This window comes from Ambystoma mexicanum, chromosome 3p (assembly GCF_040938575.1).
Source record: "Ambystoma mexicanum isolate Mex_15411 chromosome 3p, UKY_AmexF1_1, whole genome shotgun sequence".
NCBI classification, from domain to species: domain Eukaryota; kingdom Metazoa; phylum Chordata; class Amphibia; order Caudata; family Ambystomatidae; genus Ambystoma; species Ambystoma mexicanum.
In genome coordinates, this window is record NC_090925.1 from 277,450,136 (window position 1) to 278,026,851 (window position 576,716).

The 576,716-nt window shown below is 46.8% G+C and overlaps 1 protein-coding gene across 2 annotated transcripts; it reads right to left on the reverse strand.

The window, feature by feature from the left end:
* Window positions 1-84,402: 84,402 nt before the first annotated feature.
* Window positions 84,403-369,116, reverse strand: YTHDF1 (YTH N6-methyladenosine RNA binding protein F1). Of its 2 annotated transcripts, none has more exons than XM_069650782.1 (5): window positions 367,864-369,116; window positions 299,899-299,923; window positions 245,634-245,713; window positions 178,978-180,495; window positions 84,403-88,994 (listed from the first exon to the last, which is right to left on the reverse strand). In XM_069650782.1, the coding sequence occupies exons 1-5, from the start codon at window positions 367,888-367,890 to the stop codon at window positions 88,968-88,970; spliced, it is 1,677 nt and encodes a 558-aa protein (XP_069506883.1). In that variant the 5' UTR covers window positions 367,891-369,116; the 3' UTR covers window positions 84,403-88,967. The 2 variants fall into 2 exon arrangements, with proteins under 2 accessions (XP_069506883.1, XP_069506882.1); XM_069650781.1 differs by having other exon boundaries at window positions 178,969-180,495.
* Window positions 369,117-576,716: the final 207,600 nt, after the last annotated feature.

Below are 576,716 nucleotides of genomic sequence, written 5' to 3' on the forward strand. Positions count from 1 at the left end.
ACGACCATGAAAAATGGTATCTGCACTCAGGAAGGGCATGCCAAAGTACAAGTAACATGGCCCGATTCACTGTAAAATATAGAACCCATATATATATCATCATGGGGTTATTTGAAAGACCAAGGGTGTTATTACAGTATGAGATTTGTCAGAACAAACGATGCACAAATCCTTGTCAATTTGAAATGATGTATCTATTCTCCTCCCTCAGCCTACATCATACATATCTCCCAACTTCTGGTACTATCAGCAGCCAATGGGCATCTTGGTGGGAGGTAAATGGAGCAAGCGAGCCAATACTGACCGCGTGAATTATGACCATATTGCAGTGTCATCCACGCTATAAAATGGCAGGTTTGCATCAGAACATGACTTTTTGTGAATTATTCTGGGAAAGAGCAGCTGCTGGACTCTTGTGAGGAAAATAAAGCAAATAGGCCTCAATCCTTGCATTGGAGACCGTGACTGGGAAATAGAGAAGCTAAAGAGGGCTCAAACCAGAGGAGCAGGAGGAGTCTGGGTGCAGGAGAAAATCCTTAACTGAAAGCCCTTGACCAAACCTCTGCTGTCCTCAGGGGAGCTCTGTGTTACGCTCACCTGGTATCCACGGGGACGCCACCCAGCCAGTTGGTCATTGGTGCCCTTCCCAATGATTCCCTGGTGTGGTCTTGGTGTCGATGGAATTCTGGCTGGAAATGAAGACTATATTAGGACGGGGCTACCAAGGTAAGTTTTCACCCACCTCCTCTGGGTTTCCAGCCCCTCCAGGTTCTCTTTTCACCTGGTTGTCGGAATTGGTGGGCTCTCCACCCTGCTCTCTGGGCAGGGGCGCGTTGTCTTTTGTGGGCACGGGCGGTCCAGTTACTTCACTGACTGCTGCCCTTGTAGTGTCTTTCAGGTAGGTCTTATTGCGATTGATGGCGTCGTAATTCTTGCATACATTTTCTCTGTTCTAAATGTCTCTTTTTTTATCTCCCTAGGAGTGCGGAGTGTCTGCTTGGAGAACTGGATATGCTGGTTCTCACCGGGAGATGATGGCGCGCTATATCGCTATGATGCGGTAAGGAGGCGCTTTGCGTAGCACAGCGATATCTTGTCCTCACTGACCTGTGCTTTTCTCTTTTCGTAGATCGCAGTGAGTTCCCAGCACAGATGGAGTTCCGGAGCTTTGCCGGCCAAAAAGCAACCAACCAGGTAAGTCTTGAAGCAATTTGTGGTTGTAATGTCTCCACTACCTCCTTTAATGATGTCTTTCTCCTTTTCTCAGGTCCTTCGATCGGGCGGTGAACTCCACCGACAGAGCTGCCGAGGAGCTGCAAGCAGTGAAGGATGATGAATGCAGGTAAGATTCGGCTGCTAACGATGTTCTTGGTTTTTCTGCAGGTCCGAAATTAACCAGGCTCATGAGAAAGCTGGACACGGTGAGCGTCACGTTGCTAGAAGCTAAGTAACGCAAAGCGTGTTGTCTTGTTCGGGTGTGGTTTAAATAGCCACTGTAAAGTAGTCCAGGTAAAGTAGTCCCTAGGCCACCACACCCAAAACACTAGACCGCATAGCTTGGTTCTAGGAATCAAGCTATGTGGATGCCTCCAAGTTGGCTGCAAGCCTAAATAAAGTAGTTCCTCAAGCAGATGTCTTTCCTTACTGATGAGCCTGGTGCCAAAGGTGCCAGGACTGGACCCAAGAGGGCCTGAGAAGTGGATGCCAGGCCTTATTACTGATCCGTGCCCTGATTCCACCTGGCCAATGGGCTTGCCAGTAAGGATCAGGGCTGAGGGTCGTGACACTCTGCTGTTTTCCCTAACCAAAGCCTCCCATTTAAGTGGATATCCCAAAGCCATCAATGGTGTGGGGTGCCACCTGCCTTTGACCCTTTCCATTAGTGGGTCAAGGAAGGGGTGAAACTGGATAGACCCTTCGAACAATTTATTAAATCCATTCAAAGTTAATTCCCCATAGAATACCACCCTCTCTGTTGAAACTGAATTGTGCTGGGAGCAGCCAGCCTTAATTTTTTCTATTAAAGCGTGGGGATTGGTAAGCTGTGTAGATCCTTAGCACATGTCATTAAAGTATATCAATTTATTGCCATACAGAAAATCACCTGTTGAGGATTAGAAATTGAAACTAACAAAAGCTCATGCCCAGTGTGTTAGAGCCGGTATAGCCCATAAAGACTTGGTTGACTGTTTCTGAAATCCTCGACTTCCACATAGAAAGGGGGGGCAGTGAAGGATGATGAATGCAGGTAAGATTCTGCTGCTAACGATGTTCTTGACTTTTCTGCTAGAAGCAAAAGTAACGCAAAGGGTGTTGTCTTGTTCGGGTGTGGTTTAAATAGCCACTGTAAAGTAGTCCAGGTAAAGTAGTCCCTAAGCCACCACACCCAAAACACTAGACCGCATAGCTTGGTTCTAGGAATCAAGCTATGTGGATGCCTCCATGTTGGCTGAAAGCCTAAATAAAGTAGTTCCTCAAGCAGATGTCTTTCCTTACTGATTAGCCTGGCGCCAAAGGCGCCAGGACTGGACCCAAGAGGGCCTGAGAAGTGGATGCCAGGCCTTATTAGTGATCCGAGCCCTGATTCCACCTGGCCAATGGGCTTGCCAGTAGGGATCAGGGCTGAGGGTCGTGACAGCACTCCCCCCCAAAGTCCCTCCCAAGGTGTGTCTCCTGCCTGGTCCAGGTTTAGTTGGGAAGTTCTGATGAAACTTCTTGATCAGACGTGGTGCGTGGATGTTCTCACTGGGTTCCCAGGATCTATCTTGAGGCTCAAACCCCTTCCAGTCAACGAGTGCAACTTGGCAATAGAGTACTTAGAGTCCAGGATGCCCTTGACTTCGAATTCTAGTTCTCCATCTATTAGTATAGGTGGAGGTGGTGTCTTGATTTGTGTACTGGGTTGCATTGGCTTTAAGAGGGACACATGGAATACCGGATGGATTTGTAGATTAGGTGGTAAGTCCAATTTGACGGCTGCTGGCTTGATAATTGCCTTAGTGGTATAGGGTCCCAAATATCGAGGATGGAAGGTCCGGGTCCCTTTTATGGGTACGTATTTGGCGGCTAACCAAACCTGGTCTCCTACTTGATAGTCTGCAGCCTTTTTCTGATGCTGGTCGGCAAAGTGCTTTTGTTTTTCGTTAGCATGAATAAGATGTTCCTTGGTTTTTCTGAACGCCTGAGTGATGGTTGTATGAAGAGTCTTTACTGCAGGCATTTCCAAGCTGGCAGGAAGGTCAAGTTCTGATGTATGTGGATGTCTGCCATACAAGGTGTAAAAAGGTGTTTGGCCCGTGCTAGAATGTATGGAGTTGTTATATGCGCACTCAGCTATCAACAGTAAGTCCTTCCAATCTCTCAATTCATGGTGCAGCATGCACCGTAAATACTGCTCTAGGGTCTGGATGGGCCTCTCGGTTTGGCCGTGTGTCTGGGGGTGATGACTGGTGGATAGCCGGACGTCGTTCTGTGTCATTGCACAACATTTTCTCCAAAAATTGGATAAAAATTGGCTGCCTCAATCGGAGACCAGAACTGATGAAAAGCCATGCAGCTTGACAATGTTTTCCAGAAATACTTCTGCTAGGGTGGATGCGTCGGGAGGCCCTTGAGAGGAATAAAATGTGCCATCTTTGAGAATAAATCCACGATTACAAGAATGGTGTTAAAGCCTTGACTCGGTGGTAGATCAGTGATAAATTCAAGGGAAAGAGTGTGCCATGGAGTGGGAGGGATGTCCAGTGGTTGTAGGAGACCGGATAGTTTCTGTTTCTGTGATTTATTTTGTGCACAGACGCCGCAGGACTGAACATACTGGACAATGTCCTTACGCCAGGTAGGCCACCAAAAGTTATTTTTTAACTTGGCTAAAGTTTTAGCGATTCCAGGGTGTCCTTCGATCAGAGAGTCATGATAACCTGAAATGATAAGCTGCGGTAACTCCTTCTCAGGTGCATATAGCCGGTCCCTAAAATAGGGTAACTGATCCTTGATGCAATATTGTTCTCCTTGAGTTTGCCATGCGAGGAAAGCATCCGGGTTCATTGACTGTCGAATTTTGTTTCGTAATTCAGCTTGTGATAACGCTGTTGTGATACCCAAGAGTTTGTCTACAGGTATGATGGGTACCGGGTCTGGAGTTGTATACACCGTTTCATCGATGCCCATTCGAGATAAGGCGTCAGCTTTCCCATTCTTGACCCCTGGTCAAAAGGTGATCACATAGTTATATTCGGCAAAGAAGAGGGCCCACCGTAACTGGCGTGAAGACTGGGCTTTGGCTGTTTTGAGATATTGCAGGTTCCGGTGGTCTGTGATCACTGTAATGGTGTATCTAGCTCCCAGAAGATAGTGTTGTCACGCCTTGAAAGCGGACTTGATGGCTAGGAGTTCTTTGTGCGTGATAGCATAATTAATTTCCAGGGGTGAGAATTTTTTTGACCAGAAGGCCCCAGGATGCAGTTGGCCAGTTTCTGGGTCCCTCTGTGAAAGGACCGCTCCCATTGCCATACTGGAAGAATCAGTTTCTACAACATAAAGGTGGTCTGGACACGGGTGCCGCAGGATTGGAGCGGAGGTGAACCTTTTTTTCAGTTCCTGAAAGGCTCTTTCTGCTTCCTCAGTCCAAGCAAACTTTTTATTGCTTTTTCGTAGCAGTACTGTGATCGGGTGCACAACCTGCGAGAAGTCTGGGATAAACCGGTGGTAAAAGTTTGCAAAGCCTAGCATGCTCTGTATCCCCTTCAGAGATGTTGGTGATGGCCATTTTAGAATAGCGTCAACCTTATGTAAGCCCATTCTGATGCCTTTCGGCGAAAGGATGAAACCAAGGAATTCTACTTCGGTGACGTGAAAAAAACATTTCTCCAGCTTTGCTTACAAACGATGTTGGCAGAGCTTGGTGAGGACAGAACGAACATGCCTGATTTGATGTTGTTTTAAGGATGAGTAGACCAAGATGTCATCAATGTACAATAAGGCGCAAACGACAATCAGTTCTCTCAAAACATCATTCATGAAATATTGAAACGCTGCGGGAGCGTTACATAAGCCAAAAGGCATGACTTGATATTCAAACAAGCCATATTTGGTGTGGAAAGCGGTTTTCCACTCATCTCTGCTTCTGACCCGGACCAGGTGGTATGCTCCCCGAAGGTCTTATTTGGTAAAGATCTGGGCATCTTTGACTTGGTCTAGCATTTCTGGGATAAGAGGCAAGGGGTAGCGGTTATTCACGGTTATCTGGTTTATTGCACGGTAATCAATACATGTCCTTAAGTCCCCTTCCTTTTTTGGTACGAAGAACAAAGGACTGGCTGCTGGGGACTTAGATGAGCGGATAAATCCGTTTGCAAGGTACTGGTCCAAATAGGATTTCAGGTGAAGGTTTTCTGGTTCGGTAAGAGCATAGATCCTGCCGCAAGGGATTTGTGCCCCAGGAATAAAGTCAATTTGATAGTCATAAGGCCTATGCGGCGGCAATGTGTTAGCCTGGTCTTTTTGGAATACGTACTGAAAGTCACGCTATTCATCTGGCAAAGTATTAGTTACTCCCAGAGTAGAGGCTCTAGTATTGGAAGTCTTGGAGACACAAGAGTCGGGTTCCGGGTCAGGAGAGTAGCAAGTTAGGGAGCAGTTGCTGGAGAAGGTTAATTTCCGTGCCCGCCAGTCTATCAAAGGATTGTGAGCAACCAACCATGGCATCCCTTGTATCAACCAGAACTGAGGTGCCTTTATAAGATCAAACGAAATACACTCCCGATGTCCATCCTGGCACAGCAAGGTTACTTCTGCTGTGCACTGGGTTACTGGTCCGGAGGCGATTTCTGTCCCATCCACAATAGTCACCTTGTCCCTGGTAGACTTAGAACACAAAGGGAGCCCCATATCTGCTGCCAACTCTTGATCTATATAGTTCCCAACTGCTCCACTGTCGATGTACGCTTCCACATGTATGTACACAATGGGTGGTCCTGTCCTCTGAAACTTTGGGGTACTGCACGTGGTTTAGGGCAGTAAATTCTTTAACCTTCCTAGGTTTCTCATGTAAGGCTCAGTGGATCCCTAACATGAGGTGAGAAAACAACCGTAAACAATTAGTAGGTTTTTATAGTAGCCTTTTTTATTTCTTAAGTGGCTTTTTTTCTTTTTTTTTAAGAATATTTATAGAAAAAGCAATCTTTCAGTTCAAATCCAAAATAAAAGTGAACAAGCATGTGAAAGCATGGAAATGTACAGTGAAGTACCAGGATTTTAACATATACATAATTTAGTCAAAAGGCTGTTCTAGGACTGTTTTTTTTTTAACAAAAGAAGAGGTATACAATTTCCAAATTCAACCTTACATAGATCGGTATATACAGTGTGTCCCAACTTCTTGTGTTTTTAGAAAAAGTCGGTAGGAGGTGTGTACATTATTATTTCATAACAAAACATATCCTCCTAGTAGCATTGCTGTAGTTTTTCAAGTGATTGACATTTTCTGTGTTGTGGTAGTACAGAAATAGTAATGATGGCCAGCTTAGGCTGGTCCAAGACCGAGAGAGACTGGTCCGACGTCTGTTAGTAAAATAAAGAGAGTTCAGTGTGTTTCTAAGTTGTGGTCTTACAACAAATTGCCACAAGAAACACTGACGTTTCAATTGATAGAGAGTTTCAATCTTCTTCTGGGGCCTTTGTATGTTCAGGTCTCCCTAAGGGAAAGAGAGGAAAAAAAGACCACTTAGAGTGGGATACGAGAGTGTATCTGTGAAAGTCACATAGTATAAAAGGAAGTATAGTTAAAAAGGCACTGGAATAGTGCTATTAAAAACACACTCAGTGAGGGGCTGGGAGCCTTGGCAGTCTAGCAACTGACCTGTCCCCTGGAGCAGTGTGGAACCTCCTGTGGCTCCAGAGGTGGGTGGGGGTACAGTTATCAATCAGAGTATTCTGGAGATGTCCAGGGCTGATGATAGTTCTAATAGGCAGCCTTGTATGAATCCGGGTGCCTGGTGAGTAAGCCCTACAGGAGAAGGGTGAAACAAAATGGAGGCCACCAGTTAGGGTGCAGTGGTGGCTCAAGGCTACAAGGGCGAAAAATGGCGCATGCAGATATTGTGGCAGGCTGGTCTGGGTGTAGACGGCCCAGATCTGAAAAGTGGGGCCTGCAGGTTCTCACCTGTGTTATTTGGGGCAAGTGTTCGGCTCGGGCGCCATTGCCGTAATCGTAGTATTATGGCTGGGGTCCGCGATACACTGAGAAGAAACTGTATCGGGTAGTTATAACAGCGCATGTGCTCGCGGTAAGTGTTAGCTACTCCGCGGATGCGTGGAGCCTCGCGGCTCGGTGTTGCGGCTTGGCGCATGCGCACAAGAATGGTGACCAAGGTAATGCGTCCTTGGCAACCTAATGCGGTGCAGCGCTCGAAATGAGCGGCACACGCTCCCCGACCTGTATATGGATACAGATGGGGGCAGGAAGTCTGTGCATACGGGGGAGGAGAGGGCGAACTGTAACATATTCTGTGGCGGCCTGCTGTGCTATGGATAAGGTGTGGTTGGCATGGCCGGTTTTTATGGTGTTAGGACCAAGGGGGCACCAGAGGTAGACACCTACAGGATAGAGGTGTGTCAGGACCAGGAGGGCACTCTGGGTGGGCACCTAAAAATAAAGGTGTGGGTGGGATGGAAACAGTAATTGAAGATGAGAACCTGCCTGCCTACATGCTGGCGTGGACTTGAGGGCACTGGCCAAAAGGGTGCTCAGGTGGTATTTTGGTAGTCCATGGGGGCAGCCTCGTTAAGACAGGTGGTCAGGGTTTTAAGTTCAAATATCCACCAGGATTCTTTGTAGTTTGGTGAATTGGCAATGTTGGTGGTGCCTGTGATCCGGTCGATCACCCACCATTTAAAAGAATCATGTGGATGTTGTAGTTCCATGAAGTGGGATACCAGGGGTGCAGAGTGTACTTTACACCTAATCCTTGATTTGTGCTCACTAATTCTTTTGTGAACTGGTCTGGATGTTTGACCTACATATCTGAGTTTGCAGGTGCATTCTATCAGGTAGATCACGTTGGTGGTCTTGCAGTTGGTGAACTGGCGGAGCTCCCATTCTTTGTCTCCTATTTGAAAAGATTTCATTTTATTCATCTGGTTGCAAGCCTGGCATGTACCACATGGATGGTGCCCTCTGATCTCCCTCATGTTCCATAGTGTGGATCTTGTGGGTTTACGTCGGGTTCTTGCATGCGTTAGTAGATCTTTAAGGTTTTTGTTCCTTTTCAGGGCCATCCTGGGTAATGGTTCGTCGAGTAGGCTAAGTTGAACAATGGGCCAGTATTTTTTTTTTTTTGCTCATAAAGTTTACTTTGACTGGTGAGAGACCAGTAAATTTTGAATTTGATTTAATCTATTGTTTAGGCTACCAGGAGAATAATACTGTTAGCTCCACAAATGATATTTTTTGACTTTGTATGTTCAGGCACACCCTTGTGTTTATAGATGCACAAATCCCTTGCGGCAGGATCTATGCTCTTACCGAACCAGAAAACCTTCACCTGAAATCCTATTTGGACCAGTACCTTGCAAACGGATTTATCCGCTCATCTATAAAAGAATAAAAAAGGCTACCATAAAAAACCTACTAATTGTTTACGGTTGTTTTCTCACCTCATGTTAGGGATCCACTGAGCCTTACATGAGAAACCTAGGAAGGTTAAAGAATTTACTGCCCTAAACCACGTGCAGTACCCCAAAGTTTCAGAGGACAGGACCACCCATTGTGTACATACATTTTGAAACTCAGCCCACCATATCCTGTCCGATACTATGGCTGTCCCTCCAGTTACAAAGATGTACGCTTCCACGGCATGCATCATTGACGATTGTTTGTGATTTATTAAGATCGAGGGTATCGCAAAGTGTGAGGTCAGTGGCTCTTTCTCATCACTCGACAAACTGACCTCTACGGTTGCCGAGCTTGATAGTTTTCCGATTCCTTAACTTCATCCTTTTCTGTGGCCCCGACTGTCCTCCTTGGGAGTTTTATTGGGCAGTCTTTCAGAACATTTCCTGGTTTTCCACAATACAAACAAAGTTGCTGTTGTCTTCTTTTATCCCGCTTTTGTTTTGTTAATGGAGGTCGTATCCCTCCGATCTGCATGGGTTCTACAGCATTGTCTGGCCCCCGTGGCGCATTGTTTTTAGGCCGAACATAAACTTCTCGAGAGACTGCTTTGGACCGGTCTGCTTTTCTGTCCTGCAACCGATGGTCTAGCTGGATGACCAGATTTATGAATTTGGTACAGTCTCTGGGGAGATCAACTACCTGGGCCAAGACGTCCTTTAATTCGCCTCGTAAGCCTCGATGGAATAACGTGGTTCTTTTGTTTTCTGCCCACATGGCTTCAGCAACCAGTCTATTGAAAGTCGCAATGTATGTTAACAAGCCTTGGTTCCCCTGCCGGAGGGATAAAAGTTTGTTATCCACTGCTTGTTCCTGGGTATGGCAAGCAAATAGTTTTTCCATTTCTCTCTGGAACCCCCCCATAGTCCTGTAACAACGGATCATTATGGGTTACCAACGGCACCGACCAATCCGCTGCACTTCCACTCAAGTATGATAGGGTGAAAACTACCCAAGCTTGGTCATTTGGAAATGCCCCAGGGCGACAAAGGAAGTGAAGGCGACACTGATTTATGAATGCTGCATACTTCCATGGGTTGCCCGAAAACCTTTCTGGTGGTGCCAGGGGAACTGTTCCAGCAGCATGATCTGTACTGGTGTGGGGGTATAAGATGGTGAGATAGGATTTTGCATCGGTGGATTTCCTGCAGGCAGAAGAGTCTGCCCTGCCTGCGATTGCAATAATTGTCTGCTGATTTCGTCGGTGCGCTCCTTGGTCACTATTAGGTCTCTCCGAAGCGCATTAGTCTCTTGTCGGGCTGAATGAACCTCAGCACAAAGGTCCCCCAATAATTGGGCCAACTGGTCGATTTCTGATGTTTCCATGGCACCCAGGTGGATTTTTTATGTGAGTCTTCGCGTTCTGTTACGCTCACCTGGTATCCACGGGGATGCCAACCAGCCAGTTGGTTGTTGGTGCCCTTCCCAATGATTCCCTGGTGTGGTCTCGGTGTCGATGGGATTCCGCCTGAAAATGAAGACTATATTAGGACTGAGCTATCAAGGTAAGTTTTCCCACACCTCCCTTGTGTTTCCAGCCCTTCCAGGTTCTCTTCTCACATGCTTGTCGGAATCGGTGGCCTCTCCGCCCTGCTCTCTGGGCAGGGGCGCGTTGTCTTTTGTGGGCACGGGCGGTCCAGTTACTTCACTGACTGCTGCCCTTGTAGTGTCTTTCAGGTAGGTCTTATTGCGATTGATGGCGTCGTAATTCTTGCATGTCTTTTCTCTGTTCTAAATGTCTCTTTTTTTTATCTCCCTAGGAGCGCGGAGTGTCCGCTTGGAGAACTGGATATGCTCGTTCTCACCGGGAGATGATGGCGCGCTATAGCGCTATGATGCAGTAAGGAGGCGCTTTGCATAACACAGCAATGTCTTGTCCTCACTGACCTGTGCTTTTCTCTTTTCGTAGGTCGCAGTGAGTTCCCAGCGCAGATGGAGTTCCGGAGCTATGCCGGCCGAAAAGCAACCAACCAGGTAAGTCTTTAAGCACTTTGTGGTTGTAATGTCTCCACTACCTCCTTTAATGATGTCTTTCTCCTTTTCTCAGGTCGTTCTATCCGGGCGGTGAACTCCACCGACAGAGCTGCCCAGGAGTTGCGAGCAGTGAAGGATAATGAATGCAGGTAAGATTCTGCTGCTAACAATGTTCTTGGTTTTTCTGCAGGTCCAGAATTCACCAGGCTCGTGGGAAAGCTGGACACAGTGAGCGTCACGTTGCTAGAAGCAAAGTAACGCAAAGGGTGTTGTCTTGTTCGGGTGTGGTTTAAATAGCCACTGTAAAGTAGCCCAGGTAAAGTATTCCCTAGGCCACCACACCCAAAACACTAGACCACATAGCTTGGTTCTAGGAATTAAGCTATGTGGATGCCTCCATGTTGGCTGAAAGCCTAAATAAAGTAGTTCCTCAAGCAGATGTCTTTCCTTACTGATGAGCCTGGCGCCAAAGGCACCAGGACTGGCCCCAAGAGGGCCTGAGAAGTGGATGCCAGGCCTTATTACTGATACGAGCCCTGATTCCACCTGGCCAATGGGCTTGCCAGTGGGGATCAGGGCTGAGGGTCGTGACACTCTGCTGCTTTCACTAACCAAAGCCTCCCATTTAAGTGGATATCCCAAAGCCATCAATGGTGTGGGGTGCCACCTGCCTTTGACCCTTTCCATTAGTGGGTCAAGGAAGGGGTGAAACTGGATTGACCCTTCGAACAATTTATTAAATCCATTCAAAGTAAATTCCCCATAGAATACCACCCTCTCTGTTGAAACTGAATTGTGCTGGGAGCAGCCAGCCTTAATTCTTTCCATTAAAACGTGGGGAGGGGTAAGCTATGTAGAGCCTTAGCACATGTCATTAAAGTATATCAATTAATTCCCATACAGAAAATCACCTGTTGAGGGTTAGAAATTGAAACTAACAAAAGCTCATGCCCAGTGTGTTAGAGCCGGTATAGCCCATAAAGACTTGGTTGACTGTTTCTGAAATCCGTGACTTCCACATAGAAAGGGGGGTGGGTCCATAATCCCAAAAAGAAGTAATCCACAAAACACTACCTTTCAAGTCAATGTGGAGGGTGAAAAATGACATTCCCCATTCATTTTAAATCAGAATTACAAAGTATTGTTTATTTATTACACACCCAAACCCTCGGGTATCACGGCATAGTTACAGACATCTTTGGCACGGAACTTCGGAATATTCACTTACAAATTTGCAGATGGACGTAGTTACAGAATAAACATTGTGGCACAGATTATTAATATACATAGGATGGGACAATACAAAATTATATTTATTTACAGGAAACAGTTTATGCTGCCAATAGATATGTGAGCACTGGAGCAACTAATAAGACCTATGGTGGGCGACTTTTCTTTGCTAGAATTGGTAAAATAACCAGGGTTTTAAAGATTCTTTGAAACCCGGGAGGTATTCCTCATTTTTGATATTTAGTGGGAGGGTGTTCCAGTGTTTAGGGGCCAGGATTTGGAAGCTGCTACCTCCTGCTCTAGAGCATTTGTGACAAGGGATCTCGAGGAGTGAATTGTTTTTAGATCTGAGCGTCCTATAGGATATTTGTTTGTTGATGGCATTGTTCATATAGATAGTTTTGTTGGCGAGGCTTTTGTGTGTGGCACATAATGTTTTGAATATGATTCTGGCCTTAATGGGAAGCCAGTGTGCCTCCCTCTTGATATTGGAGATGTGATCAGATTTCTTTTATTCCTAGGGCTGCCCGTAATGCTTTGTTCTGCATTAGTTGTAGTTTGCTAATGTTGGTGTTGGACGTTCCTAGTAATAGGGCATTACAATAGTCCAGCTTTGATAGTATCTGCTCTCACCAGAGAAATACATTTTGTGGGTGTGAGGAACTGGCTGCTTAATGCAATTAATTTAGATGTGGAAGATGTGCACGATGAGAGTGCCGAGATGTGCTTAACCATAGTAAGGTTATCATCTAGGTACACTCCTAATGATTTAACTTCTTTAGATACTTGAATCATTGTGCCATTAATGCTGATTGAAGAGTAATCTGGGTGTAGGGTACCTATTTTAGTTTGGGAGCACACAATGATAATCTTGGTCTTCTCATCGTTAAGGCATAGGCTGTTCAATGCCATCCAATTTTATTGCTGGTCAGGGTGTCTTGGTCGTAATTCCCTGAGATTGGTATACGGATATGGGTGTCATCTGCAAAGTTGGTGTACATGACACCCATATTGTCTAATGTCGAGAACAGAAGCTTCGTATATGCATTATACAGAGTTGGTGAAAGGCATGAGCCTTGGGGTACGCCGATGGGGACTGCTATAGGGGCCACCGCAACTTTGCCAATGGTGACTCTGGACGTGCGTTCAGAGAGAAAGGATTTAACCCAAAGAGTAGCATTTTTGGGGAAGCTGAAATCATTGCCTAGAGTGGTACATAGTTTATCATGATCTACAAGGTCAAATGCTGCAGATAGGTCTAACAGCAATAATATACAGAGTTTCCCTGAGTCTCTAATAGTGTCCATCTGGATTTTCAAATCAATGAGTGTCGTTTCTGTGCTTTGGTTTGGCCTGAATCCAGATTGTCTGGCTCCCAGGAGCTGGTTTTGTTTGTGATGGGTTTGAATTTGTGAATATGCTATTTTATCCATGATTTTAAGTAAGAATGGGACGGTGGTCATTGGTCGGTAATTGCTAGGCACAGTGTGGTCCAGGGTGTTTTTTTAAGAAGCGGGATGACCCACGCTTCTTTGATGCTGGCTGGGACTGTATTTGTATTGAAGGAGGCGCTGACAAAATTAGTAATGATTGGGATGAGGGTAGATGCACAAGATTTAACTAGGTGGGCTGGGAAGTTATCCCCTTTGCAAGATGCGGCTTTCAGCTTGGCGATAGTGTTGTTCACTATTTCCTGGGTCACTGCGGTGAAGTGGAATAGTGGAGTATTATGGTCATTGGAGTTTGTGGGGGTGGTAAATTGGGTGTTTTTGTCAACTAGTATTTTTCTTTTGGTAACTATTTTCTTTGGTAGCAGATCAATTTTGGAGGCTAATGCATCTTGAATGGTAGTGCACCATTCTTTACTGGTGTTAGCTATGGCTCAGATAGGGTTTACCAACTCTCTGAGAATGGAAAACAGTTCTTTTGAGTACGAAGAGGCATTGCTAATATGAATATTGTATATGTGTTCGCTTTATGAGTAATAATTGCTGCTTTGTACATATTGTTAGCAGTATTGAAGGCATTAGCGGAGTCTGTGGCGAGAGATTCTTTATGGATATGTTCAAGCAAATGTTTAGTTTGCCTTAGCGATACTAACTCATCATTGAACCAGAAGGATGTTTTTTTATCAGCACAGCGCATTTTGGTACAATCGTGGTGGTAATGCATTTATGGTAGGTGTCTGCCAGAAAGCATGGATTATCACAAGTGGCCAGATTGGTTGCTAGGGCTATACTTAGTATAGGATTTAAGTTCTCAGCTGTGAGCTTGCAGATAATTCTCGTTTCGTATGTGTCCATTGTCTTGGTCTTAGGGGGCATATTTCATTACATGTGAGGGTGAAGTTGACGCTATGATGGTCAGTCCAGACAAGGGGGGTAATTGACTCGATAACTAGGGAAGCGTTGAGTGAGAGTATCCAATCCAGTACCCAATTGATATGGGTAGGGGCATTCACATGTTGTGTGAAATACATATCTTTAAGGGCCGAGTGAAGGGCTACGCTTTATGGTCATGGCTATCATTAAAGCCTAGATTGAGATCACCAAGTAGAATACATTTAATATTTGGTTTAATGAACGGGGCTAGTAATAAAGGTATGTCAACATCAGGCTAGGAGTTAGAATTAGGCGATCTGTAAATTACCACAAGGTTAATAGTTGATTTATGGCTGGTTGCGAATTCGGCTAGGAGGATTTCGTAACCTTCTGGGTTTTCGATGGGGCATGATCTTAATTGTAAATTGGTTTTAGCTATGATGGCCACACCACCTCCATGAGTGTTTGATCTATCAATCCTAGGGATGGTATAGTCAGATGGAATAGCAGAGGTCCAGGTGCTTGGTCGAGCCAGGATTCTGTGACTATTAGTAGGTCCAGTTGTTGATCAATGGCGTGGGCTCCTAATGAACGGTCATTGATGGGGTACCTTTGAATTGACAGGAGACTCGATATTCGGTGCATTAGGGGTGGTCGGAATCTGTGTATCAATGGGACTCGGATATTGTTTTGAAACAACTATTGCAGGTGTCTTGTGAGGTTTAGTACGTAGATGTAGAATGTTCTCATCTGTATGTGTGTTACAAAAGAACATTTTCCATTTTGTCCCCATTTTTCTCTGACCCAAAATGACCATTTTCATGTGTGTTGAAAAATGATTTCCATTTGAGTCCCCTTTCCCAAACTTACACATTAAAATGTTTTTTTCCATTCTATTCCTTTCCCGAACAGCGCCTTTTTAAATCAGCTAAAATGATTTTTCCATTGTGCTCTCACTCGCTGCACCTTGCCTTTCAATAAAAGGGGCTATACTTAATTGAGGCCTGGAGGGTGGGGGTGGCTGGGAGAAAAGAATTGTTTGAAAGTAAGTTATGTCTGTGGATTCTGTATTGTATTTGGAATGTTTTCTGTTGGTTAAATTGAAATTAAATATGTGTAAGTTATTATTGCCTGTTTCAAAATGTTCCCTGTGTTGTTTTATATAATCAAGTTATTGTTGTGATCTTGGCAGTTGGCAGAGCATTGGTGGCTGATGTTAGTCTGTTTTTCAAACCTTAAATAAATTTATATTCTATACACCGGTCTGATTCCTAGTCCATTGATGACACAGGGTATTTGTTGGGGTTGGGTGCGAGGCCTCACAAAAGCTAACCTGAATACAAAAAGTGTTTTAATGTGTGCCACCTTGCTTGAGAGTTGGGCGGACAACTCCCTGAGTAGAGTGTGACCACATAATAAACCGCGAACAATGTGGTGGCTCATGTTGGGACTGGTAGAAGAGTCTTCACTTGTAACAGTGCAGTAGCAGCAGACTATTCATTTGGGTGTAATTGCATTGCAGTGGATGGGAAGTTGTGTTGCATTGTGAGGGTGTCATTCAGACCTGTACCATGGGTACCAGGGCAGTGTATAGATAAAACAGTGTTGATTTTGAGTTGTCATTGTGAGTGGAAACTAAGCAGGAAAAGGGCTGAGATTGTTGCCCTTCCATAAAGAGCATATTAGGTACAGAACACATTTCAGAATGAGCACCGTAGAAATCAATATGACCAGGAAGTACCTCCAATCCAAATTGTTTATTAAAGGTGAATGGGTAGAACAAGAACATGAAATGTGGTAAGGTAGAATGAGGCAGGATGTTACCTCTGCAAATGTTGATATGTGGCAAGATAATGGGCTGTTACATCAGGCCCTGACAAACCTCTACATGACACAGACCATCCAAGACGAGCAAATCAAAATGGCTCAGCTCACAACATATATATACTTCCATATGATGATCATGGAAGAAAGATACTAGAATAGTGTAGTCTCTCTGCAAAACCAGTCTGAGCTTTTGAATCAAGCCCAGAGAGAGTTGGAACAATTAGAAGAAAAAGTGCAAAAGAGTTCAAATTTAGAGTCAAAATTTGAAAATATTATTCAGCAGCAAAAAAGATGAGTTATCGACACAACAGCAAACGAATGCAGAGCGAGAGGTTCAATTTTCTGCACTGGAAGGGGAGTATCAAGAATGTGCTGAAAACCTGAACGCAAGTCAACACAAATTCAAATTAAGTTAGCAGGTTGTTCACAATAGAGCCTGCTTAGAGGGCATTTTCACATTTCAAACACAGATTAAACAACTGAAAGCTGAAAAACAAATATGAGAGGTTGGAAAAGGAAATTGTCAAATACAAACAGGCTTTGCGGTACCCCAACCAGTTAGAGTATGGAAAAGCACCCTCTGATCATGGAGTGATGACCTCTCTACCATGGACCTGAAGCCAACTCACCACCTCATACGACCAGGATGCAGCTAACTTCACAGCTGCCCGTTTTCAAGAACAGGGAAACATGAGGCAGCTGGACTCAACCACGCCTAGTCCAACTGAACCGGAAGGCCAGTCCCTATCAGATATTGATGAATATTCATCTCTACCCAAACTTAAAAATACCCTAGCATGTACTTCTGACCAGGAGGGCTCCTGTGATGAAAAGATCAGGGAGTTGAACTGGCAGAAACTGAAGTTACCAAGCGACCACCTGGTCCACTTTGCAGACAGAGAAGAACCAATGTTTAGGCCTCAAAAGAGTATTTTAAAAACCTCCATGCATTCACTGAGGTCGGGGAATTCCTTCCCATACCCATAAGAATGGATAAGGAAGTTCAGTACTTCCCTCTGTCAAATGGGGAGTTCAAGGGAAGTAATCCTGAGAGCCCAGAGCATCACAGGGGAAAAGAGACCAGACCCTGTCATTCTGGGAGAGATTCCCTGTCTCATAGAGGCAGGGGGAACCTAGAGGACAGGGAGTGGACCACCAATAGCAGCAGCTCTGAGTCAGAGGGCGAGTGGACTCAGGTGCGGAAAAGAAAGTCTACCAAACAGAAGAGGGGTCTTGTGAAAGACGCAATTCAGCAAATAAAGGCCATAAAGTGCTTTATGACTCCCTACCATAAGAACACCAAATATTCTGTTTCGGAGCATCTAAAGCTGTATGACCAAATGACTTCATTGGTTATCAAGATGATTAAAAAATCAATGGATTTCGTCAAATGGACATTCTCCCGGGAATACTCCAGCTTCTTTACTGGGCTGGAGGACCACGATCACCAAAGATGGTCCACCTACAATGCAGCTATCTCAAAGCATTTCTCCATTCACAGGAACCCTCAGGAGGCCCGCAAGTCAGCCTACAACCTGCAGTATGGGAAGACCAAGCACCTAGAGATTTTGTGCAAGAGCTGAAGCGGGCATCTGCAGAGACCTCTAGGCGGGTGAACACCAATAGCCGGGAGTTCATCAACACTTACTTCCATGTGCTCCCGGAAAACGTTATGACCCAACTAGTAAGGGACTTCCATGAGCGTAGGAACATGGATTGGGTGATAGACCAGGCCACCCAGATTTATGAATTCCAAAAGCCATCTGAAAACAAAAACAACTCTAAAACCCCCAAACCGTCAAACACACCTGCCGCTGCAAAGGTAGCAGAGGTGGAAAATACTCCCATATTGGACTTAGAAACGGGGCTGCCTAAAAATACTCCTCCCACTAACACCAACAAGCAGAATGAGAGGCAGAGGAGACCTTCAGATCCACCCCAATTGGGGGGAAGCCAGTCAGGGCATCAGACCAACGCCCCATCTGCCCCTGCCCCTGTCACCTATATCAGCCTTAGATACAAGGGTAACAGGTGCATCCTGGGGTATGTATGGACTCCCCCGGCACAAGGGGGGGTAATCAGGTAAGTACTGCCCCCAGGAAACCTCCCTCAGAACTTCCCTTGGAAGTAAGAAATACTCCACCCCCAACCTCAGTTTCTTTCCCAGATACCCTTCAAACCCCAATTTCCAGAACAATCCTCCAGTCTCTCCCTGCTTTCAGGACAATCAATTACCATATCATGGAGAAGGGAGACCTAGGATGGAAGGTTATCAGGGAAACTCCTTATACCCGAGCTACTCTGGAAGAAGGGATAGCTACCCTTTCCGGGAGCAGCGAAGGTATGGATCTAGACCTCCCTACCAACCATAAAGGATGTCTCAATTAGAACGACAAGTCCAACACTTAACCCAGTACCTTGTTTGCACTTTGAGGGCTCAGCAGAACCCTCCACTAGAAACTGAAGCTCAGAATAATTCAGCATCCGGGCCTGGTGCCCCGGAGCAATGACGGGAAGGAACCTCTGACAACCAACAGGTTCCAAAGGAGGGGGCACGGGTGGAAGGGAGATGCAAAGCCTTAGAGGAAGCTTCCTTTTCCACCAGAACAAAACCTCTGAACCTGAACATAAATCTTCTACCCCCAAAAAGCTGGAATCGAGGGGAAGTAAGAGAAATCAAGAGCAAAAGATAACCCACTTTGTGGAGGAAGTCTGCATCATCCGGTTCGAATGAGAACAATCCCTGGAGGCTTCAGGGAAGAAAGTCTCTTTCAGGGAGGGAGGGATTCTTCCCAAGGAAAAATGGGTCCCAAAATACCCTGATTTAGACAGGGTGAGTATGGAGAATGACCCAGAGCAACACATTTGTAAACCCCAACAATGTCACCCGGATGACCCTCTAAGAACTGAGGTATCCTCCACCCAAACAGGTTTGGGTTATCTGTCTCCAGGAAAAGGGGGACAGCAAAGAATCAGGGGAAAAAGGGGACTCCCCCATCCAATTTGTTTCTGGGTGCAAATTTTCTTTACAGATTCCCAGACTGCGAAACAGAAACCTGTCCAGGATCACACAGTGTTGGAGTTCAATACAAAAAAGTTACTGCCAAGCTGGCACAAAATGCACATTTTCTTTGTCACCTTGAAGAGAGAGAAGGAAGATTGTATGCCTCAGTCAGGGTATAGGGTCAGTGTGTATGATTAGCGCTGGTAGATACTGGATCCCAAGCCACCCTCCTGTCCAAAAAGGCCTTTGAACAACTAAATGCAGGAAATGGGAAGAGTCACCATATTCCCCTCACTCCTCTTCCTGGACAACTCCAAAACATCGATGGGAATGATATTTCCATCGAAGAGACTGCGGATCTGGAGATCAAAATTGGGCGAGATAGGGTGAAACACCCGGTGATGGTCGTCACTCCAGAGGGCACACCATGTCTACTGGGGAAGGGCCTCATTTGGAGGTTATCACCCCCCGATTGACGACTGCCTGAGCAAGGTCCTCTGGACTCAGACTAACCGGCCAATCAAGATAAAACAAAGCGCCAACTATGTGAGCTTGAATGGCATTTTAGGAGCAATAAAGTCCCAGACATCACTGTCATCTCTGTAGGAGAACAAACTGGTGATGGGAACCCTTCTCCATTTTTGAAAATCAACCTCTCTCCCAGTTTTAAGTGGCATTCCACACTGGAAGGAAATACTCTGAAATGTTATACCAATACACAATCAGACAAAAAACCATATCCCATGACAAAAGATGAGAAACCAGCTCAAAGTTTGACCAACATCCAGAGAAAGGGTGAACAGCCGTTTTTCCCCATTGAGGTAAATGAGGCGGAGGAGCTTATTCTTGCTTGTATGATTGAATAACGGAAGAAGCCTCATCAGCAAAATATTATTCAGGAAACTCCCAAAAGATCAAACCATTCCCACATTTAAATTGATTGATAAGTGGGAAATGGGCCTGGAAATTCCAAACATCTCCTGCTTAGCATGCTAAAAATGTCCATTGGCAACAAAAGCATCGAACATAATTGTTGGGTTGTGAGAGATGTCCCTCTGCTTTTTGCTTAGGCAGTGACATTCTGTCACGACCCTCAGCCCTGATCCCCACTGGCAAACCCATTGGCCAGGTGGAATCAGGGCTCAGATCACTAATAAGGCCTGGCATCCACTTCTCAGGCCCTCATGGGGCCAGTCCTTTGGCGCCAGGCTCATCAGTAAGGAAAGACATCTGCTTGGGGAACCACTTTATTCAGGCTTTCAGCCAACATGGAGGCATCCACATAGCTTGATTCCTAGAACCAAGCTATGCAGTCTAGTGTTTTGGGTGTGGTGGCCTAGGGACTATGTTACCTGGACTACTTTACAGTGGCTATTTAAAGCACACAAGAACACGCTCCGTGTTACTTTGCTTCTAGCAACGTGACGCTCACTGTGTCCATCTTTCTCACGAGCCTGGTGAATTCCGGACCTGCAGAAAAACCAAGAACATCGTTAGCAGCAGAATCTTACCTGCATTCATCATCCTTCACTGCTCACAGCTCCTGGGCAGCTCTGTTGGTGGAGTTCACCGCCCGGATCGAAGGACCTGAGAAAAGGAGAAAGACATCATTAAAGGAGATAGCGGAGACATTACAACCACAAAGCGCTTAAACACTTACCTGGTTGGTTGCTTTTCGGCCGGCATAGCTCCGGATCTCCATCTGCGCTGGGAACTCACAGCGACCTACGAAAAGAGAAAAGCACAGGTCAGTGAGGACAAGATATTGATGTGCTACGCAAAGCTCCTCCTTACCGCATCATAGTGCTATAGCGCGCCATCATCTCCCGGTGAGAACCAGCATATCCAGTTCTCCAAGCGGACACTCCGTGCTCCTAGGGAGAAAACAAAAAGAGACATTTAGAACAGAGAAAAGGCATGCAAGAATTACGACACCATCAATCACAATAAGACCTACCTGAAAGACACTACAAGGGCAGCAGTCAGTGAAGTAACTGGACCGCCCGCGCCCACAAAAGACAACGTGCCCCTGCCCAGAGAGCAGGATGGAGAGCCCACCGATTCCGACAACCAGGTGAGAAGAGAACTTGGAGGGGCTGGAAACACAAGGGAGGTGGAGAAAACTTACCTTGGTCACCCAGTCCTAAAATAGTCTTCATTTACAGGCGGAATCCCATCGACACCGAGACCGCACCAGGGAATCATTGGGAAGGGCACCAACGACCAACTGGCTGGGTGGCGTCCCCCTGGATACCAGGTGAGCGTAACAGAACGCAAAGCCTCAAATAATTAATCCACCTGGGCGCCATGGAAACATCAGAAATCGACCAATTGGCCCAATTGTTGGGGGACCTTCGTGCTGAGGTTCATTCAGCCGACAAGAGACTAATGCACTCCGGAGAGACCTAATAGTGACCAAGGAGCGCACCGAGGAAATCAGCAGACAATTCTTGCAATCGCAGGTAGGGCAGACTCCTCTGCCTGGGGGAAATCCACTGATGCAAAATCCTATCTCACCATTTTATACCCCCACACCAGTACAGATCACGCTGCCTGGAACAGTTCCCCTGGCACCACCAGAAAGGTTTTCGGGCGACCCACGGAAGTATGCAGCATTCATAAATCAGTGTCGCCTTCACTTCCTTTGTCGCCCTGGGGCATTTCCAAATGACCAAGCTCAGGTAGCTTTCATCCTATCATACTTGAGTGGAAGTGCAGCGGATTGGTCGGTGCCGTTGGTGACCCATAATGATCCATTGTTACAGGACTATGGGGGGTTCCAGAGAGAAATAGAAAAACCGTTTGCTCGCCATACCCAGGAACAAGCAGTGGATAACAAACTTTTATCCCTCCGGCAGGGGAACCAAGAGTAGTTAACATACATTGTGACTTTCAATAGACTGGGTGCTGAAGCCAGGTGGCCAGAAAACAAAAGAACCACGTTATTCCATCGAGGCTTATGAGGGGAATTAAAGGACGTCTTGGCCCAGGTAGTTGATTCCCCCCAGAGACTGTACCGAATTCATAAATCTGGTCGTGCAGCTAGACCATCGGTTGCAGGACCGAAAAGCAGACCGGTCCAAAGCAGACTCTGGAGTAGTTTATGTTCGGCCTAAAAGCAATGCGCCACAGGGGCCAGACAACGCCGTAGAACCCATGCAGATCGGAGGGATATGACCTCCATTAACAAAACCAGAGCGGGATAAAAGAAGACAACAGCAACTTTAATGTATTGTGGAAAACCAGGACATTTTCTGAAAGACTGCCCAATAAATCCCCCAAGGAGGACAGTCGGGCCACAGAAAAGGATGTAGTTAAGGAATCGGAAAACTACCAAGCTCAGCAACCGTAGAGGTCAGTTTGTCGAGTGATGAGAAAGAGCCACTGACCTCACACTTTGTGATACCCGTGATCTTAATAAATCACCAACAATCGTCAAAGATGTATGCCGTAGAAGCGTACATCGACAGCGGAGCAGTTGGGAACCATATAGATCAAGAGTTGGCAGCAGAGATGGGGCTCCCTTTGTGTTCTAAGTCTACCAGGGACAAAGTGACTACCGTGGATGGGACAGAAATCGCCTCTTGACCAGTAACCCAGTGCACAGCAGTAGTAACCTTGCTGTGCCAGGATGGACATCGACAGTGTATTTAGTTCGATCTTATAAAGGCACCTCAGTTCCGGTTGATACTAGGGATGCCATGGTTGGTTGCTCACAACCCTTTGATAGACTGGCAGGCACGAAAATTAACCTTCTCCAGCAACTGCTCCCTAACTTGCTACTCTCATGACCCGGAACCCGACTCCTGTGTCTCCAAGACTTCCAATACTAGAGCCTCTACTCTGGGAGTAACTAATATTTTGCCAGATGAATATCGTGACTTTGAGGACGTATTCCAAAAAGACCAGGCTAACACATTGCCGCCGCATAGGCCTTATGTTTGTCAAATTGACTTTATTCCAGGGGCACAAATCCCTTGCGGCAGGATCTACGCTCTTACCGAACCAGAAAACCTTCACCTGAAATCCTATTTGGACCAGTACCTTGCAAACGGATTTATTCGCCCATCTAAGTCCCCAGCAGCCAGTCCTTTGTTCTTCGTACCAAAAAAGGAAGGGGACTTGAGGACCTGGATTGACTGCTGCGCAATAAACCAGATAACTGTGAAGAACCACTACCCCTTGCCTCTTATCCCGGAAATGCTAGACCAAGTCAAAGATGCCCAGATCTATACCAAATTAGACCTTCGGGGAGCATACCAGAAGCGGAGATGAGTGGAAAACCACTTTCCGTACCAAATATGGCTTGTCTGAATATCAAGTCATGCCTTTTGGCTCATGTAACGCTCCCGCAGCGTTTCAATATTTCATGAATGATGTCTTGAGAGAACTGATTGACGTTTGCGCCTTAGTGTACATTGATGACATCTTGGTCTACTCAGCCTCAAAACAAGATCATATCAGGCATGTTCGTTCAGTCCTCACCAAGCTCCGCCAACATCGTTTGTATGCAAAGCTGGAGAAATGTTTTGTCACGTCACCGAAGTAGAATTCCTTGGTTTCATCCTTTCGCCGAAAGGCATCAGAATGGGCGTACATAAGGTTGACGTTATTCTAAAATGGCCATCACCAACATCTCTGAAGGGGATACAGAGCATGCTAGGCTTTGCAAACTTTTACCGCCGGTTTATCCCAGTCTTCTCTCAGGTTATGCACCCGATCACAGTACTGCTACGAAAAAGCAATAAAAGTTTACTTGGACTGAGGAAGCAGAAAGAGCCTTTCAGGAACTGAAACAAAGGTTCACCTCTGCTCCAATCCTCCGGCACCCGCATCCAGACCTCCCTTATGTCGTAGAAACTGATGCTTCCAGTATGGCAATGGGAGCGGTCCTTTCACAGAGGGACCCAGAAACTGGCCAGCTGCATCCTGTGGCCTTCTGGTCAAATAAATTCTCACCTCCGTAAATTAATTGCGCTATCACAGACAAAGAACTCCTAGCCATCAAGTCCGCTCTCAAGGCGTGGTGACACTATCTTCTGAGAGCTAGACACACCATTACAGTGATCAAAGACCACCGGAACCTGCAATATCTCAAAACAGGCAAAGCCCAGTCTTCACGCCAGTTACGGTGGGCCCTCTTCTTCGCCGAATATGACTACGTGATCACCTTTCAAACAGGGGTCAATAATGGGAAAGCTGACGCCTTATCTCGAATGGGCATCGATGAAACAGTGTATACAACTCCAGACCCGGTACCCATCATACCTGAAGACAAACTCTTGGGTATCACAACAGCGTTATCACTAGCCGAATTACGAAACAAAATTTGACAGTCAATGAACCCGGATGCTTTTCCTCGCATGGCAAACTCAAGGAGAATAATATTGCATCAAGGATCAGTTACCTTATTTTAGGAACCGGCTATATGTACCCGAGAATGAGTTACAACAGCATATAATTTCAGGTTATCATGACTCTCTGATCGAAGGACACCCTGGAATCGCTAAAACTTTAGCCAAGGTAAAAAAGAACTTTCGGTGGCCTACCTGGCATAAGGACATTGTCCAATATGTTCAGTCCTGTGGCTTCGGCGCACAAAATAAATAACAGAAACCATCGGGTCTCCTACAACCACTGGACATCCCTCCCGCTCCATGGCACACTCTTTCCCTCGACTTTATCACTGATCTCCACCGAGTCAAGGCTTTAACACCATTCTTGTAATCATGGATTTGTTCTCAAAGATGGCACATTTTATACCTCTCAAGGGCCTCCCGGACGCATCCACCCTAGCAGAAGTATTTCTGGAAAACATTGTCAAGCTGTATGGATTTCCATCAGTTCTGGTCTCTAATCGAGGCAGCCAATTTGTATCCAATTTTTGGAGAAAATGTTGCACAATGGCACGGATTGACGTCCGGCTATCCACCAGTCACCACCCCCAGACAGACGGCCAAACCGAGAGGACCAACCAGACCCTCGAGCAGTATTTACGGTGCATGCTGCACCATGAATTGAGAGATTGGAAGGACTTACTGTGGATAGCCAAGTACGCATATAACAACTCCGTACATTCTAGCACGGGCCAAACACCTTTTTACACCTTGTATGGCAGACATCCACGTACACAGAACTTGACCTTCCTGCCAGCTTGGAAATGCCGCAGTAAAGACTCTTCATACAACCATCACTCAGGCGTTCAGAAAAGCGAAGGAACATCTTATTCATGCTGAAGAAAAACAAAAGCACTTCGCCGACCAGCATCGGAAAAAGGCTCCAGACTTGATTTTGGATTGAATTGGAAAAATCAAGGCATGCTATGTGTGAATAACAATCCACTCAAGCACAGGAAATTAATCCAGTCAATTGATGATCTGGTAACCTCTAATGAGATGATCATCTATTGGAAAAATATCAGAGGTCACTCTGAAATAGAGGGACCAGACAAAACGAGTAATGACTTGGCGGACCGGTTGGCCACAACCGTAACCACTCATGGGGATCTCCTAGAAACCAAATCCCTGTTGGGGGAATTCCAGGTCTGTTGTCACCAAATCCCAAACCCATGCCAACAATTAACTCTTAATTGCCCAGTGGAGCAAAGAAACCCCAGATGCAGATTTGATTACTGCACAAAAAGAGGATCCAATTATTGGGAAATGTTATCAACATTTTGAAAACCCTGTTCACTTTCCTCTGACAGAATCCAATTATGTCAGAAAGGAGGATCTCTGGGTATTGATTAAGTTTTCCTAAATGTTCTGAATCCAGGACGGGTTGTTGGTACGGAGATCCATATCTGGATGTGACCAGTGGTTGGTACCTACCTCATGCCAAAGCCTGATAAGTCACACCCATGTCACGGCCGGTAATAGGGGGTTTCATACCACATTCAAAATCTTGCGAGAGGACGCATACTGGCCACACATGGGTCAAGACCTCGACCTATACTTAAAGGGGTGCCTTGTGTGTGCTCAGCTCCAGCCAAGTTCTGTCACACACAGAGCTCCCCTACAGAAAAGGGGAATGACACTGCCTTGGTCAGATTTGCAAGTCAATTACATTGGGCCAGTGATTCGCTCCTCTAGAGGAAACAAGTACATGTTGACCGTGACATGCTTGTTTACCAAGTGGGTGGAAAGTCTTCCGGCCCCAAATTGTAAGGTGGAGACAGCTCCCACACTAATGATCAATCATATTTTCTCTCATTTTGGCCTTCCCCAAAGGATTGAGTCAGACCGAGGAAGTCATTGTACCCGTGAGGTAATGACCAAGATGTGGAAGATACTAGGGGTAAAGAGAAAACACCACAGTGCCTACCACCCAACCATGAGCGGGGGAGTTGAAAGGTGCAATAAAACAATTGTGGGCATCTTGAAGACGTTTGTGCCAGACTCTGGACCTAGTTGGAACATCCGATTACTGCTTGTCCTAATGACCATTAGGTCTACACCATCTTCTCCAACAAAAATATGTCCATTTGAGCTCATGACTGGATGACAAATGGTGTTAACTCAGCATCTGCTCTACAGAACTGAAGAGCAGACCCTGATCAATGCATCCATGACCCATGTGTACACTGAACATTTACGAAAACCCCTTAAGCACACTTTTGCTTATGCTTAGCACAATTTAGAGAAGTTGGCAGAGGGGATGAAAACCCACTAAAACTTAAAGACTACCAAGAAGGAGTATGAAGTAGGAGACAGGGTCTACCTGTACAATTTCCAAAGGGACCAGACCAAAGAGCGGAGGTTCCTCCCCGCTAGGCGCGGTGCTTTTGATATTGTCAATAAAATCTCACCTGTCGCATAGAGGATCTGCATCCCTAAAGGAGAACAAATGGAAGATAAATGGGTCCATATCAATCAGTTGAAAAGCTGTCACCCCAGACAGACTTTATGACTAATTGAAGAACCCAGTGAGGGTAGAGCCCAGGAACCATCTGATGCATAAAAGAAAAGAATGGAAATCTAGATGGAGGAAATCACACATTTACAGGGAGTAAAACAACATATACTTATGATGAATGCACTGAAAGTAGATCACGTTGTGAGTTGTATATGCCAAATGAAAACTAATGTGTGACTTGTTGCTTTGTTGTAAATTTGTATGTCGATAATACAGTGGAAATTAGTACTTTATCAAATACTTAACCTCTCTTTTAGTCACAGCAGATTAAATAACTCCTTGTTTCTACAGGCTGGAGGTGGAGCCACCGGAAAGGGAGGGGTTCAGGACCAAAACCCCAAAATCCGAAAAGATTGGAGTGCAGATCAGATTGCCACTCCCTCAGGATGGGGAAAAGAGCGGACATGCTCTGATGAGGAAATTCATGAAATGAACCAAAGGCAAAAGTAAACAAAAAGCCCACTCTCCCCTTGCTCTTTTCTCTGAGTCACCAGAATCAAAGACCCTGGAAGGGTGGGGGAATCTGTGGGGTAAAATATAGCCCCTGCATGTTGGAAATAAAGAAGCCAGGCCAGGCAAATATTTCAGAGTGAAGCTGACTGGTGCTATTAATTGGAAAATGCAGGCCAGTCCAAAAACACTAATTTTTCTCACTTAAGGCCAAGTTATATATAAAGAAATGGGCCTAGTTACACTCTATTAAAATGGACAAGTGCACAAGTGGAGAAAGGCCTACTGGGAGAATTGGGAAACTCGTGTTATTTGAAATGTTATAGTAAAGAAAGACATTACACATGGACAGATAAAAAAACTGCAGTGGTACACATGGGAGGAAAAGAAATAGTTGCGCATTTGGAAGCTAAAAAGGAGGAGTGATACCTGACATTTAAGAAATAAAATGAAGGGCAGATTGCATTCATCAGGAAGAAAGAGACATTACTTCCATCATATAAAATGACAGCATGAACAAAGAAGGGCCTGTTTCGTTTGGTGTATATTTGAATACTGCTTCCTTATGTAACTATGGACTGTGTGGAGAGAGTAAACTCTTTATTGTTAATATTATATAAAGAAAAGACTGTATATATGAACAACAGGCCCTGGTGCAGCATTGAAAGCTGCAGGTACACTGTTAAATGTAATATGCTAGCCTTTCAGAGTGATAAACTGCCTCTTATTTTTCCATCTAAACTGAAATCCCTCATTGAACTGTGAATTGGATAAGTGTTTTTGGATCCTGACCTTGCAGCCCTTTGATTTGATGAATTCTAGGGGTAGACTGGTTTCAAAGATATGCTCAAATATATAAAGAAAGTGATCAAATTTGTGGTGAATTGCTGAGAACACAACCAACAGACGCAACCTTTAAGGTCAGGTTCTCCATAAAACGTGAATTTACTTCTGAACAAAGGCCATTTGAAATCTGAACTTCAGACCTGTTGGGGCTGGCCCCACCAAGACGAATGTCTGATTGTCAATTGGTTGCTGATAGCTTGTCCTGCAGAAGTAACCCTTAGGTCAAGCTTCCCATAAACTGTACATTAAACACTGAGCAAGGCTTTGAAGCCAAGCAGAAGGATATGTTAACATAAACACAGATGAACCAGATGGCTGGTCACATGACTTGAGAGAAATGAAACTTACTGGGGCCATGTTATAACCTGACATTGATTAAACGTTGAATACAGTTTTTCCTTAATAAAAGGAGCATTGTGTGTCCTATAGAGCTCAACACGGGTTAAAATTAAACAAGGGAAAAAGCCCATTGAGACCCTGTAAATAAAAATTGAAATGATGCCTTTATTCTCCTCCTTCAGCCTACATCATACATATTTCCCAACTTCTGGTCCTATCAGTAGCCAGTGGGCATTTTGGTGGGAGGTGAATGGAGCAAGCAAGCCAATCCAGACCACAGGAATTATGACAATATTGCAGTGTCTTTCACGCTATAAAAGGGTGCTTAAATCATCCCAATTTCTTTCTGTCCAGCTTCCCCAACACAAACCTTTAAGTGTTGATGGGTCTAAAATCCAAATATCTTCAATCATCCCAAATCACCCTGTGTTTATTTCAAAGCAAAAATTGGAGGTGAAATTATAATTGCCATATGTATTTCTACCAATCTGTAAACCAAGCTGCTAGCCTTTTAAGCGTGCAGGAAAATCAAAATTTCACAGCATTGCATAAATACATTGATTTTGTTCATTGACCAGTGTTCATTATTTCTTGAAGTGAAATCTGTAGAAAGTAAAATATTGTGATTTGTGTTTTTCCCAACCAGCTTGTGTGATTTATGTAACAAGAGGTTTAATTGTGAGCCACAAAGAAGGTGGCATGTGTAGTTTAGTGCAATCTCTATTAGCTATTATTCAAATAAATACAACTATATTTCCTGTACACCAGCCTGGTTCTTGGCTCATTGATAGCTCAGCGGGAGGGAGCCAAGGCATACGAGATGAATTGGAAATAGGGCTGAACAAAGAACTGACATTAAACAGTTTATGTGACACCTTGATTGGAGAGGGAAGGAACTCCCCGTGTTGAGGGTGGCCCCTCAAAAAACAGTTACATACCTCCTCCCCGCTCTTCTCCTAATGTGAAACCTCCTTTTTCCTTCCTCCAAATATAATTGAGCGCTTTTCTTTTTTTCATTCTTATGAGTTTATCACGGCTCACTTCGAGAAAAAGAAATGTCTTTTCATTTCTGAAAAGCCTTAGTGTTGCAATACAACACTGACACCGGCCCCCACACCTCAACTGTTTGATGATTTTGCCCCAAATCTTCCAGTTTGTGCGCAGGGGGCCATTTGAGGGTAATTTTGGGCTAAAGTTTCAGTCAGCTCTGTCCAGCAGACTGCTAAAAATCCTCCATGCTGCGCTGATAGAGAAAAAAACGGACTCTTCATTTTTGATGATGTAAAACAAACATTGTAAAGTAAAGAAATAGTGAGAAACCCAGTTGCTGTTTTGCAACCCTGCTGTGTTGTCCTGTGCAGTTTTATGCAAACCTGTCACTAAAGCTGTATTCATTCTTATTTAAGCATCACGTTTTGTTCTTTCTGGGCTCCAGTATTCATTTTGGGCCTGCATTTCTGCCATTCAGTATCCACTTCCCCATTCCCTGCCTGTCTATACCAGTCTGGCCTTACCCCATATAGTCAAGCACCCAGATAGGGGATCACAAGTAGCCCATATCCCTCTTTCCCCACCACCAAATCAGTGGAGGCATACAACCTTCTTTATCTTCTACACCTGTGGCTGTGAGAGTGTGAGGTGAAGATGCTTGGAGAAGTTGTGAGGTGGGGGGATGATCCGGGGAGCCCGCCATTACCATTCCAGGAGGCAGGCGAAATAAAGAGGAGTATGGCGTCCGGCCGTCGGAAGAGGTTGCAAGACTATGTGTGTGCAGGGGCAACCAGTGAAAAGGGGTTTCTCTATTGTCTAATATTGATTTGAGATGTAAAGGTCTGTTCCTTGTCATTGGTGTGTTGCATTTCGTAAAGGGGGAGTGGGTGGGTACGAGACATCCTTCCCGTACAAGCCGCATTTGTTACCTGGCACTTTAGTGCGTGCCTCTGTTTTCTGCACAGCCCTAGACATATGAGAACCTTCATGTTGCAGAAGTTCTACGGTTTCACATTCTGTGAAACACAGTTGATCAGAAGCGTCGGACATGACTGGGAACTGGGGCTGTGCGGAATATGTGCCTTCTATTAAACCTCTTAGCCTCTCCTTTGGTGACCAGATCGTTTACTACAATTCGCACCACTCTTTGTACTCTGGGGCCTTGTTAAGTGAGGTCGCGAATGATGTTTTTTTTAGCTTAAAAAAAATGCAACCCTTTCATTCATTTTTGATGCAGTCATCGCTTATTTTCACTAGATGGCAGGAGAGCTCTATTCTAAAACGATACGAATGGCTAAAGGTTGATTTAAGCACGCTGTCGGAAACATCCGATTTACGACAGTCTTGTAGTCTTGTATTTGCAGTTGTCACAAAAGGCGTTTGGGAGCGGAATTATTTTATAAGGCAATTCTTTTCCGCAAACTAGATCAGTGGCGTCTTGGCAAGTGCATCTCGCACAACTCAGCATTGGCGTGGAGTAAGCAGGGAGACTCATAGGTCGAAGTGGGCGGGATTTGAGAGATAAACATCCCTTGAGAATCACCCTCCGTTTCCTTCGAGTGAATAAGGGAATATAGGTTTTATGGAGCCCCCTACAGTCATTCTAACTGTGCCTTGCAGGGAAAGTACCAGGGTCATAGCTCGCTGAGCTACCTTGTCAAGAGACCCTTAATTGGTTTGGCTTCCCTGATTGGGACATACACTGCCACACCACACGAGGCACACTGACCAGATGTTCCCACCCAGCTCAGAAAGCTCATCAGTGTTTTGTCTTCTGCATTTAATTGATTGCGTGACGAATGGGGGTGCCTAGGATGTTTGGGATGTCTCTTAAAAGGGGATGTGGGGGGTGCAAAGGGGAGGGCGGCAGGGAGTTGCATGCTGTGCCAGTGACTGAAAGGTAATTGCGATTGCCAGATACATTTTCTTTTACTCGGACTCTTTCAGTTTTGATAGTACACTTGTAAAAAGGTGCAGGAGTGGCCGTGAAGGCGAGGGGGTCAAGAAAAAAAGGCAGGTGATGTGTATGGGTGAGGTGGTGTGCGGGGGTTCATGAGGGGTACGTTGGCGTGGGGGAAGGGATTACATGGGGGCGGGCGGAGAAATAGTTCTGCTACTTTATGTTCACTTGCACCACTGCCCAGGCTTAAGGAGACTCATGGGAGCGGAGCAGGACATTTCGCCGCTGCCATTTCGGCGTAGACTGATTTGGCGCAGACATTTGGCCGCAAGAGCCGTTTTGGCGTGACCAGTTTCAGCGTGACGTCCTCACTATTTCAATAAAATAAAACATTGATGCAGTTTTGAACCCGGGCCAGTTGGTTGGACTGCAAGACCAAAGACATAACCACAAGTCTGTATAGATCTTAGGACCTCATCACGAGATGGGCGGTATCCCGGCAGTAATACTGCCGGGGTACTGCCAGGGCTAATAGTGTTACCGCCAACCCCCCCCCACCGACCCCCCGGTGCTGTTAGCACCGGATCACGGGTTTGGCAGAAGGGGAATGCCCCATTGGGCCAAATGGGGAATTTTCGGCGCAACTACCGTCGGCAGTATTACTGCATGGTATTTGCACCGAATATCAGCAAATTTGCAAACCCGTGATTTGGCAGACCCTTAAATATAGCAGTAATAGCGTTACCGCCGCATTTAAGGGTTACAGCCAAACTCAAGATGACCCCGAGTATTCATAAGCACAAAATATATATACATATTTATCAACCCAGGGCATGCGGCAAAACGTCTGCACCAAACCAGCCCGCGCTGAATTGGCGGTGCCGAAATGGGGTGTACCGCATGGGAGAGTCCTTTACACCCTTTTCCCACCAGCTCTTTAAGAGCAAATCTTTTTGTGGCGAGTGCCAGGGCTGACCCTAGGCATGGCACTTGGTGAAGCCTCACAGCGCCCTGCACAAACTGGGGTCCCCCACACACAGAAGATGTCACTTGAATACTAACCACTGAGGCACATTTTCCCTCCTCCCTCCCTCGGCAAGGCCCCGTCAACTATCCCCTCATTCCCACTGGGATCCCGGAGGCAGCACCCTTCTCCCTACACCACACTCGCTTCCCCCCCTCGCCCACCCACCCCAGCCCAGTAGACTTTAACCTGCCGGTCCTTCCAGATTCTTGAATTCTTAACAATGTCTGTCTGTTATGGGCAACCATTGCAATGGGAAGCTGAAGGCTCGTTGAAGTAAACATTGTTTCTAGGAAATCCCTAATAAAAGGTTGTAATGTTTGGGATAAGAACTGTCTTATGGGTGCGGGTTTCTTAAGGACACCACCTCACCTCACATATGGGGACACAATCTTCATGGCCCTGAGTAGTGCAAGATGTGCACACCCCCCCCACCCCCAACCCCCTTTTGCATTTGTAGTGACATCAGAGAAGAATACATCATAGAGAGTGATGCAAGTCGTTGATACTCGAGGGGGATCATAAGTTACATTAAAAGAAGTTGCCAGGAGTAAACCTAGAGACACATACATTTAGTGATGTCTAAAACGTGGTCACTGTTATTTATCTTATTATTTGATTTGGAACAATATCCTAAGTGAGGCTTTTTTTTTTGAGTAGTGGACTGTGTGAACTGCATCATATCAAGGGGCATCGAATTTTGGTAGCTATGGCACAGATCAAAAGATGTGCCCAGAATCACAGGCAGTGGTTAAGTGGAAAAGCCGGGATTCGAGACCGGTCTGCCACTCAAGCTCTTGAACTTAGATCTTCCCCGTTGTAGTCTTTCAACAATATTCTGTTATTCAGAGGTGACTTGAAAAGTATACAAATCATACAAAACACTGACAAACATATACATCCTTACAGAACAAGGTAAGCAAAAATAGTATGAGTGCAACCTCCCCCTTCTTGAATGGAAGACTACAAATACCAGAATTCATTTGGCATGAGGTTAGGACATGGCCTTCACGTTTTGCAAACGTACTCCCAATACTCAAACATTCACACAAAGAAATAATGTGGGATAATGTTGCCTTGCTGTTTTTCATTGTTTGATAAAGTATGCTCCATATATGATGGGAAGAAAATCTGATATTCTGCAATAAATAAAATGCTTTTTGGTGTATGAAATAATCACACACAAAAATAAGGGAAACAGTCTAAAAGGGTTTATTTTTGTGTGACACATTTAATTGTCTTAAAAGGAGGCACACATTTGAATAGCCAGCTTGTGATTTGTGTGGGCTCTCAGAATATACATGCTCCCAATACAATTCTTGCCGCTTAAGATCTTGATGAAAACAATGGCTACTCAAATGAATCATCGCTTATAAACAGAATTTGAATTTCTTTCAAACGCATTGGTCAGCAGCCTTTGGTGCCAGACAAGATACACACAAACCTGGTTGTTTGACAAATATGACTAATGCTATTAGCCACCTCTTTGGAAAATCTTGAATGTGTTTTCCCACCTTCTGTACAAATGCTGTCATACTCCTGCGTCTGGGCAATACCACGGAGGCTATACAGGGTAGGGCCTGAGCAGGCATGGCCCACCCAAAATCTGTAAATGCCAACTCATCAGCACTGTGTGGGCATTTACAGTTGTTAATGTCACTGCAGTAGGCCCAAATATATTAGCTTCAGGCCCCACTTGTTAGACAATCCTGGATACGCCTCTGGCGTTTCATAAATACAGTAAACAGACTGACATTTCATTAAAAACACATACAATAAAAGTTCAAAGAAGATCCAGAAAATGACAAAAAGTAAAATCGTGTTATAATTTAAAAGCACCAAACGTCCTGTGTCAGTGGCAACAATTCTTCCAATGTTCTAAAATTATCCAGTGAAAAAGCGTATCCTTCGCCCTCGGGTCCAGTTGCTATATCAACCTTATCTTATTTAATGGCAATTTATTGTCTCTAATTTTTGTTCACGGTTACAAATAACAAATCTAAGCCTGTATTGGATCAAGGTGTCTGGTCCAGAAACGTTCATTTCTTTAGGGCCAATTTGATGTACAAAATCAATGTGTGCAAAACTGTGGGATTCTCAAAAGCTAGCAACTTTATTTCTTCATCCCGGTAGCCCGCTGGTTCTAACCGACACAAAAAGGGTATTTTTTGTTTCCCCGTTGCGAAATACAAGGGGCAGAAGAAAATAAAGTGAACTCTGCTCTCTTGAAAATCCAGATGACAAAGCGAAAGTGCTTGCTGTTCTGCCGGCTCATGTGTCTAGATGTGATACTTTTTAGAAGTAGTTGATGAAGGCGTAATCTTTATTTATTTATTTATTGAACATTTGTATGGCGCCTATACAGCAGAAAGTGTTTCCAGGCACCACAAGATAAAATAAGGGCGGGGTTGAGGGGTATAGGAGAAAACAATAACGGTCCTACTTGGCCTTGTGGAATTCAGATTGCACAAGTGCAATATCAACGAGTGCAGGGGGATGGGTCAGGTCATGGAAATGGGATAGGGAGAGGGTGAAAGAGTGAGAAGTGCTGGAGAGAAAGTCCAAGGGGCTGGGCAAGTGCTAAGGGGTGCCCAAGAGGGCAAGTGCCAGGGGGAACCGGCAGAGGGTAGTAGTGCCGGGTGCCCAAGGGCAAGTGCTGGTAGGAAGGGGTGATAAGGGGAGACTGGATGAAGGAGGGCCTGACCCTGGAGAGACTCATATGGGAGACAGGGATCCAGTCCTAGTGGCAGGAGGAGACTAGCGGGGGAGAGGGAAGTAGGAGAAAAGGGAGGTCTTGAGTATCTTCCGAAAGTTAAGGAGATCCTGCTCAAGTCGGAGAGGGGCAGGGAAGCCATTCCAGAGGGAGACTCCTGCCAAAGAGAGAGATTTACCCCCCCAACACTCTGTTTGGAGAAACGACTGATAAGCAGAGAGTTGGAGCTAGAGGACCGAAGGACTCTAGCAGGGAGTTATTTAGGGATAGAGAGTTGAATGTAGCTGGGAGCCAGGCCCTAGAAGCCTTGTGGATGATGCAGAGGGTCTTGAATATGATCCTTGCATCCACTGCAGCCAGTGGAGAGATTTTAGGGAAGGCAGCCAGATTGTAGGGGGAGTAGGGGCCCCAATGAGAAGGCCCTTGCTGGCGTTAAGGCAGAGATCATTAGCAGCACACCATGCCTCAACAGCAGTCAGACAGTCAGCAATAAGAGAGAAAGGAGAGGAAGAGGAGGAGGAGCAAAGCTTAAAGGAGAGCTGTGGGTCATCAACATAACACTGGAAATTAGGAGTGAAAATGGAGATCAAGTGGGCAAGATATATGTTGAAAAGCAACAGCAAGAGGATAGAGCCCTGAGGGACACTGCAAGTCGAGAGAGAGGTAAAGGAAAGAAAGGGGTCAAGTTGAACTTGGGAGGGCCAACTCGAGAGTAAAGAGGTTAACCAATCCAGTGCCCGGTCAGTGATGCCCAGAGTATCACAGAGCCAATTTATGAGGATGGAATGGTTGAGCATGTCAAAGGTAGAGGACAGATTGAGCAGAATAAGGGTGGAAGGAGAGTTGGAGACGAGATTTGAGAGCAAGTCATCAGGGGTTGTTCAGATGACCAGATTCCGTGCCTGTGTCTGCTCTGAAGCCAGATTGGTGGTGTGAAGGCATCCAACAGATGCAGTGTGATGGATTAGTTGGAAGATGGCCAACTTCTCCAGGAGTTTGCCCAAGAAGGGGCTAGTAGAGATAAAGTGGAAGTCAGCCGGGCAGAAAGGATCCACAGATGGCTTTTGTAGGAGAGGTGCACAGAGGAGTGCTCGAGAGGTGAAGGGAAGGATCCAGTGGCAAAAGAGTGGTTACAGACCTCAGTCAAGGGGAGCGTGAGAGAGGTAATGTTGTCCTTGATAGTTCTAGAGGAGCAGGGAAGCACTTGTTTGGAGGAGACTTTCATAGAGCAGACTGTCTTGGCGACCTCATCCGGTGCTATTGGTGAAAAGGAGGAGAGTAGGGGGAGGAAAGAGTGGGGTCCAGGGGAGGCCTGCATGCAGGCAAGGGAGGGAGGGGCATAGAGGAGAGAGAGGGGAAAGGATGTCCTGAGTCTTGGATGTGAAATGGTTGGTCAATGCCATGCAGAGGGCCTGAGAAGGAAGAGGAGAAGTGGCGAGTGCAGTAGGATTGGCAAGTTCTGTGGTTTTTGTAGCCTCAGAGATGCGGGTTAGGATATGGGCCCATTTCTTGGAGTGGATAGAGAGTCTGTATTGCCTTTGGAGCAGGCGACAGGCTAGTTTGTCAGAGGATCTGCTTTAAACCAGTCACTTCCATTCTGCAAATGTGCACTTGCGGTTCAAAGAGGCTAAGTCGAAAAAATCATACCAACTAGTGCACTTGGAAGCAGCCTTCATGCGGATCCTCAGGACAGGGGCAAGGATGTCAAGGGTGTTGTAGGTGGTGAGGTGAAGGTTAGCAAGAGCTTTGTCAGTGTGAGAATTAATAGGAGTGGAGGGAGTGAAGGAAGCAGCAAAAGCAGCTACTGACACTCGCTTCATCGGTCGAAAGAAGGAGATTGGCAGTGCGGGCAGAGGCTTAGACGGTGGGCCCATAAGCACCAGATGGTTGGAGAGGAGAGAATGGTCGGACCAGGAGAGAGGAGTAGTGAGACGGTTAGAGAGGGAGATATCAGATGAGATGAGCAATCCAAGGTGTGCCCGGCTGAGTGGGTTGGGCCAGAGGGAAGAATGGTGAGTGAGAGAGAGAGTCGCAGAGGTTGCGAAAGAGTGGAGTGGCTGCATCAGGAGAATGTAGATGGATATTGAAGTCTCCAAGGAGGAGAAGCTTAGAGAAAGAGGTCAGAAGAGAGGAGGGAAGGTCACCCCCTCAGAGAGGAAGGGATGTCATGGTTTATTGGACGGTGTGAGAAACCAAAGGGCGTCTCACTGGCTAGTCCCTTGGAGTCGGTCATCCAGGTGGCCGGGGCAAGGCCATCGCTATTGGATCCAGAAGCTGAGGGTGGACCAGTGTGGGAGGATCACCTGGATGAGGGTTCCCTGGGGTGTGGGAGAGACGCAGTATCCCTGCAGAACACCCTCATTAGATGTACTATCTAGGAACTTTATCCACCCCCTTTCCTACACACACTCTGCTGCATGGGCAAAGCACTTCAGGGAAAGACACACTCACAGACAACCAGTCCATTTCACATGTCCCAATATCAGGGTCAGGCAGAGTCAGGCACTTAACCTTAATGACTCACACCTGAATCCTGTTACCTTTCCCTACTGGGATAGAGAATGAGAGCACCCAGAAAGCAAGGCGAGAAGGGCAACCAAAGCGAACAAGACCAGCATAACGGAAGGGCAGGAAATCCCGGGAAGGCTACGCAAATATGGAAGCAGAGCAAATGGGACCAGGAGGTGAACAAAAGCATGTGGTCCTACCAGCTGCAAGGTGAAAGTCTCTACAGAATACCAAAGGGGCAACTGCTTGCCACTGCAGCTCACAGTGGTACCTCCTTCATGTGCAGCATGAGGACTTCATAAGAAGCTAGCCATGCTGGGCCAAAAGCCTTGTCTGAACAGAAAGTCTTGATAAATAGTATCAGCCGCTGCTGGTGAGTGAAAAGGGAGACTGGTTTGTGATACTGAATGAAAGGACATTAACGTTTGAAGTGCTTGTTAGGTTATCAAGAAACCGTGAGCCAAAGGAGATTATAGCAAGAATGAAGAATGCCAATGTGCATGTGAGAGAAGCAAGAGAAAGTAACTAAGAAAGGAGGTGAATAGTCAAAGTGGTCATAAGTGGAGAAAGTCAAGGGTACAAACCCCCTCGTACAGTCGAAGGTCTTTGACAAGAAGTGTAAGGAACTGCAGATACCAGAAGGCCTCGGAGAGGAGACTGGTATAAACCTTTGAACTGTATCCGGTATTATGGGTTGCACGTAGGACCGCAGCTGTGAGAACGAGAAGCTTGATTGTGAAAAGTAAACACACTTGCTACAATATAACAGAGTGGCCTGGCGAGACGCAATCGCCTACCTTCAAGACTCTGTACTGAACTGGCAAGTAAGTAGAAGTGAAAGCGTGAAAGATTGCAAAGCAACAAGTGTGATGCTAGCGGTTGGAAGGCTCGCGCCCAATCGAGGGAAGCTAGAACTGCCTGCAGAGGAAGGTCTGAGCCCAGAGGAGGGGGACCTCAGTGAACCGGTGAAAGTGAACCAAATATTTGTTTACAAAGACATTAAGAGTTCCTGAATGCTTCAAGCTAGTAGAACTGGTAAAATTAACTAAACTGTGCTACATTGAACCTGACGGAGGGATGCGAAGCAAAAGCAAGGGAAAGTGAATCCCACATTTTGATAAAGTGACTGAACAGTGGGGTAAAGACGAAGGTGAACCCAACAAAGGGTATCACGAGAAAGCCACAGCAGAGGGGAATCCCACATGGTGAGAGCTTGGAAAAGTCTTGTGCTGTCAGGCAAAAAACATTGATTCATGGGATCCTGCTTTTTTGGAAGAAATGGCTTGCTGATGCCTATAGACTCAAGGGGTGCTCACAGTCATGCCACTGTTCTGCCTTGTCCCGTGATGCAACGTGGTGAAGGGAGTGTATTCGTTCAGCAGTCCTGAACTACCAAAACCCTTTTGAACATTTTAGTTTGCATTACACTCTTTTGTTTAACATATCATTGTTGTGCACCCTTTTGTTATAGAGAGTAAGGATTTGGCAATCGTTTTTATTTTACTATAGGCCATTTTCTTTCGACACAACACCACTAGGACAGCGTTTTCTTTACTTTTATGGTTGTAGCTTGCTCCCATCTCAGATTTAGGTTTAGATTAGGCGTTTTTCTCACCCATATACTGTTTAACAACCTTGGATTGTACTCCTTTTGCCAGTCGTGCTTCTGATCACCATGCCTTCCTTCGAGACGGTCACAACTCAGGGATTTCCCCCCCCCCCCAATCAAGGTGTGTCATGACAAAGTGCTTAGCAGATTCAAATTTGGTCAGGCCAACCTATATAACACCATTCAGCAGATACCCTCTGTATCACCAATAAGCTAGGAACCAGGCTAGTGTATAGAAATAATAGTGTATATTCATTGAAATGTCTACAATGAATAATAAACAAATCACAATAACACCAGCCACGCGCTCCCTGGCAAAACACAATCACAAATGCAAATTACTTGCATCAATTGACATCCATGTATTTCTTAATAGAATTTCAGTTACCACAAAAAACAGGTTGAATTTTATGTCAAAAACACACATAGGATTTGTTTGCACATTAACAGATAGGAAACACACAGTATTCACTTGCTTTATCACAATGCCCTTTTTTACCAACAAGCCCGCAGGCACCAGGTATATATGACCCATTTGGTTTGAAGGCAAGGTCAGGGAGTGGGAAGAAATGGGAATTTTGTTTGGGCTTTTTATTTTAAAGGCAAGGTTGGAGAAATGAATTCAATGGGCAAATTGTTTTGGGGAACATACATTCAAATGAAATGTATGGCTTTGGGATTCTGATTTGGGAATAGATGGGAATAAATGGCTAAACGCATGTCTTTGAGAGAGTTTTAGGAATTCTTATTTTGGGATTAAGGACACCTCTCTTCTAAGGAAGTCAGGGGTTACAGGAAAATAGGGGCACCCAATTACTTTATTGACTTTAATAGCTGTAACACACTATGCATGACATTTGTTAGTTTTGAATTTTAACAAAAAACATCCTGTGATATTTTCTATATGGAATTAATTACATGTGCTAAAGGCCTACACAGTTACACCCCCTCACCCACAATTAAATGGAAAGGATTAAGGCAGGTAGTTCCCAACACAATTGATAGCTTTGGGGATATATCTACTTACATAAGAGGTCTCTATTCTCAGTTCAAGAAATCAGCCAGAATGCAGACCCTCTTTTGGGAATAAGTAGGCAGCTCACACCCGTGGTCTCCATTCACAGCAAGGTCCCTCTAGCCACAGGTCTCTCTTGCTCTCTCTCAGATAGGGCTCCCGGCATCTGGGCCGGCTTTCCACGAGTGAAGTCTTTCTTTAATATACAAGTTGAAAAGGCATGAGTGTCCATTTCTGCATTGTTCACACATAGGCCAAAGTTTACAATGGGAAACCAGTGTTCACTTTTAAAGAAGTAGGCCTCTCCTTTTAAATTATGCCATTTTGAATGTTGAAAAGTATGTGTTTTTGTTCATGACAAATGAAAAGTGCTTGGCTTCACTTTAGATTTCTGGATTCCAGTCTTGTGCTGCATTGAAGTCAATGTAACATGCTTCTATCTGTCTTCAAGTGAAATTGTAGCTTTTGATATTTTATGAAAACAGCATTTTCAGCCACACATGTCTTTTTCCATGCATTGGGCGCATCTAGCAGTTTTAAGTTCTCAGGCACATTTTCCTTCACTTGAGCGCCGTTCCATTTTGGTAAAGTTGAAACAGGCCCATTTTTGTTCATTCACCAGGCCTTATGTTGGAAAACCATGTTTTGAACTGGCCTGCATATTCCAATGGGTCTCAACATCAGCCAGTTTCCTTCTCACAATAAGGCCTTGCATGGCCCATCAGTCTCTGTCACTCTGGGTCTGAATTTGCACCCCACATATTCCCCCCTTCCTAGTTATTTAACTCTGGTCACTTGTAGGAAAGAGCAAGGGAGAGTAGGATTTTTGTTTTCTTTTTGCTTTTTATTTATGGTTTTCCTCATTGGAGCAGGTCCACTCCTTTTCTCATCCTGATGGAGCGGGTGCTCTGGTTTGCACTCCCCTCTCTTTGGATTTTGGGGTTTGGTTCTGGAACCCCTCCCTTTTTGGAATCTCCGACCTCCGGACTGTTAAGGTGAACAAGTTATTACATCTGCAGAGAGGAGTAAAAGAGAGGCTAATTATATTATACAGTACTTCTTTCCCCAGTACATAGGCATACAATTTGAAAACGAAACATGCTTATACATAGGGGTGTACCGAACTTCGGCTTAGAGTAAGTATTCGGCCAAATTATGGCTGAAAAAAAGCTATTTGGCTCCGGCTGAATAGTTTCTTGCTATTCGGTTCTTGCCGAATACTTTGTCATTCTCATTTGAATACAATGCAACAAGAACTCAGAAAGGCAAATATAGACTTCAGTTTGCAAAACGAAATAGAATTAGACCAGACACTTAGCCACAAGACAAGACAAATTTCTGTCACACAGCTGTAAAATATCTTCTACTGTAATCTGCTTTTTAGGGCATGTTTTGTTACACATTTTTTGATATAAAAGGTGCTCACCTTTTATACTTAGCCAGCAACACTACAGGAAAATATTTTCTTTCGGCAAATGTTTATATGCAATGTGCACTTTCTTAAGTTGGAAAAGACAAACTGAAAGAAATGTGCATATTTCACTTAAGGATAGATTCAGTTCTGTCATGTCACTTCCCATTGCGTACATCATAGTCCCCCCTTTTCTTTTTTTAAGGACTTGAGTTCTGAGGTTAACATTATCTGATATTTTATCAGGAATGATAAAGGGCATATGTTTGTGTAAACAAACTTCCCCCTAGGTATGATCCAGAATTGCTATATTTTTTGTATTTTATTTTTTTAATGCAATGAATAGTTAGACCCGAGGTACAAAATCAATTATAATAAATGAACGGGTGCTTACCCATTTACCAAACACCAACAGCCTCTCGGAGAGAGTGAACCCCACCCCCGCATAGGCCAAACAAAGGAGGGAAGAGTTGTGAGATGGAGTTCACACATTTCAGATTTGCTCTTGACTTGTGTCCTGCATGAGCCAACATGAACCATTTTATACATTTCTATGTGAGCTTTAAAGAAGTTTTGATACTCCACCGCAGTGACTTTGCAACTGGATAGAGAATGCAATATGTCTGATTCACAAAGGCAGTTGCAAATTGCAATATCAATTTTGTTAATTGCAACCTAGTCCTTTTGCATTTATGAAGCCTCCTACTTTGGCTGGTACTGGTTTTGAATATGCAACAACCTTCTGTACATTTGGTACCTTCATTTTGGTTAAGTCTGCGTTTTTCTGGCTTTTATACTTTAAATAAAGATGCTGCCTTGATTATGAATGAAGAGAAATACATGAATAGAATGTATTTAAAATGGTGCTTTGTATTCCAAGATGGCGGCCGCAATGAGGCGACGTACTTAAGTGTCTCTCCCGCCAGGCCGCCGTACAACAAGCACTACATTGGGCATTTTCTGGTGCTACTGGGGGTTGATGCCCCCCCCAACCACGAGGAACGGCTGCGGACCAGGGAGACCGTGAGGCGAAAGTCCGTAGAATGAGTGTCGGCCAGGCAAGTGAGGCAACCCGACTGAGTGGCGAGGGCCGAAAGGAGAAGCTGGTCTGCGGATCGAGGAGGCGCAAAAAGTGCGGCAGAGATGGTGGGACCCCCAGGCCCGTGATGGCCAACAGGAGGCGATAGCCCGCTGCGGCACCCTTGCCCCCTCGGGAAGGTGCTGGGTGAAGTGGAGCTGCCCAGGGCATGGAGCCTTCGGGAGGTGAGCAGAAGACGGCGGGCAGGGGACCGCTATCTTTCCCCAGCCTGAGCGGCGGTGTAGGGCGTAGAGCCCCGAGGATCCCATTTGCGCTGCGGCAGGGGCATCTCAAGAAGCTGTGAAGACAGAGGCAGTGGTGCGGCGTGGAATCCTCCTCACTCCCCCACCTGGACGACAAGGAGAGCGTTCACCCCCCCCTGCGGTGGGGCCTCGGGGGAGACCGATAGGAAGCACAGACCGGGACCAAGTAGGAGAGCAGTTGTGGGGCCCTCTGGCGTTCCCCTCTGGCTGGTGGGACTCGGAGGAGGAGCACAATTGGGGAGCAACGCGGGCAGTCTTCGCGGGAGTCACCAGACAGTCACAAAAATAAATAAATAAAATAAAAGGCTCTCTGCAATCCTGCAGGATGAGTGTGGAGCCAGGTCGGCGGTGTCCCCAAGTGAGCTGGGGCTTAGAAGTCAGTGGGGACATTCAGGTGGGGAGGTGTTATTTGCGAACATCTCCTTCTTCTGAAGCAGGAGAGCACCCTACCTTCAGGAGTGTCCGTGTGGATGGCACCCCTTCCCCCGCTGAAGCAAGGGGTCAGAGCAGAGGACTGAAGAAGGTCCACAGCTGTGGAAATACAAGAAGGGTATTCAGAGAAGTCCCGGGCGGATGGTGGGGTAAGGGACGGAGCAGACGGAGGAGCCCAGTGCGAAGGGGAAGCAGCAAATTTGCGCTGTGAGCCCGACACCACCACAGGGAGGGAAGTAAGCCCTGCACGGGGAGGACGGACCGCGCACTGGAATAAAATGTCATAGACCAAGGAGAAAGGAGGACAGCCACAAGTACAGGCGTACGCCAGCAGGCAGGAGGGAAGCCTGGTACAACTTTGGGTATCGGAAGCACCGAACAGCTCAAGAGGGAAACCCCAGGAAGAGCCACAGGGAGAAGAACTCCATGTTCCACAGCAGCCCCAACTGGCCTCGAAGCAGGATATGCAAAGTTGTTTCAAGTAGCTGCAGGAGGCTTTTATGACCACAGTCCATGATCAATTTGCTTCCCTGAGAGAAGACATGAAACAATCGGTGCAGGAACTTAGAGTGGATATAAACAAGCTAGAAGAACGCACGGACATTTTGGCAAGAATAGTCCAAAACGCAGTAGAGGAAGCACAGCAAATCAGTGAAACGCAAGAGCACCTGGTGAGGTTAACGCATAACTTAGAACTTCAATGCGAGGACCTAGAGAATCGCTCGCGCAGGTCTAACATTTGCATCAAAAATATGGTGGAATCGGTGGTAGATAAAGACCTCAAGTCAGCAGTTCAAGAAGTCTTCCGGGACATTCTGGAGGTGGAGGATGCAAAAGAAGTAAAAATTGATAGGATGCATAGGGTGGGACCAAGAAGAACGGGAGCACCAGGAGAACGACCCAGGGTTATCCTTGTGGCCATGACATGTACGGAAAAAGAACTGATCTTAAGGAAGGCAAGATCTATGAACCATATCAAGATGAATGGGGTGGAGAGAAAAGGAGAGCGATGGCGCCGTTGCTGAAAGAGCTGGGGAAGAAGAGCATTAAGTACAAGTGGACCTTCCCGTTTGGCCTTCTCTTTACTTGGGAGGGTAGACAACAGAGGGTGACTTCGAGTGAAGAAGGTCTGCAGGTGATGGGCATCCTGGGGCATGGGGGTGATGAGGGGAGTCGTCGGCCACGGGAGGTAATGCGCAAAAAACCTTGGGAATGGGAAACTGTGCAATGCAGGAGGAAATGAGCAAGGGGGGTAAACTGGGGTAAACGGTGCTATCATCTGGTAAATTGTGGTTAGGTTAAGCTGGAACTGCCTGCAATGCAGCAGGGGGGGAATATAATGAGTCAATTGCTAACAAAGTCTAGTAGGGTACGCGGCCTGGTGGGGGGGCTGGATCGCTAAAATCCTGGAGGCTAGAGGTAACTGCAGGGTTTAGGACTCCCTGCGATGTTATTCCCGAGTTGGTCGAGAGCGAGGAGTGACGGGCTTAGCGCCGTAGCGGGTGTAGATACCTGGTTCTCCTCGGGACTGTTAGTGTTATGTAGGGTTGGTTGTTTGGTTGAGGGAAGAGGAGGGGGGAGGGTGGGGTCGGGGGAACCTCCGGGAGAAGGTACAGGGCGAGTCCTCGGGGTCCAAGAGTGTTGCAGAAGTGGGAGAAAAAGTCATGGGTAAACTGAAAGTCCTTACGTTCAATGTAAGGGGCCTAAATGCCCTGGTAAAGAAGAAAAAAATAGAACATCTTCTAAGGAGGGAAAGCGGAGATGTATTATATCTGCAAGAGGCCCAAATTAGGGCCAAAGACAATTCCAAGCTAAGGCTAAGAGGGTATTCCAAGATAATACAATCCAATGTGCCTGATAAAAGCAGGGGTCTTTATTGCCCTTAGAGACGGCAGGGGTGTACAAGTCCAGAGTACACAGATCGACAGACAGGGTCGATATGTATTCACAAATGCGCTATTTGATGGGACATGTTATACCCTGGCGTCGGTTTACGAACCTAATACGGGACAGGAGGGATTCCTGAAGGTGGTGCTGGGGAATTTGGAGGTCTTTGCCAAGAGAAAAGTAATACTGGGGGCGATTTGAACCTGGCCTGGCGGCCCTCATTAGATAAGAGTTCAGGGAGTGCCCAGGGTCAGAGGACCCCCTCAAAAAACCTCAGGCAGAAAATGCTAGACATGGCCCTGTGCGATCTTTGGCAGGAGCTTAAAGGGTCTCAAAAGGGTTACACTCACTTTTCACATGTCTACAACACCATGTCCAGGATTGATTACATCTGGGTGGCGGCGGGATACTGGGGGAAGTTCAAGAGATGGAGATATGCCCAATTACAATCTCGGACCACGTCCCCATTTGGTATGTTATAACAACGCCAGGGAGGGGAAGCTCCTTGTGGAAGTGGAAACTCCCCCGGGATATTCTTTCAGACCCAGTTCAGGGAGATATTATTCGGGACGAAATTCTTGAGTATTTCGCTGACAATGACACGGGTGACATGTCGGTAGGAACCACCGGGGAGGCATTTAAGGTGGTTATGCAGGGCCACTTGATTGCATTAAAGGCGTTCCGGGATAAGCAGAGACTTAGTTGGGAGAAGGAACTTGAAAAGAAGATATAAGAACACAAGGAACTTTTTTGGAAGAATCACTCTTTGACCTCCGCGACTTAAGATCTGTTCACCATTTCGGTGGTGTCGCAATGGTGCGTGCAGGAAAAAAGGAGACACTGAGTTCCCCCACTCCGATTGTAACAATGATCAAAGAGACTGCACACATCTGTTTACTGCGCCACAATTAAATTTCAAAGACTTGAACTTGTTCCCATGTTGAAAAACAATTTATTGATAGCCCTTTTTACGATGACACGTGTTTCGGCACATTCCCTGTGCCCTCCTCAGATCAGGGCAATGTCTATTTTGGTGAGTACAAGTGATGCAACAAAATTATATAATAAAGGATGAACATGATGTCCAAACGTAACAAATACAGAGAAAGCCCCAATTAGGGCCACACAAATCATATTAAAGTCATATGTTTGGCACAGTTCACATAAAAATAAAAGAAACAAATGAGACATCCATTTTATGATAAATCAGATCACATCCCGTGACATTGCATGAAGGCCATATAGAATTAAATAGACAGCAAAAATCAGATAAATTGTAACGGTTGTGTGAATCAAGGACAATTGTGATTAAAACATACCATTCAGCTGTCGAAATTTCATTGGAAGAGGGTGGAGGGTATTTGCAAGTTTAAAGAGGAGAAAAAAGAGAAAAGAAAACCAAGATTGAAAAAATAAGTAAATTTGCAGGGTTGCATTGAGTATGTCATTGAAGAAAACCCAAGTGGGTAAATCAAGCTTACCCATCGACCGATTTGTCAGCTACACATTAACGTGGTTGGCCAATGAGTCCCATCAGACTCTGTACGTCTTCTAAAAAATAGAGGTAAGACATAAGGGTCTATTTTGTGCGTGAATAGATCCGTGTGCGCTATTACATTTCCGCCAATTAGTTTAAAAATATGTATTATGACCGGTCCGTGCGCACGATTGTATTATAGTGCATGTTAGTTAAAGTCTCGCATTGATTACCCCTAGCCGCCTATGCGTTCATTTCCGCTGGGCTCTGGCAAAATTGTTACATTAAGGTGAACAGGGTGGATAAACTCTTAGCCAAACAGTTAAGGGCCAAGCAATTTGCTAACACGATAAAGTCTATGCGGAATGGGAAGGGGGAGACACTAACAAGAACCGGGGAGATAGGGGGGGAAGTCTTTAGAGGCTACTACCAATCTTTGTGTGCATCTGATAAGCGGTTGATACGGATCAAGATGTGTACCTGGGGTCCATCACCCTACCGCAAGTCACGAAAGAGGAGAGATTAACCCTAAATAGGGACATAGAGGAAAGAGAAGTGCGGGCAGCTATTAAAGGACTCCCGCTAGGCAAGGCACCCAGTTCCGATGGGTTTACGGCCCTATTTTATAAGAGCTACGCAGATATCTTGGCCCCCTTTTTAACAAAGCTATTCAATACGTTTAGGGAGGTGGGTAATGTCACGCCATCAATGAATGAAGCCAAGGTGTTGGTCTTTCACAAGGCCGGGAAGGATCCATTGGACGGGTCCAATGGGTCCTACCGTCTGATAGCCTTAATAAACCTTGATGAGAAACTCTACGCTAAGGTCCTGGCAGCAAGACTTTCGCCTCTGCTCCCCCGGCTGTTAGCGATGGATCAATCAGGGTTTGTTCCTGAGTGGCAGACACATGATAACTTGCGGAGGGTGGCACATCTAATAGAAAAGATTGGCATTACTAATACCCCGGCTGTTCTGTTATGCTTAGACGCCGAAAAGACTTTCGACCGGGTAGAATGGTCTATGCTGTTTAAATCACTACAGCATATGGGGTTCAGGGAGCATTTCATAGGAATGATTAGGGCCAATTACAATACTCCCTCCATCAGAATCGCCATTAACGGCGAAGTCACGGATCGGGTGGAGATCAAGAGAGGTACAAAACAAGGCTGCGCTCCGTCTCCTATTCTATACGCCTTTTTTTGGAACCTCTTCTAATACGAATCAGGGAGTTATCCGCTCTTACCGGTATTGAAATGGCCGGCCAGCAGCATAAGGTAGTCGCATACGCTGACACCATGCTAGTGGCCCTCACATAACCGGTAAGCACTCTATCGGAAGCCATTCATGAGCTGGACAAGTTTGGGGCAATATTGGGGCTGAAAATCAATAGAGCCAAATCAGAAATCTTAATCCTAGCAGGGGATAAGACTGAAATAATGTCTGCAGCAGCGGCATTAAATTTAAAGGTAGCAGATAAAGGGATAAAATATTTAGGTGTTACCCTAACACATAGGATAGACCAATTGTACGGGGCTAACTATCCAGATCTCGTGGGGAAGGTGAAGAAGGATACTGAGAGATGTAACCCCCTGGTGATATCGTGGTGGGGCCGCATAGCCACAGTGAAGATGTCTATTCTGCCGAAATTTGTTTATTACTTCCAGGCCATCCCGATAAAGATCCCTAAATCCTTCTTCAGAGCACTCAATAAAGTAATCTTAGGGTTTATCTGGAAAAAGAAGCACCCCAGGATTTCCAACTCAGTTCTAACGGCCCTAACTCAGGAAGGGGGAATGGCCCTACCGCATTTTTATAGATATTATCAAGCGGCACAGTTGTGGGTCCTTAAAGAATGGATGGGGGGGGAGAACATAAAACTGTGGGCACGGCAAGATCGAGCAGTGGCAGGATCCCCCCTGGTGGAGTTACTGTGGATGGGGAAGAAAGTAGGCACCCAAACCTGCGGATTAGCGAAGGGATGATGGCGCCTTTGGAGGTCTTGGATGAGCTACAGAGAAAGGGTATCCTAACTGAAGACCTAAGCCCCTTTACGCCAATATTCGGGAATCCTGACTCCCCTCCGGGGATGGAGAAAGGGGCATTTGATAAATGGGAGGAAGCAGAATGCAATAAAATAGGGGAAATGTTTCAAAACCAAGAAGTTAGATCGTTTAAGGAGTGTAAGGTTCTGTTGAACTTGAAAGAGGTGGATAGATATAGGTATGAACAATTAAGACATTGGTTGGTGTCACCTAAAGTCGCACAGGCCGCCACAAGGGATTTGACTCCATTTGAGAAGTTTACATTGACTAACTCGGGGTCCAGGAAACTAGTATCGTGGGTGTATACATTTATTAATGTTCAAAAAGAGGCGGTCAAGTGGAATTATATGCTGAGATGGGAGCGTACTCTGGCATCCCAAAGGTGACAAGATTGATTCAAATGAGAGAATATGTAGTTAAAGGTGGTGATTCAATGGCACTATACCCCCAATAGTCTAAATGCTATTTATGCGCAGACGCAAAAGGAGTGCTGGAGAGGCTGCCAAGGGAAGGGTAGTTGGCGGCATATCTGGTGGGACTGTAGTAAATTGCAGGGGTTGTGGACGGAAGTGAAATCTCATTTGAAGGGCATCTTCCCACAGGTGGACTCTTTGGGTGAGAAGGTATGGTTGTGTGGCAGGAAGGACTCGTCAGAAAAATCCTTTTCTAAACCGCAATGGAGATGCTTTATGGGTCTGCTGATAGCGGTTTGGGCTGTGATCGCCCAAAACTGGAAGCAAAGGGAGCCGCTTTTGACGTTCAGTTGGCTTCAGAAGGTGTGGACTCTGATTGAAATGGAAAGACTAACACATAATCTGCAAGGCACACAGGGAACATTCTTAAAGGAATGGGGAGAAGTACTGGAATACCTCCAATCAGATTATTTGGAGCAATGGTGCCTGCATAAAATAAGAATTTTGGACTTGTTTAAGGCTTAAATACGGTTTGTAGGAATCGAGGCTGCAGATCTTCCGGCGGGGGTGAGGGGTAAAGGGGGGGGGGGTTGGGGTGAGTTTTACCTTCGAAAATCAATAAAAAGATTTTTTCAAAAACAAAAAAAATGGTGCTTTGTTGTTTTTAAAAATAAGTGTGTTTTTTCAAGTTTGGAACATGATTTATTAAATAAAGGAACTATTCAGCTTCATGTTCGACTTTGGCCGAATAGTTGACAAACTATTCGGTATTCAGCCGAATACTAAATATGCTATTCGGCACAGCCCCACTTATACCTATACAATCATAACCACACATGGACATTGATTTCACTTGCAAGAACATTTCTACAGACAATTTTTCTCATCCTGATTTTTATACCTTCTTTAGGAGTATGAATTACTTTAATCCCTGTATATATGTCATATTCTCCATCTGGGGTTACATTCTCTCTTTTCATTCTTCAGATGGTTAATGAGCTCTTCCCTCACTGGGCTCCTCAATCGGTCATAAATCATGTCTGGGGTGACAGCTCTTCAACTGATTCCTATGGACCCATTTCTCTTCGGTATGTTCTCCTTTAGGGATGCGGGTTGTATGGGAAACTTGAGAAACTTCTACTCCTTCGTCTGGTACCTTTGAAAATTGTACAGGTAGACCCCGTCACCCACTTCGTACTCTTTCTTGGTAGTCCAAGTCCTTTTTATTATATTTTATTATAGCGCTGCACGCCAATAGGCCTCTGAGTGCATGGAAAAAAAGAGGGTCCGCTAAAGAATGCAGGAACAGTCTATTCTGCTGAGAAGAGGATGATTTTTAGTTTCCTTTTAAAAGATGCAAGGGAGGTATGTTTTTGTACATCGGGAGGTAAGGCATTCGATTCCTGTGGTGCTTGAATTTCTAAGCTTGTGCCATCGAATGTTTCCAGGCGAAAGCATTGTTGTGCCAAGGCATGGTTCGCATAGGAGAGTAGGAACCATGACTGTTTTTTACAGGATAGTCTGTCAATTAGAATTGTGGGGCAACCTGGTTCCGACATTTGCAGGTATGTTTTCATTCGTTCAGCGGACTTTTCTAAATTGTGCGGAGCATAAGCAAAAGCTTGCTGAAGGTGGTTTCAATGTACTCAAAGTATGCATGGGTAGTGGACGTGTTCATCAGTGTCTGCTCTTGAGTTCTGTAGAGCCGAGGTAGCACCATATTTAGTTCAGTCATGAGCTCAAAAGGAGAAATTTTTGCTGCAGAAGACGGCATGGACCTAACAGCCATCAGAACAAGCGGTAATCAGATGTCCCAACTAGGTCTAGAGTTTGCCACAAACTTCTTCAAGATGCCCACAATTCTCTCAACTTCCCCGCTCGAGGCTGGGAGGTAGGCAATGTGGAGTTTTCTTTTTACCCCTAAAATCTCCCACATCTTGGTCATCACCTTGCTGGTAAAATTACTTCCTTGGTCAGACTCAATCTTTTGGGGAGGCCAAAACAAGAGAGGATGTGGTTTATCATTAGTGCAGCAGCTGTCTCCACCTTACAAATTGGGACGGAAGACATTCTACCCACTTGGTAAACAAACATGTTACCGTCAACATGCATCTCTAGAGGAGTGAATCACTAGCCCAATGAAATCGACTTGCAACTCTGACCAAGGGAGTGTCATTCCCCTTTTCTATAGGAGAGCTCTGTGTGTGAGAGAACTTGGCTGAAATGGACCACACACAAGACACCCCTATAAGTATAGTTTGAGGTCCTGACCCATGTGTGGCCTGTATGCAAACTCTCACAAGATTTATACTGTCTTATGGAACACCCTATGACCGGCAGTGGCTGCGTCATGAGCTTGACTCAACAAGCTTTGGAATGAGGTAGGTACAACCCACTGGTCGCATCCAGATAGGGATCTCTGTACCAACAACCCATCTTGGATTCAGAACATTTTTTAAACCCTTCAACACCCACAGATCCTCTTTCATGATATAATGAGATTCTGTCTGTGGAAAATTCAATGTGTTTGGAACAATTTTCCAATTAAAAGGTCCTCTTTTTGTGCAGTAATCAAATCTGTATCTGGAGTTTCTTTACTGAACTGGGCAGTTGAGAGGTCATTTTTGGCATGGGTTTGGGACCTGGTGACAGCAGCGACTTGGATTTTCCACAACAGGGATTCGGTTTCTATGAAACCCTGGGAATGGCTTTGGTTTTTGCCAACTGGTCAGTCAAGTAATTTCCAGTCTTGTCTGGTCCCTCCATTTTGGAGGGACCTATGATCTTTTTCCAATAGATGGTCATCTGGTTAGAGGTTACCAGATCATCAATTGATAGGATTATGTTCCCATGCTGTAGCGGTGTATATTTTACAAACAGCATGCCTTAATTTTTCCAGTTAATCAGGTGTTCCACAAACCTATTCCTGACATAATCAGAGTCAGTGATTATGGCCAGTTAAATGGGCTGGTGGTGGTGCTGCAGTTAGGATGGCTTGATGTACCGCCATCAACTTTGCCACCTGACTACTTAAGGGATATCTTGTGTAACCAGCAGAGGGCTCTGGGGCATCATTCACCATGCATTCCCAATGCCCGCCACTAGTTCCTAGTACCCGTTATTGTCAACATGGTAGGAGCACCCATCCCCTGACCCGGGTCTTCCTCATAGACTTCGTGCAGGGAAGTAAGGTACGCCTCCATATTGTCATTGGTCCTTCGACTTTCATACTCGAGACAGTTTTCTTGAGCACAGTCAAGCAAGTCAGCCAATCCTTGCGCTAGAGGACTCTTCTTGTTTTGGCCAAATCTGACCTCCACAGGAAAGCCTTGCATAGACAGAATCCAGGAAGTAATACTGGAATTACTTACGTTCCTTGTTCGGATTTGATAATTTTGTAAGTATTGGAAGGGTTGGTGAGGAGTCTCCACAATTATGTGCTCTCCCTGGATAAATCATTTCTCAATGCCCTCCATTGCCAGGAGTGCCTTTTCACAATCATTTCATTTTTCCTCTACAGAGGACAAAGTTTGCATACGAGATTACTTTGTTGACCTTGTTGTGCTTCCGATACAATACAGCTGCTAGGCAGGTATTTCTGAAAACTCATTCTTCATGGGGTAAGCCAAGCAAGGAGCCTGGGAAAGGCTTCTTTTTAGTTGTTTTACTGCCTTGGATTGTTCCGGACTCCACTCCCACTTGACTCTAGCTTTTAATAAATGGACCAAAGGTTTAGTGACCTCTTCGTAGTCTTCAATGAACTTGCTACTATAATTATTAAGCCCAAGAAGGCTTCTTAATTCTAGCAGAGTAGTAGGGCCTTTTAATTTCAATACAGTTTCCACCTTTCCCATCTGTGAACTAAGACACTCAGGGGTGATCTCATTCCCTAAGAAGTTCATACAAGTCTTACACCTCTGTGCCTTCTGAAAGTACAGTTTTGCTCTGGCTTTCTGCAACTGGGTCAGAACATAGCGTATTTCTGCTATATGTTACTCCACAGTTGAGCTCTTGATTAGAACATCATCCACATAGGCCAGGTTCCCCTTTTGCCCAAATCGACCAGGGCCTTATGTAGGAAGACGTTACATTAGTTTCCAGAGTTTATGTATCCAAAGGGGGTTCGGATCCACGGGTATTGCTGCCTCCCGAAGGTAAAGGCAAGCTTCTATTGGTCTTCCCTACTTACAGGTACAGTCCAGTAGCCATTAGTCAAATCAATGGCTGTGTACACTTTTGACCCTTGAATCTGTGCCAGCCCTTGATCGATGCAGGGAAGTGGCCATATTGACATGTCGGCCTGTTTAACTCCCTGAGGTCTGCACATAGTCTCCATTGGCCATTGGGTTTGAATCTCCCCTGTACCGTGTTGTTAAAGGTACTGTGAATTGGATGAATTATCCCACAGGATTCTACATTTTTAATTATCTCAGTGAGTGACTCCATGAACAAAATAGGTAACCGGTATTGTTTCACAAATACTGGAGCCATATTGGGGTCTGTGGGTATAGTGGCTGAATGTATATATGTGCATTCACAGTCATGGGAGTCCACTGAAAATGTATCCTGGAAATAAAGGAACATCTGTTTGAGCTTCTGTCTTTTCTCCTCAGTCTTGCAGGTATCAGCAAGATTGATCCGATCATCGACCATCTGCTTAAAGCCTGGATAGACCTTGTGCATGGCAATTTTGCTGATATCCCCAGTTGGGTGGAGAGCTCTCATTAAGGTGTTGGCTTTGACATGAGGTTCCAAGGATGGGAGGTAGTCCATGTTGACTCAGAATACCAACTCGTCCATCCTGATGTCACAGGTCACCTAGTACACAAAAGAATTCTGCCCCCCCTTACCCTTGTCTGGTGAAAATCTTTTCAGGAGGGATACTGTTGTCTTCCTTACAATATTGAAGCAGTCATTTGGGATTGGCCCCATGATTTCACTAGCTAAATCAATAGAATAATGTTGGGCATCAACCGCTATTCCAACAAAGATGTCTGCACCCAAAGTAATACTTCGATGGTCGCGTTTATCCACCAATATTCGAATGGTGTCATGTACTAGGTCAACTAGGGGTGTCAGATGTAAATACAAACCTTGTTGGAGATGATTCAAATTTATATAGTCATCCGGATTTTTGAGGTTCTGTCCTCACTGAATTCTTAGGGGAATTGTAAATTGTCACACCTGTCCTGGGATGGTAACCTCTTCTCTCACTTGAACTTCAACCGCATATTGAGCTGACCAAAATGCTTTTTCAGTATTGCCAAAGCCCATAGGGCTACCCCCAGTCGGGAACTGGCTTTATTATTAATTAGGTCCAAATTAATTGCGAATCAATTGAGAATGTCACTGCTGTAAGGAAGGCATAGTATCAAAAAGTAAGACAGACATAAGTGATCACAGTTCAAGGGTGTTTCTTGAACTACAATTGGGATTGAAAAATGCCATTCTATCCTAAATCTAAAGATGGGAGCAAGCTACAACCATCAAATAATAATAACGCAGCCTTACTGGTGTCCTGTCAAAATAAAATGGCCTTTACTAATAAACCTATTGCCAATCCTTACTTCTAAATATACATAGTGTGGGAAATAATGCTATGTAAAAGAAGAGTGTTCAAGAAATGATGTGAGAATATTCATTGGCTTCCCTTCCCCACATTTTCTGAATGGGACAAGCAGCACACTCGAGCTTAGCACAGTCCCTGGCTTTTCTAGCACAATGATGCAGTTCAAATCTTAGTATCAGGGCCTTCTGTGCCAAAGTCTCCTTGCCATTCAAAGTCTCTTACTTCAGAAGGTCTGATACAACAAGCAAACATTCAAAAAGTTCCTTTCTCCTCAGGATTCTCATGTACAACTTCTTGGGAGATTTTCAGTTCACTCTGTGTCCTCCACCACCAGGCTCAGACCGACTTTAACACAAAACCTTCAATCGGTCTCCCTCTGCCCAGCTCGGACCAACTCAGATACTTTTCCAAACTTTTTCTATTTCCTCAAAATCAAAGACTTTCGACTGTGTCCAGGATTTTTCTTGACCCGTCGCAGGACCACTTCGATTCACATTTAGTCATTCTCTTTCAATTGGTCTCCCTCTGCCAGGCCCAGACCAAATGTATCTACTGTTATCAATTCTCAGCTGTGTACCGTACAGAGACCTTCGATTGAGCACCCACACGGTGGCGGACCACTCTGTCAAAAGGTATTGTAGCTTGCTTTAAAGTTCAGTTGCTCATCAGCAGTGTATGTCACTCACATCTCTTGTCATACGTGTTTTAACAATGTTCATTCCAGCAGTCGTCATACAATGTTAATGATCCAAGGACGGTACTACAGCAGCTGGCAATTCTCCCCACCTTGATTCCAAACGCAGGAGGGCCCCCGGCATCTCTGACACAATGCAGGATTCTTTAGCCTGGTTTCCTGGTCCTACGCTTTCTATTCTCAAGGTTTCCGGAAAGTAATAGTTCCTTGTCGAAAAGGCCAAGGGAATGTCCCTCCTGGCGATCCCCTTTGGTTTTTCTTTCTTTCCCTCATGCTCAGCTGCCATCTCCAAGCTGCTGTTTCCTTGTGTGCTTTGCCTTGCGCAGTGTGCTTCTCTGCCTTTTATCCATGTGGGGGGGAGTGTAATGGAAGTCAGATGTGAGTGATTGTCAATAATTACCTGACCCTGTCTGACCATAGTATTGGTACATGTCAGGTACACAGCTCGGGTGTTGGTCTGTTTTCCCTTATAGCACGCTGTCTGTGAGAAAGTGTTGTAAAATGGGGCAGGGGATCTACCTCCAGGAACCGGATCCAAAAAGCGATGGCCATGTTTTGGCCATCTGGATGACAGATCCGCGGGGGCTAGTGGGTGAGACACCTTCTGGTTTTTCACATGCTTTTCCCCTATTCGATGTAGCTGCATCTGTTTCATAGGGAAACCAAGAAAGGAAATAGACGTTCCCCTGTTCTTTACCTTTTGGTGCTCCACAGTTAAACAGGGTTTCAGCTCTAGGAACCATCGATTAACTCAAGGGTTAGAGTCCTTTTGCTGGCTTATCCATACTGGAGAATGATCTGTGAACAGTGTGAATTTCCATCCTAGGAGATAGTATCTTAGATGGGAGATGGCTCATTTGATGACATGGGCCTCTAATTCTAACAGAGTTGTTTTTTTCATGTGGGAAGAGTTTTCGACTAGTGAATAGGATAGGGTGTTCTAATCCATACACTTGTGACAAAACGGCTCCTAACCCCGTAAGAGAAGCATCCGTTTGTAACACAAACTCTTTTGCAAAATCTACCACCTTTCGGATCAGGTCGTGGCACAGGGTTTGTTTAAGCTGTTGTAACATAGATCGTCCTCATCAGTCCAATGAACCTTTTGGGGTTCGGCGTTCTTTAATTTGTCTGTCAACCTAGCTGTTCTGTCTGAGATATCAGGGATAAACCTACGGTAATAGCCGATTAACCCTAAGAATGCTCTGAGGTGTCCCTTGGTTTTAGGCATGGGGGTATCTAGGACAGATTTCACTTTTTCTCATTGAGGCTGGACACTGCCATTCCCTACAAAGAAGCCAAGGTATTTTAAGGCTGAACAGGTTTACATTTGGATATATTGTTACGCTCACCTGGCTCCCACAGAGGCGTCGATCCGAACTGGACAGCTGCGGTCTCCACCAATGTGACGCGTAGGGCCGAGATGACAGACTGGACTGGCCCACCTTGCTTCGTTTGCTTGGCCCATAGGAATATTCCTCTGCAAATGGAGAAAGGGAATTAACCACCCGTGGAGTTGAATGTAAATTCCCCCACCCCCGCTGTTCTCCCCACACCTTTGATGTCCCCTCTTATAGTCTCACCTGATGGTTTGAAAAGATGAGCTCTCCATCCTGCATTGAGTGCAGGGGCGCGTTGATAACCAGTTGCTTCACTGGCTCGAAGGAATCGGTGAGTTCCAGAACAATATTGACTCCGAAAAATATGTAGTTAGTAAGAGTTCACATGTCTGACTTTCACTCTTGTCCGATTCCTTGCAGTTTGCAACTTGACCCCAGCGAAGATTTCCTCGTGGTAGCTGATGAAGTTCAGATAAGGATTTGGCTTATCCTACACAGTTCAATATAATAAGACCAGAATGTAAGCTGCTTGTTCCCTTATTCAGGCGTGGCGAGAAAATATGAAGTTCAGGGAATTATGCCTCCGGCGGTAAAATTAGGTAAGTCTATTGCGGTGAGAAGAGTTCCCCCCCCATGTGTCCCGTTGTCTCACCTTGTCGTCCTTTTGTTCCGCTTAGGGGCCGGGGTGCGGCGAGGATGCAATGGAGACTGCGCTGACCCGTGAAGAGGAATAGTACCCCCGGAGGTAATCAGGTAAGTCTATGGGGGTAGTTACTATTGCCTCGGTTTATTTCCTTGGCTCACCTTGCTGTTCTTGTGTTCCCCTTAGGTGCCAGAATGGGGCGGGAACGTGCAGAAGGATGCGGTGGATCGTGAGAATGCTGCGAAGGCCGGTGAGTTCAGCGCGGCGCTGCAGCAGGCAAGGCAGCGCGCATAAATGCTTCTTTCTTCCAGCTCGAAGGTGCGGTGGATCCGGAATTCAGGTAAGGATCGAAGGTTTGCTCTTATTCTAACCTTTCTCCTTCTGTTCCTCCCTTTTTCTAGGAGCTGCAGACTCGAGGCGGGCGTGGCAGAAGACTTGATGCAGGCTTGCAGACACTGTGAGCGTTACGCTGCTGGATGCAGAATAACGCGAAGCAAGTGCTGCTCTTCGGGTGTGGTTTAAATAGCACCAAAGTAGTCCCAGGTAAGTATTCTTCCCCAGCCCCACGGGAGTAAAAAATAGTCCCTAGGTAAAATCGTCCCTTCCAAGCCTCATTTGGCTTGGAGCTCTGCAGCATGGTCTGCATCAGGTAAGTTCTCCTCTATGAGCCTGGCGCCTATGGCACCAGGACTGACTCTCCATATGAGCCTGGTGCCATAGGCGCCAGGACCGCACCCAAACAGCCCCTAGCAGGGGCTTTTGGGCTTGCTCAAAATAACTTGATGCCTGCTTCCGGGGTTGCTGGACCTGGTCTGGTTCCCCGGAGGGTAGGCATCATGACATATATTGACAGTTAAGCTGGCTTCTCGGAGAGCTCTCATAATACTAAAGAGATGGAAAAGATGGTCTTCCCAAGTCTTACTATAATTGACTGTCATCAATATAAGCCCCACAGAAATCAGAATAGGGCTGTAATATCCTGTTCATAAGCCGTTGGAAAGTGGCAGGCTCCATGTAAGCCAAAAGGCAGGACTTTAAACTGGAATAGTCCTAGGGGCATCGAGAAAGCTGTGTTTTCCTTATCAGGTCCATGTTTTGGGACCTGCCAGTATCCCTTGGTTAAGTCTAGGGTTGATAGGAAGGTGGCATTTCCAAGTTTATCAATCAATTCATCAATGCACAACATGGGGGATAAGCATCAAAGTCGGAGATGGCATTGACCTGTCAGAAGTCTATGCAAAATCTCCAGGAATGTTCAATTTTTGTGACCAAGACTATAGGGTAGGATCATGGGCTTGAAGGAGGTTTCACAATATTTGCCCTTAGCATTTTGTTCACTTCCCCACCCACTGTCTTTCTAAGGGCTTCCGGGAGTCTATATGGTTTCAAATAGACGAGTTTTCCCTTCGGAGTTTTGATATAGTGATAAGTGCCTTGAACTCTCCCTGGTTTCTCACAGAATACATCAGGGAATGGCATGACTAAAGCCTTTAAGTATTCTTGTAGATGAATAAATAGCACTTGGGGAATTAATTCAAAAGGATCTATTTCCTCTGGTACCAAAAAAGACAGTATCGTAGAATGACTGCGGATGGATTTTGTTTCCACTCCTTGAAGATATTTACATGGTAGAGGTGGGTCTTTTGTTTCCTGTCCGGATGGGCTATTTTATCGGTACAGGTCCCCGTTCTCTCTAATATTTCATATGGCCCAGTTTATTTTCAGAGGTAGTTAAGAGGACGAATACCTTTTGTCGTATTGAAAAAGATCTTAAGTTTACCTTTTGTCATAGGTGGACTTTTGTTGTGCTTGTGCCTTTTCCATGCTAGCATAGACTAGATTTCGAACAAGTTTCATTTGCTCTCACAATCTGGTAGCCATTTGTGAGAGGGGAATGGGTGCCTCTTCTCATTCTTCCCAGGTGTCATGGAACATGTCTAGGACATCTCTTGGTTCTCTATCATAAAGTAGTTCGAAAGGCGAGAATCCAGTGGACATTGGAGGGGTCTTTCTTACTGCAAATAAGGCCCAGGAAATTATGCAGGCCCAGTCCTTCCTGTCCTTGTCTACCATCTTAAGCGTCTTGTGAAATCTTTCTACCAATCGTCCATTTGGGGGTGGTAAACGGAGGTTCTTAAGGTGGCAATATGGAGCAATTCTTTGAGTTTGCCCACAAAATTGGATCCCTGATCGGTTAGAATTTACTTGGGAAAACAAAGCATGGAAAATATGGCAACAGATGTTTTCAAATCTATTGGGTTATGTTATTCCACATGGGGAATGCCTCAGGGTACCAGGTAGCATAATCAACAATTATGAGGACATACCCAATGGTCTAATGATATCCATCCCAATCCGGGAGAAAGGGACTTTTATTATTGGTAAAGGGTTCAGAGGGGCAGGCAAGGGAATATGCGTACTGGTTTACTGATATATTTCACATGTCTGAATGAAGGTCTTTACATCAGCATGGATACCTGGCCAGTAAACCTTCCCACTGATGTGCGCCTGGGTCTTAGATTGTCTCAAGTGTCCCCCTATCAAATGAGAATGTGCAATCTCTAGCATGATGTTCCGGTGGGTTTTTGGGATTACTGAGTTGTTCTTAGGCCTCCTGTGGTGGTTTATTTTCTGTACAGTAATCCTCATTTTAGGAAGAAAAAAGGACTTTCCTTCTCTAATCCTTCCCCTTCAAGAATCACCTGTAAGAAAGCCTCTGCAGGTGCCAAAGGCTAGGTCGGGAAGGATGGTAGGTGCTTATTCCCTTTTTGCATGCGTGATAAATGGTTCATCTGGTTCCCCAACGCCTAAGGTACCTGTTTCTTCTGGTTCACTCGCTATAAACCGGGGAAATAGAGTCCTTTCTAGAATTCCCTGTGCCATCTTGTCCCCTCAATGTACCGCAAAAGGAATTTCACCATGGTTCTCTAGGAGAACCTTTATGTCTGCCCATAAATCAGGATCTAATACACCCACTAGTACATCCAGACCAAACTTCCAGGCCAGACCAGATTTTGGAGCCAATCTTATATAACACCCGGGGGGCGGGAGTGAAATAGTAAGTCTGTGGGAATCATTTCGCTTTTCCCTGGAGAGATAGTACCTTCTCTGCTGCTACTGATATAAAAGCCTATCGATTCTTTCCTGGCACTAGAAGTATCTGAGGCTATATGAATAAGCTTCTGGATTTGTAGGGTTCCCCATTTTGTCTCAATTGAGTTGCATCCCACCCCTGACACCTTTAGTAAGGAAGGCATGGTATCAAACTAAGTAATTCACCGCAGTGACTAACAAACTCTTAGACCTTAGTCCCCTTTCCTCCATACTGCATGGGCGTCTCTTCCTAGAGACGGGAGACAGAACCCTTTTAACCAGAAAAAAACATCTTCCCCTTTAAATTTAGAGGCATGCGAGTGTGCGGCCCTGGGAGCATGAGCTGCCCTGACTCCGCCCTCGGGCACCACACCTCAGTCCCCATAGATGCGTCAACAAGTTAAACATTGCCTAATGACACCAGTTTTATTAGGGGGAGGAGGGAGAATGATGGAATGTATGGAGGAAAGGGGACTAAGAGTACGTTAGTCACTACAGTGAGTAACTTATAATTAGCCTTAAATCTCGTCCCCTTTCCTCCATACTGCATGGGCGATTACAACTGATTGTAGCCCCAAGGGTGGAGATGAGAACCTCCTTAAGCAAACCTGTTTGAGAACCGCCTGTCCAAAACCCACGTCTGATCTAGAGCTGGCATCCAAACAGTAATGCTTGCAGAAAGTCAAAGGGGTGGCCAGGTGGTCGCCCTGTTCATAACTTGCCACAGAACCTGCTGTTGGAATGAGATGGCCGTGGCCTTGGGCCGGACCACATGGGCGTGCATCTTAGAAAGAAGTGGCTTATGTTGCCCCTCATATGCTTCCTTGATGGCCGAGACCATCCATTGTGCTTTCCTGTTAGGAAAGATTTCATAATTGTATGCAATTTTACCTCCATGTGTACACCCCCAAACTTTTTGCTGCTGTTTAGACACCATTGACTGACTTTGCCAGAGAAGCACAGCCTTCAGCTGCACTCCTCCGGGCTTTCGCTCACTTTTTATGGGGAAACTGACATGCCCTTAAGACAGTCAGTACAGGGAGAATTTTCCCTTAGTCCTTTTCCCATGTTGCAACTTTTGTGCAACATGTAATAAGTGTGCAATGTATCTTACCATACAGCACACTTGGGTATATAGTCATTTTCCAAAGGCTCTAGATACGGTTGTTGGACTTTTTATGAACTGTGCAGGTGTGTCATGGACAGGATTGGTAGCAGCTACCCTTTCCTGCCATCTTAACTGCATTTGGCACAAATAAGTGGCGTAGTTCCAAAATGGCCATGCCAGGAGGGTCTATGTCCTACCCTTCGGCCATCTTGTTCCTTCACCTTCCCCAGGTCGAGTCGACCTAGGTCAGTCCTTATTTGGTCATGCACTTTCCCGCGAAACCCAATGCTTTCGCAGGCTTTTACATGCCTTATGTGTGCCTTCAGGATGTGGGCTGGAAAGTTTGAGTCCAGTACACATCCTGGGTGCCAGAGAGACTGGAGTGCCAAGAATTACTGGGACCACTGTGGTCCATGATTGGTCCACGTATGGAGTGTGTGTTTGTGAGCAGATCTCCCATTGGGTCCTCTCGGTTTTGGCACGAAGGTAACTTTGGATAAGAGCAGGCCAAAAACACCCCTACCATATCAATCTCCTGAGTTCTCACTGAACAAAGGATAGGATCCAAGTATCCTGCAATTACAAAGCCGAGTCAAGGAACCGCTGGTGACCCGCTGGAAGGTTTGGCACCCTGATCCCGCTGTTGTCCCGTGGGATCCCTCTGCATCTGGTCGTCCTAAAGGATCTGCGAAGATGCTTCGACCCATTGGAATAGTGGGACCAACTATTCTCGGCACCTTCACCAAAACCTGGAAGTAAGCTTTCTCTGGAGTGTCCCTGGGCCAACCAGTGGGCTGACCAGCTTACGCAGGACCTTTGCTCTGTCTCCGCCGTTGTTTCGAGGAGGCCCTCGAAACTTGGTATACAGCTAGCTCTGTGTCCCCAGCACCATCACACCGAATTTCATGCACTTGGCATTCCCAGGTATGAAGTGAGACGAGTGCGCCAGGACCAGAGTAAACGCGGTTATCGTGTTGCCCTGCCGCAGTAACGTCCTTTGCAAGTACGCATTTGTAACCCTCTTGCCCCTGAAGCCTGCTGCAGTGAAACAGGATTCATCCACCTGGAGTGGAGAAATCACCATTGTGCCGTTTGGGAATCATCACTGTGACTCAGGAACTGAAAGCTGCAGAGACGTCCTTTTTGTCGCGTTCAAACCTGCAACCCGAGTGGACTGAACGTGCAAAGTCTGGGTCCAAGTGTGCCTGGGACCGGTGAGTACTTCCAACACTAACCAGTGGCCCCTGGCGCCAAGGGCCCCTTTTTACACACAAGTGGCCCCTGGGGTCCCTCTCCTTTCCACTGTTAGTATGAATTAGCGATTCCATCCCGTTCTCTGGAACTGCCTCTGCCTTCAAGTGGAGGTCATCCCTGAATAGTGGGAACTTGTTCTTCATCACCTCACCCCCCACCTTCCAGAGCTGCTAGAGACCCCTGAAGAGACCCTATTTTGTCCATTGGAACAACCGTGTGCGCTTGCATTGCATGTACTATTGAGCACAAGGCTCCTCTCTTCTTAGGGCTTGGACTGGCTCTTAGTTAGGTGTGTTGTCGATGTCGAAAGGGCCTAAAGGCTAGCTGCACTGCCCGTTTCCTTCCCCTCTAGGTTGTCGACATATTTCGTGCATTCAACCCCTTTAAACCCCAGTGGTATTGTATATACTTTGTATTGACTGTGATGTGTTGGTTTACTTCGTGTTACTGTGATTCCTTTGCTATGGTCTATGTTACCAAGGCCTATGTGTCTATATATTTGATATAACACCTGTCTGGAGTAATTTGTAAGTGTCCTTGCTTTGTGTGTTCATTGAGGTCCTTTAGTCACCCTCACCCCTCCTGAGACCTAGTCTTGACCGCCTGCCATAGCTACCCTGATTGGTCTGGCTTGTCCAGGGGTTATCCTGTTCCAAGAAACTAGGCCGGCCTTCTGAACCTCTGCCCCTCCAGGTCAGAGTTCAGAAATCCATCTCAACAGCGTCCGACTTGCGGAAGCCCTTGGTCCTGTCCAAGTAGAACTTTAGAGCATGCCTGACATCGAAGCAGTGCAGACCCTCTGAGCCTCGTCCTTAGGTACAGCAAAGAATGTAGGCAGCACTATTTCCTCGTTTAGATGGAAAGCAGAAGGTATCTTAGGTAGGAATTCTCAGTGTCCCCGCAGGACCACCTTATCCTTGTGAAAAGTAATATAGGGCTCTGAGGAGACTAGAGCCGAAGTGAGGCCAACTAGCAAGGCTGTCTTAATGGTGACCAGCCTCATTTCCACGGATGCCATTGGCTCAAAGGGTTTGTGCGCCAAGGCGCCCAACACTATGTTGAGATCCCACAAAGGGTGTGGCCTCTTTTTGGACGGGTAGAGTCTGGCGAGGCCCGTCAAATGCTTCTTGACAGTGAGGTGACAAGGCTCCTTTATCTTGCAGATCACCCAGTGGATTAGTGGTGTGGGTGAGAAGGCGTATGAGGTCATGCCGCTCCACTGAATCTGCAGTGCAAATCCCAGGGAGCCGGGGCCCCGTCCCCGTCAGGACGCGAACTGTTGGCACCACTTGTCGCAAGAGGCAAAGATGTCCACCTAGGGGTGCCCACACCTGCTGAAGATCTCCTGCAGCACCTGGTCATTCAATTGCCAATTGTCCGCTCCCAGTCTGCTGAGCCTGTCCGCCTCCAAGTTGGACATCCCCGGAAGGTGGATGGCCGTGAGGTAGATGATGTTCTCCAAGGCCCATTCGCACATGCTGACTGCTAGTCTGCACAGTGGAGGGGGATCTGGTACCTCCCGGCTTGTTGACATAGAACATGCTGGTCGAGTTGTATGTCTGAATGAGTACAACCTTGCTGCCAATAACCAGAAGGAGGCTCTGAACGCTAGCCTGATGGCCTTTAGTTCCAACCAATTGATATGGTGCTCCTGCCGAGACCAGGTAACATGGACGCTGTGGTTGTCCATAGTGGCGCTCCAGCCATTGAGGGATGAGTCCGCAGTGATGGTGACCTGTGGGGGAGGCTGCTGGAAGGGCTTGCCCATCTGCAGGATGCAGTCCCTGGACCACCATGTGAAGTCCTGGTGAAGAGAAGGCAGAGTGTTGATCATCTACGCCTGAGAGCCCCACTCCCGATTCCAAGATGCTGCGAAGTGCAGCTGTATCCTCCTCATCCTGTGCATCTCGTGGGGGACGGTAAATAGAACCGCTGCCATGAGACCCCAATAGGTGTTGATACCACCAGACCAATGTCACTTCTCGGCTGAGGAAGTGAGCAGTGGCCCCCATGAAGGTTGTGATCTTGTCCTCCAAGGGAAAAACCTCTCGGAGCACATGTCCCAGATGAGCCCCAGGAAGGTCAGTCCCTGCATAGGTTGCAGCTGGGACTTCTTGAGATTGAGCAAAAAGCCCAGATCGTGGAGTGTGTTCATAAGAGCGTGGAAAGTGTGGTGCACTGCTTCCAGAGATGTAGCCCTGACGAGCCAGTCATCGAGGTACAGGTAGATGTGGTGGCCCTGGGCCCTGAGGAGGGCCGCCACTGTATTCATAAGACTGGTAAAGAATTGAGGCTGAAGGGAAGCACCTTGTATTGGAAATGGTGGTCCATGATTCTGAATCATAGAAAAGAACGATGAGGCTGCCAAATCGGGACGTGTAGGTACCCGTCCTTCAGATCCACGGAGCACATACAGTCTCCCTTGCACAATGTCTTCGCTATGAGAGCTGGCGTAACCATTTTGAATTTCTGTAGAGGTAGGGAGAGGTAGAGGGTGGATCGGTTCAGCACAACTCTTAGGCCAGCCTGGTTCTTTTTCTGAAAGGCAAAAACCCTGGAGTAGAAGCCCAAACCTCACTGGGAGGCTGGGACTTCCTCCACCGCCTGGCTCTGGATGAGCAACCGGATCTCCACGAAAAGAGTTGCTGTCCTAATCTGTGGGAGCAGAGGAAGAGATAGGTTGGCACTACCCCATGGATACTACAGAGAGGATCCGGGGGTCCACAAAATTCTGATGCCAGAACTGTGCATGGAGGGCAAGCCTGCCCCCCACCGGAGAGACGTGGACCCGGAGGGGCGTGTCATGCCTTCTTTCCCACTGATGCTGTTGCAGAGGAGGGGGACTGGAAAAAGCTCTTACTCCCCCCCCTCTATTTTGTTGTTTGTGCTGATGTTGAGTCGGCAAACGATCTGGCTGTCTGGACCGCCGCTCTTGGAAGCTGTGGAACCCTTCGTATGTACACCCATTGTCTGAGTGCTGATGTGACTGGGTGTGTGCATAGGCAGGTGGCCTTTGTGACAAAGACTTCACTGTTTGCAAGCTGTTTTTCTTTTGATCTAGTACCTTATCCGTGGTGGAGTGAAAGAGGACACCCCGCTCAAAAGGCAGGTCCAAAATGCATTCCTGAACATCCGGGTTAAATTTATTAGCCCGGAGTCAGGCCGTCCTCATGTCTGTGGCTAATGTGGGCCACAGTGGAATCCATGATGTCTTGCACCACCATCTTAGCCTCTGCCAGTCCCGGCTCTGCGCCAGACGTTCTGGGAGGAAATCTGCTATTTCCCGCCAAAGCCTCTGGTTAATGGCTGCCAGCATGGCATCCACGATGGCTTGACGAAGATGCAGCAAAACATTGGAATAAAGCTTTTTCCCGCACGCCTCCAAGATCTTCTCCTCCTTGGCTAGCAGTGCCGCTGACGAAGAGGCCGACTAAGGCTTGGAGTAGAGTGATGCCACAGCAATCACCGAAGAGTGTGGCCGAGGATGGGTCAACAGCAAGTGTATCCCCCTCCATTTGCCTGTTCTTGGCGTCCAGGCATCGATTGACCGGCTGGACCGAGTGGGGCTTGAGCCACCCCTTTTTGGTTAAGGTGATGTCCTTCTGCATCGGGATCCCTGTTCTAGCTGCGGGGCGTAGCGTGGGGAGGTCAGCGAGCACCCCCTCTTCTGGCTGCTCAACCTCGGGCTGAGGAAGGCCCAAGTACTCTGCCAGCCCTGCAAGACGTTCGTGGAAGGCCTTGGCTTACGATGGTGTGTCGGGGGTCCTCCTCCTCGTCTGTGTCCACCTGGGTGTTCGGCTGGTCCAGCGCCAGTGGAGGGGAGCTCAGAGCCGAGGGATGCGGTTCGGAGACCAGAGCCACAGGCTGTGGTGGAGGCTGGTACAGAACCGTCAGCACTATCGACGTAGGGGCCGGAGCGGGCAGCAGGGGCTGCACTGGGGCCTGTGGCGCTGGAACCATGGAAGGAATGACTATTGGCGTGGCCAGAGGGAGCATGTTCCTGACGGTGTCCCGGAGGATGACCCCCATGCAAGGAGATTTCATGAGCCCGAGGAACCTTTCAAAGAACCTGTCCTTGCAGGCCAGAGAGGTGGTAGGTGATATTGACAAGGAAGCGGGCAGCAGCTGGGGCTGCTGCATGCCCTGACCATATGGTTGCAGCAGGAACCTGCCCTGTGCAAACGATGGATAGGCTGTAGGCCACGTACTTGGTTGACACCAATACCACCTTGACACTCGTTCCTCCACCTGTTCCCTTCCTTGGTGTGGTATCAGACGGGTGCCCGTAATGTCTGGCACAGCAGCCATCTTGTTGAGTTGCCTTCCACATGACAGCATCGTGGTGCTTGGCTCACTGGGCCCAGCCTCGTCCAGGACTCTAGTGTGGATCATGAGGCCCACCCTGCTCCTCAGGCCGAGACCTGGTAGGGAGTTCCCCCTCTGCGGATCTGCCGGTGGAGCTGCATATAGGCTTACCCGCGGACATGTTCCCGGTACAAGGGCATAGCCCCTCTGGTGAGCACCTGGTAAGAGGACCTTCCGGTTCTTCAGCACTGACACCGAGAGGATCTGTTGACCCCTCAGCCTAGCTGGACTAGCCTCAGTACTTGTGCTGGTATGAGAACATGAGAGGTTCCTCCCGCTCATGCGAGTCCTTGTGAAGGAGTCTCCCTTGTGGGGTGCACTGGAAAAAAGCGGCTCTACCTTGGGCCTCGATCGATGTTTGACGAAATCCTTCAGGTCCTCTGGAGCCAACCTCTGTAAGAGCTCCCCCCACCTAGCCAGTCTGTTCTTCAGAGCCCTCGAAGAAAGAGCATTGCATGCAGTACAAATTTGCCAGCCATGGTCGGGCCACGGCAATGGCGGCAAAGAGCCTGTGGGTCTGACGTAGGAAAGAGCCCTTCGCAGGCAGGACACCTGCTGAACCCTGTTGAAGTCGACATGCGCCAGGGAGGAGCGTGACACCTGAGGACGGAGTACCTGAATGAAAAAAGACAGAAGTATCTGCATGTGGAATTACATGGCCAAAGCCAAACACAGGAGCGCTGGTGAATTCGGCCTGTTCTTGTCGACGTGGAAAAGGGGACTGAGGTGTTCCGCGCGAGGCCGGAGTCAGGGCAGCACATGCTCCCAGGGCCTCACCCCCACACACCTCTAAATTTAAAGGGGAAGGTTTTTTCTGGTGAAAAAGGTTCCGTCTCCCATCCCTAGGAAGGGACACCCATGCAGTATGGAGGAAAGGGGATGGGATGTAAGACACGTTATCACAGTTCAAGGGTTTTTTGTTGAACTTCTATTGGGTTTAAAAAACGCCTATCCAATACTAAATCTAAAGATGGAAGAAAGCTACGACCATCAAATAATAACACAGTCCTAGTTGTGTTGTGTCAAAATAAAAGGGCCAATAGTAATAAACTGATTGCTAATACTTAATTCTAAATAGTGTGGAAAACAATGTTATGTAAAATAAAAGTGCTCAAGAATATTCTCTTCCCCACGCTTTCAGCACGGGACAAGGCGGCACACTGTACGAGGATGCAGTTCAAATCTTAGTATCAGGGCCTTCTGTGCCAGTCTCTTTGCCATTCAAAATCTCTTACTTCAGAGGGTATCAAGATGAGCCCCCCGTGATTCCCATTACTGGCGCTGTTGACTATCCAGGGTAAGTATTGGGAAGCCGTGTCTGTCCGGTCCTGTTGATGGTGTAGTGTCGAAATCCACCTCCTGAACCAAGCCAGATGGTGATAACCAGCAAGGGATAGGAAGCAGATCCCCCATGCTTAATATGATGCCAGGAAGTGAAAGCACTCAATGTGGAGGATCAGAGACAGGAGTTGTAAGTTTTCTAGATAAGTAGTAGTAAACAGAAAAATTACCTCACAATTGGGAAGAGGAAGTTGAAACACCACAGGAGGTACATGATCCAGGCTGGCAAGACAGGAGGAGAAGGCAAGGGGGCAAGCAAGGAAGCAGGGACCAAGGTAAGATGAGGTCAGAGCAGAGCTCAGCAGCGGGATACCTCAAGCAAAAGAGATAGCGACGCACTCAGACTTGTGCTTGCACTGCCTTTATGTGTACTTGTTGCCAGTGGTGGACAAACTCTGGTAAGCCAGTTGTCCATGGCAACGGACACCAGCTATCCAGATGGTGCATGCGCAGGACACCGGCACGTGCGCACTGCACCCAACTTGGCAGCCTCCAGTGGAGGAGAGCATCCAAGCCACGGATGTAAGCACGGCTGATCCCAAAGACGCCACAGGCCCACAATGGAAGGGTAACATGGCAGGCCCTATGGGTGAGCTCCATGACAAAAGGCCCGATACGAGAAGCACCTTCCTACGAGAAGCACCTTCCTACGAGAAGCACCTTCCTACGAGAAAACCTCCTTCCTAGTATAATAAATAAGAAACTCTCAGGAATCCATGTAAATATACTGCATTGCTAATGTATTCATGTCCACTGTAAATACTGTACTTATATGTATTACTGTATCCTATGTAACTAAGATATTGTCTGTAACAAGCGCCACGATGCCCCCGGGCTGATGTGCGCTCTACAAATCTGAATAAATAAAGCAAACATTCAAAAATGTCTTTCTCCTCAAGATTCTCATGTACAACTTGTTGGGGGATTTTCAATTCACCCCAGAACCCCTCTGCCGGGCTCAGACCCACTTTAACACAAAACCTTAAATTAGTCTCCCATCTGCCAGGCTCGAACCAATTCAAGTTCTTTTCCAAAATTTCTCTATTTCTGCAGGATTTTTCTTGACCCGTCGCAGGACCACTTTGATTTGTTCTCTTTCAATTGGTCTCCCTCCACCAGGCTCGGACCAAATTTATCAAATTTTGTTTGCAATTCTCAGCTGGATATCTTACAGAAACCTTCGATTGAGCACCCACGCAGTACCGGACCACTTTGTCATAGGCATGTTAGCTTGCTTTAAAGTTCAACCGTTCATCAGCAGTTTAACTTCACGTGTGTCTCTTATCATATGTGTTTTAACAATGGTCATGCCAGTGTTTGCCATACAATGTTGCTGCTTGCAGCCAAGGCTTCTACACAGACCAGTCTTGTAACCGTCTCACTGGCTGTGTTGGCTTTAACAAGGCTTTGTTCTTGGAGCCAAGGACGATATCACGATGGCTGGCGATTCTTCCCGCCTTCATTATGGACACGGGAGGGCCCTGGGTAGCTCCCACATACAATGCAGGATTCTTTAGCCTGGTTTCCTGGTCTTACGTTTTCTATTCTCAGGGTCTCTGGAAAGTAATGGTTCTTTGTCGAAAAGTTGGGTCCCTAATACGAAGAGATCAGGTTTGTGAAATCCCACACCAGTTGTACAAATCCTTACCCAAAACATTGAGGAATCATTGTTAAGGGACTTATTGCTGCCCCAGACTATCTGATGGGGGTTTGGGTTAAATTAACATGGAGTGGGAATGGGTTTGTCAGTACAGAGGGGATTTGGGGGTAGAAAGCCAGGTCTTGAGGGCCTCCCAGAAGGCAAGGTGATCCTCTAAGCGGCAGATGCTAAAGGGAATCAGGTTCCATTTTGTGGTGCTTGGAACAGAAAGTAGGACCCCCACCAATTCTGGTAGATTGGAAAGGGGGGATGCCAATGAGGATTGTGGTGCCTGATCTCAGGTTTCTATTGGGTTTGTAAGATGAGCTTGTGCTGTATGTATTCTGGGCCTGTCTTGTGCAGAGCGCGGTGGGTGATGCACATAGCTTTCAAAGTGGACCATCACCCAGCATGGAGCCACTGGAGGGCGGGTGTGATGTGCTCTCTGGGGGCCAAGGACAAGGAGCCTAGCTGCAGTGTTTTGGACCCTTTGGAGTTCAGAGTTGAGATGCACGGTCACCCAGGTATAGGACGTTAGCGTAGGCAAGAGAGGACAGTAGTCATAATTGCTGCAACTTTGTGAGGTTAGCAGAGGTAGGGTAAGAGGTGTTGCGGAATGCAAAGGTGTAGATAGTACAATTTAGATACAGAATTGATGGTGTGAAAGTGTCAGATCTGCACCCATGGTACATCCCAGGTTCAATCAACAAGGCTGTTCATTTTTTCCACTCCACAATCTGGAGGCTGCCCATGTGGGTAACAGGTCAGGTCAGTATCAACAACAGATTTTTATATCAAGACAGGTAACTGGTACTCCAACCTGCATCCATCAACACCAATTGTTTCTGCATCGGCCTTACCGCTATTCAACTAACACACCCTGCCCTCCTTTCTTACAGAGCCATGCGCAACAAGGGTGACTTTATTGGCTAAAGGGCACAATTTAAGACCACATAACATTCAACGTACCCGTCAAGTAGCAAAGTTGGTCCATAATCCAATACATTTCAAACCAACAAGTCTTCGCATTTAGATGCCTCTATGCATTTATGGACAGTCTCACGCCATGAAGAGGACAGCTGTTTTTTTTATTTGTTTTTTAAATACTACAGTGTTCACTACCTGGATGTTTAAGAGCAAAGACTAGCCAGTTTACCAACACAGACTCAAAAGCAGCAATGTTCACAACACCAAAAAACAACAACCTTAAAGTCTTAATGAACAGATCCCAATAACCCCTTGTCACCTGCAGAGACTTCCCACCCATGCTTATGCTTATACGCATACATAGACCGAAGCACTTAGAAGGTGAAACTAAGATTGAGCGGGCAATTAAAATGATCCTCTTTCTCTGCCCACAGTTGATTTTTCTTGGAGAATTGAGGCAGGGCAGCTGCGTTAATAGCATTCAGATTTCTTGCAGGTTCTTCAGTCTTGGATATCCTAGTTTTGTTAATAAACCTCTTCCGTTACCAATCTTTTGACATGAACCTAATGGCTCACTAGGGGCGACACAACTATGATGTACGTGTTGGCTGAAATTATGTACTTGTTAATGGACAGATTTATTGATTTGTTTTGCAGAGATTTATTTAGCAGTCAACTGACAGAAATTAATTCATTTGCATGTCAAAGTAAGGTGAAAACTTGTAATTTTGTAAGCAAGGAAAGATCGTTTCCTTGGAAGGTGTGCCCAATTTGGAAGGGCAAAAGGTGAATGTGGTTCTTGTGTCAAATGACAGATACATGAAAAATAAAGGACAAATTATTACGGTTTTCAATAGCATTGTTTGAGCACATTCTGGATATTGAAGGCACTTACAGGTTTAGTGCCAGACATACCCGGTGCAGCCTATTACACATAAAATATCTTTCTAGTACCTAGAACGTACATGAAGAGCTATTGACGAAAAGTGCAACAAGGATGGGGGGGGTTGAGGGGGGAGTTTGAATAATCCTCTTATAACAGTTTCTATAAACATGCAGACAACCAGATCCTGCTTGGAGGGGTGTCTAGGTGTCATTCCTGCACAATGTCACCATTGCAGATCTGCCAAAGAAAATCAGCCTTGCTTAAACTAAAGCTCAATTTCAGTGAGCCCAAAGCTAGTGTAGTAGATGCCCCCTCATTTATGGCTATTCTTCCAGGGAACCTCGTTAACAGCAATTGGCCTTTAACCTAGGTTTCTGCTTTAGTTCCTCCTTAATTGCCCAAATCATGGCGGTTAATTCTTGATGCTTCTCAGCTTTCCTTACTTTGAGGAAAATAATATCCGTCCACCCAGACGTCAGTGATCACGGCCGTAATTTCCTCCCATCTCAATTACAGAACCCCCTTTGCTTTTAGGTACACTGAAAAGGTCTTCGAGATGGCAAGTTGTACCAAAACACTGGTGCTAATGTCATCGAGGAAGTCAAAAGAAGTGATCATCTTCTTGCTCTTTAATGGCTTCTTGTAATGTTATTTATGAGTCTTACAGTGGACTACTTGATCAGAGATCCTGCATTCTTCCAGGTAAACCTTTGCCTGCAGAAGCCTGTACACTTTCTTCAATGCAGAGCTTACCTTATTTTTAGGTGCCACACAGCAGCAGATTGTCCTTTCATTTCAAAGGCAACTTGGAACAACAAGGGTACGTGGAGACCACATTATAAAACTGTCCTCGCCAACCCACCGTAGCCTGAAGTTAGTCATATTTCCTCAGAACAATCAGACATATCTAACACCAGAGTACGTTTCACTGTGCAAAAAAAAAAAACTCACCAGCCTAAAGGGCACTATCCTCAGGTTAGCATCTGTGGCATGGGACCATACAGGCTTAATGATAAACTGATGATCTTGGAGCACTGCTATGTACATTAATTCACAATCTCTAGTGTGGTTTAATGAGAAATTCAAACTAAAACTGGTGCTCAAGGTTAAGCTCTTGCAACTCATAAATAAGAGCTAGAAACATAACTATCATATAACCTCAGAAATCACTGGGGTAAACACCTGGTCACTCCAATCGAGGGATTAGCCTCTTCCCAAAAAAAATAAAAAAATAAAAAAACACTAAATTCCAAACATATTTGTTTCCTATGCAAATAAAGAAAACATTTTTTTGTTCTTTCACTATGAACAAAGCATATATTTTTGAACATATACTTGTTGGATATAAGCTCCAATATGATATTCAGTGAATTACATCATTCACAATCTTGATGGTTTATACAGAAGATATATTCAATAAACATTTATCATCAATACTGTCCAATACATTTATGTATTGATCCGTCTCAATTCCCACTACATCTACATACAGACTTAACCAGGAGCACAGAGCGCTACAGTGGATTAACACCAGCAGGCATATGTTCAATTCCAAAAATAGGAAAATAAAATCTTGCTGGCGATTCAGATTCTCCTAGTCCTTGCTCTTCCTCCTTAACTGGTTAGCACAGCCTGAAATAATCAGTACGTCAGGAATAGCTGACTTAGAATGTCACTTGCAGATATGTTTGGTCAACTTCTATGTCCCATTGCACCAGGGTCAAGTTCAATCAAGGTGACATTTGCAAATGTCATTCAATTGACTTTGCATAACCTTACAAATTGCACAGGACGAATGCCATTTGCCTTTCATAAAATCTAAAGCACACGAAAAAACCAAGAGCGGATATTTTCTTCTAACAGTGTGTTGAAAACACTAAAAGGTAACCATGTTTTAAACAAGAATCAATACCCATGTTTTCTTTGGAACCTGCAGTCCTGAAATGTGACATTTCACCTTTAGTTAGCTATTTTTCTTCAGGCTACATACATAGTGCAGTAGTCTAAAATACCCAGGGGGACTGCGCCTGTCCTAAGAAAAGTGGGTGGATGCCATCCCCCACGTGTACCCTCAACTTGAGCCCTGCTGCACACACAATCCCCCCGCCCACCTCTACCTGGGACTCACCAAGCACCCTGCGACACCCAGCTCCAAATATTTTCTGCCCCATTCTGCTGTAGACCAGGATATGCTATTTAGGGATGACAAGGTGGGTTTTCTGAAAGTGCGAGTACAAATTAAGAGACCTGAAGAACAAAGAAAGTATTTTTAATTTCTCGGTCATCCTGCTGTACCCTCCTTCCTGACTCGCTGGCACCAGACTATAACATTTATTATAGACTAGGCGGAGGAGCCAGCATGATTAGAATTGGCACCGTTGCCTACAGATTTCATCAATGGGCACGTGCCTCTGAAAGGTCACTTATGCTTCCTTGTCCCTAGTAAAGAAAGCACAAAGTCCTTGCGGACCCTTTCACCCGTCTAATGTCATAAGCCTGTGTACGCAGAACCCAATCTCCTTCATGTCTCAAATGCACAGAGCCAACCACCACAGGTGACAAATTAACTGATCCAAAGAGGTCTGAAAGACTGTTCAATGTAAAATTTCAGAGCACGGGCAACAAAGTTGTGGAAAGTTTATTTTACAGGCTTGATTAATCTTGTCTAGGTAACCGGGGCACTGCAAATAATTGTGGTAGGAAGGAAAGTACTGTTCTAAGAATTACCTAGTCTCGGTTTAGAAAAAAAAAAGTTTCCGGGATGATAAGGCCTGTAGGTCACCCATTCTTCAGGGCCAACTGATAACTATCAGGAAAGCCATTTTCAAGGTCAAAATGTCTAGGACAAAAGAAGGTACTATTGAGAATGGCTTTTGCATTACATGGATCAATCCCCCATTTGGAGCAGGAGATTCTCTAATAGGAGAGTGATAGCATAAGAGATCATCCACGTGTTTTCAGATCGCTTTACCGGGGAGAGAAGTAGTATTGTCCTGTCTCTTTAAGGTAAATCCTAATAGCTGAGAAAAAGCACAACAGCAAAATGTTAACCATTTCGTTATGTGTTGTTTCTTTGTGGACTCTTTTCCAAACTCCAGTATGATCTGGATATTTCCGTTTGAAATATGAAAGTAGCTAATTTCTCAAGAACTAACCTTCAAAGCTCACCAATGTATGGGAGGGATCCACCCCCCCACCGAGACTCCTTTCCAGCTCTTCACCCAACCACTATACTAGCCTTCCCACACCCTTTCCTTGCATCTCCTACTACGCCCCTTTCTTGTCCACTTTCTCACTTCAAACTCATCTGCTCCCCACGACCCCAGAATTGCACCACCTCTCACACACTGCTTCTTGGGTGAGGTTTTCTGCATTGACAGAAGTGATAGAGGATGGACAACAGGTAGCGCAATGCAGGATGGTATTAAGAATCAAATTCTCAAGTGAAGTGCTCCCATTGGGGCAGACTCCGAGACTCTTCCTGCTACTGGTGGTGCATGTTCCTTGAGGGGAAGCATTCACTTTGGAAAGTAAAATAGGATTTTAGGCTCCTGAATAGACAAAGCTAAAGGGGGGGCATACATCGCCTATGTTTTGCTTGATGAATGATATGGTTTTTGGATCAGTAGACACTACTTGTACGACCGTGAATGAAACCCCAATTATAGCTGCAAAGAGATGGAGCTCTGATTTTGCACCAGTGATGCAAGGCTTCCATATCTGCTGTCCATAGCTGGACTATAGATCAGTTTCTTACCATCAAATGGAAGATTTAAAATCTTGCCTTGAAGGTGGGGGGCGCTGTTGCGCACGAGAGAAAATGGCGGCTCTCGTGTAAGCTCTGGCAGTATCCAGGTCCATAATGCCAAAAAAAAAAACAACTTGCTGATTCCGGTTTCACGTGAATTTTGCAGTGAACGTGTGGCAACAGCTAAGGATCGCCCACAAGAAATTTGGGACAAAACGGCCAAGTGGTTTTTGAACTGTGAACTCCAGGACTCCAGAGGCAATACTGAACGCAGCCGCCGTGAGAGGGGAGGTGTCCGGCCCGAGAACTTCGCGACGGCGGCACCAGCCGCCCGATTTATCCAGGCGGGGAAGAGTCGCGGGCGCTCCGTATACCGTCGAGCGCCTGCAGGCCCCCTCCACAGCAGCGTTTCCTGGAAGGGGAGGACCCACCGCCGGCGAGGCCCGCCGCGGGGAAGGTAAACCGTGCCCGCTCCCCGCACTGGTCGCCTCCCCCCCTCCGCTCAGCCCTTGGGCGGCACACCGGCTCCCTGCAGGGAAGTATAAGAAAGGCGGGAGGGCGGATTGTCTCGACGTCAGCTTGATCCGCTGCAAACATAGACGACGAGAAAGGAGCAATCGGTCCACACCACCATGGGAACGTGAGAGGGCCCGGTACTCTCCCTATGGACGGTACACATCCAGGCCTCCTCCCCCTCTCGGACCCGGGAGCAGACGGAGGGCTAACGCATACCAGCAAAACGAGCGGACAGTTCATTTGCTTGTACAACGGGGCCCATAGAGGTAGCTAGTGGCAACCACTAAACATTTGCAGGGCAACAGCACTGTCGCTACGTCCCCCCCTCCAGGGGCGTTCTAGACACTCAAGCAATTAAATATAAGGCCCCCTCGACAGGCAGAGTGGGGATAGCGGACCACTGCGCAGCTACCTTAGCAGCCTGAAAAAGGCGGCAAAGTGCAAAGCAGGACCGACAATCATGCCCCCCCCCCCCCAGAACGCCGGCGCTGACACCACGTAAAAAGACTCCTAAACAACTCTACCCTTCTGGGGACGCGTGGTGTATCTACATCAAGATATTGATCCGGGGGCCAGAGGCTGACACCACCAACGAAAACCCTCCTCGGAAGCCGCCCAACCGACTAACTACAACAATACAAAGCCCTACTCTCTACAACACGAAATACACCTTGGCCCCCGTGATATATTGCAAAGACAAGACAGTACGAAAGGGGAATCCTGGAATAATCCTTTCAGATATACCCTCCGGATCAGGTACGATGCCCAAGAACTTTGGCCCTAAAAAGAGCAAAGACACAATAGACTAATATACGACCACGATGCAGAAAGACACCGAGCTCGAGAGGGAAGAAGAAATGCCCGTACAGGAAAAGCAAACCCCATCGGCTCCCATGATGGATCCTCAGGCTGTCTTTCAAGCTATGCAGCAAGGCTTCGCGGCGGTTACAGATAAATTAGATGGAATCGCAGTGAGTGTTGCAAATATAAAAACGCAACTTGACAAAACAAACTCTCGCATTACCGAAGCAGTAACTAGGATTTCGGGCAATGAGGACTCCTTGGAGGCCCTCAAGAACACGGTGTCCACAATGGCCATTGAACTAGGGACGGTGAAGTCCAAGTGCGAAGATTTGGAAGCAAGGTCGCAAAGAAACAATATCCGCATAATCGGTGTACCCGAGGAGGCAATTAAGGGGTCAATGGAGAAAGCTGTGGAGGACCAACGTACACTATTAGGAGACCCGGGTTGGTCACCGATGTTCATTGTGGAGAGGGCGCATAGGGCACTAGCCTCGAAACCGAAACCCGGGGCATATCCCAGGCCTATCATAGCACACCAGATAAACTATAGGGACAGGGACCTGATCCTGAAAGCAGCCAGAGAAAAACAGGGAAGCAAACATAATATGCATCTTTCCAGACTTCACTTTGGCCATGCAACAGGAAAGGAGGCTCTTCACAGGAGTTAAGAAAATGCTGCGCGAACGGCAGGTGCAGTATGCAATGCTCTACCCTGCCAGGCTTAAGATCCAACATCAAAATAAGTCATATTTTTTCACATTCCCCGAAGAAGCAGCAAACTTTATAGAAACACATATTCCCCCCAATAATGGACAAACCTGATATGATGGCGATCTACGTAGTTTGGAGATCAGATCACCGCGACCATGGTCAAGAAATAGAAAGGAACTGCAATGACAAAGGTCTCCTTCCAGGAGGCCGACACCCGGAAAGTCTAAAGACTCATGTTCGAGAGTATACTCAAAATCTCAACCCAAAGACGTTATATTAGTGAGAGCAACAAGCTAGAACTGGATATAACACTCATAATTAATGTTGACACAGGCACTGGAGACGCCGCAGCCCCCCCTGGAGCGGGTGCTCGTGATGTTGTTGGGAAGGGGGGAAACTAAATGGCACAGTTGAAGTTCGGGGAACTGTGAGGGGGGGGGGGGGGGGGGTGGGACTACCTTGGAGGTGTTGGGAGTTTGTTATGTAATGAAGGAAGGAAAACGGAAAAACACACAGATTATGGACACGAAGATATTTGAGCACACAAGAGTAATACATTGGTATGCATATGAGAGCAAACACCCTATAGATAATGGCTAAAACAGGCAGGGATGATATTAATTTACTAAGCTGGAATGTAAGGGGCCTAGGATCTAGGATCAAGAAAAGGAAGTTCCTAGCTTACCTCAACAGGTAGGCCGCTAAGATAATCTTCCTGCAAGAGACCCATATGGGCCCCCGACAGGGTGAACGACTGGTGCCGAACTGGGGAACACATCAATACTTTACAAAATACTCCTCCCGGGCGAGAGGTGTTGCGATATTGATACACAAAACGCTACCGTTTGAATGCATCAAAGCTGAGTGTGACCCAGAAGGGAGATATGTATTGCTTCATGGCAATTTTTGTGATAAAGAAATAGTTCTCCTTAATATATATGATCCGAATATTGACCATCCAAATTTCTACTCCGCAATATTTGAAAAGATGGCGAGTTACCCTACGGCTCGGGTGCTATGTGGAGGGGATTTTAATACAATTCTAGACGTACAACTTGATCGCACAATGACACATACTAGAACACTGACTAAAGCAGCGAATACAATACTCATGCACATGTCAGACCTGCGCCTAAAAGACGCTTGGAGAACATTATATCCCACCAGGAGAGAATACATGTATTATTCCACTGTCCACGACATGCATTCCAGAATTGACTTATGGCTAATAGATGGAGACAGCATGGCATGGGTAACGGACTCCCACATACACCCTAGGACCTATTCGGATCACTCCCCGATACAACTGACACTGCGAATCCCTGACAAGGTTAGTGGCAGTCCACCAAGGAGATTTAAACCTGCAGCCCTAAGAGACCTGGTTTATAAAAATTCAATGGAACAATATATACAAGAATACTTTGACATTAATGGACATTCGGTCGTTAGACAGGCTACACTATGGCAAGCATTTAAAGTATGCATTAGAGGCCAGTCAATACCCACAGAAGGCGGAATTCTCAAAGACATCAGAGGTAGGCTAACTAGACTAGAAACACAAATAACATTGCAATCCCAGTATGCAACCTCCCAGTCAACCCAACTCAGTTCAGAAATAAAAAACGAATTGGAGGAATATATGGAAGCAGCAGAACAAGAGGTCAGATACTTCGATAGACCTGCTGCGGCGCGTAGATATGGGGAAGGGGAGCACCCGGGGAAGCTATTAGCTAAAGCGGTGCGTGGAGAGAGGTGTCCCACTACTATACCCTGCATACAAATTTCGGATGGCACAAAGTCCACAGATCAGAACAATATAGAGGAAACATTCCACATCTTCTATAGAGACCTATACTCTTCTCAGTGTACAGTCACAGATGCCGAAATAGAGCATTATCTCTCCCAGATACCAACAACTCTTATAGCTGATGCAACTAGGGAATCATTGGAAGAACCGATTACGGAGGCTGAATTCATTGAAGCAATAAAGGCACTTCCAAATGGGAAAGCACCAGGCACGGACGGTCTGGGAGCTGAATTTTACAAGGAGTTTAGTCTCTTACTGGCGCCCAGACTACATGCCCTCTGGACGGAAGCATTAGAAATAGGTGAACTCCCCGAAACCACCAGAGAAGCTATAATTACACTCTTGCTTAAACCAGGGAAACCCCCGGCAGAACGTGGGTCATACCGGCCGTTATCCCTTATAAATACTGACGCCAAGATCCTACCGAAGATACTAGCGACCAGACTTACACCATTGATGCCTTACATGACACATGAGGACCAGGCAGGGTTTATATATAACAGGCAGGTCCACAGCAACAAACATAAGACGATGCCATCAAATCATAACCACAATTCCCCCCCCCCCCCCCCTTCGAGACTCAGGGTATAGGCGTCTCCCTCGAAATGCGGAAAGCATTTGACACTGTCTCATGGCCCTTCCTATTCGGAGTACTGAGGAATTACGGGTTCGGCCCCAAACTCATAAAATGGATTCAGACACCATATACGCGACCCCATGCGAAGATAAGAATCAATGGGTCCCTCACAGACATACTGGAATTGCGAGGAGATCACGCTATAGCAAATTCGGGATATGGCTTGAGGGCAAACTACAAATCATAACACTATATGCAGATGACATCCTACTATATCTAAAAAAATCCCGACCACACGTTGGCCAAGGTGCTAGCTGTAATAGAAAAGTTTGGAGATTACTCAGGATTACGCCTGAACCCCAATAAGTCGGAGATATTTCCGCTCACCGAGGCTATCACACAACCCCAAAACCTACATGAACTTATATGGAGTCCGGTACACATTGTTTATCTAGGTGCTCATATAGCTAGAACCGCCCAACTCTCCCGCGCATTAAATTATAATCTGCTGGCAGAAGCATTGTGTGCCAAGATGAAGCGTTGGAGCGCCCTGCCCATATCACTGATGGGGAGGCTAGCATTGATCAAAATGGTGATATTGTCGAAACTGTTTTATCTCTTTAGTACAGTACCGGCATGGCCGGGCCGCGCTTTGTTCTCAAAAATTAATAGCGCCTGCACAACATTTATTTGGGGTGGACAGCCTAGACTGAACTGGAGGGTTTTGACAGACACCTACCCCAGAGGCGGACTGATGGCTCCTGACATGGAATTGTACTACCTAGCAGCGCAGGCACTTCATGCAGCGGGTTGGGCCACATGCTTCCTAAACCCTGCCCCACCACCCCACCCCCCTCCTCAAGGGAGCGTGAGGCGACTCTGGCCCTGCAAAGGATAACCAGGCCTACCCCTAAACAATACAACACAATAAACCCATCTAAGGTCACTACTAGGGCATGGTCCAAAATCGCTGACATATTTGGTGTCAGTAAGCTATATCACCCGAGCATGCCGATATGGGGTGACCCTCTTACACCCTTCTCCATGGAGAGTGAGACTGCAAAACATTGGAGTGCTAGAGGCATTACGCAATGGGGACAGTTATTCTTAGAGAAGCGCTTTATCCAGTGGGAGGACATCAAAGATACGGTGGGGAACACTAATGCGCATAAACAACAATACCAAAGAGTAGCAACCATTACACAGCACATCTACCCAACATTCCCAGAAGAACCTGAAATAAACATGGGATTAGGATACATTTACACAGGGGGGATTAAAAAAATTACAGCATCGGCTCTCTATAAAACCATAATACAAACATGCCCAGCGGTAAATCACACGGCTAAGGGCAGGTGGGAGCATGACCTGGGGCATCCAATAGAGGACCAGGATTGGTCCCAGATCTGTGCATTGACCAAACTGATATCCTGCAATTCAAGATTCAAACTGATTCACTACAAAATAGTTCATAGGATGCACTACACACCATTAAAGCTCAAGCGAATATACCCCACTTCACCTGGAACCTGTCCAAGGTGCAACTCTGAAAATGCTAATATATTTCATGTTATGGGATTGTGTGGAACTAAGACAGTACTGGTCTGAGGAGCTCTTGATTTAATGGCAGACCAGCCGGTGGAATGGACCCCTCAGATGTGTATGCTTGGGGCAATTGGAAAAATGAACCGACTTGCGAAAGCTGCTGAATCTAAGCCTACTGATAGCTAAAAGGGTCATATTAATGAAATGGAAGAACAAAAAACCTCCAACAATGGAGGATTGGAACAGACATGTGGGTCAACGACACCGAGGAACTGTATATAGACTCAGTAATGCCCCCCTCTAAACCCAGGAACATATGGGCACGGTATAAACAATACTTAGCAGAGCTAACTGTTCAAGAAAACCCAAATTTTTGAGAACGTTAACATGTATATGTTGTATACTTGCAAATTGAACATTGCAGATGTAAGTGCATAAGCTGTGTGTAATGATAAATAAAATATTTTAAAAAAATCTTGCCTTGAAAGGAGAAATTACTTACCATGTTCTACATTTGGATTCTTCTCCCGCAGATTCCTCATCTAATAGATATTCCATCCAGCTCTGTTGCCTGGAATATCTATCAGATGAGGATTCTGGAGGAAAAAAGCAAGCCATTGAAGTCTTTTTACAGAAATCTGGCAGAACAGTATTCATGTCTTCTCATACACATGGCACCATTCTTTGCACTGGCTACCATTTCTGTCATCACTTTATAAATATGGAGCTGCTGAAGAATGGCTGCCTCTCTACCTTCAGAAACGCAACATTTTCCATTGCATCCCAAAGGAAAAGTGTCACCAGCGTGTGCAGGTTTTGCCAATTTAAAATATAGCCTGACAACACAGTTGAAGTTCAACTTGCCTAACTGAAGACATACTTTCCTTGATTTGGGATTCCAAGGCCTTGAAGTTTTTATTCAGCACTGATGCAGACAAGTGTTATGGGCCCTTAACTATGGTACCTAGGGCACTGGAATGAACACTAGGCTGCGCTGATAAATTACCTGTGGCCACAACATGGATCCTCTTTATGAATCCCATAGTAGACTTTAAAGATTCAGAAACTGACGCATTACAATGTGGACTAGATCTCCAATTTAAAGCCTGTTCCATCTCACAGCTTAGGTCTGATACAAAGGCAATTTTACAAATACGTCTACACCTTCTGTTTTTTCCCATAGGAAGAAGCTCTAACACCTGCACTGCCTTAACACGTTTCATTAAATCTAGTTTTCAGTCTGCATTTCACAACACACCTAAAGCAGTTGTGGAAGGGGAATGAGGGCAAGAGGACAGAAAACAAAACGTGGGTCTATTATAAATGACCAGAGGCACCAAAAGGCCACACGGTCTCTGGAAGCACACGTTTACACAAAGCATTGCAACATGAGCACATAATTTTGCAAGACATCCCCTCCCAAGAAAATGGTTCACAGCAAAATAAAATATGTAGATTGAACAAGCAGGAAACTTAATTGGTCATAAAATCTCATGATATACCAGATCTTTATCACAGAATCATATCGAACGTGGAATAATGCAGAAATTACAGATTTTAGATACTTTGGGGTTTGTGGTGAGGAATGGGAACCTTCCGACTTGGCGTTAGCCAGCTTTACGATGTTGCAAACCAACTGGAGTGGCAATATATGCTTGGCAAATAGTTGAAGCCCAACCAAGGCTGGACTATTTGCGAAGAATGCCTGTTCCACGCTGGCTATGAGGTCAGTATCCTGCCTCTGAGGATTTTGCATATGTCAAATACCAGTGCTTACACAATGGTCTGTGACAGTACAGAGTAAGACAGGCGTATTCAAAATGGTGCATATAATGTAAGACTCACGGTTCTAGCACCCACCCTCCTTCAGATTAGATAGGAACCATTTGAATGGAGGAAAGCATTCAGGAGACCATTGTATTAGAAAACGGGAATAAGCATGCAATGGCTTCGCTGTTCATCAGTACTCCATCCTTCAAGCTTTCGAAAAAGTGTGCGTTAAACAGGTCAGCATTCAAGCAGGTTGGACCTATGCTGGTAATCCATTGGGAACATCTGGCGCACCAAGAAATCATATTATAACCCAGCAATATTTTGGTAAGAAGCATTACATTGTTTTATATTGCAAACTGCAGACATTTCTTTAAACGCTGTCATGTTAACAGAGTAAGCATGTCTTAAAATCGTAATGCTAGAAAAAAATAAAAAGCACCAAAAATCTAAAGTTGAAACACCACAAATTAAAAAACCAAGCTAAATCCTTAACAAGGATGGAAAGAGTTGACAAGTTAGGTTCTTGTTATTAGACATATATGATGGCAGTGACATCTAGAGAACTAACCTAGCACTATTTTAAAGAATTCAATGTGTCACACTCGCAAAGTAATCTCCAGAGATCTTGTAATAGAGGGGGGAAGAGACACACATACACCCCAACATAGACTTTAGCACATACAACGTAATTTACCTGGAATAATTACCCATTCCGACCTGTAGATAGATGGAGAGCCAAGATGTAGTTTTTATTTTGGGAAGGATTTGGATATTACTTTGTTCTACACAAGCAATGCCGACAAGACCAATCGGGTCTCCAACACCAAAGTGTCAGAAAGATGGGAGTCAAACAGTCAGACAATGTGACTCCATGGGAGCATGTGCAAAAGACCAACAAGATACATTTTGGGAAAGTTTGCTAAATAGGTAATGTTTATTAAGGCTTGTATTCTCCTAGAGGAAAGAACAGTTCATCCAACATCGAACATCATCGTCCAGGCCTGGTCACAGGCAACAACAGTCCGGAGACAGAATACGCTCTAAAGATACAAGTCTAAAAGAGAAGCTTAAACTTTGTTGATTTATATCCAAGGTCCTTGTCGAGTAAATAGTGTTCCGAAGATTTTTTTCTAATATAGTAAAAGGTTCTCTACGATAAAACACGTGCAGACTTCCGTGGGTCGCAGTCACAGGCAGGAGCACCAGATTTCCATGCGTCCAAGTTGTGCCCGCCCTGCGTACGATTTCAGGAGGGCAGTGGGTTCAGTTCATTTTGTCAGAGCAGCAATTTTGGCTTTTTACTCATCCAGCGGAGAGGGGGAATTACACACACACACACGCCATGGATAGGTGCATCTCATTTAAGAAAGTACATTCAGTGGTATAATCCATCATAAGTGTCCTTTTTTCCTACATTAAAGCTCAACATCATATTAAAATGGTGGGGAGAAAGGATTTTTAAACCACGAAAATGTCATGAGTGATTCCAAATAGCATAGCTGATGGGGAAAACAGAGGCCATGTAAATTGCAGGTGGTAAAAGAAAATTAAAAAAAAGGACCTGAAACTTCAAACAAAATCAACCAACACATGTGACTTCCTACCCAACACACAGAATACCTGCATTAGTAAAGCACCACACTAATAAACATCAGCTGAAGAAAGGAGGTGGGTTTAAGGAGGATGTCCGCAACAATCATGCTCCGGAAAGGGATCTACATAGGAGGGCAACAAGGACATTGGTCTTTCAGAAACCAGGAGAAAGCAGGAGGTTCTTTTAAGGAAAATACGGCCTCAATCTACTTCACTGCCTCAGACACGTGGTGAAAGCACAATCAAAAAGATCAATTTTCATCATCAGCATTTTAAGGCACTCCTGAAATGAAAAGTTGTTAAGATCCTTGACTTCGCTATACCCATGGGAATGCCTTTTCAAAACTCTTCTGCACTAGGTTGCTCATTTCCGTGGAAACCACCTCCCTGTTCGCACCCAGAATAACCAAAGTTCGAAAGCTCAACAGATACCTGAGGTTAGGGGCTTAGAGTCAGATTTTAGCACTATATTCTAGGTTTCGAATGAAGAGGCTAAGCGTTTCTCACCATCCTTCCCCATATACACAGACCTTCGAGATGTTGAAAAAGTATGGTTTTCTAAAATCAGAAGAGTGAAAAAGAAAAAGGAAGGGACAGCTTAATAGCTTTACAATTTTGGGTAGAACTCCATAAAAGGTACAGCATAGCACATTGCCTGGTGGTAAATAGGTCTCTCCCTTTGATGCATGTGTCGACCTCAGCCTGTGATGGAGCTGCAAGCAGATGGAGTACTGCAAACAAGTGACAATTGGTGATGGTCAAAACCACCAATCCGCCATTATCCACATGCAGGGAGACGGGGGCATCTGTGGTGCAGGGATGGGAGCCTCACCAGTGAGAGAAGTATTAATGGGAAAAGGGCAAAATAACTGACACCACCAAACACAATTTCAGTATAGGATCCAAAAGACTAAAGAACACTGCACCAATGCAACTGTACCACACGGTGACTGCTTAAACGTTCCTGCCATACAGAATTTCCAGGATTCGATTTGAAAAAAGCTATTAAATGGAAGATTACTGTGGACGTGCAGTCTACCAGTTTATGCTCCACTTATTTAAGCAGCATGCATGCCAATTCAAAGCCTGTTTGACGAACTGTGCCAATATGCACAAACCTATCCGAACATCACTAGTGGGAAACATTAATGAAGCATAAACGGTGGTTTCCTTAGCACTACCAAATCCTTAAAATAAAGTAGCGTGAACATATAGCAAGACCCAACTGCAAAAGATATGGTAAGCCAAAAATAGCAATGCAAATATGTCCTGATAAACAGCTTTACGGCAAGTGTGCACACAATGCAGGCCCCAACCAACTCCTGTGCATTTCTGGACACAAAAAAGCAGATCGACTTAGAGCAGGGGCCAGTACCTGTCCGTTTATTAATGTCACTCAGACAGCTTGTCAAGTCAATTGCACAATGAAGTGCCACTGGGTTGCACTTTTGAAATTCTGCCGGACGTTTGAAAAACGAAACTGCTTAAAGTGCCATAACGTGGAAGGTTTAACAGACACGCTGCCAACAACAGAAAATAGCCATTAGATTCTTCAAAACTGAAGAACACAGATCTGGGCTAGTAACAGACTTGCCAAGCCCTGGGGTGAAATCGTATTGCCTAGCTTCGAGCAAAACTCTAGATATGCATCAGATCATGGGATGTTTAAACCCAGCTCTGTCCCAGATGGATTGAGGGTGGTGGTGGCTTCCAGATCATGGGCAGTGGAGGATTTCATCTACTCTGCAATTGTAAAAAACCCCTGGTGCCCAGGTCTGTGCCAGAGCCTAGGCTGAGAATGAACTGTGTTGAGCTCTCTTCTGCAAATGTTCAAGGCATTTTAAAGGACCCCATCTGCAGCCTAACAAGCACACATTCAAACAAAATGAGGCACACTTTGCTAAACAGCAGTTTAACACAGGGTGTTACCCACCCCTCTTACCTGATAACCAAGAACACCAGATGTCGAACATGAGCAAAGGAAAGCAATGTGTCTGGAAACTACGACAGATAGGGAGTGGGGTTGGGGGGGCACATAGAAGTGGGCTGTGGACCACTTACGTCCACAATCATACAATAAAATGTAAACAGATAGGGCAGCAAGTGATGTAAATCGCACAAAATAATTCAAACTTGATTTCAAAGTGCAAAATAGTGAAGCAGAAAAATTGTTTTCTAAAAACGGAAAAGTACAAGGAAGGACTGTTAGCCCACTGGCCAACATTAAAGGGGTGTGGAGCAGACTCGCATCAATGATGGAAAAAGTGACAGTTAAAAACGATTGTTTACACATCGAACTAAAACATCCTTGGGAAAAACGTAATGAAATAGTTCAATTAACAGCTCCAAGATTAAACACAATCTGAAGGATGCCGAGAGCAGCGTGTCCCTCTATTAAACTGGGGTGTGGCTTTTCCTACAAAGTCATGCTTTCTCCACCTATCCCAAAGACACCGCAGAACATAGTGGGGTATTCAAAACGAAATGAAAACAGCGATGTGGAAAATTGCTGCAGCGGATAAAGTCCTGATTATGCTGAAACCAATACAGATATAAAGGCAGAAAGAACTACCACGAGGAAGAACAGAGAAACTACAAACACAAGGGGGATGCAGAAAGAAAAGAGCAATAGGGAACAGCAAGAATATAGGAATAGGGAGCCGAAGGCAGGCACTGCAGGAAAAGGAGCAGAGAAGGAAAGAGACGAGAGCAGATGAGCAATGCCATAGCTGCAGGAAGAAAAGCTCGGACATGCAAAAGCATGAGTGCAAAAAAAAGATTAGCAAGCATGCAAAGCGAGTTCAGCAAGAAGCCCAGAAATGAGGACTGCAGGATGTGAAGATTAAACAGAAAACAGGTGGTAAAGAACTGAACAAATATTAAAGTGAGTAAAAACATTGGGAAAGCAAACGAAAGTCCACTTATTCAAAAACATGGAAAATATGCAGTACGAGAGGGCAAGCAGATGATATGGACCTCGTCAGCCCGCTGCCCCTGAATCAGTGTAGAGGCGGGTAGAAGACCCCCAACATAGTGTAGAATTCACCCAACAAGTGCTGTTTCCATAAGGTCCGAAAAGGAGTCGCATGCTGCAGAAATTCTGAAGGGAAGATCGGCATCCGATTTTCATTTTATGACCAGCTAAAATGCAAACCACCTTCCTTTCTGAGTAACTCTTCTCCATCTCTTCACAGATGTCTGCAGGTCAGAAGGATTGGGCCATCAACAACGTTTCTGCTCAACAGCCGAAAGCAAGCAGCTGGATTTTGAAGGTCTAGCTTGGTAACGGAGGTGGTTTATGCCCCCTTTATGGAACCCCTGTAGAGCTGGGTATACTGCATTCAACACAGACCCAATAGGTCCAGGACGACCAAACTGTCCACTGAACCATGGCGTACCTCAGGACTGCAGCAGAAACATCACTATGGACGGGGTGAACACAGGCTGACAAACCCACATGCACCAGGGATCGAAATCAAAAGAGAGAAAGGTTTGTGGAGATTGGTGCGACTTCCTTTCTCACCCGCTTGGACGTTATGATGGGGCCCAGGGCCTGACATCTCCTGAGGCCAGAAAGCAGCATCAGCTTTTTTATAGTTATTTTTTATCGTCTTTTTCTAGTTTCTTACTTTGACTCCCTCGAGTTGAAATTAAGATCAGTCCCGATTACAAAACGCACAGTTATTAGGGTTCATCTTAGGGTTTGCTTCGAGTCTGGCGTTCCTGCAAATATAAACAAAAAAAACCAGCAGTCAGATTAGGCAGAACAGCTTCTGACACTTAATCATATAAAGCATCTCTGACATTGGGGTTCCTTTGCTCTCATCTACCGACTCACGCACACTGGCTTTCACTCCCCCTAAAAGCCCTCTCGTCCCAATGGTCTCAGCAATGAACTCCCATTCGCATTCTAGTTCGGTCTCCTTCTGTTCTGCCAGTGCCAAACCTCCCCTCTTTCCTGCCTTCCTCACTACATAGATTAGACTAGAGAATCTTCTTCCAAACTTGATTAATGAGAACCAAACGGGTTTTGTGAAAGGTAGAAAGACATCAAGTAACATTAGGAGGCTGTTCCATACGATTGCTAAGGCATCTGATCCTTTAGACGGTGCTGCTGTTTTTGCATTGGATGCAGAGAAGGCATTCAATCGAGTGGATTGGAATTTCCTCTTTTTAGTCCTTGAAAAAAAAAAAATGGGATTTGGGATGAAGTATATATAGATCGTGGATTCAACTACTACACTCAGATCCGACAGCTGATGTCAACACGAATGGAAGACGTTCGGATCCATTCAAGCTGGAGAGAGGGACAAGACAAGGGTGTCCTCTTTCCCCACTGTTTGTTATTGCGATCCAATTGCTGGCAGCAGTTATTAGAAATGTCCCCGATATACAAGGAGTGTCATGTTGGGGGTTTCAACAAAAACTATGGCTGTTGCAGATGACATCCTTTTGGTTCTTCGGGACTTGGAAAAGTCTTTGCCAACTCTCATGGAGATCGTGGCAAGGTTTCATGATTTCTCAGGCTATAAAATAAATTGGACAAAGTCAGAGGTAGGGACAAAGGCCCTAGTACCTTGTTGTATTAAACGATTTGGAACTGATCTAGGGTTCAGATGGTGCCCGGATAAGATGCTATACCTTGCGATCTGGATTACTCCGCAAATCAGTGAGTTGGTGAAGGAAAACATGAATACGATCAGTATGACTCTTAAAAATGATTTAGAGAGATGGGGTTTATTGAATCTTTCACTATTAGGGAAGGTTAATGCTTTAAAGATGGTTTCAACCCCCAAGATAAATTACATCTTGAGCATGCTCCCACTAAATATGGAAAATCAATATTGGAATGAGTTGGACAGACTTATCCAGGGATTTTTGTGGGATAAAAAGCCCCCAATATTAAGACTATGGAAATTACAATTAGCTTTGAAGAAAGGTGGATTAGGAGTACCTAATTTTAGGGCCTATCATCTTGCATTTATTTGTGATTTTATTGCTGGACGCTTGATCAATGGGTTACGGCAGAGGCTAGTTAAAATGGCCCATTATCACCAAGGGCATTATTAACTACGGAATCGGGAGCAAGGAGTATGAAGAATCCGCTAACGGCCTGTTTGAGAAGCTCATGGACGAAATTAGCTGGATTATTGGGTGTGGACGCATACAAAAATCCTGATGCTTCAATATGGTTGAATCCCCCTATTAAATTAGAAAATAAAACGTTATTCTGGCCAGATTGGTTCTTGGGAGGTGTCAGCCGATTGGAGATTTGCTCAAAGAGATTAATTGGGTGAGTTCTAGAGATTTACAACAATTGACAATTTTAGAATTTCAGATTACAGGAAATTAAAGATTGCTATTGGTGAAATTGATTCTCAGGCTACGGTAGATCTGGATTTTCTTACAAGGAAATCATTGGTGGGAGAGAGGCGCCTAGCTAGCCGAGTGTACAGATTGTAAATGAATATAAAGGTAATGATATGCTGAGAGATGAGTGGAGTAGAAGGATTGGCACTGATAACAGTGGAGACATGGACAAGGATACGTGCGAATGTCAGACTCTGTTTCCTGGGTTTGACTGAAAGAACAAGACAAATTAAGATTCTAAATAGGGTATTATTGGACCCCGGAGCGATTATGGAAGAGAGGTTTGAAGGATGATCTGGAATGTTGGGCGTGTGATCATGAAAATGGTACATTGGAACATATGATGTGGGATTGCAGGAAGGTACGATGATTTTGGAGTGATATAGGTGTGATTTGGGAGAAGGTATTGAATGAACAAATTAGATTGGATTTTGAAACGCTGATTTTGGGAAATTATGCAACCTTGGAGGAGCTCACTCAATGGCAAAATAAATGGTTATTTAGGGGTGCTTTAATGGGAAAAAAAATAATCCTTAGGAATTGGAAATCTGATATAACGTTGGAGAAGGAATTGTGGTTGAATGAAATGCACAACCTAGCGGATATTGACAGGATTCTGCATTGGAAACCAGGCAAATCTGGGTTGTTTATGAAGATTTGGGGAAATTTCTAGCGATGTACTGAACCTGATATTTGTATATTATATGATGTGAGCTGTGTAAATATTGGGGAGGGTGGGGGATATTGATGTGATGTTATATGATTGCATATATAATTTGTATATATTTTGCTGGCATTTCATGTTTTGTTGCATTTAAATTGTAAATAAAGTTTTTAAAAAAATTGGAAAAAAGAGAATGCCCGCTTGGAAAAATCGCTCATTTCATGCATTGTTTTTGGTTCTTGAAGACATTCATATTTGAGTTTGAGAAGTAGCACTACATCCGAGGTATTGGGACACAAGAAAAGCTGAGAGCGGTCTGAGGACTCTCACTGCCTTCTGTATTCTGCATGTTCTGTGCTGTGCCCTTTTGGTCGCCTAGGTTTTTGCCCATCAAAAGCAGTACAAGGCCTTTTGGCTTCACATACAGAACAGTCACAGGATGGATAACAAAACAAAAAGAATACTGAGGAGAAAACCTCAGATAAAGATCCTTAAGATCTAATGACACCAATCTTTTGATGGTACCCAGGACCAAATGGACTATGGTCTGTAAAAATGCTTTTTTTGCAGCAGCACCCACAGCATGGAACTCAATTCCACCAGATCATGGGGGGATCGAATCAGGAGAAGTGTTCAAAAAGAAACTAAAGACCCACATGTTCAAGTAATGCCCCTTGGTGAGTTACATACTTATCCGCTAACCAAGAGTCTCCACATTTCGTTGTAGGTTTGCTGTCTTTGTGTTCTTCCTGTTCATTGTGCAGCCTTATGCCTCCGAGCACTTAATATGCGTTTTAAATTAAATAACATGCATGTCAACACCTTTATTTGGTAAGTATATGAAAGGGTTTGCGGAACACTAGTGTACATGGAACTGTTCCATGCCATTTAATCATTAAATTACTTCAAAATTGACTTTTGCCCCGCTTCATTAACACTCCCCCACCCTACACACCCCACCCCCTTTTTACACCATACCCCACCAATACATATCAAATTAGAAATATTTTCAAAGCAATACCCACAAAGTATATTACACCGAAGTATGTACTTTGTGGAAACAAAGTGAGACCCAAGGAATCAAATCAAACAGAGTTTTTAAGACAACAGTGACCGAATGGGTGTGGGAGGACACAGCCAAAGAGTACCAAGTGCCTAAGTTCAATGTCCAGTCCCTATGAGACTTCAAAAGGTTTAAAATGACCATACCCAGCAGAGTACCTTAAATAGCTCAGTCCTCAACTTAAACTTGGAAGACCATCCAAACACTTCCGTCTCTTATTCCTTCGGACCCTCTTTAGCCTGAACAAACGCCCACCGCAACAAGTCCTGTTAGCGCCCTCGCCATCCCCCACCCTTCCTTTGCCCCCCAAGGTCTCAATGCTTTACTGAGGCAAAACCTGTACCTTCCTTCTGTAAAGTATTATTTCTTTCAAACTAGATTTGTGTCAGTCTGCAGTATTATCCCCACCCAAGGGTTTTCTCTGCGAATGAACACCAATTAGTACTGATGGTTTTTAGATTAGCTCCAGAATCTGGGCTAAAACCCCAGCAGGCCACTGTCGAGCTTTACCTTTACAAAGCCTGCCAGCCATTGGCACAAGCATCCCAGTAGTCTTTACACAGTGGCGGCCTGGTCTACAGAGAACTCTGGATATTTTATGGTGTGCCTCTGCACCATAGGCCTTTTGTGTGGGTGCCCTGGTTTTCTGCTCCTCTTTCTACCTCCCCTCCAGCTCTCCTCACCCAAACATACATTTGAAGTGAACAAGTCTCCAGTATGGTATTCCTCACTTTAACAAACGCTGTAATTTTATTGTTCGGATTAACTACTTTAAATTCCTATATGGCGTCAAAAGGCGTTTTAAAATTCACTATTTAGGCTCATTTTAACCAAATGTCCTAGTACAACCCACAAAGACCCTAATGCGAGGGGTTGTTGGACTTTCTTGCATACAGAAATATGGGCCACTCTGAAAAACAAATCCAGGAATGTCCTTTTGGTTCCCAGTCCATCCAGACTTCCCAAGACTTTCCTCAAGACCTCATCTGTTCTACAATGTGGCTCTCTTGGCCTACCCAAACCGTGCTCTATCAATATGTGGCTATTTCGCTTGGCCACCTTAAGCTTCGACTCCTCTCTGCTACACCACAGACACTTTGGAACACCATAATACCCATGCTGGCAGGAGACTAACCCTTTCGGTATGCAGTGGTAAAACTGCAGCAAAAATGCTGTGGTTAGACCCGTTAAAGGTGTACCCCTTTACACCATTTAAGGGGACTGGGGGTTCCAGGGTGTCCCCCACATCCTTTACATGGATTGCGGCAGCAAAACCACAGCCTTTTTGCCGCAATTTTAACACATGGAACCCCTCTTTCTATAGTTAGCCTTTGGCAGGAACGGTTTCATTAAGTGCCCTGGTTGGTGGGTCAGATTCCCCACTGGTTTGTGTTCGCAATTAATACATGGATAAAGGTGGTTTGTTGTATTTCTTTATTTTTGGTTTTATATAGAGCAAACCTAGCTAAGAAGCAACAGAGCTTTGCACAAGTCGATGAGAACATACAAGGCAACAGGGTACAAAATGTGCCATGGGATGCGGGAGACGAGCAGCCTAGATGGCATCTAGGTATTGACTGACAACTAAGGTCAAGAGTACCTTCTTGAACCAATGGGTATATCGGAATGGCAAGGACAATCTGGTAGACGTGGAACTATCGCTTCTCGGAAGAAGCGGGTGGGGAAAACTCCTGTATGGAAGACTGCAGCCTACATGGGTGCCCGCTACTACATTGGTCGTCGGGAAGGTGTGGACCCAAGCACACAGGCAACTGGGATGGGGCAAACATCTTAAGATGGAGGCCAGACTTTGGAAGAACAAACAAAAGAGATAGAAAACCTGAGGTGGGCAGGGAAGTGGAAAATTAAAGGAGTTATGATGGTGGGGGACATGCTGAAACCCCAGGGCCTACCAACCTTCCAAGAGATGAGTAGTGCGGAGTGGGCAGACAGGACTATGTTAAATACTTAGCGCTCAGACACACTCTCACGTCATATTAGAGCACTGGGGAGGGAATTCCAAAGGCTACCCCCACAGAAAGGAATGTTCTGGACAGGGAGATCGAAATTAACCAGTGGTCAACCTTTTACGGGGCTGTGGGCCTCCCGTGCAGCGCATCAGTTGTAGGCACTGAAAGGCATATGGGAAAGGGACATAGATGAAACGGAATGGAAGGAAGCACTGCAACACCCCTGGGAGATTGCCATAGCAACTAGACTGCAACGGATTAAATTTAAATACCAACACAGGGTCTACTACTCAAAGGACAGGTCGTGCAAGGTGGGAAGAGGGGCGGGGGAGGAGACCGATGCCCCAAATGTTGCATACACGTTCTTCCATATTTTATGGGACTGCCCTAAAAGTACAGGAGGTTCTGGACTGAAGGGCCGAGGGAGATTGAAGTGGCACTGGAGAGCCCAGTGCAGGTGGAGCCTGAAAACACGCTATTGGGCATATGGCGGCTCACATATGTGGCAAGATATTTTTAAATACAGCCTGCATAATAGCAAAGGGGGGGTCATAGTGGAAAACTGGATGAAACTAGACAGTCTCTCCATAGCAGCTTGGCAGAGAGGGATGGACACCTTCAAGAGCTGGGATTGGCTAGTGTACAAGAGTAGGGGTTGCCCAAACAAACACGACAAGATATGGGGATGATCAGTGGGCTGGTAGGTGCCTTTTTGAGTAGATCTATTTTGTTCATTAGATACTGGAGCCTTATACGATGTTAATGAGTTTTCTGTAGTATAGTTTGTACAGATGGATATGACAGACTGGCATGAAACATTGGAGAATTCCATTTTGTTATCCGAAATGTCTTCTACGGATAAACAATCCACTTATGTTTTTGTTGTTAGACCCGACTCGTATTCATCCACCACATATAGTGATTCAATGGGCCCTATAGAAGCAGCTTTGACACTCATATCTCCGACATTCATGCTCATATGTTGGTAAGTTGATGAGCAACTCAATTATTTCTTCGTCCATTAGTTTTGTAGCCTTCAAGTTCTTCACTTGAGAGTTTATTTGATGCTTACCATTCATCAGTCTCTTCTCCGATTTTGGACTGAGTTGGTAAGTGAGATGGCAAAGTCAGATTCCTTAAGAATGCAAGCACACCCTCTTCTGAACCCTTTTGGGTTAGGATTACCCTTTCGATTATTTTTCTGTAATTGTTGTTTGTCCCCTTTAGTTTCCTCTTTCCTTATTGAGTTCTTCTGTTCAAATATGGAGAAACTTTCTAATATATTAAATGTCAGTTTATTCTGGACTGCTATTCCATTTGGTATAGTCAGAATAGTTATTTGTCCAGTTTGACTAGTTACTTATTTTTGTATTTTGCCTCCTGTTTTGATTTTCCACTTTTGTTTGAATTAAGAGAGCCAACCAAATTGGGTGAAGTTATTTCATTCTGGGAAGACGCGTGTTTTTGCGAAGTTATTTTTTGGGCTGCGCCTTGATTATGTTTAGCAGTAATATCAATTGATGAAGCTTCTCTAAGTTAGTCAGTTACCTGAATCATTTCTGTTAGTTGTTTTTCTATTACTATTGATTGTTGAGTCCTTATTTAGTTACTTTTGTTTGAGGGTGAATATTTTCCTTATCCGTCATCGCAGCATATTTATATATTTTCTGTCATCCGCTGCCATGGGTCGAGGTATTTCTCTTAGGTTATTACTCTGAGTAAAGCAATCCTTTTGTCATACTCTCCATTTTATGATCCACAGCGCTCATTCTGCACACAGCTAATTCCTGTCCGACATCTCAATCAGAGGGGCTCCAATTTACCAGAACTCCCTCTAGCCATCAAGACAAGGGATTACCAATAGGTTGATCTGGTTAGTAGCTCTTTACACTCCTAGGAAACCTAGAGTACACCAGTTCTGCTGGCCAAAAAGCAAAGCTTTCGTTCCTTGCCATCACTGTATTTTCTTCTGGTCAAAACACTAATAACTATGCATTCATCCCACTGATCACTTTCAACTCAGCCTTATGTTTTAATTTCCCTACATGTTGGGAGTTACGATTACATTTTTTTAGTCTCCCTGACTGTTCCCACTCTTCGCTCTTTCCTGCTCTTTATGGCCACACCCCCCCCCCCCCATTCCTCGCCCCCGTGACACTGCAGCCCATGTGCTGCTAGCACTAGCACTCAGTCACAATTCACCTCTACATGCAAAGGCTCAGACTTTCAGACTAATATGGTGGTGATGGTGTAGTATGAAAGACTAATGATTTAACAGAAGAGCGATTAGTAGCATGATCAGCCAATCAGAAAGGAAGATTACATGTGAATGAATCCCTGGCACCATTACCCGTCATTCGCTCAGATGAACAAGTTACTCTTACCTGGTAACGTTCTTTCGATGGGATGGTCCGACGACGTATTCCATATCTATGACAGGTAATCACCACAGCTGTGCTGCTTCGGAAAATCTTTGGGCGTCTGCGTCCTGCATCAATGATGTCGATACGCGTTCCGAGGGCCTCCGTCGAGCCAATGTCACCGGATGTTATTAGTGGGACGCACGGCGCCCATAGCCTCAGTTGTAGTTTTTTCCCCCAGAACGTGTGGCACTAATATTCTGCCAGAATGAGTACAGAAAGCGTTGCGGAAACTTAAGCTGCAATCGCATAAGAAATTCTGTAGTGGGGCAGATAGGGAGGGAGCGATATGGAATACGTCGGGCCATCCCATCGAAAGAACGTTACCAGGTAAGAGAGTAACTCGTTCTTCGAGGGGATTGGGTCCTCTGACGTATTTCATATCTATGACAGACTCCCAAAGCAGTACCAACGTATGGAGGAGGGAAAAGAATTTAGAATATAGAAATTTAGAATGCCCAATCAAATAGAGTACAGGACCGCCTTGTCAAAGCCCAGATCCTGCCCATAGATAGAGTCAAGGAAGTACTGTCGTACAAAAGTATGGACCAAAGCCCAAGTGGATGCTTCACAGATGTTACGAATAAGAACACCCCTCTGCAGGGCAGTAGAGGCAGCCATCCCCCCTAGTAATGATAATGATATGTTATTTATATAGCGCCTTAATCGTCAACTCTGACCCGGACATGCGTGAAATGTACAAACTTAAAGCTCTCGTAGGATCCAACCTATGGACCCTCTACTCTTCCTTACCAGGATGCGGAGGAGGATGAAATGCCGGAAGAATGACCTTCTGGCTTAAATGAAATTCCGAGACAACTTTCGGAAGAAAGGAAGGACAAACTCTAAGAACAACCCTGTCCTTATGAAAACACCGTGAAGGGTGGCTTAACAGAAAGTGCCTGCAACTCACTCACTCTGCGAGCGGAGTGACCACAACTAAAAACACAGTTTTAAGGGTTAACAGTCTCAAAGGACAAGAATGTAAAGGCTCAAATGGAGCACCCATTAGGAATTTGAGAACCAGTTTCAAATCCCAACCGGGCACCTGGAAAGGTGATGGTGGGAACACATTAGTGAGCCCTTTCAGAAACTGAGAAATGAAAGGAATTTTGAAATAACACTCCTGAGACGAGCGCTTAAATATGGAGAGCGCTGCCAGGTAACCTTTAATGGTACCCACTTGCAGGCCCTTGTGGGCTAACGAAAGCAAAAAAAAAAAAAAGACAGAACCACAGGAATGTCACATGAAAAAGGATCCACATTCTTAACCCTGCACCAGTCGCAGAACTTTCTCTAACGGTACACAGACTTTGTTGCAGGCCGCCTGGCCGAAAGCAACACCTCCATCACGTCCTCATGGGAGACCAATCCTTATCCCTCAACCTTTCAGATGCCAAGCGTGAAGGTTGAGGGATCTGACCTCTGGATGGAGAACCTGACCCCCCGCCCGTGAGAGCAGATCGTCTCGGTAGGGAAGACGGCGTGGAGGGCAGAAGGACAAGTCGAGAAAGTCCGGGTACCACGTTCTCTGGGCCCATGCCAGAGCAATGAGGATCATCCGGGAACCGAACCTCCGTAACCTCTGCAGCACTTGCGGGATGACGGGGACTGGAGGAAACTCGTTGAGCAGTGGGAAGGACCACTCCACCACAAACGAGTCTTCTAAGGCTCCTCTTGGAGGAAATTCCCGCGAGCAGAACCTTTCGCACTTCCTGTTGACACTGGAGGCGAATAGATCCACTTGTGGGGTCCCCCAAAGGGTGAAGATCTCCAGGAGAATCTCCTGAGCCAGCTCCCAAATCGAGAGAGATCGCACTCTGCCTGCTCAGAGCGTCCGCCATCTCGTTTGTCTTCGGCCAGATGAACTGCTGAGATCGGAATTTCCTGCTGGGTGGCCCAGAACCAGAGCTGCATCGCCTCCCTGCACAGAGGAAGTGACCCTGACCCCACCCCCTTTTTGTTGAGGTAGTGCATGGCCACTGTGTTATCCGTCAGAATCAGGACATTCTTCCCTCGCACAGTCGGCAGAAAAGCCTTCAGGGCAAGCCTGACGGCCCTCAGCTCCAACAGATTGATATGGAGTCTGGACTCTGACGGAGACCAACGACTGCTGACTGCTGACTGTCAACTCGTTGGCATGAGCTCCCCATCCGTGAGGGATGCCCCCGTAACGATCATCACCTCTGGCCAGGGTAGCCAAAATGGAGTCCCCCTCATCAGATTGCCTTCGACGGCCCACCACAGAAGGTCCTGGGCGACCGAGGGCAGCACCTGAACGAGGTCCGACATCCTGCCGGAGGACTGTGACCACTGCATCTTGAGAGGCCATTGCAGAGATCTCATCCGCATCCTGGCCTCTGGCACCAGAAGAATGCAGGATGCCATGAGGCCGAGCAACCTCAAGAACTCGAACGCCAGGAGGGTAGCCAGTCATAATGTCGAATGCAAAAAGTCAAATCCAAAAATGTGGGGAAAATAAGTCAATTGTATGTTTTTTTGGCTTTAGCTAGTAAAAATAAACAGGGGGCTGGAAAAACAGACTTTTTTTCCGACATTTTTGTATTAGACTTTTTTGAATTCGACTTATTCACTCCAAACCTGCCAGGAGACTCTGGGCATGTTGAAACTTGTGCACCATCTGCTGAATGTGATGAGCCCTCACCTGGGGAGGGGGGAAACTGCCCCAGGGACGTGTCGAGCACTGCTCCGATGTACTGGAGCCACTGAGTTGGCGTCAAGTGGGACTTCTTTAAGTTGAGGGAGAAGCCCAGCCTGTGAAGGGAGTGGCAGGTTATGGACAGATGATCCAGGACTTGCTCGGGAGAGCGTGCCCTGGTCACCAATCGTCCGGGTAGACTTGAATCCCCACTTTCCTGGGATATGCTGCCACCACCACCACCATGAGCTTGGTGAAGACCCTCGAGGCGGAGGTCAATCCGAACGGCGGGACCCAAAAGTGAAAGTGCGAGTCGCCAACCACGAACCTCAGGTACTTCTTTTGCTTTGGATGGATCGGCACATGAAAGTAAGCGTCCTTGAGGTCGAGAGACACCAACCAGTCCTGCAGAGTTGAAGGGCCTGGAGGACTTGAAAAAGAGTAACCATCTTGAACTTGTCCTTCCTGAGGAGCATGTTCAAACCGTGCAAGTCCTTGATGGGTCTCAATCCCCCATCCTTCTTGGAAATCAAAAAGTAAGGGGAATATCATCCCTTGTTTCTCTCCGCTACGGGCACCAGTTCTATGGCGCCTTTCTCTAGCAGGGATTGTATTTCCTGTGCAAGGAGCGGATCTGGATTTTTCAAAGAGAGATTTCCTGGTGGATTGTCGTGAGGCCTCTGCCGGAAAAGGAAGACCGTAGCCGTGGGCTATGATCTTCAGAACCCACACATCTGAAGTAATGGCACGCCATTCTACAAGATGCTGTGCCAGCCTTCCCCCAACCGGCGAACCATGGGACATGGCCTCATGACTGAGCTGAAGCAGCTTCGGCATTGCCTGAGGGTAAAGAGGCAACTGCCCGCGTGGCCTTGGCACCTCGAGTACCTTATTTTCCACCTCTGGTACTCAAATGGTTGTCCCTTTGACTTGCAGCTCCCCTCGATCTACCAAAAGATGAGCAATATCAAAAGGAACCTCCACCCAATGGCTGTCCGCTAGGATGAAAAGGCGGAGGTTGGCGAACTGCAGCGCTCAACGACTTTGCTGCAGCTTTGGAGGTCTGCAACCTCTCATGGCTCTCGTCAGCCTTGCTGCCAAAAAGATGTTCACCATCAAAGGGCATGTTGACGAGCCAGGCTTGTACATCAGGAGCAAAGCCCGACTTCTGCAACCACGCAAATCTGCGCATTATGGTGCTTGCCGCCATGGACCGGCTGACGCAATCTGCCACGTCCACACCCGACCAAACGGATTCACACACCGCATCCTTGCCATCCTGAACAAGAGCAAGAAAGCAATCCCGTTCCTCTCCTTCGGGAATGTGTTCAGCCGCCAACAAAACAATTCCAGAGTATGAGTGAAACGTGCTAAGGCACATACTGAGTTGGCTGCCTGTAAAGCCATACCCCCTGAAGAAAACACTTTCTACGCCCAGCCATCAAAACGTTTGTCGTCCCCATCAGGAGGGATGGTAGGGTACAACGCCTGTTTTGCCGGGACCGTAGCCGCCTGCACCACCAAACTCTCCGGAGTGGGGTGCGTAGTCAAGTAGCTGGGTCGCTACTGGCTGGATGATATTTCTTCGAGAAAGACTTGCTCATTGCCAGAAGACTCTCCAGAGCAGTCCAAGCCGCTGCCACCTTTCTCTGCAAGGCCATATGGAATGGCAGTACCGGGTCAGTTGGTGGACCTTGGTCAAGGATATCGGTCAGGTCATCTTGCAGAAAATCCACTGGTGGCGCAGACCACCCCAAGTATTGTGTCACCCTCGACATAAGGCGCCGGTACGAGGACTCAGCGTGGGTGCCAGGCTCAGGCCTACCAAACTCAACCTCCGGAGAGGTGTCCAAACCACTGGCGTCGTGCAACGACTGACACAGGTCTTCAAGCTGGCTATGACCAGACAAAATCTCGTCAGGTGCCTCAACAGGCACCAAACCTCCTTCCTCAGACTCTTCTTCCACCTCAGAGATATAATCCATAGGCTGGAATGGGGGCACAGAAAAAAGGGACAGACATGTTTAGACTTGGCCAGACCTTTCTAAGGGGTTCCACCGTGCCACGGGGTACCTCTGACAAAGTAGCCTCGAAAGGCGTCGAGGGAATCAGCGTCGAGGTAGAGCATGGCGCCGACACAGTCTTTGAGGGCGGAGCCCCGAGCGTGTCCTACGACCGCCTGGGCGCCGATGGCTTCCTCAGAGGCGAAGCGTCGAGAGAGTTCCTCTACGACCTTAGCGCCGAAGGCATCGATGTCTTCGGTGAAGACCTCACAGGCTCCGACGGTGTTGAGGACCGGGACCTGGAGCGGGCATGTCTAGAGCGATCCACCTCGTCCGATCGAGACCTCGAAGGTGCTTGATGATCGCGCCATCCACCCGAGCCTGAAGGCGTGCGAGTGGCAGCTCTAGCACCGTCATGGCCGGCGTCTTTCGACGGCGCAGACGGAACGGAGCCCTGTGACTGAAAAATCACCATCATCTCCTGCCGAAATGAATCCCATTCCGCAGGAGTAGAATGCTTGTTGGGACAAGCAACCCACCGACGGGCGGAGCCCACGGACGAGGACAGGGAAGGCGACTGGTGACGGCGCTTCCGTGAGTGCCTCAAAGAGGCAGAGGAATGGCGGGACCAACTCTGGGACCGAGACCCCCCGGACTGACGAAGACAACGCGGAGAGTCGCCCCTCGAATCATCAGTCGAAAGCCCCATGGATTTCGACTTACAAGGCTTGACCACCTTACCGACAGAAAGCTTCTTACGCTCCCGCAAGGCCTTCGACGTAAGCGACTGGCAGTCTACACAATCATCCGTGTCGTGGCCCTCACCGAGGCACCAGAGCCAGGCGTTGTGCGACTCCGTCAACGACATCTTGGATCCGCAATCCCAACACTTCTTAAAACCCGGCCGCGGGGTGGAAGAAGCCGAAGACATGTTGAAATCTTCACAACAAACAGGTTCGAAGAACCGAAAGAAGGAACAAGTTACTTACCTGTAACTGTTGTTCTCCAGCATGGGCCTGGCATGGATTCACATGCTCATGAATATTCCCCGTCAGGCTGGGAATCCTCGGTAAAGAAAAAAAATCAGTATCAGTTTCGTTTCTGATCTGTCTTTCTTAGTAGTAACCAATCACTGATCTCTGGGTCATACTGCCCCCAGCCAATGACTGCCCTTTCCCTAAGCCCCGCCCCTGGCACCCATCCTCATATTTGGTAGCACGCCAAGTGGCAGTATGACCAAGTGATGAGCCGCAGAGGGGTAGGTGTGAGGTTTCGCATGCGAATCCATGCCAGACCCATGCTGGAGAACAACAGTTACAGGTAAGTAACCTGTTCCTTCTCCAGCATGGGGTCTGGCATGGATTCACATGCTCATGAATAAAAGAATACATAGCAGTATACACATGCACAACCACGGGAGGTGGCAACAGGCTCAACATTAAGCAATACAACAACTCAACATTAAGCATCTCTTACCTCCTCACCAGGCTCACTTTAAGCGAACAGGTTGCGCAGCACTGCTTGGCCGACCCTGGACTCCTCCCTGGAGTCCCGATTGACGCAGTAGAATCTTGTGAAGGTGTGCGTCGACCTCCACGTAGCAGCCCTGCAGATGTCCAGCAGGGGCACACCAGACAGGAACGCCATGGTAGCAGCGATCGCTCTGGTCGAATGGGCTCTCGGACGGCCGGGCAGCAGTCGGTTTGCCAACCGGTGACAATGCATGATGCAGCCGGAGAGCCATCTGGAAATGGAAGTCTTCGAGAGAGCCTTCCCTTGATTCACAGACCCAAAGTTCACGAATAGCTGTGACGTCTTCCGAAAACTCTTCGTGCGGTCCACGTAGAACTTCAGCGCTCTAGCTACATCCAGCGAGTGCAAAGTCCTCTCGGCCGGCGTCAAAGGCGACAGGAAGAAAACTGGTAACACCAAGGGCTCGTTGAGGTGGAAGTCAGACGGCAACTTGGGCATGAAGGAGGGGTGCGTCCTAAGCACTACCCTTGTGTCATGAAAAGTCAAGTATGGAGGTTTGCAAGATAGGGCCTGAATCTCTCCCACTCGTCGTGCAGAGGTTGATGGCCACGAGGAACGCTGTCTTCCATGACAGGAACTTCAAGCGCGTCGAATGCAGAGGCTCGAATGGGGCTCCCATGAGCCTGGGCAGCACCACATTAAGTTCCCACGCCGGGGCAGGAGCCTTCACCGGCAGGAATGAACGGAATAGTCCCTTCATAAATTCCTTTAGCAGGCGATGAGACCACAAGGACGCCCGTCCCGTAGTCCTGGTATATCGGGAGATGGCAGCCAGATGTATTTTTATGGAGGCGTGGGCCAGTCCAGCTTTGGAAAGCGACAGTAAGTACGGCAGCACTTGAGGGGCCGTAATCCGCAGAGGGTTAATCTTCTGTGCACGGCACCAGACAGAACCTCTTCCATTTATGACGGTAACACTTGAGAGTTGAGGACGCCCTGGCCTTTGAAAGACCCTCTCTGCAATCAGCCGGGATACCGTACCCTCCAAACTCTAGCGCTGCAGGACCCAGGCCTGCAAGACTGTGGGTCGTGGTGTAGAATGGTGCCTCCTTCTCTGGAGAGAAGATCCTAGTCGGCCTGTAGCCTGACTGGCGGGGACGTTGACAAGTCCAGAAGGTCCGGGAACCAGACCTGCCTCAGCCACGCCGGTGCGATGAGCATCATCCTGCACCTGGACTTCTTGAGCTGGCTGATGAGGCGGAGCAGCAACGGCAATGGAGGGAACGTGTATAGAAACAGGCCGTCCCAAGGGACCGAGAAAGCATTGCCCATGCTCCTCGACTGTGGGAGCCTGCTGGCGAACCTCTGGCACTTGAGTTCGCCGCCGTCCCGAACAGGTCGATCTGGGGTTTGCCCCATTGTTGGAAGAGTCGATCCACTTGATCCTGGCGCAGTTCCCACTCGTGGCACGAGCGCAGCTCCCTGCTGAGTGAGTCGGCAATGGTGTTTTTTTTATTCCTGCCAGGTGGAAGGGAACCAGAAACATCCCCTGGGCGACGGCCCAGTGCCACAGATCCTGGGCCTCCTTGGATAGGGCTCGGGATCTGGTGCCTCGCTGCTTCCGTATGTAGAACATCGTGGTGGTGTTGTCGGTGAAGATCCTCACCACTTTGTCCTTGAGTGACGGGAGGAACGACTTGAGCGCCCAGAACACTGCACGGAGCTCCAAGATGTTGATGCGAAGAGACCTCTCCTCCGGGAGCCAAAGGCCTCTTGCGTGGAGATCACCGGTGTGGGCCCTCCAACCCTCCAGAGAGGCGTCCGTAGTCACCGTCTCCTGAAACGCCGGGGTGTGAAAGTCCGTGCCCGTCGTGAGGTGAGCCCTGGTGCCCCACCATAGGATCGCCCGACGGAACTCCTAGTCGAGGGGGATCCTGTCCTCGAAGCAGCACCCCGCCTGAAACCAGCGGGCGTCGAGGAACTCCTGTAGCGGACGCATCCGAAGTCTGCAAAGGGGTACAAGGTAGATGCATGAGGACATCATCCCGAGAAGGGACTTGATGGACCTCACCCTGGCCACGTCCGTGGCTAACAGTCGCTGTAGCTTGCCCAGGATAGTTTTGGTCCTCTCCTCTGAAGGGGAGGCCAATTGCTCCACTGTATGGAGCTTCGCCCCCAAAAACCGTGCTACTCGCGACGGAACCAGGTGGGATTTGGGGTAGATGGAGAACCCCAGCTCCGTGAGCAACCGAACGGTCCTCGCCGTATGATCGACGGAGAGTTCCCTTGACCTTGCCCGATTAGCCAGTCGTCCAGGTAGGGGTAGACGTGGATCCCCTGCAGGCGCAGCCGCGCCGCCACTGGTGCCAGGCACTTGGTGAAAACCCTGGGTGCCGACTTTAATCCGAACAGTAGGGCTCCGAATTGGTAGTGGCGTCCTTGAACCACGAACCTGAGGAACTTCCGGTGCCTTTTTAGAATGGGGATGTGGAAGTAAGCATCCCCCAGGTCCAGCGACGATAGGAAGTCGCCTTCCCCTCCAGCTGTCCCAGTACGTGCTGGAGGGTGACCATCCTGAATTTCTGCGCCTTGATGCATTTGTTTAACCGATGCAGTTCTAGGATGGGGCGCCAACCGCCTGTCTTCTTCCTGACGAGGAAGTACCTCGATTATACTCCGGAGCCCCGGAGCCTCCTGGGGACGAGCTCTTTGACACCTTTCTTGAGCATCGCCTTTACCTCCAACAGCAGTTGAGGGACACGATTCTCCTTACTGGCCACGGGAGGAATGCGAGGGCACTTCTTTAGGAATTCCAGCGAGTGCCCGTTGGCCATGGTGTCCAACACCCAACGATCGGTGGAGATGGACTCCCACACCCTGATGAACTTCGTCAGTCGGCCTCCCGCTGGGGTGCTTCGGTGGGGGCCCAACCACCCGGCCGGGTCAGTCTTGCTTGGAAGCGGCCTTGCCTCCTTGGCGACGACGGCGGGAACCCCCTTGCTTGCCGCGACCTCTGTAGGCCTCTTGGGAAGAGGAGCGGGCCGCCTGGCGGTAGGTGGAAGAGCCACCGCTGGATCCTTTGGAGGCACCCTGTCTGCCTCCAGAGCTCCGAAAGGGCCGTCGCTGCTGAAGCACCCCAAGGGCCCGGGCTGTCTCCGAGTCGGTCTTGATGGCCTGTAGAGACTCATCCACCGCCTTACCAAAAAGGTTGTTGCCGTCGAACGGCATGTCCAACACTCTGGCCTGGGCGTCCTGGCGAAAGTCTGTCGCCTTGAGCCATCCTCGTCGTCTGAGGCAAACTCCGTTGCCCAGTTGGCGAAATCCGGTATCGGCAATGTCTGTTGCCACCGTAATGGCGTGATCCGACGGCACCTCGCCCTCCTGCAGAGTTTCTAGGGCCTCTGCCCTTTTGTCATCAGCAGGAAATCTAGCAGGGGAGCTATCTTGAACCAGAGCTCCCTATCGTAGCGGGCCACGAGCGCCAAGGCATTGGCCCCCTTAATCGTCGTCACCGCCGAGATGACTCGTCGTCCCATAGAGTCCAACTTCTTACCCTCGCTGTCCGGCAGGGAAGTGGAAGTTGAAGCCGCCGCGCCCGCTGCCTTCTTAGCCGCTGCCGAGATGACAGAGTCTGGCATGGGCTGGGCCCTGAGGCACAAGGGGGCGGCATCGGGGACTCGGTACTTCTTCTCGTACCCGTCCCTCTTGGCGGGTGTCGTGGCAGGATTCTTGAGGACAGCAAGCCCCTTGTCCCAGATGTCGAGTAAAGGCACCATGAGGACCGTCTTCCTCTTAGCCTCTCGTCGTTGGTACAGAAACCCCTCCTTTTTCTGTTCTTCAGGGCAGAGCTGGAAGAGCGTGGATGCCCTGGTTATCATGGCGTGGAAAGAGCCAACCTCGTCGGCTGGGGACACCCGCAGAGGGGCGGGGGGGGGTGACGACAGGATGTCTGCTGTGTCCTCGCCGCCGTCGTCCGTATCTGTTGCCGTATCCTCTCCCGGCGAGGGGGATGAGGGGTCCGCCGGCCTCGCGGGCACGAAGGGCGGAAAGGGGTGGATCTTCTCCGCTTGTTCGGAGGGTTTCCAGATGGGCTGGGTTCTGGATCCTCCGTCGGGGTCCGTGGTAATCTCGTCCTTATCTCGGTACATAAGGATTGGGTTGCCAACAAAATGGCCGCCGAGCTATCCTGGGGCTCGGGCAATGGCTGCGATGGATGGGATGGCCGCTCCAGTGGGCCCTGTTCGTCGCCCCCGTCGCTATCTTTCGATCACGTCAGCAGGGACCGTCTCCTGGGATCGAACCTTCTCAAACCTCTCGTTGAGGTTTAGGAACCTTTCTTTGAGGCCCCTCTTGGTCTCCACCAGTTCCTCCTCAGAGGCTGATTCCGAGTCTGTAACAGCCACCGCCCCCCCCCCCCTCTTTTTCAGCCGGGGGCTTCACGGGGGTCTTAGCGGTGGGCTGGAAAGAGGATTCCCTCCACGGCGGCAGGGATACTCTGGGCCCAGAGGCCGTTTCCATTGGCGTAGTCTCAGCCGGCTCTGCCAGGGTCGCAGAGACCACTTCGGTAGAGGCCTTAGCCGGGTGGATCAAGGCCCTCACCACCTTAGGTGCGTCATGGGCCTTCGCCTTGGGGGGAGGGTCAACGCCTCGCTCCCTCTGAGATCGACCGGGTCCGCTCCAGCGGCCTATCCGGGTTCTCGGACTTCCTCTTCCCCGAACCAGAGCGCTGGCTCGTGGTTGAACGTGCCGGGGAAGTAGCACCCTGCTAGGCAACCGAAGAGCCCGACGTTTCGGCGCTCCCTGAGCCCGCGGACTCGCAGTACTTGGCCTTCTGCTGGGCCCCCGTCGCCGGGGCGCCCTCAAAGGACTTAGAAGCCCGCTCAGACTTTTGCCTTCTCACTTGCTGTGCCCTTCTCCAGCCAGGTGGCGAGGCGGGAACAACGATCTTGTTTGGTCCGTTCCGAAAGGTTCTTGCAGAACGCACAGTCCTTCTCCACGTGCGTCTTGTCCCCATGGAGGCAGTAGAGACATCACAAATGCTCGTCCTCCTTGAAAACATTATATAATCTGCATCCAGGGCAGTTCCTGAACAGCTTGGATCCGGGCGTCAAGCTCCCTTTGTCCTGGGCCATGTCCGTTGAGGTAGGCCGCAGATCTTCCGGAATCCTCCAAGAAGTGTAAACTCGACGAAAACTTCACCCTTGAGGGGCGTAGAAGAATTCCGAAACGGGTCCCAGTTATCGGAAGTAGAAACGGTGGAGCTTGAGGCTCAATTAAACCGAAAAATTAGAAAATGTCCTCAAAAAACGTGAAAACGCAGTAAAAAACTCGAGAGCTAAACACGAGGACTCCCAACACTTGAGCGTGCGGTAAAAATCTGAGGATGGCTGCCAGAGGCGGGGCTTAGGGAGAGGGCAGCCATTGGCTGGGGGAAGTATGACCCAGAGATCAGTGATTGGTTACTACTAAGACAGATCAGAAACGAAACTGATACTGATTTTTTCTTTACCGAGGATTCCCAGCCTGACGACGGGGAATATTCATGAGCATGTGAATCCATGCCAGACCCCATGCTGGAGAACAGAACTCAGAAGAACCGAGGCTCGCCGAAGCAAGCAAGTTCGCGGAAAAAACAGAACTGAGGCTACGGGCGTCATGCGTCCTACTTATAACATGCAGCGAAGTTGGCTCGACGGAGGCCCTTGAGGACAGCGTATCGACGCAGAAAGATTTTCTGAAGCAGCACAGCTGTGGTGATTACCTGTCATAGATATGGAATACGTCGGAGGACCCAATCCCCTCAAAACTAATTTCTGGGCTGGCTGGGCCAAGCAGAGCATTCGCAGCCCAGTGGCTTCATCCTGCGCACTCGCACCTTTCCCAGCTCAGTACCTTCCATGCGCTCTGTCCTTCAAAGCTGCCATAACTTTCACGGCGCTCACTTCCCTCGAGTGCACTAGCAATGGTGTCATCCCCCCACCCCCCTCCCACCCCTCCTCCTGTGCATGGCACTGTGCACCACTGTCAGTCCCGCCTTTATTTTTCTTCAAAGTTAATCTATCCCACAGATGCTAAAAGCCATAGGAGGAGCATGGGTGGAATTCCTGAGCATTAAGTGCTGAAGGCCTCTAACATGCTTGCTTCACTCTGTTATGTCGGGCTTTACAGGCATTTAATGCCTGGGTACTTGCACAGCGCCAGGTCACTAAGAATTAAATAATAAACAATTGAGCCATTTGCTTGTTTAACTAGATCTCTTAGAGAACTCAGTATTTTCCTAGCATTCTGGCTCTAAACAGACAAAAAGTGACATGCCGAGGAGCAAACTAAAGCCCTTTTTCACACCAGGCTAGATATAAGAACAAGTGAAACTTCTACTTTTCAGGAAGCACTGGAACCCACACACATTCCCAGTTCCTTCAAGGAAACCCATTTTTCCTTCAAAAAGAGTTCATGCCAATATGAATGGTTAATATTGTACAGGCTTGCAGATCATTTAAACATTAGATAAAGCAACATTGTCACATCTATTGATGGCTTACACACTATTAAAAAAATAAAAATATTTGATAAACAAATTTACTAAATTTGACAAAAAGTAAAATTTTTAGGGCAGGTCAAGACAGAAGAAAAAGTAAAATAAAATGCAAAGATGTTAAACTAAATAATGATTGAAAAAGTCAACAATACAAACATGTATTGGCATTGTGTAGGCACGGGAAAGGCACTTGCCATGTACGGGTTTAATGGTATTAACTACCCATGGTTGGTAGCAGGTGCAAAATGGCGAGAGTACCTGGACATCTAATAGCTGTGCCTGGCAAAAGCTTAAAACCTATGCCCAAGCCAAAAATGTTGGCTTTGTGAATGCTTTTTTGTTCTAAATCAAATTTATCATCATTTTATAACACATTAAATCAAAAGTAATCCACTACACCCCAAAAACATTTGGTTCATATCAGTGTTTGAAATGTTCCCCCTTCTCCCTCTCTCCTCCCATGCATACTCAAAAAAAAGAAAAAAAGATGATAAACAGCAACAGTTGCAGCCGCCTCCCACCTCCCTTAACCACCAACCTTTCCCCAACAGTTCAATGCCTGTATTTGGTAAAGAAAGGGAGCCATTCGCACTCTATGTTCGTGCAAATCCCATCAAGCAGGTGAGTAAGATATTCCATGTCATATAAAGTCCCTGCTTTTTGCACTGACTCCTACTCCGGGGGAGTGCCCCCCCTCTCTCCCCTCCAGTGCTCAGCGACACAACTTTGCACTGCCACCTGCAGAGTATGCACCATATAGCTCTCCGCCCCGGCATCCTCATTTTCCACAGCTACCCCAGACAGTAAAATCAGCGATCACCCCAGTTGTAGCCCAACCAGGTCCATAAGCCAAGAAAACACTTCAGTCCAGTATCTTTGAATGAGAGGACACCGCCCACCACACATGTTAATAGCCTGCAGCTGTGTACATCGCCAGCATCTCAAATCTGCCCCTGCATAACATCCTAGCAAGCCTTGCTGGCGGGTATTGCCCACAGTGAATTATCTTGTAGGCCTGCATTCTGTATTGCTAGGACCGCGTGGACTCCCTCCCACCCTACAAATTGCCACCCACTTCTGATCAGGGATGTCTATTGCCAAATCGCTGGCCCATCTCTCCCTTGCCGGCACACAATCAGTGAGATCCCCCCCCGCCTCAGTTCGGCATATAACCTAGATATTCGCCCCCTTGGGGCCACTGTCCTGGAGTAGGATCTTTTTAAAGGAAGTCCATACAATCTTTCTCGCCCCATCTAGAACTCGTCATCCCCTTGAGTTGAAGATGGCGGAAGGCAGTTTTACCATGCACAGGCCTTCATCCAACTTGGCCAGGGGGAAAGAATTGACCACCCTCCTACAACTGCCCTGGACAGTCCTGCCTCATACCAAGCCTAATAATGCGCCGGTTCCTCAATCCAGTCCGTCAGGGGTGGTGCCCATATACAGCAGAGTGGCGATGGCAATGTCGACAGCCAACAAAAAGCTCTCCCCTCCCGCCACACCAACTAGAAAACCACTAAAATTGCATGTGTCGCACTCTTCGAAGGATATCTTTTTTGTGGGACCCACAACCACTCGCCTAGCGCAAACAGTGCCAGGACCAGATTATCCATATGGAACCATTGCTTCTCCACACTCTGTTCCAAGTGATCCACCATGATCCGTAATTGCGCCGCCCTGTAGTATACTACCAGGTCGGGGAAACCTACCCCTCCTTCGTCCCCCGGCAGCCCAAGTGTTCACACGCCACCCTTGATCTCGCACCTGCACACAAGAAACGTAGCAAAGCCTTCTGAATTGTAGCCAAAAAGGGGGCTGGTATCACTATCGGGAGCCTCTGGAACGGATACAAAAACTTAGGAAGGACTCATCTTAATACAGTTAAGGCGGGTCACCCATGAAATAGCAAGCTGTCTCGAACAATGTAGATCAAGCTGCATTTTATCGCAAAGTGGGGTGTAATTCCTGTCAAACAGGTCTGCCATCTCTCGTACTTTCAATACAAGTATCGGAATCCCTCCTCTTGCAACTTAAACCCCATGTCTCAGGAAGTCCACATCCTCTCCCGTCCCATTTCCAACCCGAAATACCACAGACTTTTCAAGGATGACTTTGTACCTCGATAGTTCCCCATATGTTCGGAGACCGAAGTCATTGCTTCAGTTTTATTAATGAGTGCATCGCCCACAAACAGATTTAATTTATACTCAGCATCCACCAAACACAGCAGGAACACTTCCCTAATACAGAGCGAATCTAACTCCGGTCTCTTATCCCGCATCTCAGCCAACAATCTCTCCCTATCTGCCCCGGATCGTGTGATCAGCGCCCGCATCCCACTAAGATCCCCCCGCAACCACTCCTCAACCAGCCCCCTCTCGTTTCTTCTGGGCGCCGTCCTTTATAAGGAGGCCCCTGAACATGGCATTGGCCACCTCCCATACCATTTTCCACTGCACCTCCCTGTAGCATTGGTTTAAAGAAACTGCCCAATATCTTTTTGCAAATAGCCCCGGAAGAACGTGTACCAAAGCAGTCAGTCGTTCCACCTCCACCTTGGGATCCCACGGCGTCCTTCCTCCACCCACCAATCCACTACCATCACTGATTCCACTTTCGGGGGACTCTACCATGGCCACCTGCTCACTGGGGACCAGCAAAAACGAAATTCTCATAAGTTTGATGTGGGGGCAAAAAGAAAGTACAACCACCCGCCTGATCTAGACCTTCACACATCCTCCCAAAAGTGGTCCTGAAACAGCTGCCCAGGCGCCCTGTGTTTCATGCCCCGTGGTTTGACTCGGGCCCCCCCCCCCCCGCTGTGCTGACCACCAGTCCACAGCCAGGTCCACGATGGCATTGAAATCCCATCCTACCAAGGTAGGCCCTCCCCTCCCCATACCTCAATACTAACAAAAAAAAACTTCTGAGAAAGGCATGTTGGTGCACATTGGGGGCATAATTCTCATTCAGACAACACTTTACCGCCACAAAACGTCCTCCAAAGCCCCCCAGCAACTGCACCTCCGTCAACCATACAGAGCATGCCATGACAATACCCACACCCTCCTTTCCTTCCTGGCTCTATGAGAGGCCCAATATATCTATCCATATTCACCCCCTTCAATGCCCGCTCAGCTCCTTGCCTGTAGTGGGTTTCCTGTAACAATAGTATCTATAACTGAACCTTGCGAAACAAGCTTGCCGTTAATGACCACTTGTTGGGAGAGTTCAGCCCCTTACCATTAAGTGTGGCTGCCTTCCAATTAACCAATATCGGGCTTAAATTGAATCCTCTGCATCACCCCCATGATAAAACCAACTCTCATCCGCTGCTGCAACTGAGCTATGCATGTAACCGCCTCTCACCCATCAACCGGTACACTCCATCTAACCTGTTTAAGCAGCAACGCCCTTCCATGGTCTTCAAACCCCACTCCTCCGAGACACCTGGGAATGCCCAATTCACTAGGGTGACGAGCCACCATCCTATACCCCAACATCAACATCTTTATAAACCACACAAACCCCGCCTCATAAAGTAAATAGTTCTGTCACAAGCAGCCCACTTCAACTTGGGGCCTTTGACTGGGTTGGCTGAAGTTTTAGAATTTCTGGAGACAGATTCCTTCCGACAGCTTTTTGGTTGCACAAATGATCTATTAAAATGATCTTGCAAACTGCGCTGGCCATCCTCCACATGGAAAGTCCCCGACCTTCGTAGTTTCGTCAGCAGCTGGATTTCTTTCTCTCCATGCTTGAGCCCATAGTGTTGCCCTCCGTATTTAAATGAGAAGGCAAAGGGAAAACCCCAACGGTCGCACACACACTCTTCCTGCAACCATTGTGTTAAGGGTCTGTACTTTCTTCTCTGCTCCAGTGTATGATTCAACAGTTCTTGGTAAATTCTTACTGTAGCCCCTTCTCGGGCCTTCCGCAGGATGTCCTTGTCTCCATAGTTGACACTTTGCCACCACTGAGCGGAGCCCGTTCGCTCGCCCTGTGACGCAGTGGACCCAATCAAAGCGTATCGTCTTGTCAAATGCCTCACCCATGAATTTCTTTAGCACCCCTGACAGTAAGACTTCCAAGTCGCTGGGTGTTAGGCAAGATTGTATGCAGTACCCTGTGGGAGACTGCACCAGCCTTGTCCTCTTGGCAATAGTTAACCCACCCTTTGGTATAACCATGTACTACACAAGTTGGTAGAGTGACTGAGCAGTCAGGCTTATCTCAAGAGGGGTCAATCTGAGCAGTAAGGTCACAGATTCACAGTGACAAGTATTCAAATAAACACCTATTCTCATGTTTTTTAAAAACAATTAATCTATCAGTTGAATAAGCCTTCTTTAGAAGGGAGCAATATAGCAGTAACAAATGTACACTTCCAAATTACACAGTTTGTTTAAATCAGTAATTACCAATTTGGGATGGCACACAGATTCTTCCTACACCCTGAGGGGACTTAGAACTAGGACACTGTGGACATTAATATATCACTGGTACATTAGGAGCTATACTGAGGTTGTGTTAAATAAGGAGAAGATAAGGGAATACAACAATGGTTAACTATTCTTAGACAGATAAGTATTTTTTTAACCCTCCAATGCAAAGCAAAAACCCTTTCCTGGAGGGAAGGTAAAACACAAAGTCAGAGGTAAGAAGAATCTTTCATCAGGGAGCCTGGGGAATTAATGTTATTTGCCATATTCAGGCCTGATGCCTGTAGGCCTTCTAAGATGGCAGTTTGCTGGTTGAATTGAGAATTCGTTTTTGTTTCTTTCTGGGCCACTTAAGCCAATGGCTGCAACCGGGGGGCGGGAGCCGGCCACACCATCAAAGGCCCACTATGAGGCCCCGTCTACCCCTGTCCACCACGGAACACCGCATTGCCGCCCCGTGAGCTTGTGCCCCCCCAGCCCCTTACCCCCGTGAGTTAGCTTTTGCCCCCCCACCCCATTTTCCGTGAGTGAGCTTGAGCCCCCCACCCACCCCCTATGTTTGGCTTGGTTGGGCCCTACTTCCCCTAACCTTCCCGCCTGTTAATTTCAGGCACTACCTCAATTGCCGTCAGGCATAGAAATCATAGCCACCTGTCTTTCACAGCCCTCCCCCCCCCCCCCAACCACTCTTGTTAAAGCCTGCCTGGCATTAGGGAAATTTTGCCGTCTGTCATAGTAATCATAGCAGCCACTCCTTCTCATCAACCTGCCATTTCCACTCCTTTGCCTCCTCCTGTCTTGTTAAAGCCTGGCACTACCTCAATTGCCGGCAGGTATAGTAATCGTAGCTGCCTGTCTTTCGCTGTGACCTCACCCCCCGACTCCTTGCCCTCTCCGCCTGTCTTTGCAGCCACTATTCCCTCTCCCCCCTTTTTTATGTTCAGTTGCACTTACTCCAATCATTTGTCCCATGACCTCTGATAGCAGCTGTCTGTCCCCCACTCCCTCCTCGTCTTCTCATCCCACTCTCCCTAGCACTATTCTGAATCATTTGACCTATTACGATAGTTGCTGGTTTGTTCCTCTCCTCCTCCCTCCCTCCCTCCACACACCCCCTCGCCCCCCCCTCTTGTGATTCATACACCACATCAATTGTCGTCAGGTATTGTAATGTTACTGCTTGTTTTGTCTAACTCTTCCCTCCCCCTTTTCTCCTTAATTGTTCCTTGCACTATCTGAAATGTCGCCAGGCTAATTTTGATAGCTATTTTTCACATTCTAATTTGTTACAAGGACTTGTATGAATGTAATTGAATTCTCGCATGTTTCCTCCTTCCTTAAAGCGCTTTGAAACACATTGTGTATAGGCGCTATACAAATAATCAATCACAATGTAAAGATGATGCCTATGGTGTTGGTCAGACTCCAAAGTCAAAAGAAACAGTCCAAATCACATAAACATACATGATTGGGAAAAAAGTTTCACTCTCTCCTGGTTAGAAATTAAAAGTCCTAAGGTCCAGCAAAAAGAGCTGGAGGGTCTCTCAGGTAAAAGGGAATTAGCACATTTTGGAGAATTCTCCCTAACACTGGTGTCTCGGCATCTTTTCGGGGAGGCCCCATATCTACAAATTGTTTCTTCTCTCTCGATTTTCCACATCATCCAGCTTACTTTAGAGCTCACTCTTCCTGCCCTCTAGTACCTTGACCCGGAGCGCCAGACCCACATCCATTATATCCGTGACCCTTTGATTAGGCTCCAAGGCCTCCAGCGTCTCAACCTTTGAGATCCTCTCTGTGATGGCACCCATCGAGGTCCGTACCTCGGCCCTGAATGCCTACAACTCCATCAGGATCATCTGCACATCCTGCTGCAGGGTCCCCAGTCCACCTGCTGCCATGACACCTACCACCGGTTGCCGCACACAGGCCCTTCTGTCTTCAGTACCGAAATACCAGTACCCCTCAAAGCGGCCCTGCTTTGCTCTTGCCACCTCAGCTCACAGCTGCAGTCACTTCAGTGCTGTGCCTCTGTCTCTGTCTCCCAGGTGCAGCTCTCCCTCTTTATAATACCTCTTGCAGCGGTTGGGCCCCTCCTGGTAAACCAATCTGGGGTCTTGCCACTTGCCGTTGGGCAGATCCCCTCTGGCACCCACCACCACTGGCCTCTCTGCTTGAAGCGCCTGTCCTTTGGCACTCAACCACTGCTCAGGAGTCTCAGCTTGATGGCCTTCATCTCCCCCCTGTTGCCAGTCTCCACCGACACTATTAGGATGTACGTCCCCCTTCAGGGGTTCCACTGTTGGGACCACTCTGCAGCAGTGGATGGTTACTCCAGTGAGTAGGGGCCCAGCTATTTCACCAGGGCCCGCATACTTTCCCTGGGCCCGTCGGTCTCCCCCTCACCCATCAGCTCTGCTGTGCCAATCCAGGCCGCAGCCCAGGCTCTCCAAGTCACTCCTTGGGGGTGCCATCACACGGCCTGCAGGCCCGCTCCATGGTATGATCTATTGTGCCATCACAGCCTTCAAGTCCGGGCTTGCCTCTGCTCGCAGACCGTAGCTCCAGCCCCCACTTCACTGGACTTCGGCGCAGCACAGCGATCAGTCACCTCCGGGCCACAGGCTTCCTCTCCTCCTCCCGCCGCTTCTTTTAAGTACACCAAAGCCCAGTGTCTGTGGCCTCCTGCCCACCTTGCTCCGCATCAGTGTTCCGGAGGCTGCCCAGCTACTTCCCTCGTTCTTCCTTCGGCCGGGGGCTCAGCACCGGTACCTGGGGGGCATGGGGTCCAGGCAGTGCCAGTTTTGTTGGTGGGATGCAGAGCTCTGGTCCAATGCAGCCATCTTGCACCGCACCCCCTAGCGGTCCGCCAATGCTCGTTTTAAACAGGACTTCACTGAACGCCAAACACAGTGTTGATAAATAACTCCAATTAAACCATTAACTCTCAGAAGACTGCTTTGAACAAACACTGGTAGGAACTTTGAATGCAACTCCGAGCTCAAAGAGTTCCCAAGAGGTGTTTTGGGCGGCAAGAGACAGAAATGACCATATGGATTAACATGGCCATGGGTGGGCACATAAACACCTACAAACTGTGTGCCCCCTCATATGCCATTCCTCCTCATCTGTACTCCAATGCAATTGTTTCGGTGTATAGGTGTCGCTAACCGCCCCAACCAAAAACAAGATTACAAAATAAAAAACATACAATATTAATCTGTCACAGTTTAGGTTACTCATTGTTAAAATGGATTTCTAGAATCTGGCCTGATGGACTGATTTTAGGAGGCCAACAGTTATAGTGAGCAGGAAAATCTGAGGTTAGCCAATACCCAATCAAGGTAAATGAGGAGACTATTCTAACAAAGTTACTCCCCGTAGCGACTACCTCATTTAGTCCATAGTCCTTTCCTCCATACCTTTTGTACATTCTGTCCTTTGGAACAGGACCGTAGCACTTTGTAAAAAAGCATCAAATTGAAAAAGGTGTCCTTTTTACGCAGGGTACCGCACGCAGTTGTAATCCTTAGCTCCGCCCCAAACATCGCCCTTCAGTCCTTTTCTATCGCCAGGTCTAAGACCATTTCAGCAATAGAGGATACTTATTAGAGGGGACAGCGGGCGGGCGTATAGAGGAAAGGGGACTATGGACTAGGAGTAAGGTAGTCACTACGGTGAGTAACTTTAATACTCTAGGTCCCATCCCCTTTCCTCCATACTTTTGGGAGATTACCAAGCACGCCTCACAGGAAAATCGGGTGGATGGAACTCCTTTACTGAAAGAGGTTTTTAAGAACCACCTGCCCGAACTGAGCAACTGCTCTGGAGCTGAGGTCTAAGCAGTAATGCTTACAAAAAGCTGATGGGGAAGCCCACGTAGCTGCTCTGGCAATGGTTTCCGAGGGAACATTTCTGGAAGGCAACGGTAGCCGCCTTGCCCCGCACAAGATGGCCATGAATTCCCTTTGAAGGCTGAAGGCCCTGAACGGTATACGCCTCCGAAATACAGGAAGAAATCCATTGACAGTTGCTTTCGAGGCTGGCTTTCCTTTCAGGTCTGGAAAGGTCACAAAGAGCAGGGAAGAGCTCCTCAGTTTAGATATTCTGTCCAAATAAAACTTTAGAGCTCATCTGACATCCAAATTATGCAATACCCTCTCGGCATCCGAGGCCGGGTCTGGAAAGAAAACTGGTAAGGAAATAGACTGGTTCAGATGAAAATCGGATACCACCTTTGGAAGTAAAGAAGGATTGGTCCGGAGGACAACCTTATCCTTGTGAAAGAAAAATGGATGTTCTACAGAAAAGGCCTGAAGATCGCTTACACGCCTTGCCGAAGTCACTGCAATCAGAAAAGCCATTTTCCATAAAAAGGAACCTCAAGTCTACCGTAGCCATGGGCTCAAAAGGTTTATGGCATAAAGGCAATGAGGACCACATTCAGTTCCCACTTTGGATGCGATTTGCGCACAGGTAGATCAAGATGCAATAAACCTGCAAAGTGTCTTTTAATGACAGAGTTTGTCAATGAAAAAGAGCAAGAGTCCGTGGACAGGTAAGCGGCAATAGCCAATAAATAAGACATGTATGCCTGAAGTTGCCAGATGAGAAACAAATGACAGGACCGTGTCAATGGTAGCTTCTCTGGGGTCCAGCTGCTTTGCTTCACGCCAGTGACAAACGGATGTTACGCTCACCTGGTCTCTGCTGAGGCGTTGGTGCACGGTTTGAGCCCTCCCGGGGGTGAGGTCGCTCAGATCCGACTTCGCCCTCTGCGCTTATGTGGTGACTGGTGGTAATAGGTGATGATACTCGGGACTGCTGAGTGGAGAATAGGGGGCGCGAGTATGCGAGCTTGTGCGCCTGATCCCCTTACAGACCCCTTCTCCCAAACCGTGGTACTCGTGGGATGTGCTGTCCCTGGAAAGCTCACCTGTTGATTAGTTTTGGCGAGCACTCCGTCCTGCTGCTTCTAGCAGGGGCGCTTATATGATGTGGACAGAAATCCTTCACTGGCCCCTTGCACGTGGTAGTCCAGTCCTGCTTCGACTAAGCCACTATACTTCAGTTAAGTGTTCCTGTTTGCCTTTGTCTTTCCTCGTCTGTTTTAGTTGTATTGGTGTCTGTTCCTCTTTTGATGTTTGCTCTTTTGCTTTCTTCCCTTGCAGGTGAGGTTGCCGGCCCAGCAGAAGCTGCAAAGCTCAAGGCGACACCCGGAGGGAATGAAGAACGAAGCTGCAAAGGTACAGTAGCTGGTAAGTTGTAAACTAAGGGGCGTGCGAGGTTCAAATGTGGCGCGACCCTAGGACGGATGTTCTAACCTAGTCTTTCTTCTTCACAGGGTTCGAGTTTGTGGATGTGGAGTACGGTGCTGCGGCGTCGGAATCAAGATCACTGGATGTCAGGAGATAAGTCTGCAGATGAAACACCAGTTTCCTGGAGGTAAGTATGCAGGAGAACACCTGCTTTCAAAGGTAAGTAAACTGGTCAAAGCGGCGGTGAGCATCACTTTGCACGCAAGTGCACAGTAACACGAAGCACCAGCCTTAAGGATGGAGCAGCTTATCTAGCGGAGCTTCTGAAGCCACGCCCACCAGCTTCAACTCCTGCACTGAAATAAAGTGTTCCTGCTCACATCTCTATATGAGCCTGGCGCCAAAGGCACCAGGACTGAGTCCAGCCAGGGTCCTTGTGTTTATAGATCCCAAAGGGACATAAGTGAGTCATGTGACCCATTGCCCCCATCACTAGATGGTGTGGTTTGTTCTGGGGCCTGTGGCCATGACAACTGATCCATTTGCTCCTATACTGAGATATCAAAGGTATTTTAGCAGCCTGGATAATATGCATATTATACGCGGACAAGTTGAAACTTTCGAAAGATTTGAACTCTGGCACCATGCCGCCAAGCTGAATGATTGTGGGGGGAGGGGGGATGGGTGCTACATCTGCTGATCGCTCTGGTGAAGCAGGTCTGGAATCAGCGGAAGCCTGATTGGCGAGCAGACTGACTGGCTGGCAGCCACCATGGGGCTATGAACCGAGAGTGCAATTCGTTGTGTTCCTGAGCTTGCATAGCGCCCAGTGAATCATCGAAGATCCGGGAAGGCGTAGGCCCTCATGTTGTGCCACGGAATCTCGAGAGCATCCCCCAGGGAAGAAGCTCTGAGCCCATTCCTGGAAGCATAAAGAGGAAGTTTCCTGTTTGAAGACGTCGCAAAGAGGTCCACTTCTGGAGTGCCCCAGGGTGGAAAAGGTCAGAGAGGATCTCTGTGTTCAGCTCCCACTCATAGCTGACCACCGCTCGCCGGCTGAGAAGGTCTGCAGTTACATTCAGCTGGCCCTGAATGTGCACAGCCAGCAGCCAAACAATGTGCTGAATGGGCCATTCCCAATTCTGAATGGCTAGATCAACAAGGGGAGGTGACCTGGTACACCCCTGCTTGTTGATGTAAAACATGGATAGCGCATTGTCTGCGGACCACTTTGTTCACAATCACTGGCTTGAAAGCTTTGAGCGCCTAGAGAATTTCCAGAAGATCCAGATCATGTATGTGAAATTGTAGGTCCTGTGGTGACTACCAGTTGAAAACCTGAAGATGATCCATCATTGTACCCCACCCAATAAGGGAGGAGTCCATCGTAATGGTTGTTTGAGGGGAGGGCTCCTGAAAAGGATTGCTGGAAGATGACCACCATAGGAGATCTGTTATCATGCAGGGTGGGACCGGAATCATTTTGGTGTCCGGGTCCACTGCCTGAAGCCAAGAACGTCAAAGAGCCATCTGCGTGAGTCGCATTTTGAGACAAGCAAGGGGAAGAGCAAACATGCATGAGGCCTAGAAGCCTCTGGAACCACCAGGCCTACATGCTCTCTGACTGAATGAAAACTTGACACGTGGTTAACAGATCTGCCATCCTGTCCACAGTCAAGTACACTTTGCAGTCGATCAGGTTCCAACGGAAACCCAGGAATATCAGGTCCTGGGAGATCGTCATGGAGGATTTCCGCCATTTCACCGACAGCCCAAGACCAAACAGGAGCTGAAGGAGGGACTGAAGATTGCTTGAGGCTTTCACTGGACAAAGACTGCGCAGAAGCCAGTCGTCCAAGTATGGATACACATGAATACCCTGTAGCCGTAGAAAAGCCACGATCACCGACAAAATCTTCGTGAAGACACGCGGCGCTGAACTGAGACCAAATGGGAGCACTCGGAATTGGAAGTGCTCCTCTCCCATGGAGAACCGCAGATATTTCTGATGCGGGCTCCAGATCAGGATACGCATATACGCGTCCTGAAGGTCCACAACGCTGCCAGTCGCCCTCCTGAAGAGAGGATTTTATTTGGTAGGACGTGATCATTTCGAATTTCTCTTGGTGAAGAGAAAGGTTGAACTGAGAAAGGTCTAGAATAGTGCGCAGGCCAGCCTAGTTGGGCTTGGGCACCGTAAAATGAGAGTAGAAGCCCTCCCCTCGTTCCACTAGGGGAACAGGTTCCACCGCCTTGAGGTCTAGAAGCTCTCTGCTCCGAGGGAGGGTGTCCCCAAATGATGAAAGGGAGGATTTAAGGGTGGGTTTGGGGGGGGAGGGGCAAGCGAAAGCCCATCCGAGCGACGGACAAAACTCACCGCTCTTCAGTGATTGTTTGCCATTCCTCCAGATGAAACGAGATTCGACCTCTCACCGGAGTCTCGTGCGAGCGCCAAAAAATATAATTTTGAAGACTGTTCGGCAGAGAGACTACCTGTCCCTGAAGAGGAGGCTGAAGACCGAGAGAAAAACCAACCTCGTTGCTGTCTCCGATGGGAGTTACCTCTCGGCGGATTAGTCCTACGAAACCTGCGGTCCTGGAACCCCCTGAAGGCTGAGAAGGACTGAAATTGGGATCCAGATCTCTGAGCGTTGACTGGAGGCTTCACTAGCACCGAAAGAGACTTGCAGTTTGCGTGCTCACCTTTGTCTTTGTAAGCTCCTCATCCGCTGAAGAATGAAACAACTCTTTGCCATCAAAAGGCAGGTCCAGAACTTTATCTTGGACCTCCTTTGAAAACTTTGTTGCATGAAGCCAAGCTTGACGAGGTGTCCACCCCCAACATGAGGCCTCGACCTGAGGTGTCGACATGGTGCGCAGCAGCCTCCAGCATACCCTGTGCCAATACTCTGGCGTCTGACAACCCGCCTTTAAAGTCTTCCAGCCTGTCCCCAGGAATGAATTCCTGGAAGTCCGCCAAATCCCTCCACAGTTTCATATTCACTGCCGCCAAAATGTGTGACGCTAACGCAGAGCTCCATTGCAGCGCCGAGTTGGCAAAAACTTTCTTGGCCAAAGAGTAGAGCAACTGGTCTTCCTTGGCCAGATCTTGAGCTGCGGTCGCAGAGGCCGACTGGGATTGCAGAGTGGCGGCCGCAACCACCATTGAGGAAAGGAGCGGACATGACGCTACTTCCTCTGAGGTGTGAAGCCTGTAACAGGCGTCAATTTTCTTATTTATATGTAGCCCAGTGTGGGGTTTATCCCAGACTTTGTTGGCCTCGGCCATAACGTCCTTCTGAAGGAACAGGCTGGTGCACTCCTGTGGAGACAAGATGAGCACCCCCGAAAGCATCCCTTCCTGCGGAGCGGGTGCCTCAGGTACTGGTATATCAAGGAGTGACATATCCAGAACCCGGTTGTGGAATGGTCTGACAGAGCAGGGCTGGTCCTCACTATCGTGGTCTGCCCGAGGGTCGTCCAGAACGTCAGGGTCCGCCGGTTGCGAGGAGACCAGCGTCAAATTGACATCTCGCTATGCAGGGTCTTGTCAACCGGAGACAACGAGGCAGAGGCGGAAGCGGGCCGGGAGAAAAAGGTGGTACCGCTGCCGGGGAACAGGTGCCATGACTGGAACTGCTGGGGCAAGATGCGACACTAGAGGGCACATCTCCCTAAAAAGGCCTTTTAAAGTACTCCCTCATGGGATCAGTATTCATAAGACACTGAAACTTCCCAAAAAAGGCATCCTCTGTCGTAACTTTAGGAACCGGGATGGGCAGAGGCCGCTCATGAGGGGCATACCCCCACAAACTTAGTGAGGAAGGCTGCCAGGAGGGCCCGCCCCCAACAGGGTCTACGTAGACCAGTGGGGCAGAAGCAGGAGAAAGCGAGACCACATGGAGTAGTGGCATCCGAGCGCGCCAGTCATAGGAAGGGCAGAACGGATTCACACCGTCCCGTGGACAAAGGTTGTCCACCAAAAAGAAGGCTCCCAGCACCCGCCATCGATAGCGTTGGTGTGGGGGATGAATCCAAAAGGGCCACTTTAGACCGCGTGGGAAGGACCACCATTTTGTGAGCATCTGAGGAGAACTGAGTCACATATGTGGAAGAGGCAGGTGACTCCACAGGCTGGTCAAGGGAATTGATCGAAACTTTAGCCTTGACACAAGGATCCTCGGCCGAGCCGGTACTATGGGGCTTAGGATGTTCAATGGACATCCTGTTGTGACCCTTTGAGTTGGCCTCCAAGAGAGGAACCTCGGCCAAGCCGGTAACAGAGGAGAAACTGTCGGTGACCTCTTCCCTGTGCCCCCTCAACAGAACCAGTAACACTGCAATTGCGGGAAAGTTCAGGAATCCACCTCACAGACAAGACCTTAACAGGTCCCTCAGTTCTTTTGGTACACACCTTAGCCTCGATAAGAGGAACCTTGGAACATAGTCCGGTCTTTATAGCTCCCCCAAAATGGGGCTTCGAACTGTGGTTCGGTACAGAAAGCCTCAACGGAGGCCTCAAGGCGCACTCTGGTGTCTGTGTGGGAAGCTCCAGACAAGGAGACCTCGGAGCGAACTCCGATACCAAACGCCTCAGCACTACCAGGCTGGCTATTAGCACCTGATTGGTGAACCTCGGATCGTGATCCGGTATCAGCAGGTCCCTTGCGGGAAAACCCTGGTACGCCTATTAGGGCTGCGAGGCACCTCAGGAGAAACCCCGGTAGGAGAGCTTTTGAAGCCCCTCCCGGACGTGGAGGACCAAGGGAAGGAGTCCCCCGGCCGGGGTGTCCTGAAAAGTAAGTAATTTACGGGGCATCTTTTCTTTGTCAATGAAGAGTTGAAAATGCGATGGAGGAACTCTCTGGAAGATCTCCTCCCATTGACGAAGAAGGATGCTGAAGTGCCTGGACCGAAAGGGAATCGCAGTAGAAACACGAGTTCCCAACCGTTATCCGGTGCCAGACACTCGAAGCAGAGAGAATGGGGATCCGCCCTAGCAAAGCGTCGTTCACAAGAGGAACCAGCGACAAATCCCAAATGATCCAGCATAGACAGGACTACGCAACTGCAGAACCAGAGCAGGAGAGAAAGACAACAGGAAAAGAAAAAGGTCTTCCCAGTGATGCAAGTGCGTCCAGCCCCGACCGCGCTGAGAAAAAGACTGAAGGGTAATGCGCGGGGCAGATCAAAGGAGGGCAGTGCTACAGCCGCGTGCGGTACCCCGTGTAAAAAGACAAAAACATTTTTCAATTTGATGCTTTTTACAAAAAGTGCCCCGGTCCCGTCCCACAGGATGGAATGGCCCAAAAGTATGGAGTAAAGGCTTTCCTTAGGAGAGAATGAGTGGGGGCAGAGGCCCTCAATGAATCCATCCAAAATAATACACACTAGTTCAACTTAGACAGGAAATTATAAAAATATTGATCTACTCTGGCCCTTCTGCACACACTGGAAAATGAATCCAACAGGTGATATTAGCGCACAATAATTAATAAGACATACATTACTCACCGTAATCATATTTCTGATTATTGCATCTGCTTAGATTAACATGCTAAGCATAACATCTACTGCTAACTGCATAGTATCGCTTTTTTTTAAGATTGAAAAGGTACATCGACATGGGTGTGACTGTAGCACTATACCCAACGTGACGTGTACTATACCCAAAATCGATCACACGCCGAAGCTCCACCGTTTGTTTTTTCTTCTGCCATGAGGTAGCCTTGCAGAATGCATGAGCGAGTACAGAAGGTTTAAGTGGTCTACGTTCCTTCTAGTACATGAGCGAGTACAGAAGGTTTAAGAGGTCTACGTTCCTTCTAGTACAAGAGGAGAGGAAAGGTGGGCGCATGTGAATCTAAATAGATACAATTATCAGAAATATGATTACGGTGAGCAATTTATGTCTTCTGATGCTTGTGAATCTGCTCAGAATCATATGCTGTGCATAAACTAGCAAGCAGTACTTGGAGATAGCCTTAGCAGTAGTGTTGGGTGAAAGTGTGAACAGAACTCCAGGGTGCTGCTTTGCAAATGGAATCTAGAGGAACATTTGCAATTAATGCTATGGTAGTCCCTGTGCCCAGAGTAGAGTGATCTCTAGGCGTAAAAGTTAGATCTCTCTTGGCAAAAGGTTAACAGTGATGCAATTTACAATAAATTTGGAAATAGCTGATTTAGAGACAGGGTTGCCTTCTCTACCAGCTGCCAAAGAGACAAAGAAATGGTTCGACTTTCTCAGTGGCTTTGTTTTCTCAAGGTAGTAGATTACTGCCCTCCTCACATCGAGTGTGTGGATGCTTCTTTCTGCCAAGTTAGTGTGGTTTTGGAATAAAGTGGGAAGTTCCGATTGATTTACATGGAACTTCAAGATTAATTTAAGCGCAAAATGTAGGTGTGCGCCCAAACCATCCTATCTTTGTGAATCAAAGGGATCTTGATCTGAAAGGGCCTGCAGTTCACCAACCCCCCTTATTGAGGTAATGGCTACTAGAAAGGCAGTCTTATAGGTGAGGGCCTTAAGGCTAGCCTTGTGCATGGGCTCAAAGTGAGGCCCAGTTAGTCTGGTAAGGACAACATTCAAGTTGCATTCGGGAGTTGGGTTGGAAATAGGGGCCTGAAGTCTCTTCACCCCCTTCCATGAAGGGGTTAATGACAGAAATGTTCCACCATGAAACCTTGCTCTGGGACGTGGTAAACGCAGAGACCGTGGCCAGGTGGACGTTTAGGGAATTGAAAAAAAAGTCCCGAGTCTAACAGGTGTGTTAAAAGACAATATCTTTGGGGAGCAGTCAGTTGGATCAACATTCTTAGCATTGTACCAGATAAAAGCGCTTCCACTTGTCTGAGTAGCAATGTCTGGTGTTGGATTTTCGTGCTTCCCGAGTACGTCCATGCATCTGTGAGGAAGTTGAAGGTGCCCAAACTCTGACTTCAGGAGCCAAGCTGCCAAGTTGAGTGTTTGGGGACTCTGATGCAGTGTCTCTCCGTGGTCTTGAGACACCATGTTGTACGGGCATGGCAGCTTACTGGGAGGGGAGACTGACATTTCCATGACATGGGAGAACCAAGCCTGTCGGGCCCACATTGGCGCCACTAGGGTCATTGTGACTTGTTCCTGGTTCATCTTGTGCACTATCCTGTTGCGAAGGGGAATCGAGGGGGAAAAGCATAGGCAAATCTCCCATATCATGTTATCCAGAGACGTTCCGTTTGGAGCATTTCTGAGGGTACCTGGAGGCATAACCTGGACATTGGGCCTTCTCCAGAGTTGCGAACAAGTCGATCTCTGGGAAACCCCATTCTGTAAAGACATTGAGTAGAATGTGCTCTTACTTTGATGCTGGAAAAAGGCATTATTTATTCATTTGTAAAGCGTGCATAGCCCAGAGGCAACTAGGCGGTGATAACTGTTTAAGGATATGGTTACAGCTTAGATTTCTTAGAGGTCAGGCATTACATTACAAGTTACACAGTGCATTGCAAGTTAACATTGAGCAGTAAATTTACATTGATTTCAGAAAAAGAAATTCTGCAATTTTTACATATTTGTACATAGTTACAAATCCTCATCATAGTTTGTGTTATTTTGAGGGTCTAAGAGACTATTGTAAAAGGTCAGATCTGAAAAGCAGGGTTTTAAGGTTTTTTCTAAATGACCAGAGTGAGGTATCGTTTCTCAATTGGCGGGGAAGGGCGTTCCACAATTTCGAAGTTATAACTGGGAAGCTTGAAACTCCAGCTTTCTGTCTTCTGTATCTGGGGGTGGAGAGCATGTTAGTGTAAGCAGAGCGAGTTGGTCAATTAGTGTTGACTTTGAAGATGTAGTTGCTGAGGTATTTAGGAGTCTTGTTAGCAATATATGCGTGTGTTAACGTCAGGATTTTGAATGTAATTCTCTCTTGGACAGGGAGCCAGAGAACGTTCCTTCTAGTGGAGGAAATGAGATTGTGGCTTGGGATATTTAATGCTGCTCTTATAGCGTTATTTTGTACTGTTAATTTTTTGATGTTTCTAGCGCTTGTAGTAGCAAAGAACGAATTACAGTAATCAGTCCTAGAGAGTATCAATGCCTTTGCCAAAGTGATTGTGTTTTCCGAGAGAAAAGGGTGGCTGGCTCTCATCAGTTTAGCCTTGTATGCAGCTGAGGAGAAAATAGCATTGACCTGTCGATTTAGTGTGAGTGATGAGTGAATATAACCCCTAGGGTTTTTTTTTTAGTTAGCCACTGGGATGGTGTTGCCATCAAAGATAGAGTTGTAGCACTGTGGGGGATTACAGAGTCTCGTTTGGTTTCCGATGAGGATAAGATCCGTTTTATCGTCATTGAGGCATAGTTCATTGAGTGCCATCCAAGCTTGGATTGCAAGGTATATTTTAAGTTTTTGGTGTCTGTAGCATAACAACCGGTGATTGGTATGAGAATGTGAGTATCATCCGCATAATTTGTATACGTGATACCCATTTCATCAAGTTTGTCAAACAGGAGCTTGGTGAAAGCATTATAGAGTGTAGGTGAGATGCATGAGCCTTGCGGTATGCCACAGGTCACTGGGACAGGGTGGGCTGCTGACATATCTGAAAAGACCCTCATGGTGCGGTTAGATAGAAACGGTTTGATCCAATTGATGGAATCTGGGGAAAATTGAGCTGCAGTCTCAAGGTGTTGGAATAAGATATCATGATTGACCAGATCAAATGCTGCAGAGAAGTCTAGCAATAAGAGGATACAGAGTTCTCCTTTATCTATGTATTGGTCCATTTGTGTTTTTAAGTAGTGCTGTTTCAGTGCCATGGCCTGCTCTGAAACCGGATTGTCTTAATCCCAGATTATCCTCCTCCAAACGTTTTTGGATCCGTAGATAGGCTGCACGATCTAGTATTTTAAGTAAAAAAGGAACTGCATTGGATGGACAGGGCCTCCATGTCCTGTAATCCTTTTATCATGTGTGTTTTGTGTTTTCTGCAAGGGAATTCATGTGGGACTCCTGGCAGTGCAGCCCTTCCTCTTTTTTGTTGTAAGCAGACCCTTGGAATACCCTTATGGCACCCATGGGTGGGTGTACAACCCTGTACCACCCCCCCCCCCCCCTAGTGTATGTTTTTGGCACCTGTGTGTGGCCCACAGAGCAGGGTATGGGCTGGTGGCAGCCCCATGCTGAATTTGACAGGTGCTCCGAGTATCCTCCATTTTGGAATACCAAGGTCCTGCCATTGGAATCAGTCGATTCCTGATAAGAGACAAGATGGCCCTTGTGGCCTCTTGCTTTCTATTGCCTGTTACCTTGTTTTCTCAAAGTCCTGGGAAGCCCTGACTCCGTCCCTTCCCCCGACTGGCTGGTGGGTGGAAGTTCCATATATTGTATTGTGGGGAAGTCCAGGCCAGACTGGCTGCAGCCTTCCCAATGACTGTTGTGGGTGCGCCCTGTGGGTGGGACCTGGGTGAATGGAGTGTGACTAATATACATTTCATGTTATTGGGTGTCTGGTTTCTGGTGTGTGACAATGACGGAGACAGCCCTGCCCAAAACTGGTATGAATGCAGTGTGGTGTGCTGAAAGGCTGGGTGCTTGTCCCAATCCACATTCCTTGTTGTGAGTGTCTGGATGGAAGAAAATGGCCTGAACGCACTGTGAGCCTGATCGGCTGCCTGCCTGCTGAATGCCCTTCTGAATGATTGGCTGCCTGAGCTTGGCTCAGCAGTGTGAAAGACAGAACAGTATATCTGGGAACCTCTCACTTAGCAGAATTGTTCAAAAGCTGAAGTTGAAACTTGATGCTTAAACTGGAAGCTTGGCTTCTGCTTTCCTTCGACGCAATCCGAAAGCTGTTGTATCTACAAGAACTGATCCAAGAGAGGACCTGGCTAGGAAACCTCTTCCGGAGAGAAACATTGAATTAAGTGCCAGGATGTTGAGGCAGTCGACGATCATCACCGTCGACTAAGGTTTGGAAGACAGTTGTAACCTCGTCGAGCGGAGCCTCAATGCTCCATTGCCTAAGACACTTTGAAATCAAGGACTCACTTGCCATCACCGTTGACCTTTTTATCCAGCCAGAGAAAATTGAGGTTGCCGACGGACCGAGGAGAATCCGTCGGTGGGTTTCCCGCCACCCGAAGTCTACAAAGATGCTGAAGATGCAAAAGCCAGCCGTGGTCAAGTCCCGATCATCTACGCCAAACGCCGACGGCCTGACGCCCTTGCTGGGCGCACATTCTTAATCGATCTGCTTTGCGGCAACAAACTTGTCATCGAGGTGTACCACATGCCTCATCTTAACCGATAGTCACAAAGGTCAAAGACGCTCTCTCGACGGCCTTGTTCACATTTCTTTGTAGGTATCTCGACGACCCGTGGCTCCTGCTTTAAATTGAGTCCACTCAAGAGGGATCCATCGACGATTCTTCGTAGAGCTCTGCTAAACTCTGGTACATAGGGGTAGTCGAACATTTTTTATAGCAAACAAGACTATTTTAAACACATATGAACTGGGCTTGTTGATACCCTTTAATTACAGGTTGCCCAAATGGGGGGACCCTCACACAGAACTGAGTCTTGGGTAGGGACTAAGTATTCTGGCATTTGTTTAACCCAATTGGTCTTCCTTCCCATGTCTATTGCGGATTCACTTTACTAATTGATTTGTATGCCATTAGAAACTGTCAGCAGTTGGGGCATTTGAAAAAGGAGTCAAGAGTTAACTGTGGCACCATATAGACATTGTACATATTTATCATATTAGAATTGCCAGACTACAAAGTGTGTTATGTGGACATTCCTTTGTGAGGGCTTGGGGACTACACTGTACTTAAAAACCAGCCCGCATCACCTCTTGAGAATCTAAGCCTTGATTGCTCGTCCATTGCTATCGCATAGAGAATCTTGGCTGGGTTGCTCTGTGCTTCTACTCTGCCATATCGAGGCCAGGAGTACAGATACCCCCTCAAGTCTTTACACTCTTGCAAGCACCACTTGTGCTCCACGGGTAGGGGAAAGTCTCTGCTGAACACGACTGCCAGAAGATTGTGTTGCCCTGGAACATGCGAGAGGAGGAGCATGTCGTGTTTGAGTGCCCACTTGCAGATGTTCTGGGACAGTCAGGATAGCTCTGGCGAGTAACCCCCCCCACGTTTGTTTCGGTAGTACATGGCTGTGGTACTGTCTCTAAGGACCAGAACAGTCTTCCCCGGAATTTGTGTTTGGAAGGCTTTCAGGGCTTTGAACACTGCAAGCGGTTCCAACAGCTTGATGTGATTGGACACTACTAATGGGGACCACACGCTGTGCGCGGTCTGTTGGAGGTGAGACATCTCGCCTACCCCCCCCACCCCAAGAAGATGGGTCAGTGGTTAGAGTGGCCTCTACTGCAGGGGTGGTGAAGGTTTTACCCTGCAGATGGTTTTCCCTTGACCACTGAAAAGACTGAACGAGGGCTGTCGAGACCACCACTAGATCGTCCAAATGGCTGCTGGCCTGACCGCATTGGCTCGAGAGCCACTCTGGCATGAGCTGCATGCACAGATGAGCGTGAGGAACTAGGAAGACACAGGAAGCCATCATCCCCAGCAGCCGCATGGCCTTCTGAACAGTTACCCGGTGACTGGCTACATAATGAGGGATCTGGAACAGCATGTTTTGAAGTCTCTCGGAGGGTAAGACCAGCCTCTCTTCTGTCCGAATCAGGGCCCTCAGAAACAGTTTGACTTGGGTGGGGAACACACTCGATTTCTTCTTGTTAGAGCATCCCAGGTTGAATCGAAGATCTACTGTTGCCTGGGTATTTGCTGGGCATGTTCCGTACGAGTCCCGTTACGAGCCAGTCGTCGAGGCAGAGATACATGGGGATGAACTGCCTGCGCAGGTGAGCCGCTGCTACCGCCAGTACCTTTTTAAACACCCTCAGGGTTGAGGCAATGGCAAAGGGGAGAACTTTGAACTTTTAGTGCGTGTCCTCTAGCATGAACCTGAGGTATTTTCTGTGCGCTGACAACATTGAAATATGAAAGTATCATTCCTTCATGTCCAATGTGGCCATCTAGTGCCCCTGCTGCAGCTATGGGATTACATCCTGAAAAAAATGGTAATCCTGAACTTGTGGCTTGACAGACTTGTTGGCAGGACACAGATCTAAAATAGGGTGCATGGCTAGATCCTTTTTGGGTACAAGTACACTGAATAAATACCCTTTTTATTTTTTACCTGGAGATGAGGAACGACTTCGAAGGCACCCTTTTCCAATAGGATGCCCAGGTGGTCTGGGGACAGTCTGCTTTTGGGTAGATGGTAGTGGGGCGGCTGGAGGAACTTTATGCAATACCCATGGGCAACAGTCTTGAGTACCCACTGGTCTGATGTGCTCCCCTCCCATGCGTGGGCAAGCTATGCTAGACGTCCCCCGACTGGGTAAGTGTGGGAGGGGACACACACCGTCAAGTCACTTGGCTTGTTGATCAAAAGAAGCCAGAGTCTCTGGTTTGCACCACGAATTCTTCAACCAGGCGTGGTGTTTGAGCAGGGCTCTCTGGGCAAGGACACGCCCCACAGTCTCGCCAGAGTCCCAAGTGTTTGAGGATTTTCTGGGTGACTGGTCTGCCTTCTGAAACCACAGCCAAAAGGTGGGTACGAGTAGGTTCCGGGACATCCTGAAGGACATCCTGGACAAGGCCCAATTGAACATCACTATAGCTCGTGAGGAGCATGGTGTAGTTGGCAATCCTGGTGGAAAAAGCCACAGAAGTGGTAACACGCTTGCCAAGGGCATATAGTTTAGCAGTCTTTGTCAGGAAGGGATTCTGATGAGGACAGCGGTACCGCCGCCCTCTTAAGAGTAATGATGACAACCATGGAGTCCAGGATGGCGTGGCACCTGAGGTAGAGCTGGTCTGAAGGAGCTGGGCAGACATTTTTCCACACAGGGGTTCAACACGCGTGTGAATGATGGTGTGAGAAATTAGGGGCGGGGGGCATGCACTTCTTGATTGAGCTCAGCAAAGGAACGGCTTGGCTGACCGTGGTGTTTTCCTTGAGAATATTTTCTACGAAGTCTGAATCAGGCACGGCTTTGTGTTTGGTAATTTTAAAGTGGTCAGCAGCTTTCTTCAGAAGGGTGAACATCAGTCAGTCGTCTATAGGCGAAGAGTCTCTAGGTTGGGAGGCACAACCAGAAACATTTTGTCAGTGTCATGTGGCGGGATGTGCCACGTGTCTTGGCCATCCACAGGGTTCCAGTCTGGGTCCTGGTAGGTGGGATCCTGGCTGCTCTGGCCATTGTCTTGGACATAGAAATCTCCTGGCTAGGATAATCTCGTCATCCCCAAATACATCCACTTGGGGGGTCCTGATGGGACTCCTCCAAGGAGGAGAATTGGTAAGTGGAGCCTCTGGGACTGGCACAGGTCCACATCCCTATGCCGCTTCAAAAGGTCCTCTTATTGGCCTGAGAAATTAATTACCTCTGACATTTTGTTCATACAGGCTTCAAACTTGTCCCCGGTCCATTCAGAGGAGTCTGAAGGATCTGGAAGGGGAAAGGGCTGTGCAAGAGGAGCTGGGAAATAAGAATAATCCTCAGGTGAAAATTGGGCCTTCCTGGGGTGCAAAGCAGGCGAACTAGCCTTAGAAAGCTTCTCCTGAAGCTTCAGAGTGTTTGCCGAGTGGACCCATTTTGGCACGTCTTTCGGCGCTAATGCGTCGGAAGTTGAGGGTTTAGAGGGAGCACCCGCTACAAAAGGAGATTTAGTAGCATGCGTAGGCAATTGCACAGAGGGCGCCAAACCACACGTTTAGGAAGGCCTAGTCGAAGACTTTGATGGGCCTGCAGGCATGGAAACGTTCAACAGGTCAGCTGGGGAGAGTTTGGGGATTGTGTGCTTTAGAAGCATGTGGTGCGTGAGTGTCCCTGTTGCCAGGATGCGACTTCCCCATAGCACTGCCTGCGGCATGCCAGTCGGGGCCAGGGATGGACACGTGAGAGCACACAGGCTCTACAGTAAGGTCAACGGTCTACAAATTGGAGCAGCGGCTGCCGACAGATTCCTCGTCTGAGGAGACGTGGGGGAGTAACTCTCTGCGTGCATGATGTATGTGCACACCTGTCTTTCAGGGTCTTTGGCAAAAGAGCTCGCAGTAGGCTTTAAATGAGTGCTTGTTGTGGTCATGAGGGAGACATCGATTGTGCATCGGCAATGGGCGTCCTTCCAAGGGAATAATCTGTTGCAAGACAGGCAAAATTTAAAATGGAGTCCTCTCCATAGCAGAGGGAAGTGGCAGCCAGACCAAGAGAAAAGGCAGAGAAGGGGGTAAAGGAAAGGCATTCTCGAGTGAAGACAATGAAACAGGGCCCCACTCTCCCTACTGTAAAAGGTCAGGCCAGGGGGGCCAAGGCCACATGGAAAACAGTTGATCAGCTCAGGATGGAAAGTCGCCAGACAGGACCAGTCGTCCAACAGCCGTCAAGTAGTCAAAGGCAAGCGAAACCGCCGAAGTACAGAGTTTTCGGCGGGCACCACAGGGATTTCTGCTACAATGACAATATATTGCTTATTCCGTGATTTTTATAGATGTTTTAACCTGGAGCTTCCAGTCTGAAAAAAGATCCTATGGCATCCGGATCTCGATGAACAGTTTAGAAGAAAAGTACTTTTAAACACTTGTTATACTTTTCCAGACACAATCCTTTACTTATCCAGTCCTTTCCTATGCTATTGCACGAGTTCACCCAGGGGCAGAAGACGGACCCTAGTGCTCTAGGAGCCAGCTGTAGGCTGGGTGAGATAGGCTTCTGTTGCAGGCGTCTTGTGGAAGACCTACTTGGTTGCACATTATGCGGAGCTTACAAGTGTTTATATTGCTACTTCACTGGTTCGGCGGTTTCGCTTAGAAGAAAAGTAAGGTAGCATTACCTTACTAAAGGCTAGAGCTCTCAGTTGACCCTTGGCAGGGTTGCGAAATTTTATTCAAATATACAATCAAGTATTAAATATTGATTCAAAGATATGAAATAGTTGTAGTGAATTCTTCAACAAGAAATGTTTTATTCACATTTCTAGGTTTAGTATCGCCAATTCGATTTTCATATAGTGAGGCAACTTCGAAAAACATAGGTTGTTTCATCAGTAAGCACATATGCCAATGCATTTCGGTCTATGACCATCGTCAGGGCCATGCTTTAGTGAATATACCAACAACTAATCATTCATAGAACAATACAGTATTTCAACACAAAACATATATCAATTATTCAAGGATAATGCAAAAACAGATAAAGCACATACCCCCAGGTGGGTTGATTAACAGGAATGTTGGAGAAAACTATTGAGAATACCGATACGAGAGGACAACCAATTTGAAGCAGGTACAGACTGCCGCACATTGGGAATAGTTAAACACTGGAAACACTTAGTTGTTTAACAATATTGACATACTTTTCATTTATTTTCTCCCTTGTTCACTCACACGGATCCACCTGGGGGTATGTGCTTTATCTGTTTTTGCATTATCCTTGAATCATTGATATATGTTTTGTGTTGAAATACTGTATTGTTCTATGAATGATTAGTTGTTGGTATATTCACTAAAGCATGGCCCTGACGATGGTCATAGACCGAAATGCATTGGCATATGTGCTTACTGATGAAACAACCTATGTTTTTCGAAGTTGCCTCACTATATGAAAATCGAATTGCCGATACTAAACCTAGAAATGTGAATAAAACATTTCTTGTTGAAGAATTCACTACAACTATTTCATATCTTTGAATCAATATTTAATACTCGATTGTATATTTGAATAAAATTTCGCAACCCTGCCAAGGGTCAACTGAGAGCTCTAGCCTTTAGTAAGGTAATGCTACCTTACTTTTCTTCTAAGCGAAACCGCCGAACCAGTGAAGTAGCAATATAAACACTTGTGAGCTCCGCATAATGTGCAACCAAGTAGGTCTTCCACAAGACGCCTGCAACAGAAGCCTATCTCACCCAGCTTACAGCTGGCTCCTAGAGCACTAGGGTCCGCCTTCTGCCCCTGGGTGAACTCGTGCAATAGCATAGGAAAGGACTGGATAAGTAAAGGATTGTGTCTGGAAAAGTATAACAAGTGTTTAAAAGTAATTGTGAAAGAGTTAGTTGGTAACTAACTCTTAGAGTGAACAGTTACACACGTTCTTACTTACCTTCAAAGTGTTCTGCCACTTGTAAAAGTATATGTAAGGTTATTTTACTTACCATGGAAATGTTCTGCCATTTTGAAAAGCATATGCAAAGGCTTACTTTCCTTAGAAACTTAGATAAGCCTGGCTGCTTGGTCTACGCTACCATATACTCAGGCGGTACAGCATTATATTAAGAGTGGAGCCTTGTGTACTCTCAGTTCAATGGTTTTGCTAAGCCCTTATTTGGACTTCAGAAAAACTGTACTAACAGCCATGAAGAGGAATTCCGTGTGATTTTAACCCACTGATCCCAAGTACCGCCCTATTCAGGTTAATCAGTGTTGGGGAGACTTCTCAACAATGTGTTAATTGCCTCCACCTTAGAGACCCCCACCAACTTTTCTGGATTTTGAGGACTTGATTTTACCTGGAGAGAGTGTGACCCTTTTTCCCCCCACTCTCTCATGTATTTTAATGCAATTGTATACACTTTCTTTTTGGTTGTGGAGTCTAACCCACTCCATAGGCATCATCTTTTACAATTGGTCACAAAGCACCTTCAGTGTAGTTCCACAGGGAAGCCTTCCATATTTCCCAAGGTTTAAATACCTTCTCTGGGATCAACTACTGTTTCCCAGAACAGAGGAGTGAAATTGACTTCACTTAGTCCTGTAAAATTCAAGACCCAGCACACCCCATCTTACAATAGAGTGCTGGTGGGGTTATTTAGTATCCCATATGTTAGTTACTCATGTAGCATTTATATGTTACCCTTTCCTTTCAGAATGGCTGGTGGCAATGGTTTTGCAATTAACTACCATGATTTACCCCGACTGCAAACTGTTTGCAGCTCTGGTAATGTTAAATCGTGGGAGCCATATTTTTCAAAATGGCGCCGAGCCTCCTTTGTTAAAATCGTCCCGTCTTTTTTTTGCCATTTCTTTGTGGAAAGGCCCATCGAGTTTTTCTCTGCACACCAAACCAGGTTTGGTCTCTTTGTTCATTTCACCTTTGGTTGCTGAGAGAAACCTGCCTCTGGCGCCAGAGTGTCTGGGGTGGTCAGGAAGTGAGGGAGGTGCCCGAAACTCCCTGTGCTTAGCCTCCTAGGAGACCCAAATGCACTCTGCGGTGATTGGCTGGCTGACTGTCCGGCAAAGACAGCCACCCTGCAGGGTGAGTGACAGCGAGGCTGGAATGAATAGGAGAGAACTGGATAAAAGGTGAGTCTTATGGCTTGGAAGGCAGAGTCGACCACTGGACGAAGGAACCGAAGAAGAGCTTGAAGAGGACACCTGCTGCAACTCCTGGCCGGTTGGTTTGCCCGGTAAACCCTGCAGCAGTGACTGCTTGCCAAGTCTGCATCAACAGAAGCCCCTACAAGGACTACTGTCTTGGACTGGTAAGTGCTGACCCTAGACCACGAAACGCAAAATCTGCTGGTGTTTCTTGTGAATGGGGACGTGGAACTAGGTGCCCTCCAGGTTTAGCGACATCAAGAAGTCTCCTTCCTCCAGTTGGCAGAGCATGTGTTGCAACGTGACCATTCTGAACGTTTGGGACCTCACGTATTTGCTGAGACGTTGCAGGTCTAGGATGGGCCTCTAGCCCCCTGACTTCTTTCTGACCAGAAAGTATCTGGAATAGATTCCAGAGGCCCGGAGTTATTGGGGAACTAGCTCTATTCCCTCTTCCAGGAGCTGAGAGATGATTTGCATTACTTACCGCAAAAGCTTTTGATGGTTGTATCTGCTTAGATTTACATGCTGTGCATATGGTCCGACATCCAGTGGTAACCGCGGAGTATTGCATCTTGTCTTTCGAGAATCGAAAGGGGACGTCAAAATGGGCGTGCCTGTAAAACACTATCTCTACATGACGTGTAGTGTACCCAAGATCCTTCACACGTCATGGTCCCTCCGATTGCATTTTTTCTGCCGAGAGGGAGCCTTATGAATATCGTGACTGATCACAGAAAAGAGAGAATGTAGTAAGACATCCATGTTCCTTCCATCCGAGCGAGGAGGAAGGGTGGGCGCATGTGAACCTAAGCAGATACAACCATCAGAAATACTTTTACGGTAAGTAATGCATATCTTCGGATGTTTGTTAATCTGCTTAGAATCACATGCTGTGCATAGACTAGCGAGCAGTACCCAGAGTTGGAAGGGGGGTGTGAGAAGGAACAGTAGCGAAAAGATGTCTTCGTACTGCCTGTCCCACCTGAGAATCAGACCTAGAATAAGTGTCTAGGCAATAGTGTTTTGCAAAGGTGTGTACAGAACTCCAGGTTGCCGCTTTGCAAATGGACTCCAGGTGAACATTTGCAATGAAAGCTATGGAAGCCCCAGTGCCTCGAGTAGAATGTGCTCTAGGCTTGAAGGGCAGTTCTCCCTTAGCAAGAGTGTAAGAGTGTGATTCATTTTACAATCAACCTTGAGATGGCTGATTTAGAGACAGGATCCCCATTCTCTACCAGCTTTTACTTTTATATCGCACAGCTATGAACCCTAAGGTGTGAGGGCGCAGAGAGAAACAATACAAAGAACAAAAAAAGGACAACACCCCAGTGGGTTAGAGAGCCTTTGGTAGGTGTCAAATCAGTGGTCAGTAGAAAAGCCAAGTCTTAAGGGCTTTCTTGAAGAACGTGAGGGAGGCATGTTGTCAGAGTCTGCGGTATAGAATTCCAGAGTTTAGGTGCGACAATAAAGAAGACCCCCCTTTCTCAACCTTCTTAACTTTGTATGCTCTGATTGCATGATCTTAACGGCCTGCTGCTAGCCTTTTCTATGATATAGTCTTGCAGGTATGTGGGCATTACACCCAGTCTACATTTAAAGACAATCGTCAGTCGGAATTTGGATCGAGCCTTGATAGGGCGCCAATGTAGGGCGCGCCTAGCCTCAGAGACATGATCCCATTGGGCTAGGCAGGCTACGACTCGAACGGCTCCAATATGGACTACCTGGAATCTGTTGGAATTAGCTTTGCAGAGACCAACCAAGAGACTTCTGCAATAGTCAATCTTAGCCCCAACAATATCTCTGGCAATAGATTCCACATTGGCTTGCGAGATGAAGGGTCTCAGGTGGGCTAGTAGTTTCACTTAATAGATGGATGCTGAGACGGTATTACTCACATGGGCTCTCATGTCAATCGACTGATCTAATACCACAGCCAATATTTTTAGTTTTGATCGAGGAAGAGTGTATGGCCCAGCTGATGTGTGGGAACGTGGATTTCTTGTGCAAAGACCAGATCTAAGAGGGCCAATTCTAATTCTGCAGCTAAAGGCTCCTCAGTGTGACCAAGCCAGTAATTAAAATCTCTGAGGAGAATAAATCGAGTATTTGGCTTTAGCAATCGTAAGAGATCATTGGAAAGGGCAGCAGTAAAGTTAGCTGTAAAGGAGGGTGGGCGATAGATGAGTAGGAGGTACACAGTGGATTGGGAGCTCATACTAATTTTGATGTGCATGGACTCAATGACTTCAGTGAATTGCTCATCCGGGAGCCAGGTTAGAAATGGGGGGGGATTCATTCTTTTAACCTCTTCCATGAAAGCCTTAATCACTGGCATCTTCCACGACGACACCTTCTGTTGTGACGTAGTGTAGGCTGAGAGAGCAGCTAAGTGAACCTTCAGGGAATTAAAAACCAGGCCCGAGTCTAGTAAGTGAGTCAGGTACAACACAATGTGAGTAGGAGAACAATCAATGAGATTGACGCCCTCAGCTTTACACCAGATAACGAAGCGCTTCCATTTACTGGAGTAGCAGTATCCCGTTAGGTTTTCTTGCCTCCCTAAGTATGTCCATGCATCTCTGAGGAAGTTGTAGGTGTCCGATGACCTCAGGAGCCAGGCCACCAAGTTCAGGGTTTGCGGGCAATGTGGAAGCGTTTCTCCCTTGTCCTGAACTAACATTTTGTACAGGCAAGGCAGTTTCGTTGGAGGAGATAGGGATATAATCAGATGAGACCCAGGGTTGGCGGGCCCACATGAGGGCCACCAATCTCATGGTTACTGGTTATTGGTGCATCTTGTGCACAATCTGGTTGAGTAGGGGAGTCGATGGGGGTGGAGGGAGCGTAAACAAATTTCCCTGACCATGTTATCCAGAGACCGTTCCCCTTGGAGAAGTTATAGGGGTACCTGGAGGAGTAATCTAGGCATTAGGCATTCTCCAGAGTTGCAAACAAGTCGATCTCTGGGAAGCCCCATAGTGCGAAAATGTTGGAGACAATGTCATTGTGTAGTCGCCATTCGTACTCTGCGGGCAGTGGGAAGTCTCTGCTGAGCACATCCGCCAGAAGATTGAGTTCCCCTGGAATGTGTTGGGACAACAGGAACATTCTGTGTTTGAGAGCCCATATCCAAATGTTTTGGGACAGCTTGGATAGCCCTGGAGAGTGAGTGCCCCCTTGTTTGTTCAGGTAGTACATGGCCGTAGTGCTGACTGTCAAGATCAGGACTGTCTTCCCCTGTAACCAAGTCCGAAAGGCTTTCAGTGCTTTGAAAACAGCCAATAGCTCTAGCAGATTTATGTGATTGGACGCTATATCCGGGGACCACACTCCGTTCGCAGTCTGCCGAAGAAGGTGAATGGGTCTAGGCTGGACTTCCACTTGTTGATGGAGAAGCCCAGACTGAATAAGAGGTCTATGGTCTTCTGAGTGTTCAGTAGGCATGTTCCGTAGGATTCCCCTGTTATGAGCCAGCCGTCGAGGTAAGGGTACACATGGACGGATTGTCTGCACAGGTGTGCTGCTGCCACTGCCTTCGTAAACACCATTGGCGCTGAGGCGATACCCGAAGGGGAGTACTTTGAATTGATAGTGCTTGTCCTCTATCGTGAATCATAGGTATTTTCTGTGCGCTGGCAACATTGAAATATGAAAGTATGCATCTTTCATGTCCAGTGTTGCAATGTAATCCCCCATTTCAGCAGAGGGATTACCTCTTGTAAGGTAACCATACAAAACTTTTGAGGTTTGACAAATTTGTTCGCTGGGCGCAAATCTAGCACAGGGCGCATGGTGAGATCCTTTTTGGGTACAAGGAAGTACACTGAATAAATACCCCTGTTTACTTGTAGAATCAGGACTACTTCTAAGGTGCCCTTTTCTTGAAGGATTTCCATCTGTTGCAGCAGGATGCACAGGTGTTGAGTCAGGTGTCTTGATTTCGGTTGTCGGCAAAATTCTATGCATTCCACGTGGGCTATGGTCTTCAGTACCCACTGGTCTGTTATCTCCTCCCATGCTTGAAGGAAAGATGTTAGACGCCCCCCCGACCGGGTGGCATGGGAGTGGACCTGGATACGATGACCCGAGGCCAGGGAGCCCCTAAGGGTGGAGCCTCGGCCTCTACCCTTTCCACGCAGCTGACCTCTAGGTGGATAGGTGGTGGTGGTGGTGGTGGTATTGGATCCTAGCTCTGAATTTCAGTTGCTTCCAGAACTGTACTGGTTGAGGGGATCGAGATTGCCCGCGAAAGGACGGGCGAGAGCCGCCCCCTCTCCGATAAGGTTTCTGGGTAATCTGCTGAAAGAACTCGAGTATCTTATGTTTTCTTGGCTGTTTCCAGTGCATCGTCCACTGCTTTGCCGAAAAAGTTGGTTTCAACAGCCTTGTTTATCAAGCCACCCTGGATCTCCAGCTTAAACCCGGAGTTCCTCAGCCAGGCATGTCGCTTGAGCAAGGTACCTTGTGCCAGGGTTCTTCCTGCTGTTTCAGCAGCGTCTAAAGTGTTCTTAAGCACATTCTGATTTACTTGCTTGCCTTCTGATACGATGGCGAGCAACTTAGCCCGTAAAGGTTCCGGTACTTCTTGAAGGCCTTCTTGCAGTAGGTTCCACTGGACGTCTGCATAGCTAGGCAACAGGATGGTGTTATTGGCTCGAGTGGAAAATGCAGCAGTTCTGACCCTCTTCCCCACTGCATACAGCCTCTTGGACTCCTTATTGGGAGGTGCCTCTCCTGTAGATAGGGATACGCCAGTTTCCTAGTAGTGGTAACTACTAAAGAATCTGGCATGGCCCTTAATGTAAGCAGGGAGAAGGACGGTAAAACTCTGCCACCCTGGGGTTCACTGCTCTGGTTTGAGCTGGTGTCAACAATGAGGGTGCCAATCGTCTCTTGAGAGTTCAACAAATGAATAGCCTGGCTGGCAGGAGCTTTCTCTTTGAGGATGTCCTCCGCAAAATCTGAGTCTGGCAAAGCTTCTTGTGTTGCGATCTAAAAATGTTCAGGCACCTTTTTCAAAATGTTGTTAAATGCCATTTGATCGTCCACAGCGGAGGCTTGGCGGACGGAGGTGGAGAATCCACACACAGGGCATCGGGGTCCAGGGTGGGAGTTGGGGATGCCCAAGATTGATCCACAACCTGGCGGCTGTCTTCCCAATTGTCCATAGGTTCTGCAGGGTCATCCATATTATAATTGTCCCCAAAGGGGGCATCATCTTGCACATAAGTGTCCACAAGGACCTCATCAGTGAGGCTGCGGGGTGGATTTCCGCGATACCATGGCCCTAAGCAGTGTCTGCGCTGTCTCCTCCAGCGTCTTGACGGCCGCGTGTGTTTTGGTGCCAGCGCCCTTTATATTAGATTGCCCAGTCGCAAGCCGCTGCTGCTGTTCCAGGGAAGGCTGCCGATCATGACGATCAGCCGGCTCAGTCAAAGCTTTCGATGGGCCAGTTAGCGCTTTGGAAAGCTTCTACTTTGTCGCTGGAGCAGAATGGGTTGTGTTTTAGTGTTTGAATCTTGTGCGCCCCAGTCGCCGGGTTTCGTCCCCATAGCATGACTCGCGTCATGCCTTTTGGGGGTCAGGGACGGACACTGTGGACCGCAAACTCTGAGCCGTTAAGTCAATGGCCTCTGAAACGGAGCCCTGGTCATTGCTCGTCCCTTAATCGCACTCTACGGTTATGGCGTCAGGGGTGCGGGGGGTTGGAATTGTTGGCCTGTGACATGCAGAAGGCCACCCACCGCTTCAGGCGGCACTCCTTAATAGTCTTAGGACGAAGGAGTCTACAAGCCGCACAAGACGCCTCGTTGTGGTTGAGGGGAAGACCGTTGTTGCACCGAATGTGCTAGTCTTTCCAAGGATATTTGGCCCTAAAAGAGGGGAAAAATCAAAATGGCGTCTTGTACATAGCGCAAGACAGGTACAGCAATGACAAAACCCTGGGAATAAAGAGGGTGAAAGGCATACTTGAAAGAATGTCCACCCTGACCCCACTCTCCCTACTTTAAGGGCCTGCCAGAACGCCCGGCCACGTGGACGCCAGAGCTACCAGATCAACAAGGCGTCGAAATTCCACAGCAGTCTTCGGCATTGCGGAGGATTCAACCACTGAAGTGACTTAAGGGAATAAACTTAAGTCGACAATTACAACAATAACGCAATCTTTTTAAGAGCTCCACATTGGGGCAACCAGTTATCTGTCTGGAAAAAAAACATCTGAGGGACCTCGTCGCATGAGGGATCTTGGGTACACTACACGTCATGTTAGGGATAGAGTTACAGGCACGCCCATGTCAACGTCCCCTTTCGATCCTCGAAAGACAAGAAGCAATACTCTGCGGTTACCACTGGATGTCGGACCATATGCACATAAAACTACGCAAAGACCCTGGCCATGCTATATGGTCTTTAAAGAACTAAACTGAAGTAGCTGACTTCTCCTTGTTTCCCCATTATACATCAATGTATTTGGGGGTTTAGCCAGTTTAACTTGGTGGGACTGGTGGAGGAGTGGGATGAATGCTAGGGTAAATGGATAATGCTAATAATGGCACTGTGAAGTTTACTATGCGCTGCCCATCACATGACTCACCTGCCATGCATGGAGGTGGAAATGGGATGGCTATCTATTTGCATTGTACTACATAGGACTGTATATCAAAGGAAACCATGGTGCCAAACTGAAGAGAACAGTTTTAATGGCAGCCCGAGTTTTCCTCAGAGTTTATATGACGTAAGGAGAGTAAGGTAGACACTGGAACCTTGTGGGCTAGATGTCTCTGGTGCACAAATCAGTATTACATGGCTCTTTCTGGCGTGTGAGGGGCTGAATATAAGAATGCACGAGTACCCTCCACTGTGCGCTTTTTTCAGGGAATTGCAGCACTTTCGCTGGTGCAGGAGCAGTAAACTAGACATAGTAACTACAGATGTAGCTCAAACAATAGGCTCCAGAGGTCAAAGCAGCTATGGGGACTGCCCACGAAGCAGCCGGCAGGTTAGGTTATGTTGTTCTGGCAGTGCCTTCAACTGGCATGAGTAGGGGACAGCTCAAGGGTGCAGGGAATGCTGCAACAGGTTCCATGTCATGAAAACCAATGAAAAAATAACGAATTAAATTAGAACGACAAATAGTGAAACATACCGATTATTTTTTTTATTTGGGGGTTCTTCCGCCCCCACAAGCCACCATTTTTCTTGTAAACCCTCCCCTGGCCCCTCCCAAACCCTTTTATCCCCCTTCCCATCCTCACATATATAAAAAAAAAAGAAAATCAGTATTTGTTATTCTAATTGTTACATTTTAATTTGTTATTTTATATTCGGTATAATCACTGTATACTGCTGCAACATTAGTAAGTGGTCTGTGGCTGTAGAGAGATGTGGCAATCCCTTAGTCGAGAATCACATACTTGGGAGTGAGACAATACAGTGCTGCTGCTCGTTAATGTCCAATACAGCTAAGTTAAGCAAAATGGTGTGCTGTACCCTTTGGGAGACTACAGCAACCTTTGTCCCCCTGGCAATAGGTAACTCAACTTTTGGTGCAAGTCTGTACTACACAGGTTGGTAGTGTGGCCGAGCAGCCAGGCTTAACTTAAAAGGGGTCAATGTGAGCATTAGGGTTTTTACACAGATTCACAGTGACAAGTATTCAAATAAAATCTTACACTCAAGGTTTCTTGATTAAACAATTATTAATTTAACAGTTAAATAAGCCTTCGTCAGAAGGGAGCAATACATAAGTAACAAAAATAGAGTTCAAAATACACTTAGTTTCTCTAAATCAGCAATTACCCATTTGTGATGGCACACAAATGGTTCATACACCCCGAGGTGACATATTAATGTCCACAGTGTCCTAGTTATTTATCACTGGTACATTTAGTGAAATACTGAGTTTAGGGTCAAAAAAGGGTTTGGGAATAAAACAAAGGTTACACAAATATTCTGAAGCAGGTAAGTATGTTTTAATCCCCCAATGCAAAGTAAATTACCTTTTACGGGAGGAAAGGTAAAGCACAAAGTCAGAGGTAAGAAGAGTCTTTCAGGGAGCCAGGCCAGCCAATGTTAATTGAGCAAAAGTCTAGGTGAGCTGAAGCACTTTGTGCAGATAAGTAAAAGTCTTGCACAATGTTTTAGAAGTCTTTGTAGAAAAAATAGAAAGGGCCACAAGCTGGGTGGTTTGTGAGCAGCAAAGCTGAAAGCAACTCTGTAAAAACAACTAAGACCAGTCTCAGACGGAGAACTAGCAGGCCTAAACAAGAGGCAAGTCCACTTAGGTTTACAGTACCTTTGGTTAGAAGAAATTGGTTCCAGTTTGCTCCTGTTCCTGTGTAGGTCGACAGATTCTGTTGTTCCTGGGCAAGACAAGAGGGAGGACATCTGGGGACTCCTGCACTACGAATTGAATGTTGGCAGCAGTAATGGGCAAACTCCAGATCAGTGGCACTTCGCGGTTTCAGATCGGAGTCTCTCGCAAATACCAACACTGCGGTTCTTGGATACCACTTTGGACTTTCTTCGCATCTGGAGTCCAGCACTCTGTTGAGGTGGCTCAGGCTTGGTCAGTCCTGCTTCCTGGGAGTGCGGACGATCTTCCTGGAGCTTAAAGACACTCACTCGATTCTGGTGTTCCTCTCCCTGGCACTACGGTTCCTGCAGCAGCAATCGAAGTACAGCCAGCTCTGAGAGGATTTCCAGATCAGCTCGTCTTGGGATCGACTGGTCCCACCAACCCAATGGGAGAAGTCGTCCTTTGCAGGTCTTCTCTAGTCAAGGAGAATTTGAGGCGTCATTGGGCAAAACAACGGTCCATGAGTTGCAGCAGGCGTCTCTCCCAAGTTCTTTTTCCGATTCCTTCATCCAGTGGTGGACTCTGCCTTCCAAGCAAAAAGCCTCGCCTTTTATGCAGGTTTCTCCCATTCATTTGCAGCCTGTCACTCACACAGCAGGGTGGCTGTCCTCCAAGGACAGCCCTCCAGCCCATCACCCTTGGGTGCATTCCAGTAACCAAGGAGACCAAGCACATGGAGTTTTGGGCACTTCCCTCACTTCCTGCCCTGCTAGACACGCTGGAGTCGGAGGCGGGCTTCACTCGTGAACCCCTGCCAAAAGCAAAAATGAACAAAGGGACCAAACCTGGTTTGTTTTGCAGAGTAAATCTCAAGACAGACTTTTCCAACAAGAAATGGCGAAAAAAGATCACCGGGCCATTTTGACAAAATGGGCACCCATCGGTGCTTTACTGCAGCTGCAATTGCAGCCCGCGGTAGAAAAACAATAGTAGGAAAAGGTAAACCACAGCCACCAGCCATTAATTGTAGAAAGGGCAACATAAAAAATGCTACATGAGAAACTAGACAAATGGGATATCAAGTATTCCCTTGAGTACCCTATTGTCAGATTGTGTGCGCTGGGCCTAGAAAGTGTAAGACAATTTCACTTCATTGCTCTTGGAAACAGTAGTTTTACCATGGCAATGTATTTAAACCTTTGGGAAATATAGGAGACTTCCCTGTGCCACTTCACTGAAGGTGATGTGTGTCACAATGTAAAGATGATGCCTATGGAGTTTGTCAGACTCCAAAGCCAAAAGAAACAGTCCACATCACAGAAAAATACAAGAGTGGGTAAATTCATGTTAGAAATTGAAGTCCTAAAGTACAGCAAAAAGAGCTGGGGGTCTCTAAGGTAGAAGGGAATTAGCACATTTCTGAGAATTCTCCGTAACAAGCTAAAGCTCACATGATACTTCAAAAGATGGGTGTGTAACCTTTGGTGCCTGGGTTAAAATCTGGGTACTTCAACTAAAATGTGTCGTTACCGATTGGCTCCTACTGGTGAATATAAAACAACTATGGACATTGGTCAGAAAGTGTCAGCCCGGAAGCGAAAGTGCCTAACCTAGGGAACCATTTTTCAGCCACATTTCCAGGTGCTCTGCGGTAAACCCATCCCCCACTTTATGGTATTTATTGAGCACGGACCTAGCTTCGAGAAACAACAGAGTGCTTTACAGAGGTATACAACAGAACATATCTACAACTTGACATTGTGATGGGATGGTAGAGTCCAGATGGTGGGAGGAAGACCCATTTACTAGTGGTAATTGCTCAGACACCTTTCCATGTTGACCGGAGGATGGGATCATACAGAGAATGTAGGTGGGTTTGTTTCTTTGGGTTTGGGCATGATGCTGGGACCCCCAGGTGGTTTCTGGACGTGTGGCTGATTTGACCTGCCCTTGTAGGTCCTGATTGAAGAGCTTCAGGTAATTCTAATTGCATTAAACAGAGGGGCTGTGGCAGATTGCTGCTGTGAGGTGCCCGTTGATGAACGCTGTACAGAAAATGCATGTGGGAAGAAAGTGGGTCAATGGGACACCTCCTGTGCACATTGTGTTCTTTTCTGTGGACCCTGAAGAGGCTGTAATCTTATGACTAATAGGTGCATTCTGTGGGGAGTAGTGTGAGTTCGGAGATGGAAAGTAATGTTTTAGGTTTAAGGATGCAGATGGTGTGTGGGAGCGGTTTTGGCTCCGGTGGGTAAACAGCAGTTGGGGAGAAGGGTGTTCATTTGTCTGGACTGGCAATCGTCATTCTGTGTGATCATGGTCTCTCCTAGTTTTTTCTATTCTTATCCATTTTAACCTTGGACTTACCTTGTGATGCCTGGGCATTAAAATGTGATGAAGGTCTCAAGGTAATAACTAACTGTGGCAGAACCCGGTGTCAGCGATGTCCGAGGCCACCATGATGGCATGGTCCAAAGCCACCTCGCCTTCTTGTAGGATTTCAAGGCTCTTGTCATCTGGGAGGGGCGATTTTAAACCACAGCTCCCTGTCGCACGATAGCAAGAGCGCTGGCCACCTTAATGGTCGCCGCCGACATGACCCTGTCGTCCCATGGCGTCTAGCCTCTTTCCCTCGCCGTCCGGTTAGGAAGTGGAAGTCGATGCTGCCGACCCTGCAGATTTCTTCCTGGCTGCCAGTAAGACCACATAGTCCGGGGACGGCTGTGCTCTGAGGCACTTCGGTGCAGGCTGGAACCTGGTATTTCTCGTAGCGGTCTCTCTTCGCCGGGGTCGAGGATGGGTTCTTCAGGAGGGCCAGTCCTTCGTCCCAAATGGCATCCAACAGTGGGATCGAGAGCATGGTCTTCCTCTTGGCCTCTCGTCGCTGATAAAGCAAACCCTCCTTTTACTCGGGGTTGAGCTGAAAGAGATCCGAGGCCCTAGAGATCATGGCGTGGAAGGATCCGATCTCATCGGGGGGAGAAGCACAGGGTACCAACGACGGGAGATCTGTTCAGTCGTCATCCGTACCCATTGTCGTATCCGGCTTCGTCTCGTCCCTCGGAGGGGGGGAGGGATGGTACGATGGAGGAGGATGGACTAGTGGATCCTCCGGCGGTCCAGGCACCGAGTCGCCTGTCGGCGTGGGCAGCCTTGTCCGTATCTCTGTGCACAGGATGTGCAGAGCTTGTACGATGTCCTCCAATCAATCTGTCTGTCTGTGGTGGAGGTGGTTGCGACAGGAGCGTCGGAAATGGCATGGGGTCTGGTTCCTACCCACCCTGCCGTTCCTAGTCGCTCTCCCCATCCGCCTCGTCGGGGTCCCTCCCGTAGCACCCGGCCTCGACGCCCTTCTTCTCAAGCACTGTCAGACTTGAAAGCTCCTCCTCGGAAGAGATATCCGAGTCTAGCTGGACCACTGCCTGCCTCCCCCCCCCTTCTCGGCCAGGGACGACGGCCTCGGGGAGATGATCGCATCTTCACGGGAGTCTGTCAATGGGCACGAATGACGATTTCCCTCCTGGAGGGCAGGGAAACTCGTCTTGGTGGAGGTCTCCTGGGAACCCGCATCCGCGGCCTTTGCTAGTGACACCACCACTCCCTCAATAGATGCTTTCCCCTGGTAACCTGGGCCTTCACGACCTTGGTCGCGTCTGAGGCCTTCACTGTCGGGAGAGGGTCAGCGCCTCGCTCCCCCTTGGCTTTCTCCGTCAGAGCCGATCGGGCCTTCTCCCGAAGCTTACCTGGGTGCTCCGACTTACTTTTCTTCGCAGAGCCAGAGCATTGGTTCATGGTTGGCGATGCTGCGCCCAGCCTGGCTGGCGCGGAGCCCATACCAATGGCGCTCCCGGTGCCTGTGGACTGGCTGTGCTTTGCCTTCTGTTGGGCCTCCGTCGCCAGAGGGCCCTTTAAAGGTCTTAGAAGACTGTTCAGATTTCCTCTTGGGAGAAGTATGTTGCTGGGGCTCACCTGCCGCCGGGTTCTTTGTCTCCAGCCACTCAGCGAGCCGCTTGCGACGGTCCTTCATGGGTGTGGGCGGACATGTCCTTGCAGAACGCACAGGCCTGCTTCACGTGCAATTTGTCTAAGTGTAGGCAGTAAAGGCACCAGGAGTGCCCATCCTCCAGGAAAACATTATGTAGTCCACATCCTGGGAAGATCCTGACAAGTGGCGTTGAGTCTCCCTCATGTCCATGCGGGATAGGCCTCAAGAATCTTCTGGAATCATCCAAGAAGTGAAGTTCGATGAAAAATCACCCTTTAGGGGCATAGAAGCTTCCGAAAACTGGTCCCTGTTAATCAGATGATGAATCGGTGGAGCTTGAGTCTCAATTTGACTGAAAATGTAGAGAAAACTTTGAAAAAAAATAAATACAATACGCAGTAAAAGCTCGAGAGCTATAGCACGAGGACTCCCAAAACTTGAACCTGCGGTAAAAATCTGAAGATCGCTGCCAGAAGAGGGGCCCAGGTAGAGGGCAGTCATTGACTGGGGGCAGTATGACCCAGAGACCAGTCATTGGTTATTAGTAGAAAGACAGTTCAGAAACAAAACTGAAACTAATATTTTCTTTACCAAGGATTCCCAGCCTGACAACAGGGAATTTTCATGAGCATATGAATCCATTCTAGACCGCATGCTGGAGAAACGCGAGTTATCTTTTCTCGCCATTCTGCAATTAACTGTTAAACCTTGATCTTACTGTACCTGTATATGATGCATGTAACTTTTACTTTGTCCACTTCTCTGTATGCAACTCCCAAGGGTTTGGAGCGCTATATAAATGAACAAATAATCGTTTCCTCTGTTTTTGGAGTTGACGAGCTCCATAGGCATCCACTTTTGACACACAGCACCTTCAGTGCAGTTTCACAGACAACTCCTTTAGATTTCTCATAAGGTTTAAATACCTTTTCTTGTGTGAACTACCGTTACCAAGAATAGTAAAGTGAAATTGACTTTACTTACCTTTTCTCTTTGTAGGTCCAGCACACCCCTTCTTAAGTGGAGCGCTCGGGGGTTACCTAGTAGCCCTTATCCTGCTCTCTCATGCAACATTTTTTATGTTACCCTCACCAATTAAAATGGTTGGTGGCAGTGGTTTAATTTTCCTACCATTATGCTTTTCTACCACAGGCTGAATCCTCAGGTGCAGTATAGTACCCATGGGTTACCATTTTTGTAAAAATGGCACCAGTCATTTTTCAGCATTTTCTGTTTGTGAGGTCTTTCTTGGGTTTTACTAGCGCGTCGAGGCAGAGTTCAGCCCTTTGTTAGTTTTGCCTTTGGCAGGCTTCAGTCCTGAAACCCGCCACTGGCTCCAGTGTGACTGGAAAGGCAGGATGTGAGGGAGGTTCCCGAAACTCCACTGTCCTTTGTCTCTAGGAATGCAACCAGTCCCGATTGGCTATTTGGCTGTCCTTTGCGAACGCAGCCCACGGAAAAAGCACACCACAGTAGTTAAAAGTAAACCACTGCCACCAGCCATTCATCGACGAAAGGGTAACAAAATTGTTACATGAGAAGCTAGACAAAGGGGATACTAAGTAACCCCTCCAGCACCCTATTGCAAGATAGGTGTGCTGGGTCTAGAAAGCTACAAATGTAAGTAAAGTCAATTTCACTTTACTGCCCTTGGATACAGTAGTTTATCCAAGAGAAGGTAATTCAACCTTTGGGAAAACTGAAAGACTTCCCTGTGCCACTGCACCAAAGATGCAGTGTGAAAATGTAAAAGATGATGCTTATGGAGTTGGTCAGACTCCACAACCAAAAGAAACAGTGTTCATAATCACATTATGATACGAGAGTGGGGAAAAAAGGGTGTCTCTCTCCAGGTTAAAAATTAAAGTCCTGAAATCCAGCAAAGTTGCTGGAGGTCTCTAAGGTAGAGAGGCATTAGCACATTTCTGAGAATTCATTGTTTTAAAGTAGATTTGATTGTAAAATACCTTTCCCATTTTAAAGAATGCTTATTTTAAAATGGATGTTAAATAAAGAACTGTTTAAAACTGAAACCTTGAGTTTAAGTGTTACTTGTATTTACAAATTTCATTGATGCAGCTCTACTGTTAACATTTACCCCTCTTGAGATAGGCCTGGCTGCTCAGTCACACTACCAACTTGCGTAGTACAGACCTATACGAAAAGTTGGTTTACCCAATAACAACCAGATAAGTGTTAAGTAGTCTCACATAGTGTTGCATCAATTCTCAAGTAACAGCACTTCATCCAGCAAGCAGAGGATTGCTGGACGAAGCGCCATGGTACGTGACTCGGCTATTTAGAGCTGCCGGCTTATTCGTGCAGTCACCACTAGGGAGAGGCACAGAGGTTTCTCCATAGTTTATTAGGAACTCCGAAGGAGGCCTCACAGACATAGTGCAGTAAGGGGAACACAAAATGCAAAACATATGAGCTGAATGGATCATCACAGATACCAGTGAGACAGAATACATACATGAAATCAATGAAATCACTAAACGAATATGTAATTTCATCAACACATGGGAGAACATTTATTGTGCAAAATTGCCTCATCCTGATAAAGGTCCCCAATTAACAAGAGCCATACGCGAATTTGCTTCAAGTGGTCTGAAACACAAATGACAATATACATCTGTCAGATCTATTTTGACATGGTTTTAGAAAGCAGACCACATTGAGCTGGTGGAGTATTCTAAATAGGAGCACACAGATATGAATACTTTTATTCCATGGAAGCCAAATATTTTAAAAAATGCTGGTTTTGTATTTTTAATACTGTGTTTAATAAAGTGAACTCTTTTATTGTAATAGGGTTGTGCAGAATATTCTGGTTTCAATTGAAAAATTTGAGATTTGTGTTGACTAATTTACTGAGTGATGAATTAACCTTCATATTTGCTCCATGAGAGTAGCTTTGTTGAGGGCAAACTTCCTTATTGGAGTCTAGACATGATTATATAGAAAAGATTGGTCCTGGGAGTCAAGACTGTCGACCACGTACCTCATATGTGGTTCATCAGACACAGGTTAAAGCCATTATATGCATACAAAGAACTGGCCAGGCACAAAGACCATTTCTCACTAGTGAAGCAAACATGGGAAGTTGAACCTGGTAAAGAATTCTGAGGAACAGCAGCAAGTTGCTTAAAGAGAATGACCAATTCTGGTATTGCAGAGTCTAAAGGGAAGGTTTGGTGCAGATGATCTGGACCTGCAGACATTGGTGGTTCATCTGCACCTTGACCTGGTCCTAATGATACCAGGATCAATACATATACATAATAATTTGGGGAAAGGTTAACTATCATCACCTTTACATGCACATCTGTGTCTTAAGAGGTCAGCATTAAGAATTTGAAAGGATTAGGCTGGAAAGGGGAATATGGCTGGCAGACCTCAGAATGGCTAGCTTAGAGAAGAGTTCAGCGATCCAAGACATAACCCAGGAAACACACAATCACATCTGGTCCAGTTTCTCTGACGTCTATGTAGTTTGTCAAAGAATTAGTATAACATTGCATCTCACCACCCAACGTCCCTTTCTCTATATCCCCTATAGTCTTTTTACCCTCCGTCTGCCCCATGTCCGCACCTCTTATGTTTTTTTTTCCCTGGTATAAACCCACATAGAAGGCAGGTTTTGATAGCTTTCATTGGGCTAACCGATAACACTACGCAGAGATTGAACAATGCATTAGCGTTAGAAGTCCTATAGACTTCATCAGAGGGTGCAAACTGAAATTGTTGGCAAGAGAAGAACCTATAAAACAGTACATTCTCAAAGCAAATGGAAAAAGCATTTTAAACTTCATGGGCTGGAAAGACAGAATGCATGGATTAAAAAGACCCGGAAGCAGGGAGCACAGGGATCTAGAACAGTCCACATTTTTAATAGAGCGTTGCATTTTAAGAAAGGACGTCTTTGTCACATGTGACCAGTGAATGTAACATTTTGTTCAAACTAAGGCACAGGCAGTCTTAAGGTGGGCAACGGTACTTCCCAAAAAAGTACTGTTATTTTCAAAGACATAAGTGAAAGGTTTAAAAACCAACTGCTTCCTGGCTGTAGTGTGACAAAAGCGAAATAGGTTATCCATTTTTTTAACTGCGTTAGTTCAGTGTGTTATGCTCTGTAATGTGCGTCAACAATTTGAGTGTCAATGTCCTAGAAATCAGATGTCTCCTCCCCAACCCCCTTTAAGGGTCCTGAACAGAAGCAGCATCCAACAGCTGTTGGTGAGAGATGGCACTGGTGGTTTGATTGACTTGATTGAAGCAATTATATTTCTGGGCCCAAAGTAGATCATAGTGGGTCACAAAATCTATATGTTCCAACCTCCGACCTTTAGATTAAGCATCTTCAGGTACTAGATCTTATGTGTAGTATTCAAGAGGTCACCTTTTAAAACCATCACAAATGGATCCAGCAATGTGCCTCTTTTGTGTGACTTGTCAACCCACAGTTTGTTATTAGAGTTGGTATATTTTGTAGGCTCATCCTTCCCTTGAGCGCATCTCTGGAATTAGATAGGGGAATGTTGTATCTACCTTGTATCTGTATTGTTTGGTTCTGTGAGGTTATGGCAGATCCAGTGACGATGTGTTGACATGTTTTGCATCTCCCGACATTGCATGGCTATGTCTTTCATAGTGTTCTGTATGTTGAAGGCAACAGGGTTTTTAGGGGTTGCATTCCTATATGGTAACAATGCTTTGTTTTGCCAAACAAATCCAATTTGACTTTTTTTTATTTTAAAAAAGCAAACATTATAAAGTAAAAACAAAAGACTTGCAGGCCTGAAAAAAATGCATTTACTTCCAATTCGATTTTATGTACCCTCGATACCAACAGATCCCATTTATTGTATTGAAATTGTCATTGATATAGCACCTTTTACCATTATTATAGTCTCAAAACGCTTTTAGGTAAATTGCCTCGGTGGACCAAAGTCCATAGTGCTGGAGATCACAGAATAGGATTAGAAAACATGTATGTGCATTTGGCCAAGAAAGGCTTAGCAGGGCTGGCCAGGCTCCGGTAGAGAAGCAAACCATGCAGTCAGGTATGTGGATGGGTGCTGGGAGGAGCCGGAATGGCGTCCTTGCTAGAGACTATATGTGTTCAGCGTGCCCAAATTTGCCATAGGTCTGTGCTGTGTTCTGCTGTAGGAGCTGTTGAGGCATAGTCTTGTGTAAGTAGGCAGAGAATTATGTGAACAGTACGACCGAATTTTGTCATAGTCCTTGCTAATGTGTGTGGATAGCCACGCTTGTGGCCAGAGGTGTATTATACGTACCTTGTCGAAACCGATAGCGCTTTGTTGATTTGTCACCTGTTTAGGTACTTCGATTCTTCAGTAAGTTCTTGCGGCTGTGGTGAATTGCTGGAGGATGGCCACTAATCTGAGCTGCTGCATCCACAACCTGGTTTGGCGAATGAGCTGGAGGCTGACTTCTTCGTCTTTGCTCCCAATTTCTCCTATGGGTGCTGGAATTCCTTCCTGGGCTTCCTAGCCCTCCCTCAAGTCCTTCTTGCTAGCTGGACTTGCTGTCCCATACAGAGGCAGTTCCTAGTCATAGCTGTGCCACCTCTCCCTGAGATATTCTCCTGGACCAACTGCATGCAAGCTGGAAGCCACACTGGCCTAGACTAGTGTCACGACTACTACGCTTTAGATTAGGATTCTCCCCTTGCTGTGGAGATGAGAATATAAAGGAATCCTACACATAATGACAGGAACACTGTATGTGGCCCAAGATAGATCACCACCAGGGTTTCCTCGATCCACTACCCGAGCTATGGGATGCCATTTGATGGCTGGCTTCTTCACCTTGCCCGTCAAGCTCCCCAATCTTTTTGCTCCGGTTCCTCAGTCTTTCTGGTGGCTTCTCTGTCACTGCTTCCATTTGTAAATAGTGGGATCATGGATTAGTCTTTTCATCCGTCTGGGTCATATCTGGTCCGATTTTAAGTTCCTGTGTAGCAGATCACGGTCATAGTCCTGTAAATGAAGCTCTTCACTGGAAGGGCTCTATTGCCATTTCTTAGCGAAATCTTTACTTACTGGTGACCCAAGTCATTGTCCCCAGGTCCTGTATCAAATCACTGCACATCTGGCCATAGAAATGTATTGTTAAAGAATAAAACACTGATTATTTTGTCTGTCTTTTTCTAAGAATGTATCGAGACCCTATAGGTTTAATTTTAAGCCTAATGATCTAATTTCTGATGGCCCTCAGTGTGTTGCTTTGTCCGTTTTAGCCCGTTCACTACCTTTAGGTAGTACGCTTGAGTATAGGATCTACCAAAGATAACCATTTCACTGTGTAGTAAAGTTTGGGAATACTGTCAGTTCCTGAAATGACATGATGGATCCTGAACATGACTATGTGATGCATACGACATGCATTACTTACCGTAAAAGCATTTCTGATGATTGCATCCGCTTAAATTCACATGCTGTGCATATAGTCCGACATCCAGTGGTAACCGCAGAGTATTGCATCTTGTCTTTCGAGATTCGAAAGGGGACGTCAACATGGGCGTGCCTGTAACACTATCCCTACGTGACGTGTAGTGTACCCAAAATCCCTCATGCGTCGAGGTCCCTCCAATTGTATTTTTCCTGCTGAGAGGAAGCCTTATGTCTATCGTGAGTGAATACAGAAAAGAGAGAAAGTAGTAAGACGTCCATGTTCCTTCCATCCGAACGGGGAGGAAGGGTGGGCACATGTGAATCTAAGCAGATAAAATCATCAGAAATGCTTTTACGGTAAGTAATACATGTCTCCTGATGCTTGTTAATCTGCTTAGAATCACATGCTGTGCGTAGACTAGCGAGCAGTACCCGAAGTTGGAGGTGGGTTGTGAGAAGGGCTGAGAATCAGACCTAGAATGAATGTCTGGGCAACAGTGTTTTGTAAAGGTGTGTACAGAACTCCAGGTTGCCGCTTTGCAAATGGATACTAGGGGAACATTTGCAATGAATGCTATGGAAGCCCCAGTGCCCAGAGTAGAGTGTGCACTAGGCCTGAAGGGCAGTTCTATTTTAGCAAGGGTATAAGAGTGTGATGCATTTGAAAATCCACCTTGAGATAGCCGATTCAGAGACAGAATTCCCTTCACTACCAGCTGCCACTGAAAAATTGGTTTGTCTTTCTCAGTGGTTTAGTTCGGACCAGGTAAAACATGACTGCCCTACCCACATCTAATGTGTGTAGGCTTCTTTCAGCCATGTTAATAGGGTCCTGGAAGAAAGTAGGCAGTTCTATTGATTGATTCACATGGAACATGGAGATAAATTTAGGTGCAAAATGAGGGTGAGTGCATAGAACCACCTATCTCTGAACTGTAAAGAAAGGCCTAGAACTGAAAGGGCCTGTAGTTCACTAACACTTCTTATAGAAGTGATAGCCACAAGACAGGCTGTCCTATAGGCAAGATCTTTGAGACTTGCCTTATGTATATGTTAAAATGGACTCCATAATTTGGTGAATACCACATTGAGGTCCCATTCGAAAGCTGGATTTGAAATGGGGGGTTTGGGGAGAATCCTCTTGACCCCTTCCATGAAAGCCTTAACTGGTATCTTCCACCATGACACTCGGTTGTGACGAAGTGTAGGCTGAAAGAGCAGCTAAGTGAACCTTAAGGGAATTAAAAACCAGTCCCGAGTCAAGTAAGTTAGTCAGGTACAATACAATGCGAGTAGGAGAGCAGTCAATGGGATAGATTGCTCTTGGTATTGCACCAGATAGAGCGTTTCCATTTACTGGAATAGCAATATCGGGCGCTGGTTTTCTAGCTTCCTTAGGTATCTCCATGCATCTCTGAGGAAGCTGTAGGTGTCCGAACTCTATGACCTCAGGAGCCAGGCCGCTAAATTCAATGTTTGTGGGCATGGGTGAAGTGTCTCCCCTTTGTCCTGAAACATGTTGTATGGGCAAGGTAGTTTCACTGGAGGAGATCGCGACATCTCCATCAGATGAGTAAACCAGGGTTGGCGGGCCCACATGGGGGCCACCAATATCATGGTGACTGGTTCCTGGTGCATCTTAAGCACCATCTTGTTGAGTAGGGGAGTCGGGGGACAGAGCATAAACAAATTTCCCTGACCATGTGGATCCAGAGTCTGTTCCCCTTGGAGCGGTTCTGAGAGTACCTGGAGGTCGTAGTCTTGGCACTGGGGCAGTCTCCAGAGTTGCGAACAGGTCGATCTCTGGGAAGTCCCATTCTGCGAAAACAGTGGCGATGATGTCTTCGTGTAATCGCCATTCTTACTCCATGGGTAGTGGGGAAATCTCTGCTGAGTACGTCTGCCAGAAGATTGAGTTCCCCTGGAACATGCTGTGATAACAGAAACATGTGTTTGAGAGCCCACTTCCAAATGTTCTGTGACTGATTGGACAGCCCTGGAGAGTGTGCCGCCTCCCCCCCCCCCCCGTTTGTTCAGATAGTACATGGCCATGGTGCTGTCTGAGGATCAGGACCGTCTTACCCTGCAGTTGTGTCTGAAAAGCTTTCAGTGCTTTGAATACTGCTAACAGTTCCAACAGGTTTATGTGGTTGGATGCTATGTCTGACGACCAAACTCTTGTGCGCTGTCTGTTGAAGCAGGTGAGCTCCCCACCCTGTGAGAGATTAGTCTGTATTGAGAGTGGCCTCCACTGCAGGGGTGGTGAAGGATTTTCCCTACATGAGGTTCTCCATCGACCACCACCGCAGCAAGAGAACGAGGGCTGGAGAGACAACCACTAGATCGTTCCATTGTCCGCTGGCCTGACACCACTGGCTGTTAAGCCACTCCTGCATTGGAAGCAAGCGCAAGCGCGTGCGGAACCAAATAAATGCATGACGCCATCATTCCTAACAGTCGCATAGCCTTGCATACCGTCACCTCTCGACTGGCTACATATTGAGGGATCTGAAACTGCAGGTTTTGGACCCTCTCGGAGGGGAAGACTAGGCAGTACTTTGTTCGAATTAGAGCCCCTAGGAACTGCTCGATTTGACTGGGGTCTAAGCTGGACTTCTCATTGATGGAGAATCCCAGGCTGAATTAGAAGTCTTATCGTCTTTTGGGTATTTGATAGGCATCTTTCGTAAGAATCCCCTGTTATGAGCCAGTGTTGAGGTAAGGATAAACCAGGATGGATAACCTGGGCAGGTGTGCAGCTGCCACTGCCAGTACCTTTGTTAACACCTTTGGTTCTGAGGCTATGCCGAAGGGTAGTACCTTGAACTGATGGTGCTTGTTCTGTATTATGAATCTGAAGTATTTTCTGTGCGCCAGCAACATTGAAATATGAAAGTATGCATCTTTCATGCCCAATGTTGCCACATAATCCCGCTGTGTGAGCAGGGGAATTACTTCCTACAGAGTGACCAAGTAAAACTTTTGGGGCTTGACAAATTTATTTGCTGGATGTAAATCTAGTACAGGGCACATGGTGAGATCCTTTTTGGGTACAAGGAAGTACACTAAATACATACCCTGGTTTACCTGTAGAAGAGGCATGACTTCTATGGTGCCCTTTTCTTGCAAGGTCTCGCCTTCTTGTAGCAGGATGCGCAGATGTTCTGGCGTCAGGCGTCTTGCTCGTGGAGGTTTGAATTGGGGGCTGGCCAAATTCTATACAGTACCCGTGGGCAACAGCCTTGAGTGCCCACTGGTCTGTAGTTATCCCCTCCCATGCTTGGTGAAATGTCAGCCAGCTCCCAACCGGGGAGGAATGGAGGGGACCCGGATCTATGGGTCATTTTTGTCCTGAGGCTGTGGATCCCTGAAGGGTAGAATTCCAACTCCTTCCTTTACCACGTCTTCGGGGATACGGGGTGGTGTAGGTGTTGGCTCCTTGGGTAGAGGACCAATTATTTCCCGAGCTGTATTGGTTCTGAGGGACCACGAAAGAAGGTTTAGACCCGCTCCCCCTCCTCGGAAAAGGCCTCTGGGTGATCTGATCCAGGGTCTTGAGGGCATCATGCTCTTTCTTAGCAGTTTCAAGTGCTTCGTCAACCGCCTTTCCAAATAAATTAGTCTCCTCCACCGGCTTATTTATTGAGGCTTGAGTCTAGTTTAAAACCAGAGTTGCGTAACCATGCGTGCCTCTTCAGGCGGGTACCTTGAGCCAAGGATCTGCCAGCTGTCTCTGCCGCATCCAAAGTATTTTTAAGGATACTCTGATTAACTTGCCTGCCTTCTGTCACTGTGGAGAGCAAGCGAGCCTGCAGCGGTTCAGGGACTTCTTGAAGGCCCTCCTGTAGCATGGCCCATTGTGCATAGGCATAGCTGGCCAACAAAGTTATTTGCAATGCGAGTGGAAAAGGCTGCAGCCACCGCAACCCTTTTCCCTAGAGCATATAGTCTTACACTCCTTGTCAGGGGTGCCTCCCCGTTGATAGGGGGACCCCTGCTCTCTTCCTGGTTGTTACTACCAGTGAATCAGGAGTAGCATGGCCCCTGATGTAAAGGGGGTATGAGGGGGAAAGTCGAAACAATTTCTATGCTAGTATTTACTGCTCTAGTTAGGGCAGGCGTCAAAGAAGGGGCCAACCGCTTTTTGATTGAATTTAACAGAGGAGTAACTTGGTTGGCCAGTGGTTTTTCTTTTGAGATGTCCTCCACAAACTCAGCTTCTGGAACAGCTTCCTGGGTAGCAATGTGGAATTGTTCTGCTGCTTTTCTTAATATGGCTTTGAACGCCATTTGGTCATCAACTGGGGATGCTTGTCGAGCGGATGTGGTTGGGGGAATCCCAGCACAAGGCATCAGGTTCCGGTGTTGGAGTAGGTGACTGCCAAGGCTGAGGAGCAACTGGGTCGGGGCTGTCCTCCAAACCCACTGTGGAGTCCAAATGAACATCTTCGGTGTTAGCAAAGGGATATTCATACCACAGGACCTTCCTCCTCAGTGAGGTCATAGATATACTCCTCTTCTTCCTCCTCTTGAGAAGGGTCAAAGACTTTTTGAAGCTGAGCCACAGGGAGAGTGGTATTGTCCTCTCTAGGCCTTTTGAGCGTGGGATCTACAAACCTCTCTAGCAACTCCATACATCCCTCAAAATGTTCCCTGGTCCAGATAGAATAACCAGGAGTCGTCCAGGGGTGGAAAGGGCTCCTAAAATGGATCTTCAGTCGCAGAACATCGAGATTTCCCCTTTAACGTTGAAGAAATCCCTCCCAGTGCCTTCCGAAAAGTCCTCTCAGAGGACCGGCGGTTGAAGCGTGTCCTTCTGTTTGTCCATAGGCATTTCCATGGGTTCCCATGAATCCTTAGACCTATTCCTGGACTTCGACGAATCCTTGGCTTTCGGTAATCTCCTCAGAGTCGGGAAGTTGTGTCTTCGGGGCTTGCGGTTGCGCAGTTAATTTTCGGCGGAAACGTGGCCTTCGACCATGGATGCTTTCTTCCGATGCGTCTCAAGGGACCCCTGAATATTGGGGGCAGCGCCCTTAAATTTAGAGGGCCAGGTCGCAAGGCGCACCTGCAGTTTCGGGGAGGGCTGCCGATCCTTGCGGTCGGCAGGCACGGCTGAAATTTCCCGTATGCCCTTTGGCACTATGGACCGCTTCAAAGACATCCCTGGGGTTGTGTTCTTAGTGTGTAAAGCATGTGCGTCTTTGTCACCGGGGAGTACAGTCCCCATAGCAGGACCCGAGTCTTGCCTATCAGGGCCGGGGACAGATGAAGCCAAGAGAGAATGCTCCGACGAGAGAGAGGTCAATCGCCACCGAATCCGAGGCCTGTCCGTCACTCAGCCCCTCGTCACAATCGGCGGTTGTGGCAGCAGGAGAACTAGACTCGGCCTACGACATTCCATAGGCTGCCACCGCTTAACAAGGCGCTCCTTCAGTGTCTTTGGACACAGGAGCTTGCAAGCCACACAAACCATCTCGTCGTGATTAAGGGACAGACAGACACAGATTACACACAGTGTAGAATGTGCTGCCGAACTGAGAATTTACCTGGTCAACTCTCTGCGTTCCAGTAAGAAAAACTGGACGAGAGAGGTTTCCAGGAAAACCCTCCTGGGTGGAAAAACCCCTGTGTGGAGCTGTTAGGGAACATAGGTTCCGGTTTTCTGGAGGGAGAAGATGACAGTATGTAGATGGTGTCCTAATCCCTTGAAAGATCCCGCAGTATTCTGCTAGAAGACAGGTGAGATCGGTTATTGGATCTGTGTCCAGGTTCCGGTGGCCAGACAGGAGATGGATGGCTGACACCGGAAAGGGCTTACCCTAAATACAGACTCTTGGCAGTCTCTCCGTTGCAGGAGCAATGGAGAAAGATGCATTCCTTGCAGAGTCTGCAGATCATGCTCTGTGATGTGTAAGATGGAGAAAAGTCAGGGGCCGAAAAGGGAAGGACAGGGAAGTAATCACACAGAATTCTAATACCCGAGAGAAGTAAACGAGCGCAAATTTACAGAGCGTGTGGATACGCCATAGAGAGAAGCAGTGTTGCTGGCCAGTACGGAAGTACTGTTTCCTGTGTTGGGGGCGTGGCCTGACAGATGGAAACGAACTGTGGAAAGCTAGACTGCTACAGATTGAATCTGGTGCTGCCATGTTGGAAGGACATCTAGTTACTACTACTGCTAGCCGAAGTGTGGTCTCCTAGCCTGCAGGCGTTGTGGATTCAGATACCCCATTGCAGCCTTACATTTATCTCCAAGTGTAGGAAATTTAGAGAGTGTATACTTTGTCAAACTGTAATTTTGTGGGTAAGCTATTGGGACTAACAGTACCTATACACCAGGCTTCTGCCTACCCCAGAGTAAAAGACCAGAATGTTCTGCCATTTCTACCCCCTAGTGATTTTGCTCTATCCTACGGATGGAACCCTGTCTTACACACTTTAGAGAGAAGGTTTCATACCCCTAGAAGAGGGCTGGGAAACAAATCCCCTTAACGATGGAAAAAAGCCACCGGCTCCCTGTAGGAGAGGAAACCAAAAAGAAATGTCCATAACTGGAATAGACTAAAATCAACCCGAGCAAGGCAATTGGGAGAACTCAGTCCCTCCGAAAACTTTAAGACTTTGCTCAAAATGGAAAGATCTGGGAGTGTCCCAAATCTTGGCAATTCCTAGATTACGGTCTTCATTTGAAAGGTAGGCTTGCTGGGACATCAGCTGACTACAGAGTGTCACAAAATGATCCTGCATTCAAGTAAAATGTCAGGTTTTTTTTTAAAGTCAAGGTCCCCAACTCATGTCGTCACAGAATCACAAACCTTGGTCAGATGGAGATGCACTTCACTCGTTTGGTGCCTGGTCATCTGGGGAAAAGCGCCTCGCACCAAAGGGCAATGCGGTCTAGCCCACAAAGGGTAACGAATGACAACATGAATCAAGTGAAGGCACATAATAAGGCACCAGTGAAACATTCATGAGCCCAGCAGGAGACATGCCTGGATCAAACAGGGCATGGTAGGAAGTAGATGGCATTTGTGACTCCGTATCAAAACCGCACCTTCATCATGAGGGGAAATGATGACTGAAGCCAATTCCATTGCTGTACCAGGCAATGCCGAACAGCCGGTTGAGTACCAAATAATACTGAATGTAGTGAACCCTTTAAGAGCCTGTTGTACTGGTGAGGTTGGGCAGCAAACGCAGGTAATTTTCTGTGTAACCTGAAGGTCATAGGCTCGATTGCCTGCCAGGCTGACTTAGACTTTCATTCATTCTTTCTTTCACAGGCAGTAAAAACAACACTTACAGACACACAAGCTTGTGGAATGGCACTATAGAAGAACAAGTTACTTACCCATGGTAACATTCTTTCACTGGATGTTCCTCCCACGTATTCCTTATCTTTGATATTTCCATATCCCAGCTTCGCTGCCTAGGAAAAACTTTCAGTAGAGGGCGCTGTGTCGACGCCTGTTCAGTTGATGTCCCTCAGAGGCCTCTGTATCAATGTTGTCGTAGGTATAAGTAGCATGTGCAGCACCAGTTGGCCTCAGTTCCTGTTTGACAAGTGAAGCTTTGCCTTGTGTCCGACGGTTACTTCCCCTGAGAGAGCATAGACAAGGGAAATTGTACTGCGGGGTAGGTTGGGAGGGGCAATAAGGGATAACTGGGAACATCCAGTCAAAAGAAAGTTACCATGAAGTAACTTGTTCTACGAATGGATTGTGTGCTCCCATGTATTCCTCATCTTTGATACACTCCCAAAGCAGTATACGTAATTGAGTGAGATTAGGTATGCACTGAGTGCAAAACCGCTTTTCAAAAACCAGAATCTTGGCTCGAAGTGTATAGACTGTAGTATTTAGTAAAGATGTGCACAAACGATGTGGCAGCTGCACATATATCTTTTATCGGAACTCACCTCTGCAACGCAGATGAAGTTGCAACACCACTGGTCGAATGAGCTCTTAGATGTTCTGGAGGGTCCTGTCAGTTTGTAGCATTCTGTTACAGTTTCTATAATAAATCTGGAGATAGTTTGCTTGGTTATGGCTAGTCCCAATTTGTGACCTGAATAGCCCACAAATAATTGGTCATTCTGATGTAATCTTACCAATCTGGAGATACAACATGCATTACTCACCGTAATAGCATTTCTGATTGTATCTGCTTATTCTGTGCATATGGTCCGACATCCAGTGGTAACCGGGGAGTATTACATCTGGTCTTTCGGGGACCAAAAGGGGACATCGGCATGGGCGTGTCTGGAACACTACCCCTATCGTGACGTTTAGTGTACCCAAAATCCCTCACGCGCCTAGGTCCCCCCGATTGTATTTTTATTTCGCCATGAGGGAGCCCAAGGCTATTGCGAGCGAGTACATGAAGAGAGAGTAGTAAGACTTTTGTATAGTGCTTGTCTGAGTCCCCTGTGGCTTGTGATGTGCCTGGTGATGTCATGTGAGTGTCATGTGGAATGTTGATGTATGAGTGAGAGAATGCCTTGGTAAGTGTTCCAATTAAGAGTCAGTTGGTCCCTCCCTGCCTGGGTGATGGGAGCCAGTGTTTGTTTATACCTGATGTCTTAGTGTCCTGTTAATATGTAACTGGAGAACTGGCAATAAATTTAAGAAGTAACTACAAGCAAGAGTGGAATGCACTTCTTTACATTGGCGACGAGGATCTTGTGGAATGAGAGAACCAAGGTGCAAGGAAAAGTGGAGAAAAAGCCAGTTAAGCACAAGTGAAGAGGCCTGCTGCAGGAGGTGCAGTAAGGATCAGGACCAGAAGAGAAGAGACAACACCGCCCCCAATAACCAAGTAAGACACCCCTCACCCAGGGCGGGTCAGAGGCAGAGAGCCCCATAGTGGTAAGGACCAGCAGCCCATAAGCTGATGGGAGTGGTGGGTCCGGGGATTTAAAGGACAAAAAGGGCAATCAGATGAAGGGAAGTCCTGTATTGGAGCCAGCCCCGTGAGCTGGAGGGTTCCGATCAGTAGCAGAACGGGGGCGTAAGACTTATGAGAACTAGTTGTACTGTCAAGTCAAGGCAGAGTAACAAGTATCAAGAGGAACTATTTACATGTAAAACAGGAGAGGATGTGAAAGTGCATGTAGAATGCACCTGCTGAAGAGTAAGCTGCCCCAATTGTACTATGGATGGGTGATCAAAGGTGCCGAGGGCCGCATTGTGGATTCCGTAGCTGGGATGGTGAAGGGTCCGTGAACTGACCGTTAGCCTTCGGCCAGCTCAGGAGTTCCTCTGTCCATCGCTCCACGCCGAAACTGATGACGTCAGTTCGGGTGCTGAGGGAGTCGGCGAAGGAATGGAACGCTGTAGCATCAGTGTTCCGGGAAGGTGACTGACGTGGAGCAGGGGAAAACAACAAACAGACCCAAAGGCGTGTCGGCGTGTCATCACTCTGACGCAGCACCATCAGGATGAGGGAGGAGTCGTTTGGTCCGATGGGTGACTATTACAGATTCCCAAGGATGTGCAAGAAAAAAAAATATATATATATAAAAAAATAAGAGGTCGTGGGTACTGTCAGCATGGAATTTAAATGTGATTTACAGTAATGTGGCAGAAGATCGTGGGTTAAAAGATGCCCATCGCACAACGTGTGTACTTCGGAAGGCCCAAGTGGCTGTTTCTGCGGCTGATTGCAGAACATCACAGAAGACTGAAAGGTCTTTCCGCTGGTGGAAGAAACGTTGGAAAGCCATGTAAACGAGAAGAACCTTATTTTCGTGTATCCTTTTCGTTTTAAATGCGTGTGCCCAAGAAAATGGAAAAGTATGGTGTTGGTAATTTAACAATTTTAGAAGTTTACCGGTTTGAAACCTTCACGTTTTGCTGGTGTGACTCATGTGTGTGTACGTATGAGTTTGAAAAGGTATTTTACATTAAGAGGTTAAATGTAAATGTAACTCTTTCAAGAATTGCAGGTTAATGGACTGGTATCAAACAAAAAAGACTTTGTATCCTTTTATTGCTAAATGTGAAGTGTTAATAATTGAAATTAAATGTGTTTATGAACGTACGGAATGCAATGTACTTTGGATTTTAGTAGAGTTTTGAAGTCGAAATAGTAGGAAAACATGGAAAGTGATACAGCTTGGGTGCGGCAAGCGTGTGCATGCGTGAGCATGAGTCAGGCATAGATTATGTAAAGACAACCTTTTGAGGATTTAAAGGTGTAAGGTTGGAGATATCTTCATGGACTTTTAGGCATTGGGATCACAAGTGGAACATGACCAGGCAAATGGACTGTGCTGTAGATGAAGCCATAGTTGCAAGTTAAATGTTGGAGAAATGTCCCATGTAGTACTCGGAGTTTAAGTAGCATGTCAATGAATGAAACGTCTAATAAGTGTGACGAGTATGGGGGACGATTTGAAGTGTTATGCTGTCACGTGTGCAAGTCAGTCAATGTGAAGTTGGTTGATTGCCTGTGAAGAGAAAGGAGTAGGTAACCTTTGCAGGTTTAGTATGAGTATTACGAACGTTAGTATAGTCAAGTTGCAGTGTGTTAGGAAGCACTGTGGTTAGGGAGGTAGCGCCTGGGTGTGCAGTGTTTTAATTGGTTGGGCTGCTTGGGTGCGTTGTGCACCACCAAGGTTAGAGAGGTAGCGCCTCTGGTTAGTGGACGGTTGGAAGTAGCGCCACTTACATATGAGAAGTTCATAGATTTGTATACTCCACTAAGTTTAGGGGTGGTGTCTTGGTGTTAGTAGTGCCGAGAGGTAGCGCCTCTGGCAGGGATATGCTGGAGTTGATTTTAGTTGTGTGCACTATGGAGAACAGGGAGTGTCTCTGGTTTAGTTAAGAGGAGTATTGGTGCAGTGTAGGTTGTAGTACTCATTTTTAAGGGACAGGTAGTTTTGTTTTCTTTGATGAATTGGTTGGGGACGCCCTCCAGGTAGCCTAAAGTTGTAAAGGAAGGATGCTGTCCAAGTTGATGAGTCAGGTGATATTGTATTTTTTTGTGATTGCATTGTCAATCCTGGCCTTTGTGTGTCAGGTCAGGGTTTGATATTATGACTCGCTAGAGTTTATCGAGATGGATGGTTATGGTCAACCTAACGTTTTGTTGGTGGACTTGGAGATGGCTGGCCAGCATTGGAGGATATCTTGGCGTGGTTGGAGTTGCTCGAATGGCTGAGTCAATTGTCATAATTTTGTGTATGTGACTGGGATGTATGCAAATAATGTGATATTTCCTGGTGTTGGTGTTTTCGCTGAGTTCTCTTCCCAGTTGTGGTGATTCGATTGTCAACCTGGATGTCAAGAAGTGCATCAGGGTGGCAGCCTGGAGGCTCGCTTGTGGTGGGGGCGGGCGGAAGGTTAAAAGTTATTTTATGGTGGTATTAGTTTGTAGGTTGGATTTTGCCTTGGATCTGGGCTGGTAGGTGTCTAGAGTGTGAGTCTAGAGTTTGTTCGTGGCAGGGACAGACGGAAGGAGATTTGTGTTTTTATGGAAAGTTATTTGGATATGTATAGGGGAAGTTTCGGATCTGCATAGCTGTGGGAGTCTCAGGTGGAACTAGCACGTTGGGGTGGCTTGATTTGTGATGGGTGCAGGTGTTTGTTGTGAGTTCATACTGTTTATCTATGTGTTTAGGAGGGAGATGTGTTATGACGTGCTTGTCTGGAGTGCCAGGGTTGTGTTTGCCTTTGTATGGGTGCTCCAGTAACGGAGGCAGATGTGTTGTATAGTGCTTGTCTGAGTCCCCTGTGGCTTGTGATGTGCCTGGTGATGTCATGTGAGTGTCATGTGGAATGTTGATGTATGAGTGAGAATGCCTTGGTGAGTGTTCCAATTAGAGTCAGTTGGTCCCTCCCTGCTTGGGTGATGGGAGCCGGTGTTTGTTTATACCCGATGTCTTAGTGTCCTGTTAATATGTAACTGGAGAACTGGCAATACATTTAAGAAGTAGTAACTACACGCAAGAGTGGAATGCACTTCTTTACAAAGACGTCGAGGTTTCTTCCACCCCGAGCGGGAAGGTAGGGAGGGCGCATGTGAATCTAAGCAGATATAATCATCAGAAATGCTATTACGGTGAGTAATGCATGTCATTTTCTGTTTCAGCAGCGGGATCACCTCCTGTAGCATTACCATAGGAAACTTTTGAGGTTTTATAAACTTGCTCTCTGGGTGCAGGTCTAGAACAGGGCGCATGGTGAGGTCGTTTTTGGGTACAAGGATGTACACTGAATAAATACCCTTGTTTACCTGAAGAATAGGGCAGCTTCTATGGCGTCCTTTCCCAGCAGTGCTTCCACCTCTTGATTCAGGATCTGCAGATGGTCCGGTGAGAGGCGCCATGAGCGTGGCGGTCTGAACTGTGGTGGTCGGGCGAATGCCATGCAGTACCCGTGGGCGAATGTCTTCATAACCCACTGGTCTGAAGTTATCCACTCCCATGCCGTGAGGGAAGATGTTAAACGCCCCCCGACCGGGGGGGGGGTGATCGATCAGGCAGGGGGTGGGGTGTGGGGTGGAGCGTAAAAACATTTCCCTGACCATGTTATCCAGAGACCGTTCCCCCCTGGAGCGGTTCTGGGGGTACCTGGAGGTGTAGTCCTGGCATTGGGCATTCTCCTGAGTTGCAAACAGGTTGATCTCTGGGAAGCCCCATTCTGCGAAGACGTTGGACACAATGTCTTCGTGCAGATGCTATTCATATTCTTCGGGCAGAGGAAAATCTCTGCTGAGCACGTCCGCCAGAAGATTGAGTTCCCCTGAAACGTGTTGGGACAACAGGAACATCCTGAGTTTGAGAGCCCATATCCAAATGTTTTGTGGAAGCTTGGATAGCCCTGTATAGTGAGTACCCCCCTCCCCCGTTTTTTTAGGTAATACATGGCTGTGGTGCTGTCCATCAGATCCAGCACTGTCTTCCCTTGTAGTTGCGTTTGAAAGGCTTTAAGTGCCTTGAACAGCCCTAATAACTCTAGCAGATTTATATGGTTGGATACTACTTGTGGGGACCACACTCCATGTGCTGTCTGCTGAAACAGGTGAGCCCCCCACCCTGTCAGATATGCGTCTGTCGTGAGAGTGGCTTCCACTGCAGGGGTGGTGAAGGTTTTCCCCTTCAATAGGTTTTCCCTCGACCAGAACTGCAGAGAGAACGAGGGCTGGCGAGACAACTACCAGCTCTTCCCATTGTCCGCTGGCCTGACACCACTGGCTGTTGAGCCACTCTTGCATGGGACGCATGCGTAGTCATGCGTGGGGAACCAAGTATATGCATGACGCCATCATACCTAGCAAGCGCATGGCTTTGCGTACTGCCACCTCCCGACTGGCTACATATTGAGGGATCTGAAAAAGCATGTTCTGAACCCTCTCCTTGGAGGGGAAGCCCAGGCTGTCCTTCGTCCGGATTAGAGCCCCCAGAAATTGTTTTACTTGACTGGGGACTAGACTGGATTTTTTCTCATTGATGGAGAATCCAAGACTGAACAGGTGGTCTACGGTCTTCTGGGTGTTCAAAAAGCATGCGTCGTAAGAGTCCCCTGTCATGAGCCAGTCGTCGAGGTAAGGCTAAACCGGGACAGTCTGCGCAGGCGTGCTGCAGCTACAGCCAGGGCCTTTGTAAACACCCTTTGCGCCGAGGCGATGCCTAAGGGGAGCACTTGAATTGGTAATGCCTGTCCTCGATCATGAACCTTCGATATTTCCGGTGCGCTGGCAACATTGAAATATGAAAGTATGCATCTTTCATGTCCAATGTTGCCATGCGGTCCCCCTGTTTCAGCAGCGGGATCACCTCCTGTAGCATTACCATAGGAAACTTTTGAGGTTTTATAAACTTGCTCTCTGGGCGCAGGTCTAGAACAGGGCGCATGGTGAGGTCGTTTTTGGGTACAAGGATGTACACTGAATAAATAGCCTTGTTTACCTGAAGAATAGGGCAGCTTCTATGGCGTCCTTTCCCAGCAGTGCTTCCACCTCTTTATTCAGGATCTGCAGATGGTCCGGTGAGAGGCGCCATGAGCGTGGCGGTCTGAACTGTGGTGGTCGGGCGAATGCCACGCAGTACCCGTGGGCGAATGTCTTCATAACCCACTGGTCTGAAGTTATCCACTCCCATGCCGTGAGGGAAGATGTTAAACGCCCCCCCGACCGGGGCGACATAGAAGGGGACCTGGATCTGTTGGTCATTTCTGACCAGAGGCTACGGGATTGGGGCTTCTACCTCTGCCTTTGCCGCGTTGCAGACCCCTAGGTGGCTAGTAGGCGGGGCTTCCTGATGTTTGTCCAGAGTTATAGTGCCCTGTGCTGTAGTTCTGACTTGCACGGGACTGCCCTCGAAAGGACCAATGGGAACCACCTCCCCTTTAATATATTGAGGGGCTGAAGGAGCTGGCCGAAATAGTTTTTCCACTCTTGGGTTCACTGCCCGGGTCTGAGCTGGCGTGACCAGGGATGGGGCCAATCTTCTTTTAACAGAATTTAGAAGTGGAATGGCTTGGCTTGAGGGGGGTTTATCTTTGAGAATGTCCTCCACAAAGTCTTGTTTGAGTACCGCCTCCTGAGTAGTGATCTGAAAGTGATCTGCTGCCTTCCTTAAAATGGCATTGAAGGCCATTTGGTCGTCCACAGGCGAGGCCTGGCGAGCTGGGGTGGATGGAGGGGAATCCAAGCATAGAACACCAGTGTCCTGATCTTGTGTGGGAGAAGTACTAAGACCGCAACAGCAGCGGCTGCCTTACCTTCAGCCGCTGTGTCAGCTGCTCCAAAACCTCTGAGGTCTTCCTACACAAGACTACGGTAGGATGCAGGCTATCAGAGCATGTGACAGAATGGCAGGCTATTACTTCAGATGCTTGGGTATTGGAAACAGTTGCCCAAGGTTACTGCCTACCTTTCCTGCACAAACCTCAGTCATCCATCTGGAAACAACTCTTTGAAAGTTCCAGATCTGCTCCTTATGCAGGAGATATTCACCCTGCTAGAGAAAGGTGCGATAGAACCAGTACCTGTAACAGAGAGGAACAAGGGTTGGTACTCCCCATATCTTCTAATCCCCAAGAAGGACGGAGGATTGAGACCCATCTTGGACTTAAGAGACTTGAACAAGTTCCTCAGGATGGACAAGTTACCCATTCTCAGATCCTTCAGGCCCCTCCAGCTTCAAGATTGGATGGTATCATTGGACCTCCAGGGTGCTTACTTTCATGTGCCAATCCATCACAAGCACAGACGGTACCTGAGGTTCGCCGTTGGCGGTTCTCATTATAGGTTTCGGGTTCTGCAATTTGGGTTGACTTGCGCCCTGAGGGTTTTTCACCAAGCTAATGTAGTTTGTGGCAGCGAGTCTCAGGAGAGAGGGGATTCAGGTCTACCCCTACCTGGACGATTGGTGGATCAGGGCATGTTCCCCAGAACAGGCCCTGGAACATCTCGGCTACACCTGCCGCTCCCTACACTGGCTGGGCTTTTCCCTCAACTTCATAAAGTCCCACATGATACCATAACAAAGACTCCAATTTATCGGAGCAGTCCTGGATGCATCCCTGGGAAAAGCCTTGCCACCAGAGGTGAGGGCGCAAGACATTCTGCAGATGGTGACGAAATTCCAGAATGCCCAACATCTACCTGCCTTTGGTTTTTCTGAGGTTGCTCGGCCTCATGGCGTCCTACATTTTTCTGGTGCCAGAGGCCCGTCTGAGAATGAGCTCTCCAGTGGGCTCTCAAGACACTGTGGTCACAGTTCGCAGGAAACAGGAAGAATGTCAGATCTCCTACAAATCCCAAACAGTCTCACTGGATTTTCAGTGGTGGGCCTGTCGGGTGAACATTCTGAAAGAAAAACCTTTTTGGCAACCATGGCCGGAAATATCAGTAGTGACCGACGCCTCACTCACGTGGTGTGGAGCCCATACCAACTATTTGACAATCAGTGGTCGTTGGTTTCCATCGGAGTCCAAACTCTACAGATCACCCTTTTAGAGCTGAGAGCAATCAGCCTAGCGCTGAAGGCCTTTCCCGACATCTGTACAAAGAAAGAAAGTCCTGATAATGAAAAACACTGTGGCTATGCACTACCTCAACAAAAGAGGTGGTGTAGAGAGGCAATGCAGCTCTGTTGTTGGGCAATACAAGAAGGAATCTGTCAGCAGTTCACTTAGCCGAAGAGAAGAACACGACAGCGGATGCTCTGAGCAGGCAAGAGTAGTCTCCCACGAGTGGGAACTAGCTCAAGTCCTTCAGGTGATCTCCACCCTTTGGGGGACCCCTCAAGTGGATCTGTTCGTGGCCCCTGCCATCACGAAGTGCGAACTGTACTGCTCAAGGGAATTTCCCCCGAGAGGAGTTCTAGGAGACATGTTTGTAGTGGACTGGAAATTTCCACTCCTGTACACGTTCCCTCCAATCCCAGTCATTCCTCACGTGATCAGGACGTTCAGGAAATCCATGATCCTTGTTGCCCCGGACTGGACCAGGAGGACAAGGTACCCAGACCTTCTGGACATGTCCAGCTGCCCTCCGATACATCTTCCACAAAGAGAGGGCCTTCTCTCTCTCTCTCTCTCTCTCTCTCTCGAGAGAGAGAGAGAGAGAGAGAGAGAGAGAGAGAGAGAGAGAGGAGGGTCGGGTTCTCCATCCGGTTATCAGGACTCAGCCTTCACGCATGTTTCTGAGAGGCTGAGATACAAGGATTGGGACGTCCCGGACGACGTAATGGAAGTTTTGCTTTCGGCCAGAAGGCCAGCAAGCAAATCTTTATACTTCTGCTGCTGCAATAAGTTCTGCAGCTGGTGTAGAGATAAGAATGGTGACCCTTTCTCATGTAATAGACCAATGGTGTTATCCTTTCTATTACATGTGGCCAATCTGGGGCTCCAAATTGGTACCATAAAGGGATATCTGGCAACACTTTCTATTTTTAAGCGCACTTCAGAGCAAGTCTCCCATTTTAAGATTCCACTAGTAGTTCAATTTTAAAAAAGGGACTAACTTTTACCCACCAATACCTTTTTCAAAGTTTTTGATGGCAGCTCCTTTTGAGCCTCTACAATCTTGTCCATTAAGAGTATTAACATGAAGACAGTCTTTTTTAGTGGCAATTACATCAGCCAGAAGGGTGAGTGAGATACAGGTTTTATCCTGCAAACCTCCTCATACTGTCTTTCATAAAGACAGTGTGGTACTAACGGTAAATCCAACTTTACTGCCCAAGTTTGTTTCAGAGTGTGGTTGGGGTGGCCATATCTTTCGTTATGTATTTCCTCTTTCCCCCTCTTTGCCCTCTAGGTCTGGTCATCTTTGTTTATACCTTTCGCTATAGAAAGGACACCATTTAGGTTCTGCCCTAAGTGTAAGGTCAGTTACCCGTGGAAAGAGGAGCACAGAACGTGTAAATCTGGTCTCCCCTTGGATCACGACGAGAACCTGTGTGCGGCATGTAAGCTCCTTCGGCCTAAGACCCTTAAGGAGCGCTGTGTAAAGCGGTGGGCTGTGTACGGTATGTCGCGGGTTGAACCCTCTTCCCCCACCGCCATACCCGCTGAAAGTGACAGGAGCACCCCCAATGACCAAACATTTGTATCTGAAGTCATAGACCTTGAGGCGGACACTACTAGGTCCGACAACCCCGTCCCCGACCACACAAGGCTTGAGGCAAGTCTCGCTTCAGGGACAACACCCGGCGACAGGGGCTTACAAAAAACACTAAACATTAAACATTAAGCACACAACCCCACCACCGATTTCGACCATTCCATTTAAAAAGGTGAAAGCGGCAACAGGGCCGTCGAAAATTTTGGCAGATTCCTCTGTTCGGGTAGATCAGCAGCCTTCCCTGCATCCGCAGCAGCGTCTTGCGACTGGGCACTCCAAAGACAAGGGCGCTACCCCTAAATCTGGTTTACACGGCGAAGCGTGGTCATTAGATGCTCCGACGGTCCCTAAAGGCCCGGTCGGCCCGAAACCTACTACTAGGCCTCGTAACCTTTCCTCAGGCAAAACATCTACTGCTAGGCCCTCCAACGCCGCGGTAGACGTTAAATCTACTGATAAGCCTTCTAACCCGTTAACTCACGCAGATTCGGCGGAGATTACAGTATCGCAAGAATTACTTTGGCAGTTGGGCTGGTACCTACACCGTCGAAACGCATGGATCATGCCGCAGACAAGTCTAAAGACACGCCATTGTGCCCCAATACTCGCGAAACCTACGAGGACAGTCAGGAATCTCTGTCCAACACCCTTGGAGACAAATTTCAAAGCCGAAGACCCTCCTTTAAGATCAGCTTCACATTTCCAAGAAAATACTGACTCTCCGCCCTCTGCTTCTGTCCGCAATGAAGATGTGGTCCATATGGACACTTTACCAGGACATCAACAGGGCAGAGGAAGACCCCTCCTTCCTGCAGGACTACCCTGAGGACCAGGCAGGTGCCATGGACAACTCGGAGGAAACCCAGCAAGTGGAAACAGAGCCATGGATGGTGGAATCTTTTATGTCCTCTGAGCTGGCTGTCCTCTGCCTCTTCCAAATGTGGAATAAAAGCGAAAGGACCTACCCCTCCAAGGCGTACCTGTGGGGCGGTTTGGATTTTTCTTATTGCGGCTGAGTGATTTTGCCGCCGCCTTGGATGTTTGCAATTTCCCCAAACTCACATCAGCTTTATTCCCAAATAAATGCGTGGCGTCAAAGGGCATGTTGAGAAGTCTGGATTGTACAGCTCTCAACCAAGCAAATCTGCGAATCACTGTACTAGCCGCCATGTCTCTGCTGATGCTGTCAACAGAGTCGAGACCAGTTTGGAGGGATTCGCACATCGCGCCATCCCCATCCTTGACAATGTTATCCCTTGCAGATATGGTCAGCCGCCATTGAAATGAACTCCCAAAGGGTGTGTAAATCGTGTCAGCATACACGTTGCATTGGCAGATTTTAAAGCCATACTGCCGGCCAAGAAAACATTCTTGGCCATGGCATCATACCTTTTATCATCTCTATCCTGTGGGATTGTAGGATAGGCATTTTGTCTACCTGAAGAAGTGGCTGCTTGTACTAGCAGACTTTCTGATGTAGGATGTTTGGAAAGCTAAACAGGGTCTGAACTAAAAGGCTCTGTACTTGGCTGTCAGTTTTTTATTAACAGCTGGGATATCCTCTGGTGTTTCCCAATTTGAAGCCACTCTCCTTTTCAGGGCCTGATGGAAAGGGAAATTAGGGTCTTCCTGTGGTCCTTTGACTAATAGGTCTGAGATCGTCCTGTTCAAAAACAGACGTGGGCCTCGACCATACCATATATTCCATGACCCTTGTCATTAGTTGTCTCTATGGAACTTCAGCATGGTCTCCAGGATCTTCCTTTCCAAAATCAATCTCATGGTCAGTATCAATACCACTGGCTTTATGAAGATATTCTTGTAAATCATTCATGCAAGACTCCTCTGAAATCAGTTCCTCAGGTACCGATGGCATCCCGTACTGCAACCCAAAGGGTCTTTCTTCTTCAGAGGACTCCTCTGCCTCTTCACTAATTGGAGAGGGATGTAGTGTGTTCATGGCAAAGGTGTATAAGACCTTTCCAATGAAGTAGGAATTAGAATAGTCATAAAAGGAGCTGAAACCGTTGAAATAGTCGATGGCCTCGACAAATGTGTCCACGGCTTTGATGGCTTCGACGATTGAGTCGAGGGGATGGACAACGAGCGTCGCTGAGGAGGTCAACACTCGAGGGTGTGTCTTTTCCCCTCGGTGACGACACCACTGGCATCGATGATGCATGTTTTGGCTCTGTAACCGAGGTAACCTTCGACGTCGATGGAGTGTTTTTTTTTGTCTTTGACGAGACTCTCTCAACTCGAGGGATGAACTCGCTCAAGGAGATTCAGCAGCCATGTCCGAAGATGCAGAGTTTGTGCTTCCTAGATCTTTCGACCGGAGCATTGCCTCTAGGCATTGTCGAGGGGACAAGGCTACGTTCTCGAACACCATCATACGAGTCTAAACTCCTCCCACTGAGCCGGTGTACTGGACTTGGAAGGGCAAATGACCCATTCAGGTGAACTGGACGATGAGGAGGAAGGCAATCTATGGAGCATCTTTTTGCCGTGCCTCGAGGAGTGGTATGAACCGCTACTCGAACAGGAACGTTTAGCCCCCTTCCAACAAGGAGAAGTTGTTCTCGACTTGTCTGAATTTTTATGTTTGGTTGGTGTAGAAAGGGATTTTTGAGGCATACCTGCCGCCAACTTCCCTCTATGCTCTCTCAAAGATTTGGCCGTCATAGACAGGCAGTCCTCACACTCTGAACATGGGTGACTCTGACACAGACACCACAGGCAAATCCTGTGTGGGTCCGTCACAGACATCTTTACCCCACAATCACAGCACTTCTTGAAGCCGGACTGAGGAGTGGACGAAGACAAAGCCATTATGTCGAGGTTTTGATGAAATTTCAAAGATTTGTCAGGAACTATAGCGTTACGCATCCGAAGCTGTGAAGCGCGGAAAAACCGTGAACTGAGGCCAACGGGTGCTGTCCATGCTACAATGACGTAGATACAGAGGCCTCCGAGGGACATCGACTAGACAGGTGTCGACGCACAGCGCCTCCTACTGAAAAAAAATTCAGAGGCAACAGAGCTGGGAAATGGAAATATCAAAGATAAGGACTCTGTGGGAGGACACAATCCATGCGAAGTGTTCAATACTAATAAATTGCACAAAGAGAAACCGGGGGTAAGACGTAACAAATCCACTATTTACACATACGGCCATAATCTGCAACAAACAGTTAATTGCATGAAGTCCATTAACAGGAAAGAATCTTGGAAAGTAGGGCAGAACTTTCTGGCTCAGAATCAGTTACTGGGGAGAATTTCGGATTCAGATCAAAGTCTGGGGAAAGGCTAATGAATAGTAAACTTAAACAAGACAGAGTATGGCCCTTTTAAAAACCAACTTCCCATGAACCTGCTACCAAGAGTAGAGATGCCCTAGCTGCAGGTGGGCTGTCCTCCGTCCAGAACCCAGAAACAAACTTCTAGATCTATGGTCTGCATCCTAAGTCTCTCCAAATGTATACCTACAAGCCTTCACACCTGTGATTATACTGCCTAATGCCGATGGCGCATGTGGTCCAAATCTATTGGATAGCCAAAGGTCTCAATCCTGTTTATAGATCAAGTATTATTGAGTTAGCAGAATTATTTTTGGAGAGCAGTAGCCACGACACTTCAGTGTTCATTATGTACCGGGTACTGGAGACCCACAGAGACTGCTTGGCATGCCATACAGAATGTTTCTCATTTAACAAACAAATGCATTCCATCAAGTAACCCTGTGGTTTCTTCCCTTTATGGAACACATTTCAGATGTAACCAGTGGGGTACCTCAAAGTTTTAATGGAACAGGAAAATTGCCATTTGAAGTTACTGATGCGGTTTTAAGAACTCTGGATTATACTGAATACTGACCTCTGAAAAGATACATATATACATTTTTTTTTAAAGACAATGAAAAATATACAAGGGAATGGCAGAAAAAAATAGGTTTTAAACAATGGCACCACCTCCTCTGAAGAGCCAGCAATGCTATGCAAACAAAGAAAGGGACCCGATGAGAACCCCAGTGGCAATGGACACAGGAGTTGCTCCCACAGACCAATTCCTAATGCCTTGTGTATGTGGCACAGAATGCTCCATGGGAAATAATGTAAACTATTGTCAGAAGAGGGGGATACAAAGAGAATGAAGGCTACTGAAGCCGGCACTCTCCAAGAGAAACAGATATTACACGTCAAAACACTGAGGAAAACAAAACAGAACTGCAGGTCTAGTGGCTTAGAGGAGCAAGGCCGAAATTGGGATAGAGATTTTACGGGTAGAAAGTAGAAGTGCCCAACAAAAGAGGCGATGGCTGAAAGATCTAGCATTCATCTTAACCTCTGGCACCACTCTGTGCAACCCTAAAGACCAGTGCGTACGAGGACGAAACATGTCTGAGGTTGCTTATGGTCTCGTGTGCAGAAGGGATGTGACCAATCAGTTTAGACTGGACTTCCCCTTTTGGGGCAGGGCCAAGCCAAGCCTGATTTTCATATGGTCCTTCCCCTTCCTTCTGTAATGGTGAATAGGTTAAGAATAATTTTCAACATTCCAGTCATCGTCTCTTGTTTTCCTTCCAGTGTAATGACATGACGGAGTATAATGGACTTCGTGGCAGTTGGATATGGCACCTTCTCTGAGGTATTTGTTGTTGGGTTTCAGAGAGATGCATCCAAACATTAATCTCATTTGATATAGTTCTCTCATGCTCCACCTCTCCACCCCATGCAATGTTGGTGCATGGAGATATGACAGTGTAGTGGAAAATGGACATAAGGGAAGCCATACAAAACAAATTATGCATCCGCAGATTTTAACTAGGCTTTCTCTAAAATGTCTCTGAAGCCCCTTCACCCCCACTTCCCTTGGTGGAATAAATTTCCTCCGATTGATCGCTCACCAATCTGGAATTTTATATTTGAATGACAAAAGGGCAGATTTCTCCAAAGCATTGACAATTTAGAAAACAAAAAGGTAATGCGATAAACACATAAGACTAAGACACTCTAAAGCAAACATCCATTTCACAACTTTTGTTTTCACATCATGCATTACAAAAGCATTCCTACAGAATCCCAGTTTACTGCTTCTGCTTATGTGATTTCTTTTGAAGAAAGACACCAAGCCCTTGAAGGTGCTTTTCTGAAATAGGAAACCTACAACTGACCAGCAGCACAATGTGCACTTCACTGGTAGTGGCTTATGGTTCAAAAAAGCTCCCACTTTCAGAAAAGTTATCTAAAGGACTGCAAGGCAAGTCTTACAATTAACATTGCATGATGCTTGCTTGCAAGTAAAAGGCAATTTCTTTGAGATGATGCAAATGCTGCATAATTGTTGCAGGACTGGTTGCTTACAAATTGCACAATGCCTTTAACTTACCCACAGCACTAGGGCAGGGGGATTGGGAGTGTAGCGTAGAAGCCAAAAGGGCAGGGGAGGGGCAGAAGAGAGCATGGAAAGGTGGAAAATAGTTAAATGGGAGATTTTGAAGGGCAGTGTAGGGAAGCTGTGAAGCAGTTATGGGCGGGCGACAGAAGGGTCAAAGGGGGAGACCAGATGTGGGGAGGGGATAGGGACAGGGGGAACAGTAAAGCAGGTGAAAACGGGAAGGGGTCAGCAAAGGATTGATGCGTCATGCCCTGCATGTCTGAGATCTTGTTTTATGTCCTGCACAGCCGATGGATTGTCCATGACATGACACAATCTTGAGGGTGAAGGTGAAGTTCCTTGTGTCTTATCTTTGAAAACCAGTAACGCAAGGTGCTTAAATCTACCTGTAACCATCAATTTATCTTCTGCATGCTTATGCCAGGTAGCAACAGGAGGGGGAGAATGCTGCAATCATGTAGAGTTTTGGATGAGGGGCAGGAATTGGGCAGGGTGAAGGTTACAATAGTGAAAAGATGCTAGATTGGAGGAAATGGGTCAGGAGGCGAGGAATGAGAATTGAAGTAAGACAGTGGTACAAAAAAACAAAAAAAGGGGAGCATGGTGCTGGTAAGAGTAATGGTAATACACAGTGGAATGAAACTTAGCAGGGGGAAAGAAGTTGGACATGAGGGAAGGATCTATGAGGTGGAAAAAGGGAAGGTCAACAAGAAGGGCTGAAAAAGAGGAGGGGGGGAGAATAGGGGGGGGGCAAGTTTACCTGACGCACCACTTCTTCTTCTTCTTGGCGTTTCTCATAATGAGAGAAGTCATCAAAGATGGAGGTGGTGTGCTTGTAGGTGGCGATGACCTTCAGCACTTGCTTCGCCTTCTCCAAGGGCACCTCCTGCGTGTCACGAGAGTTTGTCACCGGCTTGTTGTCATTGTTCTCCAGTCGGATGTGCCGCAGTTGGTTGTTGGGCACATCTTTGACAAAGAGCCACTTGACATCAAACTTTCCCTTCCACTTGTCCTGAGACCAGACACCAGCACTTGTGCCGTAGTCCACAGGAGAGCGCATCTCCGCCACACCACAAAAATGGCCACTGCCATTCACACTGAAGAGCAAGTACACAGGCCCTTTGCTATTCATGGAGCGAAATGCACTGTCCAAGCGCTTGTTGCCATGTTCTGTGCTGCACCAGATAGAATACTTGATAGAGCGGTGGATGTCATCTTCGGAATAGCTTTTTATAATGAACACACGAGCATTTTTAAGGCTCCAATCAAAGTCCTTGGGGTTGTAACCATGAGCAGACTTTAGCTTCTCCAGTACAGGGTGGGAATCTGCACCAGGAGCTGTGCTGGGCTGGTTACCGGCAGCCATATTAAGGTCGTTCCCAGCCCCACCACCTTGGCCGAAGGCTGCGGTCCTGTTGCGAGGTGCCACCCACCTGTTCTGATTGGGAGGCTGCGGGTTTTGGTATGAAGGCTGGGGTAGTGGAGGTGGGTGTTGCAGAACAGTCTGGACCATCTGCTGCTGGGCCTGCAGCTGAGGGGCAGACTGTGGTGAGGACATCTGCTGGGCAGATGGTGGCTTAGTCACAGGTCCCTTGTTGTCCCAAGTACCTATATCCATATTGTGTTTGATTGGTGGTGGAGGTAGTGCCCCACCTATCACTGGAACAGGTTTTTTCATTTTCGGCTGAGGTTTAGCCGGCTTGCTAGCGATGGCTGCCCATGAGGTTGGCTTGGAGGGTGCCATGTTGAGGCTTGAGCAGCCATTGCCAGGCAAAGCACTGGCCATGCCTGCAGTATTCACCACAGATCCAACAGGCTTCACAGAGGCAGGCACATCCCCACCAATCTTCAGTCCCACCATACCCTGCTCAATGCTGTTCATGCCAGGAGCCTTGTTTAAGTTGTCATTGTGAAACCCTGTCTGCCCATCCACTATTGTCCCACCCAAGGAACTGGGGGGATAGCTGTAGCTGCCCCCATAGGCAGAGCTTTGTGTCTGCTGGCCCTGAGACCCACTAGTGCCCCAGGCTGAAAAGGCTGGGTTCTCAGTGAAAAAATTAAACCGGTGCTGGTATATGTTGTTCCCCAGCCCACCTGGCTGACCGAAGACGGCATCGTGCATAAAGTGATGGTCTCCATTGCTGAGCTGTCCGTAGGTGGTGAGGTAGGGGATGGGAGGGTCCTGCCCTGTGGACCAGGGAGCATCGCTGAGAGAATATGGGAAGCCGATGGATGCAGGGTAGTAACTGGACAAGTAGGGATCAGTCATTGAAGGGTAGCTGTTACTCTGTCAGGAGAAAGCAAACAAAGTACTTAATTATTTGTTGTCCCATAAGTAACCCACGCCCTCCACAGCAGCAGTACCAACCAAACAGCTGTAGACCCCATAGAAATATTGAACAACATTGCTTTTTAAAGCAGATTGCAAAGCAGAAATATTGACTTGTGAAATTAACTCACCAAAGCCTTCTATCCCTTGTTACATATGTACAGGAAGGCATCACCCCCACTCAACCCTCCACACATCAAGAATGCCCTTGTCTAGCCCCAAAGAGAAAGTCCAGCCCCAAGGTTCCCAAAGAACATGGAGTCAGGCATTGTCACCCACTTTATGACAAGATATGCATTACTTACCGTAATAGCATTTCTGATGATTGTATCTGCTTAGCTTCACATGCTGTGCATATGGTCCGACATCCAGTGGTAACCGCCGAGTATTGCATCTTGTCTTTCGGGGACCGAAAGGGGACATCAGCATAGGAGTATCTGTAACACTATCCCTATCCTGACGTGTAGTGTACCCAAAATCCCTCACGTGCCGAGGTTCCTCAGATTGTATTTTTTCAGCCATGAGGGAGCCCAAGGCTATTGTGAGTGAGTACATGAAGAGGAGAGAAGTAGTAAGATGTCTATGTTCCTTCCACCCCGGCAGGGAGGGCGCATGTGACTCTAAGCAGATACAATCATCAGAAATGCTATTACGGTAGGTAATGCATGTCTATTGATGCTTGTTAATCTGCTTAGAATCACATGCTGTGCATAGACTAGCAAGCAGTACCCGGAGTTGGAGGTGGGTTGTGAGAAGGAACAGTAGAGAAAAGATGTCTTAGTACTGGCTTTTCCTACCTGTGAATCAGACCTAGAATCAATGTCTAGGCAATAGTGTTTTGTAAAGGTGTGCACAGGATTCCAGGTTGCCGCTTTGCAAATGGACTCAAGGCGAACATTTGCAATGAATGCCCCAGTGTCTCGAGTAGAATGTGCTCTAGGCTTGAAGGGCAGTTCTCTCTTAGCAAGAGTGTAACAGTGTGATTCATTTGACAATACACCGAGATAGCCGATTTAGAGACAGGATTCCCCTTCTCTACCAGCTGCCACTGAAACAAAAAATTGGTTTGTTTTCCTCAGTGGTTTAGTTCTTTCCAGATAAAACAGGACTGCTATGCGCACATCTAGTGTGTGGGATTCTGGAAAAATAGTAGGTAGTTCAATCGATTGGTTCACATGGAACTTCGAGATGAATTTAGGCACAAATCTGGGGTGAGTGTGCAGAACTACCTTATCCCTGTGGACTGTAACAAAGGGGTCTAGAACAGAAATAGCCTGTAGTTCGCTAACCCTTCTAAATGCCGTTTTAGAAGTCTGATCTTTTAAACTTGCTTTATGCATTGGCTCAAAGGGAGCTCCCATGAGCCTGGTCAAAACCACATTTAGGTCCCACCCAGAAAGCTGGGTGAGAAATGGTAGAATAAATCCTCTTAAACCCTTCCATAAAGGCCTTGATCACCGGTATCTTCCACCACAACACCCTTTGTTGTCATGTGGTGTAGGCCGAGAGCGCAGCCAGATGAACCTTTAGGGAATTGTGAGACCAACCCAGTGTCTAACAGATGGGTAATAACAGCACAATGTGTGTTGGTGAGCAATCAATGGAATTGACGCCCTTGGAACTGCACCAGATGACAAAACATTTCCATTTGCTGGTATAGCAATAACATGTATTAGGTTTTCTAGCCTCCCCGATTATGTCCATGCACCTCTGAGGGAGCTGTAGGTGTCCAAACTCTATGATCTCAGGAGCCAGGCTGCTAAATTCAGAGTTTGTGGGCATGGGTATAGGGTCTCCCCCCTATCCTGAGACAACATTTTGTACGGGCAGGGTAGTTTTACTGGTGGGGAGAGGGACATTTCCATCAGATGAGCGAACCAGGGTTGGCGGGCCCACCAATATCATGGTAACTGGTTCCTGGTGCTTCCTGTGCACTATCTTGTTGAGTAGAGGAGTCGGGGGGGGGGGGGGGGGGGTGGGGGTGGGGCGGAGGGGGCAGAGCGTAAAAACATTTCCCTGACCATGTTATCCAGAGACCGTTCCCCTTGGAGCGGTTCTGGGGGTACCTGGAGATGTAGTCTGGGCATTGGGCGCCCTCCTGAGTTGCGAACAGGTCAATCTCTGGGAAGCTCCATTCTGCAAAGACGTTGGACATGATAGCTTTGTGCAGACACCATTCGTATTCTTCCGGCAGAGGAAAATCTCGGTTGAGCATGTCTGCCAGAAGATCGAGTTCCCTTGGAACATGTTGGGATAACAGAAACATCTGGTGTCTGAGCCCATATCCAATTGTTTTGGGATAGCTTGGATAGCCCTGGAGAGGGAGTGCCCCCATGTGTTCAGGTAATACATGGATGTAGTACTGTCTGTTAGAATCAGCACTGTATTCCCTTGTAGTTGCTTCTGAAAGGCCTTTAATGCCTTGAACACCACTAATAGCTCCAGTAAATTTATATGGTTGGATGCTACTTGAGGGGACCACACTCCGTGCGCTGTCTGCTGAAGTAGGTGAGGCCCCTCCCACCCCCCACTCCTTGAGAGAGGAGTCTGTTGTGAGAGTGGCTTCCACTGCAGGGGTGGTGAAGGTTTTCCCTTTCAAGAGGTTTTCTCTTGACCACCAATGCAGAGAGAGAACGAGGGCTGGCAAGACAAATACCAGATCTTCCCATTGTCCGCTGGCCTGACACCACTGGCCGTTGAGCCACTCTTGCATGGGACGCATGCGTAGCCGTGCGTGGGGAACCAAGTATATGCACGACACCATCATTCCCATGGCTCTGCGTACCATCACCTCCCCCCTGGCTACATATTGAGGGATCTGGAAAAGCAGGGTCTGAACCCTCTCGTTGGGAGGGGAAGACAAGGCTGTCTTTCGTCCGGATTAGAGCTCCCAGAAATTGTTTTGTTTGACTGGGGACTAGACTGGATTTCTTCTCGTTGATAGAGAATCCAAGACTGAAGAGAAGGTCTTCGGTTTTTGAGTTTTCAAAAAACATGTGTTGTACGAATCCCCTGTTATGAGCCAGACGTCGAGGTAATGGTAAACCTGGACAGATAAGCTGCTCAAGTGTGCTGCAGCTACTGCCAGGACCTTCGTAAACACCCTTGGTGTCGAGGCAATGCCGTGGTAATGCCTGTCCTCTATCATGAACCTTAGATATTTTCTGTGCGCTGGCAACATTGAAATATGAAAGTATGCATCTTTCATGTCCAATGTTGCCATGTAATCCCCCTGTTTCAACAGTGGGATCACCTCCTGCAGCGTTACCATGCAAAACTTTTGTAACGCTCACCTGGTATCCACGAGGACGTCACTCAGCCTGTTCTGACCTCTTACGACCTCAAACCCTTCCCTGGAGTCTACTCGAATGGAGACTGGGCCTGAAACACAGGATTGGTAGAGTTTAACTCCCTATTGTCTGTGTGCTTGAACCCCTTCATCCCCGGGGTCCAAACCTTCCCTTTAATCCACAGCTCAACTTGTTTTCTTGGAAAGTGTGCTCTCCGTCCTGCTTTCAGCACAGGGGCGCGTTGATTGATGCGGGCTCGTTGCTGCCTAGTTACTTCACTGGCAAGAGTCCGACAGGTAAGTATAATGAGTCTTTTGAACAGTTCTCCAACTTCGTTCCTTTCCTTTCTTAGATGATGGGCGGCGTCCGGGGATGGCGACGTGCTGCTGAGACGAGTAGCGCTGAAGGTGAGTGAGAGCGCGATGCGACCCTTTCGTATTTGTATTGAACGGAATACTTTTTCTGTGTCTTTTAGGTGCCGTGACGTTTTCAGCGTGGATGCTGGTTATGAAGAAATGCCGTGAGTAAGCATGGTATGTGGCGCCTCTAGATGTTTCCACGCTAACCTGGAGTGTCTTTTCCCTCTTGCAGATGGATGTGAAGTTCCGGAGACAGAGTTCCCCCAGAGCAGCTGGGATTCAGGTAAGCGTTTGAAGCTCATATAGTCTTTAAAAATAAACTAAGTTTTGCTGAATGCTCACTAATGCCTTTTTTCTGTTATTTTCCCTTTTCCTTAGGAAGCGGCGTGCCGGGATGGGAATGACACCGCCGAAGATGCCCGCAGAACAGAAGAAGCGATGAATGATGGGCAGAAGCGCCGCAAGATAAGGCTGTTCCTAACAGTGTTCCTGTAGGAGCTGAGCGCAGAAGAAAGATGCAGGCCACCTGGAGACCAATCCGAATACTGCGAGTATCACGCTGCAGGTGCAGAAAACACAAAGCATGTTTCTCAGCCTGGGCGTGGCTTAAATAGTCTGGGTATCCCAGGTGTCTCTGGGCTGAACCACACCCAAAAGACTAGACTGCACATGCAGTTCTGGGAACTGAAAAATGTGGGGGCATCCATCATGTCCCCAAAGCACTACCAAGTCCAATCCCCAATGTTATCCTATGGGAGTGAGTGAGTCTGGTGCCACAAGCACCAAGACTGACTCCAAGTGGGTCTTTGGAGCGATGGAGAGGCCCTTGAGGGCCATGTAGGTGATCATGGCCTGGCTGCAGCCTGACATCTTGGAGGGCTGGGGACATGAGGGGCAGGAATCATGACAACTTTTGAGGTTTCATGAACTTGTTCACTGGGCGCAGGTCTAGAACAGGGCGCATGGTGAGGTCCTTTTTGGGTACAAGGAAGTACACTGAATAAATAACCTTGTTTACCTGAAGAATAGGGACGGCTTCTATGGCTTCCTTTCCCAGCAGCGCTTCCACCTCTTGATTCAGGATCTCCAGATGGTCCGGTGAAAGGCGCCGTGAGCGTGGTGGTCGGAATTGTGGTGGTCGAGCGAATTCTACGCAGTACCCATGGGCAACCGTCTTTATGACCCACTGGTCTGAAGTTATCCCCTCCCATGCCGTGAGCAAAGATATTAAGCGCCCTCCGACCGGGGCGACATGGGAGGGACCTGGATCTGATGGTTATTTGTTGCAGAGACGCAAGTGTCTCATGCTCTTTTTTGGCTGTTTAAGGCCTCATCGACCGCCTTTCCGAAGAGGTTAGCTTCTTCAATCGGTTTATTGATGAGCGAGGCCTGTTTCTCGGGCTTAAATCCTGAGGCGCGCAGCCAAGCGTGCCTTTTGAGTAGGGTCCCTTGGGCCAAAGACCTGCCTGCTCTTTCAGCCATGTCCAGAGTGTTCTTTATCACATTCTGGTTCACCTGCCTTCCTTCGGCCACAATAGAAAGAAGCTTGGCCTTGACTCGTTCTGGGACCTCCTGGAGGCCTTCCTGAAGGAGGTTCCACTGAGCTTCAGCGTAACTTGCCAGCAGCGTAGTATTATTATTTGCTATACGCACGGTATATACGGCAGCAGAGGTGACGTGCTTGCCTAAGGCATACATCCTCTTTGAATTCCTATCCGGAGGTGCCTTCAACCGTGGCAAGGGGTACTCCTGCCCTTTTTCAGGTGGTAGTCACTACCAAAGAATCGGGGGTGGCATGTCCTTTAATGTAATGTGGGTCCGAAGGACCTGGCGAAAATAACTTGACTCTTGGGTTCACTGCCTGGGTTTGAGCTGGTGATACCAGAGAGGGAGACAATCTTCTCTTGATGGAAGTAAGGAGGGGAATGGCCTGGCTAGAGGGAGGTTTCTCGTTAAGAATATCCTCTACAAAGTCCTGCTCAGGCACTGCCTCTTGAGTAGAGATTTGAAAATGCTCAGCTGCCTTCTTTAACATGGAATTGAGGGCCATCTGGTTGTCTACAGGCGAGGCCTGGCAAGCCAGGGTGGACAGAGGGGAATCCAGGCACAATACGTCAGTGTCCTGATCTTGATGGGGAAGCCTCCATGGGTCTGTTCCCCCCCCCCTCCCTTGCTGAGTTTCCTCCCAATTTTCCATGACATCCGTCTGTTCCTCTTCTTAATTCTGTAGAAAGGAAGGTTCTTCATCTTCATCGGAAATGTGCCTATAAGTGTCCATCTGGACGATGTCTTCATGCTGGAAGGGGACAGAAGGCTGATCTTCTTGGAAATGTGAAGTAGATTGAAGAGTAGGCTCTCCACAAGACCTTTTTGGGGCAGGATATTCAGAAAAACGTAATTCTTTCCAGACGGTCCATACACCCTTCAAATTTCTCCCTTGTCCATTTAGAGGACCCAGAAGGGCCTACGGGTGGAAAAATGTCGTCTTTCGCCCTATAGCGTCGAAAATGGTCTCTCAGGGTGTTGGAAAGAGGCTCTCGACTGTCCTCATAGGTATCGTGAGAATCGGGCACCACAGCGTATTCAAATATTTGTCCGCGGCCTGCCCCATGTTTAACGGTCGGTTTTCGACTTTAGGCCTAGTTGTGATTTTTGAGCCTAGCGCAGCCATCGCGACCGCCGCAGCGTCAGATTTTCGCGCTTCGCCTGTAAACCTGATTTAGGGGTAGCACTCTTATTGGTTTTTGAATGCCCAGGCGCAAGACGCTGCTGCAGATGCGGGGAAGGCTTTGGATCTGTACGATCCGAGCAATCCACTGAAATTTGACGGCCCTGCAGGCGCTTTCACCTTCTTCGACGTACCCGTCGAAATAGGTGTAGGGGTTGTGTGCTTAGTGAAATGCACTTACGCCCCTGTCGCCGGGTGTTGACCCTGAAGCGAGACCAGAGTCAGGCCTTAAAGGGTGGGGCGTGGCGGACCTAGAAGTGTCCGCCTCGAGGTCCATCACATACACAACAGATGTTTGTCATCGGAGGTGCCCCCGTCACTTTCGGCGGGTGTTGTGGTTGGGGGCGGATTCTACCCGTGACATACCGTATGCAGCCCACCGCTTTACATGGCGCTCCTTAAGGGTCTTGGGCCTAAGGAGTTTACAGGCCGCACACCGCTTCTCGTTGTGATCTAAGGGGAGACGGGCGTTGCATGTCCTGTGTGAGTCCTTCCAAGGATATCGGACCCTACACTTAGTGCAGAACCTATGTAAAGGTCGGCCAAAGGGCCCAACCATGTGGAAGCTCCGGCTGCTGGATCTTAGGTGCTGAAATCCACCGCCGTAGACAAATCCCCCCGTAGTTCTTGCGACCGAAGTAACTTAACGGGGAATAACCGACAAGTCAGTATAAAATAAACAATGTTGCTTATGTAAGAGCTCCGCTATAGGGCGACCAGTTATCTGAGCGGAAAAAAACAATCTGTGGGACCTCGGCGTGTGAGGGATTTTGGGTACACTACACGTAATGATAGGGATAGTGTTACAGACTCGCCTATGCAGACAACCCCTTGCGGTCCCCGAAAGGAAAGGAACAAGTTACTTACCTGTAACTGTTGTTCTCCAGCATGGGTCTGGCATGGATTCACATGCTCGTGAATATTCCCCGTCAGGCTGGGAATTCTCGGTAAAGAAAAAAAATCAGTATCAGTTTCTTTTCTGATTGGTCTTTCTTAGTAGTAACCAATCACTGATTTCTGGGTCATACTGCCCCCAGCCAATGACTGCTCTCTCCCTAAGCCCCGCCTCTGGCAGCCATCCTCAAATTTGGTAGCACGCCAAGTGGCAGTATGACCAAGTGAAGAGCCGCAGAGGGGTAGGTGGGAGGGTTCGCATGTGAATCCATGCCAGACCCATGCTGGAGAACAGTTACAGGTAAGTAACTTGTTCCTTCTCCAGCATGGGGTCTGGCATGGACTCACATGCTCATGAATAAAATAATACATAGCAGTATACACATGCACAACCACGGGAGGTGGCAAAGGCTCAATATTAAGCATTACATACAAACTCAACATTAAGCAATTCTTAACTCCTCACCAGGTTCACCTTAGGCAAACAGGTTGCGCGGTACTGCTTGGCCGACCCTGGACTCCTCCCTGGAGTCCCGATCGACGCAGTAGAATCTTGTGAAGGTGTGCGTCGACCTCCACGTAGCAGCCCTGCAGATGTCCAGCAGGGGCACACCAGACAGGAACGCCGTGGTAGCAGCGATCGCTCTGGTCGAATGGGCTCTCGGACGGCCGGCAGCGGTCGGTTTGCCAACCGGTGACAGTGCATGATGCAGCCGGAGAGCCATCTGGAAATGGAAGTCTTCGAGAGAGCATTCCCTTGATTCACAGACCCAAAGTTCACAAACAGTTGTGACGTCTTCCGAAAACTCTTTGTGCGGTCCACATAGAACTTCAGCGCTCTAGCTACATCCAGCGAGTGCAAAGTCCTCTCGGCCGTCGTCGAAGGCGACGGGAAGAAAACTGGTAACACCAACGGCTCTTTGAGGTGGAAGTCCGACAGCACCTTGGCCATGAAGGAGGGGTGCGTCCTCAGCACGACCCTCTTGTCATGAAAAGTCTAGTATGGAGGCTTGCAAGATAGGGCCTGAATCTCTCCCACTCGTCGTGCGGAGGTGATGGCCACAAGGACCACTGTCTTCCATGACAGGAACTTCAAAGGTGGCGAATGCATAGGCTCGAATGGGGCTGCCCATGAGCCTGGTCAGCACCACATTAAGTTCCCACGCCGGGGCAGGAGCCTTCACCGGTGGGAATGATCGGAATAGTCCCTTCATAAATTCCTTCACCAGGCGATGAGACCACAAGGACGCCCGTCCCGTAGTCCTGGTATATCGGGAGATGGCAGCCAGATGTATTTTGATGGAGGCGTGAGCCAGTCCAACTTTGCCCAGCGACAGTAGGTACGGCAGTACTTGAGGGGCCATAATCCGCAGAGGCTTAATCTTTTGTGCACGGCACCAGACAGACAACCTCTTCCATTTATGACCGTAACACTTGAGAGTTGAGGACACCCTGGCCTTTGCAAGAACCTCTCTGCAATCAGCCGGTATATCGTACCCTCCAAACTAGTGCTGCAGGAGCCAGGCCTGCAATTTCAGCGACTGTGGGTCGTGATGGAGAATGGCGCCTCCTTCTCTGGAGAGAAGATCCGCGTCCGCCGGCAGCTTGACTGGTGGGGACGTTGACAAGTCCAGAAGGTCCGGGAACCAGATCTGCCTCGGCCACGCCAGTGCGACGAGGATCATCCTGCACCTGGACTTCTTGAGCTGCTTGATGAGGCGGAGCAGCAACGGAGGGAACGCGTATAGAAACAGGCCGTCCCATGGGAACGAGAAAGCATCGCCCATGCTCCTCGGCTGTGGGAAGCTGCTGGCGAACCTCTGGCACTTGAGTTTGTCGCCGTCGCGAACAGGTCGATCTGGGGTTTGCCCCCTCGTTGGAAGACCCGATCCACTTGATCCTGGCGCAGTTCCCACTCGTGGCACGAGCGCAGCTCCCTGCTGAGTGAGTCAGCGATGGTGTTTTTTTTTCCTGCCAAGTGGAAGGGAACCAGAAACATCCCCTGGGCGACGGCCCAGTGCCACAGATCCTGGGCCTCCTTGGATAGGGCTGGGGATCTGGTGCCCCCTTGCTTCCCGTATGTAGAACATCGTGGTGGTGGTGTTGTTGGTGAAGATCCTCACCATCTTGTCCTTGAGGGACGGAAGGAACGACTTGAGAGCCCAGAACACTGCTCGGAGCTCCAGAATGTTGATGTGAAGAGACCTCTCCTCCGGGAGCCAAAGGCCTCTTGCGTGGAGATCTCCGGTGTGGGCCCCCCCAACCCTCCAGAGAGGCGTCCGTCATCACCGTCTCCTGAAACGCCAGGGTTTGAAAGTCTGTGCCTGTAGTAAGGTGAGCACGGGTGCCCCACCATAGGATCGCCCGATGGAACTCCTCGTCGAGAGGGATCCTGTCCTCGAAGCAGCCAGTCGCCTGAAACCAGCGGGCGTCGAGGAACTCCTGTAGCGGACGCATCCGAAGTCTGCAAAGGGGTACAAGATAGATGCATGAGGATATCATCCCGAGAAGGGACTTGATGGATATCACCCTGGCCACGTCCGTGGCTAACAGGCGCCGCACCTTGCCCAGGATGGTCTTGGTCCTCTCCTCTGAAGGGGAGGCCAATTGCCCCACTGTATTGAGCTTTGCTCCCAGGAACAGTGATACTTGAGATGGAACCAGGTGGGATTTGGGGTAGTTGATGGCGAACCCCAGCTCTGTGAGCAACCGGACGGTCCTCGCCGTGTGTTCGACGGCGAGTTCCCTTGTCCTTGCCCGGATTAGCCAGTCGTCCAGTTATGGGTAGACGTGGATACCCTGCAGGCACAGCCGCGCCGCCACTGGTGCCAGGCACTTGGTGAAAACCCTGGGTGCCGACTTTAATCTGAATGGTGGAGCTCTGAATTGGTAGTGGCGTCCCTGAACCACGAACCTGAGGAACTTCCTGTGCCGTTTTAGAATGGGGATGTGGAAGCAAGCATCCTCCAGGTCAGACGACGATAGGAAGTCACCTTCCTCCAGCTGTCCCAGCACGTGCTCGAGGGTGACCATCCTGAATTTCTGCGCCTTGATGCATTTGTTTAACCGACGCAGGTCCAGGATGGGGCGCCAACCGCCTGTCTTCTTTCCGACGAGGAAGTACCTTGCGTACACTTCGGAGCCCCGGAGCCTCCTGGGGATGAGCTCCATGGCACCTTTCTTGAGCATCGCCCTTACCTCCAACACCAGTTGAGGGACGTGATTCTCCTTCCTGGCCACTGGAGGAATGCGAGGGCACTTCTTTTGGAATTCCAGCGAGTGCCTGTTGGCCAGGGTGTCCAACACCCAACGGTCGGTGGAGATGGACTCCCACACGCTGACGAACTTCGTCAGCTGGCCTCCCACCGGGGTGCTTCGGTGGAGGCCCGACAACACGGCCGGGTCAGTCTTGCTTGGAGGCAGCCTTGCCGCCTTGCCCTCCCTGGCGATGACGGCGGGATCCCCCTTGCTTGCCGCGACCTCTGTAGGTCTCCTGGGAAGAGGAGCGGGCCGCCTCGCGGTAAGTGGAGGAGACACTGCTGGATCCTTTGGAGGCACCCCGTCTGCCTCCGGAGCTCCAAAAGGGCCGTCGCTGTTGAAGCACCCCTAGGGCCCGGGCCGTCTTCTAGTCGGTCTTGATGGCCTGTAGAGACTCGTCCACCGCCTTACCAAAAAGGTTGCCGTCAAACGGCATGTCCAACACTCTGGCCTGGACGTCATGGCGAAAGTCTGTCACGTTGAGCCATCGTCGTCGGAGGCAAACTCTGTTGCCCAGTTGGCTAAATCCGGTATCGGCAATGTCCGTTGCCAGCGTTATGGCGTGATCCGACGCCACCTCGCCTTCCTGCAGGATTTCTAGGGTCTCCGCCCTCTTGTCATAGGAAGTCTAGCAGGGGAGCTATCTTGAACCAGAGCTCCCTGTCGTAGCGGGCCACGATCGCTAAGGCATTGGCCGCCTTAATCGTCGTCGCCATGACTCGTCATCCCATGGAGTCCAACTTCTTGCCCTCGCTGTCCGGCGGGGAAGTGGAAGTTGAAGCCGCCACACCCGCTGCCTTCTTCTTAGCCGCTGCCGAGACGACAGAGTCCGGCGTGGGCTGGGCCCTGAGGCACAAGGGGGGCGGCATCAGGGACTCGGTACTTCTTCTCGTGCCTGTCCCTCTTGGCGGGTGTCGTGGAAGGGTTCTTGACGACAGCAAGCCCCTCGTCCCAGATGTCGTCGAGCAAAGGCACCGCGAGGACCGTCTTCCTCTTGGCCTCTCGTCGTTGGTATAGAAACCCTTCCCTTTTCTGTTCTTCAGGGCAGAGCTGGAAGAGCTCAGATGCCCTGGTTATCATGGCGTGGAAAAGAGCCAAATTCGTCGGCTGAAGAAGCCCGCGGGTGGAGTGATGACGGGATGTCCGCTGTGTCATCGCCGCCATCATCGTCGTCTGTCCCAGTCGCTGTATCCATCGCCGTATCCTCTCTAGGGTCCGGCGAGGGGGATGCGGGGTCCACAGGTCTCGTAGGCACAAAGGGCAGAGCAGGGTGGACTCTCCTCCGCTTGTTCGGAGGGCTTCCCGACGGGCCTGGTTCTGGATTCTCCGTCAGGGTCCGTGGTAATCTCGCCCTTATCTCGGTACATAAGGATTGGATTGCCAACAAAACGGCCGCTGAGCTATCCTGGGGCTCGGGTAATGGCTGCGACGGACGGGATGGCCGCTCCACTTGGCCGTCATCTCGCTATCTTCGATCACGCCAGCAGGGACCGCCCCCTGGGAATCGAACCTTCTCTGACCTCTCGTTGAGGCCTATGGACCTCTCGTTGAGGCCCTTCTCGGTTTCCACCAGCTCCTCCTCAGAGGCTGATTCCGAGTATGTAATGGCCACCGGCCCTCGCCCCTTCTTTTTCCACCGGGGACTTCACGGGGGTCTTAACGATGGGCTGGAAAGAGGATTTCCTCCGCGGTGGCAGGGATACTCTGGGCCCAGAGGCCGTTTCCACTGACCTAGTCTCAGCCGGCTTCGCCAGGGTCGCAGCGACCAGTTCGATAGAGGCCTTTGCCAGCTGGACCAAAGCCCTCACCACCTTAGGTGCGTCCTGGGCTTTTGCCTTGGGGGAGGGTCAGCACCTCGCTCCCCCTTCGAGATCGGCTGGGTCCGCTCCAGCAGCTTACCTGGGTTCTCAGACTTCCTCTTCCCCGAACCAGAGCACTGGCTCGTGGTTGAACGTGCCGGGGAAGTAGCGCCCTGTCTGGCAGCCGAAGAGCCCGACCTTTCGGCGCTCCCGGTGCCTGCGGACTCGCGGTGCTTGGCCTTCTGTTGGGCCCCCGTCGCCGGGACGCCCTCACAGGACTTAGAAGCCCGCTCAGACTTTTTCTTCGCCTCATCACCTGCTGTGCCCTTCTCCAGCCAGGCGGCGAGAACGACGATCTTGTTTGGTCCGTTCCGAAAGGTTCTTGCAGAACGCACAGTCCTTCTCCACGTGCGTCTTGTCCTCATGAAAGCAGTAGAGCCATTGCGACTGCTCGTCCTCCTTGAAAACGTTTTGCAATCTGCATCCAGGGCAGCACCTGAACAGCTTGGATCCGGGCGTCGAGCTTCCTTTGTCCTGGGCCAGGTCCGTTGAGGTAGGCCGCAGATCTTCAGGAATCCTCCAAGAAGTGTAAACTCGACGAAAACTTCATCCCCGAAAAAAAAAAATGAGAAAATCTCCTGAAAAAGTGTGAAAACGCAGCAAAAAAACTCAAGAGCTAAAGCACGAGGACTGCCAACACTTGAGCGTGCAGTAAAAATCTGTGGATGGCTGCCAGAGGTGGGGCTTAGGGAGAGGGCAATCATTGGCTGGGGGCAGTATGACCCAGAAATCAATGATTGGTTACTACCTACTAAGAAAGACCGATCAGAAACGAAACTGATACCGATTTTTTCTTTACCGAGGATTCCCAGCCTGACGACGGGGAATATTCATGAGCATGTGAATCCATGCCAGACCCCATGCTGGAGAAGATGCAATACTCTGCGGTTACCACTGGATGTCGGACCATATGCACAGCATGTGATTCTAAGCAGATTAACAAGCATCAGGACATCCATTATTTTTAACTCTATACTCTCTCCCAAATGCACCACTGGTACATGTAACACATTTGCACCACCAACATCAACTATCCCAGTTATGCTCATCTAAACACATCTTTGGTAGCCAAGAGCATCATTATCTGCACCTGCCAGGACAAGTGCAAAGTTGACCCTACCTATGGGGCACCACGCTTTGCTATAGCAAACTAAACTGGCCCTTTCTGCCCAGTCACAATGAGAACAAGAGAAAAGCAGAGTTTAATTTGTGTTATTTAAATATACACCCCACTGGTGAAGGTGCAGATCTGCCAAGAATATCTAAGCAAGGCCAACTGAAAACTGCAAATATGCCCCCAAAACCCATGTGCCCTTCACAATGCCCCCCGTCCTCCCTCAACCATCCTGAACCGCCTGCCACCTTCCTCCCCCAATGCCACTGCCACCTCTAACCCCTCAAAGTGGAAAAAAGCCTTGGCCTGGCAACTAGAGAATATTTTTGCCTCATTTGAGTTGAGGTGCGTGTCAAGTAAGGACAATGAGCACTAAATCCTGAGCCCAACACTTTTGCTACTGTGGATTCATTTGCAAGTACTCATATGACATTGCAACAGATAACCATGTTTCACTGACTTGGACTTGCAGAGGACTGTGGTCCGACTGTCTTAACAAATGGCATTCCTTACAGGCACAACAGAATGATCTGCCTTTCAAAGAGTTGCAGGCTTGGGCATCAACAATACATATGCATGCAATCTTTAAGTGACCATGAATTGTCTCCTCCTCCCCCATTCCCAACTGGTCTTTGTCACTTGAGCCCTAGCCATGTTGGATAGAATAAATAAATATGACAATGCATTACTTACCGTAAAAGCATTTGTGATGGTTGTATCTGCTTAGATTCACATTCTGTGCATAGGTCCGACATCCAGTGGTCACTGCGGAGTATTGCATTTTGTTTTTCATAGTCGAAAAAGGGGACGTCGACAAGGCGTGTCTGTAACACTATCCCTATAGTGACGTGCGTTGTACCCAAAATCCCTCACGCGTCGAGGTCCCTCTGTTTGTATTTTTCTGCCCTGAGGGAGCCTTCTAGACGTGAGTGAGTACAGAAAAGAGAAATATAGAAAAGGATGTCTATGTTCCTTCCATCCGAGCGGGAGGAAGGGTGGGCGCATGTGAATCTAAGCAGATACAACCATCAGAAATGCTTTTACGGTAAGTAATGCATTGTCTTCTGATGTTTGTTAATCTGCTTAGAATCACATGCTGTGCATAGACTAGCGAGCAGTACCCGGAGTTGGCGGTGGGTTATGAGAAGGAACAGTAGAGAAAAGATGTCTTAATACTGCCTGTCCCACCTGGGAGTCAGATCTAGAGTGTGCATCTAGACAGTAGTGTTTTGTAAAGGTGTGCACAGAACTCCAGGTAGCCGCTTTGCAGATGGACTCAAGGGGAACATTTGCAATGAACGCTATGGAAGCCCCAGTGCCTCGAGTGGAATGTGCTCTTGGCTTGAAGGGTAGTTCTCTCTTAGCAAGAGTGTAACAGAGAGTGATGCATTGAACAATCCATCTAGATATAGTGGACTTTGAAACTGCATCTCCTTCTCTTCCTGCTGCCACAGAGACAAAAGAACTGATTAGTCTTTCTCAGTGGTCTGGTTCTTTCCATGTAGAACATGACAGCTCTGCGTACATCTAGTGTATGCAGACTTTTTTCTCCCAAGCTGGAAGGGTTTTGAAAGAACGTTGGTAGTTCTATTGACTGGTTTACATGAAATTTCGAGATGAATTTTGGTGCAAACCTTGGGTGTGTGCGTAGAACCACCTCATCTTTGTGAACTGTTAAAAAGGGGTCTAGTACAGAAAGAGCCTGTAGTTCACTTACTCTCCTAATGGAGGTGATAGCTATTAGGAAAGCAGTCTTAAGAGTGAGGGCTTTAAGAGTTGCCTTGTGCATGGGTTCGAAAGGAGGGCCCATGAGTCTAGAAAGTACCACATTTAAGTCCCACCCGGGAGCTGGGTTAGCTATCGGAGGGTGTATTCTCTTTACCCCCTCCATGAAGGCCTTGATAACTGGTATCTTCCACCACAACACTAAGTTGGGAAGTGGTGTATGCAGAAAGTGCCGCTAGGTGGACTTTGATGAAATTGAACACTAGACCTGAATCCAGTAAATGGGTCAAGTACAGAACAATGTTAGTGGGAGAGCAGTCAACCGGGTTGATGCTCTTACCTCTACACCAGATGACAAATCTTTTCCACTTGCTAGAATAGCAGTGGCGAGTATTAGGTTTTCTGGCTTCCCTGAGGATGTCCATACATCTCTGCGGGAGTTGTAAATGTCCAAATTCTATTATCTCAGGAGCCAGGCTGCTAAGTTCATGGTCTGAGGGCATGGATGCAGTGTCCTGCCCTTGTCCTGTGACAGCATGTTGTACAGGCAGGGAAGTTTCACTGGGGGAGATAGGGACATCTTCATCAAGTGAGCGAACCATGGCTGCCGGGCCCACATTGGGGCCACTAGTATCATGGTAACCTGCTCCTGGTGCATCTTGTGCACCACTTTGTTGAGAAGGGGAGTCGGGGGAAACGCGTAAACAAATTTCCCTGACCATTGAATCGACAGACCGTTCCCCTTGGACTGGTTCTGGGGGTACCTGGAGGCGTAACACTGGCATTGTGAGTTCTCCATAGTTGCGAACAGGTCTATTTCCGGGAATCCCCATTGCGTGAAGACGTCTAAGACGATGTCTTGTGCAATTGCCATTCGTACTCTTCGGGCAGGGGGAAGTCTCTGCTGAGTTTGTCTGTAGCAGATTGAGTTCCCCTGGTACATGTTGTGATAGTAGGAACATGTTGTGTTTGAGAGCCCACTTCCATATATTCTGGGACAGCTTGGACAGTCCTGGAGAGTGAGTGCCCCCTTGCTTGTTGAGGTAGTACATGGCTGTGGTGCTGTCTGTGAGGACCATCACTGTCTTTCCTTGTAGGTGTTTCTGAAAGGCTTTCAGTGCTTTGAACACCGCTAGTAGTTCCAGCAGGTTTATATGCTTGGATGCTAAGCTCGGAGTCCACGCTCCGTGAGCAGTCTGATGGGATAGGTGAGCCCCCCCATCCTGTGAGGGATGCGTCTGTGGTTAGAGTGACTTCCACTGCGGGTGTGGCAAAAGTTTTCCCTAATAACAGGTTTTCTTTTGTCCACCACCGTAGCGAGAGAACCAAGGCCTGCGAGACCACCACTAGATCATCCCATTGTCCGCTGGCCTGACACCACAGGCTGTAGAGCCTCTCTTGCTTTGGGCGCATGCGCAGGCGCGCGAGGTACCAAATAAATACATGACGCCATCATCCCTAGCAAGCGCATTGCTTTGCGTACCGTCACCTCTCGACCTGCCACATAATGGGGGATCTGAAACAGCATGTTTTGGACCCTCTCGTTGGAGGGGAAGACGAGGCCGTCCTTTGTTCGAATTAGAGCCCCTAGGAATTGTTTGATTTGGCTGGGGTCTAAGCTGGACTTCTTTTCGTTGATGGAGAAGCCCAGATAGGACAAAAGGTCTACGGTCTTTTGGGTATTGGAGAAGCATGTTTCGTAAGAATCCCCTGTTATGAGCCAGTCGTCGAGGTAAGGGTATACCGGGATGGATAACCTGCGCAGGTGGGCCGCTGCCACTGCCAGTACTTTCGTGAATACCCTTGGTGCAGATGCTATCCCGAAGGGTAGTACTCTGAACTGGTAGTGTTTGTTCTCTATCTTGAACCTGAGGTATTTTCTGTGCGCTGGCAACATTAAAATATGAAAGTATGCATCTTTCATGTCCAGTGTTGTCATGTAATCCCCTTGTGATAACAGTGGGATTACTTCCTGCAAGGTCACCATACGAAACTTTTGGGGTTTGACAAACTTGTTCGCTGGGCGCAGATCTAATACAGGGCGCATGGTTAAGTCCTTTTTGGGTACAAGGAAGTACACTGAATAAATACCTTCTGTTACCTGAGATAGGGGGACACCCTCTATAGCTTCTTTTTTCAGTAGCTCTTCTACTTCTTGAAGAAGAATGGAAGGTGTTCCGGTGTCATGCGTCGGTTCCCTGGGGGTCTGTACTTCGGGGAACCGTTGAATTTGATGCAGTATCCATGTGCTATGGTGGATAATACCCAGCGGTCTGACGATATTCCCTCCCATGCTGATAGGAACGATGTTGGCCGGCCCCCGACCGGTGATGCATGGGAGGGGACCCGAATCTTCGGGTCATTTGTTGGTATTGGGCGTGGAACCTTTGGGGCTGGAGCCGCGACCTCTTCCTTTGCCACGGCGTTGGCCTCTTTGACTGAACTGGGTGTTGTTACCCTGGTTAGAGGGCCAGTTGGTGGCAGAGTAAAATTGCTGTTGGTTTTGCTGCTGGCGTTGGCCACGAAAGGAGCGTCTATAGCCATAGCCGCGTCTGTTAGGGGGCCTAGAAATTTGGTCAAGAGTCTTGATGGTATCAAACTCTTTCTTCGCATGTTCCAGGGCCTCATCAACTACTTTCCCAAACAGATGTGTTTGTTTTATGGGCTTATTTATCAGGGAAGCCTGGGTTTCCGGCTTAATTCCCGAATTGCACAGCCAGACATGGCGTTTGAGAAGTATTCCCTGAACCAGGGAACGGCCAGCCGTCTCTGCGGTATCTAAGGAGTGCTTTATGATGCCCTGGTTTACAAGAGTTCCCTCTGAGATTATAGCTAACAGGCGTGAACGCAGGGGTTCTGGTGCGTCCTCTGCTTCGCTGCGCAGCTTGCTCCACTGTGCATCTGCGTAGCTAGCTAGTAGGGAATTGTTATTTGCAATCCTAGTTGAGAAGGCGGCGGAGGTTGTGATTCTCTTCCCAAGTGCATAGAGCTTCTTGCCCTCTTTGTCAGGTGGTGCCTCACTAGTGGATAGTGGTACCCCTGCTCTTTTTCTTGTATTAGTAACTACGAGGGAGTCCGGAATAGAATGTCCTCTGATGTACAAAGGGTCAGAGGACGAAGGGCTGAAGAGCTTTTCTATCCGAGGGTTGACCCCTCTGACTAAGGCAGGATTGGAAAGGGAAGGAGTTATTCTTCTCTTTATAGAAGCCAGGAGTGGAATAGACTGACTAACAGGGGCTTTTTCTTTAATAACTTTCTCTACAAAGTCTATGTCAGGAAGAGTTTCCCCTGTGTCTATTTCAAAATGTGCTGCTGCCTTGAGCAATAGTGCATTAAGTGAAGGTTGGTCATCTATGGGAGAGGTGTTTCCAATAGGTGAATCCTTGGGAGGAGAAGGGTGAAAGACATCAGGGTCTGAGTGCACTGATGGGGATTGCCAAGGCTGCGAGGTAGCTGTATCTTCTTCGAAAGCTCCTGCACTAGTGTAAGGATCTTCTTCAAACCCCTCTTCCTCATGTTCTTCCTCTCCACCCAAACACTCATCTTCCTGGAGGTATTGCTCCTCTTCCGTGAGGTCATATACGTCTGTAGAAGGGGGAAACGGCCTAGGAATTTTGACCCTAGGGTCATCCTGGGGCCATTCTCTTAGTCTTTTGGGTGTGGGTGGGTTTTGGTTTCCCAAAACCCTTTCCATTTTCTCCATACAAGAATGGAGTCTTTCAAGGATCTCATGGGGGACCCCTGAATAGTCTAGAGGGGGGGAAATCAGTGTTTTCACCTTCAAAACGCTTAGACCGCTCCCACAACGTCGAAGAAAGGTTTCAGTCGCCATCTGAAAAGCCCTCCGGTAGTTCCGAAGTGCCCTTAGATGAAAGGGGCAGTTCCTGGCTACTCTTATGCTTTTTCGGCATTTCTATAGCTTTTTGTGCGGTATTCGACGTTTGTTTCGTCGTCCCCTTACGTGTGTCTTCGGAAACAATTCTCGCCAGGCTCTCGACAACGAGTTTGTCAGTAGAGGACTCTGGTGTCGACGTTGCCTGCGTTACGCGTTGTTCCTAGACGGCCGCTCTATGGAGCGTTACGTCGGATGATTTTGGGGTAGCGCCTGTGTTTGATGAAAGCCCAATCGCTGTTCGCGTCTACGGGTGGGGCTTGAGACCCTTACGGTCTGAGGTAGACGCCGGAGTGCCCTCCGTCCCCTTCGGCGCTGATGGATCCTTCGTCTTCGACGAAGAGCCGTGGGTTGTGTGCTTAGGCCTATGGGGTCTGTGTGCGTCCCTGTCGCCGGGGTGTTCATCCCCATGAGCAGGGCGTGAGCCGAGCCCGTCGGGGCCGGGGACGGACGTCGAGGAGCGCGAGCGCTCCTTCTAGGGGTTAATGACTTCCGTAACGGATGTCGAGTTATCACCCTCCTCGTCACTTTCTGTAACAGCGGCGGCGGGTGAGGAAACTGACTTTGACATAGCGTAGTCCGCCCACCTCTTAACTTTGCGTTCTTTAAGAGTTCTTGGTTTCAAGAGCTTACAGGCCGCACAGCTGTCCTCCTTATGATCGAGGGGCAAGCAACGATTACAGAGCTTGTGTTTGTCCTTCCAAGTGTATTTGCCCCTACAGCGTGGGCAAAACTTAAAAGGTGTCCTCTCCATAGCTGAGGCAATAATAACTGGTGATAACAACCCCAAGGGAAAGATAGGGGAGAAAGACAGACATTCTCAAAGAGAAGATAAAAGTTCGAACCCCCACTCTCCCTACTGTATGTTGGCCGGCGAGGCCAGGCCACGTGTTCGGCAGCGCCGAAGGATCTCCTCCGTCTCTTCCCCTCCGTCGAAAACTTGCTCGGCGGAGAAACAGCTTCACAGCTAACGTCGAGGGGAGGGATCTTTAACAATATAATAAGTATAATTAAGGACCGAGGCCCGATAGTAAGTATTTGCAATGTCTCTCTAGGAGCTCCGCGCAAGGCGACCAGAAGCTGGGCGGAAAAAAACAATCTGAGGGACCTGGACGCGTGAGGGATTATGGGTACAACGCACGTCACTATAGGGATAGTGTTACAGACACGCCTTGTCGACATCCCCTTTTCGACTACGAAAAACAAAATGCAATACTCCGCAGTGACCACTGGATGTCGGACCTATGCACAGCATGTGATTCTAAGCAGATTAACAAACATCAGAAATATATATATATATATGATACATTACTCACCATAATCGTATTTCTGATGCTTGTATCTGCTTAGATTCACATGCTGTGCATAGGCCGACATCTAGTGGAAGCTGCGTAGTATTACAGTTTGTTTTTCGAAACTCGAAAATGGGCGTCGCCACAGGGCGTGCCAGTAATACTATCCCTAGTGTGACGTCCACTGTACCCATGATCCCTCACGCATCTAGGACCCTCCGATTGTATTTTTCCTGACATGAGGTAGCATGAGTAGCGTGAGTACAGATGATCCAAGCAGATAGAAGATAGATAACATAAGACTACAAGCATCCATGCGCCTTCTCTCAGAGGGGAGGAAGCGTGGGTCGCATGTGAATCTAAGCAGATACAAGCATCAGAAATACGATTACGGTGAGTAATGTATCCCTTCTGAGGCTTGTGGAATCTGCTTAGATCACATGCTGTGCATAGATTAGCGAGCAGTGTTAGGAGGAGGGATTTGATTAGGGTCATGAGCAAATAAATGTCTTAGAACCGCTTGTCCCACTTGAGTATCTGTCTTGGAATGGGTGTCAATGCAGTAGTGCTGAGTAACAGTGTGAATAGAGCTCCAAGTAGCTGCTTTGCAACGGGTGTCAAGGGGAACATTTGCAATGAAAGCCAGAGTGGCTCCGATGCTTCTTGTCGAGTGGGCTCTGGGCGTAACAGGCAAAGTTTTGTCAGAAAGAGTAACACAACTGGATACAGTTGCCAATCCACTTGGAGATGGCACCCTTAGAGACGTGATCTCCCTCTTTGCCTGTGGCTACTGTCATGATCTCTGCTTCCAAAAGGTCAGGGTTTTCCCAACTCCCTTGGAAGCAGATCCATAACCCAGGTTCCGAGTGCCAACCAGTCCCAATTGGGACCTTTTGGACCCAGTCCTGGCGCCAGTGGCACCAGGCTCATAAATATGCCCAGTCCCAGCGCTGGAAGCGCCAAGCTCATAATGCTTGGGTGGACTTACCTGCAGCAGACCATGCTGCTTACTTGCCTGCCAGTTGAGTCTCTGGTCCTCTTCTGTTTGGAACTACTTTTCCTGTTGGGTGGGGCAGGAGCCACTCCCTAGATTCAGAACACTGGAACTCTTCTGGAAAGCAGGAACTCTTTTCTTACCTAGGCGTGGCTGTGGAAGGAGACACCTAAGCACTACAGGAGGCTATTTAAACCACACCCGATGGATGAATCTTGCTTTGCGTTATTCTGCATCCTCAGCAGCAGAACGCTCATCGTGTCTTCTGCATCTGATCCTGGGCCTAAGGAAAAAGGCTTACCATTCTGAATCTAGTCTTCAGCAACACCTATAAAGACAAGAAAGAACAGGTTAGCATTACGGTCTTCAGTGACAGCTCTTCACTTACCTGGTCCATCGGCTGTCACCAACGCCTCGCGCTGCATTCCGGCATCTGAAAGACAAAGGCTTACCTACTCTTCGTGCGCTCCGGAGGTCTTCACACTGCATTCCGGCATCTGAAAGACAAAAGCTTACCAACTCTTCGCACGCTCCGGAGGCCTTCGGCGCTGCATCCCGCATCTGAAAGACAAAACAAGGTGCGTTTAAAGACATTGGGGAACTTTAATACTCACGTGCCATTACTCCTTTCCACATCTAACCCAGTGGGTATTCCGGCACCCTGTAGCCGCCCCGAACTTGTACCTGCAAAAAAAAAAGACAGTTCGAGCGCATCGTGAAGCAGGCAACAAGCGCTTACTTACGTGCTTCCAGGCGCTTCTATTCATCACACGGGCTCCATCTTCAACTCACTTCAGCCCACCATCCGCCATCGCCGGAACCCTGCAAAACAAGAGACATCATTACTAAAGACTTTAAAGACATTAGAATTACCCGAAACTTACCGTTCGTGCAGTAAACGACGGACAGCAGTCCTCTGAAGTCAAGAGGCCTGCTCCCCTTATCCAGTGAAGAAACTGGTTACAGCACCCTGCCTCGAGGCAGATGGAGAGCACGGCGTTCACTTACCTAAGGTAAGAGCGTTAACCTTTCGGGTTCTACAGGAGAAGAGAAAGGGAAGAAGAGAGAGACATTCGATAACCCAGTTCATTAATCCCACATTTTCTATCTGCAGACATCTTACCCTTCGAGCCAGACATACAGTGCACAGAGGTCCAGCCCAAAGAGCCAGCCGTGTGTTACACATCACCTTTGAAGATACGGTATACGCCCAGTCAAGACCGGCGCCTCTACGGGAATCAGGTGAGCGTTACAGCTACGGAGAGAAACAGTTGATCTGTTTTCCTAAGCATCTGGTCTTGTTTACGTAGTAAAGGACCGCCCTATGCACATCTAGGGTGTGTAGTTTAACCTCAGCTGAGCTTTGTGGGTTTTGGAAGAAAGCCGGAAGCTCGATGGACTGGTTTACATGGAATTTAGAAATAAACTTAGGTGAGAACCTAGGGTGTGTCCGTAAAACCAGCTTATGCTTATGAATAGTAAAGAAAGGATCCTGCACTGACAGATCCTGAATTTCACTGACCCTTCTTATGGATGTAATGGCTACTAAGAAGGCAGTTTTATAGGTCAGGTGTTTGAGACTTGTCTTATGCATGGGCTCGAATGGGGGGCCCATGAGTTTAGATAGCACCACGTTCAGGACCCATCCTGGTGGTGGGTTAGATTTGGGGGATGAAGTCTCTTTACTCCCTCCATGAAGGCTTTAACCACGGGTACCTTCCACCACAACACCTTGCTATGTGAGGTGGTGTACGCTGACAGTGCTGCCAGGTGTACCTTTAGTGAGTTCAAAACCAAACCTGCGTCCAGCAGGTGGAGCACGTATGTCACGATTGTGGAAGGAGTGCAATCAACTGGGTTGATTTCTTTATTCTGGCACCAGATAACGAATCTCTTCCATTTGTCGAAGTAGCAATGCCTCGTGTTCGGTTTCCTAGACTCTTTTAGGATGTCCATACATACGATAGAAAGATGTTCCGTCTGAGTGCCCATATCCAAATTTTCTGGGCAAGTCTGGACAGATTTGGCGAACGAGTCCCTCCTTGCTTGTTCAGCTAGAACATGGCTGTCGTGCTGTCCGTCCGGATCTGCACCGACAGGTTCAGTAGGTGGGGCTCGAACGCTTGAAGTGCTCTGAAAACTGCCCCAAGCTCTAGCAGGTAGATGTGATTCTTGGCCACTGTGTGAGACCAGAGACCCTGAGCTGTGTGGTGGAGATGGCGAGCTCCCCATCCTGTCAGGCATGCGTCCGTCGTGACTATCGCCTGTATCTCGGGATCGTAAAAGGGTTTCCCCTTGGGTAAATTGTCTCTTGTCCACCAGTGGAGGCTTTGTACAAGTGTTGGCGAAACGACCACTAGATCATCCCACTGACCACTTGCCTGAGACCACTGTTTCGCCAACCATTCTTGCATGGGACGCATGCGCAGGCGCGCGTCGGGGACCAGGTAAATACATGACGCCATCATGCCCAGCAAACGCATTGCTTTGCGTACTGTTATCTGGCGACAGGTTTGATATTGCGTAATTTGCAGTAGTATATTCCGAATTCTTTCCTCTGAAGGAAAAGCCAACCCCTCTTGAGTATTTAGAACAGCTCCTAGGAACTGCTTGGAGGTGCTGGGCACCAGACTTGATTTTTTCTCGTTTATGGAGAAGCCCAATTCGAAGAGGAGGTCGATAGTTCTTTGAATGTTTGTCCTGCAAATTACTGGTGTTTCCCCCGTGATGAGCCAGTCGTCCAGATAAGGGTACACACTGGGATTGCCTCCCTGCATAGGTGTGCCGCCGCCACCGCCAGTACCTTGGTGAATACCCTTGGAGCCGATGCTATCCCGAAGGGCAGTACCTTGAACTGGTAGTGCTGACTGTCCACCTTGAAGCGCAGATATTTTCTGTGCGCTGGGAACATGGAAATATGAAAATAAGCATCTTTCATATCCAATGTTGCCATGTAATCCCCTTTTTTAGGAGGGGAATTACCTCGAGAGTAGTCATGCGAAATTTTTGGGGCTTGACATACTTGTTTGCAGGCCGTAAATCCAATACTGGGCGCATTGTCAAATCTTTTTTTGGCACAAGGAAGTAAGTTGAATAAATACCCTCGTTTACCTGGTGTCCCGGGACGAGTTCTAGCGCGTCCTTTGCAAGAAGAATTACGATCTCTTCGAGTAGGATCTTCTGGTGGTCTAAGGAGTGTATGCTTTGTCGTGGAGGGTGGTTTCGGAGATGCTCTAGTTCTATGCAGTATTCTGCGGACACTGTGGACATCACCCATCTGTCTGATGTGATCCCTTCCCAAGCTTGGGTGAAGATGGAAATGTGTCCTCCTACTGGGGATGCGTGAGAAGGGACCCTGAACAGAGCTTCACTGTTTTGGTGGAGGCGTGCCCCCTCCTTTATTGGGATTGCCTCTACCCCTACCACGACCTCTTTTGTTACCCCTGCCATAACTCTGGGCAGACTGCTGGTTAGTGTTCCATGTAGTACCCTGAATAGTTTGAGCCTCTTTGGGAGTTTTGTCCGCGAGGCCGACGAAAATTGCCATTCCCTCTCTGGTTAGGGGGTTTGTTGGTTAGTTGCCTTAGGGACTTGAGTGTCTCGTACTCGTCCTTGGCATTCTTTAGCGCGTCCTCGACCGCCTTTCCAAACAATAGATCCGGCTCCACCGGCTTATCTATCAATGATGCTTGGGTCTCGGCCTTGAAACCAGACTGCCGTAGCCAAGCATGCCTCTTGATGACCATGCTTTCAGCAATTAATCTGCCGGCGTTATCCACGGCATCAAAGGTTGATTTTAAAATGCAACCTGACACGGCTCTCCCCTCTGCCGAAACACGTGCCAATTGGCTTTTTAAGGGTTCTGGGGCGGAGTCTATGAGAGCCGCGACTTCTTCCCATTGGTGGCAGTTCTAACTAGCCAGCAGGGTGGTGGAGTTTGCAATCCTTGCCTGGTAGGTGAAAGTGGAGGCTACTTTCCTGCCCAAGCCATAAATCTTCTTGCTCTCCTTGTCGGGGGGAGCTTCGGACGATGACAAGGGTGTTCCCGCCCTCTTACGGGTGTTTGTAACAACCAGGGAGTCCGGTTTGAGATGTCCCCTTATGTATAGTGGGTCCGATTGGGCTGCCCTGAAAAGCTTTCCAATTCTGGGGTTTACTGCCCTAGTGAGATTGGGGTTAACAAGGGAAGGGTCCCTCCTCCTGGTCCTCCTCCTCCTGGTCCTCCTCCTGGTGGTCCTCCTGGTCCTGGTCCTCCTCCTGGTCCTCCTCCTCCTCCTGGTCTTCATCATCCCCATAATAGCCTGTCCCAGTTTGTTCTTCGAACATGCCCACGTCTGGATCCTCAAAGGATGGATCTTCCTGGTATTGAGAATAGGGCTGTATATAGAAGGGGACTGAAGATTGAGCTGGTGCTTCACCCCGGAACTTCCTACTTGGGGGTATTGCATCCGTCGAGCCTGAGGGAGTTGACCCTTCTGGGGTCAAAGAGAGAAAGTGTTCCGGGTTCTTGGCATAGAAATCTGCCAATGATGACATCCTTGACATTACTCTGTCTATGTCATCACTGGACCATTCCCTTGAACTGGGAATAACTTTCCTGGAGTGCTTTCCCTGTTTTATCCTGACTAGACCTACTGGTCTGAACAGGGGTTTTAGGGACAACAGATTGAGATTTGTCCTGGCTAGACCTACTGGCCTGAACAGGGGTCTTAGGGACAGGGGACTGAGACTTGTCCGTCTGTTTAGGTGGAGTCGAATGTAGTTTAGGAGTGGAAGTATGCTGGGACTGCTTACTTCGTTGTTTTCCCCCCTCCCCGTGGGTGGAAGAGTGCTTCCCCGACTTTTGGGCCCTATCAGAGCTTTTCGATGCCTGGTGTTGAAATTCGGGGGTAGAGTCCCTGTCTCTGGAGAGTGTAAGGGATTCGGTAGCAGCCTTACCGCTGCCTGTAGACGCCGACTCCTGGAGTGCGGCTCACGGGTAGAGATCGGCGTCGTCCTCCGACGACCGAACCTCAGTCACTAAGGGGAGCGAGGCACTTTTAGCAACAGTGGAGGGTTGCTTGGTGTCATGAGGCGATCTCGAACGCGAACGCCCAGAGGACACCGATTCGGTGGACCGTTCTCTACGCGCCTCTTTCCGAGAACTCGACGTGCGCATCAAGTCTCGGTTGGACTTTTGTTTGCTGGACGTGGTGTGGGTAGCGCTCATGTTGCCGGGGGTCTTCCCCACAGCTGCCCTGCCGGACAACCTGCCGAGGTCGGGGACTTGCACTTGGCTGTCCATCGACGCCACATTGCCCTCGCTGTCCGAAAGTATGGCGTCGCTGCCATCGCTGAAGGCACCCTCCGCGGCCATGGCCTCTTGTCGCCTGGCATGGTGGGCCCAACGCTTTGTCGAACAGTCCTTAAGGGTCTTCGGTTTAAACCGACTGCACGCTCTGCAATTCGCCTCAGGGTGGTCCCTCGGCAAGCAGAGGTTACACATGGCGTGTCTGTCAACCCAAGGATACTTGCGGTTGCACTTGGGGCAAAATTAAAAGGGGGTACCCTCCATACGCACCCTATGGCAGCGGGCTGGGAGTGTAGGAATATAAGTAATGTACCTATATTAATCAGAGTGTAGGATATGTGCCACCCCCCACTCTTCCTACTTGCAGGGCCGAGTCCAGAGGACTTCCGAGGCCCGGGCCGAGGCCAGAGGCCTTCCGAGGCCCAAATCCGTCGCTGTAGTCCAACGGTTGAATTTACTCCGATCCGGCATCGAGTGTCGATGTTCGGAGACTCGACGTATAGGTGGAATGAACGGGGAAATATATAACAATATTTGCAAAATCTGACTAAGTCAGGGAACTCCGCTCAGTGCTTCCGACCAGCATGGCAGAAAAAAACAATCTGAGGGTCCTAGACGCGTGAGGGATCATGGGTACAGAGGACGTCACACTAGGGATAGTATTACTGGCACGCCCTGTGTCGACGCCCATTTTCGAGTTAGGAGGAGCAAAGCAGTTGCTAGTCAACGTGAGATCCCAGCTATCTCTGGGGAATGAGGAGCTAGTACCTAGTGAGTTGTAAATCTAACTTTCATATGAGAGGCAAACGCTTACTTGTGTCTACCAAATGATCCATTAAGTAATTTAACTCTTCAAAATGTGTCCCAATACCCATTCAGACTCGTTCACATACAAGTTTTAAGTTGAATAGAAAATGAACTCCTGAAAATTCCCAAATACTGGGACTGTGTGAAGGAATAGATTTCCCCTTCTTTAAATGTGAGGAACTTGACCATCGTGCCTGAAGGCCACCTCTGTGGTGGTAACGGTGCGTGGCATCAGTCAACATAACATCTGCATAGTGGGCCTGGGCCTTCCACATTTTAAAGTAAACAGAAGGATGGTAGACAATGTGTAGGGCTAATCCACATTTTCCTACGCTCTCACAGCAAAAGCATTGACCCATGTACTATGGCATGGACAGCCTACAGGGACTGTCCACCCGGTCATATTTAGTTGTAAAGTGACAGCCAAGGAGGACAATGTCATCCCATGAAGAGGGAGACCAAACTTACACTCTGCCATGGTCAGCCTGATTAAATGACAAAGGCTCCATGGAACCGCCCTGATCTTTTGTGAGGCCACACAGCTGGTGGCAGCAATTAACATACCATCAGAGGATACTTTAAACAGGCCGACAGGAGGCCTGGCTGCAGAAGATAACAAAGGAGACAGGAAACCCAACAACCTTTCATGTCTAACTGTCAACCTGGAGCCAGCTCCCGCCCTCAGTATCAATGACCACAAACTATAACTAGGCGGACCACATTCATAAACATACCAGAATGCTGTTTGTGATAGCCAGAGAGTCTGGTGCCGCAGCATCTTCAAGGGAGACCTGGCGCTTTAATCAGGAATCCCAGGGAGATCCATTAAACAGAAAGTCTCTTTGATCACAGCAGACAGGACGATGTGTGGGACCTAGCAGCACAAGTGAGTGAGCCCAGAGCTCTTTCTGTTGAGGTTTCCGACATTGATTCTGCAACACTGTTCCTGTAGGACCCCCCTGAACCCAAAACCAAGGGCAAGGGAGCTGCCTACAATGCACTCCCGAGCTTTGGGACGACCGACTTAAAGCACGACAGGAGCCCAGTGAAGACAATAGGGGGGGTGGGGGGGGGGGGCGGAGTGCTTCGACAAGCATCTACAGCTATCTGGCAAAGGACAGTCTTGAGCAAGTCGAGTTACTCGATCTGCAATAGACCAACGCTGACCACTGTCAAGCCGCAGTCACTTAAAGAAACACAAGACTTCTCTACCAGTGTTTCAGAAACCCTCGAACAGCACAGAGACATTTCCTGACCCTAAATCGCTGTGTACGCCAGCATGCAGCCATTTGCCAAGCTTTACTCGCCAGACTGCCTTACTGCCCGATACCCGCAGTGGATTCCCATCTCAAACTCTTGTCATAGAAGCCTGCAAAGCACCCTGAAGCCGACTCTATCCTGTCGGGCACCATGAACACCTACAGCAAAAAGTACATTGTGGTACTTACTGGCCCACTTGGTCCTTCGCGGAAGGCCCCCAGAGACCTTTAAGACCTTTTCTTCCTTCTACTGAAACCAAAAAAAGTTACAAACTTTTGGTTATTAACCAAATTAACTACCCTCTTGTCCATTTCCAGAGTGCATCCCCTTCCTTCGTAACAAACTGTCCTCTGCATTCCTTTTTAGGGTGGGTTGCAATTACTAGTGCCGATATACTGGCTGTTATGATAATAAAGTAGATATTTTACAACCTTGACTGACTCCTTTTATCATTGGGTAATAATTCTATTTTCACTGTGTTGCAAATAACCAATGATCCAAGACCTTTAGAGGTCTTAAGCCTGCCTATCCGTCCACATTACCAGAATTGGAGGTTTATAAATTTTAATTGTATGCTTGTTTATTCCAATCTCTTCAGGTCCATTGTGGTGTATTAGAGGTGTGGGGCTGATTGAGGAAACGATATTCACACCTGGGCCACTAGTACCCCGGAATTTGATTTATCATAGTAAATCAGTGTTAGGGAGAAATCTCAGAAATGTGCGAATTCCCTTCTACCTTCGAGATCCCCAGCTATTTTTGCTGAACTTTTGGACTTTTTAATTTTAGCCTGGATAGAGGGAGATTTATTTTCCCAGTCCAATCATGGAAACTGAAGAGTTGACCAACTTCGGAACCAAATTCAAAGAGGAAGATTAAGAAAATGCAGCGGTTACCCTTCCTGCCAATCGACCTGTGTACTCCAAAAACCACGACCCAGAGCCAGTTGAGACCCACTAGACTTAAAAAGACCTGCATTTCCCACGTCCTGCTGTGACCTTGCTGGGCTGCATTACCCAAATACCCTGGGACCTCAAGTCATTGTGCAGTACAGTCTCTTTGGAATTCCAAATCTTGCGGAAACTCCTCACTAGAGAGCTGGATGTTTGACCATGCAAACGAGAATTTGACCAGCGATATTCAGTCTTCTGACTCCTGAAAAGGGCGCCAAAACAGAACCGCATCCAGTCGCAGAGAAACTCTTGCCTCTGAAGCCTTCCCCGTGATTCTTGCTGCAAAAGTCCTTCCAGTGTCCCGTCTTCATGATTAAGGAAAATGACGGTTTTTGGCTGCATAGCCTGAAGTCGTCCTGCTGCAAATATTGCTGAGGTAATGTGTTGGCTGCGTTATTTTACCCGCCTTATGTTTTTGTGATTTCTGTATAGCATGCCCGCACTTGGGTGAGACCTGAATGTCAGCATGCCCACAGAGTTGTGAATATTGGCCTGCGTCACGTCTGGATGGGACTTTGAGTGTTAGCATGCCTGCACCAATGCGAAACCTGAAGAATAGCATATGCCACACTTAGAATTGCCTGCGTCGCATCTAGATAGGATTGATTGAAGGATAGCATACCCTCGCCTAGATGAAACTTGAATGTCAGCATGTGCCACACTTAGAATTGTCAACACCAGCCTGCGTAGCACCGGGATAGAATTGTGAATGTTAGCATGCCCACATCTAGACAGATTTCTAAACACTAGCCTGTGCCGCACCTGGATGGGATTGTGAATGTCGGCATGCCCACACCTGGATGAAATTCTAAACATTGGCCTGCGCCGCATCTAGATAGGATTGTGAAGTTTCACAAAACTGAATGTTAGCATGCTAAAGGTCAGGTAACTTACTAACCAATATAAGCTCAAACTCTGCATACTTATCTCACTCAAAAAACTCACACAACCATCTCTCGCACAAGCCGCACGCACTTCACAACACTGCAACACCACATAAGCCGGAGCAACAGCACACGCGGACTGACACCGATCCAATACCCGCACCAAAGCTCAGCACCCGGTGTATACCAAGTTGAAGCTGCCAACAGAACACCACTCCTCTCACTATCCTTCTCCCTCTTCACCTTACTAACCCATCCAACCTTATCATTTACAGATCCGCCAGAGCGCCTGAGGACCAATTCCGTTGGTGACGGTGCGCGGTACAAATACCTTTAACATTTAACTCAGGTATTTTTCTGTGATTTGGACTCCGTTTCTTTTGACTTTGGAGTCTGACAAACTCCATAGGCATCATCTTTACACACAGCACCTTCAGTGCAGTGACACAGGGAAGCCTCTTACGATTTCCCAAATGTTTAAATACCTTCTCTCTTGGTGAAATGGTTTACTAGAGCAGTGAAGTGAAAGTGACTTTACTTGCATTTTGTAACTTTCTAGACCTAGCGCACACCATCTTACCATAGGGTGCTGGAAGGGTTACTTAGTATTCCCTTTGTCTAGTTAGTCATGTAACATTTTTTGTTAGTCTTTCTACAATTAATGGCTGGTGTCAGTGGTTTATTTTTTCCTACCATTGTGTGTTTCTACAGTGGCCTGCAATTGCAGCGAAGCACCCATGGGCGCCCATTTTGTCAAAATGGCCAGTGTCTTTTTTCGCCATTTCTTGTTGGAAAGGTCCTTCTTGCGATTTACTCTGCGCGCTGAACCAGGCTTGGTCCCATTGTTCGTTTGGTCTTTGGCAGGATTCACTGGTGAAGCCCGCCCCTGGCTCGAGCATGTCTGGCAGGGCAGGAATTGAGGGAGGTGCCCAAAACTCCCTGTACTTAATCCCCTTGGTTACAGGAACGCACCCAAAGGTGAATGGCTAGCTAGCTGTCCAAGGACAGCCACAGTGCTGTGTGAGTGACAGCTAAGATGCAAATGAATGGGAGAAACCTGCATAAAAGGTGAGGCTTTTGGCTTGGAAGGCAGAGTCGAACCCCTGGACGAAGGAATCTGAAGAACAACATATAAGATACACTTGCTGCAACTCCTGGACTGTTGGTTTGCCCGGTGAAGCCCTACTGCAAAGCTGAAGCTCTGAATTCACCTCGACTAGAGAAGCCCTGCAAAGGACGACTTCTCCCCTTGGGTTGGTGGGACCAAGCAACCCCAAAGTGAACTCGTCTGGACCTCCTCTCGGAGCTGGCTGTACCTTCCATTGCTGCTGCAGGAAGCAATTGCCAGAGAGAGAAACACCAGAATAGAGTGTCTCATTTTTAAGTTGGACCTAAGCTACAGGAAGATCCTCCGGAGTCCCATGAAGCAGGACTGACCAAGCCTGAGCTACCTCAACAGTGTGCTGGACACCAGATGCGAAAAGGTATACGAGAACAGCGGTGGTGCCTTTTGCGAGAGCCGCGAGAAGCTGAAATCGCAAAATGACGCTGCTCTGAAGTTTGCTCATTGCTCCCGCAACCTTCAATTCGTAGTGCAGGAATACGCAGACGCCCTCCCAATTGTCCCCTTGACTGAGGCCCAGGAACAACAGGATCTGCAGACCTACACAGAAACAGAAGCCAACTGGAACCACTTTCTTCAATCCAAAGGTATTGTATCTAAGGGGACGTACCTCTTGTTGTGTAGCCTTGCTAGCTCTCGGTTGATACTTTCCTTGGTTGCTTTTGTAGAGTTGCTTGCAGCTTTGCCCCTCACAAACCTCCCAGCTTGTGGCCCCACAGCGATTTCATTTTCTACAAAGACTTCTAAAACATTGCGCAAGACTTTACCTACCTGCAAGAAGTGCTTCAGCTCCCCTAGACTTTTTCTCAATTAACATTGGCTGTCCTGGCTCTTACCTCTGACTTTGTGCTTCAACTATCCCTCAGGAAAGGGTTAATTTACTTTGCATTGGAGGGTTCAAAAAGTACTTACCTGTTTAAGAATGTTTGTTGACTTGTTTTATTCCCTAAACCCTTTTTTTCCTTTTACACCAACCTCAGTATTGCTCTAAATGTGCCAGTGATATATCAATGTCCACAGTGTCAGTTATTCAAGTCACCTCAGGGTGTAGGAAGTGTCTGTGTGCCATCCCAAATGGGTATCCACTGATTTATTGAAAGAGTGTATTTTTGAAGTATATTATTGTGTTACATATTTTTCTGCCTTCTAAAGGCAGCTTATTCAACTGACTTAAATTAATAAATATGTTTTAATCAAGAAATCTTGAGTTTAAGTGTTTATTTGGATACAAGTCACTGAATTTCTGTGTGATAACCCTACATCTCACGGTGACCCCTCTTGTGATATGACTGGCTGCTCAGTCACTCTACCAACTTGTGTAGCACATGCCAAAGGTCGGGTTAACTATTGCTAAGAGGACAAGGCTGGTGCAGTCTCTCACAGGGTACTGCATACAATCTTGCCTAACAATCTGCATTGAGTGAACAACCAGTACACAAATCAAGACCCAAAGCATCAATAAAACACTGACTGCACCTGGCACAGGCAACAGTGGCTCCACTTACACAAGTTCACTCTATAGAATGGGATGTGCTTTGTTATAAATATTTAAGTGCTGGAAAGTTTATTTTCGTTTACAGTGCAAATGCACTGCTTCAAGAAGGTTAAACCGCCCTCATTGTAAATAAACACTGTCCTTTTCACTGCTCTTCTTTCTCATATTTTTCTGTGTGTTCTGCATTATTCATTCGACAGAGGTGTCAAAGGCAATGTTTGGGGCTGTAGGATGGGGCTCCTAGACCTCCACCTGTTCAATTATGCAGGACCCAGAGGAGAGTGGCAAAAAGTCAGCCCCAATACTCGCCAGTCCATCCCTACGATCCCTGATCGACATTAGCACCATAGAAAGTACTTCTACTACCCCCTCCAACCCCTGCTGAGGACATGGGAAGCTAGGCGAAAGACTGTACATTTCACAGTGCCAACATAGAGGGAGTCCATGAATCCCATGATGTTCGCATGGAAGCATTGCTTACCACCAGACCTCCAACTGATTACAATACAGTCACAAGCAGCACCCGAGTACACACACCTGAATGTAAATACACCTGAATGTAAATACACAAGGATCCTGGTACCAAACCTGACCACAGGGATGTAAGGGGAGAAGGGATGACATGAGGTATGGGAGTCATGGCAAGTGAGGATGGTGTAAAATAGAGGAGGGTTAAAAAGTCAGAGGAAGGTGGGAGAAAGAGTGGCAGCAAGAAAACCAAGTTGAGCAGAAGAAAAAGGAAAAGGACAAAAACAAGTGGTGGAAAAAGAGGGGCAAAGGAGAGAAAGAAGAGCAGAGAGTTTTAAGGAAGAGAAAGGAGCAGGGGTAAAACAGAACATTGAGTAAAGCATAGGAGGTGGCACGAAAAGAGAATAATGGAAGGAGGAGCGTGTGAGTAGGCCAAAAGAAAAGAGGAGGGGAGGAGGAAAGAAAAAAGCAGAAAGGAGGAATAGAGAGCAGAGGAAACAAGCATCAGAAAGACCAGTGGGCAGGAACATTTCACCAAATGGCTTGGGGTAGCAGAAATGACATACAGCCTATGATATCACAAGAAAATGATCTCATCTTTGGCATAGAGTGTGTTGCAGAATAACCAGGTTACTCACCGTAGTGACCACCTTACTCCTAAGTCCATAGTCCCCTTTCTGCCATACTTATGGGACATTCCTCCGTCCTGTGGGACGGGACCGGAGCCCTTGCTAAAAGCATTCAAAATTTTACAAAAATGATAGTCCTTCCCCTCTTTCTACGCGGCGTACAGCACGCAGCCATAACCCTGCCCCTCTCAGCTCCACCCCGCGCATCGCCTATCAGTCCATTCATTTCGCCAGGTCAGCGACCTTTAAGCAATAACAGAGGAACCTTATTAGAGGGGACGGCGGGCGGGCGTATGGAGGAAAGGGGACTATGGACTAGGAGTAAGGTGGTCACTACGGTGAGTAACCTGGTTATACTCCTACGTCCCCTCCCCTTTCCTCCATACTTATGGGAGATTGCCAAGCACTCCTTACAGGAACTACGGGTGGATGGGAAAACCCCTTACTGAAAAAGGTTCTTCAGAACAGCCTGACCAAACTGAGCATCAGATCTGGAACTCAGATCTAGACAATGTTTACAAAAAGCCGATGGGGAGGCCCAAGTAGCCGCCGTTGCAATGGTCTCCCAGGGGACATATTTCTGAAAGGCAACTGCGGCTGCCTTGCCCTGCACCAGGTGTGCATGAATACCTTTAGGAGGCTGCAGTCCTTGGACAGTGTAAGACTCCGTAATGCAGGCAGAGATCCACTGGAGATAGTCGCCTTAGAGACCCGCTTACCTTGTGGATTACCAAAGATCACCAACAGTTGAGAAGAGCTTCTAAATTCGGATATTCTGTCCAGATAGAACTTAAGAGCCCTTCTAACATCCAGGCAATGCAGAACCCTTTGCGCTTCTGAAGCGGAGTTCAGAAAAAAAGACCACCAGGGAGATTGACTGGTTCAGATGGAAATCAGAGACCACCTTCGGCAGGAAAGCAGGGTTTGTCCGTAGGACCACCTTATCTTGTGAAAAACCAAGAAGGTATGCTCCACTAACAAAGCCGGGAGCTCACTCACACGCCTTGCTGAAGTAACGGCAACCAAAAAGGACACCTTCCACGACGGGTGTTTAAGGTCCACCATGGCCATTGGTTCGAAGGGTTTATGGCACGCTGCGGTTAAGGACCTCATTGAGATCCCACGCCGGGTGCGGTTTACGAACCAGGGGATAAAGGCATATCCAACCTGCGAAATGTCTCTTAACCACTGTATTGGACAGAAAGTAAGAGCATTGGTCCGTAGACAGGTAGGCGGATACCGCCGAAGAACAAGTTACTCTCTTACCTGGTAACGTTCTTTTGATGGGATGGTCCGACGACGTATTCCATATCTATGACAGTAATCACCACAGCTGTGCTGCTTCGGAAAATCTTTCGGCGTCTGCATCCTGCATCGATGGCGTCGATACGCTGTCCTCGAGGGCCTCCGTCGAGCCGACGTCACCGGATGTTATAAGTAGGACGCACGACGCCCGTAGCCTCAATTGTAGTTTTTCCCCCAGAACGTGTGTCACCAATCTTCTGCCAGTATGACCACAGAAAGCCTTGCGGAAACGTAAGCTGCAATCGCATAAGAAATTCTGCAGCGGGGTAGGCAGGGAGGGAGCGATATGGAATAAGTCGTCGGACCATCCCATCGAAAGAATGTTACCAGGTAAGAGTAACTTGTTCTTGGAGGGGATTGGGTCCTCCGACGTATTCCATATCTATGACAGACTCCCAAAGCAGTACCAACGTAAGGTGGTGGGAAAGGAATTTAGAATATACAAATTTAGAATGTCCAATCAAATTGCAGAGTAAAGGAACTCCTTGCCAAAGGCCGGATCCTGCCCATGGATATAATCGAGGGAGTAGTGACGTACAAAAGTATGGACCGAAGCCCAGGCGGCTGCCTCACAGATGTTACGAATAGGAACACCCCTCTGCAGGGCAGTAGAGGCAGCCATACCCCTAGTAGAATGGACCCGTAAGCCTACCGGAGGGTCCTTACCCGCCAAGCGGTAACATTCAGAAATTGCCAAAATAATCCATCGAGACAAAGTCTGCTTAGTAACAGCTTGTCCCAAACGCCTTCCAGGGTGACCAATAAAGAGCTGGTCGTCCACTCTGACCCGGGACATGCGTGAAATGTAGAAGCTTAAAGCTCTCCTAGGATCCAGCCTATGGAGCCTCTCATCTTCCTTACCAGGATATGGAGGAGGATAAAATGCCGAAGAATAATCTTCTGGCTTAAATGAAATTCCGACACCACCTTCGGAAGAAAGGAAGGACGAACTCTAAGGACAACCCAGTCCTTATGAAACACAGTGAAGGGTGGCTTAACTGAAAGTGCCTGTAACTCACTCTGCGAGCGGAAGTGACGGCAACTAAAAATACAGTTTTAAGGGTTAACAGTCTCAAAGGACAAGAATGCAAAGGCTCAAATGGAGCACCCATTAGAAACTTGAGAACAAGGTTCAGATTCCAGCCGGGCACCTGGAAAGGCGAGGGAGGGAACACATTAGTGAGCCCTTTCAGAAACTGAGAAATTAAAGGGATCTTAAAATAAGACTCCTCAGACGAGCGCTTAAATATGGACAGCGCCAACAGGTAACCTTTAAATGGTACCCACTTTGTGGGCCAAAGAAAGCAAAAAAGACAGAACGACGGGAATGTCACATGAACAAGGATCCACATTCTTAACCCTGCACCAGTCGCAGAACTTTCTCCAACGGCAACGGTACAGTGACTTTGTTGCCGGCCATCACGTCTTCTGGGAGGTCCCAATCCTTATACCTCAACCTTTCAGAAGCCAAGTGTGAAGGTTGAGGGACCGGACCACTGGATGGAGAACCTGACCCCCCCTCCCGTGAGAGCAGATCATCTCGGTAGGGAAGACAAGGTGGAGGGCAGATGGACAAGTCGGGAAGGTCCGGGTACCATGTCCTCCGGGCCCATGCCAGAGCAATGAGGATCATCCGGGAACCGAACCTCTAACCTCCTCAGTACTTGCGGGATGACGGGGACTGGAGGAAACGTGTACAGCAGTGGGAAGGACCACTCCACCACAAACACATCTCCTATGGCTCCTCTTGGAGGAAATTCCCGCGAGCAGAACCTTTTGCACTTCCGGTTGACACTGGAAGCGAAGAGATCCACTTGAGGGGTCCCCCAAAGGTCGAAGATCTCCAGGAGAATCTTCTGAGCCAGCTCCCACTCGTGAGAGATTGCATTCTGCCTGCTCAGAGCATCCGCCGTCTCGTTTTCGTCTCCGGCCAGATGAACTGCCGAGATTGAAATTTCCTGCTGGATGGCTCAGAACCAGAGCTGCATCGCCTCCCTGCACAGAGGAAGTGACCCTACCCCCCCCCTTTTTGTTGAGGTAGTGCATGGCATCCGTGTTGTCCGTCAGAATCAGGATATTCTTTCCTCGCACAGTCGGCAGAAAAGCCTTCAGGGCAAGCCTGACGGCCCTCAGCTCCAACAGATTGATATGGAGTCTGGACTCTGACGGAGACCAACGACCGCTGACTGTTAACTCGTTGGCATGAGCTCCCCATCCCGTGAGGGATGCGTCCGTCACGATCGTCACCTCCGGCCAGGGCAGCCAAAATGGAAACCCCCATCAGATTGCCTTCGTCGGCCCACCACGACCGAGGGTGGCACCTGAACGGGGTCCGACATGCTGCCGGAGGACTGCGACCACTGCATCTTGAAGGCCCATCCGCAGTCGAGCCTCTGACACCAGAAGAATGCAGAATGCCATGAGGCCGAGCAGCCTCAAGAACTCGAACGCCGGGACACTCTGGGCATGTCCAAACTTGTGTACCATCTGCTGAATGTGAAGAGCCCTCACCTGGGGAGGAAAACACTGCCCTAGGGAAGTGTCGAGCACTGCTCCCATGTACTGGAGCCGCTGAGTTGGCGTCAAGTGGGACTTCTTTAAGTTGAGGGAGAATCCCAGCTGAGTTGAAGCGGCTGCGGCGTTGCCTGAGGGTAAAGAGGCAACTGCCCGAGCGGCCTTGGCACCTCGAGTACCTCGTTTTCCACCTCTGGCACTCCTACGGTGGCCCCTTTGACTAGCAGCTCCTCTCGCTTTACTAAAGGATGAGTAATAACGAAAGGAACCTCTCCTCCATTGCTGTCCCTTAGGACGAAAAGGCAGAGGTTGGCGAACTGCAGCGCCCAACAACTTCGCTGCGCTTTGGAGGTCTGCAACCTCAAGGCTCTCGTCAGCCTTGCTGCCAAAAAGATGTTCATCAGGAGCAAACCCTGACTTCCGCAACCACGCAAACCTGCATATTACGGTGCTCGCCGCCATGGACCGGCTGACGCAATCTGCCATGTCCAGACCAGACTGAACGGGCTTTCACATGGCATCTTTGCCATCCTGTATAATAGCAAGAAAACCATCCCGTTCATCCGCCAAGGAAATACAGTTCCACAGAGTGTGTGTGAAAAGTGACAAGGCACATACAGAGTTGGCTGCCTGAAGAGCCATGCACCCTGAAGAAAACACTTTCTTCGCCCAACCATCAAAACGCTTGTCCCTATCAGGAGGGATGGTAGGATACGACGCCTGCTTTGCTGGGGCCGTAACCGCCTGCACCAACAAACTCTCCGGAGTGGGGTGCGTGGTCAAGTAGCAGGGGCCGCTACTGGCTGGGCGGTATTTTCGCGGCAAAGACTTGCCCACTGCCAGGAGACTCTCCGGAGCAGTCCAAGCCGCTGCCACCCTTCTTTGCAGAGCCATATGGAATGGCAGCACCGGGTCAGTTGGTGGACCTTGGTCGAGGAGATCCGTCAGGTCATCCTGCAGAAAATCCACTGGTGGTGCAGATCACCCCAAGTATTCCGTTACCCTCGATATAAGGCACCGGTACAAGGACTCAGCATGGGTGCCAGGCTCAAGCCTACAGAACTCCACCTCCGGAGAGGTGTCCAGACCACTGGCGTCGTGCAGCGACTGACGCAGGTCCTCAATCGGGCTATGACCAAAGATAATCTCGTCTGGTACCGTATCAGGAACCAACCCATCTTCAGAACCCTCATCCACCTCAGAAATATAATCCATAGGCTGAAATGTGGGCACAGAATAAGAGACAGACATTTTTTGCCTTGGCCTGAGCCTTTCTAGGGGTTTCCACCGTGCCACGGGGCACCTCCAACAAAATCGCCTCGAAAGGCGTCGACAGAATCAGCGTTGACCGTATCGCCAGCTTCGACACAGGCCCCGAGGGCAAAGCCCAGAGCGTGTCTCTCGACAACCTAGGTGCCGATGACGTTGACGACTTCCTCAGAGGTGGAGCCTCAAGAGTCCGTCGACAACCTCGGCGTCGCAGGCATCGCTGTCTTCTTCGAAGACGTCACAGGTTCACGCGATCGAGGGCGTCGAGGACCGGGACCTGGAACGGGCATGACTAGAATGATTCCCCTTGTCCGAGCGGGACCTCTCCCGCGAATCGTGCTGACCACCCGAGCCCGAAGGCATACGAGCGTTGTCTGTAGTACGGTCACAGCCGACCCCTCTCGGAGGCGTGGACGGACCAGAGCCCTGAGATTCAAAAATCGCCGCCAACATCTCCTTACGGAAGGAAGCCCATTCCTCAGGAGTCGAATGTTTGATGGGACAAGCAACCCGCCGACGGGCGGCGTCCTCAGAAGAAGACCGGGAAGGCGTCCGATGACGGCGCTTCTGCGAGTGCCTCGAAGAGGCAGAGGAATGGCGGGACCTACTCCGGGACCGAGACCTCCCGGACCGATGACGATGCGGAGAGTTGCCCCTCGAATCGTCCGTCGAAAGCCCAGAGGACCTCAGCTTACGAGCCTTGGTCACCTTACCTACAGAAAGCTTCTTCTTACGCTCCTGCAACGCCTCCGAAGTAAGCGACTGGCAGTCCACACAGTCGTCCGTGTCGTGGTCCTCACTGAGGCACCAGAGGCAAGCTTTGTGCAAATCCGTTAACGACATCTTGGACCTGCAGTCCTGACACTTAAAACCCGGCCGCGTGGTAGAAGACGAAGACATCATACTATATTTTTCAAATGAACAGGTTCGAGGAACCGAAAGAACAGAACTCGGAAAAAACGAACTAAGGCTACGGGCGTTGTGCGTCCTACTTATAACGTCCGGTGACGTCGGTTCGACGGAGGCCCTCGAGGAAGCGTATCGATGTATCGCCGCAGGACGCAGATGCCGAAAGATTTTCCGAAGCAGCACAGCTGTGGGGATTACTGTCATAGATCTGGAATACGTCAGAGGACCCAATCCCCTTGAACGATAAGTTCTGCATGGCAGAACATGAATGCCCGACTCCGCTAGGTGGGATACGAAGAACAGCATAGTGTCAATCGTAGCCGCACTTGGGTCCAGCTGTTTGTCTAAGCACCAATGACAGAACCTAAGCCATTTGCTTCTATACTGAGACCTAGTCGAGGGTTTCCTGGCTGCTTCAATAATGCGCATATTATCCGCAGACAGGTAGAGATGTTCTAAGGACCTGAACTCAGACACCATGCCGCCAAGCTGAACGATTGTGAGGAGGGGTGCCACAGTTGTTGATCCCCCTGGTGAGGAAGATCGGGAGTCACCGGCAGCCTGATCGGTGCACACACCGACAGGTGTTGAAGTTCTGAGAACCAGAGCCTGGCCGGCCACCACGGGGCTATAAGCAGAAGAGAGCAGTTCACCGTGTTCTTCAGCTTGCAAATCGTCTGATGAATCAGAGGCGGGAAAGCATAGGCCCTCATGTTGTGCCAAGGAATCTCGAGCGCATCCCCCAGCAAGGAGGCTTCCAGACCTTTTCTGGAGACATACAGAGGAAGCTTCTTGTTTGCCGCTGTTGCGAAGAGGTCCACCTCCGGGGTGCCCCAACGCAGGAAAATCCTTGAAAGGATCTCCTCCTTCAGTTCCCACTCGTAGCTGACCATTGTCTGCCGACTGAGGCCATCTGGAGGTGACGTTCAGCTGGCCCAGAATGTGTACCGCCACTAGCCAGACACCATGACGAACTGCCCACTCCCAAATCTGGATGGACAGGTACACGAGTGGAGGGAGACTTGGTGCCCTCCTGCTTGTTGATGTAATACATTGACACCACTTTGTCCGTGCGGATACGGACCACCTTTTTGGCAATGATCGGTCTGAACGCCTTGAACGCTAGGAAAATTGCCAGAAGCTCCAGTTGATTTTTGTGGAGGAGCTTGTCCTGAGGCGACCAAAGGCCCGAGACCTGGAGATCCAACATCGCACCCCACCCCAGAAGGGAGGAGTCCATTGTGACCGTAACCATCGTGGCTGGGTCCTGAAACCCCCCGCTCCCACCAACAGGTTGCTGAGAGACAACCACCACTCCCGGTCCACTCTCATGGAAACCGGAATCAATATCAACTTGGGAGTCCGGATCCACAGCTTGATGCCATCTGAGTCCGCCTCATCTTGAGACGGGCGAGAGGTAGAGCCAAACCACACGAGGCCACGAGGCCCAGAAGGCTCTGGAACCACCAGGCCGACATGCTCTCCGACTGCGCAAACATCTGACACATGGCTAACAGATCCGCCATTCTGTCCCCGGTCAAGTAAACTCTGCAGTTGATCGTGTTCCAGTGAAAACCCAGCAAAGTTAAGTCCTGAGAGACCCGCATGGAAGATTTCCACCAGTTCACAGACAGCCCGAGGTTGAACAGGAGCTGGAGGAGAGACTGAAGATTGCAGGCGGCTTTCAACGGGCAAGGGCTGCGTAAGAGACAGTCGTCCAAATACGGATACACATGGATACCCTGCAGACAAAGATAGGCCACGATCACCGACATAATCTTCGTAAAGACATGCAACGCCGAGGTGAGGCCAAAATGAAGCACTGGAAACTGGAAGTGCTCCTCTCCCACAGAGAAACCAAGTTATCTCCTGTGTGGATTCCAGATCAGTATATGCATGTACGCATCCTAAAGGTCCACCACACTGAGCCAATCGCCCATCTGCAAAGAGGACCGTATCTGGCCGGGCATGATCATCTTGAATTTCTCTTGGGGTAGGAAAACATTGACCTGGGAAAGGTCTAGGATGGTGCGCAGGCCAGCCTGGTTGGGTTTGGGAACCGTAAACAGTCAGGAGTAGAAGCGCCCCCCCCCCCCCTTGCTCCCCCAGGGGAACGGGTTCCAAAGCTCTGAGGTCCAGCAGTTTCTGAACCTCGGCTTTTAGGGAGGATGACCCTGACTGCTGGAAAGAAGGGTTTAAAGGTGGGGTAAGGGTAAGCGGAAGCCTGACCGAGCGACTGACAAGACCCACCAGTCCTCGGTGACGGTCTGACCAGGCCTCCCAATGAGACGCAATGCACCCTCCCACCGGGGTCTCGTGCGAGCTTGGCGGGCTTTTCGGTGGTGTTACCACCTGAACCCGAAGAGGAGGCTGAGGAGTGGGAGAAAAACCCTCCGGCGGGAATTTCCCAAAGGTGCATCCACTCTGCAGGATTTCCGATCTAGAAACCCCCTGAAAACAGAGGAGGGCCGGCTTTGCGACAACAGCCTCTGGGTCCTAAAAGGAGTTTTAACCAAGACGGACAAGGACTTGGCCGTCTGGGTGCTGTCCTTCGTTTTGGTGAGCTCCACATCCGTCGAAGAATGAAAAAGCTCCTTACCGTCAAACGGCAGGTCCAACACCTTGACCTGCACCTCCTTTGAGAACTTGGACGCGTGCAAGCAATCTTGCCGAGAGGTATCAACCCCCAGCATAAGGCCCCGAGCCGAAGTGTCAACATGATGAGCCGCGGCCTCCAGCAGATCCTAGGCCAAGACCCTGGCATCCGATAATCCCGCCTTAAAGTCATCCAGCTTCTCGACTGGAATGAACTCCTCGAACTCCGCCAGACCTTTCCAAATCTTAATATTTGCCCCTGCTATCACCTGTTCTGCATTGGCCTGCCGCAGCTGCAGGGCCGAGTTAGCAAAAATCTTCCTCCCAAGGGAGTCTAGAAGCTTGCCCTCTTTCCCCAGGACCCGAGTAGCCGTCGTAGAAGAGGATGCTGCAGACCTGGACTGTAAAGTGGGCGCAGCCAGCACCGTGGAGGAGAGGGGCGGACAAGATGCTAGAGCCACCTCTTCTGAGGAGTGCAGCCTGTAGCACGCGTCAATTTTCTTATTGACGAAAAGTCAATAAAGGCTTTTCCCAGACTCTACGGAGCTCGGCCAAAACATCCTTCTGCAAGAACAGGCCGGTTTGCTCCGAAGGAGACAAGGTGAACACCCCCGAAAGCACACCCTCCTGTGGAGCGGGTGCCTCGGGCACTGGAACATCCAATAGGCACATCATGTCCAGTACCCGGTCGTGAAAAGCTCTAACAGAAGGGGCTGGTCTTCGCTGTCCCGATAGCCCTGCGCATCATCCGACAGGTCCGGGTCCTGCTGGACCACGTCAGGCACCGCCTTGTCCACAGGGGACAACGGAGGCAAGGGCGGAAGGGTAGGGGGAGGCACCGTAGGCAAAGGCGGCGCCAGCGGAAGCACAGTAGGTACAGATGGTGCCGGAGGTGCAGGTGGGCATATCTCCCTAAAAGGACCCTTGAAATACTCCCTCATGGGGTCAGTACGCATGAGTATCTGAAACTTGCATCCTCCGGAGAAAGCTTTGGAGCTGTCGGAGAAGGCCTCTCATGAGGAGGATAATTCCAAGGACGAAGAGGGGAGGGTTGCCAAGCAGGCCCATCCCTGGAGGTGTCCACATAAATCAAGGGTGCTGAACCCACAGGCAGCGAGAGGTTGTGCGGAAGGGGCATCCGAACGTTCCATTCGTAAACTGGACGAAACGGGTGCGCACAAGGAACCTTATGTTCACCTAAAGAACCGCTTCCGATACCCGAGGCCGATGGTGTAGTTGTAGGGGAAGCTCCCAAAAGGGCCGCCATGGTCGTGGCAGGAACGGCCACCATTTTGCCATCACCTGAGGGGAACTGCGGCACGTGTGGAAGTGAGGCAGGTGTCTCCGCCGGTGGATCAGGGGGTCTTCATTTTAGCCTTTACACAAAGAACCTCAGCCGAGCCAGTACTGTGCGGCCTGGAATGTTTCTGCGACATACCAATAGCCAAATTAGGTTTCACAGGAAGGACCTCGGCACTGCTGGTAAAGGAGGAACCTGGCTCACTCCTTGCCCCCTCAACGGTTCTGGCGTCACCACAAGAGCGGGAACGGTGAGAAAACCCTTTCACCGATAAGGCTTTCCTAGGCCTCTCAGAACTGTTGGTTTCCTTAGCCTCTGTACGAAGGACCTCGTACCCAGGTCCGGTATTAGCCTTTCCACTGCGGGCCTCGAACATACATTCGGTCTTACCAAGCCCAGCCGAGGCCTCGGGGCACACCCTGGTACTTTTGAGGGAAGCCGATAAGGAGGCCTCGGAGCAAGCTCCGGTACCCCACGACTCAGCAGAACTGGGTTTACAAGTAGCCCCCAACAGGAGTGGCCTCGGAGTGCACTTCGGTATTCACAGGCCCCTTAGTGACCCTCGGAGTAAACTCCGGTACAGTTTATAGGCATAGAAGGCACCTCGGGGCAATCCCCGGTGACAGAGTGGTCAACGCCCCTCCCGGATCAGGGAGACCCCTGGAAGGTATCTCCCGGCCGCGGTGCTCTAAAAAGTAAAGAACTCACTGAGCTTTTCTTCTTTTCGTCGATGAAGGATTGAAAATGCGGAGGAGGAGTACGCTGGAAAACCTCCCAGCGCTCTAACTGTCGTTGAAGTGCCCGGACCGAAAGGGAATCACAATAGAAACAGGAGTCCCAACGGTGATCGGGGCTCAAACCCTCTAAACTAAGAGGATGGGGATCCGCCCTCGCGAAGCGTCGCTGACACGAGGAACAATTTGTAAAGTCTAGTTTAAACGACATAGACAGACTAGTACACGATCGCTAGCGAGAGCCAGAGGAGTAAAAAGAAGAAAATCTTCTGCAGATGCAAGTGCGTCCAGTCCCGAGTGAGCGGGGAAACGGACTGAGGGCCATGCGGGGGAGCTGAGGCGCGATGGGCGGGGTTACAGCCGCGTGCTGTACCCCGCGTAGGAAGAGGAAGGACTAAAATGTTTGCAAAATTTTGGATGCTTTTACAAAGTGCTCCGGTCCCGTCCCACAGGACGGAAGAAGTCCCATAAATATGGCGGAGTGTGCTGCAGAGTGTTATTGCAGACTTTGGCAGACCAGACCTTGGACCCCCGATACCCCGAGTCTGTTCACTACCTCCATTATTCTACTGGCTGGAACTTCCTGCTTCCTCTTCAAATACACACTCCAGCCGCGGAGCAGCCACGGAGTGTGCTGCAGAGTGTTATTGCAGACTTTGGCAGACTGTGGCGGGACACGGGGGTCACCGTCGTTGGTAGGACCTACGGCCTCTACCTATCACTACATCTTCAGCTGTTCCACTGTGGTTTTCACGAAGCTCACCAGCAACTTGCCTCGTTTAGGCCAAAATGGAGGCTCACCTACAGATAAGAGCCCCCGTGGACTTGGAACCGGGGCTAGAAGTAAGTTCTCAAAACTGTGTGACAAACAATCCTGATATGCTGCCTCCACCATTACAGAAGCATGCTGCAGCAGAAAATCCTTTCTTTCCTGTTCTATATTCTATCCCTCAGACCTCCCCTAACCCTGTTATACCAACCTTTTCCACCCCTGTACCTACGACTGTTCCTGACATTCCTTTCCCACACTGCCTTTTGATTCCCGCTGCTTTACCTGACGGCTGCAGCACTTCTCTGGAAGAGGCGGTGGTCGAGTCCTCCTGCCGCGTCCTTCGGTCATCCAGGGAGGCCCCCATACGCTGACTTTTCGTAGGGAGGCGGGGTGGCGGCCTCGGGCCGAGCCACGAAGCGGGTAGCTTCCCCTGGCCCACCGGAATCAGTGGCCTGGCCGGCGGACCCAATGTGGAAGGTGGCGAGGAAAACATCCGCCTCGGCGGCTTCAATGGCGTGTGAGATAGCGCCGCTCGTTGACTCCCCTCCTGGTCCCCCTCGGCGCTCTCACGGCTGTGCCGAGCAGTCATCGGGCGAAGCCGTGCCGCCGGCCCACGCGGCAGTGGAGGAACAGCCAGCTTAGACTCTTGGGCGGAGGGGGGCGGGGCCTTTGACCTCCCTGTCTGGATCCGGGAGCTCGTCGCCGAGCGCCCTCGGCTGTGAAGGGACTCTTTCCTCCCAGGACTATGCCGAGCTCAATGCTCGTGCATCGCAAACACAGCAAGCCCCAAGTGTAACAGCAACCTTGCCACTGGAGCAAATAATTCACTTGAATAAAACACTGTGCACCATCGAAATCCATTTCATTCCAACTTTGCACGACTTGATTAGCCCAAAGGACTTCTCCCATTCAGATCACTTAGGCGTAAAAGCCAGTGACCTCATGACGACCGTGGTAAACCCGACAAATTTGCAACTTAAATCTTCATATCCTGATATCTTTAGGAAAGGAGGGGCTATTCAAATAAAAGATGGAATTTCAGAAGAAGTTTTGCCCAGTGTGCCACAAGAACCTACTTCACTAACAACCACAGATATGGCTACTGGGCACGATCTTCTTGTGCAATTGAAAGAACCTAACAAAGAAAAAAAAGGGACCGATGGGGACCAACAGAACTCAACTATCATGACTTACACTAAAAACTGCCGTCATACGAATAATAGACTGAGAAAAAGACAAACCACGAAACACGCGGCCCCGTTAAGCAAATAAATGGGCCAGAGAAAATGCCCTCTTAAGCCTCTGACAGGGGCAGCTGTAAGTGAGTGCTTTAAGAAAAAAGACAGACAGTCGGTTGGATTCTCCACACGAGCTCTGATATTTAAATTCTGGATAGCTTAATGTTACATGAGCTAGGTACGAACCTTACAACAGTACCAACAGGGAGCTCTACCTCAACAGCTCGGGCGGCTGAATTCCAACGACCACTTCAGTCATCCTCAATTACCCCCTCAAAATCATCGGGAGGCATCACAACATCAAGGGCCACGCTACCCCAACTTTCCTTTCCATCGACGGAAGGTGTTCCTCTCGTAAGATGGCACTGCACAAGTAAGCCACCACCAACAACTGTAACAGACTAGCAGTTGCCCAAAGAGTCATCAGGTGTGGCTGCAGTCCCGACAATTACGGAAACTAGAGGTTTTACCGCCACTGTTTTGACACAAACTCAAACGCTACGGCACGATTCTTCAGAAATCAGCTTTAATCAGAGCGGTTGTGGTATTAACCTAAGAAGAACCTCTATAATCGAGGTCCAGAGACCAAATTTGTCTGGACCCCCCCACCTTACCATTACAGGCCCAAACGACTCTAAACTCTCTGTTGGATTGGCAGGAAAGTTCAGGCCCGGCAATAAACAACGGTCAAATCTATTCTATGAACCCTCCTCATACTCCAATTCACTCACGAAGACCGAGTGAAATTCATCAGCCTCCAACGCAACCAACATCTTTGCATAAAAAGGCAGATCTGATGTCTATCATGTCCACGGTGACGATAGCCCTAGCTCCATTCAGTAAGCTATATGAAAGCATTAACGACACCCTACGCGACCAGACGTCAATAATCGCTCTGATGCAATCAAAGCTGAATTACTTGGAAGGCCACATTGTTAGTACTGAGGGTAACTTGTCATCTAGAATTGACCAATCGCTTAAACTGGCTCTCTAGAATCCCCCAATTCTACCACGACCGAGGAGAAGAAAACGGAAATCGATCGACTAAACAGACTCAAACTACTGTAGACACAACATCCTACGTTCACTTGGATCAATGTAATGCAGCTGATAGTCATCCTCAAACCATCAACACCCCGGCACCGGACTCCTTGGTGGAACCACTCAACGCCATGATTGCAATCATAGAAGATGACAGAGCCTAAACTCAAAGCCAGCCCAAATCCACTTACGGTAAGAATCGAAACGTCGGTGCCCAACCCCTTTTATCTAAAACCGGAAAGTAAGCAGAAAGAAAAGGTCAATAAACAGGGCACAAACCCCAAGGTCTTCTCTTACGGTATTTTTAACCAACATAAATTGCGGGACCACTTCGGCAAAAAACAAAAAAAAGAAAAGACAGTAACACTCCAATGTACGTCAAGAAAGAAAAAATAAACTAAACAGGAGGAAAGAACACGAGACATGACATCCAAGTCCGAAGTAAATCATCCTGTCCTGCTGAACCACCAACCGATTATAATAAATTCACCGGAACAAGATAGAACCGTCAATTTGGAACAGACGGAAGAAGACCAACTTGATTGGAGTTCCATTACTATTGACGAGACGGGTTCCGATATTATAACAAGAAAAACAACAAAGCGAAAAGTCGACAAGGTTTTTACTCCATCATTCAAACAGGAAGCCTCTATCAAAGTACGATTACATGACCACTCTCCACGCCAACCAGCGTCCTCTAAAAAAGGACCTAAAATTTCCCCCCGTCCTACAAACAACCTCAGCACCTGGATAGCAATTAAAGAAAGTGGTCAGTCAACGAACAAGTTACAGGACAATCTAAGAAGAAGTCATAGATCTCGGTCTGTTGATCGACATCCTCGCCATATCGACCCAAAAAGTGACCAAGAAAATTTTAAACGTGAAGAGCGAAGGAGTGAGAGAAAGACTCTGCCCTCGCTCACAGAACCATCGCGCAGCGATAAGCATTAAAAGCACAATAAGACAAGAGAGCGAAATGGATCAAAAAAGCCCACCCAAAGCAAATGGTTAGTGACAGCATCTTAAGATTGAAAAGAATGGGCTCTAAGGTTGGAAGCGAGCCATTGAATAGAACTAACATCTTGAAAATTCTGGCCCAAATACCCACGCTTCGATGCATACGGAACAGCGATTTATGGATGGTGGAACCGAGTACATCTGGTAGAAGGGACTATTCATACGTCCACCTTAACTCAAAGATCATCAAACTTCAACTACTGAAAGAAACAGACAGTTTGTCGATGTTGGGCTATGAAGTAACAGAAATCCATCGTTCAAATGCTGCAACCAAACTACAGAAACAACTAGATGCAGATCCTAGAGACTCTCTAAACGCACCGACAAAGCCCGACGCTCCTCGCACTCATTACACTAGCAGGACGGCTCACTTGCGTAATCACCATCATGAGCAGCCTAAAGCGAGACGGGATGCACCAATCAACTCAGAACTGGATTCCGCTCCTCTGATTAAACGATCGCATAAGCCGTCTATGTACACCCGACTCAATGCTCGACACTACCGATCTCCCCTTCAACTTCAAAAACTGTTACCTCAGAAACATCCGAGAGTGAAGGAGGGGGCGCAGGGACAGCCTTGGACATGGCACAAGTCCGATGCAAACCCTAATCGAAAAGTTTAGCAACTACCCGCTGAAGAAAGAGTCCACCCATTAGACACATGTAACGAGGAAAATGGACTTAAAATCACCTCTGGTAATTGTTTAAAATTAGGATGCTGGAACACGCGAGGTTTCGAACATTTAACCAAAGTGAGCGACGTCAACCTAGGCCACTTTGAGATCCTATGTTTGCAGGAAACATGGTTGATTTCAAAACCCCAACTAGATGGATACGAAATCATCTTCACTGCAGCTAATAAAGGGGCCGCAGGCCGTCCCTCGGCCAGGCTCATAACTGCGCTTCTATCAGGATCTGGAGTAGAAGTGATTGAAGTTTTGACTTCACCCAACTGGCTCCAAGGCAACGCTCTTAATGTACGAACTTGCCAAATGTATCACTTAGCCAAAAAGAGGGTAAGATCCTGTTATTAAGCATCTACTGGAATCCAGAAACCATATCTCAAGTAGAGTTCGAAACTGTCCTTCTAACCCTGTTAGACAAAGCTGACGAGATCACTCAACAACACACCACCATTATAAATGGCGACTTTAATGCAACCTGGGAAGGCACTGGACGTGAATCCGACCAACAAGATCAAGTCCGCCCGGCTAGGCAAAGAGGGAAACTGTTAGACCAACTAATGACCTCTAGGGATATGCACAACCTTCATTGGCTTCGACCGATTGCAAACCTTGCGATCCCCACATGGGAAAGAGGACTTCAAGCTGTGATCAACCACATATTTGTCTCGAAGGACCTGCTCCCACTGATTCACAGCTTCAGGGTCGAGCGGACGATGTCCAGTGACCACAACCTCCTTGTCATAGAAGGTTTGAAGGCCAGACCAAAATCTCACTTTCACCCAATCCTTTTGGTGCATCGACTACGGGGAACAGAGTAAGGATTTCGGATAAAGGTTTGCGAGAAATAGCCTCCCAATACCCGTTTCCACCACAAAGACTCGACTTACGGACAAACAACCAGAAGCGATCTGGACTACACTCCATTACTGACAAGGTTAACAATTCCAGTCACACAGTTTTCCAAACCTGCAGCCGGTCATCCACACTCATAGCACTGTGATCTTGTCGAAAAAAAAAAAAAGCTACATCGACGTCTAACGAAAACCTATCTTAAATCACCATCAGCAAACACTCAACTTATGGACATCCGCTGTTCGAGACTATAAGAGCTGGCTGAGACATTACAGGCACAAGCTGTACCAGAACGACGCAGAGCAAATGTTGTCCGCTACTCATGGCAATAAATCAAGAGAATTTTGGAATCTGATTAAGGGAACCCTCAACAAAACGTCTGGGGACATCCAGAACAACATCGGAGAGGCTAAATGGATAGCCCATTTCTCAAATTTGTTTGCGCCAACAACATACTCGAACTTTCCGCAAGCTTTAGCTGACAAAACATCAGGGCACGACCATGAACCATGGACTATCCCTGCCGACGATGTATCGATTCTATCTAAAATCAACAAACTGAATAATTCAAGGGCCCCTGGGCCAGACGGTATCTGCAATGTGGAGCTCAAGAAACTTCCTGAATTGTGGGCTTCCATAAAGAGTAAGATCTTCGGCAACTGCAACTATCTCCAGAAATCCCCCCCTTCCTGGAAAAAAGGCATCATCGTGCCAATTTTCAAGAGAGGCTCGACCGACGATCCGAGTCATTATCGACCTATTGCCCTCTTGGATGTTATGGGCAAGGTGTTTGCTTCTATGGCACTGGATGCCTTCCAAACTTGGATTCAAGCAACAGATCAAGCAGACCCTTTCCAGAATGGCTTTGTGAAAAATTCAGGGACAACAACCAATATTCTCCTTTTGAGTTCCCTGAAAGCTAAAGTAGTGCAGGGGGGCCCCACCATCTACTTAGCTTTTATTGACCTGGTCCAGGCTTTCAACCAGGTCAATCGGCAGAGGCTTTGTGGAAAACTTGAAGAAGCAGGCTGTCCGCGAACGATCCTGGAGCCTATAAAAGCCTTGCATTGTGACACCACCATACGTGTGCGCCTTAGTGCGGAAGGGAGAATGTCTAATGAAATACAGACTTCAAGAAGCGTAAAGCAGGGCTGCCCCCTTGCACCCGCTCATTACAATGCTTACATCGCAGATTATGGGAGATCAACAGACCTCGTCAGATGCTTTCCACCTTCGCTTGGAGGCTCTAAGATAGAGCGACTACTTTATGCAGACGACATTATTCTGATGGATTTAACGCCTATAGGCTTGCAACGCCAACTAGACCATTTAGTCCGGTATTTGGCAGAAAATAACATGAAACTGAACAAAGACAAGACGAAAATACAAATACTAGAAACGGCAGCAAATAGAAAATCAAAATTCCTGTGGAGATGTGAGGAGAGGAACCTTGAAACAGTAAACGCCTACAAGTACCTGGGCATCATGATCAGCAATGACAAAGAAGAATCGACTATGCAAGATTTCCTCTGGTCAAAACTGAAAAACCTTACTGCTCAAGCCAAATCAGTGGACAGAAAATACAGAAGGTTTTCCACCATCCCTATTAGATTTTACAAATCTAAAGTTGTCCCTGCCTTGATTTATGGCAAGGATGCAATGCCTTCGATGCTGAATTCTGGCTGGGCAAAATATGAAGGGTTCTTTTGGCGAGGAGTATTTGGCTTGGCCAATTCTACACCGATAGCCCTATTAAGAAGAGAACTTTGCCTAACTTCACTCCTGGCCTTAAAGATGAGAGCTAGTCTTATGCTGTATCGTAAAGTCATCAACGCTCCAAGAAACAAAGCCCTGGATCTCATTCGGACAGAAATTGAGTATGGTAACAACAGAATGCTCAACAGATGGGAGCAATCCAACCTTTCTGTCCTACAAGGCCTGGATACCCCCAGGGAAATACTGTTCCAGAATCCAAACCAGGTGACAAAGAAACTTTTGGAAGCGGACTGGATTAACACTCTAGAAGTCGCCAAAAACTATTCACTAACAGCAAACCTGCCAAGTACACCTATGAAACTCAACGAGGTGTGTGGTTACCTTCGTCAACGTCCTGAAAAGTGCTTAAGCCGAACCTTCCTAAGGTTTCGACTTAACTAAAAACTAACGAAATTCTTGCAATACGCAAACAATCCACCACAAATAACTGTCGATATTGTAACATACCAGATGTGACAGAAACTACTAAACATCTGGTTTTAGAATGCACTGGCCTTGTTGAGATTAGGCAACGCTTCTTGGCCCACCCGCTTAGGAACTACTGCACCTTAGACTTGGGAAACCTATGGACCATGTTGGCCAGTGGTAACAACCAGCAATGTGTCATTGGATTGTCTCTATTCCTGAAGACCTTGAACTTATAAATTGAAATAACTGGACGCCCCGATAAAGACTGTTTCAAACTGGGAAAGACTTACGAACCACACTGGAAAATGGATTCTCCTTTTTCTTCTGGTTAATTTTGTAAAAATTGTAACAATTAAACCAATAAAAAAAAAAAATATGGAGGAAAGGGGACAGGACGTAAGAGTAAGTGAACTGGTAACATCGACAGGAGTAATATCCCCAAAACATCTCCCTGTAGTTAATTCTATAATTTAAATCCACACTACTAACTTACATTCCTTCCGTTTATGTGTTTTCTCCAAGTCTTTTGCAGCCCTTGATCGGTTTAGTGTACCAGGCAACGTACCCCATGTTGTTAGAAAAAACCCATTCAGTTATGCTTTTTCATTGCATTCATGTGATTTTTCCTTACCCATTATATATGAAGCACTAGGTTTCCCAGCATGCTAAGAAAAACAGTATTGTGTGAGCATGTATTGTCCGCAAGCCCACTTCTGAGATTGACTGAGCTCTGTTGCAGCCAAAGTCTCCCTGCTATGTGTGCAACCAGGACAGTCTTTCCATCTACAGCAGGCCCGTGAAAGCAGGTCCTGCTGCACCGTCCTGGCCAGGTGAGTGTCGCCCCCCCCCCCCCGCCCTCCCATCCCTCGGCACCCTCCATTTTTTCTGTTTTGTTCACCTCATTTCCCCGCCCCGACTGGGTCCCTGTGCTTCCACTTCCGACCCAGACCCCTCCCCTGTAGTCCCCATGCCCTCTTCCCGCCTCCACCTCGGCCTCCCTGCGATTGGCTGGGCCCTGTTGCAGCCGTCATCTTAGAGGAACCCTGGGCAGCCTTCCGGCTAAGGGCCAGAGGTAAAGGGCCGCTCCTTACTAAGCAGCTCCACTCTGTTTGCCAGTGTTCGCCTGGGGTGCATGATGCAGACAACCTACAGCGACTGATTAGGTAAGTGTGGTGTGGGCTGGGAATACAGCCATTACTGCACTCCAGTAAAACCTCAACACTCACTACTCAGTTACCTTAAACCTACTTGCATCTAGCCTATGTAACTGGTATTTCAATACAGTGCCATAGTTTGAATCCAAGTGGTTTTCATTACACTGTTGATTATATGCAACTGTCAAAACTAGGTGCATTTTTCCTGACTCGGGTGGTCAGCCTAGAACTGCATGCCGCCTGAGTGAGTTGCAGATAAAGCTGAGTTTGTACTAGACTTGGATGTTCCTAACTCACCAGATGCCTATAAAAGGAGAGCAGTTAATTCGGTAGGCACAGGAAGGCAATTAGGGAGAAGGAAACCTCTTCCAACCCCATGGATACTCGCACATCCCTTCCACTAACGTCTCTCAGCTCAGCGCCTACAACACTAGACTGCAGCTATCCCCACGATCAATTCAGTCTAGCTGCACACAATCTCACATACTAGCACCACTGGAGCTACCCCTGTGGCAAATGGACGCAGGGACACCTTCAAACTATGTATTACCCACCGAGCGGTGCACAAAGCAGTCCCCAAATTCCTACAAGAAACTATTACGCCTCCGATTACACCTTACCACCCAACTCACACCCTAAGGTCAAGCACCCTCTGATCAACCCATCCAGGTCCAACTAAGGTCCTTCCTATCATCCACCTTCCTCTCGTCCTGTGGTGTTCCCCAGGGGTCTAACCTCTCATCCTGCCTTTTCACCCAATACCTGGCAACTCTCGCCCACTGCATTGGCATTTTCTGGTCAGATTTCCAGTGCTACGCCAAGGACACTGCACTCCTTTTCAGGCCAACCTCCTCTCGCTCATCTCCGATTGCCTTACTGCCATTCAAGATTGGTGTTCCGCCAAAAATCTTTGACTGAATGCCAGCAAGACTGAGAACCTCCTCATAGACGCACCTTCTCCATACTTTCCCCTCACTCTTTGGCTAGCCTCCCTTGGCCCTCCTTCTACCCCCACTTGCAAGGCTAAGAATCTCAGGGTCTTCTGATTCCACACTTTCCTTCTCCGCCCACATCGCTGATGTCTAATTCTAATTTCCTACTGCACCTCCTCAGTTCCTCTCCTTCCCCCAGTAGCTCATGGTCTCCCAAGCTCTGGTTCTCTCTAGGTTGGACTATTGGAACAGCCTCTTTCGAAATATACCTGCCTCTACTCTCCGCCCTCTGCAACACATCCAGAACAGGACTGCAAGACTTGTCCTTGGCCTCAAGCCCTGGGATCTTATCTCTCCAGCTCTGAAATCACTCCATTGGCTCCCAGTGGATGCAAGGATTCAATTCAAAACCTTCTACATTGTCTACAAGGCTTTCTGTGGCCTGGGTCCAAAATACCTTCACCTATCCCTCCGCAAATACCTCCCCTCTTGAGCACTTTGCTCTTCTACCTCTTAATCCCTCAGGGTCAGTCGTTTTTCAAAGAAACAAGCTGGGGGTAGATCTCGGTCTTTGGCTGGGGCCTCCCTTTGGAACAGCCTCCCTACCACTAAAACTTGAAGAGAACTATCTCTGGTTCCAGAAGCACCTTAAGACCATCCTCTTTGCTTTTGCCTTCTCCCACCCCCCTCTCCCCTGCTGATATGGTCTCTTGGCACTGTGCACCTGGCCACACTTTGTCCTCCGGGCCCAGGTTCCCGCTTACCTTGTCACCCCTCCAGCACTGCCTCTGGGCCACCCCTTGCACTGGGGTCTGTATCTATACCCATACAGTCCCCCCCTCTTCCTTCCTTTCACTTACCCAACCTACCCTGTCTGCTTCCCTAAACTCAGCACTTGCCACTTGCTGGCTGCACGATTGTTTGTTTTAATTATTTATTTGTATTTATTTCTGTTCTCCTTTTGCTCTGCATTTTCCACTTCTCCCCCCTTCCTTGCACTTTTCCCTTCCCCCCTCTCCCATGCACTTGCGCATTCTCAATGCCACTGGGTCTAGTAAGATTGTTGTTTTGTTTCTCCCCCATTCCCCTCCCTTGCTGTGCTCTGAAACACGTGTATGAGCGAGATAGAAATAAAATATCAATAAGCACTGCCCTCCTAGTGATCCCACCTCCAATTTGGCCAGCATCGGAGGGTCAGCCTACTCAACACTGGTGCCAACTTTGAGGCACTCACTGCCTCCCCTCATGAGATAGCGAAGACTACACTGCTTTCTGGAAGGGACTCAAAACCAGGCTCTCCGACTAAAAAACACATAAGGGAATGCCCCAACCACTCGACTTACCACCACAACCAGGAAATGGAATGGTATCCTGCTCAAAACAGGCCCTTTTATAGGCTCATGCCAGACAAGATATACCCCCATTATCTGGAGCCTTTGCCCCAGACTTGAAACCTGAATCTTAGTAGTACAAATGTTCATGACGGAATTGAATCATTGCCTTCTTCCGCCCTAGAGATGCCTATCTACAATAATCTGGAACTATTGTCCTAGACTCGTACCCCAAGCACTAATAGCACTTATAAATTTGATCAATGCCATACATTTATGCACTATGCCATCAGTCCAAGAAAAGCACATGCTTGCTAATCCTACACATCTGGTAAACCATGATCAGAACTAGATACCAGGGGCGGTCTATCAATTATTTTGCTAATCACATCTATCTGGGAATCCAACTAGCTGAACTACCAACCGAAGCACTAATCGCACAGATTGCTCTGTAAATATGCACTATGCCATCAGTCCAGGAAATCTCCTTGCCTGCTAATCCTACACATCTGGAAATTCCTGAACAGAACTAGATACTGAGGAACGTCTAGTACCTATTCATTGCTAATCCAGACTATCTGGGAATGTATTTAGCAGACCTACCCATCAGGAAACCCATCTAGCAGAACTACCGACTGAGGACCTCTCTAGCACCTATCAACCAACAGAAAATCGGTCTAGCAACACGGACGGTTTACTGCTCTGACCATCTCCACTGACCTGGACTCTGGTTCACGAAGGCATTCAACCTACAGCGCGTTGAGACTATACTAATGGTGCAATGCGCAATACAAATGCCTATTAACATAAGGGGCATGTTTAGTTCAGCTGCAATAAAATTCTCTCTGGCCCCATTTGCTGTGCCGGCAGGCCTTTTACTCTTCATTTTGATTTGTTTAAGCACTGTTAATACTTAGTTAGCACTGAAGGTCGCTGTAGATCTATACAGACGTAACATTTTCATAAAGCATTTCCTGCCATTGTTCTGTAACTTTCTTTAATATACTTAGTTCAGTAATTTAAGACAACTGCAACCTCTAAGCCAGGGTCACAAGGTAGCAGCATGAGAACCAAAAGGGGAGTCAAGAATAGCTACTGCTACCTCTGGAAACCCTCAAATGAGGACACTGCAAGAGGACCAAGAGGAGACACCAAAATCCCAACCTATAACAGAATAAAAGGAAATAAAAAAAAAAATAGTCGAGGGGCTCAAGCTAAACCCAAAGACCCAAAATGTTTAGCAATGAAAGAGCCCTCCAGAGCAAAGGAATGCTAGTATAGGAGAAGAGGAAGCCTCAGAAACAGGGTCCAACATTTAAGAAAAAAAGACGGATGCCTGACCCCCATAAAGACAGCTCGGGCACCAGGGTGGTGGTGCAAAGTATTGGAGACTACCATGAAAGCCAGCAGATCCAGGGAAGTTTATGGACATCCTGATGGTCTTTCTTGGCTCTCGTTGGTCCAGCAAGAAACCAAGAAAAGTGGGGGCTGGAGGGGTGTTAAGGAGAATTCCTCTCTACCTTAGAGGCCCCAAGCAACTTTGGTGGATTTTAGGACTTCGTTTTTTTACCTGGAGAGAGCGAGACCCTTTTTCCACACCCTCATTTTTTTTTTGTGATTTGAACTCTGCGTTTCTTCGTTAAGTATGGAGCCTGACAAACTCAATAGGCATCATCTTTACATTGTGTCACACAGCACCTTTAGTGCAGTGGCACAGAGAAAGTCTTAGATTTCTCAAAGGTTTAGATACCTTTTCTTGGATAAACTACTGTTTCCAAGAGCAGTGAAGTGAAATTGACTTTACTTGCATGTGTAACTTTCTAGTTTCTCATGTACAATTTTTATTTTAACCTTTCCTCTATGAATGGCTGGTGGCAGTGGTTTACTTTTAACTACTGTGGTGTGCTTTTACCACGGGCTGCGTAGGCCATCCGGAAAGCACCACAAGCATCTCTAGGGTTTTCACATTTTGAGTTGTAGGACGAGACCGCAGAGATGTGTTGGATATGTTACGGGAGACTTGGGAAGAGGCCATCAAACCCCTGTCACAAACTGCACAGCGGGTTAAGGCACACATGCATGCGGTTCAGGATATAGTGAACTCCCATTTGACTAAAATCCAAGAATATCAGCAGGCACAGTGCAATATCAAAACTGACCACGTCCTTTTTCCCCCATTGAGCAGAAGGTTCTAGTGTTATTACCAACCTCTCGGTATAAAATGATATCAAGGTGGCACGGACCGTACGAGGTTATAGAACAAACTAGCGCATGTAACTACTGTGTTGCTCAACCTGATCGAAGAGACAAAACACAGATTTACAGTGTCAATCTATTTAAAGAATGATCCGATGGAGTCAAGGCAAGTCTCCTAACAGAAGGAACAGAGGAATTCAATCTAGTTCCAGCTAGACCACCCAAACAATCAAAAGCAAAACATCCAAGATCTTTTGGATCCGTTCTCGGGATAAGATCTGATTAAGGTTCCGTTTTTACTGATTTTTGCTTATACAGACGGAAATCAATCTGCTGTCTATTTCTTTATAAAAATGGAAAAGAACGGATAAATAGGTATCGGTCTGGTTCTCTATGTCACTAATACATTGAAGGCAAATCACATTGCAGATTGGCAGCATGGATAATATAAAAGTTGTATACAAATAGCATTAAAGTTCTTCAAATTGCTGTTATATCTTAAGGCAGCAGCTGTTACAGGAGCAACCATTTGCTATGGAAAATATGGAGCTATAATGTCTTTCCTATATGGCTGCATGTGTGCTTTAATAAATGCATTTTATAGGCATGAATGCAGAAATACAGGTATGATATATTTTATTTATGGCACACCCATACAAAAGTGTTTCACGGCATGACGAGGCAAGGGAGTGGTACAAGGGAGTAATAAACAACACTCTTACAGGGCCCGGTGACATTGAGAACGTGCAAGTGCAGGTAAGAGGGCAGGGGGAAAGTGCAAGAGGCAGAAAAGGAGTGCGAAGTGCTGAACATGTGAACAAAACAGGTAGTGCGGCCAGCAGGTGTCGGTGCAGACAACGGGTGACTAATAAGTGCAGGTAAGGGGACTGTAGGGTTGCAGATACAGACCCAAGTGCAAGGGTTGCCAGGAGGCAGTGCGGGTATGCAGATGGGTGAGCAGGGATCTGGGTGAGAATTCAGAGGGTAGCCTGGTGCCCAGAGCAGAAACAGAAATCTGCAGGGGAGGGGAAGGGAGAAGGGAGAAAGCAGAAGCAAAGCGGAAGGTTTTCATGTGCTTCTGGAACCGAAGATGGTTCTCAAGTTTCAGGGAGCAATTCCAGAGGGAGGCCCCAGCTGCAGAAAGATCTAGCAACAACTCGTTGCTTGGAGAAGCAACTGTCTCCGAGAAAGGTGGAGCGAAGACCTTGAGTAGGAAGGTATATCCGAAGGGAGAGTTGAAGGTATTGCGACCTAGGCCCCTGAAAGCCTTGTGGACAATGCAGAGGGTCTTGAACTTAATCCTTGCAGCCACTGGGAGCCAGTGAAGAGATTTCAGGGCTGGAGAAATACGATCCCTGGGATTGAGGCAAAAGACAAATCTCAGTCCTGTTCTGGATGAGTTGTAGAGGCAGGAAGATTTAGAAAAGTCCAGCCTAGAGAGAACCAGAGCTCTGGAGACAGTGAGCTTCTGGGGGAAAGTGAGGAAGGGAAGAATACCTCTGAGGAGGTGCAGCTGGTAGTTTGACTTCCTAGAGATGTCAGAGATGTGAGGAGCGAAGGAGTGTGGGGAGTTGAAGATGACCACAAGGTTCTTAGCCGCACATGTAGGAGAAGGAAGAGGGCCCAGGGTGGGCAGCCAGCGAGTGAAAGGAAAGGAGGGAGCTGGTGTTCCGATGAGCAGGATCTCAGTCTAAGTGGCATCAAGGCAGATATAATTGGCCGCTGTTACACCTAGGGATACTGGCTCCCCCCGTGTCGGTGGGTGCCGGCACCCTTCAAGCTGTTGCTTGGCTGCCTCAGTCGGGCAGTGTTGGCGGTTGCCTTGGAGACTGCTTCCGACTCCATACTCCGCCTTCCCCATCACCTTTAACGATCCTGTTCTTACAGCTGCTCGCTGCTTCTATTTGCAGCGTTATTTACCATTTATGCGATTCTACTAGTAAACCAGACCCAGCTGTTCGTCCTCCGACCTGCTTTTCATCTCATCCCTTAACCATGACTTTGACTGGCTAAAGACCACTTGGAATGGACATGGACTCCTCCTGCTTCTATCCAACTACCGTTGCCTACCAGTAGTTCTCTGAAGCCATTCCCCCCCGCATCATCTTCACGCTTATTGATCGTTAAGCCATTTCCTTGCCTTATTGTGTACGGAGGCATCTCTACTCAATCCTGAGCAATCCATTACTTACTACACTTCTGCTTAGGGGTTCACATGCGAGTGTCGCTCATACTGTTTCTTGCAAACTACCAGTCATCTGAGAACCTCCAGGGAACCAAACTTGCTTTCATCCAGACTTCAAAACACATGCACCAAGAATGCTAAGCAGCACAGTGCACCAGCTCATCCCTAGTGCAACCCTTGTCCCGCCCAGGAAAGCTTTCCTATACCAACATCCCCATTTGTTATTTTCTCCACGCCGTTGTTCGTCTCTGGACTTCCTACTTTGACTGATTAACTATTATCGTCCCCTATGGTAAGCTCACTGCCCTTTTCTTCTATTATTGCCTCCATGTTTTGAATACCATACGGAAGGGGTAATCAAGGTCTCTTGGCTTTCCCTAGGTTCCTAATCATACGCCGCAGATGCAAACAGCTTAAGGTATATAGTGGGCTTGGGTGACGGTTAGCTCAAGCTACTGCTGAATTGATGTAAATCTGTTTCTTTTGCCTTCTTACAGCTTTGGTTGGCGGTGCGCCTGTTCCCTGCTCTTTTGTGTGATCAATCCATCTGTCTTTCTGTAAAAGCATCATAAAAAAAAAAAGTTCCCTCAAGTTGGAGGCCAGGGTTCTGGGAGAACCCGGCTTTGGAGTTGAAACTCGAGGAAGTCATCACCTGGTGGATCTGATGAACTGAAGCCTCTGGTAACCTCCCCGGCCTGAACCGTGGTGAGTAACACTGAGCTGTAGGGGAGTTAGAGATTCACAGTGACAAGTATTCAAATAAACTCTACCACACAAGCTTTCTTGATTAAACAGTTATTAATTTGAGTAAGCCTTCTTCAGAAGGGGCCATATAATAGTAACACACAAATACACTCCAAAATACACACTCAGTTTCCCTAAATCAGCAAATACCCATTTGGGATGGCACACAGACACTTCCTAAACCCTCAGGTGATTTCAATAGCTAGGACAGTGGACATTAATATATCACTGTTGCATTTGGGGCAATACTTAGGAGTATGTTAAAGAAAAAGATTAGTAAAAGATCTCAAATATTCTGAAGCAGGTAAGTACGTTTGGTAACTCCCAATGCAAAGTCAGTTAACACCTTCCTGGAAGGAAGACGAAACACAATGTCAGAGGGAAGAAGAGTTATTCAGGGAGCCAGGCCAAAGTCCATTGGCAAAAGTCTAGGTGAGCTGATGCAGTTCTTGCAGGTAGGTAAAAGTCTTGCACAATGTTTTAGAAGTCTTTGTAGAAGAGAAGAAATCAAAGTAGGGCCACAAGCTTATTAGGCTTGTGAGGTAAAGAAGGGGTTAGCAACTCTACAGAAGCAACCAAGACAAGTCTCCACTGAGAACAAGTGAGGTTACACAACAAGAGGCAAGTTCTCTCAGACTTTACAGTACCTTTGGTTAGAATAAAAACGGTTCCAGCTGGCTTCTGTTCCTGTGCAGCTCTGCAGATCCTGTGTTCCTGGGTCTCAGTCGTGGGTCCAAGAGAGGATGTCTGGGGGACTCCTGCACTGCAACGGGACGGCCGGCGACAGAAAAGGACCAACTTCTATTGAGTGGCACTTCGTGGTTTCAACTCCTCGCGTCTCAGCAAATGGCACCATCGCAGACTCTTCGGTGTTGAGATGGGCTTTCCTTGCATCTGGGGTCCAGCTCTCTGTTGAGGTGGCTCTGGCTCAGTCAGTCCTGCTTCCTGGGAGTCCGACAGATCTTCCTGGAGCTCTTGGCCAACTTCAAAAGCAATGCACACAATCTGGTGTTACTCTCCCTGGCTCTTCGGGTTCAAGCAGCAACTGCAGTGGAAATGCAACCAGCTTTGAGAGGTTATCCAGGTGGCTTACTTTGGAGTTGATTGGTCCCACCAACTCAAAAGGGAGAAGTCGTCCTTGCAGGGCTGCTCTAGTCAAAGCGAATTCAGGGCGTCACAGAGCAAACCAACGGTCCAGGAGTTGCTGCAGGCGTCTCTTCCAAGTTCTTTGGATTCCTTCGTCCAGTGGTCGACTCTGCTTTCCAAGCCATTACGCCTTGCCTTTTATGCAGGTTTCTCCCATTCATTCCAGCCTAGCTGTCAGTCACCCAGCAGGGTGGCTGTCCTTGGCGGACAGCCAGCCGGCCAATCAACTAAGCGTGCATTGGTCTCCTAGGAGAAAGCACAGGGAGTTTTGGGCACCTCCCTCGCTTCCTGCCCCCGCCAGACACCCTGGAGCCAGAGGCGGACTTCACTCGTGAATCCCACCAAAGGCAAAACAAACAAGGGACCAAACCTGCTTTGGCACACAGAGTAAATCTCCAGAAGGACATTTCCACAAAGAAATGGCGAAAAAAGAAGGCCGGGGCCATCTGACAAAAATGGCACCCTTGGGTGGTTTACTGCAGCTGAAATGCACACCAAGGTAGTTAAAAGGAAACCACTGCCACCAGTCATTCATCAAGGAAAGGGTAACATAAAAATATTAAATGAGAGCAAAGATAAAAGGGAATACCAAATAACCCCTCCAGCACCCTATTGTAAGATAGTGTGTGCTGGGTCTAGAAAGTTACAAATGTAAGTAAAGTCAATTTCACTTTACTGCTCTTGGAAACAGGAGTTTATCCAAGAGAAGACATGTATACCTTTGGGAAATCTGAAAGGCTTCCCTGTGCCACTGCACTGAAGGTGCAGTGTGACACAATGTAAAAGAGGATGCCTATGGAGTTTGTCAGACTCCACCACCAAAAGAAACAGTGTTCAAAATCACATTAAACTACATGAGAGAGTGGGAAAAAGGGTCTCAATCTCTCCAGGTTAAAAATGAAAGTTCTCAAAATCCAGCAAAGTTGCTGGGGGTCTCTAAGGTAGAGAGGAATTAGCAGATTTCTGAAACTTCTCCCCAACACTGAAATACTAGTCAACACAATATCTTCTCTCGTGGATATTGCTAGTGTCATTACCTCTTCTTCCCAGCGGACAAATCCCTAGGCAGAGATAATAGGGCCATTTTTTAACTGGCTGAAAGATCTGAAATAGGTCTAGATGGGCCAGCCTCACACCTTCAGAGGCCTTCGAGGTATGAAACTTTCACATCTGTTTGGATTGGTATGCAGGATACAAGAAATATGTTCAGTTAGCAGAAGGGTTCTTCTGCTCCGGATATTTCTTTCCACTGGCTCTGAATAGCCATTTCTGTGCTGCATAGTGGTGTATCTTAATAATAATGAACATATTTCAAGAACAAGGTCAAACTGCTGCGAATGGCAGCTAAAAGCATTCAAAAAACAAAATTGATATTTCTTATAAAACCATATAGGAGCAGAGAGAAAAGCAGATCTGTTCCAGGAGTTCTGCTCACCAATGAGTGGAAAAAGAACCTGAAGCAAAGCATCTGGAAGGAGCAGTGGCTGACCAGCACAGATTGGTCAGTGTAAAGCTAGCTTGCATTGAATGGTTTTTATAGGTGTAGAGATTAAAAAAAACAAAAACGTATTTCACCTTGCACAAAATGGGATTATAAAATTTGAGTACTGGGGAACCCCCTTTAAGGCTAGTCGGGGAAAGGTGGTTTTCATTTTTACAGAAGAAACGGTTTAAAACTGCAACATCAGGTTTTCAGACCCCAGTCTCCAATAAAAAACAGCTTTTGGTATTGTTTGCACACATTTCGCTTTGGAGATGTGTTGACCGACAGGGTGACAAGGTGTCCTATTGGGGGATCCTCACCATGAGACATCCTAATAGACAAAGTAACCGGATTAGCATTGGATTTACTGTGTCACCGAGGCCAGTCACTGATTCGGTTAGCTTGTCACAAGATATATTATATGATATGGCATTTTTAACACGCCTGTACACAAGTGTTTCTAGGCATGACAAGACTAGGGGGAAACAAAGGGAAGGCAAAATAACGATCTTACCAGGCCTTGTGTCATTAGATCGTGCAAGTGCGGGGAAGAGCGAAGGGTAGAAGTGCTGAGGGGGTGGCGTGGGGGAGAGAATTGCAGGTAACTCAAAGTGCACACATGGTTATGGGCAAACTCAAGCTAGGGGTGTTTTATTCACGGGCAACAAACAAATGGATTTTGCACAGCGCTTTAAGATCACTGCAGTGGTGATATGCACAGTAGAAAAAATAAACTTATGTCCAATATGGTGGAATGTGGCGAGAGAGAAGGTTTCAGTATTCATTAAAGTGGGGTTTGAGGAGCTGACAGGAGGTGGGAGAATTTTTCTTCGCAATGTAGTAAAGAAAAAACCCAATCAGGAAAATCTTTCTTTCCATAGTCCCAACTTTTTTTTTTTAAATCTACTTCACACAGGCTTCGTCAAAAAGTATGCCACAACCATACACAATGCCCATTTTCAGCAGTCACCCGATCAAAGAATACTTTGTAAAACGTCAGCTAACCGGCTTCACGCCATAGAAGACGTTGGTGTCCGTTTCACAATATCCCTATGTACAACTTTTGGCATCTTTCCTAAACACTTTGCTATGGTGTCAAATGAAGCAATCAGCCCATCAGGACTTTATACAGGCACTTACTGCCCAATGATATCAGCACGAGTTTGGCTGCTGCAACAAACAAAAGTTAACTCACCTGATTAGACTGTCCTGAAAGGTAAGGCTCAAAGTCACTGTCATGAGTTGTATCCTTTGGATGCAGCGAACCATTTTGCACTGAAACAATAAGATGGAGTTATATTTGTTCAACTATCACTAAAGCCAAACAAATCTTAATTTCATAATTTTTTGGGTTTAAGTGGCAAGTAAGATCACATCTAAACAAACGTGATTACAATAAATCAGTCTACATACAACAAAAGGAAACTCAGACTAAGTGACTTAAAAATGTCATTCAACCCAACAAAGCGATATGTGGTGTAATTAAACTGGTGCAAGATACATTTCCTGAGGTCGGACATAAAAGTTAACAAGTTTCAAAAAGATTTCATTGAAACCCCTCCAATCCGCTGGTCCCCAGATTAAGATATTTGATCACGATCATCAAAAATTAAAAGTGTAAATTTAAGCAGTAGAATACAATTATCAATAGACAATCAAAGCTCGCCATTTCTCTTGGTGCAATTGGCATATGCATATTCAGTAACAGAATGTCAATCTAGTGGAAGGAAAGACACAGCAGACAAGGCAATTCCTTCTGCTGCTGATTTCTCCCTTCATAGTATAGAACATGTTGCTTACATCAGATAAATGAGATTAACAAGGAGCATGTAATACGATATTCATTACTTACCGTGAAAGCATGTCTGATCGTTGTATTCGCTTAGATTCACATGCTGTGCATATGGGTCCAACATCCAGTGGTAACCGCAGAGTATTGCATCTTGTCTTTCGAGAATCAAAGGGGACATGGGCATGCCTGTAACACTATCCCTATGTGACGTGTAGTGTGCCCAAGATCCCTCACACGTCGAGGTCCCTCCGATTGTATTTTATCTGCCGAGATGGAGCCTTATGACTATCGCGAGTACAGAACAGAGAGAAAGTTGTAAGAAGTCTATGTTCTTTCCATCCGAGCGGGGAGGAAGGGTGGGTGCATGTGAATCTAAGCAGATAAAACCATCAGAAATGCTTTTACAGTAAGTAATGCACATCTTCCGATGTTTGTTAATCTGCTTAGAATCACATGCTGTGCATAGACTAGCAAGCAGTACCCAGAGTTGATGATGGGTTGTGAGAAGGAAGAGTAGTGAAAATATTTCTTAGTACTGGCTGTCCCACCTGAGAATCAGACCTAGAATGAGTGTCTAGGCAATAGTGTTTTGTAAAGGTGTGTACAGAACTCCAGGTTGCCGATGTGCAAATGGACTCAAGGGGAACATTTGCAATGAATGCTATGGAAGCCCCAGTGCCTAGAGTAGAATGTGCTCTAGGCTTGAAAGGCAGCTCTCTCTTAGCAAGACTGTAGCAGAGTGTGATGCATTTGACAATCCACCTAGGAGGTAGTGGATTTGGAGACTGCGTCTCCTCTTCCTGCCGCCACTGAAACAATTAACTGATTAGTTCTCTTAGAGTTCTTTCCATGGAGAACATGACAGCTCTGCGTACAACCAGTGTGTGCAGGGTTCTTTCTCCCAGGATTGATGGGTTTTGAAAGAACATTGGTAGTTCAATAGATTGGTTCACATGGAACCTGGAAATGAATTTAGGCGCGAACCTAAGGCGAGTGCGTAGAACCACGTTATCTTTGTGAACTGTTACATAGGGATCTAGGACAGAGCACATGTAGTTCACTTAGTCTCCTAAAGGAGGTAATAGCTATTAAAAAAAAAATCAGTTTTATAGGTGAGATCTTTAAGACTATTTGTGCATGGGCTCGAAAGGAGCCCCCATAAGCCTAGTCAACACCACGTTTAGGTCCCATCCGGGAGCCGGTTTAGGAACGGGAGGGTGAATTCTTTTCACTCCCACCATGAAGAGCTTTAATAACCGATATCTTCCACCATGACACTTTCTGTTGTGATGTAGTGTATGGTAAAAGCGCAGCCAAGTGAACCTTTAGAGAGTGAAAGACCAGGCCTGAGTCAAGTAGATGAGTTAGGTACAAAACAATGTGTGTGGGAGAGCAGTCAATCGGGTTAATGCTCTTTGAGTTGCACCAGATGACAAACCGTTTCCATTTACTGGAATAGCAATATCTAGTGTTCGGTTTTCCTGCCTCCCTGAGAATGTCCATACATCTCTGGAGGGAGCTGCAGGTGTCCAAACTATGACCTAAGGAGCCAGGCCGCTACGCTCAATGTCTGCGGGCATGGGTGAATCATCTCCCCTCTGTCTTGCGACATGTTGTACGGGCAAGGCAGTTTGACTGGAGGAGATAGGGACATCTACATCAGATGAGCGAACCAGGGTTGGCGGGCCCGCATGGGGGACACCAGTATAATTGTGAATGGTTGCCGGTGCCTCTTGTGCACTATCTTGTTGAGAAGGGGAGTCTGGGGGGGGGTGGAAAGTAAACAAATTTCCCTGACCATGTTATCCAGAGTCCGTTCCCTTTGGAACGGTTCTGAGGGTACCTGGAGGCGTAATCTTGGCATTGAGCGTTCTCCATAGTTGCGAACAAATCTATCTCTGGGAAGCTCCATTCTGCAAAAACGTTGGAGACTATGGGCCTCATTAGGACCCAGGCGGATTTCGCGGTGCTAAATGCACCGCGAAGCATGGCGGAAAGCCGCCGATAGCGCCATGGGGGTTGGCGGATTTACCGCCCCATTCCGACCTTGGCGGGGCGGTAAATCCCCAATCCCCTTTCTGCCCTTCCCCATTCCCATTTTTGCCCCATAGGGTATAATGGGAGTGGGGAAGGAGTTAATTACGCCACCGTAAAATACGGTGGCGTAATTAACAACGAGGTCCCGTAGCGCCATGGTTTTCTCCGCCTGGTAAAACCAGGCGGAAAAGGCCGCCATGGCGCTACGGGAACTCGTAGTATGGCGGAGAGGTACGCCATGCACTACGCTGGCGTAAAACCCTCTCCGCCAGGGTCCTAATGAGGCCCTATGTCTCCATGTAATTGCCATTCGTACTCCATAGGCAACGGGAAGTCTCCGCAGAGTACGTCTGCTAGAAGATGGAGTTCCCCTGGAACACGTTGTGATAACAGGAACATGTTGCGTTTGAGAGCCCACTTCCAAATGTTTGGGACAGTTTGGACCGCCCTGGAGAGTGGGGGCCGCCTTGTTTGTCCAGATAGTACATGTCCGTGGTGCTGTCGGAGGATCAGGACTGTCTTCCCCTGCAGATGTGTCCAGAAAGCTTTTAGTGCTTTCAACAGTTCCAACAGGTTTATGTGGTTGGATGCTATGTCTGATGACCAAACTCTGTGCGCCGTTTGTTGAAGCAGGTGAGCTCCCCACCCTGTGAGAGACGCGTCTGTAGTTAGAGTGGCTTCCACTGCGGGATGGTGAAGGATTTCCCCTTCAAGAGGTTGTTCCTCAACCACCACTGCATCAAGAGAACAAGGGCCGGCGAGACAACCACTAGATCGTCCCACTGTCCGCTGCCTTGACACCACTGGCTGTTGAGCCACTCCTGCATTGGGCACAAACGCGCGTGAGGAACCAAGTAGTTAACATGGCGCCATCATTCCTAGCAGTCGCATAGCCTTGCATACCGTCACCTCTCGACTGGCTACATACGAAGGGAAATGTAACAGCATGTTTTGGACCCTCTCGTTGGGGAAGACGAGGCAGTCCTTTGTCGAATTAGAGCCCCTAGGAACTTTTTGACCTGACTGGGGTCTAGGCTGGATTTGTTCTCATTGATAGAGAATCCCAGACTGAATAAAAGATCTATCGTCATTTGGGTATTTGACAGACATGTTTCGTAAGAGTCCCCTGTTATGAGTCAGTCGTCGAGGTAAGGATAGACCGGGATGGATAGCCTGCGCAGATGTGCTGCTGCCACCGCTAGTACCTTTGTAAATACCCTTGATGCAGATGCAACGCCGAAGGGCAGTACCTTGAACTGATAATGCTTGTCTTGTATCACAAATCTGAGGTATTTTCTGTGCGCTGGCAATATTGAAATATGAAAGTATGTATATTTCATGTCCAGTGTTGCCATGTAATCCCATGTGATAGCAGGGGAATTACTTCCTGCAGAGTGACCATGCAGAACTTGTGTGGCTTTACAATTTCTTTTCGCTGGGGGCAGATATAAAACAGGGCTCGTGGTTAGATCCTTTTTGGGTACAAGGAAGTACACTGAATAAATACCTTCTTTTACCTGTGACAGAGGTACGATTTCTATGGCTCCTTTCTCTTGTAGTGTCTCGACTCCCTGAAGTATGCGACGATAGTCTGGTGTCAGTCGTCTTGTTGGGGACCGGTTGAACTCTATACAGTACCCGTGGGCTACGGTCTTTAGCACCCACTGGTCTGTAGTTATCCCCTCCCATGCCTGAAGGAACGATGTGAGCCGGCCCCCAACCGGGGAGGCAGGAGAGGGGCCCCGAATCTTTGGGTCATTTTGAACCGGAGGCCGGAGAGCCTCTGGGGGTAGGGTTCCAGCCCCTTCCTTTTCCACGACACTGACCCCTTTGGGGATACGGGGTGGTGTGTCTGCTGGTTCCCTGGGGAGAGTTCCAATTGTTTCCTGAGGAGTATTGTTGAGGGAAGCATTGGCCATGAAAAAGCCGTCTGGAACCAGATCCTCGTCTTGTAGAGGGGGGTCTGTGTAATTTGGTCTAGAGTTTCTAGGGAGTCATGCACCTTTTTGTGGTCTCGAGGGCCTCGTCGACCGCTTTCCCAAACAGGTTGGATTCTTCCATGGGTTTATTTATAAGTGACGCTTGCGCCTCTGGCTTGATTCCAGAGTTCTGTAGCCATGCATGTCTCTTCAGGAGTGTGCCCCGAGCCAGGGATCGACCAGCCGTCTCGGCAGAATCCAAAGTCTTCTTAAGTATGCTTTGGTTCACTTGTCTGCCCTCAGTGACTGTAGTAAGTTCGTAGTTGTTCAGGAACCTCCTGTAGGCGTTCTTGTAGTAAGGCCCATTGAGCATCCGCGTAGCTGGCCAATAAGGTTGTGTTGTTGGCAATGCGTGTTGAACACTGCAGCGGCAGTAACCCTCTTCCCAAGGGCGTAAAGTCTTTTACCTTCCTTATCAGGGGGTGCCTCGCCGGTTGACAAAGGGACCCCTTCCCTCTTTCTTGTAACCACCAGAGAATCTGTGGAGGGGGGGTGAGGTGGGAGTGACCGCTGTTATACAGAGGGTCCGAGAGAGAAGAGAGAAGGACCAAAGAGTTTTTCTATTCTTGGGTTAACGCCTCTTTTGAGAGCAGGTGTTGATAAGGAGGAAGCCAGACGTTTCATTGAATTGAGGAGGGGAATAGCCCAGCGGGCCGGGGGCTTCTCTTTGAGGATGTCCTCCACAAAGTCAGCTTCAGGGACTGCTTCATCTGTGGCAATCAGTGTTCAGCTGCTTTACCCAACATGGTGTTAAACGTCAATTGATCATCCACTGGCGAGGGTTGTCTAGTGGGGGTGGTCTGGGGGGAATCCAAAGATAAGGCATCCAGATCTTGTGGCTCTGGATACTGCCATAGCTGAGGGTCACCCATATCTGGGTTCTCCTCCCAGCCCTCTATGGGATCATGCATGTCCTCAGGATTGGTGAATTGATAGTCATCCTGAGTGTCTGCAGGAATGTGTTCTTCAGTTAGGTGATAGTTGTATACATCTTCTTCCAGAGAGGGGTGAAAGAGCTATGGGAATTTTGCTACAGGGTCCAAAGGGCTCTCCTCCCTTGGCCTTCTAGGTGTGGGTTGTTCTGAAAGGGAAACAAACCCGTTCAGCCTTTACATGCAGTTTCCAAATTTCTCTCTAGCCCAAACAGAAGACCTAGAAAGGTCCAGAGGTGGAAAAGGGTCTTGAAAACACTATTCTGTTGAAAAACGTCGAGGTTTTTGTCTCAACGTCGAAAACATCCTTTCTTCGCTCTCAGAGAACTCCTCCTGGGAGCCTGACAGAGGTGGGACGTCCCTGCGTCTCTTTCGGCTTATGGAAGGGTTCCGGCACTCCCCTTAGGCCATCCTTGGATCTCGGTGTATCCTTGGCCTTTTCCGTAAGCCTTGAAGAATTCCTTGACTGCCGTCTGAGAATCGGCGGAAACAATCCTCGCTAAGCTGTCAGCGACGTCCCCTGCAGACGGGAGGCGGGTAGCGTCAGCCTGTGATTTTGAAGGAGCCTTTTTCAGCGGTGCTGGGGCCTTGTGCTCAGCGGCTGACTTCTTCGGCAGAACCGGAACCCTGTCGTCGCTGGACGCCTTCTTGTGATGCGCCTCGACGGAACCTGGTATATTAGAGATGGCACCCTTTGTTTTTGATGGCCCGTGGCTAGGCGCATATGCAGCTGCGGGGAAGGCTGCCGATCCTGACGTTCAGCGGGTGGCGCCAGAACTTCCAGTGAATCGTTGGCGCTTAAGTCTTCTTGACTTGGTCGAAGATTTACTTGGGGTTGTGTTTAGTGCTGTGCAAATGTTCATCTTTGCCGCCGGGGTGTGACTTCCCCATAGCAGTGCCTGAGCCATGCTGGCAGGGCCGGGGACAGACTATGTGAAACCAGAGCGTTCCGTCGAAAGGTCAACCACCTCCGGTTCGAAGGTCTGATCGTCATTCTCACCGTGGTCACAATCAGTGGCTGCAGCAGCAGGAGAGAAATCCGCCTTCAGTATCCCGTAGGCCACCCACCGCTTGACTTTGCGCTCCTTTAATGTCTAAGGACGGAGGAGCTTACAAGCCGTGTATCAGACTTCGTTGTGATCAAGGGGGAGGCAACGGTTACACCGTTTGTGCTCATCTTTCCATGGAAATTTGCCCTTCCAAATGGGGCAAAACCTAAATGGAGTCCTCTCCATAGCCGAGGATGGGTAGAGTGACGAAGACCAAAAGGGAAAGCGGAAGGAGAGGGAAAGGCATTCTCAGATTGTACAGAAATGTCCACCCCGACCCCACTCTCCCTACTGTGTAGGCCGGCGGAAGGTCCGGCTACGTGGTTGGCAGCGCCGACTGGATCACTGTCCGTCTGAAGGTCTTCAGCAGAGACCTGCAACAGCTGTCGAAATAAGGGACAGATAGGGTGATCTGAATTATTTCATATAAACTATTCGACCAAAGGTCGAGGGGACAATAGGCAATGTCTTTGATGAGCTCTGCATAAGGCGACCAGTATGCTGGGCGGAAAAAAACTATCTGAGGGACCTCGACGCGTGAGGGATCTTGGGTACACTACACGGCTCGTAGGGATAGTGTTACAGGTATGCCCATGTCGACATCCCCTTTCGATTCTCAAAAGACAAGATGCAATACTCAGCAGTTACCACTGGATGTCGAACCATATGCACAGCATGTGAATCCAAGCAGATTAACAAACATCAGAAATGTATTTATCGAACGCTGCACCCTGCGTTGGCATCCGAGGTCACCACCATAGAACTGGAAGCACAGTACATTATAAATGATCCCTACCTACCTCTCCAAATTAAAATAGTTCAAGCGACTACGTGAGGCACTGATAATTGTTGCCCGTGAACTTGTTCTGTCTAAACGGATGAAGCCTATAGACAAATGTTTATTTACCAGCTGTGGCAACGGCAACACATTCTGCTGCTCATTCTACCCAAGGCCCACCACAGTGCAAACAGATACCCCTTATTAACTCCTGCCTAAAACATTCACTATATCATTGTGGGAGTGTACATGGTCGCCATACAAAGTATTTAAAAAAGTCAAGCATTGTTTTGATATGCTACTTTTAAAAATACTATCTCCCCCATGCCCATTCCTCCACAAGTTCCTAGAATCCTAGTCCCCTAGAGTGAAGTTCAACACTGATGCCCCTCTACTACTCTACCAAATTCTGAGGTAGGATTTTCATGAACACTCCAATTAAATAAGTAGTGACAACACCAGCAGGTTTGGCTTTTTCATGCCAGCATTTGAACGCTTTTGAAATCATATTCGCAGGTATTTCATATGGGACTCATGACTTGACCGGTATGGTTAGCACATCAGCTATTGTACCATCAATGTGCAGGAAATGTCAGTTGGCAACTGCACTCCAGATCGGACAAAGCTGGAAGTGAAAGCTTTAACCACTGATGCTAGCAGAATGTTGAGTTAGTCAACTGGTTTGAACACCAAATTCTTAATCACTTGTGTAAGAGAACCGTAAAGGCTGGTTTGAGGAGACTAGACAGTTTGTCACAGTCCATCAATAACAAGGGTATCTTTACCTTTTTTTACTAAGCCAATACGATGAACCTCACCCCATCAAAATCAGTATGCTACCTGAGCATTTTGTGAGTAGGTGCATCACAGCAACCTACGGGTGTGGATGAGAGAAGTTGGAAGATGGGTGTTAAAAATATTGTGACCAACGGCAATGGCCTGATGGACCAGCCTGCAATCACAGACACTGAATAGGAAATTGCAAGCCTAACAGCTTGAAAGCAGGCAGGTGGCTCCTCAGTCCTGGGTTCAGGGTGCAAGACACTGTCTTAATCCTAGGTAAACAGATTTCCTGCAAGGTACCCCGAGATCAGTCGGTGGTATGAGTAAACAAAACATCAGGGTGCCAAATGTGCGCTTGCAATTGGCTTTTTATATTTGACTCGTGGCGAGTAAGAACCATTTATATAATTTGGCTGGGGAGTGCCTTTCAGTGGCTGACTAGTAGCTTGCAACTTATATTTTGCCCCCAGTCAACCTCTTAGAACAGGAGAATGTCAGACAAATGCAACAAATAATTTGCTTTGACTAAAAGGAATGTCCAGATAAAAGTTATTAAAATAAACGTTATGTTCACTAAATGATAAATTGAAGTGCAGAAGGTTTCTTGCTGTGTCCATTACACTGCTCACAATGTTCTTTGTACTCTGTACGACTGGTCCGCTTTGATAGATATTGACCCAATGATTTTCCTGCACTGTTTTAGGATGGCAAGTACCAGTCCCGGGGAGCTCGCAGGCTCTGTTCAGAAAAGGCTTCTTAACTGAAAGGTGCAGACACTGCAAGCTACCAATTGTCCCATTGAAACAGTTAGGCCAGTAGAGTAACCTGGGCAAGCAAGAGTACAAGCAATCCACTCAAAAGTAGCTTAGTTCTCGGTTTCTCTTCAGTAGCAACCTCAGGCCACAGAGTCTGCAGGTTTGCAGCTTCCTCCTCTTTGTTGCAACCATGCAAGCACTGGGCTGTAAGCCCTAACTGAGGAGAACCATCTTTTTGAACTTGGGATTTAGCGGCCCCCATGAGGTCAATGGAAGAGCATCACGCCTTTGTTGCGGTGGTCGCTACAAGTTTGATGACTTTATATGCAAGCATTGTTTTGCTGTCAAACAGTTCTTGGATGTTGGCAAACCAAGCAATGCTGCCTTAGGATTCCTCTTCGTGTTACTTGTTCTTGGTCTCAGGACTCGTCCTCCATTTTGACAAAATAAGAATGTGGGCTGCAGGGCTGCCACACTCACCGTAGGCTTTCACAGGTGTGGTTCCAGCCTTAGAAACATGAATCAAATGGCAAGGTCTGATGATGGCAACTTTGTGTCCAAATTAAAAAGTAACCTTACCACAAACCTTTGCCATTTTAGTATGTATTGTCCTTTCCTGTTCCTTCCTCTGACATCCAGGGCTGGAAATTCCTGTGTGTGATTTCCATCTTCGGCGGGAGTCCCCTGGCTGCAGTCTACCCATCCTCCCTGCTTTTTACTCCCTTAACCCGCAAACAAAAACCACATTTTAAAGTAAACAGTCAATGTAATTTTGACAAAGTAAATTACCATGTAGTAATTTGGTTCTATGTGATATTACTGCATTTTGAAGGTCGAACACCAAAAAAGACTGATTTGTTTTGGTGTCGCTTTCCAAATGCGATAGTATCACGTTAGGCCCCGTCCCTTGCTGTGCCCTCGGTTTTTAAGGTTTTTTTGGGGGGAGGGGTAGTTCACCCCCCGAAACTCCCTTTCACGCCGCCTCCTCCGCTCCTGTCCCGCACCACACTTTCCTGTCTTACACACACCATTCATTACATTTTATTGCGCCGGCCCCTAACCCATTCCCACTACATAGGCACACACACACACACACACACCCAAACACTTGCCTTACTTCCACAAAGTCCTTCGCCCCACTGCGCCCATCAGCCCCTTAACACGCACTCAAGTGCATCTCAGGGAGCAGCTGTCATTCGCAAAATGGCCACACTCCAAGAGGACAACAGAGCAAGTTAGGTGCGGGTGGGGGGGGGGGGGGTTGTTTAGAGCATGAGTGGAGATTGAGTTTGAAGGTGGACGAGGGGTTTTAGGATCCATTTCGAAAGATTCAATTATCGAATTTATATGGTCTGTCTAAAACAATCTTTTTTGGTACTGTCTAAAGAAACCAATTTTTTTCAGTTAAGACCAGTAATTTACTTTGTGGAAACAACGCAAGACCGATCTTATATCATTAATTTGTCCAAGATTTTGAGTTGACAGTGTTGCAGTTTTAGATGGACAGACTTTTTGCACAACAAATGTAAGAAAAACTAACTAGGCCGTGGGTTGCAAGAAAATGATAGAATGCTGCACCCTGCATAGGATTTCTAGACAAACTGATAACCTTTGCTTCGTCGTCACTCTTGTAAGACATTAGGGCGTTAATACCGGTTCCTTTAGGGCAGGTTTTTAAATGTTTTGGACCTATTAGTTAAGATGTTCACAGAACTGGTAAATGTTCCTGACCTGGGTCAACCCCAGAAATTTTGGCTTTACTAGTGGGACATTTTTCCTTAATACCTCCAAGTGGGAACCTTTTTCCACACTCACAGAATCTTTTACTCTTTTTATGGGTGTCATTTCTTGACTCTCCATAGTGTCTTTTCAAAGTTATCCTCTCTAACAACGTATAATAAGTGCCTGTTGTTGCTGGGTTGCCCTAGGGGCTCCCCTTTTAACTTTCTCTTGTTACCCTTCAGTGAACTACAATTACCAAAGGTAGAAATGATCTTTGGATCCCTTACATTTTGTTAGGTGAAACCAGCACACGGCCCGCCTTATGTGGATTGCTGGGGAGATACAATGCATCCCCTCTCACACTAAAACCATAACAATTCTGTTACAGGGGCAAGCTTACCTTCAATGGCTGGTGGCAGTGATACCTTGTATTAATTTGGTGCACCTTTACCGCAGGCTGTGTGCACAGCTGCAGTAAAGGCACCTAAGGGTGTTCATTTTACAAAAAAGGCCCATTGTTATTTTGACATGTTAGTATTTCTTGTCCTTTCCTGTTCCTTCCTCTGACATCCAGGGCAGGAAATTCCTTTGTGTCATTTCTATCTTCGGCGGGAGTCCCCTGGCTGCAGTCTGAGGGCAGGCAGCGAGGGAGGAGTCCAAAACTCCACAGCCCTTCGTCTTCCTCCTCACCTGAATAGGGACAAATCCCAGTGGGGGGGCTGGTTGTCCTGATTGGACAACCAGACCACCCCTTTTTGTAAAATGCAGGGATAAAATGAAGAGGTTGTGCTGTAGTTCCTGTTAAACACTGCGAACCTGGAAGCTGAAGAGAAGTCGACCACTGGAACCGAAGCCGAAGAAGACTAAGGAAAATCGGCAGAAATGATTTCCAGCAACCGGAAAGCCTGCTGTGTAACCAGAGGATGCTGTAGCCCTTCCTTCCAATCGACCAGGGACTCCGAAAACGACGACCCAGAGCCTGGTGAGACCCACTAGACTCAAGAAGACCTGCATTTTGAGCCATCCCATGCACTGCTGCAACCTTGCGTTTCTGCAATACCCTGGAACCTCAAGCCACTGTGTTGTGCATAGTCTTCTGAATTCCGAATCCCGCTGAAACTTCGTGGGCATTCTGGTGGATCTCCAGAGACACGAATCGAGTCCCCTCAACAGAGTGCTGGACCTTTGTAACGACGAGAAGTCCACCACAATTTTCTGTCTTCTGTGCTCCTTAAAAAAGTTGATCAGGCGTACCAATTTATAACCACATTCACAAATCAAAACAAATATATACACGCCCTAAGTCAACGACTATTGGGTTGTGAAGGAATAGACACTTAGAAATATGAGGTGCATGAAAAAAAGATGTCAACATTTCTGTTAATGTGAAGTCCTAATTCAATTTGAGGGTGTGTATAGATTGATTGTATTGATTTTTAGTGTGAATGTAGCTATAAATGGGTACGCCTGATCAACTTGGAATGTAGTTATAAATGGGTACGCCTGATCAACTTGGTATGTATGCAGTTGTGGAAACAGATTGAAAATTACGCATTTAAACAAAGTTGTTAGTTTTTTTAGTGTTGGAGATAGTATGGGCTAAAATAATTGATTTTGTACAACACATGGTTATCATTTATTGTAATCAACTCTGGCCATCACTTAAGGTGTTGCTTCATTGTTTGTTAAAGTCTAGTATATCGAAGACAACCCCTTTAGAGTCTCTTCCTGTGGAAAGACTGGCAGGAAAGGGGTGGTGGTGGTCAAATAACAGTAAGATGTGAAGGGAACAGAGCAGAGCAGAACCCACCTGATTGTGCAGGCCCCACCACACGTTAATCAAGGTTCAGAAGAGCAAGATTAAAAATAAAGTAATGGTAAGACGACTGCGAATTATTGTTAGCCCAAACATTAAAGCATTAGTGAGAAAGCCAGTGTAGGAGGGTCAAATGCCTGCCATTGAACTGTCTCCAAGGTCAGTTACAAGAGACCTACACTAACCAAGTCAAACATCCATGACACCTTATTCCCTTCTCTTCTTCCAACAATTTCATACTGACTTCAAGTGCTGTTTGGACAAATGATACAACTATTTGTTTTAACACTCTACGCAGGCAGGCTAATGTTTCTACACAGCTCAACCTAGGGCTCAAATCTGCACTCGCCACTAGCCATTTACTAGTGATATTTAACTGCCCCTTGCTCAACCTATTTATTTTAATGAGGGTCTTCAGAATGTAACCATGAAGCAAACATCATTTGGAGGGTTCAATCATTTTACATTTGATTTTAGTTGGAAAAATAATACAATGTTCATGCTGTGAACGTCAAAATATTTATCTAGCCCAATGTCCTGATCTAGAAAATTCTGGATTTTCCCCTCCTAGGTATTTGACAGTGAAAAAGTAATTTTAAAGCGGTGGACTGGCATATTTTGAGATTAGCAATTACAGACATTATGTGTGGGGACCTTTATAATCAAAACAAGGTCTAAAATAAATAAAATGAGAGTTCTTGCTGGTAGGATCACAGGAAATACAACTTTTGCACTTAGGGATTTCTGCCTCTTGCTTGCCGTTGCTTTAAAAAGCACTTTGACAAATTGCAGAGCGTGCCCAAAAGTTGGAAAATTAATTTTGGCACTTTTTTCCAAAGGCAGACTTCCTAATGTAATGACATTTATTTTGAGCAATTGTGCAACCCACAGAAGTGTAATTTCCTAAATGCCCTTCTTGAATGTGTTGAGTTCACATGCCATTTAATCAAACGTTACTCTGATTTCATCATGTTTCTTTTCATTGTGAATAGCATAAGTAAATATGAGGACATTACAGCAGAGGTGTATTCCGGTCAATGATACACGTGTTCCTTCATGCGCCCATGTTCGTAATTTATCAGATTATAGTGTTTGAAACTCAAGAGCCGGAAGGAACAGACCAAAATCACATTGCATTTTAAGCTATTTCCACTTGTAGGCATTCTGAGTAGCCCAGCTGGAACTGGATATAAATAATTACAAGTTCTAGTTGGACCAGATGTCTAAAGATCACCACATGATGCTTACTGATTGTATTAAACACTGAATCTTCTCCTCCGCATCCATCCTTTTCACTGACCCCTGCACTTCGCTTTCCCTCTCCATTCTCCCACCTGGACCAAACCACTCAGCTGGACACTCGAGGTGCGCTCATACACTCGACACCCCCCCCCTACCCCCACTAGTCACCCCACTCTCCTGGTCAGACCATTCTCTCCTCTCACTTGGGTCCCTTTGGCCCTCTGACCACCTCCACAAAAGCCCCGCCGACCTTGTTCGCCAACACCCGCCGAAGAAACAAGTGTCAGCTGCTGCCTTTGCTTCCAACTTCATTCCCCCTTCACCACCTACCTCGGATCCTACCTCCTACTCTGCTCTCAGCAACCTTCACCTTTCCATCACGAATACTCTTGACAGTCTTGATCCAGTCATGAGGATCCACCTGAAACCTGCCTCTAAGCTTAACACCTGGTACGACTCCAAACGTACGGCCCTGAGACAAAAAGTGCAGGGTGGCAGAACGGTAGTGGCAAACCTCAGGCTCATCCTCCGACAGACTGGCCTACTCCAAAGGCAATACAGCCTCTCAATCAGTGCCCAAAAAAAAAAAAAAAAGCCCACATACAGGCACGGGTTTCCGGAGCATCCAACAATACGGCTGAACTTTTCAAGATCTGCAGGGAACCAACCCTTTCACAGTCTCCTCCACTCCTCCTTCCCAGGCCCTCGGCAATGCACTGGCCACACACCACCACCAAAACTCTGGACATCCTGATCAACTTTACTACACACACTCACAACCCATTCAACACACCCCCTTAACCACCCTACTCCCCCCCCCCCCCATCCTCCTCTTCCCCCGTCAAACCTGAGGCTGTTACCAGAGTTGTCCGCTCCATGAAGATCTCTAACAGGTTTCACCTTGCTAAGAGCAGTGAAGTGAAATTGACTTTACTTACATTTTGAAACTTTCTAGACCCAGCAAACACTATCTTACCATTGGGATGCTGAAGGGGTTACTTAGTATCCCCTTTGTCTAGTTTCTCATGTAACATTTTTATGTTACCCTTTCTACAATTAATGGCTGCTGTCAGTGGTTTACTTTTTCCTAACATTGGGTGTTTTTACTGCGGGCTGCAATTGCAGCTGCAGTAAAGCACCCATGGGTGCCCATTTTGTCAAAATGGCCCGGTCTTCTTTTTTCACCATTTCTTGTTGGAAAGGTCCTTCTTGAGATTTACTCTGGGCGCCGAAACAGGTTTGGTCCCTTTGTTCGTTTTGTCTTTGGTGGGATTCACGAGTGAGGACCGCCTTGGCCCCAAAGTATCTGGCAGGGGCAGGAAGCGAGAGAAGTGCCCCAAACTCCCTGTGCGTAATCCCCTTGGTTACAGGAATGCACTCAAAAGATGATTGGCTGGCTGTCCTCATGTAACGCTCACCTGGTTCCCACGGGGGCACTGGTCTAGTCTGGATTGCTGTGGCCTCTTCTAGCGTGATGCGCAGGACCCGGAACACCGATTGGCCAGGACCTCCAAATCGTGCTTGCCTGGCCCGTAGGAATATCCTTCTGCAGATGAGAAAGGGGATTAACAGTCTGCAGAATAGTGTGCAAGCTCCCCCCTTTCCCCTTTCCCCCTTTGTTCCTCTCTAACTTCCTCCAAACCCCGGTTTAAGCTCACCTTATGGTTTGGAAGGATGAACTCTCCATCCTGCTTCTGGTGCAGGGGCGCGTGTTCGTCCAGTTACTTCACTGGTTTTCAGAATGTCACTGGCAAAATCCACTTGACTTTCCTGAGCGATGCGCCGTAAGTATGAAAGTTCAAAGTTCAAGTGAGGCCCCCTTTATGTTGTCTTTCTAACCTGTGATCTGTCCTTTATTTCAGGTGCAGAATGAAGGCCATGCGTCGAGGGGTTAAACTGCCGAGGTGAGTAGTGATGAGGGCGATCCCTCTAAATGTCCTTATCATTCCCCAGAAATGTCTCTTGTCCTTTCCCCATAGGGGCCGGGGTACGGTACCTGCCAACGGGGTGGCGCCGACCCGAAATGTGGAAGAAAAGCCGGTAAGTATTATGGCTGTTAATCAGGCTTTCCTTCTGTGTTCCTTCTGCTCACCTTTTGTTTCTTCCTCTCTCCCCTAGGTGCAGAGATGTGGCGTCCGATGCTGACAGCCGCGATGGAGCCGGGAGAGGTCTCGAGGACAGGTGAGTGAAGCGTGGCGCTGCAGCGAGCAACGCGATGCTTTTAAATGGAAGTCTTTCTTCAGGGATGCTGGCGAGAAGATTCCGGTTGCAGATAAGAAGTTTGAAATAGTCCTTGGTTTTCACCTTTCTCTTCTCTTCCTTCCTTGCAGGTCTTCCAGGTTCGAGGCAGGCGTGGCTGGAGTCCAGGAGCAGGAGCAGACACGGTGAGCGTTCAGCTGCAGGAAGCAGAACAACGCAAAGCATGAGCTGCTGTCTGGGCGTGGCTTAAATAGCCTCCAAAGTCGTCCCAGGTATGTATCCTTCCCCAACTAGGTATGTATCCTTCCCTGGCCACGCCGAGTGAAAAAAGTCCCCATGAAAAAATAGTCCCTTTCAGGTCTCAGGGAGGCCTGAAGCGTGCAGCATGGTCTGCATCAGGTAAGTGCACAAAACACCTCCCTTTATGAGCCTGGCGCCTATGGCGCCAGGACTGAGTCCAAAGAGCCCCTATAAGGGGCCGCTGGGCTTTTACCCGAGGGCATGATGCCTGCTTCCGGGGGTGCTGGGCCTGGCCTGGTGCTCCGGGGGTAGGCATCATGACAGCATTCCCCCCCCCCCCCAAAGGCCCCTCCCAAGGTCGTTCCTTCTGGAGGTTTCGGTTTGTTTGGGAAATTCTGATGGAACCTTTTTACCAGCCGAGGTGCATGTACGTGATCACTGGGTTCCCAAGACCTTTCCTGAGGCCCGTACCCTTTCCAATCAATTAGATAGAAAAGTTTTGATTTTGAGATCTTAGAATCCAAAATGTTCTTCACCTCGAATTCAGGCTCCCCATCTATCTGAATCGGTTCTGGTGGCTTTGTCAATCTGGTTCCTGGGTGCACTGGTTTCAAAAGTGACACATGAAAAACGGGGTGAATCCGCATGTTAGATCGAGCTTGACTGCCACTGGGTTGATTATAGCTTTGATCGAGTAAGGGCCTAAATACCTTGGATTAAAAGTTCGAGGCCCCTTGAGTGATAGGTGTTTGGTAGCCAACCATACTTGATCCCCTATTTGGTATGGAGGCACCTCTCTTCGATGCAGATCCGCATTCTTTTTGTATTTCCCTTTCGCATGTTGCAAATGTGCAGTTGCATCCTTGAAGGCTTGAGTAATCGTAGAATGCAAATGGTCCACTGCGGGCATTTCAAGGCTCAGAGGTGAGTCCAAGTCTGAAGTACGAGGGTGATGTCCATATACGGTATAAAAGGGGCTCTGACCAGTTCCAGAGTGTATCGAGTTATTGTATGCTTATTCTGCCACCCATAAAATGTCCTTCCAATTACCCTCCGATTGGTGCAACATACATCGTAGATATTGTTCAAGGGTCTGGTTCGTTCTCTCCGTCTGACCATCGGTCTGTGGGTGGTGGCTGGTCGAGAGTCTTACGTCGATTTGTGCCAGTTGACAACACTTTTTCCAAAAATGAGAAATAAACTGGCTTCCCCGATCGGAGACTAGTATGGACGGGAATCCATGCAAACGGATATTCGAGGAATTCTTTGGCAAGAACAAAGGCTGAAGGTAATCCTTTCAACGGAATAAAGTGGGCCATTTTGGAAAATAAATCCACCACGACCAGAAAAGTATTGTAACCATTACAAGAGGGCAGGTCCGTGATAAAATCTAGTGACAGGGTGTGCCAAGGTGCTGGTGGAATGTCTAAGGGCTGAAGAAGACCGGCCGGTCTTGTCTTTTGACCTTTGTTTTGGGCACAAACGCCACAGGACATCACGAAAGATTTAATATCCTTTCACCAGGAAGGCCACCAGAATTGTCTAACCTTTTCCTCTGTTTTGGCAATGCCAGGATGTCCTTCCATCAGGGTATCATGATGACGGGAAATAACCAGTTCTTGCAATTCCTTTTCTGGCAAAAATAAGCGTCCTTGGAAGTAAGGTAAGCCATTCTTGACTGAAAAGTTAGACCCCCTTTTGATCCAATCCTGCAAGGCTGAAGAGTGCAGGAATTGTTTCACTCGTGCTTGACTGTCTTCAAGGGTTTGTAAAGTGGTTATCCCCAAAATTCTTTGTCCGGGAATTATCGGCACAGGTTCTGAGTTTGTGTCTATTTCTTCCATTCCAATTCGGGATAGAGCGTCCGCCTTACCATTCTTATAGCTGGTGCGGTAGGCGATTACAAAATCAAACTCAGCAAAGAACAAAGCCCATCGGAGCTGTCGAGACGATTGAGCCTTGGCAGTTTTTAAATATTGTAAATTTCGGTGATCAGTGATCACGGTGATGGTATCCCGGGCACCGAGGAGATAATGCCGCCAAGCCTTGAAGGCGGACTTAATGGCTAATAGTTCCTTATCGGTGATCGCAAAATTTATCTCCGGCGGCGAGAACTTTCTGGACCAAAATGCTACGGGATGCAGTTGGTTGGTTTCAGGGTCTCTCTGAGACAGGACAGCTCCCATGGCTAAGCTGGACGCGTCGGTTTCGACTATATATGGGAGATCGGGACGCGGGTGCTTCAAAATAGGTGCGGACGTGAACTTAGCTTTCAACTCCTGAAAGGCCTGTTCGGCTTCCTCGGTCCATTCAAAACATTTATTTTTTCGCAAGAGTGCAGTGATGGGCTGCACCACACGTGAAAACTCCAGGATAAACCTGCGATAAAAGTTGGCAAAACCAAGCATGCTTTGGACACCTTTCACCGAACTAGGTGATGGCCATTTGAGGATGGCATCCACTTTCCGTGAATCCATTCGGACCCCTTTAGGTGTCAGGATGAATCCGAGAAACTCAACCTCGGTGGTATGGAAAACACATTTTTCCAGCTTGGCAAACCGTTTGTGCTGGCGCAGTTTCTCTAGGACGGCCCTGACATGCTTTCTGTGATCAGATTCCGAAGAGGAGTACACAAGAATGTCATCGATATACACGACAACACAGACATCGATGAGTTCCCGAAGGACATCGTTCATGAAGAATTGGAAGGCTGCAGGCGCGTTGCACAACCCGAAAGGCATCACCTGGTATTCGAATAGTCCATATTTTGTACGGTAGGCCGTTTTCCATTCGTTGCCTTCTTTTACTCGTACCAGATGATAAGCCCCCCGGAGATCTAACTTGGTGTATACGCAAGCGTCCTTCACCTGGTCAAGGAGTTCAGGGATCAGAGGCAGAGGGTAACGATTTTTAACAGTTATTTGGTTCAATGCGCGGTAATCGATACAAGTTCTAAGGTCGCCTTCTTTTTTAGGCACGAAGAACAAAGCTGAGGATGCCGGGGACTTTGACGGGCGAATGAAACCATTGGCGAGGTATTGATCTAAATATTGTCTCAAATGCAGATTCTCTGGTTCAGTAAGGGCGTAAATCCTGCTACAAGGGGGCTGTGCACCGGGCACCAGATCGATTTGGCAATCGTACGATCTGTGGGGAGGTAACGTGTTGGCCTGTTCCTTTTGGAAGACGTCCTGAAAGTCTTGGTACTCTGGAGGTAGTTGCACGGGGACAGAGGTTACTGATGCTAGATTAATCTTTGGATTTTCTGGGTAGCAGGTTTGTGCACAATCCGGGAAGGTTATTCTCTTCGCTCGCCAATCAATTCGAGGATTATGTGTCTCTAACCAAGGGATTCCGAGAATAAAGCTGAAACTGTGGAGCCTTGATTACATCAAACACAACTGCCTCCCGATGGCCATCCGGACCTACAAGTGTCACCTCGGCTGTGGAATGTGTTACCGGTCCAGAGGCAATTTCGGTTCCATCTACTGTGGTGATGACATCTTTGTTGGTTTTAGGATGCAGAGGGAGGTTTATCCTAGAGACCAATTCTCGATCCACATAGTTTCCTATAGCCCCGCTATCGATGTATGCCTTTATAGCATGCAACCGTTTAGGCTGTTCCGGATCTACGAGGACCATTGGCACAATGAAATGCGAGGTCTGAGAGTTAGTTTTCAAGCTCGGCAAGCGGACCCCTACGCTTGCCGGGCATGGTCGTTTCCCGATACAGAGTTTCCATGGATTTTATCAGCGGCTCCTACCACCTTCTTGGGCGGCTTAACCGGGCAATCTCGTAGAAAGTGTCCAGAGGACCCACAATAAAGGCATAATTGCATCTGTCGTCTTCTTTCCCGTTCTTTTTGAGTTAGGGTCCTTTAACACCTCCGATTTGCATAGGCTCCGAGGCATCAGCCCCCTTGGGGTTAGCGTGGGTCTTGGCCAACACCCGGGTTTCAAACTTGGACCGATCTGCTTTTCTGTTTTGCAGCCTGTGATCCAATTGGACCACTAAGTCTATATATTCAGTGCATTCTTGGGGCGGATTTACAACTTGTGCCAGGACATCTTTAAGTTCTCCGCGTAGACCTCGATAGAATAACGTGATTTTTATCCTCTGGCCAACCAGTTTCCACAATTAGTCTATTGAAGGTTGCAATGTAGGATAGAAGGTCTTGATTGCCCTGTCGCAGAGATAGAAGTTCGTCATCCAGAGCCTGTCCCTGGGAGTGTTGAGCAAATAACCTTTCCATGCTTGTTTGAAATCCTTGAAAATCACGAAGAATCGGGTCATCTTGAGTTACCAGTGGGACTGACCAATCGGCAGCACAGCCGCTGAGATACGACAACACAAAGGCTACCTTGGTCTGATCATTAGGGAAGGCCCCAGGTCTGCATAGGAAGTGCAAACGACACTGATTCATGAATTCGGCGAATCGTTTGGTGTCCCCAGCAAAGCGTTCAGGTGGGGCCAGCAGCATGTTTCCAGGTAGATTAATCTGCACCGGGTTACTGGAAACTACAGGAGCGGGGTTCCCCCCGGAACCGGGTAAAGGAGTTTGTCCAACTTGACCTTGCAAAAGCTGTCTAGCCAGGTCATCAGCTCTATCCTTTATTACAATCACTTCCCTCCTGAGGGCACTAGTCTCTTGATGAGCTGCGTGTACTTCGGCCCGTAATTCCCCCAGTAATTGGGCCAACTGGTCAGTTTCGGAAGTTTCCATAGCGCCTGGGTGGGAATTTGTAGGAAGGCTTCGCGTTCTGTAACGCTCACCTGGTTCCCATGGGGGCGCTGGTCTAGTCTGGATTGCTGTGGCCTCTTCTAGCGTGATGCGCAGGACCCGGAACACCGATTGGACAGGACCTCCAAATCGTGCTTGCCTGGCCCGTAGGAATATCCTTCTGCAGATGAGAAAGGGGATTAACAGTCTGCAGAATAGTGTGCTAGCTCCCCCCTTTACCCTTTCCCCCTTTGTTCCTCTCTAACTTCCTCCAAACCCCGGTTTAAGCTCACCTTATGGTTTGGAAGGATGAACTCTCCATCCTGCTTCTGGTGCAGGGGCGCGTGTTCGTCCAGTTACTTCACTGGTTTTCAGAATGGCGCTGGCAAAATCCACTTGACTTTCCTGAGCGATGCGCCGTAAGTATGAAAGTTCAAAGTTCAAGTGAGGCCCCCTTTATGTTGTCTTTCTAACCTGTGATCTGTCCTTTATTTCAGGTGCAGAATGAAGGCGATGCGTCGAGGGGTTAAACTGCCGAGGTGAGTAGTGATGAGGGCGATCCCTCTAAATGTCCTCATCATTCCCCAGAAAGGTCTCTTGTCCTTTCCCCATAGGGGCCGGGGTACGGTACCTGCCAACGGGGCGGCGCCGACCCGAAATGTGGAAGAAAAGCCGGTAAGTATTATGGCGGTTAATCAGGCTTTCCTTCTGTGTTCCTTCTGCTCACCTTTTGTTTCTTCCTCTCTCCCCTAGGTGCAGAGATGTGGCGTCCGATGCCGACAGCCGCGATGGAGCCAGGAGATGTCTCGAGGACAGGTGAGTGAAGCGTGGCGCTGCAGCGAGCAACGCGATGCTTTTAAATGGAAGTCTTTCTTCAGGGATGCTGGCGAGAAGATTCCGGATGCAGGTAAGAAGTTTGAAATAGTCCTTGGTTTTCACCTTTCTCTTCTCTTCCTTCCTTGAAGGTCTTCCAGGTTCGAGGCAGGCGTGGCTGGAGTCCAGGAGCAGACACGGTGAGCGTTAAGCTGCAGGAAGCAGAACAACGCGAAGCATGAGCTGCTGTCTGGGCGTGGCTTAAATAGCCTCCAAAGTCGTCCCAGGTATGTATCCTTCCCCAACTAGGTATGTATCCTTCCCCAACTAGGTATGTATCCTTCCCTGGCCACGCCCGAGTGAAAAAATAGTCCCTATGAAAAAATAGTCCTTTCAGGTCTCAGGGAGGCCTGAAGCGTGCAGCATGGTCTGCATCAGGTAAGTGCACAAAACACCTTCCTTTATGAGCCTGGCGCCTATACCGCCATAACTGATGTCCAACGCGCCAGGACTGAGTCCAAAGAGCCCCTATAAGGGGCCGCTGGGCTTTTACCCGAGGGCATGATGCCTGCTTCCGGGGGTGCTGGGCCTGGCCTGGTGCTCCGGGGGTAGGCATCCTGACACCTCAGAGGACAGACACCCAACCTGCACAAAAGGCGAGGCTTTTTGGCTTGGAAGGTAGATTCAACCACTGGACGAAGGAATCCGAAGAAGACGCTTGCTGCAACTCCTGGACCATTGGTTTGCCCGGTGAAACACTGCTGCATTGCTGAAACTCTGAAACTCTGAATTCGCCTCGACTAGAGAAGCCCTGCAACGGATGACTTTTCCCCTTGGGTTGGTGGGATCAATCAACCCCAAATCAAACTCATCTTGGCATCCTCTCGGAGCTGGCTGTATTTCCACTGCAGGAACAGATTGCCAGGGAGAGGAACACCAGAACAGTGTCTCGATTTTAAGTCAGACCCTGAGCTCTAGTAAGATCCTCCGGACTCCCATGGAGCAGGACTCACCAAGCCTGAGCCACAACTGTGTGCTGGACCCCAGATGTGAGGAAGGTCCATCATGGTATCTGAGAACCAAGGTGGTGCGGTTTGCGAGAGCCACGAGAAGCTGAAACCGCAAAGTGACGCTGATCGGAAGTTTGCCCATTGCTGCAGTTGACCTTCCATTCGTAGTGCAGGAGTCCCCAGACGTCCTCCCTCTTGTCCCCACGACTGAGGCCCAGGAACAGGATCTGCAGCCCTACCCAGGAACAGAAGCCAGCTGGAACCAATTTCCTCTACCCAAAAGGTACTGTAAAACTAAAGGGAATTACCTCTTGCTGTGCAGCCTTGCTAGGTCTCAGTTGAGACTGGTCTTGGTTGCTTTTGTAGAGTTGCTTGCAGCTTTGCCCCTCACAAGCCTCCCAGCGTGTGGCCCTACAGTGATTTAATTTTATACTAAGACTTCTAAAACTTTGTGCAAGACTTTTTACCTACCTGCAAGAAGTGCTTCAGCTCACCTAGACTTTTGCTCAACATTGGCTGTCCTGGCTCCCTGAAAAACTCTTACCTCCGACTTTGTGCTTTACTTCTCCCACAGGAAAGGATTAATTTACTTTGCATTGGAGGGTTCAAAAAGTACTTACCTGCTTAAGAATATTTGTTAACCATTGTTTTATTCCCTCATCTTTTCCTTATTACACTAAATCTCAGTATTGCTCTAAATGTGCCAGTGATATATCAATGTCCACAGTGTTCTAGTCATTCAAGTCACCTCAGGTTGTAAGAAGCATCTGTGTGCCATCCCAAATGGGCATCTGATTTATTGTGTGTGCATTTTTTAAGTATATTATTGTGTTACATATTTATTGCTCCCTTCTGAAGAAAGGCTTATACAACTGACTTAAATTAATAAATAAATGTTTAATCGAAAAACCTGGAGTTTAAGTGTTCATTTGGATATTGTGAATCTGTGCAATAACCCTACAAGCTCACATTGACCCCTCTTGAGATGAGCCTGGCCGCTCATTCACTCTACCAACTTGTGTAGTACATGCTAATACCAAAGGTTGGGTTAACTATTGCCAAGAGAACAAGACTGGTGAAGTCTCCCACAGGCTACTGTATAAAATTGTGCCTACAATCTTGCCTAACCGTAGCCAATGTAGCGTTCTCGGTATAGGTGCGATGGGTGCTCTCTTAGTAAATCTGAGGAATAGTCTTGCTGCTACAAACACTGTAGTTTTTTTTGGTAAGGTAGTCTGTCATTCTAAGCTATATGCCTTTGGGAGTGGTGTATTCTTGACAGGACTAGGAAGATGACGGCGAGTGTTCTATGATTGAAAGGAAAGAAATCCCTTCATGTGCAAGTAACACCATACTCTCGCACACATACCGATAAAGGAACAAATCTACGCTGAATTGAAGCCATATATACATGTCTACAGAGAATTGTATCCACACATCCTGGAAACAGTGTACACTTGGATTCAAAGCAGAAAATATTAATTCCCAAAGAGTATTTGCGAATGCAATCTTACATGAGCCAATGTTGATTCTCAAATGTAGGCGTTCTCTACCACTGCTGCTTAGGTATCTCAAGTTTAGGAATCTATGCATGTGCTGTCTCAGATTTAGGAGTTTCTCCCAATGCTCAGTTATCACAAAGTTGGGTATTTAGGCATGTACTGGTGATTTACAACTTAGGTGTTCCACCATGTAATTTTCATTGATGGTTGGGTTTCAGCGTTTCTCCCATTGCAGAGGGGTCTCGGGTGTAGGTGGTTCATCATTCACTGCTGTACCTCATGTTTTAGGCTTCTTTGCATCCAATGTTGTTTCTCAAACTTGGGAATTAGTCACTGCTCAATTGTTTCAAGTCTGGGGTCTGGGTCATTTGCCATTTCCCACTGTCTCTCATTTTTGGGTGTGCTTCCATTTGCTGCCTTTTCTCTGACTTGGGCGTTTCTCCTGCTACTCTAATGTCTCGGTTCTGGATGGTTCGCCACTTGCTGTTCCTCGAACTTGGGCATCTCTCCCACTGCTCAAATTCACACATCTAGGGAGTTCTCAGTTTGCAAGACCAGCCAACCACTTTCCACCTAGGAAAGCAACATCGCAGATGAACTCCATCCAAGTTTAAAGTATGTATGAATCGCATTATCTATGTGGATATATGCCGCAGAAACTGCTCCCATCGAAGCACTCTATAATGCAGCTACGGCAACGACAAATTCGGTCCAGTCGTACACACAGCTGTCAGCACTGAAACCCCTGATGCGCCTCAACAACTCAGCCATTAGTATGCAGCGACAAGCTATTGAAAACGTCAGTCTAGGTGAGCACACATCGAGTCTCCTGCACGAGCACTCTACCTCAACCACCGACAGCACCTGCCCACGTACCAGTCCTCTGGGTTGCTTACTGGAGCCTAGCCAGCCCGCCCAAGTCCTAATCCTGGCAGACTTTCACTATATTTTTTAATGCAGAAGGCTTTAGCGATATTTTAGTGACATTAAGAAGGAGATCAATGCTAAGCAGAAATATCAGTCTGTGTAGAGTATTAGAATATAGTATTTGTATGGACATTGTTATGATTGAAAGTGAATGCCTTTGTGGACTTCTACTTGTGAGATTCATATGGGCATGTACATTTCATTTTGTTTTAAATAATAGTTGATGTATGTGCCATAAAGAAGTGGGTTACAGGGTAGAAAATAATTATTTTCTTAAGTACATTTCTATTTTTAAATACATTTCTATTTTTAATATCTCATTGTCTGTTCTTTTTTGTGGGATTGTATAAATGTGGGTATTAAAATCGGTGTGTCACGTCTGAGTGAACCACTTACCAAAAATTACAAATGTACATGAATTGCAGCCAGCACTCGGAAATGTGGAGTTCAGTCAGACATTCACGTGCATTTTGTTCCCATGAAATGCTCCAAGGTTTGTTTTACAAAGCGGCAAATATAACCTAAAGGCAAAAATTGAATAATGCTCTGATATGTGGCAGAAGAGGGGAACTGAAATAAATAGTCTCGGTCTTGAGACCGATGTGTCAATAAGTGAGGAATTCAATATAAAATAAATTGGTACAGTCTAGGCCGATCAAAGAATGGCATTTGGAGCCTAAAGTGGTCTCAGTATATGTATAAGTAGCTCATACAATACCGTGGAAAATGCAGTTTCCAATTTTAAAGTAAAAAGTAAAACTACAAGTCCCAGAACACAAATGAAAATACAGGATTGGCTGAGCACATACCGGATATTGGAGAACTAGAGGAAGTATTTCACACACCCCAAAAAATTGTCAATTACAACAAAAAATTAGGCAGTATACACATTTCTGTATATAATTCGCACAAAACAGTATGTAACATGATTATTATGCTGCAAAGATGGAACCAAGCAGCTCTTAACTATGGGTCACCAACACCCAGAGATGTTACAGAAATCCCCAAGAAGGAGGGTGAAAGCATCCCAGCCCTAGGGACAGCAAGGGAAAGTTAGTTGAACCATCAATTCAATCTCAGATGGCCACCAAAAGAAATATGAAAGGTGGAGAGCTGCAATACTGTAAAGCATAGAAATACTGTTTCCAAAATGAACTTTCTATTGAAATGTATTTTGCTGAATATTACGACTGCCTCTCCAGAAAACCTAGTAGTGACTTGGGCTTTCCAAACTATGGTCTACTTTATACAATTTGTGGTTCTGGAGATTAAAGTGCTGATTCGCTAAGCTATTTCAGAACGGAAATGCATTTGCCTCCCAAAAACAGATGAAAATGGTGTGCAACGTTTGCTATCCTAAATCACAAGAGTGCAGATTGGAGCGTGCAGCCGTTTTCTCTGCATGGATTCAGAATGCGCCTCCGAGTAAAAACAAAAAAGGAAACGGACAGAACAGACCAGGCAAATGAACATAGCTACTTTTGGAGCAAATCACAGGGAATGGCAGGTCACAAAATGAGGCACTCAGCCACTCAGAATTTTCCTTTTTTGAATTGTGTATAGGTGGGAGAATAAAAAGTGTATAGTTTGCAGGTTGAAAATACACATTTAAACTAGAAGGCTATTGCTGTGTTGCAAACTCGCGTACAAGGGCTTCATATGGTCATTTTACTTCAATACAAGACACAAATGAATTTCCACTTCAGTTTGCTGTTGTTCTAATGATATGTTCCAAAGCATGCAGTGCATTCTTGGTCCAATTCCTATTTCTGTGCTAATTCTCTTCAACCTTAGAGACCCCCAGCCCTTTTGCTGGACTTTAGGACTTTTAATTTTAACCCTGAAGCGAGTGGACCCTTTTTCTCACTCATGTATTTTGACCTGATTTGGATCATGTTTCTCATTGATATTTGGAGTCTTCCGTAGGCATCTACTTTTTATATGGCGACAGCACCTTCAGAGCAGTGTCACAGGGAAATCCTTTAGATTTCACACGGTTTAAATACCTTATCTTGGAATTGTCCGGAGGACATCCTAGCCCCAATACAAGCACTTCACCATAACACCACGTTGAGAGTGCGCTTGAGCCGTGAGGGTGAGTTGTCAGCTGAAATTCCAAGTACACGCGGGGTAAAGCAAGGCTGCCCGTTATCAGCACTTTTTCTGGCCTACATTGGAGATATCCAATCAATTGAGGCGTCTACAAGAACTTCCTCCGAAGATTGGTAACACCATAACAGGACGTTTGCTCTACGCGGACGTCACGTTGTTAGACCAGACACAAATAGGGCTGCAACGCCAACTAAACGGCCTTCTACAATAGGCAAACAACAATCATCTTGAAATCAATAGAGACAAAACCAAAAACACGAAAGGACAAACACAGCCGTCAACTGATACTTGCGGGGGGGGGGGGGGGGAATTGAGATTGTGAAATCGTTTAAATATCTGGGAGTCCACCTAGACAGCTCGCAGCACGAAACGACCATACAACACGAGCTGAAGACAAATCAAATTAGCGGCCCAAGCAAAGGCCATAGACAATAAATTTGGGAAATTTTCCATGTTGCCAATCATCAATTTTTACAGAATGAAAGTTGTACCCGCCGTCACATACGGCACCGAAGCTATGCCAACCATTCCCAAGCAAATATGGACCAAACTCGAAGCCTCGTTCTGGCGACAGGTGCTTAAACTCCCGAATTCAACATCAGGAGTAGCAATCAGACGTGAATTAAGTCTCCAGTCATTAGAATGCACGGTGAGCTGCAACACCATAATGCTTTTCAGAAAATGTAGAATGAAAAACAGCAATGCAATATTCCGCATGATTAAACTCGAGATGGATGGCCAAAAATCTGAGATGCTGACCAAATGTCAAAAAGAAAATCAAACCGTGCTCCAGACAATCGTGTCAGATAAAGATGAATTAATTTCAAATCCCTGCAGTGTTTTACGTAAACTCAAAGACGCGGACTGGGCAAGACTAATGACATGGCAGCTAAACTACAACTCATCTCACATCTTCCAAGCAACACAACAAAACGAGCCACAGCAGCTAATAAAGCAATTTCCAAACAAAAAAGCTTGCAACTTAATCCTACGCGCTCGTCTGAATCTCTTCAAAACTAATGAAATTCTCCATATTAGAGGTCTCAGTCAATCGCAGTGCCGATTTTGCCATAACACCACACCCCCACCAACTGAAACAATACGAAACAATACGACATCTTGTGATGGCGTGTCCAGCAACCAAAGAAATCAGGCAATGCTATTTGTCCACCATGGTTGGACTTGACATCCTACAAGAAGAAGAGACATGGTGGCACAGACTCATTGGAGGCAATCGCACAGTTTGGCAAATTGCGACAGCAAAAATTTTAGAACACATTGACAGCAAGTTGCTCACGGCTGATCTGTGACTCGGTTAAGCAGTCATTCACAACTAACTAATAACGGACAATCAACAGCAGCAGAATCACCCAAAACAAAAACGGACTTTACAAGCACACGATGTGCATGTGCAAATATTGTAAAAATCTTATTTTGATTAAACAATAAAAAAAAACCTTTTCTTAGTGGAACTAATGTTACCAAGAATACAAGTGAAATTGACTTTATTTACCTTTTCTCTATGTAGGTCAGCACACACCATCTTATGTGGAGTGCTGGGGGGTTAACCTAGTAGCCCCTTATCCTACATTCTCATGTAAAATTGTTATGTTACCCTCCCTACTTTAATGGCTGCTAGCAGTGGCTTAATTTTCCTACCATTGTGCTTTTCTAGCGCAGGCTGCATCCTCGGCTGCAGTATAGCACCCATGGGTGACCATTTCATCAAAATGGCTTTTTTCCCCCACCATTTTCCGGTGAGGTCTTTCTTGGGTTTTACTCTGTGCATTGAGCCAGGTTTGAGCCCTTTGTTAGGTTTTGCCTTTGGCGGGCTTCAGCCCTGAAGCCCGCCTCTGGCTCCAGTGTGTCTGGAAAGGCAGGATGTGAGGGAGATTTCCAAAACTCAGTCTTTGTCTATAGGAATGCCTGAATGCAACCAGTCCAGATTGGCTGTCCTTTGTGGACAGCCACCCTGCTGTATGATTGGCAGCCTAGGCTGTGCATGAATGGGAGAAACCTGCTTAAAAGGCATGGTTTTGGGACTAGAGTCAGAGTCGACGTGAAACTTTTTTCAATTCGACGGAGAAGCTCTGTAAGGAAATTATTCCCTTGCGTTAGTGGGACCAGCTAACCCAGGGACGAACTCCACTGGACCACCTTCACCGACTGGCTGTACTTCGCTGCTGGAAAAACAGAGTGCCAGGGATCAAGAAATCCCTAGTCAAGTGCAACGTCTGAAATCCGGCTGGAAGCTCCACAAGTCAAAGGACCCTCCAGAAGCAGGACGACCAGAGCTCAAGTACCCTCACCAGAGTGCAAGACCCAAGGAGTGAAGGAAGCCCAACCGGTATCAGAGTGCCAATGAACCATTAAGAGCCTGTAGCTGTAGACGACCTCCAAAGTGCTGCCGCAGGAGCCCTTCCTCTTGTCCCCACGACAGAGGCTCAGGAACCCAGTGTCTGCAATACTGAAACCGGATCGAATCAAGCTGGACCACTCTTCTTCAAACCAGAGGTACTGTTTAGACTTGGGCTACTTACCTCATTGTCTTTTAGCCGTGCTTCTCAGTTGAGATTTTTAGTGGCTTACTTTCGAGTTGACTCCAACTCTGCTTTTCGCAAGCGTAGCCTCGTGTGATCCTACAAGTGATTTCTACAAACTCTTAACTTTGTGCAAGACCTTTTATCTAAAAAGGGCCTCGCCTCCATAGACTATTCAAAATTGACTTTGGCTGTCCTGCCTCCATACAGACTGTCTAGCCCATTGACTTTGATATGGTTTGTGCCTCATAAGTGGCAACTTGTTTTGTATTTGCATTTATTAAATTTATATATAGCTTTAATCCAAAGCAGACGTTATCCTGGGAAGGCTGGTCTAGATCTCATTGGAAGATTTAAGTGTCCTCACATATACAGATAACCTGTTTAACCGTTTTCCTTGCTTAAACCGTTCCTTTCTGCAACTAGAATTTGCAAGCCATTACTGTCCTTGTGATTGAAGTCACCACACGGTGTAGGAATTGTGTAAGAAGCATATGCAAAGATTATCCACTAACTTGATCAGATCCCGAAAAAGTATTTTTAAAGTATTTACATTGTTACACAAATTGCCTTTTTAAAAGAAAGCTTGTTTAAAACCGGATGTTAATTAAATATTTATAAATGAAAACTTGAGTGTAAGTGTTACTTGTATTGACGAATTTCATTGCTACAGCTCTACAGCCCACATTTACCCCTCTTGAGATAAGGCATGGCTGCTCAGTCACACTACCAACTTGTGTAGTACAGAACTATACCAAAGGTGGGTTACCGAATACCAAGCAGATAAGCGTAATGTTAATGTTAAAGCACATTTGTACCGTGCACTATCACCACCGGAGTGGTCCCCTGGCGGCTCTGAAAGAGGGAGGGTGGGTTAGTGGGGGGGGGGGAATGTGCAAGAGTGCAGTGGAATGAAAGATGCCAACTAACAGGAATTGGTTAGTTGGCATCTCTATCCGGAATTGAAGAGTTGGGCTTGCGTAATCTCACAGATGGGGTGCGTGTGCACCCTGCGCCTCTGGTTCGGTCTTGGCCCGTTCTGAATTTGAGGCCCATTCACATTTCGTTGCCACCTCCACCAGCCTCCCCAACAACGCTGCATGTTCTTCACTCCCACTTACAAGGCCAGCGCACCTGCCAGTGTCCACACCTCAGTTAGTCTCGACAGTTCCAGAATCCAGTGCTATCTAGTAGAAGCTAGGGGCGGTTGAAGATATTGGTTTAGGGTTGGCTGGGGATGTTGATTCCGTATCCCTGGGTGTCGCGTGTGTTCCACTCTGCCCTGCGTCACCCGTCCAGGTGCCGTCAGTGTTTCTCAGTCAGTTCTGGGGGCTTGTCAGTGTCCTTTCCGGTTTAGTCATTCCTTTCTTTCCTGCCGTTTCCATTTTTATTCTGTGGTATTGAAAAACCAGGTTTTTAGTAATTTCCTGAATTTTAGGTGATCTTTGGTGTTTCTCATTTCTTTTGGGATGATGTTCCAGGTTTTTGCGGCAAGGTGGTAGAAGGCTGTGCCTCTGATGTATGGTTTTAGTTCCAGGCGGATTTCGTTGCTTGACCTGAGGGGTCTCGGTTTGTAGATTGTTATTTTCTTTTGTAGGAATTCAGCTCCTTGTCCGCAGATTGCCCTGTGCGTTATGCACATTGTTTTGAAGGTGATACAATGTTTTACTGGGAGCCAGTGTAGTTTTTAGGGCAGGGGTGATGTGGTCTCTTCTGGACAGTTTGAGGAGCAGTCTGGATGCTGTATTTTGGATCTGTTGTAGTTTCTTCAGGAGGTATTCCAAGGTAGAGGCTGTTTGCATAGTTGATTTTTGACATGATGAGGGCGACGATAGTGAGTGTTTTGTCTGTGAAGGAGAGGAAAGGTAGGATTCTTCTTGCCGTGTGGAGGAGGAAGAAGCATTTGACTGTTGCGTTTATTGGAGGTTCTATGGTTAGGGTGATTTTTTACAACCTTAGACGGTGATGGTGCAGTTCCCATTTCCCTTTGGCCACGTGATAGCGGTTTCTTTCTCTTGGCCTTTGGATATGATCATGATTTCTGTTTTTTCTGGGTTCATTTTCAGGTTGTTGGCATTCATCCAGTTGAAGACTTCTTTTAGACAGTCGGTTACGTTTGAATGATCGGCTTGGGTGTCTGATTTTGTAGATGATTTGAGTATCATCTGCGTAGTTGTAGCATCTAATGTTGTGTTTCTTGAAGATTCTGATAACAGGTATTTGGTAGATGTTGAAGTACAGTGGTGATAGTGAGGATCCTTGTGGTACTCCAGTTGTTCACTCGTGGGGTGGATTTGAAGGGTTTAATCCATACGGTTTCTGTTCTGTCTGCTAGGAATGATTTAGTCCAGCGTAATGCTGTGTCTGTTATGCCTATGTCTTCTAGTCTTTTGGTTAGGGTGTCATGGCTAACTGTGTCAAAGGCTGCGGAGAGGACAAGCAGATTAAGGGTTTAGGTCGTGTTCGTTTTTAGGTCGTCCCAGATGGATAGCAGTGCTGTTTCTGACCCTCTTGTGGGTCTGAAGCCGGCTTGAGCTTGGTCTAGCAGGTGGTGTTTTTCCAACATATTCTTGGGTTAGTTTGTATACGTAGGTTTCAAGGAGTTTTTCCGGGTAGGGGATGTTTGAGATCGGTCTGTAGTTGGAGAGGTCATCTACGTCGCTGCTTGTGTTTTTTAGAAGTGGTTTGATGCAAGCGGATTTGAAGATCTTCGGTACAGTTCCGGGTGTTAGTGATAGATTTAGAAGTTTTCTGTAATATTATGATGGCGTTACTTGTGAAAGGATTGATTTGTAGATGTCCGGGGGACAGGTATCCATGGGTGAATCGGCTTTCTTGCTGTGTTTTACCAGCATTGCGAATGCCTCTGCTGATATTTCAGGAACGTTTGAGTTTGTGCAGAGTTTCTGAGTTATGTTTGTTTGGTTGTATGTTGCTGTTGGTTGGTCCCTGTTGAATGGTTTGTCAGATGTCATTGATTTTTTTTTTTCCAAGTGGTCTGCCAGGTCGTTGCAGAGTTTCTCCGAGGGGGTTGGGGTGTTGTCACATCCTGCTGGGTTTCTCATTTCTTTAATGATAAACATTTCTTTTTGAGTGTTGGTGGCACTTGTGATTCTGTCATCATAATGCCATCTCTTTGCCTTTTGAATTATCTTCTTGTATGCACGGATTTGTTTCTGGAACAGTGTTTTTTGTCTGGGTTGTATTATTTTCTCCATTCCACTTCCATCCTTTTACTAGTTGTCGAAGTTTCATGATGGCGAGTTGTTCAATCAGTACGTTTTGGGAGTTGGTGTGATTGTCTTCGAACTAGATGTTGAAGTCCCCCAGGATGATTAGGTGTTTGTGGTTGATGGCTATGCTGGTGATGGCTTCTATGAAGTGCTCAACGAAGGATGCATCATAAATTGGTGGTCTGTACACCAGGATGAATGTGATATTGGTTTTTGGGCTCACTGTTAGGTGTATGACCGTGGATTCGCAGTTGAGGGTGTTGAGTGGTTCGTCCGTTCTTATTTTTAGGTGTTCTTTGAATGCTATTGCGATGCCTCCTCCTTTTCTGTTTTTTCTGTTTATTTGAAGGCATTTGGAGTTTGCTGGAAGGCAACTTTGGAGTGTGATTTTGTAGTTGTCGTCCAGCCATGTTTCTGTGATGAATAGGATGTCAATGCCGCTGTCATCAAGTAGGTCAAGGATCTCTGTAGAGTGTTTTGACATGGATCTTGCGTTTATTAGATTGCAGTGGAGTTTGGAGGTGTAGTTTAGTTTGGCTTTACTTCTTGTTAGGGTCGTCTTCTGATCTTGTTGAGGTATAGGTTTCAGGTGGTCGGCGTCCTTGAATAGTTCTACTAGGTTTTGTCTTGGTTTTTTTCGTTCGGGTTTGTCTTCTAGTTTTAGTTGTCGATCGGAAGTTCTTCTAGCTTTGATGATGTAAGGTGTTATTGCTTCGGTCGTGTGTTTGTAGTTTCTGGTGCTGTTCATCCTTCTTCGTGATTTTGTTTGTTTTTTTTAATGTTTCTGCTTCTAGTGTTGCGTTGGTTCGGTCTGGTGAGCAGTTCTCGGCGAGGTATGGAGTTAGGTAGAGGGATTTGTCTCTTCTCTCAGTGTTGGTTTGGTCCTGTCTGTGGGGGTGTGTTCTGTTGTTGCGGTTCCTGGTTGCAGTTCCGGAGTGTTTGCTCTTTCTTCTTCTCCTCCTCCTCTTCTTCTTCTTCCCTTCGGGATGGGTCGTTTGCGCGACATTATGAGATTCCGAGTTGTTTAGTTGTCGTTTGTTTGCTGATGTCCAGTTGGTTCCGTTTTGGTCTGGTTGTCTTGTGGATGCTGTCTGCTCCCGGTTTTAGTCTTTGTCTGTAGGTGGTGTTTCCGGCTGAAGTTGCCTATTCGCTCAGTCATTGTCTTGGTGAGGTTAGGGTGGTGGTTAAGGGTTATATAGTTGGGTGTTAACAGTGGCTCACTTTAGTCTCGGTCTCCCTGAACATGGTACACTACAGTGAGTTAGCCACGTGGGTTCAGGAAGGACATGCACTGGCTGAGGAGTGACTTTGAGGGGTGCAGCTAGGACTTACTCCCTTGATGTAATCTGGACACAGAAGCCCTGGTAGATTTGAAAGACAGGCCTATCAAATGCAATCTGAGTGTCATACAGTGTAGTTTGGAGATAGAACCTTACTAGATTTGAGAGACCGGCATAGTGGGAGAGAGGCCTATCGATGCAATCTTAATATCATACAGTGCAATGTAGACCCAAAATCCTACTAGATTTGAGGGACCTGACAGTGGGAGAGAGGCCCGTCAATGTAATCTGAGTATCATACAGTGCAACCACGACCCAAAATACTACTAGAATTGAGAGACCTGTATTGTAGGAGAGAGGCCCATCAGTGCAGTCTGAATATTGCCTAATGCAATCCAGACACAGTACCCCCTGGTAGATTCGAAAGACAGGCCTATCAATGCAATCTAAGTATCGTACAGTCCAATTAAGACCCAAAAACTCACTAGATTTGAGGGACCTGTATAGTGGAAGAGAGGCTTATCAGCACGCTATGAATATCACTTAATGCAGACTGGACACAGTATCCCTGGTAGACTCAAAGGACAGGCCTATTGATGCAATTTGAGTATCTACAATCTCACAGTTTGGAGATAGAACCTTACTAGATTTGAGAGACCTGTATAGTGGGAGAGAGGCCTATCAATGCAATCTAAATATCATACAGTGCAATTTAGACCCTGAACCCTACTAGCTATACAAAGGTGGGGAGGTCAGTGCCTAGCTGATCATAATGGTACAGTATTAAATAATGATTAAATTATTGTCTAAATTGAAGGTGAGCGAGAGGGAAGTGCAATGGGGAGTTATCACCTTGTCTGATATGGTTTTGGTAGGTTGCTCAGATTCTGGGGTTGGGTGGTTACTCTATTCCTGACCCAGGCCACTCCTACCTTACTGGTCCATTGTAGATGACGTTGACGGCTGGCCACTGCTTCCCCTGCAGGCATTTCTTGGAGCCGCCTCTGTTGCAGACGCCCTTGGCCTTGGGGCCCTTAGCCGCAGGGCTGCATGGGCAGAGGGCTGCCCTGGGAGGAGCAGTGATGAGGGCTGAGGGGGCCAATGGGAGCAGGGGGGGTCGGACTGGGGGACCAGGAAGAGGGCGCAGGTGGGAGCGGGCTGGAGCAGCTGGCGCGGGGACTGCAGAGGGCCTCAGGGCCTATGTGCAATCCACAAAGAGGGGCACAGAGGGGCTCAGCAGCAGACAGGAGCAAGACTCACCGTGCTCAGATGGAAATGGAGCCGGTCGGTCTTGCTCCGCTGCTACACTTCCTCCAAACACGGTCCATGGACCAATGCGAGCAGGGGGGTGGGACGTGAGGAGGGAGGACCAGGAAGAGGGCGCGGGTGGGAGCGGGCTGGAGCAGCTGGTGCAGGGTCTGCAGAGGGCCTCAGGGCCTATGTGCAATCCACAAAGAGGGACAGAGGGGCTCAGCAGTAGACCGGGGCAAGACTCACCGTGCTCAGATCGAAGTCTGTCACCCAGTATGACTTCACCAATGCTTACCCAACAAGCAAGGAACAAGTTACTTACCTGTAACTGTTGTTCTCCAGCATGGGTCTGGCATGGATTCACATGCTCATGAATATTCCCCGTCGTCAGGCTGGGAATCCTCGGTAAAGAAAAAACCAGTATCAGTTTCGTTTCTGATCTGTCTTTCGTAGTAATAACCAATCACTGGTCTCTGCGTCATACTGACCACAGCCAATGACTGCCCTCTACCTAAGCACCGCCTCTGGCAGCCATCTTCAGATTTGGAAGCACGTAAAAGTGGCAGTATGACCAAGTGAAGAGCCGCAGAGGGGTAGGCGGGAGGGTTCGCATGTGAATCCATGCCAGACCCATGCTGGAGAACAACAGTTACAGGTAAGTAACTTGTTCCTTCTCCAGCATGGGGTCTGGCATGGATTCACATGCTCATGAATAAAGAATACATAGCAGTACACACATGCACAACCACGGGAGGTGGCAAAGGCTCAACATTAAGCATTACATCAAACTCAACATTAAGCATCTTACCTCCTCACCAGGCTCACCTCAGGCGAACAGGTTGCGCAGCACTGCTTGGCCGACCCTGGACTCCTCCCTGGAATCCCGGTCGACGCAGTAGAATTTCGTGAAGGTGTGCGTCGACCTCCACGTAGCAGCCCTGCATATGTCCAGCAGGGGCACACCAGAAAGGAACGCCGTGGTAGCTGCGATCGCTCTGGTGGAATGGGCTCTCGGACGGCCAGGCAGCGGTCGGTTTGCCAACCGATGACAGTACATGATACAGCCGGAGAGCCATCTGGAAATGGAAGCCTTCGAGAGAGCCTTCCCCTGATTGACAGGTCCAAAGTTCACAAAGAGTTGTGACGTCTTCCGAAAACACTTCGTGCGGTCCACGTAGAACTTCAGCGCTCTAGCCACATCCAGCGAGTGCAAAGTCCTCTCAGCCGGCGACGAAGGCGACGGGAAGAACACAGGCAACACCAAGGGTTCGTTGAGATGGAAGTCCGACGGTACCTTGGGCATGAAGGAGGGGTGCGTCCTGAGCACTACCCTCGTGTCGTGGAAAGTCAAGTACGGGGCCTTGCAGGAAAGGGCCTGGATCTCTCCCACTCGTCGTGCGGAGGTGATGGCCACAAGAAAAGCTGTTTTCCACGATAGAAACTTCAACGGGGCCGAGTGCAGAGGCTCGAACGGAGGTCCCATGAGCTTGGTCAGCACCACGTTGAGCTCCCACGCCGGAGCCTTCACCGGCGGGAACGATCTGAACAGTCCCTTCATGAACTCTTTCACCAGACGATGAGACCACAAGGACGTCCGCCCCGTGGTTCTGGTGTATCGGGAGATCGCAGCAAGATGAATCTTGATGGACGCGTGTGCCAGACCAGCTTTGGCCAGCGTCAGCAGGTACGGCAGTACTTGGGGGAGCCGTAATCCGTAGAGGGTTAATCTTCTGTGCGTGGCACCAGACAGAGAACCTCTTCCATTTGTGTCCGTAGCATTTAAGAGTCGAGGACGCCCTGGCCTTTGCAAGAACCTCTCTGCAATCGGCCGGTATGTCGTATCCTCCAAACTCTAGCGCTGCAGGAGCCAGGCCTGCAAGTTCAGCGACTTCGGGTCGTGGTGGAGGATGGCGCCTCCTTCCCTGGAGAGTAGATCCGCGTCCGCCGGCAGCTTGATCGGCGGGGACGCTGACAAGTCCAGCAAGTCCGGGAACCATATCTGCCTCGGCCACGCAGGTGCGACGAGGATCATCCTGCACCGTGACCTCTTGAGCTGGTTGACGAGCAGGATTAGCAGAGGCAAGGGAGGGAACGCGTAGAGGAACAGGCCCTCCCAGGGCAACGAGAAAGCATCGCCCATGCTCCTCGTCTGGGGAAACCTGCTGGCGAACCTCCGGCACTTGGTGTTCGTCGCCGTCGCAAACAGGTCGATCTGGGGTGTGCCCCACCGTCGGAAGAGGCGATCCACCAGATCCTGCCGTAGTTCCCACTCGTGGCACGAGCGCAGCTCCCTGCTGAGTGAGTCGGCGATGGTGTATTTTATCCCTGCCAGATGAAACGGCACCAGAAAAATCCCTTGGGCGACGGCCCAATGCCACAGGTCCTGCGCCTCCTTGGACAGCGCTGGGGACCTGGTTCCGCCCTGTTTCCTGATGTAAAACATGGTGGTGGTGTTGTCGGTGAAGATCCTCACCACCTTGCCCTTGAGGGACGGAAGGAAGGACCTGAGGGCCCAAAACACTGCACGGAGCTCCAGGACGTTGATATGCAGGGACTTCTCCGTCGGGAGCCAGAGTCCCCTTGCGTGCAGATTTTCGGTGTGCGCTCCCCACCCTTCCAGGGAGGCATCCGTGGTCATAGTCTCCTGGTGGGCTGGGGTCTGGAAGTCCATGCCCGCCGTCAGATGCGCGCGGGTGCCCCACCACCGTATCGCTCGTCGGAAACTCTCGTCGAGCTTGATCCTTTCCTCGAAGCTGCCCGTCGTCTGGATCCAGCGCGCATCCAGGAATTCTTGCAACGGGCGCACCCGGAGCCTGCACATGGGAATGAGGTAGATGCAGGAAGACATCATCCCGAGGAGGGACTTGATGGACCTCACTTTGGCCGCGTCGGCCACCAACATCCGTTGCACCTTGCCCAAGATGGTCCTGGTCCTCTCCTCCGACGGGGAGGCCAGAAGGGACACTGTGTCGAGCCTCGCTCCCAGAAACAGTGCGACTTGCGCGGGCACCAGGTGGGATTTGGCGTAGTTCACGGAGAATCCCAGGTCCGTGAGGAGTTGGGACGGTCCTTGCCGTGTGGACCACGGCGAGCTCCCTCGTCTTGGCGCGGATGAGCCAGTCGTCCAGGTAGGGGTAGACGTGAATCCCCTCGCGGTGCAGCTGCGCCGCCACCGGTGCGAGGCACTTGGTGAATACCCTGGGTGCCGACCGTAGTCCGAAGGGAAGGGCTTTGAACTGGTAATGACGCCCCTGGACCACGAACCTGAGGAATTTTCGGTGCCCCTTTAGGATGGGAATGTGGAAGTAGGCATCCTCCAAATCCAACGACGATAGGAAGTCTCCTTCCTCCAGCTGACCCAGGACGTGCTGGAGGGTGACCATCCGGAACTTCTGCGCCTTGATGAACTTGTTCAGACGTCGCAGGTCTAGGATGGGGCGCCATCCTCCCGTCTTCTTCTTCACGAGGAAGTATCTCGAGTAGACTCCGGAGCCCCGAAGCCTCTTTGGGACGAGTTCGATGGCGCCCTTTCTGAGCATCGCCTCTACCTCCAGGAGAATTTGAGGGACGTGAAGTTCTTTCCTGGCCACGGGGGGGACACGCGGGCACCTTCTTTGAAACTCGAGCGCGTGGCCCCGGGCCAGGGCGTCCAGCACCCAACGGTCGGTGGAGATGGACTCCCACACGCTGACGAAGCCCGCCAGCCGGCCTCCCACCGGGGTGCTTCGGTGGGGGCCCGACCCCACGGCCGGTTCAATCCTGCTTGGACGCGGCCTTGCCGCCTTGACCTCCTTGGCGACGACGGCGGGGTCCGCTAGACTTGCCTCGTCCTCTGTAGGCCTCTTGCGACGACGAGCGGGCCGCTTGACGGTAGGAAGCGAAACCGCCGCCGGAACCTTTGGAGGCACCCTTGCCTCCGCCGCTCCGAAAGGGCGTCCGTCGTTGCTGCAGAACTCCAAGGGCCCGGGCCGTCTCAGTATCCGCCTTGATGGCCTGAAGGGAATCGTCCACTGTCTTCCCAAACGGGTTGTTCCCGTCGAAGGGCATGTCCAGGACTCTGGTCTGGACGTCCTGCCGGAAGTCCGTAGCTTTGAGCCATCCACGACGTCTAAGGCAAACGCCGTTGCCCAGCTGGCGGAACCCAGTGTCGGCGATGTCAGTCGCCACGGTGATGGCGTGGTCCGAGGCCACCTCACCTTCCTGCAGGATCTCCAGGGCCTCCGCCCTCTTGTCGTCCGGCAGAAAATCCAGCAGGGGAGCTATCTTGTACCACAGCTCCCTGTCGTAGCGAGCCACGATAGGCAAGGCGTTGGCCGCTTTAATCGTCGTCGCTGCCGACGAGATGACTCTACGTCCCATAGCATCCAATTTCTTTCCCTCGCCGTCCGGCGGGGAAGTCGATGTGGAGGCCGCACCCCCCCCCGCTTTCTTCCTGGCTGCCGCGGAGACGACGGAATCCGGGTTAGGCTGCGCCCGGAGGCATAGGGGGGCCGTGTCCGGGACCCGGTACTTTTTCTCGTACCGGTCTCTTCTAGCTGGCGTCGTGGAAGGGTTCTTGAGGAGGGAAAGGCCCTCATCCCAAATGTCGTCCAACAGAGGCACTGCGAGGACCGTCTTCCTCTTGGCCTCGCGCCGCTGATAAAGGAAGCCTTCCTTTTTCTTCTCCTCAGGGCAGAGTTGGAAAAGCTCGGAAGCCCTGGAGATCATGGAGTGGAAAGATCCGATCTCGTCGGGCGGAGAAGCCCTGGTGGGAGGCGACGACGGAATATCCTCGTCGTATGCCTCGTCGTCCGTACCCGTCGCTGCCGTGTCAGTCCCCGTATCATCCCCTCGGGTGGACGGGGAGGAGGGCTGGACGGGGCGCGACGGTTGAAAAGGAGGTGGTGGATGGATCCTTCTTTTCTTGGTAGGGGGAACACCAGAAGGTCCCGGTTCTGGATCCCCCGACGGGAGAGGTTCCTCCGTCGGTAACGGTAGCCTCGTCCTTATCTCGGAGCATAAGGACTGTATGGCCAACAAAATGGCCGCCGAGTTGTCTTGCGGCGCTGGCAGAGGGGAATCCGACGGGCGAGCAGGGGCCCCGTCGGTATCCTCGACGATGCCGTCGTCGTCACCTGCGTCGGGGTCCATTCCGACGGGCTGGCCTTCTTCCACGCCTAGGCCGTGGCTTAAGACCTCGATCAGCTCCTCTTCTGAGGTTGAGGCCGAATCTACGACGACGCCCTGCCCCCCCTTCTTCCCCAAGGAGGGTTTCACGGGGGTCCTATCGATGGGCACAAAAGAAGACTCCCTCCGAGGAGCCAGGGAGATTCTGGGCCCTGAGGTCGCCACCACTGGTGCAGCCTCCACAGGCTGGGCCAGGGCCGCCGCGACCGTTTCGATAGAGGGCTTGGTCGGATGGATCAAGGCCTTCACCACCTTAGGTGCGCTCACCGCCTTATCCTTGAGGGAGGGGGCACTGCCACGCTCCTCCTCTGCCTTAGAGCTCGACCGGGGCCTCTCCAGGAGCTTCGCCGGGTGCTCGGCCTTCCTCTTACCCGACCCAGAGCGTTGGCTCGTGGTTGATGGTGCCGGGGAGGGTGCGCCCTGCCTGGCGCCCGTAGAGCCCGACCGTTCGGCGCTCCCGGTGCCAGCGGACTCGCGGTGCTTGGCCTTATGTTGGGCCCCCGTCGCCGGGGCGCCCTCAAAGGTCTTAGAAGACCGCTCGGATTTCTTCTTCTTCTCGCCAGACGGGCTCTTACCCTCCAGCCAGTTGGCGAGACGTTGATGGCGGTCCTTCATGGTCCGTTCCGACATGTTGCCGCAAAACGCACAGTCCTTCTCCACGTGCGTCTTGTCCTCATGAAGGCAGTAAAGGCAGAAAGAGTGTTCGTCCTCCTTAAAGACGTTCTGCAGCTGGCATCCAGGGCAGACCCTGAACAGCTTTCCGGGCGTCGAGCTTCCCTTCTCCTGGGCCATCTCCGAGACCGGGCCTGAGAAGCTTCTGGAGTCCTCCGAAGTGTAGCTCGACGAATCTTCACCCTTGAGGGGCGCAGACGAATCCGACACGGGTCCCCGTTGATCGGATGTAGGATCGGTGGAGCTTGAGGCTCTTTTGACCGAAAGAATCGAAGTTTTTGTGAAAAAAGCGCGAAAAATAGCACTAACGCTCGAGAGCAATAGCACGAGGATCCCAACACATGAACGTGCGGTAAAAATCTGAAGATGGCTGCCAGAGGCGGTGCTTAGGTAGAGGGCAGTCATTGGCTGTGGTCAGTATGACGCAGAGACCAGTGATTGGTTATTACTACGAAAGACAGATCAGAAACGAAACTGATACTGGTTTTTTCTTTACCGAGGATTCCCAGCCTGACGACGGGGAATATTCATGAGCATGTGAATCCATGCCAGACCCCATGCTGGAGAACAGGGATTAATCGCTTATTGAGCTCAGAAAATGCTTACTTATTTACGTGCAAAGAAATACTTGCTAGTGGCCAGATGTACAGAGGTGGCCGCCTCACATGGTTCTTTGGGCTACTTTAGTAGTACACAAGAGGCAGCAAGCAAGGAAGACAGCCGCTGGGGAAGGCAGGAAGCCAGTGTGTTGGATCCACTCACATAAAGCTAGAAAAGAAAGCAAATTAAAAGAGAAACCGAAACATGCCTGAATACGACCTACCGTGCAGCGGGCGACAGCAGATGGTCCGAGAACAGAGGGGGCGGTTCCACCGGGGAGTTTAACCGCAATGAAAATCCCATCTTGGGGTTAAGTCGTGACTGAGAAGTGGACTAATGGTAGCGGAGACAGGAGAATACTGGTTCAGGCTTGGCTACATAGATAGCATCCCGGTGGCCGTGTGACGAGTCCCGCAGCAGTAATTACTGTCTACAGTGCGGGCCGACTGGCTTGCAGCGCTGTCTGTAGATAGCCCGAATAGGAATAAAACTTGTTACTGGGACGTGTTGCAGTGTGAGACTGCCCTCCAAGTCTCACACAGCCTCAGAAGGAGGAACAGAGAAGCAGAGGCAATGGATATGTAGGGCAGTGGCTGTGCAGGAGTCGCAAGTCGACTATGTAAAGCGGACCCCAGATTTGGAGTGCGGTCCCCATGTAAAGAAGCCAGGTGGTGACAGGCAAATTGGACTTGCAGCCCTAGAACAGGCCACAGGTACGGGGGGGGTGAACCCCTAGTGGAGGTCTGGGAGGAGGCGCAGTGACAGCCATCATTTGGGTCAGCACATACAAGAGTGGCCCACACCAAGTGATCCTAGAGAGCACGATAGACAACAGGGCTGCGTTGGGCCCAAAACTATCAGGGACTCCAGTGCGTTCACTGCATGCAAGACGGGGTGAAGCAAAGTACTCAGGGTTTATCACCGAAGACAGTGAATAACAAGCTACCAAGCAGTATTGCACGATTTAGCCAAGTGAAGACGATCAAACCACTAGTTAAAGCCCCACCAGAAAGCGTATACCGGGCCCATTACAGTTTTTAAATGCCTAGAAACAAGATCAAAGAAGGATCAGCACATTCTCCAAAAATCCGGAAGCCACAGGAAGGCAGCTTGCAGGAGGTCCTGGAGGCAAGAAAGCAGGCTGGAAAAGCAAACAGTCGAGATACCAAACACCCTGTAGAGGAGCAAGTGGACGCATTCTGCCCTCTCACCCCCATCCTATTGGAATAGCAGATGAGGAGTTACAATTCGGAACCCATGCACAAGTTTATGCGACATGTCCATACCACGTCTATTATATGAAAGACAATATGCATGCAGACAGCCACTCAGAAGATATCCTCATGTTGAAACAGTGGAGGAACGCTAGAAAGAAGGATGCACCCTGCAAAGTTGCCACAATGCAGCTATGAATAAAATGGTGCGCGACATGGATGTACGTTAAACAAAGTCTAATGACAGCAAAAGAATATCCCAAAGATGATACATGAATCTATACTGAAACAATATGAAAATACTGAATGACGATTAATTGGAGTACTAAGAAAAATATATGCTCCATGATGTAGTATGTATGAACACAAAGAAGAATGAAGTCCAGTAGATTAACGTGAAAAGAAGAAGCTGTTTCCCCTTGCGAAATAATGGAGTACACTGGCTTAGAACCAAAGATGGTCTTTCGAGAGATGGAAGAAAAGCACGAAGGGAGTCTAGGAGCAGACCAGGCGCAAGGACATTTCTCAAAGATTAGGAGAAACAAGAAAATGTGCCAATGCCAAATACTGGACAATTAAAAGGGCATCAAGTTAATATGGGAGGGAGCAAGCCTCTAAAGGCAATTAAAATTAAAATTTTAATTGCTGGGCTGACAAGAAAAATAGATTGGCAAAGTCCCTTCATACTGCACTAGAACCAATTAAATATGCCCAATGGATCAATAACCCTCCACACGGGGATGACCACACCATTGATTGGGTTCTTGCCCACCAGCTTAAGGTTACTGACCCAGCCCATCTACCATGTCATTGGTCAGATCATTGCAGTCAACTTCACTGTCTTCCAGATGCTCCTGGACTAACAGCCTAGAATTGTAAAAAAACAGACGTAGTTTCCTGAATGTTACTCCATCCAAGTTTGTCGCACTTCTTCAATCGAAATTGCTGCCACCTGACTCGTTTGTTAACGTGACATGCTCAGTTTCCAATCGGTCTTCTGCTATCTCATCTGTAATTGAGGTGCTAGCCCCAGAAGAAATCAAGGTCATCAAGCCCGAGACTGTAAAAAACTCCTAGTACAACGACAATGTCCTTAGATCTAGACTATTGAAAGGAACACTAGAGAGAGAATGGCGGAGGAAACCATCATCTGTAATTCTTGCCAACTACAGAAATGCAGTAAATGACTACAAACATGTTAGTGTGGAAGAAAAATCTCAACATGTCAATACAAAAATATGCAATGCTAAATCAAGAGCGGGCTAGCTGTTGAAGATACTAAAGGAGGTGGAGGGCAAAAATACTGACACCCTTAGTATCAAGCATGATGCTGCTTGGTAACAGATGATTCAAGACGTTTCTTGGTCACCAAAAGCCATTTGCACAAATCAACAATCTGGCTCAAATACTATCGCGCAAGAAACGTTGCCACTCGCTTCCCCTATTAGCAGTCCATCAACAGCTGAGTTCCAGTTTAAGCCATGTTCATCAATGAGATATTCAATAGCATGAAGCGCACATCATGCGGGGGTGATATATGCCCTGCAAATATTAAGGAATCTATTGTATTCCTGAGCCCCTTGATCTCTAAAATGCTTAATTTATCATTTAGTGAAGGTGTGGTTCCTTCCTCTCTTAAGGAGGTATGGATAGCCCCCCTTCTGAAAAAGAGCTCACTGGATCCTACTGTAGCCAAAAGTTATCGCCCCATTACTACTGTCCCATTCCTGCTCAAGATACTGGACAAAGTGGCCTACATGCAATTCCAGGATTTCCTGGAAATTATAACATCTTAGGTATCCATCAGTCCAGATTTAGGGCACGGAATGGGACAGAGATGGCTCTCCTGGACCTAAAGACCACTCTGTCCAGTATGGTGGAAAAAGGTCACCCTGCATGTGAACGCTGCGAAGTTCGGTAGCTATGAACTGTGTTCGAAAAACAGTTTTCGTGGACTTGTGAATGTTTTCATCTTTGTGTCAAAATGAAAATTATTTGTTACGGTCTCACTATTGCGGTTTCCTTCAAAATGAAATGTTTCTCATTTCTGTAAAAAAATAAAATAAAAACAAAAACTAATTAAAAAAAAAATAATAATGTTTTGTGTTTCTTGTGGATGTTTGTGTTTAAGTTCCTAGCTCTTCGTAACGTGACTATCATGTTGGTGATTGCCTTGTACGTTTGACTACGCTGCCCACTATAGTCATTGAAATAGGTGGAGCTTCTTCTGAGTGTATAGTGATGTTAGCGTTAGGGGCGGGTGAATGTAATCAGTGCCACGCAGCCCTTTGAAATTAGGCCGATAGAATCTTACCTACTTTATTGAAAATGTAAAGCAGATTTAAGATTACTTTTTTGGTTCCATGTTTAACTGTGAGATGTGGTTCCTAGACAAACCTTTTTTTGTGCAGGAAAGGTCACAATGTAAGCGGGGCGGGAAATGAGGGCATAGGCACCAAGCAGTAATATGGAGCGGCAGGTGGACAGGGGAAGAGGTTGTACTTGTGTTACATCTAAGGTAGGGGGCAGTGTTTTTCATGCTCTTTGGTTACAGCTTAAAAATCACTTCGAAATTGCTCTGCCTGTTAGTCTTAGCAGTGCACGAAGTGGCATGAGTTATTGTTGCGTAGCTTACCATAACTGACAAATTTCTGAGGTTTTTCGGTTTACTTGTAACCATAACGTCCCTTTAACAACTTTTTTCATATATATATATTTTCAATATTTATTTTTAAAAGAACTGTTCGATACATCCTTAAACTTTTGCTTTGAAGAGAAGGGTTCCCTGTAAATACTCAGATAAATAGGTTATGGAAATGCCATTGTGTGTAATGCCATCCCCTTCATTTGCTACAGTAAAAACTTCTTGTAGTTCCCATAGTTCGCCAACCCTGAAAAACACTGTATAGTTGTGGTTCAAAGGGTGGTCTTTATTCAGTGTCAAGTGTTGCATTGTTCCGTTTATCGCAGCACTATATATATATATATATATTTGAAAAAAGAAAGGGACTGGAATCCAATCCTGGGAGAAACGGCACTCAGGCTATGCTCATGAGGAAAAACATCACTCTTCTTCATAAATCCGACACCAATCAATGTTTTTCAGTGCAGCCAAATGCGTCCTTTATTAATAAAAGTACATGGACAAAAGAAGACAGCAGCAGTTTAAAACAAAAAAAAGAGAACGACGTGTTTCACCCTGCTCGGGCTTCGTCTGATATATATATATATATATATATATATATATATATGACAATGCATTACTTACCGTAAAAGCATTTCTGATGGTTGCATCTGCTTAGATTCACATGCTGTGCATAGGTCCGACATCCAGTGGTCACTGCGGAGTATTGCATTTTGTTTTTCGTAGTCGAAAAGGGGACGTTGACAAGGCGTGTCTAACACTATCCCTATAGTGACGTGCGTTGTACCCACAATCCCTCACGCGTCGAGGTCCCTCTGTTTGTATTTTTCTGCCCTGAGGGAGCCTTCTAGACGTGAGTGAGTACAGAAAAGAGAGAAATATAGAAAAGGATGTCTATGTTCCTTCCATCCGAGCGGGGAGGAAGGGTGGGCGCATGTGGATCTAAGCAGATACAACCATCAGAAATGCTTTTACGGTAAGTAATGCATTGTCTTCTGATGTTTGTTAATCTGCTTAGAATCACATGCTGTGCATAGACTAGCGAGCAGTACCCGGAGTTGGCGGTGGGTTATGTGAAGGAACAGTAGAGAAAAGATGTCTTAATACTGCCTGTCCCACCTGGGAGTCAGATCTAGAGTGTGCATCTAGACAGTAGTGTTTTGTAAAGGTGTGCACAGAACTCCAGGTAGCCGCTTTGCAGATGGACTCAAGGGGAACATTTGCAATGAATGCTATGGAAGCCCCAGTGCCTCGAGTGGAATGTGCTCTTGGCTTGAAGGGTAGTTCTCTCTTAGCAAGAGTGTAACAGAGTGATGCATTGAACAATCCATCTAGATATAGTGGACTTTGAAACTGCATCTCCTTCTCTTCCTGCTGCCACAGAGACAAAGAACTGATTAGTCTTTCTCAGTGGTCTGGTTCTTTCCATGTAGAACATGACAGCTCTGCGTACATCCAGTGTATGCAGACTTTTTTCTCCAAGCTGGAAGGGTTTTGAAAGAACGTTGGTAGTTCTATTGACTGGTTTACATGAAATTTCGATATGAATTTTGGTGCAAACCTTGGGTGTGTGCGTAGAACCACCTTATCCTTGTGAACTGTTACGAAGGGGTCTAGTACAGAAAGAGCCTGTAGTTCACTTACTCTCCTAATGGAGGTGATAGCTATTAGGAAAGCAGTCTTAAGAGTGAGGGCTTTAAGAGTTGCCTTGTGCATGGGTTCGAAAGGAGGGCCCATGAGTCTAGAAAGAACCACATTTAAGTCCCATCTGGGAGCTGGGTTAGCTATCGGAGGGTGTATTCTCTTTACCCCCTCCATGAAGGCCTTGATAACTGGTATCTTCCACCACGACACTAAGTTGAGAAGTGGTGTATGCAGAAAGTGCCGCTAGGTGGACTTTAATGGAATTGAACACTAGACCTGAATCCAGTAAATGGGTCAAGTACAGAACAATGTTAGTGGGAGAGCAGTCAACTGGGTTGATGCTTTTAATTCTACATCAGATGACAAATCTTTTCCACTTGCTAGAATAGCAGTGGCGAGTATTAGGTTTTCTGGCTTCCCTGAGGATGTCCATACATCTCTGCGGGAGTTGTAAATGTCCAAATTCTACGATCTCAGGAGCCAGGCTGCTAAGTTCATGGTCTGAGGGCATGGATGCAGTGTCCTGCCCTTGTCCTGTGACAGCATGTTGTACGGGCAGGGAAGTTTCACTGGGGGAGATAGGGACATCTCATCAAGTGAGCGAACCATGGCTTCCGGGCCCACATTGGGGCCACTAGCATCATGGTAACTTGCTCCTGGTGCATCTTGTGCACCACTTTGTTTAGAAGGGGAGTTGGGGGAAAGGCGTAAACAAATTTCCCTGACCATTGAACCGACAGACCGTTCCCCTTGGACTGGTTCTGGGGGTACCTGGAGGCGTAACTTTGGCATTGTGAGTTTTCCATAGTTGCGAACAGGTCTATTTCCGGGAATCCCCATTGCGTGAAGACGTCTAAGACGATGTCTTCGTGCAATTGCCATTCGTACTCTTCGGGCAGGGGGAAGTCTCTGCTGAGTTTGTCTGTAGCAGATTGAGTTCCCCTGGTACATGTTGTGATAGTAGGAACATGTTGTGTTTGAGAGCCCACTTCCATATATTCTGGGACAGCTTGGACAGTCCTGGAGAGTGAGTGCCCCCTTGCTTGTTGAGGTAGTACATGGCTGTGGTGCTGTCTGTGAGGACCATCACCGTCTTTCCTTGTAGGTGTTCCTGAAAGGCTTTCAGTGCTTTGAACACTGCGAGAAGTTCCAGCAGGTTTATATGCTTGGATGCTAAGCTCTGAGTCCACGCTCCGTGAGCAGTCTGATGGGATAGGTGAGCCCCCCATCCTGTGAGGGATGCGTCTGTGGTTAGAGTGGCTTCCACTGCGGGTGTGGCAAAGGTTTTCCCTAATAACAGGTTTTCTTTTGTCCACCACCGTAGCGAGAGAACTAAGGCCTGCGAGACCACCACTAGATCGTCCCATTGTCCGCTGGCCTGACACCACTGGCTGTTGAGCCACTCTTGCATTGGGCACATGCGCAGGCGCGCGTGAGGTACCAAATAAATACATGACGCCATCATCCCTAGCAAGCGCCTTGCTTTGCGTACCGTCACCTCTCGACCTGCCACATAATGGGGGATCTGAAACAGCATGTTTTGGACCCTCTCGTTGGAGGGGAAGACGAGGCCGTCCTTTGTTCGAATTAGAGCCCCTAAAAATTGTTTGACTTGGCTGGGGTCTAAGCTGGACTTCTTTTCGTTGATGGAGAAGCCCAGTTGGTACAAAAGGTCTACGGTCTTTTGGGTATTGGAGAAGCATGTTTCGTAAGAATCCCCTGTTATGAGCCAGTCGTCGAGGTAAGGGTATACCGGGATGGATAACCTGCGCAGGTGGGCCGCTGCTACTGCCAGTACTTTTGTGAATACCCTTGGTGCAGAAGCTATCCCGAAGGGTAGTAACTCTGAACTGGTAGTGTTTGTTCTCCATCTTGAACCTGAGGTATTTTCTGTGTGCTGGCAACATTAAAATATGAAAGTATGCATCTTTCATGTCTAGCGTTGTCATGTAATCCCCTTGTGATAACAGTGGGATTACTTCCTGCAAGGTCACCATACGAAACTTTTGGGGTTTGACAAAGTTGTTCGCTGGGTGCAGATCTAATACAGGGCGCATGGTTAAGTCCTTTTTGGGTACAAGGAAGTACACTGAATAAATACCTTATGTTACCTGAGATAGGGGAACAGCCTCTATAGCTTCTTTTTTCAGTAGCTCTTCTACTTCTTGAAGAAGAATGGTGAGGTGTTCCGGTGTTATGCGTCGGTTCCGTGGGGGTCTGTACTTCGGGGAACCGTTGAATTCGATGCAGTATCCGTGGGCTATGGTGGATAATACCCAGCGGTCTGACGATATTCCCTCCCATGCTGATAGGAACGTTGTTAGCCGGCCCCCGACCGGTGATGCATGGGAGGGGACCCGAATCTTCGGGTCATTTGTTGGTATTGGGCGTGGAACCTTTGGGGCTGGAGCCGCGACCTCTTCCTTTGCCACGCCGTTGGCCTCTTTGACTGAACTGGGTGTTGTTACCCTGGTTAGAGGGCCAGTTGGTAGCAGAGTAAAATTGCTGTTGGTTTTGCTGCTGGCGTTGGCCACGAAAGGAGCGTCTATTGCCATAGCCGTGTCTGTTAGGGGGCCTAGAAATTTGGTCAAGAGTCTTGATGGTATCAAACTCTTTCTTCGCATGTTCTAGGGCCTCATCAACTGCTTTCCCAAACAGATGTGTTTGTTCTATGGGCTTATTTATCAGGGAGGCTTGGGTTTCCGGCTTAAATCCTGAATTGCGTAGCCAGACATGGCGTTTGAGAAGTATTCCCTGAACCAGGGAATGGCCAGCCGTCTCTGCGGCATCTAAGGAGTTCTTTACGATGCCCTGGTTTACAAGAGTTCCCTCTGATATTATAGCTAACAGGCGTGAACGCAGGGGTTCTGGTGCGTCCTCTGCTTCGCTGCGCAGCTTGCTCCACTGTGCATCCGCGTAGCTAGCTAGTAGGGAATTGTTATTTGCAATCCTAGTTGAGAAGGCGGCGGAGGTCGTGATTCTCTTTCCAAGTGCATAGAGCTTTTTGCCCTCTTTGTCAGGTGGTGCCTCACTAGTGGATAGTGGTACCCCCGCTCATTTTCTTGTATTAGTAACTACGAGGGAGTCCGGAATAGAATGTCCTCTGATGTACAAAGGGTCAGAGGACGAAGGGCTGAAGAGCTTTTCTATTCGAGGGTTGACCCCTCTTACTAAGGCAGGATTGGAAAGGGAAGGAGATATTCTTCTCTTTATAGAAGCCAGGAGCGGAATAGACTGGCTAACAGGGGCTTTTTCTTTAATAACTTTCTCTACAAAGTCTATGTCAGGAAGAGTTTCCCCTGTGTCTATCTCAAAATGCGCTGCTGCCTTGCGCAATAGTGCATTGAGTGAAGGTTGGTCATCTATGGGAGAGGTGTTCCCAATATGTGAATCCTTGAGAGGAGAAGGGTGAAAGACATCAGGGTCTGAGTGCACTGATGGGGATTGCCAAGGCTGCACTGATGGGGATTGCCAGGGCTGCGAGGCAGCTGTATCTTCTTCAAAAGCTCCTGCAGTAGTGTAAGGATCTTCTTCGAACCCCTCTTCCTCATGTTCTTCCTCTCCACCCAAACACTCATCTTCCTGGAGGTATTGCTCCTCTTCAGTGAGGTCATATACGTCTGTGGAAGGGGGAAACAGCCTAGGAATCTTGACCCTAGGGTCATCCTGGGGCCATTCTCTTTGTCTTGTGTGTGGGTGGGTCTTGGCTTCCCAAAAACCTTTCCATTTTCTCCATACAAGAATGGAGTCTTTCAAGGGTCTCATGGGGTACCCCTGAATAGTCTAGAGGGGGGAAATCAGTGTTTTCACCTTCAAAACGCTTAGAACGCTCCCACAACGTCGAGGAGAGGTTTCTGTCCCCCTCCGAAAAGCCCTTCGGTAGTTCAGAAGTGCCCTTAGATGAAGGGGGCTGTTCCTGGCTACTTTTGTGCTTTTTCGGCGCGGTATTCGACGTTTGTTTCGTCGTCCGCGTACGTTTGTCTTCGGAAACAATTCTCGCCAGGCTCTCGACAACGAGTTTGTCAGTCGAGGGCTCTGGTGTTGACGTTGCCTGCGTTGCGCGTTGTTCCTCGACGGCCGCTCTATGGAGCGTTACGTCGGATGTTTTTGAGGTAGCGCCCGTGTTTGATGAAAGCCCAATCGCTGGTCGCGGCTGCGTTTGCGGGTGGGGCTTGAGACCTTTACGGTCTGAGGTAGACGCCGGAGTGCCCTGCGTCCCCTTCGGCGCTGATGGATCCTTCGTCCTCGACGAAGAAGAGCCGTGGGTTGTGTGTTTAGTCGTATGGGGTCTATGTGCGTCTTTGTCACCGGGGTGTTCATCCCCCATAAGCAGGGCGTGAGCCGAGCCCGTCGGGGCCGGGGACGGACGTCGAGGAGCGCGAGCGCTCCTTCTGGGGGTTAATGACTTCCGTGACGGACGTCGAGTTATCACCCTCCTCGTCACTTTCTGTAACAGCGGCGGCGGGTGAGGAAACTGACTTTGACATAGCGTAGTCCGCCCACCTCTTAACTTTTCGTTCTTTAAGAGTTCTTGGTTTCAAGAGCTTACAGGCCGCGCAGCTGTCCTCTTTATGATCGAGGGGCAAGCAACGATTACAGAGCTTGTGTTTATCCTTCCAAGTGTATTTGCCCCTACAGCGTGGGCAAAACTTAAAAGGTGTCCTCTCCATAGCGGAGGCAATAATAACTGGTGATAACAACCCCAAGGGAAAGATAGGGGAGAAAGAAAGACATTCTCAAAGAGAAGATAAAAGTTCGAACCCCCACTCTCCCTACTGTATGTTGGCCGGCGAGGCCAGGCCACGTGTTCGGCAGCGCCGAAGGATCTCCTCCGCCTCTTCCCCTCCGTCGAAAACTTGCTCGGCTGAGAAACAGCTTCACAGCTAACGTCGAGGGGAGGGATCTTTAACAATATAATAAGTATAATTAAGGACCGAGGTCCGTAGTAAGTATTAGCAATGTCTCTCTAGGAGCTCCGCGTAAGGCGACCAGAAGCTGGGCGGAAAAAAACAATCTGAGGGACCTCGACGCGCGAGAGATTGTGGGTACAATGCACGTCACTATAGGCATAGTGTTACAGACACGCCTTGTCGACGTCCCCTTTTCGACTACGAAAAACAAAATGCAATACTCCGCAGTGACCACTGGATGTCGGACCTATGCACAGCATGTGATTCTAAGCAGATTAACAAACATCAGAAATATATATATATACACACAGAGCAGCCACTTATGCACAGACATACTTCCGATGAGACCTGGCATCCCCTCTGAGGCTTCCAAACTCAGCGAGGAAACATTAACTACAAACAATAGAAGCATGGCACCACGGTCCCCAAAGGTGTGACAGGTTACAGAAACGTTAGCACCCAAATCCTGCATGTCAGAAGGAGAATATATGATTTATGGTTACACGCTCACTCCTCCACATCTCACTTTCTGAAGTATTTCTAAAAATAATTTACATAAAACAAGCCACTTGTATGGTATATTCCCAGCATCATCCCAATACCCTCATGTTAAACTTAATTAACCAGAATTGCACACAATTTAATAGACCAATTTTCATCCCATGGTTTCCAAACTTGTTCATGAATCGTGTGCGGGGAAATGTATGAGAGGTTATACTGAAACTATATCAATCGCTGGACAGTCCTATCATCTGGTCATCCAATGACTAAAAATTGTTGAACAAGACCACATTGTAAAACAATGAGGACGTTAATCCTGTAGTCAAATGATTCCCAGCCATCAGATAGACCTTTCCTTGGTGTTAGGAACGTTTTTCTTTTCGTCACTTTCCCCTCCATGGATAAAAATGGGACAATTCAACTTTTTGCTGTTGCCTGTAACCTGCTATCTGTTTTGGTGGTACTGTATCGTAAACCGAATCATAGGTGCAAATACCTATGATTCGGTTTATTTTTCACTGCACACATCACCTTATTTTAAAGCGTGGCACAGACACTGTGTCCCTCCCTATAACTTTGTTATATGCATCTTTTTCTGATGTGTCCAGGATGGACTGTTGACAGCAGCATATTTTTCTACAGTTTATTTTTTGTTTGTCTTATGCACTTTATCACTTAATGCCAAAGAGCGTACCATGTGCTCTAAAATGGCTGTGTCACAAGATTTTTACATGTCCTTCAGCCATCTTTTAAATTGGCCTTCTTCCTGCCCTCCCAGGGTTGAATTTGCCAAATATGGTAATCCCTTTCCCAAGGAAGGCTCCTGCTTTCTCTGGTAAAGTCGTGGTCTGTGAGTGGCCAGATGTAGTGGCTGGGGCGGTCGCGTCCCTAAATCACGCCCTGAATTATGCCACACGGAGAAATATAGATATCATTTTTCAAAAAAGAAAGTACCTGGCACCAGTAAACAAGCATCAAACCAATGCACACACCACCACAACAAACCTGGAACAAACTGTGATGGGGGCTTTAAGATTCAAACCACCAGCCAGACCTTAACCCTCACAAGCCTTTTACAACACCCTGCCAGGACCATACCCCACCAGCCCTTTAGCCATGCTTTTACTTCCCACCACAATTCAACATTTAGTAACTCGCACAATCATCGCCACACGGTTGCGTAAATGACAGAAATGCACTTTACAAATGCACACAACATATTGCAGGATGAGAGGCACAAGAGACCACGTTGCCACGCGGAGTCTGCGCAGTACACAGTTGAAACATTTTCTGTTGTATGCGATGTAGACAATTACCCATAAATACAGTACAAAAGCCAACGTGAAACGTGTACAAAATAAACACATAAAATGGCTCAAACACCCATTATTCATACCTTTATTTTCTTGTCCTTTTGGTCTCTTTAGATGGCCAAATACACATGTGAAAAGAAAAAGAAAACAAATTATTGTTCGTGAACACGATTCAGTAAAAGTCATTTCGTGATCAAATCTTTAGATTTTGTGTTAAAATGTTTTGTTTTTTTTAAACATACTAATTGTATGTGTTACATGAACAAAACTAGGAACAAAACTTTAAAGTGGGACACAGGACCAAACCTCTCAACAAACCAAAACCTTTAGTGCTGTTTCAACTTTCCTCTCCTCCCCCGACATGGGTCGACAAGTCAACAAGTGGCGGCACCTGAGGAAACAGCGTTTAAGCACGCCAACTCAAAGGGCTTCCTCAAAAAGGCCACTGTAGCATATGTCTACTCAAACGGTACCGTAGAAGACACATCAAGCAACGCGCATCTTTGCAAAGCTGCTTAAACAGTTCGGATGAGAGCGACAGGAATGGCCTGCACCGTATGATGCAGTGAGAAGGGGCTAAAATAGCAATGCGAACAACACACGTTATTACAAATTAACAGTCAAACATGCTGTAGGAGACTATATATTTATATAGACCATCAAGATACTCACCCCTGTACATGCGCACAGTACATCATGTCTTACTTGCTAAGAGAATCATCATTAATAAATGGCAACTGTCAATTTTAAGGCCGTTTGCAATATTAACATTTAATAAGGGTATTCTTTATATTTAAAGGCGCTCCTGGTGCCACGTGAACATGCGAAGTTGTGAATATTTTGAATATTTGTATTCTGTGAGAAGTGGAGTTAACCTTATCCCGTCATACACAGCTGTAGCCCAGGGGCAACGCGTTTAGCGCAACACAGGTTTGAATCCCGATCACGCGCTTAGAAACCACTCGCTTTAGCGGCTTATAAAAGAACAATTATAATTATTGATTTTCAGCAGACTCTGGTTAACACTTTGATTTAGAGATTAAAAACGTTATTACACCCACTTAAATCAATAGTCGTATAGCAGGGTGCTTAAGGTATTTTTAACTTATGACACTGGGTCTTACTGATTTTTGTAGTGATCAATTGTGTTATAAGGATTTATACTGGGCATCACTGCCATTTGCATAGCATCCAGGTTCTTTGGCGGATCTGAGAAAATGATGGGTTAAGTTAGCAGACAGAAGAAAAATGCAATCTAGCGTTGCTGCTGTGTTGATACGTGCAGTTCAGTAGTACCTGGAACTGGAGTGTTTCGCTGGGTGCTGTGCGTAAAGGGCATACCACAGTGGGCACACATCCTCCAGCCTACAACTCTCATAACCTCCACAACTGACTAGGCTACCCAGTGCCAACTTGTGCAGCAGGCCAAACATCTAGGTGGGACGCAGGTCACCCACCACTAGCATAGAGGCATATGTGTCCAGACAGATAGGAGCATTGTGTGCCATTAGTGCAAAGGGTGCATTGGACAGGGTGGCAGTAATTATCAGCCTCACCTTCATGTACATAGCCTCCTGATTTGTCATGTTTTATGTCATGACTTGTGCCTTAAGTATATAATTGTAATTTGTACTGCCTTGTGCCTTAGGTATATAACTAATTTGTACTATTCATGTTCTATACTGTCAATTGTTTACCATGTTGTAACTAAGGTATGCGCCCGGTAGCCCTCGGGCCTGGTGCGCTTTACAAATAAATAAAATACAAATGTATGTTGGTTGTAGATATGTAGTGTACTCTAGGTTTGTAATGAAGAATTTTAAATAGCCATTGGAAAGTGGCATAGTCTGCATATAGTGTGCAGGGTGAAACATTTGCCATTGGATAGTGATATTTGACCATTGGCGAGTAAGAAATGGTGTGCTGTGTGTATTTATAGAATTGGTGATAGCTAGTGACTTTTTATGGCTGGCTAGTAAATTGAATTTTTGTCTGCTGTACTGTGTTTGGATGTGAAGTGTGTGTTTGTGTTGAGGGAAATAATTCATAGTCGGTAAATAATCTAGGATGCTATGGTAAGGGCATTGGTGCATCAAGTACAGTTCAACAAAGGTGTGCGTCTTACTGTCTCACATACTGAATCTACAACACTGTATTGAGGGGAGAGGGGAGTAGTGGAGACTAGAGGGAGTGTAATAGAGAAAGGAAGGTGTGAGACGTGACAGAATGGAGATGTACGGAAGCTTAGAGGGAGGAGGGGAGACAGTATAAGGGACAGGATGGAAAGGGCTTCAGGGTCAGGAATACAAGAGCGCAAGGGTGGCAACGTTCAATGAGACTGGAGCAGTTGGAAGGCACCACTTCCTACAGCAAAGATCATCCATTTCCTGTCTGGCTAGATTCCAGCTAGAAAAACCCTGAGGGGAGTGAGAAAGATAGGTCTGCAGCCTTTTGATCCTCACCATAAGATTAGTTGACCATAGGGGTTACAGATCTTGTATGGGAGGACTGGTCCAAGAGACCCCCCTCCCATGCCTCTTCTCCCCCGGCGAGGTTCATGGCTCATCAGTTGTCCTTCCTGCCGCCAGGGCCCAGGTGGTGGGTGGGGCACTGGCTGAAGACATTGACCAAACCTGCTCAATTTAGCTAGGCCCTGGAAACCATTTTGTCTAATAAAAATGACTTGAGCCCTTTGTACCGCAGCGCGGCCCCCACCCTTGGAGTGTCACTTATCCCTGTGGCCACAGCTCCCTGGCAGATCCGCTAAGAGCCCGTTCCCACGAACAGACGGACATGAGCTAGTGTTAGATACCAACACTAACATTTCACCTTCCGCAGTGTATCGCTGTTTCCAGCATGACCCGGCCAGAAGGGCCTGGGTGGAAAAGAACTGTACAAAGGTCCCCTGACAAAAGCAGAGTCCCCAAATACTAATGAGCAAACCACCTGTGATGAAAGCGTTCTCTCCACAACCTCTCGGACTAAAAAACCTGTAAATACATGGAAATGGCAGAATGGGTGCTCATATGACATTAGGGATGAAGCACTCACATCCCTGTAGCTAGGCGCAAATGGTACAAGCGTCCCGGAGGTTTTTCATGTGTGTTATCGAGAAGACTGCACCCCCACGGTCCCGCGCCAAAACTGAACTAATGCTGCTAGAGTGCAAAGGAAGACAAATGCAACCATATTGAGGGCTCATGTAAGGGGTGCACGAAAATGCACCATATGTGTGTCCAAGCCCACTATGTGCCACTGCCGTCAGTTGTTCCTGCGTGCTCCACCAACCTTACTACTACCTCACTTACCGCACATGTATAAGCATAAAACAAAATGTTGTAGTTGTTAAAAACGTAGTGTACAAGTAATATGCTCAAATTGGCCATATGGATGGCACTAGCAATGTCAAAAACGTGAGCTTTGGAAAGACTCAATGAGTATTGTATATTATATGAATGTTTATGTCTCTTCCACCTAAAGTCTGCAACACACGAGGAAAATACCTTTGTGAGCACACGCAAGGCCATTCCCCCTTCCTCCCAGTGAAGCCGGCCAGACGAAAAAGCAGAGGCCTGTGCTGCCCTGCTCCACCTCCCCCAACTCGGCTGGAGCAGCTTCAAGCATTCACATTCCCCCGCAGCACCCAAGGCCACGGCCTGCCACCTGAATTATTTACAACCCAGCAGTAAACCCCGGCCTTAAAACACAGATCCAAAGGCGCCCTTTCTTAGGCTCCACGACCCACCGGCTCACCTTAGGTTAATGGCCCCTGTAAAATTAGGTCACCCAATATTATGGCAACATTACAAGAACACATCCATAATGACTTCTAACAAGACATGATAACACAGACCGCCTGTCTCATGCCCCGAGACCCAACCCCACGACCTCCGATACCCGGACAACAGGACGATGGTAACCATGTATTGATAAATCGCCAGCAGACCCCACTCTAGGTGCATTCCTCCTGTGTTGCATTAACCTGTAGAATAACCCATTAGAAGATTTACCAGGGAAGAGAATATTGCAAGGTTTAATGACTGCGGTGTGCGTGGCCCTAGGGCAAAAAGTCAGGAAAGACATTCATCTCTGACACTAGTCACAGTTGGCACAACACCACCGTCCGGATGAGCCCAGCTGACCTGCCAGGCCCAGCCCAACCCACGAGGGTAACCAGTGACGTCCTCCAGCCGCGGCAAACCACATCGCAGCAGCACCTATAGCTAGTCGTCGCCACCCAATCCCCACGAACTTGTGCCCCCTATAGTATGTAGGTTCTGTTTTTTGTAAATATATATGCCTGTCTTTGCTATTGTCATACAGAGCGCTCTCGGAGTTTGCAGAGTTCTTTGCATGCCCTATTTTGATTGATAAACTCCCATTTAAGTTCACCCGCACTTTGTCCTGGCCTTATTCCCATCCTGGGAGAGTCCATTATTGTCTCTCATTGTGGGGAGGATCGTGCTATCTGGGGACGCTTGCCTTCAATCTCGTTCCCTACACTGGGAATAGGGAAGCCTGGGCCAAGGAGCTGGGAAGCCAACGAGAGAGGAGCAGCCGTTAGTGTGTCCTACAATTACTGCTCGACAACTCGTCTGCTCAAATTTCTCATGAAAAACCTTGAACCATCTTTCATTGGTGTTTACAACACAGGCCAGAGAATTTGATAAATGCAGTAGCATTACTCATATGTTCCTCAAGTTCCATTGATGGGAGGTGGAATGTTCAGCACCTTCTCTTGTGACGAAGAGAGGCCAATCAGTTGTGTCTTTATGTCCCAGTTATCTCATGTCATTGTTCAGGTCTACACAGTAACACCATTTGTAGATGCTTTTAAATTCACCCTTTTCAGTATGCCCTTCAAAGGGTCTTTGGTGTACTGGTCTCTCGCCTCCCCCTACCTTCTTCCCCAGCCTCATCTCTTTCCAATTCATAAATTGACTGGACTCATTTTAAAAAGGAAACAATAGATCCTACCTCTCCCCAAGTGGTACCGAACACACAGTCCAGGATCTCCCTCCAAGGCAACCCTTTATTCTCGGACCCCTTTTATTTTGCGGTCAGGGAATCCCAGAGCCTCTGGCCTCCGACTAGTCTTCACTGGAGTTGTCCTACCCGAGTAGCCACCAAGGCACGGACACCACACAGAGGCAGCCCTAGCAGATCCATTGGGTCAGCCACTGCTCTCTCAGACACCCCTTCTGGGGTTTTTCCCTGCCTTCCTTCACTGCTGCATGATCTTCTCCTTGGTACACCAAGGTATGTCGGAGCACCTGCTCCCCTCCTATCCAGGCTGCATCTGTTATTCACTCCACTGCGGCCTTCCCTTCATGGGCATCTCCCTCATGGGCTTCCCCTTAACAAAAGTTGGCAACACAGTGGTGCCAGTATCATACCGCCGCCTTATCTCTTCCTTCGCTTAGTCTCTTTTGGCTTTTATGGTGGCCCAATTGGTTCCCCCATTACAGCGACCCTCAAACTCCGAAGAGACAGACACTGTAGTACAACTGGAGGCTAAAGAGAGAACTCGCCACTCTCATATTCGCCCTCTGGCAGTTGGGCAGGTCGCCTGCGTAGTTACTTTCTTTACCATGTTTGTAAAGTTTAATTCCGTGATTCGCTTGAATTGGTTAAGCAATCCGTTTGTAATTAGGTTATCGTTACTAGATATATCAGGACACACTTCATTTCTCCAAGTGGTTGGTAGAATGGTGCCACAGTTTCTAGGATGAGAAGTTCCTAATTTCATTGAATGTTTTACATTTTTTTCCCCTAGGCGAGTTGCCATTCTGATATATTCATTGTACTGCAATTTCTTGGCTTCGTACACTGTCGTTTTGATGGTGTTGCGCCAGTGGCTGATGTGCTGCCTTGTTTTGCTCGTAATGTTTGCTTCATAGTTTTTCAAGTTTAAAGATTGTTTCCCGTTTTCATAATAGGGAGTAAACCACTGCAACGCAGACGTTATTTCAATTTGGGTGACATGCGTCAATGGTTAAAAGGATACACCGGGCTTTGGAAATCCAATTCTGCAGCATCTTTAGATTTTCCTTCGGGTGGTGGTGGCCACTTCGGGCGAGTTTCGAGTATACCAGTTGGTGCAATGATAAGGTTGGATATGTAGGGTCTCAAAGATGTAGAAGAGGTTCATTTTCTTCTTCAAAGCAGATGCGGATATCGACGTCTCCAACAATGTTGAAGTGATGAATTTCCACCACAAGGTCAGACAGTGCGACAGACATTTTGCAAAGGTAGCGAAGGGACAGAAGAAAGACATTTTATACATGAACAGAGAGAAAAGGTTGATGTGACGAGTTCTGTTGGTCTACGAGTAACAGATCAATGTGGGCCTTTTAACACTCCGAGTTGTTCTTTGTTTGCCAGGCCTATACCTCCTCATTTTACCTACTAAGTTAGCTTGGAGTTTGAAATTGTTTGGGATGGTTTCATGCACCATCACCTTGTAGTCTGATCTGCATGTTTTGCAAGGAAAAGGAAGTCTGTGCCTCCTTGCAGAGGATCTCCGTTCTGTGCTTGGAGAGCGAGTGTTGACCAGGCAGCATAACATAATCTGTCTATGGGTGGCACTGTGATGATATTTTCAGCCATGTGCTGTTTGTTTTCAGGATTGGTCTTATCCTGTATTTATGGGGATCCAAACTGCGCCAATGAAGAACCCACCCACAACTCCTGGCAGAGTCCTCATTAAATAGTTCTAGTAGGTTGTGTGATGAGTCAGCGTGTCAGTTTGTCCTGGTTTGTTTGCTGAAGCCAGTCTCGTAACTATTTAGGCCTATGCGACACTGTCATATGTGAGGGCAGGATGGGGCCTGGGGTTTCTGGGGCATGGGTCCAAAATACCTTCAACTTTCCCTCTGCAAACCCCTTCTTACTCGAGCTCTTCGCTCCTCCAACTCCCTCAGAGCCAGTTGCTTCTCCAAGCAACAAGTTGGTGGTAAATCTCTTTCCTCAGCAGGGGCCTACCTCTGGCACAGCCTCCCTGCCGCTCAAACTTGAGGAGACCCATCTCTGGTTCCCGAAGCACCTCAAGACCTTCCTCTTTGCTTCTGCCTTCGCTCTCCCGCTGATCCGTCTGCTTCAGCACAGTACACCTAGTTTACCCTCAGAGTTCGGGCCCAGGTCCGTGCCTACTCAGCCACTCGCATGCACTGCCCCTGGCAACCTTTGCACTTGGTATGTACCCGTTACCCTACAGTCCCCTTACCTGCACTTAGCAGACACCCCTTGTCTGCGCTCAAAACCTGCACTTGCCACCTTGCTGCCTGCACTACCTTTTGTTTTGTTGTATCCCGTGCTCAACACTTTCCATTTCTCCCCTCTCCCTTGCACTTTCCCCCTTCCCTCTCCCCTGCACTTGCACATTCTCAATGTCACTGGGCCTAGTAAGATCGTCATTTTGTCCTCCCTTGCCTCGTTGTGCTGTGAAACACTTGTGTATGAGCGCGATACAAATAAAATATATCAGGATGCATGAATTTTTTTAATATGAGGATGATTCTATCTGAAAGTGAGTTCTGCTAAATCAGCACCCACTTTAACGCCCCATGCAAAGAAGCATAATGCCCACATGGACACTGCTTTGACCACTACCAAACATCCCCATCAACTGCCCTCCAGTTGCACCAGGGCAGGTTGAAATGTCACATGTGCATTCTTGACACAGCTGCTGAAACCAAAGCTCCAACTGACAGAGAGGGTGTTTTACCCCATGCACCTCTGCTCCAAAATAGCAATTGTGTCCCAAGAAGTCTGGTGGCAGATGAATAGCCCAATAGACGCCATGTTACTTTTGACACGGTGTCTTTTGGCATTGCACAGTTGTACAGCCACAATCAATTGCTCTCCTTTTGTAGTCAGCTGGGTGGTCAGTGACTAATTAAAGACCAGCCCAGGAAGCCCCCTTGGATCCACTGAGAAGAGTTGTTGCTTTCTTACAAGCAGCAGGAACACCTTCTGGGAGGTGTGAGGGTGTGCGAGTAGTAAGACGGACACAATGGTGGCATGTTGATTGGCAAAGCGTTACGAAAAGGGGGTGAGGGCGGGAGTTGGATGAAAACCTTACTGACCCCATCTCCAAGAGGGTTTGCCTGCCACAACAAAACTAGCTAATGAAAACTATCGGAATGTCACCCGCCGTCCCATGTCCAAATCCTAACCTATCCCTCACAAGCTAAACTCAGTAAAATGTTGTAAGGGAAATGTCTCTTGGCTATCTGCCAACAAAAAGTTCCAAAAGGTATAGCAAGCAAAACAAAGGTTTCACCCAACTCAAGCGATCAATTTCCTTTCCCCAGTCATTTCCAACGTCATCCAAAACAGAAGCAAAAGTTTAAAAAAAGTTCCACAAGAAAAGGGGTCGATTCCCTTTCCCTAGACTCTTACCAGCCTTCTCGGTAGGCCCAACTCCAGGCCCTGTGACAAAGTAGAATGGCCTGGTCACCTTTCCCTAGCTGGCTTAAGAGTCCCAGACTGCTTCTCTATCGCTTTTAAGGGGTGCACCGCGCCAGCGTTGGTCCGAGACCCTCTTCCCATGGTTACTCTCACAGTTCTCTTTATGCCCCAGCCTTGGTTTAGTCTCCTGCCAAGGTCTATGAGCACTACTTGTAATATTAAGGTGCACTTCCACAGCATGGGTCCCAGACCCCCTTCAACGTATTACTCAGACAATTCTCTTTGGCGTGGTCTTTCACCCCCTCTGTGCTAGTTTGGTCCCTCTCTCTGGTCCCAGTGGGATGAGGAAGATGTCTCTGCACTTCTTCCCAACCCCAGCTTCTGGGGTCTCCCTGTGCCTTCCCAGTCCCCCTCCGCATAAATTTGCACTTAGTCCATAAACCTCCGCTGCTTCCCCTGGGCTCTCGCGGTCTTCTCTCTGCGCCTCCCCAGCTGATCTCTTTCGGTGAGCGAGTCTCCAGTTTCCCTTGGTGCCTTGCACACTGCTGGAGCTCAAGAGTCCTCCATCCCTGGTCTTCTTAGTTCCCCTAGTGAGGCACACTCCAGCTCCCTTTGGTTCCCAACAGGCGGGATGAAGCCCCCACCCCCCCTCTCTGGATAGTGCAGTAGTCCACAGCTTCCTCTTGCAACACTGGATTCCTGCTCCTTACACCTTCAGGGAGGGCTTCTCAGCACTTCCATGTTTTGTGGAGAAGACCCTCTACGCTCACACTAGAAAGAAAATACAACCCACTAGGGAAAAAGGCCCAGCACACCTCTTGTAATGAGAACAAGGTTTCAAAAGTACGCGATAGCAAAGAACTCTGCTGCCATGGAGCGATCCGATGGACACAACATGGACGATGGCTTATAAATGAACAAAGCGCCATAACTGACGTACCTAACAGAGTACAAATCTACATAGCTAGTAGGTGCCAACTACATATAGGCAGCCTGCGTCACGTAGGATGCAAGGTCATTGCTCCCAGATTCTCCTGGCCTCCTTCCACATTGGGTTCTTCTCTCTGCGTCATCAGGTGCTGGGCTGCATAATTGCCAATTAAGGATGAAACTTGTAGCATGCCCTAATGTGCACCTGGTACTGCAGACATGGGCACACAGCTACCCTATCTTACAAAACCCAGCTTTATCCCAGACGCGCAATAATTGTTCCAGGTCTTCCCACCCTGGGCTTTAAATGCGTTACTTTCCCTCCGTGGCACATCACAGCTCAAATCACAAGGGGCCTTGGACATTTTGCTGTGTTCTTTATAACAAATGGGTGTTTGAACGGTTTTATGGTCGGAGGTCTTGGGCTGGCTGGTACTCTGGAATGTTGGTGTCTTGGGACAGGGGCATCCGGTCACAAGTTGCGTCTGAAACAGGTCAGAGGCTCGTGCTCTCCTTCTCGTGGGATAACTGCTCGCAGGGAGCTCCCGACCCCCTCATGGCCTTGCTAGGGGAATTTTTTCTAGGTTACATGTGCTAACAGTATGAGACATGAGGTTTATGGAGTCTCATGGATTTGGCTTTCCCCACCACCGCCCAAGCTGCAACCTGATCCTGCATTCACACACGTATCTCTATGTTCTGTGCTCGGGCCAACTGCCCTGGTTGCAGCGCCGCGTAATTTAATGATGGCTACTGTTTTCTAAAATGCTGCCCTATGTTTAGTACAATCTGTACCCAATCTTCCTGTAAGCTACCCCTAATACAGCTTCTATTGGTGACCCTCCTCCCCTCTCCCATATAACCTCCACAGCCATCTAAAAAACACAGTCTCTTGGGGGCCTTGGACGATCGCCCCAGCTTCCAAACACTCTCCCAACCCCTTTTGTTAATCCCAGATTAACAAATTGCCAGGTAAGCCTTTCCCTCTCTATTTTCTCCCTCTTCAGATTCAAAATATGATGGTGTTGCCTCCTCGGGTAGCCATGCTTTGCACACATGCCAGAAACGTTCTCCTGCCTGCGCATACTGCTCAGGGGTGCATGTTAAAGACCAGACTAGACCCACACCCTGCTAGAACAACCCAGTGCTCTACATAGTTATCAGGAGTGGTAATGGCGCCCGGGGAGGTGTTTCTTTAATCCAAGCATGCAGGGTTTGTCAGGATCACCCGTTTGATCCACAAGGTGCCCCATGTACCCGAATAGAAACCATCATTGCACTGCTAGACATTGCTTTAGCACAGCATCAAAGTCCCATCTGGGAGGTGCAGAAAATCACAAACACCTACCAGAAGTTTCAAGATCGCACCCATCCACGAAGGTGCCCAAAGAGGTCATCAAACCAGTCACTTCTTTGGACCCAGCTTCGGTTTGCAAATGGCTGTCAAGGGTGTGCTATTATGTTGGTGAGGGACCAGTGGTCTGTGTCATTAGGAGGCACGTAGGTGCAGCAACAATCGCCATTCTGCTTGCAAACCCATCCTTCCATTGCCTTGGCGGTTCGGCAACCTCATCAGCCGAATTGCTCTCATCTCCATCTTGATAACATTGAAGCCTTTTATTTATTTATGCATTCATCAAACGCACCTAACCCGAAGGTACTGGGCGCATATCTTGAAAATGATAGTAATGTTACAGTAGGGAGAGTCATTACATTACGGGAGAGATACATTTATATAACGAGAAAATGTATAGGGTAGCTGTGATAAAGACAGATAGTATATACAGTCAACTTTAAAGGAGCTGTGCGATAGTAGAAGGTACAGAGCAATAGCACATTACCGCTCATGTGGGAAGAGCCAAGTTTTCTGATTTTTTTTTCTAAAGGTTCAAAAGGACGGTTCAGCTCTTAATGCCAAAGGCAAGGAGTTCCAGAGTTTTGCTGCCACACTGGGAAGCTGTTACCCCCCTGCCCTTTGAAATTCATATCTGGGTATTGTTAGGTGTGCATGGGTAGACCGAGTCGGTCTGTTGGTTAGATTTTTGGTCAAATGTGTTTATTGGATATTTAGGGACTGAATTCGGAAGGCACTTGTGTGTTAGTGAAAGTGTTTTGAAGGAGATTCTATCCTGCACTGGAAGCCAGTCAGCATTTCGTCTTGCTGAGCTGAGGTGATGTGCTCTAGGTATGTTGAGAACCGCTCTTAAGGCATTGTTTTGTATCACCTGGAGTTTTTTCAGGTTCTAACAGTTCGTGCCAACATAAAGGGCATTACGATAGTCTAGTCTGGATAATAGGAGGGCTCTAGCCAAGGTAATGCAACTGTCTGTTGAGAGGAAGGGTCTGCAGGAGTTAATGAGTTTTGATGTATAAGCCGCCAAGGCGGTTGCATTAACTTGTCTTGTTAGCGTGAGGGCAGAGTCAAGGTATATGCCTAATGTTTTCACTTCTTTTGATACTTTAATAGTGAGTGGTCAAGGTCAAAGGCTTTAAATTGGTCATCTAGTTTGTTCAGTCGGTTTTGCGATCCGATAAGAAGAAACTCTGTTTTATCGTCATTACGAAATAGGCCATGGATAGCCATCCAAGCCTACATAGTTTGGTAGATTTCATTGAGTAGTGTAGAGTGGCGTCATAAGAGCCTGTGATGGGAATGAAGATTTGGGTGTCATCCGCATAGTTCGTATAAGTGACACCCAAGTCGTCCAAATGGTCAAAAAGTGGCTTAGTAAAAATGCCGTCAGGGAGAATACCCTCATTGGAGAGGAAGGACTGTTTTCATCGAGAGGCTTTAGTGGAGAAGTGGGCCGTCGATGTCAGATGTTTTAAGAGTACTTTGTGATTAACAAGGTCGAAGAGGAGGAGCGCTAGGTTGTCCTTGTCTTTAAACTCATCCATTTGAATTTTTAGGTCTATGAGAGCCGATTCAGTACCATGATCCGTCTAAAGCCTGATTGCACATACCCAAAAGGTTATTAGATTCTAGGTAGTTTTGAATTTGCAGGTTGGCAGCCCTGTGCATAATTTTGAGGAAGAACAGTACAGTAGTTATAGGCCAATAATTCATATGGTTGTGTAAGGGTCTAGCAGAGGTTTTTAAAGTAACCCAGGCATCTTTAAGGTTGGATGGGACAGTGCTTGTTTCGAATGAGGCATTTAATTAGGAACGTGATGAAGGTAGAGAGCTCCTCCACCGTGTCTTTGACGAATGTGGCTGGGCAGATGTCTCCTTGACATCTAGACGGTTTAAGACTCAGGATTGTTTTTTTTACTTCAGTTACGGAGACCGGGGCAAAAATCAAATTGTATCTAAGGTTTTGTGGTATCCAATGGCTCCAGGAATTGAGTGTCAGGTGACAGGCTGGACTTTAGTTTCGATTTTAGTTTGTAACAGGGACATTTTTTCATGAAGGTTTTTTTTGGATGTTTGTACACCATGTTGAGTCTTTAAGGCAGGATTCTTGAGGTGGCATAGGAGATTCTAGTTCTCGAAGGATAGCAAAATCTTTAGTACCAGAGTTGGCGCTCGTAATTCCTTCATTGTATGTGGCACTTTTGGTTTGGAGGATGGCTGGTGTTTAGAGGCTGCAGTGACGCTTTCTTTGTTCGAAACAGTCAGGTCTTATTTCCAGTTAGCCTCTGCTGCTCTTTTGGTACTGTGCATGGTTGAGATTGGTAGTGTAACATGTGTTCAGGTGGGCAAGCAGCTTGGCTTTGCGCATACTTAGCGGTGCTACTTTATCTACAGCCTTTAGTAAAGTTTGGTTATATAGCTCAACCATCGACGATGGGTCCAAACAAACAAAGTTTGAGTAAATAGTAAAAGGGTGCAGTAATGGCAGTAATCTCTCGATTGTGTTGGTCTGTTTATTTCCAGTGAGGCCTGATGGTGCTTGGATTGAGCAGGAGTCGGAGAGGGTTTTCCTATAGAGTGAAGAGCATAGTGTGGTGGTCAGACCAGGCGCAAGGTGTTTTAAGAGGATCTTGGTGTCACAGTTAAAGTCTACCAGCCAGTCCAAGGTTCTGCCTTTGCTGTGCGTAGGGTTCATAATGAAATAGCCAAATCCCAAAGCAGTAAATCGTATTTGCTAAGGCATTGTCATTGTTGGCGTCATCAAGACCTAGATTCAGGTCTCCAAGCAACATGATTTGGGAGCTTGGTTTAGTATTCCAAGTGAGGAGTTGATTAACATCCTTCTCAAATGAAGATGTTGGACCAGGAGGTCTGTAGATGAGATAGATTGTCATAGTGCTGGAGGCAGAGAGAGGTAGTTTGACAGAAAGGGAGTTCCACAGCGTCATTGGCCAGTTGTTTCACTTCCCAGCATACTATCTGGCGCCATTTGGTATTAGCGACTGCTTGCACCTATGGTAGTAATAATGACGCAAAAAATGTTTCTACTTTGCTGTAGTCTATTGATCTGGTATTTCTTTGAGCAATTGTGAGGAATCTTGGGACAGATCGTTGGATGATCATCTCTGCAATTTCTCTCTCCCCTTTTCTTGCAAGATAGGGAATATAGGTTGTTGTGGCAAAACTGTTGTGGGGGACATCCGACAGAGGTGCTGGGGGCTGACACGCTACCTGGTCCCACTATAGAGTGCTAATCAGGGACAACTAGGAGCCGAGTGCCACAAGGCCAGTGAGCGGGTGCCCCTCCACAGTGGCAGGAGGTGCAGAAACACCCACTTGCGGCACACCCAGTAATAGTCCATCACTGCTGCTGCTGTCCTTTGAGGTCTGCAATGTATATGGCCTTGTTGCACTTACTGTTGGTCCCCTACAAAGGCGCTCCCTTTGTTATAGAAACAGTTCATATTGTTCCTGCTTTTGCACTTTTACTGTTTTTTCCGTTGCCTTGAACCACACGAGTTTCGGCACATGCTCATTCTAGTACTCTGAATACAGCATTCACCTTTTGGATCACTTCTCCGAATCCAACAAAGCATCATGTCATGCAACTCATTGTGGTTTCCTGCCATCCGTTTGCCACAAATTTCACACCCTCCAGCTCCCGAAAAGGTCTCTGTAAACACTGCAGTTCTGCAGTCGAGCACACTACAGCTCATGCAGGTCCATCACATGATGACTACACTACACCTGACATTGCTTTGGAGACTGCATAAGGTTAGAATGAGTCTCCAAGAGTGAAATCTGTTGTGGCACTAATATCTTGGAGGCTCCCGACGCGTGTGTTTTCAAGGAACAAATGTAACTACCACAATTAACCCTCTTTTTGCCCACCACGCTCACGTCTGCGTACCAGCTATAGTAATAAAGAAATGAGCAATTACCCTCTTTTTTTTTGTTTACAGGGGCCTGACTCAAGAGGGTTATCTAAATGCAAATACAGAGGAAATGAGTCGAGGCTACCGCTCCCTTTGACGCCCAGGTAATGGTGGTGTGACCTACAGTCTGCTAAGGGACATGTCCATGAGCCATACATGATCACACTAACATTTATAACACTGTTAAAGTTTATTCTAAAATATCATACAAAAAAAAAAAACAGATCAGGCTGTCATTGTCATTAGCTATACAAAGGAAGATTGTGCTAGATAGGTGAGGTTAGTATCAAGAAAGTGTTTAAGTGCTGCACAAACATGGACAACACATTTCACCCGTCAGTTTTTTAGAATAAACTTTGTTTTAACAACGTGTTAGTGTGATCATGTATGGCTAATGGACATATCCTTGAAGCGCTGGTTGCATTTTTAGATTGTGGCAGTGCAATCTTTTGTTAAGGCAGAAAGTTAATCTCCTGAATTAGTCCCCAACGGACGCAGCCCTGTGAGCATCAGATGCTTTCCTTATGGGAGATATGGGCATGTGCATTCACCGCCCCGTTACCACCTCATGTGGTGATAAATGCAGAGCCTTGCATGGATTAATGCGTATGCTGAACACCAATGACAAACAGTACTCAAATCTTTCTTTAATGTGGTGCACAGTTTTCACTTTAATAGACCGTCAATCCTCTCTACAACCCTGTTGGCCTGGGGGCGGGGGGTTGTAAACAGTGCACATCTGATGCTTGATGCTCAATAATGCTGTTATCTCGAGGCAAAACCTACGACCAAAAATTTAGCAGCACACTTAGTGTCTGGATGTGCACAAGAACCTGACTCCACCCATCGGGAGAAGGGACACAACCACTATTAGGTAGTTGATCCCATTACACCTCTCCACCCCTGTCCATGTAATCGATGTGCAATTAGCGGAACTGCCCGTTTAGGCGGGGTAAAATACCTCGGATTGGTCTCAACGTGTGTCCAGTACTGTAAGATTGGCAATTAGTGCATTTAATCACCATTTTGGTTAGTAACTCCTGGGGATTAGGGATGAACCAGTCCTGCCGTAAATCAGCCACACACAAAGCAACCAGTAGCAACTCATGCAGTAGGACTTGGCATTACTTGACTAGACAGAAATGTGAATGTTACCATGTGCCACACTTAGATGGAATTCTTAACCTAGCTTGCGTCACATCTAGACACATACTTAGGAAGACTTGTGATCACTCTAAATGGATTGTAAATGTTGCCTTGTGATGGATATACTAGCGCCACACATCGAGATAGAAATAGGATTGTCTACGACACACCAAACTTAGAATTCTGAACTTCCGCTTGTGCCGCATCTAGACAGAAATGTGAATGTCAGCATGTACCGCACCTAGATGGAATCCCATAATTGCAAGAACAGCAATGCCAACTAACCAACCAACAATTCCATCCCTCTGCATACACCTCTCAAACTCTAACCAAACACAACCACAAGACTTAAACGCAGCAATCCGGACAAACTTCACAACAATGCAACAACAAAACAAACCACACAGACTTGCAGAACAGCACACGACGACTATGGACCGTAAAACACCCCAAGCCCAGCCAACGGAACCACCGGGCTGAGGTTGCCAACAGCACATCACTGCTCTCTTGCACTTTTCCAGCTTATTCCCACTAACCCACCCCCTCTCCTCCCGTTTTTCAGAGCCGCCAGGGGACCACTTCGGTGGTGATAGTGCGCGGTACAAATGTCCTTTAACATTAACATGTTATTCCTTGCCGCCACAACAAATCTTTTGGGGACTGTTTGCATCCTCTTTTCAACCACATGTCCTTCTCTTCCTGGGGGCCCCGTCCCTCTAGTTCGATAAATTGTGCAAGTGGTAGGGAGTTGTAAGTTTCAATTAATTGCGCTTGACCTTGTGCTAACACTGGGTATTCTGAAACATTAGGCACAGAAAGAGCGTTACTGAGACAGACCTCGCTGGATCATTGGGATGTGCATCTTACCACCGACGCCATGGAAAGCTGTGAGAGCGCATCCATTAGCTTATCTAGCAATGCGGCATACTGTTCTGGGGACCTGTCACCCCTTCTAAACCCTCTCAGTCCAGTCTAGTCGAGAGTGCACCGTGGTGGCGACGTAGGCAGAGTCAGAATAGACCATCACATGGCACCCCTGAGACGCAAAGAGTGCCTTAATGGGTGCTATAAGCTCTCCTGCTGGGGCAGGATAACACATGGGCAGTCTATTTTGTACAATCACTTCATATTCTCCGTCCACTAGGCAGACCACTGCCGGCCTAGTGTGTCTCAGGACTGTCCCCTGGTCAATAATTGCTGACCTGTGAACCAAGACGATCTTCTCCCCCTCATATGTCACGCAGTCATGTATTGCAAGGTATTCGTCCGTGCACATTTCTGTGGGGGAACGAGGTAGGATTTACAGTTTTGCATTGCAATGTGTGTATGTGTGGGCTGGACAAAATAAACTCATATGCGGATGGCGCTCCGTGGTCAACATTAATATGGATCGCTTGAGGATGACGTACTGCATGCTCCACATACAGTGTTCCTGAACACCCCATTACAATTGTGGAGCTTTTCTCAATTGCAAACGCTGCAGCAGTTCAAGGAACCTGGCCCAATTGGCAATTTGAATAGGAAAACAGACTACTACTACTGGTGCAGTGCAAATAACCCCCTTAAGGTCACTGAAACTAGTAAGCATTTACTTTGTCCACACAATTGTTCTATTTTTTTGTGCCTCCAAGGCTTTGAAATAGTGGCCTAGTGTATGCAGTGTAATCTAGAATCCACGCTTTGCAATAATTATACAGTCCCATAACCTCTGAATTTCTTTAACTGTCCCGCAAGGCACTGCGCACTGATGTGGCACATTCTGGTATAATCTTTTTCCCCCCATGAGCAGATCCAGTCTACATATTGAATGATGGTACTAGGCACTTGCATACTCCCTATGTTAGCATGTAAGATTCTGTTAAAGGCACTGGGGGATTCACAATACCCTTTGGCAGTTGTGTGTGTTTAAAGCGCATTCAGCTATGCACAAACGCAGTAAGATACTGGGAGTCTGTATGAAGGGGTATGGAAAAGAAGGTGTTTTACAAATCCACTACAGGGAAACGTGTGGCGTGTTTGGGGATGCTGCACAAGATGATCGCAAGTTCAGAACTACAGGAAATTCTGCCTATACACTATCATGTAGGGGGCGGAGATACTGGATCATTCTCCAACTCCCCCTTTTCGTCTTTATCATCAGATATATGGCCAATTTGCACAGGGAGGTGGAGGACACAATAATTCCCTGACAGAGCAGCACAGTGATGCGGTTTCAAACCCCTTCCTCTGCATATCTTGACAGGGGATATTGTTTCACTCAGGGCAGCACTGCCCCTGGCTTGAGCATTATTATTACGAGTGGCACTCCTATCGTGGGCGCCGATAGTCCATAGTTGCTCAGGGACCTACCTGCTCTAGATCTTTCTTAGTGACATTGCACCCTACGATACTGCACCATAATGTCACAAGTGATACTAATAGCCAGCACTACTTCCTTAAGGGGCACATGGAGGTCGATAAACAAGAGTGTGCCACTCGCAGCCAGAGTAATCACAATTCTCTTCACAGAGAACACTAGACCTTGAAAATCCAATGAAAGTAGCAACCACAGGTTCTGGGGTCACAACAAGCCTGAAAATGATGGTACCCGCCAACATGCCTTACCAATCTGGTGCACTGCGTTAAATAAAACTAATCCCATACACAAACACATCGGAGTCAAATGGGATGCCCCGAACCACCACCTTCCCCTCCTCTTGCAAGTATTATTACCATTGTTCTCATTGTGCACATCCCTGGAGTGGTACACACTATCTCCCCCAGCCCCTGAACCCTCCAATCGTTGAAGGAGATGTCATGTTGAATTTGTTCAGGAGGTCACGCCCAAGCAAGTTTACTGGGCAGGTTTCCGAATATAGTAAGAGTGAATCCACCACTTTCCCTCCCATTTGCTACTATTTCCGTGTATGGAATGGTGGTGACAGCCCCAGAGAAGCCCTGCGTGCCAAGAGTCAGCCGATAGTAGTAGCTTGGCCTCCCTGATGCATCATTTAGTGGCACTTGTTTCAACCATAAAGATGAAATGCTTGCTAACCATCTCATAGCCCATTAAGGGTTCCTCATCATGGTGGGTAGTCATGGACAGGACTGAGCATGCAAGAGCCTTTTGTGGGCTGTCCTAGTTAGGGTGTTTGTTGGTACCTAGGAACGTAAAAGGATTTCCTCCCATCACACTAGCCCCCCTGCCCCCCCTGCATGGGGCCACAGTGCCATTTGGGACAGGGTTGGCTGTAGACACGAGTCCCCCAATACGACTGGTGTTGTTGGGTAGCTTGCATTTGGGCGGGGCAGACAGCTGCGCTTGCGGGGGCCGTGGAGGTAGCTGTGTGTATTTCGTATGGGGCGGACGTGGCCATCCGGGACAGGAATTGAACGGTCTGTGGTTGCTGCACTTGGCCGTATGGATTGTATCCTGCCCCCATTCTATTGCAAAGTGTCCCCACTTCCCACATGCCCAACATTACACTGACCCCAGCCCCCCTCACAACCCCACCCCCGAAACCTCCCTCTATCCACTATACACCCATGGAGCCCTACTCTTCCCCGCCGCTGACCTCCTTGGTAGTACTGGGTGTGGTGATTGTGAACCACCGCTCCACTGCCCTTGTTCTGCTCCAGGCCAAAAAACGTGATCCTTACGTCAGTCCATGCTGCTGCCTGCTCTGCGGAGTACGTCTGCGTCACTGCTGCTGTAGCCCCTTAAACTGCTATTTTAGCTAATTTCTTTAGTACCAGTTTCGCTTTCTCATCCTGCAGCCTTTGTGCCATTTCCTTTTGCATGGTGGGCTGGATGCATTAGTACGTTGAAAAGTAAAGCAAGAGGTCACATTTTTGGTCTCGGTCGAGGATTCCCCCTCCCATAGAAGTCTTGCATGAAATTGTTTGCCGTTGTGTAAATGAGAGGATCAGTGATTTGTCAGACATTGTTTCTTATATTGAAGTAATTGGTTGGTTGTCGATTCACTTCTTGTGCGGCTGTCTCCCATGGGTGGGCCATTCTGAAAGGAGTGGTCCAAGGTGAATGGACTGAACAAGTTGATCCAAGGACATTTACTATGATTTGTTGCATCCTGGGCCTATGCCCAAGGTTGCATATTAGCGTTTTCACTCCAAACTGCACCGAAATTAAGGAAGGGGGTGGGGGGTGGAAAGCCAACAGATTCAATTTACCTGTGTCATTCCACACTATTACCAATAAAGTGGATACTGCGGGTAGTCTAGCTGAGAAAAACAAGATAATCTAGTTGTGCAGCAGTTAATCTATTTGAGCCATAATTAATCTTGGTGTACAACAAATGAATCAGGCTATAGCTGTCAGCAATTAAAACGGACTGTGAATATAATTCATCTAGCCATTCAAAAGTCAATATGTGCGTGCAGAATTACTCTAGCAGTGAATAAAATTATCTGGCTGTGTAACATTTAGATGTGCAAGAAATTAATGTAGTTGTATATAGAAATAATCTAGCTGCAGCAGCTAAAATAATGGTGCATGAAATATTAATGTAGCTGCAAAGTGAATCTAGCTTTGCATAAAGAAACAATCTAGCTGGAAAAATCAATCTTGATGTGCATAAATCAAACTAGTTTTGCACTAAGAAAGAAATCTAGCTGTGCAGCAATAAATCCAGCGGCAGAGAAGTCAATCGGCTGCGGATAAAAGTATTATAGATGCAAAATGAGCGGGGGCGTGGCTTGGCAGCCATGGCCTAGGCTGCTTCCTAAGTGAGCTCCGTGGATACGTATATTAATCCGTAGAAGCACACTGACTTTTAGCAGGAAAACCAACATACGAAGGCAGCCAAAGGCATAGGAACACATGAGGGCTCTGATGAACGATGCCGCATGTGGATTGGAAGGATAGTTGTGAGACTTCCCCTAAACCACCACCCCCCCACCCCCCCCCCCCCCCGAGAGCACTCTGGAGCTTGGAAAAAAAAAATGGCATGGTAGCCCCACAACAAAGAGCGGAGAAGCACAGCTACACTGGTAATCCAGGCAGACAACTGCAGCAGTAGACTGGAATAAACAACAAACAGGTCATCGTATTGTGCTGTGTGCCCTAGAGCCCCCGTGAGATCACTGCCGCGGTGTATCGCCTGGGGGCTCCGATAAAGCAGGAAGCGGGACCCTGGTGTCCCGGACGGTGAGGAAAGGCTTACCAGAGAGTGGCGGGCCTGCATGGCCAAAGGATCTGGACGGCAGTGGGGGGGGACACGGAAAGGCGCCGCGGACGTGCCTGGAGACATCTAAGGGGACACCTCGAGCGCAGACACTGCAGGAGCGGGTCTGTAACGGCAACACAATCGCTGGATGCACAGAAGTGTATCCGTCAAGACGCCAGGAGGCTCGGCCAGGAGGGGCTGCTCGCGTCGGGGCTCCCACGGGGTATTGGCAGCTGACGGCGGCTCCGGGGGTGCCAGGCTGCGAGAGGTGAGCCCCCTGAGGAAGTGCAGGGGCGACTGTGTTGTGACGCCGGTGGCCCCCGCCATAAAAAATAATTTAAAAAACAAAAAAATGACATTCTTTTAAAATATATATTTGAGGAAATACGAAGACAAAAGTAACGAAAACGAGACACGCCCACAGACAGGGCGGTAACTGACGAATAGACCTGGCAGCTAGATCAGGAGGATGGCTGGGGCGAACAACAAGCACACTACATACGCATACGCATGGTATGCATAACAATAACGCTGATAGACCGGAATAAAGAGCACCAGTGAATGGCATTGGTAGATGGAAATAACAAGGGGGGTCCTGGGAGACTCTCTGCCAGACATGAGTCCTGGTTTACAAGAGCCTTACCCAGAGTTTGTAGCTCACTATCTTTCACAGAGAAGAAATATCCTAAACATATGAGTCTTTGTCCTGCCCTGGGGCAGTCCAGCACCGAAATGCTGAGTACCAACAGTAACCCCAGACACGTGTTTCGGTCTGGTTGAACCTCATCAGTAGGGTGTAGCTGGGCCTCTCTAAGAATAGTGAGCAAGGGGTCCAAGTATGGATTCCCCTAGTAACTTAGGGTGAAACCCAAAGTTACTTGAAATATGCAAATAACAAGGGGGGTCCTGCGAGACTCTCTGCCAGACATGAGTCCTGGTTTGCATGCCAGGAACATGGAAGGAATAACAGAAAGGAGGACAAGATGAGGAGAATGAGGCGGGTGGCACATAGTAAATACCCCCTTATGAGGCAATTGGAAAAGCTGGACCAGGCGCCAAGTAGAAGTGCCTAGGCAGTGAACTGCGAAACACGAGGCAGCAGCGGGTGAAGGTGCACCCCCCCTGGAAGTCGAAGCACACCAAAAGGGTGCGGATAAGGTAGTGAAATACCCCTGGAGGGCACGCAAACAATACTGGATCACCACTAAAAGCAGCATAACATTGCACAGACGACCCCACAAACTGCTATCGAACCAGGAGAGCCGACATAGGACCAGTCCCGCACAGCCAATACAGCACCTAATCCTGGAAAAGGACCAATACAGTGTCATCAAACATCAAATGCAGACTGGGCGAGGCCGGCGCGAACAGTACACGCAGAAGTAGAGCCAGGAGGGACCTGAGATAAGGCACAAACATAGAACTGGTGCAGCACTGCAGCCCCCACAGGGCAGCTAAGAGTAAGTGGTGCTGGAAGGTGGCTGAGCCAGAACAATAAGCCACGCATAAAGAGGAGCTATACATTGGACAATAAACGCACAAAGCGGGTAGGAACCACAAGGAGCCCTGTACCGGTGAAGTTGGGGCTGCAAACCATCCCGAGAACCGACACGCAAGTGCATCCGCAACCTGAGCAATAGACGGGCAGGGCCCGGGACATCCGGCGTAATGGCTGTCAAAGAGGGCAAAGGTAAAGGCAAGCAGCCATCGATGGACAATTTCACCAAACCACAACAGACCCCTGCACAAGATAAGGCCATTGCGTAGGAGGAGATGACAACGCCAAGGGGCAACCAACAGATCCTTGCAGCTGTAACGGAACTGAAATCCACGTGGGGGGCTGCAATAGCGGACCCGAAAGCGGCGTTGGAAACCAAAATAGACACAGTGGGGAGAGAGGTCAACCTGCTGAGACAGGATGTACGAACGCTGGCAGAGAGAACAAATGGCCTAGAGAGCGCCGTGAAAACCAATGCTGAGGTTAGCGCCACCAACGCCAAAGAGGTCCACATATTAAAACAACAAGTGGCCAACCTAGAAAACAAAGTAGAAGAGGCTGAAAGAAGAGCCAGGCGCAATAATATCCGCGTGGTTGGTTTACCGGAAGGAGAAGGCATGGACCCCACGGACTATGTGGAAAACATGCTTATCCAGGAACGGGCAAGCTTTCTCAGGGGCTCGCTATAGAAAGAGCGCATAGGGCCTTGATGAAACAGCCGCAACCCGGAGCGCCACCCCGCGCAATAATAGCAAAGATATTAACTACAGAGAAAAGATTTTGGAATTCTTTCGGAAGGGAGGGACAATAAAGAGGGCGTCGGCGACCATCACTGCATACCCGGATTATACCATGCTGGTGCAGAGACAACGGTACAGCTACATGGCGGTGAAAAGGAGATTGCGGACAGCAGGTCTCAAATACATGCTTTTGCACCCGGCAAAACTGTTTTACACAAAAGCAAAGCACACTTCTTTGAAACCCCAGAGGAGGCCGCATGCTGACTGGATGCCCAGGGCTACCCGGAGACGGGAGGCGACCAAGAACAGTATGGACAGGATAAGTGAATCGCCAATATGTTTGAGGATGAGGGAGGCGGGAGTAGCGACAGGGGGAGATTACAACTGGGTACAAAAGGTGCGTCAGTAATGTGTAGATGCCAGTAATTGATATGCCCATATACGGACTTGTTGGACTGGAATATAGAAATGTACATGCATCTAAGAGGCATTAGAGCGCAGCGAACTTTGACAAATACAGGAGACATCGGATGGAGTTGACCTAACCCCAGTAGTTAGAATAGTCAAGGCGCCAGTAGGGCGATAACTCCCTGCTGTGCCCGAGTACTGGCGACAGCCAGGACTAGGGCTAGATGTGAGTGAGCCTGAGATCCAGGGATGGAGCTGGGCATCAGTTGGGAAGGGGGTGGGAAAGTACGGTGTTGGGGAGTAAATTGCGGCTGGGTAGGGTGGGGGGAGGGCGGGTAGTTGGGGAAGTTGTGGTGTTACAGGTTAAGGGGAGTTTGAGTTTAAGTTGGGGAGTGAGCCTGCATGCGCTAGTATTTGTACATTGGATAGGGGTTTTGGATATGCAAACGGGGAGGCAGAAACAGACGGAACATGGGGGACTTTAAAGTAATTTCCTGGAACGTCAGGGGGCTTAACAGCTACCTAAAAAGGAACAAAGTCATGATGTATTTGAGAAGGCAGAAGATAGATGTGGCTCTATTGCAGGAGACTCATCTCACAAAAGAGAAATTACAGATGATCATGAAGAAATGGGGTGGGACAGTCATTGGGGCAACGTATTCGTCATATGCTAGGGGAGTGATTACGTGGGTAGCACCGCATGTCCCATTTCAATTATTACAGTCCAGAGTGGAAGCGGATGGGAGGATGGCGAGTGTACGGGGGATGCTGGAAAATAAAGAAAAATGCATTATCAATACATATGCCCCGAATCAGGACACAGTGGCGTATGTTAAAACCCTGTACAACAAAACGTGCCCTTTTATGGGAGGGGCAGTAATCTGGGGAGGATATTTCAATTGCACATTAAACCCGAAAGTAGACAGGTCAGATAATAAACAAGACAAGCCCGCCCCTCCGCCAAGGCCCTGTTGACAAAACTGCGGATGGTAGATGCACTGAGGGTGCACCACCCACAAGACAGCCAGTATTCGCATTACTCCGCCCAACATAATTTGTTTACGAGACTAGATTATATGTTCTCCACGCAGGATGTAATAGCAGAGGTAACAAACAGAATACAAGGCAAGGGTCCTATCGGACCACTCGCTACTAATCCCGACATGGCGATACCGACCCCTGAGGGCCAGGATACCAACTTGGTGACTTAGAGCCGAAGCACTGAAAGATGTAACCTTCAGGGAGGATCTTCGAGAGGAAATTGTAAGGTACTAAGATTAAAACGGGGAGCGTGGAATCGGCCGGACCCTATGGGAAGCCTTTAAAGTAGTGGTGAGTGGGATAGCAATAGCCCAATCTAAAGGGTTGCAGGGAGGTATACTAAGGGAATTGCAGAGGGCTGGAACTAAGCTGGAGATGATCTTAAATAAGGGGGGTTGGGGGGGGGGGGGGGGGGAGTACGAAGGAGGATGTAGAAACCATTAGTCGATTGCAGCAGGAATGTGTAGAACACTGGGAGAGATTGTGCAATCTGAACTATAATAAGTATGCCGAGAGGCAGCATGCGGGAGGAGACAAACCAGGAAGGATGTTAGCATGGTTGTATAAAAGGGAGACGCCCAGACTCACGATAAGAGCAGTAACAGGGGAAGATGGTAACATAGTGGACACCCAGGAGGGCATCAATCGAGAGTTCCTAGAATACTATAGGAAATTTTATGGGGACACAGAAGGAAGTAACAGTGGGGAAATAATGGATACACTGGAGGACATAGGCCTGCCGCGAATAAGCGAGTCGGAGCGAGAAGACCTAGATGCCCAGATCACTCTGGAAGAGCTAGAAGAGGTAGTAGTGCAACTGCCCACTTGCAAGACCCCAGGAGCAGACAGGTTCCCTAGTGAATTTTATAAAATGTACAGAAATTAAGTGTTTCCCCTGCTGCTCACAATGCTAAATGAGGTATTTGAGACAGGACGGTTGCCAGAATCCCTAAGAGAGGCAATTTTCCCACTCCCCAAATCCGACAAAATAGGCAAGTATTGCGGATTGTTCAGACCGCTATCAATGTTGAATCAAGATAGCAAAATGCTCACTGCGGTATTAGCAAAAAGAATGAAACGGATCATTAACAAGTTAATACACCCTGATCAAACAGGATACGCTCCGCGCAGGAACATATCCGACAACCTTAGAAGACTCCATCGGGTCATAGAACACACAAGAGAAGTCCCGGGTGAGATGGCGGTTATATCATTGGATACAGTAAAAGCCTTTGACTCCGTCAGATGGCCCTGGCTGATTGCAGCTAGGACCCACTATGGGATGGGACATGGGTACCTAAAATTGGTCAAGCTATTGTACAGTGCGCCGCTAGCCAGAGTCAAAACGGGGGCGGTCATCTCTGAAAGATGGCAACTAAGCAGGGGTACTAGACAGGGATGCCCATGGTCCCTAATGCTGTATATCTTAGCACTAGAGCCCCTGGCAATATACTTGAGGCAGCAGTATGTAATAGGGATAGAAATAAGAGGGGAGCCACATCCAATTTTGCTATATGCAAACGACATGCTATTGTACATACGGTACCCCGAAGAAAACCTCCAATATATTTTGGAGGTGATGGAGCGATTTGTGTCGCTGTCAGGTATAGCAGTGAATCCCAGGAAATCATGCATATTCCCACTAGGCAGGTATGTAGGAATCCCATGCGATAAATTACCAGTTCTACAAATACCATGGGAACCAATTAAGTTCAGATACCTGGGGATAGATATCCATCACACGGTAGAGCAGGAACATCAGAATAACACTGAGAAAGCAGTACAGAAAATCGAAAATAGTATGAAGTTTTAGGCTAAGCTCCCCCTGGCAATGATGGGGAGGAGAGCGCTGCTGAAAATGGTGGTACTGCCGAGACTATTACATTTCTTTGGGTATATACCATACCGAACCGATTCTTTAGGGAGTTACAGAGCATATGTAGGGGGTTCCTGTGGCTTGGAACTAGGAACAGAATCGCTATTTGGAAATTGCATAATATACATGACAAAGGGGGCATAAAATTGTTGAACTATGAGATCTACTACCTAGCAAGCCAATTACAATACGTGACTAAGTGGTTATCAGAAGACCCCACCTCAGAATCGAGATTGCAGAGACTCAAATGTGCCCCATTCTTTTTAAAAGAAATTATATGGTTGCCCAAAGTAGAGGTCAAAGAGCACTCCAAGGTGCTGGTACTGGGACGGGAGGTATGGCAAAAAGCTTGCCAGGTCATGGATAACCCAACACCGTGTTCACCACAAACGCCGCTGGTTGCACTGGCGGGGGGATGGGCAACTGATGAAGACAATGGGAACCGGTGGGAATTGTAACACTGGGGGATATATAGCAAGAAGGGAAGATGAAGACATTCGAAGGGCCGCTAGAGGAAACAGGGTTGCATGAAGGACAATACATCACGTATAATAGAATGGTACAGCGAATTAAGGAGACATGGTCTGAAATAGCATTAAAGGAACACCCTGACCCCACCATAGAAACGATATATGATAAAGCAGGAGGGCACGAGATATCCAGACTATACAAACTCATGATGACCAAGGTGGGGAAGGAAGTGGCACAAATGAGACATGACTGGGAAGAAGAGGTGGGGACACCAATGTCTGACGAGATTTGGGAGCGGGCTCAGGGGTAACATAAGAAAGTGTCTAGGAATGCTAGGCTATATATATATATATATATATATATATATATATATATATATATATATATCCCACAGAGCATATATGACCCCCCCAAAGAATAGCTAGATCGAAGAATGCAAAGCGGCAAACATGCCCCAAATCCGAGGAAGAGAAAGTGGGAATGACATGTTTTGGGTGTGCCCGGAGATTTGGAAATTCTGGGAAGAAATAGCCTATAGGCCGGATGAAAAAGGGATTAAGATAAATATCGAATCAACATGGGCATGTCTGGTAGGAGGGTTCCCCAAGCCAAGGCAAATTAAAACGTGAGCAAACTAAAGGACCTGTCATATATATTGGCCAAGAGGAGGATTGCCATGAGATGGGAAGCATGTAACAGACCCAAGATAGAGGTCTGGTGGAAGGACCTACAAAAATGGATGGAAGCTGAAACATCAGTATGGCAAGACGCAGGGAGGGGAAGAAGAAGCAGAAACCCCGACGGCCTGGAGGCAGTTAGTGGCCACATTATATGGGCCAACCCTCGACTGGCTGAGCGACCAGGACTCAGACGGGGGTATAGAAGGCGAAATCCCTATAGAAGCAACTAGTGCAGATCAAGAAGCGGAAGTAGGCTTGGACGGCAGGGGGTAGGGGAGTGGGCTAGGCAGCAAATTGAAGTATACATGTAAAGTTTGGAATATCATGATGTATATTGTAAGCTGCAGTATTATGTGTCGGTTGTTAAATAAAAAAACTGTTTTAAAAAAATAGATGCAAAATGAAACTGATCTACAAAATGAACACATTTTAAGAACTAGAAATCCTTGGCTAGGCACTGCTTGGTTTATTCGCTCCAAGATATGCCTTCCACTCACTCAGAGTTACACCGCTTAGTTGAAGCACACCACCCAAGCTGGCCAATTTGGTATGACCTAGAAGGAAAGAGCTATGTAACTAATGGGAAATGTGAGCTGCTTTCAGTAAAACATTTCAACACCACAAAGAATTACGAAATCTAGCATTGATGGGAACAAAATGGACACAACAGAAATACCTACTGTATTCTAAAGCAAATGCACAATCAGAATCCAATAATGCAATGTGCCACCAGATTGACTCATCAATGCCACTATAACAAGGCAAACGATGGAATTAATATTTTCAGTTTTAATGTGGTTGGACTTATGTCTAGCACATCACTTCCAGTTTATTTATTTATTACACCAAGTTTGTACAGATGTCTAGTTTGCACATCGATTATCACATATATATCCCCTGAAGGTGGAGAGGGCAGGAGCCCTTCTCGCTCTGCAATCTACAGCCGTACATCTGCTGCTATTTGGATGACGGTCGCCGAGCAGCGTTATTCTCTGTGGGGAGGTACCGCTGACTTCACCAGCTAATTTATCTTGCTTTTAGTGCATCTGATGCACTCCTCGAGGCTACCAGCCACATCTACACCCCCATCGGCAGCCACGCGATCGAAATCGCCCCATTTCTGCGGCTTTATGAAAACAAAATACTGGGCGCTTTGTGGCGCCAAAACGAGGCAGAGCGTTGGCCCGTTGCTGGGCAACGCATTTGAATATCTGTGGACACTTCCACCGGCAGGCGGTTCCAGCCGGCCCAACGAAGGCCAGAATAATGCCCTGTTTGCCCCGGTTCGCCAGTGGGTGCCAGGGGGCAACCGCCACAATTTTAACTCAACATATCCACCAGCTCCCTATCAGCGCCCGTATGACACGAGAGTACCCAGTGATGCTACGAGAAAGTTGTAATCCTGTAGAATCCACCTCACTGCCAGAACTAACATTAACCCGGTGCCCGTGGTCTCACCGTAGTCGCACTTGCAGTCCAGACCAGCAGGCTGCACTCTCTGCTAATGCCAACCATAATTCACAGTCGTGAGGAGCCATTACAAATGTAATTGTTGCATTTTCACCATCTACTCTGCTGCTAATTAGCGTCAGCTTCCTGGCTAGCAACCTAGAGTACCACAATGTATTTTTTTTTTATCAAAGATTTTATTGATTTTAAACATAAAACATTACACTTCTCTCTCTGCAATACCGGGTAGGGGCGTGGGAAAGGAGGGGGAAAGTTTGGGGCAATAGCGGAAGGAAAGGGGTGGGCTGGAGGGGAGAGGAACATATGCAAAATCTACATTTCCAGGTACATGTGATAGACTAGACAGTTTTTCACAGCATCTGTGCCAGAGCCGCTGTATCCTACTACATTCCCACAAAATATGGAAAAAGGTACCTTCTTCACTTTTGCAGCGTAGGCATCGTGCGTCCGAGGATTTGCCCCAGCAGAAGAGAGCCACTCTTGGGTAATGGGTGCGGTGCAGGATCTTCAGTTGGACCAGTCTAAGTCTTGAGGAAATGGTCATTTCTCGCGGGTACATCAGGGCCTCCACCCAGTCCTCCTGTTGAAGGGGACCCACATCCCGTTCCCACTTTGCCTTCAAGCTGGTTAGTTCTGGTGTCGCAAAGGATGTTATCACCTTGTACATGGTAGAGGTGACTTTCCGGTCCACAACTATGTTTCTCTCCAATGGGGAGCTTTCCGGCATGTCTCGTGTTATGTGTCTGTGGGTCGTCCAAGCGTGTTTCAGCTGCATATAGTGGTACCTCTCTGTGTCTGGGAGGGAGAACTTTTCATGCAATGTCTCGAATGGTACCAGGTTGTCCTCGTGAACCACATCATCTATACTGGCGATTCCTCGCTGGGCCCACTCAGGCCATCTGGGCAGCTTTCTTATTTCGAGAAGGTTGCAGTTGTTCCATAGGGGTTGTGCCAGCGTTAGCTTCCCGCCCCATCCTAGGTACCAATGTGTTTCTTTCCATATTCTCACTATATGCGTTGCCATATCCGTATGTGATGTGCGGTTCAGGCCTCCGTTCAGATGCTCTAGAGGCGTGGTCGTGGCCTTACAGAAAAGACCTTTGATATGTGGGAGGCTTCCGTCTCCGTGGAGCATATCATTTACTACCGCCATCTGGCTGGCCCAGTAATATGACTGTATCCTGGGCAGTCCAATGCCTCCTTCCCAGATAGACCTTTGGAGCGTGGCGAGAGCAATTCGTGGGTGTCCCCCCCCCCTCCATAGCAGCTTCCGAAGGGTGCACTCCATTTTGTGAAATTCTCGCTGGTGAATGTATAATGGCGCATTTTGTAGGATATATAAGAATTTAGGAAGGGCAATCATTTTGAACAGGGCCGCTCTGCCCATCAGCGTTAATGGCAAGGAGATCCAATGGCGAGTATCTTCTGCAAATCCAATGGCGAGTTATGAGGGGGGAGAGATTCAGGGTTGTGTATTCAGTCAAATGCTTCGTGATATGTATCCCCAGATACTTTAACTGTTCTCTTTCGATCTGGTAAGGACCAGCCGTCAAGTTTGCCAATGAGGTGTCCCCGAGAGGGAAGAGGATGGATTTGGACCAGTTCACTCGCAATCCGCTGAATGCCTCATATTGCTCTAACAGGTGCATGACTCTGGGACAGGCATTGCTCGGGTCTTTCAGATATATGAGAAGGTTGTCTGCATAGAGAGAGATTCTGTCTTCCCAGGTCTCGGACCAACGGAAGCCTTCCCAGGTTGGCGTGTCTCGCAAGAGGATTGCCAGTGGTTCGATGGCGATATCAAAAATCATGGCCGACAACGGGCAGCCCTGTCTCGTGCCCCTCCCCAGATTGAAGAGGTCCGAACACCAGCCATTAACTCTGGTCCTGGCCACCGGGGATTCGTACAACAGGCGCACCCACTTCATAAAGTTCTCACCGAAGCCCATGCGTTGCATTATGGTCCAGATTGCCTCCCATCTCACCGAGTCAAAGGCCTTCTCGAAGTCAAATGCTAGCAGGGCTAACGGGCCCTGTCTGATGTTGGCCCTTTCCAGGGCCGAATATAGCCTGTGGAGGTTCATACGTGTTGATCTCTGGGGCATGAAGCCGCACTGGTCCGGATGTATCAGGGTGGGAATAACCTGTTGCAGGCGGCCGGCAAGTAATTTCGCCAGAATTTTAGTTTCGCTATTGGTGAGTGAGATGGGCCTATATGAGCTGCATCTTTCCTGGGGCTTGTCCGGCTTCGGTATCACCATTATTGTTGCTTCTCGCAGATCTGGTGGGAGAATGCCCTCTTCTAGCGCATGTTGGTACATTTGGAGTAGTTGGGGGGCCACCACATTGGTCCCCACCTTTCGCCATAGCTCAACCGGGAAGCCGTTAGGTCCTGGGGATTTAACGGATCGGAGGCTCGACATGGCACTTAGGATCTCCTCTTCTGTGATCTCCCTCTCCAGCAGTTGCAGTTGCGTTTCCGTTACGGTGGGGATGTTAATTTGTTCCATGATTGGGACGTCCATCTGTGTCGTGGGCTTTCTGTACAACTCAGCATAATAATCCGTGAAGCCTTGGCTTATTTCCTGATCGGTCACCCCTGGATTCGGTCCTCCTGTCTCAAGCCTTCGGACATGACTGCGTCCCTGCCCCATCTTGCCAGCCTTGTCACCCGTTTCATAAATTCTCGCCCGCATTGCAGTATGCGCTTGTTTCGCATTGTCCATCGCGATGTTTTGCAGCTTTTTCTGTGCCAGTAGCAACAACCGATTCGAGGCCGGTGTGTCCTCAATTATGCGCCTCTCCTCTGCTTGCTTGACCTGTTGTTCGGCCTCAAGAGTCTTGTTCCAGTGCTGTCTTTTTTTCGCGGTCGTCCACGATATCAGTTCGCCTCTTAACACCGTCTTGTAGGCCTCCCACAGTGTTCCTGGGTTCATTGCCGTCTGTGAGTTGAGCTCGAAGTATGTATTGGTCGTCTCCTGTAGCTTGTCCACAAGCTCAGGGTCACCCAGGTAGTAGCTATTTAGGCGCCAGCTCGGTGGTAGAATCCGCCTGGATGTTACGAGTGTCAGTTCTAATGGGGAGTGGTCAGAGATGCCTCGGGGAAGAATGTTCATTTCTTGCGCCCTATGTAAATCAGTTGCTAGGATGAAGAAATAATCTAGCCTGGAGAGCGAGGCATGTGCCCCTGAGTGGAAAGAGTATGCTCTTGTGTCCTGGTGGAGTTCTCTCCACACGTCACATAGGCCTAGTGCATTGGCAAACGTGGCAAGTCTGGTGGGAACATTGGGGTTTCTATTCCTCAAGTGGGATCTATCAAGGGTTACGTTCATGACTTCATTAAAGTCACCTCCCAGGATCATTAGGTTGGATGTGTCGTTTGCGATTAACGGGGCAATGTCAGTAAGCAGCGGCTCAAGAAGGGTAGGGTGTGCGTAGGTAGCTATCAGAGCGATGGAGTGATCCCATAGCTTGCCTGTCGCGTACACATCTGCCGCCTGTGTCATGGGTCACCGTCGTGAGGTGGAAGGGGAGGTTTGTGTGTACCAGGATCATGACCCCTCTTGAGCCCATCGCGAAACCTGAGTGAAGTGCCAGCTTGTAGTTTGTGCGTCCGAATAGGGTACAGTCTGTGCCCGCAAGATGGGTCTCAGACAGGAACACTATGTCAGCCCCCCGCCTGTTGAGAAATTGCCGCACCAGCAGCCGCTTGACTGCACTGCCCAGCCCATTAACGTCCCAGGTCATGAGCCTCAGTGTTCTGAGAGCGTCACTACTACCACTATGTGATGCCATGGGTGTTAGTGATGGTCACTGCCTGTGTTATACGCCAGCTGCAGATACGCCCGTAGGCGAACTGTCTTAACAAATCCACAACCCCCCCTCCCCATACTCCTCCCAACCAGAAGCATCGGTCGCCCGAACAAAAAAACCACTGGTGTCAACTAGACACCTTACATGCGTTTAACTTAACTTCAAGTACAGGTAGCCTCCCCCAGCTTGGATCCCAGGGGGAGAGAGCCATCTCTTGGGGGGGAAGAGGAGGGGGGGGGGTGTCTAGGGGGGAACCGCCACAAATAATACCCGTGGAGGGGGCTCTCCTTGTGTCGCGGTCTTGGGGCATACCGCATCAGGTAAGTGCGTGTAGCCTACTGTTGCGAATGTGCGTGTAGACAGAGTAAACAGTAGCTCAACCTGGGTGACCCAACGGGACCTCGGGCATCTGGCAGGCCTCGGGGCAGTGGTCAGCCTCCCTGCTCTTCCGGTGGGTCCTGCGCTGGTGGTTGGCAGACCTCCCGCTGTTGGTCTGGCGGAGGCCTTCAGTTCCTTCCCCTGTTGTCGCGGGGGGTCGACCAGTCTCCGTCTGTTTTGTTCAGCCCAGCGCCAAGCCACCTTGGAATCATTGAAGTGGACTGTTGTCCCTTTATGGTAAATCTTGAGTTGTGCAGGGAAGAGCAGGCCATACTTCACCCCCATTGTTTGCAGTTGTTTTTTGAGGTGGTCGAAGGAATGTCTCGCCTTTTGCACTTCCCTGTTGTAGTCGGGGAAAAAAGGCAATTTTGGAACCGTTGAATGTGACGGCACCTTTTGCGCGTGCATGTTGCAGTAGGGCATCGCGATCCCTGTAATTTAAGAATTTTGCAATTATCGTGCATGGAGGTGCACTGGGTGGAGGTCTGCCCGTGGGCACTCTGTGTGCCCTCTCAATGGAGAAGAACTTGGAGAAGGCGTCCGGCTCGTAAAGATCAGTCAGCCATTGTTCTAGAGAAAGTTCCATGCAGGGTCCTTCGGCCTTCTCAAGTATACCAAGCATATGCACGTTGTTACGCCTTGATCTGCCCTCTCCATCTTCAATTATGTCCTCCAGTACCTTCAGTTTGGTTGTTAGGTTTTGGAGCTGCTGTTGCATATTATGCATTCTATCCTCTGTGTTGGATATGCGATGTTCCGCTTCCCCGGTGTGTGCTGTTAGCCTTTGAAGATTGTGTCGGAGGAGGGATACATCCATGCTTATCCCGTCCATTTTCTGCTCCATTGATGTGCGGGAATCTGCTATTGCGGCCATAATGTCCTTCAATTAAATTCCCTGGTCCGTTTCCATCTCGTCCGCGGATGGGGGTCTGCCACCAGAGGCGGTTGGATGGTATACTGATCCACCCTGCTTTGTTTGGGAAGTTTCCTCGTCTTTCCCCATGGTACCGATATCACTAGCTGTGTATGGGGCTGCGTGCTTGGCCTGTCTTGCACGCCGTCGTCTCCGTGGCTCACAGGTTTGCCTCACACGCTGGGTCGCACGGGAAGGGTGCCCCTCGTTCTCGAGTAGCAGTGCTGTCGGCAGGGGTTGCGGCGTCCCACGCGGGTGGATACCCGCTCCGCTCTCACCTCCGCACTTGTCCGCCTGTTGGGAGGGACACTGCCCCGCCGGGACAAATCTCTTCCTCCGATGTCAACTGCGGAACAGTAACAGGCTGGATTTCGATGCCGCACAGACTCACTTTAGGGCATTCGTCCGTGCGCGCCGGCCGCCATTTTGGAAGCTGGATGTCGATCGCCTCGAAACTTCTCGTGGTCGTATTTCTTGGAATCGGCTGCGGTTTCCTCTGCTCTACGCCTCGTTTGTGCCCAAGGGTATCCGACACCCTACGGGGTTGCTATCAGCTCTTATGTCGTCGAATTTCAGGCTATTTTATCAGGATATTTGCTGCGGTCGCAGGAGCCGAGGAGACCCAAGTCTTTCTCATCCCACAGCTAGCCACGCCCCCACCACAATGTATTTTGACGATTAGAAGACTCAGCCGCAATGTCTATTATTGCATCAACCAGACCCTAGGATACCGTTCACTATATTGCTGTGCATCTGAGCCCATTGCTCCCTTAGTTGACCCCACCTTTGTCAGACTAGCATACGCAACTATTTATAATAATCCCTGCACTAGTCCAATTGGTGTCTGCCACTGTTAAACTAGTATATGTGCCTAAATGTTGGACTAGCCTACTCGCCGAACTGTTAGACTAGCCTTTTCTGATTAACTATCAAACCAGTCCATGTGCCTAAACTGTCAGACTAGCCTATTTGCCCAATTGGCAGACTAGCCCATGTGTCTAGTCCCAGCACTGTATTAGACAAGCCCCCCTCCCTACGCCCACCCAACTGCCTTCAAACATGTCAGGTTGGCTAGTTATGATCCCGTTCGTCTTATCCCGAATTATATACCTTGCTCGGGGAGCCACTATATCGCATACAAAATGGCCTATCCAAACCATCCTGTCCAAGGAACCACCCCATCTCCTACACCTTTCCTGCCCTCACCGTCACCATTCCCAATTGCTACTAATTACATGCTCACCATTAAACCCAATGTCACCACTCTTGTTACCAAACATCCCACCACCAGGTTCTCACCGGAGCCCAACCAGAAGCTAGTAACTTTGAAGAAAACCACTCCTTACCTGTTTCGGGCAAGTTAAGATGCTCTCGCCTAAGGTCACAAACCCAGTATCAGGCTAACTTCCCCTTATCGAATGACATACCATGTACTCAATCACCCTAAAGTGATTGGTATTGGCTTTAGACAAAGTGGCAAACAAAGTCCAGCCTCCAGACCCATGACTCCCATGACAGCAGACACCTCCATATTGAGACCTCCAGCTACCCTCCATGGCGCCCTCATAAATGCCCGCTCCTAAGGAGCTCATGCCATCGAAATACACAATCTAATCACGGAATCACAGCTTGACATACTAGTTCTAACTGAATCATGGCTTCACCAAGCCTCCGGCCCTCGCCTCCATCGCCATCCCTCCAGACTACACCATCCTCAGAACGGATAGGACCCACTCGCATGGAGGTGGTGTTGCCATCATCGCAAAGACTTAACTCCAACTTAGATCTTGTGTAATTGAAAACATGGCAGGTTACGAAATACTGCACGCCAAACTTCCCATTAATGGAAAAACAACTATTAACATAGTAGCGATCTACAGACCTAACCCAAATAGCCATCCCGAAACAGACATCCCGTTACTATTAGCTCCCCTCATTAAGCCCAATACCAAATGCGTCATCCTGGGAGATTTTAATCTAGGATGTAATGATAGCCTTGACCATAAAGCTGAAGCACTACACTCTTCCCTGAAGGATATGAGTTTTATACAATTAGTGAATGCCCCTACCCACATCAAAGGAAGAACCCTTGATTGGATCCATTCACTCAACGCAGACATCTCCATTGACTATTTCCCCTCTAGATTGGACAGACCATCATAACATTACGTTCACCATCAATGCCACTGAACTCACTGCAACCAATCCTAAAACCTCCAACTCCTATGAAATCAGAAATCCCCGTAAACTCACCCCTGACAATTTAGAGCCGCTGCTCTCTAAAGCGCTAGACACATTGTCCATTTCCGATGATAACCCCTGTCTATTAGCAGATGCCTACCACAACTGCCTCATGTCCACCATCAACACCGCAGCTCCTCTCACCACTACAACTAAACGTGCAGACAAACTATCATGTTTCTGGTTGAATGATGATCTTGTCACACTCAGGAGAAGCAAACGCGCACTCTAACACACTTTCAGAAAACATCCCACAATAGAGACCGAAACAGCCTACCAGGAGGCTAACAGAACCTATAAAAAAAAGCTATTATCACCCATGAAGCTAATGCCTACAATGCTTGGATCAGTAACGCAGTATCCAACTCAAAATAATTATTCTCAATCCTAAAAGAAATCCAGCCCAGCCACCAACTCAACTAACACCAGCAAAGAGTGGTGCACCACTATACAAAACCATATAAATTACAACCAAAAAGCAACTTCTAGCAAACAAACATACCACCGATAATCACCTACCTACCCTTAATGAGAACACCAACCCCACATCCCATTTCACTCCTGTCTCACAAGAGTTAGTGTTGAATACCATTTCTAAGCTCAAAGCATCTAACTGCAAAGGAGACTCTCAGTGAAAGTAGTCAAATCTCTGCGCCCACACACCGACACCCATCATAACTAAATTAATAAACGCATCCTTTAACACCAACCGGGTTCCAGGAAGCCTGGGTCACACCTCTCCTTAAAAAAAAAACAGCCTCGACCCCACTGTGCCCACTAATTATAGGCCAATAACAGTCCCAGTTTTACTCAAAATCTTCGACAAAATAGCTTATAACCAAGTCCAAACACACCTGGAACAGAACCAACTCCTAGGTACAAGACAATCCGGCTTCCGTCCTAACCACAGTACTGAAACAGCCGTCCTGGATCTCAAAATCAAAATGGATTCCATCAGAGACTCAGGAAAACTCTGTATCCTCCTCCTATTGGACTTATCCGGTGCGTTCGACCTTGTGGATCATAAACTCTGCTCCACCCTAGCTAGAGATTTCAAATTCTCCTTGGATGCTACCTCATGGATCAAATCCTTCTTGCAGAGTGGACATCTAGAGTCTCCATAGGCAAAGAAGTAGCAGACCCCATACCAGTCCCTATTGGCGTTCCTCAAGGGTCCTGCTTCTCTCCCACATTCTACAAGCTCCTCTTCTCAGCACTGGACGATATGGGTGTCTACACCAATTTTGCAGATGACACCCAGATCCTTACCCCCACTCCCAGGGAAATACACCCAAGACACCCTTACTATCAACAAAATGTATGCCATAATACGCAACTGGATGGCATTAAACAGCCTCTGCCTCAATGAGAAGACAGATTCTCATTGTGGGCCCCCAATCCAAAATAAGTGCTCTCATCCAGAGCACCCTGCCATCAATACAGATGGCACCACAATACCTGTACTGAAACATGTAAAAATGGAAAAGGTATATAGACAACATCCTCCTCGCTTGGGAGGGAAGAGAGGACATTTTTCTAGAATTCACAAACGGATTGAATCGGAATTGTTTTGATATTGAATTTACAGGAGAATGCAATGCCAATCAAATTAACTTTCTATAGCTCACCATAAACGCGGATGATGATCATCTGGAAACCTGGACATTCAGAAAGAAAACCGAGGTCAACTCAATTTTACACGCCAAAAGTTGTCATCACCGTACTACTATTCAGAATATATCATTGGGAGAGTATACCCGAGCCAGGCGAAATTGTCAAGAACAGGAGAAATTAAAATGTAAACTTTTGAAAAATCGCTTTAAACAACAGGGGCTACCCAATGAGTTGCGTGAAAAAGGCATTCGAGAAAATCAAACATCTGAAACAGCTAAAGTCTGGTATTATTGACTTTATCAAAGAAGACAATAATACCAGATGAAAGAGCAAATCAAGATATGGTCATAATTTATTAAAACAAGGATCATGATAGAATCAAGAAAGCATTACAAAAGCATTGGCATCTACTTAAATTAGATGAACACAAAGTTGTAGGTGATAAACCATCAATGATCTACAAGAGAACGGATACCCTCAAGTCACTAATTAGTCGATCACTATTACCAGACATCAAGAAGACTAAGCAACAAACATGGTTAATAACAGATGATATTGGCTTTAGAAAATGTGGCATTTGCTCTATGTGCAAATTCGCAATCGGAGCAACAAAGGAATTCAAGGATATCAATGATAAAATTGTCAAGTTTAAACAAGGAATCAACTGCAGAACTAAGTTTGTTGTGTATGGCATTCTCTGTGTATGTCAGAACGTCTACATAGAAGTACCAAAAGGGAGCACAGAACAAGGATTTGTGAGCACATGACAAAGATTGGGAGTCAGGACCCCTCTTTGCCATTGGCTATACACTGGCAAAATGTTCACCAAAATGGATGATAAATCAAACATTTATTGACCTCCAACATGTGTCCTTGTCCAAAAGGGGTGGGGATAGGACCAAAGCACTACAACAGGCGGAGGCACGACTAATTTGGTTTCTAAATTCAACAGTAACAGGTTTAAATACCGATAATGAGATGGCATCATTCCTGTAGGTATGTCGTACAGATGCATTAATTTTTGTTCGAACGGATAATTGAGTGTCATGAGCGGCTTATAAAGTCTTATAGTATAGAATTATCTGTTTAGATAAGCTCACATAATACTGCAGTATTTCGTTGAACATTCTTGGAGAATCAATGTTAAAAGAATGCACAGGTGAAACTGGTTTTGCACTGCTTGCACTATTTTCGCACTTTGTAAACAGGAGCTATTCAGAAGAATTGGATGGAGTCATATTGGGGTAATTATACTTTGAGGTGAAAATTACAAAGGCAGTTGGCATACACAGGTCCAACTAAATGAAGTAAATTAGATTTGTATGCTGGTTTGATACTTTATAACAACACATAGTAAGATAATTGACATATATGAATCAATAGTCAAACACTCGTAAATTGGGGCTCCATTTTGAGCGTTTGGGACTATTGTTAACAAGTACTTGGATTGTCTTGTGTACAGCAGAAATGCGGGCCATTAAAATGTTAACGCAAGTGCAACAGGCAAATTAGCACGCTGCATTGGCATAGTAACACCATAACAAAATGGTGGCGGTTGCCATAACAACTATATAACGCCTCCTCTGTATATCAAGTAGTGCACAATGATTTGCTATCAAGTACCTTTTCCAGAGGGCACTACATTAACACGACTTAGGATCATAAATAAGCAGAATATATCCAGATTAATGCTACGATGTCGAGGAATCATGCTAATTGGACGCGCAGGGAACAGGCGTAGCAAGGAAAGGACTATGCCGCGTTGTCATGGAAATTAGTTTCAAAATGGCGTTGGCTGCATAGTCAATTCGAGCCTAGCCAACGCGAGGGAATCTTCTGTCCGCGGTAATTGCCTTACAAGGATTTTTACTGATTTATTTACCCATCCACAAGCAGGTATATTGAAGGAATAAAAACAGTAGTAACAGAGTTAATTCCATTGCATTGGATTATTGCTTTACAGATCGATGTAATAAGAACACGGGCAAACGAGGAACTTCAGAATTGCAAATAGTGTGCATAGGAGGGGACACACTCACGCACATAAGTACATGGATTTAATGCTGCATGTACAAATGGTACAATCACATAGAACAAATTTGGAAAACACACGTAAAATAACTACTCAAGCTTTATCAATCAGGGATTGTATGTAGTAAGCAAATAGTGCACAGAAACCCATTCTGAAAAGCAACCATAGATAGTAATAGGGGCAATTGTCAATATGTCATTTACAGGAAAGAATTTGGGGATTAATCCCAACTAAAACAACACTTCTAACTTAATGAGCGAGAAGACGCAAATTCTATTGGGTAAGTTACCCAGATCATATTTAGAACATACATACATGATGAATGGTACATTTATGGTATTGCAAGGATGAACATGATGTTTGAAGAGTTTCTAATCGGTTACGTTTTTTCTCGTCTTTCCCACTTTCTCCCTCTCCTCATATGATTTGAATAGGATTTCAATTTTCTCATTTTCTACACAATCCTCCCCAACGCCAACCCTTATTATCTGGCACTATATCTATATCTACAATTACATGTGTTGATTATGAACCAATATATGATCATGTAACAAATAATGTTGTTCAATGGCTAATTTGTGGGCATTGGGGGTGTCATCATGGCTATTGTAATATATAGTTTTTATGAATGGCACATTAACAATGAAAGTTGGATATATATATATTCTGGAATACTACCCCAGATTTGAGAAATAAAGTGTCATCAAGGGCCCCTTTTTTGATCGAACAGTGAATAAAGTACAGTAATTGTGATTAACTGGCACAGAGTCCTGGAGTCTCTTTCCACAACTAATTACCTAATGGGTTAGGCATTATACTGTTGTACTCCAGTGAATTGCGACATTTCATATATTCAATCACTCCGAAAAGTTTTGGATTCTATCATTTTGACATTGTGGTTATTAAGAAAATCTGATCTGATAAGGAGTCGCCCAGCAGACCAGCTGTGAAAAAAGCCAAACCTTTCTTTTCTGATCTTATCAAGGCTGGACTATTATAATGTATTATTACTTGGAACTTCCATCTCAAACCTCAACAAATCATACAAATCAAAGCCCTACAAGCCGCCCTCGGAATAAGAAAATCTGACCATATTTCCAAAATCAGAAGAGAGCACCACTGGCTACCTATCAAAGCCAGAATCATCTTCAAAGCCCTGTGTATCACCTTCAAATGCCTCCACAAAAACGCTCCCGCCCACTTAAACCATGCGATTGGCAAAAAAGAAATCACCAGAACCCTAAGAGCTAACAATGCACTATTAGCAATACCCGGTACAAAAACACCAGAGCGGGGGGGGGGAGGGCTAGTAGCTTCCAATAACTAGCCCCCAAACACTGGAACTCACTACCGCTCCCCATCAAAGATAAGGAAACACTCACGGGTTTCAAAAAACTGCTAAAAACCAGGCTATTCAATCTATACTAATATCCACCATCATAACATATGTAAATAGCTCTGTACTTGTATATACCCTCTGCATTGTTAATAATTGTACTCTTCAGTTTATTCCCTGTGTTAACTTCCTATTTTCTGTTCATGTAACTGCGCCATAATGGCCTATTGAATGTTTGCTTTATTAAGTGATCTGTAACCTCGCTGTGATACCCAAGGGTCTGGGCGTGTAACAAATGCAATAAATAACAAATAAAAGAAATATATCACTACATTTGTTTGAAGTGTGGTTGCTTCACACAATAACTAGTTCAATTAATCTGTACATCATTGTTGACTTTCATTATGTTCTCCGATCTCAATGCACGGCCTAAACAGTCCTACCAACAGATGTTGGCATCTTTTGATAGTGACGGGAAAAAAAGCCAATGCTTCCCCCGACAAGAAGCAAGACAAGGCTGCAAATAGCTGTGCGGGCAACAGTAAAGAGTCTGCCCCACGGCAATATCTGCTTAGTTACAACTAAGAGGGATTTAACTGCATCAAAGAAAACTAAGGAAATTGCCAGAATGTCCAAAACTATCAAGTCTGTCACTGTCGTGTCTCAAACCTACCTCTGTCCCGAATACTAACAATCTAATGTAAATGTGCAAGGATGATCTCTTCTCAAAGTAAAAAAGTGCTCTTTGTGTTTACAACCAGCAGAAAAGCTACCAGTCTCTACGGTAATAAGCGATGCAAAATATTTTCCCCCAAAAATATTCCATTGCTAGGGTTGTTCTCCTTTCCCCTAGACTTCTCATCTTATGCTCCCTCATTTAGGGCTCGGCAATTCACAAAGTAAGACATATTCCGTGAGTTTCTTCATCCTAGCATCTTGGCATAGTTCGCTATCAAGCGTAGAATTTTCTTATGTCTTTTCCAAGGTTCTTTGCCCTCTTGCTTTTACTCTCGGTTCACTCTCTCGGTTCACTCTCCTGCCAAGTACACAGCTAGTTCAGGGTCCCAGACCTTCTTATTCCTCTCCTTGCTTCCACGGACCTCCCGGACACCCCATGTTAGGGAGAATCTTCCAATACCAAGAGTTAATTATTGTAAAGACCCACACCAGTTGTACTCTGCAAATTCTTATTTAACACCCTGCATACCAGATTCCTTCCTTCTTGCAGTTATAAGCGGTTCCTGGACAGCTCTGTCCCTACGTGGCAATTATCGGGCACTCCCCGGCTGCACATTGTCCTTCTGGCGCACTTCCCTCGGACACCCAGAGGATGCACTCTGTGGCAACCAGAGTAGCCCTCTCCTGGCGGACCATGTTTGGGTACGCCCTTTCCTCTCTGTTCGGCTTCCCAGAGTTTTCCTGCTCTTTTCCGTATTTGTAGTAATTCAGCCCGTGGCTGTGCAGGTTAGTCCTGCTTTGTTATTTAATTGTATCCCTTTCTTTGGGAACCACTTTTTCCCCTTTCGTGGTGTTAGTGGGGTTTTCCAGGGGCCGGGTTGCCGCCTTGGGAGTAGGTGCACCATGGCAGAGTCAGACACCATTTCTTTCACCGAAGCTCAAATAGCAGAATTGATTGAAGGCCCGCCGTTTTTTGAAAATCTTCAACTGCCAGTTCAGGCTAATACTTCAGATGATGCAGTTCTTAGACTTAAAAAGAAACAATTTCACGCAGAGATGCATGGTCATGTATTGAAGGAATATCTTAAGTCTAGTATCATCCCACAAGGGTTACAGGTTAAGATCATCCCTTGTTTATTTTTGGATGATATGGAATATAAAGTAGCCTTCAGTAAAGTGGCGACTAAGTGCAGCCGTGATTTATTAGTTCTCACTATCACCACTGCTCAAAGAGTGAGTCATAAAATCATGGATACTGTACTTGAACAAGAAAAGGCATTTTGGAGTTTAAAATTCTCTTGAAGCCAAACAAAAACTTTAACAAATAGAAAAATCATTTTTGGAGTTTAAAAACAACTATAGAAAAAAAGACAAATAAACTTAAAAAGGACATTTCTATGTTCAAAAAAGAGATTGTTTATCCTTATTTGGCGGAGGATTTTAACCCTCAAACTTTTCGGAAGCAACAGGTCAACCAGCCCGGAGGGGCTGGTAGGAGGCGGGGTGTCACTTTTTCTGATACCTCCTCTAACAGTTCAGGTAATGAAGATCCCTCCAATTTGAATTTAGGGACTCACCCTTTTCGAGAAAGGGGCAGCGCCAGAGGCCGCAGGAATTTCCAACAGAGCAGAGGCCCATACAGACAGCCTCATATGCAAATACAGAATGCCCCCCACAGGGCCAAGGGCACCGGGACTCAAATTCGCAACCGGTCCTACAAGTGGTGAATGAGTTACTACCCATCTTTAATCTTTCATCCCGTGCCCTCTCTGTACCAGAACTAGCCATATTAAAACGAGGCCTTTCGTTTGTTCCTACACAAACGCCCAGTGCGATTCATCTTACTAGTGAGATTCAACAGTTCCTGAGAAAAATTAGATTGAAAGTGTTTTTTTGCTGATAAAGAGAATACTTGTGAAAATAACATCTCGGGCTTGGCTAAACCCTCGTCTTTCACACCTAATTCAGCTGATCTTCCTTCAGAAGTTTTAATTTTTGAAACTATTGTGCTGAAGGAGTTAGATAAATGTTTGACACATTCAAGAAACAATTCAAGACCTAATTTAGAACTTGCAGAATTTCATGCAATTGACTCCTTAGCTCAGGATTCAACTATATTAATTAAAGCTACCGACAAAGGCGGGGGGATAGTGGTCTGGGATGCAGAGCTTTACGATCAAGAGGCCCTTAGACTGCACAACATACCAGGCCACTATCAAAAAAATCACCACTGACCCTTCCTCATCCATAAAAAAGAAGATACTTATGTTGAGTGAAAGTGGACTTCGTGAAGGGTTCTTGTCCTCTAACGAGTATGACCTCATCAACTTTTCTGAAGAGAGAATTCCTCTCTTTTATATCATCCCGAAAGTCCACAAGGACATCTTGAGACCCTCTGGCCGGCCCATCGTTTCTGGTTGTAGTTCTATTCTAGAACCTTTGTCTAAATATATAGACACTTTCATCAAACCACTAGCTATGGCCACCCCTACGTTCCTTTTGGACTCCAACCAAATTAATAACATCACTGAAGCGCGCCCTTTTGATGCCTCCACACAAATTCTGGTCTCTTTGGATATTGAGGCACTTTATACCAACATCCCTCAGGATAAAGCTGTTTCTAGTCTACGCATTATGCTAGACAGACGTCCTCTTACTCATACTGTCCCCACTGAATTCCTTACTAATTGTGCTGAACTGGTCCTGTCTAATAGTTTTTTTAAGTTTAAGGACACCTACTTCTTGCAAACCAAGGGCACGGCGATGGGCTGCACTTTTGCCCCTAATTTGGCTATTATCTTCACGTTTTTGTTTGAGGAAAACCATGTGCTTAATGCCACTAATCCCTTTGCCAAACATATTAAACTGTACCGTCGTTTCATAGACGACATTCTACTGCTTTGGGAGGGTGACTCTGCCACATTGGATAGATTTATGGTTTGGCTCAATCAGGTGGATCCCAACCTCAAATTCACTTTTGAATTCTCCACCTCTAGGATTGCCTTCCTCGATTTATCCATCTTTGTTGATGAAGGACTTTTACAAACAGAACTATATAGAAAACCGACAGAACGCAATACAACTTTGCAATTTAAGAGCCAACATCCAAAAAGCTTACTACGCAATTTGCTGTATGGCATGTTTTTTACGGCTACGATGCAATTGCACTAACATTTCCCATTTTAACAAACATGCAGATGTATTACAAGCTAGACTGCTACTTCGGGGGTACCCCAAAAAATTAATCAAAACACTCCAGAAAAAGAGTGCGTTACACCAACCGGGATGCCCTACTTATTGCGCGTCCTAAAAACACAGAAAGAGAACAGATTGTCTCTACATTCTGCAAATTTAGTGAGTCTATCAAGGGGATCAATCTTAAAAACTGGAGGATTTTGAATTCTGCTGAAATTAACTTGCAAAAACCACTCTTTGCATTCAAAAAGGGCAAGAAGCCCACACGAGCCAACAGGTTACCATTACAACGCATCTGGTCAGGGATGTTAACCTCCAACCTGTGGTAGGTTATTACCCCTGTACTACCTGTATGGCTTGCAGATTTTCTAAAAAGATCACATATTTAGTGAATGAAGGCAGAAGATGGGATTTGCGCACATTTACCACTTGCAAAAGCAAGAATGTGGTGTATGCCATTCAGTGCCTGTGTAACCTGTTTTATATAGGCAAGACCTCCAGGGAGATACATGTGCGCATCAATGAACACCGTTCCAAGATCAGGATGCGCTGTCTCACTGCCCCACTGGTTTCTCATTTTTTGGAAATGCGGCATGATGCAGACTCACCGAGATGGTTTTGCATTGAAAACATCTCAGCCAGTGGGCATGTGCAAACTACTAATAAACTGACCTACAAAGAACAAATGTGGATTTTTAATTTAGGTACTCTCCACAAGGGGCTGAACTCCATGGAAACATGGGAGTTCAATGCCAGATAGACAGTTCCCTGTGGTAGGTGCCTTACGTTTCATGAGCGCACCACCTGACAATTGGTCAGCTTTCCCTGGGCTGGCCTTCATTAGGCTTCTTGTTAAACTACTGGGTCCCGCACTTTCGGCATTCAGTTTTTATTTAATGCCAACACTGCCAGATATACAGTTCCCATTACTATATGCCTGGAGCGCTTTGAGTCCATCTGTTGCAGTTTATGCCAATATAGAATGTTCACATTCCCTTGTATGGTTGGCGCACATTGGGCATTATGTCATCCCAATTTACTATTTGCCATCTATTTGGACTATAATCTGTATTTGTATTGCTTTTTTCATGCTTGTGGAGCCAATTTAATTCTTTGCACACTCCACTTGCCAATACATTTTATTTATCTTTAGTTCTTAGTGGGACATGGCTTATTTATGGCATCTACTTTATAAATACTTGAACTTATAACCAAGTCTCTTCTTCTTGCCTCATCGCGGTGACACTGGGTGGTTTGCCTCCGGTGAGATTGAGCTGCGGGTGTTGCATGCTGATTCCGCTTTGGTATTCCTGAAACAGCTGCTTAGGTTTTTTCAATGTCTTTTGCATCGGTCAGCTTGGGCTTGTCCCGAGCCCTTCACGCATTAGCAAAGGGTCATCACGTGCCTCCATGGTCATATGTGATGCATCCCCCCCACCCCATCACGTGATTTATGTCACGGACAGAGACGCATTTAGGGGACTGGCGTCTTATTGACAAATGCAGCACGAATACTGTGGTCTGCGTTTTGGCTGCTCCTAATAATTTCAGCCACCCACGCCGCTCTCGGATTGACTCCATGGCAGGTATGTTTGTATACTATTCGCCGCACCCGATATGTACACCCCTCCTTTTCTCAGATTAATATTGACACGTGTGACACACTGAGGTTTGCTTTAGCCTTGCTTGGTCTGTGTTAGGTAGTAGTTTCATCTTGTGGCACACGGCATTTTGCAGTGTGCATGCCGGCCTTGCTATTTATGTGTGCAGCGATGTCCATCAGGTCGGCATATAGTTACACAGCATCCAGGTTTTTTTTAAGTGTGCATTGGGGGATATTGCCTCCTGCCGTAGGACTACTGCCACACTTCTCATTTTCTAACCTTGTATGGTGACAGCATTTTGTCTTTAGTCCTACTTCTGTTAACGCGGTGTCCTACTTCTGTTAACGCGGTGGGGGGGGGGGTAACATTATTTGTTTGACAGCATACCAGGCGTTTCTCTGCTGACACAACTTTTTCTGCTGCATTTACCATTCAGGAGGCCAATCCATCATATCTACTACTGGAGGGGGCCACCAGTAGCAGCTTTGTTCTAACTGCAGGTATTAATTGGCCGTTTTTATTAGGCTTTGCTGGCTAAAGCAGCTATTTCTTCGGGATTGTGTGTGTTTTAATTGTCTTTACACTCTTGACTAGTTAGTTCCATTAACGGTCTGACTCCAGCATATGACCGTCTTCTTTTCATCTTAGATGCGAAGGGCTTTCATGAGGTTAGTTTTGCTTACCCATGCCTAAGCATGCCTCGCTCTTTTGGATATATTCAGTTTCCATCTGGCTATGTCACCCTTCCTGCTCTCTGCGGGCACCCCTGGTGGTGGTTCTAACAACCTGACCCACTGGTTCCGACTGTTCTGGTGCTCCGAACTTTTGCTACTTATCACACTCTCGAGGGTCGGTGTCTTCGCCTCTGACTTTTTCAAACAAAACTCTACCACTGGGGTTGTTTTTGATTTTGGTACACTTCCCCAGCACATATGTTTATAATTTTTACTGGTCGGTAACAGGTGGAACATGGTGGTTTTATACCAAAAATGTTTGTTGGGATCAGTGTACGAGATGAGGCACTTCCGCATATTCATGCAGTAATGCTCTTCTCTTGCAGCTTTTCGCCTTGTATCTCCTGATGAAGACGTTGTTCATTATAAACTCTATGTCGAAACCGGTTGAGCTTACTCCTCAGGGATGTAATCTACACAATATTCTCTTTCCCAGATCCACCCTTGTGATAGATTGTATTTAATGGGTTCTATTGTTGTATGTTAATTACATTTTAAACATTTAAATAATCAGACGGGACGTGATGAATGTTTATCTCACCCCCGATTGTTAATCAATGTTCATCAATTTTGTCATTTTTTGCTATGGTTAGTAGGTTGAATGTCACTATGAATGATGTATGGTTTGAATGCTGCACTATGAATGATTGTTGAGATGGACTAATTTTAGCCATGTGTTATGTTTATCCATGTTGTCGTGTTACGAGATATAATGATGTTCTCCAAAGTAATATGCCATTAATTGACTTTAGAATATTTTCTGTATCATGGTCAAATAAAATATTTTGAAACACTTTTGTAAGCAACACAGTTTTGCTCTCTGGACATTTTTCAGATTCTCACTTTACAATAATACTCTGGTCCAGGGTACAGAGTTTTCCTGCTCCTTTCCGTATTTGCGGCTTCCCTTGAGGCCTGTGTCGGCCTTGGCTCCTGCTGTTCCTCCTCATAGGACCGCTCGCTCTTCTCCGTATCCCAGCGGATATGATTTGAACTCCTGCATGGGATTGTTGTACTTGTCTGGACCAATCATTTGTGGTAAGAAGCTAGACCACTCACTCAGTTTCTCCAGACTGCTCATTGGACTTCTTCATCACAGTACCACTTTGCAATTTATATGTAAAACACATTGTACCTTTTGGTCTCTCAGTCTTACCATGCATGTTGGTTTGACTGGCTTGACAACAAAATACATTAAATCCATCTGGGGTGAGGGGGGAAATTTAGGGGTGAAGGGTTTAAGGGTATTGACGCAGGGTCATAACACGTTCTCCAATGAAGGGTGTCCCCAATCCCACAGAGGGATTCCTTCCCCATGCAATCCTCCCTTGATGCACCACCCCCCCCGAACGATTGATGAACTGCCCTTCCCCAGTGGAGAAGGTCGCCCCTTAAGGGAGAAAGGACGACATTCTCAGATTCATCACAGTTGCGATGCAGGGCCGCCACGAGAACAGCTGACGTCTGCCTAGAATGGCGGGTCATGTTCCTAATCGGTGCCTATCAGAGTGTGAGGGTGGGCTGCTGCGAAAACAACCGGCTCCGCCTGGTGGTGTGTGATCAAGTGCCGGGTAGATCAGGAAATGGGATGAAGGCTGGAGCGGGGCGACCAAAATGTTCTCCGACGGTTTTCGCTGAGGGAAATAACCAGGTTTTGAGGGGTTTTTTTTCAGAAGGAGAGGTAGTCCTCATTGCGGTAGATATGCAGAGGAAGCGTGTGCCAAATAGAGGGTGCTTGGATAGAGAACGCCGATTCTCCAATTTTGGTGGAGTTGTGAGGTGGAATTACGAGAGTGTTGAGCTGGACCGGAGGGTTGGTAGCGAGTGATCTTTTCTTGGAGGAACTCTGGTAGAGCATTATGGAGGGCTCGGTAAATAATGAACATGGCTTTAAAAGTTGCAAGACAGCTGATAGGAAGCAAGTGTAGTGCCCCAAGGGTGGGGAGATGTGTTCTCTGGGTGATAGGGCGAGGGGAACCCTGGCCCGTGGAATTTTGGATTTGATGGGAGTTCCCTGAGCTGATGTGCTACAGCACCCAGATAGAGAGAGTTGGCATGGACTAGGCAGGCGATGATGGCAACAATGGCAGAAACTCTGTGTGGGTAGAAGAAATAGAGAATGAAGGTTTATACTTGAGGAATTATACAAAATTCCAGTGATTCGGGTTTGTTCCAGAGAAATTGTGGATTAGCTACTAGTGATGCATGAGGAAAACTATTTGAAAGAAGCAGTGTTTTGATCACATTCTCACAGACCAATCGACCCTGTATTCTTATCCAGTCCCTATACATTCAGCTAAATACGCCATTAGACAGATTTGGGTTGTAGAATTGGATCAACAAAAGACAGTTTCCTTGGTTTATGGCCTTCCCAGTGCTTGCAAGTGTAAGCGGTTTCATATGCGTGGATGAAATAATTGCTCCATATGCTTCGTTTTTGTACCGCCCACATATTTTGGATGATGATGATTCATGTTGGGGTAGATTTTCATTTTGGTGCATAATCTCTTCCACGTGCAAGTCCCCTAACACTTTTTGATGGATTTATGGGTTTTTTTCTGTTCCCCAGAGTTAGGGTAAAAGAATGGGCGAGTGCAGAAAAAGTTTCCCACTATCTTTTGGGATACTTTGTATTTCTTTTAGTAACTCTTTCTTGAGGAAATACTTTCCTCCAACGTTGGCAGCGCTCTGCAGTGTGGCTGGGAGCCCCTTGGGCTTCCCTTTTTCTGCCATTTTCCTTGTGTGAACCTATGTTCTCAAGGGCAGGGGGTAGTTAGTATCCGTCCTAACTTTTATATTGGGAGATCAGCAGAAACCACCTTATGTGGAGTGCTGAAGGGTTACACAGTATCCCCTTTCTCACTGCTGTGGTACCTTTTGGTTACAGGGTCAAGCCAAGCAGAATGGCTGGTGGCAGTAGCTTTATCCCACGACACGCCCAGGCTGTACTTACAGCCACGATAATGCACAGTAGGGTCACCATGGACCCAAAATAAAATGGACTGTTTTTATTTTGTTGCTCGCAATCTCTTGCTTGTCCTTTCTTTGTCCTTCTGCTGTGCTGAGTGGGGGGGGGGGGATCCTGGTTTGACTTTGGTCTTCGGCGGGAATCCTTTGCGAAACCCGACAAGGGTCCAGCGTGTCAGTGAGGACAGGAAAACGGGGAAGGGGCCGAAAGTTTGCCTTTCTTTGTTTTCTGGTGTGCCCACCCAAAGTTTGAATGGTGCATGATGTGGATTAGCTGGGTACCTGGATAAAAGGCTGGGGTCAAAAGGATGAAGAGAAGCCGAAAACTGGAACTGAAGAAACAATAACAAGGAAGAAGTGCAGAGACACCCGCAGCCACTTCCAGACAACCAGAGAGGTCCTCAGAGTAGCTGCTGCTGTGCGACCCCTCCATCCAAGCGCCTGAAGAACTCCAAGAGGACCACTCTCTCCCTTGGACTGATCTGACCAAACAGTCTTAAGACGACCTGCATTTTGAGCCATCCCACGACGAGCTGTGATCTTCCTGGGCTGCAAACCGCCAATACCCTTGGACCTACAACCATCCTGCACTGCATAGTCTTCTGAAGATCAGATCCTCCCGAAACTTGGGGGGGGGGGAACTCCTCCCGGACATCCAGGGGCAAGATTCCACTCCTTGAAGTCCCCTCACCAGAGTGCTGGACCATGAAAGCAAGCTGTTCTTCATCTGCTATCCTGAAAAAGGCACCCAAACCACACAGCCACAAGAAGAAACCAAGAATCTTTTTCTGGAAGCCTCTTGCCTCGACTGCTGCTGCGAGATTCACTCAGCGGCATGTATGTCACCTTCAATGAGAACCACTGGGAACTAGAGCACAATTATGAAATTACAGATGCCACCAACAATGATCTAACAGACTATCAAAGGAGAGTATTCGACAGAGTAAAACATTCTCTTGGTCTATTTCAAGACATATGAAACATTCTGTAGGTAGATGGTTAGCAAATGCCAAGAAAGGAATATACCTGCAGACCTGATCGAGGGGTAAGGTAGCCAGTGGACTGGACCAGAGGCTCCTTTGAGTGCCATGGCACAGCTTGGGGCAAGGCCGAAAGATATGCCCATGGGAGTATCAGTGGCCATGTTCCCAGGCCATTGGCTCATGGACACTCTATGGGAATAAGGTGGCTACAAAAGTGGCCAACTACCCTTCAGAGTAAATATAGAGTATCTATTGATTTCGTCAATGATGTTATAAGTGATGCCATCTGTGTGCTCATGGGCTGTGTAACGGGGATGAGGGGTTTTGCCACAGTCTTAAGGTGGAGCAGCTTCCAACACGTGCAGAAATTCTGGGGTTTTGTTGTGTAAAACTGTCACCTCAACATCCACTTCAACCAAAGTCTTGTCACTGAATTACAAAGTTTCTGTTGCTTTGAGACGATTCAACATAACTGTTTCATAACTGACGTTTTATCACTAAAATAGATTATAAATAAGCACAAACTTACCAACAGGCTCAATGTGGACAAAAAGGAGATCATGATCTGCCCACCTGAGACAATACAAAATGTGTTAAAACCGCACGATTTTATAGTTAGCACTCTTAACTAGGAAACACAAATCTGGCCATAAACAGCCTCTTTAATTTAAAAATCGAGCCAATGAATCATCCACATATGTTGTTCCACCCAGAACATTTGTAGTCAACGCACTAGAATTTGCAAGAGTCGATAATTCAAATAGTCTCCTAGTCTACTTGTGAACTGCCTTCAGAGAGTACAATAGACCAGCCAGGAAAGGTGCGCTTTTACAGCCTACAAGCAGCTAAGACGTAAAAGGACACCTTTCTTGAGGACATTTTCATAGGAAAACATTGAAGTCTCTTCAGTGAAAGGATTCAACAATACAAACTGTAATCGGCTCAGGAATTTAAAAGGGCAAGCAGTTTTTCACTTCTGTTGGCCATAGGAATGACTTTTATAGGGCAAGCAAGTACTTTCACAGGAAAGAGACGTAACAAAACGGAATCCCACATTATATCAAAATATGCAAAAAGGAGGCCTTTTCTTTACGGCTTTTTCAAAATTGACCCAAATGACGATATAGCCATATAACCAATTTATTTCTAGCATTTGTTATACGCCCAAACCCTTGGGTATCACGGCATAGGTTAGATTAGGCTTATTTCTCGGGTTGCAGGTTTAAAGGAACTTTCTCTGGTTACAATGTGAGAAAGGCGCAAACAACATGCAATGTAATCCTACAATATAGCAGAGCATAGTCATTATGGATGTTAGTAGATGCAAGTGATGGTTGAACGGTGCCGATTGTGGGATGATGCTGCTCTCCTGAGTTTGAAGCGTGGGATGTGGAGTTCAGAGTTATGGTTAGATCTTAGGGTTCTTGTTGAGGACTAGGAATTACTGTGTTGTTGAGGTACGGCGGGGCCTTCATGGCTAGGCATTTGTGTGTAATGCAGAGGGTTTTTAATAGTATTCTTGCTTTGACGGGCAGCCAATGCACCCCTCTTCTTGTGTTGGAAATATGGTCTTGACTTTTTGATGCCAAACTCTGCTCTCAGTGCTTTATTTTGTAGGAGTTAGACGATCCTAATAATAATACATCACAGTAGCCTAATTTAAACAAAAGGCCTAGGCAAGAATGATGCAGTTTTGTGGTGTTAGGAATTGTCGACTCAGTTTTATTAGCTTAGCAGTGTAGGCAGTAGAGGAGGAGAGTGTTCTCATGTGCTTTACATGGAAACGTTAGAATCCAGATAAACACCCAATGTTTAAGAGTCGGGATAGGTGTGCCATCAATGATGAAAGGAGAAGTCGGAGTGAAGGGGTTTAATTTTGCTGGGGGCACCCACAATAAGGATCTCAGTTTTTTCATCATTGAGGCACAGGCTGATAGTTGCCATCCAATTTTGTAGGATAGCGTAGATGTCATTTACTAGGATTGGGTCTTTTTCATAGTTCCCTGAGATTGGGAATCAGGATTTGGGCGTCATGTGAAGATGGTGTAGATGACACCCATATCGTCCAATGCACCAAAGAGGAGTTTAGTATAGGCATTATAGAAAGTGGCTGAGAGGCATGCGCCTTGGGGGCGCCTAAGGGAACCGGAATAGGATCTGCAGCTTCCTTGCCTATGGCAACTCTGGAGGTTCGATCAGCTAAGAATGATTTAATCCAGGCTGTGGCTTCACATGAAAAGTGAAAGTTATCAGCCACCGTATTACAGAGTTTATCGTGGTCAACCAAATCAAACGCACCTGATAGGTCCAGAAGTAGTAGTAGGATGCAGAGGTTGCCCGAGTTTCTGATGTTGTCCATTTGGATTTTCGGATCCAGAAGGGCTGTTTCTGTGCTATGGCTAGGCCTACAGCCGGATTGCCTTGTTCCAAGTAAGTGGTTAGATTCCAGGTGGAGTTGGGAGTTGGATTTGGGAATAGGCCATTGTGTCCATTTTCAGGAGGAAAGGGACAGTGGTAATGAGACAGTAGTTTGTGGGTATGGTAGGATCGAGGGAGGGTTTTTTCAAAATGTTGGCTGGGGACAACATTGGTTCTGAAGGAGGCGTCAACAAAGTCAGTGATTGGAGAAATTGTAGGTGAACATAGTTTGATCAGATGGGCTGGGAAGCAATCACCTTTGCAGTTGTATGGTTTGAGCCCTGCAATGATCTCTTGGACTTGTGTTTGATTGACCTGGAAAAAGCTGAACTGTTGACATGTTTTGTCAAAAGTCTGGGATTTTATGTTTCGGGGGAGGGTCTTTTTTAGCTATGAGTTCTCGCTTAGTAAGGATTTTGTCTTGGAGTTTCTCCATTTTTGCAGCTGGTGCTTGTTGGATTGTGGTGCACCAGTCTTTGCTAGCGGTTATTCGATTTGATGCGGGGGATCAGGTTTTCCAGTTCTCGTAGTGAATAGCTCTCGAGTTAGAGGCAGCTTTGTTGATACAAGAGTTCAGAACATTGGCTTTTTGTTCAATAACTGAAGATTTGTATTTGTTGATTGCCTCGTGGAGGGATTTGGCTGAATCTGGGGTGGGGGATTTCTTGTAGCTGTGTTCTAGTTCTCTTTTATGGTGCCAGAGTGTCACTAGTTCTTCGTTGAACCAGAGGTTTTTGGTAATGGATTGGTGCTAGTGCATCAATGTTGCTTCTAAGGCAATTATGCTAGGCATTGGCGATGCAGTTATGATCTGCGTTCTGGGTGGAGGGGGGCAAGTTGGCTAGAGCCTTAGTTAATACTGGGGCATGGTTGTCAAAAGTGAGATTGCACGTATTTCTAGTTTCTATCAGGTTTTGTTGTGTAGCAACGGTCATGAGTTTCTTGAAGGGGGTTAGGGTAAAGCTGACCAGATGATCTTTGTGACGGATTCGATAGTTAGGTCAACATTTTGGGTCAGTATCCAGTTAAGAATTCTCACTCTGTTATCCGTAGGGAGCCACACATGTTGTGAGAAGTTCATATCATGTAGGGCAGAGATGAGGGCACTGGCTTTGTGGTCATCAAGATCATTGAATCCTAGATTGATATCGCCTAAAATAAGGAATTTAGTAGTAGGCTTGAGGTAGGGTGTGATTGCTGATGGTAGGTCAGCATCTGGACGGGAAGTGTAGTTGGGGGTTCTATAAGTGATGAGGAAATTGGTGGTGGTCTTGGGGTCAGTGCTATGTTTCAGCAGGAGTAGTTCATAGCCATCAATGGTTTTGAAAGAGCACGTTCTAAAATTTAGGTTGGATCTAGAGATCATAGCAACACTGCCTCCCGTTGAGTTAAGGCGGTCTGCTCTGCTTATGGTAAAATCAGGAGGGATTGCTAATGCTAGAAGGGGTCCTGATGCTGGGTGGAGCCAGGACTATGAAGTTGTGTTGCTGAAATCGGATCAAGTCATGTATTTCTGTGGCGTGGGCACCTAGTGAGCGGACATTCAGTAGTGCACCTTTGAGAGACAGAGGCTCTTTATATTGAAATGGCTGTGGCGGGTTGGGAGTTGGGTTGAGTACCATATTGGAAGTTTCCTCTGGAGGGTGTGAGGAGGGGGTGTTACAGGTTTAGTTTGTCCTTGGTGGGTGAGGTTTGTCTAGATTGGGCGTATTTCACAGATTTGTTTTGGGTGTAGTATTACTTTGCAGCAGTGAGGTTAGTCTGTGTAGTCTGGCTTGTCCCAGGATAGGGCGTTGTAGCAGAGAGGGAGGTCTAGGGAGCCTAGATCTGAGGCGTGTTTTGCGTTGGGCAATTGAGATTGGTATAGTGTGCCCATATGATGGAGTTGTGGTGATGGGGTGACTGCTAGCGATGGGGTTGGCAGAGGTTGTGGTATTGGTTTTGCCTATATTATTATTGGGTTGGTTCTCCGTCAGGGTGTTGGTGGGAAAGGTGCGGTCTTGGGGAGGAATGACGGACATGAGAGGGGATGATGGCAGTGGCATCCTATTTTACTGAGGCCGTTTTTGTAATGAATGAAAGCACCTTTGGCACAATGAGCAGTGGGAGTGAGGAGCACTTATTTCATTGTATTGGTCGGCTGGAGGCGATGAGCTTGCGAGTTGACGGCCTACTGCGATAGGGGTGTGGAGGAGCTGGTTGGGAGAGGGTGGGGCGGGTGGGTGCGTGTATGCTCCGGCTGTTCCCTCTGACCTGTTCAAAGGGTAGGATGAGTTTGGGAGTGGGCGCACGTAAAGTACGTGAGGCCGTAGAGTTAGAGAAGCCTGTCTCCGGTAGACTGGGCATACGCGATGGTTTACGGGAATTCCAGCACTACGAATGATAAGTGTAGTGGCAGGTAATGGAGTTGGGAAATACCCAATTGGTGGGAAGTAGTCGAGAGGAAGAGTCAGGAAGTATAAGCACAGTGGGTGGCTAGCAATGTGTCACAATGGCTATGAGAATTTTAGATAAATGCGAAACATTTTAGTTAGAATTACAGTATGCACTAGTTACAGTGCTCTAGACTTTGCTATACAGATGGGTTCAGGATGTTTCGCCTGTGCAAGTCGGTAACAGTATGTTCCAATTGATTTGCGACACATCGGATCAGTTGGATGTGGCTAAACGCATAGTATTTTGGAAATACACTGTGTAAGGGTGGTTGCAATTGATGCTGAATAGTTATTGCAGCTATGTAACATAATAGTCATCAAACAACAGAACGGTACTGCAGGGGGATCCAGCGACCCAGAAGTACATGCATGCGATGAATAGTACATGAGGATGATTTATGGGGCGCGGCAGTGGCTTACCAGAAGGGTGCGTGTCTGATTGTTGAAATAGCCTCCTCAGGAGAGCAGTCAGGCCAGTGTTGTAGATAAGCTGCTTCTGTGTAGAGGAGATGGCGCGGGCGCATGAGTAGGTTGGGCAGGGGTTTGTGGCGATGGCGTCTGGCAGTTCTGGACAGGCTCGGGACAGGGCCTTATACTGAGGGCCTTAGGGCGTCGGCATCTGGTGAGGGCTATGTGCCCAAGTAACTTCCTGCTGTTGGTTACCTAGCAACAGACCTAACAAAGGGGGGGGGAATCAGCATTGCATCGGCCATTTTTGCTATTTTCCGGACAAGATGCCGGTGTTCCTCACGGGTTAGACTGCAGTGGATAGCTGGTGCAGTGCTGTGGAGTCGGGCTCATGTGAAGGGGCAGTTAGAGCCCTATGAGGATGTTTATGGCTACTCGCGTGGCACTTGTGCAATCATGCACATGCAGGGCACAGCGCAGCTCGGAAAGTGGGAACCTCGCGGTCAACTGGGAATGGATGGTCCTCGGACCGCAGCGGCGAGCTGGAAGGGCTCCTGCCCTGGAAAGATGTCAACCATATCGAATCCAATAATCATTTAATAGCCACAATCTATACACTTCCTCGACTAATCCATGACAGTACAGGCCATTCCAAACAACCATCCATGTTCACAGGGTGGAGCTCATTAGCTGGCAACCAGCCAGGATAATGGTGGGACTCGCCTTTTGCAACTTACTCCACAAGCAAAATCATTTAGAATCTTACTAGCATAAAGTGAACAAATGCTACTGAACAGCACAACTCTGGTTTCGAATCTCGTCTTTTTTCCCCACTAACACCAATCCTTTACTCCGTTTTACAGGCCCTTGCACCAGGATGACAACCATATAACAGAAATCACCCAATACAAGTCTGGTTTTCAGTACATTATACTGCAAGAAGGCTCTCAGTTTAACAAACCTAGTAATCATTTGCAGATCCCAGTTTGGCCAGCCCAGTAGCATAACATTTCCCAGCAAAATACCAGTTTGGCAAACTGGGGCTGTACAAGGATTGTCTGTATCAGTAAGCTTGAAATTACCAGTAAATTGCAATGTTGACATGCTCTGTAGGCTTGGCATTTACTGTACAGTTACCAGTTTACAAAAGTCTGGTATATGGCAGTTTACACTCTTATTTTACACAGTTAGCACCCCCTAGTAAAATGCTCGGGAAAATTCAAAATCAGCCCCAATGTAATGGGGTGTAAGCTGCTGTTGGACAACCCCTGCTTATACAGCTGAAACTTAAGAGGCACAACGCATACCCGCACCAAATAGTATATTATTGAAAGCAACGGGATGAGACTCTAGATCATTCACACTGAGACAAAGCTTTCCCTAATACCAAGGTAAAGAAAAAGAGCAACCATGATCTCAAAAGGAGACAATAGCTTCCTTGTTGCCTGGTAGAAAGTGGCATTGGACGTAAGCCTCGAAGGTGACTGAAGCAAATAAATGAAGAGGCTGAGGTGACATAAGAATGGAACCTGGTTATGGGTTCAAAATCAAAATTGATGTCGAGAACAGGGATAGAATTGACAATAGATCCAGTGATAAGGGGAAAGTTGTGCTGCTGGTAAAATATACTGATAAAACCTGCTGCTTTCCAACATTGGATTTATGACCATGCCTAGGACAACGAACGTCAAATAAATAAATTGACATCTTAAAAACACTAACAGCCACATTTCCTACAAACTACTGTTTCATGGCTACTAAGTGTCATGACTCCGGGACAATAAGGGTTTCATTAATAAGTAAAGGCAACAAGGAAGGGAGAGGAGTTTTCTAGCCGTGAGATGGCCAATTGATGCAACTTAAGGGTGTGGAGGCATAAGTGAACAAGGAGGCAAGCAAGAAGGAGAAGCAGTTAAGAGCACAAGTCAGCAGGGAAGAAAAAAAGTGTGTAATGGAAGGTGGGGGGCAGAAACTAAAAGATAAAGCAGCTGACAGTAAGGAGTGCACTTGGTAGGCGGCTTAAAAAGAAATAAGTGAGACGAAAGTGAAGTGGAAAAGAAAAGTGAAACAAGTTGCAAAGATGCAAACGGGAAATGATGCTAGCAGGCGAAGGGAAAAAAACTTGACAAAATTATAGGTGTTGGTTCAGGGGGAAGCTCGAGGATTAATTACCAAGTGGCATCTACTAGTCAATGCAGTCACTGCTTGTGCTTAAAAACCATAGTATCCCCAAGGAGCAGTACTTTATGGGAGGTGAAGCTCACCCGATAGGTCAAACTGGGGAGGAAGCTCAGAGCTGTATTGGATTACTTTGTATTGTGTAAACAATGTGACAAGTGTACAAGGAAAAAAGAAAGCTGGGAATATAGGATGAGGCATAACTAGTAGTATGCGTAGGTTGTCTAATCACTACACACCACTGGTATGGTCAGTTCTGCAAGGTTGTGTCCAGTTTTGAAGGAACCTCTAGAAAGCTAAACGAAGCCCACTAAGGTACTAAATATGGAGCATAGTTTTTAGACAGTTCAAGAATCTAAATTTATATTCTCATGATAGAAATGGTATAGGACATGATGACAGGCAGAAAACATTCACTCTACATTCACAAAATTGCCATTCCCTTCTATACCCAGACCAATTTGATCGTGTACATCCATCAGTCAGATTAAAAATTTTGCCTTAGAAATCGAGGGCAGTTAGTTAGCTGGTTAACAGCGAGCCAGTTTCAGGCCAATTTTTGTTTTTATCTCAACTCGATTTGTTTTTCTGTAGGGTGAATCGTTTTGTGTTCAGATTCAATATATTGTAGAAATGCATCAGTACCATTTTGTGTGCCTGCTAACTAACTATTGCAATAATCGAAGATTTTAAAGTGAAAAAGTATTGGAAAATTAATGAGGGACAGTAATCTCGGCTGGGGGAAGAGGGTTGTAAATGAAAAACCAAGGTAGTGGAGCATATAATTGAGAAACTCAGACAAGACGATGCCTCACCCAAAACCCAGACAACCAGAGCTAAAGGAAAAACCTAGCATGATGGTTACAACCACTGTGGGTGAGCAGAAAGTTTTTTTTGTGCATTTGTGGCACTATAGTTTTATCTCAAAGGCTTTGGCAGGATAAAACCATCAAATGAAATCCCTGTACGGTGGCTGTGTAAAATCACTGCATTTGTTTCTGCGCTAACAAAAAAAGTGGAGTTTTCGGCCTTTACACCCAATCGTTTGTCATCCCACACCTCAAATGAACGGACAAAGGAGTATTGTGTGTTGGCATAAATACGTTTTCCATTCAAAAATAAATTTTAAAAAGAGCATAGTGCATCATTGCGTTCACATTTCAGTTTGCATTTTGCCGGCATTAACTAAAATTAAGGAGGTAGGACTTAGGCTCCTGAATTCCAAGGGGAAAAAAACAGAAGCAGATGACCATCTAATGGATGGAATTGAGTAACCTGATAGCTCACAGTAGCTCAAACGGATCTTTGATGGGATACATAAAATGTCTCAGAAATGCTAGCATTCTTGAAATTGACCAGGACTGGACAGAATGTCAATTAAAGGAAGCGTACCTGTAAGCATTCATGTGTCCCTTCCCACACCAGAGGGTGAAGTAGTGAGCTCATTCGAAGACCAAAGGCAGAACCTTAGTCTGACCAGGCCAGTAACCTTTTCAGGCCACCAGCAAACATTTAGCATAAGCAATCTAGTAGAGTCCCCCACCGGTGTTCTATATTTTATATGTGGCGCTTTCCTAGAGAAGTGTCTGCCAAAAGAGATCAGAAGCAGCAACTCAGAACAATATGTGAGTTTACTACGAAGGAAAAACCAGTCTTTGACAAACAATCACACTCAAAGTGGAAAGAACAGCAAGAATACAGCAGAACACGAAACAGCCAGAAACAAAGAATTAATTTAAACTACAAATATAACTACAAATATAGAAAGCGAGAGATCCCATCTTTGGAACCAAATCTTCTACCCCTCTTCTCAGACAGATAAGTGACACTTTTCTCAGCTGCAAATATTGACGCAATTTAAAAAGGATGGAACACGTTAAATAGAGGTTCTACATTCTATGCCAGAGTTTCGCCCCCCGCCCATAGGAAATTTGTAAATCTGCCAACAAGTAATGTGCTGTGTCTAAAAGCTTTTGAATTTGGAATATGGTGGCACACTAAGATTATCCAAAATCATCGAATATCACATTTTTGCTCAAGTGAGAATGCCAGGATTAGAGCACAGATCTTCCAGTTCCAAAGTTGGCAACTTAACTACATATAAATATCTCCCCATCTCCTCGGTTTCATATAATTTTTCTCCATTCATTCTTTTCTTCCACTAGCTACCCTCCCTAATTTCTTTACCTGATCTTTCTCAATTCTCTTCCACCCATCAAATTGATTTCTCTCACTTTTATGTTACTTTATTTGTAACGAGCGCAACAGCCCAAAACAATTTAGTTTGCATATCAAAAGGGATATTTTAAGTATCCCCTTAAATAGTGAAAACTTGGTTCCCCAAGTAGTTCTGGAAGGAGATCCCAAAGCCTCAATGGCAATTTTGATGGAGCTGCCTGCAAATCATGCTTAAGGAAACGTTAAGGTACTAGTAGAGATGCATAAACCGGGGTCTGTTGTGTGCAATACCTGATGTGCCTTACAGAGTAACTTGAATGTCACATGCTGCTGCATTGGCAGCCAGTGAAGTTATGTTACCTGGCATTGTATAGCACCTACTGCCATTGGTATGGCCTCGAAGCACTGAGTGGATGAACTCCCTTCAGAAGATCGTGGTGCGAGGCGCAAGATGTGAAAGAGGATTCTAAAATGTGTGTGTGCATTTTTAGCCAGCGCTAAGGTAGGTAGGGTGTGCCTAGGTCCCAGATAGCATACCCAGGGGAGTGGGGTGTGGAACCAGCCAGCTGCCCAGGGCAAGAGGAGGGGGTGGGTGGGGGTGTAAGAGAACCGGCCAGCTGACAGGGTAAGAGGAGGGGGCAACTGACCGAGCCAAGTGGGGTAGGAGCGGAGGGCTGACATGGCAAAAGGAGGGGTCCCTCTCCTCTATCCCCTTCAGCCAGCTTTCCCACCTTGACCCGTCAGCTGACCAGGCAAGAGGAATGGGTTGTTGGCAAGCCGACAGGGCAAGAGGAGGGGCCCGGCCAGCTGACCAGGGATTAAGTGGCAAAGGGACTGGAAAGCTGAGGTGAATGGGAGGGAAAAAGGCTAGCCAGCTGACAGGAATAGGAGGGGGAGGAAATGACCAGCTGAAAAGGAGAGAAGGTGGTAGAGCGAAATCAAGGCCAATGGAGATGCCACAATTGGGAGAAAAAGTGACAAGAATAAGAAGGACAAATATAGCGTTATTTCTCATACTCAAGTGAAAAAAAATGTTTTAAAGGAGACTTGCATCAAGTGACATTTGTATAGTGCACCTCTGCCATTTCCATGAGCTTGTGGTGCCCTCTTCTCGTGCGTTCACCGAATCCCAGCGTCATGATTTATATGAGGGGTGTAAAGGGATTGCACTAACAAGTGGTCAAAATCATAGCAGCCATCCCATCACAGTTCAGCCCTGGCAAGTAGGTGGTGCCGGCAGGATCTCCGTTACTTTCTTGTGAGACTGATGAGGCAACGTGCAAGATCTTTTGCCTGGTGGTGTCAATATGCAGCTTGCCTGCCTGTAGGGCCTCCAAGCTCCTCAAAAAGTGTTTTGCCGTGTGTAAGGTCACAATCTCGACGGAAAGCAAAGTTTTATTGTTACATACACACATACATAAAATCAAACACCAGCAAAGTTAAGTTGCTTTTAAAATGGTTTGGAGAAAAAGAAAACGTGAAAATAAAATAAGCCATTTGAGCCAATTCACACATGGCACAGCGCCACCCAGTAGCCATCACTGGACGTTAAACTTCAGTTCAGAGCCACATTAGCCAAGCATTTTGGATATGCTAATTAGACCAAATGCAAGCCTTTTGCTCCAAAAAAAATAGTCTGTTTACAGGGCAGTGCGTTTTTATACATATCTTAATCAACCCAAGACAGATCTCAAGGCTGAAGACAACTGCATACCGGGTTTCTCCCTTATTATGGAGAATCCGTGCATAATACATTTTTTTATTTAAAAAAAAAGGGGCTGGGGGTTGAGTTCAAATCGGCGCACCCCTCTTCAACTCCCTGGCAATCTCACCTTATCCTTTGGCTCACACTCGCACATATTTGCTAAAGACACCTACACATCACAAGGCATAAATTAGTTTTCAAAAATTGATTAGCAGATTTTTCTCATTAACATTTTCTTGATTAGCAAACAAACCTATTTGATTAGCAGTTTTATACTTCTAATTGTAATGTCACCAGACGTTATTTGTACCCAAGATATAAAATTACCAAAAATACAGCATGTTTGTGTACAGCTGAACTCATCAGTGAGATGTGTGTCTATAAAATGTAAAGGTGAGCTGCATGAATGGACACAAATGGATAGAATAAAAAGGCTCTGAAAACAGTGCAATGCTCTGTGCACTGGGTGCAGACAGTATTGCACTGGGCAGTGTCTTGCATATTGTACGCTCTACCCATCATTTGTTGTGCGCAGAGAAGTTTGTTGGTTTCATCAATCAAAACGTTTAGAATGCCAAAGGAAAGTCATAGCCTGAGGCTAAGGACGTAGCATGCTTTTACAGCAGTTGGACAAGATGGCCCTTGCCTGTCATTGATATAAACTGTTTTCAATATAGTGTTAAATACCACTTTCGGCGGAGGGCAGGCCTGCTAAAGGCCCTTAAGCTCGAGTCAGGTAGGCCCAAGCAAAGCATTCCAGCCTGGCGCACCCACAAAAGTGGCACCCCATTGGAGACTTGTCCTGGTGCATCGCCTATATGGACAAGGTGAAGCCTGGGCATAAGTGCAGTTGCCCAGCATGCAATGTGGACAGCTACTTTTTTAAAATTGCATTTAGTTTATTGTGGCAGCTGCTTGCAGATTCCTCTTGCATTCCTCTTGCATTCCCAGCTTCCGTATGGGCCAGCTCTCCCACAGGTGGTAATATATAATGCAAACATAATCGTAGAGCAAAGCAAGCTCTGGAGGCCGATTATGGTGTATAGTATCGCAGACTGGATGAAGCTATTGATCACTACTTTGCGTAAACTTCAAGTTAGCTTTGCATTTTCATTATGCAAGAAGAAAGAAAGTACTGGTCTTTGTCAAACAGAACATAGTTAGCTTAGTAACCTATCATCCCGATTACTTCTGCTTTGCAATTATCGCACATTTCTTGCCACGCAGTGGAAGTCGTCTTCTGGTCACTACAAACCCATTTATGTTTGGCACACTGCTACAGTTGTTTTTCAAAGAAACGAGCTGGGGGTAAACCTATGTCTTCGACTGGGGGCCACCCTCTGGAACAGCCTCCCTGCCACTCCAAACCTTGAGGAGAACCGTCTCCGGAAGCACCTCAAGACCTTCCTCTTTTCTTCTGCCTTCGCTCCCCCTCTCCCATGCTGATCTGTTCTCTCTTGGCACCGTGCACCTGGCCACCCTCTGTCCTCCGGGCCCAGGTACCTGCTCACCCTGCCACCCTCCCGCACTGCCTCCGGGGCCACCCCTTGCACTGGGGTCTGTATCTGTACCCATACACCCCCCCCCCTTTTCCTCCTGCACTTATCAGACCTACCATGTCGGCTGCCTTAAACCGAGCACTTGGAAATTGCTGCCTGCACTACCACTGTTTTTTGCCTTTATTATTTATCGTTATTTATCTGTTTCTCCTCTGCTTCGCACTTTCCACTTCTCCCCCCTTCGATGCACTTTCCCCCTCCACCTCTACCATGCACTTGCGCGGTCTCAATGTCACTGGGCCTGTTTTGTTCTCCCCTTTTCCCCTCCCTTGCCTTGTCGTGCTCTGAAACACTTGTGTACGAGCGCGATAGAAATAAAATATCAATATCAATACAAACAAGAGGACAGCCATGCACAGGTTTTAACTTTTATTGCACATTTACTGCAAACAAAGTAAACGTTAAATAAAAGGTTTAAAAAAATCTCTTGTAAATGCTACTCGCCCTTCATACAATCTACTCTACTTTGCGAGTGGACGAAAAGACTCTGCCCACCATAGATGAGGGTCAGTAAAATGTAAAAGGTTAGCTGCATGCATGGACACAAATAAATATGATAAAAAGGCTCCGAAAACAGTTGGGCCAGCTGTCTCTTCCAAGTGGTAATATATAATACAATCATAATCATAAAGCAAAGAGCTCTGGAGGCCAGCGACAGCGTTTCATTTTGCAGCAGATGTGTAGATGTACAGATGGATGGAACTATTGATCACTACTTTGTTTAAGCAACTAGTTTGCTTTGTGTATTCATTATGCAAAAACACTAAGCAGAGTGGATTGCATAGCATACAGGTAACTGGGAAAACTAGGTGGCATAGTGCAGTTTGTGGTAATCTCACTTTCAGGGTACCTGGTATAAAGCAACAGGGTGATAATATAGAATGTCAAGGAGTATGGGTCTGCTTGTGGTTTGAGCACCAGTTGCAAGATGTATGCAGGTTACAGAACTAGGTATGCCATCAAAAGCATCTGATAATGCACATTTTGAAAGGTGTTCACTCGCCAATATAATCCATCTTTCCCAACAAAATGAGATAGTTGACAGTATGAAATTTAGACACACTAACCTAAAGTTGACTGTAAAGCATGGCAATGATGCAGTGTTTTAACAGTATCAATAATGTAATTATGCATTATGTAATAACTTACATTTTAGGAATGAAATAGCATGCCTGCCTTTGAAAAAAAAAAAAGTGAAGTTGACACATACTCGTCTTTGACAGACAGTATCATCCTGATTACTTCTGCTTTGCAATTATTTGAAAAAGCTAAAGAAATATTCTTGCCCAGCACTTCCACACATGCCTTTGGCACTTTAGAGTGGAGGAGATGATTACTTCCGCACTTTCTCCCTATTAGCACTTGAAGTGAACAGAGAAAAGATGAAGAGAGCACAGAGGGCAAGAGGAAAGCAGGGCGAGCTGCGCTTGCATTGAAGAGGGCAACTTAAATAGCACAACACTGCTTATGTTATGCCTTGCCCACCTTCTCATTTCCCTGTTTCTCAGAAGCTCAGAATCGTGGGCTCTTCTGACTGCAAACATAAGACTCGACCAGTTTGTTATGAATACTGCCACAGCTGCATGAATCAGCCTTCTCAACATTAGGAAAACCTGCTGTGGTCTTCCTCATCACTCTCGTACGCAACAAAAATGTACAGCCTACCTACCCCGCTCCTCGGTCTCCAAGATCAGAAAGAGTTCCCAATTTAGCTTAACACACCCTTTACAACAGTCTCTCGAACCTCCCCTACTGCTAAACACCATCTCCGATTGCATGCCATATCACTCTTTAAATGAATACTTCCGGTCTACAAAAGAATATGAAGTCCTGTATCAACTATCTTCTAATCATTCTCTCCTTCCTGCTCCCAAGGACGACCTTCTCTCCTCAACCTTTCTGCTCTGCAGCCCCTGCACCTACTCGTGTTTCTTCAAACTACTTACATACACATGCATATTTTAATGCAGTGTCATTATACTCTTATTGTCCAATATGTACATACAGGATCTAGCCTACCACGGTTTATGTCCCACTACATGAAAGTGTACTCCGACACAGCAAACGCAGACTCCACTACTATAAACTGCGGTGTCCCCAAGGTTCCTGTACAGCCCCTACCCGCTATAACCTCTTCACTAAACCCCCTTTCAACTTACTTGACTCCATCGACGTGGCATATACCAACTATGCAGACGACACTCAAGTACTCATACCCCTAACTGGACTCTACCACCAAGATGCCAATAACCTCAACAATATCTATGCTACAATCCAAGCATGGATAGCAATCAATGGTCTCCGTCTCAATGGAGAGAAGACAGTAATCCTCATTCTTGGGCAAAAAAACACTATAACGAAACTTGCCCCCAATACGCCAACTTCAACATAGACAACTCAACCATACCTGTATCATCCTCCGTCAAGACTCTCAGTGTTCACATTGACGCCAATCTATCAATGAACAAACAAGTCAGCGCCACAGCCTCTGCATCAGCACCAAACTCATCAATGCCATCGAACCCTACTTATCTGCCCCCAACCGTGTGGTCATAGCTAGAGCAACTATAGGCACTAAACTCGACTACTGTAACGCTCTCCTAGCTGTCACCTCTGCCTAAAACATCCACAGACTGCAAACCACACAAAACAACGCCCTCAGAGCCGCTATGAGCATCCCATAAAGGGACTACATATCTCATGCCAGACGTACAGCACGGTGGCTTCAGGTCAAAGACCGAATTACGCTGAAAATCCTTACCATCACACACGGATGCATCAACAACACTGCTCCCACATAACTATCTGAAGAAATATCAAGGACCACCTCCACCCGCCCTATCCGAGCTCAGTACTCCAACCAGCTACACATACCACGCATCAAGAGATCTACTGATGGAGGCATAGGCATCACAACTCTGGAACTCTCTCCCTGCCACCCTTAGAGCTGAAACATCCATCTCTGCCTTCCGCAACAACCTCAAGTCCACATTCCTCAACTAGCTCCACAACTGCCTCCTCTACCCATGCCATGTATATTGTAGTATTGTATATAATAACTGGAATACAATCAGAAATGTAATATAACCCTATTGTGACCTTTTATATATACTGCTCATGACTTTGTAACGAAGCCTGTACTGTAACAAGTGCCACGATGTCTTCAGGCTGATGTGCACTATATAAATGTTAATAAAACAAACCAACTACCCTAACCCCTCAATCGTTCCATCCAAGTCAGGGTTGTCAAACTCCGGGCACAAGGGCAGGATCCATGCAGTGTTTTCAGGATACCCCTCATTAGTATGCATGAAAAATGTGCATACCATGATTCTAAATGTATGCACATATTTCCTCATGAACATTAATGAGGCATATGCAGAATATCCCTCAGGATTCCAGCCCTCTGAGGCACTGAGTTGGACATTACGAGCAATATTCTGTAAATGCACCGTAACCGGGACTACCTCAGCTATGTATCCAATAGACGTCATTTCTAATGACACCCCTATATTCAATAAATACAAAAGAGGTAAAGCACTGCATCACATACCTGAGGGTCAACACTCGTGGCAGACATAATTCATGAACAGGCCCCGTGATTCCTCTGGGCAGGATTAAGGAACAGAGCCAGGAGAGGAGTTGGCATGAAAGGAACAAGTGGCGAGAGCCCAAAAGGCCCTGTTTTCTTTAATGTCAGTCGTACCCTGGATAAAGTTGGTTGGACGTGAACTCTATGGGGGCAAGCAAAAGATTCCTACTATTCATACATTCACCGCTTGGATGAAAGTTCCTTCTTTGTGGGAGTGTGGCTCTATACTCCTACTAATTTCAACAAAGGTCTATTCCAGGGAACAGTAGTGCTTTCACGCCTTGAGTTCTGCCTATGACATGCAGTGCGCTTCCTGATCCGTGCCTCTGTACAATGTTCCCTCCCAGTATTTCGGAGATAGTGTTATACTAGTGTATCTTTTCTTGTATCATCACAGGAAGGTCCAGACACATGGGACTCTAATATCTTCCACTGTGGATCTTATGGTCGTCTAGAAACTCTCCATCAATTTTGAAACTCTATAATCTCACCCCGCTCGCTCTTTTACATCGATTCCGTTTCCCAAACTGATGCCGTACGTCTTCTTTCGTGAGCTTTTTTTCTACTGGCTAGGGGACGATTGTTGTTTTGGGACTCCCTCTCATTCCTTGTTGGATCTAGGCCAGCTTATGTATCTCACCCCTGCTTGTTATGAACCTGCCTGCTGGTTCTCTGTCTCAGAGTGATCCCCCTGTTGGTTTGGGCCCCCTTTTTCTGGCTGTATCCCACTGTTTTTTTCTTGCGAGTACATATACTAACAACCCTGCTGTGTGTAAGTCTGTCGTTGATTACCCCTGCTTGTCTGGGCCTCTCCCACTCTGTTTCCCTGCTGGTTCACGGCTCCTCTCTGAATAACCCCTTCGGTTCCAGGCCCCTCTCTGGCCCAACTCTCCTGATTATGGTACTCCCCCAGCTCCTCTCCTTTCTCTCCTGGCCTTTATCCTCCACGGACGTCTCCCTCCCTCTTAAAGGCCCGAGTCTTCCCGGGGTCTCTATTAATCCAAGACTGTTTTATGCCTGGTTTCGTTGTGCTCCCCGAGCCTTTCACCTATCGCGGCCTCTCTCTTCCGACCTCCCTTTCTCCCGTGGACGGTTGTCGGACACTCTGCTGCAAGGTCTATGCTGCCGGACAGGGACTCCAATGGCGGCTGTGGGAGTCAGGACTGTAACTGGAGGGGGGAGGAGGGGGCCTGATCAGGTAGAAAGACAAACCGGAAATGACGAACACGGAGAACAAATATCATGCGCAGTTCAGCAGAGTCAGGCTCTCTCATAGGAACTAAAGGAAAATACGGGCAAGGCAGCCTGCTCTGGCATGGACATAAAAGAAAGATTTGAAAATTCTGTCTTTTGCAAAGAAGAAAGAGAATAGCCCCGCAGACCACGGTCTAGCGTTGACAGGAACAAGGCTGCAACTAGGCAGCACGCTCTAGCGTGGACGAAGAAGAAAGATCAGTCAAAATAAACTCAATTAGGCCCGAAATAAACATAAAAGAACGCGGATCACAAACACAAGTCATTTACTTCGGTTGTGAGCATGAAAGTGTTATGTTAACACATGTTTATCAACTGAGTAAGAAATAAGGGCAGACGGATAAAAAACACATTTTTCAAATAGGAAAACGCGATTTCCAATATGACAGGTTATGGCCGTCTGACAAGCAAACCATGTTGCAATTTTAACCACTAGCACAGAAATCTGCATTGCTGCTTAACTTTTCCAATAGAAAAACACAAGGCTACAAAGACGATTATTTGGAGAAATGCTATTGGGAAAATTGTAATTTTTAATGCAGTAAGTGTGAAATGATGTTAAGTTCCTGTAAAAGATGGTGGAGGACATTTGACCACGGAAGCCTGTTGTATAATAAAAGGTCAAACCCTTGTAAAGTTGTAATCTTGGATTTATTAATAAGTACCAGTGGCAGCATAAATAAAGGCAGTAACAAAGCACAGTTTTATTCACTGCATTATGGTTTTCAAGTCTCTGGGCTTTCTCAGTCTTTGTGGCTATTGCAAGTCTCTTAACTCCCCATGCAGAAGGAGTGCCAGGAGCTGCTGCTGCTCCGTGGCTCTCTAGCCTCATCAATGCAGATGCCGCTACCTCCAGAGTTCCGTGACACTCACGTGCATATCTCGCTAGATCTCAGCGTTGCCGGGTCTCGCGAGTAGTCCTACATACCGCCCTTTAGTAACACAACAAAAGTTTTAATTCATAATATAGTTGTTATACTTCACTGGTCATCTGCGCTCTCTCCTTGGACGATCCTCCTTCTCACACTCACTGACCGGCATGTGGAATTCTTCATTGGTCATCTCCGGCAGTTCATTTCCTGTTTCACTCTCCCTGTGGGGTGCCCTCTGTGCCTCGCGCGCCAGCTCCACTTCTGCATCCCGGTCTTAGTGCCCTCAGCTGCTTGACTCTTCGTTCTATCTCTCCTCTAGTTGATGCCTCTCAAACACTGCCACATGTTCCATGTTCCACGTGCAACCGTCTTGGGTGAGGACGTGGTTGGTGCCTCTGTGCACTACCTTGATAGGCCAACTGAACCTTGGATCCCGTCACTTGATCTTTAAGTGGTAGGCAAATCTTGATCCAATCCCCTTCTCTCTGACTTCTCCACTTTGGGTCACTCTCTGCTGATCATTCCATTTCTTCATTTGGGCCTTGCTGTTCTTTATCCTCAATACCACGTCCTCCATAGTCACTTCTTCGTCTTCCCTCACGCTAGCCAACCATGAGGGTACTAACATGGACGCTGTGACAATGTCCTTGGGTAGCCCCTCTCTCTGGAACACATTTGTCAGTACTTCTATGACGATTGACGTGGTGATATTTGACACAAATTCGGCTTCCTCCCACTTTGACAAATTGTCGACCATGACTACTCCATAACAGTGTTTCGGCCGACATCGCCTCCAGGGGTGCGATAAAGTCTAGTCCTCCTTTTTACCACACACCTTCTTGTACTACTTTGGGTATGAGCGGCACCTGTCTCGTGTTTAAGCTCTTATCGCTGTTCAAGCACACGTGACATCTGTCGATCCTCATGCAGATGACCTGATCCATGGCCAGCCACCAGTGGTCTCTCTCTCACTCAATGGCATGTCATGGTGTTAGCTAATTGTCCTGAGTGGGCCCTACACAGGATGACTTTCCTCATGCCCATTGGCAGAATCACCTGGTCGCCCTTGATGATCAGTCCTTCTGCTTCAAATGTTTCATCTGCTATTTTCCAATACAGCCTCATGTCTTCTGTGATAGCTCTTTCTTCAGGCCACCCTCTCCTGCTCCCTTCTTTGAGTCTCACCATCGTAGGGTATTTGCAGGCTTCCTCGTTTCAATGACCCTCGCTCATTTCCAAAAATTCAGCACTTCTCAAATCCTGAATGGACGCCACCACGCATTCATCTTCTAAGAACGTGGCTGCCTTCTCACTGTTTGATGGTAGCCTGAACAGGCAGTCCACTTGGGCGTTCTTCCACCCTAATATATGCACTACGTCAAAAGTGTACTCTTGGAGTTTTGCTACAATGCGCGCTAGCCGTGGTGTGGACGTTTTTGCTCCTCCGGGGCGTCACATGTGTATCAATGGTTTATGATCAGTAACCAGTTTGAATTTTGTGCCCCAAATGTAAGTCCTGAAGTACTCCGCTGCCTGTGCGCAGCTTAACATCTCCTTTTCCACTGTCGAGTAATTTCTTTCTGCATCACCTCTCTTTTGAGATGCCTGCACATCAGTAACGGAGTGCATAGGCAGTTCTCGAATAAGGTTCTTTTCCATAACCACCTAGTTGTATTGAATGATGCATGCCGGATAGTGAAGGGGTAAAAACCGGAACATAAAACAGGGACAGAGAGTGGATCCCATTCAAACATTTGATGGGGGAAACGGGACGGGCTATACGCTTAAGCAAGCGTTCTCCAACATTATATCATTTATATTAGATTTGCATGCCTATTGAATATTCCCTCTGTGTGCGTGAGCATCTCTACGCCAGGCACTCACGCACATACAGGCACCTCTGCACACAGGTGTGTACCTCCCTCTACACACAAGCATGCCTACCTGAACTCGCTTCAAAGCAGAGATAGCTGAATAGCAAAGGCACATTTGCGCAAAATTGGCACCCTTGTAAAGTGCCCTTTTGCCAATCATGTTGACTTTACGGTTTGTCGCTCTGTAAATAAAGACTGATGGCTGTTGGTGTGTTAAAGGGAGATGCAAAAAACGGTCATTTTGATGAGAGTAGATTGGCTGGAAGCATCTGTTACCCGCGTGCGGCTAGGTATTCTGTGTTGAAGGGGTAAAGATTGTTGGGGGGGGCTTATCCATAAGGGATTTCTTCTTGGGGTTTGCAGAGCAGGGATATATGTAGTGGGAGTAGTAACCTGTACAGTTTATGCTTGGCTTTGTGGGTGGCCTGATGGGGAGTGTGGTGTAAAACTATCAAGAATTTAGCTGTGAGGGTTTTAGTGAGGCAGGAAGTGTTGATGGAAAGGAGCGAAGGTAGTGAGGGCTAAGGAGAAAACCGCCTCAGATGCAAAGTGGGGTCTTTCCTTGGTTGCACAAGTTCTAGTTCAGTTTTAAGATTGTGCAAAGAGGTTAGGCTTTGAGACAAAGATATGAATTGTGGTCTGTTTATAGGATATAGAGTAAACCAACTCCTTGCTTCGCTTTGAAAAGGTTTTGATAGCAACTAGTTGAAGAGCCGTATTGTGAGCTGCTTTCTGAAAGTTCAATAGTCCTTAGCAATGCTTGTTTATTTGAGAAGATAGTTCCTGAGTTTGGTTGGAAGTAGCAATAAAAATGATCATCACTACCTTTTCCTGCTGAAGCTAAGAACTAGCAGTAGTAGTATTCTTTGGACCTTAGGTCCATCAATGGTGTATTTTGCTGGAATTTTCTTATGAAGGAAACTGAGACGTTTCCATGGTAAGATCGGTGGGTGATGCAGTGGGTTTTGAAGTGCATTCTGTTCTCGACTGGGAGCCAATGGAGAATGTACAGTGCTAGGGTAAGGTTCAACCCTTTTTTCTTTCAAAGGAATGGTCTGCCTGCTGCATTTTGTATTCGCTTAGCTTTTTCCATGAGGTATTTTGGGAGACCTAGACAGAGGTTGTGTTATCCAGAAGCCAGCCTGCATCAGGGAGACTTGCTCAGTGTGGTGGACCTTCACATACCCACCTGGCCGCCTCTTTGGTGCATCTGCAATTTTTTTACTCTGAGGAATCAGCAGTTCCAGTACAGAGTTCTTCCTTTGGTCTTAATGAGCCCACCAAGTCTTCATCATTTCAGTGTCCGTTGTGGGATGGTACTTCAGCCACATCTAACCCTAACTGGACTACTGTCTAGTCCGGGTCTCCAACCTTCAGGAAGCTGCCAGGTCGCTCCAGGTGCTACTGGATTGTCTCTTCCGCCTTGGCTTTGTACTGAAAGCAGAGAAGCCCTCCATGACTCCTTTGCAGATGCTGTTTTTCATAGGCTTCAATTGTGACACTAGATTTGCCTGGGCATGGATCAAAGTTTTCACTCTCCACTAGCCGTTGGCTAGTGATAATGGACTTGTGGCGAGTAAGAAATGGTGAGCTGTGTGCGGCCGTTCTACGCAGGCGGATTTCATTGGAACGAGGTTGCCTGGGTCCCATGTCAGCGCTGTAGGTAATGTTTACCTTTTGTGGCGCCCCTTCCCTACAGTTAACTAATGTGGGGGCAGCCGCGTAACCCCCATTCTCTCCCCGCTGCCCCCATTCCCAAATGTCTCTCGTGCAGGGACAATCCCACCATCCCCGAACTCCTATTCTCCCTGAACCACCCTCCCATACAACATACATCGACCCATGCACACATACCAAAACCTCCTCCATGCCTCACTATTCTGCTGCCTCTTCCTGATGGTGCAGAGTGCAGTAAACACATGCAGTGATAGGGAACCGGAGCTGCAAGGTCCTTTCCTTTTTCTTTTTTTTTCCTTTTGATCAGCTGTGGATTAGACACAGACAACTGAATTAAAGTTTTGGGCTATAACAAAAAGGAGGTTGGAAAAAGGCCTAACTTGCCCTATGCCAAGGTGGGATTGCCCTACCCAAATGAAACTAAGGTTGATCTATGTTAGGAAGTCCAACTCAGGTCTGTATTTATTACATTTGCTAAACGCCCAAACCCTTGGTTATCACGTGTTGTTACAGACATCTTAGCAAGTTCAATGGTATTACATATACAGACAATAGGACACTAGTACATAACATTGCATAGGTTAAAACATTACATAGGTTAATCCATTGCACGGTTGCTTTCACTATATACAGATTCTAGTAATAGTTTGCCTTTGGGAGGCAACTATCTGGGCCTACAGAGAGTAGAAATGTATGGTGTGTAACTAGAATTGGTTGAATAGCCAGGTCTTTACTAGTTTTTTTTTAAACCAGCGAAGGAGTCTTCATTTTTGCGAAGGACACAGTGCATAATTCTAGCAGACACTTTCATTCATACTCTAAGCAGGCACCATCAGCCTTCCCTTTCACTCAAACTCTTTCAATCTGCATCTTTCCCTATTTCCTTCATAATCCCATCATTGTTTGTTTTATTATTTATAATGCGCGATCATACCCTCGGGTAACAGGGCGCAGCAGTTACATGTATATGCGAAGCTTAGTTACAACAGCGAGATTACATACATACAGTTATAGCAGGATTTTATACATAAATACAGATATGGGTACACTATATGTAAAAGATAGAATACTGGAACAGACAGACCACTTACTAGCATTGGAAGTAAAAGCAAGTAAAGGTTAGATACGGTATGTACAGATAGACAGTAGGGTTGCGGGGCGGTCCGCCTTGCGGTAGGACCTGGCCGCATGTTTCATTAAATGACCCTACATTTTCAACCATAGGACAACATTAGTCCGGAAGTTATGGTAGGGCAGATCCATTCTCAGAGTGGGAGGTAGGGAATTCCACAGTTTAGCTGCTTTCACCGGGAAGCTGTTGCCCCCCATTGTGGAGCGATTAAATTTAGGGACAGAGAGGCACTCTTTGTAGGCTGTTCTTGTGGGTCTCATGGAAGTCTGTCTATGGAATCTGTCGATCAGGTAGGTGGAAGAAGCGTTGTTAAGAGATTTAAGAGTGACAGAGTTTTTAGGAGAATTTTGTCTTTGATGGAAGCCAGTTATTCTGTTGGCTACATGCGGAAATGTGGTCTCTTCTGGAAATGCCTAATGCCGCTCAGAGGGCGTTATTTTGTAAGGTTTGTATTTTACTAGTGAGCTTTGGTAGACCCTAGGTAAAGGGCATTACAATAGTCCAGGCGGGATAAGATGGCTCTGGCAAGGGTCGTGCAGCTGGTATCTGAGAGAAAAGCCTTGGCTGCACGGATCAGTTTACACGTGTATGCCGTAGAGGAAGCTAAGGAGTTCACCTGTTTGTTAAATGAGAGGTTTGAGTCCAGGTAAAAACCCAACGTTTTGACCTCATGTCCTACTTTGATACTGTTGCCATCAATTGTAAATGAGGAATAGACAGGGCCTAGTTTCTTTAGGCTAGAGGTGGTGCCCAGAATGATGAGTTCAGTTTTATCATCATTCAGGCATAGTCCGTGTGTGGCCATCCATGCCAGGATGATGATGTACACTCTATTCACCAAGGCCAAATCCTTTCCATAATCCCTCATTATAATGTGATGTGCCTGAACCTTGTACCTTGCTGCCCCCCTGTTGTATACATATGCCTGTGTGCCTAAACCCTGTACCCTGCTGCCCCACATTATATGCATGTGCCCGAACCCAGTACCTTGCTGTCCGCCCTGTTGTATGCATGTGCTTGAACCCAGTACCTTGCTGCCCCCATGTTGTGTGCATGTGCCTGTTTGCCTGTGTGCCTGAACCCTGTACCTTGCTGCCCCCCTGTTGTATGCATGTGCCGGTGTGCCTGAACCCCGTTCCTTGCTGCCCCCCGGTTGTATGCATGTGCCTGAACCCTGTACCTTGCTTTCCCCCCTGTTGTATGCATGCACCTGTGTACCTTGCTGCCCCCCTGCTGTATGCATGTGCCTGAACCATGTACCTCGCTGACCCCCCCACTGTATGCATGTGCCAGTGTGCCGGAACCCTGTACCTTGCTGCCCCCCGGTTGTATGCATGTGCCTGAACCTTGTACCTTGCTATCCACCCTGTTGTATGCACGTGCCTGTGAACCTTGCTGCCCCCCTGCTGTATGCATGGGTGTCCAGTCAACTGGTCGACGACAAACTGGTCGACTGCAATTTGGTCGACACCATTTGGTCGAATGCCAAATGGTCGAATTTTTTTTTTTTATATATATATATATATGTGTTTTGTGGGTTTTCGGGTGGGGAAAAAAAATAAAAAAGAAAAAAAAGGGGGTTGGGGGGGAACCCCCCCAAAAAACCCAAAAAATGGGTAAAAAAAAAAAAAAAAAATCGACCATTTGGCATTCGACCAAATGGTGTCGACCAAATTGTCTGTCGACCAAATGTTTTCGACCATTTGACTGGTAACCGTATGCATGTGCCTGTACCATGCTCCTTGCTGCCCCTCCTGTTGTATGCATGTGCCTGTGTTCCTGAACCCTGTACCTCGCTGCCCCCTTGCCCCCCGCTGTATGCATGTGCCAGTGTGCCGGAACCCTGTACCTCGCTGCCCCCCTGTTGTATGTGCCTGGACTCTGTACCTTGCTTCCCCCTTGTTGTATGCATGTGCCTGTGTCCTGCAACATGGGGTTAGCCTCCATGAATGTGCCCATCTGATTGACTGTTCTGCATCAATGTGCCGAGCCCTCCTGCAACATGGAGTTAGCCTCCAAGAATGTGCCCATCTGGTTGACTGTTCTGCATCAATGTGCCGCAGCCCCCCTGCAACATGGGGTTAGGCTCCATGAAGGTCTCCACTTGACTCCTTTTGCACTTTTGCTTGTGATGTAATTACCTTCTGTACTGCGCTCTATGATGTAATTACTTCCTGTGCATTTTGCCTTGTAACCATAAGCACTGTAAGCAATCTCTTAGGCATAAGCGCCTAGATACCTCCAGGTTTGGTGCGCTATGTAAATAAGGGAGTAGGTTCTTAACTGTAACTCCATTTCTCTAGCGTTGGTATCCTTCATGGATTCACATGCTGTGAACATTCCCCGTCGCCAGGCTGGTGAGACTGGAAAACACTCTTTGACCTTCTATTCCTAAAGCATTTAGGAGCATTGCCCTGCACCTCACAGCTGTGTATTCCCCACCTCCCAGCGCATCAATGTATGTTGTATATAACGGTTCCCGTTGAGGCCATGGAATTGTGTGCCTACCTGGAGTTTGCAGAAAAGGCGGGGTTGGTGTCGCACCTTGCATGGTGGGTCGCGGTATCTGCGTCTGCTCCTCGTCGCCAATTATGCTATATAATGAAAGGTCAAACCCTCTGTAAAGTTGGAACCTTGGATTTATTTATAAGGAACCGTGGCAGTATAAAATGAGGGCAGTAGCAAAGCACAGTTGTATTCACTGCAATATGGTGTTCAAGTCTCTGGGCTTTCTCACAGTCTTTGTGGCTATAGCAAGTCTCTAAATCCCCCATGCAGGAGGAGCGCCGAGATCTGCTGATGCTCCCTGGCTCTCTAGCCTCAACAATGCGGATGCCGCTTCCTCCAGCGTTCCGCACCACTCGCGTGCAGATCTCGCAAGATCTCATCGTTGCCGGGTCTCACGAGTAGTCCCACATAGACCTTTTGATAACAGTAACAAAAAAAGTAATTCTTACACATAAGTTTACTCTTAAGCGCCAGCTGTAGCCAAAACCATTTCATGGAGATGAAAGGGAAAAGAAAGTGTTGAGAAGCAGCCAATTCTGTTACGGTAACTACCAAGGTATTGGCATGCATTAGCTGCATAACAGTTTATTATTTTAATTGTTCTGTCACTCACCATGCTTTCGTCTGCCTGCTTGTCTTAGGACATGCGTAAGTAAACATATGAAAACTGTAATTTATGGGATCTGATTGACAGCCATGGAAAGGACCTGAGGATCCTGTTCTTCAAAGAACATCTTTGCAATCCCTGATTGCTCCATTGAACCTTAAATCTCCTCCTCTGCAGCTCCCAAACTCCCCTGCTCTTCTTATCCATTCCAGGCACAGGTGTAAACAGGGGATAGCCTGAGTGGGCAAGGCCCACCCAAAATCTGCAAATGCTCACTTAACAGCGCTGTGTGGGCATTTACAGATGTTAATGTACTGCGGTGGGCCCAACTACATTAGCTTCAGGTCCCACTTGCTAGACAATCCTGGCTATGTCTCTGAGTTCTGGTCCTCTGCTACCCTGTTACCCTCACTAGTAACCCCACTATGGCTTCCCTAGTAGGTTTGTGCTTTATAAATCCCATACATACATCTTTCATCCTACTCCGAGTACCTCATACTATTCCTACTTCCAGTCTCTCGTTATAGTCTTTAGTCCTAGCCTCTCATCATATTCCCTTGTCGTAGTCTTGCATCCTCGTCTCTCATCATAGTCCCTTGTCCATGTTCTAGTCCCTCATCCTATCACAGTCTATCACCCAAGTTGTGGTCTCTCATCCTAGTGTAACTCACCTGTTCCTCACTCTAATCCCTGATTCTAGTCTCCCATCATAATCCCCTGTGGTAGTCTCACGTTTTAATCACATCCAGTCCACATCATAATCCCTCAACCTTGTTCTAGTCTCTAATCCTATCGTAGTCCATCACTCAAGTCCTGGTCTATCATCCTAGTGCAACTCCCCGGTTCCTCATTGTAATTCCTGATCCCATTCTATCATTCGTCGTTCTAGTGTGTATCATCCTAGTCCTTGTTTCTCATTCTCCTCCTAGTCCCTCCTTTCATGTTTTTGAAGCTTAATCCATCCTTAATGGGACCCACATAAATTAATATTTATAAATATAAAATGGAGAGAACAACAGCAAAGCCCAAACTATTGGCTTTTCAAGTTCCTACTTATATTTAAATTCAGGGTAAACAAGGATGGTGCCCATAACGTCATATGGCAGGTGTGAGGAAGGTGTTGTAATTTGAGCACACTTTTACGTTTGCATGGCTGATCTGATCAAGGGCTGCAATGGTGTGAGAAGGGGAGGGGAAAGGCACCCCACGGGGGAATAAACTTAGTTTCAATGCTAGAGAAGAGCCATACAATTTTGCAATTGTCACCTGTAAGGGTGCAGAAGAAGGAGGCTGACACAAAGGTGGCGTGTTTGGGGCTAAAGACATGTATCGAATAGGAAAGAAAAAGAAAACCCATCTATTCCTAAGAAGGGGTTTCCCTGCCTCAAAGAGATATGATGACTGTCAGGATGTCTGTCAACGCAAAAGTGTCCACCGTCCTGTGTCAAGAAAACCTTACTTCTGTCCCTTAAACTAGAAACTAAAGAATAAGGCAGTACTGTTTTGGTCCCAGCTGAATGACTCCCTTCTCCTGCGTTATGGTTCCTGGTTTGTTGAAACAGTTCCCAAATCTTAGAACGGTCTCATGTCTCACACATTGTCAAGAGGAATGGCTCCCTTTCCTTGATGGTAATGTTCCAAACAGTACTTTCTCACATTTTGTCAGTGGGAATGGCTCCCTTCCCCTGATGGTAAAGTTCCAAACAATACTTTCTTGGTGGGCCAGGAGAATGTCTCCCTTATCTTTATGTCCAGTGTAAGGAAGCGTGGGGAAATGACTCCCTTCCGCAGGCCTTTTTGGACCTTACTGCTGGTGCAGGTTACCAGGACAATAACTCCCTTCTCCTGGTATCTTGTTATCAGTTCCTTACAACCAGGGGGAATGACTCCCTTCCCCAGGTCTTCTTTTAATTAGGCTTCAGACCTACAACAAGTGTTAGGAGGGCCCAAAACCCTGGCATCTATTCTACTTTGCTCTGGCCCACTTGGATCCCTTCCCTGCTAAGTACTGCCAAATTGAAGATGACTCATATCACTTTCCTGTTTTGGGTCCCTGACCCTGGTTTCTCCTCTTCTTTGAACTGGCCCACTTGGTTCGCTTCCCTCCCTCGTACTGCCATGAGGAAGATGGCGCCTATTTTGTTTAGGGTCCCTGACCCTCCTTTGGCTGTCAGTGGGCTTATCTCCACCACTGTCATGAGGGCTCTACCCAGTGGTTGAAGTGTATGAAAAGAAGTAGTGGAACTATGTTCCCTGCTGGCCTGCCCCCGCTCTCCACAAACTCCACTGACACGGCCCTGCCAAGTGCAATCCAAACTCCCAAACAAGCATGCCTGCTGTTAAGGGAACTTTCAGTGCGGTGCACTGAAGTGCAGGTTTCAATTTCTTCCTACACTTTTATTTTAAAATGAAACCATTCCGGAACAGTTTCTTTTTAACATAAAAGTATAGGAACGGTAAAACGTATTAAAAAAAGTATAGGAGCACCGCTTCCAACCGTTCCCACCCACTTCGATCACTGGCTCTACCACTCAAGTTCCATTAATGGTGTTTGGGGTCCTCGACCCTTACCTGGTGGTCAACGGGCTACGTTCCACCACTACGATGAGGAGGACAAGGTTTTTAGGCTTTCTGGCCCTGCTGTGCTACCCAAACATTATGACTGCAAATAGGCCTCAGGACAACTGCTTGCACCCTCTTGGTAAGCCACCCCACACCCACTCTGGGTCTCCCGTACCACCCTTTAACTTGTTGGGCTGTTCGGCATGTCAACAGGGGGCGCTGGTATAGTAGGTATTTGGTTCGGCTTCTCTGGCGTCTTGCTATCCCTGCGGCTTTGCAACGGCATTCCCGGGTGCCTTCTTCATTTCTTCCTCCCCTCGACGCTGCTGCGCACAGGTCTGCTCCTGCATCCCTCCCGATCATCAGACGCAACAGACGGCCAGCGTCCTTGGAGCTCTCCCGTCATTTCAGTGACACAGGTTTGAATCTCCTGCGTCCGGTGCGCATGGACACATGCCGTCTTCCGCGGTTGCCTGAGACCAAGTGTTTAGTCCATTGTCCATTTTTATACAATATTGCCAGCAGTGTCTGGGCCTATTGTTTAAGTCCTTCATCTCTTTCATAGTTTTCATCTTCATTGGACCCCGGGGCCAAATAGTCCCAGTACTTTGATTACCTAGGTTACCTGTCGTTCTTTTTAGTCTCAGACGCTGAGAAGCCAGCACAGCACTCCGGGCAGGAGAAGGACCCCAGGAACAACTGAATTAAAAAAATGTAAGGATTTATATGGGGCACACAATGAACTTAATGGAGTCCTAGCGCCGGTGATACCATATGATAGAAAAGAACATCAACCTAGTAGAGACTAACGCCATAGAAATTCAGCAAAACTCACAATCACCATACCTACTTGAACAGGTAGGTCTTTAAACCTGCTCCAAAGCTCAATAAAGAGTTTGCTTTTCTTAGACTCAGTGGAAGACTATTCCACAGTCTTGCTCCGGCAACTGAGAAACTGCAATCTTCTCTTGACGTACAGTTAGTCCTGGGAATAATGAGAAGAAATTGGTCTTCAGACCTAAGGTTCTGAGTTGGTCGATAGCGCTTCAGTTGCCTGACCCAGTCAGGCATTTGTAGATCAAACACCCAATTTTAAATTGTATCTGATAAATTGGTGCTGACCCAGTCAGGCATTTGTAGATCAAACACCCAATTTTAAATTTTATCTGATCTTCCAGCGCTAGCCAGAGCAACGACCGTCCCAGACCAGAGATAGGGGTGTTCTTAGCTACATCAAAAAACAGCCGTATGCCTGCATTTTGGGCTTTTTGAAGGCAGTGGATCTGTTTACCCAGGGCTCCAGCCAAAAGTCCATTACAGTAATCTAAATTGGAATTGACTAGAGCCCCGACCACCACGGCACCATCAGTGGTGGGAACATAAGTTAGTGCTTGACGTAGAAGGCGAATGTTATAGAAAACCAGTTGCACTTTGGTTGAGACCCGGGCATTACATCCCAGATCACTCTGCCTAATGCAGCCGAGATGTTTTACCTTAGTGGTATACCTAAGGCTGTTTCCCAAAAACTGGAAGGGCCGTGGGGGGCAACTGTTTCCTTCAAGCAGGTGCTTTGGACCGAACAGAATCACTTCTTTTTATTTGGGTTAAGTTGTAATCAATTCTTTTCCATCCAGGTTCCTATTTCTTCCAAACCAAGACAATGGCATCCTCCACATCATCAAGCCTGTGATATAGCTGAGTATCATCAGCATACAAATAGAATCTGAGATGATATTTCTCCAGAATGTCCATGAGGGCACGAAGATAGATATTGAAGAGGAGTGGAGAGAGTGCTGATCCCTGCGGCACACCGCAGCACCGAAGGAGAATTTCTGGCCTGAACACATTGTTGGCGTCCGGTAAGAAATGAGGTGACCCACTGTAGAGCACAGGAGTCTACATTCACAAGATTTTTCATACGATCCAACAAGATACCGTGGTCCACCATATCAAAAGTGGCAGACAGATCGAGCATCACAAGCAGGGAGAGTTTACCTGCATCACGGGCCTGTAACATCTCATTCCAAACCGCCAACAATGCTGTCTCTGTCCTGTGCAGAGGGCAAAAAACATACTCCAAGGGGTGGAGAAGACAGCGGTCCTCAACATAGTCTTGTAGTTGTCTAGTAACCACCTTTTCCCGGACTTTGCCCGCCCAAGGAAGACCAGCAATTGGGCGACAATTATTGTAATCCTCAGGATCCAAACTAGCTTTATTTAATAACGGGGAAACTGATAATTTCAAGGAATCAGGGACTAAACCCTGAGTGAAAGATTGACAAACTTAATCATGAACAGAGTTAGTTCTGAAGAGAGTCGTTTAGCGACTAGGGCAGAGATTGAGAAAAAAGAGTCATTTGTGGGTTTCAATTGTGACTGCAAGGCACCAATATCATTCTCTGAAACTTGTTTGAAACTAAACTGAGTAGTCCCAGTCATTGCCTTCTCCAAAGCACCATCATTTCCTTTATTTGGATTAGCAACCTCCAATTGAAGGACATTGGGTCTCATTACAAGGTTGCCGGTCCAGTAAAATTGATTCCGGTATTACCATACCGGCATCCATTACCGGACCAGGGTGGTCCGAGTCGTGATGCCAGTGCCACCGGTATCAGCAGGGACACCGCCGTGGCCGGCCACACCATTGCCGTTATCGTTGACAGGCAGCAGCCGTGCCAGTGACACCGGCATGCCGCAATTAGGCCCACATTAAGAGGTGACCGGACATGCAATTACTGGCATGGGCATGCCAGTAATATGGACACAATGATGCCGTAAACACCGGCATCATGTAGCAATCGTTAATATGAATCTGGTGTGTAGAAACCTGCCACAGGTGCACACAATCAGCACAGGTGGAGGCAATGGAGTCTGGCACAGCACAAAAGGAGCACTCCCGCACACCACACCGCTCCCAAAGCCACAATGCTACCATTAGCACTAGCAGTACTGGAGCTGGAGGACATGCCTGCACTGTTACTCATTGAGGAGGCAGTGAGCCAGAGTATGCAGCGGAGGCGCAGGAGGAGAAGGAGGGCAAGAATGGGCCAGCAGATACCCATTGTGCAGGCAATTGTACCCCGCAGGCTGCCACCAATCCCTCGCCCAAGGACCAGCCCATTCAACCTAACACCCGCTCAGATCCACACCCTGTACCGGCTGGACAGGGACACCATCACCACAATAGTGGACCTCATACATGATGACCTAGTGAGCCTAATCAATATCCAGACAGCCATCCCCCCCTTGCTGAAGGTAGTGAGTGTGCCGCACTTCCTTGCCACAGGCACTTATCAGCACACAGTGGGCAGCTGCATGGAATCTCCCAACCCTGTTTCTCCCATGTGCTGAAACAGGTCACTCCTGTCCCACGCATGCAACCACATTAGCTTACCATGGACTGCAGAGGAGGTGAATGCAACCAAAATAGCATTCCATGAACTTGCAGGCATGCCAAATGTAATAGGTGCGCTCGACTATGCACATGTGGAGCTGGTTGTCCGACATGCTGTGGGGTAGTGTACTGCAACAGGAAGCTGTACCATTCCCTGAATGTACAAATGGTGTGCGATGCACGCAAAATAATCACGCATTGCTGTGCAAGATTCCCTGGCTCCACACATGATGCCATGGTGCTGCGCAACTCCACGCTGCCCTGGTACAAGGAGCGACACGCTGGACATCGTACCTGGCTGTTGGGTGAGTCTAACCACAGAAGCATGAGGGGCGTTGAATGGGGGGGCAGTTACCAGCATAGGCAACCTGTCTGCTGGGTGCGCCCTGAGGGGCGTTGAATGGGGGGGCAGTTACCAGCATAGGCAACCTGTCTGCTGGGTGGGCCCTTAGGGGCATTGAATTGGGGTGGGGTTCAGTTACCAGCATAGACAACCTGTCTGCTGGGTGGGACATGAGGGGCATTGAATTGGGGGGGGGAATTACCAGCATAGGCAACATGTGTGCTGGGTGGGCCCTGAGGGGCGTTGAATGGGGGGGGTGGCAGTTACCAGCATAGGCAACCTGTCTGCTGGGTGAGTCTGACCACAGGGCGACGAAGGTTGTCGGAACATAGCATAATATTGCATGCTGCACACTGCATGTAATAATCCATCATCACTCCTCCAAAAACCCCTAAATATTACCAGGTATGCATTTCAATGCAGAGAGACTGGGTAGGGCAATAGAAGGCTAAGTCAGATGAGGAATTACATCTAGCAACCCCATCATTCCCAACCAGCACAACATGAAACTACACAAATGTAATAGAACTACACCACACACAGCTTACTTGGTGCCTTTAACTGTTACCATCATAAATGAAACAGAATGCACAACACAAATAATGCATGCCGATGTGTAAGGCCTTCACAGCCGTGTCTACATACAATCAACAGACACAGTGCACACACCAGCACATGTATCAGGGACATCACAAAACATGAACAACATGTACCACAATGCACCACTCTGTAGTGACAATGCATGAAATACAGATCTTAGCAAAGCACTTCACAAGTCATGCTGCCCTGCCATACTGCCACACAGACAAATTCAGTCACTGCACTCAGTCCACATGTACAACGCAGATCACTATGGCTGTCATGTCACCTTAAGGGACACCTCCAAGGACAATGAGTGAAGTAGGAACATTTAAGATATGAATATTATTGACTACCACCAAGATATGATTGTGAGGTGCGGGACTCATCCAATGTAGCTTCGTTCCACCATGCTGACACACACACAGACGTATTACAGTCACGCAACCCTTCACCCGTGAAAGATACCACCAATTGATATCTGACCTAGTCATATGGGTGAAGACATTGATGGATCTGTACATGGAGACCTGTATATGCAGAATGCATAGTGGGGATACCACTGTATTACATGAATCAAATCAGGCGTGCGTGTGAGTTGCCACTGTATATGCACAGTCCATTTGCATTGGTAACACATCAATGAAATCTGACACCATTGTGGTCTGTTGTACTTGAACTGTGAGAGTGCAGGTTCACATTCAGTGGGCCATGTGACAGCAACTGCACCCCCCCATCCCCCACCCATGGATCAGCCCTAAGCACACTTACTGGGTTCATACAGAATGACACATGCCATGTATAGTTATTAATCCCTGTGCTTAGTTGCATTTCAATATGTACACTGTACAGCTAGTGCCATATTTTTGACATAACTCTGTTACCCTCTCGCACGCGCCTAGCCAGGTGGTAGACACCCTCTGTGGCTCTATGGCTCTGCTAAGCATTCTACGCATGTTGCGCACGGAGTCGTGCATTGTCTGCCTTGTGAGTTGTGCCTCTGTGATGTACTGGGTCACCAAGGCGTGCATTGCCTGTTGCCGCCCTTCCATATGTAAGAATATATATAGCATTTTACTAAAGGTACTAAAGGTGCTGGCATTTTATTGCATTTATTGCAAAATGTAGTGGCAGTTTTGTTGCCAGCATTAATATGGCCAAGGATCTTTTCAGTGAAACTCAAGTGATGCCCACTAGTCTTCCCATTGTTGGAGCCAAAAAGAATCTCAAGAGTCTCAACCCTGAGATAGTATTGCTCAAAGAAATTGAAAAATTAAGAAAAAAGGAGATTTCTAAATGGTGGGAGGAACATTCCTTACAAAATTACTTGGATGTTGGCCGAATACCGCGAGGATTAAGAATTTTAACTATGCCCTCATTTGAAGATCAAGACCCTGGTATGCTACAGGAATGGGGGGAGGCCAGCAAGGGTTGCTCAGCACACTTTCTTACGATTTTGGTCAAATATGCCATATTGGATCGAGCGAAGGCAATGGAAGAACTTGGGAAAAAGGAATTAGAACTCAGTAAAGTGACGTCCTCTGAAGAGGGTAAACAACTTCGTGCAAAGATCGATGAAGCACTAATCGTTTATGAAGATGACATTAAGCAACGAAAACACCGAAAGTTTATTAGGGACAAATTAGATTACGAAACAGGCAGGATCTTTACGTTTGCCAAAAGATTTGACTCATTACGAAAAAGTCCTATAACTGAGCCCATGGCTGACGGTGATCCTGGCTCAATTTCATCCGAATCAGATGTTTCAGTTTTGGACACTGAGGAGCCCTCTGTCAAATTAAATTTTTTAGACGAGATGCGGCTGCTATGCCAGGATGGAAAGAATCAAAAGCAATATGGAAAGGGTCGAGGAGGAGGGAAAGGAAGAGGAAGGGGACAGAAGACACGAGGAGGAAAACAATTCGGCGAGGCCAGCATGGGAAACGGCTCAGAAAAATGTCAAGAGAGCAGAGCTACGCGCTCTGGGACCAAAAAATAATTGTTGACAATATGAAGCTGTGCCAAATTATCAACCTTTCCTCCCATGTGCTCACTAAAGCACAAACCTCTGTCCTCTCACTCGGACTTAATTTTTGTCCTACTAAAGCATTTGACTATGTCCAAGCACGCCTTGACCTTGACCAGTTTATTCGAAAGATTAGACTCAAGAAATTCTTTTCATTGAATACCAGCGTGCCCAAACCTACTACACCGCGCTTGGGTCGCACCAATCTTCTGATTTCAGATATTCCATCCCTAATGGATCTTGCCTGTCTTGAAGACTCTGATTTTGATCCTTCCAATTCTTGCCTTTCTGATTTCAATATTGACCCGGACTGGGATGTACATACAAAATTGAAGGCTAAATCCAAATTTAATCCCCAGTTCCCCGTCGGTGGATGCATTGAAGCCTTCAATGATCTATGTATTAGCGACTTGAGAAAACTAAGGAGAAGTACCATCAAAAACAAACAAAACCTCACTTCCGCCCAACGTGTGGCTATCAGCGAACTGCAAAGTTTATCAAATATCATCATTAAACCAGCTGATAAGGGGTCCAACATAGTCATTCAAGATCGTATACATTATGTGGCAGAAGCTAATCGTCAACTAAAGGATCGATTGTGCTATTCCCAATTTTCAGAAAATCCGTTTGGTGATATACAATCAGCAGCTACAAATCTTTGTACAAAATGGGTGGATAATGGTCTAATTGATGACGAGTTTGTTAAATTTCTTGTTCCCTCCTTTTTCACTATACCAACTATTTATTTTTTACCAAAAACTCATAAGTCTCTTATCCGTCCACCAGGGAGACCTATTGTCACTCTATGTGGCTCTCTCCTTGAACACATGGCTCAATATGTGGACGAAACATTATTTCCTCTGGTATCAGCTTTGCCTTCCTACTTACGGGATACCAAGGATTTTCTGCAACACATTACAAATACACCTTGGGAGGATGGTTTGATTTTAGCAACTCTTGATGTTGTCTCTCTGTATACCTCCATTGACCATCAAATTGGGATGAAAGCATGCAAATTTTTCCTTGATAGCCGTTCACTGAACTTTCATGGCCATAGCTCTATGATTCTTGAAATGTTGTTTTTTTGTTTAACCAACAATGTGTTTCTATTTGAGGGTTCGTTTTACCATCAGGTGAGGGGTACTGCCATGGGGAGTACTTTTGCACCATCCTATGCAAATTTGACAATGGGTTGGTGGGAGGCCACTTTCCTTAGTGACCTACTTGCATCCAGTTTTGCTACGCATATCGTTGCTTGGTGGCGATATATAGATGACGTTTTCGTCATATGGAATGGGACCAAAGTTGAATGGCTATCATTTGTAAAACATATTAATACTAACACATTCAACTTACGTTTTACAGAGTGTAATAGCAAGATTGAGATTATATACTTAGATGTAGTCGTGACCCTTGGAACAACTGGGTTTAAGACTGCACTACACAAAAAACCTTCTAATACTGGTTTACCCTTGCATGCAACAAGTTGCCATCCCACGTCATGTAAACGCAGCATTCCATATGGTGAATTTATTCGATATCGTAGAAACTGCACCGATCTAGTATCGTTTGACCATCATTGTTCCCTGGCGGCTATAGATTTTATCAAACAAGGCTATGAACGCAGAGTGATAGAAATGGCCTATACTAAAGCTCGCGGATTAAGCAGGAATATTCTATTGTATGGTAACAAACCTGCTAAAACCGCTATAAATGATGAACCACGACTTATAATCACCTTTGATAATGCCTCCAACCATGTCCGCAAAATCATAGAGCGACATTGGCGGGTCCTTATTGTGGACAAAGACCTATGCCCTCTGCTGGCCAATCGTCCTACTATCACCTATAAACGTGTACCCTCACTTAGGGATCAACTGGTTTCCAGCTTTTTACCATCCAATGACACTAATCCCTCTCAGTTGCAATCTCTAATGAAATCTCCCATAGGCTTTACAAAATGCTCAAAATGCAAGGCTTGTGCCCATGCTACTACATGTAAATTCTTTGTGCATCCGGTCACCAAATGTAAACAACCTATTAAGTACTCGATAAACTGTGACACCGCTTTTGTGGTCTATGTCCTCTCATGCCCTTGCATGAAATGGTATGTGGGAAGCACCACATGCAAATTGAAGCTTAGAATATTACAGCACCTTAGGGCAATTAAAAACCTAGATCCCGCATACCCCATGGCTAAGCACTTTAGATCAGAACATAACAATGACCTTACTTCTCTTAAATTCTTTGCGGTGGCACATGTTCCGATTCACCCGAGAGGTGGAGATCGTACATTAAAATTGAGACAATTGGAGACCCGTTTTATCTTGGACTTTGACACAAAATCCCCCAATGGGCACAATGTTGATGAGGAGCTTTATACGTTTCTAGGCATATAACAATATGCCTACTCGCCATTATGCTTTCCTTGATCCATTTCCCTCTACTATTTTTCCATGAGCAATCAATTTATGGTTTTTTAAATGTGGGTTAATCAACAATCTACAGATTATCACTGTGTATCTTAAACTCGCTGATCGTTCCTTGGCCTGTGTTTCAGTATTGACTTTCCTTTTCCCTTCACCGTGCCTATGATGAGATTGCCATTATGGTTTATAATAGGGATGATGAGGGTAAAGGTAAAGACTAATTTCCCCTTTTATGTTGCTAAATTCACGACCTAAAGGACTTTGGATTGGTAAATAATGTGATATTTTGTGTCCATAGTTCCACCCTGGTCTTTACCTATCCAGATATGTTTTTACTGGTGCATTTTACATAAGATCTTAGATTCACATATGTCTATTCCGACAATACGGTTAGAAAAGTAATCGTCATCTAAATTTAACTATATTCATATATTTGAGGCCGGGACAATATAGCTTGCCATTGATGGACCTGCACTTGCACTTTACCTCCTTCTCAAACATGTTTAGGCCAGACAACAAAAATAATTGTTTTTGTAATTAACTTTTGACGATTATAATTTTGGGGCATTTCTTTGTTACTTGAACTGTGATTTCCATGTCTATTTTTTATATTGCAATCATATTGGATTTTTAACCATATTATATGTATTTTTATCTTTGCAATTTTGCACAAGACATAGGCTCCATTCCATCTCAGTAATTAGATGCCATTTCTGCACATTGATGCTGTTAATCTGCGTACTTGCACAAGGCCAAACCGGAGGCTACTTTCATAAACCTCTTACAGTGACACAGCCTGACCTGGCCAAAAAACTTTCCCCCCCCCCTTTCCCTCCCCCCTCCCTTTCTTGATGACACTACATTTTCTCTCTTTTAAAATTGGTACCATGATGAATTTATTGCCTTAAATAAATGGTTGTCTGTACTTGTATCAGACACTATTTGACGTAAGTTAATGCACTGGATTGTAATTCAATGCCAATCTAGCTTGGCTAGCCAATTATGGAAATGTATGGTGGAAATTACGATATCTGACACTTGGCATTGTTAACAATTTTGTGGCTTTTGTTCATAAAAATGATCGAGATGTTCGACAATTCTGTTCCTACATGGACTCAAACCATTTACACAAATCAAATGTTGTTATTAATTATGACCTATTGTATGTCAGGCATTTGCTTGTCTTTCCGTTCCAAAATGGCCACTGTTGAATCACCATGTAAATGCACCACCTATTTTTCATAATTGACATAGAAGATGGACTGTACACTTTTAAAACCATGTCCTTTGTCCTTTGTTTGTGTTACGTGATCAAGCGCTCAGTGGAGCGCGAAACGCGTTGTAAGCGGGCCGTGCCTATAGGCGTCCTGCCTCTGTTTGTATATGCTGTTTCCCCAGCCTTTTGTCCTGTGCATTATGCACAGCTTATAACTTATTAAACAAATTTTTCTTTTGTTTCTAACTTATGTGAGCTGCGCTTTTTTTTTTTTTTTTTTTTTTTTGGATATGGATTCACGGAGAGTGCGGTCCGTCCCCTCTCCTCTTTTTCTTTACATATATATATATATATATATATATATATATATATGTATTTTTTTCCCAGTATAACATGTAAGGTACAGATTTTACAACACAGCCAAGCCCAACTTGAAACTGCAGAGAATGAAATGCATGAATAGAAAAGCTTAGTGCTGCTAGGCCAAAATATTGAAGTGCACCATTTTTCGATACCTCATGCATGGAAACTACATTATAATATACCTAACTGACTAACCTTATTTAATATTACTAAAATAATAACTCTAACTGTTCTAACACTAAAATGCAGTATTCTATGCAAAATGAGGTAAAAATACATGTTTTGGTGGCACTGCTTTAATTTGATTTTAAATGCGCACTGGCATTTTCTTTTCTTCTTTTTCTTCTGTGTTAGCTTGTGGAGAGCAGAGGGAAGAGGCAGCAGGAAACCAAAGAGATACGATAATTCTGTTCTGAAACTCTCATTGTTTGGAACATGAGGCTTGATACAGTATGAATTATTTTTGACCTGATTGGGGGAGAATTGTAGGCAGACATGCCACATAAATAAAGTGGGAAGGCTCCGAGTTTTGCTAATGGAAAAACGTGCGGAGAGGAATTAGTTGTGACTGGGCTGGGAAGCCAGAGGGAGTTCCAAGGGGTTACAAAGTGCTGGCTGGGAGAATTATCTCGCTGTGCTCCCCACACAAAATTTACAGAAGCATTTTGTGCTGACTGGTCCTGCCTTTGAAAGTGGTGCTAGGTCGTGCTAAGAACTTCAAAGAAGTGCTAATTTTGGTAAGATTTGTGTCAAGTGAGGATCATTTGAATGCCGTATGTTTGGCAAGATTTATTACAGTGTAGAAAGGTTAGGGAATCACTGCATGTTTATTCTTGTCATTTTCAAAATGTGGGAACATTAATCTACATTTCAAATAGACCTGCTTGTTCTGTTTTGCTTTCTTTTGTATTCCAAAGACTGCTGTAAATAGCCATGGTAAGATTTGATGACATGTATATGTAATTCAATATAATGAGTACCTATGAAAACAAATGTGGGTTTGTGTCATTCATGCATATGTGAATTTATTTTCAGTAGACAAGGTCTAAAGGGGAGGCTCATATTAGTGCAGTAGTGTGTTTGCCAATTTACCAATGCAAGTCAAGTAACAGATAAGCAAAGGCTTGTGTGTGAGTGTGTGCCTTCCGTGCATGCTGATTGGAAGGAATCTGATATAATATATAGATTACTGGATGTCCATGAGCCAGTAATACCTAAGGGCACATATATTACTGGATTTAGATAAGCCAGTGATACCAGCCACAAACTGTAGATGGCGCTCTGAATAAAATTATTGGGTTATAACAGTGCGTAGGTCCAAGGCTCTCTATAGACCACTGGGAGGTATTCTAACAGAAAGGAAGGTTTTGTTTTATGACGGGGTTATAATATAAGGGAGAAAACCATGCTCATCACTAAATACCGCAAAACAAAATACCAATAAAATTACCACCAACATAAGTTAACAAGGTATGGTCACTAAAATAACATGACGCCAAACCCAATCTAAATGCAAGACTAATTTAACACCAAATTACTGCCAATATTTGTATGGTAAGAAAATACTGCCAAACCCCAAATTTACCCCAATAAGACAAAATATCTTACAGACAATGGTGCGTGGCCCGGGAAAGTGGCTGTAGAGCACTTACTGGGCGTGGCAAGTGTGTCTCACACTAACATACGTGCATTAAAGGGAACGCATTTTATAAGAGCAGTGTGACTCTAGAAGTGAATTTCCCACAGTTAGTGCAATATCTGGAGGCAAAGCTATATGCACATGGGAAATGGTCATCAAATAATGCCTCAGAATGGCATGACCGCATCTATGGTGAAGTGCAGAAAGAACCATTAGACAGCATTTTTGCAGAAGGTAGCATAATCCAGGTCTGTCTCTTGAGATTATTAAATGCAGCTGATAAACATGCAAAGAAAGATTGTCTGATACGGCTATGTGCCAAGACATGGTTCATTTTAAATAGGTCTCTGTGAATGCAAGAAAATGATGCCAAGCTGATTAGTAGATTAAAAATTGAACTGGATGGAGCTAGTGAACAAGAGGAAAAATTAAGAGCAGAACTAGAGCTATGTCAAAAGGACATGCAGTCAAAATGTAAAGATCTCAACACTCAATTATCTCAAAGAAAGAAACAGTTCGAGGATAGTGAGCAAGAATTTAAACACTTGAAAGCGTTGGTAGATCATATTAGACAAGATAAAGATGAAGTTGTTTTGGAAATGCAGATTTTACAAAAAGTACATTTTGAGAAAGAAAGTGATCTTCAGAATGCTGAACAAGAGATAGTTAAAATGTTTCAAGAAAGAGACAAAAGAGACAAAGAATTCAATGAATGCCAAATGCAAATGAGCGATATGCAAAGTGTGATTAATAAGATGAGTGATGAAAACAATTATTTGCGTAAGGAGGCAGATAGGCTCCTTAAAAAGTGCAAGGATTTGGATCAGCAAATATGCATTTCCAGGTTGCAGGACAAACGACAGGGCACCACATTCAATGGAGTTGAGGTGAATTCTATTTCTACACAGAGAACTAGTGCCCCAGTGGCTGTGCCGGTGACTGAACTTGGTTGCAGCACCCTTGAGGGATTTGACACACCCATTGGGGGCCGCCACCAATCCCATACGCCTGAAACAAGGATTGAATCACAAAATAGTGCGATCTCATGCATAGCAACAAGTAGCCCAATCAAAATAATGAAATCAATCAAGGCTCTGATCAAACCATTCAAAAAAGGAGGTGAGTGCTGTATAGAGGACCACTTAGAAGCAGTGCACGATATATTTAAAGCCCTCCAGATAACTAAAGAACAATACAGATAATACTTTCATTTAACTCTGGGTGCTTCCACAGCCAGTATCATTAGAGGGTTAAATGAAGCCGAACATGACATGGGCAGAGTTTGAGAAAGAGATTATATGTCATTTTTCTCCATTCCAGTCCTTACCGGAGGCAAAGAAAGTTGCTTACACAATTACAGTTGGGCCAAATACGTCCCCTTGCCAGTTTTTACAAAACTTAAAAGAGCTTTTTCTCGCTTCGATGTATCTTTTGACCCCAATTCCAATGAGTTTAAAACCGCCTACTTCTATGGGTTGCAGAAAGACATCATATCACAGTTAGTCCGTGAATTTGACCATGACAAGTCCCTTGAATGGAGTGTGCACCAAAGTACAAAACTATATGAAGTGCTATATTGTCAGGGTAGAGAGAGGTATAAAATGAAAGACACTACACCAAAATCTAAAGAACCCTCAGCAACAGTGATGGAGATCAGGTCAGCTAAAATGTCACTTGAGTCTGCTCAAAGTCCAGGCAAAAATAATTTGACACCTGAACAAAGGGGTAATCAACAGAGGTTGTCACTCCCTGCACCGATGTTTCAATCACATGATCCTAGTAATAGGGAGAGCTACATTAGCCCTAGGTACTTAGGAGACAGATTGTAATGCTCACCTGATTCCCACGGAGGCGCAGGTCTGGCTTCGGGTGCTGATGCTGAAGATGGACAGGAAGGGTCCCTCTACTCTGGCTTCTCTGGCTCGCAGGAATATTCCCCTGTGCGTGAAAAGGGAGTATTACCTACTGACTGAGTTATGCTCAAGCCTCCCACTCTCTTCCAACCCTCCACGATACCCTTCCAAGATTCCCCGTGAAGTCTCACCTTAGGGTCAGGAAGGATGAGCTCTCCATCCTGCTTCTGATGCAGGGGCGCGTTGAAACCCAGTTACTTCACTGGATTGAGGATTGATGGGAGTTCAGGTAAACTTTACTATTCAGGAAAGGAGCTGTAAAAGTTCTGCTGCAAGTTCAAAAGTCCAAGCTTAATAATAATGTTCATTGTCTTGTTGCAGCAAGTGCTAATGCTTATGTCTTTTTCCCCTTAGGGGCCGGGGTTCGGAATGCCGGAGATATGGCGCCGACCCGAAGTGAAACGTGCAGTTCCAGTAAATGACAGGTAAGTTCTGGATGAGCGCTCGGGTAATGTCTTTGCATTCGCTCATCCAATGTCTTTATCTTTTTTCCCCATAGGGGCCGGGGTCCGTAAAATGCCTGGAAGCGGCAAGACCCGAAATGAAATGGGAATGACCCAACAGGTAAGTCTTAGAAGGAAACCTGAGCTTTTCCTATTCCTTTCCTTCTCTAACCTTGTTCTTGTCTTTTTCTCTCTAGGCTCTGGGAAGTGGCTGTGGATCCGGATGATCGCTGCTGAAGATGGAGGCGTCCAGGATAGGTGAGTGAAATGCAGCGCTGCAGCGATCGTAGCGAAATGCTTTTAAAAATGATGTCTTCCTTTTCAGGATCGTGGGTGTGATGTCTCTGTGGTGCTGATTTAGCAGGTAAGGTCTTTTGTCTCCCTTTGCAGGTGACCCAGGATACTGACAGGCGTGGCTGAGGTCCAGATGCAAGAGCTGACACGGTGAGCGTCCAGCTGCGAGGAGCAGAACAACGCGAAGCGTGAGTTGCTGATCGGGTGTGGTTTAAATAGCTTTGGAAGAAGTTCCAAGTGTGTATCCTTCCACCGATCAGGTATGTATCCTTCCCCGACCACACCCGGGTGGAAAGTAGCCCCACAGGTAAAGTAGTTCCATTCAGGCCACAAGAGGGCCTGGATGTAGCAGCATGGTCTGCATCAGGTAAGTGCACATTAAAACACTTGAACACATGTCTAGCTTTATGAGCCTGGCGCCTAAGGCGTCAGGACAGGGGTCCAACATGGGCCTGGCACCTAAGGCGCCAGGACTGCGTCCAAAGGGCCCCAGCTTGGGCCCACTGGCACTCCCCTGGGGGAAATGATGCCTGCCTCTGGGGTTGCTGGGTCGGACCTGGCTCCTTGGAGGTAGGCATCATGACACAGATCCCGGGCAGGATATCGGCCTGATATGTCAGGTATGAAAAATAATCAGAGACAAGGTGGCCATAGCCAAAGAAATAATGGTCCCTACCAGACATTGGGAACACAGAGCAGATTTGACCCCAACACCATGATATATGGTAATCAGGATAGACCCCGATATGTGGATTGATTTACTGAAAATGGGAATCAACATAGGGGACAATACTCACAAAATGAGAGTGAGGACATGAGGCAGAGTATGAATTATGCCCCACGTCAATACAATCAATCACCGCCATCAGAGGACTACAACCAAAGGATAGGTGCACCCCACTCCCCACCCCACATGAATCAAGAATTCAGAAACAACCCCAATAGAAACAATTCTCCTGAGAGATATTAGAATAGATTCAATCAGGGGGAAAACAATCAATATCGACCTAGGCCACAAAGAGAAGATTCTAGAGAGATGGAAAGATTCCAGTGTCTCAAGGCCCAAGTGAAAATGTTGGCTAAACAAATAGGAAAGCTCTCTACGGCACAAAAACAGTCATGAAAGGAGGGGGCAGAAGGCCATAACTGAGTGGTTTCCGATAATAAGTGACTAAATATTAATGATACCTGCAATGCTAAAAAGACAGATTGCACTGATTTGATTTTACATAATGACTCTGAGAAGCTTAATGATTTAAAAAGGAAAATACTGGCAAATGAACATGTGACAGGAATTGCAAATACATCTAAAAAAGAAGTTCGGTTTAACATGGAGTTAAATCAATCTTGGAGATTTTCACAAATAAAAAAGGAAAACATGAAATTCCAAACGAACAAAGGGACAGATTTAAGAACGACAACTCATGCATGGGTAATACAATTGAACAGGAAGTAAGTGGGGATGTTAGAACGCTCTCCCTAGACAATCAAAACACAAACAAAATACAGGCAGAAATAATAAGTATTCAAAAGGAGAGTACAGACCAATCACCTGAAGAGTTCTTTGAGCCGCAGATTTTTGGGGAAGTTAAAAAGATTGATACCATGTCAAATATCCACAAATGCCCAGAATTAGAAAATGACAAATTACCAAGTTATGTTTCTACGCATATTCAATTGGAGAATTGTAGTGTGAACTCTGATGTTCCCCGGATGCAAGGGCGAACAGTGGCCACACTTCAAAGGAACCCCGAATATGGGGGGATGAGTAAGGTTTCTCAAACGAAAATGGGCAAAAAAGGGTGAAAAATGTCCTTTAATTTACTAATGTGCTTAGCCAAAAGTGAAAAAGGTCTGAGAAAAGTGAATTCTGAAATTAGTAAGAATTCACACTTTTTGTGTGTGTTAGAGGAAGTTGAAGACAGATATTATGCTCCCATTACAGTGGAAGAGAAATGCAATACATTTGCAATGATTGACACAGGCACACAGGCCACAATTATGTCCAAAGAATTGGTAAAAAGTATCACTGAAGGGAGATCCCCACAGAATCAGATCACAGAGAGGCAGAGTGAAGGCCCAGTGCATAACTTTAACGGTGAGGAGGTGCCTATTGTGGGTGTCACTGAAGTTGACATAAAGATAGGAAAACACAGAATGAAACGGGAAGTATTGATCACACCTATTTGTGAAATTCAATTCATGATGGGAACAGATTGCTTGAAAAGATTGTCTCCTATCATAGATGGGGTAAATGGGGTACTGTGGTCTTTGACCATAAAACCATTAAGACCTAAGTAAATAAAATCAAAAAACAACAGTATAAATGAATGCCACACTGTTGCTAAAACAAATGATGCAGTGGAGGTATACCTACAGAATAGCTGTGTGCCTAGTGTTACTGTCATTTTGATATGTCAGGATAAAATGCAAAATGAAAAAGAAAAACAATCTGTGCAGAATTATTTGGATCCCAGGAAGAAATGGCAAACTGAAATAGATGAACACACATTGCGCTTCTATTTAAAAGAGAAGAAATGCAAACAGACTACTATTCCTAAAACAGACACAGAAAAACACATTCCCACTCTTGCTGAAATACACATGGAAGATAAGCAGCCATGGGTTCACATTGTATAAATGACTATTCTAAAGTGATAAAAGCTACCTTGGTGCTTGACCAGGAAAGGAGCTTTATTAATGAGAAATGACTGCAGAAAATAATGGAGAGGGAAGAGATCCCAAAATTTAGAATTAAAAACCAATATGTCTCTGGTTTGGACAACCCAGATTTTGAAAACAGAATTTCAAGAAGATGCATGTTTAAGATTAATATTGAACAGAAAACCATATACCACAATGTGTGACTAGTGAGTGGAACACAAAATGATTTTTATATGGGTAATGATATTATGCACAGAATGTACATGGTATTAGATTTCCTTAACCAAAAAGCATGGTCCCAGCTAGGCGGGCCTGCACCAGAATTTGAAGACAAGAAAAAGGCTTATCATTGTGCACAATTGGTACAATATGCAATTAAATTACAGGTGAAAAAGGATATTACTATTCCTGCATTCACGAATCAGGTTGCTATAACACTAAAGTGCAAGAATGGACAGCAAATGAAAGATTCTGATGCATTTCTGTGCCTGAATGCATCTATGAAACAGCAGGGCCTGGATTATGAATGCACCCCATTGATAGATGTTGGAGAAGGATCTGCCAAAATTATGGTGACAATAAAGGGTGTCAGTATATTCATTTAGAAGAGAATTCTTCAGTAAAAATGGCCATATAAAAATCATATTATTCTGCAGATTTCAATAACATGGTAATTGGAAATATTCCTGAGAGATACGTAGATGCACAGGGTATGTTTTCAGAATATCTGGATTCTCAACCCAAAGGGATCTTGTCATGATTCCTGCCCCTCATGTCCCCAGCCCTCCAAGATGTCAGGCTGGAGCCAGGCCACGATCACCTACATGGCCCTCAAGGGCCTCTCCATCCCTCCAAAGACCCTCTTGGGGTCAGACTTGGCGCTTGTGGCACCAGGCTCACTCACTCCCATAGGATAACATTGGGGATAGGACTTGTAGTGCATTGTTGGGGACAAGATGGATGCCCCCACATATTTTGGTTCTCAGAACTGCATGTGCAGTCTAGTCCTTTGGGTGTGGTTCAGCTCAGAGACACCTGGGATACCCAGAGACTATTTAAGCCACGCCCAGGCTGAGAAACATGCTTTGTGTTTTCTGCACCTGCAGCGCCACACTCACCGTGTTCGGATCGGTCTCCAGGAGGCCTGCATCGTTCTTCTGCGCTCAGCTCCTGCAAGAACAAGAACACCGTTAGGAACAGCCTTACCTTGCGGCACTTCTGCCCATCATTCATTGCTTCTTCTGTTCTGCTGGCATCTTCGGCGGTGTCATTCCAATCTCGGCACGCCGCTTCCTAAGACAAAGGGCAAAGAACAGAAAAAAGGCATTAGTAAGCATTCAGAAAATCTTCTCTTATTTTTAATGACTGTACGAATTTGAAAAGTGTACCTGAATCCCAGCCGCTCTGGGGGAACTCTGTCTCCAGAACTTCTCATTCGTCTGCAAGAGGGAAAAGACACTCCAGGTTAGTGTGGAAACATCTAGAAGCGCTGCATACCGCGCTCACTCACCACATTTCTTCTTCATAACCGGCATCCACGCTGAAAACGTCACAGCACCTAAAAGACACAGAAAAAGAACTCAGTTCAATACAAATACGAAAGGGTCGCATCGCACTCTCACTCACCTTCAGCGCTACTCATCTCAGCAGCACGTCGCCATCCCCGGACGCCGGCCATCATCTAAGGAAGGAAAGGAACGAAGTTAGAGAGCTGTTCAAAAGACTCATTATACTTACCTGTCAGACTCTTGCCAGTGAAGTAACTAGGCAGCAACGAGCCTGCATCAATCAACGTGCCTCTGCGCTGAAGGCAGGACGGAGAGCACACTTTCCAAGAAAACAAAAGTGAGCTGTGGATCAAAGGGAAGGGTTGGACCCCGGGGAAGAAGGGGTTCAAGCACACAGAGACAATAGGGAGTTAAACTCTTCCAATCCTGTGTTTCAGGCCCAGTCTCCAGTCGAGTAGATTCCAGTGAAGGGTTTGAGGTCGTAAGAGGTCAGAACAGGCTGAGTGACGTCCCCATGGATACCAGGTGAGCGTTACAGATCTTTAACATTCAATCTGTGTACCCTTATGATTCAAATGAGACAGTGTGCTGTCACCAAGTAAATTGTATGGTATTTGACTTACATGAACATGAAATAGAAAATCAGCACATTGAAGTCAATATGCCAAAATATTTAAAAGTGGCAGCTTTACAGAGAGACGCAGCTACACAGTTGGAAGAAATCCGCTGGAGGATTTCCCAGAATTTTCAAAAATGGTAGAGGAGCAGATTTTGTTAGCAGATGCATGTGATAGCGAAGAGGATAAAAATGAATTGAGGAAAATATTTATGGAATTTAAAGATGTGTTTGCCAAAGATGCATATGATTGCGGCCTAACTAATTTACATGTTGCCACATTACCGGAAGGGGGTGGTAGAAATCCAGTATTTGTGTGCCAATATCGGTTACCATTGGCATATTTAGAGTCATTGGCAGAGATAATTAACAATTTGGATTCTAGGGGAATTATTAGGCCCATTCATAGCACCTCCAACACTCCTATTTTGGGTGTGTTACAGCCAAATGGTCAATGGCTTCTGTGTGCAGACTTGAGAGAGTTAAATAAAAGAGTGCCAGTGTCCAGATGGCCACTGCCACTCATTGATCAAGGCCTTGCTCAGGTGCATGGCTCAAAGGTGTTTACTACATTAGATCTCACATCTGGATATTGGTGTGTGCCACTGGCAGAGGATATTCAGAATTTGTGTTCATTTTCATTTGATAAAACGCAATACGCATGGGCTAGAACACCATTCGGGTACGTCAGTAGTGGGAGTGAATTCGGCATATTTTTGGGAAAGGCTATGCCTGATGCAGCGGAAAGAAGAATTATAGTTTATGTAGATGATGTCCTGATAAAAAATGAAAACTTAAAAAGCCATTTTGATGAAATTAGACATGTTCTTGGCCAATTGCAAAAGGCGGGTGCCAAAGTATCTTTACAGAAAGCACAATGGTGTAAGAATTAGGCCATGAAGTAACTGAACATGGACTAAATCCACAAAAGAAAAAGGTGGAGGCCATACAGAAATTGAAAGATCCTAGAAATGTGAAAAGTTTAAAAAGTTTATTAGGAATGACAGGATATAACAGGAAATTTATTGAAAATTATGCTGAAATTACTCAACCATTAACTAAACTCTTGAAGCTGAATACGCCCTGGAAATGGGAAAAGGAGCAATTTGAGGCCATTGCTAAATTAAAGGAATGTCTCATAAAGGCACCATGTTTAGCATATCCCATAAAAAACAGAGATTTCTTTATAGAAATAGGTTTCACTGAACATTGTATGTCAGCAGTGTTATCTCAAAAACATGATTTGAACCACAAAACCATTGATTGTGCAAGTAAGGCATTTTCACAAGTTGAAATTAAATTCAGTGAATGTGAAAAGGCCCCTTTGACCACTGTGTGGGCGTTGGAGCATTTCCGCCCCATTGTTCAAGGAGAAAAGGTAATCATTGAGACAAATCATCAACCATTGCAGTTTTTACAGAGTAAAAGGATTAGGTCAGGCAACCTAACACAGTCCAGAATTACTTCATGGACATTGGCATTGCAAGGCTTTCCTGTAGAAGTGAGGTATGGCCAAAATAAAAAGAGCCGAGTTGCTCAAAGATTAGCGGATTTACATGACTGTGCAGCTGAATGTGTATCAGCCAAAGTAGAGGTAGAATCTAGTTTGCAGGAGTTTGAACAATCACCACACAAAGCTTTTGATGAAAAGACTTGCAAGAATCTATTAACTGTATATGTTGATGGTTGTACTTTTTGTATTGAAATTGACATTAATAAACAATTGGTATCAGGAATAGGAAATGCCTGGTTGAAATGTGAAGGCATTCCTAGTATAGGGATGAGAATTGTGGCTAGGAGTAGTCAGGTAGCGGAATTGGCAGCGATTTATAAAGCAACTATTACTGCAGTTGAAAATAAATTCAGTGAAATTGTCCTGGTGACTGATTCTGATTATGCACGAAATAGCTTTGTAGAGTATCTGTCTGGCTGGAAAACAAGAGGCATGCTTACATATAATAAAAAGCCCCTCAACCATGGAACAATGATACAGGCTATAGACAAATTAGTGTCAGAGAATGATTTAACAATATGCTGGAGGAAAATTTGTGGCCATTTAAAAACTCCAGGGGAAGATAAGGAATGAAATGATAAAGCAGATCATTTAGCCAAAATTGGGGCTGTGATGGGAGAGTTGCTACCTATTGAACACTTAATTGGTCAAATACAGATAGATGCAGTTGCACGCTCTAAGGCTCCAAAGGAGGTAGAACAACCAGTAGGCAATGGAGTTATGATACACCAGATCAAGATTTGATTAAGGCGCAAAAAGATGATCCAATATTGGGGATCTATTATAATCATTTGATGGATCCCGAACAAAATTCTTTAACTGAGAATGATTGTACAGGAAAAGAGGAGTTGAGAGCATTATTAAAGAATAGAAAATGAATCAGACTACAGGATGGACTCATGATCAGGGAATCCATAACAGGACAAATACAGTGGGTGGTACCCCTTTCATTCAGAGGGCTAATGCTACACCATGCACATGATTCAATAACTGCAGGACACAGAGGTTCACAAAAGACTTTAGAGATACTGAAAGATTATGCTTACTGGCCACATATGTCCCAAGATGTGGAAATATATACTAGGAGGTGCTTAGTATGTGCCCAATTTAAACCCGCTTCACCAATCCATAGAGTTCCACTGATGAAAAGAGGCTTAATGCTTCCATGGTCAGATTTGCAAATTGACTATGTAGGGCCTGTAAAAAGGTCGAGAAGGGGGAACTGTTATATTTTGAGCGTGGTTTGTTTGATGTGGAAATGGATAGAGTGTATTCCTGCACTAGATTGTAGTGCACAAACCACAGCTACATTACTGGTAAATCATGTATTTTCAAGATTTGGGTTACCACAAAGAATAGAGTCAGACAGAGGAAGTCATTTTACAAGCGCTTTAATGAGTAAAGTGTGGCAGTTACTGAGGGTGAAAAGGAAACTGCATATTGCATAGCGACCCGCCTCTTCTGGGAATATTGAACGTTGCAACAGATCTGTTATGGAGATATTAAAGAAATTTGTAGTGGAGGCAGGATCCAGCTGGGATTTACGATTACCCCTGCTTTTGATGGCAATCAGATCGACTCCTGCCAAAGCAACAGGTATCAGCCCTCATGAGGTGTTGACAGGTAGGAAGATGGTACTGCCACAACATTTATTATACAGGACACATGAACAGACACTTGTAAGTGCATCTACAGTTCAGGAATATGTGGAAGAACTGAGGAAGTACTTACAACATGCATTTGCATTTGTGCAGCAAAATTTGGAAAGGGCTGCTGACAGTGCAAAATCATATTATGATACAAAGACGTCTATGAAAGAGTATAACGTGGGGGATCAGATATATAAATTTAATTTTGGAAAAGGTAGACATCAAAATTATAAATATCTTGCGGCTTGGCAAGGGCCATTTGAAATTGTAGATAAGGTATCCCCAGTAGTTTACAAAATATTAAAGACAGAGGGTGAAATGGTAACAGAGCAATTTGTTCATGTTAACCAAATCAAGACCTGTCATCCCAAACTTGAAATCAGGAGACTTGAGTAAGTAGAAACAGCTTAAGTGCCCTGAAGACATGGAAGGGAAGACACAGTGGTTGTTTGCAGAGTATCCCACATCATAGAAATAATAAAATAGTTGTGGTCCTTATTATAGAGATAAATGTATATGAAAATACCATAGGTGATCAACATTGATATAAGGGGCTGAAGTAGATTGAATTATTATCGTACAATGTTGAAATATATTTTGATGTATAATGGTGTCTTATGTATATGGTTGTTTTCTATCTAACATGTGCTTAGTTTCAGCGTAAGAAAGCGGAATATGTTGGACTATATATTTTTTTCATGGTAAAAAGGGTGAACTTGGTATTGTGCTATGTACTTAATTTGTCTCTTTTCTATTTGATTTAGAACAACTAATATATCTTTTGAGGTCGGATGTCGCAGGACCGGAGGACACGAGAGATGACAGAGTCTTTGAAGCTCAAGTAATGCCTCCGGACCAAAATATGGAAGTGAAGACAAAGTAACCGGAACGCCCATAGAGATGACTTCTCTGGAAAAGAATGCAAGGGTGCCAAGATGGATTTCACCGAATGAACCAGATAACGAAAAGTTGATGATCAGAACATCATGTTAATCATAAAAATTATGAATGTTTTAAAAGAACAGTAGTGAATTGAACTCAATTCTACGGCGTTCCTGATGAAGCATAGTATTATTCTATGAAACTGAAAAGTAATGTGGTGGAGAATCACATGTTTGTTATTTTAATTAGTTGTTTTAATTAATTATATTAGTCATTTTATTTATTTATTTATTTATTTATTTTACTGTTTTGTTATTATACATAAAATGTTGATGGCGGACACTTCGTTTAAAAATAAGAAGAAGCTATACGTATATATGCACATGTGTATGAGGACTCTTGGGCTCATTTGGAAGATCTTATTGCTATTATGATTAAGCAGTGGTGTATTATGAAACGTTTCAATGTTCATTATATTAAGTTGCTATTATTTCAATTGTGATTCATATGATGGAAAGAAAGAATAACAATTTGGGTTTCCTCCAATTGTGGATTTGGGTAGCCAGAATTGTCGGAAAAGGAAGGAATATGTAAGAATATACATAGCATTTTACTAAAGGTGATGGCATTTTATTGCAAAATGTAGTGGCATTTTTGTTGCCAGCAGTAATATGGCATATATATATATATATATGAAATTTTCTGCCAAATTCAAGGAACGGCGATGGGTACAACTTTCTCACCATCATATGCGAACTTAATGATGGGATACTGGGAGAAAACAACAGTATGGGCAGAAGTGAATGCAAAATATAGAGAAAAAATTGTGTTATGGCTCCGTTACATTGACGATTTGTTCATAATTTGGGACGGCTCAGCCGAGCTGTGGTGTGAATTCGTCAAATCTCTCAACATTAATAATGTAAATCTGACATTTATGGAACACCACAGCCGTACATCTATTGTATTCTTGGACGTGGAAGTCAAGATAGAAGAACAAAAAATTGAGTCATGTCTCCATAGAAAAATCACAGGTGCTAATATTCCGCTACACTCGAATAGTGCCCATCCAAAGAGTCTCCTATGGAGTATTCCATATGGAGAGTTTATCCGCATTAGACGCAACTGCAGTAAAATTGAGGATTTCGACTCAGCCAGCAAAGTAACGGCTTTTAATTTCCTACAACAGCAGTACCCCAAAAGGATTATTGAAAGGGTGTATTTGAAGGTCCGGGAAATGAATAGACATGAAATGTTAACAACATCTAAAACGGACCGAGCAAAAGAGGAGGAGCAAAATACTACCAGGTTAATTCTGACATTTGGAAGCCATTCGAATATCATTAGACGAATAGTCAACAAGTACTGGAAAGTGTTGAAAGCCGATAAGGATATAGGTGGCATGCTTCATGACCATCCTGATATCACCTTTCATAAAAGTGCCTCCATCAAAGATTTATTGGTGAAAAGTTATATGGCCACAGAAAGGAACGACACGAACACCAACTGGCTTTCTTTAACAGGAACAGGTTTCTTCAAATGTACCAGATGTAAGATCTGTAAATACGCAAAGAACTGTAAAAGTTATGAGCTTCCCATACTGAAACATCTGGTCTACATCAACAGCAAAATCACATGTGAATCTGAATTGGTGGTATATGCTTTGATATGTCCTTGCTCAAAATGGTACATTGGAAGCACAAAATGCAAGCTGAAAGTACGTATCTTGCAACATGTGAGAGCCATTACTAATAAGGACTGCTCTTACCCTATGGCTAAACATTTTTCGGAAATGCATAATGCCGATCCAGCTTATCTTACGTTTTTTGGCATTCATAAGGTCATCCCAGGCCCCAGGGGAGGCGATAATGAAAGAACACTCCGCCAAGAAGAGACTAAATACATCTTAGACTTCGAGAGTAAAACACCGTTGGGACATAACATTGATGAGGAGCTTCACACATTTTTGGGGACATAAAGATCATATTAAATACGATAACACCCCAGGCAGCTCATTTATTCAAATGACTTTTTTCTTAATTGTATATGCTTAATGGATTGTGCATTGTTTCATTTTTTATTCCTTTTTACTTATCACTTCTTTCTTTCACTTTTTATGGTGACTTTCAATTTGGCTCAAAAACAATTCGTTTAATACACTTGGCTTGGGTATGCCCATTGGGAGGCCTGTTTTTGATTTATTGATTTCGGCCTGGCAAGCAAGTAGTCCAATCTGAATGCAATTCTAAAATATTAGATGTGCTTAAGATGGTGTGATTATATTTTCAGTTCAGAGTTGACATCTGGGCATTTTTTACCAGGTATCCATACTTGACATTTGAAAGTATCCTTTCCCCTTTTTATATCTATTTTTTGATATTATCAAGTTATAAAAACACGGGAACATCATATGGCAAGGGAGTTATTTGAAGTCACTACTACAAGTGAATGTTGGGATATACTTGCTTTTATTGTGTTGTATTATACAAGAAAATGAATTCCTTTGTTTTGTATTGAAGAATTTTAGAGAGATGTTTATAGCTGGCACAATGCACTTTATAATATGATATGAATGCTCTTTATATTCTTCTATTAATACTTATTGTATCATAGGAATGCATTGTTTGCACAACAGCACTACGCACTTTATATTGTCTCAACGCTACTTATTTAGCGAAGATATCAATCTCGACTCCAGGCACTCCATAATTATGGTGAGAAGCACAAGTAGTTACTTCTTTGCTTCGCTAATAATATTTTTGGCAGATTTTTTCTGTTGCCCTTGCACTCTTACCTTCATGTACCCAATGTGAAAGGTAACACTATATTATCTAGTCAAAAAAACATGGCAACATCATAAGGCAAGAGAGTTATTTGAAGCCACTACTAGAAGCAGATGTCGGGATATATTTGCACTAAGCACTTTATAATATAACATGAATGTGCTTTATGGTTCCATATGAACTTATTAGATCATAGGAATGCATTGTTTACATAAATGCACTATGCACTTTATACTGACTCAATATTATATATACAGCGAAGATATTCATCTCGCTTTGTACGCACTTCATAAACATGTCAAGATGCATTAGTAGTCACCTCTTTGCTCCGCGTACATTTTAGACAGGTCTATTTTGTTATCCGTGCCTCTATGTATCAAATGGGAAAGACAACACTATGTTTACAATATGATAGTTTTGATGTTTCTCGTAATGCACTTACAATTGTAGTTTATGCCATACATTATGAGCTGATTTTCTGAAATAGCACCAATATCTAAAATGCCAATTTTATTCGTATTTGTCTTGCTGTGGCTGAAAAGTCATGTTTATATTTAAACATATGCTTATATGCTTCTGTAATGTGAACCAGCAGCCCAAGCCAAGATGGCTAATTGCCATAATTTTTGAGATTTTAAGCCACCTTTTTTATGTCTTTCACTTTGGTGGGAGTGTTTGGTATAAAAACAAACACTCTATGGTTGATGAGTAACTGTGACCAAGCCACTGGTTTGTGGTGAAACGCGTCAGGCTGCCGTCTGGCCAAGCATAATTTGCACTGGGAGATTACTTTTTATCTGTTGCACACGTAAAATAAAGGCTGTTATATTATATGCAACCTATGCTGCAGTGTTTGCTGTTGGATTTCCGTGATTTCTTGGATCATTGTTCGTGGAGTGCTGCTTGCCTGAATAGTTTCTGGTTGAAGCCGTTCGTAATTGAAATATATATATATATATATATATATATATATATATATTTTTTTTTTTTTTGCCAGTATAACATGTAGATATGTTGTTGGTGGCATGTAAGGTACTGTCATGATGCCCACTCCCGGGGAGCCGGTTCAAGCCCTGCGTCCCCGAAAGCGGACATCCAGTCCCCAAGGAAGGACCCAGCAACCCCATATAGGGGCCCTTTGGACAGTGTCCTGGCGCCTATGTCGCCAGGCTCATAGAAGACATCAGTCCTGGCGCCATAGGCGCCAGGCTCATTATGGGAGTGCTTGGGTGCACTTACCTGATGCAGACCATGCTGCAGGATCCCGGCCTCCTTGAGGCCTGAAAGGAACTACTTTACCTGTGGGACTAATTTACCATCCGGGCGTGGTCAGGGACGGATACATACCTGATTGGAGGAAGGATACATACCTGGAACCTCTTCCAAGGCTATTTAAACCCCACCCGAACAGCCACACGTGCTTCGCGTTGTTCTGCATCTAGCAGCTGGACGCTTACCGTGTCTGCTCCTGCATCCTGACTTCTGCCACGCCTGCCAGCATCCTGGATCACCTGCAAAGGAAGAGAAGAAGAAAACAGAAGAAGGAAAAGTCCTTACCTGCTAAAACCGCATCCCGGAGACATCTCGCCGACAATCCTGAAAAGGAAGACTTTTATTTAAAAGCTCGTCGCGTTGATCGCTGCAGCGCCGCATTCCACTCACCTTTACAGGGTGCCTCCATGTTCAGCAGCGATCATCCGGATTTGCAGTCACGCCCCAGCGCCTAGGGAGAAAAAGACCAGAACAAAAGGTGAGAGAGAGAAGGGCATAAGGAAAGCTAAATCTACATGTTAAGACTTACATGTTGATTCATTCCCTCTTCATTTCGGGTCCGCGCTGCATCCTGGCATTTCCGGGCCCAGGCCGCTAAGGGGAAAAAGAGACATCAGCGTTAATGTGCGAATGAAAAAACATTACCAAAAAATAAATGCTCATTAAAGACTTACCTGATTTCTACAAGGATTTCACCTGTCATCTCGGGTCGGTGCCTGTTCCCCGGCATTCCGTACCCCGGCCCCTATGGGGAAAAAGACACTAGCATTAGTACATTAATGCATGGACACAAGGGGAACCTCTTATCAAAAAACCTACCTGGAAGCCAAGCAAGTTTGGTTCTCACCAATCCGAAAATCCAGTGAAGTAACTGGATACCAACGCGCCCCTGCATCAGAAGCAGGATGGAGAGCTCGTCCTTCCAGACCCTAAGGTGAGATGCTACGAGGAATCACAGAAGGGTTTCGAGGAGGGTGAGAGGGGAAAGTGGGAGGCCGATTGCATTACCCCGCAGACAGTTAATCCCCTATTTTCGCCTACATAAGGATACTTCTGCGAGCCAGACAAGCCAGATTTGGGGGCCCGGTCCAGTCCGTCTTCCGAACCCTGCGCATCACCTTAGAAGAGGTCACAGCAGTGCGAACCAGGCCAGCGCCTCGTGGGAGTCAGGTGAGCGTAACAGGTAGAGATTTTACAACACAGCCAAGCCCAACTTGAAACTGCAGAGAATGAAATGCTTGAATAGAAAAGCTTAGTGCTGCTAGGCCAAAATATTGAAGTGCACCATTTTTGGATACCTCATGCATGGAAACTACATTATAATATACCTAACTGACTAACCTTATTTAATATTACTAAAATAATAACTCTAACTGTTCTAACACTAAAATGCAGTATTCTATGCAAAATGAGGTGAAAATACATGTTTTGGTGGCACTGCTGTAATTCGTTTTTAAATGCACACTGGCATTTTATTTTTCTTCTTTTTCTTCTGTGTTAGGTTGTGGAGAGCTGAGGGAAGAGGCAGCAGGAAACCAAAGAGAAACAATAATTATGTTCTGAAACTCTCCTTGTTTGGAACATAAGGGTTGATACAGTATGAAATCTTGTTGAACTGATTGGGGGAGAATTATAGGCAGACATGCCACGTAAATAATGTGGGAAGGCTCTGAGTTTTGCTAATGGAAAAACTTGCAGAGAGGAATTAGTTGAGACTGGGCTGTGAAGGCAGAGGGAGTTCCAAGGAGTTACAAAGTGCTGGCTGGGAGAATTATCTCGCTGTGCTCCCCACACAAAATTTACAGAAGCATTTCGCGCTGACTGGTCCTGCCTTTGCAAGTGGAGCAAGGTCGTGCTAAGAACTTCAAAGAAGTGCTAATTTTGGTAAGACTTGTGCCAAGTGAGGATCTTCTGAACGTCGTATGTTTGGTTACAATATTATCATAGTGTAGAAAGGTTAGAAAATCACTGCATGTTATCTTTGTCAGTGTCAGAATGTGGGAACATTAATCCTCGTTGCAAATGGACCTACTTGTTCTGTTTTGCTTTCTTTTGTATTCCAGAGACTGCTGTAAATAACCATCGTAAGATCTGATAACATGTATATGAAATTCAATATAATGAGTACCTATGAAAACAAATGTGGGTCTGTGTCATTCATGCATATGTGAATTTATTTTTAATAGACAAGGTCTAAAGGGGAGGCTCATATTAGTGCAGTAGTGCGTTTGCCAATTTACCAATGCAGGTCAAGTAACAGATAAGCAAAGGTTTGTGTGTGAGTGTGTACCTTCCTTGCATGCTGACTGGAAGGGATCTGATATAATATATAGATTATTGCACATCCATGAGCCAGTAATACCTAAGGGCACATAGATTACTGGATGTAGATAAACCAGTGATACCAGCCACAAACTGTAGATGACGCTCTGAATACAATTATTGGGTTATAACAGTGCATAGGTCCAAGGCTCTCTATAGACCAATGGGAGGTATTCTAATAGAAAGGAAGGTTTTGTTTTATGATGGGATTATAATATAATGAAGAAAACCATGCTCATCACTAAATACCGCAAAACAAAATACCACTAAAATTACCACCAATATAAGCTAACAAGGTATGGTCACTAAAATAACATGAGGCCAAACCCAATCTAAATGCAAGACTAATTTACCACCAAATTACAGCCAACATTTTTACGGTAAGAAAATACCACCAAACCCCAAATTTACCCCAATAAGACAAAATATCTTACACATACGAGTGAGGCGCCACTCAATGTCTCTTATGTGGCGCAGTCTTGGCAGTGGCAAGGGAGGTGGGCTCCGTGGGCCTGGTGGAGTGAACACAGCTTGGTTGTCAAGTCCACCGTCGCTATGTGTCTCAGGTCCACTGGCCTCCACTGTGCTGTTGCTCCAAAGCCATCTGTTTGTCTCACATGTATGCTCGCCTGCCTGGGTGGCGTGGATTCTGCCTCCTCATGCTGGCTGTACACTTGGGGGTCTGCCTCCCCCTGCTGGCTGTACACTGGTGACTCTGGCTCATCCTGATGGCTGTACACTGGGGGGTCTGCCTCCTCCTGCTGGCTGTACACTGGTGACTCTGGCTCATCCTACTGGCTGTGCAACGGGGATTGTACCTCCTCCTGCTGGCTGTACATTGGTGACTCTGGCTCATCCTGCTGGCTGTGCAACAGTGATTGTGCCTCCTCCTGCTGGCTGTACAGTGGTGACTCTGGCTCATCCTGCTGGCTGTGCAATGGAGATTGTGCCTCCTCCTGCTGGCCATGCACTGGGTAGTCTGACTCTTCCAGCTGATGTGCTTGCTGGGCGGCAGATATTGTAGAGTGTCGGGGGGCCTTACTGGCAGGTTTAGTGGACAGCCGGGGGGCCTTGCTGGCAGGTGTAGTGGTGGGCCAGGGGGCCATGCTGGCAGGTGTAGTGGACAGCCAGGAGTCCTTGCTGAGAGGTCTAGTGGTGGGCTGGGGGGGCTTGCTGGCAGGTGTAGTGGACAGCCCGGTGTCCTTGCGGGCAGGTGTAGTGGTGGGCCAGGGGTCCTTGCTGGCAGGTGTAGTAATGGGCTGGGGGGCATTGCTGGCAGGTATAGTGGAGGCCGGGGGGCCTTGCTGGCAGGTGTAGTGGTGGGCTTGTGGTGCTTGCTGGCAGGTGTAGTGGAGGGCCTGGGGGCCTTGCACACTGTTGTAGTGGTGGACTGGGGTCCTTGCTTGCAAGTGTAGTGGTGGGTCGGGGGGACTTGCTGGCAGGTGTAGTGGTGGGCTAGGGATCCTTGCTGGCAAGTGTAGTGGTGGGCCAGGGGGGCTTGCCTGCAGTTGTTGGCAGGTGCTGAGGCTACTGGTTAGCCTGTATTTCCTGGTGGCAAGGAGGCTGTGCCGTAGATGCTGTGGCATGCTCGGATCTTGCCGTGGAGGTGGCTGTCTCCTGGCTAGAGGCAGGGTCTTTGCGGCTACATGCAGCGGATGACCGGGGTGTGGTGGCAAGTTCACCCTCACTGTCAGTTGCTGTGCCTGTCGGGGACAGTGAGGCAGGGCATTAGTAATGGGTGTGCATCCATCTGACATACATCGATGCTATTACATTCAGAGTCATGTGCATTTTCATAGACGTGTTGGAGGGCTTGGCATGGTGCACACAAGAATGTGGTGGGGGAGTGCAGTGTGGGATCATCATTGTGGTGCGGCCATGAGGTGCAAAGTGTCTGTTGGCTGGGGTACCAGTGTCTAGTGGCTTGGGTGTTGTGGCCATGCTACAGGGGCTGTGTGCCATGTGGAGTTTGATTGTGAAACTGATGTACGTTGATGCATTGATGTTTACACTGCGTGTATGGACATGGTGGGTGTCACAGGTATGCAACTGGTGCTGGTGATGTGTGCATCTTGACATGTGGTGGCTTTGGCCATGTGGTGGCACGGTAGTGACGGCAGCAGTTGGACTGTGATGTGTGAGTGTGTGCGCATGCAGATGGTTCTTGTGTCAGCAATACAGGGGACATGTGGGGTGTGTCAGTGGGGTTTGTTGATTGTCTTTGTGACAGGAACATTGTAGTTGTGTGGGAGGAGGCTTTTGGTGGGTGCAAATGCAGAAGGGATCTGGTGCCACTTACTCGACATTTTGACTTCACCATTGGCATTGGGGATGAAGGTGTTTGGTGTGACTATGGGATTACGGTAATGGTCACTCACCCTCATCATCAGATGTTGCTGCTCCCGTCTCCTTAGCTCCTACTCCCTTGATGCTCTCCATGTGGAGTACGGTGCTGCAGGTCTCTTCCCATGATGTAAGTTTGATGGGGGGTGGCGCGCCACCTCCTGTGGTCAGCCTCTGCCTGCGATCAACATTGAGGAGGTTGTGGACATGGAGACGTAGATCGTCCAACCTCATACGACAATCTCGGCTGGTCCAGGGTGTTTTCCCCACTGCTGAGACTTTCTGGACCATATGGCCTTTTTCCTGAGTTGGCTGGCCACTGCAGATCAGTGCAGAAAACCACGTCTGCATGCTACACGAGTGTGTCAGCCAACATGTTGTGCTCCTGCACGCTGAAAAGTGGTTTTCGGCGACGACTGTGCCTTGCCCAGCTGACATGGTCTACTTTGTTGGTGTCTACTCAGTTTTCCTGTTGGACTCCTGTAGAATGAGGATTACAATGGATTGCATTATAAAGATGGCCGCCGGTGCATTTCCTGTTACAGTGCATTGACGTTGTTTCCGGTGCCGGTATTACCGGTACCATTAATTACGACGGTGTCGGTGCCAGAGTCAGTGTCTGCGGCCTCAAGGATGCCGGTATCGGGGGATTGGAGCTATTACCGGCATGCCAGTGCTACCGTTTTCGGCATGCCGGAATACGTGTGCACGTTGACTCGGAATCTACCCTAAATTCCGGCAGCAGTGCTACACGTAAACGGTAGCACCGGCATGCCGGTAATTTCCCTTTTTACCGGCAACCTTGTAATGAGGCCCATTGTCAAGTTCAGGCCATTGGCATGAGTTACAGATGAAGTTTTCACTGGTGAATTTATATTGGGACCGATAAAGTCGGCAATTGTTTAAAATAATTCTTGTTGGCGATTTATTGCTGTTGTTATTTTTGTTGACAAAAAGTTGGAATTAGCTCTGAAAACCACTTTTATATAGTTGCTCAATACTGTACTTGCCAGTGTGGCATGTTCAGTTGACTTAAAACGATACCATCTATTTTTGTGGTATTTATGTTCTCTTTTTAACTCAAAAGGTTCTTTGGTATACCATGTTTTAGAGGGCTTTTTTATAGCCATATTTCTAAGGGTGCATATTTTGTACAGATATTACTCATAATTTGAGTGCCTTCTTGGAAAAGAGTATCACAATCATTAAGCTGGATGCACTTACTCAGCGCTGTACTTAGTTCAATTCCAGGTATACTATCTAGTTCTGTTTTCTTTTGCACGAGTTTAGCGTCGGCAGAGGCTGGGGTAAGATCTTTCCATTGTTCTGCCTTAATACAAAGTCCAACATTGTGATTACAGGTAAATTGATTTGTAGTTATCAATACATTTACCCATTTTGTGGGTTCTATTTCTCTTGCCCTTTTCCCATACGTGCTGACTGCTTTCCAAATGAAGTATTTTCTAATTTTATTCAATTGCTATATATTAGTTATTGGTCAGGAAAAACAAATTTGCCAAAAACTGCTGTGTGTTTTTCTAGGTACACGGTCAAAAAACAAACCAAGGTTGTTCTGTAAATTCTGCTGTACACTTGAAAAAGAGTTTTAGAATTGTTTTGGCTCCATTCACAGTGCAGAGTGTATCGTAATCCTCTATTGTAAGCCACAAATAAGCCTTGACTACATCAAGACAGTGGCCTAATATATGTGAGGCAGTATGGGCTAACGTTAAAACCTCATGTTGGAATAAAAGTTCATGTAACTGGCCACTCATCCCGGTGCAGACAAGGTAATGGAAGAGGAGCAGGTACCGGTAGGGGCCAAAAGGTGCGGGAGGCACAAAGCCTGAACCGAGATTACAAGCAGGACTGTCTTCCTTGTGTCAGTACTTGGCAAGCGAGGCAGCAAAAGGGACACAAAGAGAGGGGGAGAGAAACTGGGGTTGAGGACCCCATCCAAGAGAGTGATTTGAAGTCATCTTCCTTGTGACAGTACACTTGGCAGGGAAGTGAACCAAGTGGACCAAGTCAAAGAAGAAGAGAAACAAGGGTCGAGGACCCAGCCCAAGATAATGGTGACGCGTCATCTTCCTCATGTCAGTTATGGCAATGAAGTGAACCAAGTGGGCTAAAGCAAAGAAGAAGAGAAACAAGGGTCGAGGACCCAAACCAAGAGCGCAATACGATCCATCTTCATTGTGGCAGTACTTAGCAGAGAAGTGGACCTAGTGGGCCAAACAAAAGAAGAACAGAGAATGCAGGGTGGCTGACCCTCACAACACTCACAGTTGGTTGCTTTAAGTGTGAAAACTAATGAGGAAAAGACCAGGGGAAGGGAGACATTCCCGCTGTTTGTAAGAGATTATGTCATATCCACCAGGAGTAGGGTGTCATTCTCCTGGTAACATGGACCCAGAGGAAGGTCCAACAAGCATGGGGAAGGGAGTCATTCCCCCAGGCTAATTTTATGCTGTGACAAAATGCCCTGGGAAAGGAGACCTTCTTCTGGCTTATGAAATAACTGTTATTTTGGAACTTAAAGACCTGCGGAAGTGTTAGACCTCAGAGCGACACAATGAACTGTAAGTACTCAACAAGCGGAAACCCAAACTGGTGGCGAGTGTTTGTGGAGAGTGTTTGTGGGGAAAAATAACTTCAACCTGCCTGAATTCAAGTGTCCTCTTTGAGGGTGACCTTTCCAGTGATACACCCCTCTGCCCCTTAGAAAAGCAACAAACAAAGGAGCAAATGAATTGAAAGAGGGGGAGGGAATATAGAAAACCCCAGAGAATCGCCAGGCTGCAAAAAGAAAGGGTAAACTTTTAGTTGTGAGCCATGTAAGCCAATAGGTATAGAAAGACGTGGTTGGACCACCAACCTTTTCAATGCAGTCACTAGCCAGTAATATTCTCGGGTTGTTTGATTTGGATTTGCCTTCCCCCTCTAAGTATATCCCTAAAGTAGCGAAAACTCAGCATCAAATAAAGCATGCCTTGAGAACTAGTAGAATGTAGTAGGCAGTACAATATCTTACCTAGTTTGAATAAGGAAAAGCTAGGAAGGTGAGTCCAGGTCCATTCAGAACAAGGGTCCAAGGATAACTTAGTAAGGAGCTAAGAGCTGGGCGGCACGAGGGACGCACTAGCAATGGGATGGTGCAGCAGTCTGCATAGCGTCCATTGAACAGTTCTGTGCACATGTAAGCAATCCCAGGGTAGAGGCACGATTGGGAATGCAGTAGGATGGGAAAAGGGGTCAGGGACGGGAATTGGAGAACAAGAGGGAAACCCTTTGGACTCAGGTTCAGTAGGTTAACAAACAAAGGGATAAGAGCAAAGATAAGAACAAAGATAGTCCGTAAAGCAGGCAGTGATTTGTTTTACCGTAACTTCAGGAAATGGGAAAAATTCATAATATGAAGGCTGTCCATGGACCTGCCATGATGCCTACCTCCAAGGAGCCAGGTCCGACCCAGCAACCCCAGAGGCAGGCATCATTTCCCCCAGGGGAGTGCCAGCGGGCCCAAGCTGGGGCGCTTTGGACGCAGTCCTGGCGCCTTAGGCGCCAGGCTCATGTTGGAACTCTGTCCTGGCGCCTTAGGCGCCAGGCTCATAAAGCTAGACATGTGTTCAAGTGTTTTAATGTGCACTTACCTGATGCAGACCATGCTGCCACATCCAGGCCCTCTTGAGGCCTGAATAGGAACTACTTACCCTGTGGGACTACTTTCCATCCGGGTGTGGTCGGGGAAGGATACATACCTGATCGGAGGAAGGATACACACTTGGAACTTCTTCCAAAGCTATTTAAACCACACCCGATCAGCAACTCACGCTTCGCGTTGTTCTGCTCCTCGCAGCTGGACGCTCACCGTGTCAGCTCCTGCATCTGGACTTCAGCCACGCCTGTCAGCATCCTGGGTCACCTGCAAAGGGAGACAAGAGACCTACCAGCTAATCTGCACCACGGAGACATCACCGACGATCCTGAAAGGGAAGACATCATTTTTAAAAGCATTTCGTTACGATCGCTGCAGCGCTGCATTTCACTCACTTTTCCTGGGTTCCTCCATCTTCAGCAGTGATCATCCGGATACACAGCCACTTCCCAGAGCCTAGAGAAAAAGACAAGAATAAGAGGTGAGAGAAGGAAGGGAATAGGAAAAGCTCAGTTTCCTTCTAAGACTTACCTGTTGGGTCATTCCCATTTCATTTCGGGTCTTGCTGCTTCCAAGCAGGACCCCGGCCCCTATGGGGAAAAAAGACAAAGACATTAGATGAGCGAATGCAAAAACATTACCTGAGCGCTCATCTAGGACTTACCAGATCTTTACTGGAACTGCACGTTTCACTTCGGGTCGGCGCCGGTTGCCAGTGAATTCGTCGAAAAAAATTGGTCGACCAGACAAATGGTCGAATCAAATTGGTCGAAAACCATTTCGTCGAATTTTTTTTTTTTTCTATTTTAACCCTTTTTTTTTTCTTTTTTGGGGGGGTCCCCCCCCCAACCCCCTTTTTTTCTCTAAAAACCCATTTTTTTAACAAAACGAAAACCCAAAAATAAATATATAAATAAAAAAATTTTTTCGACGAAATGGTTTTCGACCAAATTGCGTCGACCAAATTGCAGTCGACCAGTTTTTTTTCGACGAGTTGACTGGACACCGTCGGCGCCATATCTCCGGCATTCCGAACCCCGGCCCATATGGGGAAAAGACATCAACGTCAGCGCTTTGTTGCAAGAAGTCTCCAAAGGAATGTTCATTCATCACCTGAAAAAAGACAATGAACATTATTATTTAAAGCTTGAACTTTTGAACTTGCAACAAAACTTTTACAGCGCCTTACCAGTATGATCAAGCTTACCTGAACTCCCATCCAACCTCAATCCAGTGAAGTAACTGGGTTCAACGCGCCCCTGCGTCAGAAGCAGGATGGAGAGCTCGTCCTTTCAGACCCTAAGGTGAGACTTCACGGGGAATCGTGGAAGGGTATCGTGGAGGGTTGGAAGAGAGTGGGAGGCTTGAGCATAACTCAGTCAGTAGGTAATACTCCCTTTTCACGCACAGGGGAATATTCCTACAAGCCGGAGAAGCCAGAGTAGAGGGCCCTTCCTATCCATCTTCAGAGTCCTGCGCTTCAGCATTGAAGAAGCATCAGCACTCGAAGCCAGACCTGCGCCTTCGTGGAAATCAGGTGAGCGTTACAGAACGCGAAGCCTATCCACAATTTCCCACCCGGGCGCTATGGAGACTTCCGAGACTGACCAGCTGGCCCAGCTTTTGGGGGAATTACGGCAGAGGTGCACTCAGCCCGCCAGGAGACTAACGCTCTCAAAAGAGAACTGGTCTTATCTAAGGAAAGAACTGATGACCTAGCCAAAAGGTTATTACAGGTCCAGGGCACACTCCTTTACCTAATTCCGGAGACATTTCCACATCAATGGGTTTGAGTAACCCGGTACAAATTAATCTACCTGGACACATGCCTTTGGCCCCGCCTGAACGTTTTGCGGGGGATCCCAAGAAATATGCCGTCTTTATGAACCAATGTCGTTTACACTTTCTATGCAGACCCGCAGCCTTCCCTAATGACCAGACCAAGTTAGCCTTTATACTGTCTTACCTCAGTGGCAGTGCTGCGATTGGTCTATTCCATTGGTAAATCAAGATGATCCCGTTCTTCAGGATTTTCAGGGCTTCCAGGCCAGCATGGAAAGATTGTTCGCTCGACACTCTCAAGGACAGGCCCTTGATAACGAACTGCTATCCTTACGACAAGGTAATCAGGATCTTCTGTCCTACATAGCCACCTTTAACAGACTGGTTGTGGAAACTGGATGGCCAGAAAGCAAAAGGATCACATTGTTTCATCGAGGCCTGTGCGGAGAGCTTAAGGATGTAGCTCAGATAATAAACCCACCCCAGGTCTGCGCAGACTACATTGACGTGGTGGTTCAACTTGATCACAGACTTCAAAATTGAAAAGCAGATCGGTTCAAGTATGAAAACCGAGCACCGATCAAAACCCACGCTACCTCCAAGAGTACCGACGTATCTGAACCTATGCAAATCGGTGGTGTTAAAGGACCATTAATGCAGAAAGAACGAGAGAGAAGGCGGCAAATGCAACTTTGTCTGTATTGCGGGACTTCCGGTCACTTTCTTCGAAATTGTCCAGTTAAACCACTTAAGAAGGTGGTTGGAGCTACTGATAACGAATTAGTGACACCTGATTCGGGAAACGACCTAGCCCGGCAAGCGTAGGGGTCCGCTTGCCGAGCTTGAAAACTAACTCTTTGACCTCGCATTTCGTCATGCCAATGGTGCTCGTGGACCCGAAACAGCCTCAGCAGTTGCATGTTATAAAAGCATACATCGACAGTGGAGCTATTGGAAATTACATAGACCGTGAATTGGCTTCCAGGATTAAGCTTCCTCTCCGCCCGAAAGTAACCCAAGATGTCATTACTACAGTAGATGGAACCGAAATAGCCTCAGGGCCTGTAACGCATTCCACTGTTGAAGTGACACTGGTGGGTCAGGATGGACATCGGGAAGCAATCGTGTTTGATGTGATCAAGGCCCCACAATTTCAAGTAATTCTTGGAATTCCTTGGTTAGAAACACATAATCCCAGAATTGACTGGCGAGCAAAGAAGATAAGTTTTCCTGATTGTGAACCAACTTGTTATCCAAGAAATCCAGCTATGGGTCTAGCCACAGCAACTTCCACCCCTGTACAGCTACCGTCAGAATACCAAGAATTCCAAGACGTTTTTCAGAAAGAACAGGCTAACACGTTACCTCCCCATCGGTCTTATGATTGCCAGATCGATCTGGTACCCAATGCTCAACTACCTTGTAGTAGGATTTATGCTCTTACGGAACCTGAGAACCTGCATTTGTGTCAGTATTTAGATCAGTACCTAGCCAATGGTTTTATTCGCCCGTCCAAGTCTCCTGTCTCTTCAGCTCTGTTCTTCGTGCCAAAAAAAGAAGGCGACCTTAGAACGTGTATAGACTATCGCGCCCTAAATCAAATAACGATTAAGAATCGTTATCCTCTGCCCTTGATCCTTGAGCTTATCGACCAGGTGAAAGACGCTTGTGTGTACACCAAGTTAGATCTCCGAGGAGCTTATCACCTGGTGCGCATAAAAGAAGGCGACGAATGGAAGACTGCATTCCGCACCAAATTTGGGCTCTTCGAATATCAGGTGATGCCCTTCGGTTTGTGCAATGCACCTGCCGCCTTTCAGTACTTTATGAATGATGTTCTTCGGGAACTTATCGATGTCTGCGTCATTGTTTACATTGACGACATCCTGGTGTACTCTTCTTCAGAATCTGATCACAGAAAACATGTTAGGGCAGTTCTTGAGAAACTGCGCCAGCATAGACTATTTGCAAAACTCGAAAAATGCGTTTTTCAAACCACAGAAGTTGAGTTTCTCGGATTCATCCTGACACCTCAAGGAGTCCGAATGGACTCGCGAAAGGTGGACGCCATCCTCAAATGGCCATCTCCAAGCTCGGTGAAGGGAGTTCAGAGCATGCTCGGCTTTGCCAATTTCTATCGAAGATTCATCCCGGAATTTTCCCGAACAGTCCAACCCATCACCGCTCTCCTAAAGAAAAACAAACGCTTCGAATGGACTCTTGAGGCCGAACAAGTCTTCCAGGACCTGAAAACCAAATTCACCTCTGCACCTGTATTGAAGCACCCGCACCCAGATCTCCCGTACATAGTGGAAACCGATGCTTCCAGTTCGGCTATGGGAGCTGTCCTGTCGCAAAGAGACCCAAAAACTAACCAACTACACCCAGTGGCCTTTTAGTCCAGAAAATGTTATCCTCCTGAAATCAACTACGCAATTACCGATAAAGAGTTACTGGCCATCAAATCTGCTTTCAAGGCTTGGCGTCACTACCTTCTCGGGGCAAGACACACCATCACCGTAATTGCGGACCACAGAAACTTACAGTATTTAAAGACGGCCAAAGCTCAATCTTCACGACAACTCCGATGGGCTCTATTCTTTGCGGAATTTGATTTTGTAATTACCTATCGCCCTGGCTGCAAGAATGGAAAAGCAGACGCCTTATCCCGGATTGGCATGGAAGAACCTAATTCGAGCTTAGAACCTGTGCCCATCATACCTGAGCAAAGAATCTTAGGCTTAACGTCATTGCAATCTATTGAGGATATCCAAACGCAAGTAAAACAACTTCTAGACTCTTCAACCTTACTGGAATGGAGCCAAAAGGGTCCTCATTACACCGTTAAGGATGACTTACCCTACTTCCAGGAGCGGTTGTTTCTGCCAAGTAAAGAATTGCAAGAACTTGTTATTGCCCATCATCATGAATCTTTAATGGAAGGACACCCTGGTATCGCTAAAACGGAGGAAAAAATCAAACGACACTTCTGGTGGCCTTCTTGGAGAAAAGACATAAAGGCCCTCATTAGGACCCTGGCGGAGTGGGTTTCCGCCAGCGCTAATCGCGGCGGACCCGTCCGCCGTACTACGAGTTCCCTTAGCGCCATGGAGGTTTTCTCCGCCTGGTTTTACCGGGCGGAGAAAACCATGGCGCTAAGGGACCTCGTTGTTAATTACGCCGCCGTACTTTACGGCGGCGTAATTAACTCCTTCCCCACTCCCATTATACCCTATGGGGCAGGAATGGGAATGGGGAAGGGTAAAATGGGGATTGGGGATTTACCGCTCCGCCAAGGTCGGCATGGGGTGGTAAATCCGCCAACCCCCATGGCGCTATCGGCGGCTTTCCGCCATGCTCCGCGGTGCATTTAGCACCGCGGATTCCGCCTGGGTCGTAATGAGGGCCAAAGTCTTTTGTACTGTCTTGTGGAATTTGCGCCCAAAACAAGGCTCAAAAGAAAAGGCCAGCCGGCCTACTTCAACCCTTGGATATTCCACCGGCACCATGGCACACCCTGTCAATGGACTTTATAACAGATCTGCCTCCTTGTGCTGGTTACAACACAATCCTTGTAATTGTGGACCTATTCTCCAAAATGGCCCACTTTATCCCTTTAAAGGGTTTGCCTTCAGCTTCCACCTTGGCCAAGGAATTCCTGGAGAATATAGTTCGCATACATGGTTTCCCTTCCATTTTAGTCTCGGATCGTGTAAGTCAATTTATCTCACATTTTTGGAAGAAGTGTTGCCAACTAGCACAAATAGATGTGCGGTTATCCACCAGCCACCACCCCCAGACCGACGGACAAACCGAGAGAACCAATCAGACTCTCGAGCAATATCTTCTGTGCATGTTACACCAATCCGAGTTAAATTGGAAAGACATCCTTTGGATCGCAGAATATGCATACAACAATTCAGTGCATTCTGGAACCGGACAAACCCCCTTTTATACTTGGTATGGTCACCATCCTCGGACCTCTGATCTAGATCCACCTCTGACCCTGGAAATGCCTGCAGTAAATCATCTGCATTCCACAATAACCCGAGCCTTCAAAGAAGCTGCAACTCATTTACAGCAAGCCAAGAAAAAGTATAAAGAAAATGCTTATTTGCACCGAAGTAAAACTCCTCCTTACCAAGTAGGAGACCAGGTATGGCTAGCAACTAAACATTTACCCCTCAAGGGCCCGCGAACCTTCAATCCCAGATTCATAGGACCTTATCCCATCAAAGCTATAATCAACCCAGTGGCCTTTAAACTGGATCTACCGTCCAACATGCGTATTCATCCAGTTTTTCATGCATCACTTTTGAAGCCAGTACAACCAGGAACCCGATTGTCCAAGCCTCCAGATCCAGTTCAAATTGAAGGGGAATTAGAATTCGAAGTTAAAGACATTTTAGACTCCAAGGTGGTAAAGTCGAAACTCTTCTATCTTGTTGACTGGAAGGGATATGGACCTCAGGAGAGATCGTGGGAGCCTAGTAACCATGTCCACGCACCTCGATTAGTACAAAGGTTTCACCGGAGATTTCCGAACAAGCCCAAACCCCCGGAGGGAAGAACCTTGGGAGGGGCCTTGAGGGGGGGTACTGTCATGATGCCTACCTCCAAGGAGCCAGGTCCGACCCAGCAACCCCAGAGGCAGGCATCATTTCCCCCAGCGGAGTGCCAGCGGGCCCAAGCTGGGGCCCTTTGGACGCAGTCCTGGCACCTTAGGCGCCAGGCTCATGTTGGACCTCTGTCCTGGCGCCTTAGGCGCCAAGCTCATAAAGCTAGACATGTATTCAAGTGTTTTAATGTGCACTTACCTGATGCAGACCATGCTGCCACATCCAGGCCCTCTTGAGGCCTGAATAGGAACTACTTACCCTGTGGGACTACTTTCCACCCGGGTGTGGTCGGGGAAGGATACATACCTGATCGGAGGAAGGATACACACTTGGAACTTCTTCCAAAGCTATTTAAACCACATCCGATCAGCAACTCACGCTTCGCGTTGTTCTGCTCCTCGCAGCTGGACGCTCACCGCGTCAGCTCCTGCATCTGGACTTCAGCCACGCCTGTCAGCATCCTGGGTCACCTGCAAAGGGAGACAAGAGACCTACCAGCTAATCTGCACCACGGAGACATCACCGACGATCCTGAAAGGGAAGACATCATTTTTAAAAGCATTTCGTTACGATCGCTGCAGCGCTGCATTTCACTCACTTTTCCTGGGTTCCTCCATCTTCAGCAGCAATCATCCGGATACACAGCCACTTCCCAGAGCCTAGAGAAAAAGACAAGAATAAGAGGTGAGAGAAGGAAGGGAATAGGAAAAGCTCAGTTTCCTTCTAAGACTTACCTGTTGGGTCATTCCCATTTCATTTCGGGTCTTGCTGCTTCCAAGCAGGACCCCGGCCCCTCTGGGGAAAAAAGACAAAGACATTAGATGAGCGAATGCAAAAACATTACCTGAGCGCTCATCTAGGACTTACCAGATCTTTACTGGAACTGCACGTTTCACTTCGGGTCGGCGCCATATCTCCGGCATTCCGAACCCCGGCCCCTATGGGGAAAAGACATCAACGTCAGCGCTTTGTTGCAAGAAGTCTCCAAAGGAATGTTCATTCATCACCTGAAAAAAGACAATGAACATTATTTTTTAAAGCTTGAACTTTTGAACTTGCAACTAAACTTTTACAGCGCCTTACCAGTATAATCAAGCTTACCTGAACTCCCATCCAACCTCAATCCAGTGAAGTAACTGGGTTCAACGCGCCCCTGCGTCAGAAGCAGGATGGAGAGCTCGTCCTTTCAGACCCTAAGGTGAGACTTCACGGGGAATCGTGGAAGGGTATCGTGGAGGGTTGGAAGAGAGTGGGAGGCTTGAGCATAACTCAGTCAGTAGGTAATACTCCCTTTTCACACACAGGGGAATATTCCTGCGAGCCGGAGAAGCCAGAGTAGAGGGCCCTTCCTATCCATCTTCAGAGTCCTGCGCTTCAGCATTGAAGAAGCATCAGCACTCGAAGCCAGACCTGCGCCTCCGTGGGAATCAGGTGAGCGTTACAGGACCAAGCAAAGGTCTGGTTACCATGATATCGAGGAGTGGGACAATTCCGAAACACAAGGGCAGTCCGTGAATCAGGCAAGGGTTCGTCGTCGTGGGAATCAAAGAAACGGGGAGCATGGAGCAGGATCAAATCAAAACAGTAACTAGGAAACAGCCAGACGCTAACTTCAATCAGAAGTGATGAGATTCCAGAAGTGAAGGCACCATATGGGAACGGCAATAGGTGGAGCAACGTCAAAGAGCAACGCAATGTCATATGACAATTGAACCACAAGCTAAGCCGAAATGGAATGCAGAGCGGTCCAGCGGTGCACATGTCCCAATCGCCATGGCAACCTCCAACGCTGCAGGATCGGGGGGGCCCGGAGCTGGGAGAAATGAAACACACGTTGTTGGCGTGGGGGAATTGAAGTGAGGATATCCGTCTGCGAGGATGGAACCCTGACAGGAAGGGAGTAATTCTGCCAGGTTATTTGAGGCTAAGCGCCAGAAGAAGGGAGCCATTCCCCTAGCTAAACAAGGGAACATTGGGCCTCATTACGAGCATGCCGGTCCGGTAACAACGGTGCTGGTAAGCCTACCGACACCATTGTTACCCGACCGGGCGGGCAGAACGGCAGCCGCTCACAGGGTTTCACGGAGGCACCGGCACCGTTATTTACGGTGCAGGTGCCTGCGTGTTCCCCATTCCAATTGGTTCAATGGGAATGGGGAATACCATTTTTCCGGTGCCTGACTTCCTGAACCAGCAGGGTTAGAATCCCCCGCTGTTACTGGCAAGCTAGGAGCTGGAAAAATTCACAAGTCCGGTGGCAGCCTGCCAGTTTTACCGGTACGGCTACCGTCAAACTCTTAATGAGGCCCATTGTGTATTATTTGGAACTTTGTTACCTGGGGAAGGGAATTGTCCTGCCAAGCCTATATTTTGGAACTTAATTTGGAAATGTGTGACCTGTGGAAGGGAGTCATTACGCCAGCTTGTTTGAGATTGAACGCCAGGAGAAAAGAGTCATTCTCCCAGCCCACCAAGGAGACATTGGGCATCATTACATGTTTGGTGGTATCTCGCTGGTAAATCCGGCAGGACACCACCAAATGGAATTACTGTTACAGTCACTTGGACTGCTGGAATTACTGGCAGCTTCCAAGTGCCAGTAAGGGCTGTTACTCCTCATTTCGAGCTGGAGGTAATTCCGGCTACCCCACCATCAAACTCAGGGTATGCCAGACCAGAAACATCCAGTAAATAGAATTACTGGCACGTTAATTCCAGACTGGCATACATGTAATGACCCCCATTGTGCTGAACTTTGACTGTACCACAGGAGAAGGGAGACATTGGGCCTCATTATAAGTTTGCCAGTCCAGTAACAACGGTACCGGTAACCTTGCTGGTACGGTTGTTACCGGACCAGCAAACTACGAGATCTGCTCGCGGGTGCCTGTCAGCCCGGCAGGTCCGACCTGCCGCGCAGACCTACACGGTAGTGCAGGCACCATTATTAATGGTGCCAGTGCTACCGGCCTCCCCATTCCCATTGAGCCCTATGGGCCTCAAATGGGAATGGGGACTAATAATTACTGGCACCCGGCAATGGGCAATTAGCGGGTCGGGCAGGACCAGAATGCCCCAGTAATTGCCCATTGCCGGGTGCTGGTATATTCATGACTCCGGCGGCAGCCATGCCGGCACTTACCGGCATGGCTACCGCCAGACTCATAATGAGGCCTATTCTCTTGGGATCAGCACAGTGCTGCTTTATTAATTATTTTATAGTGTAAGGGCCAGAAGTAGGGTTTGTTGACACAGGAACAAAAGAGCGATTCTTGGTGCTTAAAATCCAGAGAATTATGCAGGAGAATTGAGCTACACCGGCTCCCATTAAGATCCATCAAAAAGGCTACTTGGATTTCCTACTCCTTCTTTGCTCGATGATAATGTCCCAGTAGCATATTTGTCCATCAATTCTTCTGTACCATCTGAATTCCAACTGCACCAAATCCCAGAAGATAAAATCATCAATATTGAAACCCTCTACCTGTGCCGGTGGCATGTGCCCTGCTAGCACCACCAAGGGCTTGATAAGAAGCCTAGCGCCCCTTATCACCAACATTGTGTGATGAATCAGTAATGATTCACACAAAAACTTCGACCTGGTACCTTCCTCGTGGCCAGGGGAAGACAGATATTTCCTGATCCCCACCCTGGGGGTGGTGTTCTGCGGGAGGTTCACGTGGGGGAGGAAACAGGTCAGGGAGATTCCCCTCTTTAATTTTCCCTGAAGCCCTACTCATTTAATGCGGGAAGTATGCTTGTGCCCGCACCCTGCTGCACCAAGATAGATAAGTAACAAAATGGAAACAGCCGTTGTAGCTCAAGTATAATTTTTATTTGTTCAGTTTATTCTGTTTCTTAGCCCCTTAGGGCATACTTCCCGTATTATTTACAGACGGAGTTGAGGGACTCATTGTCTCCGTCGTGGCCTTCACCCATGCGACAAACAATTGGCTAATATAGGAAGAACTACAAATATATTAAGAAGGTACGATAATCACAAAGAACAAACAACATAAGTTGCACAGGTACAAACAGAAGATATCTTCACAAGAAAAGTTCCTCAAGGTCTAAAAAACTACTCTTTTAATGGCTTATTGCCAAGTAGAAAGAGTTAGAAAAGCTAACTTTGTTGCCAGGTACTTCAAGTCCCATAATGTCCTCAGTACTGGGATGAGGAAGAGGGATGCAGAGGAACACTACTGTGGGTGTGATCTCTTAATTGGTGTAAATGACCTACACCTGAAGGGGCCTGAGAGGCTTACAAAACTCCCCTCAGGTACCACTGCAGCGCCAAAAGCCATGGCAGAAAGCATGAGGAAGCGATGCTTGCCTGATACAATTTCATTGTGCAGATTTTGCGCAGCGGGAAGCAGTTGGAGTGGGGGAAGTGTTCCCTCTTTAATGTTTGCAGGTGGCTGGGTTGCACCTGAACCTCTCTGGAGCAAAGGAGCAAAGGAGGCTCCATGAGCGTAGGAGAACCAGAGGAGGATGTCCACCCAAGCGCAAGAAGCCACAAACACTGAAGACCTGCGAATACAGAGCGGAGTTCACAGCTTGCAAGTGACTCCGGAGCACTCCAACTCTGCCCACTTGTTCACGGCAGGCTGCTTTACTCACAAGTGAGTGACTCACAAGTGAGTGAAAGCAGCAATGGCATACCACGAGTGAGTGAAAGCAGCAATAGCATACATTTTGAATACTGAACTATACAAAATCAATCACAGTTGTATCTTTTTAAACAAAGTAACTGTTTAACTAAGCACATGAGAGTGTGGAAAGCCCAGAAACCCTGCGGGAAGCTTTAGAAAGTTCAAAAGCTCACAAATCATACCCATGCCAAGAGTATATTAACAACCAGAAACACCAAAGGAACAAACACTGCTCAAGGCAAGAGGGAAATACAGAGAGGATTAACGATGTGAGACTTGGTGCCTATGTACTATGAAACTCTGATCTTCATGTGATAGGAACCTACATTGCCAAAGCCAAGATAGGAGAAAAGTGAAACTATCTTTTGGTCGATATTTGGTTTACAAGTGTTCATTTTCATTTTGTTGTTACAGAGGGTAAAGAAAGATGGCAAACAGGCTGCCCTTCTGGAGAAGTTTATCCAGAGGGTGAGGAGTAGAATAGTCTTAAAGAGCACTAATGTAGTTCCTTGTTTTCGCCCTACTTGTTTAAAGTTTGATGCTGAAGAAGACTATGGAAGTTGTTGGAAGTTACTATTGAAGCACTTTTCTGTTTGTGTTGTTGAAGAAGTAGACGGGCAGGCAGGTAAACCCGTAGCGCACAAGGTTATTGCCCAGAAGATCTTAGTAAAGGAATAAGCCAGGTGGATGGTGCAAGTACTGAAGTGTGGTACTAATGACATTTGGAGAAGAATTGTGAAAGCATCTTGCAGAAACGTTACAATTCTTTTTTAAACCAGAATTGCAGTAAGCACTCCTGACAAAGATATTTGTTGTTACCACAAAGGTGAAGTCTGTTCCTACTCCTGGAGGAGTTGGAATAATTTATTTATTTATAAAACCAAACGTTGTGACAATTATCCTGTCAAAGACAATTGCGATTGCTTACTTGTAGAAGACAAATGTGAGACTGTTCTTAAATAAGGAGGAGTGGGAACTTGTAATTATTGAAGCAACCGAATTTTGTGAGTTCAAGTACAAGAACTTAAGAACTGTATTGAAACTTTGTGTCAAACCGGATTTCCTTGTTTCCTTTGAAATTGATCATGTTGTGAATCAGATCATATGTTGTATATTATTGTTGAATTGAATTGCCATATATTTCCTTTTTGCTTTATTTCTTGTACAAGTGTGAGGGTTAGATATCCTTTTGTTAGAGTATTTCCTTTAGTTTATTCAGGCAGGGAAATCCTTGTCAGTGTATGGATAGTGAGGCGTTTATCCAACCTGTTTATTTAATAAAATGGCTAAGTTGAAAACTCTTTATAAAGTTGTCTGCCTCACATTTCTGACCCCTCACCATTGTAAATTGTTCTTTCTCTTCCTTGGTTCTTCCATCATGTCTAAAGGACGTATGGATAGCCCTAGTACTCAAGATGGATACTATTGATCCAAAGGTTGCAGGTACATTTCATCTTATCACAAATGTCCCTTTTCTTTTAAAAATCCTTGATAGGACCACACACCTGCAGCTTCAGTAATAGATTGACAAGAATCACATATTCCCTGCATTGCAACCAAGACCACCATGTTCAATTTAAGGGCCAATTTGATTGAAATTGTTGACAGTGGCTGGGTTGCCATGATTATGCTCCTTGACCTCTCGGCAGCATTCGATCTGGTCGATCACTCTTTGCTGCTCGAGGTTAAAGGAGATTGCTAATTTTTTGGATTCCTCCATTTCCCTTAAATCGAACCTCAGACTGCAAGTCTTACTGCTGGTGGTCTTAAAGCACCCCTGAGCCATAGTCTTGTCATGTTCCCCATTTGCTTGTCTTTCTCCTACCCATAGCTATACCCGCCCCCTCTTTGATTTGTTGGACTGTGTTGTAGTCAAATATAAAAAATATGCTGACGACACCCAGCTCGTCTTTGAACTGATGGGGAATCACGACGTGGAAACCACGAAAATCAACCTCATATATGGCATGATTCAGGTTTGCATTGTCACCAACTCTTTGGCAGGTAATAACAACAAAACAGAGCTGATGATTGTAGGCTCAGCCCAACAAATAAAAAAAAACAAACTGGATGTTAATTATAGCCTGTTTAAAATCACCAACTGTGTTATTCTAGTTACCCCATTGGTAAAAACTTCAGGAGTCGATCTTGACTTATGCCTCTCAATGAAAAAGCATGTTGCACATGTTAAAGCCTCTTGTGCTTATACCACCAAATTCTTCAGACAAATCAAGCCGTATCTGTCTAGTAATAACATGTCTTTGGTGGCATGTGCCTTACTCAATTCTAAAATTGATTATTGCAACAGCCTACTGGTGGGCACTTCGAATGCCAATTTGAAAACTTTACAGATGGCCCATAATGGAGCGGTGGGAGCCCTATGTGGGCTGGGCAGCACCAGTCATGTCACTGAGGCTAGAAGATCTCTCCAGTGGCTGCTTGTCCATCACCGGGTATCAAATAATATCCTCTCACTCACTCATAAATGTTTTGCTGGTAAATGTGGGGAATCCTGCAGATCCCTCATCAAAACCCTCCCTGAAGTCTCCTCCAAGGTGGCCAGGAGAGGGCAGGTGCTTCCTGATCCTAATCCTGGGGGTGGTGTACTGCGGGTGGATCACCTGGGTGGAGACAAGGCTCACGGCAGTAGGGAGATTCCGTGGGATGATGCACAGTATTTTTCCTCTGATACTCTTAAGATTATTCTAAGAGAGGTTATAGCCTGTTGTAGTTCACTGCATAGTAGTGAAAATGCTGCACCTTCTGTCTCTACGCATAATACCTCTTCTAAAAACATCAGGGAAATGAATATCATTGTTAAAAGTAGTAAAGAAGTAGGGAAATCTAATTGCCTTAAAATGGACAACATGTCCCAGAATCCCTTGGGGACTGTGATGAAAAAGAGGGCTGAAGAGGCATGTAGAGGTAAAGGACAGGCAGGCAGGCCTAACAGACTTTGGCAGGGTCAGGCCATTAACACTAAGGTCCTGCATCTGAAGCCAGTTGCCTCTCCTGATAGGTATAAAAGACTTCAGCAGGAAGGAGCAGTAGGAAGAAGTTGGAGCAGGATCTGGACGATTGGCAGCAGAAGAAGCAGAGCATGAGGCTGGCAGTTCACTAGAAAGTGTGACCACAGAAGGCATGCCGGGACGAGAGAAGAGCAGATTTCACCTGCAGGTTCTGAGTTGGTCCTGTGCTCACAAACCCTGTTTGGCTGTGGCTGGATTGGAAGAGATTGGGAGAAACTAGCAGTCTTTCCAGGTGCACCATATTGCTGTGAATGCAGAGCTGAAGCTGTGCATCCACCCGAGGCCCGTGTGCAGAAGCAAGCCGAGGGAAGCTGGAGACACGAAGACTCTCCATTGTTGATGCCCAATCCGAGACACCCGTGCTGCAGAGAGGTGTGTGTCCCAAGAGTGCTTGTAGCAGTAGTAGCAGAAGCAAGATAGTCGGGAAGTGGAAACAGCCTGCAACCGTTGTGACTTTGGAGCCGGTGAGTGAAACTCTGTACTCCAAATCACAAGAAACTCCTTGCTGGTAACTATAACCAGCTGAATTAATACTCGCGTGTATGTGGAAGCGAGTAAAGTTGTTCAGGGACGTGGGAAGTCATCAGAACAAAGGGGATTGTATCACATGCTTATTCAGCACAAGTTAACGTGCTCGCATAGAAAGAAAACCTTTCTTTTCCCGTTGTTGCCTTCAAACTATTACCGAAGAGGATGCGTGCCTCCTATCATTTAAAAAAAAGGTTTTTCATTTATATTGTGCTGAAAAGCCGCAGGCATCAGGGCGAAAGAGAGACACAGCAGATACAAACATGTATAAAAGGACAATGAGGTCAGAATAGAAGAAAGGTAGGGTCAGCAAGTACTCACTTAAAGAAGACTGTTTTTAGTAATCACCTGAAAGCTCTTGTATTTACTTCTCTCAGGGCCACGGGAAGCCTGGTCCAGATCTTACCTGAGCAGAAAGCGACGGATTTTCCTGGACCTTTAGCCGTTTGAAGCTTGGCCAGTTCACCTGTACCAAGTTAGATGAACGAAGAGATCTTGTTGGCTCATATGGGGTCACCAAGGTTTTTTTAGGCTGGAGATTTCCCATAAATGCATCTATGTACAATGGTGACTGCCTATAGATACTTGATCTCTTCTGGGTATCCTTTTGATAATTCGAACAGCGTCATTTTGTAAGCATTTTTTGTTTGCGCATATAAGGAGGGCATTGCAGCAATAGAGCCTGGTGTGAGAAACCTGAAGGTGCCTCACCTGTTAGTCCCCGGGGATCTGTCATCCAGGTGGCCAGGCCAGGACATGGCCATCGTTTTTGGATCCAGTTCCTAGGGATGGACCAGTGCAAGAGGATCACCTGTGTGAGGAGTTTTTGGGGAGTGGGACACTGGATAGTGAGATGCAGTATCCCCTTCCCTATAACACCTTTACCCCATACATAGAAACTCAATCCACCCCGCCCCCTTTCCCAGCATGAACACTATCTCAAGGATAGTCTGCTATGAGAGAAAACGGATTAAAGCCTGAGCCATATACCTGACATGTCCCAATACAATGGTCAGGCAGGGTCATGAACATCACGCACACCTGACTCCCATTACACTTCCCTACACAGATAAAAGGCAGAGCATGAAAGCACACTCGGAGAGAGGCAAGGCACACAAGGAAGCAGCAGTTCCAAGATGGCAGTTTAACACGAGAAGAAAGATGGCGAAACAGAAGGGTATTGCAGGTAAGAAAGTGCCCTTGAACTTTTCAGCAAGGAAACGTTAGTGTCATGATATCTCGAGAATAGAAAGCACAAGACCAGGAAACCAGGCTGATGAATGTTGCATTGTGTGTCAGAGGTACCCAGGGCCCTCCCACATCGATAATCAAGGTGAGGAGAATCGCCTGCTGCTGTGGTACTGTTCTTGGCTCCTATAACAAAGCAGTGGCAGTAAAATCAACACAACCGGTGAGTTGGGGAGACCGATACTAGACCGGTCGGTGTTGAAGCCAAGGTTGCAAGTGGCAACATTGTATGATGAGCGCTGAAGCGAACAGTGTATGAAACTCATGTGAAAATCAACGCAAGTAAAGTTGAAAAACATATGAGTGATTGAACTTTGAAACCAAGATACGATACCTTTGACAGAGTGGTCCGGCACCGCGTGTGTGTTAATTCAAAGGTCTCTGTAAGGTATTCAACTGAGAGGTGGCAAAAGTGAAAGAGTGGCAAAGGATTATGAATCGAAGTGGCCCTACAACGGGTCAAGCAAAATTCCATGCACAATCGGAAATCTTCGATGTTGATACTGCCGAGAAAGTTGATGACAAAGTAGATAAAAGTTGGTTCAAGCTCAAACAAGGGAGATCAATTGAACGCTTTGGGTTAAAGCAAGTTTGTGTTAAAGTGAAGTTACATTGGTCTGAGCCCGGTGGAGGGATACTGATTGAACATTGTATTAAAATGGATCTGAGCCGGGCTGAGGGGGATCCGGGATGAACCGTATATCACCCGAGAAATTGGATACATGGAAATCCTACGAGCATTGTGTTAAAGGGATCTGAGCCTAGCTGAGGGGGATCCAAGGTCAATAGTGTATCACCTGAGAAATTGCATATGTGTGAAATCCCAAGAGGAAAATAACGTATTGTTTGTTTGTCGCAACAGGCCATCTGAAAGAAGAGACTTTGAAAGGCAAAGAGACTTGGGCACGGAATGCCCTGATGCCAATGTTTGAACTCCACCCTCGTGCTAGAGAAGCCAGAGACTGTGCTAAGCTCGAGTGTGCTGTGCTGAAATCGTGGGGGACGGGAGGCCAACGTCCTGAATATCCTGACATATAATTTCTTGAACACTTCTTTCTTTTACATAACAGTGTTTACCACACTATTTGTATTTAGAGGTAAGGATTGGCAGTAGGTTTGTTAGTATAGGCCCTTTCGTTTTGACAAGACATCACTAGGACTGCGTTATTATTATTTGATGGTTGTAGCTTGCTCCCATATTTAGATTTAGGATTAGATAGGTGTTTTTCAAACCATTTTTGAAGTTCACTAAACACCCTTCAACTGTGGTCACATGTGTCTGTTTTACTGTTGATACCATGCCTTCCTTACACTGGATAGTGAACCCTTAGAGGGCCCTTTACGTCAGTAACACGTCATACTCAAGATGGGATGCAGAATAACTCTTACACTAAATAATAGGACCGACTCAGGAAGTTGGCAAAGAGTCTCCTCCGACTGTTTTATTATCAATTGTCTAAAACAGAGAGTTACAACGGACATCAATAGGCGTTTGATCGTACTTTCAGCGCAAATCACATAAAAATACATTTATATAGCAAAAGTTCATAATACGTGGCATCATACTATGTGGCAAACCAAGAAATTCTATGGGGAGTTGTGGTTGGACTAAGGGGAACATCTAAGTATACTTTCTATATAGAGATGGGTTGTGATAGGACATCTACTGTTCAGGCAGACACTTAATAAGTACACAGAATACTATTGGCTCCTAAACTGTAAGGCCCTCCATTATAAGGCCCTCTACAATTGGTTGGCATACTCGTGCCATGTCTGGAACATTTGGCTCACTGGCAGCATGTAAGCTGGTACCCCAGGTATCAGTGGGTGGACTTGGCCGTGTCTTCTCACGCAATTAGCCCCACATCTCTCATTGCTCATGCCGTCTGCCATTCAGATTGCCTTTGAACTTGTCATTGTAAAGTATCACTGCTACTGAGAATGAAAGGTAGTATAACCACACTGTTATCACAGTTCAGGTCTGCATGCCCCAACTCCTATTTCCATCCTTGAATCATGTGACATGAGACCATATTTTGGCCTGTTTTGCAGCATTTAATTGTCTTGAATTAATAATTTTGGCACTCATGATGTTCTTTCTTGCACCTTAACAAGGGCTGATTCAACCTCTCACATTCACTGTTCTTCAAGGATAGATAACCGGTTCTTGGCTAATTTGACACCAGGCCAGACAGCTATTTCAGGCCATTCCACGATCTCCAGCAGTTTTTCTTACTGTGGCACAACGTTCCCGATCCTTCATTTCTCATGGGTCTGAGCTTACTAAATGTGTGACACCGATGTCTAGATCCTATATAGTGGAAGCACCGCCTGTAGCCTATTCGCTACGTATAGCTAGTCTTTAAGATTACTTAGTCTACTTATGTTGCTGCATATGTGTGTTATAAAATGGCTTGCAATTTCTACAATGTTCTTCACGCATGCAATCTTCATTCCGCATATGAAAGTTTGCTCGATTCTTTACTTCGGCATCAGATTCTATAAGGTCCAACCACTCCTCTCAGTGCGTCACCCTCACTTCTCATGACTTCACCAGCTTCTCTTTCTCTCATTTTCATATTCCTTCAGGGATTTCCTCCAAGAGATTGTCATCAAATAAGGTCTTCTTAACGGGGACCTTTTCTCAAAGACTCTCTGTGGAATTGGCACCATCACTGGTGTCGTGCATGTCTCGACTTCTGGTTTCCAGTATGTAGGAAGAATGGGGGCGGGACTTCCTGCCGAGGCATTCAGCTGCTCCTCTACACTCCCCTTTCTGGTTGATTAATCAACCACTCCTTCACCAGTCTCCACATCCTGGGTCCTTCTTTTGAAGAAGTGCTTCTTCGGGGTCGAGATCTTTACTACTCCCTTCAGGGTGCCGGCTTATTTGACATGCGCATCAATACTCCAGGTCATGCAACTGCACTGTCCATTCGGGTTACAGTCAACCCACCGTCCTACGTACTTTCTGTGATTCCTTGGGTGCAGTAACTTCGTTTGTTCAGGTGCCACAATGCTGGCCTCTATGTATCTTCTGATTTCTTCATCTGTCAATTCCTTGGGTCCAAACCCTTATTTGACATTGACCATAATCGTCATTCCTACTGCCTTCTTTGCTGTCTTTTCACACTGTGTGATTATTATCCTGATCACACAGAATCCAAACATTATCCTCACCAGTACTGCTCCAAGAAGCTTGAAAATGTTTGCCATCCATTGTGGAACTCATGAGAAGAAAGGTGCAAACCAACTGTCAACCATAATATCTTCTGTCTCATCTTCCATCTGATTGCGCAGCTTTGTCAACAGTGTTATGGCCTCTGTCAAGGTCCCATTTTTGTCATTGTGAGACTGCATGAACGTGCAAAATTATGTCCCCATTTTGGCGCAAACTCCTCCTTCCATTGCTGTGAACATATCAAGGACATATCTGTTCTGGAGGGTCATTAGTCGTATGGTCCTCAGTACTTCTCTGATAGCATTGAATCCCTTTATGGTGGTGTTTATCATCTGCAAGAGCTCCCAGCGAGTGATCTGTAACCACTTTGCATTTCCCATTGTCTGGATCCCTGTCATAAAGAGAGTCGTGAAGATTGAGGCACTTTTGCTGAATAGTCTGTGCTCATATGGAATAGCATCAAAGGCTTCTATTGATTTGGCTGAGAAATAATTCTCCCTCCTTGTTCGGTTGAGGTATGCGAGAGATCTTCTCTCCTCAAATGGGCATCTGCCTTTGGAAACTCTCCAATGTTCAAGTCACTCTGGGGAATCACTAACGCTGGAACATGGATAATCACCAGGGAACACGTTCCTCCCCAATCCTTGGGCAGCTTTTTGTAGGCTCTGGGTCTGCAGGCCCAATATCGATCCATAAGGACGGCTGTCCCTGCTCCCATTTTGGAGACATCAACTGTAGTCTTGCAACCTACGTTAGCTCCCACATGCTTCTTTCCCTCTCTTTGAAAGCACAAAGTTGCATTTACTAGTGGTATCACAAACATTGGACCTGATTCATCTTCTACCCATGTCAGTAGCTTGGCATTGTCAGCCCACGACTTTAAACACTCATCATTCACCCTGTGTACTTCTCGTATGTATTTGTCACGATTCCTGCCCCCAGCCCCCTGGCATATCAGGCTGGAGCCAGGTCACGATCACCTAGTCAGCCCCTAAGGACCTCTCCATCTCCCCAGAGACCTACTTGGACTCAGACTTGGTGCCTTTGGCACCAAGCTCACACACAGTCCTGAGATCCACCTAGCATTGGACTTGCAATGTATTATGGGCCAATGGATGCCCCCATGTAATTCAGTTCCTTGAACTGGATGAGCAGTCTAGTCTTTCAGGTGTGGCTCAGCCCAGGGATACCTGGGATACCTACAGACTATTTAAACCATGCCCGGCCTGAGAAACATGCGTTGCGTTTCTCTGCACCTGCAGCGTGACACTCACAGCGCTCAGATCTCCTAAAGAGGCCCACTTCTTTCTTCAGCGCCAGCACACCTGCAAGAACAAAAACATTGTTACCAATACTCACCTTGAAGAGCATCCAACTTCTGTCCAGCTCTTCCCAGTCTTGCGGATTCCTACAGCAGAGTCATCTCCATCTCAGCACGCCGCGCCCTACGAAAAGGGGAGAAGAATAGAAGAAAAGACGTTAGTAAGCATTCAGCAATACTGAGCTCTCTCGAATTTGCAAGAGAGTTTGATCCTTACCTGAACTCCGGTCGATCGGACAGCTTCGGCTCCGGAGCATCCCGCCGATCTGAAAAAGGGGAAAAGACACATCAGGTTAGCGCAAAAATATTTAAGAGGAGCCGCACATCGCACTTACTCACTGCCGCTCATCTCCTCAGCTCGCTTCCATGCTGGGTTACTGCGGCACCTAAAAGGACACGGAAAAGGCAAACATTGGTTAGTGCGAAGGAAGCCAATAAGCATCACGCTACTCACTCCTACTTACCTCAGCAGCGCGTCGCCATCCTCAAGACCTTCACCACCTAAGGAAAGAAAGACACAGTATTAAAGGGACTAGAGCCATCAGAACTTTCGTAAGGCTCATTCCACTTACCGGCCAGGCTGAAGTCGCAGCAAGCCCCGTCTGCCGGGCCCATGCCAGTGAAGCAACTAGGCACCCTCCAGCCCGCATCACCCAATGCACTCCTGCACCGAAGGCAGGACGGAGAGCGCCCCACATCAAAAAACAAGGTGAGGAGAGAAGCGGGGGAAGGTTGGGACCCAAGGAAGAAGGGGGGCCAGACAAGCAAGACCAATAGGGAATTGACCTCTGGTAATCCTGTGTTTCAGGCCCAGTTCTTGGTTGAGCAAAGTCCAGGGAAGGGTTTGAAGTGGTCGGAAGTCCGGACCGAATGAGTGGTGTTCCCCGTGGATATCAGGTGAGCGTTACAGTATTCTGACTTCAATAGTTGAGCTGAACAGGACATCAATCCTTCTTCCCATCCCTTCTTGGTTTTCACTCGTCCATAGAGTAACAACTGAGATCGTTCCCAGCATCCAGACGCCCAAGCTGTATCTATTTTATCAGGACAGTCCATTTTCTTCATTTCTTTTATGACTACTTCATCTTGTCCTGCCCTAGGAAACGTGAGCATCTTGTTTCTCCATGCAGGCTCCTTTCTATCTGTGTAGTCATTATATAATCATTGTGGAATGGAAACAACCATTTTGATCTCCACCGCAGTGTGGGTCATGTTCCTTGGAATTGTCCTTGAGTCATACATGCAGCAAGGTGAACAAGACACATATCATCGTATTCTGGAATTTCTCTAGCGATTAAGGTTTGGGTTGCATTCATGTCATAGAGTATGAGAGCACAAACGTAGCAGCTCTCCTTAGACGTTCTCTCTCCCACCTTTTTCATATGTTGGTACCACATGTTGTGGCTCAAATGTGCTGTATTATCTAGTTATGTGTTGATCCCATCATTATCTTCTTCTGAACTGATCCTGTATCCCCCCTCAAAATATTCGCAGCCCATGGAAACAACTCTAAAGCATCCATAAGCTAGTGAGAGAATACAAGGAGTTTTGGCTCATTTGTAATAGGCAGATGAACAAGAGTTCCTGAAGTGGGGAGGATGAAAGGGACTTTTGCCTTCTTTGGATCAAAATAATAAAAAAGATGAATCATGAGAAACAAAAGGACACCCAACTTAACTGTGCATATATATATTGCGAACCAACATATAATCCCAGCATTTATGCCATTCTGGAATTTCTTGCGTTTGCTCATTCTCTGAAATCATGTTAACTTCAACATTCCACATCTTTAATGTAATTTAAGGAAGGAAAGAACACTTTGTGCTGATAACTGCAACTAATTTGGTAATTGCAGCAATTCTTCTACTATCGCCACAAGCAGCCTCCTAATTAGAGGGCCATTTTTAGGATTGTGTATAAAAGTATGAATGTCCACATCTATTCTAACAAGGGCAGGATAAGCTCGAAGAATAAACACCAAAACAGCAAGTACAAGACGATGCACATCACTTTTTGGGATGACCATAAATTCAGCCAAACAAATATTCAGTTAGAAACGAATCGGGGTACTGTTCACGTTTCCAATTTTTAACCAAGTGTTGTCATTTAGGCATAATCATGATATATCGGCATTTTTCTAGTGTTCATTCTCAAAGATTCCTGTGGCTCAAGCAAAGAGTTTCATGCCTGTTTCAATATCTATCAGGAGTGTCCAAGAGAAGCCGCAGTCCAAATGCATATCTGCATTTATTAATCAGTTTGTAGTCTTATTGTCCTTTTTCTTTGTCATCGATCGAGTCTGCACACGCTGAAATTCTTCTTCTAGGCTTGCTTCGGAATCGATGGCTGGGGTGCTGCGGCTTCGCCGGTGTATAGCTTAATGTCTTTCAAGTTGATCCATGCTCATCTGTCCTGAACCTTTACTGCTGAGGGAGTAATGTTCTCTACTACAAATGGACCAACAAATCTTGGCTCGTGCCACTTCCTGGTGAAGTTTTTAATCAGCACAGTGTCGCCAGCAAAAAGTCTTGGTGCTGATAAATGTTTAGAAGATCCGGTTGCTGCATGATTTTCATCTGTGTTCTGAGACCGACCCCCCTGGCGCTTGAGTTGATATGAAATGAGAGAGATACTAGTGGTCATACATGTCAAATATACAATTAGCTCATTTCATAACATTTCTGCTGTACTCTGGGCATCATATCTACTCCTCGATGGAGGAGTTAAAGGCGTTCTCATTCGCCGACCTGTCACTAGTTCATGGGGTGTGAGGTGATGGTCCGAACCAGGCTGATTCCTTAGGGCATATAAAGCTAAGGGCAGGCAATATAGCCATCCCCTTTTCAGCGTCAACCTGATCTTGGCAATCCTTTCCTTAAGGAGGCAGTCGAGTCTCTCACATATGCCGTTCGCTTGCGGGTGATAAGCGGAAGAAAACTTGTGCTTAATACTCAACAATAATCCTATCTGATCGAATATTTAATCAACAAAATGTGGCCCATTATCGGATCTCAGCACTTCACACACTCCCCATCTTTGAAAGACTTTGCACACTAGAAACTGTGCTGCGCAAGTGGCGCCAGGGTGTGTACATGGACCTGCTTCGATCCACATGGAGAAGGGACACACCAGCACTATCATATATCTGTAACCACTACACACTTGCAGCATATCAACATAATCACTTTGTAAATGCTGAAATTGACCATTCGGGCAAGAAATTACTCCTCTAATTGTGTGCAGTGTATGCCCAGCGGTAAACTTCTGACATACAATGAAGTTTACTACTAAAATGCAACATGTTCTAACAAATTTGGAACAAACCAGTCTTCCGCAATTGTTGCAGCAAGACATTCCCTAATTACATGTGCAGGGTAATGCAGCTGTTCAAGTGCTACCTTTAACAATGCTTCTGGCATCACTGGCTTTCCACTGCTGTCCTGTCGCCATAATGCTTTTGTGGGGGATAAAGAACACCCCCTTTGCTTCCATAATTCCTGCTCTTCCTGTGGTGCACTGCCTGCTTTAATAAGTCCGTCCAATAAGGATGCATGCAGTACTGCAGTGCCATCCGCATGGAGATAGCCCCTACTTTTGCAACGTGTAGCCCTGCATGCACGGTTGATGTCACACAGGCTGGAGTCCCGGTACACCGTCACTTCCTGCCCTTCATGTTTCTCAAGCACTACAATAAGCGCTACCAAGTCTGCCGCTTGCGCTGAAAATTGAGACGGTAATCTTGCACTTGCCACTATTTCAAACTCGCCATTTGCTCTGTGCCTCACTACAGCTGTGCCAGAATGCCTTTTTCCAATTGTTTGATCAATTTTCGAAGAACCATCAATAAAGAGAACTTCCCCTCCTGACAACGCATTTTCTTTTTCATGCGGTATATCATCATAAAATTCTACATAGTTTGCACAGTCATGCACATGCTTTCCCTCTGCCACTGGCTCAGCTATAAAGGTGGCAGGGTTCACTATTTTAAAATTTCAATCGATGGGTTCCAAAATCATCACTTTGTAAGCTGAATCTCTTTGGGATGTTAATGTACCGTTGGGTCTCTCTAATATAGCAAACAAAGCATGTTACACAAAAAAAGTCTCATAGAGCAGCCCATTACAACGCTTGTAGATTTCTCAATTGTGAACGCGGTGGCTGGCAATGACTGTTTGCTAGGAAAGTGTCCCTTCATGACTGGGTCTAGAATCACGCTATAATACGCCAGGGACCCGTACCCCAATGTAGTCCTCTGTGTGAGCCCTGCAGTCATGACTGTCCCATTTGTGTGCAAAAATAAGAACAACTCCTCAGCAGAAATGGGAATTCCTAAAACAGGAGCTGTACAAATTGCTTTCTTCAACTCTTCAAATCCCTCCTCCATTTCCTCAGTCCATTCTATTGTGACTTTGTCTACTTGTGCCTTTTTCAAAGCCTGCAAGAGGTCTCATGTATGAACTATAATCAAACACCCAGGCTCTTACATAATTATATAGTCCCAAAAACGGTTGTATCTGTTTTACCGTATGCTGTTTCACAGTCTTCACAATCGCCTCAGCTCTTTCAGGTGTTACCCTCTTTCCCTCATGTGAAATCAACTGGCCTATGTATGACACCTCTGCTTGAGAAAACTGTAACTTCTCTTTGTCTACCTTGTATCCTTTGTCTGCTAGGATAGTCATTAACTGAATCGAGTCCTGTCTGCACTCATCTTCTGTGGTACTACAAATTAAGATATCATCTACATACTGTATCACAGCACTTTTCAATTCAATATTATCTACATCCATCTATAAGACCCTGTTGAAAATCGATGGAGACTCACAGTACCCTTCGGGCAGGCTAGTATGTTCCAGACGAGTCTGGCCGAATGTAAATTAAGTCAAGTCTTGTGAGTTCTTGTACAACGGGATTGAGAAAAACGCATTCTTCAAATCAATCAATATCAAGCTTCTACTGGGATGCTACATAGTATCGTCTCCGGGTTTGGAACTAAAGGAAATTCTGCATCTACAATCTGGTTAATCGGTCTCATGTCCTGTATGAATCTCCACAACCCTCCCTTTGATTTTTTCACAGGGTACACCTCAGTGTTGCACGATGAATCTGATGGTATCGGGATACCTTGTTCCATCAGTGCTGAGATAGTCTTAAAAATACCCTCATCCGCCTCTCGAGACATTGTGTACTGTCTTGCTCGAGGTAAAATTGCTCCTGGATTCAGCTTTACTTTAACTTCTCCTATCCCCTTCACTAGGCCTATTTCATAAGGGCCTGTAGTCCATAAAGCATGTGGCACTTTCTCCAAGTCTTCGTCAAAAAATGCTGGACGTTGCTGCATTATCACCATGTGCTGTGGGATCTCCCTTTTTTCTATTCTAATCCAAAATATAATGCTCATAAAGAACACTACTTCATCATCTGTTGGGTCATCTCTAAACATGTCATCATCAGTGACGTCAGTCTACCTACACTCTTCTTCAATAGTTATCAATGTTCTCCATGGTCTACCCTTGTCATTTGTTCCTTCGAGCATTGCCATTTCACCTCATACTATAGCTGCATCTAATTCTATAGGGATAGCCTGTCCTCCTTCTTCGTCCATGGTGTGGTCTGAACAAGAATTCGTCAGGTATTCTCATAGTTCTTTCCACTAACCAGGCAGCCATATCAACAGAATGCTCACCCCATAAAGAAAAACCTCTGGCTCTATTGGAATGCCTCGCAGAGCTATTTGTCCTGTGAATGCCAATATAAATTTGCCCACATTAATGTAATTTATTCCAGGAGTGCAACACACTATCCCTTCTTCAGTAAAGGAAATCATCATGTTAAGTTTCGTAATCAAATCTCTTCCCAGGATATTAACTGGCATCTACCATGAATACAATAATGGAACAGACATATCACACTTTCCTATAGAGACTGGTAATTCCTCATTAAAAGGAACTTGTAGCTCCAGAATAACCCTTGAGCATTCATGGCAATTCCCGACATTGGATATTTTCCTTCTGGTATACATGAACGAGTAGTCCCAGTGTCTACTAAAAAAGAAAAAGATGTGCCTCCTATAGTCACATCGACCCTTGGTTCCTCTTGGGGGTCTGGTGTCACTGATAGTACAGTGTCAGTGTTGATATTCTCCCCCGTACTCCACTAATTATCTTAAAACATTTACTATATGAGTAATACATGTGCTCTAGGCCAATTAGTTTTTAGCTACTGATAGTACTGAACACATTAGTCACCCTGTGAGCTGCCCTATTGTGCATTCATGCATACCCCTGTGCCTGTGAAAGGATTTCTCCCGCTACCATGACACATCCTATTCTAGGTGTCAATAATTGTCCCGTGTTTGTATTCTGTTGTATCTGCATAGGGGCGTGCTGCGACTGCCCTTGCAGTGGATTCATTTGTGCTTGCTGTGGTTGCTGTGCCTGTTGCATTTGTGGTATCTTTGTCTGATACACTGTTTGGTCTTGAGCAAACCCATCCCTAGCTTGTGAGCTATATGCTGGAGGATAAGCTGCCCCCCTTCTTGAGAATTGGCCATTCTGTACATATCCTTTGCTCCTGCATACACGCGCAATGTGCACTGTCATCCTACAAGTCCAACATATAGGAGGAACCAGTCTAACTAGTCGCCCTTGGTTGAACCCTCCTTGCACATTCTAATTCTCATTCTGTGCTTTCTGAAACCCACCTTGGTTATTTTGGAATCCACCCATATAGCCCATGCCTCTACCTCATGGTATAAATCCATGCCCGTCTTGGTCCATCGGGTGCTGATTGTTCACCTGCGATGTACCCAGTGCTTTCTGTACTCCCAATCCTTCTCCACTCGTCAATACCACCCCTTTTATGGCGTATTTTGACAATTTATTCTGAACTAGTTTAGCTTCTTTAAGCTGTCTAGCCTCGATTCTTTTCTTGCTTTTCTCTTGCAACAGCCGACAGTGGTGCACTATTTTCAACTGTATTTCTGCCCATGTCTTTGCTTCCATTCCCACTTGCTTTTTCATTTGCCTCTGTACTTGCTCGGGCAACCCTTGACATAGAATGTGGTAAAATAATGCTACTGTCTTTTCCCACAGTTCCCTCATTTCAGTAGTCCAATGCTCTTGAATATCCTGAATATAAGCAAGAGGGTCTTTATCTTCTTTCCTCTTATGTGTCATAATTGCACCCATGTCTGATGTGTCAGGATACTGTACCCTAAGAGCCCTCCAGACACCTGCTCTACAGTTGTTAAATGGTGCTTCATGTTGCGTTGTGTTCTGTGCTGTCACACTCGAATAGCCTGCTCTCTTCCATATGTCATCAGCTCTTTCCCCAGGAATGGCTGGTATGAGACCCTTAATGTCCCCTATGGCTAGTGTTTTTCCTCCTGTAATTTCTTCCAACTCATAAATCAATTTTCCCACACCCGATGTCAAACTCGGGAGTTTGCATCTTAAATTGTCTTTGTCCATCTGTGGCCATCGAATATACTGCAGTCTTGCTCCCCCTTTTTCCAATAAGGGAAACTGCGTAAACCCTAACCCGCAGTCTGCTCACATCGTCTGCCTATCCATGGTGGCAACAATGGTTCCTGACCATCTCCTTCCTGGCAACAATCTTAATCTGCTCACATTTTATGGCGATTCTCACTTCTCACTATACAATCATCCTTTAGGATGCTCTGGATATGCTATAGGGTCTGACATCCTATCCTTTGGTTGCTCTAGATCAGACCATCTTACTTCCTTGTCTGCCTTCAGGCTTCCCTCGGGAGCACATGCACCTCCTCCCTCTTCCCCACGAAAGGATTCTCTTTCTTCGTCCCCTTCACCCTTATCTAAGGTCAGTCTACTTAGGGATAAGGCTCTATGCCCGAAGCTGAATGGATTTCCCTCTTCGTGATTGGCAGTCCAACGTGTGATCTCCCTTCTCTCGGCTTCCCGATTTACTACCTTCACTTAATTGTTGATATGCCTTATCAATCCTGTCTCCGATGCTTCCTATATCAAAGTTTTCTTCTAAGGCCACTCTAGATGGCCCTGACATTTCTCTATGTAATGGGAGAAACTCCTCTATACGGCTCCATTGTATTGCTGGACTCGGTTCCATCAGCTCTTTTTGAATGAGGTTAATATTGTACTCCTGCTGTCTTCTCTTTCATTCTAATTCTTCATCTAATTCTCTTTGCTTTCTCACTTCCCATCTAACTCTCTCCTCTTCCTGTCTTTTTTCTTCTCTTCTTGCCCCTGCTCTTCTTTCTTCCTCTTCTCTTTGTCTCTGTATTCTTTTGTCCCTTAATTTCTGTGCTTCCTCCTCTTCTCTTTTCCTTTTTTGTTTATCCCGTTCTTCTATTGCTCTCTGCCTGTTGTCATGTTTCCTTTGCTCCTCTGCCCTTTCTTCTTCCTTTTGTTGCTCCTCCTGACACATCTGTTCTCGCCTCTGTCTGTTCTTCCTTTTATGCTCATCTTTTAATCTCTTTTCTCGTTCCCTGTCTTTTCTTCCCTGCTCATCCTGATCTTCTCTTTGCCTTACTTCCTCGACGCTTTCCCATCTAGTTTGAGCAATATCTGTCCTCCCATCCATTTGTTCTGTACGAGCGTTATCCCATCAGATTTATCCTTCTTCCCTTTCCATCTCTTAATCTCTCGTTCTATTTCTGTCAATACATTTGATTGCTCACTTTTCCCCTCATTGTCTTGTAAGATCTTAAAGATCTCTTCTTTTCTCTTACTCTCTACTGGACTATCGTCACTGCTATAAGCGGGTGGTTCATATATCGGATTACTATACCCCATCACCGCTTTCAGTTCCTTTAAAGAATACAACACTATTTCTTCGATACTATTGCCTTTTACTTCTGTCGAGGAAAGTGGAGCTGATTAAGCATCCACTCCTCAGGTGGCGGATCCTCCTCTCTTCCTGGTACATCTTCCAGAGCTCTGTAATAGCTAACCTTTTGTGCTAGTTTGATTCCCTCAGTTCCCTCCTCCTTCCCTCCTTCTGCACTCTCCTCACCTGAGCTGCCGGAATTGTTGTTCGTAGACTGTAGGTTCCGCCTGGCCAGGTAATCCTTCTCCCTTCTTGGATGAATGTGCTTGTCACGGAAGGAAGCCACAGTTACCGCTAGGAAACAGCAGTTCCGTGGCCCCTTTTCCGGAATCAAGCCGGAGGAAGGGAAAAACCCAATCGGGAAGAAAAAAAAACCTTCGTAGTACTTGAGTTTACTTATTTTTCCTCTCCGTAGGTGTCGGTGAAGGCTGAGCAGAAAGTGAACGAGCAGGATGGCTTGAAGATCGGGCAGCGCCTCTGAAGGAGGCAATGAAGGAAACAACACTGGCAGAAGGGACCGCCGGAAGGCAAGCCGAGGACGGGTGAGTCCGCCCAGTAGCTCCGAAAGAGGGAGCCGAATCTGGTAAGGAAAGGAAGTGAGGGCAGAGAGAAGTCCGGGGAGTACAGCCAGGAGGCGGAGAGAAAGGAGAAAGAAACAGGTAAGAAGGAGAAAGGTAGGTCCGGAGAAAATAAAGAACCGGACCTAACGAAAAACACTGAAGAACGCTCAAAGGAAAGCGTCAGAAAAACACTTTGCGGAAAGAGCGAAGTGGTGGACAGTGGAGCGAGGAAAGGCTGGAGCAAAGCAAGGAGTGCCAAGCCTCGGGAGCGCATAAACCCAGAAGAGAGACTTCCGTAGCGGGTTGCAACGCGGAGTCTGCTGGGAAAGAGGAAGTATTTAAACTCCCATCAGGCACCGCCCACAAGAATGGCCGAGAATGATGACCATAGAAAGAGGACTAAAACACACCACCCCTGTGCCGCCACCTGTAACGCGGAAGAATCCGCCAATTGCGGCAGCGGCGGATGACACCTTTTCTCTAACGTCTTTCCCGTGTACGCAGAGTGCAAGTATGTGGTCATTTGTGTTGCAAAACTGCTTTTGGCAGTGATCCTCCCTGTGGCCATGGCATGAACATCTTATCTGCCGTGCCTTTCACGCATTCAGAACTATACTGTTTGAGCTTGGGCATGTGTTTTGGGACTGTCTTACATAAATGCATTACAGGAGTAATATCTCCCATGATGACAAGTCTCAATTGATTGTCAATACTTACCAGTGTTTACAAAATATCTTTATAAAAACAACAAATATGAGTGCCTCCAACAATCGCCACTGCAACCGTTTACCTTTCCAATTTCCTCTGTCTACCTCTAGGTTGGCACCAACTGTTCCCTTAGATAGATAGCATAACTTCTTAACTTTTTCTCAATTCATTTTACACCTTGTTGTTGCTCTTCAACACCTTAATTAAACATATAAACTGACATACAGACTAGTCGACTCTTTACATGAAAATCATGGTCATCACCCCTTATCCTCTTGCCCCTAATAATACCCTGATCACAGAGTTTAGATTGTCATCTTTTGCAGACCTGTCCTGCACGTAGCCTAATTTATTTGACTGGAGTGTAAGACAATCTCTTTTAGAACCCCCTTAGTTTAGGACTCTTGGGCACTTTTATCTCTCTCTACACACAAAAATAAATCTCCCGTTACTCTTGTTACTCTTTAAATTACCACAACCCATTTCCCTCAGTTTGCTGTTCCCCTTAGTCTACTCACCAGCCGCTCGTTCGGCTCAAAGCATTTGGTATTGTCTCCTCCTCCAATCGACCACTTTTGCCTTCCGTTCGCAAAGCTCCTGCGGAAACCAGGTAGGGATTTTGTCAAAGAGGGACCCTGCCTACCATCTCGATTTCACTTGCAAGTTTTCTAATCAGCTGCTCTCGATCGAAACCCGCGATCTTCCAGCTAGATGGCAGAGGATGTCGGATCCTCTGAAGCTCTGGAGTCTTTCTCGTCTTTTGCCAGATCTATGGACTCTTCATGTGATCTCTGTGCTTTGTCTTGTCTCCTCCTCTCCTATTAATGGTGGCTCTCACTGGGAAGTTCTCATGGCTTCCTTCGACTACTCTAAAGTCATCATTAATGTCTATCTTAACGGCACCGTCATGGTCCAAGGCCATCAGGCTAATCTTCTCCTCTTTGATAGGCACTTCCCTTGCATCATCAATTTCCTATCATCTCCTGCTGTCCCCATCTCCCCTTTGACTACCTTGCCCTCTCTCTCCTCCTTCTCTGCCCCACCTAGGGCTCCTTCTCCTCCACAGGGCGTACCTCTGATCTATACCCCTCCCCGGAAGGTCTTTAAGGCTGGCAACCTTCTTCATCTTGCCAATCTCAACTCTCGCTCTGCTGTCAAACACTCATCCGACAGAAGAACTTGACCTTGATGTCCGTGTGTAAAGACTGGAGTGGGGTATCTGTACTCCTGCCTCTATATGGCAGAGTAGAAGCACATAGCACCCCAGCCAAGATTCTCTATTTGGTAAACGTGGGTGAGCAATCAAGGCTTAAGCTCTCAGGAGGTGATGCAGGCTGGTTATTAAGTACAGTGTAGTCCCCAAGCAACCACAAAGGAATGTCCACACACTATGTTAGTGAAAATACAGCTCTTTATATAAATAAGTCTTCATGTACACAAACAATAACACATTTTGTGTTCAGATAATTCTAAAATGATAAACATATACAGTTTCTATGTGTTACCACAATTACTCTTTGATTCCATTAAAATGCATCAACTGCAGACAGTTTCTAATGGCATACAAATCAATAGCAAGAGGTATCGGCCATAGATTTAGGATGAAAGTTAGTTGGTTATGTGGGATATATTGACCCATTCAACAGCATTTCCCCACACCACCAAGCTGCATTTGCGCAGAAACAGCTAAATGGTTGCGCTGGCACCTGTGAGCACCATGGCTCAAAACTGCATTTTGCAACAACAACCAAAAATGGCTTGACCGTCCTACCAAAGCACACATCGGGCAGGATGGAACAAGGGGGGCACATTGAAGGAGATTGCCAGTGGGTTCCGACATAAATAAAAGAAAGAAAGTGGAAAAAGCAAATATCCCCATTGAAAAGAAACCCTTCTTCACCTTTAAGAAAAAAAATGCGGCTTTGACGCTAATTCCCTCTGTTCCTTAAAGCCACTGTGATTAATAAGCCCTACCAAGCCATGTGTACCTCAATGTGCCTCAGCAAAACCAGGCATGATTCTGAATTGACAAGCCCAGTCAAACCAACTTTAAAAAAAAAATCAACCAGGAACTTTACTTTGACTTACATGGGAAACTCAGTCATTTTCATTGCAAAAGTATTAAAAACTCAGCTGTTCAGAGAGAGACTCTAACTAGCTGAGCCATGCCTGTTTCAATGTATCCGTGCTTCAGAACAACTCCTGCATTTTAAGAGAATAACTATAGCTGCAAGACAGTGTGTGAACCTGCTGGAGATGAAAAGTTGAATTTAAGAAGGAAGGCCAGCTGCACCACGTGTAAAAAAAGAATGGGCCTTTGCAAATTAAAGAAAAACAAATGCATGTGTTGCAACAGTACAGTGGTGAATGAAAGCCTGCCAGTCTTTAGCAATATGAAGAGGTTTGTTGCTGGTGAGACCCTATAACCTGGGTTATTTTATGCAACACGTCTGTTTTAATACTGGATCTAAGATCAGAAAATAAAGGTTAAAACTATGGTGGTTAGAGCTGCAAGTTGAAAAACAGGTTTTCTGCTTGGAGGGGTGGCACCAAAAGGAGAGCTCTCTCTCAGCAGACACTAACAGCCCCTGATAATTACAGGGTTGAACAGACTTTCGTATATGCTGGGACCCTGACAATGAAGCTCCCTGGGAAGGAAGTCTGAAGTGTGAAGGGGCAATAAAACCTCAATCAAGGAAGAAACCCCCACCATTCTCTGAAGGAAATGACAGTTGGCAGCAGTTGAAGGAAAGAAAAAAAATGACCCAGGGACAAAGGGACTGCCATTTGTTCCCAAAGACTATTTCAGGAATAAACCTTAAAGACTTCTATCTCTGCAGCAAGACTTTGAAAAATTATAATAATTGTGCAGTTTAAAAGTGATATTTTTGTGCTTTCTTTTGAGACGTGATAGAAGTCACTAACACCTTGGGGACAGAAAGGGCAAAGTATTGAGGATAAATCGAAAAGTATCAATGTTGCAAACATACATTTTTGTACATATATCCCTTGGGGTAATTTGCATCTCTGTATAAAGTTATGGAATTTTAGGCCGAATCTTTCATGCTCAGAATTACCAAAATGTAGCAGAAGGGCGGAACAAGGTCCCACAGACTGGAGGATTGGACTGATATGTGCTGCACAAAATACGTAACCTGTGTATATAATTTGCTAAGAGATTGCAATCGTATAAATGTATGTCTTTGGCAAAATCGGATTTTAAGTAAAGTAATTGTGGGAGTTTTTGGTCATTGTAAAACTCCCATCATAAATTTGACATCATTCCCTTGGAAATCAAACCAGTAATTTAGAGGTGTGCTTGGTTAACCCTGCCCAGCCTATACTTTGATGATGTCATTATGCACTATAAATAAGGGTCCCTGACAAGACTCTACTTACACACTCTTCCTGATTTCCTGCATTGCGTTCCTGTTCCCGTCATCTTCCAGTTCCAGACTCCAACTACAAGGCCAAAGCATTGCTGATCCTACTCCAGGTTCCTCTGCAAAACCCAAGCAGTGCTGGTCCCATTCCCAGCAATGCCTCAAATCTAAGAAACCCACTAAATCTCCCTTTAACAAGTGGAAAGCTTTGGTACCTTTTGGCATCCTGATCCAGCCGGGCTTGCTGCCACTCACTGCATGCTGCTGCCATCCTGCTACCCTGATGACCTTTAGTATCCAGTGACCAGAATTGCCTGTCTAATCCTTGCCAGCCGGTGACCAAAACTGCACAGCTGTTCGCCCGGTGCCCTGCCGTGTAGTGACCAGACCCGGTTGACTGTCCAAAAAGCCCAAAACTAAAAAGTGGATTGTGAGTATTTCATCAACACTTATAAATCTATAGTATACCTTGCCTTATCCTTATTCCCCTCTATAAATCATCCTATCCTTATCCTGATAACTTGTCCAACGGTCACAATTCTTTGCGCAATTTGTCATTAATCTCCAAGCATTAGCGCTACTTTTCTTTTCATTTCTGTATTACATAGAGCATATGTCATTAGCGATATTTTGATTAAATAAAGTAATTTTCCTTAAAGAAAAGTGGTACACTGCGTGAAGGGTTACATCTGCAGCGTAACCTAGGGAATTCACGGGTGGCGTTCCTCTTTTCTTAGCCCTTAAATCTAGTTAAAGTAAACTGTTCTTTTCACAAACTGATTTCTTTTCCAATTTTACCCTTCATTTTACTCAAAGCGCTCCTCCTTCTATATTGCATAACTCTTTCAATTTACCAGCTAGAGACTTACTTTCAATTCCATTTGGTACCTGTGTCACACTTCAAATCAGTGTATTTCACCCGTTTTTATTAAAAACTGTTTGGGTAATTTTAGGCGGGAATTGCAAAAGTGTAAATGCGTTATTTGACTGCAATCTGTTTTAAACTTTCCACTTATTTCTGAAATGTATGCTTTTGGTAACCCATTCTTTGTGATTTTTAGTATCTTTGCATTGTTGCGTTAGTAAAGAATCGTATCTGCTACAAGGTTTTCAACACACATTCATTAGTGATTCATCCATTTCCGAGTGTCATTTCACCACATTGCAAGGGGTTTAAAATCCATTTCCTCTCTTATTTGGGGAGGGAAGGTCAGATTTAGATTCCGTTTTCAGTCTCTCATTCCTGAGTACCTGCTGCTTCTTTGTATCCACTCAGAATTAATTATTGATGGGTTGATGGAACATTGCAGGGGGAAATTCTAACTTGGGTGCTATCTGTCCTAAATCAAAAAGTGCTCCTATTCTGCTGTGCTGTGTATGCTCTATTAAAAAGTCAAACCCAGTGCATTGCTGACATTCGCATTGTCGTTAATCACCCCATTGGTGGTTGCTGTCCCATATTAAAAAGTGTGTGATTTCTTTTGAATTTTAAATAAATAAATATTGCATTTGGCCAACCAGCCTGGTTCATGGTCCATTGTGACCCAGGGTATTTGTAAGGGGGGGGTGATATGAGTGGTGTATCATCCCAAAATTGAATCCATATAAATAAGGAGAAAAGCACCTCAGTTAGGCGCTACATACTAGGCCGAGACCAAGGTGTGTGTGTCGCCTGATTGAAATCCTTAACAAACCTGGGGGCTCGTAAGCCGGGATTTGGGTTTTGGTTGCCACCCGTGACAGCCTAACACAGCAAACTAACCTACAAGGTAGTAATACTTTGTGGGGTTGGAATACTGGGTTACACTGTATAAGCACTTCCCAAAACAAATGCTCTAAGTACCAGGCCTGTGTCTAAAATTATAGACAGAAAAAGCAATAGAATACAGGTTACCCGTACATAAATAAATACATTAATAAAGAAAGAACATGTCCAAAATGATGATGGTAGAAATTAATATGGCTAGGGAGCACCTTCTGCACAAACTATTTGTCAGAATTGAGTGGCCAGAACAGGATGAAAAAGTCTGGGTGCAAGAAATAACACAACAGGTCACCGCCATGAACCTGGATATGTGGCAGGATGGGAGCCTATTACACCAAGCTCTGAGTGAGCTATATGTGACCCCAAAAATTAAAGAGGAGCAAAGCAAAATTGCCAGAATCATGGCCTACCTGTATCTCCACACGGGAGTGATGCAGGAAAAGCAGGAAGAAAATGAAACTCTAGCGCAGAATCAATCTGACCTATTAAATAAAATCCAGATTGATTTAGGTTTAGTGGAACAAACATTATAAAAGAGCCAAGGGGTGGAGGTATAATCGGCAAACTACATCATAAAATTAAAAAAAGGATTTGGCTCACCAACAGAAAAATAATGCAGATCAAGAGGCCAAACTAGAAGCAGCAAAAATAGAGTGTCAGGAAAAGGTTGAAGCTGACTCAACAGTTAACCTACACAGGGCCTGCACGGAGCAGATAGTTACTCTTCAAAATCAGATAGATGAATTGAAAGAGGAAAATAATAAGTTCATCTTGAGAGACCTCCACTCTCAAACAGAATTTGATGAAGAGGGCCAGAAATTCAATATCATCAGGCACCAAAGGGATGACCTGGCTGAATAGAGAGGCATCCTAAATCAGGAGAAAGATGCCCTATGCCAGGAAATCAGCAAATTAAAAATAGAGTTACAGGGGACTGAGTTAGCCCTCCAGAAACTCAATGAACTAAAAACAGAGTATGGGAATCTACTGGAGCACGCCAGATGGGTAGAAGGGGCTCTGGAAGAGAACACCCAGACCAAAGATGCTAAAACTCAGGCGGTGAGTCTCCTGCAGCAGAAATGTTCTCATTATACCCAGACCATACAGAAAGCGCAGCGAGACAATGAGGCTCTCTGTGAAAAGATTGATGGGCTCAACAAACAAGTGGTAGCGCAAGAGGGGGTCATAGAGGCCAGTAAAGCCTTGATAGCTGAACAAAAAGCTCAGATCTTTGCTTCTTGTCTAGAAGCAGGGGCTGAAAAGGTGAAACTAGCAAAGTTGGAGAAATAGGGTGCTAGATTTAATCCTAACTGGAGGGACCCCAAACTGGAGGGACAGGGTAACCCCTGATCATAGTATAAGGACCACTATGCAACCCATTTAATACTGTGAACAGTGCCAACATCATGTCTACCGGTTCACATGAGCCAGAAACCATGAGGCCAGCACAATTCAATAGACCAAGCATGATGGAAATAACAGGTCAGCGACCCCAGAAATTGATGGACAAGCGTCCCTGTATAGATACCCAAACATTCAGGCTGATGTCTCTGACAAGGAAGTCTCCTATGAGGGGAGAGTCAGGGAATTAGATCCGCCGAAATATTACTTTCCAGGGGACCAATTGGTCCAATTTAATGAAAAACCTGATGAAATGGGGCCCAAAAAGAGTATCCTGAAGACATCTAACCAATTAGGGCAATGGGGGGAATACTGTGCCAACCCTGGGAGTAAGGAGGAGTCAGAAGACTACTCACCGATGCCCCACAGGAGTAGAGAAACTAGGCCCCACCATTCTGTGAGCCCCTCTCAAGCTCAAAGAATCCAGGAGAGCCTAGATGATCATGAGGGACCCCCAACTAGTGGTGCCTCTGACTCTGAGGGTGAGTGGACTCGGGTGACTAAGCCAAAGAAGGCAAACAAACTCAAGCAAGTTATGACCAAAGACCCCATTAGGCAGATTAAGGCCCTTAGGAGTATCATAACTGAACCATAAAAAAGCAAAATATTCTGTTTGGGAACACCTGGATCTCTATGAGCAGATAATGGACACTTTTCATATGAAAGACAACCAAAACTGTATAGAGTATGTAAAATGGACATTCTCCCCTGAGTACTCCAGTTTCTTTGCTGGACTGGAGGACCAGAACCATTCAAGATGGCCCACCTACAGGGTGGTGATCTTGAAACACTTTTCCACCCATTGAATTCCCCAGGATGCTCGAAAAGCGGCCTACAATCTGCAGTGCGGGGAAGATCAGGCCCCACAAGAGTTTGTGCAGGAGCTTAAACGAGCCTTCGCACAAACCACTATGAGGGTGCGCACGGATAGCAGGGAGTTTGTAACCACCTTCTTTCATGCACTCCCCAAGTATATTATGACCCAGCTGTTGAGGGACTTCCACCAGAAAAGAACTCTGGTTTGGGTCATAGAGCAGGCGACCCGCTTTTATGAGGTCCAAAAACCTGCAGAAAATAAAAATCAGAACAAAAACCCCAAACCAGCCAATACCCCTGCTGCTGCTAAGGTGGCAGAGGTGAAGGCTGCCCCCATTTTAGACCTAGAGATGGGGGAGCCTAAAGATACACCTGCTCAAAGTCAGCAAAATCAAAGACCAAGAAGGCCTTCTGGCCAGTCACAAACAGGTGGCAGTCAGGGAGGTAATCCCACTAATAGGACCCCTAACTCCCCTAATTATATCAGCCCCCGATACAAGGGCAACCGAACAAGCCTGGGGTATGTATGGACTCCCCCGGCCCAAGGGGGGGGATCCAACCAGGTAAGTGCTGGCCCGTAAAACTGCTGCAGGAGACTCCCTCCTAACTTCCCTCAGGAGGGCAGGAGTTCTCCAAATGCTGGGTTAAGCTTCTTTCCCCGATACCCACGAAAACTCCAACCTGCAGGACAACCCTCCTTTTATTCCCGCTTTCAGGAACCCAGACAACCCAATACGGGAGAGGGGAGGCCAAGGGTGGAGGGTTACCAAAATTCACCATACCCAGGGTACTACGGGAGAAGGGATAGTTACCCTTCCCGTGATCCACCTAGGGTTGACCAGAGACCCCCGTACCAGCCGGAACGGGTGTCCCAACTGGAGCGCCTGGTCCCGAACCTAACCCGCTGTCACGACCCCTGACCCACAACCCCACTGGCATGCCCACATACCAGGTAGGGCCAGGACACGGAGTTCAATTGGGGCCTCAGGGGCCTTGCACTATCTTCCTGGACTCTCCTGGAGTCAGTCCTGGTGCCTTTGATGCCAGGCTCATGTGCAGAATAGAGAACCTCCTTGAAGGAACTACTTTTTCTGGGGGGGGCCTGCAGCCAACATGGAGGCACCCACACAGTCTAGTTCCTAAGAACCAGACTGTGCGGTGCAGTGTTTTCGGGTGTGGTAGCCCAGACTACTTTACACAGACTACTGTACAGAGGGCTATATAAACCACACCCAAGTTACAGAACGTGCTTCGCGTTATTCTGCAGCCAGCAGCGTACCGCTCATCGTGTCCAGTGACCTGATACCAGTGATCCTTGAACAACAGACCGGCAGAGGAGACAAAGAACATCATTATTAGTCTCTACTTACCTGCGAATTCCATCCCGCTTCTGTTCGTCGTTCTTCCAACCTTCTGCTGCTCGCAATCATCCATCCAATCATCAGCAGCTTCGGGGCACCACGAACGCACCAGAACGAAGCAACCTAGAGAAAGAGAGAGAGAAAGACAACGTTAAAACAAGTCAAGTACAGCGCTAGCCGCAGTCATCACGAGAACCTCACCTGGTTTGACATTTCTCGTCCGGCATCATTCCGGAACACATCGCACGCCAGGAAAGACCACAGCGACCTGAAAAGGAAGAAAGAGTACAGGTTAGCAGATAAAGGACAAAATAGGGCCGCGTCTTGCACATTACCTACCAAAATTGCAGTACGCTCTTGCATCCTCCATTCCGGCAAGAGTCCGATCCCAGCTGCACACTCCCGAACCTTCGCTCACCTAACGGGGGATAAGAAAAGACATTAATCACAAGTAAGAAAGGCAAGGACATATAAAGACTGCGGCAATCAGACTTACCTGCCTTAAAAGACACGTAAATGGGCTCTCACCAGTGAAGTTAAATTGGTCACTCAAGCTCGCCGAAAAACTACACACCCCTGCAGAGAAGGCAGGATGGAGAGCACGGCAGACATTACTATAAGGTGAGGAGAGGGCCATCGGGTCGAACCCAGGGTAGGTGGGAGGAGACTGAATATGATCCTAATTCCAGTCCTCCTGTGCTTTCAGGCCCGACTTCCATCGGAGGCACCATCCGGGATCGAGAAGGGGTCCAGGGCAAGCCCAGCAATCAGGGCAGAGTGGCGTCCCCGTGGATACCAGGTGAGCGTAACAGAACGCAAAGCCTCTATAACATAATCCACCTGGGCGCCATGGAGACATCAGAAATAGACCAGCTGGCTCAGTTATAAGGACAACTACGTGCCAAAGTTCATTCGGCTAGGCAAGAGACTAATGCCCAACGGAGGGATCTAGTCGTAAGCAAGGATCGAACCGAAGAAATCAGAAGGCAGTTATTACAATCAGAGGCTGGACAATCTCCATTGCCTGGAAACAACCCACCGGCACAAACACCCACGTTATCCACCGCTCCAGTGCAGATAACTCTACCCGGAGCAGTTCCTTTAGCACCACAGGAACGGTTTTCAGCAGACCCCAGGAAATATGCTGCATTCATGAATCAATGTCGTCTCCACTTCCTCTGCAGACCAAGCACGTTCCCCAACGATCAGGCACGGGTAGACTTTGTTCTGTCAAACCTTGTGGAAGTGCAGCAGACTGGTCAGTGCCGCTTGTGAGCTATGATGATCCTTTACTACGTGACTTTGGGGGCTTCCAAAGGGAAATGGAAAAGCTCTTTGCTCGTCATACCCAAGAACAAGCTATTGATAGTGAACTCTTGTCACTCCGGCAGGAAACCAAGACTTATTAACATACATTGCAACCTTCAATAGGTTAGTTGCTGAAACTAGGTGGCCTGAAGACAAAAGAACCACATTGTTTCACCGAGGTCTACGAGGGGAATTGAAGGACGTCCTGGCCCAGGTGGTTGATCTGCTTAGAGACTGTAGTGAATTCATCATCCTGGTTGTGCAACTAGATCACTGATATCAAGATCGGAAGGCACATCGGTCCAGGTCAGACACTCGGGCCATGTACCTGCGGACTAAGGATGCTGCTCCACACATGTCAGAAAGTACCACAGAGCCCATGCAGATCAGAGGTTTACGACCACCGTTAACAAAAGCAGAAAGAGACAAGAGAAGGCAACAGCAGTTATGTTTGTACTGCGAAAAACCAGGGTACTTCCTAAAAGACTGTCCAGTAAAACCCCCCAAGAGAACTGTAGGAGCCATGAAAGAGATGAGAGTAAGGAGTCGGAAAACTGCCCAGCTTGACAAACGTAGAGGTCAGTTTGCCGAGTGAGAAGAATGAGCCACCGACCTCACATTTTGCAATACCAGTGATTCTAATCAAGCACCAACAACCGTCTAGGATTCACACCATTGAGGCTTACATAGACAGCGGAGCAGTTGGGAACTATATTGATCAAGAACTGGCAGCAGAGATGGGGCTTACCCTATGTTTCAAGCTGAACACAGTAAAGGTAACCACTGTGGATGGGACAGAAATTACTTCCGGACCAGTAACCCAATGTACAGTAGGAGTAACCCTGCTGTGCCAGGATGGACACCAGGAATCCATTTCCTTCGATCTCATCTCATCAGTTTCAGCTAATATTAGGGATGCCATGGTTAGTTGCTCATAATCCTCAGATAGATTGGCGTGCAAGGAAGTTGACCTTCCCCGATGAGTGCGCTCCCGACTGTTATTACCAGGAAGAAAAACCTAGTTTCAACACCCCTAGGAATCACAGAACAGTCCCATCTAAACTTGGCGCAACTAGTACTCTCCCGGCAGAATACCAAGATTTCTAGGACATGTTCCAGAAGGAGCAAGCTAACACAGCACCACCGCACAGGCCCTATAACTGCAAGATTGACCTTATACCTGGTGGGCAAATCCCTTGTGGCAGAATCTATGCGCTCACAGAACCAGAAAACCAGCATCTAAAATCCTATCTGGATCAGTACTTGGCAAATGGGTTTATCCGCCCATCTAAATCACCGGCAGCCAGTCCCCTATTCTTTGTATCGAAGAAGGAAGGGGGCTTGAGGACCTGCATCGACTATCGCGCATTAAACCGATCACCGTGAAGAATCGTTACCCCCTGCCACTCATTCCCGAAATACTGGACCAAGTCAAAGATGCCCAGATTTATACCAAGTTAGACCTCAGAGGAGCGTACCACCTAGTCCGAGTTAAAAAGGGAGATGAATGGAAAACGACTTTTCGTACCAAATATGCGCTGTTTGAGTACCAGGTAATGCCTTTCGGACTCTGCAACGCCCCCGCAGCGTTCCAATACTTCATGAACGATGTTCTGAGGGAATTGATCGATGTTTGCGCCCTGGTCTACATAGACGACATCCTACTGTACTCAGCCTCGAGACAAGACTATGTCAAGCACGTCCGCTCCATTCTCGCCAAACTTCGCCAACATCGACTATATGCAAAACTGGAAAAATGCTTTTTTCACGTAACCGAAGTAGAATTCCTTGGTTTCATCCTCACCCCGAAAGGCATCAGAATGGATGTACACAAGGTGGATGCCATTCTCAAGTGGCCTTCTCCAACTTCGTTAAAAGGGGTCCAGAGCATGCTGGGCTTTGCGAACTTCTACCGATTGTACATCCAATCACATCCAATCACGTTACTCCTACGAAAGAACAATAAATATTCATGTGGACAGAAAATGCCAAAAGGGCCTTCCAAGAACTTAAGAGAAGGTTCACTTCTGCCCCAATCTCACAACACTCTCGCCCGGACTTTCCTTACACCGTGGAAACCGATGCCTCCAGCATGGCTATGGGGGCTGTTCTTTCCCAAAAGGATCCTGAAACGGGCCAGTTGCACCCCATGGACTTCTGGTCGCGAAAATTCTCACCTCCTGAACTCAATTATGCAAGCACCCCTGCAGAGAAGGGAGGACGGAGAACACGCCAGATATTACTACAAGGTGAGGAGCGGGCCATCGGGTCGAACCCAGGGATGGTGGGAGGAGACTGAATCTGATCCTAATTCCAGTCCTCCTGTGCTTTCAGGCCCGACTTCCAATGGAGGCACCATCCGGAATCGGGAAGGGGTCCAGGACGAACCCAGCAACCAGGACCGAGTGGCGTCCCCGTGGATACCAGGTGAGTGTAACACCCAGGATCTGGGTCGCATGTTGAGTGCTCAACAGAACCCTCAGACAAACATGGCGGCTCAGAACCCCACAAACCAAGGATCTGGCACCCCAGAACAATGACGGGGCGAGAATCCTGACAACCCACCAGTTCCAGAGGAGGAGGCACAGGGGAAGGGGGGTTTAAAGCCCTAGTGGAAGCTTCCTTCCTTACTCGTGAAAAGCCCCTGGACACCCAGGAACCAGACCAAAAATCTCCTGCCCCCGAAAACCTGCCACCTAAGCAACATAGGGTGGGTAGGAAAAATAAAGAACTCAAAAATACCCAGTTTGTGGCGGAAACCAGTGTCCTCCAATTTGAAGGGGAAGAATCTTTAGAGGATTCTGGGGAAAAGATCATCTCCTTCAGGGACGGGGGACTCCTCCCAATGAAAAATGGGTCCCAAGAGATCCAGATGAAGACTAGGTGGGTGTGGGGACTGATTCTGAATCACCCATCCTAGGACCCCAGAATGAGCATCAAGGGACAGCCCAGAATCAGAAAAGGAGGAGCCCGAAACTCCTAGAATCTCTGAGTGCAAAATGTCTCTTTCAGATTCCCAAACTCCTAAACCGAATTATGCTCAAACTACCCGTGTCAGAGTCAAAAATAAGGAAATTGACCACCTAGCTTGCCCAGAATACCCATTACCTTTGCCCATTGGAGGAGAAAGAAGGTAGATTCTACACCTCCATCCAAGCGCAGGGGCAATGTGCAATTCCAGCACCTGTGGATACTGGATCCGAAACCACTCTTCTGTCAAAAAGGGCCTTTGATCAGCTAAATTCAGGAAGGGGGAGAGACACCAGATCCCTCTCACCCCTCTTCCTCGAAAACTCCAGAACTTCGATGGGAATGAAATTCCTGTTGAGGGGACTGCAGAGCTGGAAATTAAAATAGGGCAACACAAGATGAAGCACCCGGTCATAGTCGTTGCTCCAGAGGGAACCCCCTGTCTATTAGGGAATGACATCCTTCTTAGGTTGTCTCCCCTAATAGATTGTGTGAACAAGGAACTCTGGACCCAGACTCACAGGCCAATAAAATTAAAACAGAGTGTCAGCCATGTTGGTCTTAATGGCACATGCCACGTGGTTGAACAAAAACCTGATCAAATTAAGTTTCATCTTCAAAATAATGAAATACCCGATGTTACAATAATTGCTGTGGGACAACAAACTGGTGATGGGAACTCCTCTCTATTCCTGAAAATCAACCCTCCTTCCAGTTTCAAGTGGCATTCCACACTGGAGGGAAATACTTTGGAATTCTATACCAATTTGCTTTCTGAAAATCCCAATTCTATAGCCAAAATTGATAACATACCAGCACCAAGTGTAGACGGCATTCAGAAGAAGGGCGAACAGCTCTTCCTTCTGATTCAGTTAAATGACAGGAAGGAGTCTGTCCTAGCCCGAGTTGACTTGAATAGCGAAGAAAGCTTCATCAGCGAAGTATTATTCAGGAACCTCCTAAAAGACCAGACCCTGCCCGCTGTGGAGTCAGTTTGTGTCATGCGCCCCTTTTTCACGAAGCACTGGTATCGATGGAGGCTCGGCCGCCATTGAGTTGTACAGCCACGTTTGAGCCATAACGCTAGCCTGCGCGCTAGTCTTTCCCAAGATGGCCGCCGCCAGGGTTATCAGGGCTCTGACTCCGCAGGCAACTCACGTTGCAACTTTGCTCTTCACTGCTGGTTAATATGCTGTGTTTCTTTCTTGGCTCTGCTGAGCACCCCTGTCCTGCCTTGGGCCTCTGCCCGTCCCTCTTGTTCCTTCTGTTTCTTCCGTCCTGTTTCTTGCTGCAGCCGGCCCCCTGTTTCGCCTGGCTCTCGTCTCTTGTTCTCTCTTGCTCCTCTGGGTCCGTTCTGTTTTCACGGATCCCGGTACTCTGCCTCCCTCTCTCTCGGCACTTACCTTTGGCTTCTCTCTGGGTTCCCGGACCTTGTATCCACTCTGTTCCTGGTCCACCTCATACGCAGGTTTCTTCCATTCCACGGCGGAGGAAGTACGTACTAACTCTACCTGGTTCTCGTGGATGTTTGAGGACCAATCGCTTCAGCTGAAAGTCATTAGGACTCCTTTCTCCGGTATCGAGGAAGTTTTTTTTTTTTGCCTACCTGGCTTTTTCCCCTCCGGTTATCGCAGATCGGGGCCACTGGTTTCCGGAATTTTCCAACAACCATTGTGGCGTTGTTTCGCGGTAGACCATATCTACTAAAAAATAAATCCTACAGTAAAGAAAGAAAGAAGAAGGTTAAGAAGGTCATTTCTTCAGGTGAGGAGGAGGGGTGACCGAATTGGAAAGTGACCTAGACATTGCAGACAGACCAGAGATTTGTGACAGTTTATCGATGGGTATGGGGCCTGGAAATTCCCAGTTCCAAACATCTTCTGCTTAACAGTTGTATGATAAAAGTTTCTAGAGGTGACAAAAGCATAGAACACAATTGTTGGGTCATGCAACGTGTTCCTTCTGCCTTTTAAATGGGCAGTCACATCCTCAACCGACTCGAGATTAATTTGGATCGCAGTTATTGCCAAGCCCAGTCCCAATTGGAGAGTAAATCTCAGGGCCCTGGCAGTCCTAAAGAAAGCCTTCCAGTTAGCCCTAGTGCTGCTGCAGGAAATTGAAGTTCAAAAATGGAGAAGAGATCACCATCCCAGGCCTAGCTTACAGAATCTGCATCCCCAAAGGCGAATTGGCAGAAAAGAAATGTGTCCATATTAATCAGCAAAAGAGTTGTCACCCTAGGCACACTTTGCAACAAATTGAGGAGCCCAGAGAGAATCAAACAGAGGAGACATCTGAAACATGAGAGTAAGGAAAGGAAGAACCAGAAGGGAAATGACTAGGATTTATAAATACAATGATGTAACAGGAAGTATTTTCTTCATTATCAACTGTGATCATTGAAGGCCTGCGTATCCCACTGATGTCAACCCGATTGGAGGGCAGTTAGTGGGAAATTGTTGTAACCGGTTTGTGTTCTCTTTCATAGATTTGTACTGGTTGCGCATATTAAAAGACCAGGCAGGACCCCTCCTCGGCAACCTGGAAAGGAGAAACCAAAGGAGATCAGGGAGTGTTGATCTACACCATGAAAGGAAGATCCAAGAGAAAGCTGGGGGGGTCGTTCCTTGTTCCGACCAGAGACAACAAGAGGAGCAGGATGCACCGTTCTCTGATGGAAGAAGGATTTATGCCTGCCTGATCCTGCTTTGTCCCATGAAGAAATCCCACTTACCCGATTCTCCCTCGACTTGAAATCTCAGAAGAGTCAGAGGTGGATGTGTGGGATATATTGACCCACTCAACAGCATTTCCCCACATCATCAAGCTGCATTTGTGCAGAAACACCCAAATGGTTGCTCTGACTCCTGTGAACGCCATGGCTCAAAAGTGCATTTTGCAACAACAACCAAAAATGGCTGCACCGTCCTGCCAAAGCACACATTGGGCAGGATGGAACAGGGGGGGCCCATTGAAGGAGATTGCCAGTGGGTTCCTACATAAATAAAAGGAAGAAAGTGGTGCTGCAAAAGCCAAAATCCCCATTGAAAAGAAATCCTTTTTCACCTTTAAGAAAAAAATGCGGCTTTAACGCTAATTTCCTCTGTTCCTTAAAGCCACTGTGATTAATAAGCACTACCAAGCCCTGTGTGTCTCACTGTGCCTCATGCAAAACCAGGCATGATTCTGAATTGACAAGCCCAGTCAAACCAACTTAAAAAAAAACAAATTAACCAGGAACTTTACTTTGACTTACACGGGAAACAAAGTCATTTTCATTGCAAAAGTATCCAAAACTCAGCGGTTCAGAGAGAGACTCTAACTAACTGAGCCCTGCCTGTTTCAGTGTATCTGTGCTTCAGACCAACTCCAGCATTTCAAGAGAATATCTATAGCTGCAAGACAGTGTGTGAACCTGCTGGAGATGAAAAGCTGAATTTAAGAAGGAAGGCCAGCTGCAGCACGTGTAAAATAAAATGGGCCTTTGCAAATTAAAGAAAAACAAATGCCTGTGTTGGAACAGTACAGTGGTGAATGAAAGCCTGCCAGTCCTTAGCAATATGAATAGGTTTGTTTCTGGTGAGACCATGTAACATGGGTTATTTTGTGCAACAGGCCTGTTTTAATTCTGGATTTAACATCAGAAAATAAAGGTTAAAACTATGGTGATTGGAGCTGCAAGTTGAAAAACAGGTCTTCTGCTTGGAGGGGTGGCACCAAAAGGAGGGCTCTCTCTCAGCAGATACTTACAGCCCCCTCATAATTACGGGGTTGAACAGACTTTTGTCTCTGCTGGGACCCTGACAATGAAGCTCCCAGGCAAGGAAGTCTGAAGGGGCAATAAAACTTCAATTAAGTAAGAAACCCCCACCATGCTCTGAAGGAAACGACAGTTGGCAGCAGTTGAAGGAAAGAAAAAAAATGACCCAGGGACAAAGGGACTGCCATTTGTTCCCAAAGACTATTTTCAGGAATAAGCTTTAAAGGCATCTATCTTTGCAGCAAGACTTTAAAAAATTGTAAAAATTTTGCAGTTTAAAAGTGATATTTTTGTGCTTTCTTTTGAGACGTGATAGAAGTCACTGCCATCTTGGGGACAGAAAGGGCAAAGTATTGAGGATAAATCAAAACGTATCAATGTTGCAAATATACATTCCATACATCCCTTGGGGTAATTCGCATCTGTGTATAAAGTTATGGTATTCTAGGCCAAATCTTTCATGCTTAGAATTACCAAAATGTAGCAGAAGGGCGGAACAAGGTCCCTCAGACTGGATGATTGGACTGATATGTGCTGCACAAAATATGTAACCTGTTTATATAATTTGCTAGGAGATTGCAATTGTATAAATTATGCTTTTGGCAAAATCGGATTTTAATTAAAGTAATTGTCTGAGTATTTGGACATTGTAAAACTCCCATCATAAATCTGACATCATTCTCTTGGAAATCCAACCAGTTGAGAGCGAGGTGGAGATTAGCACCCCTATCCAATTAAGTTAACCCTGCCCAGCCTGATGATGTCATTATGCACTATAAATAAGTGTCCCTGACAAGACTCTACAGACACACTCTTCCTGATTTCCTGCACTATGTTCCTGTTCCCGTCATCTTCCAGATCCAGACTCCAACTACAAGGCTAAAGCATTGCTGATCCTACTCCAGGTTCCTCTGCAAAACCCAAGCAGTGCTGGTCCCATTCCCAGCAAGACCTCAAATCTAAAAAAACACTAAATCTCCCATTAACAAGGGAAGAGTGGTGGTACCTTTTGGCATCCTGATCCAGCCTGGCTTGCTGCCACTCACTGCATGCTGCTGCCATCCTGTTACCCTAATGACCTTTAGTATCCAGTGACCAGAATTGCCTGTCTAATCCTTGCCAGCCGGTGACCAGAACTGCACAGCTGTTCGCCAGGTGCCCTGCCGTAGTGACTAGACCCGGTTGACTGTCCAAAAAGCCCAAAACTAAAAAGTGGATTGTGAGTATTTTATCAACCCATAGAAATCTATGGTATATCTTGCATTGTCCTTATTCTCCTCTATAAGTCATCCTGTCCTTATCCTGATAACTTGTCCAACTGTCAGAATTCTTTTGCCAATTTGTCATTAATCTCCAAGCATTAGTACTACTTTTCTTTTCATTTCTGTCTTATATAGAGCACATGTCATTAGCAATATTTTGATTAAATAAAGTAATTTTCCTTAAAGAAAAGGGGTACACTGCGCGAAGGGTTACATCTGCAGCATAACCTAGGGAATTCATGGGTGGCGTTCCTCTTTTCTTAGGACTTGAATCTAGTTGAAGTAAACTGTTCTTTTCACAAACTGATTTCCTTTCCAATTTCACCCTTAATTTTACTCAAAGCGCTCCTCCGTCTATATTGCATAACTCTTTCAATTTACCAGCTAGAGACTTACTTTCAATTCCTTTTGGTACCTGTGATCTATATCTATTCCCAAATCAGTGTATTTCACCAGTTTTTATTAAAAACCGTTTGGGTAATTTTAGTCGGGAATTGCAAAAGTGTAAATTTTAAATTTTATTTGACTGCAATCTGTTTTAAACTTTCCACCTATTTCTGCTGAACTGTATGCTTTTGGTAAACCATTCTTTGTGATTGTTAGTATTTTTGCATTTTTGAGTTAGTAAAGAATCGCATCTGCTTCAAGATTTTTAACACACATTCATTATTGATTTATCCATTTCTGAGTCCCATTTCACCACATTGCAAGGGGTTTAAAATCAGTTTCCTCTCTTATTTGGGGAGGGAAAGTCAGATTGAGATTCGGTTTCAGTCTCTTATTCCTGAGTACCTGCTGCTTCTTTGTATCCACACAGAATTGATTATTGGTGGGTTGAGGGAAAATTGCAGGGGGAAATTCTAACTTGGGTGCTATCTGTCCTAAATCAAAAAAGTGCTCCTATTCTGCTGTGCTGTGTATCCTCCATTAAAAAGTAAACCCAGTGCATTGCTCACATTCGCATTGTCATTCATCACCCCATTGGTGATTGCTTCCCCATATTAAAAAGTGTGTGATTTCTTTTGAATTTTAAATAATTAAATAAATATTGCATTTGACCAACCCATGGTCCATGGTCCATTGTGACCCCGGGTATTTGAAAAGGGGATGTGATAAGAGTGGTGTATCATCCCAAAATTGAATCCACATAAACAAGGAGAAAAGCACCTCAGTTAGGTGCTACATACTAGCCCGAGACCAAGGCGTGCGTGTTGCCTGATTGAAATCCTTAACAGTTAAACAATTGGCAGAATACTGGGCCCCTACCGCTAGGCACAGTTCTGTGTGAGGATCCCCCCACCTGGGCAACCTGTAAATAAAGATATAAAACAAGTCCAGTGCATTCATTGTATATCAGAGTATTATTTCCTTCTATAAATGTTCTACTACCCCAATGTACCTCGCTTTGCCGATTCTGACGATGGGTCGATGACGAATTCTTCTCCGAAATGCTCTACTACCCCAATGCACCTGGTTTAGCAGATTCCGACGATGAGTCGTAGACGGATCCTTCTTCGAATGATCTACTACCCCATGTACTTGGGTTGCAGATTCCGATGGCGGTTCGTCGACGGATCCTTCTTGAGTGAACTCCCTGTAAGGCAGGAGCCATGGATCATTGAGATTCCTCGTCGGAAGGGTGAACAATTGTGTCGAGACAGCAACTTCAGTCCTGGCGATGCTCGTCGATGATCGGTCGGGGACGTCCTGCGAGGGTGAGGTGTGCGGTGCACCTCGACAACGAGAGTTCATTGTTGCACAGAGTCAACTTTGGTCCAGCAAGGGCGTCGAATCGTCGTCGTCAACAATCGGGACTCTACCACGGCTGGTTTTCGGATCTTCCTCGCCGTCTGTGTGGTCTTCGGGTGGCGAGAAACCCACCGGCGGGTTCTCCTCTGTTCGTCAGCGACCTTGACTTTCTCTGGCAGGACAAAGCAGTCGACGGTGATTAGCAAGGGAGTCCCGGATTTAAATGTCTTAGGCTATGGAGCGGGACAGCTCCGGTCATCGGCAGCACGGGGTCAAGCTGTCCCCCTTCTGGGCAACACGACTCAATGGGCTTCCAGTGGTTACGGCGGTCCTTCGAACCCTGGTCGTCGACGGTGGACAGAAAGTCTGGGCGCTTCTCTTCAGTTTCCGCGTTGGTCCCCGTCTCCGGTTAACAGACTTTCGTAGGCTGACTTCCAGGGTGGTGAAGGTTAGCTGGTGCACGATGGACACTCATAGCTCGGGAAGAGGTTTCCTATCCAGGTCCTCTCTTGGATCAGTTCTTGTGATGACAGCTTTTGGATTGCGACGAAGGAAAGCAGCAGCAAAGCCTTCTTCTTCCAGCTGGGTTTCAAGATCAAGCATCAAGTTTTGACAATTTCCATCAGTGAGAGGTCCCCAGATATACTGTTTGGTCTCTCATTCACTCTGCTGGGGCACACTCAGGCAACCAATCATTCAGAAGGACATTCAGGCAGGCAGGCAGCCAATCAGGCACAAAGTGCGTTCATGCCATTCTTCTCCATCCAGACACTCACAACAAGGAATGTGGATTGGGGCAAGTACCCAGCCATTCAGCACTCCACACTGCATTCATACCAGTTTCGGGCAGGGCTGTCTCAGTCTTTGTGTCACATATCAGAAACCAGACACCCATAACATGAAATGCATATTGGTCACACACTCCATTCACCCTGGTCCCACCCCAAGGGTGTACCCACAACATACCGCCACTGGAAAGGCTCCAGCCAGTCTGGCCTGTGCTTCCCCACAATAACATATATGGAATTTCCACCCAACAGCCAGTTAGGGGAAGAGACAGAGTTAGGGCTTCCCTGGACTTTGGGAAAACAAAGTCACAGGCAATAGAAAGCAAGAGGCCACAGGGGCCATCTGGTCTCCTATGAGGACTCAACTGATTCCAATGGCAGGCCCTGGGTATCCCACAATGGAGAATAATCAGAGCCCCTGTCAAATTCAGCATGGGGCTGCAACCAGCCCATACCCTGCTCTGTGGGCCACACACAGGTGCCCAGAAACATACACTAGGGGTACAGGGTTGTACCCCCACACATGGGTACCATAAGGGTATCCCAAGGGTCTTTTCACCAAACCAAAAAGAGGAAGGGCTGCACTGCCAGGAGTCCCACATGGACTCCTGTAGAGAAAATAACACAGAACACACATGATAAAAGGACTACAGGACAAGGACATGGAGGCCCTGTCCCTCCAATGCATTTCCAGCATCCCACCTTTGTTTTACTGAGACGTGGTTCATGGGCAGCTCTGTAATAAGTTTTGACACTCTCCTCCCTGATGGCTACAAGATCCTCTCTGCACCCAGATTCCCCCGGTCTGGTGGGGGTGTAGCCCTGACCTTTCCTGAGTGGATTCCTGCCTCTCTCTTGGAGCGATCATTCCTTCCTCTCCTTCCATCTCTCCCTCTTTTCCCCCCTGGCCAAGCCTACCCCAACACTGCCACCTACTTTCTCGGACATCTGGCCCATGAAGCGTATGTCAGTTGAGGCTTTCGCTGCCACCTTCTCTCCCTCCATCCACCCCCGGCTGACTCACATCCGGACACAGCTCTGTCTCTGCTCTACTCTTCTATTTCTGATACTCTTCATTATCTTGCGCCTGCATGAGGATCCATTTGAAGTCCAAGGCCAAGTGCAATTCCTGGTATGACTCTGACCTAGCTACACTTAAACTTAAGTGTAGGGTGGCTGAGAAGAAATGGAGGGCTTCTTGTTCATCCGCTGACAAGCTGACCTGCCACCTGCTCCAAAGGCAATATGGACTCTCTGTCCTCACCAAGAAGAGAGCCCACATTCAAGCTTGTCTCTCTGCAGCATCTAACAACTCGGCCTAACTGTTTAAAATCTGCAAGGAGCTGGCCAACCCTGCTGCAGTCTCTACCCCTCCTGTTGCCTCACAGGCTCTTTGCAATGCCCTTGCCTCTCACTTTATCTCAAAAACTCAGGTCATCCTGTCCACCCTCTGCTCCCCGTCCCCTCCTCTCCCTTCTCTTTCTGTGCATGCTGACACTCCTTCAGCCACCCCTCCACCCTCTTTCTCGTCCTTTTCTCTTTTCTCCCCTGACGAGGTCGTTACAAAAGTCTGATCTATGAAAGCCTCATCAAAACAGGTTCATCCCTGTTCCTCTAAAACCATCAAGGACCCCATTGATAACCTTGCGCCGGCCATTGCCGATTTCTACAACCTCTCCTTTGCCTCAGGAGCCTTCCCCTCCCCTCTGAAGCACTCCCTTGTGCATCCTCTTCTCAAGAAACCCACAGCTGATCCTTCTTGTGCGGCTAACTATCGCCCAATTTCCATTATTCCTTTTGTGGGCAAACTCCTGTAATAGCTGGCCATCTCTCAGCTTAACCTTCATTCTGATCTGTTTGCTGTCTCCATGACCATCAGTCTGGATTTAGAGCTGCCAGAAGTATGGAAAATGCTCTCCTGAACATCTGGGAAGATCTGCTCTCCAACCTTGACTCTAACATTCCCTCTGTCCTCATCCTACTCAAATTCTCTTCTGCCTTTGTCACGGTCAACCACACCATCCTGCCAAACTGTCTCTGTGACAACCTGGGTATCACCGATCAGGCTCTGGCCTGGCTGACCTCTTGCCTCTCTGATCGACCCTGCCAGGTCCAAATTGGGTCCTTCCTATGATCTCTCTCCCTTTCTACCTGTGGTGTTCCCCAGGGGTCGAACCTCTGGCCCTGGCTTTTCAACCAATAACTGGCAACTCTAGGCCACTGCATTGCCATTTTCTGCTTCAATTTCAAGTTCTATGCTGACGATACTCAACTCCTTTTCAGGCTTCCCTCGGCCACCTCCTCTTCGTCTCTCATCTCTGATTGTCTAACTGCCATTCAAGATTGGTGGGCAACCAACGATCTTTGCCTGAATGCCAGCAAGATAGAGATGCTTCTCATCAGCACACCTTCACCCTCCTTTCCCCTGACTCTCTGGCCGGCCTCACTTGGCACCTCCCTCCCTACCCCCACCTGCGAGGCCAAGAACCTCGGGGTCATCTTTGACTCCACACTTTACTTCTCTGCCCACATCTCTGATGTCTCTAAAAAGTCAAACTTCCTACTGCACCTCCTCAGAGGTACTCTGCCTTCCCTCTCCTTCCCCCAGCAACTCACTGTCTCCCAAGCCCTGGTTCTCTCCAGGTTGGACTATTTTAACAGCCTCTTTCTAAATCTACCTGCCTCTACTCTCTGCCCTTTGCAACTAATCCAGAACAGGACTGCATGACATGTCCTTGGCCTCAAGCCCTGGGATCGTATCTCTCCAGCCCTGAAATCTCTCCACTGGCTCCCAGTGGATGCAAGGATTGAATTCAAAACCCTCTGCATTGTCCACAAGGCTTTATTGGGCCTGGGTCCAAAATTCCTTCAGCTATCCCTCCACAAATATCTCCCCTCTCGAGCTCTTTGCTCCTCTACCTCTAACTCCCTCAGGGTCAGTCGTTTTTCAAAGAAACAAGCTTGGGTAGATCTCTGTCCTCGGGTGGTGCCTCCCTCTGGAACAGCCTCCCTGCCACTCTGAAACTTGAGGAGAAGCATCTCCAGTTCCGGAAGCACCTCAAGATCTTCATCTTTGCTTCTGCCTTCGCCTCTCCTCTCCGCTGCTGATCTGTTTCTCTCTACGCACTGTGCACCTGGCCTAACCCCTGTCTTCTTGGCCCAGGTACCTGCTCACACTGTCACCCACCTGCACTGCCACCGCCCCCCCCTTCCACTGGGGCCTGCATCTATACCCATAGATGCCCCCCATCTTCTTATCTTCCTGCACTTCTCAGACATACCCTGTCTGCTGCCATATACCCAGCACTTGGCACTTGCTGGCTGCACTACCACTGTTGGGTGCCTTTATTATTATTATTTTTTAATGTTTTTTTTGTCCTTTGCTCCGCACTTTCCACTTCTCCCCCTTCTATGCACTTTTCCCTTTCTCCCATGCATTTGCGCGTTCTCAATGTCACTGGGCCTAGTAAGATGGTTGTTTTTGTTCTCCCTTGTTCCACTTCCTTGCCTTGTCACGCTCTGAAACACTTGTGTACGAGAGCGATACAAATAAAATATCATATCATATATCATATCATAGGTTGTTAGATCTTCTATACAACCATCCGACAGTGCTACCATGTGAACCCTTAGAGGGCCCTTTAATTCAGTAACACGTCATACTCAGGATGGGATGCAGAATAACTCTTACACCAAATAATAAGACCGACTCTTGGCAAAGAGTCTCCTCCGACTATTTTATTATCAATTGTCTAAAACAGGGAGTCACAACAGACATCAACAGACGTTCAATCGTGCTCTCAGAGCAAAGCACATAAGAAAACATTTATGTAGCAAAAGTTTGTCATACTACGTGGCAAACGAAGAAAACCTATGGGGAGTTGTGGTTGGACTAAGGGGAACATCTAAGTATACTTTCTAAATAGGGACAGGGTCTGATAGGATATCTACTGTCAGGTGGACAACTTAAACCTGCTTCTAGTGCAAGTCATCCTCAACACTTATTAAGTACACAGAATACTATTGGCTCCTAAACTATAGAGTCCTCCGTTATACAGGCCTCTACAATTGGTTGGCATACTCGTGCCATGTCTGGAACATTCGGCTCACTTGCAGCACGTAAGCTGGTACCTCAGGTGTCAGTGGGTGGACTAGACCGTGTCTCCCCACCCAATTAGCCCCACATCTCTCATCGCTTTTGCCGTCTGCCATTCAGATTGCCTTTGAACTTGTCCTTGTAAAGTATCACTGCTCCTGAGAATTAAAGGGAGTATAGGCACACTCTTATCGCAATTCAGGTCTGCATGCCCCAACTCCTATTTCCATCCTTGAATCACATGACAGGAGACCGTCTTTTGGCCTGTTTTACAGCATTTAATGTTTTTGAATGAATAATATTGGCAATCATGGTGTTCGTTGTTTCTTCTTAACAAGGGCTGATTCAGCTTCTCACATTCACTGTTCTTCAAGGATAGATAACCGGTTCTTGGCTACTTCATACTTTGACACCAGGCCAGACAGCCTTTTTCAGGCCATTCCTTGATCATCAGCTGTTTTTCTTACTGTGACACAGCTTTCCCGATCCTTCCTTTCTCATGGGTCTGAGCTTAATAAATGCCTGCAGTTTATTCATTACGTATAGCTAGCCTTTAAGATTACCTAGTTTACTTGCGTTGCTGCATCTATACAGTTATACAACCGCTTGTACTTTCTACAATCCTCTTCACGCATACAATCTTCATTCCACATACGACAGTTTGCTCGCTTCTTTACTTCATCATCAGATTCTATAAGGTCCATACATGCTCTTCTTCAACCACTCTAATCAGTGCGTCAACCTCACTTCTCATGACTTCACCAGCTTCTCTTTCTCTCATCTTCATATTCCTTCAGGGATGTCCTCCAAGAGATTGTCATCTCTAGAGGGGTGCATCATATGTGGTCTTCTTAATGGATACTTTTTCTCAAAGACTCTGTGGAATTGGCACCATCACTGGTGTTGTGCATGTCTCGACTTTTGGTTTCCAGTATGTAGGAAGAATGGGGGCGGGACTTCCTGCAGAGGCATTCAGCTGCTCCTCTACAATAGAATAATATCTTGTGCTATAGTTACAGAGTTATTCTCGGAGAGAAATGGACCAAGGTTTTTGAGCAATCGAAGATAGTGTGCACAATTTCCTGCAACCTGGTTGGCATGGGCTTCTGCACTCGAGGAAGAATCGAGGTAGGTACAGAGAGTTTTGACTTTACCTAATACCGGGATGTTACAATCTTGGATGGTGAAAAACTGGCAGTTAGGCTTCAGTTTGGCTCTTGCCTTTGATGATCCAAAAATCATTAACTCAGATGACACAATCAGGTTATAGGTGTGCTCAAGATTTGCTGCATCAAGATCATAGTAGTTAGGATGTCGCGGTGGACAGAGCCGCTGCAGCATTCCCCAATAAGTCTACCTGGGGGCGGAAGGACACTCTGCACATCGCGGAACAGGCATCAGTGCGGCGCGCCTTCATGCCTGCGACGGACCCGCAGTGCCAGGGATCCTTTTTGGTCCTGTTACGGATTACCGTGGCGTCTGCGGAATTCCCGATGCCACAGTCTGCAGTAATTCCTCACATTAAGCCACCAGTGATGTGGGACGTCACATTGCATGCAGTCCTTTCTTCTAATGACCGCACACATTTTCATATTTGTATAAAGGCTTGCAATCATTGGTGCTCGGTATTTTGCAATGGTCGTTTGCCACGTTGCTCTGGACTTGTGCATCCTGCTGCCTTAACACAGTTAATTTTCTCATAGGTAATTAGGTTATTTGTTAGTTTAGAGTCGGGGAGGCTCACGGATCATTCACAGACGTTCCATGACACTCAGGTGTTTAATTTAGAAGATAAAAGGAGGGGGCTTCAGATACTGTATAACCAACTGTTGCATGTCAGGTTAGTTTCCTTTTATTCACCCTCTTCCCTTTGTCTTACTGTAGCTCCTATGTTAGCCTTGCCAACAGTTCCAGAGGGGGTGTGTCCAGTAGCACTCCTGCCTGGGGGATCAGGCCACGCAGATTGTTGGGCTTGTTCCTTTGGGGAGGTGGAGCAAAGTGTCCTATAGCTTCTGAGAGCCAGGCCATCGTCAAGTAAGATCTGACAATGATCCCCAGTGATCGCCAGGATCAGTTAGGTGTCAGCTACATAGCTGGTAACAAAGACCCCTTTGTCTTCCAAGAGGCTACAGAGGTATCTGGCATATAAATTGAAAAGAACCGGGGACATGCAAGCTCAATGAGGCACTCCAAAGTCTGTTGGGGCAGCATCCAGAAGGACTGGACCCATTTAGATGTTTCATCTGTGGAGTGGGCAACATCTCTCAGAGTATGGGGGAAGACACTCATGATCCAAGAGGCCGAAGGCAGCTGTAAGGAACTCATGGTGGCAACAGTAAAGACAGACACAAGTGATCACAGTTCAAGGGTGTTTATTAAACTGTATAGGAAGGTTGGTAAATACAAACAAAGAGTAGGGGATAACGTTCACAAGAAAGAAAGAAGGGTTCACAAATGATAAGTCAGGATATCTTAGACGGGGGTCTCCCTTCCCTACATTTTGAGCACGGGACAAGGTGGGACTCCTGAGCACAGCACACGCTCGAGCTTCTGCAGCGCAAGACGACAGTTCCGCTTCTCAGATATTAGGACTATCGGAGGTTAAATCACTTTTCTATAAAAGTCTCTTGCCTCCGAGGACCTGACGCATTCCAAAAATAATAAACAAAAAGTTCCTTTATGCTTGCACGTTGGGTGATGCCTTTTTACCCTTGGATCCCCTTCTTCGGGCTCAGCCCTTCTCGAATATTAGCTTTCCTCCATCGGGTTCACTATGGGTTTTAACACAATTTAATTCACAAATCTTAATGTCTTTTTAAACAGTTCACTGTGGACATCCCTCTTCCGGGTTCACTCTTCTCAACACACTTTTTATCTGGACTTTTTGCTTTGCCCCATCTTTATCGGCATCCCTCCATCGGTGTCACTCTTGCTAACTTTGCCAATCACACCATTCCTTGAACAGTTCTTACGATGCAGGATTCCATGAGGCGTTGGAAAGTGGCTGGCACACCGCATAAGCCAAAAGGCAGGACTTTAAATTGTAATAGCCCTGGAGGTGTGGAAAACATGTTTTTTCCCTTATCTGGCCCGTGTACGAGGACTTGCCTTTTGTTAAATCTAGGGTAGATAGATAGGTGTTTCAAAAGAAGGGGTTGCTTTCACACTGTGCACTAATCATGAGAAAGTCACTGCAAAAGCTGCATATATTTAATAGATTTCAACACAGTCTAAAACTTGTTTCGAGCTTCAGGCTCTTCCTCTGAGGCTGCAGATAACATAAACATCCATTTTCTTGCATTAGTACATTGCAATACAGGCCAAACAGAAGGCACAAGTGAGTTGATAGTGGTTAACCATTAATTATATCAACCATTGTTGAAACATTGAATAATGTAACATAGCAATGCAAAAACATCCATAACATCATTGAGAATAACACAAGAAAAAGGATATCCATCATCCATTGATAGCAGTAAGTTACAAGGAGAATCGTGGCAGAGGATGGAATTGTCAGAGACCAATAAAATAAAAAGAAGAAAAGAAAACGAAATTCCTGTTAGGCAAAGGCTAGGATAGTTCAACATGTCTGCTCACTCAGAGAGTCACGAAAGTCCATTTCAAAATATAATGGTAAGGGTACCTTTTGACATTGGTGATTGCCACTGCCACAGTTTGTTAAGGGAAATTTAACCCAATTGCTGACTTGCAAGTGCAATTCTCCACTGAAAGTAAAGAATTATCATGTCAGCGCCAAGTTGTGTGGTTCAACTCAATTAATGTACATATAATTAGGCAAATAAATATTTAGCTCTTTTCACATACCTATATGTCACGCAGTTGCGTTATTCAGGTAAGTTTCCATATATTGATGGCTGCAGCCATATAATGATTATTTCATAACAGTCCGTAGGTCCAAATTTCAATGAAGGTCAAATAGTTCCAGGGCCGGATTCAAATCCGTTGATAAGAGAGGGAAATAAGTGCGCTCCATTAGCACAAAAAGGTTCATTAAACCATGCTGTGTGTGTCAATTCAGGCCCCTATTAGACCTCTATTTTGTTCACTTCCTCGATCACTATCTGTTTATGGACTTCTGGGAGTCGATACGATTTTAAATGAACCACTTTACCTTTAGGTGTTCTAATATAGTGGTATGTGCCTTTTACTCTTCCTGGTTTTTCTAAGAATACATCGGGAAATGAGACTACTTTGGGCCTCCAAACGTGAGTCCGGGTTCCCTGAATGGGAAAATACCGGGCCATTCCGACCTTGGAGGGCCCGGTATTTCCCCATTCAGGGACCCGCACCCGGACCATCCCCATTCCCATTTGAGCCCACATAGGGCTCAATAGGAATGGGGAGCATGCTAACAACGGCCTGTTAATGACGGGCCCGTTGTTATGAGGCCTCGTAATGAGGCCCTATGTCTTCTAAATCTTCCTGTTGTTGGATAGATAGCTCAGGAGGGATTCATTCAAAGCTATCTATCTCTTCAGGAACCATAAAGGCTAGTACTTTGGCATGGGTGGCTGACAGGTTCTCTTTCCACTCTTTCAAGAGATTTATGTGATATAAATGGATTTTATGTTTTCTGTCTGGTTGGGCTACTTGTTCCCATTCGCCCTACGTTTTCACAAGGTCTGTGCCACTTGGAGACATGTTTGTTTTCTGAGGTGGGTCAGAGGACCAGTACGTTCCGTCCTAAGGAGAATGATCTTAAATTCTAAATTCACTTTTTTTCCATAAGTGGATTTTTGGTGGCTCTGGGCCGTTTCCATATGTGTACAAACCAAGTCTCGAACCGATTTCATATGTTCTGGCATTCTGGTGGCAGCTTGCGAGGTGGGAATGGGGCCTCCTCTCGTTCTTCCCAGGTTTCACGGAGCTTGTCCAGGACATCTCTGGGCTCTGTACCATAGAGCACTGTGAAGGGAGAGAAACCTGTAGAAGCTTGGGGGGTTTCTTTCACTGCAAATAGTGCCACGGGATCATTCAATCCCAGTCTTTCCCGTCCTTGTCTACCAATTTTTGTAAAATCAGTTTCAGGTTTTTATTGAATCTTTATACAAAGCCATTGGTAAGGGGATGGTACACAGAGGTTTGTAGGGTGGTAATGTGGAGTAGCTCTTTGACTTCAGCCATAAGCTTACTCATAAAGTTTGAACCCTGGTCTGTTAGTATTTCCTTAGGAAAACTGACCGTGGAGAAACACAGTGGAATATGTTTGAGGATCTGCTGTGTGGTATTATTTCGCATTAGTAAGGCCTCGGAGAGGCATCGGGATATCTAGAGTTTCCCGAGTGAGCACCCATGTGGTACCTGACTCGTCTATAGCTGGTTTTCCCCTTTAGTATCAACAGTTCTTTGCACTTTCCTCAATTAGCCATTTGCTACTTTTGTTCAACACAGTTCGATTTCTTATCGGTTCTCCCCCTCAACTCACTGGCTGTGATGAACCACATGGTTTTCCTTGTATCGGGAGTCAAGGACGGTACCACAGTAGTAAACGCCTTCTATTCTCCTGCTTATCAGCATAGGCTCGCTCTGTGTACTGTGGACATCTGCTGCAGCACACGTTAGCTTTTGTTCGCAGTCTTACGATTTCTTCCACAGAGGAATCGCGGTTCTGGGTCTGAAAGGGCAAGGTTGTTTCTCTCCTTGTCACCCCTTCGGTTCTCGCCGTCTTTCTCCTCCTCTTGAACTGCAGCCCTGGGATAGCTCTCTAGTAGTGCGGTCTGCCTTGCTCGTATTGCGCTCTCGTGCTTCACCTTTTATTGCTGTGGGGAAGGGAAAGGTCCATCAGGTGTGTGTGATTCTTGTCAATTGCCTGACTTTGCCTGACCCTTGTGGTGGGGCATGTTCGTAAATGGCTCTGGTGTTTGTCCGTCGTCTTTCGTGATGGGCGAAGGTTTTTGTGTCGGAAAAGAGGGGGTAGAGTGTAGGATGGGGAAAAGGTGTTATAAGAAGGGGCATACCGCGTCCCACCCGTCAGTGTCCCACTTCCACTCCCCGAGCGCCCCCCATTCAGGTGATCCTCCCTCACTGGTCCACACCAGGAACTGGATTCAATAGAAATTGCCTTGTCCTGGCCACAAGGATGACAGATCCCCGGGGACTAGTTAGGGAGATACCTTCAAGTTTCTCACACCGCCGACAGATCTAATAGGAGCAATAGTCCAGTCTTTCCCTTACCCATAATTTCCAGTTTATGTGTCTGGAGATCAATGAGGGCTGTTTTGTTACTGTGGGATGACCTGAACCCCGACTGTCTGGGATGTAACACACCGAGGGTCACCACAAATGCCTGAAGTTGTACAGTGGTCACCTTGTCCAGGATTTTTAGAAGGAAATTACAGTAAGGAATTGGCTTAAATTATTTGTGGCACTAGGATCTAGCCCGGATTTTTTAAATAAAGGGGTCACAGTAACGTTCTTGATACTTTCAGGGACCAGGTTGTTACGGAAGGAAGCGTTGACAAGCCTAACCAGAAAGGGAGACAAAACATCCTTGTTGTCCGAGATCATTTTGTGCTGTATTGTATTGCCTGGGCATGCTGACGGGTGCATGGTACCCAGAATAGCCAGAAAGTCAGGGTTGGAAACCAAATGAGATTTAAATTCCAGATGGTCTTACTGAGTAGGCGGCACTGATGTTGGAGGTTTATTCGGTCTATGGTCAGCAAGATCTTTTTTCATTTTATCCCAGACTTTAGATACCTCTGCCTCAAAGGCTGACTGTGCTTTAATACAGTCCTAGTTCATGGGCATGAATGAAATTGAGTGTGCTTTTCGTTTGTCTAGGGGCTTTAAGATTTCAAACAACTTCATAGAGTTGTTGTCAGCTTCATCAATCTGCTTATTGAAAAGGTATTTTTAGTTTCAATAATCACAGCTTTTTATGATTTTTCTCTGAATTTTTCAGTGGAAGGACATTTTAGCCACTGCCTCTCTTTTGTCTATTTTCAGTAGTCTGAGCTCTTGGGTAAACCATTTTTGGTGTCCCGCATTTTCCTTTACTAATTTGTTCTTAAGCGGGGCTAGTTTATCCAACAGACAGCCCAATGTGGTGTTTTAGGTGTTAACAAGGGTGTCTGGTGGGTCCAGTGCAGATGTAGTGGTCATAATTGTAGTAATACATGTCTGAAGCTTGCTCCTTTTTAAAGTTATGACTAACTTAATGGGTTGTTAATTTTCATAGGAGGGGCTTGCAAATTGATATGAAAATCTATCACATAGTGATCAGACCATATCATAGTGTTGTTTGCTGTTCACGTCAAGGTTTCTTGCAATAACCCAATCTAGAGTGTTGCCATTTGCTGTTGTGGGCCGCTATTAGCAACATTGTTGCCAATGTTATTAAGGGCTGCTTCTTGGGCAATGGCTTATTTTTCAATGGCATTGCTACACCATCGATTTAGATCGCCTAAAAAAAGTGTGGCACTATTTGGCCTATTAAGATCAGCAAGAAGAAAAACAATTTCTTCGTTGAAGACAAGGAAGGAATTGCCCTTGACCTTTTCAACCCAGACCCGCAAAGCCTTGGATGAAAGAATCATAAGACTGGGAATCGCAGCTGGCGATTGGTGTGGTAGATGTCAATAGTACACAAGGCCCTCCTGCACTGATAGCCAGGGCGGGGAAAAGAGCTTGCTGCCAAGGTACCGTCTTTGACTCCAGCAGAAGAAAAGCCAATGAGTTCAGCACAGCCGGTGAGTCGGAGGAAACTGATAGTCGACCGGACTGTGTTAAGCTCAAAGTTGCAGGTGCAACATTTATGTAAAAAAAAGAAAATAACAGACAATAACAGACAAAGGTCTTTTTGTGAACAAATGAAGCATCAGGGTTAGAGTGGCCCGGCGCCTAGTGGGCACTCATTCAAAAGACTCTAATGAATGCCCTACTCCTGAACAAGGAGGATATAGTAAATTGAAAACTGCAAGAACCAAGAGGCCCTAGGTGAGGCCGACGTGAAATGTCAAAGTGGTCATACAAGGGTTAAGTCAAACCCCTTGTATAGTCAAAAGTGTGCACAAAAATAAAGGAACTGTGTAAATGGCGTTGGTGCCCAGAAGATGGAATGCCATATGATTTTATGAAACCAGTGAGATGTTAATTGGCAAGTGCTTCGAGAAACTACAAAGTGGAGAGAATAAGCTGCACAATTGTTTAAAAAGACGTTAAGATTCTTGAATACTATAAGGTGACGCTATTTAATCTAAATGACAGTGTGAACCCGACAAAGGGAAGCCATGAGAAAGTTAAGGGAAGTGAATCCCACATTGTGCTAAAACCAAAGTGAACTGTTGTTTGAGGTAAATGTAAACCCTACAGAGGGATGCCTACACATTGGGGTGGATAGTAATACACCCGTTAACATTGTGGTCACAAATGTGAACATGTTTGAGGGATGTCCACAGCGTGACGTTGGTCTGAGCCCGATTGAGGGAGGCTGACATTGTAAAATTGATCAGAGCCCGGCTGAGGGGGTTCCTAGGGCAAAGACGAATCACCCTACCTGAAGATTTATGGAAGGAATTGTTTGTTGTTTGTGATACATCAGGCCCTCTGAAGCAAGAAATTTCGTATAAAAGAGACTTGGACACAGAAGGCCCTGATATTGGAAAAGAAACTGTGAGTTTGGTCCGGAGAAGCCCAGAAGTGTGCTGTGCTGGAGAGTCCCACCTTGTCCCATGCTTGAAACATGGGGAAGGGAGACCACGACCATACAATTCTGACTTATAATTTTCTGACATTTCTTTCATTTCTTGTGAACATTACCCCACACTACTTTGTAGCATAATGGTAAGGGCTGGCAATAGGTTTTTTAGTATAGGCCCCTTTTATTTGACTAGACTCCACTAGGACTGTATTATTATTATTTGATAGTCATAACTCACTCCCATCTTAGAAATAGGTTTAGATTAGTTTATCTCACCCATTTTTACAGTTTAATAAACACCCTTGAACTGTGATCACTTGTGTCTGTCTTACATTGATACCATGCCTTCCTTACAGTGATCATTGGGCCACTAGCCTCAGTAAACCCATGTTTCAGTTATATCAAGGTCTGTGTGGACAATGTAGTCGTGGATGTCAAGGATGTGCTTGCCTTTATTGACATGAGGTCTGGCAGTTCATCTTTATTAGTTTCCTTGTTGGACTTTGAAGTGGGGAAACGAGGATCATGTCCTTGAATGTTGGTCTTGTTACTAAATTGTGTGTAAGGGGGCATGGTAGTTGTAATTTGAATGTCTGGTGTGAAGGCATCATGAAGCAAGACACAGACAACACACTTAAAGTTCAAACAAAAGAATATTTAATAATTTAAATGTCAGGATGGTTGAAGGCCTAACTTGCCCTACGCCAAGGTGGGATTTCCTTACCACAACAAAACTAAGAAAAGTCGGAGTCAAAGAGTTCAACTTAAAAGTATATCTGTGTCCAAAACCTATCCGTGCCCTCACAACTGCAATGCAGTAATGTGTAGGAATGTCAAAGTCAAAAGAAACAGTATACAACTCAAAGTTCTGAACTGCTTTCAGCTCACAGCTTCCGTTCATCTCCCCTTCCCCAAGCATAAGAAAGTTTCATGAAAAAGGTTCAAAGTTCACCTTTCTCCAGTTCAAAATGAAGTAGTTCAGCACCAATCCTTGGGAATCCCTTCCCCAAGTTTCAAGTATCACAATCCAAAACAAAGGGGCCTTGAGACTCTGGCCCCAAAACAACAAGTATAGTTCTTTAGGCCTCAGGGTTCCCTTCCCCAAGACTTTCAATCACTTTGAGGACACTTGTCTTAGTCTCTTCAAAAGTCTGTAACAAAAAACACCAGGTCAACTTTACCCTTTTCTGGCTAGCCTTTCCAGCTCCTTTGTAGTGACTTTGATGGGCTTGTCTCACTATGTTCTTAGCTTTCACCACCCAGGGTTCTCTGGTGTAGACGCAGTTCCCAGACCACACGGTCCACCCATCACAGGCCACACAACCAGAACCCCTGGACTCCTCGGCACACACCCACAGGTTACTTGGTGCTGGTCTATGAAAAACAGGTTACTGTCACTTGTTCACTTTTATTAGGCTTGTGGCTTAGGGGTATTCCTGTGCTCCTCTGGCTTCTTCTTGATCGCCTTGTGGATCTGCCACCATGTCTCACACACCCCTTTCCAAACTGTAGCCGTGCCACTCTGCATTCTCTCTTTAAAGTTCATTGTTTAGCTTTATTCGGTTGTTTAAAGTTCACTTAAAACTCAAGAGTTCAATGTTCTTGTAGGTGGTTTAATTAAGTTCAGTATTCACTGTATGCTTTTCCATCTTAAATGCTAAACGGTGCTTTAATTCAATCTTACATGTGCGCTGGTTTTATCTCAATGTAAAGTGCGCTATTCAGTTCTCTGTTTGATATGCATTGGCTTTTAAATGTTAACTTTGCCTTTAGTTCGATGTTCAATATGCATTGAATTTCCCAAAATTAACTTTTCATTCAGTTTGGAATTCGGAGGGAGGGGAATGATACCTACTCATTTGGTCCTAATACCTCCCCCTGGATGTTATGTCATTTCAGGGGAGATATAAAGGTTCCTAACAGAACCATGGGGAGACAGAATTTAAAATCCAACCCGAGGATAAGGTAGCTCAAGGGGTACTTGAAAGAGCTTTGTTCCCCAGTTAAAGGAAGAAGTATAACAAGTGGTGACATAAAGAAGTAAATTGGGCTTTGGAGAGGCTGATGAAGAACTCCAACCAATTTTACCACCTAATTTTAGTGAAGATGAACCAAATGTTCTCCCTGATTTAGCCTTTGCACGAAGGAACGGTCCATTACTATCTGAAGCCTTTCTGCGGGCAATACCGGAAGAAGAGGGTAGGGAAAAAGGAGGTCCTTTCTTTTTCCAGAAACAGGAATTGTTATATAGAGGAGAAATCTCAGGGGATGGTCTGGCTAAAACCCAATCAGTAATACCTCAAACTCACCAAAAACTTGTACTTGAAAATACCCATTCACATCTAACGGGGGGCATTTAGGACACGTAAAAACTCAAGCTCAGATTAGTGCAACATTTTATTGGCCAGGAGTACATGCAAATGTCAACGATTTTGTTCAGACATGTGAGATCTATCAGAAGAGCTGCACATATATTCCTCCTCCAGCCCCTTTGAATCCATTGCCAATAACTAAAGTCCCTTTTTCAAGGATTGCCATGGACATAATTGGTCCACTTGAAACCTCTAAGTTTGGTAATAAATATGTCCTGGTAATTGTAGATTGTGCCACAAGATGCACCAAAGCTTTTCCCATGTGAAATAACACCATGCAGCATATATTAAAACATCTAACAGACCAAGGTACCAATGTTATAAGTAAGCCTATGGGAGAGGTGAAAGAGTTGTTACATATACCACCTTAAAAACCTCTGTATATCATCCTCAAATGGATGGGCTTGTGGAACGATTTAATCAGACTCTCAAAACAATTTAACAAAAGTGGTTGATAAAGATAGGGAAGACTGGGATTGCATGATTCCTTGGGCCTTATTTGCGGTAGGAAAAACCCACAAGCATCCACCGGTTTCTCCCCTTTTGATCTATTGTATGGCTGAGAGCCTAGGAATGTCTTGGACGCGCTCCGTGAAACATGGAAGGAACGAGAAGAGACTACAATACCCATCTCTCAGACCACCACAAGATTGCAAAAACATATGGCGTTAGTCAGAAATGTAGTTCATACCCACATGGAAAAAGCCCAATGCTAACACAAGCTTTCCTATGATAAAAAATGTGCAACTGAGATCTTTCTCTGTTGGACAGAAAGTCCTAGTCCTCCTGCCTACTTCAGAAAATAAATTGGTTTCAAAGTGGCATGGAACCCATGAAATAACGGAACAGACAGGGACATGTAATTATAGAGTAGCACAACCTGATAGATGCTAAAAGACTCACATTTACCATATTCATGTTTTAAAAGAGTGGAAAGAGAACCCCTCAGCCTCTCATTCTACCATTTTATCATGTTTAATGCCACAAGAAATAGATAATCTAACTCTAATCCCCCAGGAACTCATACACAATAAGAAAGAAGATCTAACCAATCATATTGTATAGTTTCCTGATGTCTTTAGTGAAAAACCAGGAAGAGTAAGAGGAACCTGTGATTACATACCATATCGACTACCAGAAGCCTGCAAAAAGGTTGTCATCGAATAGGTGGAAAGTATGTTAAAAGCTAAACTAATTGAACCATCTTCCAGTCCCTGGTCCTCTCCCATAGTATTGGTGACAAAACCGGACCAGAGCTGGCGATTCTGCATAGACTTCAGAAGGGTCAATTCAATCTCCTCCTTCGAGGCCTATCCCATGCCCCGTATTGACGACTTAATAGATAAATTGCAGTCTATTTGTCGACACTAGACCTTGCAAAATTGTACTGACGGATCACATTTCATGGCCTGATAGAGAAAAAACTGCCCTTTCAACCCCAATAGGACTATTCCAATTTAAAGTCCTGTCCTTTGGACTCCCTGGTGCCCCTGCAATGTTTCAAAGATTAATGGATAGAATTTTGCAACCTTATTCTAACTTCTGCTGGGCATACATTGATGACATTGTAGTATAGAGCAAGACATGGGAAGACCATCTCTATCACCTATATACCACCACAAGGGCTCTACATAAAGCTGGGCTAACGGCCAACCCAAAAAATGTAAATGGACCCAATCAGCTGTAAAATACCTAGGCTTCTTTATAGTGAACGATAGTGTATAACCCCAAATGGAAAAAGTAAAAACAGTCCTCGAAACACCAACACCTAAAACCAAAAGAGATCTAAGGGATTGATAGGGTACTTTCATAGGTTCATTCCACATTTTTCTGATAAAACCTCCAGACTAAATGATAAGCTAAAAAATGCAGAACCATAAAAACTCCAGTGGAAAGATGACGATGATATTTGTTGCAACTTGAAACAAACCCTGTGCCAAAACTGCATTCTTGAAACAGATGCCTCCCTGAATCGATTAGGTGCAGTACTATCACAAAATCATAATGGCTTAGAACACCCAATAGTATTTTCCAGTAGAAAACTCTTCCCCGGGAGAGAAAAATTACTACATTTTGGAATTAGAAGTGCTAGCTATAAATTGGGTAATCCTACATCTCAAGTACTATCTATTAGGAAGGAAGTTGAAACTAATCACTGACCACTCTCCCCTTGTATGGATAAATCAGCAAAAGGAATCTAACCCGCAGATTATACGATGGTTTCCGGAATTAAAACCTTACTGCTACACAGTTGAACATAGAAAAGGAAAGGACCAAGGCAATGTGGATTTCCTTTCCAGGTTCCCTGTGAAGTAGTCCAGCCCATATCGCATAGGGGAAGGATGTGTGAAAAACCTCAGGGTTTTTCACAACTCAATCCCGGGGATCCCTTATTTAGGTGGCCAGGGAAGGGCCATCGCTGTTGGATCCCAACACTGCGGTGGACAAGCGAGACAGGCTCACCTGGATAGGGGGTCCTTGGGGAGTGGGGAAGAAACACCAGGAGGTGAGACATGATATCCCCCATTTCCCATAAATTGTTACCTTATATTCCATCTACGTTTATGGGATACTACAGCTGCCATAATTCCACTCCTTCCTGTGTCATCCCAACTACTGAGAAGCGGAAGAGGAAGACTGAGATTAGGAAGATTACCACTAGTAATATGCAATGATCCTGTCCCAGTAATGAGGCCAGGAAGGGTCAGGCACTCAGTCATAATCACACACACCGGAAAAACATTGATGGATATCCAGAGTATAAGAGATGAAGCACAGAATCACACAGAGAGCGAGTTTCAGCCTGAGAAGGAACACGAGTTGGAGGTCCAGCAGGCAGGTGAACTGGGTCTCCTACGTACCCCAAAATATGGCAGCAGAGAACGAGGCGCAGAGGCCCTGAGGGCCTGAGGGGTGAAAAGGCAGCAGAAAGCGTGGCAAAGGAGCAGTGTCTCAAAGGAGCAGTAAGGGGGTCGCTTGATGAAACAAACTCCAAGAGCAATCCTGGCACAGGTGCTCGTTCCCCTGGGCATGCGAGAAGGCACGGGAGTGTCGGAGGGGCAGTGGAAGAGACCCTGATCTCGACACGCAGCAAGCGATAAAGAGAAACACAACCGGTGAGTTCAAAGCAGTTGGGAGACCGGTTTGTGAAAGGCACGAGGCGCAAGTGAAATGCAATGTTGCAAAGCGAGGACAGGTGTATGGCTCGAGACGCTATGAAGATGAAAGCTTCAGTTGTCCATTGTTAAAAGAGTGTGAGAGAAACAAAGTGAAGTTGAGACCGTGTGTACGTTTACACGAGCAAAGAGAGACTTTTTGAGATTATGAATTACATAGAGCTCGAAGCATAAGCAAAAGTGAAATAAGAACTGTTATGTTTGGGGAATTACAAAGAGGGTCTGGAACCCATAATGAGAATTAAGAAGAGGGTCTTAGACCACAAGGAGAATTGTGAAAGACAGTGCTGGGGGCACGACCAGGTGAAGTATAATGCGAGGAACACAAACTGTATACATACCCTTAGTAACAGAGTGGTCCCGCAGAGGGCCGAGCAAGATACAGTGCATTTATGAAAGTCTGTTACTGTGCTATGAAGTAAAGAAGTGTCAAGGCATGATTGTGTGAAAGCCTCACTGACAGAGTTGTCCAGCACAGGGCTAGCGAATACTGTGCATTTGCGAAAGTCTCTGTCACATAAACCATTGAAGGATTGTTGAACCGTTGAGGAAAGGAACCCCTGTTTGAAACAAGTGATGAACTGTTGTGGAAGGGGACCCCATTGTGAAACATTTTGAGTTGATGCCAAACCGGACGAGGGAAGCCTGAGAAAACTGTGTTTTGAGAAATTGATACCAAACCAGGCGAGGGAAGTCTGAGGGAATTGTATGCTGTTGATCTGTGTGAATTCAGAGCCAGGCAAGGGAAGCCTGGAAGAATTGAGCCCCATAGAATTGTGTGAACTAGGCACCCAAGCTCCTAACAAACTCTTATTACTCAAGCTTCTGGAAGGGAGTGCTATTCTACTCTATTGCAACCCTGATATTATTTGACTCACTCTTTTGTTTTGACCTAACCCCAAACACATTATAATTGTAGAATTAGGTGAGGGCAAGATTAGGATTGACACAGACACCTTTATTACTTTGACAGACTGACTTTGACATCCTTTAGTTTAATTTGATGGTCGAGAATACTCCAATTATAGAGATAGGGCCAGTTGGGAAGTCTCGAACCCCGTTAAAGTTAAATAAAGGTGTTCAAATCCTTCTACATCTCCATCTCTGCCTCTCTCTCTTCCCTTGCCTGGCTTCCATTTCACTCCCAACTTAAATTTCACTTTCTCTGCCTCATCTTCAAATCTCTCCATGGTCTTGCTCCCCCTTATCTCTCTTCCCTCCTCTCTTTCTACTCTCCCTCTCGTTCCCTTCGGTCTGCGGACCATTTCCTTCTCACTGTTCCCCCGGCTCCTTGTGCTCCCTCCCATTTCCGCTCTTTCCAACTCCTAGCCCCTCTGCACTGGACTCCCTTCCTCTTGCAATCTGCTCGACCACCACCTTTTCCTCATTCCGCACCTCCCTTAAATCTTTCCTTCTCCATTCTCCCCTTGAAGCCACTTCCCTTTCCTGCCTCCCCTCCCTCCTTTTCCTTCCCCCTTGTCCATCTCCCTCCCCTCCCTTACCTCCCACCCTCACCTGCCCCCCTCCCTCCTCCTATTTCCCCTTCACCCCTGCCTCCCCCACCCCGCCCTATTCCACTACTCTCCCTATTCCCCTCAGTTAATTGCTCTTGCTGTTTTGTTGATTGATTCATATTGTTATTTGCTTCCACCGTTACTGTTTATGTTTATGTATTAAGTTGTTCAACTGTACAGCGCTTTGGTGTAAAGCCCTTTATAAATCAATAAATACAAATGCAAACACAAAATACAAAACTGTTCATTTATGTCTGTGTCTACCTTCTGAAATAATGCCTAGCTCACAGCGGGAAGACTGGCAATACAGCTTTGGGGTAACTACTGGAAACAAGAAGCTGTATATAAAGCTGGGGAAGGGAGCTGGGTGCTTGTTAAAATCACTGATCAACAGTGTGTGTAGCTGAGACTGTTGAAGCTGAGAGAGAGAAGCAGTCTAGAAGCAGAGGCAGATTTTTGTGGTAGCTGTTTTACAGCTGTAAAACAGAAGAAGCAAAGAGGCAGCCCTTTCTTATGGTACAAGACAGAAGAGTGCCTTGCCTACCTGCAGAGGTCAAAGAGTCGTGTCTAAGTTGCCTAATAAACTTCCAAAGTATCAACTTGCAGCAGAATTAGTAGAACTGTGGTTGTCTATAATGTTGTCAGAATATTTTTATTTGAATCTAGTTGGAGCAGCAGTAGACTGTGAAGCAAAGGAGCCTGCTTTCGCAGTATCATTTGCAGAAGGAAGTTGCTAAGAAGAAATCAACCCCCTGACAAGTTGTATTAATGAGAATTGTTGTTGAGGCAGAAGTGGTACTTTTGTATCGAACTTCATCATTTCTATCCTAGAAGGAGGTTATTCAGGATTACCATTGGTTTTGTTTTCATTGTGGAACTTGGAAAGGGAACTTTTCAACGAACGAAGAAGCAACTGTTACCAGTGGATTTTTCTTTGTGTGAACTTTTGTTTTTTTGAAACTTTTGAAGAACTGATTTAAGACTTTACTTTTCTTTGGGAGAAATTGACTTTGGATATTTCTGGGAAACAAACCTACACAAGACAAGTAAAAGTCATCCAATACACTGGTTGTTTGGTAATCTTTTATTTATGTTGTTTACGCTTTGTTTTTACTTTTTTGTTGTTTAGCGTGAGGGCCAGTTTTGTGTATGCTGGGAGATTCTCCCATAGACCCTAAACTAGTTAGGGAATCCCCTGATAGAGTAGGATTGCATAGGTTTTCTTTGCATTCTCTGTTTAAAATAAAATGTCAAATACTGAGAAAACTACAAGCAGTTGTCCACCTTGCATTACTGACCCATCACAGAAGGCTATACAAAATTAATTTCAATTCCAAAGACTACTATGCCTCTCTTCCTTGTCATTTCCTGATTCTGTATCCTGGTGTTTCCCCACTGAATTGTTTGTCTTTTATGTGTGCACTGAGGCCTATGGGCCTGCAAGTATTAAAAACAAAATAATAAGAACGGTGGCCACTTTTACTTTCTACAGACATCCTGACAGTCACCTTAGATCTTTAGTTGAGACGGAGAAACCCCTCTTAGAAGTAGGGAAGGATTGGTCTTCTCTTGCTTTATTTTAATAATAAAAGTCAGTGGCCCTCATTACGACCCTTGCAAAAAGTGACTGACCGGACCGCCACAGCGTAAATAGCGTTTCCGCCATTGCACGATGGAGCAAAGTGCGGCCCATTCCGACCCATCGGGCACGAGCACCACGCCATGGCGGAAGTGCAAAGTCCGCGATGGCGGAAATGACCCCAAAACGGCCCACACCGCCGCCGTACGGCGCCCTAGGTGCAATACCGCCACCCATCATAGCGGACACCGCAGTGAGCGCCAACCGGAAAGTACGGCGACCGTAAATATACGGAAACAGAAGTAAAAACATGGGCCCGGAACGGGAAACAACACCCCGTACACCTATAAAACCACAAAATACACACAACCACTAAAAACACCACCCAGCATTACGATCTTATGGGACGATCGCCAATGGGCCACATGCCCTTACGCAGTACTAGTGGCTCGGAGCAACATTTCGGCCTTTCAGCTGGACTAGTGCCTCCCTATTGGGACGGCCCTGCGGTTCTGGGCGCTTCCATGTTGCCTTTTCGTACGGAATGTAGCCCCTGTGTACCATGAAGGAACAGGGCGTCACACAAGAAGTAGCTGGTCATTTCTTGCGGATGCAGCCCACAATGGTGAAATGTGTTTTGGAGTTCATGGCCTAATGGCTGTATGGGCTTGGTGAATTTGTTGTGCATTAAATTTCTATTCTGATATGGGCCGTGTAGCGTTCTTCTTTGCAAGTGATGTGGCATATTCCTATTTGGGGAGCGATGTATTGTGAGGAGATCTGCATTGGGTTCCAGCTTCGGAGTATAGTTGCGTGGTACTGTGCTGGGCGCGTTTGCCTACGAAGCCCAGTGAGGTCAGGGGTGAGGGCTGCCAATATGACTGTTTGGATGATGTCATGCTCAGGGGCGGGGGATTAGGTTTTGTGTAACAGATGCCGGTCAGCCAGGTGGATTGGTGGAATGATGTGATTATCGGAATATTGCTGGTCACAGGTGCCTGTGTTTGCGTGCGTTTCTTGGTGGGAGACTGGGGTCATGTCCATTGGTATAGCTTCGGTATTCGTGCCATCTGTGCCCTGCAGCTCCCATTGGCCCCTCTTGTGATTCTTTTGTTCGTTGGCATGCATGGGTGACTTGTACATTTCACTGGTTGCATTGTGACTTCGTTGCACCTACGGGGAGTTGTACTATGTGGCCAGGGAGCGGTGTACAGGCACTCAGTGGGGCCGTTTACGGTTGATTCGCGATGCCGTACTTCTCACCATGGCGGAATGGTACTTTCCGCCGTGCTTGATGGCGTTAAGTACATGTCCGCTAGGGTCGGAATTCGCGTACCCTTGCGCCATGGTGCTAATTACGGTTTGGCATGGCGCGCGCGCGCGTACTTGGTGCAGTTAGCGTTGGCGTTCACTACGGTGTCGCTAATGGCATCGTACTTTACGGTGACGGGTCATAGTCACACCGAGCGCTATTCGATGGCGGTATTGCATTTCCGCCATCGTTTTTCGATTTCCGCCAGGGTCGTAATGAGGGCCAGTGTCAGAGTCCTTCTTCTGCACCTATACAACCTGCAGCATTGTAATTATGTATTCTCCCGAACGTTTGTTATTTTTTGTTTTATTAACAGACATTAGAGAGTGTGAGAAACCTGCAGGTTTTTCTTAACTACTCCCCCAAGATCTTCCATTCAGGTAGCCAGGGAACGGCCATCACTTTTGGAACCTGACCCTGGGGGTGGACAAGCGAGGGAGGATCACCTGAGTGGAGTGTTACAGGGGTTTGGGAGGAGAATGCATATAGGCAGGCATGGTATTCCCCCTTTGCCTTTTGTAAATCAGTCCACTCTCCCTCAGCCTTTATGGGGTATTGTCTGTCTCATCTCATCTCCCCCTCCCCATTTCCATAATGTACTGGGAGGTTGTAGGTCATTTGGTCGAAAACCAAATGATCGAATGCCATTTGATCGAGATTCAAATGGTCGAAAAAATGGTCCATTTTTTTTAATAATTTTTTTTTTAATTTTTTTTTATGGGGGGGCTACCCCCGCAACCCCCCTTTTTCTATATTATTTTTTTTTACCGAACAAAACTAAAAAAATATATAAATAAATAAATAAAAAAATTCGACCATTTTTTTTCCGACCATTTGACTTTCAATCAAATGGTCATTCGATCTTTTATTTTCCGCCATTTGATCGGACACCGTACTGGGACGAGGAAGAGGCAACTTTACCAGTGTGAAACATACTGTGAAGAGGGAGATGAATGGCCTACATTCTACCCATAACATGTCCCCTTAATAGATTCAGGCAGGGTCAGGCACTTGACACTAACCATACACACCTGCTTCTAATTGACCCTCAGTTAAGGTATAAAAGGGGAGTTCTACCAGAGTAAATGAGTGAGCTGGGGTTGCTGGATGGATTGTGGAAGCCAGGGAACAGGCGGCTGCACATGGAGGTGTCCAGAGGAGAACGGGATGCAAGGACACTGACCCTGTGTGTCAGAGGGGTTGCAGCCTGGCGAGGGAACCGTGCCTCCATACAGCAAGGTTGGGGAAAGCTGTGACCTATTGGCCGTAATCAGGCCAGTGCTCATTCCCCTGGGACGTTTGCAGGTCTCAGGGATGTCTGAGGGGCAGGTGGTGAGACCCTGACCTCGACACACACATCCCAAGGAGACTGCCCGCCTGCAGCGTGCTACTCTGTGAGTTTTATGAGAGAGAGAAACTCAGTAGCGTACGGGCAGCTGGAGTGGGAGCAGTAGCAGAAAGCGGCACCATAATTGGAAAACAAGAGAAAGCAAGTGAAAGAAGGTGCATGAGTGGCACAAAAGCAGAACATGCAGAAACAGTATGTTGTGAAGGACAGAAAGAAAAGAGAGGGTGCGAGCGACCTGAAAAAAGAAAGGAAAGTGAGAAAGGTGTGAGCAGCATTAAGCCAACACAGAAAAAGTGTGCAAGAGGCACGACAAGGCAAATGAAGTGTGCAAGAGGCACGATAAGGCAAATAAAGTGTGCAAGAGGCACGACAAGGCAAATGAAGTGTGCAAGAGGCACGATAAGGCAAATAAAGTGGGCAAGAGGCACGGCAAGACAAAGGAAGTATGCAATAGGCAGGGAAAGGCAGAAGGTGCCAGAAAAGTGCAAGAGGCACGTAGAGGCAAAAGGTGCCAGAGGGAAAACAAAGAATGTAAGGGGAGGGGCCAAGAATCAGAGTGGTCACGCATGGGGAGGAGCAAAAGACCTGTATTCTCGAAAGTCTCTGATACCGCCCCGGTGTTGACCAAAGAAGGTGTACAGAGCCACTTTATAGAAGGTGAGAAAAGGGGAGCTACACTGAGAATCACCCATTCCATCATGGCTAAAGCCCATAAAACATCTATAGCTAATGCCAACATTGTTTTCTATGATTTAAGAAATTCAGGGGCAACCTGAACTCTAGGGAGTTATTCAGAATACTTAAAGAACTAAAAGACCCCTGCCCGCTTCCTTCACAGGTCATTAAAGACTCTAACTGTTATTCATCTATTCAAAACGTCATGATTGACAAATTAGGGAATATTCAAAAAGGCATCTCCATCAGAACAGACATAGGAAAAGATGCTACTGTGGACTCTTCACTCCAGAGTACCAATGTTAGGTGTCCCAAATTCGAATTTCAGCCCATTAGTGAGCAATATTTAATTGAAGTTCTGACGAAATTAAAACCCACAAACTGTAAGGGTGATTCTTGTTCCACTCGAGTGTGGCCTTCAGCCTGCCCCCCCTTTTACCAAATTTTTAAACGCCTCGTTTAGGGAAAGCTCTGGCCGTGCAAACATCAAACAGGCCTGGATTTCCCCGTTAATCAAAAATCCACCCTGGATGCGAGCGTGCCAGGTAATCATCAGCCAATTACAAATGTCACGTACTTGCTGAAAATACTGTCCAAAGTAGCACAGCTACAAATCAAAGAGTTCCTGCTCCAATTTAACAATCTGGGACCAAAACAAACCGGATTCAGAAGCGCTTACAGTACAGCGCCAACTCTTCTTGATTTACAAGCCAAAATCTTCAACATCTTTAATAAAGGAAACTCAATCATGCTGGTGCTAATAGATCTGTCCACAGCAATTGATCTTGTGGATCACTCCATCTTAATGCACAGACTATGTAGCACAGCACATTTCTCTGCCTCAGCGGCTGGCTGGGTACATTCATTTCTATCGGCCTGGAAGGCCAGAGTTTTCTTTCAGGAGTTGATGGCAGAAGAGTTCTCAGTCCCATGTGGCGGACAGCGGGGTTCCTGTGTGTCACCAACTTTGATGTTATAAATCAAATTTAAAAAAAGAAATATTTGATTTCTGACAGCTTCTTAGAACTTCCAACCTCATGCACTGTAGTCTGAAGTTCTACCATTGCACCAATGCTTTACATAAGAATTGTCTGGTGCTAGTTTCTTTGAGCTATTCACACATCAGGGCCTGAAAGTCCCTTTTCAGTGTCAATTCTAGCGTGGCATGCCACCTAGATATTTCTTTATATCTGCTTCAAATCAGTTTTTTCATTGCTTCAAAATTACTTCGGCACCTCACCTCTTAGTCTCTTGTCTTATGTTTCATACCTTTCAGCAACTGAATGTTTGAAAGCACTTGGAACTCCAGCATGCCACAGCATGTCACCCCTCTCGGGACTAGCTGATGTCAAATGTACTGTTTAAATGACTTTAAAGACATTAAACAAGTGAGTAAAAAGCCTCACAATCATTGGGAGTTGTTATAAATCAAATTTTTAAAAAAAGAAAAATTTGATTTCCAACAGCTTCCTAGAAATTTCAGTCTCGTGTACTGTAGTCTGAAGTTCTACCTTTGCACCAATGCTTTAGATGGGAACACTTCTGGTGCTAGTTTTTATGACCTTTTCAAATAGCAGGGCCTGAAAGTCCCTTTTCGGTGTCAATTCTAATGTGGCATGCCACCTAAATATTTCTTTATATCTGCTTGAAATCAGTTTTTTCATTGCTTCAAAATGACTTCAGGCATCTTACCTCTTAGCCTCTCGTATTATATTTCATAACTTTCAGCCACTTGGAACTCCAGCATGCCACAGCATGTCACCAATCTCTGGACTAGCAGATGTAAAATGTACTGTTTAAATTACTTCAAAGACATTAAACAAGTGAAGAAATAGCCTCACGACCATTGAGAGATGTTATAAATTAAACTTAATAATAAAAGGCCTGTACGTCACCTTGCGGCTGCTAGCTGTCTGTCTCCTGTGCATTACACAATATGGCCTGGGTATAAGTAGAATCCTCTGACAGCGAGTAAAGCAGAGAAGGGCCTTCAAACATTCTGCAGGGCCCCTCTCTGGGACAGCTGATGGACAAAGCAGCATGGGCAGGCCTAGGGCCGCTATCCCATAAACTGGACTGGGTCGCCTTCTCGCAAGGGCCGACAGCTGTGAGGCCTAGAGCCTGCAAGAGACAATGACAGGAGGAACATAAGGCCAGTGGCGAACCACAGTCCGAATCACGCAAAGGACACACAAAAGAGAGGCATGCTAAGGGAAAGGCGTGAGGGAAGGGACAAGGTGAAATACCCCTTAGCCCACAGGAAGACCAAGAGGGCACTGAATGGGATTCCAGCAGCACTGAGGGTTCTCACCTTTCTGTGAGCTTGGCCATTCCTCAGGAAGGAGAACCGTGCAAAATGCACAATAAGAGCGTTTAGAAACGCAGATATAGTTCCCTGGTCGACACCTTTCATCCAGACCTGCTACTCCACCCGAGATCCTTGGAGGGGAAGCCCCCACTTAAGGCCAAAAGGTACTTGAGTAAGTGACTGCGCACGCCTCTAAATAAGGAGGTGAGAGGCAAATTGAAGGCACAATATCCCAGACCTTCTCTGCCGGATAAAGTAGCGGACACTCTGGAGGTGGACTCATTCATGGTGAAGCACACCAAGGACCTGAAAAGGGCATTGACCGCTCATGGATAGCATGCCAGGACACGCTCCTCGATTCCATAGGTCCATTGGCCAAGATCATTTAAATGGCAGAAGAGACCAAAGAGGCCCTGCCTATGGATGTGCATATTCTGGCTAATTGGGCACAAAGAGCAGTTTGTTTAATAAGTGATACCAACTGTACAATAGCAGCAGAGTGCAGACGATCGATTGTAGTAAAGATCGACCTGAAACTCGGGGAGTTGGCATCCTCTGAGGCCACTGCAGCAGCTAAAGGGCTTTTGTTTGGAAAAGCTTTTGTCAAAGACATGTCCAGATTTGTTAACACCTTTGCTGTTCTGGACAAAGGTCAGACATCGTTAAAAAGAGTGTTTGTGCCCTGTGTATCCGCCAGGGCGGCAGAAGCAGAGGCATCTCCGCCAGCCACTGAGGAGGCCAGAGGCCCTATAGAGGAAACAACTGGTGACAGCAGGAAGACAGAAGGCTGAATCCTTCCTTCCCCTCCCGTGGAAGAGGCAGTGGTCGTGGTTGGCACTGCAGCAGCAGGTGAGAGTACAGTTGTATTCACACAGCGCAGCAGCAAGCTATGCAATTCCCGCGATAGTTGGTAGGCTAGCGATGCACCTAAGCGCTTGGGAGGAGCTTACCGTGGAATCTTGGGTCGCAGAGACTGTGCAGGGGTGTTGTCGGTAATTTTTAAAGAGCACAAACTAAACTGCAGCACCCTTTCGCAATTTCAGAGTGTTAGGCAGAATCACATGCAGTACCCTTTGGGAACACTACATGCAATTAAGACTACAAGTGTCAGTACAATTTCACCTTTGGTACAAGCCTGTACTACACAGTTATGTGGTAGCATTGGCTGAGCAGCCAGACTTATCTCAAGAGTTGAAGTGAGCAGTAGAACAAGTTACCCAAAGGGACCAACACATACAGTGGTTCAACTCAAGGTTTCTTGGTAAAAGAATACACATTTATTTACACAGTCAATTAGAAAACATTACACTAGCAAAAGCAGCTTAATATCATACACTAATACACCACAATACACAACCAATAAGTTACTGAACAAGTTCAGCTCCTCTGAAGTGGGAGCAAAATGGCACTTCAGTTACTTTAAAAAGGGGAAAAAGACAAGGTTATAAGAAATGCAGCCCAAATACATTCATAGGTAGGGCAAAGGGTTTCAGTTAACTACAACCAGCAATTCAATTCGATAGACCTGGGTCAAAGTCAATGGTTCAGAGTCTTTGTATAGGATAGCACAAGTCTGGTAGATAACGGTTAAGTCTTTGCCACGGTTTTTAGAAGAATTTGGATAGGTGAAAAGTTAGACAAATGTTTAGGGAAGGACCAGCCTTCAAAGAGGGGAAAGTTTCACAAACTTTCTCTGTGGTCGAAAAGATTTCCGGACCGCGTTTGCACAGTACCTTTAAAGTGAAGAAGAGCTGTAGCTGAGGCAGTTGTTCCTGGCAGTTCAAGCAGACCTCGCTGTTCCTGTGCTTCAGTCGTGGGGACAAGAAGGAGGACGTCGGGAGGTTCCTGCACTGCCCAGGGACGAGGCCACAAGCTTGGCTAAATGTCGGTTTAAAGCCTTAAAGAACACAAACTGCTATCCTTCCCACAGGCTATCTGGTTTTCCACAGCACTCTGTAGAAAATTCGACCAGGAGGGGACGGTTTCCTGGTGGCTTGTGAGTTGGTTGGTCCCACCAAATTCGAGGGAAGAAGTTAACCTTGAAGGGCTTCTCTGTCGATGGAGTTTCAGGCAATTCAGACCTGCAGCAGGGCTTTACCGGTCGTCCAGGAGTTGCAGCAGTCCTCTTCCTTCAGCTCGTCTTCGGTCCTTTCGTTCCAGTGGTCGACTCTGCTTTCCAAGTCCCAGAGACCTGCTTTTAAACAGTTTTCCCCCATTCATTCCAGCCTGGCTGTCACTCACACAGCAGGGTGGCTGTCGTTGCCGGACAGCCAGCCAGCCAATCACGCCAGAGTGCATTCAGGTCTCCTAGGAGACTAAGCACAGGGAGTTACGGGCACCTCCCTCACATCCTGTCCACCCCATACACTGAGGCGCCAGAGGAGGGGTTCAGCACTGAAACCCGCCAAAGGACAACGAACAAAGGGACCAAACCTGGTTAAACACAAGAAGGACCTTTCCAAAAAGAAACGGTGAAAAATGTCGACCGGAGTCTGTTTTTACAGATAGGTCTTGGGCGCCATCTTGAAAAACATGGCTGACCCGATTTTTTGCTACCGTTGTTCGCGGTCCGGTAAAATCATGATAGTTTGATCTAAACCACTGCCACCAGCCATTTAAAGTAGGAAAGGGTAACATTTGACTGTTACATGAGTGTTTTGACTCAGGGGATGCTAGGCAACCCCTCCAGCACTCTAAAGGAAGATAGTGCGTTCTGGGTCAGTAAATATAAAGAGACTAGTAAAGTCAATTTAACTTTACATGCTCTGGGAGACAGTAGTCAGTCCCAGAGAAAGTGTTTAAACCCTAGGGAGTCTGAAAGACACCCCTTTGCCACTGCACTGAAGGTGTTGTGTGACACAAAGAAAAAGATAATGCCTATGGAGTTGTTTTAAAACACCATAACCAAAGAACACAAAAGTAAAACACACATCAAAATACATGGAAGAGTGGGAAAAAAAGGCTCACACTCTCTTCCCAGGTAGAAAAATCTAATCCTAGAAATCCAGCAAAGTTGCTGGGGGTCTCAAAAGGTAAGGGAAATGAGCACATTTTGAGAATTCTCCCTAAACACAGAGGAGGAACAAAGCCTCATGGACAAGGAAGTAGGAGAGTTTCTAAAGAAAATGGCGATAAGGCCAGCGCAGCAGGTGGTGCAACGCTTCCTAAGCAATGTCTCACTGGTGAAACAGAAGCAAAAGGTCAGGCCGGTGATACTCTTAGACAATTTAACGCCTTTCTCGTGTACCGACACTGCAAGATGGAAGAAATCCATCTCTTCAGGGACATTTTTCAGAAAGGGCACTGGCTAACCTGCATAGATTTGAGGCATGCCTATCTAGCAGTACCCATTCCTGAGATGCACCAGCAATTTTTAGAATTCCTCTGGTGATGGCAAAGGTGAGAGTTTATGCGTCTCCCTTTTGGACTAACTTCAGCACAGTGGTGCTTCACAAAGCTACTCAGGAGTCAGACTGATTTTATACATCGAGGATATTTGTCTCATGGCACAGGATCCGATGCGGCTGTCAGAGCAAATGGTCCCAATGACTGGTCTCCTAGAGAAACTGGGGTTTCTCATCAATTGGGAGAAATCCGAGACCAGCCCACAGCAGAGAATGGAGTTCCTGCGGTTTATCACAGACTCAAAGCTGGGGCACTTTTCTCTCCCCCTGTAGAAAATAAACGACCCTTTGAAACATCACAGTATTGACTTTCCATTAAAGACTAAACTTTACTTGACAGTCTTATGTTTGCTCAATCACCTAGTTCTTTTAACTAACTGATCAATTTCCCATCAATCATATGTCATAACAAGTTGCATTCGTCAGAAATTTTACAGTCACTTATCTAAGAAGGAATCTGCTGAACCTCCAAGGGAACCTGACAGCAGGTGCGGACACTAAACAGGCAGACAACACACGGCAGATCCCTGCTGGAGTTGGAGGCGGTTCATTATAGGTTTTGCTCTTCGCTATACCCTGTTCGAGATGGAGTCATTCATTAGGAAGCTACAGCGAGACCGTGAAAGAAAGAGGAATTGGGGATGAGGAATTGTGAGGTGATAGGACCATAACGTCGTGATTCATGGACTAGGACAAGTGTCATGCCTGTGGGCAATAGAGTTTCAAACTGCAAAGACTACATTGACACAGAAAATGTTTTTTCTTTGATTTTTGTTTAATGTTTTTTTTCTTTTTAAGATTGCTGCTTGAGTTTTAATAAAGAAGAGTATGCATAATACGAGCCCCTGTGTCTTTAATAGAATCATGACTTTCCTGAAAGAAAGTATTGACAATCTGGACTCTACCACAGTACCAACTGCCTCAATGGAGTTTACCATCAGACAGCATTTCTGGCTAGTCCCTTTTTTCTGGCAATGTATTCCATATCGTGTCATGGAGTGCCCCCTACATTTCTCTGTCAACAGAGCTGCCAAGTGTCCCTAAAATCGTGGGAGTCTCTAGCAAAAGGAGACGGACACCTGCAGTCTCGTATTTGAGCAGGATTTTCTTTCTACATCTGCAAATATCATCAGCTGTGCCTCAGACAGTCCCTTTGTTTGTGGCAACACTGGGTTGAAGTAAGTAACACACTGCTGAACACAGCACTCAACAGCACATGCTGGTCTGACTGGGGCTAAGCTGTGTCCTGTGCACCTCGACTGCTGAATTTCCAGCTGATCTTAGTGGCAACTTTGGATAAAGAGTGACAAATGGGATAGATAAGATGATCATGTGTGTAATTTCAGCACAGGTGGTGTGCGAGAGGCTACACAACCCATGTGATGGTCTAACATTTATATTCTGGCACACAAACATGACTGTAGTGTCTGACAGGACATATTCTTGCTTTGCTTCTAAATATGATTAGAAACCACATCCTGCAGTCTCATATGAAGCACAGTTTAGGATTTCTAAGCCAGACCTTTTGTTTTTTAATGTTACATCAGGAAAGGAGAGGACCTTGCAATTCTCTTATTGATTTCATGTGCAAGTTCATCCCTACCAGGTCGGTGCTGCAGACCCCAGTCAATGTCAAGGGATAGGCTTCACGGAGGGACTACTTCACCTTAATGTCTACTTTCCTTAAGCCTCAGCCCGAGGAAAATCCAGACACTTCCCAACAGACTGGTCCCTCTGAATGTCGCTGTGGCTCATATGTCTCGCACTCTGTCCGACCTCTATTGTCCTTCAAAGGCATGCATGAAATGGACAACTGCCTTCAGGGCCACAGCTTTATGGAAGAAATGGCAGCAATTATATGGCTTTTCCCCTAGTCCATGTTGGCAAGAGAATAACAATATTATTATACTGCAGGCCCGTGTGAAATATAGCTTTCTCTTAAAATCTATGTATCATATGTTTGTCCTTCTGTAGGCTGTTGATTTCTTGGAGTCATAGATGTGTTGCATTTTGATAAGTTGTTCATTTTGTGAGGCCCATTGCTTCCGAATCACATTTTACATCTTACTGTGTGGGATCTCAGCAGTGGGTCAAAGAATAGAAGAAAAGCATGACAGGGTTTAGTTAAAAGGAATATTTCCAGAGACACATGGGCTAGATGGAGCCTGGGGTCCCCTGCTATATTAAACAGGCCAGGCATTTCAGGAGCCACATAAGGAAAGAAGGAAGGCCCTTTACCCTGGAATAGGGGGTGCAGAGAGTGGGGGCTCCCAAAGCATTGATACGAACAGAAATGCGACATTCACAAATAGAGTGTGAGGTGTTCCTTGGTCTGTTGTAGTGTCGTCATGTCCACCTTTACATTTTTCATCACCCTATCATGATCGTGATGGACCCAAAACCCCTACTCCCAATTTTCCAAGGGTTATTTCTGGGCACACCACTCCGGTTAGAGCACTTGATTGCAACTGTCAGATTACATGGTCACTGTCCATTTCAATGCAGTGGCTGGCAACCCCATGGACTACCTGCTGGGTTATCCAGGTCTTCGGGCATCGACATCGGAGGCAGTGGAAGTTGAGGCGAAAGCTCTGATTTGCATGGTCAGATCGATGACTCCTCTAAAATATTTATCACTTTGATTGTCCTGCTGCTATTTAAATTTGTTTTCAGCTGTGTGCACATCTTGATTGTCTTGCTGTTGTTTAAATTTGCTTTTAGCTGTGTGCACATCTTGATTGTCCTGCTGCTTTTTAAATTTGTTTTCAGCTGTGTGCCCATCTTGATTGTCCTGCTCCTGTTTACATTTGTTTTTAGCTGTGTGCATAACCTGCTTTTCATGAGAATGTGTTAACAAGTCCACCCCTCTGTACTCTGTCTACTCTGCTACCGGTTCCCTCAGCCTTCCTCAGTCCCATTGTCCCTCTGTGCTGTTATTCCCCTCAGCCATACACCCACCACGTCCCCTTCCTCTGTGTGTTCACTGTTTTGCTGTGCATATTACCTCCCCCAGCTCCCATTGTTTTTCTCCCAGTCTTGTTCCCTGTCTCCCCCCCTCTACCTTCTGCTCCCACGGTGCCTCTCTGGCCTCAGCCTGGTTAAGTGTACCTCACTCTCTGCAGTTTGCTATGGCGCTATCTGGCTCTCCTATCTTCTCAAACTGCTTCTCTTTCTCTTATCCTTCACCCCTTACTAAGTCTGTCAGGAAGAACCTCAAGAAGGACATACTGAGCTCTAACCCAGGCCTTCCAATTGCAGTCACCTACGTCATTGCCTCTGCCAGAGAGACTCTCACAGACATACTCTGTCGTTCCCTCACCTGTCCTATGGACTCTCCATATGATTGCTCTTCTCTCTCCTTTCTCTTCTTTGCCCATCAATGGTGGCACCCGCTGCAAGGTCTTTCTTGCCCTCTCCAACTCCAGGGTCATCATCAATGTCTACTGCAATGGTACCATCATGGTCCAGGGTCTCAAACCAATCTTCTACTCTTTCATAGGCTCCTCCCCCGCCTTATCAACCTCCCTCCGCCTTTTGCACCAGCTCCTTCAGCTGCCCTGGCTCCCATGCCAGCTGTGCCCACCTTGGCTCCCTTGCCACCTCCTAACCACCCTTCGACGCTCGCCATGGCTTTCTTGCCACCACCCCACACATTGACAACCCCATCTGCCTTCTCCTCTTGGGTGAACCAGTCACCCACTAACACTGTATCTGGGGCTCCCTTGCCCCCTGTGGTGCCTCCCGCACTGGCTCCCGCCTCACCCATTATGGTCCCGGCTCCCTTACCGGCCTTGGCTCCTCTGCCCCCTTCTACCTCTGTCCCTCAGGTACTATCGTCACTTAGGGGGGCCCACTGTCCCCTGCTCCCCCGTAAGTCTTTCACTGATTGCAATCTGCTCCACATTGGCATGGTAAGCACTCGCTCGGCTGTCAAACACTCCTCTGACATCTGCAACCTCCTTGAACTCCTGGATTGTCATGTTCTTGCCAGCACTGAAACCTGGTTCAAGGATTGCTCTGTCACAAGTTTTGACACACTTCTCCCAGAAGGCTACACAATACTCTCTCTTCCTAGACCAAACAGACCAGGCGGGGGAGTAGCATTGATCTTCCCTGAGTATATCCCTGTGTCTGTCATTCCCACTCAGGCCTACTCATCCTTTGAATGGCTGATCTGCAGGCTGTCCCTCAATCCAAGCTCTTCACTGCTGCTGTCCACCTTCTATCGGCCACCTGATCAGCCCTCCCTCTTCCTTTCGAAATGTACTGACCTGGCCTCCTCTCTCCTTTCCTCCTCTTCTCATCTCCTCCTACTGGGGGATCCCAACATCCATCTCGACTCACCTGATTCCTTAAGACCTTTATGCAACCTTTGGGACTCTCTCTTTCTTTCCATCTTACCGTCTGGCCCAACGCACAGCGCTGCCCACACCTTGGATGCTCTCTTCTCAACGGACATTCCGCTATCTAGCCCTCTCACTACTTCTCTCTCCTGGACTGATCATTTTCTCCTCTCTTCTCACTTGAAGCTCTCTTCTCCCGTTGCATAGGTAAGCCTGGCACTGCCTCCCGTCTACAAGGTCATCTGACCCATGAAAAGAGTCTCAGTAGCTGCCTTTGCCTCCACCTATTATACTCCTTCCACTCCTGCGACTGACTCCCACCCTGCCACAGCCCTCTCAATCTTTAACCTCTCTGTTTCCAATACTCTTTATATTCTTGCCTCTGTCATGAGGGTACGATTGAAGCCTACCAAAAAGTGCAACTCTTGGTATGACTCCAAATCAGCTTCCGTTAAACACAAGTGCAGGGCAGCCAAATAGAAATGGGATTCCTCTGGCGCACCCTCTGACCAACTGGCCTGCCGCCTCCTCAAAAAGGCAGTATAGACTCTGCATCTGCTCCCAGAAAAGAGTCTTTATACAAGCCCGCATCTCTGCGGTATCCAATAACACGGACACACTTTTCAAAGTCTGCAAGGAATTAGCCAACCCTACCGCAGCCTCCTCCACCACCTCGCACCACCACCTCGCACCATCCACCACACATGACACAAAGTCAGGCACACACACAGTGTCAATGAAAGGGAAGGGGCGCCTGAAAGCAGACATGGATCCGTGTCAAAGGGCAAAATAACACATATACTGCATAGTACCTGCATCACACAAGCATGTGACTGGAATAGTCCTTCCACAAACATGACTGATGCAATACACAGATGGCACGTAGTAGAGCCATACCAGGATTGTCACCCAGCCTCAGATGGAAGTTGAATACTACTGACCATGGGCCATTTACAATGCATGTCAGATGACATTTCATGGAATTCACTATTAGAAAACACACATGTGTCACAGGATGCAACAACGCTAGGGTGTTGTAATACAGTGAGGGCAGTCTTACAGATTCAATAATGCTAGGTCACATTGACATCACGCAAGTGAATAGGCACATTGAAGGGGATAACAGGAGTGTATGGGTGCAGTGCAGTACATGGGTACGGCCTCAACTATGAATAAAAACACAGATCCAGTAATGTCAATGTCGTGGCCTGATGGCAGTGTAAGGGTAAGTGCCGTCATCATATGTAAAGTGTTGGTAGTGGGTTGTAGGGATACAATAAACCCCACCCCCAAGGGCGGGGTGTGGCTGGGAGGCAGTGCATGGGTTTAAATGGTTGCTCAGAGTACTGTGTCGTAGCAGACAGTGTGGGCAGGTGGCAAGTGCATTCTCTCAGTCATCTGGGACTACAGCAGGGGAGAGGAGGACAGAAAGCACAAGACATGAGGAAGCATCAGAAGTGCCTGCAGACCCGGAGAAGCTACACCTCCAGTTACATAGAGGCAGGGAGGCTGTACCAGAGAGAGGCCCCAGCTCAACACAGATGTGAATCACAAACTAATTTCCTTGAGGAGCAACTGACCCTGAGGGAGTAAGAAAGGGATGATCAAAGACCATGAGAATGAAGTAAATACATCACAGGCTATCCACGACCACAGGTTGGAGGTTGGAGCAAGAATAGGGCCAAGAGAGGCTGGACAGAGAGTGTCATGGAAGGAGGGAGCAGGCGTGGTGATGAGGATTGCCTCTGTGTGCAGCATATGGTTTGTATGCAGTCATACATGGCAGTCATTACAATGTAGCCTGAACTGGCAGACAATCATAACACATCACCCAAGCAACATACACATGGCCTGTACACACACACATCACCACTCACCGGACATTCCCTCATACATTGGCAGGTCTCCCACGCCTTGGATCTGCTCCACTGCAATGAAATCACTAGCGATCTCCTCATGTCCAGTGAGTTCATCGTCCTCCTGTGGTGACCCACTGCCAGTCACCAGAGTAGAGGCGAACTTTGTAGCCAGCTTGTCTTTTGCTCGGTGTTGGAAGTCATTCCAACGCTTCACAACGTCACCAGCTGTGCACCTCTCATAGCCCAAGACGCTAATATGGTCAGCGAGCCACTGCCAGTGGGTCATACGCTGAGCAGGTGTATGTGTGCTCCCTGCCTGCACCAGCATGTCACGGCCATGTTCCAACATGTAGTCCACCAGCATCTCCAGTTCCTCATCACAGAAACTCCTCTTTCTCGACATGTGGGACTCCTTTGCCGTGTCGGGGGTCTTAGCCTGTACTGCTGGAGCATGCTTCTGCTTCTTGTGAGGTGGTGCAGACCCTGAGTGGCGTGTACCACTCAGGTCAGTAGGGGCTGGAGTACATGTGGACTGGCCTATGGAATCAGCCACCAATGTAACTACACATGGTCAGCTTGCAGGTATCAGTAGCTGGGTGCTGTTGCCAGGACTCTGCGCCACACGTGTCTTGGCCTTAGTGACAAGGGACTTCGCCCCTGAGTCACACTGGGCCGGGACCAATCCATTCCTGGCTCGGTGACCCTGAGACAGGGTGCCGGTTGCTACAGCTGCCCCTGCAGCTTCCAGACCCTGGCCGGTGTGAACAGCAGATGACACTGCTGCTTCAGATCCCCGGGTGCCGGTGCCTGGAACTTGCACAGCACGTGTCTTGGCCTTCGGGACATGGAAATCGGCCATTGAGTCACCCTGTCCCTGTGCCGGGACCACTACCGTCTGGCCTGGCTGACCCTGAGCCTGGGTAGTGGTAGCCGCAGCTGCCCCTGCAGCTTCCACACTCTGGCTGCTCTGAACAGCAGATGGCACTGCTTGTCCAGGACCACGGGTGCTGGGTATGTCAGCAGCTGCTGCATCTCCCTGGCCCGGTTGGATGTGGGGCATAGTTCTCCCTGCATGGTCCTGCACACCTTGCCCACGTGGACCAACTTGGCCACCCTGGCCACGTCGCCCACCTTGGCCAACTCTGAGAAGTCGCCCACCTTTGCCTCCCTTCCCACTTGTTGCCCTCCCAGTCATGGCACTGATGGACTAGCGCAATGGGAGGTGCAGCCAACAATTGTCCTGGGCAATTGGAGTGAGGGGCCAGGGTACGTGATAAAAAACGTACCACTGTGCTCCAGAAAGGCTCTATGTGACCCCTGGTGAAAAAATAACGGGTCGCGCAATGCTCAGGCACCCGAAAAACAAAAATCAACATGTACGTGACCCCTCGGTAGCCCACGTTGAGTAAAAAACATCCTGCAGTACACTGTGTCACTCAGCAACACAATAAATTTGTACGCGAGGAACACATAGGCTACTATACCCTCGAAAATGGGGTACGCGTCACACAGGGGCAACCATAGTGGGAAAAATGTGTGCACAACTCACCGTCTGTCTCGTAGAATGAAAAAGATCACACGTGTGTGTGCGCGTAGGCAACTCCCACACCAAAACAAGAAGTACGCACTGCCACAGTAGTGAACTATTTGCGTGTCAACCCACAAAAATATGAAGTTCACGCATCCGTCCCCACGAAAAGCATGTACAGTGCACTGTTGTCCTACGCAGACCTTTAACCCGATACTGATTGACAGCGCTCAACGTCCAGCGCATGTCACATAACTTACGCGCTTAAGGCCTTTCCTCTGATTACACGATAACGCGCTGTTTATGCATGTGCGGAGTCACTCTGTTTACGGCTGGCCACGCGAAAGAATATGGAAAAACCACGCTCCTGCCTACAAGGCCATTTACCTGCCTCCAACTGCCCAAGCTGCCTCCTACGAGCCATCTGCTGATGCCAGCCCACTCTGTGTGCCTGCTGCCCACATGCCCTGCATTTTGGTGCCTGCTCATCAGCCATTGCCAGTGATCCTGTCGTTGTGACCACCTCTGCTGATCCTGAAGACACCAGACTGCCATACCACCGCTCCACAGCCCAGCCCCAGGACCACCTTGCCCACCCACACCTACCTCAGGGGTTGCCATGTCTGACACCACACCATCTGAGGCAAGTGGCAACCCCCCAGCAGAGAGGCAGAGGGCTATCAGCTTCTCACCCAGGGAAGTTGGCATCCTGGTAGAGCAAGTCCTGGGGCATCATGATGTCCTCTTCCACGGCCCATCGCAAGTTGGCAATAAAGAACGGAAGAAGATCTAGGGGGACATCGTGGGTGCCATCAATGTAGAGGGCTGGCACCCCGCGACTTCCATCATGTCCACAAGTGCTGGGAAGACTTCAAGTCCAGGACCAACAACAAGGCCCGGTGCCTCATTAACGCTGGTGATGATCGAGTGAGGTGCCAGGGCTGGTTGACCACCACGAGATGAGGGTCCTGGAGCCTACCCAGTGCTGTACCCCCAGGTCTTGGAGTTGGTGCTCCATCTGGAGTCAAATGGTTCATGTGTTCTTGTCCACCATTGAGCATGTGCATGTTGACATGTGGCTGGAGTGTGCACGCTGGCCTTATGTCTGGCATGCCTCCTGTACAGATGTCTGTGTGCATGTCCCTGACAGTGCTGCATGAGAGTCCATTCAAGCGTGTCCCACATCAATGGTGTCTATCTTGCGCACCGGCATGTAACGATGAACACATGTTTGCATACCTGTGTCTGGTCTGGGGCATGCAAGAAGTGTGACACATAAGTGCTTATGTCATCATCATGGACATGCATGGTGTACATGTGCGTGTGTCTGAGTAGTGAGTGTGTAACTGCCCAACACTCCGCACGTATGTTACTTGATTTCTTGATTTGTGATTGCCTCATGCTGCCAATTTGCCCTTGAGTGCACTGTGACGTGATAGCTCCATGGCCTGCCTCATGACTGTCAGGTGATGTGTGTGAATGAGATGTGTATGTCCCATGATGTGTGTGAGCTGAATACAGAATTATGATCTTGTGTCAGTGCCTTGTCCATGGATGTGAATGTCTGTTGTGAATGATAGACATGTTTGTGAATGTGTGTGAATGGCACTTCCCTGTGTGTAGTGGAGGGTGATGATGGTTGTAATCTTTGACAGTGATATTGATGTACATTTGCATTGTGACAAACACACATACACACATATGTTCAGTAGCCTGATGTTTGTGTTCTATGTTTCCCTATCCACAGTGACGATGGAAGAAGAGGGCGGAGAAGGCGCTGTGGAGCACCGCAGCAGGGATGCCTCCACCAGGCACAGACGCAGGGCCCAGTCCTCCTCCCAGGTACCGTCATCTTCCGGGAGCCAGGAGACTGGTGCTGTGTCCATGGCAATGGCCTCAGCTGCTGAGGGGAGGCCCAAGAGGGTGAAGTTGGTCGTGGGCACCTCAGCAGTGGGAGGGACAGGTGAGCCCACACAGGGGCAATCCTATGCAGAAGACAGTGGGGAGTCATCCAGGTTGATGGTGGTGGAGGACGAGGAGGAGGCCATATCAGCCCAGCACATGGGGCCCGGCTGGGGTGATGAGGTAAGTGTGAGTGGTGCAGTCCAGGATCAGGGGCCGGAGGCAGTGCAGGTCACCGTGGAGGGGCCTGTGACTGATCTTGTCCCTGGAACTGCGACTGCACCAGTATGCACCTGCGGGCATGCCTCAGGCCGAACCCCTCCACAGGTGGCCAATGTATCCATGCAAACAGATCGTCCACTACCTGCGGATGAAGCAATGTGTCACAGGGTGGATCTGTTGCTAGCCGTTGCTAGCCAGTATTGCGAGGCGTACAGGCACCATTCGTGATGATGTGCAGGCTTCCAATCGGGGGCTTGCACATCATCACAATGAGGTCTATCGCCTGATTAACTAGCTAGCTCAGTTCCTGGTCACAAATCCGGTACATGTGCTGGCCACTGCTGCAACCCCCTCTTCCTTTTCCTACTCTCTGCTTCAATCGTCCTCCCTGCCGTCTTCCGGCCCAGATACCACCAGGGCCCACTGTGTACCTGTCCCAACCCCGGTGGCCAGTCTGATGGATATCACATCCCTGCCACAGTCGGGAGTCGAAGGAGGATCAGCAGAGGTTGTCACTGCAGCGACAGGAGCTATGGCAAGGGAGGAAGTGCAGGCACCAAGAAGGAGGGCACATGCACGACAACCCCGGGTTGTGTCATCATCCCGGAGGCTGTCCTTGTGGCGAAGGCACCGGGCATTTTGGCAGCAGAAGGCTCAGGAAAGGAGGCAACAGGACTCGGGGCGTTCATCATCAGAGGGGCAGGTATCGGCCATCGGGCAGGAGACAAACGTGGACCTTACGACAAGGATGTCTTCCGTGTTGGAGCGTTTGGACCGCCAAAATGGGGAAGAGCGGCAGCTGGCACAGGAGATGCAACTCACCATGGCCAGGGCGGAGAATTCACTGCGTCGGGCAGAGAGGCGGGCAGAGGTCCTCGAGGAAACTCGCAGGGAGTTCGAGAGGAGCATGAAGGAGTCCCTGCAATCCCTCGAGGGGAAGCCGAGGCCCGCCTACTGGAAGTGGATGCAGTGTTCAATGACGCCCTGGTGGAGAATATGAGAGAGCATGGTGAGGAGATGGACTAGCCTGCTACCTTCGTATATAGTTATTTAGGAGTAGGTTTCATTTGTTTTTTTCTTTTTATTTGGAGTTCCTGGATTTTGCTCCGCATCTTGTATATAGTTATTTTTGTATTGTATTTTTAGGATTTTTCTGCATGTTTTGGGACCATGGACCCTGGATCTTTGTAAATATTTGGATTTTAATTTGGAATGGTTTTCACATGATATGTGATTTCATTTGCACATACATTAATGGACAAGGACCACATTTTTGACTCTTTCATTTTTTACATCACATTGATTTTGGTTTTCACTTTATTTTGATTTTTCTTTTGGTTCATGCATGTTTAATTTGTTGTTTTTACTGTGTGTGACTTAAATACATGTTTTTTAATATAATTTTTTGACATTGAAATCGAAGTGGTATCTGGTCTCAACGGTTTAGTGCATGTTTCACTCCTCCTTGACGCATTTGCGTGTCCCTGCTGTTCACCAATGTTGTTCATGTGTGTGCGCATGTGTGATGTTAGGATTCACATGACATAGGGAGCATGACTAATGGATGGGTGTTGAGGTGTACCAGGGGGATGCAGCGTGTGGTGGCATTTTAGTTGGCATGTGCTGCGTGGTTGTATGTTGGTCCAATGTGTTTTGGGGTGGGGGGTGGGGACATGTGGCAGGGCCTGCCTGCAGTTTGCCGTCACTGGTGGGGGTTGGGGACATGAGGCGGGGCCTGCCTGCAGGTTGCCGTCACTGGTGGGGGGTGGGGACATGAGGCGGGGCCTGCCTGCAGGTTGCCGTCACAGGTGGGGACATGAGGCGGGGCCTGCCTGCACGGTATGTTCATGGGTGATGGGGTGCCCGTGTGGTGTGGGCTGCCTGCGGGGTATGTTCACGGGTGATGGTGGTGTCCAATGTGGTGTGGGCTGCCTGTGGAGTATGTTCACTGGTGATGGTTTGGGTCCCATGTAGTGTGGACTGCCTGCGGGGTATGGTCACGGGTGATGGTGGGGGTCCCATGTGGTGTGGGCTGTCTGCAGGGTGTGGTCACAGGTGATTGGGGAGCCATGTGGTGTTGGCTGCCTGTGGGGTATGTTCACGTGTGATGGTGGGGGTCCCATGTGGTGTGGGCTGCCTGCGGGGTATGTTCACAGGTGATGGTGGGGGTCCCATGTGGTGTGGGCTGCCTGCGGGGTATGGTTGTGTGTGATGGTGGGGGTTCCACGTGGTGTGGGCTGCCTGCAGGGTGTGGTCACAGGTGATGGGGTGGCCATGTGGTGTGGGCTGCCTGCAGGGTATGTTCACGGGAGATGGTGGAGATCCCATTTGGTGTAGGCTGCCCCCTCCCACATGGGACCCCCACCATCACCTGTGAACATACCCCGCAGGCAGCCCACACCACATGGGACCCCCACCATCACCCGTGAACATACCCCGCAGGCAGCCCACACCACATGGCTCCCCCATCACCCGTGACCACACCCTGCAGACAGCCCACACCACATGGGACCCCCACCATCACCCATGACCATACCCCACAGGTAGTCCACACTACATGGGACCCACACCATCACCAGTGAACATACTCTGCAGGCAGCCCACACCACACAGGCACCCCATCACCAGTGACCATACCCTGCAGGCAGGCCCCGCCTCATGTCCCCACCCCCCAACAGAGACGGCAACCTGCAGGCAGGCCCCGCCACATGTCCCCACCAGTGACAGCAACCTGCAGGCAGGCCCTGCCTCATGTCCCCACCCCCCACCAGTGACGGCAACCTGCAGGCAGGCCCCGCCTCATGTCCCCAACCCCCACCAGTGACGGCAACCTGCAGACAATCCCTGCCACATGTCCCTGCACCCCACCCCAAAACATATTGGACCACATCTCATTCACACACATCACCTGACAGTCATGAGGCAGGCCATGGAGCTATCACGTCACAGTGCACTCAAGGGCAAATTGGCAGTGTGAGGCAATCACAAATCAAGAACTCAAGTAACATACGTGCGGAGTGTTGGGCAGTTACACACTCACTACTAAGACACACGCACATGTACACCATGCATGTCCATGATGATGACATAAGCACTTATGTGTCACACCTCTCGCATGCCCCAGACCAGACACAGGTATGCAAACATGTGTGCATCGTTACATGCCGCTGCGCAACATAGACACCATTGATGTGGGACACGCTTGAATGGACTCTCATGCAGCACTGTCAGGGACATGCCCGCAGACATCTGTACAGGTGGCATGCCAGACATAAGGCCAAGGTGCACACTCCAGCCACATGTCAACATGCACATGCTCAATGGTGGACAAGAACACATGAACCATTCGACTTCAGATGGAGCACCAACTCCAAGACCTGGGGGTAAAGCACTGGGTAGGCTCCAGGATCCTCATCTCGTCGGTGGTCAACCGGCCCCGGCACCTCACTCGATCATCACCAGCCTTAATGAGGCACCGGGCCTTGTTGTGGGTCCTGGACTTGAAGTCTTCCCAGCACTTGTGGACATGATGGAAGTCACGGGGTGCCAGCCCCTCTACATTGATGGCACCCACGATGTACCCCTAGATCTTCTTCCGTCCTTCATTGCCAGCTTGCGATGGGCCGTGGAAGAGGGCATCATGATGCCCCAGGACTTGCTCTACCAGGATGCCAACTTCCCTGGGTGAGAAGCTGAGAGCCCTCTGCCTCTCTGCTGGGGGGTTGCCACTTGCCTCAGATGGTGTGGTGTCAGACATGGCAACCCCTGAGGTAGGTGTGGGTGGGCAAGGTGGTCCTGGGGCTGGGCTGTGGAGCGGTGGTATGGCAGTCAGGAGTCTTCAGGCACAGCAGAGGTGGTCACAACGGCAGGATCACTGGCAATGGCTGATGAGCAGGCACCAAAATGCAGGGCATGTGGACAGCAGGCACACAGAGTAGGCTGGCATCAGCAGATGGCTCGTAGGAGGCAGCTTGGGCAGTTGGAGGCAGGTAAATGGCCTTGTAGGCAGGAGTGTGGTTTTTCCATATTCTTTCGCATGGCCAGCCGTAAACAGAGTGACTCCGCACATGCGTAAACAGCGCGTTAGCGTGTAATCAGAGGGAAGGCCTTAAGCGCGTAAGTTACGTGACATGCGCTGGACGTTGAGCGTTGTCAATCAGTATCGGGTTAAAGGTCTGCGTAGGACAACAGTGCACTGTACATGCTTTTCGTGGGGACGGATGCATGAACTTCATATTTTTGTGGGTACACACGCAAATAGTTCACTACTGTGGCAGTGCGTACTTCTTGTTTTGCGCGGGAGTTGCCTATACGCACACACATGTGTGATTGTTTTCATTCTCCGAGACAGACGGTGAGCTGTGCACACATTTTTCCCACTATGGTTGCCCCTGTGAGACGCGTACCCCATTTTCGAGGTTATAGTAGCCTATGTGTTCCTCGCGTACACATTTCTTGTGTTGCTGGGTGACACAGTGTACTGCAGGATGTTTTTTACTCAACGTGGGCTACCGATGGGTCACGTACACGTTGATTTTTGTTTTTCGGGTGCCTGAGCATTGCGCGACTCGTTATTTTTTCACCAGGGGTCACATAGAGCCTTTCTGGAGCACAGTGGTACGTTTTTCATCACGTTCCCTGGCCCCTCACTCCAATTGCCCAGGACAATTGTTGGCTGCACCTCCCATTGCGCTAGTCAACCAGTGCCATGACTGGGAGGGCGACTTGCCAGAGGTGGCCAAGGTGGGCGACGTGGCCAGGGTGGCCAAGCGGGCCAAGGTAGGTGACGTGGCCAGAGTGGCCAAGTTGGCCAAGGTGGTCCACTTGGGCAAGGTGTGCAGGTCCATGAAGGGAGAACTATGCCCCACACCCAACCGGGCCAGGGAGATGCAGCAGCTGCTGACATACCCAGCACCTGTGGTCCTGGACAAGCAGTGACATCTGCTGTTCACAGCAGCCAGAGTGTGGAAGCTGCAGGGGCAGCTGCGGCTACCACTACCCAGGCTCAGGGTCAGCCAGCCCAGACGGTAGTGGTCCCGGCACAGGGACAGGGTGACTCAATGGCCGAATTCCATGTCCCGAAGGCCAAGACACGTGCTGTGCAAGTTCCAGGCACCGGCACCCGGGGATCTGGAACAGCAGTGTCATCTGCTGTTCACACCGGCCAGGGTCTGGAAGCTGCAGGGGCAGCTGTAGCAACCGGCACCCTGTCTCAGGGTCACCCAGCCAGGAATGGATTGGTCCCGGCCCAGTGTGACTCAGGGGCCAAGTCCCTTGTCAATAAGGCCAAGACATGTGTGGCGCAGAGTCCTGGCAACAGCACCCAGCTACTGATACCTGCAAGCTGACCTTCTGTAGTTACATTGGGGGCTGATTCCATAGGCCAGTCCACCTGTACTCGAGCCCCTACTGACCTGAGCGGTACACGCCACTCAGGGTCTGCACCACCTCACAAGAAGCAGAAGAATGCTCCAGCAGTACAGGCTAAGACCCCAGACACGGCAAAGGAGTCCCACACATCGAGAAAGAGGAGTTTCTGTGATGAGGAACTGAAGATGCTCGTGGACTACATGTTGGAACATGGACGTGACATGCTGGTGCAGGCAGGGAGCACACATACACCTGCTCAGCGTATGACCCACTGGCAGTGCCTCGCCGACCGTATTAGCGTCTTGGGCTATGAGAGGCGCACAGCTGGTGACGTTGTGAAGCGTTGGAATGACTTCCAACACCGAGCAAAAGACAAGCTGGCTACAAAGTTTGCCTCTGCTCTGGTGACTGGCAGTGGGTCACCACCAGAGGACGATGAACTCACTGGACATGAGGAGATCGCTAGTGATTTCATTGCAGTGGAGCAGATCCAAGGCGTGGGAGACCTGCCAATGTATGAGGGAATGTCCGGTGAGTGGTGATGTGTGTGTGTACAGGCCATGTGTATGTTGCTTGGGTGATGTGTTAAGATTGTCTGCCAGTTCAGGCCACATTGTAATGACTGCCATGTATGACCCATGTGATGTTGGACTGATACGTGCTTGTTGTCATGCAGACTGCATACAAACCATATGCTGCACACAGAGGCAATCCTCATCACCACACCTGCTCCCTCCTTCCATGACACTCTCTGTCCAGCCTCTCTTGGCCCTATTCTTGCTCCAACCTGTGGTCGCAGATAGCCTGTGATGATCTTCCACTCAACAGTTGCCTTCTATCATCACATGACTGACATCTCTGTGAGGTCACCCTGCAAGTTGCTCATCCTCAGAGGCATTCTTCCTTTCCTCTCCATCCCCCAGCAGCTCACTGTCTCCAGAGGACTGGTATTTCCTATGATGGACTACTGCAACAGGCTTTACCAGGATTTCTATGATTCTACACTCTTCCCTCTGCAACTCTGCCAGTCCTGGACTGTGTGAAAAGTCCTTTAGGCTTGGTACAAGGTATCTCCCTAGGACTGTGATGATGGCACAGGCTCACAGTGGCTATGAGTGTTCATTCATGAACCCTGTGCATTCTTAGCAAGTCCCTATGGGTCCTGGGCCAGCAATTCCTTCAACTCCACCTCCAGTATTTACTTCATTCTCATGGTCTTTGATCATCCCTTTCTTACTCCCTCAGGGTCAGTTGTTCCTCAAGGAAATTAGTTTGTGGTTCACATCTGTGTTGAGCTGGGGCCTCCCTCTGGTACAGCCTCCCTGCCTCTATGTAACTGGAGGTGTAGCTTCTCCGGGTCTGCAGGCACTTCTGATGCATCCTCATGTGTTGTGCTTTCTGTCCTCCTCTCCCCTGCTGTAGTCCCAGATGACTGAGAGAATGCACTTGCCACCTGCCCACACTGTCTGCTACGACACAGTACTCTGAGCAACCATTTAAAGCCATGCACTGCCTCCCAGCCACCCCGGCCCTTCGGGGTGGGGTTTACTGTATCCCTACAACCCACTACCAACACTTTACACATGATGACGGCACTTACCCTTACACTGCCATCAGGCCACGACATTGACATTACTGGATCTGTGTTTTTATTCATAGTTGAGGCCGTACCCATGTACTGCACTGCACCCACACACTTCTAAACCCTGTTATCCCCTTCAATATGCCTATTCACTTGCGTGATGTCAATGTGACCTAGCATTATTGAATCCGTATGCCTGCCCTCACTGTATTACAACACCCTAGCGTTGTTGCACCCTGTGACACATGTGTGTTTTCTAATAGTGAATTCCATGAAATGTCATCTGACATGCATTGTACATGGCCCATGGTCAGTAGTATTCAACTTCCATCTGAGGCTGGTTGACAATTATGGTATGGCTATACTACGTGCCATCTGTGTATTGGCATCAGTCATGTTTCTGGAAGGACTATTCCAGTCACATGCTTGTGTGTGATGCAGGTGCTATGCAGTATATGTGTTATTTTGTCCTTTGACACCCATCCATGTCTGCTTTCAGGCACCCCTTCCCTTTCATTGACACTGTGTGCGTGCCTGACTTTGTGTCATGTGTGGTGGATGGTGCGAGGTGGTGGTGCAAGGTGGTGGAGGAGGCTGCGGTAGGGTTGGCTAATTCCTTGCAGACTTTGAAAAGTGTGTCCGTGTTATTGGATACCGCAGAGATGTGGGCTTGTATAAAGACTCTTTACTGGGAGCAGATGCAGAGTCTATACTGCCTTTGGAGGAGGCGGCAGGCCAGTTTGTCAGAGGGTGCGCCAGAGGAATCCCATTTCTATTTGGCTGCCCTGCACTTGTGTTTAACGGAAGCTGATTTGGAGTCATACCAAGAGTTGCACTTTTTGGTAGGCTTCAATCGTACCCTCATGACAGAGGCAAGAATATAAAGAGTATTGGAAACAGAGAGGTTAAAGATTGAGAGGGCTGTGGCAGGGTGGGAGTCAGTCGCAGGAGTGGAAGGAGTATGATAGGTGGAGGCAAAGGCAGCTACTGAGACTCTTTTCATGGGTCAGATGACCTTGTAGACGGGAGGCAGTGCCGGGCTTACCTATGCAACGGAGAAGAGAGCTTCAAGTGAGAATAGAGGAGAAAATGATCAGTTCAGAAGAGAGAAGTAGTGAGAGGGCTAGATAGCGGAATGTCAGTTGAGAAGAGAGCATCCAAGGTGTGGCCAGCGCTGTGCGTTGGGCCAGACGGTAAGATGGAAAGAAAGGGAGAGTCCCAAAGGTTGCATAAAGGTCTTAAGGAATCAGGTGAGTCGAGATAGATGTTGGGATCATCCAGTAGGAGGAGATGAGAAGAGGAGGAAAGGAGAGAGGAGGCCAGGTCAGCCCATTACGAAAGGAAGAGGGAGGGCTGACCAGGTGGCCGATAGAAGGTGGACAGTAGCAGTGAAGAGCTTGGAGTGAGGGACAGCCTGCAGATCAGGCACTCAATGGATGAGTAGGCCTGAGTGGGAATGACAGACACAGGGATACACTCAGGGAAGATCAATGCTACTCCCCCAACTGGTCTGTTTGGTCTAGGAAGATAGAGTATTGTGTAGCCTTCTGGGAGAAGTGTGTCAAAACTTGTGACAGAGCAATCCATGAACCAGGTTTCAGTGATGGCAAGAACATCACAATCCAGGAGTTCAAGGAGGTTGCAGATGTCAGAGGAGTGTTTGACGGCTGAGCGAGTGCTTACCATGGCAATGTGGAGCAGATTGCAATCAGTGAAAGACTTACGGGGGGAGCAGGGGACAGTGGGCCCCCCTAAGTGACGATAGTACCTGAGGGACAGAGGTAGAAGGGGGCAGAGGAGCCAAGGCCGGTAAGGGAGCCGGGACCATAATGGGTGAGGGGGGAGCCAGTGCGGAAGGCACCACAGGGGGCAAGGGAGCCTCAGATACAGTGTTAGTGGGTGACTGGTTCACCCAAGAGGAGAAGGCAGATGGGGTTGTCAATGTGTGGGGTGGTGGCAAGAAAGCCATGGCGAGGGTAGAAGGGTGGTTAGGAGGTGGCAAGAGAGCCAAGGTGGGCACAGCTGGCATGGGAGCCAGGGCAGCTGAAGGAACTGGTGCAAAAGGCGGAGGGAGGTTGATAAGGCGGGGGAGGAGCCTATGAAAGAGTAGAAGGTTTGTTTGAGGACCCTGGACCATGATGGTACCATTGCAGTAGACATTGATGATGACCCTGGAGGTGGAGAGGGCAAGAAAGACCTTGCAGCGGGTGCCACCATTGATGGGCAAAGAAGAGAAAGGAGAGAGAAGAGCAATCATATGGAGAGTCCATAGGACAGGTGAGGGAACGACAGAGTATGTCTGTGAGAGTCTCTCTGACAGAGGCAATGACGTAGGTGACTGCAATTGGAAGGCCTGGGTTAGAGCTCAGTATGTCCTTCTTGAGGTTCTCCCTGACAGACTTAGTAAGGGGTGAAGGATAAGAGATAGAGAAGCAGTTTTAGAAGATAGGAGAGATAGATAGCGCTGTAGCAAACTGCAGAGAGTGAGGTACACTTAACCAGGCTGAGGCCAGAGAGGCGCAGCGCGAGCAGAAGGTAGAGGGGGGAGACAGGGAACAAGACTGGGAAAAAACAATGGGAGCTGGGGGAGGTAATATGCACAGAAAAACTGTGAACACGCAGAGGAAGGGGACGTAATGGGTGTATGGCTGAGGGGAATAACAGCACAGAGGGACAATGGGACTGAGGAAGGCTGAGGGAACCGGTAGCAGACTAGACAGAGTACAGAGGGGTGGACTTGTTAACACATTCTCATGAAAAGCAGGTTATGCACACAGCTAATGTAAACAGGAGCAGGACAATCAAGATGGGCACACAGCTAAAAGCGAATTCAAACAACAGCAGGACAATCAAGATGTGCACACAGCTGAAAATGAATTTAAACACCAGCAGGACAATCACGATGTGCACACAGCTGAAAACGAATTTAAATAGCAGCAGGACAATCAAAGTGATAAATATTTTAGAGGAGTCATCGATCTGAACATGCTAATGAAAGTTTTCGACCCAACTTCAGCTCCCTCCGATGTCGACGCCCGAAGACCTGGATAACCCAGCAGGTAGTCCATGGGGTTGCCAGCCACTGCATTGAAATGGACAGTGACCATGTAATCTAACAGTTGCAATCAAGTGCTCTAATGGGAGTGGTGTGCGCACAAATAACCCTTGGAAAATTGGGAGTAGGGGTTTTGGGTCCATCACGATCATGATAGGGTGATGAAAAATGTAAAGGTGGATATGACGACACTACAACAGACCAAGGAACACCTCACACTCTATTTGTGAATGTCGCATTTCTGTTCGTATCAATGCTTTGGGAGCCCCCACTCTCTGCACCCCCTATTCCAGGGTAAAGGGCCTTCCTTCTTTCCTTATGTGGCTCCTGAAATGCCTGGCCTGTTTAATATAGCAGGGGACCCCAGGCTCTATCTAGCCCATGTGTCTCTGGAAATATTGCTTTTAACTAAACCCTGTCATGCTTTTCTTCTATTCTTTGACCCACTGCTGAGAACCCACACAGTAACATGTAAAATGTGACTCGGAAGCAATGGGCCTTACAAAATGAACAATTTATCAAAATGCAACACATCACACACATCTATGACTCCAAGAAATCAACAGCCTACAGAAGGACAAACATATGATACATAGATTTTAAGAGAAAGCTATATTTCACATGGGCCTGCAGTATAAGAATATTGTTACTCTCTTGCCAACATGGACTAAGGGAAAAGCCATATAATTGCTGCCATTTCTTCCACAAAACTGTGGCCCTGAGGGCAGTTGTCCATTTCATGCATGCCTTTGAAGGACAATATAGGTCGGGCAGAGTGTGAGACATATGAGCCACAGCGACATTCAGAGGGACCAGTCTGTTGGGAAGTGTCTGGATTTTCCTCGGGCTGAGGCTTAAGGAAAGTAGACATTAAGGTGAAGTAGTCCCTCCGTGAAGCCTATCCCTTGACATTGACTGGGGTCTGCAGCACTGACCTGGTAGTGATGAACTTGTACAAGAAACCAATAAGAGAATTGCAAGGTCCTCTCCTTTCCTGATTTAACATTAAAAAACGAAAGGTCTGGCTTAGAAACCCTAAACTGTGCTTCATATGAGACTGCAGGATGTGGTTTCTAATCATATTTAGAAGCAAAGCAAGAATATGTCCTGCCAGACACTACGGTCATGTTTGTGTGCCAGAATATACATGTCAGACCTTCACATGGGTTGTATAGCCTCTCGCACACCACCTGTGCTGAAATTACACACATGATCATCTTATCTATCCCATTTATCCCTCTTTATCCAAAGTTGCCACTGAGATCAGCTGGAAATTCAGCAGTCGAGGAGCACAAGACGCAGTTTAGCCCCAGTCAGACCGGCATGTGCTGTTGAGTGCTGTGTTCAGCAGTGTGTTACTTACTTCAACCCAGTGGTGCCACAAACAAAGGGACTGTCTGAGGCACAGCTGAAGATCTTTGCAGATGTAGAAAGAAAATCCGGCTCAAATACAAGACTGCAGGTGTCCGTCTCCTTTTGCTAGAGACTCCCACGATTTTAGGGACACTTGGCAGCTCTGTTGACAGAGAAATGTAGGGGGCACTCCATGACACAATATGGAATACATTGCCAGAAAAAAGGGACTAGCCAGAAATGCTGTCTGATGGTAAACTCCATTGAGGCAGTTGGTACTGTGGTAGAGTCCAGATTGTCAATACTTTCTTTCAGGAAAGTCATGATTCTATTAAAGACACAGAGGCTCGTATTATGCATACTCTTCTTTATTAAAACTCAAGCAGCAATCTTAAAAAGAAAAAAACATTAAACAAAAATCAAAGAAAAAACATTTTCTGTGTCAATGTTGTCTTTGCAGTTTGAAACTCTATTGCCCACAGGCATGACACTTCTCCTAGTCCATGAATCACGACGTTATGGTCCTATCACCTCACAATTCCTCATCCCCAATTCCTCTTTCTTTCACTGTCTCGCTGTAGCTTGCTAATGAATGACTCCATCTCGAACAGGGTATAGCGAAGAACAAAACCTATAATGAACCGCCTCCAACTCCAGCAGGGATCCGCCGTGTGTTGTCTGCCTGTTTAGTGTCCGCACCTGCTGTCAGGTTCCCTTGGAGGTTCAGCAGATTCCTTCTTAGATAAGTGACTGTAAAATTACTGACAAATGCAACTTGTTATGACATATGATTGATGGGAAATTGATCAGTTAGGTAAAAGAACTTTTAAACAGAAGAGGTGATTGAGCAAACATAAGACTGTCAAGTAAAGTTTAGTCTTTAATGGAAAGTCAATACTGTGATGTTTCAAAGGGTCGTTCATTTTCTACAGGGGCAGAGACAGTGCCCCAGCTATGAGTCTGTGATAAACCACAGGAACTCCATTTCTGCTGTGACCTGGTCTTGGATTTCTCCCAATTGATGAGAAACCCCAGTTTCTCTAGGAGACCCGTCATTAGGACCATTTGCTCTGGCAGCCGCATTGGATCCTGCGCCATGAGACAAATATCCTCGATGTATAAAATCAGTCTGACTCCTGAGTAGCTTTGTGAAGCACCACTGTGCTGAAGTTAGTCCAAAAGGGAGACGCATAAACTCTCACCTTTGCCATCACCAGAGGAATTCTAAAAATTGCTGGTGCATCTCAGGAATGGGTAATGCTAGATAGGCATGCCTCAAATCTATGCAGGTTAGCCAGTGCCCTTTCTGCAAAATGTCCCTGAAGAGATGGATTTCCTCCATCTTGCAGTGTCGGTACACGAGAAAGGCGTTAAATTGTCTGAGAGTATCACCGGCCTGACCTTTTACTTCTGTTTCACCAGTGAGACATTGCTTAGGAAGCGTTGCACCACCTGCTGCGTTGGTCTTATAGCCCTTTTCTTTTAGGAACTCTCCTACTTCCTTGTCCATGAGGCTTTGTTCCTCCTCTATGTTTAGGGAGAATTCTCAAAATGTGCTTATTTCCCTTACCTTTTGAGACCCCCAGCAACTTTGCTGGATTTCTAGGATTTGATTTTTCTACCTGGGAAGAGTGTGAGCCTTTTTTTTCCCACTCTTCCATGTATTTTGATGTGTGTTTTACTTTTGTGTTCTTTGGTTATGGTGTTTTAAAACAACTCCATAGGCATCATCTTTTTCTTTGTGTCACACAACACCTTCAGTGCAGTGGCAAAGGGGTGTCTTTCAGACACCCCAGGGTTTAAACACTTTCTCTGGGACTGACTACTGTCTCCCAGAGCATGTAAAGTTAAATTGACTTTACTAGTCTCTTTATATTTACTGACCGAGAATGCACTATCTTCCTATAGAGTGCTGGAGGGGTTGTCTAGCATCCCGAGTCAAAACACTCATGTAACAGTCAAATGTTACCCTTTCCTACTTTAAATGGCTGGTGGCAGTGGTTTAGATCAAACTATCATGATTTTACCAGACTGCAAACAACGGTAGCAAAAAATCGGGTCAGCCATGTTTTTCAAGATGGCTCCCAAGATCTATCTGTAAAAACAGACTCCGGTCGACATTTTTCGCTGTTTCTTTTAGGAAAGGTCCTTCTTGTGTTTAACCAGGTTTGGTCCCTTTGTTCGTTGTCCTTTGGCGGGTTTCAGTGCTGAAGCCCTCCTCTGGCGCCTCAGTGTCTGGGGTGGACAGGATGTGAGGGAGGTGCCCGTAACTCCCTGTGCTTAGTCTCCTTAGAGACCTGAATGCACTCTGGCGTGATTGGCTGGCTGGCTGTCCGGCAACGACAGCCACCCTGCTGTGTGAGTGACAGCCAGGCTGGAATGAATGGGGGAAAACTGTTTAAAAGCAGGTCTCTGGGACTTGGAAAGCAGAGTCGACCACTGGAACGAAAGAACCGAAGACGAGCTGAAGGAAGAGGACTGCTGCAACTCCTGGACGACCGGTGAAGACCTGCTGCAGGTCTGAATTGCCTGAAACTCCATCGACAGAGAAGCCCTTCAAGGTTAACTTCTTCCCTCGAATTTGGTGGGACCAACCAACTCACAAGCCACCTGGAAACTGTCCCCTCCTGGTCGAATTTTCTACAGAGTGCTGTGGAAAACCGGATAGCCAGTGGGAAGGATACCAGTTTGTGTTCTTTAAGGCACTAATACCTTAAACCGACATTTAGCCAAGCTTGTGGCCCCGTCCCTGGGCAGTGGAGGAACCTCCCGACGTCCTCCTTCTTGTCCCCACGACTGAAGCACAGGAACAGCGAGGTCTGCTCGAACTGCCAGGAACAACTGCCTCAGCTACAGCTCTTCTTCACTTTAAAGGCACTGTGCAAACGCGGTCCGGAAATCTTTTCGACCACAGAGAAAGTTTGTGAAACTTTCCCCTCTTTGAAGGCTGGTCCTTCCCTAAACATTTGTCTAACTTTTCACCTAGCCAAATTCTTCTAAAAACCGTGGCAAAGACTTAACCGTTATCTACCAGAATTGTGCTATCCTATACAAAGACTCTGAACCATTGACTTTGACCCAGGCCTATCGAATTGAATTGCTGGTTGTAGTTAACTGAACCCCTTTGCCCTACCTATGAATGTATTTGGGCTGCATTTCCTATAACCTTGTCTTTTTACCCCTTTTTAACGTAACTGAAGTGCCATTTTGCTCCCACTTCAGGGGAGCTGAACGTGTTCAGTAAGTTATTGGTTGTGTATTGTGGTGTATTCGTGTATGATATTAAGCTGCTTTTGCTAGTGTAATGTTTTCTAATTGACTGTGTAAATACATGTGTATTCTTTTACCAAGAAACCTTGAGTTGAACCACTGTATTTGTTGGTCCCTTTGTGTAACTTGTTCTACTGCTCACTTCAACTCTTGAGATAAGTCTGGCTGCTCAGCCAATGCTACCACATAACTGTGTAGTACAGGCTTGTACCAAAGGTGAAATTGTACTGACACTTGTAGTCTTAATTGCATGTAGTGTTCCCAAAGGGTACTGCATGTGATTCTGCCTAACACTCTGAAATTGCGAAAGGGTGCTGCAGTTTAGTTTGTGCTCTTTAAAAATTACAGACAACACCCCTGCACAGTCTCTGCGACCCAAGAGTCCACGGTAAGCTCCTCCCAAGTGCTTAGGTGCATCGCTAGCCTACCAACTATCACGGGAATTGCATTGCTTGCTACTGCGCTGTATGCATACGACTGTACTCTCACCTGCTGCTGCAGTGCCAACCCCGACCCCTGCCTCTTCCACGGGAGGGGAAGGAAGAATTCAACCTTCTGTCGTCCTGCTGTCACCAGTTGTTTCCTCTATAGGGCCTCTGGCCTCCCCAGTGGCTGGCGGAGACGCCTCTCTTTCTGCCGCCTTGGCGGATACACAGGGCACAAACACTCTTTTTAACGATGTCTGACCTTTGTCCAGAGCAGCAAAGGTGTTAACAAATTTGGACATGTCTTTGGCAAAAGCTTTTCCAAACAAAAGCCCTTTAGCTGCTGCAGTGGCCTCAGAGGATGCCAACTCCCCAAGTTTCAGGTCGATCTTTACTACAATCGATCGTCTGCACTCTGCTGCTATTGTACAGTTGGTATCACTTATTAAACAAACTGCTCTTTGTGCCCAATTAGCCAGAATATGCACATCCATAGGCAGGGCCTCTTTGGTCTCTTCCACCATTTTAATGATCTTGGCCAATGGACCTATGGAATCGGGGAGCGTGTCCTGGCATGCTATCCATGAGCGGTCAATGCCCTTTTCAGGTCCTTGGTGTGCTTCACCATGAATGAGTCCACCTCCAGAGTGTCCGCTACTTTATCTGGCAGAGAAGGTCTGGGATATTGTGCCTTTAATTAGCCTCTCACCTCCTTATTTAGAGGCGTGCGCAGTCACTTGCTCAAGTACCTTTTGGCCTTAAGTGGGGGCTTCCCCTCCAAGGATCTTGGGTGGAGTAGCAGGTCTGGATGAAAGGGGTCGACCAGGGAACTAGCTCTGCGTTTCTAAACGCTCTTATTGTGCCTTTTGCACGGTTCTCCTTCCTGAGGAGTGGCCAAGCTCACAGAAAGGTGAGAACTCTCAGTGCTGCTGGAATCCCATTCAGTGCCCTCTTGGTCTTCCTGTGGGCTAAGGGGTATTTCACCTTGTCCCTTCCATCACGCCTTTCCCTTAGCATGCCTCTCTTTTGTGTGTCCTTTGCGTGATTCGGGCAGTGGTTCGCCGCTGGCCTTATGTTTCTCCTGCCATTGTCTCTTGCAGGCTTTGGGCCTCACAGCTGTCGGCCCTTGCGAGAAGGCGACCCAGCCCAGGAGACAGTCCAGTTTATGGGATAGGGCCCTAGGCCTGCCCATGCTGCTTTGTCCATCAGCTGTCCCAGAGAGGGGTCCTGCAGAATGTTTGAAGGCCCTTCTCTGCTTTACTCGCTGTCAGAGGATTCTACTTATACCCAGGCCATATTGTGTAATGCTCAGGAGACAGACAGCTAGCAGCCGCAAGGTGACGTACAGGCTTTCAATTATTAAATTTAATTTATAACATCTCTCAATGGTCGTGAGGCTATTTCTTCACTTGTTTAATGTCTTTGAAGTAATTTAAACAGTACATTTTACATCTGCTAGTCCAGAGATTGGTGACATGCTGTGGCATGCTGGAGTTCCAAGTGGCTGAAAGTTATGAAATATAACACAAGAGGCTAAGAGGTAAGACGCCTGAAGTAATTTTGAAGCAATGAAAAAACTGATTTCAAGCAGATATAAAGAAATATTTAGGTGGCATGCCACATTAGAATTGACACCGAAAAGGGACTTTCAGGCCCTGCTATTTGAAAAGGTCATAAGAACTAGCACCAGAACTGTTCCCATCTAAAGCATTGGTGCAAAGGTAGAACTTCAGACTACAGTGCACGAGGTTGAAATTTCTAGGAAGCTGTTGGAAATCAAATTTTTCTTTTTTTTAAAAATTTGATTTATAACAACTCCCAATGATTGTGAGGCTTTTTACTCACTTGTTTAATGTCTTTAAAGTCATTTAAACAGTAAATTTGGCAACAGCTAGTACTGAGAGGGGTGACTGCTCTGACATGCTGGAGTTCCAAGTGCTTTCAAACATTCAGTTGCTGAAAGGTATGAAACATAAGACAAGAGACTAAGAGGTGAGGTGCCTGAAGTAATTTTGAAGCAATGAAAACACTGATTTGAAGCACATATAAAGACATATTTAGGTGGCATGCCAGGCTAGAATTGACACTGAAACGGGACTTTCAGACCCTGCTGTTTGAATAGGTCATGAGAACTAGCACCAGCAATTTCACACGTAAAGCATTGGTGTAATGGTAGAACTTCCGACTACAGTGGACAAGGTTGAAAGTTGTAAGAAGTTGTCCAAATGTATTTTTTTCTTTTCTTTTTTTTTATTTGATTTATACCATCTCACAATGATTGTGAGGCTTTTCATTCACTTGTTTAATGTCTTTAAAGTCATTTAAACAGTAAATTTGACATCAGCTAGTCCCGAGATTGGTGACATGCTGTGGCATGATAAGGGCTTAAACTATGCATTTGCTGAAAGTGTTTCAATATAAAACAATCCCACAATGATTGAGAGGGTATTTTTCACTTGTAGAATGTGTTTGAACTCCTTAAAACTAATTTTCCATCAGCCAGTCCAGAGATTGGTGGCATGCTGTGGCACGCTGTGGCATGTGCCACATGTCACATTCGGCTCCTACCCCTTCTCTAATTTTTCGGAGATTCACCTACCCAGCTCTACTTCAGGGGTTTGAGGGCCGGAAAACCTGGAAAAGATGGCGAAGTATGACTAGAAGCATAGCTCTCAACCGTTTGGTTTGCAAAGGCGGGTGAAAACACCCGATTTTATTTTTGGCGGGTGAGAGGCCCATTGAAACGAATGGGCTTGCAGGAGGCTTGGCGGGTGAGTCAGCTGTTTACAAGGCGGGTGACACCCGCCAAAAGAGTGTGAGTTGAGAGGTATGCTAGAAGTCGAGTTGCCAGTTGACGCCCTTCCTTCTGGTTTGGCCCCTCCCTGGCAATGCTGGCTTGGGGTCGCACTCACCTGTTTTGAGGCTACTAAAAACCTGTTTGGCGCCCGGCCCTGCAGAGGACTTTTAGGAGGGGAGTGGGGTGTGGGTCCCCGGTGTGGACTGAGGCGGCCTGTTCCTTGGGAGTGGTTAGGTGACCCCAATAACACTGCTAGCTAACTGAAGTGGATTCTTATGCCCAATCCTATTGGGTAGTGAGCACTTTACATCGCATATTGGAAGTTCCTGTCTGTGAGCAGAATGAAGTCAGGGAAGGCCAAAGAAAAATCAGGGACCACCATCAGAGACATGCTTCTTTTTTTTATTTTAATTTTATTTTATTGTAAAACTTCAACTTGATATGTCATATCATGTTTTTGTTACATTTCAGAAAGAAAAATTAAATACATTTTCATTTTCATCTCCTCCTAGAATAGCCTTAGTCAGATTTAACAATGAAAGTTATACTGTAAAGTGACACAGTCACGGGGGAAGGCAACAACTATGATGGCATGTCTTACTGTTTGTTACTCGCGACGTTCAGTTGGGGACTAACTTTAGGACTTCATCAAAGAAATTAATTAGATAGCAGGAAAGCTTGATGTTATGACCTGCTACGGCATAATCCCACCAATAATCAGACACATGGGATTGCGGTTTGAATTCGTTTAAATGCACTTCACGGAGATCTGTCAACATTGGGCATAAGGTTGCTAGGTGCTTTAAAGACTCGACTTCTGTTGTTTTGCAAAATCGTCAGTTATTATTAACTGTTTCTTTGTTCTTACGCATCCAGAGCATCTCGTTAGTATTTAAAGCGTTCAATCGGAGCCTTAAAAATTGTGCCCTATGATGACGAGATGGACAGTTCGTGAGATATTTTGGTTGACAGTGTAGTTTAACCAGACTTCTGGAAGTAGGCAAGGTAGAGAGCTAGATGGCTGTTGTAAGTTGTGATCCAGTCCCATGTTATTAACTTCTTCTTAGCATGTTGTGGGCGCTTGATTAGCTCTTCTTCCGATATGCCTGCTTCAACCATAATTGAATTTAGTTTGAGCTTCCATGCATGAATAAGGACATTATCGACGGAATCTTGCCCCGGCTTGAAGATGTTGTATGCCGGGTTGATAGAACCGAGTTGTATTTTACGCAAGGTAGATAGAGATTTCCAGACAATTGTCATATAAATTGAGTTCAAAGCTAGCTCGTATCTCAAGGCTGACATAGAGATATAATTCGGAAGGCTCAGAACACGTCTCCAAAACTTTCCTTCCAATTGGCACCATAGATTATGATTGACATTCAAGGCTGCTTCGCCGCCAAAGGTGATTGTTGGAATTACTTTTTGAAGATAAAACATTATTACGGGAGTGATAGAAAATTTCCCGTAGTCAATGTTAATTTTGGCAGCTTGGAGACTCAGAATCTTTATTTTGGCCATCAAATCGCTAGTCCAAGCAGCTTTGCAGACCGAGTCGTTGACCATTACACGTAGGTAGCGGATTGACTTGACAACATTTAGCACTTTTTTTTCTATGTGCCATCGGAAAGACCTGTCTTTCCTTGACATAGTTCGTCCAATGCACATGATTTTTGTTTTCTCTGCATTTAAACACAGCTCGTTTAATAGTTAGAAACTCATGCAGACGAGAAAGGAGATGTTGGAGGCCAATTTGTGTTTGGTCAACCAACACTATGTCGTCAGCATAAACCAGGTGATTAACAAAGGATCCGTTAAGCTTGGACAGACTTTAGCCACTCCGGTAAATCAGCTATAAAGAGTTTAAAAAGATCTGCTGCAAGGGGACAACCTTGTTTGACGCCTTTAAATGTTCTTATTGGATCTGTGAGGTCGCCTTGTGAGTTGACTCTGATTTAAATGGAAGTGTTAGAGTGCAGGGCGATGATGGGCTCTAACAGGTGATCTGGACAATGCCACAAACGTAATTTTGCCCATAGTTTGGTCCTGTTAATGGCGTCAAAAGCTTGTCGAAGATCGACAAATGCAAAGAAGATTCTTTTTTTCGCCTCCATTGCTGACAACTTTAAGAGTGACAAGATTGTCAGATTCACATCAGTCCCCACATTTTTCGTAAAGCCTGTTTGGCGACAGTCAAGTTTTCCAGCTGAAAGTGCCCAATTCACCAACTGTTGGCGCAAAAAAGATCTGAAAATGTTCCCAATATTATCAAGGAAGGCGATGGGGCGATAATTAGCAGGATCGGCCCGACAGCCCTTCTTGTATATAGGAACTACAATTGCCTTGGACCAAGAGGAGGGAAGCTTCCCACTATTTGTAATCTGAAAAAACAACTCGTGGATAAATTTGGCCCAATGGACACTATGCTTTTTGAGCATGAGATTTGATATTTGGTCTGGGCCAGCAGCTCTTGAATTTTTCAGCTTAGAGATTGCAAATTCAATCTCTTTACAGGAAGGTGTAATATACCAAGTAGAAATTGTCGCGTCAGACGGCGAGGGATCTTCAGACAGAGGTTTTTCATACATTGAGGTAAAGTATTCGCGCCATTTGTCGCTTGTAATTTCACTAGAGATTGCTGGGGTAGATTTTGAGCGGCCCTTATTCAGGATGGCCCAGATTTCACGGGTGTTTTTCTGTGCTAGGAGTTTTAGCATTGTTTCTGCTCGCCCTTGATCGATGATGGTTGAATGTGATCTTAGCCAATTTCAATATAGTTGCTGCCGGTTCTTAACCTTCCTTGCCTTACAACGCGGGACACTCAGCTCTCTTTTGATTTGCCTAAGATCTTTCCTTAATAATTTTTTTGCCAATGCTATTTCAGAACTATATAGGTGTTTCGGCAATGACCCGAACATTCTTGAATTGGAAATTATTTGAGTGTAGTCCATCAGCGTAGGCGTATATTCTACTATCTGGAGTGCGTTTAAACTATGGCTTAGATGGGCAATAGCAGATCCATTAGTTACCAATCGGTTGCCTGCGGCATTTGATTGTAATTGGGAGGAGTATTTTTCTGGCGTATTGCAATGCTCTTCACACCAAACAAGCCGCAGCATATTATGATCGCTAGATGACATCGGCCGCACTTTAAGAGAAGAGGCTTTATCGAAAAAATCCGCCGAGGCCCAAATGTAGTCAAGAGTATTTGTTCGAGCCATACTATGCCACGTCGGATTAGCGGGAGAGTCACCTTTTATTGTTCCATTTAACCTCTGACAATTGCGTTCCAAGAGATCCTTTGTCCAAGTTTGGCCTCTCAGAATGACTTCGAGATCAGGAAGCCGAACAATTAACTTGGTAAGTGGATTGTATTTAAACCAACTGCAATTGAGGTCACCACAGATGAGTACAGAAACATTGTCATATTCTAAAAAGGTGTGGTCGATTTCATTCAATACTGACTGGATGAAAGATGTTGATGAAATCATAGCAGGATTCCAATATCCATTTATTATTAAAAGATTAGAAACAGTGGCTCTCAGCGAAAGTTTGATCAAAGTGCTTTGCAAAAAAGGATTTGGATTCGTGGAGACTACTAACGACCACCAGTTCTGGATTTTCAAAAGTGTTATCAGACCTGCAAAAGGTCAACCTTTTGGGTTCTTGACAGCTGGGTTTATCAGCGTAATAAATCCATCGCGAGTAGGGGGATCCCGTAGCCACGTTTCTTGTAAGCATATAGCACACACATTCTCCAGTGGTTCGTGGAATGTGTTAAACAAATGCATGAATCCTCTCGTATTCCATGACAGTAGAATTAGTTCTTGTTGTTTGACGTTGGCTCATTGCTATTTGCGTGGTCCATTTGGGAATATTTTCGCATTATTGGCTCTTCTTTCAAATGACTGATGCGTGGCAGCATCTAAAATGTCGGGAGATGAGACTAGAGACTGGCGCAGGGCCGATCGCTTGGCGGCTCCATGACTTGCTTCATGGTCAAGATTTACCTTAGAAGATGAAACAGATCTCGTGGCAGGTGGCTTGAGGGTCAGATCGAAACCATAAAGCAGGAGATCTTCGTTTGCATGAAGTAGCATGGTTTTTACCGCCGCCGCTGAAATATGGAGAAAAACTTGGTTGGAAGATATTTCAGTTATATATTCCACGATTTTAATGTCATCTGATGAAATGGCTCGCAATGGTGGTATACATGCGAGCAGTTTTAGAATATTTCCTCTATTTAAATTAACTTTGTTGCCATCTGAATGAATGTTTTGGAGACGGAGTTCCCACTTGCATGTTTGAGACTCAAGTTTGACAGGTCCAGAAGCTCGCTGAACTAGAGGCAAGTGTGATTTTAGCTGATTCGACGTGTGTTTAGGATTTAACCTAGAACTTAGTGGTTGCGGAAGAGCCCTCTTTGTCAGAGGCGAAAATTGTCGAACATTGGGTCTTGATTGCAAAATCCTCGAAGTTTTGTTTGCCTCTAGGTTCCTCATCGTTGATGACCCAGTTGATATAACGGCTTGGGCTTCAATAGAAGCATTGGTGGAATTCTCAGGATCAGCTGAGTAAGTCGATAAATTACATAAATCAACAGAGGAATCACGAGTGCCGTTTCCAATGGAGGAATCGTTAGATGCTATACGTCAGCGTTTTGCCGAGATCCTTGAAGGACTCAGTATAGCACCTATTGATCTTGATGGTACATTGCTGGTAGTTCTTATCGCAGTAGTTGTATGAACTGGTCGAGTGAACAAGCTTGTCTTCTTCGGGGTTGTTAAGTTTCTTATAAAAAATTTTTTTGTTTTCTCTTGTTTTTGTTTTGGTGAAATACATTTTTTATTAAGTTGCTGTGCTTGTTGTCCGGAAGACTTTTTCAATTTGATTTCAAAATTTGTAGTGATTGTTTTTGCTGGACCTTTAAATATGTTGAATGAATCCACTGATGTGGAAGTTTGCAACGGTACGTTTCCTTGAGACGGGTTCGCATTTATTGCGAGACTGCTTGTTTGAGGGACTAAAGCCTGCATGTTCGAGTTTGGATCCAGAGCGTCATGAGAGGGAGCCGGAAGGCTCGTTGTTGGATCAGACTGTGAAGGTTCATTTACAGCTGTCGCAGGTACAGCCAAAGCTTGAGGATGAGAGGATCCTGGTGAATTATCTTGTGTCTTGAGGGCGCCCCGGGAGGGGATAATTGTATTTTTTGCATCTATTTCACAGAGTCCAACAGACCTTCCATTAGGGAGTCATTTTGACAATGATGATGAGCAGCTAAATCGCACAGCCTGTCTTGCCATCTCACCGCATTTTTCAGCATTAGGTGCCATTTGAACTTGAAGGAAACTCGAGAAGTGTTCAAGTTTATCAATTTTTGTCATTAAGTTGGAGATAGCATCACCTTGATCACTTATATTTCCTATCAATGATTCAAAATGTTTAGTGAATGGTGCTAAGGCAACAGCAGAAGCAGCTTAGACATTGTTATGTATCTGAGAGAGCGCTTCAGATGAGATGCCAAGCGGTTGAGGTACAAAATCATGGAGTGACAAGGAGCCAGCTGAATTGTCCAAATTGTAATGCAGGTTAAAGGTGGAGAATTTATTTGCAAAATTCGTGGGGTGAACTTCTTCACCAAACTGAGGTAGCATTGGATGCGGAGTACTTGCATTCAGCATGGAATTTTTGCACAGAGGAGGTATAATGGAAGTGCGTTTTGCCTTCAGCTCGGCGACTCTTTGCAGGCGACTAGCGCGAGCAATCGCACTCCGATCGAGTTGAATAGGGAGTGGATTGGATTCTAGTGTCGACGGCTGAGGGGTGCTGGATGGATTGGCATCAATGAACTGTTCATTTGCACTCGACATGGAAGAACGACCAACATCTGGGGCTTGACATGCCAAAGCACTATCGTTGTCAGGTTCAATACATTCAAGTGCTGCTCCTAGAGCAGCTCAACCTACTGTTTTTGGTATGGTGAAATCAATTAGGGAACAAATTGGATTGATTGTGGGCAAAGAGCATGGAATATTAGCAGGGGACCTCAATTTATTTTCGGCGTCGACCAAGCCAATCTGTGGGCCACGCGACTGGACCGGAAAATAACAAGAGCTTTTCTCCTGTAGCAGAATGTCTTTGGCAGTAGTTGGACAAGTCAACCCCTCAGTAGACGTAGATAGTCGTTTATTGTTCAGAACTTGTTTAGAAATCAAATTGTTTATCGAAAGGTTTTCCACTTCAAGATTCAAGATTTTTAACAGTTCTTCATCAGTCACTAAATGTGACAAGAGACCTTTATCTATAGAAAGGCCAACAGCATTCGTAAAGTTGTTATTCTGAGAGGGCGCAAGGGCCATTACAACCGGTTGCGTCGTTCGTGGTGTAGCAGATGTTTTAACATCAGACCGAAGCACCAGAGTAGCGCCTGGAGCGCTAGATGAATTCAGTGAATCCACCTTAGCTGCTCTATTTGCTAACAAGTCTGTTTCACCAACGAGCATGCTTAGTGGTTGTTCGCCGTTAGAAGCTGGATTACATTCAAGATTGGTGGCGGGGGTTCTCGATGAGCAGGGATTGTCCAAATGGAACAGTGAGCAGCACGGGTGGAGTTAAGGCATCATATAGCACGCATAGCTCTTCAAGAGACGACAATGCTAGGGGCGTTGGAGAGCTGGTAGCCCCTGTTATTAATAACCCATTTGCAGCCATGAGCGCGCGTCCAGTCGCTTTGCTTACCTTAGGCCCAACTGCAGCTTTCATCATGGACCAAGGATTTGTCGAGCGCCGTTGCTGTAAAGATTTTTTCCGGGTCTGTGGGCCATCTGCCGTTAGAGTCATTGTTCGCGGCGGCTCGGCCTGAGGGTGCGTGATCAGACAGGGAGAGCAGGGTAGAAGCGGACGTGGGCAGACTGAGACTCTGCTCCTTAACTCAACAAGCTCCTTGTTGTAAGAGAGCGAGTCGTATGCACACACGGCCACGGAGTTGCAAGTTTCACTCAGCAGTTTAATGTAGCACTTATCAGGATTGCCTATAAATTCGCAGTGCCACACATAAGATGGAGCCACCAGTGCCTAACAGTCGCTTAACAGTCACTGGGCTTTACTCCTAACGGGCTTAACGCCGCGAGGGTGCACTGGCCCTGTTTTTGAGGTCAGGAAGTGTCACGTGAGCAGTCACGTGAGCGGCACAATGCTCCGCCCCCTCCTGGAAGTGGGCGTTCGTGAAGCGCGAGTTCGGGAAACTCCCAGCGCTAATTCACAAACAGTGGTAGCAGGTAGGAGTGTTCGTTTTCCTTTAGAAGCAGCTTCGCTAGAAGGTGGAAGTCATGCTTCAACACCCGAAGCCTGCTTCAGATTCATTGCCTGTGGTGGAGGATGAGCCTTAGCCCGCCACTAAGGGTGACATCATGCCCCTGTTGTAATCCCTGCAGAAGGAGATGGCGTCGACGGCAACTGAGTTATAGAGCTCTTTTCAGGAACTAACTTGCACAGTGCAACAGAATGAATCTAAACTTGGTGATCTGGAATCTGCCTTTTGTGATCAAGCACACTCACATGATCGGCTGGAACAAAGGGTGGTGGCGCTCGAGGCCTACCAGCAAATGGCTGAAGAAAAGCAGAAGGACGCCGAAAACCACTCCCGCAGAAACAACGTTCCAATCAGAGGGATCCCAAGATACATTTAGGACTAGGACTTGGAGGAGTAAGTCAGAGGGTTGTTCCAGGAGATATTGGGAGATGTGACAGTGGATCTCATGCTTGACCGCACGCATAGTGTGTTCTCCAACTTTCAGATGCGACAGAATCTCCTTCCATACATCTTTTTTCAAGATGAACAACCTAATTTATCAGAAGGCTAGAGCACAGGAAAATCTGCTCTTCAAGGGATCAACTTTGGAACTGTTTCTAGATCTTTCTCAGGGCACGATTCACAGGCGCAGACTGATGAGACCTTTGACTAAGTGCCTCTCTGTTAAAGGGGTTTGTTATAAGTGGGGTTACCCATTTCGCATCATGTTCCCAATGGATGGGACCCAACTACATTTCACATCTCTTGGGGCAGTGGTAGAAACCCTAAAGATCCCGGAAGCGAACATACACTTGCCAGAGGAGGTTACCTCGGAGAATGCGGTGGCCTCTTAGTCTCAATCAAAGTAAAGAAAGAACAGACGTCGGGAATGCAGAAGGCCCTCTATGGACAAAAGGGATAGGAGCAGGGATACTGAGGCCAATGAATGAGCGGATTTCTTTGCGAGCTGTTTTAGTTTTGGCTCCCTCAGAGTCCCCAGTTTGATTTAGGTTGTTGATGTTTTACCGTTATGCTGATGGCGGTTGAAAACTGATGGCGGAGGTTGGGGAGGCTGTATTAAGCTGTATAAGCAGCGGTCACTCACAATTCTAGGAGCATTAGGAGTACATGCCCTCTTTCAGGCAGTTTGCTTGATGTTTACCCCAAACAGGGTTGTTCTTATTTTTCTTTTCTTTCTTCTTTTAATTTTTACATTATACGTCCAATTTCATTGTAGTAGGTGCTATACAGCAGAGGGCTGGGATATTATACAATATTTCTCTGAAAGAAAAGGTCAGTGGTGGGTTGCAATGTTGTGCGATTTGTTGACTGTGGCAGATGATTTGGCAGGGTGGGTCTGGATAGTTCTGAAGCTCAGGGATTATTTTACCTAAACAACTATTATGTCTGATATAAAATGTGTCCCAATAAATGTGCAGGGACTGAACTCACTGAGAAAGAGAAAAAGTGTGCTTTCCAAATGAATTGACCTCCAGGAGAATCACCTTTTGCAGCGAGATGAAGCAAGGATGAGGTCTTCCTGGTTTCCCCATCAGTATTTTGCCTCTTCGTCGGTTAAGAAAGCTGGAATTGCAATCCTGAAAGCTAAATCTCTGCATTTTGAGCAAGGGAGGGTGGTAAGAGATGCCCAGGGTAGGTATATTAGGGTGCTTCCGCGCATAACGGGATAAGATCTCACTGTGGTGCCTGTGTATGGTCCTAACCAGCAACAGGATCAGTTTTATGCCCGTTTGTTTACACATATTGCGCAATTCCAACGTGGAGAGATGGTGGTAGGTAGGCAGGGATTTTAATGTGGTTTAAGATGGCAACTTGGATAGATCTGGCTCTGGGGCCCAATGGAAGGCATCTAGGGGGCCCCTCTTAAACAGGCTGTAGCAGACATGCACCTTATTGATGCGTGACGATATCTCCACCCCCAGCATCATGATTACTCCCATTTCTCGTACGTTTATCGTACTCATTCGAGGATTGATTACTTTATGGCGTCTCATTCTTTATTAACAGGGATCTCGTCAGCGACTATGGAGGTAGCACTGGTGTCGGACTACTCGCCCATTACCTCACGTGTAGATGGGTATGGTTTGGGGGGGGCGAAAGCCCATGGGATGGAAGCTGAATGACTCACTGCTGGTGGACCCGGCCGTATGCTCCCACATTATGGATAGGATCATGCAGCATTTCCAGGAGAATCTCATGGGGGATGTTTCAGTCTCTGGGTTATGGGAGGCTCTTAAGCCTACGTTGAGGGGGGAGCTGATTAGTATGTCTTCGGTTCAGAAGAAGATTCTTTCAGCTCAACAAATCCGAGCATAGGAAAGAGTGGTGGAATGGGAATCTCAATATAAGAGAGATGGAGCTAGGAAAACATATAGGCAGCTTCAAGTAGCCAGGGCTGAGTTAAAGGCATTACGGGCAGACTATATCTCGCACAAATTGCTTCGGACTAAACACTTCTTTTATAGCAGTAAAATAATAAAGTGTCTCAGATTCTAGCCTATAAGCTCCAAGCCCCGAAGAATAGTACTACCATAGGGGCATTGCAAGATAGTAAGGGTGTACTGCATAACACTGAACACGAGAAAATACAAATTCTATCCCAATATTATACTGAGCTGTTTGCAGCGGACTCCCTCAGCAGCCCACTGCAGGAGGCATTCATTGGCAAAGCTCGACTTCCCTGTATTTCGGCTGATGAGAGGCATTCTCTGGACACGCTCATAACGGCAGAAGAAGTCGCTCATTCTATTCGTTCCCTTCCGGGTAATAAAGCACCAGGGCCAGATGGCTTTACGGCCGCTTTCTTTAAAAATATTTCAGCGGCTCTTTCTACTCACATGGCCGACTTGTTTAATTCTTTTGGCGTGATGGGATCTATTAGAACTACTATGGGGGCATCAATGCTTACCTTGCTCACTAAACTGTATAAGGACCCCACCCTATGCTCATCCTTGTCTTCCGATCGTGGGTCTTAACCCTTTAAGTGCCAAGGACGAGGTATCTCGTCCTTGGGATTACCTCCCCAGTGCCAAGGACGAGATAGCTCGTCCTTGGCACTTAAGGGGTTAATGAAGGAGAAAATGTAAGAAGGCCTTGCATGGTGAAATACTCAAATCACCAAAAAAGGCCTTGGCACTGGAGGGGAAAACCCATGGCAGTTATGATTCTCTCATTTATTTTAAATCTTAGCTACACGCCTAGCGGTAGTTTTGCCGGAGTTGGTAAAGGTGGACCAAACTGGTTTTGTACCGGGATGTCAGCTGTATGATAACATTCGATGTACGCTGGATGTCTCAGCCTGGGCACTGCGCTATAAACGTTCTATGGCTCTGCTTTTGGTTGATGCTGAGAAAGTGTTTGATTGTGTTGATTGGACTTATCTGGACATGGTCTTGGAGGGGTTTGGACTAGGTCTGCGGTTTCTCAGATTGGTACTTGCCAATTTTGTATTGCAGATTAAGGTGAATGGGATTCTTTCGAACCGATGCACTTGCAGATGGGAACCCGCCAGGGGTGCCCGCTATCCCCACTACTATTTGACTGTCTATGGAAACTTTGGCCTGCATGGTGTGTTTATCTGAAGATATTCGGGGGTTGGATATAGCGGGTTATCAACACAAACTAGCATCGTATGCGGATGACCTCCTGTTTTATATGCGAGATTCCGGGGTTACGTTGCCACATGTTGTTTCGTTGTTTGAACTTTTTCATGCTGTTTCGGGCTTTAAACTACTAGCATTACATTACTGTGCCATTGGTATATTACTCCTGTGCAGTTTGCAAGGAAGGCATGGTATTGAAGTAAAGACAGACACACGTGATCACAGTTCAAGGATGTTTATTAAATTGTATAATGGGTGAGATAAACGCCTAATCTAAACCTAAATCTAAGATGGGAGCAAGTTACGACCATCAAATAATAATAAAACAGCCCTTGTGAAGTCTAGTCAAATAAAAAGGGCCTATACTAAAACAAACTATTACCAATCCTTACCGCTATGCTACAAATAAGTGTGAGATAATATTCACAAGAAAAGAAAGAAGTGTACACAAAATGATAAGTCAGGATGGTATAGCTGGGATCTCCCTTCCCCATGTTTTTAGCACGGGACAAGCCGGGACTCCTGAGAAGCAAACTACTGTGCCTCTCCAGTACGAGGTCACAGTTCCATTCAACAATATCAGGACTTTCTGTGGCCAAGTCTCCTTTATGCAAAGTCTCTTGCCTCAGAGGGCCTAATGGACCACAAACAACAAACAAAAAGTTTCTTCAGTAACTCTTCATGTTGGGCAATTATTGTGCACCCCTTGGATTCCCCTCAGCCAGGCTCTGATCCTTATTTAAAAAACAATAGCTTCCCTCAGTCGGGTTCACTAAGGCCTTTCATTCAAAATATCCTCATCTGATATATTCGTGAGTATCAATGTATTTTTAAACAATCATTCACTGTGGACATCCCTCTGTTGGGTTCACTACTGTCAACACAATGTTCACAGGGTTATTATTTTTCCCCCTCTGATTCTTAGGCATCCCTCAGCTGGATTCACATTTGCCAAATACACCGTTTTCTTTACTTCATCACAAATGTGGGATTCACTTCTCTTAGCTTTCCTCTTGACAATGTTTCAAAGACATTTGAGTGTACAAGGGGTTTGACCTAACCCTTGTATGACCACTTTGACACTTCATGCCTGCCTCTCCTAGGGCCTCTTGGTACTTGTAGTTTCAACAAAGGGGGCAGCCAGAGTCCTTAGAATGAGCGCCCACGTGGTGCCGGACTACTCTGCACCTGTTCTTTCACTGGATTTTCTTTAAAAGTTCAATCAGACACAAGTTCCTTGTTCATACACTATTGCCTTTTCCAACCTGGGGCTCAACACTGTCCGGTTTACTATCAGCTCTCCTGCTGTGTTGAACTGCTTGGCGTTTCTTGTCTTTGGAGTCAAGGAGGGTACCACAGTAGCAAGTGCGTCTCCCCACCTGGACTATCAGTGCTGGAGGGACTTGTGCACCGTTGACATCTGTTGTACCACATGGCAGCTGTAGTTACCAGTCTTATGATTTCTTTCACAGTGGCTTTGCGGGTCTGGGTTGAAAAGAGCAAGGGCACTTCACTCCTTGTCGTCCCTTCAGGCCTTGACGCCTTTCTCCTCTGTTTGAACAGCCATCCTGGAGTAGTTGCTTCCTCGTGCATTTGGCCTTGCTCAAAGTGTGCTCTCCTGCTCCGCCTTTTATCCCTGTGGGGAAGGCAAAGGGCCGTCAGGTGTGTGCAGCTATTGTCAATTGCCTGACTCTGCCTGACCCTGGTCTTAGGACATGTCAGGTCAACGGCTCTGGTCTTAGTCCGTTGTCTTTCACGGTGTGGGCAAGTGTTTGTGTCGGAAAGGGGGTGGTAGAGTTTTTAAGTATCCTACGGGGTAGGATGGGGAAAAGGTGTTACATGGAAGAGGGTACCATGTCTCGCCCTTCAGTGTATTTTGTATTTGTATACTTGTTTATTTATTTATATAGCGCACCTTGCCCTGGGGCTTCTGGGCGCATCACTTAAGTCACATGGCAAATTGAGATACACATGATATAAATGTTAAAGGCAGAATAACAACACATATGTACAGGGCAATATACAGTAAAGGACAAGAGTAATCATAATTTACAGTGATAACTGATGTGATAAGCAGGGCCAATCACAAAATACCAGGAATGTACAAGTAGGGATGTGGGCAGATAGTTTACAGTATAGAATATATACATAAGCAACTTTATACAACGAAACAGAGAGAAGGGTAGTGGCTAAGGGCATGTTAGTGCCGGGAAAGGTCTTGGGCAGAGAGCCATGCTTTGGCCTTGATTTTGAAGGCAAGGAATGAGGGTTCAGCTCTAAGAGGGCTAGGGAGTGAGTTCCATAGTCTCGCAGCGAGGACTGGGAAGCTGATCCCACCTGATCTTTGTAGCTTAAAACAAGGTATGGACAGGTAATTGGATTGGGGAGATCTAAGGGGTCTGTTGGAAGTGTGGTAAACAGATTACAGGCCAGGTAGTTGGGCGCTTGGTTGGCGAGGCATTTACGTGTCAAGGCAAGTGTTTTGAGTGAAACTCTTTGTGATACTGGAAGGCGCTGAAGGCTCCTCCTGGTGTCAGAGATGTGATGGTTCCTAGGGATGTTTAACATGGCTCTGATAGCATTATTTTGGATGATCGGTAAATTGTTAAGATTACATTGGTTTGTGACTAAGTAGTGTTGCAGAAATCGATTTTGGACGTAACCAGGGTCCTGGCTATTATAGTGCAGTTGGCTGGTGTGAGGAAAGGTCAGCAGGCCGTGATGAGCTTACAGGTGTAGGCTGAGGCCGAGGATACTGCATTAGTTTGTCTAAAGAGGGATAGTGTGGAGTCCAGACTTCCACTCCCTGAAGACCCCTCATCCAGGTGATCCTCCCCCACTGGTCCACACACAGGAACTGGATCCAATAGCGATGGCCATGTCCTGGCAACCTGGATGACAGATCTCCGGGGACTAGCGGGTGAGAGACCTTCAGGTTTCTTTCAAGGTACATAAGATGACCCCTACACTTTCCCCTCAGTGCTGGAGGTGTACAGCGCCTTCAGGATCCTTTTTTTCATATGTGTTGGCAGTGTCCCCAAATTCTGGCAATTTGGCAGGCGGTGGTTGCTCAAATTGGAGAAATATGCGGGTTTGAGCTAGAAATTGACCCCTTGGTTTTGCTTCTGGGGAATGAGGACGCTCAGGGTCATTATAAGCTGAATGCCGGAAGCTATATATTGATCACCTTTTTTTCAGCTAGTGGTACACCTAGTAAATGCAAAACATTGGAAATCTCAAACTATGGCTGTAATGAAGGAATGGTGGTCTCGTGTATGGTATGTGGCTGCTATGTCCAAAATAGATGGGGCACTGCAGGAGGAAACAGTGCAATTTTTTGCAGATTGGACTCCATCAATATCATTTTTGAATGCGCATGATACCCCAACATTCACCATACGCCGCACAAGATGTCCTCTTTTTCACTGCTTTAATATAATATATGAATGGAGACAGAAACGTCCATAAAGTCTGATGAAAAAAGATTGAATGGGAGATTTGGCCGAATTAGGCCGTTGTGAAATTCTGAATGGCTGAAAAGTTAGACCAAATCCCCGATTCGGTGGCAATTGTGAGTGGGGGCTGCGGGGTTGGTCCCTTCAGCCGGTCCAGAAAAAAAGGTAAAAAAAAGAAAAAAAAGGGAAAGGACCCTGCAGCGCCGGATCCCAATCACGGAAGTGCAAGGGAACAGGTGTCGCAAGGACACAGCGAGTTGGCAGCACACAGCGAATTGTGCCACTGCAAGGTATATAGGGAGGAGGGGGTGGGTTGCAAGGGCAAAGGCTGAAATGTTCAGGTGAGGGAAGACTGAACGTTATTTTCTGAAAAATAACTTTCGGTCTTTTCCCACTCAAATATTTCAGCCGCAGGCTTCTAACCCCGATCCATGGAGACCATGTAATAGCACTGTTGTATCCTCTCAGAACTGTATGTTGCACCTTACTTTGCACTCAGTATGGCTGATGTCGGATGTATTTTATTTTGCTTTCCATTTGAGTTTGATTGTAGATATGATTTTGTTTCAATTATTTGGAAACAGGTGATAGTTATAGAATTGCACTGTACCAGTGGCTCGATAGAGACTGATGCAGATTCATTAATAATAGAAAAGTCATGGAACTTTAACTTTGATATCTACATGATTTACGGTTATTGTATTTGGTACATTGTTGAATATGATTTAATAAATTCTAAATGGTAAAACTAAAAAACTCAGTCCAAGCTTAAGACTCTGGGAGTCACCCTGGATCAAAATTTGTCCATGAAAGCGCAGGTTAACAGTCTGGTTTCATGTACATCATACCACCTGAAAATGCTTGCACAGCTTCTGCCCTTTTTTAATATTTCCAACTGTGCCTTGATTCGTGCAATCATAGGTGGCAAGCAGGATTATTGGGCCAGTCTCTTGCAAGGGACTGCCAAAGGGGAACTTTCCCGGCCACAGGTCATTCAGAACAATGCAGTACATATTGTGGAAAGACTGCTCAGAACAGATCACATCTCCTCTGCGAGATTAACTACACTTTGGCTTCCTATCAGCAGTCAAATACAATTTTGTGTACACTGCACCACCCATCGTTGCCTCTATGGTCAAGAACCCGAGTATCTGGCCAAAGGTATCTTAAGGTTACCTGCCCGCAGAACACTGCGTTCGAATAATGACTGTCTTTTGGTTACTCCACACAGCAAACTCTCTTGTGTGTAGCAGAGGGACCCTTTCCACATGCAGCTCCCAAGCCCTGCAATGCATCCCCACCTGATCTACGAGCATGACCATCGCTCCCCATCTTCAAACCTGGACTGACAACCTTTTTGTTTTGTTGATGTGCCTCCTGCCCTATGATCTGCCTTCTCTGATTTTTGTTGATTGTTGTTTGTCTTTTCAGCATCTCCATGCCTCTGGGCCTTTGTATTGGCTATGGCTATACAAATAAAATACAATGTTTACAAAAAGTAGTGAAGTGAGATCGAAATCCTCCAAAGTGAAGGTGTCAGAATCTGAGGAAACTTCCCTCCCTTCCTCCTCATCTTTATCTTCTGTGGAGATTTCCTCCAGATCCTTTTTCCTTTGGTGAGATGTCTCCAGTTGGATGCTTCCTTTCTTCTCTTTCTTCAGTAGCAGGTAAGGTCTTTCTCCGCGGGATGCCACGCTGTCCGTAGGTAGGTTCCCAACATCCTGGTCTCCCCCGGAACGAGCCTCCTTAAACAGGCAAATGCCTCCTGGCTGAAAAACCATGAAAGTCCCACAAAGGAGGTGAGATGAGGATGGTGATCTCCGGACATATCCTGGAAGGATACCGTAAAGCAGGTGAGCACAATCGTACTGCAAGGTTGCTGGTGCTGAGTGCAGTACCGGTGTACAGATGAGTTCTGCCAGTGGAAGTATGCAGCCTTTGGAGGAGAGGAGCAGATGCTCCGAAACAGACGGGCCGCAAGGGAAGAGCTAGCAGGTAAGAATAACAGGTCGGAAGAGACCCGACCGAACAAGAAGAAACACAGGATAGAATAGACACGGATAGAAATGAAGTAAGCAAAAAGGGAAAGAAACGGAGAGTGCGAAGACCGCAAAGTGAAGGGAGGAAAAGAAAGCAAGAAAGAATGATCGAAGGATCAAAGTACCGGTCCTCAGCATAGGAGGGCAAGAAAGAACGGGAGAGAGCCCAATACAAATGGGCAGAGCAGCTGAAATGAGGTTCAGCGACAGAAGCGTAGCACACTGAGAATCCGAGGTGCAACGCACCGAGCCACAGCCTCTGTGAGTGTTAAATCCGACAGGCGGTGGCCATCTTGGATATAACAACCAGACCGGTAACGTGAAATCGGTAGAAACATGATGGAACATCCGAATGGTGTAATGTGTGGAGGCTGATACCCGTAGGTACACAGAAAGGGACTCATATCTATTGCAGTGTGAAGCGTGTTATTATAAGTATACTCAGCCATGTGGAGATAGCTACTCCACTCTTGTTGTTAATGACAACGAAAACACTGTAAGTATTGCTCCAGTGTTGCGTTTTACCTTTCTGTCTGTCCACTGCTTTGGGGATGGAACCCAGAAGAAAGAGCACGCTGAATACCCATCAGTTGACATAAGGTTGACCAAAAGGAAGATGTAAACTGCGATCCTTGATCAGATACAATAGTGGTAGGGAGGTTATGCAAATGGACTATATCCTTCAGGAATACAGTCGCTGTCTGTTGAGCAGATGGCAAGCCAGGGAGCGGGGAGAAATGGGCCAACTTAGAAAAGGTACCCACCGTTACCATGATCGCCATGAACCCTTCTGACTTGGGAAGTTCCACGATGAAATCAGTAGAGGTGTGGGTCCAAGGTTGAGAAGGTAGTCCTTCTTGTTGTAACAACCCTATGGGCTTCTGCGTTGTGTGTTTGTCCATGGCACACGAAGGACATGCCGACACATAGAGGTTGGCATCCTTTGCATAGTAGGCCACCGGAAATATCGGGAGAGAAGCTGTGTGGTTGCCTTCTGACCATTATTGCATGCAGATGGAAGGTCATGGCACCACGCTAAGGCCTGGTCTTGAAGTTTCTTTGTTGGCAGGTACAAAGCTTGTCCTTTCAAGTAGAGATTGTTTTTAGGTAGGAGAGTGGATTGGAGAGAAGGTGGTAGGGCTCCCTGTACCGTACCATTCCGTACTTCTTGAAGGAATGTATTGACCACGGCAATTCATTCTTTGCCAGCTAGTAGCTTCTCTTCTCTGGGAAAGGGATCAAGTCTGTTGTCAGTACAACGTGACAGAGCATCCCCCAAGTTGTTTTCCTTTCCATGGAATGTATGTAAGGATGAAGTCGAGAAGAAGTAAGCCCAACGGGCATGTCGGGAATTTCGACACTCCATCTGTTGTAGAACTCAGAGGTTCTGGTGATCTGTCCTAAATGTAAAAAGATGCATGCCCCCTGTAGCAGATGCCTCCACTCTTCGTAGGCCTGATGGATAGCAAGCAGTTCCTTTTCTATCATGGAATAGTTCAATTCACTGGTGGTTAACGTCGGTGAATGGTAGGCTATGAGATGTTCAAGGCCATCTTTTCCTACCTGGAGAACTGCCCCGATGGCTCCTTCTGAAGCATCAGTTTCTACCACAAAAGGAAGGCTTTGATTGGGTTGCACTAAGATGGGTGTGCTAGTAAAGGCTTGCTTGAGTTGGGTAAAGGCTTGTTTCGCCTCAGGGCCCCAGAGAAACGGTACTCCCTTCTTAAGGAGCGAAGTGAGGGCCAACACCTTGTCGGAAAAGTCTGAGATAAACCTTCGATAAAAATTAGCCAGGCCCAGGAGGCGTTGTATGTCTTTTTCTGTCTTGGAAGCCGGCCATTTGATGATTGCCTTGAACTTTTCTGGATCCATCTGAACTCCGTTGGCTGAGAGGATGTAACCTAGGTAGGAAATTGAGGACAACTCGAATTGACATTTTTCAGCTTTAGTTCTCTTGATGGCGAATTAAGACCTCATGGACATGCCTACAGTGTTCTGATCTAGAGGTAGAATACACCAGTATATCGAGGTATACCACCACGTTAACATGCAGTAGATCAGCAAATACCTTGTCCATGAACCTCTGGAACACGGCAGGAACATTTACGAGTTCAAAGGGCATCAGAGTATACTCAAAGTGACCCTGGGGAGTTCTGAATGCAGTTTTCCATTTGTCACCAGCTCTTATTCTTAACAAATGGTAGGCTCCCCTGAGATCTAGCTTGGTAAAAATGGATGCTCCTTGAACCGCTTCCAGGATTTCCTTGATCAAAGGCATTGGATAATGGTCTTTAATGGTGTGTTGATTGAGACCACGATAATCTATGCAAGACCTCAGCTCGGTAGATCCTTTCTTTGGTATAAAAAAAAGAGTTGCGCCTGCTGGGGATTTCGATTCCCTAATAAGTCCATGCTTGAGATTTGTCTCTAAGTATTCCTTTAGAGCCCTGCGTTCTGGGATGGACAAGGGGTACATCCTTCCTAAGGGAATGGAGGCTCCTGGTGCGGTTTCGATGTGTAGTCTACAGCTCCGTGAGGAGGAAGGAGGTGGTGGACTTTACCTTCAAAGACCTCGCTGAAGTCCTGATATTGTATTTGGCTGACCAATCAATAAATGGATTGTGGTGACGTAACCACGGCATACCCAGAATGATGGGAAGTGCGCCGCCTTAATGAGATCAAACAGCAACTCTTCATGATGCTGGAATATGGTAGCCTGGATGGGATGTGTCTCCTTGTTGACCGGCCCTGAAGGTAGAGGGGAACCATCCACCCCTTCCACTGAAATGGATCTGTGCTTTGAACGGATAGGCAGGCGATTTTCTATTGCCCAAGTTATATCCACAAAATTCCCTGCCACTCTGCTATCCAGCATGGCCAGGGCTTCCCAGTCCTGAGAGGAAGAAGACAGTTTAGCCTTCAACACCATGAGACGACCATCCTCCTCAACCTTCCGTGTTCTGGGAAGACTACAGGGACTGATAGCAACCACCCCGACCTATCCCTGTTTAGGTCCGGGGAGCAGCGTTTCCCGGCCTCTGGGGAGGCACCTCAGCGCAGTTTTCTGATGAGAGGCTTTTGCGAGCCACAGTCCATACATTAGCCGAGCCCCCTCCTTCTCTTCCGTTCTTCTTGGTTCAAAGGACCACAAGCAGCTCCAATCTGCATTGGCTCTTCTCCAGAGGCGGGAGAGGTGCGTTCCCCTGGTGGGGGACACAAGAGGGGTTGCAGAACGGTCCAACTATGCCTCTTTTCTTGTCTCCTTTCTCCCAGCATAGACTCCACCTGTAGTGCCAGGATAACTAGTTCCTGGAAGGACTGGGGTCGAGCCGTTCTGGCTAGCTCGTCTTTGATGTCGTTGTGAAGCCCTCGACGAAACAATGTTTGTTGGGCTGAATCTGGCCACCCAGCGTTCATCGCTAAATGTTGAAAGGCTGAGACATAAGTTTGAACGTCTTGGGAACCCTGCCGCAAGTCCAACATGGCTTTGTAGGTCGAAAACTGAACTTCGGGTCTCTCAAACCAGGTTCTAAACTGTTAGGTAAAGGCAGCATAGTCATTGATGACTGGATCCGATTAGGTTATCACAGGGGTCGCCCATGCCAGGGCATTGCCTATCAGATTGGAGACTAAAAACCCCACACAATCCTTGTTTGATTCATAAGACCAAGGCCAGAAAGTAAAATACATGAGACAGGCATCCAGGAATTTCTTTAATGTCTTGGGATTGCCATCATACTTTCCAAATGGTAAGGGCAAAGGTGGTAAATCGCCACGATTACCTTAATCTCAAACGGCGCTCTGTTGCCTTAGAGACACATTTTCAGATAGGAGGGTCTGCACTTCAGCCATCAAACGTACTGTTCAAATGAGACCATTGTGTCATTTTGTCATTGCACGCTGTCAGAATCCGAGAAAATCTCCCTCCCTTCCTCCTCACCTTTATTGTCTGTGGAGCTTTCCTCCAGATCCTTTTTCCTTCGGCGAGATGTCTTCAGTTGGATGCATCCTTGCTTCTCTTTCTTCAGTAGCAGGTAAGGTTGTTCTCCGGGGGATGCCATGCTGTCGTTAGGTAGGTCCCCAATAGCCTAGACTCCCCCAGAGCGAGCCTCCTTAAACAGGGAAAAGCCTCCTGGCTGAAAAACCGTGAATGTCCCACGAAGGTGGAAATGTCTTGCTGTGGCGATACTTAAGGAGGCGAGATGAGGATGGTGATCTCCGGACGTATCCTTGAAGGATACCTTAAAGCAGGTGAGCACAATCGTACTGCAAGGTTTCTGGTGGTGAGTGCACTACTGGTGTACATATGAGTTCTGCCGATGGAAGTATGCAGCCTTGAGAGGAGAGGAGCGGATGCACCGAAGCAGACGGGCCGCAAGGGAAGCGCTAGCAGGTAAGAATAGCAGGTCGGAAGAGACCTGACAAAACAAGAAGAAACACAGGATAGAATAGACACGGATAGAAATGAAGTAAGCAAAAAGGGAAAGAACCGGAGAGCGGGAAGACTGGGAAGTGAAGGGAGGAAAAGAAAGCAAGAAAGAATAATCGAAGGATCAAAGTGCCGGTCCTCAGTTGTCACGACTCGCTCCCTTCGCTCCCGTTCCCGCCACTTGGGGGCATGTTTTGGGGTTTATTCCCTACTGGACATTTCCTCCGAACCTAATGCTACAGTGCTGTGATGAATTGGGAGCGCTAAAACCTTATTTTCCAAGTTACTTCCCTTCCGGATCCATTCCAGGTTTTTGGCAGCCAGCATGCTTCTTTAATCTAATGACTATGCTTCCCAGAATGCCTGGCTCACTGCTTCATCTCCTGCCTTGCAGGACAAGGTTGGGTGGAGGATAGGCAACACCTGTGGCTGCAGGTGCAGCAAGCGGCACACCTGAGGGGTGTGCTCGTTAAGCAGCTTTAAAAGCCTCAGTTTGCTTCAGTCCAGCGCTGGTCATTGTTGCAGTGTTCCTGTTGTGACTGGTCCCTTGCTCCTGATTCTTAGCTTTGCGCCTAGTTCCTAGTTTCTGTTTCTTGCTCCTCTACCCTGGATTGCTAATTTATGTGCTTAATTGATTTCTGCTTTCTAGATTTCCCTTTCTGTCTTCCTCTGTCTGCAGGCAGCCTTTCTCAGTGCTTTCCCCTTTGATGCAGCCCAATTTGCCTGTGTTCTCTTTTTCTTTGATGTTGTCCTTTGCTACTGAAAAAGTTGATGCTTTAGTCTTTCCCTTAATAGATTTAGCTTCCTGCCTTTATTCCTTGGAGGGGTGGGAGAAGTTTGCCTTTTGTAATATCGTTTTCCCTGCTCCTGCTCCTTACTTTCTATTGGAATCCATTCCATGTTTTCCCTTGCACTTCTGCATTTATTTCCATTGATTATTAGGTGTGGTGTGCTATTGTAGCTAGCTCCTGTGTGAATGCCTTTGTTTTCCTCACTATTCTATAATCACAATTCTTACTTGCCCCTTGTCTAGAGTCTTATGTATTTAGTTATCCTCCACCCATTGCTGTTATAGCCTTCTGGGTCCCTGTTTGATCAACAGGGTTCGTGGGCTTACTGACATTCTAGTGGTATTTCCAGTCCTCGTAAGTACTGTTTTTAAGTTCTTTATTTCAATATCATCAAGAGTGTCAGCTCACAGATCCTGTCCTTGCTTGCCCTCTACGTGGGTTTAGCGCTGTCAGTATCTGTAATAGCATAGTGGGTAAGGAGTTTGCCGACTTTCCTTTCAGTCATAAGGAGGTTCTAAGTGCTTACCCCACATCCCTTTTCATATATTTGTATTATTGTTTCACTCTATCTGCACTCCTGGGTTTTAGTATACATCAGTCTTGGTTCTTGTGTGCACGTTGTTTGATTCAAGGTTATTCACTGTGCGATTTTGTGCACATTTCCCTTGCCATATTCGCTGCCTTTGTACTCACCTGATTAAACTTGACATCATTATAGGAGGGCAAGAAAGAACGGGAGAGAGCCCAATACAAACGGGCAGAGCAGCTGAAATGAGGTTCAGCGACAGGAGTGTATGTCACGCTTTCTCCCGCACACCCTCTCCCTGCTCCCTCAGCACGCCAGGTCTCTGCCAGAATCCATCAGGGGATCCCGTTTATGCACTCTGGCAGTCGGAGACTGCATCATCTTACCCGCAATACCAGGACACTGTTTGGAACAGGGGTTTACCGGCCATCCCAGCGCTGGAAAGCACAATGGAGACTCCCACTGGCAGCCCGTAACAATCCACATCGTTTGCAACGATCCTCGCGTCACGTGAGAGGGCCAACACGATCACGCATCACGTGAGGGGGCAAGCACTACCAGGAGTCACGTGGAGACAACGCTTCCGCATCACGTGACACGCATCACGTGATTCCTCTCAAGGATTCAAATACGGCCAGGAACACGGAAGCGTTGCTTCACAGCTGAACTCTTTCAGTACTGTACGGCTCTTGTTCCTTGTTCCTTACTTTGAACCTTGCTCCTACGATTCTGTCACGACCTCGGATTTTGTCTACTGGATTGCCTTTGTCTAACCCTTGGCATTGTGAACTTTGGCTTGAACTCTGTCACGACCTCGGATTTGTCTACTGGATTGATTTGTCTACTCCTCTGGCACCTTTGAACTTTGGCCTTGCATTTTTCTACGACCTCGGACTTGGATTTGGATTGCCTCACGGATTTCGTTGTGTTTTGGTATTCTTGGCCACCGGCCTCTGCAAGGCGTTCGCCTGGCTGCATAACCTGGATTGCCTCAAACCTCGGTGTGCGCCCATCCACAGTGTCTCGCACACTAAGCCCCGTCCAGGGCCCCACTATCCATCTGGGTGTCATTTCCTATACACTAGGTAAGCGGTGCTCTTTTCCTTGCTGGGTATTATTGTACTACACGCACATTGTTTTGATAGTCACTTATTGCCTTGCAGTGCTCCAGGGGTCCTTCTGGCTGTTCCCGGTTCCAGACCTGACGGCTCACAACAAATCCTGTGGCCTCAAAGACTGCACAGACACTGAATATCTTGTTGTCTGTGTGGTACTTGGGGACGGAGGCTTACTAATCTACACGACCATCAAGACCAAGTCCGTAACAGTGTAGCACACTGAGAATCCAAGATGCAACGCACCGAGCTGCAGCCTCTGTAAGTGTTAAATCCGACAGGCGGTGGCCATCTTGGAAATAACAACATGACCGGTAACGTGAAACTGGTGGAAACGTGATGGAACATCCTAATGGTGCCGCCAATGGTCCTAGACTTTCCATGGATGCATGACAGAAGGAAAGGCTGTTGCAACCTCACCAGAAAGAACTGTGCTATGAGAGGTACATCCTGACAAGGCGAATTGTTGGTGGCGTTTTTGTTTGTGAACTTTTAAGTGAACCTTTGAGGCAAGGGGGGCCTTGGCTTTGGGAAGGAAACAACGAGAGACATTGTTGAAAAGAGAGAGGCCTAGACTTGGGGAAGGGTAACCCTGAGAGGCCTACAAGGAACTGTGACTCTTTGTTTTGGAACCAGAGGAATCAGAGCTTGGGGGAACCCCTAGAGACCCAGAGACATTGTGAATAGTATTGTCCTGCTACAAGAGCCATACCTGGAATATCCCAAGGGCACCCCTTTTTGCATTGAACTATTTTCAAACTGGCAGAACTCAACTCTCTTGATACCATGCCTGCATCACACATGTTGTCAGGGGTGGGATGCAGCTCAACTGAAACAGGCTGGGGACCCTGAAATATGAAAAGCTAAGCAGTAGAGCCTCCAACCCTGCCGTTGCCACCAAAGGCTCTGTTGGGTTTAACCTTTATAGTTGCCAGTAAGAAACCATCCAGCCAAAAGAGAGACGTCTAATCCCTACTGAGCTTGTCCTTATACCACCCCAGGAACCTATCCAAGGTTCCCAAGTCAGCACTTACATGGACATTTGGTATTGATGTCCTGGCAGGAGTTATCAACCATAATTTTAGAGGGGACGCAAAGAGTCCTTTCAGATCCAGGCAGGAGATAAAATATCCCAGGGGATACTTGGGAGGATGATGCTACCTATCCTCAAAGAAGAAGCTGAGAAAGATACCACTGAGAGAGGTGCCTTAGGCTTTGAGGAAGCCAGTGCACAACCTAGTTCTTACTCACCTCCACCGATCAGTGATGAAAATTCGGACATACTTCCCGATTTGGCCTTTGACCCACCGAAACAATCCTTTATTGTCTCAAGCTCTCCTACAGGTTGTACCTGATTCTGAGGGTCGAAAGGGAGGGGGGACATTTTCCTTTCTAAAGAAAGGAATCCTGTATGAGGGGACACTACTTCAAAGGGGCCACCAAGAACACAACAAGTGGTTCCCTGAAATCACAAACAGGTAGTACTTGAGATTGCCCACTCACACCTTATGGGGGACACCTGGTCCAGGCCAAAATCCAAGCCCACCTAGTCAGAAAATTCTACTGGCCAGGGATATATGTCAACACTAATAAACTAATAATTTAATTCAGCCCTGTGAACTATGTCAGCATCAGCACTCATCACCACCAGCCCATTTAAATCCATTACCCATCATCGAAGTACCATTCTCGAGGATCAGGATGGATATTATTGGGCCCCTTAAGAAATCTAAATTGGGCAATAAATATGTGTTAATAATACTTGATTATGCCACCCGATACCCTGAGGCATTTTCCCTGCGCAATAATACCACCCAGCAGATACTAAAACATTTGTTCCCCTTCTTCTCTTGGGTGGGCTTTCCTAAAGAAATCTTATCTGACCAGGGCAAGAGCTACTTCGTATAACTGCCTTGAGGATGTCCATATATCAACCCCAAACAGGTGGATTAGTTTAATGGTTTAACAAGACCCTTAAGATCATTCTTAGGAAATTAGTCGATGAATACGGGACCAACTTGGGTCCGATGATTCTGTGGGCCTTGTTTGCCATAAGAAAAACTCCTCAGGTCTCCACTGGTTTCTCACTCTTCGAACTACTCTATGGGCGAGAAGCCAGAGATGTTTTGGAAATGCTACGTGAAACAAGGGAGGAAAGAGAAGAAGCCCTTATACCACTCTCCAGACAGCCTCCAGGTTAAAAGAACACATGACAGCTGTCCAATCCCTGGTACAAGACCACCTTGGTAAAGCCCAAAATCAACAAAAGGCTTCTTGTGACAAAAGGGTCTCTCTCAGATAATTTTCCATTGAGCCATATGAGGTATTGGAAAAGACAGGTCCATGTAATTATACAATCACCCAACCAGACAGTTGCCAGAAGACATAGGTCTACCAGGTAAACTTGTTGAAGGAGTGGAAGGAGAACATCTCTGAATCTACTGTCACTGTATTATCTTGTTTAATACCTGAAGAGGTGAATAATAACACTCTAATTCCCTCTGATATTGCTAATACTCAACAACAGGATCTCCTTGAGTTGATAGATCAATTCTGTGATGTTTTCCGTGAAGAGTCTAGCTGTGTGAAAGGAATATATCATCATATGCGCAGCCCTGTAGGCAAGGTAGTACGTTTTAAACCATAACGACTACCCGAGGCCCGCAACACCATTGTCATAAAGTAAGTAGAGCAAATGGTCCAGGCCAACATCATTGAACCATCTACCAGTCCCTCATTCTCTCTCATTGTTCTAATTGAAAAACCAGACAAGAGTGGAGACTTTTGTATAGTGTTTAGGAAGGTGAACGTCTCAGCCTTTGACACCTACCCAATGCCTTTTATCAACAATCTTATTGATGACTCGGGTAGTGCCGTTGTTTTGCTCTCCCATGTCTAAGTGCTCAGATATATATATAGTTTGCCAATGAGTTTCCCCAATGCACAGACAAACAGAAAGGCAGTGTGCTTTTTGGAACACAAGAACTCACTTACTCTAACAATTAGATTACAAAACTGGCGCTTATCTGGCCATTTATTAACTCAAATGAATGTTACAAAATAAAAATACAGAAAAAAAGAAAGTATTACATTACCCTTTTGTTTTGTTTGCACCACTTCATATTTTGCAAATAACTTCAATGGAACCCCAGGTGGGAAAAGAGACACCCGCCACAGAAACAGACTGGATAAGAAGATATGTCTACCTTCTTTCAATCCAGCAGAAGCAAAAGTGACTCTTTCTTTTTCCAGCCTTGTATGATATTTCCCACACTAATGTACACACTTACAACTCTGTACTTTTCCAGAGAGGCCGGCTGCCAATGCATTTTCACAACTACCCGGCCGGTGTAGGATGTGGAATTTCACTGACACGTAAACACCCATTGTTTCACATGGGAGACCCGAGAGAACTTGCCCTTCGGCTCCTTGCGGAATGGAAAACAAACCCTGTCTGAACAGAAAAAAAAGCTGGCTTTCTCTTTCTTCAGCAAATACAAACAGTGTTCAGAAATTAGCTTTCACTTGGGCTTGGAGTCAAATGTTCACTTGTGCACCCAGAATGCATTTCAATAGACTCCATCTTTGAGTCAAGGATATTATATTTTTTAAATGAATTGCATTCCACCCTTGGACATTTGACTTCCATGGCCTAGTGGTACTATATTGGGTTGTTTAAATCTACAAAGCATCACAGCTACACTAGAAACACATTGCAAACCACAACAAAACAAAATCAAAATCATCACAATAATAAAAATGCAAGCCAGAGTATAATGTAGGATTTCACCAATATATGAGATCCATGAAAATAGCCAATCCCACCAATTTCCAGAATCATAAACAGTAACCTTGTCAGATCTTTTAATTTCTGACTATGGTTTTGCATAGACTAGGAATGGTCACTTAAGTTAAAGCAACACATTGGGCCTCATTACGAGTATGGAGGTAGCCATGAAGTTCTTACCGGCATGGCTACCCCCATACCAGGTACCGGGTCCGGGTTCCAGGAATAGAGAATTACCGGGCTATTCCGACCTTGGAGGGCCCGGTAATTCCCGGGACGGGGACCCGGTACATCCCCATTCCCATTGAGCCCCCACGGGGCTCAATGGGAATCGGGAGGATGCCAACATTGGGCCTGTTAATGACAGGCCCGTTGTTAGCATCCTTGTCTGCTAGAGGGTCCCGCTAAGGACGCCTGGTTTCACCAGACGACCTTTGCGGGACCCGCTGCAGACCTCGTAATGGGGCGGCCCATAATCAACAGTGCCGGTCCCTTACCGACACCGTTCATTACGGGTCCGCATTCCTCGTAATGAGGCCCATTCTTTCAAAAGGCTCACACCCTAAATTATGCTTCAATAATAAGTAATCAACAGCAGCTCTATTTTGCAAAACTGCTTTTCTCATAACTTTGCTATCTAAAAGCACTTCTTCTAAGGCTTGAGAGGTATGATTCAACCCTTTTACTAACAAGAATGCCAACTTTATTAGGGATGTATAGCCCCAGCAGCTAATCCCCAGACACCCACCAAAGAGTAAGAACTAATAACTCGGCTTCAGACAATAATTTTACATTTGAATCGCAATCTGGGTGTAGATTCAACAATCTATCTCCTTACTCTAGGTGATGCTGGCTGCAAAGGAAACAAGGTTAGTGCTAATCGTGTAACTGCGCATGGACCTCCAGAGATGTTAGCAGGAATGTAGGTAAAGATAGTGGTCCCACAGGAAAATAACAATCTTACTGGAAGTTTAACATGTTGCATATGACTAGCAGCCACAATTGTATGATTACAAGTCGTAGTATTAGTCACGTTGGTGCATGTGCTTGGTTTTCTTTCAAACACAGTACGGGTGCTTTCCACGTACATCATTATTTTCGGAACCTTTCCAAACTCCTCTGGCTGACAAGTAATGTCAAAAATATTTAACGATACTATAGGTGTAGATTCGAGTTAGGTTTTTCCACTTGTCATTGGTTTCCTGACAAAAGCGAACCGATATTTTCCGTTTGTGCAGTTTGTATTTGTGTACACCTTAAAGCTTTGCAAATCCGTTTCTTGTGCCAGCTGCGGCTGGTATTTTGCTGTTGGCATCAAGTGAATTATGAATCACATTCTTCATTCTCGTCACTTTCACATTGAGCATTTGCACAAATGTGGCAATTTGAATTGGCCTCTCCATTATTTGATCTTATCCTTCCAAATGGAGACCATTGATGTGTGCACTTAAAACAGCCAGGCACACCAGATACAAAATATGTAAAAAAAACGAAAAAGGCATATAAGTCTTTACTGATTGGCATAGGACCGATATAACCGATATGCCAGATTTGGCCTGGTAACTTACCTCTTCTCTACGTGCCCTGGACAATATGAGGGATGGGTCTATGCTGTTGATGTTGACACACCGGACATTGCAAAATGATTGTTTTCACTACCTCTAAAGGAATATTGATCCCTCGAGCTTGTGCTCACCTGCAAATAGCTTTTTCTCTAAGGTGTCCACATTTCTGGTGTGCCCTCTTGGCCAGACGCTCCAAATCGTCCTCCAGAGCCTCTGCACCCACAGATGAAATCTTGGTATGTTCATCTGCAACATAATTAAACCAATGTTCTAAAGAGTCAGTAGTACAGTCTACATCCACACGATACACTGTTACTTCACTTTGTGATAACATCGCACAGATATCCTGCCACATAGCTAGCCCATTGGTCATTGACCATGAATCTGTGTACAAAGCTTGTTTCAAAGCTTGATAGACTGCATAGAGTTCTGCAAGCAGACTGCTCTTCCCTTTTCCTGATGTTGTCAAGATCTTTTTTGTCTTGGGATTATATGACACTGCTTTCCAGTACCACTCAGTCCCTACTTATCGAGCAGAGCCATCAGTAAATCAAGCATGATCTGTCTGCTCCTCCGTCAGATCTCCATAAGGTACTCCCCATTTCACTGGAGAATCCTGTACTTCAGTCACTTCCTATGGGTGGATATTGGCCACTTGTTCAGGTAATTTCACAACTCCACCCTTTCCTGATTTGGCTCTGTCTTGGATGTACCATTTCTGTTTGATTACACTGGCCTCTTGAGCATCTCCTATGTGTGTCTCAACACCCATTACGTTATTGGGATCTCGGGTCTAATCAGTGCATCATGACCCACTGTTAAGTGTTCTGCATCAATAAGATCCCAATAACATGCTAACAATTGCTTCTCAAATGGAGTGTACTTATAACCTGCTTCAGGTAATTTGCGACTGCAAAATCCCAAAGGGACTCGCTTATTGTCTTGCTTCTGCCACAGGCTCCAGTTAGCATAATTCTCCTGCACAGATACATTTAGCTCTACTTCTCCTGACTTCAAAGGCCGCAAATCAAGCACACGTTGCACTGTGTCCTTTGCCAAGTCAAATGATCTCTGTTGCACTTCGCCCATTCACATTCATATTTCTTTCAGGTCACTTGGTAAAGTGGGGCCAAGATTTTCCCAAAATGTGCTATATGCTTTCTCCAAAGCCCAAACAGCCCTCTGAACTGCTGATCTTGCTTCTTGTTCACTGGAGTGGTAAATTCAAGTATATTTTGCTTGCCTTTTGGCACTATCTCTCGGTGCCCATTGTGCAATGGAATTCCTCAAAATAGCTGGTCCTTGAATCCTGTTAGGATTTATTTCCCAGCCTTCCTTTTTCAATCCCTCAATGATTGCTTCCAATTGTTTGTGAGATCTGTATGTCAGTTGTCCATGGTATCTTGTCTAAATATTCTGCCACCAGCCGGTGACAGAGGATGACAGAGGGCAGGACTGTGCAAGTACCCCATAGGCACTTGTGAAGGTGTACTGACACCCACCCCAAGAAAATGAGAACTGCTCCTGGCACTCTTCGGCAATTGGCACTGTGAAAAATGCATTTGCCAAATCTAACACAGAGTACCATGTTCTCTCAAACTTCTGTATGTTCTCAATCAAGGTAACAGTATCTGCCACTGCAGGAATTAAAGCATGTGTGTTTATTTAACTCTCTATAGTCCACAGTCAGCCTCCAGCTTTAATCCCCTTTTTTTAAGAGGTCATATGGGATTGTTCCAATCAGTAGAGACTGGCCTCAATACTTCTATCTCTACATATTCTTTAGTGGTGTCTGAGATTTCCTTATTATCCCAGGAATGCAGTATTGTTTCATTGACACATGCTTCATGGCCAATGGCATGTGCACTGGAGGGATCTTCAATTTACCCACAATAACTGGGGTACAAGTGAATGCATTTACTCCAAATTGATATGTTTAACCTCCTAACACTAAAGTCAACCCTTCCAAAATGTGAAATCCAATAATGTACTCAGGTATCGGGACAATGAATACTTCATATTTCTGTTTTTTCAAAATGCCTATTTTCATTTCCACTCCTGTCTGTACTGCGGGTGTCTCCTTTCTACCCAGTCCAGTAATGGTAAAGTGTCTACCTTTAAATCTTGAAGGATTCCCTGGTGTCAATCAAAGCTCAGACCTCTTGCGTGTTCCCAGGTTTCCAAAATATTTTTACATCAACATGAGGTAACCTGTCAATTTATATGCGCTATGCAAGCTGAAACTGCCGGGACTGAGCCATAACCCTATTCAAACTTTGAGTGAGTGACCCAGCCTCCAACATTGAACTTACTGTTTTTCTCAACTCAGCATATGTTGGCTGGTACTGGGAAGGAATCCCCATAGACCTTTCTCCCTGCTTTGCCTCACCTTTCTGCTTAGACACGACCTGTCTCTTGACTTGCTTATAGTGCTCTTTCCCAAATAGCCCATCTCTTTTTGTATTGCTCATATATTTCTCTGGTTTCACTGCCATCAATTTCTTCCTGTGGCACACCATCAATAGTCCCAAAATGTGTCTTTTCTTGCCACCCGGGCATCTCTGCTATCTTGTCTCCTGCCCTCTGTTCTCCTCTCACTGCGCCCCTCCCTCTCACAAGGCATTTCTTCACTTTGTCCCATTCACCCAGAGTTGACAATTGCTGTATGGCATCCACCACTTCATCACTGGGTTTACCCGTTATACCGAATATCAACATCATGATGACACATTTATATGTTGGTGGGGCAGTTCTGATAACCATATTCCTGGTAGACATTGACAGTGGAACTACTCCCATTTGTAACTGGCTCATCTACATGCACTGCGTTTTTCATAGCATGTTCCCTAATCTTTTGAATCGCTTCCTTCAAAGTATACCATCTGTGAGAAACACATGGTGACAACAAGTAAGACAGACACAAGTGATCACAGTTCAAGGGTGTTTATTGAACAATGAAAGTGGTATGCGGGTTGGAAAAATGCCTAATCTAAACCTAAATCTAAGATGGGGACAGGTTTCGAACCATCAAATAAAAATAAGGCAGTCCCAGTGGCGTCAAGTCAAATAAAAGGGCCTATACTAAGAATACCTATTGCCAATTCCTTACGCTGAATTCAAAGGGTGAGTGGTTAAGTTTAAAGAAAGAAAGAAGTGTTCTCAAATATTATGTCAGGATGCAGCAATCTAGGTCTCCCTTCCCCACGTTTTGGACACAGGGTAAGATGAGAGCTTGGAGCACAGTACAGTGTAGGGCCTTTCTAGCACGAGATGACCATTCCAAAGACAGCTCTTAGGACACATTCTCGGGTTAATCTAGCATGAGGTGACAGTTCAGCTTTAACCCTTGAGCTCTCCGGAATCAGGGTCATCGATGGCCAAATCTCATTTCCTCTGCAAGTCTTTTCCCTTCGGGGCCTGATGTATTCAACCAACAAAAACAAAAGTTTCTTTAACAAATGAAAGTTAATTCTCAATATTCGTTGGGTGATGAGTTCAACCCTGGGTCCCCCTCTTCTGGGCTGACCTTTGTCAATTGTAATCCAAAATTCAGATAGGGTGATGGCTTCACCCCTGTGCCCCTCTCTTCTGAGCTGACCCTTTTTCAATCATATTTCTTTGTATCTCTTATTATTTTCTCCTTAACTTTGAATGATAGCTTCACTCTTTGGATCTCCCTCGTTCAGGCTCGGACCTCTCTCGACTGCTAGCACTTGGGTGATGACTTCACCCTTAGATGTCCCTCGTTCGGACTCGGACCTGTCTCGACTGCTACTGTTGTGAATATTAGCTTCTTAACGTTGTCAAACAGTTCAGTGGATCCCCTTTTCTAGGTTCACTTTAACAGTCTTTTTCGTGTTACCTTTAGACTTCGTCAAACTTCTTCGGCATCCCTCCTCCAGGTTCACTATTGCCTTTTAAAAACTTTCTTCTGCTATTGCTTCTGCTTTATCACAGTTCTTTTATCAACCAACTTTGGGTGATGGCTTTACCCCTGTTTCCTCCACGGTCGGGCTCAGACCCCTCTTGCTTTTTTATCTTCTCCGGTGATGGCTTCACCCCTGGATCTCCCTCGGTCGGGCTCGGACCCCCTCTTGCTTTTAACAGGATTCAATTCCCTTTTGATTGTTCAGGGATTTTTGTTTGACCCTTTGTATGACCACTTTGACCTATTTCGTGGGCCTTCCTATGGCCTTCTGGTACTGGTAGTTTTTCTCATATGGGGCTTGACCAGAGTCTCTCGAGTTAGCACCCACGTGGTGCCTCTTTACCTCTGCAGCTGGTCTACCCTTTACACTTTTAACAGTTCATTCAAAGTTCAATAGCTTTGTTTCGAGGTTGCGACTCTGGTGATTGTCACTCAACACAGCCCGGTTCTTAATGATTCTTTCCTTTACTCACTGGCTGTGATGAACTGCTTGATGTTTGGGCTTCTCTGGAGTCAAGGCTGGTACCACAGGTGCGGGAGCTTTCCTCGCTCCTGCTTATCAGCATACGCTTGCCCTGTGTACCGTTGACATCTGCTGCAGGACACTTGTGCTATTGTTCGCAGTCTTAGGCTTTCCTCAATGAAGTTTCCGCGGGCCTGGGACGAAAAGGGCAAGGTCACTTCTCTCCTCGCCACCCTCTCGATTCCTGCCGCCTTTCTCCTTCGTTTCAACCGCCGCGTGGTAGCCGTCTCATCATGCTGTCTGCTGTATTCGTCTTGCTCGTACTACACTCTTCCGCTCTACCTTTAATCCCTATGGAGAAAAGGAAGGGCCATCAGGTGTGTGTGATTTAAGTAAATTGCCTGACTTTGCCTGACACTCGGGATAGGACATGTTGGTACACAGGTTTAACATTAAAAGTCTGTTGTCTGTCACAATGTGAGGAAATGTTCAGGGTGGAAAAGGGGAGTGGTAGAGTTCTTGAGTATCGTACGGCATATAATTTGGAAGGTTTGCGAAATGGACGTGAATGCCTGGGTATAGAACAGAACATAGGGGATTGTGGGAATGGTAGTACTCTGTCCTAGTAGATTGAAATTTCAGCAAATGATTAGAGGGACCTAAAGGAGAATGATAGGGAGCATTTGGATAGGGGGCATGAAAGCAAGGATTCTGAGAAAGATTGTTTCTGAATACAACAGGGTGTGTAATAGATTTTGCAGAGGGGGAGAGGATGGTGGATTCTCGGAAGGGAAGTTTATCGGGTGGAAGGGAGGTCGATGTACTACAGCCTATAAAAGCCTCAGGGACCTCGTCCTACTCGTCCCCGGTATAATACTGCATTTTACCTGGGGTATTCTCCCGAGTAAAACCCTGGGTTCCCCAACCCAGGTGATCCTCCCCCACTGGTCCACCCTCAGGCACTGGATTCAACAGCGATGGCTGTGTCCTGGCCACCTGAATAAGGGATTCCGGAGGCTTTACTGGGAGAATGCCCTCAGGTTTCTCAAACATCTTTTATACTCAGAGGGCCAATCAGTGGTAATCGGGTACTTTCTCTTATATCCCTGAGCTGCAAGGTGCAATAATGATACCTGTGAGGTCTGCCCATTCGCATCCGGCGGCGGGCCAGCTCGCAGCAGTTTCTGAATATTAGTATCAGTGTTACGCTCACCTGGTATCCACAGGGACGCCACCCAGCCGGGTTACTCGTTGGTATGCTTCAAAGCTTTGCCCTGATGTGGTCTGCGGGGAAGGTTCTGCTTTGTGGTAGAATTAGGCGTTCTCTCCGTCCTGCCTTCTTTGCAGGGGCGCGTTGTCTTTCATGGGCGAGTGCGGTCCAGTTACTTCACTGACGCCGGCCCGTTTGATATTGTTCAGGTAGGTCTTATTGCGGTTCTTTGGTTTTGTTGCTACCCTGCATGCCTTTCTTGTTTAAAATGTTTCTTTTTTCTCCCTTAGGTATGCAGAGCTTCTGCACGGCGAACTGGCTTGGTTGAGCCCCGTTGGTAAATGATGGCGCATTAAGAGCGCTATGATGCGGTAAGTAAGCGCTATGCGCAGCGCTGCGAAGTCTTGCCCTTGCTAACCTGTGTTTTCCTTCTTTGTAGGTCGCGGTGTTCTTCAGCGCGAGTGGAATGTCCGGAGTGGAGCCAGCCGAGAGGCGACCAGCCAGGTAAGCCTTTTGAGCAGTTCGTAATCTTCCTTTCCTTTGTCTCTACAGCTTTCTTTAATGTTGCCTCTATCTTCCTCTTTCAGGTCCATTCTGTCCGGGAGGCGTGCAGATTTGAAGAAGCTGTTCTCAGTAGCTGCGAGTGTTTAAAGATGAAGACTGCAGGTAAGATGCTGCTGCTAATGATGTTCCTTTTGTGTCCTTGCAGTTTCTGCTTCTCCAAGGTTCGAGGGAATAGCTAGACACGGTGAGCGTCACGTTGCAAGCTGCAAAGTAACACGAAGCATGTTCTGCAGTCAGAGTGTGGTTTATATAGCTCAGGTAAAGTAGTACCAGGGAAAGTAGTTCCAGGCTGCCACACCCAAAACACTAGACCGCATAGCTAGGTTCTTAGGGAACCAAGCTATGTGGATGCCTCCATGTTGGCTGACAATACAATAAAGTAGTTCCCAAGCACATTGTTGTTCATGGTGTATGAGCCTGGCGCCATAGGCGCCAGGACTGGCCCCATGAGGGCTTTTGAAGAGGATGCCAGGCTCTAGAGGCCGAGTCCTGACTCCACCTGGCCAATGGGTTTGCCAGAGGGGGTTTTGGGCGAGGGTCGTGACAGCACTTCCCCCTAAGGCCCCTCCCATGGTGTTCCTTCTGTCTGGCCAAGGTTTGGTTGGGAAGTCCACGTGGGAAGTCCACGTGGTGCGTGGATATTCTCACTGGGCTCCCAGGATCTATCTTGTGGTCCAAATCCTTTCCAATTGACGAGATAATATAGCTTGGTCCTAGAGTATTTAGAGTCCAAGATATCTTTGACTTTGAATTCTGGTTCTCCATCTACAAGTATGGGTTTAGGTGGTGTCCCAATCCGTGTGCCGGGTTGCATTGGTTTTAGGAGGGACACATGGAATACTGGGTGGATGTGTAGATTAGGTGGTAAATCCAGTTTTACGGCTGTTGGGTTGATAATTGCCTTAATGGTAAAGGGTCCTAAGAATCTGGGATGAAAGGTCCGGGTTCCCTTGATGGGTACGAATTTAGCGGCTAACCAAACTTTGTCTCCTACTTGAAAATCAGGGGCCTTTTCCGGTGTTGGTTGTCAAATCTCTTTTGTTTTTCTTTGGCATGAATATGGTGTTCCTTTGCCCTTTTGAAAGCCTGAGTAATGGTTGTGTGTAGAGTCTTTACCGCTGGCATTTCTAAGATGGCTGGAAGGTCTAGTTCAGAGGTACGTGGATGTCTGCCATGAAGGATATAGAAGGGCGTTTGTCCCGTGCTTGAATGCAAAGAATTGTTATATGCTTATTCGGCTATACATAGTAGGTCTTTCCAATTCCTTTGTTCGTGGTGCAGCATACACTGTAAATATTGCTCGAGTGTCTGATTGGTTCTCTCGGTTTGGCCGTCCGTTTGGGGATGGTGACTGGTAGATAGCCGATCTGTGCCATTGCACATCAGTTTTTCCAGAAGTTTGAAACAAACTGGCTGCCTCGATCAGAGACCAGAACCGAAGGGAAGCCATGTAGCTTAACCACGCCCTCCCGGAACACTTTTGCTAAAGTGGCTGCGTCTGGGAGGCCTTTGAGAGGAATAAAATGGGCCATCTTCGGGAATAAGTCCACAACTACAAGGATGGTGTTGAACCCTTGGCTTGGAGGTAGATCAGTGATGAAGTCAAGGGTAAGACTGTGCCATGGAACTGGAGGATGTTCAATGGTTGTGGGAGACCAGATGGTTTTTGTTTCTGTGATTTATTTTGTGCGCAGATACTGCAGGACTGAATATACTGAATGATGTCCTTACGCCAAGTAGGCCACCAAAAGTTCTCTTTCACCTTAGCTAGGGTTTTGGCAATCCCAGGATGCCCTTCGATCAGTGAATCATGATAGTTTGAAATAATATGCTGTTGTAATTCCTTCTTGGGTACATATAGGCGATCCCTAAAAAAGGGTAGGTGGTCCTTGATGGTATATTGTTCTCCTTGAGTTTGCCGTGCAAGGTAGGCATCAGGATTCATTGTCCGTTGGATTTCTTTTCATAGTTCTGCTTGTGTTAAGGCTGTCGTGATACCCAAGAGTTTTTCTTCAGGTATAACAGGTATTGGGTCTGGAGTTGTATATACTATTTCATCTATGCCCATGCGAGATAAAGCATCCACCTTTCCGTTTCTGACTCCTGGCCGAAATGTGATTACATAATCGGTGAAGAAAAGGGCCCACCGTAATTTGCGCGAGGACTGGGCCTTGGCTGTTTTGAGATATTGCATGCTTTCGGTGGTCTGTGATGACTGTAATGGTGTGTCTGGCCCCCAGAAGGTAGTGCCTCCAGGCTTTAAAGGCGGATTTGATAGCCAGGAGTTCCTTGTCCGTGATGGCATAATTAATCTCTGGAGGTGAGAACTTTTTTGACCAGGAGGCCACAGGATGTAGCTGGCCGGTTTCGGGGTCTCTCTGTGAAAGGACAGCCCCCATTGCGAGACTGGACGCATCAGTTTCAACAACATAAGGGAGGTCTGGACGAGGATGTCGCAGGATTGGAGCGGAGGTAAACCTTTGTTTAAGTTCCTAAAAGGCTTCTTCTGCTTCTTCGGTCCAAGCAAACATTTTATTGCTTTTTCGTAATAGTACTGTGATTGGGTGCACAACCTGAGAGAAGTCTGGGATGAACGGCGGTAGAAGTTCGCAAAGCCCAGCATGCTTTGTACCCCTTTGAGAGACGTCCGTGAAGGCCATTTCAGAATGGCATCTACCTTGTGCACATCCATTCTGATGCCTCCTGGAGTAAGGATAAAATCAAGAAATTCTACTTCGGTGACGTGAAAAAAGCATTTTTCAAGCTTGGCAAACAAGCTATGTTGACGGAGCTTGGTGAGGACTGAACGAACGTGCCTGACATGATCTTGTTCCGAGGCTGAGTAAGATGTCGTCTATGTACACTAAGGCGCACACATCAATTAACTCCATTAATTAACATCAATTAACTCTAGAGGCCCGAGTCCTGACTCCACCTGGCCAATGGGTTTGCCAGAGGGGGCTTTTCAGTGAGGGTCGTGACAATCAGTGGATAAAGGTAAGAAGTGTGGAGAATCAGTTGAGTCCACTAATAATCCTCCCGTACCGCCATCATACATCCTCAACATCCAAGCCAATAAAGGTTTGCCTGACTTCTACCTCAATCTAGTGATTATTTCACCCACTTCTTGCTGAGCTTAATCCTCAAGTTTGGTTAAGTCCACAATGCCACCTCCATGGTTGTGTGAATGAGGCCCCGCTCTGTGCTTGGTTACCGGATGTAGAGTAACCTTCTTTCCATCTTGTTTCAGTACAGATTCTTTATTCATTCCGGGTCAGAATCAGTGCTACTTGAAGAGGAACCCCAAATAGTTGCATCCCAAGAGTCTATAATCCAATTTGCATCAACCGTTGAAATAAGAACAGCAACTTTACGTTTGTCAATCTGTCCTCTGTGTTTTTTATCTTTAAATTGGGCCACCCTAACTGCCGCGGTCTCTGCTATATGTTGATATTTAAAGGCCTGTCACTCCAAATATTTAATTGCAACTGTTGCATCAAAGAAGCTTGTCTTTCAGTTGCCAATTTGCTTTCTAATCGTAACATGTCTGCTTATAACTGTGCATTCTTTTCATGCATCCTCTGGTAAGCATGCAGTAAAACCCATCCTCCTCTCCTCAAAGCAGCTGACTCACTCCCTTTCAAAACTGGAACCTTTTGTAAACAAGAGACCACATCTGCAGGCTCTGCCTTGTCCAATAAATCGTCCCATAGCTCACACAAACCTGATCAACACGCAAATTTCTTTGCTAATGAATCATAAGGGGTAACATTACAAACAGGAATAATTAATTAATTCGAGTCCCTGCCAGCAGGAAAACCTTTATCTCTATTTCGAATCAGGGAATGCATATTACCACAAAACTACGCACCAATTTAAGTACAGTGAATAACACATGTAAATGAAGTCTTGCGTTCCACAACACCAACACTGATTGCGAACTGCCAGGGAATTAACAGTTCAAGGCAGCTGTATCATGACACCAATTTGTTTTGCTCTCCCAAGTCTCAGTATATATATATATATATATATATATATATATATATATATATAGTTTCTTTACTCTGATATGGATCAGGCAGGGCGAGTGGCACACTCCATAGCGATTAAACAGTGTAATCTGGATACAAAAGTTTCATGAAAAAACCTTCCTTTATTAGCGTTTCTTCAGGAAACAAACACAGCAATCAAAGAAGTACATTTAAAAGCCATAATATGGCACTCCCATAGTGTAACACAAATAGCGTACAGGCATTTACGTGTTTTGCGGCAAACTTCCTGCTTGTTCACAAGAAACCGCGGTAGCGGGCGTGTAGTTATGGTTAAGTTGCTAAACCTATAGGAAGACCACTTTTTGGCTGGCTTATAACTTCGCTCCCCCTGGAAGAATCCTCATTAAACTTTGCAAAAACAGTATAGGGCCCGCTCTGAATTTTTTCAGCAAGTTTGGTGAGGTTTTGTGCAGGGGGGCAAAGTTATAGGGGGTCCCACATTTTTTTTTCCTTCCATAGACTGAATGGGCAAAAACTTTGCGCACGGCTACAGCCCAAACGGCTGGATGGATTTTAAACAAATTTGAGGCAGGAGCGGGGGCTTGGTTCCGAAAGTGTGCTTTTGTGTGTTTGGTGGAAATCCGGCCAGTACTTTTGTTGCAAAGAACTGAAAAGTACATCTAAAAAAATTAGTGATATCTCTGCGGACCCATTTCCCTATTCACTCCGCGGACAAAAGTCTCATACGCCCTGATGTCGGCGAACATTGGACATGGCCGGTGGTTGGCTGGAGGGAAGCGTGCTGTGCGTCAATGTTTTTGGCAAACGCCGCCATGGTGTATCAGAGGATAGTGTTGTGGTGTGTGTGCCAAGCCCCTAAGGCACTGTATACGTGACTGAGGTTCTTGTACGTAACAGTGTGCCCACTACCATTAGTGATATCTGGCGCCGCTTTGCCGTCCCATTTCCCTGTTCGTTTCCCGGTCACATTTCCCTGATCCTTCTGCAGTCAAAAGTCTGATTACACTGCAGTATGCCGTGACGTGATGTGCGTCATAAGTTTTGGATAACGCCGGCATGTTGTATCCGAGGACAATGAAGTGGCGAAAGGGCCTAGAAAACATACCTTACGGGATCTGGTGGTGGGAAGAAGGGATGGAAAGGGAGGGGGAGTGAGAAGTGGTTCACCTGATATATCTCATTAGAAGAAGACGGTGGTGTGCCAGCGGTATCCGTGTGTACTACTCCAATTAGCGGGTACCTCAACAGGCAACAACCTTGTGTGATTATTGTAGGCAGCCTTCGTTATGGCATGACAGCTCCTGTGCCGACCTCTTTGTGTGATGAGTGGTGGCAGGTTGAATTGCCGAAGGGGAGTGCATTCCACATGACATGAACATTTAAACATAGCGTGTATACTATGGTGTGTTCTGTGTGGTAAGTCCGTAGCCCCTTCAATGCATGGCTGGAGCCCTTGCATGGAAAAGTATGTCCACTGGTTGAAAAGTATGTCCACTGGTTGCAAGTAGGTTTGACATTGTTGCTTTGTGTGTGTGGTTTGGCTGCATTGCATAAAATGTTGGTTCCATGGGTGTGGTGATTGTTAGAACATCCTACAGTTGTCAGTGCATGGGTGGAGATGCTGCAGTGAGCAGTACTGTAGTGTGTCTACTGGGTGCAGTGTTGGAATAGTGTCCATATAGAAGAGGGTACGGTTGAACTGGTTCTTATATGTGCTTGGGTAGTCGGCACTGCGCAGATTACTAAGTGTTGTACTGCACTATGCAGTATTGGTTCTATGCACTTTCTAGAGTGTTGGGAGCAGGACCAATGTTGTGAAGATTCTGTGGTTTGGTTAGCAGTAATACAATGCTATGTGAATGGAAGTGGGTAGGGGTGCCAAACACTGTGGTATGTTTGTGGATTATGGTAACTGGAACATGTTTGGACGCATCGCTGTAGTATGGTGCGGCGGTTGGGTAGAAGTGGCGGTGCCTATGTTGTCATTGTGAATTCTGGTACCTGGTTACATGTTCCACTGAATGGCTCTGTTATGTTGTGGTGGGAGTGGGCAAGGCATAGACTGTTGGGTGCATGGGCAAAGGCCATAGGCCGTAGGCCATGCACCCTTGAGCATACACCTTCACCACAGCCACCACAACATAATGCAGGCATGCAGTTGTAACTCTGCATGTATTTGATGTTGGTGGCCTTTACACAATGGTTGTGGAGGACATTGTAGACTTGGTAGAACAGCAGAAGTGAGCTGATATGCGTACATTAGCATATGGTGTACATCATTGCATGTGTTGCACATTAGGGAGCCACATGTGAGCATTTGTGTTTGCTATGGTTTGGCCCTTCTAAGAACCTTGCTTTAGGAAGTGCTTTATGATGTTGCGCCATGAAAGGAAGTACTCAGCATCACACATGTAAAATATGGACAATGTACACAGCCACCTACATACCGTTCACCACACCCCTTTATAAGAGCCTTCCTATGTTACGTTGGATGCATGGCTGGAGCCCTTGCACCGAAAAGCATGTCCACTGGTTGAAAAGGATGTCCAGTGGTTGCAAGTAGGTTTGACAATGTTGTTTTGTGTGTGGTTTGCCTGCATTGCATACATTGTTGGTTCCATGAGTGTGGTGATTGTTAGAACATCCTACAGTTGTTGGTGCATGACCAGAGATGCTGCAGTGAGCAGCCCTGCAGCGTGTCCACAGGGTGCAGTGTTGGAATACTGTCTGTATAGAAGAGGGTATGGTTGAACTGGATGTTATATGTGCTTGGGTAGTCTGCATTGTGCAGATTAGTAAGTGTTGTACTGCACTAGGCAGTATTGCTTGTATGCATTTACTAGAGTGTTGGGAGCAGGACCAATGTTGTGAAGATTCTGTGGTTTGGTTAGCAGTAATACAATGCTATGTGAATGGAAGTGGGTAGGGGTGCCAAACACTGTGGTATGTTTGTGGATTATGGTAACTGGAACATGTTTGGATGTATCACTGTTTTATGGTGTGGCGGTTGGATAGAAGTGCCAGTGCCTACGTTGTCTTTGTGAATTCTGGTACCCTGGCTACATGTTCGCCTGCATGGCTCTGTTTTCTTGTGGTGGGTGTGGGCAAGGCCTAGACTGTTGGGTGCATTGCCAAAGGCCATGCACCCAACAGTCTAGGCCTTGCCCACACCCACCACAACATAATGCAGACATGCAGTTGTAACGCTGCATGTATTTGAAGTTGATGACCTTTACACAATGGTTGTGGAGGACATTGTAGACTTGCTAGAACAGCAGAAGTGTGCTGCTATGCGTACATTAGAATATGGTGTAGATCATTGTACGTGTTGCACATTAGGGAGCCACATGTGACCATTTGCACTTGCTATGGTTTGGCCCTTATAACACTCTTGCTTTAGGAAGTGCTTTCAGATATTGCATCATGGAAGGAAGTACTCAGCATCACATATGTAAAATATGGACCATGTACACAGCCACATACATAACGTTCATGACACCCAATGCAGCATCATGCAGCCATGTACGCAAATATGTGGCCAGGGTGAAAGCTGGCAGGCTCAATTGCAGATGGGGAGTGCATTGCACATGACATGAGCATTTAAACATAGGGTGTATAATGGTGTGTTGTGTGTGGTGAGGGCCTAGCACCTTGGATGCATGGGTGGAGGCCTTGCACAGACAACAGTGTGGGCTTCAAGAAAGTAGCTTTGACATTGTTGCATTCTGCGTGTGGTTTGTGAGCATTGCATACATTGTTGGTCCCAATGGTGTGGTGTTTGTTAGCCCATCCTACAGTTTGTTGTCCATGCCTGGAGCTAATGGAGTGAACACTCCTGCAGTGTGTTCACTGGGTGCTGTGTTACAGTAGTGTGTGCATAGAAGTGGATAGGGGTGAACTGGATATTTTATCTGCTTGGGTACTGTCCATTGCACAGATTTCTGACTACTGTAGTACACTTTGAAGTATTCATTGTTTGCACTTAATGGAGTGGTGGGAGCAGGGCCACTGTTGCATACAGTTTGTGGTTCGGTTGTCAGTAACATCATAGTATGTGATAGAAAGTGGGTAGGGGTGCCGGAAGCTGCGTTGTTTGTTGAGTATGCTAACTGTTACATGTTTCCATGCATAGTTGTATTATGGTGTGGAGGTTGGGTAGGAGTGCTGGTGGCTGTGGTACGTTTGTAGATTGTGGTACCTGGTGACATGTTTGCATGCATGGCAACATTACGTAGCGGTGGGTGTGGGTAAGGTCTTCACGCTTGGGTGCATGGCCAAAGGCCGTAGACTGTACACAGCTACCCATATACCATTCAACACACCAAATGCAACATTATGCAGCCAAGCATGCAAACGTGGTAGGCTCAATTGCAGATATGGAGTGGATTGCACATGACATGAGCATTTGAAAATTAGGTGTACTATGGCGTGTTATGTGTGGTGAGGGCCTAGCGCCTTGGATGCATGCCTGGAGTGGAAAGGGAAGAATTATTGTCCCTGCTTTACTGGGGGGCACCCCTAGCTGCCGCTGGGAAAGCACACATGCCACACCCTGCCCTTTTAAGCATGGTGTGCATGGAAATGGAATTGTGGGGGATTAGCCAATCAGGTGTCGAGGGTGTGCCTCACAGGAAGGGCCGGTACTATTTTTCTCCATCAGTCTGTCTAGTGAGGGTGGCAGAGATGGAGAGACGCAGAGTGCTAATCGTGGGTGATAACTTTGTGCAAGATCTGTACAGATATGCAGTGCAAAGAGGCATGGCTGCAAATTTTGCACTGGAAGGAGTGGAGGCTTTCTGGGGCACTGTCTATGAGGGCAGTTTTGGCGGCATGGTTGACCTTTACAGATATATGGCCTCTGTCGGTATTGTCAATGTTGTTGTGCTGCATTATGGATCTCTATATTTGGGGTACATGTCATGTGGACGTTTGCTCCATCGCCTAAAGAAGTTGATGGAAGAAGTGATGCAGATTTTTCCCACTGCCAAGATGGTTTTCTCAAGCATACCACCAAGAGGAGCATGGGACCATGCTGGTGTAATTTGTCCTCAGCCAGAGGTCAGAAGATGTTTTATAAACAGAAGCATGTGTCAATTTATGTGCACTGCTGGGATGTTCTCCACCGACTATGACATAATTAATGAGCGCAATTTGCACTGGTTCCATGCAAATGGCATTTTTCTGACCACCATTGGCAATTGTGTTTTGTTTTACACTGTGCAAAAAGCATTGAAGAGAATCCTATAATGATGTAAGGAAGCAAACAAAACAGAAACTAAGATAAAGAGCAAACACAAAAAAGGTTCTGTGTAAGTACGTAAAAAAAAAAGTCTCCATTCAGAGCCACCACTACAAACGAAATCCCCTAACCTGGTTGAAATGTATGCACCCATTCCCGCACACAGTCCGTAAAGTATGCAGACATAGCGATAGTTCCAGGATTGCACGTGTCACATCCGGAGCTTTTGCGGATAGCGGGCATGGAAATGGTGCTGTGGATGCTAAGGGATTGCTCAATAAGGTTTCTGGGTGTGGTTTCAACGCACAGACTGTAGTACACAGTGTATTGTAGACAGAAGTGGAGAAGGTATGGTTATGGCTGTGTGTTTCACGAGCCAGAGTATACGGTGTTTGGGGGAGTTCTGAATACATTGATTGAAAGTGAATGCAAAAGACTGTGCAGTGGCTGCTAATTTTAGATTCTATCATGTGGATGTGTATTCGTATAGAGTACCTGCAATGAAGTGGCTGATTTTGGTTCATCTTTGTCCCACTTTGGTGATGCGCGGTCATGCAGACATTATTATTCTTCAATGTGGAGGGAATAGTTTACAACATGTTACCGGAATTTCTGTGCCGTTTACGATGAAGGAGGCACTTGCCTAGGTCATGCATATGTTTTTGAACACCTGCATAATTTTTTATCACATTAGGTAGACACAGATGTGGCTGCGTTATTTGTTATTTGTCCGGCAAATGGAAAAAGCGAGGTACATTGTGAAGAAGTCTGTTTGTGCCTTTTTATGACATGTGGCCATGTCGTAATTCTGAAATGGAAATATTACGTTTCACAGCACGAACATTTTTTCCCACAAATGGCGCCCTTCTTACTGATCCTGCCATTCTGATTTTTGTACGATGTATCCAAAATGCCTTGCTGCGCTTCTTGGAAGTACGTCAAGCATTTTTGTACTAGGTGTTGTGCACTTCAACGTTTTGAAACGCAAAGCAACACAATTTATTTTAAATTTTTACAGCCAACCATTTCTACCCGATTTGACTGCAATGATTTCCAAAGAGGCACACCTCCCATTATTTAGCGCACAATCTGTGGAGCGTATTTACTGCACGGCGGCCTACATCCGTTCATTTGCAATTCAATTTTTCAACTCTGAGTTTTATTTTACTTTTTCCATTAGTTTGTATTTATGTTCCTCTTCTAACCCACGACACAGAAGGGAAGGGCCAGTTCGGAAGGGGCACCACCTACAGGGATAAGATTGGGCATGTGAAGAGAGAGGAACATGTTGGGTGGCCCTCACTTAAGTAGGCGGCAGTCATTGTCATGCTCCCGGACCAACCCTTCCCAAGCACTTTGAAGTTGCTCCCCCCTGCAGAGTAGCGTGTTGCAGTACGTGCACAATACAATCCCTTTGCCAGGTAAGGGTCTGTAGCGCAACATATGGTCTGTAAGGATTTTTACGGGAACTGCTGCCCTACAGGAGTGTCCCTGTTGTTGGCAGGAGCAGATGTGGAGAATGTTGTAGAGGAAAGTAACCTACTGCAATGTTGGAAGGGCAGTACCCTGCCCACTGGTGTCTTGTGTTTCAATTTTAGGTGTTGTCACATGGAGTACGGACCGTTCATGGTACGTCCGTTGCCGTAGGACCAACATTCACAGAGATGAGTAAATTCTGCAATACAAGAATGCTTTCAACAAGGAGAAACACAGCTCCATTACATGGAGCAAGAACATAATTATTCATCCTGGCCACATTACTTTATTTATTTTTTTACTTTTATTTATTTAGCTTGGTAACACAGGAACAGGTGAGTAACACACAAGGCATGTACAATCAGAGCAATGCAGACAGTACAGATATGTAGAGCGAGTACAAAGACCAGTTTATACACATGAGGGATACATCCGAGGTGGGTGCGTGGCTAAGAGGGAGGCAATTCAGGAGGTGGAGGGGGAGTGGTGGGGGGAGAGCGCTGGAGATGCAGGGTCTGAAGCAGTATTAATGGGAGACATAAATGAGCGAAACTTTAACCAGATATCTCTAGGTCTTGAGTGGGCAGGCTGTTGTACCACCCAGGATTCTTCGGTGTCCGAGGCCCATGTGACTGCCCTGAGCCACTGCATGGGTAGGTGTGGTAGGTCGGAGCCAGCAGATTAAGATAGAGCGTACTGAAAGTAGCATACAGAGGCCAGCCAGTTTCTTGGAGTCTCGGTGGACTTCTGGAAAGTCATGAAAAAGACACTTCATTGGGGATGGAGTGATTGGGTGTTCGAGGATAGCTGACATAGCAGAGCATACTGCACCCCAGAATTGAGTGAGGCGGGGGCAGGACCAGATCATGTGGATATAGCCAGCTTCATCACAGCCACACCTGGGGTACCTGTGGGAGAGGTCATTCGAGATATGGTGCAGTCTGTTCGGGGTGTAGTGGTACCTGTGAAGTATCTTGAATTGGATCAGTTTGAAGCGGGAGTTGAAGGAAACCCCATGAATGCATGCACACATATGGGCCCACCGTTCGTCAGTCATTTCCAGTCCGAGGTCGACCTCCCAGGCATGTCTTAAATTGAAGAGTGCGAGGGCCGATCTGGCCTGCCCCAGAGTATAGAGTCTGGAGACTTTGCCCCTCATGGCAGTGGGAGATGATAGTTCTGTAATTGCAGGCTCATCAGGCAGTAGCGCCGGGAAACTGGGGTATTTGTGTTTAAGGATTTTCCAGAGGGATGAGTATTGAAGCCAAATGGAAGGTCTGCGCCTCAGGGACAGTGGGAGGTCAGGCCACTCTATGAAATTGCCCTGTTCAAAAATGTCCCGGAGCAGTTCATATCCAGCCTCAGCCCACCGGCGAACAATGAGGGAAGGTACATGTGGGACCTCTGGGAGGAAGTTCCAAAGCGGTAGATTACCATGAAAGGGATGGATGATGCGTAGTAGTTGCCATGCTTTAGATAGGGCCAGAGACGTGCAGGTTGCCGGATCGAGTGAGCCCAATACCATCGCCATGGGTGTGACACCCAGGGAGCGGATATCACGGTCGCTTACTGATAGCTTTTCGAGTCTGACATAGAGGGGGGGGTCTGATGTGTTAAACCAATATGAAGTATATTGGAGTTGTGACACCAACCAGTACTTGAGGAAATCAGGAGCCCCGGAGCCGCCAACCTCCATTGGGGTGGCCAAGGTCTTGAGTTTAAGCCGGACCGGGAGTTTGCTCCAGCCCAGTGACTTTGCTGTAAGGTTTGTGAGGTATTTTTGGTAGTTCTCTTCAAAAACCTGTTCAGTTTGACGGGACACTACAATGCCTAGATAGGTAAAGTTTGCCCATGTGAATCCCAGGGTGTCAGGAGGGGGGATGTGCTGGCAGTGAGCGGGAAAAGGGTGGATTTAGGTTTTAGTAGCGCAACTTAACCATAACGTCCCTTTGTCAGTGAATATATATATATATATATATATATATATATATATATGTGTGTTGCTTATGAGTTTTCCCAATGCACAAAAAAACAGGAAGGCATTGTGCTTTTTGGAACACAAGAACTCACTCTCTCAATTAGATCATAAACCTGACATTTATCTGGCCATTTATTCACTCAAATAAATGTTACAGAATAAAAGAAAGGATTGCATCACCTTTAGCCTTTGTCTGCACCATTTCATCTTTTGCCAAGAACTTCACTGGAACCCCAGGTTGGCAAAGAGACACTCGCCACGGAAACAGACTGGATAAGAAGATATGTCTACATTCTTTCAATCCAGCAGAAGCAAAAGTGACTCTTTCTTTTTACAGCCTTGTCTGATATTTTCCACTGTAATGTATACAATTATTTGTATTTATTATTCTTATATAGCGCTTTACTCCAAAGCGCTTTACAGTTAACAACATGAATACATAGAACATGTAGAACATGATAACAGTACAAGCAATTTACAAAATATGAATCAAACCAGTAAAACAGTATGTAGAACAATTAGCTTATGAGGAAAAAAGGAGGTGGAGGGGAAGGAAATGAAGAAGGAGAGAGAAGGGGAATAGAGTGAGGAAGCAAGAGGAGGGGAGGACGTAGGAGAGAAAGGGGCAGGTAAAGGGAAGTATGAAGGGGTACTAGAGGGAGGAGAGAGAAAGGGGAAGAGGGGGATAAGAGTGTCATGGTGGGCAGTGGAGAAGGAGTGATTTCAAGGAGGCACTGAAGGAGGAATAGGTGGGGATTGTAGGATAGAAAGAGGTAGGGAGTTCCAGAGTAGGGGGGCAAGGAGCTGAAAGGGGCGGAAACGAGATGAGGCACATGGTGGTGGGGAAACAGAAAGTAGGAAGAGATCGGCAGATCAGAGTACAACTCAGTACTTTTCCAGAGAGGTCAGCTGCCAATGCAATTTCACATCTACCCTACTGGTGTTGGCTGCAGAATTCCACTGACACGTAAACACCTTCTGTTTTGCATGGGAGCCGAGAGAACTTCCTATTCGGCTCCTTGCAGAATACAAAACAGACATTGTCTGAATAGAAAAACAAGTTGTTTTTCTCTTGCTTTAGCAAATGCAAACAGTGTTCAGAAATGGGCTTTCATTTGGGCTTGGAGACAAATGTTCACTTGTGCACCCAGTATGCATTTCAATAGACTCCATCTTTGAGTCAAAGATATTACATTTTTTAAATGCTTTACAGCCGTCTATTTGTCAACCCTAGATCTAACCAAGGGTTACTGGCATGTTCCACTGCATGGACCAGATAAAGCAAAGACAGCCTTTGCCACCCCGATAGGTCTGTATCAGTTTAAGGTCTTGCACTTCGGGTTAAATGGTGCCACAGCAACCTTCCAAAGGCTGATGGATAAGATTCTCCAGCCTTACTCAGAATTTTGTGGGGTATACATTGATGACATCATAATCCACAGTAAAACCTGGGAAGATCATCTGTACCATCTGTATACTGCAGTAACAACCATAAGAAAAGCAGGACTAATGGCCAACCACAAGAAATGCAAATCGGCCCTAACTGCCATTAATTATCTAACGCAGAACCCCAGAAACTAAAATGGGATGAAGGAGACGACGTATGCTATGAGGCTCTCAAACAAACATTATGTAAAAGTCCTATTTTAAAGGTGCAGACATTTCTAAGGGCTTCTTATTTATTTATTTATTTAATATGACATTTGTTAAGCGCACTTAGCCCGGGAGCATCTAGGTGCTGGTTACATAAGCGTACTGGTTGCCATGGTTTTCCGGGTTACATAGGTTACAGTCAAATCATCATGGTTACAAAGATTTTCATGGTTAAATAGGTTACATCAATGCTGGTAGCTCTAAGGTTACATTTGGCATTTGGTTACATATTACATAATGCATAATACAGGTACAGTTCAGTTAGGAAGTCTGCTGGTCGCGAGGTGGCCATTGGGAGGCTATCTATTTCCCTTGATTGACCAGCCAGTTTCTGATTTATTTCCGGAAAGACCAGGGGGAAGGGTCTGATCTCGGTGTTATGGGCATGGTTTTCCATAGTTTAGCTGCGGCCACTGGGAAGCTGCAACCCCCCGCTTTTTGGCACTTGAAGCACGGAATGTCCAGTCATAAGGCGTAATTATAGAAAAAAGTGGTCAACGCTGCGAACAACTCAGTTCATTGTGTGAAGTTCAATTATTTTGGATAGATCACATCGTGCAAAGGTTCACGCATAGTATCTCAAATATTTAAATAGTAAGTTTATGTAAAATTACAAATTACATGTGTTATTATTGACATACACAGCAATAAAAACAAATAATGCATTTGCATAACAAAATAGACAAAACACAAGGTCATACAGTGACATAAATGACAAAAACTATGCAAACAATATATCTGGAGTTAGTTCTTTTTTCTAATCCCTGATATTGTAACTTTGTGCTTCAAAGGCTCTTTATGTAAAACCCCCCATTTCACATGATAAATAAATATTCATGCACTCGGTCTGCCTACGTGTGTGTCAAAATCTTAATTTTTGCAATGCCCTTCCCTGTACGCCAGGCACATTAGCACGTTTCGGCAGCTAACTGTTTGACATCCACTAGCGCCTTCCTCAGGGCAGGAAAAACAGCCCTAGGGGGAAGCAGACAAAAAACTGGTTTAGAGTAATGTTCTGAAAACTGCTTAAATATGTTGATTAGATATAGTGGTCTGCCTACTATGTCATAACTCCCCAAATATACACTTACCCTGTAACTCCGACAAGGAAAGTGGGGATTCCAAAATTACAGGGTCCTCTGGACAAAGGGCACCCAATCCGTGGTTTCTGGGAATAATACAGGAATTTGTTAAAGATTTGATGTTTAGGTGTCAAAGGCTGTGAGGGCAGCCATTGAAAGTGATACAAAATAGTATGTCAAGTGCAACGTGAGCGAAAAAATAAAAGTTAAAAACTGAATTGTGAATTACCTGATTTCTGCGGTTACAATTGGGAATCCTGATGTCTAATCCTGATGTCTAATTCTTCAAATTTTGTGGGAAGGCGTAGGCCGCTCGGGTGGGTCGGGCGGATTCAGTTTTAGAGAATTGACTAGAGAGGTATCTCGGGGCATTCTTAGACAAGCATTTGTGAGTAAGGGAAAGAATTTTGAATGTTATAAGCTTACAGACCGGGAGCCAGTGGATTTTGCGTCTGGCCGCTGAGATGTGATCCTTTTTAGGAAGGTTAAGTGCTGCTCTGACTGCATTGTTCTGAATGATTTGGAGTTTTTTCATGTTTTTAGAATTGAAGCCTGCAAAGAGGGAGATGAAGTAGTCATTCTTCGATAGTATCAGCGCACTAGCGAGTGTGACACGGTTTTCTGTGGTCAGGAATGGTCTGCTTGCCGTGATCAATTTGCAGATGTAGGCTGCTGCCGATGCAATAGCATTGACTTGCTTAGTAAGGGTGAGTGATGAATCGAGGTATACAACTAGTGTTTTTACCTGTTTGGAAGTGGGGATAATGTTGCCATCAATGGTGAAGGTTTTGTAGTCTTTGGATGGGTTGTTAACCTGCGAGTGATTACTGAAGAGTAGGATCTCGGTTTTATTGTCATTCAGACAGAGCTCGTTGTGTGCCATCTAGGCCTGTAAGGTTAGGCAAATTTCATTGAGGGCGTTGGAGTCTAGGTCGTGGTTGCCGGTGATAGGCAGGAGTATTTCTGTGTCATCCGCTTAGTTTGTATAGATGACTCCCAATTTTTCTAGTAGGTTGAACTATGGCTTGGTGAATGCATTGTAGAGGGTGGGGGAGACACAGAAGCCTTAGGGGACTCCGC

What these genes read in the sequence shown, in the direction of transcription:
- YTHDF1 (XM_069650781.1), bottom strand. Translation starts at nt 367,890, where the DNA reads ATGTCTGCCACGAGTGTTGACCCTCAG. An exon ending in AAAAGGACAAGAAAATAAAG is followed by an intron (nt 245,714 to 299,898) that starts GTATGAATAATG and finishes TTATTGTTTCAG; the next exon opens with TGCAAAATGGTTCGCTGCAT. An exon ending in TTTCAGGACAGTCTAATCAG is followed by an intron (nt 180,496 to 245,633) that starts GTGAGTTAACTT and finishes TTCTCCTGACAG; the next exon opens with AGTAACAGCTACCCTTCAAT.